General features: G+C 38.4%; 5 protein-coding genes and 1 pseudogene across 16 annotated transcripts; 5 read left to right on the forward strand and 1 right to left on the reverse strand.

Moving 5' to 3' along the window:
• Positions 1-58,095: 58,095 nt before the first annotated feature.
• Positions 58,096-150,535, forward strand: LOC309978843 (U2 small nuclear ribonucleoprotein auxiliary factor 35 kDa subunit-related protein 2-like; annotated as a pseudogene). Its single transcript has 11 exons — positions 58,096-58,212; positions 58,369-58,440; positions 59,249-59,363; positions 62,005-62,113; positions 62,569-62,655; positions 66,259-66,297; positions 67,226-67,344; positions 72,116-72,327; positions 80,089-80,144; positions 80,852-80,961; positions 150,387-150,535. The product of its transcript is annotated as a U2 small nuclear ribonucleoprotein auxiliary factor 35 kDa subunit-related protein 2-like (transcript).
• Positions 149,745-295,569, forward strand: LOC309978900 (ubiquitin carboxyl-terminal hydrolase 9X-like). 4 transcript variants are annotated; one of them, XM_082865562.1, is made up of 46 exons: positions 149,745-149,812; positions 150,568-150,704; positions 170,286-170,536; positions 178,563-178,708; positions 181,367-181,446; positions 184,338-184,450; positions 185,877-186,095; positions 187,422-187,537; positions 187,719-187,970; positions 188,046-188,184; positions 189,830-189,982; positions 191,275-191,379; positions 203,840-204,046; positions 206,834-206,970; positions 208,635-208,783; positions 214,435-214,522; positions 217,090-217,432; positions 218,573-218,668; positions 219,080-219,291; positions 220,614-220,854; positions 221,162-221,311; positions 222,121-222,241; positions 233,277-233,407; positions 233,580-233,858; positions 237,288-237,413; positions 239,063-239,188; positions 240,222-240,391; positions 263,023-263,131; positions 263,853-263,999; positions 265,245-265,391; positions 266,139-266,361; positions 269,065-269,285; positions 271,584-271,774; positions 276,852-277,025; positions 279,872-280,013; positions 281,378-282,122; positions 282,509-282,632; positions 283,405-283,630; positions 284,167-284,296; positions 287,416-287,601; positions 288,013-288,233; positions 288,318-288,406; positions 292,076-292,232; positions 292,385-292,597; positions 292,986-293,081; positions 293,774-295,569. In XM_082865562.1, the coding sequence occupies exons 3-46, from the start codon at positions 170,444-170,446 to the stop codon at positions 293,909-293,911; spliced, it is 7,671 nt and encodes a 2,556-aa protein (XP_082721688.1). In that variant the 5' UTR covers positions 149,745-149,812; positions 150,568-150,704; positions 170,286-170,443; the 3' UTR covers positions 293,912-295,569. The 4 variants fall into 4 exon arrangements, with proteins under 4 accessions (XP_082721688.1, XP_082721687.1, XP_082721690.1 ...); XM_082865561.1 differs by lacking the exon at positions 149,745-149,812 and having other exon boundaries at positions 150,388-150,704; XM_082865564.1 differs by lacking the exon at positions 149,745-149,812 and having other exon boundaries at positions 150,388-150,704; positions 283,405-283,444.
• Positions 295,570-309,729: 14,160 nt separating this feature from the next.
• Positions 309,730-324,270, forward strand: LOC309978911 (ATP-dependent RNA helicase DDX3X-like). Of its 2 annotated transcripts, none has more exons than XM_082865583.1 (18): positions 309,730-309,986; positions 310,465-310,557; positions 313,373-313,433; positions 314,835-314,882; positions 316,921-317,050; positions 318,228-318,380; positions 318,796-318,895; positions 319,264-319,399; positions 320,397-320,482; positions 320,735-320,833; positions 320,915-321,075; positions 321,347-321,491; positions 321,588-321,732; positions 321,963-322,144; positions 322,221-322,338; positions 322,555-322,708; positions 322,983-323,113; positions 323,342-324,270. In XM_082865583.1, the coding sequence occupies exons 1-18, from the start codon at positions 309,981-309,983 to the stop codon at positions 323,419-323,421; spliced, it is 2,028 nt and encodes a 675-aa protein (XP_082721709.1). In that variant the 5' UTR covers positions 309,730-309,980; the 3' UTR covers positions 323,422-324,270. The 2 variants fall into 2 exon arrangements, with proteins under 2 accessions (XP_082721709.1, XP_082721710.1); XM_082865584.1 differs by lacking the exon at positions 309,730-309,986 and adding an exon at positions 310,353-310,366.
• A 12,747-nt stretch (positions 324,271-337,017) lies between these two features.
• LOC309978899 (lysine-specific demethylase 6A-like) lies at positions 337,018-523,462 on the forward strand. Of its 7 annotated transcripts, XM_082865555.1 has the most exons (30): positions 337,018-337,501; positions 337,694-337,757; positions 362,420-362,528; positions 381,442-381,491; positions 401,356-401,414; positions 403,826-403,946; positions 413,086-413,140; positions 415,640-415,674; positions 432,545-432,638; positions 434,201-434,327; positions 437,959-438,057; positions 438,185-438,404; positions 438,921-439,055; positions 439,730-439,885; positions 440,453-440,548; positions 441,863-441,958; positions 442,570-442,860; positions 459,150-459,922; positions 465,074-465,203; positions 466,654-466,759; positions 467,184-467,389; positions 474,364-474,428; positions 474,505-474,579; positions 475,448-475,596; positions 479,776-479,890; positions 483,292-483,479; positions 486,529-486,670; positions 496,891-497,017; positions 500,402-500,572; positions 501,689-503,358. In XM_082865555.1, the coding sequence occupies exons 1-30, from the start codon at positions 337,350-337,352 to the stop codon at positions 501,716-501,718; spliced, it is 4,236 nt and encodes a 1,411-aa protein (XP_082721681.1). In that variant the 5' UTR covers positions 337,018-337,349; the 3' UTR covers positions 501,719-503,358. The 7 variants fall into 7 exon arrangements, 6 of the variants coding, with proteins under 6 accessions (XP_082721681.1, XP_082721682.1, XP_082721683.1 ...); XR_014327152.1 differs by lacking the exons at positions 500,402-500,572; positions 501,689-503,358 and adding an exon at positions 488,527-488,764 and having other exon boundaries at positions 496,891-496,934; XM_082865556.1 differs by lacking the exon at positions 440,453-440,548.
• A 5,800-nt stretch (positions 523,463-529,262) lies between these two features.
• On the reverse strand, positions 529,263-530,246 carry LOC309978875 (histone H3.3A-like). The gene has a single exon (XM_082865526.1). It carries the CDS (start codon positions 530,200-530,202, stop codon positions 529,792-529,794), a length of 411 nt encoding a protein of 136 aa, XP_082721652.1. The 5' UTR covers positions 530,203-530,246; the 3' UTR covers positions 529,263-529,791.
• A 7,930-nt stretch (positions 530,247-538,176) lies between these two features.
• Positions 538,177-539,007, forward strand: CLDN34 (claudin 34; the record flags this gene model as incomplete). The annotated part of the gene is made up of 1 exon (XM_082865489.1): positions 538,177-539,007. The coding sequence occupies one exon, from the start codon at positions 538,177-538,179 to the stop codon at positions 539,005-539,007; it is 831 nt and encodes a 276-aa protein (XP_082721615.1).
• Positions 539,008-576,716: the final 37,709 nt, after the last annotated feature.

Below are 576,716 nucleotides of genomic sequence, written 5' to 3' on the forward strand. Positions count from 1 at the left end.
TGCACTGTGCATTGAGTCACTGTGTGTTGTGTGCATCTGTGTGTGTGTGTCAAAGTGTGCTTGTTTAGGCTGTGTGTTGTGTCACAGTGAGCCATGTGTGTGTTGTGTTGGTATAGACTGTGAACTGAGTCTCGGCCATGTGTGTATGTTTGTGCATGAAGGTACAGGCTGTGCATCCATTCACCGTGAAGTGTGTGTGTGTGTCTGTGCAGGTGTATTCTGGTTATTAAGTCACAGTGAGCCGTGTGTGTGTGTGTGTGCTTGAATACACTGTGAATTGAGTCATAGCTGTTTGTGCATGTGGACGGGGGCATGCTGGTATAGGTTTTGCATTGACACATAGTGAGCTGTGTGTGTGTGTTGTGCTGGTATAGGCCAAGCATTGAGTCAGAGTGAGCTGTTTTCATGTGTGCGTTCTGGTATATTCTGACCATTGAGTCACAGTGTGGTGTGTGTGTGTGTGTTCTGGAATAATATGAACATTGAGATACAGTGAGCTGTGTTTATGTGTTGCTGTGTGTGTGTGTGTCTGCTGGAAGAGATTGTGCATTTTGTAACAGTGAGCCATGGGTTTCTGCGTGTCACTCTATAGTTTGCACATAGTGTCTGTGTGTGTGTGTGCATGTGTGATTGTATAGGCTATGCATAGATTCACATTGAGCTTTGTGTGTGGTTGTACCTGTTGTGCTGCTATATGTTTTGCATTGTTTCACAATGAGCTGTTTGTGTGTGAGCGTGCATATGTGTGAACATATAGGCTGGGTATTGAGTCACAATGAAGTGTGTGTGTGAGTGTCTTTGTGCACTGGCATAGGCCATGCAGTGAGACACAGTGAGGTTTGTGTATGAGTGTGTGTGTCTTTTCAGGTGTATGCTGGGCATTGAATCACAGTGAGCCGTGAGTGTGTGTGCATGTGTGTGTGTGTGTAGTGGTATAGGCTGTGCATTAAGTCACAGTGAGGTGTGTGTCTATGTGTCTGTGCTGTTGTAGTTGTGCATTGAGTCACAGTGAGTTGTGTGTTGTTAGAGACTGTGAATTGAGTCACACTGAGCCTTGTGTGTGTGTGTTTGTGTGTGTGTGCTTGCATAGGCTGTGCATTGAGTCACTGTGTGTTGTGTGCATCTGTGTGTGTGTGTCAAAGTGTGCTTGTTTAGGCTGTGTGTTGTGTCACAGTGAGCCATGTGTGTGTTGTGCTGGTATAGACTGTGAACTGAGTCTCGGTCATTTGTGTGTGTTTGTGCATGAAGGTACAGGCTGTGAACCCATACACAGTGAAATGTGTGTGTGTGTCTGTGCAGGTGTATGCTGGTTATTGTGTCACAGTGAGCCGTGTGTGTGTGTGTGCTTGTACACACTGTGAACTGAGTCATGGCCGTTTGTGTGTTTGTGTGTGTGTGTGTGAGGGCATGGTGGTATAGGTTTTGCATTGACACATAGTAAGCTGTGTGTGTGTGTTGTTCTTGTATAGGCCATGCATTGAGTCAGAGTGAGGTGTGTTCATGTGTGTGTTCTGGTATATTCTGACCATTGAGTCACAGTGTGGTGTGTGTGTGTTTGTTCTGGTATAAGATGAACATTGAGCTATAGTGAACCATGTTTATGTGTGGCTGTGTGTGTGTGTGTCTGCTGTTAGAGGCTGCGCATTTTGTAACAGTGAGCCATGGGTTTCTGTGTGTCACTCTCTAGACTGCACATAGTGTCTGTGTGTGTGCATGCATGTGTGCTTGTATAGGCTATGCATTGATTCACATTGAGGTTTGTGTGTGGTTGTGCGTGTTGTGCTGCTCTATGTTTTGCATTGATTCACACTGAGCTGTGTGTGTGTGAGTGTGCATATGTGTGAATATATAGGCTTGGGATGGAGTTACAATGAGGTGTGTGTGTGAATGTCTGTGTTTGTGCACTGGCATAGGCCATGCACTGAGACACAGTGAGGTTTGTGTGTGAGTGTGTTTGTCTTTTCAGGTGTATGCTGGGCATTGAGTCACAGTGAGGTGTGTAGGTCTGTTCAGGTGTAGGCTGGGCATTGAGTCTCAGTTAGCTTCGTGTGTGTGTGTGCTGAGATACGCTATGCATTGCGTCACAGTGATATGTGTGACAGTTTCTCTGTGTGTGCTAGTATAACTTGTGTATTCAGACACAGAGAGGTTTGAGTGTGTGTGCTGTTAGAGACGTGGATTGAGTGTCAGTGAGCTGCGTGTGTGTGTGTCTGCCTGCATGTGTTCTGTTCTAAGCTGTGCACTGAGTCACATGGCCGTGTTTGGGTGTGTGTGTGTATGCTTGTTGATATAGGCTATGCATTGAGTCACAGTGATCCATTAGTGTCTGTGAGGGTTTATTGTTATAGGCTGGGCACAGTGTCCCAGTGAGTCTATTGTGTGTGTGTGACTGTGCAAATATGGACTGTGCATTGAATCACAGTGAGTCGTGTGTGTCTCTGGTTGTGTGTCTGTCCACATGTGCTGGTTTTGGTTGCATGTTATGTCACAGTAAGCCTTGTGTGAGTGTGTGCTGTTATAGACAGTGAACTGAGTCACGGCCATGTGTGTGTGTGCATGCATGCATATATAGGCTATGCATTGACTCACAGTGAGCTGTGTGTGTGTGTGTGCTGGTATAGGCTGTGAATTCAGTCACACTGATCTGTGTGCATGTGAGTGTGCCGGTATAGTCTGAGCATTGAGTCACAGTGAGGTGTGTGTGTGTGTGTGTGTGTGTGTTCAGTTGTAGGTTTAGCATTGAGCGTTGTGTGTGTGTGTGCTGAAAGAGTTTGTGTACTGAGTCACGGTGCGGTTTTTGTCTGTTTGTGTGTGTGTGTGCTGTCAGAGACTGTCGATTGATTCACAGTGAGCCATGTGTGTCTGTGGGCATGCACGTATGCTGTAATAAGCTGTGCACTTAGTCAAAATGAACAGTGTGTTTGTGTCTTTATGCATGTTGATAGAGGCTATGCATTGAGTCACAGTGATCCGTTAGTGCCTGTGAGGGTTAGTTGGAATAGTCTGTGCAAAGAGTCCCAGTGAGCCATCACTGTGTGTGTGTGTCTGTGCAAATATGGACAGTGCATTGAGTCACAGTGAGTTGTATGTGTGTGTGTGTATACATGTGCTGTTTTAGGCTGCTTGTTGTGTCACAGTAAGCCGTGTGTGTGTGTGCTGGTATAGACTGTGAACTGAGATATCCCATGTATGTATAGGCAGTGAATTCAGTCACACTGATCTGTGTGCATATGAGTGTGCTGGTATAGTCTGAGGGTTGAATCAGTGAGGTGTGTGTGTTTGTGTCTGTTCAGTTGCTGGCTTGGCATTGAGTCACAGTGAGCCTTGTGTGTGTGTGTGTGTGCTGGTATGGTGGTGTATTGAGTCACAGTGAGTTTTGTGTGTGTCTGTGTGTGCTGTTAGAGACTGTGGATTGATTCACAGTGAGTCATATGTGTCTGTGTGCATGTATGCGTGCTGTTATAAACTGTGCATTGAGTCACAATGACCAGTGTTTTTATGCATGCAGATACAGGCTGTGCATTGAGTCACAGAGATCCGTTAGTGTCTGTGAGGGTTTGTTGGTATAGGCTGTGCACATTCCCAGTGAGCCGTCTCTGTGTATGTGTTTCTGTGCAGGTATGCACTGTGCATTGAGTCACTGTGTGTTGTGTGCATCTGTGTGTGTGTGTCAAAGTGTGCTTGTTTAGGGTGTGTGTTGTGTCACAGTGAGCCATGTGTGTGTTGTGTTGGTATAGACTGTGAACTGAGTCTCGGCCATGTGTGTATGTCTGTGCATGAAGGTACAGGCTGTGCATCCATTCACAGTGAAGTGTGTGTGTGTGTCTGTGCAGGTGTATTCTGGTTATTAAGTCACAGTGAGCCGTGTGTGTGTGTGTGTGCTTGAATACACTGTGAACGGAGTCATAGCCGTTTGTGCATGTGGACGGGGGCATGCTGGTATAGGTTTTGCATTGACACATAGTGAGCTGTGTGTGTGTGTTGTGCTGGTATAGGCCAAGCATTGAGTCAGAGTGAGCTGTTTTCATGTGTGCGTTCTGGTATATTCTGACCATTGAGTCACAGTGTGGTGTGTGTGTGTGTGTTCTGGTATAATATGAACATTGAGATACAGTGAGCTGTGTTTATGTGTTGCTGTGTGTGTGTGTGTCTGCTGGAAGAGACTGTGCATTTTGTAACAGTGAGACATGGGTTTCTGCGTGTCACTCTATAGTTTGCACATAGTGTCTGTGTGTGTGTGCATGTGTGATTGTATAGGCTATGCATAGATTCACATTGAGCTTTGTGTGTGGTTGTACCTGTTGTGCTGCTATATGTTTTGCATTGCTTCACAATGAGCTGTTTGTGTGTGAGTGTGCATATGTGTGAACATATAGGCTGGGTATTGAGTCACAATGAAGTGTGTGTGTGAGTGTCTTTGTGCACTGGCATAGGCCATGCAGTGAGACACAGTGAGGTTTGTGTATGAGTGTGTGTGTCTTTTCAGGTGTATGCTGGGCATTGAATCACAGTGAGCCGTGAGTGTGTGTGCATGTGTGTGTGTGTGTAGTGGTATAGGCTGTGCATTAAGTCACAGTGAGGTGTGTGTCTATGTGTCTGTGCTGTTGTAGTTGTGCATTGAGTCACAGTGAGTTGTGTGTTGTTAGAGACTGTGAATTGAGTCACACTGAGCCTTGTGTGTGTGTGTTTGTGTGTGTGTGCTTGCATAGGCTGTGCATTGAGTCACTGTGTGTTGTGTGCATCTGTGTGTGTGTGTCAAAGTGTGCTTGTTTAGGCTGTGTGTTGTGTCACAGTGAGCCATGTGTGTGTTGTGCTGGTATAGACTGTGAACTGAGTCTCGGCCATGTGTGTGTGTTTGTGCATGAATGTACAGGCTGTGAACACATTCACAGTGAAATGTGTGTGTGTGTCTGTGCAGGTGTACGCTGGTTATTGTGTCACAGTGAGCCGTGTGTGTGTGTGTGCTTGTACACACTGTGAACTGAGTCATGGCCGTTTGTGTGTTTTTGTGTGTGGGGGGGGGCATGGTGGTGTAGGTTTTGCATTTACACATAATAAGCTGTGTGTGTGTGTTGTTCTTGTATAGGCCATGCATTGAGTCAGAGTGAGGTGTGTTCATGTGTGTGTTCTGGTATATTCTGACCATTGAGTCACAGTGTGGTGTGTGTGTGTTTGTTCTGGTATAAGATGAACATTGAGCTATAGTGAACCATGTTTATGTGTGGCTGTGTGTGTGTGTGTCTGCTGTTAAAGGCTGCGCATTTTGTAACAGTGAGCCATGGGTTTCTGTGTGTCACTCTCTAGACTGCACATAGTGTCTGTGTGTGTGCATGCATGTGTGCTTGTATAGGCTATGCATTGATTCACATTGAGGTTTGTGTGTGGTTGTGCGTGTTTTGCTGCTCTATGTTTTGCATTGATTCACACTGAGCTGTGTGTGTGTGAGTGTGCATATGTGTGAATATATACGCTTGGGATGGAGTTACAATGAGGTGTGTGTGTGAATGTCTGTGTTTGTGCACTGGCATAGGCCATGCACTGAGACACAGTGAGGTTTGTGTGTGAGTGTGTTTGTCTTTTCAGGTGTATGCTGGGCATTGAGTCACAGTGAGGTGTGTAGGTCTGTTCAGGTGTAGGCTGGGCATTGAGTCTCAGTTAGCTTCGTGTGTGTGTGTGCTGAGATATGCTATGCATTGCGTCACAGTGATATGTGTGTCAGTTTCTCTGTGTGTGCTAGTATAACTTGTGTATTCAGACACAGAGAGGTTTGAGTGTGTGTGCTGTTAGAGACGTGGATTGAGTCTCAGTGAGCTGCGTGTGTGTGTGTCTGCCTGCATGTGTTCTGTAAGCTGTGCACTGAGTCACATGGCCGTGTTTGGGTGTGTGTGTGTATGCTTGTTGATATAGGCTATGCATTGAGTCACAGTGATCCATTAGTGTCTGTGAGGTTTTATTGTTATAGGCTGGGCACAGTGTCCCAGTGAGTCACTTGTGTGTGTTGTCTGTGCAAATATGGACTGTGTATTGAATCACAGTGAGTCGTGTGTGTCTCTGGGTGTGTGTCTGTCCACATGTGCTGGTTTTGGTTGCATGTTGTGTCACAGTAAGCCCTGTGTGAGTGTGTGCTGTTATATACAGTGAACTGAGTCACGGCCATGTGTGTGTGTGTGTGCATGCATATATAGGCTATGCATTGACTCACAGTGAGCTGTGTGTGTGTGTGCTGTTAGAGAGTGTGGATTGATTCACAGTGAGCCATATGTGTCTGTGTACATGTATGTGTGCTGTAATAAACTGTGCATTGAGTCACAATGAGCAGTGTGTTTGTGTGTTTATGCATGCAGATATAGGCTGTGCATTGAGTCACAGAGATCCGTTAGTGTCTGTGAGGGTTTGTTGGTATAGGCTGTGCACATTCCCAGTGAGCCGTCTCTGTGTATGTGTTTCTGTGCAGGTATGCACTGTGCATTGAGTCATTGTGTGTTCTGTGCATCTGTGTGTGTGTGTCAAAGTGTGCTTGTTTAGGGTGTGTGTTGTGTCACAGTGAGCCATGTGTGTGTTGTGTTGGTATAGACTGTGAACTGAGTCTCGGCCATGTGTGTATGTTTGTGCATGAAGGTACAGGCTGTGCATCCATTCACAGTGAAGTGTTTGTGTGTGTCTGTGCAGGTGTACGCTGGTTATTAAGTCACAGTGAGCCCTGTGTGTTTGTGTGCTTGAATACACTGTGAAAGGAGTCATGGCCGTTTGTGCATGTGTGGGGTGGCCATGCTGGTATAGGTTTTGCATTGACACATAGTGAGCTGTGTGTGTGTGTTGTGCTGGTATAGGCCAAGCATTGAGTATGAGTGAGCTGTTTTCATGTGTGCGTTCTGGTATATTCTGACCAATGCGTCACAGTGTGGTGTGTGTGTGTGTGTTCTGGAATAATATGAACATTGAGATATAGTGAGCTGTGTTTATGTGTGGCTGTGTGTGTGTGTGTGTGTCTGCTGGTAGAGGCTGCTCATTTTGTAACAGTGAGCCATGGGTTTCTGCGTGACACTCTATAGACTGCACATAGTGTCTGTGTGTGTGTGTGCATGTGTGATTGTATAGGCTAGCATAGATTCACATTGAGCTTTGTGTGTGGTTGTCCCTGTTGTGCTGCTATATGTTTTGCATTGATTCACAATGATCTGTGTGTGTGTGAGCGTGCATATGTGTGAACATATAGGCTGGGTATTGAGTCACAATGAGGTGTGTGTGTGAGTGTGTGTCTTTGTGCACTGGCATAGGCCATGCAGTGAGACACAGTGAGGTTTGTGTATGAGTGTTTGTGTCTTTTCAGGTGTATGCTGGGCATTGAATCACAGTGAGCCGTGAGTGTGTGTGCATGTGTGTGTGTGTGTAGTGGTATAGGCTGTGCATTAAGTCACAGTGAGGTGTGTGTCTCTGTGTCTGTGCTGTTGTAGTTGTGCATTGAGTCACAGTGAGTTGTGTGTTGTTAGAGACTGTGAATTGAGTCACACTGAGCCGTGTGTGTGTGTGTGTGTGCTTGCATAGGCTGTGCATTGAGTCACTGTGTGTTGTGTGCATCTGTGTGTGTGTGTCAAAGTGTGCTTGTTTAGGCTGTGTGTTGTGTCACAGTGAGCCATGTGTGTGTTGTGCTGGTATAGACTGTGAACTGAGTCTCGGCCATGTGTGTGTGTTTGTGCATGAATGTACAGGCTGTGAACACATTCACAGTGAAATGTGTGTGTGTGTCTGTGCAGGTGTACGCTGGTTATTGTGTCACAGTGAGCCGTGTGTGTGTGTGTGCTTGTACACACTGTGAACTGAGTCATGGCCGTTTGTGTGTTTTTGTGTGTGGGGGGGGGGCATGGTGGTATAGGTTTTGCATTTACACATAATAAGCTGTGTGTGTGTGTTGTTCTTGTATAGGCCATGCATTGAGTCAGAGTGAGGTGTGTTCATGTGTGTGTTCTGGTATATTCTGACCTTTGAGTCACACTGTGGTGTGTGTGTGTGTGTTCTGGTATAAGATGAACATTGAGCTATAGTGAGCCATGTTTATGTGTGGCTGTGTGTGTGTGTGTCTGCTGTTAGAGGCTGCGCATTTTGTAACAGTGAGCCATGGGTTTCTGTGTGTCACTCTATAGACTGCACATAGTGTCTGTGTGTGTGCATGCATGTGTGCTTGTATAGGCTATGCATTGATTCACATTGAGGTTTGTGTGTGGTTGTGCGTGTTGTGCTGCTCTATGTTTTGCATTGATTCACACTGAGCTGTGTGTGTGTGAGTGTGCATATGTGTGAATATATAGGCTGGGGATGGAGTTACAATGAGGTGTGTGTGTGAAAGTCTGTGTTTGTGCACTAGCATAGGCCATGCACTGAGACACAGTGAGGTTTGTGTATGAGTGTGTGTGTCTTTTCAGGTGTATGCTGGGCATTGAGTCACAGTGAGGTGTGTAGGTCTGTTCAGGTGTAGGCTGGGCATTGAGTCTCAGTTAGCTTCGTGTGTGTGTGTGCTGAGATATGCTATGCATTGCATCACAGTGATATGTGTGTCAGTTTCTCTGTGTGTGCTAGTATACCTTGTGTATTCAGACACAGTGAGGTTTGAGTGTGTGTGCTGTTAGAGACGTGGATTGAGTCTCAGTGAGCTGCGTGTGTGTGTGTCTGCCTGCATTTGTTCTGTTCTAAGCTGTGCACTGAGTCACATGGCCGTGTTTGGGTGTGTGTGTGTATGCTTGTTGATATAGGCTATGCATTGAGTCACAGTGATCCATTAGTGTCTGTGAGGTTTTATTGTTATAGGCTGGGCACAGTGTCCCAGTGAGTCACTTGTGTGTGTTGTCTGTACAAATATGGACTGTGCATTGAATCACAGTGAGTCGTGTGTGTCTCTGGGTGTGTGTCTGTCCACATGTGCTGGTTTTGGTTGCATGTTGTGTCACAGTAAGCCCTGTGTGAGTGTGTGCTGTTATAGACAGTGAACTGAGTCACGGCCATGTGTGTGTGTGCGTGCATGCATATATAGGCTATGCATTGAATCACAGTGAGCTGTGTGTGTGTGTGTGCTGGTATAGGCTGTGAATTCAGTCACACTGATCTGTGTGCATGTGAGTGTGCCGGTATAATCTGAGCATTGAGTCACAGTGAGGTGTGTGTGTGAGTGTGTGTGTCTGTTCAGTTGTAGGTTTAGCATTGAGCATTATGTATGTGTGTGCTGAAAGAGTTTGTGTACTAAGTCACGGTGCGGTTTTTGTCTGTTTGTGTGTGTGTGTGCTGTCAGAGACTGTCGATTGATTCACAGTGAGCCATGTGTGTCTGTGGGCATGCATGTATGCTGTAATAAGCTGTGCACTTAGTCAAAATGAACAGTGTGTTTGTGTCTTTATGCATGTTGATAGAGGCTATGCATTGAGTCACAGTGATCCGTTAGTGCCTGTGAGGGTTAGTTGGAATAGTCTGTGCAAAGAGTCCCAGTGAGCCATCACTGTGTGTGTGTGTCTGTGCAAATATGGACAGTGCATTGAGTCACAGTGAGTTGTATGTGTGCGTGTGTATACATGTGCTGTTTTAGGCTGCTTGTTGTGTCACAGTAAGCCGTGTGTGTGTGTGCTGGTATAGACTGTGAACTGAGATATCCCATGTATGTATAGGCAGTGAATTCAGTCACACTGATCTGTGTGCATATGAGTGTGCTGGTATAGTCTGAGGGTTGAATCAGTGAGGTGTGTGTGTTTGTGTCTGTTCAGTTGCTGGCTTGGCATTGAGTCACAGTGAGCCTTGTGTGTGTGTGTGTGTGTGCTGGTATGGTGGTGTATTGAGTCACAGTGAGTTTTGTGTGTGTCTGTGTGTGCTGTTAGAGACTGTGGATTGATTCACAGTGAGCCATATGTGTCTGTGTGCATGTATGCGTGCTGTTATAAACTGTGCATTGAGTCACAATGACCAGTGTTTTTATGCATGCAGATACAGGCTGTGCATTGAGTCACAGAGATCCGTTAGTGTCTGTGAGGGTTTGTTGGTATAGGCTGTGCACATTCCCAGTGAGCCGTCTCTGTGTATGTGTTTCTGTGCAGGTATGCACTGTGCATTGAGTCACTGTGTGTTGTGTGCATCTGTGTGTGTGTGTCAAAGTGTGCTTGTTTAGGCTGTGTGTTGTGTCACAGTGAGCCATGTGTGTGTTGTGTTGGTATAGACTGTGAACTGAGTCTCGGCCATGTGTGTATGTTTGTGCATGAAGGTACAGGCTGTACATCCATTCACAGTGAAGTGTGTGTGTGTGTCTGTGCAGGTGTATTCTGGTTATTAAGTCACAGTGAGCCGTGTGTGTGTGTGTGTGCTTGAATACACTGTGAACTGAGTCATAGCCGTTTGTGCATGTGGGGGGGGCATGCTGGTATAGGTTTTGCATTGACACATAGTGAGCTGTGTGTGTGAGTTGTGCTGGTATAGGCCAAGCATTGAGTATGAGTGAGCTGTTTTCATGTGTGCGTTCTGGTATATTCTGACCAATGCGTCACAGTGTGGTGTGTGTGTGTGTGTTCTGGAATAATATGAACATTGAGATACAGTGAGCCGTGTTTATGTGTGGCTGTGTGTGTGTGTGTGTGTGTCTGCTGGTAGAGGCTGCGCATTTTGTAACAGTGAGCCATGGGTTTCTGCGTGACACTCTATAGACTGCACATAGTGTCTGTGTGTGTGTGTGCATGTGTGATTGTATAGGCTAGCATGGATTCACATTGAGCTTTGTGTGTGGTTGTCCCTGTTGTGCTGCTATATGTTTTGCATTGATTCACAATGAGCTGTGTGTGTGTGAGTGTGCATATGTGGGAACATATAGGCTGGGTATTGAGTCACAAAGAGATGTGTGTGTGAGTGTCTGTCTTTGTGCACTGGCATAGGCCATGCAGTGAGACACAGTGAGGTTTGTGTATGAGTGTGTGTGTGTTTTCAGGTGTATGCTGGGCATTGAATCACAGTGAGCCGTGAGTGTGTGTGCATGTGTGTGTGTGTGTAGTGGTATAGGCTGTGCATTAAGTCACAGTGAGGTGTGTGTCTATGTGTCTGTGCTGTTGTAGTTGTGCATTGAGTCACAGTGAGTTGTGTGTTGTTAGAGACTGTGAATTGAGTCACACTGAGCCTTGTGTGTGTGTGTGTGTGCTTGCATAGGCTGTGCATTGAGTCACTGTGTGTTGTGTGCATATGTGTGTGTGTGTCAAAGTGTGTTTGTTTAGGCTGTGTGTTGTGTCACAGTGAGCCATGTGTGTGTTGTGCTGGTATAGACTGTGAACTGAGTCTCGGCCATGTGTGTGTGTTTGTGCATGAATGTACAGGCTGTGAACACATTCACAGTGAAATGTGTGTGTGTGTCTGTGCAGGTGTACGCTGGTTATTGTGTCACAGTGAGCCGTGTGTGTGTGTGTGCTTGTACACACTGTGAACTGAGTCATGGCCGTTTGTGTGTTTGTTGTGTCTGGGGGGGGCATGGTGGTATAGGTTTTGCATTTACACATAATAAGCTGTGTTTGTGTGTTGTTCTTGTATAGGCCATGTATTGAGTCAGAGTGAGGTGTGTTCATGTGTGTGTTCTGGTATATTCTGACCATTGAGTCACAGTGTGATGTGTGTGTGTGTGTTCTGGTATAAGATGAACATTGAGCTATAGTGAGCCATGTTTATGTGTGGCTGTGTGTGTGTGTGTCTGCTGTTAGAGGCTGCGCATTTTGTAACAGTGAGCCATGGGTTTCTGTGTGTCACTCTCTAGACTGCACATAATGTCTGTGTGTGTGCATGCATGTGTGCTTGTATAGGCTATGCATTGATTCACATTGAGGTTTGTGTGTGGTTGTGCGTGATGTGCTGCTCTATGTTTTGCATTGATTCACACTGAGCTGTGTGTGTGTGAGTGTGCATATGTGTGAATATATAGGCTGGGGATGGAGTTACAATGAGGTGTGTGTGTGAATGTCTGTGTTTGTGCACTGGCATAGGCCATGCACTGAGACACAGTGAGGTTTGTGTGTGAGTGTGTTTGTCTTTTCAGGTGTATGCTGGGCATTGAGTCACAGTGAGGTGTGTAGGTCTGTTCAGGTGTAGGCTGGGCATTGAGTCTCAGTTAGCTTCGTGTGTGTGTGTGCTGAGATACGCTATGCATTGCGTCACAGTGATATGTGTGTCAGTTTCTCTGTGTGTGCTAGTATAACTTGTGTATTCAGACACAGAGAGGTTTGAGTGTGTGTGCTGTTAGAGACGTGGATTGAGTCTCAGTGAGCTGCGTGTGTGTGTGTCTGCCTGCATTTGTTCTGTTCTAAGCTGTGCACTGAGTCACATGGCCGTGTTTGGGTGTGTGTGTGTATGCTTGTTGATATAGGCTATGCATTGAGTCACAGTGATCCATTAGTGTCTGTGAGGGTTTATTGTTATAGGCTGGGCACAGTGTCCCAGTGAGTCACTTGTGTGTGTTGTCTGTGCAAATATGGACTGTGCATTGAATCACAGTGAGTTGTGTGTGTCTCTGGGTGTGTGTTTGTCCACATGTGTTGGTTTGGTTGCATGTTGTGTCACAGTAAGCCCTGTGTGAGTGTGTGCTGTTATAGACAGTGAACTGAGTCACGGCCATGTGTGTGTGTGTGTGCATGCATATATAGGCTATGCATTGACTCACAGTGAGCTGTGTGTGTGTGTGCTGTTAGAGAGTGTGGATTGATTCACAGTGAGCCATATGTGTCTGTGTGCATGTATTGTGCTGTAATAAACTGTGCATTGAGTCACAATGAGCAGTGTGTTTGTGTGTTTATGCATGCAGATATAGGCTGTGCATTGAGTCACAGAGATCCGTTAGTGTCTGTGAGGGTTTGTTGGTATAGGCTGTGCACATTCCCAGTGAGCCGTCTCTGTGTATGTGTTTCTGTGCAGGTATGCACTGTGCATTGAGTCATTGTGTGTTCTGTGCATCTGTGTGTGTGTGTCAAAGTGTGCTTGTTTAGGGTGTGTGTTGTGTCACAGTGAGCCATGTGTGTGTTGTGTTGGTATAGACTGTGAACTGAGTCTCGGCCATGTGTGTATGTTTGTGCATGAAGGTACAGGCTGTGCATCCATTCACAGTGAAGTGTTTGTGTGTGTCTGTGCAGGTGTACGCTGGTTATTAAGTCACAGTGAGCCCTGTGTGTTTGTGTGCTTGAATACACTGTGAAAGGAGTCATGGCCGTTTGTGCATGTGTGGGGTGGCCATGCTGGTATAGGTTTTGCATTGACACATAGTGAGCTGTGTGTGTGTGTTGTGCTGGTATAGGCCAAGCATTGAGTATGAGTGAGCTGTTTTCATGTGTGCGTTCTGGTATATTCTGACCAATGAGTCACAGTGTGGTGTGTGTGTGTGTGTTCTGGAATAATATGTACATTGAGATACAGTGAGCCGTGTTTATGTGTGGTTGTGTGTGTGTGTGTGTGTGTGTCTGCTGGTAGAGGCTGCGCATTTTGTAACAGTGAGCCATGGGTTTCTGCGTGACACTCTATAGACTGCACATAGTGTCTGTGTGTGTGTGTGCATGTGTGATTGTATAGGCTAGCATGGATTCACATTGAGCTTTGTGTGTGGTTGTCCCTGTTGTGCTGCTATATGTTTTGCATTGATTCACAATGAGCTGTGTGTGTGTGAGTGTGCATAAGTGTGAATATATAGGCTTGGGATGGAGTTACAATGAGGTGTGTGTGTGAAAGTCTGTGTTTGTACACTGGCATAGGCCATGCACTGAGACACAGTGAGGTTTGTGTATGAGTGTGTGTGTCTTTTCAGGTGTATGCTGGGCATTGAGTCACAGTGTGCCGTGAGTGTGTGTGCATGTGTGTTGGTGTGTACTGGTATAGGCTGTGCATTAAGTTACAGTGAGGTGTGTGTCTGAGCATGTGCTGGTACAGTTTGAGCATTGAGTCACAGTGTGGTTGTGAATTTCTTGTGCCGGTGTAAGATATACACTGAGTTACAGTGAGTCGTGTGTGTCTGTGGCAGTTTGGGTATGTGTGTGCTTATATAGGTGGCACATTGAGTCACAGTGAGCCTTGTTTTTGTGTGTGCATGCATGTGTTCTCTTATTCGCTGAGCACTGAGTCACATGGCCGTGTTTTTGGGTGTGTATGCTTGGTGGCATAGGCTGTGCGTTGTGTCAGAGTTATCCATTAATGTCTGTGAGGGTTTGTTGGTATAGGCTGTGCACAGAGTCCCAGAGAGCCATCTCTGTGTGTGTGTGTCTGTGCAAATATGCACAGTGCATTGAGTCACAGTGAATTGTGTGTCTGTGTGTGTCCACATGTGCTGTTTTAAGCTGCTTTTGTGTCACAGTAAGCCGTGTGTGTGTGTGCTGGTATAGCCTGTGAAATGAGTCATCCCGTGTGTGTATTTGTGTGTGTGCATGCAGATATAGGCTATGCTTTGACTAATACTGAGCTGTGTGTGTGTGTGTGCTGGTATAGACAGTGAATTCAGTCACACTGATCTGTGTGCATGTGAGTGTGCTTGTATAATCTGAGGATTGAATCACAGTTATATATTTGTGTGTGTTTTTGTCTGTTCAGTTGTCGTCTTGGCATTGAGTCACTGTGAGCCTTGTGTGTGTGTGTTTGTGCTGGTATAGGTGGAGTATTGCGTCACAGTGAGTTTTGTGTGTGTCTGTGTGTGCTGTTAGAGACTGTGGATTGATTCACAGTGAGCCATGTGTGTCTGTGTGCTTGCATGTGTGCTGTTATAAGCTGTACATTGAGTCACAATGAGCAGTGTGTTTGTGTCTTTATGCATGCAGATATAGGCTGTTCATTTGAGTCACAGTGATCCGTTAGAGTCTGGGAGGGTTTGTTGGTATAGGCTATGCACAGTCCCAGTGAGCCGTCTCTGTGTATGTGTTTCTCTGCAGGTATGGACTGTGCATTGTGTCACTGTGAATCATGTGCGTCTGCGTGTGTGTGTGTGTCAAAGTGTGCTGGTTTAGGCTGCGTGTTGTGTCACAGGGAGCCATGTGTTTGTTGTGTTTGTATAGACAGTGAACTGAGTCACGGCCATGTGTGTGTACTTGTGCACGAAGCTACCGGCTGTGCATTGATTCATAGTGAGCTGTGTATTTGTGTGTGCTGGTATAGGCCGTCAATTCAGTCACAGTGAGCTGTGTGTGTGAGCATGTGCTGGTATAGTTTAAGCATTGAGTCACAGTGTGGTTGTGTTTCTTATGGTAGTACAAGATGTATATGATTTACAGTGGGCCGTGTGTGTCTGTGGCTGTGTGTGTATGTGTGTGCTTATATACGCATTGCAGTGAGTCACAGTGAGCTGTGAGTGTGGGTGTGATGATGGTATAGACTATGAGCTGAGTCACAGTGAGCCATGTGTGTCTGTGTGTGTGTGTGTGTGTGTGCGTGTGTGTGCTGTTTGGTAAAGTGCATTGTGTCACAGTTAGCTCTGTGTGTGTTTTTGAATACCACTGGGTTGGCATAGGCTGAGCATTGAGTCACAGTGTGGTGTGTGTGTGAGTGTGCATGTGTGTGCAAGTATAGGCTGGGCATTGAATCATAGTGAGCTGTGTGTGTTCGTGTGTGTGCAGATCAAGGCTGCACATTCAGTCACAGTGAGCCGTGTGTGTATGTGAGTGTGCTTGTAGAGGCTGCACACTGAATAACAGTGAGGTGTGTATGAGTGTGTGTGTGTGTTGTTCCATACTGTGCATTCAGTCACAGTTTGCTGTGTGTGTGTGTGCATGCGTGTGTGCTTTTACAGGCTGTGCCTTGATTCACGTTGAACTGTGTGTGTGTGTGTGTGTGTGCTGGTACAGGCTGAGCATTGTGTCACAGTGAGGTGTGTGTGTGTGAGTGTGCGTGCGTCTGCATCTGGAGGCGGAAAATTGGTCACAGTGTGCCATGTGTGTTTTTGTATGTTTCTGCACTGGTACAGGCTGTGCATTCATTCTCAGTGAGGTGTGTGTGATTGTCTGTCCAGGTGTAGGCTGGTTATTGAGACACAGTGAGCCATGCATGTGTGTGGCTGTGTGTGTGTGTGTGTGTGTGTGTGCTGCTATTGGCTGCTCATTGTGTAACACTGAGCCATGTGTTTCTGTGTGTCACTCTATAGACTTGGCATTGTGTCTGTGTGTGTGCATACATGTGTGCTTGTATAGGCTATGCATTGATTCACATTGAGTTTGTGTGTGGTTGTGCGTGTTGTGCAGCTATATGTTTTGCCTTGATTCACTGTGAGCTGTGTGTGTGTGAGTATGCATGTCTGTGAGAATATAGGCTGGACATTGAGTCACAGTGACGTGTGTGTTTGAGTTTGTGTTTGTGTGCATGGGAATAGGCCATGCACTCAGACAACGTGATGTTTGTGTGTGCTTGTGTGTGTCTTTTCAGGTGTTTGATGGCATTGAGTCACAGTGAGCCGTGTGTGTGTGTGTGAGTTGTGTCAGTGTGCTGGTATAGGCTGTGCATTGAGTCAGTGAGGTGTGTGTCTGTGTGTCTGTTTTAGTGTAAGTGTGCATTGAATCACTGAGGGGTGTGTGTGTGTGTGATGTTAGAGACTGTGAGTTGAGTCACAGTGAGCCTTGTTTGTGTGTGTGCATGCATGTGTTCTATTATTAGCTGTGCACTGAGTCACATGCCCATATTTTTCTGTGTGTATGCAGGCTGATATAGGCTATGCATTGAGTCAAAGTCATCCGTTAGTGTCTGTGAGGGTTTGTTGGTATAGCCTGTGCACAGAGTCCCATGAGCCGTCTGTGTGTGTGTGTCTGTGCAAATATGGACAGTGCATTGAGTCACAGTGAGATGTGTGTGTCTGTGTGTTTGTCCGTCCACATGTGCTATTTTAGGCTACTGGTTGTGTCCCAGTAAGCCATCTGTGTGTGTGCTGGTATAGACTGTGAACTGAGTCACTGTATGTGTGTGTGTGTGTGTCCATGCAGATATAGGCTATGCATTGACCAATAAGGAGCTGGGTGAGTCTGTGTGTGCTGGTATAGGCAGTGAATTCAGTCACACTGATCTGTGTGCATGTGAGTGTGCTGGTATAGTCTGAGGATTGAATCACAGTGAGGTGTGTCTGTGTGTGTGTCTGTTCATTGGTCGGCTTGGCACTGAGTCACAGTGAGCCTTGTGTGTGTGTGTGTGTGCTGGTATAAGTGGTGTATTTAGTCACAGTGTGTTTTGTGTGTGTCTGTGTGTGCTGTTAGAGACTGTGGATTGATCCACAGTGAGCCATATGTGTCTTGCATGCATGTGTGCTGTTATAAGCTGTGCATTGAGTTACAATGAGCAGTGTGTTTGTGTGTTTATGCATGCAGATATAGGCTGTGCATTGAGTCACAGTGATCCGTTAGTGTCTGTGAGGGTTTGTTGGTATAGACTGTGCACATTCCCAGTGAGCCTTCTCTGTGTATGTGTTTCTGTGCAGGTATGGACGGTGCATTGAGTCACTGTGTGTTGTGTGCATCTGTGTGTGTGTGTCAAAGTGTGCTTGTTTAGGGTGTGTGTTGTGTCACAGTGAGCCATGTGTGTGTTGTGTTGGTATAGACTGTGAACTGAGTCACAGCCATGTGTGTCTGTTTGTGCATGAAGGTACAGGCTGTGCATTGATTCATACTGAGCTGTTTATGTGTGTGTGATGGTATAGGCCGTCAATTCTGTCACAGTGAGCTGTGTGTGTGAGCATGTGCTGGTATAGTTTGAGCACTGAGTCACAGTGTGGTTGTGAGTTTCTTATGGCGGTACAAGATGTACACTGTATTACAGTGAGCCGTGAGACTCTGTGGTTGTGTGTGTATGGGTTGCTTATATAGGCTGCACATTGAGTCACAGTGAGCTGTGAGTGTGGGTGTGATGCTTGTATAGACTGTGAACTGAGTCACAGTGAATTACGTGTGTGTGTGTGTGTGTGTGTGTGTGTGTGTATGTGCTGCTCGGTAATGTGCCTTGAGTCACAGTGAGCTCTGTGTGTGTTTTTGAATACCTCTGCTCTGGCATAGGCTGAGCATTGTGTCACAGTGCGGTGTGTGTGTGAGTGTGCTTGTGTGTGCAAGTATAGGCTGGGCATTGAATCATAGTGACCTGTGTGTGTTCGTGTGTGTGCTGATCAAGGCTGCACATTCAGTTACAGTGAGCTGTGTGTGTATGTGAGTGTGCTAGTAGAAGCTGCACACTGAATAACAGTGAGGTGTGTATGAGTGTGTGTGTGTGCTGTTACATACTGGGCATTCAGTCACAGTTTGCTGTGTGTGTGTGGTGCATGCATGTGTGCTTTTATAGGCTGTGCCTTGATTCACATTGAACTGTGAGTGTGGGTGTCTGCTGGTATACGTTTTGCATTGTTTCACAATGAGCTGTGTGTGTGTGTGTGTGTGTTCTGGTATAAGATGTACATTGAGATACAGTGAACTGTGTGCATGTGTGTGGCTGTGTACGTGTGTGTGCTGCTAGAGGCAGCACATTGTGTAACACTGAGCCATGTGTTTCTGTGTGTCACTCTATAGACTGTGCATTGAGTCTGTGTGTGTGCATGCATGTGTGCTGGTATAGGCTATGCATTGATTCACATTGAGTTAGTGTGTAGTTGTGCATGTTGTGTGGCTATATGTTTTGCATTGATTCACTGTGAGCTGTGTGTGTGTGAGTGTGCATGTGTGTGAACATATAGTCTGGACATTGAGTCACAGTGAGGTGTGTGTGTTAGTTTGTGTTTGTGTGAAGTGGTAAAAGCCACGTACTGAGAAACAGTGATGTTTGTGAGTGATTGTGTGTGTCTTTTCAGGTTTATGCTGGGCATTGAGTCACAGTGAGCCATGTGTGTGTGTGCATGTGTGTGTTTTTGTGCTGGTATAGGCTGCGCATTGAGTCACAGTGAGGTGTGTGTGTCTGTTCAGGTGTAGACTGGGCATTGAGTCTCAGCTTTGTATGTCTGTGTGTGTGTGCTGAGATAGGCTGTGCATTGAGTCACAGTGACATGTGTGTCAGTGTCTGTGTGAGTGTGTAAGAGTATAGCTTGTGTATTCAGACACAGTGAGGTTTGAGTGTGAGTGTGTGTGTGCTGTTAGAGACTGTGGATTGAGTATCAGTGAGCCATGTTTGTTTTTGTGTGTGTGCATGCATGTGTTCTGTTATAAGCTGTGCACTGAGTCACATGGCCGTATTTGTGTGTGTGTGTGTATGCTTGTTGATATAGGCTATGCATTGAGTCACAGTGATCCATTAGTGTCTGTGAGGGTTTGTTGGTATAGGCTGTGCACAGGGTCCCAGTGAGTCATCTGTGTGTGTGTGTCTGTGCAAATATGGACAGTGCATTGAGTCACAGTGAGTCATGTGTGTCTCTGGGTGTGTGTGTGTCCACATGTGCTGTTTTCAGTTGCGTGTTGTGTCACAGTAAGCCATGTGTGAGTGTGTGCTGGTATAGACTGTGAACTGAGTCACGGCCATGTGTGTGTGTGTGTGTGTGTGTGTGTGTGTGTATTCATGCAGACATAGGCTATGCATTGACTCATAGTGAGCTGTTTATGTGTGTGTGATGGTATAGGTTGTCAATTGAGTCACAGTGAGCTGTTTGCGTGTGCATGTGCTGATATAGTTTGAGCATTGAGTCACAGTTTGGTTGTGAGTTTGTTTTGCCGGTCAAGATGTACACCGAGTTACAGTGAGCCGTGGGTGTCTGTGGCTGTGTGTGTATGTGTGTGCCTATATAGGTGGTGCAGTGAGTTACAGTGAGCTGTGAGTGTGGGTGTGATGCTAGTATAGACTTGAACTGAGTCACAGTGAGCCATGTGTGTGTGTGTGTGTGTGTGTTTGCTTCAAGTTAATGTGCATTGAGTCTCAGTGAGCTCTGTTTGTGTTTGTGAATACCTCTGGGCTGGTATATGCTGAGCATTGAGTCACAGTGAGGTGTGTGTGTGAGTGTGCATGTGTGTGCAAGTAGAGGCTGGGCATTGAATCACAGTGAGCTGTGTGTTTTTGTGTGTGTGCTGGTATAGGCTGCGCATTCAGTCACAGTGAGCCGTGTGTGTGTGTGAGTGTTCTTGTAAAAGCTGCACATTGAATCACTTGAGGTGTGTGTGTGATTGTGTGTGTGTGCTGTTCCATTCTGTGCATTCTTCACCGTTAGCCGTGTGTGTGTGTGTGCATTTGTGTGTGATTTTATAAGCTGTGCATTGATTCACATTGAACTGTGTGTGGGGGTGTGTGCTGGTGTATGCTTTGCATTGTTTCACAGTCAGCTGGGTGTGTGTGTGTGTGTGTCTGTGTGTTGTGGTACAGGCTGAGCATTGTGTCACAGTGAAGTGTGTTTGTGTGAGTGTGCAAGTGTCTGCATCTAAAGGCTGGCTATTAGGCACAGTGTTCCTTGTGTGTTTGTGTATGTTTCTGTACGGTATAGGCTGTGCATTCATTCACAGTGAGGTGTGTTTGAGTCTCTGTCCTGGCGTAGGCTGGTTTCTGGGTGACAGTGAGCCATGTTTGTGTGTGTGTGCTTGTAAAGTCTGTGAACTGAGTCATGGCCGTGTGTGTGTGTGTGAATGCTGGTATAGTTTTTGCATTGACACATAGTGAGCTACGTGTGCGTTTTGTGCTGGTATAGGCCATGCATTGAGTGTGAGTGAGTTGTTTTCATGTGTGCATGCTGGTATATTCTGAACATTGAGTCACAGTGTGGTGTGTGGCTGTGTATGTGTGTGTGTGTGTGTGTTCTGGTATAAGATGTACATTGAGATACAGTGAGCCGTGCATATGTGTGGCTGTGTGTGTGGGGGTGTGTGTGTGCTGCTAGAGGCTGCGCATTGTGTAACACTGAGCCATGGGTTTCTGTGTGTCACTCTATAGACTGTGCATTGTGTTTGTGTGTGTGTATGCATGTGTGCTTGTATAGGCTATGCATTGATTCACATTGAGTTAGGGTGTGGTTGTGCATGTTGTGCGGCTATACGTTTTGCATTGATTCACTGTGAGCTGTGTGTGTGTGAGTGTGCATGTGTGTGAATATATAGGCTGGACATTTTCTCACAGTGAGGTGTGTGTGTGAGTTTGTGTTTGTGTGCACTGGTATAGGCCATGCACTGAGACACAGTGATATTTGTGTGTGTCTTTTCAGGTTTATGCTGGGCATTGAGTCACAGTGAGCTGTGTGTGTGTGTGAGTGTGTGTGAGTGTTCTGGTATAGGCTGTGCATTGAGTCAGTGAGGTGTGTGTCTGTGTGTCTGTTTTGGGGTCAGTGTGCATTGAATCACTGTGGGGTGTGTCTATGTGTGATGTTAGAGACTGTGAAATGAGTCACAGCAGCCTTGTTTGTGTGTGTGCATGCATGTGTTCTATTATTAGCTGTGCACTGAGTCACATGACCGTATTTTTGTGTGTGTATGCTTGCTGATATAAGCTATGCATTGAGTCAAAGTCATCCGTTAGTTTCTGTGAGGGTTTGTTGGCATAAGCTGTGCACAGAGTCCCAGTGAGCTGTCTGTGTGTGTGTGTGTCTGTGCAAATATGGACACTGCATTGAGTCACAGTGAGATGTGTGTTTCTGTGTGTTTGTCCGTCTGCATGTGCTATTTTAGGCTACTTGTTGTGTCCCAGTAAGCCGTGTGTGTGTGTGCTGGTATAGACTATGAATTGAGTCACGGCATGTGTGTGTGTGTCTGTGCATGCAGATATAGGCTATGCATTGACCAATAAGGAGCTGGGTGTGTGTGTGTGTGCTGGTATAAGCAGTGAATTCTGTCACACTGATCTGTGTGCATGTGAGTGTGCTGGTATAGTCCGAGGATTGAATCACAGTGAGGTGTGTGTGTGTGTGTCTCTTCAGTTGTCAGCTTGACGTTGAGTCACAGTGAGCCTTGTGTGTGTCTGTGTGTGCTGGTATAGTTGGTGTATTGAGTCACAGTGAGTTTTGTGTGTGTCTGTGTGTGCTGTTAGAGAGTGTGGATTGATTCACAGTGAGCCATATGTGTCTGTGTGCATGTATGTGTGCTGTTATAAACTGTGCATTGAGTCACAATGAACAGTGTGTTTCTGGGTTTATGCATGCAGATATAGGCTGTGCATTGAGTCACAGTGATCCGTTAGTGTCTGTGAGGGTTTGTTGGTATAGGCTGTGCACATTCCCAGTGAGCCGTCTCAGTGTATGTGTTTCTGTGCAGGTATGCACTGTGCATTGAGTCACTGTGTGTTGTGTGCATCTGTGTGTGTGTGTCAAAGTGTGCTTGTTTAGGCTGTGTGTTGTGTCACATTGAGCCATGTGTGTGTTGTGTTGGTATAGACTGTGAACTGAGTCTCAGCCATGTGTGTATTTTTGTGCGTGAAGGTACAGGCTGTGCATCCATTCACAGTGAAGTGTGTGTGTGTGTCTGTGCAGGTGTACGCTGGTTATTAAGTCACTGTGAGCCGTGTGTGTGTGTATGCTTGAATACACTGTGAACTGAGTCATGATCGTTTGTGCACTTGTGTGGGTGGGGCAGGCTGGTATAGGTTTTGCATTGACACATAGTTAGCTGTGTTTGTGTGTTGTGCTGGTATAGACCAAGCATTGAGTCAGAGTGAGCTGTTTTCATGTGTGCGTTCTGGTATATCCTGACCATTGAGTCACAGTGTGGTGTGTGTGTGTGTGTGTGTGTGTGTGTGTGTTCTGGAATAATATGAACATTGAGATACAGTGAGCCGTGTTTATGTGTGTGTGTGTGTGTGTGTGTGTGTGTGCTGGTAGAGGCTGCGCATTTTGTAACAGTGAGCCATGGGTTTCTGCGTGTCACTCTATAGCCTGCACATAGTGTCTGTGTGTGTGCGTATATGTGTGATTTTATAGGCTATGCATTGATTCACATTGAGCTTTGTGTGTGGTTGTACCTGTAGTGCTACTAATGTTTTGCATTGATTCACAATGAGCTGTGTGTGTGTGAGCGTGCATATGTGTGAACATACAGGCTGGGTACTGAGTCACAATGGGGTGTGTGTGTGAGTGTCTGTCTTTGTGCACTGGCATAGGCCACACAGTGAGACACAGTGAGGTTTGTGTATGAGTGTGTGTGTCTTTTCAGGTGTATGCTGGGCATTGAGTCACAGTGTGCCGTGAGTGTGTGTGCATGTGTGTTGGTGTGTACTGGTATATGCTATGCATTTAGTCACAGTGAGGTTTGTGTCTATGTGTCTATGCTGTTGTAGGTGTGCCTTGAGTCACAGTGAGGTGTATGTTGTTAGAGACTGTGAATTGACTCACATTGAGCCTTGTGTGTGTGTGTGTGTGTGTGTGCTTGCATAGGCTGTGCATTGAGTCACAGTGAGGTGTGTGTGTCTGTTCAGGTGTAGGCTGGGCATTGAGTCTCAGTTAGCTTTGTGTGTGTGTGTGCTGAGATACGCTATGCATTGCTTCACAGTGACATGTGTGTCAGTGTCTGTGTGTGTGCTAGTATAGCTTGTGTATTCAGACACAGTGAGGTTTGAGTGTGTGTACTTTTAGAGACATGGGTTGAGTCTCAGTGAGCCACATGTGTGTGTGTCTGCCTGCATGTGTTCTGTTATAAGCTGTGCACTGAGTCACATGGCCGTGTTTGGGTGTGTGTGTGTATGCTTGTTGATATAGGCTATGCATTGAGTCACAGTGATCCGTTAGTGTCTGTGAGGGTTTGTTGTTATAGGCTGTGCACAGGGTCCCAGTGAGCCGTGTGTGTGTGTGTGTCTGTGCAAATATGGACAGTGCATTGAGTCACAGTGAGTCATGTGTGTCTCTGGGTGTGTGTGTATCCACATGTGCTCTTTTGGTTGCGGTTGCATCACACTAAGTCCTGTATGAGTGTGTGCTGGTATAGGCAGTGAACTGAGTCACGGCCATGTGTGTGTGTGTGTGCATGCAGATATAGGCTATGCATTGACTCATAGTGAGCTGTGTGTGTGTGTGTGTGCTGGTATAGGCTGTGAATTTGGTCAAACTGATCTGTGTGCCTGTCAGTGTGCTGGTATAGTCTGAGCATTGACTCACAGTGAGGTGTGTGTGTGAGTGCGTGTGTCTGTTCAGTTGCAGGTTTAGCATTGAGTCACAGTGAGCCTTGTGTGTGTGTGTGCTGATAGAGATTGTGTATTGAGTCACGGTGCGGTTTGAGTGTGTTTGTGTGTGTGTGTGCAGTCAGAGACTGTTGATTGATTCACAGTGTGCCATGTGTGTCTGTGGGCATGCATGTATGCTGTAATAAGCTGTGCACTTAGTCACAATGAACAGTGTGTTTGTGTGTTTGTGCGTGCTGATAGAGGCTATGCATTGAGTCACAGTGATCCTTTAGGTCTGTGAGGGTTTGTTGGTATAGGCTGTGCACAGAGTCCCAGTGAGCCAACTCTGTGTGTGTGTGTCTGTGCAAATATGGACAGTGCATTGAGTCACAGTGAGTTGTGTGTGTGTGTGTGTGTCCACATGTGCTGTTTTAGGCTGCTTGTTGTTTCACAGTAAGCCGTGTGTGTGTGTGCATGTATAGACTGTGAAATGAGTCACGGCCATGTGTGTTTGTTTGTGCATGAAGCTACGGGCTGTGCATTGATTCATAGTGAGCTGTGTATATGTCTGTGCCAGTACAGGCCGTGAATTCAGTCACAGTGAGCTGTGCGTGTGAGCATGTGCTGGTATAGTTTGAGCATTGAGTCACAGTGTGGTTGTGAATTTCTTGTGCTGGTGTAAGATGTACACTGAGTTAAAGTGAGCCGTGTGTGTCTGTGGCAGTGTGGGTATGTGTGTGCTTATATAGGTGGCACATTGAGTCACAGTGAACCTTGTTTGTGTGTGTGCATGCATGTGTTCTGTTATTCTCTGTGCACTGAGTCACATGGCCGTGTTTTTGGGTGTGTATGCTTGGTGGCATAGGCTGTGCATTGTGTCACAGTGATCCATTAGTGTCTGTGAGGGTTTGTTGGTATGGGCTGTGCACAGAGTCCCAGAGAACCATCTCTGTGTTTGTGTGTCTGTGCAAATATGCATAGTGCATTGAGTCACAGTGAGTTGTGTGTGTGTGTGTGTGTTCACATGTGCTGTTTTAGGCTGCTTGTTGTGTCACAGTAAGCCGTGTGTGTGTGTGCTGGTATAGACTGTGAACTGAGACATCCCGTGTGTGTGTGTGTGTGTGCATGCAGATATAGGTTATGCTTTGACTAATAATGAGCTGTGCGTGTGTGTGTGCTGGTATAAGCAGTGAATTCATTCACACTGATCTGTGTGCATATGAGTGTGCTTGTATAGTCTGAGAATTGGATCACAGTGAGGTGTGTGTGTGTGTGTGTGTGTGTCTGTTCACTTGCTGGCTTGGCATTGAGTCACAGTGAGCCTTGTATGTGTGTGTGTGTGCTGGTATAGGTGGTGTATTGAGTCAGAGTGAGTTTTGTGTGTGTCTGTGTGTGCTGTTAGAGACTGTGGATTGATTCACAGTGAGCCATGTGTGTCTGTGTGCATGCATGTGTGCTGTTATAAGCTGTGCATTGAGTCACAATGAGCAGTGTGTTTGTGTGTTTATGCATGCAGATATAGGCTGTGCATTGAGTCACAGTGATCCGTTAGTGTCTGTGACGGTTTGTTGGTATAGGCTGTACACATTCTCAGTGAGCCATCTCTGTGTATTTGTTTCTGTGCAGGTATGGACAGTGTATTGAGTCACAGTGAGGCATGTGCATCTGTGTGTGTGTGTCAACGTGTGCTGGTTTAGGCTGTGTGTTGTGTCACAGTGAGCCATGTGTGTGTTGTGTTGGTATAGACTGTGAACTGAGTCACGGCCATGTGTGTGTGTTTGTGCATGAAGGTACAGGCTGTGCATTGATTCATAGTGAGCTGTTTATGTGTGTGTGATGGTATAGGCCGTCAATTCAGTCACAGTGAGCTGTGTGTGTGAGCATGTGCTGGTATAGTTTGAGCATTCAGTCACAGTGTGGTTGTGAGTTTCTTATGGTGGTACAAGATGTACACTGTATTACAGTGATATGTGATAGTCTGTGGCTGTGTGTGTATGTGTGTGCTTATATAGGCTGCACATTGTATCACAGTGAGCTCTGAGTGTGGGTGTGATGCTTGTTTAGACTGTGAACTGAGTCACAGTGAATTATGTGTGTGTGTTTGTGTGTGCTGCTAGGTAATGTGCCTTGAGTCACAGTGAGCTCTGTGTGTGTTTTTGAATACCTCTGGGCTGACATAGGCTGAGCATTGAGTCACAGTGAGGTGTGTGTGTGAATGTGCATGTGTGTGCAAGTATAGGCTGGGCATTGAATTATAGTGAGCTGTGTGTGTTTGTGTGTGTGCTGGTATAGGCTGCGCATTCAGTCACAGTGAGTCGTGTGTGTGTGTGAGTGTTCTTGTAGAGGCTGCACATTGAATCACAGTGAGGTCTGTGTGTGATTGTGTGTTTGTGTGCTTTTCCATACTTTGCATTCAGTCACAGTTATCCATGTGTGTGTGTGTTTTGGTGTGTGTGCTTTTATAAGCTGTGCCTTCATTCACATTGAACTGTGTGTGTGGGTGTGTGCTGGTATACACTTTGCATTGCTTCACAGTGAACTGTGTGTGTTTGTGTTTGTGTGTGTCAGTACAGGCGGAGCATTCTTTCACAGTGAGGTGTGTGTGTGTGAGTGTTCATGTGTCTGCATCTAAAGGCTGGCAGTTAGTCACCATGTGTGGTGTGTGTTTGTGTATGTTTCTGTACTGGTATAGGCTGTGCATTCATTCACAGTGAGGTGTGTGTGTGTGTCTGTCCAGGTGTAGGTTGGTTATTGAGTCACAGTGAACCATGTGTGTGAGTGTGCTTAAATACACTGTGAACTGAGTCATGGCCTTTTCTCTGTGTGTGTGTATGTGTGTGTGGGGGGGCATGCTGGTATATGTTTTGCATTGACACATAGTGAGTTGTGTTTGTGTTTTGTGCTGGTATAGGCCATGCATTGATTCAGAGTGAGCTGTTTTCATGTGTGCGTTCTGGTATATTCTGACCATTGAGTCACAGTGTTGTGTGTGTGTGTGTTGTGGTATAAGATGAACATTGAGATACAGTGAGCCGTTTTTATGTTGGCTGTGTGTGTGTGTGTGTGTGTCTGCTGGTAGAGGCTGCGCATTTTGTAACAGTGAGTCATGGGTTTCTGTGTGTCACTCTATAGACTGCACATAGTGTCTGTGTGTGTGCATGCATGTGTGCTTGTATAGTTTGATTGATTCACATTTAGCTTTGTGTGTGGTTGTGTGTGTTGTGCTGCTCTATGTTTTGCATTGATTCACACTGAGCTGTGTGTGTGTGAGTGTGCATATGTATGAACATATAAGCTGGGTATTGACTCACAATGAAGTGTCTGTGTGAGTGTCTGTGTTTGTGCACTGGCATAGGCCATGCAGTGAGACACAGTGAGGTTTGTGTGTGAGTGTGTGTGTCTTTTCAGGTGTATGTTGGGCATTGAGTCACAGTGAGCCATGTGTGTGTGTGTGCTTGTATACACTGTGAACTGAGTCATGGTGGTGTGTGTGTGTTAATGCTTGTATAGGCTTTTCATTGACACATAATGAGCTGTGTGTGTATGTTGTGCTGGTATAGGCCATGCATTGAGTCTGAGTGAGCTCTTTTCATGTGTGCATGCTGGTATATTCTGAACATTGAGTCACAGTGTGGTGTGTGGCTGTGTATGTGTGTGTGTGTGTGTTCTAGTATAAGATGTACATTGAGATACAGTGAGCCGTGCATGTGTGTGGCTCTGTGTGTGTGTCTGTGTGCGTGTGTATGCTGCTAGAGGCTGCTCATTGTGTAACACTGAGCCATGTGTTTCTGTGTTTCACTCTATAGACTGGGCATTGTGTCTGTGTGTGTACATGCATGTGTGCTTGAATAGGCTATGCATTGATTCACATTGAGTTTGTGTGTGGTTGTGCGTGTTGTGCGGCTATATATTTTTCATTGGTTCACTGTGAGCTGTGTGTGTGTGAGTATGCATGTCTGTGAACATATAGGCTGGACATTGAGTCACAGTGACGTGTGTGTGTGAGTTTGTTTTTGTGTGCACTTGTATAGGCCATGCACTGAGACACAGTGATGTTTGTGTGTGATTGTGTGTGTCTTTTCAGGTGTATGCTGGCATTGAGTCACAGTGAGCCGTGTGTGTGTGTGAGTTTGTGTGTGTGTGCTGGTATAGGCTGTGTATTTAGTCAGTGAGGTGTGTGTCTGTGTGTCTGTTTTGGTGTCAGTGTGCATTGAATCACTGAGGGGTGTGTGTGTGTGTGATGTTAGAGACTGTGAATTGAGTCACAGTGAGCCTTGTTTATGTGTGTGCATGCATGTGTTCTATTATTAGCTGTGCACCGAGTCACATGACCGTATTTTTGTGTGTGTATGCTTGCTGATATAGGCTATGCATTGAGTAAAAGTCATCCATTACTGTCTGTGAGGGTTTCTTGGTATAGGCTGTGAACAGAGTCCTAGTGAGCCGTCTGTGTGTGTGTGTGTCTGTGCAAATATGGACAGTGCATTGAGTCACAGTGAGATATGTGTTTCTATGTGTGTGTCCGTCAACATGTGCTATTTTAGGCTACTGGTTGTGTCCCAGTAAGCCATCTGTGTGTGTGCTGGTATAGACTGAAACTGAGACACGGCATGTGTGTGTGTGTGTGTGTGTGTGCATGGATATATAGGCTATGCATTGACCAATAAGGAGCTGGGTGTGTGTGTGTGTGCTGGTATAAGCAGTGAATTCAGTCACACTGATCTGTGTGCATGTGAGTGTGCTGGTATAGTCTGAGGATTGAATCACAGTGAGGGGTGTGTGTGTGTCTGTTCAGTTGTCGGCTTGGCATTGAGTCACAATGAGCCTGGGGTGTGTGGGTGTGTGCTGATATAGGTGGTGTATTGAGTCACAGTGAGTTTTGTGTGTGTCTGTGTGTGCTATTAGAGACTGTGGATTGATTCACAGTGAGCCATATGTGTCTGTGTGCATGCATGTGTGCTGTTATAAGCTGTGCATTGAGTCACAATGAGCAGTGTGTTTGTGTGTTTATGCATGCAGATATAGGCTGTGCATTGAGTCACAGTGATCCGTCAGTGTCTGTGAGGGTTTGTTGGTATAGGCTGTGCACATTCCCAGTGAGCCGTCTCTGTGTATGTGTTTCTGTGCAGGTATGGACGGTGCATTGAGTCACAGTGAGTCGTGTGCGTCTGTGTGTGTCAAAGTGTGCTGGTTTAGGCTGTGTGTTGTGTCACAGTGAGCCATGTGTGTGTTTTGTTGGTATAGACTGTGAACTGAGTCATGGCTATGTGTGTGTGTTTGTGCATAATGGTACAGGCTGTGCATTGATTCCTAGTTAGCTGTTTATGTGTGTGTGATGGTATAGGCCATCAAATCAGTCACAGTGAGCTGTGTGTGTGAGCATGTGCTGGTATAGTTTGAGCATTGAGTCACAGTGTGGTTGTGAGTTTCTTATGGTGGTACAAGATGTACACTCTATTACAGTGAGCTGTGAGAGTCCGTGGCTGTGTGTGTATGTGTGTGCTTGTATAGGCTGCACATTGAGTCACAGTGAGCTGTGAGTGTGGGTGTGATCCTTGTTTAGACTGTGAACTGAGTCACAGTGAATTATGTGCATGTGTGTGTGCTGCTAGGTAATGTGCCTTGAGTCACAGTGAGCTCTGTGTGTGTTTTTGAATACCTCTGGGCTGGCATAGGCTTAGCATTGAGTCACAGTGAGGTGTGTGTGTGAATGTGCATGTGTGTGCAAGTATAGGCTGGGCATTGAATCACAGTGAGCTGTGTGTGTTTGTGTGTGTGCTGGTATAGGCTGCGCATTCAGTCACAGTGGGTCATGTGTGTGTGTGAGTGTTCTTGTAGAGGCTGCACATTGAATCACAGTGAGGTGTGTGTGATTGTGTGTGTGTGTGCTGTTCCATACTGTGCATTCAGTCACAGTTATCCATGTGTGTGTGTTCTTGCGTGTGTGCTTTTATAGGCTGTGCCTTCATTCACATTGAACTGTGTGTGGGTGTGTGTGTGCTGGTATACGTTTTGCATTGCTTCACAGTGAACTGTGTGTGTGTGTGTTTATGTGTGCCAGTACAGGCAGAACATTCTTTCACAGTGAGGTGTGTGTGTGTGAGTGTGCATGTGTCTGCATGTAAAGGCTGGCAGTTAGTGATAATGTGTGGTGTGTGTTTGTGTATGTTTCTTTACTGGTATGGGCTGTACATTCATTCACAGTGAGGTGTGTGTGTGTGTCTGTCCAGGTGTAGGCTGGTTATTGAGTCACAGTGAGCCGTGTGTGTGTGTGCTTGTATACACTGTGAACTGAGTCGTGGCCTTTTGTGTGTGTGTGTGTGTGTGTGTGTGTGTGGGCATGCTGGTGTAGGTTTTGCATTGACACATATTGAGCTGTGTGTGTGTATTGTTCTGGTATAGGCCATGCATTGAGTCAGGGTGAGCTGTTTTCATGTGTGTGTTCTGGTATATTCTGACCATTGAGTCACAGTGTGGTGTGTGTGTGTGTGTTCTGGTATAAGATGAATATTCAGATACAGTGAGCCACATTTATATGTGGCTGTGTGTGTGTGTGTGTGTCTGCTGCTGGAGGCTGTGCATTTTGTAACATGAGCCATGGGTTTCTGTGTGTCACTCTATAGTTTGCACATAGTGTCTGTGTGTGTGTATGCATGTGTGCTTGTATAGGCTATGCATTGATTCACATTGAGCTTTGTGTGTGGTTGTGCGTGTTGTGCTGCTCTATGTTTTGCATTGATTCACACTGAGCTGTGTGTGTGTGAGTGTGCATATGTGTGAACATATAGGCTGGGTATTGAGTCACAATGAGGTGTGTGTGTGAGTGTCTGTGTTTGTGCACTGGCATAGGCCATGCACTGAGACACAGTGAGGTTTGTGTGTGAGTGTGTGTGTCTTTTCAGGTGTATTCTGGGGATTGAATCACAGTGAGCCATGAGTGTGTGTGCATGTGTGTGTGTGTGTACTGGTATAGGCTGTGCATTGAGTCACAGTGAAGTGTGTGTCTATGTGTCTGTGCTGTTGTAGGTGTGCATTGAGTCACAGTGAGGTGTGTGTTGTTAGAGACTGTGAATTGACTCACACTGAGCCTTGTGTGTATGTGTGTGTGCTTGCATAGGCTGTGCATTGAGTCACAGTGAGGTGTGTGTGTCTGTTCAGGTGTAGGCTGGGCATTGAGTCTCAGTTAGCTTTGTGTGTGTGTGTGCTGAGATACGCTATGCATTGCTTCACAGTGACATGTGTGTCAGTGTCTGTGTGTGTGCTAGTATAGCTTGTGTATTCAGACACAGTGAGGTTTGAGTGTGTGTACTTTTAGAGACGTGGGTTGAGTCTCAGTGAGCCGCATGTGTGTGTGTCTGCCTGCATGTGTTCTGTTATAAGCTGTGCACTGAGTCACATGGCCGTGTTTGGGTGTGTGTGTGTGTATGCTTGTTGAAATAGGCTATGCATTGAGTCACAGTGATCAGGTAGTGTCTGTGAGGGTTTGTTGTTATAGGCTGTGCACAGGGTCCCAGTGAGCCGTGTGTTTGTGTGTGTCTGTGCAAATATGGACAGTGCATTGAGTCACAGTGAGTCATGTGTGTCTCTGGGTGTGTGTGTGTCCACATGTGCTGTTTTTGGTTGCGTGTTTTGTCACAATAAGTCGTGTGTGAGTGTGTGCTGGTATAGTGAACTGAGTCACGGCCGTGTGTGTGTGTGTGTGAGTGTGTGCATGCAGACATACGCTATGCATTGACTCATAGTGAGCTGTGTGTGTGTGTGTGCTGGTATAGGCTGTCAATTGAGTCACAGTGAGCAGTTTGCGTGTGCATATGCTGATATAGTTTGAGCATTGAGTCACAGTGTGGTTCTGAGTTTGTTTTGCCAGTACAAGATATACACCGAGTTACAGTGAGCCGTGGGTGTCTGTTGCTGTGTGTGTATGTGTGTGCTTATATAGGCAGTGCAGTGAGTCACAGTGAGCTGTCAGTGTGAGTGTGATGCTAGTACAGATTGTGAACTGAGTCACAGTGAACCATGTGTGTGTGTGTGTGTGTGTGTGTGTGCTTCAAGTTAATGTGCATTGAATCACAGTGAGCTCGGTTTGTGTTTGTGAATATCTCTGGGCTGGTATATGCTGAACATTGAGTCACAGTGGGGTGTGTGTGAGAGTGTACGTGTGTGTGCAAGTATAGGTTGGGCATTGAATCACAGTGAGCTGTGTGTTTTTTTGTGTGTGCTGGTATAGGCTGCGCATTCAGTCACAGTGAGTCGTGTGTGTGTGTGAGTGTTCTTGTAGAGGCTGCACATTGAATCACAGTTAGGTGTGTGTGTGATTGTGTGTGTGTGTGCTGTTCCATACTTTGCATTCTGTCACAGTTACCCGTGTGTGTGTGCATTTGTGTGTGATTTTATAAGCTGTGCATTGATTCACATTGAACTGTGTGTGTGGGTGTGTGCTGGTGTACGCTTTGCATTGTTTCACAGTGAGCTGAGTTGTGTGTGTGTCTGTGTGTTGTGGTACAGGCTGAGCATTGTGTCATAGTGAGGTGTGTTTGTGTGAGTGTACATGTGTCTGCATCTAAAGGCTGGCTATTAGTCACAGTGTGCCTTGTGTGTTTGTGTATGTTTCTGTACTGGTATAGGCTGTGCATTCATTCACAGTGAGGTGTGTGTGTGTGTCTGTCCTGGTATAGACTGGTTATTGGGTGACAGTGAGCCGTGTGTGTGTGTGCTTGTAAATTCTGTGAACTGATGAATGGCCGTGTGTGTGTGTGAATGCTGGTATAGTTTTTGCATTGACACATAGTGAGCTATGTGTGTGTTTTGTGCTGGTATACGCCATGCATTGAGTGTGAGTGAGATGTTTTCATGTGTGCATGCTGGTATATTCTGAACATTGAGTCACAGTGTGGTGTGTGGCTGTGTATGTGCGTGTGTGTTTGTGTTCTGGTATAAGATGTACATTGAGATACAGTGAGCCGTGCATATGTGTGGCTGTGTGTGTGGGTGTGTGTGTGTGCTGCTAGAGGCTGCGCATTTTGTAACACTGAGCCATGTGTTTCAGTGTGTCACTCTATAGACTGTGCATTGTGTGTGTCTGTGTGTATACATGTGTGCTTGTATAGGCTATGCATTGATTCACATTGAGTTAGTGTGTGGTTGTGCGTGTTGTGCAGCTATATGTTTTGCTTTGATTCACTGTGAGCTGTGTGTGTGTGAGTGTGCATGTGTGTGAACATATAGGCTGGACATTGAGTCACAGTGAGGTGTGTGTGTGAGTTTGTGTTTGTGTGCAGTGGTAAAAGCCACGCACTGAGACACAGTGATGTTTGTGTGTAATTGTGTGTGTCTTTTCAGGTTTATGCTGAGCATTGAGTCACATTGAGCCATGTGTGTGTGTGTGAGTGTGTGTGAGTGTGCTCGTATAGGCTGTGCATTGAGTCACTGAGGTGTGTGTCTGTTTTGGTGTAAGTGTGCATTGAATCACTGAGGGGTGTTTGTGTGTGTGATGTTACAAGCTGTGAATTGAGTCACAGTGAGCCTTGTTTGTGTGTGTGCATGCATGTGTTCTATTATTAGCTGTGCACTGAGGCACATGACCATATTTTTGTGTGTGTATGCTTGCTGATATAGGCTATGCATTGAGTCAAAGTAATCCGTTACTGTCTGAGAGGGTTTGTTGGTATAGGCTGTGCACAGAGTCCCAGTGAGCCATCTGTGTGTGTGTGTGTCTGTGCAAATATGGACAGTATATTGAGTCACAGTGAGATGTGTGTGTCTCTGTGTGTGTTTGTCCACATGTGCTATTTTAGGCTACTTGTTGTGTCCCAGTAAGCCATGTGTGTGTGTGCTGGTATAGACTGTGAACTGAGTGACAGCATGTGTGTGTGTGTGTGTGTGCATGGATATATAGGCTATGCATTGACCAATAAGGAGCTGGGTGTGTATGTGTGCTGGTATAGGCAGTGAGTTCAGTCAAACTGATCTGTGTGCATGTGAGTGTGCTGGTATAGTCTGAGCATTGAATCACAGTGAGGTGTGTGTGTGTGTGTGTCTGTTCAGTTGTCAGCTTGACATTGAGTCACAGTGAGCCTTTTGTGTGTCTGTGTGTGCTGGTATAGGTAGTGTATTGAGTCACAGTGATTTTGTGTTTGTCTGTGTGTGCTTTAGAGACTGTGGATTGATTCACAGTGAGTCATATGGGTCTGTGTGCATGCATGTGTGCTGTTATAAGCTGTGCATTGAGTCACAATGAGCAGCGTGTTTGTGTGTTTATGCATGCAGATATAGGCTGTGCATTGAGTCACAGTGATCCGTTAGTGTCTGTGAGGGTTTGTTGGTATAGGCTGTGCACATTCCCAGTGAGTTGTCTCTGTGTATGTGTTTCTGTGCAGGTATGGACTGTGCATTGTGTCACTGTGTGTAGTGTGCATCTGTGTGTGTGTGTCAAATTGTGCTTGTTTAAGCTGTGTGTTGTGTCACAGTGAGCCATGTGTGTGTTGTGTTGGTATAGACTGTGAACTGAGTCTCGGCCATGTGTGTGTGTTTGTGCATGAAGGTACAGGCTGTGCATCCATTCACAGTGAAGTGTGTGTGTGTGTCTGTGCAGGTGTACGCTGGTTATTAAGTCACAGTGAGCCGTGTGTGTGTGTGTGCTTGAATACACTGTGAACTGAGTCATGGCCGTTTGTGCATGTGGGTGTGGGGGGGGCATGCTGGTATAGGTTTTGCATTGACACATAGTTAGCTGTGTATGTGTTTTGTGCTGGTATAGGCCAAGCATTGAGTCAGAGTGAGCTGTTTTCATGTGTGCGTTCTGGTATATTCTGACCATTGAGTCACAGTGTGGTGTGTGTGTGTGTGTTCTGTAATAAGATGAACATTGAGATACAGTGAGCCGTGTTTGTGTGTGGCTGTGTGTGTGTGTGTGTGTCTGCTGGTAGAGGCTGCGCATTTTGTAACAGTGAGCCATGGGTTTCTGTGTGTCACTCTATAGACTGCACATAGTGTCTGTGTGTGTGCATGCATGTGTGCTTGTATAGGCTATGCATTGATTCACATTGAGCTTTGTGTGTGGTTGTGCGTGTTGTGCTGCTATATGTTTTGCATTGATTTACAATGAGCTGTGTGTGTCTCTGGGTGTGTGTGTGTCCACATGTGCTGTTTTTGGTTGTGTGTTGTGTCACAGTAAGCCCTGTGTGTGTGCTGGTATAGACAGTGAACTGAGTCACAGCCATATGTGTGTGTGTGTGTGCATGCAGATATAGGCTATGCATTCACTCATAATGAGCTGTGTGTGTGTGTGTGCTGGTATAGGCTGTGAATTCGGTCACACTGATCTGTGTGCATGTGAGTGTGCTGGTATAGTCTGTGCATTGTTTCACAGTGAGCTGTGTGTGTGAGTGTGTGTGTCTCTTCAGTTGTAGGTTTAACATTGTGTCACAGTGAGTCGTGTGTGTGTGTGTGCTGATAGAGTTTTTTACTGAGTCTCGGTGCAGTTTGTGTGTATTTGTGTGTGGGGGGGCTGTCAGAGACTATCGATTGATTCATAGTGAGCCATGTGTGTCTGTGGGCATGCATGTATGCTATAATAAGCTGTGCACTTAGTCACAATGAACAGTGTGTTTGTGTGTTTATGCATGCTGATAGAGGCTATGCATTGAGTCACAGTGATCCGTTAGTGTCTGTGAGGGTGGTTGGAATAGTCGGTGCGATGTTTCCGAGTGAGCCATCTCTGTGTATGTGTTTCTCTGCAGGTACGAACAGAGCATTGAATCACAGTGAGTTGTGTGCATCTGTGTGTGTGTGTGTGTGTCAAAGTGTGCTGCTTTAGGCTGTGTGTTGTGTCACAGGAAGCCTTGTGTGTGTTTTGTTGGTATAGACTGTGAAATGAGTCACGGCCATGTGTGTTTGTTTGTGCATGAAGCTACGGGCTGTGCATTGATTCATAGTGAGCTGTGTGTGTGTGTGTGATGGTATAGGCCGTGAATTCAGTCACAGTGAGCTGTGTGTGTGAGCATGTGCTGGTATAGTTTGAGCATTGAGTCACAGTGTGGTTGTGAATTTCTTGTGCCGGTGTAAGATGTACACTGAGTTACCGTGCGCCGTGTGTGTCTGTGGCAGTGTGTGTATGTTTGTGCTTATATAGGTGGCACATTGAGTCACAGTGAGCCTTGTTTGTGTGTGTGCATGCATGTGTTCTGTTATTCGCTGTGCACTAAGTCACATGGCCGTGTTTCTGAGTGTGTATGCTTGGTGGTATAGGCTGTGCATTGCGTCACAGTGATCCATTAGTGTCTGTGAGGGTTTGTTGGTATAGGATGTGCACAGAGTCCCAGTGAGCCATCTCTCTGTGTGTGTCTCTGCAAATATGGACAGTGCATTGAGTCACAGTGAGTTGTGTGTGTGTGTGTGTGTTCACATGTGCTGTTTTAGGCTGCTTGTTGTGTCCCAGTAAGCTGTGTGTGTGTGTGCTGGTATAGACAGTGAACTGAGTCACGGCCATGTGTATGTGTGTGTGCGTGCAGATATAGGCTATGCCTTGACTAATACTGAGCTGTGGTGTGTGTGTGTGCCGGTATAGGCAGTGAGTTCAGTCACACTGATCTGTGTGCATGTGAGTGTGCTGGTATAATCTGAGCATTGAGTCACAGTGAGGTGTGTGTGTGAGTGTGTGTGTCTGTTCAGTTGTAGGTTTAGCATTGAGTCACAGTGAGCCTTGTGTGTGTGTGTGTTGATAGAGTTTGTGTACTGTGTCACGGTGCGGTTTGTGTCTGTTTGTGTGTGTGTGTGCTGTCAGAGACTGTCGATTGAATCACAGTGAGCCATGTGTGTCTGTGGGCATGCATGGGTGCTGTAATAAGCTGTGCACTTAGTCACAATGAACACTGTGTTTGTGTGTTTATGCATGCTGATAGAGGCTATGCATTGAGTCACTTTGATCCGTTAGCGTCTGTTAGGGTTTGTTGGAATAGTCTGTGCAAAGAGTCCCAGTGAGCCATCTCTGTGTATGTGTTTCTCTGCAAGTATGGATGGTGCGTTGAGTCACAGTGAGTCGTGTGCGTCTGTGTGTGTGTCTGTGTGTGTGTGTGTGTGTGTGTGTCAAAGTGTGCTGGTTTAGGCTGCGTGTTGTGTCACAGGGAGCCATGTGTTTGTTGTGTTGGTATATACTGTGACCTGAGTCACGGCCATGTGTGTGTACTTGTGCATGAAGGTACCGGCTGTGCATTGATTCATAGTGAGCTGTGTATGTGTGTGTGCTGGTATAGGCCATCAATTCAGTCACAGTGAGCTGTTTACATGTGCATGTGCTGGTATAGTTTGAGCATTGAATCACAGTGTGGTTGTGAGTTTGTTTTGCCAGTACAAGATTTACACTGAGTTACAGTGAGCCGTGCGTGTCTGTGGCTGTGTGTGTATGTGTGCGCTTATATAGGCGGTGCAGAGTCACGGTGAGCTGTGAGTGTGGGTGTGATGCTGGTATAGACTATGAACTGTGTCACAGTGATCCATGTGTGTCTGTGTGTGTGTGTGTGTGTATTGTTTGGTAATGTGCATTGAGTCACAGTGAGCTCTGTGTGTGTTTTTGAATACATCTGGGCTGGCATAGGCTGAGCATTGAGTCACAGTGAGGTGTGTGTGTGAGTGTGCATGTGTGTGCAAGTATAGGCTGGGCATTGAATCATTGAGCTGTGTGTGTTCATGTGTGTGCTGATATAGGCTGCGCATTCAATCACAGTGAGCCCTGTGTGTATGTGACTGTGCTTGTAGAGGCTGCACACTGAATAACAGTGACGTGTGTATGAGTGTGTTTGTGTGCTGTTCCATACTGTGCATTCAGTCACAGTTTGCTGTGTGTGTGTGTGCGTGCATGTGTGCTTTTATAGGCTGTGCCTTGATTCACATTGAACTGTGTGTGTGTGTGTGTGTGTGTGTGTGCTGGTACAGGCTGAGCATTGTGTCACAGTGAGGTGTGTGTGTGTGAGTGTGCATGTGTCTGCACCTGGAGACTGGCAATTGGTCACAGGGTGCCATGTGTGTTTGTGTAAGTTTCTTTACTGGTATAAGCTGTGCATTCATTCTCAGTGAGGTGTGTGTGATATCTTTCCAGGTGTAGGCTGGTTATTGAGTCACAGTGAGCCGTGTGTGTGTTTGTGCTTGTATACACTGTGAACAGAGTCATGGTGGTGTGTGTGTGTGTGTGTGTGTGTGAATGCTTGTATAGGTTTTGCATTGATACATAGTGAGCTGTGTGTGTATGTTGTGCTGGTATAGGCCATGCATTGAGTCTGAGTGAGCTGTTTTCATATGTGTATGCTGGTATATTCTGAACAATGTGTCACAGTGTGGTGTGTGGCTGTGTATGTGTGTGTGTGTGTGTGTGTTCTGGTATAAAATGTACATTGAGATACAGTGAGCCGTGCTTGTGTGTGGCTGTGTGTGTGTGTGTGTGTGCTGCTAGAGGCTGCGCTTTGTGTATCATTGAGCCCTGTGTCTCTGTGTCACTCTATAGACTGTGCATTGTGTCTGTGTGTGTGCATGCATGTGTGCTTGTATAGGCTATGCATTGATTCACATTGAGTTTGTGTGTGGTTGTGTGTGTTGTGTGGCCATATGTTTTGCATTGATTCACTGTGAGCTGTGTGTGTGTGAGTATGCATATCTGTGAACATATAGGCTGGACATAGAGTCACAGTGAGATGTGTGTGTTAGTTTGTGTTTGTGTGCACTGGTATAGGCCATGCACTGAGACACAGTGAGGTTTGTGTGTGATTGTGTGTGTCTTTTCAGGTGTATGCTGGGCATTGAGTCAAGATGAGCCATGTGTGTGTGTGTGAGTGTGTGTGTGTGTGCTCGTATAGGCTGTGCATTGAGTCAGTGAGGTGTGAGTCTGTGTATCTGTTTTGGTGTAAGTGTGCATTGAATCAATGAGGGGTGTGTGTGTGTGTGATGTTAGAGACTGTGAATTGAGTCACAGGGAGCCTTGTTTGTGTGTGTGCATGCATGTGTTCTATTATTAGCTGTGCACTGAGTCACATGACCGTATTTTTGTGTGTGTATGCTTGCTGATATAGGCTATGCATTGAGTCAAAGTCATCCGTTAGTGTCTGTGAGGGTTTATTGGTATAGGCTTTGCACAGCGTCCCAGTGAGCCGTCTGTGTGTGTGTGTGAGTCTGTGCAAATATGGACAGTGCATTGAGTCACAGTGAGATGTGTGTGTGTGTGTGTGTGTCCGTCCACATGTGCTATTTTAGGCTACTGGTTGTGTCCCAGTAAGCCATCTGTGTGTGTGCTGGTATAGACTGTGAACTGAGTGACAGCATGTGTGTGTGTGTGTGTGCATGGATATATAGGCTATGCATTGACCAATAAGGAGCTGGGTGTGTGTGTGTGTGCTTGTATAGGCAGTGAATTCAGACACACTGATCTGTGTGCATGTGAGTGTGCTGGTATAGTCCGAGGATTGAATCACAGTGAGGTTGTGTGTGTGTGTGTGTGTCTGTTCAGTTGTTGGCTTGGCATTGAGTCACAGTGAACCTTGTGTGTGTGTGTGTGCTGGTATAGGTGGTGTATTGAGTCACAGTGAGTTTTGTGTGTTTCTGTGTGTGCTGTTAGAGACTGTGGATTGATTCACAGTGAGCCATATGTGTCTTGCATGCATGTGTGCTGTTATAAGCTGTGTATTGAGTCACAATGAGCAGTGTGTTTGTGTGTTTATGCATGCAGATACAGGCTGTGCATTGAGTCACAGTGATCCGTTAGTGTCTGTGAGGGTTTGTTGGTATAGGCTGTGCACATTCCCAGTGAGCCGTCTCTGTGTATGTGTTTCTGTGCAGGTATGGACGGTGCATTGAGTCACAGTGAGTCGTGTGTGTCTGTGTGTGTGTGTGTCAAAGTGTGCTGGTTTGGGCTGCGTGTTGTGTCTCAGTGAGCCATGTGTGTGTTGTGTTGGTATAGACTGTGAACTGAGTCACAGCCATGTGTGTGTGTTTGTGCATGAAGGTACAGGCTGTGCATTGATTCATAGTGAGCTGTTTATGTGTGTGTGATGGTATAGGCCGTCAATTCAGTCACAGTGAGCTGTGTGTGTGAGCATGTTCTGGTATAGTTTGATCATTGAGTCACCGTGTGGTTGTGAGTTTCTTATAGCGGTACAAGACGTACACTGTATTACAGTGAGCCGTGAGAGTCTGTGGCTGTGTGTGTATGTGTGTGCTTATATAGGTTGCACATTGAGTCACAGTGAGCTGTGAGTGTGGGTGTGATGCTTGTTTAGACTGTGAACTGAGTCACAGTGAATTATGTGTGTGTGTGTGTGTGTGTGTGTGTGTGCTCCTAGGTAATGTGCCTTAAGTCACAGTGAGCTCTGTGTGTGTTTTTGAATACCTCTGGGCTGGCATAGGCTTAGCATTGAGTCACAGTGAGGTGTGTGTGTGAATGTGCATGTGTGTGCAAGTATAGGCTGGGCATTGAATCACAGTGAGCTGTGTGTGTTTGTGTGTGTGCTGGTATAGGCTGCGCATTCAGTCACAGTGAGTCATGTGTGTGTGTGAGTGTTCTTGTAGAGGCTGCACATTGAATCACAGTGAGGTGTGTGTGTGATTGTGTGTGTGTGTGCTGTTCCATACTGTGCATTCAGTCACAGTTACCCATGTGTGTGTGTGTTCTTGAGTGTGTGCTTTTATAGGCTATGCCTTGATTCACATTGAACTGTTTGTGTGGGTGTGTGCTGGTATATGGTATATGCTTTGCATTGCTTCACAGTGAACTGGGTGTGTGTGTGTGTTTGTGTATGCCAGTACAGGCAGAGCATTCTTTCACAGTGAGGTGTGTGTGTGTGAGTGTGCATGTGTCTGCATCTAAAGGCTGGCAGTCACCATGTGTGGTGTGTGTGTGTGTATGTTTCTGTACTATTATAGCCTGTCCATGCATTCACAGTGAGGTGTGTGTGTGTGTCTGTCCAGGTGTAGGCTGATTATTGAGTGACAGTGAGCAGTGTGTGTGGGTATGCTTGTATAGTCTGTGAACTGTGTCATGGCCATGTGTGTGTGTGCGTGTGTGTCTGTCTGTCTGTGTGTCTGTGTGCAGGTATAGGTTTTTCATTGACACGTAGTGAGATGTGTGTGTGTGTTGTGCTGGTATAGGCCGTGTATTGAGTCAGAGTGAGCTCTTTTCATGTGTGCATGCTGGTATATTCTGAGCATTGAGTCACAGTGTGGTGTGTAGCTTGTATGTGTGTGTGTGTGTTCTGGTATAAGATGTACATTGAGATACAGTGAGCTGTGCGTATGTGTGGCTGTGTGTTTCTGTGTGTGCTGGTAGAACCTATGTATTGTGTATCAGTGAGCCATGTGTTTCTGTGTGCCACTCTATAGACTGCACATTGTGTCTGTGTGTGTGCATGCATGTGTGCTTGTATAGGCTATGCATTGATTCACAGTGAGCTCTGTGTGTGCGTGTTGTGCTTTTATACATTTTGCATTGATTCACAGTGAGCTGTGTGTGTGTGACTGTGCATGTGTGTGAACATATGGGCTGGGCATTGAGTCACAAGTAGGTGTGTGTGTGTGTGTGTGTGTGCACTGGTATATGCCATGCATATAGACACAGTGAGGTTTGTGTGTGAGTGTGTGTGTCTTTTCTGGTGTATGCTGGGCATTGAGTCACAGTGAGCTATGTGTGTTGTGCATGTGTGTGTGTGTGTGCTGGTGTAGGCTGTGCATTGAGTCACAGTGAGGTGTGTGTCTACGTGTCTGTGCTGGTGTAGGTTTGTTTGAGTTACAGTGAGGTGTGTGTGTGTGTGTGTGATGTTAGAGTCTGTGAATTGAGTCACAGTGAACCTTGTGTGTGTGTGTGTGTGCATGTATAGGCTGTGCATTGAGTCACAGTGAGGTGTGTGTGTCTGTTCAGGTGTAGGCTGGGCATTAAGTCTCCGTTAGTTTTGTGTGTGTGTGTGTGTGTGTGTTTGTGTGTGTGTGCTGGTATAGGCTGTGCATTGAGTCACAGTGACATGCATGTCAGTGTGTGTGTGTGTGTGTGTGCTGGTAGAGGTTGTGTATTGAGACACAGTGAGGTTTGAGTGTGAATGCTGTTAGAGAATGTGGATTGAGTCTCAGTGAGCCGTGTGTTTGTGTGCATGCATGTGTTCTGTTATTAGCTGAGCACTGAGTCACATGGCTTTGTCTGTGTCTGTGTATGCTTGCTGATGTAAGCTGTGCATTGAGTCACAGTGATCCATTAGTGTCTGTGAGCGTTTGTTGGTATAGGCTGTGCACAGATTCCCAGTGAGCCGTCTGTTTGTATGTGTGTCTGTGCCAATATGGACAGTGCATTGAGTCACAGTGAGTCTTGTGTGTGTGTGTGTGTCCACGTGTGCTGTTTTAGGCTGCATGTTGTGTCACAGGAAGCCGTGTGTGTGTGTGCTGGTTAGACGGTGAACTGAGTCACGGCCGTGTGTGTATTTGTGTGCATGCAGATATAGGCTAGGTATTGACTCATAGTGAGCTGTGTGTGTGTCTGTGTGCTGGTATAGTCCGTGAATTCACTCACACAGATCTGTGTGCATTTGAGTGTGCTGGCATACTCTAAGCATTGAGTCACAGTGAGGTTTGTGTGTCTGTTCAGGTGTAGGCTGGGCACTGAGTCTCAGTCAGCTTTGTATGTGTGTGTGTGTGTGTGTGCTTAGATAGGCTGTGCATTGAGTCAGTGACATGTGAGTCAGTGTCTGTGTGTGTGTAATAGTATAGCTTGTGTATTCAGACACAGTGAGGTTTGAGTGTGAGTGTCTGTGTGCTGTTAGAGACTGGATTGAGTCTCAGTGAGCCATGTTTGTTTTTGTGTGTGTGCATGCATGTGTTCTTTTATAAGCTGTGCACTGAGTCACATGACCGTGTTTTTGTGTGTGTATGCTTGCTGATATAGGCTATGCATTGAGTCACAGTGATCCGTTAGTGTCTGTGAGGGTTTGTTGATATAGGTTGTGCACAGAGTCCCAGTGAGCCATCTGTGTGTGTGTGTGTGTCTGTGCGATTATGGACAGTGCATTGAGTCACAGTGAGATGTGTGTGTCTCTGTGTGTTTCCACATGTGCTATAGGCTACTTGTTGTGTCACAGTAAGATATGTGTGTGTGTGTTGGTATAGACTGTGAACTGAGTCACAGCATGTGTGTTTTTGTGTGTATGCCTGCAGATATAGGGTATGCATTGACCAATAAGGAGCTGGGTGTGTGTGTGTGCTGGTATAGGCAGTGAATTCAGTCACACTGATCTGTGTGCATGTGAGTGTGCTGGTATAGTCTGAGGATTGAATCACAGTGAGGTGTGTGTGTGAGTGTGTGTCTCTGTTCAGTTGTAGGCTTGGCATTGAGTCACAGTGAGCCTTGTGTGTGTCTGTGTGTGCTGGTATAGGTTGTGTATTGAGTCACAGTGAGTTTTGTGTGTGTCTGTGTGTGCTGTTAGAGACTGTGGATTGATTCACAGTGAGTCATATGGGTCTGTGTGCATGCATGTGTGCTGTTATAAGCTGTGCATTGAGTCACAACGAGCAGCGTGTTTGTGTGTTTATGCATGCAGATATAGGCTGTGCATTGAGTCACAGTGATCCGTTAGTGTCTGTGAGGGTTTGTTGGTATAGGCTGTGCACATTCCCAGTGAGCCGTCTCTGTGTATGTGTTTCTGTGCAGGTATGGACGGTGCATTGAGTCACAGTGAGTCGTGTGCATCTGTGTGTGTGTGTCAAATTGTGCTTGTTTAAGCTGTGTGTTGTGTCACAGTGAGCCATGTGTGTGTTGTGTTGGTATAGACTGTGAACTGAGTCTCAGCCATGTGTGTGTGTTTGTGCATGAGGTACAGGCTTTGCCTTGATTCATAGTGAGCTGTGTAGTTGTGTGTGCTGGTATACGCTGTCTATTCAGTCACAGTGAGCTGTGTGTGTGAGCATGTGCTGGTATAGTTTGAGAATTGAGTCACAGTGTGGTTGTGAGTTTCTTATTGCAGTACAAGATGTTCACTGTATTACAGAGAGCAGTGGGTGTCTGTGGCTGTGTGTGTATGTGTGTGCTTATATAGGCGGTGCAGTGAGTCACAGTGAACTCTGAGTGTGGGTGTAATGCTTGTTTAGACTGTGAATTGAGTCAAAGTGAACTCTGTGTGTGTGTGTATGTGTGCTGCGAGGTAATGTGCATTGAGTCACAGTGAGTTCTGTGTGTGTTTTTGAATACCTCTGGGCTGGCATAGGCTGAGCATTGAGTCACAGTGAGGTGTGTGTGTGAGTGTGCATGTGTGTGCAAGTATAGGATGGGCATTGAATCAGAGTGAGCTGTGTGTGTTCTTGTGTGTGCTGGTATAGGCTGCCAATTCAGTCACAGTGAGTCGTGTGTGTGTGTGAGTGTTCTCGTAGAGGCTGCACGTTGAATCACAGTGAGGTGTGTGTGTGATTGTGTGTTTGTGTGCTGTTCCATACTGTGCATTCAGTCACAGTTAGCCATGTGTGTGTGTGTTCATGCGTGTGTGTTTTTATAGGCTGTGCCTTGATTCACATTGAACTGTGTGTGTGGGTGTGTACTGGTATATGCTTTGCATTGTTTCACAATGAGCTGGGTGTGTGTGTGTGTGTGTGTGTCCCGGAAGAGGCGGAACATTCTGTCACAGTGAGGTGTGTGTGTGTGAGTGTGCATGTATCTGCATCTAAAGGCTGGCTATTAGTCACAGTGTGCCGTGTTTGTTTGTGTATGTTTCTGTACCGGTATAGGCTGTACATTCATTCACAGTGCGGTGTGTGTGTGTGTCTGTCCAGGTGTAGGCTGGTTATTGAGTCACAGTGAGCTGTGTGTGTGTGTGTGCTTGTACAGACTGTGAACTGAGTCATGGCCATGTGTGTGTGTGTGTGTGTGTGTTCCTGTGTGTCTGTGTGCTGGTATAGGTTTTGCATTGACACATAGTGAGCTGTGTGTGTGTGTCCTGCTGTTATAGGCCGTGCATTGAATCAAAGTGAGCTGTTTTCATGTGTTTGTGCTGGTATATTCTGACCATTGAGTCACAGTGTGGTGTGTGGCTTTGTATGTGTGTGTGTGTGTTCTGGTATAAGATGTACATTGAGATAGAGTGAGCTGTGCGTATGTGTGGCTGTGTGTTTCTGTGTGTGCTGGTAGAACCTGCGTATTGTGTAACAGTGAGCCATGTGTTTCTGTGTGTCACTCTATAGACTGCACATTGTTTCTGTGTGTGTGCTTGCATGTGTGCTTGTATAGGCTATGCACTGATTCACATTCATCTTTGTGGGGGGGTGTGCGTGTTGTGCTGCTATACATTTTGCATTGATTCACAGTGAGCTGTGTGTGTGTGAGTGTGTATGTGTGTGAACATATATGCTGGGCATTGAGTCACTGTGAGGTTTGTGTGTGATTGTGCACTGGTATAGGTCATGCATTGAGACACAGTGAGGTTTGTGTGTGAGTGTGTGTGTCTTTTCAGGTGTATGCTGGGCATTGAGTCACAGTGAGCTGTGTGTGTGTATGTGTGTACTGGTATAGGCTGTGCATTGAGTCACAGTGAGGTGTGTTTCTGTGTGTCTATGTGTCTGTGCTGGTGTAGGTGTGCATTGAGTCACAGTGAGGTGTGTGTCTGTGTGTGATGTTAGAGACTGTGAATTTAGTCACAGTGAGCCTTGTGTGTGTGTGTGTGTGTGCGCTTGTATAGGCTGCACATTGAATGACAGTGAGATGTGTGTGTGTGCTGTTAGATACTGTGCATTGAGTCACAGTAAGCCATTGTGTGTGTTTGCGCGCGTGTGTGCTGGTATATACTTTCCATTGTGTAACAATGGATCTGTGTGTTCAGGTATGGTGCTGTTATAGACTGTGCACTGAGTAACATTGAGCCGTGTGTGTGTGTGTGCTGCTATACACTGAGCATTGAGTCACAGTGAGGTGTGTGTGTGTGTCATATTATAGACTGTGGATTGAATCACAGTGAGCCATGTGTGTTTCTGCATGCATGTGTGCTGTCATAAGCTGTGAATTATGACACAGTGAACCTTGTGTGTGTGTGTGTGTGTGTGTGCTGGTATATGCTTTGCATTTAGTCACAATGAGCTGTGTGTTTGGGTGTGGCACTGGTATAGACTGTGCAGTGAGTCACAGTGAGCCGTGTGTGTGTATGTACTGGTATATTCTGTGCATTGAGTCACAGTGAGGTGTGTGTTTGTGTGTGTTTGTGTTTGCATGTTGGTACAGGCTGCACATTGGGTCACAGTTAGCCCTGTGTGTTTCTGTGTGTCTGTGCTGGAATAGGCTATGCACTGTGTCACATTGAGGTGTGTGTGTATCCGTTGCTTGTGTTTGTGTGTTGGTATAGTCTGCACACTGAGTCACAGTGAGCTATGTTTGTGTTTGTGTGTGTGCAGTTAGATACTGTGCATTGAGTCACAGTGAGCCATGTGTGTGTATGTGTTCATAACTGTGTGCTGGTATAGGCTTAGCATTGAGTCACAGTGAGGTGTATGTGTGAGTGTTCAAGTGTGTGCATGTATAGGCTGGGCAGTCACAATGAGCCATGTGTGTTTCTGTGTGTGTAGCTCTCTGCTCGTATAGGCTATGCATTGATTTACAGTGAGGTGTGTGTGAGTGTGTGTGTGTGTGTCTCTTCAGGTGTAGGCTGGGCATTGAGTCACAGAGAGCCGTGTGTGTGTGTGAGTATGCGTGATGATATAGGCTGTGCATTGCATCACAATGATCTGTGAGTGTGTGTGAGTGTGTGTTTGTATAGTCTGGGCACTGAGTCCCAGTGAGGCATCTGTGTGTGTGTGTGTTTGTGCAGGTATGGACAGTGCATTGAGACACAGTGAGTCATGTGTGTGTGTGTGTGTTTGTGTGTGTCCACGTGTGCTGGTTTAGGCTGTGTGTTGTGTCACAGTAAGCCATGTGTGTGTTTTTGCTGGTATAGACTATGAACTGAGTCATGGCCATGTGTGTGTGTTTGTGCTGTTAGATACTGTGCATTGAGTCCCAGTGAGCCATGTGTGTTTGTGTTCATACCTGTGTGCTGGTATAGGCTGAGCATTGAGTCACAGTGTGGTGTGTGTGTGAGTGTGCGTGTGTGTGCAGGTATAGGCTAAGTGTGTGTGTGTTTTTGTGTGTGTGTGTGCTGTTACATACTCTGAATTCAGTCACAGTTAGCCATGTGTGTGTGAGTGCATGTGTGTGTACTTGTATAGACTGTGCCTTGATTCACAGTGAGCTGTGTGTGTGTTCGTTTGTCTGTGTATGTTGTCATCTAGGTTGTATTGTTCCATTTATAGAAAAAAGGCAGAGTAGATACGAATAATTCTAGGATTTTAAGAATACTAAGTGAGCACTTGCTGCAACTTAAAGTCACCAGCAGCATTAACCCCTAACAAGAGAGTCAGCCTGTCCTTTGAGGTTTTGAAGGCAGGTATTGACTTCCCTCTAGCTTTGAAATTCTAGATGGCATCTTCCTCCAATAGAAGGCTGTTTCATGTTCATTGAAAATCTGCTGTGCAGCATAGCCACCTTCATTAAATATCTTAGCTAGACCTCTGGATTACTTGCTGCAGGTTTTACATTAGACTCGCTGCCTCATCTTGCACTTTTATGTTATGGAGAGAGCTTCTTTTCTTAAACCTCATGAACCAGTTTAAATGTTTTCTCCTGCAGCTTTCCCACCTCTCACAGTCTTCACAGAATTGAAAACATTTAGGGCCTTCCTCTGGATTAGACTTTAGCTTAAGGGAATTTTGTGAATGGTTTGATCTTGTATCCAAACCACTAAAACTTTCTTCATATCAGCAATAAGTCTGTCACTTTTTAAAAAATTATTTGTGTGTTCATCAGAGCAGCACTTTTAATTTTCTTCAGGAACTTTCTTTGCATTCACAACTTGGCTAACTGACACAAAAGGCATAGCTTTCATGCCTTCCTCACTAGGCTTAATCATTTCTAGACTTTGATTTAAATTGAGAGACATGGTAATTTCTTCTGTCACTTCAACAATTATCAAACCATTGTAGGATTATTAATTGGCCTAATGTCAATATTCTTCTGTCTCAGGGAATAAGGAGGCCTGAGTAAAGGGAGAGAGATTGGGGAAGAGCTGGCCAGTGAAGCAGTCAAAACACACTCAGTGTTCATCAATTAACAGAGTGCAGTCCATGACACCACAAAACAATTACAATAGTAACATTAAAGCTCTCTGAGGAATTCCCTGGTGGCCCCGTGGTTAGGACTTGGTGTTCTCAGTGCCAAGGGCCCAGGTTCAACCCCTGGTCAGGGGACTTTTGGTGCAGCACAGCCAAAAAAGAAAAAAAATCTCTGATCACCAATCAGCATAATGAAAAAGTCTGAAATATTGCAAGGCTTACCAAAATGTGATACAGAGACATGAAGTAAGGAAACGCTGTTGGGAAAATGGTAGCAATATATTGCTCTATGCAAGATTGCCACAAACTTTCAATTTGTAAAAATCTCAATGTCTATGAAGAGAAATAAAGAAAAATTCAATAAAACGAGGTATGCCTGTACTGGAAAACTCTTACAACAAACAAAAGTCCAACAGCAGATGGCCCTACTGGAAAATTTTACAAAGTATTCAGAGATTTGAAAATTTGGAAAATCTTCCAAATCCACTCTATGAGGTCAGCATTAGCCTGATACCAAAACCAGACATGTATATCACAAAAAAAGAAAATTATAGAACTATATCCTTGATAAATTTTGATGTAAAAATCCTCAATAAAACATTAGCAGCATTCAGCAATATATCAGCAAATGGAATCCATCAATATATTGAAAGGATCATATACCATAATCAAGGAGAACCCATGCAGGAATGTAAAGATGTTTCAACATCCACAAATAAATCAATATGAAATATCACATTAGCAAAATGAAGGATAAAAATCATATGATTATCTCAATAGATGAAGGAAAAGTATTTGACAAAATTCAACATTCATTCATGATAAAAAATAACTGTCAACAAAGCATGTGGAAAGGGAATGTAACTCAACATAATAAAGGTCATATATAACAAACCCACAGATAACAGCATACTTAATGATGAAAAGCTGAAAGCTTTTCTACTAAGATCAAGAACAGGGCAGGAATGCCCACTATAACCACTTTTATTCAACATAGTACCAGAAGTTCTAGCTATAACAGTTAGGCAAGAAAAAGAAATTAAAGGCATACAAATAGGAATGGAAGAAGCAAAACTCTCCCTATTTGCAGATGACATGATTATATATAGAAAATCCTAAAGACTCCACCAAGAAACTGTCAGAACTAATATATTAATTCAATAAAGTTGGAGGATAGAAAAATCCCAGAAATCTGTGGCATCTATACTCCAATAGTGAATAACATGAAAGAGAAATTAACAAAACAATTCCATTTATAATTGAACCAAAAAGAATAAAATACATAGGAATGAATTTAACAAAAAAAGTGAAAGACCAGAACTCTTCAGACTGTAAGACTGACGAAAGGCATTGAAGAAGGCACAAATAAATGGAAAGACATTCCATGTTTGTAGATTCAAAGAATTAATATTGTTAAAATATCCAAAGCAATCCACAGATTCAGTGCACTCCCTATCAAAATCCCAGTGACAGAATTGGAACAAATAATTCTAAAATTTGTATAAAAACACAAAAAATTCTGACTTTCCAAAAACAACCTTGAGGAAGAAAAATAAGTGCATAGTAATCAAAACACTATGGTACTGGTAAAAAAAAAAGAAGAAAGCCACAGACACATAGATCAATGGAGAAGATTTGAGAGCCCAGAAATAAACTGAAACATATATGGACAATTAATTTACAACATAAGAGCAAGGAATATATAATGGAGAAACTATAGTCTCTTCATTAAACAATGTTGGCCACAGTCAATGAATGAAATGAAATGAATGAAAAAAGTAGTAGTCTATGCCACAGTCAATGAATGAAAAAAAGTAGTCTAGAATGGAACTAGACCACTGTTTTATGCCACAAAAAAATTAACTCAAAACGCATTAAAGAGTTGATTTTAAGACCTAAACCATAAAATTTCGTTTTGGTTTTAGAAGAAAACATAGGCGGTAATTTTATCAACATTGGATTCAGTGATGTTTTTGTGTATCTGACTCCAAAGGCAAGGAAAACAAAAGAAAAAATTTAAAAAATTGGACTATATCAGCACAGTGAAGGAAAACAATATCAAAATGAAAAGACAGGGCTTCCCTGGTGGCGCAGTGGTTGGGAGTCCGCCTGCCAATGCAGGGGGCACGGGCTCGTGCCCCGGTCCGGGAAGATCCTAGATGCTGTGGAGTGGCTGGGCCCGTGAGCCATGGCTGCTGGGCCTGCATGTCCAGAGCCTGTGCTCCGCAACGGGAGAGGCCGCAACAGTGTGAGGCATGCGCATCGCAAAAAATAAAAAAAAAAACAAGGACAGAGGATCTGAATATACATTTTTTCAAAGAATATGGCCAACAGGCACATGAAAAAAATGTTCAACATCACTAATTTTTAGGGAAATAATGAAAACCACAATGAGATACCATCTAACATGTTTTATAATAGCTCTTATCAAAAAGACAGGAAATAAGAAATGTTGGAGGGAATGTGGGACAAAGGAAATCTTTGCACACTGTTAGTGGATCTGTAAATTGTTGTGGTCTCTATGATAAATGATATAGAGGTGCCTCAAAAAATTAAAAATAGAACTACTCTATGACTCAGAAGCTATTCCACTTCTGAATATTTACTTGAAAAACATGAAAACACTGGTTCACAAAATATATGCATTGTTATGTTCATTGCAGTATATGGCCAACATATTGGAACAATTTAAGTGTGCACGGTTGGATGAACAGATAAAAAAATTGTATATATATATATATATATATATATTCGCTTTCTACTCAGTCATAAAAAAGAATAAAATTCTGCCATTTTCTACTACATGGATGGACTTTGAAGGTCCTATGCTAAGTGCAATAAGTGAGAGGAGAAAGACAAATACCATAATTTCACTCATAGGTGGAATTGAAGAAAACAAAACAAACAAAATAAGGAAAATGAGATTACAGTACTTCTAAAATGTTTATGTTATTTGTCCAGAGAGTATTCAGCGGAAAATTCATATAGTTTCATATTAACAGAGAAAGACTAAAAATATGTAAATAAGTGTACTTCCCAAATCAAAATAATTACAAAATAATTATAATGAAACAATAGAAAAGATTAAATGTAAAAAAGATTGATCAATCAATAGATAATAAAATTGAAAATTAAATCTAAGAGCTTGTTTTCACAGACAACAATAAACAAAAATAGATAAAACTTTGGCAAGTCTGATGAAAATAGAGAAAAAATTAATGTATAAACTTGAAGATATATTAGGACCAGAGTAAAAAATGAAGATATTTTATGGGAAAGCCTATGAGAGTACTGGAAATTTTGAATAATATGAATGATTTTCTTGGGAGTTATAAATAGCCAAAGTTAACTCAGAAAGAAGTATGAATGAAGAGATAGATGGCAGTGTAAACAATGAAAAGTTTGAAACATCTTCTCACAAATTATGTATGGCCCAGAATTTTCATCTGTAAGTTATGTTTTGTTGTTATTGTTTTGCAGTATACAGACCTCTCACTGTTGTGGCCTCTCCCATTGCAGAGCACAGGATCTGGACATGCAGGCTCAGTGGCCATGGCTCACAGGCCTAGCCACTCTGCGACATGGGGGATCTTCCCGGACCGGGGCACGAACCCGTGTCCTCTGCATCGGCAGGCGGACTCTCAACCACTGCGCCACCAGGGAAGCCTCTCAGTTCTGCCTTTTATGAGTTTATAGATTTCAGTCATATCCCCTGGCAGCTCTGGTCTTTGCAGATGGAATCCCACTAATCCTTAAAGGTTCTCTGAATGGAGCAGCAGCTCTGGACCTTTAATAATTCTGTCTTCACTCTTCTCTGGACTTTTTCCTGCTCTGTTATGACTTTATTGAAAAGCTGAGATCTAAGCAGGTACAATCTTCTTACTACAGTCTGGTAGATGCGCGGGCTTCAGTAGTTGTGGCACGCGGGCTCAGTAGTGGCGGCTTGGGGCTCTAGAGCACAGGCTCAGTAGTTGCGGTGCACGGGCTTAGTTGCTCTGAGACACGTGGGATTTTCCCGGTCCAGGGCATGAACCTGTGTCCCCTGCATCGGCAGGCGGACTCTCAACCACTGTGCCACAAGGGAAGCCCAAGTTATGTATTTTTCAATGCTAGTAAGTGTTTCAAAACGCAGTAAATGTTAGAAAACTATTTCATTTCAGGATGGTTATTTAATGGTCAAAAAGATAACATCTCCAATAATTAGACAAATATATTTATGAGTCATTCCCTCCCCCAGGGAAGGTATATCTAAACCTATGCATCTGTTTATATTCCTATAGAAAGAGAGAGATTTAGTTTTTAAAACTGTTAATATTTCATCATGTATTTGTGCAATTAATGTCAACCTTCCTAGATTAAAATGTGTCTGAAAACTAAAATGTTCTTTTAATCAGAATTTTCTCATTTTATAATGTCATATTAGTGATAGCATTCTGTACTAAATCTTTTAAAGAATTCAAGTATTTTTTAGTCTCTTTTGAGATAATTAGCAATTTTCTACTGACAAAGTTTTGCATAGCAAATGGCTAACTTGAAATACACATATCTGAGAATAAATAGATGTTGTATTTCAGGGCAAATATACATATGTAATGTTGTTGGATAAAGATAACTTTCTTTCATTAATCAGAATATCCTAGCAGGAAACTTCTTTGCATTAAAATTTTGTAAACTTTATTTTTCTCTTGATTTTTTAATTCAAATGATATTAGTTATACTTTGGAAATAGAATTAGCTTTTAGAGTTATTTCGGTAATGAAACTGACTTGAATAATTCTTTTTTGTTTTGTTTTGTGGTACGTGGGCCTCTCACCGTTGTGACCTCTCCCGTTGCAGAGCACAGCCTCCGGACACGCAGGCTCAGCGGCCATGGCTCACAGGACCAGCCGCCCCACGGCATGTGGGATCTTCCCGGATCGGGGAACGAACCCACGTCCCCTGCATCGGCAGGTGGACTCTCAACCACTGCACCACCAGGGAAGCCCCTGACTTGAACAATTCTTGAACAAAGCTTGTTCTGAAAATTAATGCAGTGATTTTTTTCTAACTTTTTAATATATTCTACCTCTTTTTCGAAATTCTCACTTTGTTCGTTGTTCTCATTGTGCTCCTGAGTTTAGTCAGCATCTTTATGACCATTTGAGGGAACACTTTTTCAGGTAAGTAACTTAAACTGAGATTTAAGGTTTTTATTTGAGGGGTTTTTTTTCCTTAGAACTGATTTGTCTGTTCTTTTCTTTTTCTTGATTCTCTGTGACTATCTATGCATTAGATAAAATATCCAATTCTCCCAGTCTTGAAGGAGTGGCCTCATGTAGGAGATAAAACTTATTGTTCAATCCTGCCCCAGCTCTTAGTTGTCTCTCAAACCCTATTTGTTTTTAGTGGTTCCCAGTAGTTGAAGTGTGCCAAGACCTGTCACTATCTGAAAGGGGAGAATTTTAGTCATCACCTATATTCAGGCTGATTGAAAGCCTGACCCTCAGGCAGCAGCTTTCAAAGTATATGAATATACCTGTTTCAGAGGAAGACTAGGAGATGAGTGTTCCTGTGTGATGAGTCCTGGGTAATAGCCAGCTAAGAACTGTTTCTTTGTTTGCTACAATCCCACTGAACCTATGAACACAAGCCCTGCCAGCCAATAGAGTCACCAGGGCATGATCTCCTGGGTGACAGCCACAAAAGCCAAGGTGCCAGATGTGTACAAAGCTCCTTTCTCAGAGATTCCAGAGACCTGGAGTGCGGTAGAGGAAGAGCATGAAGATGGTACCCACCAACCTCTTTATTTGGAGAGTATTTCAGTATGCCCCTCAGTGTGTATTAAATTAGAAACCTGCATCTAAGGCCAAAGCTTTAAGGTAAGCAGATAGGCTTCTTTCACAGAAAAACTGGACATTTCTCAGTGGGCTGCCTCTGTGCTGGCATTGGTGTGGGTGAGTCTATATATGAAGCTGTATTTCAGTGAGCAATAGCCTGTGAGTCTCATTGACACAAGCCCTGTTGGCTTTCAAAGCTTTGGAGGCTTGTCTCTTAGGTGCTTATCTTAACAGTTGGAATGCCCAATGTGGGGCTCAAATCCGACCCTTTTCAGGCGGAGGCTGAGATTGTGAATTTCAGCCTGATTGTGGGTAATAGCACCAGGCATGGGGTTTATGGTAAGACTGTATCTCAGGCTCTTTTAACTGCTTTTATGTCCATTTTTTCTGTTTGCCTGACGTGTAGGAGTTACTCATCTACTACTCATCTACTTTGGGGGGTTTTATCAGATAAGATTGTTCCATATGCAACTGTACATTCAGTGTGTTCACATCAGGAAATCTTCAGTAGTTTATTATTGAAAATAAATATTTCACTCCTATAAAAGGAGATTTCCATTCAGTTATACATCATAATGAAATAAAAATCTACATTTGTATTTTTAAATTAGGAATACATTTAGAAGATATTCTTCTTATTATTCTGAAATAAAAGTGGTCTAATTTATAAAGAATGTTACAGTGACCCAACACTTATGCTTTCTGAATATCAGCAATCTCAGCCTAAGTCACAGGGACCAGAAAATTGATGACTTGAACAATTAGAACATTTTATACTCTGGGGGGATTCTCCAATTTGTTGGAGGAAGCCATCAACAGATATGACCACCAGTTGACCCTGAGCTGGACCCGGGCATTTGGTCCTCTTCTCTGTCCTTGGAATGTGCATTCCATTTGCCTTCCCTGCTCCCAGAAGCTGCTCTAAGTATACAGCCTTGAAATAAAATGTTGCGCTGAGCCTATCTGGTCTGAGTACATTACTGAACCCAATTATGGCCTCTATATTAACTTTTAAGATTCTGGTGGGCAGATCCAGAAATCTACTTGTCTTGGAGCTACAAAAGATAAGATTTGTAATTAAGTTTCCTTGCTTATTAAAACAGCCACCTAGGCCTCTTTCCTTCCAAGATGGCCCACACTCTGCCAATGGAGTGTGTATCTCCCTGAATAAACCTTCTTTCACTTTACTGTGTCTTGCTCTTGAATTCTTGCCTGCACAAAGCCAAGAACCCACACTGGGCGGCCATCCCAGGGACGTAGACATGACTTGGGATGTGACCATCCTCTCACACCCCACTCTCTTTCCTGCAACATCTTTTCTGGCACCCAATGCGGGGCCTCAAAGACCATAATCTCGATCCGCCTATTGGGCTATGGCTCCCCTCTGAAGGGCGGCTGGGACTTATCCTGAGCCATGTAGATTCAAGTAGCCCGTTAAGTGGCAGCTGACGTCGCCTGCAGGGTCTGCCAGAGACCAGCTCTCTGGTAGTGAAGAAGCGCACTGAGGCCAAGGCATTTTCCCCTCCATCTTTCTCATTCTCCTATTGCTCTGTCTCTTTGGGCTTGAAAAGATCCATGCAGACGACCACCAAACATCCAAATTAAGACTGCGCGGCAAATAATTGACAACTTGGTTGGGTCTAAAGAACTCCTGCCAGGGGGCTTACCTGGTGGTGCAATGGTTGAGAATCTGCCTGCCAATGCAGGGGACACAGGTTTGAGCCCTGGTCTGGGAGGATCCCACATGCCGCGGAGCAACTAGGCCTGTGAGCCACAACTACTGAGCCTGCGCATCTGGAACCTGTGCTCTGCAACAGGAGAGGCTGCGATAGTGAGAGGCCCGCGCACCACGATGAAGAGTGGCCCCTGCTTGCCGCAAACAGAGAAAGCCCTCGCAGAGAAACGAAGACCCAGCACAGCCAAAAATAAAAATAAATAAATAAATTTTTTTAAAAACTGCCACCTAGCAATCTGGAGTGATCTGTCTCTTTCTCTGGTTTCTTTCTGCCCTGTGAGTATGGGGATCAGGTTCAGATTGCACCCTGGAAACTCTCAAGAAACAACTCAGTTACGGATACAGTTGCCAAGTCTCTACCTTCAAGGAGTTTATGGTTTATTGGTAGAAGCAGACAGGTAATGTCAACAAAGTGCAAAATAATATGAGAGCTGTTTTCTACTACAGTTGAAATACTTGTGCTCAGAATGTATGTATAACAAGTACCTAAGCCACTCTTGAAAGGGCATCAAGAAATTTTCATAATGATAATCCAACAGCTAATGCTTTGGAGACTCTATTCCCAGGCACTGTGTCAACACATAGTATGCATAACTTTAGTCAACCTTCACAAGAAAACCCTTACAAGATGGGAGATATTATTACTATCTTGATTTTTACAAATTAGGGAACTGAAGACTGACTCAAGATCTCATATAGCCAAAACTTGTAGCTCCTCTTCCCTCTAATTTGAAAGTCTGTGTCTCCAAATACTGGTGCACTGAGGTAGACAAGGTCAACTTGGAGGTGAAGGAATAAGTATGTTGTTTCAAGCCTCAGTGAAACAAGATTTCATGTAGGATTGGGAATTCTGTTAAATGATTCCTCAAGGAGCTAGGAGAAGCAAGGGCAGTTTAGTAATTGGCTATCTCACCAATTTTTGTTGTAGAGTAGATTAGAACAAAGGTCACCCAAAATATGATGGTTATTAATCATTCTGAAGCTGCAATGTAAATTTTAGAGAAACATTTTCCCTTGGCTTTGTCTATGGTCTTGTGTATGTACATCAAGATCTGGTTATTAGCCAGACTAATTTTTACTTTCACAGCCCCAATCTAATTTCTCATCATCTCTCACCTAGTGATTGTAATATTCCAGGTTTATCCTCTATATTATGAACCAGAGTAATCTACCTAAAAATATATATAACACCAAGCTTCTGTTTAAAATCGTCCAACTATTCTCCTTGCCTAGGAAACGTAATCAATTGTCTCACTATGACTTACGAGTTCCTCCTCCAAAACCTGGCTGCGGCCTACCTCTATCATTATGTTACTTTATAATATAGAATAGCACTTTAAATTTGATGGTCAAAATTTGTGTGGTTCCAAGTACATTCTACATGTTTCAGCACGCAGTGCCTTTGCTTATGCTGATCCGCAACACACTGTCACTCTTCTCTACTTAGGTAACCGTCCTCTTCTTTCCAAACCCAGCTAAGATGTTGTTTAAGGGTACTAACTTGGCAACAAGTAGTAAATAAGTCCTAGGGATCTAATTCATGGTAATGAATATAGACAATTTTGTATTTATCATCATCAAAGTTGCTAAGAGACTACAAGTTAATCAGAAATAAATAATTAGAAAAGTGAAGAGGTGCTAATTATTGCTACAATGGCAATCGTACTACAATACGTGAATTAGCAAAATAACATGTTGCACAGCTTAATTTTACGCGTTATACGTCAAAGGTATTTTAAATTTTTTAATGTTCATTTCTCTGAGGCCAAAAAAAAAAAAAATTCAACTCAGGCTGAGACGATTATACTACCTAAATATCTTTGCAGGTAGCTTATAATATTATCTATGCATTGTTCCTTGTCTGGCCCTAAATACACTGGAGGCTGAGTTTGCATTCCTGACCTAACAGTAAGGTTCTCTCTTTAAGCCGTTGAAAGGAAAGGGGCGGAATCTGGAGCTTTATACGAGGCGCTGATAGGTGGAGCTGCGTAAGGAGTAGAGGTTGGAGAAGTCGGCTTCGGAGGTAAGAGTGAACAGGGACGAGAGATGATTTTCGCCTCTTGGCCACAAGACTCACACTATAGCATAGGAACAAATCACCAGTAAAGTGCGAAGTAGAAAAGAATTAATTCCAGGGTGCCGAAAGAACCGCAGAAGTAAATTTCGGGAAGGAGACATTTATTTTAATAGTTCTCTATAAGTTGAGCTGTGGCCAGACGCCTCTCGATTTCCGGTTTTGCTTCCTCACAGTAGAGGAAGTGATGCCTGCGCTTGCGCATGACCGTTTCCGCGTTAGGCCCGCCTCTAGGGCAGAGAGTTATAACTAAGGTGGCATCACTGCAGATGTTTCCCAACAAACTGAGGTAAGCTGGCTGGGAGAAGTGACTGACAAGAAGAGCCAGGGTGGGCCTGGGCTGGGCGTAGGTGATGTGCAGGCTAAGCCAAGCAAGCCAGAGCGCTCCCGGTACTGTCGCTGGCGTCGGTGGGTTCCGAAAGGCGAGGAGGAAGCTGCCGGAATCGAAGAGACTGGCTGAGCGTAGAAAGGCAAGACAGTTTTGTAATCAAAATATGAAAAGCAAGATTTCATTCCCGAGTACCAGAGCGACTTTCTTGCTCTGAACGCAGAGGAGAGGGAAGCTAAGGCAGCGCTGCGCGAGGGACCGCTAATGTTGCTGTATATTTTGATATTCCAGCCGCAAGAAATACAGAGCCGCCCTAAAGAAGAAAAAACGAAACAAACGTCACCGTAACTCGCTCGACTGAGAGACTCAGGTAACGGACTCCTCATCTTGTTTTTGTGTAAGAAGTTGTTCCCCCCAGCTGCCGCCCTAACTTGAGACCCCAGTGTCAGAAGGGAGGTGTGTACCTGATGAAGTGTTGTGTCTGCTTCTTTGCAAATAAACTTACGTTAGACACATGTAAGAGAAAATGTTAACATTCTGAAGAAAAAGGGGAAAGGTATGGTGAATTACTACTGTTGATATGTATATATTAAAGAACTTGATGTAACAGATGCAACAATTGTGAATTTTCAGCAGTTAGCACAGCTCTAGGACACGTTAAGTACGCAGTGAATGTTTTCCTTTGTACTGGTCAAGGGTTTTAATTACATATTGTTCAAGTTTTTCTCAGACTGCAGTAGTGTAAGACACTTTATATTGACTCAACTAATAAATCAAACTATTGTTATTTAAATATTTACAAGTGTAAAACTAGTCGTGAAGCTCTTATTTGACTATAACGTTGTATATTTACAGAAAAGAAAACCAAATAAAATCACACAGCCTTTTCAAATCTATATTAGTGTAATGTTAGGGATTATGTGGAACAAATTCCTAAAAAATAATTATCGTTCTCATGGCTATAACTGCATTACGTGGCATTTGCAGTGCCTCTATTATTGTTGCCTAAAGTTATTTACCAGTGTTTTTCTGTAGGAAAAAAGTGGGGAACCTTAATTTGTACACTGATCATAACGTTATTTGGCCTTAAAATATCAGACCTTAACATTTTTGTATAAACCTGTCTGTTTAATGCAGTAAACTTAGTACTACTTGAGCCAACATGGTTATAAATGCAGATGGATGCACTGAAATCACACAATACTGGCTTATAATGGTTGTCATACATGTTTTCCAGAACTTACTTATTAAATTGTCCAAGACAGTTCTTGAACTACGGGACTATGGCCTCAAGTAACCAGGATTCTTGGACTTGGAAAAACAACCATAGAGATTTCATTTACCATTGGTGTTCCCAGGTAATGATTTTAGTACCACCACATGGAATTTTTGGAATGGAAAGATTAGTGTGTTCACATGCAATGTGTAATGACATGTCTCTATTATTAGGTGGAAACTAGTCCACTATAGGTAGGACAAAACATCAGGAGAAAAGGATAAACAGGATAGGTTGGAGTTACTTACACTTTTTATTTTTTTTTAATTCCTAAAATTCTCAGCTATCTCCCATTGTGTATTTAATCTGTTTTCTTCTAGCATACAGTTTTCTAAAGCCTCTTTCTCTCTTTCTTTCCCTGTTTTAAATTCAGTAATAGCTTGCGTTTTCTTGCATCATTTTTTTCCTTTTGACTTTGTAAGGTACACTCACAGCAAGCCTTAGTAGTCAAGTCGATAATCTCTCTTGGTAGATTTAGTATGTTGAAGGATAGGTCGCTGCTTTGCTCTTGATTTTATAGATAATGCCATATCCAAAACTAAGCAGTTGTCTCTCGATTATGAGCTTTGCTCCTGGTTTTGCACATTGACTCACATTTCTTTATCTAGTAATACTTAGTGAATGTATAGAATAAAAAACATTTCTGTTCATTCATCATAGTACAGATTGGATGGGCAAACATTACACACATATATTCTCTAAAATACAGACAATATTACTATAAGAATGAGTTAGCTAATGATTGTTAGAAATTTGTGGAATACTGAGCTTGCAGTTACTGGTAGCCTTTTTGGCATCTAGTTTAACCTTGGATAACCTGAAATAAACTGTCTTGTCACAAATTAAGATAAAGTGTAAAAAAGCAAGTTACAAAACTGTAGCACGATTCTATTTTTGTTTTAAAGAGTTACATGCATAATACATTTATATATTTTGTACTTAAATATATGCTGTATATATTTGATTATATCTGTAGAGAAAATGCTACACCTCAGATTGTTTATAATCACTTCTTTGGAGTGTGTGAACGTGATTTTGGAGGTTTAGGGGATTAAGTGAATGAGGAGATATTTTTGAGTATCAGCAGATATTTTTGAGTATCCAGGCAGTGTCCAATCAGTGGAAATAATCTCTGTAAGTAATTCAGAGTCATATCCTCTGTACCAGATTAGGTCACTTATTTATCTGAATAATTGTATCAGTTAGAAGTTACCGTTCTTTGGTGTATATGTGTGACCCTATTTTCTTTCAATTTAAAATGCTGAAATAATAAAATTTACTTGCTTAGAAAAGCAGTTTAATCTAGGAATGGGTAAGCATTTGGTTAGACCTATAATACATATGTGACAGATATAAAATATTTTTCTTTTAATCTTGAATCATGGAAAGCTTATGCTGCATTTCCTTAAGTTGCTTCAGTTTTCCCTGTGTGCTCTCCATGTCTTCATGTTTTTCTCTCAAATTTAAATTTTAAATGGAACAGCATATAATTTTTTATTATGGGAAAAATAATGTATTTATTTTGAAAATGTTTCAATATACAGAAAGTTTCAATACAGAAAATGTTTCAATATACAGAAAAAATAGTACAGTAAACATCTATGAACTCTTTATCTAGATATGCTAATGAACATGTTTTCTCTGTCCTCTCTCTTTTTCTTTATGTATGTACATACATATATTTCTATGTATATCCATATATGAATAAATACATACAGATAGATACACATCCATGTACACCTAAATTTTTTTTCCCAAATAATTTACACATCAGTTGCAGATATATGATGCTTCATTCCTAAATATTTCAGCTTGCATCTCTAAAGTATGACATTTTTCTACAGAACATACCAACTTTGCATCTATATAAATGAAAGGAATTCAGTAGTATGATATACGAACGGCTGTATATGTTATCCAGGATTGATATATGTATATAACCAGGTATATATCTGTTACATATACATCTTATATATATTATCATTATATATCTATAGCCAGTATTGATTATTTTAAAAAGCTGAAGTCATGGGCTTCCCTGGTGGCGCAGTGGTTGAGAGTCCGTCTGCCGATGCAGAGGACACGGGTTTGTGCCCCGGTCCAGGAAGATCCCACATGCTATGGAGTGGCTAGGCCTGTGAGCCATGGCTGCTGAGCCTGCGCGTACGGAGCCTGTGCTCCACAATGGGAGAGGCCACAACAGTGAGAGGTCCACGTACCGCAAAAAAAAAAAAAAATTAAAATGCATAGAATGGAAGGATTATACTTTCTAAATGTAGAAACCTGGATGTTGCTTTGAAACTTGTTATTTGCTTTATTGGCACCTGCGCATCTCTGTGATCAGACTAGGACAAACTTCAATGTTACTGCTGGTTTTTTTAATATGAGAAAGGTGACAGAACAAATGTCATGCAAGAATGTAAAAGTAGTGACTTTAAGCTGTTACCTTCTAGGAAGATGCTGATTGTAGTGCTCTTCCAGGTGCTCTATTATGTCCTCTAATTCTCTTGCACCTCTTAAAGGCTTTATGTAAGATAACTTTCATGACATTTTAACCATCCCGAAAATGTGTTATTTGCTATTATATATAGCGTATATGTGTGTGTGTGTGTAGAATGATGCCAATTCTTTTATTTGATTACATAATTATATCAATAGGCAAAACTTACATGAGGAGTGGTTGTTGAGGGAGCAGAAAGCACAAGAGGATTTAAGAATAAAGAAGCAAAAGGAAGAGGCAGCTAGTAAACAGCAGGAAGAACAAGAGGTATGCTTTTAGTCAAATTAATCAACTACCTAACTAGTTAACTAAAATAACTTCTAATTAAAATAGAGAATGACTTTTTCACGTTAACAATTACATGCCTTGAACAACAGCAACAAAAATACTTTGAGGACTTCCCTGGTGGCTCAGTGCTTGAGAGTCCGCCTGCCGATGCAGGGAACACGGGTTCATGTCCTGGTCCAGGAAGATCCCACATGCCGCGGAGAAGCTGGGCCCATGAGCCATGGCTGCTGAGCCTGCACGTCTGGAGCCTGTGCTCCGCAGCGGGAGGGGCCACACCAGTGAGAGGCCCACGTACCGCAAAAAAAAAAAAAAAATCTTTGAAAGTGATGGTCTGTGTAACCAATATATTTAATTTTTTTAATTTATTTATCCCATATGTTGAATGTTTTAAAAATTAAGTATGGGGGAAAAATACGTTTCTTTTCTCTTTGAAGAGAAAGTTGAGGGAAGAATGGGAAGAATATCAGAGAAGAGAGAGAGAAGAGGAGGAACAGAAACTACAGGAGAAAAGAGAAAAAGAGGTGGTTCTTATCATAGGAGGATAAATACACTGTGTATAGTGTGCAGATAGGCTATATGATGGATTTGAAGCTATGGGCATGTGAGGGCTTGTAGTTCTTTGGTTTGTTTTTAAAAAGCCGTATTTTTTAGTGGAGACATACATATTCTTTGTGTCCATGCAATAGCAGTTAAGACTATCTTAATTTAATGGTTTCTTCAGCTTTACCCAGTGTAGTGCAAAAGCAGCTATGGCAGTATGGAAACAAATAGGTGTAGCTATGTTCTAATAAAGCTTTATATAGAAGCAGACAGCTGGCCCCTGCTTTACACTTTGTACCACTCTAGCAAATGATGTGACTCTCAGGTTCAACTGTGTGAGTTGACTTGTTTAGGAAAAAACATTTTGTATACTTGACATGTTTATTTCATTCTTTAAAGGCTTAACAGCTTGTGTCCTGCCACCAAAACTATTTGATTTTGAGAAAGCAGGGATCGAATATTTAAGATTTAGATTTTTGCTATCGTTGTTCTCATTAAATCTTGACTTGCTTTCAAACCTGTAGCTAACAGACAGTTTGCTAATTTAAAAAGGTAATCTGTAAGGTGTATGTACATATCTTTCATGTCTTTCAGGATTCTTTCTAAACATTGATTTGATGTATTTTGCTGCTTTCCTTAATAGGGTGATTATTTCAAAAATTCACAACCCATCTTTACTTGAAATGATTCATCAGCATTTTTCTTTTTGTATTCTAAGTTTGAATAACATAAAATTGAGTAGTTAACCATCTCATAATGGAGAAAAATGGATTTGGTTGTGTCTTGGTCATAATGGAGTAGAAGTAGTCACAACTTTGTTTTTTGTATTTCAGCCATTAGTTAATTCCAGTGCAAATTTTAGGCACCTTAATTTGAGCACTACTTTCTAGATGAGGTGAGATGTATCAGGGGACAAGAAATTTGGAACTTTTAAATTTTTTTATAGAGAGGACTCAATTGCCATTTTAACTATGGAATTTTTTTCATTTGAGGTTTCCAGGGTTCAGATAGAAGCTCTGGCTTCTTTTAAATGCTCTGATTTTTTTAAGGAAGTCTAGAAGGCATTAAAGAGAAACATAAAGTACAGTCATCCCTGGGTATCTCTGGTGATTGATTGGTTCTAGGGACCCTGATGGCAGCAGTCCCCAACATTTTTGGAACCAGGGACCAGTTCTATAGAAGACAGTTTTCCGTGGACAGGGTGGGAATGGTTCAGGTGGTAATGCGAGCCATGGGGAGCGGTAGATGAAGCTTCACTCACTTGCCTGCTGCTCACCTGCTGTGCAGCCCAGGGATTGGAGACCCCTGCCTGAGGGTACTGAAATCTGTGGGTGCGCAAGTGAAATGGCGTAGGATTTGCATATAACCTAGGCACATCATTCTATATACTTTAAATCATTTTTAGGTTTTTATAAGGCCCAATACACTTTAAAAGGTACAAAAATAGTTGCTAGCGCATTGCAAATTAAGACTTTGCTTTTTGGAACTTTGTGGGGTGTTTTCCCAAATACTTTTTTTTGTTTTTGTTTTTTGTTTATTTGTTTGTTTGTTTTTTTGCGGTACGCGGGGCCCCTCACTGCTGTGGCCTCTCCCGTTGCGGAGCACAGGCTCCAGACGCGCAGGCTCAGCGGCCATGGCTCACGGGCCCAGCCGCTCCGCGGCACGTGGGATCCTCCCAGACCGGGGCATGAACCCATGTCCCCTGTATCGGCAGGCTGACTCTCAACCACTGCGCCACCAGGGGAGCCCCCCAAATACTTTTGTACTATCGTTGGTTGATGGCTGTGGAACCCACACATACAGAGGAATGACTGTAGATTCTAAGTGGATTTAAGAAATATATGTGATTCTGCTATGTGCTAGACAGTTGTCTAGTTAATGGGATAAGACAGTGGAAAAGATACAGTCCCTGCTCTTAGTGTTACTTTGCAAGATGGGGGAGCCATATGATAAGTTGCCCAAAAAGATAATTTCCAGTGGTGTTAAGTGCTACAAAGACATAAAACAAGGTGATCTGATAGAGTGATGGGCATAGTTGAGTACTTCCTTAGATAAATGATCATGGAATATTTCTCTGAGAAGCCAATGTTTTATGCTGTTACCTAAGTACAAAAATCTCAGGGGCTCTACGCAGAGGGAAGGGCCCAGAACGTAGAACTGAAAGGAGGTGAGGATGTTTGAATCCCAGAGACCAAAGGAGAGAGTGGCAGGGGCAGGGAGGAGATCAGAAGGGTAGACAGGGTCAGATCATTTAAGGCCTCCTGGATTTGAAGGAGGAGTTTGGACTTCATGTTAAGTGTAATGGAAAGCCATTGTCTTTACCTTTAACAAATCATTTATCACTTTTGTATAAAGAATAGGGAAACTGGAGGGGTGGGACAGGAAGGGTGGGAGGGAGGGAGACACAAGAGGGAAGGGATATGGGAACATATGTATATGTATAACTGATTCACTTTGTTATAAAGCAAAAAGAAAAGAATAGGGAGTAGGGAACAGTGACCAAAGAGGCAAGAGTCAAGATACGCTGCTGTTTCAAATAGGATATTATATGTTGGTAATTTGTATGATGATAGTGCTTTACAAAGATAAGTACACAGATCTGGGGTACATTAATACAGAGTCAACAAGATTGCTCATGGTAAATTGAGGGTAGAGGTGTGAAAGGGAATGGAAGAATCCAAGTCATACTCTCAGGTGTTTAGTTTGAATAAGAGGGGAAGTAAAAGGAAGCACCATTTACTGAGATGTGACACTTAGAGGGTCGACAAGGAGGAAACAAAAGTTCTGTTTTGAGCTTGGAGGACTCTTACATGCAACTAGATTTATCAAGTCTTTTATGTAATTCTTTAAGGAGCTAGAGAAGAGAAGTCTAACATGATTAAAATTTGTTTAAATGTCAGTTAAATAGAAATTTACTGAAATTTTGGAGAACTTACTTTGCCTTATCAAAAAGTTTGAAATAGCTCATAAATCCTAAATACTACTGTTCATGTCATATTTTTGACTTTTTTTAAATGTTAATGATGTTGTGGCTAGCATTGTGTTTTATAATACTGATACCTCATCTTAAAAACTTGTATGTGGTATATATGCTTAAACATAGTAACTGTTGTTCCTGAAACTTACAGGAATATTCTTAAATATTTTATAATGTGTTTTATTACATTTTCTATTTCAATAAAAATTCTCACCTATATCCTTTTGAAAGCTTTTCAGAAGATCTGTGCTGTAGAAAGCAAATAAGAACATGAAACCTTGCATGTATAAGCTTTTTAAAATTTTAAGTTGAGATTCTTAACCACAAAAACTAGCTATGGGGCTTCCCTGGTGGCGCAGTAGTTGAGAGTCCGCCTGCCAATGCAGGGGACGTGGGTTCGTGCCCCGGTCCAGGAAGATCCCACATGATGCGGAGCGGCTGGGCCTGTGAGCCGTGGCCGCTGAGCCTGCACGTCTGGAGCCTGTGCTCCACAATGGGAGAGGCCACAACAGCGAGACGCCCGAGTACCGCAAAAAAAAAAAAAAAAAAACTAGCTATGAGTTACCTGACTTTCAGATTTTTATTAATCCCATGTTTGCATTTGTAGGAATCTGTGCAGAAGATGCTGGAACCGGCTGAAAATGAGGTATTTTTCAAAACTTTCATTAAAATTTTGATACCAGTGAACATTTCTTTAAAAAGAATACTTCTGAGGCTTCCCGGGTGGCGCAGTGGTTGAGAATCTGCCTGCCAATGCAGGGGACACGGGTTTGAGCCCTGGTCTGGGAAGATCCCACATGCCACGGAGCAACTAAGCCCGTGTGCCACAGCTACTGAGCCTGCGTGACTGGAGCCTGTGCTCTGCAACAAGAGAAGCCCTCGACAGTGAGAGGCCTGTGCACCGCGATGAAGAGTGGACCCCGCTCGCCGCAACTAGAGAAAGCCCTCGCACAGAAACGAAGACCCAACACAGCCAAAAATAAATAAATAAATAAATAAATAAATAAATAAATAAATAAAAAGAATACTTCTGGTAATGTTAATTTTGTGGTAAACTACTTAGATCCTGTCTGAATGTGGGAATCACTCTGTAGGTGTGTGATTTGTACAGCAGCAACAACAGAAGTGAACTGCTAAACAAAAACAAAAATCACCCTGGTGGACTGGAATTGTTTATAGTCCTTAAAGTGTATGTAAACAACATCACACACTCTTATGCCCATAGGGATGATTTAACTTGATTCAGAGTAACTTAGGTTGTTCTCAGGGGATGGTTCCCTAACAAGTCCTTCAACACTTTTCAGAATGGGTGGACAGAAGGGAAACCTTGATGACTGCTCCTCGTAGCCATAGTGATGCCTGATGATGGGCAGTGACTGGGAGCCAGGAGAGACATATAGCCCCTGTCTCATGACAATTGTTTGTAGAGTCTAGATTGTGTGATACAACTTAAATGTGTATATTCTTACATGAATCTGTTTTTATTTTTGACCACAATATTTCGAATATACTTTAAATCTTTAATTCTGATGGATTTTTAAAACTACCAGTAAAATTATGGTTATTTTCAACAGTTGGAAAGTGGTGCCACATGGTAAAATCCAGAACCACCCACGGACTTAAGAATAATGGAGAAAGATCGAGCTAATTGTCCATTCTACAGTAAAACGGGAGCCTGCAGATTTGGAGATAGGTAACCAGTTTTGTTTTATCACATCAGAATTAAGAGAGTTGAACCATTGAGGTTCTTGAGTTCTTTTTTTTGGGAGAGACACAGTCTTCAGTTTAAATTATTGATCATGTATCTGCTGCCTTTTTGCCACTTTTCCAGTCCTCCAGCTGACTGTACTCTGCTTCCCCCATACCTATTTCTTGGGTAGACTTAACCTAGTTCTCTGGTGGTGCTTCCTTTACTTTGCTCCCACACTTTATAAAGATCTTTTGCTTCTTGTTTTTTACCCTGTGCTTGCATTGGTCCATGTGGACAACATGATTGGGGAAATAATACATTTGTGCTGTTTCCAGGAACCTTAGAACCCTGGCTTTGTTTTTCCAGTGGAAAACACTTGCACAAAATGAGCTTTTTAAAATTGCTTTGTTTAAATGGATATCTGCACAGGATAGGATCAGAGTGAAGAGAGGGAGTATTCACATTAACCATTCTCAGTATACTCAGGCTCAGGAACAGCCCTCTTGGTTCAAAACCTAGGTTTAGTAGCTGTCATTTTGGGAAAATAAATTAAGATCTCTGTGCCGTATTTTCCTTATCTATAAAACAGGGATTAAAAATAGTATCACCCTTATAAGGTGACTGTGAGCCTGAAATGAGTGAATACATGGGAAGCACACAGAACAGTGCCAGGCATGTGGCAAGCCCTAAGTGTTTGCTTGTGTTTTCATTATGATCATTCTTTCTGTAGTTCTCTGAACCATTCTTGTTCTGTATCTCTTTGGGATCAGTGTTTCTGAAACAGGACATTCATGTGGAAAACTAAGTGTTGATCTCTTCATTCATTTAACAAATATCTGTATTCCAGGCACTTGTCATTTTTATAATTTGGTTCATTTATCAATAAACTATTTGGGGGCTTCCCTGGTGGTGCAGTGGTTGAGAGTCCGCCTGCCGATGCAGGGGACATGGGTTCGTGCCCCGGTCCGGGAAGATCCCACATGCCGCAGAGCGGCTGGACCCGTGAGCCATGGCCGCTGAGCCTGTGCATCCGGAGCCTGTGCTCCGCAATGGGAGGGGCCACAACAGTGAAAGGCCTGCATTTGGGAAATAAATAAATAAACAATTCAAAGTAGACACAATAATCTGCCCCTATCCACAGGGCATATGTTCCAAGCACCCCAGTGGATGGCTGAGCCACAGTAAGTACCAAACTCACAGTATGCTATGTTTTTTCCTATAACAATAACCAATAACCAAAACCAATAACAAAGATTAATTATTAAAATAGACACAGTAAGAGATTAATAATAATAAAATGAAACAATTATAGCAGTATGTTGTAATAAAAGTTATAGGAATGTGCTGTCTTTCTCAAAATATCTTGTACTACATTCACCCTTATGATGATGTGAGATCCTGAAATGCCCACATGATGAGATGACATGAGATAAATGACTTAGGCTTCTGTTGATGATGACAGAAGGAAGGAAGATCATCTGTTTTGGTGATACTGTATCATTAAACCATGATGATATTGATGGTTGGATGCCAGGAGCAGGTGGTGCCATTGGATGGAGATCCTTGGCAGGATATAGAGTAGGACAGCACAATATTTCATCACGCTGCTTAGAACAGTGCACAATTTAAAACTTACAAGTTGTTTATTTCCAGAATTTTCCATTTAATGTTTTTTGTTTGTTTTTTGTTTGTTTGTTTGTTTGTTTTTTGCTGCATGCGGGTCTTTCACTGTTGTGGCCTCTCCCGTTACGGAGCACAGGCTCCGGACGCGCAGGCTCAGCGGCCATGGCTCACGGGCCCAGCCGCTCCGCGGCATGTGGGATCTTCCCAGACCAGGGCACGAACCCATGTCCCCTGCATCAGCAGGTGGACTCTCAACCACTGCGCCACCAGGGAAGCCCCCATTTAATGTTTTAAGACGCTGGTTGACCAAGGATAAACGAAAAGATGGGTAACAGGAGACAAACTGAGTAGTTAGAGTAATCTCTGTCAGTAGTAAGTAATTCAGTAAATTTATTATGTATTCTACAGAGGAGAAGATCTAATCATAATTTTTATGTCCTATTAATGCCAAATCCATGAAACTATGTGGTTCTTTTATATTTTACTCATAAAATTATCCTTGCTGTGAGTTTTTCCTTCTTCAAAATACTGACCTTTGCTATCTTTCTTTTTTTTCCACCCTAAACTTGTCTTCACCTTTTTACATGTCTAAAAACAGTAATTCTGAACCTTGAATCACATTAGGATCATATTAAAAACTTTAAAGAAAAATATTCTTTAGCCTCACTTCAAATTATGTTAATCAAAATCTCAGACATTTTGAAATGTCTCCAGAAGTTTTCAGTGTGCCCCAGGATTGAGAGCCATTATCGTAGAATATTTAACTCCCTTTTTGTTTTATAGCTGGGATTATACTTGCCCAGGTTATCTGTGAAGGGATTCATAAAATGTGGTGAACAGTGAAAGCTTCCTCTTGAGGAACCAGGAGCTAACCAAGAAAAGGGATTTTATTCTGTTTAGTAACCTTTAGAACCCAAATGTAGGTTTAATTTCATCAAAAATAGTAATAATTCATTGATTTAATATACTCCTCCTCATAAATATTTGGTGGATTATGTTTGAAAGACAGCTGAGACTCAAAATGTATTCACATTTGTGTGCATAGTTGAACTAAAGTCCAAGTTTCAAGATTTTAGCTGCCTGATCCCTTGTTTATGTTGTACTCCCAATATTCCCGTGAATTTTAAGACTTTAAGGTTATACTTGGGAGTCCCCTGGTGATCCAGTGATTAGGACTTCACACTTTCACTCTGGAGGGCCCAGGTTCAATTCCTGGTTGGGAAACTAAGATCCCACAAGCCACACAGCAAGGCAAAAAAAAGACTGTCCTTTTATTGGGTTTATGTGAGAAGAAGGGAGATATCCTAAACAGTTTTAGGAAATCAGTTGACTGTACTTAATTTGCGGAAAGGGGAAAGGAACCTCACACTCTGAAAACCCACTCCTGAGAGCTGTTTCAAGGAAATATCCACAGTGGTCAGATTAGTTTGTGACAGTTCTTAATACTTTCACAGGCATATGAAATTAGCATTAAAACTGTCCAAAAAAAGATAGATATATACATATATATATATATGTACGTATGTATATGAGTTACTCAGGCATTTTCATCATTCAGGTGACGAATTGTGAGATAGAAGTCTGTGGAATTAGCAGTTAAATCTAAGGCCATCTTCTCAGACAAATTTACTGTTCCACTTTTACAGAGAACTGTAGTGACTTGACCCAGATCATTTCAAGCATTCTTTTCTGTTAAGGTTTGCGAGATCATTGGAAAAATACATTCATAACCTAAGCATTTCTTTGGTTGCATGTTTTTATAAGTAGAACTAAGTTCATCTGGAATCTTTCTAGAACTGGCATTTTTTGGAGTCACGGCTTTGAGAGTTCTTTCCTCCCCCTGCCCCCCAAAAGAACATAACTACTAATGATACTGAAGATATTCATATCTGTCTTGAGTATTTATTCATATCTTACCTTCTTCCAGAAGTGACTGTAAAAGGCTACATACTAAGTTAAATAAAATAGAGGAAATGGGAAGCAAGGCAGAGAGAAGGAAACAAGTTATTTTGAATATGCAGTACTTTTGACTCTGCATTTTAATGCGTTCCAGTTCTTTTCAGGTGACTCTTGGAATCACAGAGGATCAGTACCATGCCTTCAAAAATACCACTTAGCTAACTTTTCAATAGGAGCTGTCAGGCCATCATTTTTTAACATACTCAAGCTTGTGTGGGTATTTCCAGGTACAGTGGGGATTTTCCCTAAACAGTGACTCGGCTGTGTCCCAAAATTCCCAGATGCTCATTTGACACCCTAGAAACTAGATCTGGGTTATAATCCTGTGAACAGAATTTTAAATTCATTAATTAAGGTGCTTGTTTGCTACTATATTTATTTACAGCTATAAAATTTCATTTTACAGTTAACAGTGCCAACCAAGGTAAGTCCTCCCAATTCTGTAGGTAGCTACTTGGGAATATGGATCACATTACAGATTGAATAATCTAGAAGGTCATTTGGAGAGTAGAAAATTTCACATTAGTTAGCGCTGAACATTTCAGACCTATGCATGATTTGTATTGGGCATTCTGTATGCATTATCTCAGTAGGTACATAGATGTATAATCTCTATATACTTTTTTGTCTTACAAAACTGAACCTCTATACCCATAAAACAACTCTGCATTTCTCTCTTCCCCCAGGTCGCTGGCATCCACGACTGACCAGTTTTTAACTACAAAATATTAACCATGAACTGTTAATTACTTGGAACCTTGAAATAAAAATTTTTTTCTCATGTTATCTTAGGACAAGAAAGTAAAAATAATAAAGGTCATATGAAGCATTTTTAAATTATTCAAGTACCAGTGAGTTAAGTCAGCACAGCCCTGACCCAGTTGAAACTGCAAAAGAGAATTCCATTTTTCGTAAACATTAACATTGTTTCTTAAATAAAAATTAAATTATATATATATAATGCCATATAACAAACAGGCCCTAGACTGTAAGGTGGTCAGATCTGGATCATTTCTCACAAGCCGTGTGACTTGGACAAGTGAGCTTTTTTAGGCCTCAGCTTGCTTCTTTTCAAAGTGGGGGAAATACTACCCATGATTGTCTTAGTGGGTTGCAAGGATCAGGGAAAAACATAAAATGCCGTGAAAACTGTAAAATATTATATATAGAATAAGATTAACTGTTGTTACAGTGTTCATGTAAACACAATTTCCCGTCATCAAGTCCCCCCTTCTTACTAAAAGCATGTTTACGACGTTTGGGATGGAGCAGTGCAGAAGGGACGACTATGACCCTGACGCAAGCCTGGAGTACAGCGAAGAGGAGACCTACCAGCAGTTCGTGGACTTCTATGATGACGTGCTCCCCAAGTTCAAGAACGTGGGGAAAGTGGTCCAGTTCAAGGTGGGCACATGCAGTGCGCATGGAGGACGGGACAAGTTCACCTCCCTCTGAAGTACTGGATGGGATGGGAAAGCAAGGGTACAGGCTCTCCGCCTGGGTGGGACGTGCACTGTGGTGTAGGGTCTGGTGCCATGTTGGAAGGAAATGTTAATTCCTTTTGTCTCCCTCTCCATCCACCTCAGTGCAATACAGTAGAGATACTACTTGAAATTGTAAAGAGGTACTAGCATGACATTTCCTGGGTTCTGAGGTTTTGATGAGAAAAGATCTTTCATCCACTCAGTACCTTTATGGTCCCTCTCTTTTCCAGCCTGTGAATTCTCTGCATAAGGTCCTCTGCAGATAGCTGTCCAAGCATTTATTAAGGGGCTGCATATGATGGGGAATGGACCATCTTACTTGTAGTTGGTCTCAGCTACAACTGCATTATAACACAGCTTGCTGATTGATGTATTATGTTGATAGTGCCAGCTTGCAACTTCTGCCCAAAGAATGCATTATTTCTTCTGGAACTACCAAAGAACATAAACCTTGACCTTTTTTTAGATCATGTTTATAGATTGGATATTTTCGAACAAAACATAATGTTCCAAAAATCATGATTTGTGTTACTGAGTAAAGGAATGCAAATTACACATAACTTTTAAAAAATATTTTTAGGGCTTCCCTTGTGGCGCAGTGATTGAGAGCCCACCTGCCGATGCAGGGGACACGGGTTCGTTCCCCAGTCCGGGAGGATCCTGCGTGCCATGGAGCAGCTAGGCCCGTGAGCCATAGCCACTGGGCCTGCGCGTCCAGAGCCTATGCCCCGCAATGGGAGAGGCCATAACAGTGAGAGGCCCGCGTACCACAAAAAATATATATTTATATATTTTTTTAAAGGTCAGGTCTTAAAGTCAGGTCTTTTGCTCTCAAGAACCAATAGTGGAATCCTGATAGAGAAGCCTCCTACCTTGTTTATGCTTTGATCAGATTCTGACCTTAATGATTTTGTTATGTTAAAGCAGAGGCTGTCATGTAATTTGAAAAAAGATGGAATTAAAGCTATGGATTTTTTTTTTCTGATAGTTGGAAATAACAGGTAAGTTGAAAGTAAAAAACACAGCAACTTCTAGTAAAGGACACTCTTGCCACAGTTCAAGACTAAATTTAATTTCTAAATTCAGAGCTATACTTTTGTTTACTGACTCTGAGTTTGCTTTTAATTTCTTTTAAAATTTTCTTTCCTCTTATCTTTTGCTACTGTTGTATATATCGTCCTGACTTCTCACTAATTCTCAGTACAGTTTGCCCTCTATATCTGTACGTTCCACATTTGCAGATTCTGCAACTGCAGATACAACCAGTGGTGGATTGAAGGTATTCCCCAGCCCCCACCCCCAAATCCAAAAAGTTCCAAAAAAGCAGAACTTGAATTTGCCACACACTGACAGCTACTTATATAGCATTTACATTGTATTAGGTATTACAAGTAATCCAGAGATGATTTAAAGTTTATGGGAGAATGTGCATAGGTTATGTGCAAATATTGTACCCTTTTATATAAGGGACTTGAGCATCCATGGATTTTGGTATCCAAGGAGTCCTGGAACCAATCCCCTAAGGAAACCAAGGAATGACTGTACAACTGATAAAAAGTGAAGTGGAAGTGCCTGTCAGACACAGCACAATATCGTTAGAAGCACAGGCCATGGAGTCAGTGTGGTTTGACTAACCCTGTGCTCCAGAACATGTCACTTTACCTTTTTATGAATTTTCCTCATATCAAAAGTGAATTATCACTGTATTCCTTCTTGAGATCTCTAAATCATACTGCTTCTAAACCTTACGGCTCCTTAATGGAAATCTTGCTGTTCATGCATAACCACTATCTAAAATTTTCTTTTGCTTAAAATTCTGAGCTCTATGGTATATTTTTTCTTTCAGATGTATTAAAATATAATTGACATACAGCACTTTATAACTTTACGGTGTCCCACATAATGACTTGACCTATACATACTGCAAAATTATTATCACAGCAAGTTTAGTTACATTCATCACCTCATATAATTAATAAAAAAGTTTTTTCCCTTGTGATGAGGACTCTGAGGATTTACTCTCTTAACTTTCAGATATATTACACAATGGTGTTAACTATGATCAGTGTACCTCCCAGTACTTATTTATCTTACAACTGGAAGTTTGTACCTTTTGACCACCTTCATCCAGTTTTCCCAACTCTGTTAACTATAAATCTGATCTCTTTTTCAATAAGTTCATTTTTGTTTTTGTATTTGTTTTTTTTTTTTTTTTTTTTGCGGTACGCGGGCCTCTCACTGTCGTGGCCTCTCCCGTTGTGGAGCACAGACTCCGGACGCGCAGGCTCAGCAGCCATCATGGCTCACGGGCCCAGCCGCTCCGCGGCATGTGGGATCTTCCCGGACCGGGGCACGAACCCGTGTCCCCTGCATCGGCAGGCGGACTCTCAACCACTGCGCCACCAGGGAAGCCCTTGTATTTGTTTTTAAGATTCCACATGTAAGTGAGGTCACACTGTATATGTCTTTCTCTGACTTATTTCACTTAGCATAATGCCCTCAGCGTCTACCCATGTTGTCACAAATAGCAGGCTTTCTTCCTTTTTATGGCTGAATACTATTCCACTGTGTGTATATGTGTGTGTGTGTGTGTGTGTGTGTGTATATATATGTGTATATATATATATCACTTTTTTTTAACCCACTCATCCATCAGTAGACATTTAGTTTGTTACCATGTCTTTGCTATTGTAAATACTGCTGTAGTGAACATCAGGATGCCTATATTTTTTTGAATAAATGTTCCAATATCTTCAGATAAATACCCAGAAGTGGGTTTCCTACATCATATGGTAGATTTATTTTTTTTTTAATTTTTTGCGATACGCGGGCCTCTCACTGCTCTGGCCTCTCCCGCTGCAGAGCACAGCCTCCAGACGTGCAGGCTCAGTGGCCATGGCTCACGGGCCCAGCCACTCCACGGCATGTGGGATCTTCCCGGACCGGGGCACGAACCCGTGTCCCCTGCATCGACAGGCGGACTCTCAACCACTGCACCACCAGGGAACCCCGGTAGATGTATTTTTAATTTTTTGAAGAACCGCCATACTGTTCTCCATAGTGGCTGTACCAACTTACATTCCCACCAGCAGTGTAGGAGGGTTCCCTTTTCTCCACACCCTCTCCAGCATTTATTTTTTGTAGATTTTTTGAAAATAATAGTTGCCATTTTTTTCATTGTTTTCTAACTATTTTGTAGACTCATTGTTGCTTGTTTCTTATCCTGCTCTCTTTTTTTACCTCCTTTTGCAATTTGACGTTGGGACTTCCCTGGCAGTCTGGCGGTAAAGAATCCACCTTCCAATGCAGAGGATGTGGGTTCAATCCCTGGTTGGTGAAGTAAGATCCCACATGGTTCAGGGCAACTAAGCCAATGTGCCTCAACTAGAGAGCCCAGGTGCCACAAACTACAGAGCCCAGGCGCTCTGGAGCCCACACACTGCACCTAGAGAGAAGCCCACGTGCCTCAAAAAAGATCCTGCATGCCACAACAAAGACCTGACACAGCCAAAAATAAAAATAAATAAATAAAATATTTTTAATGTATTTAAAATAAAAAGATGGCACATCCCCACATTGGGCTCATGTTCCTGACCCATCAAATGCAAAAATGCCTAGGACTTGAGTCTGAGGGAGGGAAGAAGACAAATAAAATATTTTTAAAAAAATGATTTGATGTCATCTGTATCAGTGTACTTTGACTTATTTATCATGTTCCTTTGTGTAACTACTACAGGTTTTTTACTTGTTACCTTGAGTCTTACATTCCTAAATTTTACACTTTTACATTTCCTCCCCTCACACTTTAGGTTATAATGCAGTTTACATGTTTTTTATATAGTGTATCCAGTGGCAAATTATTATAATTATGGTTATCTTTAATTTTTTTATGTAGTCAAATGTATCAATGTTTTATTGATTTTGGCTATTAGACTCTTCCTATTACAGGAGGAGTGTATATCAATATATGTTTTCCTTAGTCTTTATCCTTGTGTGATTTCCTTTCTCTCTCTCTCTTTTTTTTTTTTTTCTGGCGGTACCATGGATCTTAGTTCCCTGACCAGGAATCGAACCTGTGCCCTCTGCAGTGGAAGCACATAGTCCTAACCACTGGACCATCAGGGAATTCCCCTGGTTATCTTTAATATGATTAAACTTTTAAACTAGAGTTGTAAGTGAATTATACAGCACCAGTTGTGTATTAGAGATGGTAATGACTTTGAAAATTTAGCATTGCCAGTGAAACATATTTTTATGATGTAATTCTTATCCTTTTACTTCCATTTGAAGAACTTTCTTTAGCGTTTCTTGTAAGGCAGGTCTAGTGGTGATGAAATCCCTTAGATTTTCTTTGTTCAGGGAAGTGTTTATATTTGCTTCGTTTTTGAAGGACAGCTTTGCTAGGTATGGTATTCTTGGTTGACTTTTTTTCTTTTCAGTATTATGAATCTATCATTCCATTCTTTCCTGGCCTGAAAGGTTTCTGTTGAGAAATCCACCTATATTCTTATGCAGGGGGGTAAGGAGAATTTCTTCCCCTTGTATGTGACTTGTCACTTTACTCTTGCTTTCAATTTTTTTTTTTTTTTGTCTTTTACTTTAGACAGGGTAATTTACAATGTCTTGGTTTAGCCATTTTGGGCCTTTCATGCCTCATGGATCTGTCATTTCTCTTTCCAGCTTTGAGAAGTTTCCAGTCATTATTGCTTTAAATGTACTTTTTGTTCCTTTCTCTTTCTCCTTCCTTCTGGGATTCTCATAATGCAAATATTGTTTCTGTTGGTGGTATCCCATAAGTCCTGTAGGCTTTCTTCACTCTATTTTATTTTTTCTTTTTGCTCCTCTGATTGTATAATTTCAAATGTCCTGTCTTCTTAATTGATTCTTAGGTCAAGTCTGCTATTGAGGTTCTCTTCAGTTTAGTCACTGTATCCTTTACCTCTAGGATTTTTATTTTTCCTGCTTTTATTTTTGTTTATCTTTTCTTACTTGAACTTTTTGTTTTCTTTACACATTGTTTTCCTAATTTCCTTTAAGTTGTTTGCCTGTGTGTTCTTGTAACTTACTAAACTTCTTTAAGAGGATTGTTTTGAATTTGTTTACCAGTTTATAATTCTCCATTTCTTTCTTTTCACTTATTAGAGCTTTATTAGTTTCCACTGATGGTGCCATGTTACCCTGATTTTTCATGGTCCTTGATTTCTTAACATTGATACATTTGAGGAAGCAGTCTTTTCGCCAGAAGTCTCTTTTCCAAGCCTAACTTAGAGTCCTGGAAGTGTGAGTTGATAGAGTCCTTTGGCAGGTGGGGCTTCTTGTCAGGGTCTATTTTTGCACTGGGCCATTGCCTAAGCTCTGAGATGGTGGGGGAAGAGGCAGAGCTGGCTGATAACAGTTGGAGAGGATTGCTGGCTTGGTTTCCTGTACAAGGAAGACTATGGTTGCCTGGGTTCTCTGGTTCAGTTTCCTAGATCAGGCACCCCCAACCTCCAGGCTGTGGGCCGGTACCCATCTGTGGCCTGTTAGGAACCAGGCCACACAGCAGGAGGTGAGTGGCGGGCGAGCAAGTGAAACTTCATCTGCCGCTCCCCATCACTTGCATTTCCGCTTGAACCATTCCCCTCTGCCCCCTCCCGCCCCACCCCCAGTCCATGGAAAATTTATCTTCCATGAAACAGGCCCCTGGTGCCAAAAAGGTTGGGGACTGCTGTGCTAGATGGTTAGTTCTGGGTACTATAGTCAGCAGTAGGTAGGGATATAAATTTTCTTTGCCCTCACAGGGCAGGAAAATAAGTCCCAGGGTCAGTTAAGCATGTTTGGGGACTCAAATCAATCAGGCAAGACTATGCACTGAATTCTTGGCCAGATAGGATCATTGGCTTTACTCTGCAGACAGGAAAAGCTATGGGCTATGCTCTTCTCAAGTGTTACTGTAACATTGGCTGTACTGTGGGCTATACAGCTTCCCATGTGCTCCAGTTATGTTTCTTGATAGGTGGACTGAAAGCTGTACTCATCAGTTGGTGGAGCTATGAGTTAGTTTTCTTCCCCACACTGGATCAAAGGCCAGCAAGGTTTCTGTCTGGGGATCAAATTTAGCAGAACTATGCACCAAGTTCCCTGGGCTCTCTGTATGAGCTCTTTACAGGCATACGTTTTACTTCAGTTCACAGATATCTGAGGTTTTTGTACAAATTGAAGGTGTATAGCAACTCATGTTGAGCAAATCTATTGACACCATTTTTTTTCAACTGCATTTGCTTATGTCTCTGTCACATTTTTGTAATTGCAATATTTCAAACTTTTTCACTTTATTATATTTGTTATGGTATCTCTGATTAGTGATCTTTGATGTTACTATTGCAAAAAGATTATGACTCGCTGAAGGCTCAGATGATGGTTAGCATTTTTTAGCAATAAAGCATTTTAATGTATGTACATTTTTTTAGACATAATGCTTTTGCACTCTTTTTTTTTTTTTTTTTTTTTTTTTGTGGTACGCGGGCCTCTCACTGTTGTGGCCTCTCCCATTGCGGAGCACAGGCTCCAGACGCGCAGGCTCAACGGCCATGGCTCACAGGCCTAGCTGCTGCACGGCATGTGGGATCTTCCCGGACCGGGGCACGAACCCGTGTCCCCTGCATTGGCAGGCAGACTCTCAACCAGTGCACCACAAGGGAAGCCTGCTTTTGCACTCTTGATAAACTTCATTATTATATGCTCTGAGAAACCAAAAAATTTGTGTAACTCATTTTATTGCAGTGTTCAATTTACTGCAGTGGTCTGGAATCAAACCCAAAATATCTCTGAGATATGTCCATAATGTTAATTGCAAAGCTTGTGCTAATCAGACTGGCAATTATAAATGGAAAGCAGTTAGTAAATTTTTAGTATGAAAGCTTTTTAAACATTTATTATGGAAATTTTTAAAAGGTCCTTGGTGTAACTGGGCTAAATCATCTCTAAGTTCCCTTGTACTGTCTTCTGAGACCTTTTACTCTTCCTGTAAGGGTAGTAGTATAAATCATATATAGTGTAATTCAATACTGATACTGTCCCCCTCCCTTTTGGGGAGTGGGGTGCTCTAATAAACATATTCTAATAAATTGGTAAACTTAAAAAATTATTTTGGGAAAAAAAATCTAAACTTTACTATGAATGTTTGCAGGTTTTTCTACCATTATATAAATATATATGTATATGCATTTGTGTCTGTATATATTCATATGTATGTATTTGTGTATATATGTTTGTGTCTGGAATTCAAAGATATACCCATTCTCAAGATGGGAGCAAGATGGGAGAATAGAGTGAAATGGCTTCAGCATTTCAAGAAAGTACAACTTTAACATTCTACTTATTTTTTTACAATCTTAGTCAAAAATGGAAATTAAAGTGGCCTGTATATGACTGATTTATATTTATTGTGGTTTTATGCATATGGAAACATTTTATATTTATTGAAGAATGAATCTGATCAACAGAGATAACATAATTGGGGCCTGCAGTCCTGCTGCATGATGAAGTATGCCTTTAATAAAAGTGAGAGTAAGGTATCTCACTTTTGAAATCTTTTTTTGGTAACTACATGGGGTAATACTAGTCTAGACAAAGTGTATTCGATAAGTGAATTTTTTTTTCCTTACGTTTTTTTATGATAGAATACTTCATTGTTCTTTAGATCAGCTGCAACTTGGAACCTCATCTGAGGGGCAATGTGTATGTTCAATATCAATCATAAGTATTCTGAACATAAATATGTCCATGTTTTGTAGCACATCTGTTTTGTTTATGTTGACTTCTGGGATTATTCCACTGATATATATCTTTTATATGCATGATATTTTTAACAATGTAAACATCAAGAGCTGATACAGAAAATGTATTCTTTGTGTAGTTATATGGTTTTGAACAAGTTTCAATAGTTATATTATTATGTATATAATTTAGTAATTAAGATACAAAACTTGAAAGCAAGGAAAACCAGAATAGAAAATTTAGAAGTATAAATTGAAAGTGTCAGAAATTGAAGCCAATATAAATCATATGTATTTTTTACCAGCTAAGAAAACAGTTAATGTATCATTATTTTGTCTTGATATTTGCCTCATTACATAGCTGATTGGTTAAATTAACCATTGTAGAGCAACAACAATCCTAGCTGAAAAAGAACAAGCTCTAACAGTGGAAATACTTTGCATTTTTAATAGTCAACTCTTTTAAATTGAGAAACCGGTTTGCATCCATCAAAACCTTTTGGAGGGTTAGTAAAAAGATTCCTAGTGTATGTTGAGTTTTAGGAGCTTGAATAATCTCACAAGGGCTCCCTCAGTAGTGACTTTGCAGTCCTATAGTAAATTTAAAAAAGGGTTGATAAATAATAGGGTTATATCTATATATTAGAACATTACTGTAAAATGCATCTGTTAATTTGTGGTATAAAGGGAAGAAGAATGTCAAGCAGCCCTTTCTCTGTTTAATGGACAATGGTATGCTGGACGACAGCTTCAGTGTGAATTCTGCCCAGTGACCCGATGGAAAATGGCAACTTGTGGTAGGTAAAATACCATGATGATTTTTTTCCCTTGATTGTTCCACTGCTATATAAAAGGACATTCTTAGTAGGAAAAAAACCTGTTAAAGGGTTTTTTAAAAAAACTGAATCACAAGGAATAGCTCTTATCTTCCCACACATGAGCATTATATAAAGGACATCACATTTTAGATCTGTAATAGACCATGTGGGTCATGTTATGCCATGAGTAACTGAGTTCACAGTGTATTGGTAGCACCCAGGTTATCTAATCTTTGATTCTGAGTTCTGCGTACTACTTTAATAGGCCACATTTTACTTAGCACATTTCTAGAGGTGTTTTCTATTCTTTGACTCCCCTCACTTGAGTGGTTTGTTTCTGTCCATCTTTTATCCTTAATGAATATTCTATCATCTTGTTATGTCATCATGTAATATTTTCTGCCTTACATGAAATACTTGCTTTTGTAAGTTAGAGGTTGATTATAGCTGTTTAGAATCTGTTAAGGGTGTTGTCAGACTAATTCATGAATACAGATCACCAAATCAGAAAATGGGTGAATCCTTTGCTGAGACTATCTAGCAGTTCTGTTGGCCTTGTTATTTTCAAATTTCTTTCTATCAGATGGGCTTAGCCAAATTGTCAAGTGCCTCAGATGAAAAAGGATGAAGCTATAAATGCGTTTGGGGAACACTTTTCTTCCCTGTTACTTTTGTTTGTTTGCTTTGTACTCACTTGCTTAAAATCTCTTATTTAAAAAAAAATGTAACATAAATTCTGAATCACAATAGTGGTTTGGCATTCGGCTTGTAGCAGATGCTGCCATTTTAAAAGCATGTTAAAGTGGCATGGGGGTAGCTTTTAGAAGTAAAACTAAAAGAACAATTTCAACATAAGCTTTAAGACTTGTAAGATGAAAGGGAGAAAATTGTTTTCTCTGTAAAGGTAGGTCGTTTTTGTCAGTTCCTGGGAATCCCATTTGATTTCAGTGACGTGCATCTGTTCATGACTTAGACTTCTCCAAAAGAAGAGGCTATTCTACTTTTTCTTTTTTTTTTTGTAGTAACAGTAGTTTTGATATACAATTCACTTAACAAAATTTATCCTTTTAAAGTACAGAATTCAGTGTTTTTTATTACAGTCAGAACTGTGTGACCATCATCTCTAATTTTAGAACATTTTCTTCACCCTCCAAGAATCTGACACCCATAAGCAGCCACTCTGCATTCTCTACTCCCCCATCTCCTGATAATCAGTAATCTACTCTCCCTCTCCATAGATTTGCCTATTCTGGACATTTCATATACATGGAATCATAGAATATTAACCTTTTGTGTCTGGCTTCTTAGCATGTTTGCAAGACACATACATATTATAGCATGTATCAGAACTTCACTCTTTTTATAATCTAAATTATATTGCTTTCTATGGTATACTACATTTTATTAATTTATTCATTAGTTGATGGACTCCTAGGTTGTTTCCACCTTTTGGATATTACATATAATGCAACTAAGATGTACAGATTCCTATGTGAGTATGTTTCATTTCTTTTGGGTACATGCCCTAGTAGCATAGTTGCAAGATCATATGGTAATTCTGTTTAATGTTTTGAAAAACTGCCAAACCATTTTCTAAAGCAGCTGAATTATTTTATAACTCCACCAGCAATGTATGAGTACCAGCTTCTCTATATGCCTGCAATACAGTTAATTTTCTTTTAATTTTACCTATCCTACCAGCTATGACATGGTTATCTCACTGTGGTTTTGATTTGCATTTTCCTAATGGCCAGTTATGTTGAACATCTTTTTATGAAGTTGCTGGTCATTTTTATAATCTTCTGGAGAAATCTCAAATGAACTCCTTCGCCTGTTTCTTAATTGGGTTCTTTTCTTTTTACTATTGAGTTGTAAGTGTTCTTTAGATAATGTAAATAGCAGTCCCTTATCACAGATGCTTTGCAAATTATCTTATAGTGTATGTTTTTTCACTTTTTTGATGGTGTACTTTGAAGCAGTTTTTAATTTTGATGAAGTTGAATACACTTATTTTTTTTAACATCTTTATTGGGGTATAATTGCTTTACAATGGTGTGTTAGTTTCTGCCCCATAACAAATTGAATCAGTTATACATATACATATGTTCCCGTATCTCTTCCCTCTTGAGTCTCCCTCCCTCCCACCCTCCCTATCCCACCCCTCCAGGAGGTCACAGAGCACCAAGCCAATATCCCTGTGCCATGAGGCTGCTTCTCACTAGCTATCTACCTTAAGTTTGGTAGTGTGTATATGTCCATGCCTCTCTCTTGCCCTGTCACGGCTCACCCTTCCCCCTCCCCATATCCTCAAGTCCGTTCTCCAGTAGGTCTGTGTCTTTATTCCTGTCTTACCCCTAGGTTCTTCATGACATTTTTTTTCTTCTTAAATTCCATATATATGTGTTAGCATATGGTATTTGTCTTTTTCTTTCTGACTTACTTCACCCTGTATGACAGACTCTAGGTCTATCCACCTCATTACAAATAGCTCAATTTCGTTTCTTTTTATGGCTAAGTAATATTCCATTGTATATATGTGCCACATCTTCTTTATCCATTCATGATGATGGGCACTTAGGTTGTTTCCATCTCCAGGCTATTGTAAATAGAGCTGCAATGAACATTTTGGTACATGACTCTTTTTGAATTTTGGTTTTCTCAGGGTATATGCCCAGTAGTGGGATTGCTGGGTCATATGGTAGTTCTATTTGTAGTTTGTTAAGGAACCTCCATACTGTTCTCCATAGTGGCTGAACCAATTCACATTCCCACCAGCAGTGCAAGAGTGTTCCCTTTTCTCCACACCCTCTCCAGCATTTATTGTTTCTAGATTTTTTGATGATGGCCATTCTGACTGGTGTGAGATGATATCTCATTGTAGTTTTGATTTGCATTTTTCTAATGATTAATGATGTTGAGCATTCTTTCATGTGTTTGTTGGCAGTTTGTATATCTTCTTTGGAGAAATGTCTATTTAGGTCTTCTGCCCATTTTTGGATTGGGTTGTTTGTTTTTTTGTTATTGAGCTGCATGAGCTGCTTGTAAATTTTGGAGATGAATCCTTTGTCAGTTGCTTCATTTGCAAATATTTTCTCCCATTCTGAGGGTTGTCTTTTGGTCTTGTTTATGGTTTCCTTTGCTGTGCAAAAGCTTTGAAGTTTCATTAGGTCCCATTTGTGTACTTTTGTTTTTATTTCCATTTCTCTAGAAGGTGGGTCAAAAAGGATCTTGCTGTGATTTATGTCATAGAGTGTTCTGCCTATGTTTTCCTCTAAGAGTTTGATAGTTTCTGGCCTTACATTTAGGTCTTTAATACATTTTGATTAATAATCCATTTTGATTAATAATCCATTTTCTGTATGGTGTTAGGGAGTGATCTAATCTCATACTTTTACATGTACCTGTCCAGTTTTCCCAGCACCACTTATTGAAGAGGCTGTCCTTTCTCCACTGTACATTCCTGCCACCTTTATCAAAGATAAGGTGTCCATATGTTCATGGGTTTATCTCTGGGCTTTCTATCCTCTTCCATTGATCTTTCTGTTTTTGTACCAGTACCATACTGTCTTGATTACTGTACCTTTGTAGTATAGTCTGAAGTCAGGGAGCCTGACTCCTCCAGCTCCTTTTTTCGTTCTCAAGATTGCTTTGGCTATTCGGGGTCTGTGTTTCCATACAAATTGTGAAATTTTTTGTTCTAGTTCTGTGGTAATTCAGTGGTAGTTTGATAGGGATTGCATTGAATCTGTAGATTGCTTTCGGTGGTAGAGTCATTTTCACAATGTTGATTCTTCCAATCCAAGAACATGGTATATCTCTCCATCTATTTGTATCATCTTTAATTTCTTTCATCAGTGTCTTATAATTTTCTGCATACAGGTCTTTTGTCTCCTTAGGTAGGTTTATTCCTAGATATTTTATTCTTTTTGTTGCAATGGTAAATGGGAGTGTTTTCTTGATTTCACTTTCAGATTTTTCATCATTAGTGTATAGGAATGCCAGAGATTTCTGTGCATTAATTTTGTATCCTGCTACTTTACCAGATTCATTGATTAGCTCTAGTAGTTTTCTGGTAGCATCTTTAGGATTCTCTATGTATAGTATCATGTCATCTGCAAACAGTGACAGCTTTACTTCTTCTTTTCTGATATGGATTCCTTTTATTTCCTTTTCTTCTCTGATTGCTGTGGCTAAAACTTCCAAAACTATGTTGAATAACAGTGGTGAGAGTGGGCAACCTTGTCTTGTTTCTGATCGTAGTGGAAATGCTTTCAGTTTTTCACCATTGAGGACAATGTTGGCTGTGGGTTTGTCCACGTACCGCAAAATCAAAACAAAACAAAAAAAAAACCACTACTAGCAACCATGGTATAATATTTATGAATATTAGTGTGTGAAATGCCCCAAAAAGTCATCAACAGGGGAGGAGAGTTATGTCAGCCCGATTTCTTCAAGAACGCTAGGTGGGGTTTCAGCTTCCTGTTGAGGGAAAATGTGAGGTTTTGGTAAGCAGATCCCAGGAGGCTTCAGAATGTGAAATTGACAATGAAAGTTGTGAATGTTTTAGAGAATAAAGCAAAAAAGAAAAAAAACCCTTCTTTTAAAAAAATCAATATTATAGGAGCATTCTGCATCTGAAATCAGACAACTATTATTTTCAGCATTCAGTACTATGGTTGCTATAACACAAAAATCAGATCCACTGACAACCTACTGGCAATTTTTTAAGTCACTGTTACTGACTTATATGTAGAAAAGATACATTGTTAAAATTCAATTCCTCTCTCACAAATACAAAGCAGAACATTTAAAGCTCCTGTGTTCCCAAAATTCTTCAAATGCTGTTTCTCATGCTCTTTTCTTGGTGTACCTTTATAGTTAAGTATTCTTGTTTGGTTTTTTACTCTTAAATTAACTATCCAGAGAAGCAAGCCTTCAGAAACAGTCACCAAACCTCCAAAGGCAACCAGTGGCATTTACATGCAACATACAGAAACAATGCTCTAAGACAAAAAGTCCTATGTAACAACTGACAGTCATTTTTAAAATTCAAGGAAGACAAAACAGAGCAGGACTATCTAGAAAAAGATTTTAATTTTCCAAAGTAATATACTATATTTTAATGGAAGAAAATAGTATAATTATATTATATCCATCTAGTAAATAAACTTACTTTTGCATCCTAATCATGATATAGCACAAAAAAATTGAAATAAAAATTACAGTAAACCATACATTTTTAGAACATCAGGTTTAACTCTGTATGAAAACGACAATGTTTAACTCAACATTGTAATCTTAAGTAAAATGCTTAACTCGATAGACTGTTTCCTTCTTTGAAAAATAAAAATATGACAGTTCTTACCTCATGTGTTGAGATAATCAAATAAGATAATTCTCAATTTCTCATCAGATAGCCCCATCCAAGTGCTTCATTAAAATGAGAATACTAAGAATGGAATAACTATGTACCTCCCTAACACTACAGTTTGGGCATTGGCCTTCTTTGGGCAGTAAAGTAGTTTGAGTGTATATACAATTTTTGGACTTCCCTGGTGGCACAGTGGTTAAGAATCCACCTGCCAATGCAGGGGACATGGGTTCAAGCCCTGGTCCAGGAACATCCCACATGCCGTGGAACATCTAAGCCCATGCTCCACAACTACTGAGCCTGTGCTCTAGGACCTGCGAGCCACAGCTACTGAGCCCATGTGTCACAACTGTTGAAGCCCATGTGCCTAGAGCCCATGCTCCATCCTCAACAAGAGAAGCCACCACAATGAGAAGCCTGTGCACTGCAACAAAGAGTAGCCCCCACTTGCCACAACTAGAGAAAGCCCACGTACAGCAACGAAGGCCCAACACAGCCAATAAATAAATAAAAATTTTTAAAGTATATACAATTTTATAAAACCAAAATTAGCAAAGCATAAAGTAGAATAAACTGAAATACAATTAAAACATTTTACCAAACTATAACTAAGTGAAAGTACTTAGGTTTAAACAAATTAAGATTTTTACTTTTTTTTTTTTTTTTTTTTTTTTGCCGTACGCGGGCCTCTCACTGTTGTGGCCTCTCCCGTTGTGGAGCACAGGCTCCAGACATGCAGGCTTAGCGGCCATGGCTCACGGGCCCAGCCGCTCCATGGCATGTGGGATCTTCCCGGACTGGGGCACGAACCTGTGTCCCCTGCATCGGCAGGCGGACTCTCAACCACTGCGCCACCAGGGAAGCCCAAGATTTTAACTATTTAAATAAAATTAGCACTAATACCTTTAAGGGTTACTTACTAGTTAACAATAAAAAGTGTACAACGTATTTTTCTGACATAGTTTTCAGATCTTAAAGAGACATTGATACTGTCATGTGGCACAAACATGACTCAGTACATAAGGCGGGGACTTCCCTGGTGGCACAGTCGTTAAGAATCCGGAAATTATGTACTGTTAAACACAAACAAGTACAGATTATTTTAAATGACTTTGTTGGAACAATGATATTTTACACTAAATATTATTCCTAAGGCAGTCTGAACCTGGGAAGAGTTACATACATTGTTTCATCATAGCATTTTTTTTTAAAGGGAAAGGCATATTTGACTGCTGAGGATTCATTGTGATTATGATCGTTTGGTCGCTTGATTTTTTTTTTTTAAACATCTTTATTGGAGTATAATTGCTTTACAGTGGTGTGTTAGTTTCTGCAGGGGACACAGGTTTGAGCCCTGGTCCGGGAAGATCCCACCTGCTGCAGAGCCACTAAGCCCGTGCACCACAACTACTGAGCCTGTGCTCTAGAGCCTGTGAGTCACAACTACGGAAGCCTGCGTGCCACAACTACTGAAGCCCATGCTCCTAGAGCCCGTGCTCCGCAACAAGGGAAGCCACCGCAATGAGAAGTCCATGCACCGCAAGGAAGAATCACCCCTGGGGCTTCCCTGGTGGCTCTGTGGTTGAGAATCTGCCTGCTAATGCAGGGCACACGGGTTCGAGACCTGGTCTGGGAGGATCCCACAGGAAGCGGAGCAACTAGGCCCATAAGCCACAACTACTGAGCCTGCGCATCTGGAGCCTGTGTTCCACAACAAGAGAGGCCGCAATAGTGAGAGACCCGTGCACCGCGATGAAGAGTGGCCCCCACTTGCCACAACTAGAGAAAGCCCTCGCACAGAAACAAAGACCCAACACAGCAAAAATAAATTAATAAACTCCTACCCCCAACATCTTCTTTAAAAAATAATAATAACCCCTGGTCACCGCAACTGCAGAAAGCAGCCAAAAATAAATAATTTGATGAAGTCCAATTTATGGATTTTAAAATAAATAATAAGGCATTCAAAATTCTTTAGTTCCCTGTTTTACCTTAATTATTATATAATGGCACAAATTAATTTTACTTGCATATTATTTCCACATACACTTTTATGTGACAGAAATAGGTGACTCATTACAAGACATAAATTCATACAGAATATAATCATACTATGTTTTAGTTTTCTTGAATCTGTCAACATTTGTAGACCAAACCACCCTGCTAATTATGGCACTGTTTATACTAACCCAGTATTCCAGCTCTACTTTCTTTAGTAAACATTTTAACAACTGCAGATTTTAAGCTTAATAAGATTAATCAGTTCATTACTGTTAAAATTAATGCTGTTTCTTCTTAAAAGATATATGTATTTAAGATGAAATATTATTCAGTGTTCATAGGTCCAAATTTTTTAAGAAGTTGTGGGCAGGAATAAGCTATATCAAGTTATCATATAGAATAAAAATTTTAAAATGGGGTTAAAGCTGCAGACAGGAAAATACAGTAAGTCCCCTACATACAAACAAGTTCCGTTCCAAGAGCATGTCCATAAGACCAGTTTGTTCATAAGTCCAACAAAATGAGCCTAGGTACCCAACTAACACAATGAGCTATATACCATTGCTTTTACCCTTGCTTCTCGATATCCTGGGCTTGAAATAAAGATACTGTACTACTGTACTCTATACAGTACTGTACAATAAAGTACACAAAAGCACAACCACTTGTAGAGAATGTACACATGTTAAAATGTACGCCAGACACATGAGCTAACTTACATGAATGGACATGCGAATGCATGTTCACATCTTTGAAAGTTCACAACTTAAAGGTTCATATGTAGGGGACTTACTGTACCACAATTGTAAAGATATTGGTTCTTCACTGAACTGAAGGTATCTTTTCTTCATAAATATATCAGCTCTTTAGTTTTTCTGTTAAATAAGATGAGTTTTGTAGTACACAGGGATATTAAAGTATTCATTACATGGCAACAACAAAAACTGACACAGACAGAATATCTACAACATTTTGTGCACAGTGAAACAAAACTTTAATTTCTTTCTTTTTAAGATTGAATTTTTTTACCTTTAAAAGAATGCCCAGGAGATCAAATTCATCTTTTATAACCTCTACCTTACTGTATACAATGGTAATAATCATTATTCAAAATGACAACCCTACAGCTTACAAAATCCTAAAGCACTGTATTTATTAATACTTTGAAAAGATTTTCAGTGTAAGTCATCTGGTGAATACTGAGTTAAATGGAAATTCAAATAGAGTAGTCCATCCTGCCCACTCTTCAGGATTAAACTTACAAAAATCTTATTACATGAAGTAAAGGAATTTACTCCCTTTCAATTCAATCTCTTCATGAAAATTATTATAGCCTAAGGTAAAATTTCATCTTCACCTTACAAATCATAGAGAAAAATTTTTCCCAAGAAAAAGTGGAAAAATAGTCTCTCATTTGGCACTTTACATAGTACAAGAGATTTAGAACTATTAACTCTGCTTAAAAAAAATTCCAAAGACTATGACATTGAGGCTAAAGATATTATGTACAAAATGTCACTCCTCATATAGATTTTAAAGACTTCCTCAAACAGATTTGTTAATTCCCCTGCTTACAAATTTATGTAAAAAGATGGTTTCTCATAGCCACAAGGAAAAAAGAATAACATAAGTTTTTAACTAACCCCTACAGAGACCATAGGTGGATTTCTAGAGAATCCAAGAAACTCCTGATAGTAGAGACAAAATTATGTATTTTCCCCCTAGGGATAGGGCATTTGTCCTTCAGAACCTCAGAGGGATTATACCTCTCTCACAAAACATCTATAACCCACAAAAGCTAAAAATTGCTAATTTAAGAAATCTACCATATTAAGTATTTTAAAATGATCCCATGTTAATATTTATTTAACCAGGAGCCTTGAAAATTTAAGGTACAAAGTCATGTAAATTATTCTAAAAATATGTATCACAGAACCCTACACTTATAAAACCATTCATTTTATGTGTGCAATATAGTGCTGTTGACTACAGATACAAGTTGAACAAAAGATCTTTACAACTTGCCTAAATAAAACTTTATCTCGTTGATTATAAATTTCCCATTCCCTGAGACCCACGTAAACACCATTCCACTCTTTGAGTCTATGAATGTGACTTTTTAAGATTTTATATAAAAGTGATCATACAGTATTTGTCCTTCTTTGACTTGCTTATTTCACTCAGTATAATGTTCTTAATGTTCAGTCATGTTGCTGCATACTGAGAATTTCCTTCTTTTTTAAGGCTGAATAATCTTCCATTGTATATATGTACCACATTTTCTTTATCCATTCCTCTGTTGATGGACCTGTAGGTTGTTTCCAATTCTTGGCTAATGTAAATAGTGCTTCAGTGAACATGGGAATGCTAATACCTCTTCAAGATTCTGGTTTCAATTCCTTCAGATAAACGCACAGACATGAGATTGCTGGAAACATGACAGTTCTAGTTTAATTTTTTTTTGTCCTACAGAATCTCTCTCACAAAACATCTATGTTTTGTATGGATTAACCTAACAGTATTAACAGTATGGATTAACCTCCATACTGTTTTCCATAGCAGACACACTATTTTGCATTCCCACTGAGTAACGGTTCCAATTTTTCCATATCCTCATCCAAAGTAGTTATTTTCTGATTTTTGATAGTAGCCATCCTAATGAGTGTTCACTGATATCTCACTGCGGTTTTGATTTGCCTTTTCCTGATAATTAGTGATGCTGAGCATCTTTTCATGTGCTTGCTGGCCATTTATATCTTCCTTGGAGAAATGTTTATTCAAGTCCTTTGCCCATTTTTTAAATCAGTTATTTTTTTAATTGAGTTGTTCTTAGTTCTTTCTATATTCTGGATATTAACTTGTTATTCGAAGCCTCAAAATTCCAAACAAGACTTATTATTAAAGAGAATATAATGTGACAGCTCCAGGCATCTTGTAACTTTAATTAGTTGACAGAACTTTTTTTTGTTGTCTTTTTTTTTGCCATACGCGGGCCTCTCACTGTTGTGGCCTCTCCCGCTGTGGAGCACAGGCTCTGGACGTGCAGGCTCAGCAGCCATGGCTCACGGGCCTACCTGCTCCGCGGCATGTGGGATCTTCCCAGACCGGGACACAAACCCATGTCCCCTGCATCGGCAGGCAGACTCCCAACCACTGCGCCACCAGGGAAGCCCAGAACTTTTTAACTTTAGGCAAGGATTGCTGATAATCCAAACCCTCTTTATAGCCAATAATCTATTCTGCTATATTTAAAGAAAAAATTGACATTAATCAATTTTTAAGATTATCCTTAGTGGACAGAAAATCCTCTTCACTGGAAAACAACAATAAAAAAAGATCTGAAAATGCACCAAAATAAATGTATTCTTTCACCAATTTTAAGCTATTTTACATGTTTTAAATAATTAACCACTTTAGACTGCTTGAGTCTGAAAGAGTTGGCCTATAAATTAATAACTTAATGACATTTTTATTTTAGGCTGATGTTTAGCTAAATGATATAGAGGTCCATAATTAACCATCTTACTTAGTTCTCTCACAAATAACAACAGATTAAATATAAATTCAGTATTCAGTCCTCACAAAATCAGTACGTCTTGTGAGTCACAAAGAATTATGCAGTGATGTAAGCAAATGGCAGAGGAGGCATCATCAAGGTCTCATTAACCCCCCAAAAAATCAAGAAACATGCAGAACTGTCAGAAATCAATTTTGTCATGACTCTAGAAACCAGTTAGTTTCAGGAATTAAGTAAAATGATGAATGAAGAAAAAGGCCACTTGAAAATAGTACGAGGGACTTCCCTGGTGACTCAGTGGTTAAGAATCTGCCTGCTGGGCTTCCCTGGTGGTGCAGTGGTTGAGAGTCCGCCTGCCAATGCAGGGGACCCGGGTTTGTGCCCCGGTCCGCAAGGATCCCACATGCCATGGACTGGCTGGGCCCGTGTGCCGTGGCTGCTGGGCCTGCACGTCTGGAGCCTGTGCTCCACAGCGGGAGAGGCCACAACAGTGAGAGGCCCGTGTACCACAAAAAAAAAAAAAAAGAATCTGCCTGCCAATGCAGGGGACACAGGTTTGAGCCCTGTTTCGGGAAGATCCCACATGCCGCAGAGCAGCTAAGCTCATGCACCACAACTACTGAGCCTGCGCTCTAGAACCCGCAAGTCACAACTACTGAGCCCATGTGCCACAACTACTGAAGCCCGTGTGCCTACAGCCCACGCTCTGCAATGAGAGAAGCTACCGCAATGAGAAGCCTGTGCACCGCAGTGAAGAGTAACCCCCACTTACGGCAACGAGAGAAAGACCACAGGCAGCAAAGAAGATCCAATGCAGCCAAAACTAAAAGTAAAATAAATTTAAAAAAAAACAGAGAGGATTGTCTCTGGAAGCCTGAAACAAGATGCCAGAGTAGAAGGACATACTCTCACTCCCTCTTATGAGAACACCAGAATCACAACTAGCTGCTGGACAGTCATCAAAAGGAAGACACTGGAACTCATCAAAAAATATACCCCACATCCAAAGACAAAGGAGAAGCCACATGAGATGGTAGGAGGGACGCAATCACAGCAAAATCAAATCCCATAACTGCTGTGTGGGTGACTCACAGACTGGAGAACACTTATACCACAGAAGTCCACCAACTGGCCTGAAGGTTCTGAGCCCCATGTCAGGCTTCCCAACCTGGGGGTCCAGCAACGGGAGGAGGAATTCCTAGAGAATCAGACTTTGAAGCCTAGTGAGATTTGATTGCAGGACTTCGACAGAACTGGGGAAAACAGAGACTCCACTCTTGAAGGGCAAACACAAAGTAGTGTGTACATCGGGACCCAGGGGAGGAGCACTGAACCCATAGGAGACTGAACCAAACCTGCCTGCTAGTTGGTTGGAGCTAGTTGGTTGGAGGGTCTCCTGCAGAGGGTCTCCTGCTTGTTGGTTGGAGGGTCTCCTGCAGAGGTGGGGGGTGGCTGTGGCTCACCGTGGGGACAAGAACACTGGCAGCAGAAGTTCTGGGAAGTACTCCTTGGTGTGAGCCCTCCCAGAGCCTGCCATTAGCCCCACCAAAGACCCCAGGTAGGTTCCAGTGTTGGGTTGCCTCAGGACAAACAACCAACAGGGAGGGAACCCAGAGTCACCCATCATCAATCAAGCAGATTTAAGTTTTACTGAGCTCTGCCCACCACCAGTCCCTCCCATCAGGAAACCTGCCCAAGCCTCTTAGATAGCCTTATCCACCAGAGGGCAGACAGCAGAAGCAAGAAGAACTACAATCTTGCAGCCTGTGGAATGAAAACCACAATCAAAGAAATTTAGACAAAATGAAAAGGCAGAAGATTACATCCCAGATGAAGGAACAAGATAAAACCCCAGAAAAACAACTAACTGAAGTGGAGATAAGCAACCTTTCTGAAAAAGAATTCAAAATAATGATAGTGAAGATGATCTAAGATCTCAGAAAAAGAATGGAAGCACAGATGAAGAAGATGCAAGAAATGTTTAACAAAGACCTAGAAGAACTAAAGAACAAATGACCTGGAAGACAGAATGGTGGAAATCACTGTCATGGAAAGAATAAAGAAAAAAGAATGAAAAGAAATGAAGACAGTCTAAGAGACCTCTGGGACAACATTAAATGCACCAACATTTGCATTATAGGGATCCCAGAAGAAGAAGAAGAGAGAGATAAGAACTGAGAAAATATTTGAAGAGATAATAGCTGAAAATTTTCCTAACATGGGAAAGGAAAGAGTCACCCAAGTCCAGGAAGTGCAGAGAGTCCCAGGCAGGGTAAACTCAGGGAGGAACAGGCTGAGACACATAATAATCAAACTGACAAAAATTAAAGACAAAGAAAAAATATTAAAGGCAATGAGGGAAAAATGACAAATAACATACAGGGAACTCCCATAAGGATATCAGCTGATTTCTTAGCAAAAACTCTGCAGGCCAGAAGGAAGTGGCACAATATATTTAAAGTGATGAAAGAGAAAAACATACAACCAACATTACTCTACCCAGGAAGCATATCATTCAGATTTGACAGAGAAATCAAAAGCTTTACAGACAAGCAAAATTGAAGAGAATTCACTGACACAAGACCAGCTTTGCAGTTCTCTTTGCTAAAAGAATTCTTCTAGGTCAGAAAGAGACCAGCAACTTAAAACAACCTTGTACATATATAGACTGCTATATCAAAACCTCATGGGAACAGCAAACCCAGAACTGCAGTAGATACACACACACACAAGCAACTTGTTTGTGTTGCTTTTGTGTGTGTAACACACACACACACAAAAGCAACACAAACACAACACTAAAGATGGTCATCAAACCACAAAATTAGAAAACAAAAGAGGAAGGGAAGAAAACAGTAAATGGACTCAATGCTCCAACCAAAAGACACAGACCGACTGAATGGAGACACAAATAGGACCCATATATATGTTATCTACAAGGGACCCACTTCAGACCTAAGGACACATACAGAATGAAAATGAGGAGATGGAAGAAAATTTTCAATGCAAATAGAAATCAAATGAAAGCTGGAGTAGCAATACTCATATCAGACAAAACAGACTTTAAAATAAAGACTGTTGTAAGAGGCAAAGAAGGACACTACATAATGATCAAGGAATCAATCCAAGAAGACATAACAATTGTAAATACATATGCACCCAACATAGGAGCACTTCCATATTTTAAGCAAATACTAACAGCCATAAAGGGAGAAATTGACAGTAACACAATAATAGTGGGGGACTTTAACACCCCACTTTCATCAATGGACAGATCATCCAGACAGAAAATCAATAAGGAAACACAGGGTTTCCATGACACATTAGATCAGAAGGACTTAACTGATATTTACAGAGCATTCCATCCCAAAGCAGCAGAATACACATTCTTCTCAAGTGCACAAGGAAGGTCATCCAGGATTGATCACATGCTGGGCCAAGAAGCGAGCCTCAGTAAATTTAGAAAAAAAAAAGAAAAAGAAAAGAAATCATATAAAACATCTTCTCCAACCACAGCTCTATGAGATTAGAAATAAACTGTAAGAAAACAAACTGTAAAAAACACAGACACTTGGAGGCTAAACAATATGCTACTAAACAACCAATGGATCATTGAAGAAATTACAGAGGAAATTAAAAAATACCTACAGACAAATGAAAATGAAAGCACAATGATCCAAAACCTATGGGATACAGCAAAACTTTCTAAGACGAATTTTATAGGAACATAATCTTACCTCAGGAAACAAGAAAAAATTAAAATAAACAACTTAACCTTACACCTACAGCAACTAGAAAAAGAAGAATAAACAAAATTTTAAGTTAGTAGAAGGAAAGAAATCATAAAGATCAGAACAGAAATAAATGAAATAGACCAAAAATATGATAGTAAAGATCAATGAAACTAAAGGCTGGTTGTTTGAAAAGATAAACAAAACTGATAAACCTTTACCCAGACTCATCAAGAAAAAAAGGGAGAGGACTCAAATCAATTAAATTAGAAATGAAAAAGGAGAAGTTACAACTGGTACCACAGAAATACAAAGGATCATAAGAGCAACAAGCAACTGTATGCCAATAAAATGGACAACCTGGAAAAAAGACAAATGCTTAGAAAGGCACAATCTCCCAAGACTGAACCAGGAAGAAATAGAAAATATGAACAGACCAATCACAAGCACTGAAATTGAACCTGTGATTCAAAAACCCCCAACAAACAGAAGTCCAGGACCTGATGTCTTCACAGGCTAATTTTATCAATTATTTAGAGAAGAATTAACACCTCTCCTTCTGAAACTGTTCCAAAAAATTACAGAGGAAGGAAAACTCCCAAACTCATTCTATAAAACCACCATCACCCTGATGCCCAATCCAGATAAAGATACCACAAAAAAAAAGAAAGAAAATTACAGGCCAATATCACTGATGAACATAGACACAAAAATCCTCAACAAAATACTAGGTGTCTGAATCCAATAATACATTAAAATGATTATACACCATGATCAAGTGAGACTTATCCCAGGGATGCAATGATTTTTCAATATCTGCAAGTCAATCAGTTTGATACACCACATCAACAAATTGAAGAAAAGAAATTGTATGATCATCTCAATAGATGCAGGAAAAGTTTTTGACAAAATTCAATACCAATTTATGATAAAAAAAAAAAGAACCTCTCCAGAAAGTGGGCATAGAAGGAACATACCTCAACACAATAAAGCTCATATACAACAAATCTACAGCTAAAATCATACTCAACAGTGAAAAACTAAAAGCATTTCCTCTAAGATCAGGAAAAGACAATGATATCCACTCTCACCACTATCATTCAAAATAGTTTTGGAAGTCCTAGGTATGGCAATCAGAGGAGAAAGAGAAATAAAAGGAATACAAATTGGAAAAGAAGTAAAACTGTCATGGTACTGTACATAGAGAATCCTAAAGAGGCCACCTATCCTAAAGAAAACCACTAGAGCTCATCAATGAATTTGGTAAAGTGGCAGGATACAAAATCAATACACAAAAATTTCTTGCATTCCTATGTACAAACAATGAAAGATCAGAAAGAGAAATTAAGGAAACAATCCCATTTACCATTGCAACAAAAGGAATAAGTACCAAGGAATAAACCTGCCTAAGGAGGCAAAAGACCTGTACTCAGAAAACTATAAGATACATGTGATGAAAGAGATAAAAGGTGACACAAACAGGTGGAGAGATATACCATGTTCTTGAATTGGAAGAATCAATATTGTGAAAATGACTATATTACCCAAAGCAATCTGCAGATTAAGTGCAATCCCTATCAAATTACCAATGGCATTTTTCACAGAAATAGAATAAAAAATTCCATACAATTTGTATGGAAATACAAAAGACTCCAAACAGCCAAAGCAATATTGAGAAAGAAAAATGAACCTGGAGGAATCAGGCTCCCTAACTTCAGACTATACTACAGAGCTACAGTCTTCAAAACGGTATGGTACTGGAACAAAAACAGAAATACAAATCAATGGAACAGGATAGAAAGCCCAGCGATTAACCCATGCACCTATGGTCACCCACTCTATGACAAAGGAGGCCAGAATATACAATGGAGAAAACACAGTCTCTTCAATAAGTTGTGCTGGGAAAACTGGACAGCTACATGTAAAAGAATAAAATTAGAACACTTCATAATACCATACACAAAAATAAACTTAAAATGTATTAAAGACCTAAATGTAAATCTGGACACTATAAAACTCTTAGAGGAAAACATAGGCAGGACACTCTTTGACATGAATCACAGCAAGATCCTTCTTGACCCACCTCCTAGAGTAAAGAAAATAAGAACAAAACTAAAGAAATGGGACCTAATTAAACTTAAAAGCTTTTACACAGCAAAGGACACCATATGCAAGATGAAAAGACAACCCTCAGAATGGGAGAAAATATTTGCAAATTATGTGACTGGCAAGGGATTAGTCTCCAAAATTTACAAAGAGCTCATGCAGCTTAATATCATCAAAACAGATGATAATACATTCAAAAAAAAATGGCCGAAGACCTAAATGGACATTTCTCCAAAGAAGACATACAGATGGCCAGGAAGCTGATGAAAACTTTTTCAACATTGCCAATTTTTAGAGAAATGCAAATCAAAACTACAATGAGGTATCACCTTACACCAGTGAAAATGGCTGTCATCAAAAAATCCACAAACAATAAATGCTGGAGAGGGTATGGAGAGAAGGGAACCCTCCTACACTGTTGGTAGCAATGTAAATTGGTGCAGCCACTATGGAGAACAGTATGGAGGTTCCTTAAAAATCTAAAAATAATGCTACCATATGATCCTGCAATCCCACTCCTGGGCATATAGCCAGAGAAAAACATGGTCCAAAATGATATATGCACCCCAGTGTTCATTGCAGCACTGTTTATGATAGCCAAGACACAGAAGCAACCTAAATGTCCATCAGCAAAAAAATGGATAAAGAAGATGTGGTACATATATATAATTGAATATTACTCAGCCATTAAAAAGAATGAAAATAATGCCATTGGCAGCAACAAGGATGGACCTAGAGACTATCATACTGAGTGAAGTAAGTCAGACGAGAAAGAGAAATATTATATGATACTGCTTATATGTGGAATCTAAAAAGAAATGATAAAAATGAATTTATTTACATAACAGAAACAGACTCACAGACTTAGAGAAAGAACTTATGGTTATGGGAGCAGGGGCAGGGATAGTTAGGGAGTTTGGAATTCACAGGTACACGCTGCTATATTTAAAATGGATAACTAGGGACTTCCCTGGTGGTCCAGTGGTTAAGAATCCACCTTCCAAGGTTTCCCTGGTGGCGCAGTGGTTGAGAGTCCGCCTGCAGACGAAGGGAACGCGGGTTCATGCCCCGGTCTGGGAAGATCCCACATGCCGTGGAGCGGCTGGGCCCGTGAGCCATGGCTGCTGGGCCTGCGCGTCCAGAGCCTGTGCTCCTCAACGAGAGAGGCCAGAACAGTGAGAGGCCCGCGTACCGCAAAAAAAAAAAAAAAAAAAAGAATCCACCTTCCAAACCAGGGGACACGGGTTCGATACCTGCTCAGGGAACTAAGATCCCACGTGCCGTGGGGGAAAGCTAAGCCCACGTGCCACAACTACTGAGCCCGGGAGCTCTGGAGCCCGCATACCGAAACTAGAGAGAAGCCCACTCCCGCAACAAAAGATCCCGCGTGCCGCAGCTAAGACCCAATGCAGCCAAATAAATAAATATTTTAAATAAAATAAAATGGATAACTAACAAACACCTAATGTATAGTGCAGGGAACTCTGCTTAATATTATGTAACAAGCTAAATGGAAAAAGAATTTGAAAAAGAATAGATACATGTATATGCATAACTGAATCACTTTGCCATACACCTGAAACTATCACAACATTGTTAATCAACTATACTCCAATATAAAATAAAGTTAAGAAAACAACAACAACAAAAGAATGTGCAACAAAGACAAATATGTTAAGCACATAATCCAACATTTCTTAAAACCAATCAAATAGAAGATACATGCTCATTAGATTTTAGTAAAGGAAAATCACTTCTACTACTGCAAAAGTGTTTCCAATAAAGTAAACAGAAATAACTGAAGAAAGTTTAAAAAAAAGAAAAAGAAAACCTGCACCCAAAGTTGAGTCCTTCCCAGTTCTATGAAACACAGGGGGATTTGGAATGTGCGCTTGATGCCCTATTTGAAAAGTGAAAGTCAATCATGTTCAAGTGCTTCACTCAGCACACAGCTCATTTGAGGTGCCAGAATCCCCTTCATAACCCAAGCCACAAATTCAAGTCTAAACTGTGCTGCAGTGGGCTCACAGGATATGTCCCTGACACCTCACTCTCCTTATTGTACTATTTATTAGCCACTACCTATAGACTTGTCATTTTGAAACTGCAGAATGCATCTCAGGGCTCAGTGGAGCTCAGCTTCCTATGTCTCAGAGTGGAAAGAATTCAGAGAAGGGCAAAATGACAGGTAAGAAGTGATTTATTAGTATAGGATGCTTGTGAGAGGTACAGGCAGGCAGGCAAGAGGGGTCTCTCCCAAGAACTTAGAGAGCTACATTTTTATAATGAAAGGAAAAGTGAGGTGGGGGAAAGACCATGTTCTTCCTCACTCTTTGAATCATCCATTATTAACTCCTCCCACATGTTGCGCATGGAGTTACTGACACTCTATGTCCCAAATGGACTGTCATGGCACTATTGAAATCAGCAGAAGCATGGTAATATGTTAAAATATGGCAAATCATCTCAGCTTTCAGTATAATGTCACCTTTCCCCTGTATTTCTGCTCTTAGTATGTATAGAAAAAGCCCCTTCCCAAAGATAATTAACTTGCTGACCTCAATGGGCAGGATTGAGGCCATTCCACCATTGTTTTATTGTTTGGGGGCATGTCTTGTACTTCTATTGCATGATTTTCTTGCTAAGCCAGCCTGCTTTCTTGAGTGATCCTTAACTTACAGGGGTCTCCCAAATTTCCGTCTCTATCTATGATCTCCCAGGGGGATATTTAAACTAGCTCTTTGATTATCTCACTTTCTCTCTCTCAAATTGATTCCTAAGATTCTCGAAGAAACAGAATTAATACCTACAACTGCACCAAAATGTCATGAAAGCCAAAAGAGAATGTACAAACATTCTCTGAAACCTATTTGAGTTGGCCAAAAAGTTTGTTCAGTTTTTTTCCATAAGATGGCTCTAGTAGCACTTAGTTGTCCTTAACTTCATTTAAAACAATTTTTTTAGATTGTATTGTGATAGCTGTCATGTCAGGGTGCATTTTTTAAAAAACTTATCAAAATTGGTGAATTTTTATGTAGCCATTTTAATATTGGAGATGAAAAAAAGCAACATTTTCAGCACATTATGCTTTATTATTTCAAGAAAGGTAAAAATGCAACTGAAACACAAAAAAGAAGATTTGTGCAATGTATGGAGAAGGTGCTGTGACTGATTGAACATGTCAAAAATGGAAAATGGTTTGCGAAGTTTCATGCTGAAGATTTCTTGGTGGATTATGCTTCACAGTCAGGTAGACCAGTTGAAGTTAATAGCGATCAAATAGAGACATTAATTGAGAACAATCAATGTTATACCATGCTGGAGATAGCTGGCATACTGAAAATATCCAAATCAAGCACTGAAAATCATTTGCACCAGCTTGATTATGTGAACTGCTTTCATATTTGGATTCCGTATAAATTAAGCAAAAAAAAGCTTTTTGACCGTATTTCCACATGCACTTCTCTAGTGAAAAATAATGAAAACATTCTGCTTTTAAAACAAATTGTGACTGGCAATGAAAAGTAGATACTACAACAATGTGGAATGGAAGAGATTGTGGAGCAAGTGAAATGAACCACCACCAACCACACCAAAGGCCAGTCTTCATCCAAAGAAGGCGATGCTGTGTATATGGTGGGATTGGAAGGGAGTCTTCTATTATGAGCTCCTTCCAGAAAACCAAACAGTTAATTCCAAGAAGTACTGCTCCCAATTAGGCCAACTGAAAGCAGCACTCAATGAAAAGTGTCCGGAATCAGTCAACAGAAAATGCATAATCTTCCATCAGGATATAACGCAGGACCGCATGTTTCTTCGATGACCAGGCAAAAACTGTTACAGCTTGGCTGGGCAGTTCTGATTAATCTCCCATGTTCCCCAGATCTTTGGATTTCCATTTATTTAGGTCTTTACAAAATTCTCTTAGTGGAAAAAATTTCAATTTCCTGGAAGACTATAAAAGGCACCTGGAAGAGTTCTTTTTTCAAAATGATAAAAAAGTTTTGGGAAGGTGGAATTACGAAGTTGCCTGAAAAATGGCAGAAGGTAGTGCAACAAACGGGTGAATACATTGTTCAATAAAGTTCTTGGTGAAAATGAAAAATGTGTCCTTTATTTTTACTTAAAAAGCAAAGGAACTTTTTGGCCAAGCCAAATATGCACAAATACAAGCTGTTGCTCTTAATAGAGGTTACATATTCATAATACATTACCTCCCCCAAAAGAATGTATAATAAAAACAAGCAATGGGAACTGCCAAGTGCATTTTCAGAACTGTCTCCTGTAGAGGGAGTAATTCCCTATCCACCTAGCAAATGGACTTGGCTGGCTCTGTTTCTAATTTAATGGCTCTCATTTCCTGTCTGATGGCTGGCTGCATTAGACTCCAACAACACAACCAAATGGTGCAGGACAAGTCTAACAAAGGGAGGCCTGGTTTAAGTTTATTCCTCTCCACTGTTAATGACTAGGTTTGAGAATTTCTTTTCAATATCTTCAAACACCTAAGGCAAAACAACAAATTTAGCCACAATATTCAAGAGTAGAATTGTCAAACCAGGAATTGTAGCTAAATTTGCTAATTTTAGGGCATTCATCTACTATCCAAAAATAACTGCTAGAAATATAATGTGTCTCCTGTACATTCAATAAAATGTAAGTGCTACTCTGTGCAACATATGACATAGGGGTTCATTTTCATTTCAGATAGAATAGGCTTGAAGAAGTCATAAGCTAGACTTACATGAAAATATTTTCACTTAATTCAAGACACCATGGGCTTCCCTGGTGGCGCAGTGGTTGAGAATCTGCCTGCCAATGCAGGGGACACCGGTTTCGAGCCCTGGTCTGGGAAGATCCCACGTGCCGCGGAGCAACTGGGCCCATGGGCCACAACTACTGAGCCTGCGCATCTGGAACCTGTGCTCTGCAACAAGGGAGGCGACGACAGTGAGAGGTCCGCGCACCGCGATGAAGAGTGGCCCCCGCTTGCCACAACTAGGGAGGGCCCTCGCACAGAAACAAAGACCCAACACAGCTGTAAATAAATAAATAAAAATAAAGTGACTGACTACTTAACTTAATTGCTATCCTACTTAAGTGAAACAACCAGTCATTTAAAAAAAAAAAAAAAAGACACCATGATTTCCATACACCCATCAATTTTTTCAGTCAAGAGAGTTATATATAATTAGGGTTTTCCACTAAATTTTTTGAAATACCATTTAAGTGGCAAAATACCCATTCATTCATGTGTATCTTATTATATACGGGGAGAGAAAAGAGTTAAAACTGTTTAATATTTTAACCAGGAACCGCAGTACGTATCTCAATAAGTTAACTAAAATTCAACCAAATTTAAAATTCCATTCATCTCTTACATGCCATTCATCTAGTCACATTTCAAGTGCTCAGTTGTCATTTGTACCTAAGGACTCCCATATTGGAAAGTGCAGACACTTCCATTATTGCAAAAAGTTATATTGGATACTACAGATTGAAAAACAAACAAATGATAATTTGAAAAAATACAATCACAACATACGGTCCTCCTTGCCAATTACTTTAAAAGTTTTTTTAAAGATTCCCTGGTGGCGCAGTGGTTGAGAGTTCGCCTGCCGATGCAGGGGACAGGGGTTCGTGCCCCGGTCCGGGAAGATCCCACGTGTCGCGGAGCGGCTGGGCCCGTGAGCCACGGCCACTGAGCCTGTGCGTCCGGAGCCTGTGCTCCGCAACGGGAGAGGCCACAGCAGTGAGAGGACCACGTACCGCAAAAAAAAAAAAAAAAGAAGAGTATAGTTGTCTATAGTTCATTAAAATCATGGCCAACATCTCTCATGCATCCATGTGTCCCTCAAATAATGGAAACTCTCTTTTAAAAAGTATTTTACTGTACTATTTCTTGTAAGACAAAAAAAATTGTGCAGCAATATTTGGGGATTTCTATTTTTACGACACTTGCTCTACTGAAAAGATTTGAGTTCAGCTTGTATTAGTCAAGTCTGTCGAAGCATTCATGGTTTCTAATAAATTTCCAGTATAAAAAAATATTCTAAGGTGCTGGGAAAGAATACAGTAATATCTCATATGTCTCATCTGCTATGTTACCCCAAGGCAGTCATTGAGCCATTTCTTTTCTATTAACAGAAAGAGGTGTTTAGAATTTAAAATATTGTAATTTTACACATTTATACAGGATTTTCTATTTTTTCCCCAGTTCCTTGTTACTGCTACTATACTTACTTCCTTTCAAGTACCCCCTAGAAGCCATAAAATATAAGAGCAATGAGATTAAAATTTAATATTCTTTGAATGAATTTTGCACTAAGTAGTAAACAACAGAATATACCCAGGCATTAAAAGTACAGTAGTCTATATCACTATTAACTCCATTTCCATCTAGCATCACAGCAGAACTACACTGAAGACTGTTCAATAAAAAGGACATTTAACCAACATTTAATCCCCAAGGGAAAGTACTCAAATATGGTTGACCCACTTAAGTGTCAAGGTATAGAGTTGAAGACAATCAATCACTGGGGGAACTGTTTCTTGTTTATTTTTGTTAGAAAAATAACAAAGAGTTGTAAATGTAGTATTTTAATTTCTATATTGGTGCAAAGTTTACAAGGCAACATCTCAATTTTCCTTATAGTCATCCTAAGGATGACGTTTAGGAGTGAGGACTTGGAAAAAATTACCCAGGAAGGGGCAGACTTAGAAGTTAAATCCATAGCCCCTACTTTACTTGTCTAAACTGTGCCCAAAGAAACAAAATATTTACATCATATATTGCATGAATGGTCCCTGACAACATCAATCATGCAGCCCCTTTGGGTTAAAAAAAATAAAAGCGAGATGATTCCAATTTTGAAACAGTGTTAGAAACTGCATGACAGATTTGTGAAGGTAAAGTCTAGTCCCCCTTAAATCAAGTTCCCTTACCAAGTTCATAATTAATCTCTCAATCCAAAACTTTATTTCCATTTTTGTCTCCCTGACCTCAATCTTTTGCTAAATGAACACTGATCAACCACATTCAGCTGACTAAATTTCCTGTTTTCCATAACATATTTTATTTTATTTTTTTTTGCGGTACGCGGGGCTCTCACTGTTGTGGCCTCTCCCGTTGCAGAGCACAGGCTCCGGACGCGCAGGCTCAGCGGCCAGGGCTCACGGGCCCAGCCACTCCGCAGTATGTGGGATCTTCCCAGACTGGGGCATGAACCCCGCGTCCCCTGTATCGGCAGGCGGACTGTCAACCACTGCGCCACCAGGGAAGCCCTCCATAACATATTAATATACTCAAATTGCTATTATAGATATCATTTTTAATATGCAAACTCAGGTTGTTTCTCCAAGGCAAGATGAGTAGACAGACCCCCAGGCCATGGACCACCTGGCCAGGCTGTCATAAATCAGAGACAACCTGACTTCCAAAACTATGATTAAGAAATGTCACAAGACAATGGTTAACCCCAGCTTCTTTGTTCTTCCCCTTTGAAAACCCTTAACTCAAAGACCAAGTTTCAGTGGATGGAGGCTTGTCTCCCACTCCCTTCCTTGGTGCCCTGCAATAGATGCTTATTTTGCTGCAAACTCCCACTTTCACAGTTTGGCTTTCTTCAGCTGGGTACCTGACCCCTTTGCTCAGTTATACAGGGGAAGTAAGTATCTTACCTTTCAAGTCAAAGAGAAAACAAACATTGGATAAATATGACTTTGAGGGAGAAGTTCACACTCTATAAGCAATGGAGGTTGACTTCCCTGGTGGCGCAGTGGTTTAGAATCTGCCTGCCAATTCAGGGGACATGGGTTTGATCCCTGGTCTGGGAAGATGACACGTGCCGCAGAGCAACTAAGCCCGTGTGCCTCAACTACTGAGCCTGTGCTCTAGAGCCCACGAGCCAAAACTACTGAGCCCATGTTCCACAACTACTGAGCTTGCGCACCTAGAGCCCGTGCTCCGCAACGACGAGCCACGACAATTAGAAGCCCATGCACTGCATGCAACAAAGAGTAGCCCCCGCTCACCGCAACTAGAGAAAGCCCGCATGCAGCCAAATAAATAAATAAATAAAATAAACAATGGAGGGGCTATTTCCACCTACAGTGAACACCATCAGTAAAAATTCGATGAACTAGCATCCTAATAGGATACAGATTGGTACTCTTTTCTCATTAAGCAATTCAGGAATGTATATCAAAAGCAAAGACAGCAGTAGCAGTGGGAGCCGAAGCAAAGACATTAAACCGTCTGGGGAGATCAGGCAAGCTTATCTATATGGATTTGCATACATTTTCTCCTGTAGTCAAAGGAAAGCATGGAGAGTTTTACACTCCAAAATAATTTGGGAAGATCATTCTGACAACAGAAGATAACTTGGGAGGAGAAAGACTGGAGGTCAAGAGACCAGGTAGGAGGCTTTTTAAGCAAAGAAGAGAAGAAGGAGACTGGAATAAAGGTAAAATTACTAATAACAGCACAATTAGTCACAACCAGCCAATCCCATTATACTCACTAGTTGACAGAATGTTCTCAGGTACCAAATACATGGTAACCCAGAACCTTGATTCCTAAAAGTAATTGGCTATGACTATCCAATAGTGATATTTAATTATCACTATTGCTATATCACAACATGAAGTATCTTTATTACTGGAAATAATTAGTAGTGTCTTTTTTAAATATTTATTTATTTGGCTGCACTACGTCTTAGTTGCAGCACGTGGGATCTTTGTTGCTGCGTGTAAGATCATTGTTGCACCACACGGGATCTTTTAGCTGCAGCATGCAGACTTCTTACTTGCGACATGCTGACTTTTAGTTGCAGCATACGGACTTCTTAGTTACGACATGCAGGCTCTTAGTTGCCCCGTGGCATGTGGGATCTAGTTCCTTGACCGTGTATCAAACCTGGGCCCTTGCATTGAGAATGTGGAGTCTTAACCACTGGACCACCTGGGAAGTCCCAATTAGTGGTGTCTTTAAATCTAATCAGATTATAGGAAAATTCCAAATTACCCAGAACCAACTTGGAAAACTCATCCATAAGATTCTCCAGAGAGAGATCAATTGCTTCTATTCATTCCTTTTCTCTAAACAATTCTAATATAGATTTTGGCACCAAGAGAGGTTTAGAGGAACAGAGTCTTCTGAATGAGTTTTCTAAATTGTTTCTACAGCATTCAGAATATATATCTTAAACTATATATATATATATATATATATATATATATATATATACACATAATAAGAATACATTTGTGTGTATACCTATATGTGTTACATTTCCAAACCACTTATAAGTAGTTCACAGACATCATAGAACTTTAGCCCTAAATTCTTTATTCACATTTACTAAAATTAAAGACATGTTTTATATAACTGCAGTAGCATCACATCTATGAAAATTAACATTTATTCAATGACATCATTTCCACCAAGAGTTTTTTTTTTTTTTTCAGTATTTTCAGCCATTCTCTAATGTGGTTTTATTTATTTATTTATTTTTGCTGTGTTGGGTCTTTATTTCTGCGCTAGGGCTTTCTCCAGCTGTGGCAAGCGGGGGCCACTCTTCATCACGGTGCGCAGGCCTCTCACTATCGCGGCCTCTCTTGTTGCGGAGCACAGGCTCCAGAGGCGCAGGCTCAGTAGTTGTGGCTCACGGGCCCAGCTGCTCCGCTGCATGTGGAATCCTCCCAGGCCAGGGCTCGAACCCGAGTCCCCTGCATTAGCAGGCAGACTCTCAACCACTGAGCCACCAGGGAAGCCCCCCAGCAAGAGTGTTTGATGGTTCCCTTTTTCTATACATTTTCACCAACATTTATTTGTGTTATTTTTGATGACAGCCACTCTAACAGTTGTGAGGTGATATCTCCTTGTGGCTTTGATTGGCAGTTCCCTGATAATTAGCAATATTGAACATCTTTTCATTTGCCTTTTGGCCACCTACATTTCCTCTTTGGAAAAATAGTCATAGTTCTTCTGCCCATTTTTTAATCAGGTTATTTGGTTTTTTGATGTTGAGTTGTATGAGCTCTTTATTTATTTTTGTAATTGAAGTAGTGATGATTTACAATGTTGTGTTAGTTTCTGGTGCACAGCAAAGTGATTCAGTTATATATATCTGAATATATATAGTCTTTTTCTGATTATTTTCCATTAGATTTTATTACAAGACATTGAATATGGTTCCATGTTCTATACAACAGGAGCTTGTGTTTATCTATTTTATATACAGTAGTGTGTGTCTGCTAATTTTAAACTCCTAATTTGTCCCTCCCCTGCCTTTCCCTTTGGTAACCATAAGTTTGTTTTCTACGTCTGTGGGTCTGTTTCTGTTTTGTAAGTAAGTTTATTTCTATCATTTTTTTAGATGCATGCATAATGATATCATAATATTTGTCTTTCTCTGTCCAACTTACTTCAGATAGTATCATAATCTCTAGGTCCACCCATGTTGTTGCAAATGGCATTATTTTATTTTTTTATGACTGAGTAATATTTCATTGTGTGTATATACCACATCTTCTTTATCCACTCATTTGTCAATGGACATTAAGTTGCTTCCATGTTTTGGCTATTGTAAATACTGCTGCTATGAACATTGAGCTTGTCTCTTTTCAAATTAGAGTTTTATCTGGATATATTCCCAGGAGTGGGACTGTTGGATCATATGATATCTCTGTCTTTAGTTTTTTAAGGAACCTCCATACTGTTCTACATAATGTTTGTACCAATTTGCATTCCCACCAACAGTACAGGAGGGTTCCCTTTTCTCCATACCCTCTCCAGCATTTATTATTTGTAGACTTTTTGATGAGGACCATTCTGACTAGTATGAGGTGGTACCTCATTGCAGTTTGGATTTGTATTTCTCTAATAATTAACAATGTTGAGCATCTTTTCATGTGCCTGTTGGCCATCTCTATGTCTTCCTTGGATAAACATATGAGCTGTTTATATATGTCAGCTATTAACCCCTTATCAGTCATATCATTTGCAAATATTTTCTCCCATTCAGTAAGTTGTCTTTTATTCTGTTGATAGTTTGCTTTGCTTAAGTTTAGCCAGGTCCCATTTGTTTGCTTTTATTTCCTTTATTCTAGGAAACAGATCCAAAAAATATTGCCACAATTTCTTTCAAAGAGTGTTCTGCAATAGTTTCCTCTAGGAGTTTTAGGATTTTGTGTCTTACATCTGGGCCCTTCATCCATTTTGAGTTTATTTTGTATATGTTAGAGAATGTTCCAATCTTATTGTTTTATATGTAGCTGTCCAGTTTTCCAAATGCCTCTTGCTGAAGAGACTATCTTTTCTCAATTGTATATTCTTGCCTCCTTTGTCATAAAATAATTGGCCATAAGCATGTGGATTATTTCTAGACTCTCTATTCTATTGCATTGATTGTGTGTTTGTTTTTGTGCCAGGAACATAGTGTTTTGATTACTATCGCTTTGTAGTATTGTCGGAGGTCAAGGAGCAGCTTGGTGGGAATGTAAATTTGTGAAGCCACTGTGGAAAACTGTATGGAGCTTTCTCAAAAAACTAAAAATAGAACTACTATATGACACAGCAATACCACTCCTGGGTTATATTTGGAGAAAACTCTAATTCAAATGCACCCCAGTTTTCATAGAAGCACTATTTAAAATAGCCAAGGTATCAAAGTAATCCACTGTCCATCAACAGATGAATGGATAAAGAAGGTGTAATAGACACACACACACACACACACAATGTAATACTACTCAGTCATTTTAAAAAACTGAAATTTTGCCATTTGCAACAACATTGATCAAGTTGATGGGTATTATGCTAAGTGACATGTCAGACAAAGAAAGAAAAATACTGTATATTATCACTTATGTGTGTAATCTAGAAAGTACAACAAACTAGTGAATATAATAAAAAAGAAGCAGACTCACAGATATAGAGAACAAATTAGTGGTTACCAGTAGGGAGAGGGAAGAGAGAAGGGAAAGAACACGGGTAAGGGATTAAAGTGCACAAACTCTTCTGTATAAAATAAACTACAAGGATATATTGTACAATACAGGGAATGTAGCCATTACTTTATAATAACTATAAATGGAGCATAACCTTTAAAAATTTTGAATCACTCTATTGCACACCTGTAATGTATATAATATTGTTCAACAAATATATTTAAATTAAAAAAATAAAAGGAAATTACTTGCTACAGCAACAGTCTTCACCAATCCAAAAAAGATAACTGTAAGCTATATGGTTATATAATGAGCTATAGAAAATTCTAGAAGTTATAAAATAATAATATAAAACCAAACTCTTACTATAAAATGTAATTAATCTCTGCAAAATATACACTTCCACATTCCATGTGATTTATTTTATATCCACTCTTAAGACTGTAAGCACAATCTCAGATAAAAATTAGGGACACAAGCTTAAGATATGGGGCTTTTAAAAATACACATAATGTGAGTGGAAGAAGCTGTTACTTCACAGGATACATAGTCTTGTAAATGGAAGGTTAAAATATCCCTGCCTCTACCTACCCTTGTGCCTTGTGAGTGGTATGGAGTAAAGAGTAATAACCAAAAAGAAAAGAGAAAAAAATGAAAAAATTCAATGTAATATTCAAGCCATATTAAATTTTCTCATTTATCATCAAATGTTTTTAAAGATTACTCAATTTTAAAAATCCATCAAAGGTCATTTGCTAATTTTTTCTTAAATTTAATTTGTATAAGTCAGCCTGTCTTTAAAAATTTTTTATAACATTAAGATTTATGTAGAGTTCAGATCAGTTGTCTTGTAGAAATGATCAGAATCTGGATTTATTTGAATGTGTTCTCATGATTAGAATCATGTTAAGAATTTTTTGAAATTTAATTCATTGGGTCTGTGTGTACTTTATAAGTACACGTGAAGAGATCCATGATACTAGGTTGTCCAGTGTGGGTAGTGCTTAGTTTATTACTTGGCTTTGTTGGTGACTGCTTGGATATCTGGAAACACCCTATGATGTGTCAGTATTAGACTAGACTATATCCATACTCCCCTACTACATAAATTTGTTGCTTTAATGGGTAGTAAACAATGGTTGAACACTAGGAAGCTAAGGATATGAAGATAAAGGTATATGGCTTCTTTTACAAAACACACCAGGACTTCCCTGGTGGCACAGTGATTAAGCATCTGCCTGCCAGTGCAGGGGACATGGGTTCAAGGCTTGGGAAGATCCCACATGCAAGGAGCAACTCAGCTCTTGCATCACAACTACTGAGCCTGCCCCCTAGAGCCTGTGAGACACAACTACTGAGCCCATATGCCAGAACTACTGAAGCCCATGCACCTAAAACCCCTGCTCTGCAACAAGAGAAGCCACCACAATGAGAAGCCCACACACCACAATGAAGAGTAGCTCCCGCTCTCCTCAACTAGGGAAAGCCTGCGCTCAGCAATGAAGACCCAACACCGCCAAAAATAAATTATTTTTAAAAGTTCACTGTGATTTTAAAAAAAACAGGTATATATATATATATATATAAATAAATAAATAAATAGAAACACACCAGTTAGTGGCTGATACATAGGGATTCTTTGACTACCATGGAAGCCTGCCACTCAGCTGTAATTCCAATACCAGCATCGGAATTAAGCTTTCATTCTCTGCAAGCATACTGTCTTGCTAAGGAGTCACTACTAAGCATTTTACTAAAAAACTGCCAGTAAATTTTATCTAGAGACCAGCAGCCCCCAGGTAGGAATCAACAGGTCACCCAGCGCAAGTAGGAAGCACATCCGAATTAGATAATATTCATTAATCATTGCTTACAAACAATTCTGCGTGAACAATTATGCATGAGTTATTTCTCCCAGCCATCTAACTTGTTCCACTGTCATCCTCCTTTCACATGTGAGCTCCTGAAATAATGGAGAAAATAAAGTGGCTGGGAAGGGTCAGAGCATACATCCAACACGGACGACACTGGAATGTCCAATCTGCTGTGTAAGCCATGTAGCCTCACAGAACAGGAAGCTCATCTTCATATGCAGTCTCATGAAGAAACAGGCCACTAGAGCCAGGAAAAGTGGAGCTGCTCAGCTGAAGCAAGGTAGAACCTGGAATCCCCACCCACCCACCCTACTCCTCACCACAGCTTGGATTCCAGCTCCACGGGACATGGTGTGAAAACCACTGCACTGCTTCAAGACTGCAGGGAGTGATTATTAATTCGGAAAGAGGCCCAACAGAATATGAAAAGCTGTTCCCATCTGAACACATGGTTAAAGGAAATGCTAGAGAGCTATGAGCCTCTTCTAGCAGGTAATGTCACAAACAAACAGGCTTGTGTAACAAAGCACATACAGACACACCATACAGCAATCCTGCAGTCCTAAATTGCAATATCACAACCGAGTCCACAGCAGTGAGAGTCCAGAGTCCCAACCACTAGACCACCAGGGAATTCCCAATCTTGTACTTTTAAAGTTATTACAGTATTCTTGGATGAGAAGAAGATATAAATTATATATGAAATTAGTATTCAAATGTAATGAAATTCCAATAAAAATATTCAAATCTTATTTTTAAAATCACCATCCTTAGTTTATCTGCCATATAAGTTTTCTAATTCAGTGTATAAGGAGGTTGGAAGTCATTACTCCATCCTAATAACAAACTGAAAAATTTACAACTCTTCTTACATTCATCCAGAAGTGAGATTACAGGCAAAACACACCCCCAAAATTGGAGGGACAAACAAAGATACACAGATTCACACCTTAATAGAGTAGAAAACTCCGAAGGAACAAGTGATGAGGCAAGAGAGTTTGAACTGTAATTGACAAATTGCTAAAGTCTCAAAGTGAACAACTCTGTGTTAAAAATGCTAAAAGGAGAAGTCATCTGGGGCAGGAGGCACCACTTTTGTGAGTTTTACCTCCTGGATCTCTACTAGGTTTTCCCAGTGAATATCAGAGAAAAATCCCTTCATGTTTCCGCTAAGGAGAAGAGAAAAGGAACAACTTGAAATACACCTGAGCATTGTTCTTCTTATCAGGGCCTTCCCTAAAAAGAAACTTGTTAACCAGAGCCTGCTGAAGTTTTTTCAGAGCATAACTGGCCTGGGAGAAGGGAAATACAAAACACCAGCCCATGGTAGCCATTCTGTCCCATCAAGGGAGTGGGGGAAACAAGAAGCACTAATAAAGTCATAACCTAGAGACACGCATTCCCTGAAATTCGAATACCTAATTATGGTATTACAGAATTCTTCCTCTCCCCCTACACCATAGCCGTTCCTTTTACCTGATACATCATATCCAGATAGTAAGAAAAATTCTAAGACATAGTATAAAGCAAAAAACACAATTTAAAGACACAGAGCAAAGATCAGAACCAGTTATGGTAGGGATGCTGGAATTATCAGACTGAGAATTTTAAACAATTATGATTAATATACTGAGACTGTGTCCCATAGGGTTAAGAGGAAGCATGCCCTATAGGGTTGAAAGAAACTGACGACTAATAGAAATTCTTTAGCTAGTCTTACAGGATGGCAAATAAGAAAGCAGCTTGCTGAAATCCCCTTCACTTATAAGAAAACAAAACTGGATGCAAGCAATAAGACTGATCAGAGTTTGTGCATAATAAACTTGTTTGTCCAGTGGGTGACGTTTTGATGTCAACAGCCAGAAATTTCCCCACATTTCATACCAACTCCCCCTGGAATTTGCCTATGCGACACATGAAGAGGCACAAAGCCTGCTCGCATATGCATATGGGAACCTAGCACTTCCTTAAACTTTGCAACTCACCACTCTCTTCCTTCTTTAAAATGCCCCAAAGCCCTAACCTTTAAATGTCCACCTCACCTTGCCACTAGGGAGACATATTTGAGAGCTCTACCTTCTGTCTCCTTGCTTGGCCATCCTGCAATAAACCCCTTTTCTTTCTGCAAAAGACCATGGTGTATGATGTAAGATAGTGATCTGGTGTTATTTTTATTCATGGGGCTACCCAGTTTTACCAACACCACTTATTGAAGAAATTATCTCTTTATGTAATTTGCTCCTTTATCATAAACAAATTGTCCATATATATTTGGGCTTAATTCTGGACTTTCACTTTTGTACCATTGAACTATGTATCTGTTTTTATGCCAGTACCATACTGTTTTGATTACTGTAGCTTTGTAGTATAGTTTAAAACCAGGAAGTGTGACACCTCTGTCTTTGTTCTTCTTTGTCAGGACAGCTTTGGATATTTAATGTCTTTTGTGATTCCATATGAGTTTGTTTGGTTTTTTTTCTTTATTAGGGTATAGTTGCTTTACAATGTTGTGTTAGTATCTGCTGTACAACAAAGTGACATGTGACTTTTCAAATTTTTCTTTTTTATTTTGTGAAAAATATCATTGGGATTTTGATAGGATTTACACTAAATCTATATGTGGCTTTGGGTGCTATGACCATTATAACAAAATTAAGTCTTCTAATCCATGAACATGGTATGTTTCCATTTGTCTGTGTCTTCTTCAGTTTCTTTCATCAGGATCTTGTAGTTTTCTATTTCATCTCCTTGATTAAATTTTTTCCTAGTTATTTTTATTTTGGTGTGAATGGAATTTTTTTTTACTTCATTTTCAGAAGTATTGAAATGCAACTGATTCTGTATGCTGATTTTCTATTCTGCAGCTTTACTGAGTCCATCCATTCTAATTTTTTCTGTGGAGTATTTAGGGTTTTCTATATATAAGACCATATTTAATACATAGACAATTTCACTACTTTCTTTTCAACTTTGGGTGCCTTTTATTTCTGTAAATTGCCTTATTGCTCTGGCTTGGATTTCCAGTTCTATGTTGAATAAGAGTGATGAGAGTGGGCACCCTTGTCTTATTTCTGATCTTAGAGAAAAAGATTCAACCCTTCACCAGTTAACATGAAGCTAGAGCTTCTTATATATGTCCTCTATTTTGTCAAGCTATTTTCTTCTGTACTCAATGTGTAGAGATTGTGGGATGTTTTACTTTGTCACATAGTTTTATGAAATGATCATATCCATTTTTATCTTTTATTCTATTAATGTATATATTATATTTATTGATTTGCCTTTGTTGAACCATTCTTGTGTTCCAGGGATACATTCCTGCTGATGAAAATTCCATTATCAAGTTAAGATAAAACAAAAAGAATTTTATACAAGCCAAACTGAGGATTATAACCTAGAAGAAAGACTCTCAGAGAGCTCTGAAAATTCTTCCACCTGTTAGAAATTGAAAGCATAGTCATGAACATTTTCAAGACAAAGAATCATACATCAAAATGACATACAGACACTTTACATAAAGTTCACCAAATGTACATAGTCCAGTTAAGCACATACAAGAGGAGGAGCAAGTCACAACGTCCTCTACAGGGCTGGGAGAGAACATTAATCTTTGAAGAAGTTACACTGCTGGTATCAGAAGAAAGGGGGGAAAATAATCTTTGTGGTTGAGCAGGCATTCCCACATTTGAGAAGATACAGTCGATGTGTAATACAGATGCACACTGCACACAGGAAGTAGGGGAGTAGGTCCAAATGGCCAAAGAGAGAGAATTTTATGTTTAAATTTTCTTGACCTGCCTTAAAATATAAATTTTATTTTATTATCGCTTTTGATCATGGTGTATGATTCATTTAATATGCAGTTAAATCTGATTTACTAGTATCTTGTTGAGATTTTTAAAATCTGTATTCATCAGTGATACTGCTCTGTAGTTTTCTTTTCTTGTAGTGTCTTTCACTTTATTATCAGAGTAACGCTGTCCTATTAAAATAAGATTGAGAATGTCCCCACCTCTTCAGTATTTTGTAAGAATTTTAAAAGGGTATATGTTAATTATCTCTTTAAACATTTGGTAGAAATCACCAGTGATACTATTGGTTCCTGGACTTTCATTTTTAGGAGGTGTTTTATTGCTGACTCAGTCTCCTTACATATTACTGGTCTGATTTCTATCATCATGCCTCAGCTTTGATAAGTTGTATATTTCTAGGAATTTATCCATTTCTTCTAAGTTATCAAATTTGTTGTCATTTGACTGCTCATAGTAGTTTCTTCTGATACTATTCCTATGTATTTCAGTTGTGTTAGCTGTAATATCTCCTCTTTAATTATTGATTTTATTTGAGTCTTTCTTTTTCTTAATTGGTCTGGCAAAAGGTTTGTCGATCTGTTTATCCTTTTTAAAAAACAGCTCTTGTTCATCATTTTTATTGCTTCACTGGTCTCTGTGCTATTTATTCCTTTTGTGATCTTTGTTATGTCCAGCCTTCTGCTAACTTTGTCTTTAGTCTGTTTTTCTTTTTCCATTTCCTCGATATGTAAATTTATTTGAGATCTTATTTTTTTCTTAATATAGGCTTTTGTCTCTACAAATGTCTGTCTTAGAACTGCTACAGATGCATCCCATAGGTTTTTTTTTTTTTTTTTTTTTGCGGTATGCGGGCCTCTCACTGCTGTGGCCTCTCCCGTTGCGGAGCACAGTCTCCGGACGCGCAGGCTCAGCGGCCATGGCTCACGGGCCCAACCACTCCGCGGCATGTGGGATCCTCCCAGACCGGGGCACGAACCCGTGTCCCCTGCATCAGCAGGCGGACTCTCAACCACTGCGCCACCAGGGAAGCCCATCCCATAGGTTTTGATATGCTGTCTTTCCACTTTCCTTTGTTTTAAGATTTTTTTTTAATTTCTCTTTTATATATTTTGACCCAATTATTATTCAGGAGTGTGTTGTTTAATTTCCGCATAGCTGTAAGTTTTCCAGCTTTTCTCCTGTTGTTGATTTGTAGTTTCATACCATTTCTCAGAAAAGATATTTGGCATCATGTCAATCATCTTAAATTTGCTTTTATCATAAGATCTGTCTTTTGTGTCCTATCATAAGATCTATCTTGGAGCTATCCTAGAGACATTTGCATGCATGCCTAGGAAGAACATATATTCTGCTACTGTTGGAATGTTCTATATATGTCTGTTTAGATATTTAGTCTCAAGTATGGCTCAAGTCCACATTTCCTTGTGATGTTTTGTCTGCATGATTTCCTCTTTACAGAATCTGTTCACTGTGATCTTGGGTGTATTTTATTTATTTATTTGGCTGCCTTGGGTCTTATTTGAGGCACACAGGATCTTTCATTGGGGTGAGTGGGCTCTTTGTTGTGGCGTGCAGGCTCCAGACTTTGTGGGCTCAGTAGGTGCAAAGTGAGGGCTTAGTTGCCCTGTGGCATGTGGGATCGTAGCTCCCTTACCAGGGATCGAACCTGCATCCCTTGCATTGGAAGGCAGATTCTTAACCACTGGAAGTCCCTGTCTGGATGATTTATCAATTACTGAAAGTGGTGTATTGATGTCCCCTACTGTTATTTTATACTTATCTATGTCTCCCTTCAGATGTCTTAATATTTGCTTCATATGTTTAGGTGCTTCATTGTTGTAAGCATATATATTTATGATTGTTACATTTTCTTGATGAATTGACCTCCTTGTCTTTCTATAATGAACATCTGTTTTTTTTTTCATTACTGGTTTTTACATAAAGTTTGTTTTGTTGGATATAAAGGTTGTGTTGTTAGCCACCTCTGCTCTCTCTTGGCTTCCTCCAGAGACAGGGAGGAAAGGACAGAAGGAGGAAAGAAAGAAAGAAAAACAGAAAGAAGGAAAGAAAGAAAGAAAGAAAGAAAGAAAGAATGAAAAGAGAGGGAGGGAGGGAGGAAGGGAGGGAGGGAGGGAGGAAGGAAGGAAGGAAGGAAGGAAGGAAGGAAGGAAGGAAGGAAGGAAAGAAGGAAAGAAAGGAATAAGTTGGCAAGTATGTGGGCAAATTGAAACCTTGTGCACTGCTGGTGGAAAGGCAAAATGGCGCATCACTATGAAAAATAGTATGAAAGATCCTACAAGAGGTAAACATGTAGGGCTCCCCTGGTGGCACAGTGGTTGAGAGTCTGCCTGCCAATGCAGGGGACACGGGTTCGTGCCCCAGTCCGGAAAGATCCCACATGCCGCGGAGTGGCTTGGCCCGTGAGCCATGGCCGCTGAGCCTGCGTGTCCGGAGCCTGTGCTCCGCAACGGGAGAGGCCACAACAGTGAGAGGCCTGTGTACCACACACAAAAAAAGAGGTAAACATGTAGAATTACATATTATCCATTAATTTCATTTCTGAGTATATACCCCAAAGTATTGAAAGCAAGGAGGCAAGGACCCAAAGAGATATTTGTACACCCTTGTTCATAGACAATTACTGAAAGACAGAAGCAACCCAAATGTCCACTGATGAACGAATGTGTAAATAAATGTGGTATATACATGCAATGTAATAATACTATCCAGTCTTAAAAAGGAAGGAAATTCTAACATAGGCTACAATATAAATGAACCTTGAAGACGTTATGCTAAATAAAAGAAGCCAGTCACAAAAGATCACATATTAATGATTCCATTTATAGAAAATGTTCAGAATGGGCAAAATCAGAGACAGAAAATAATTTATGCTATCTTAGAGTTCGGGAAGGAGGAATGTGGAGTGACTGCTAATGAGTACTGGGTAAGAAAACGTTCTAAAACTAGATTATGGTGATGGTTGCATAACCTGCAAATAACCTAAAAGGCATTGAGCAGTACATTTTAAATGAGTGATTTATAAAAGATGTGAATTATGGAAGACAGATTTTTCTGGCCTTAAGGTAAGAATGTTTCAAAGAATTGTCCACTGATACTAAAATTCATTATCTTTTCAATAAATATGTGTTTCAATGGGACCTTAGTCCTCTGTGCTCAGTGGCGGCAACCTAAAGCAATCATGTGAGTCTGTTGGATATAGTCTGGATTTGTATCCACTCAGTTGGAAACCAACCCTAAAGAAACAGAAAAATATGATTACCAAACAAAGCATTCAAATGCCCAGTGAATTAAAAGACAGTATAGGTAGACAAATGAAATCAGGAAAATGCATGAATAAAATGAGATAATTAGCAAAGAAACAGAAACTATAAATAAAAACCAAGCAGAAATTTTAGTGCTACAAATTACAATAAGTGAACTGAAATATTCAGCAGAGGGGTTCAACCGGTGACTTTACCAGACAGAAGAATCAGTCTACTCAAAGAAAGTATATTTAAATGTTAGGAGGTAGAGGGTGAAAGAAAGAAAGATGGGGGGTAGGGGGAAAGAAAAGAAAGGAAGAAGGAAGGGAGGAAGGAAAGAAGGAAGGGAGGGAGGGAGGAAGGTGGGGGAGGGTGAAGGGAAAGGAAAGGAAATGAAAAGGAAAGAAGGAAAAAGAAAAAAACAGAGTTTGAAGGACTTTTGGAGTACTATCAACCAACATATGCAACATGAGAATCCCACAAGGAGAAGAAAGTGAGAAAGTGTCAGGAGTGTGTTTCAAAAAATAATGGCCAAAATTTTTCCAAATCTGTAGAAAGAAATGAAAACACAAATTCAAAAAGCTCACAATAGGGACTTTCCTGGTGGTCCAGTGGTTAGGATTCCACACTTTCATTGCTGAGGGCCTGGGTTCAACCCCTCGTTGGGGAACTAAGATCCCATAAGCTGTGCAGTACAGCCAAAACAAACAAACAAAAAAAGAAACTCACAATATCCTACTGTGATGAATTCAAGGAAACCTAGACTGAGACAGCTATAATCAAACTATCAAAAGTCACACACAAAGAGAAAATCCTGAAAGCAGCAGGAGAAAATTTACTTATATACAGCAGGGCTCCTAGAAAATTATTAGGGGATTTCTCAGCAAAAACTTTATAGGCTAGAAGTGAATGGAAAAGTACAAAGAAACTGCCCACTTCAAGAATATTATATCCATCAAAATTGTCCTTTACAAATCAGGGGGAAATTAAGACTGTTCCAATAAACAAAAGTTCATCACTAGACCTTCCCTACAACAAATACTGAAGGGAGTTCTTCAAGTTGATGTGAAAGTGTTGTACAGGTGCTGTGAAAGTGCTATAAAGAGAAACTATACAAAAGTATAAACCTCTCTGGTAAGGGTAAATATATAGTCAAATATAGAATTCTATAGTGGTGTTATATAGGTGCATAAACCACTTTTAAACTTGGCATAGAATTTAAAAAACAGAAGCATAGAAAGTATAAAACAATATCGATGGATATTCAATAGTAAAAGAGGTAATTTGTGTAATCAATAATGGAAAGTGGAGGGACAGACATGTAAAAGAGTGTTAAAGTTGTTATCAGCTTAAAAGAGTTTGTTATGGGCAGTCTGGTGGTTAGGGCTTGACACTTCCACTGCCATGGCACAGGGTTCAATCCCTGGTTGGGGAATCAAGATCCTGCAAGCCGTGAGGCATGGCCAAAAAATAAAATAAATAAAATAAAAGAGTTTGTTATAACGTTCAGATGTTTTACTTTTTTGAGAAGTTACCCAAAAGATAATATTTATAGAAAATACAGAAAAAAAAGAGAAGGTAAACAAAACATGTTAAGTACAAATAATCAATGAAGTACAAAAGAAGGTTGCAAAAGAGAAGCAGAAGGCCAAAAAAAGCCACAAGACAGACAGAAAATAATGAACAAAATGGCAATAGTAACTCCTTTCCTATCAATAATTACCTTTTTTTATTAAAACAGCATTTTTTTTGCTGTGTCGGGTCTTAGTTGCAGCATGTGGGATCTTTTCCTTGCAGCACACAGGTTCTTCATTGCGGTATGCAGGCTCTTCATTGCGGCATGCCGGCTTCTCTCTAACTGAGGTATATGGGTTTTCTTTCTCTAGTTGTGGTGTGTGGCATGCAGGCTCCAGGGCACATAGGCTCTGTAGTTTGCAGCATAGGGGCTCTCTCACTGAGGCCTGCAAGCTCAGTAAGTGTGGCACCTGGACTTGGTTGCCCCATGGCATGTAGGATCTTAGTTCCCCAGAGATCGAACATACATCCCCTGCACTGGAAGATTTATTACCACAGGACCACCAGGGAAGTCCCCCAATCAGCAATTACTTAATTTTATTTATTTATTTATTTACTTATTTATTTATGGCTCCATTGGGTCTTCGATGCTGCATGCAGGCTTTCTCTATTTGTGGCTAGCAGTGGCTACTCTTCATTGTAGTGAGTGGGCTTCTCATTGCAGTGGCTTCTCTTGTGGCAGAGCATGGGCTCTAGGCACGCGGTCTTCAGTAATTGTGGCACTTGGGCTCAGTAGTTGTGGTGCACAGGCTTAATTGCTCCACGGCATGTGGGATCTTCCCAGACCAGGGCTTGAACCCATGTCCCCTGCACTGGCAGGCAGATTCTTAACCACTGCGCCACCAGGGAAGTCCCAGTAATTACTTTTTTGTTTTGTTTTGTTTTGTTTGTTACTTTTGGCTGTGTTGGGTCTTTGCTGCTGTGCGCAGGCTTTCTCTAGTTGCGGCGAGTGGGGGCTACTCTTCGTTGCAGTGCACAGGCTTCTCATTGCAGTGGCTTCTCTTGTTGCGGACCATGGGTTCTAGGCACACGAGCTTCAGTAGTTGTGGCTCATGGGCTCTAGAGCACAGGCTCAGTAGTTGTGGCACACTGGCTTAGTTGCTCTGCGACATGTGGGATCTTCCCAGGCCAGGGCTCGAACCCATGTCCCCTGCATTGGCAAGAGGATTCTTAACCACTACACCACCAGGGAAGCCCCCAGTAATTACTTCAAATGTAATAAACTGCTCAATTAAAAGTCATAGATTGGGACTTCCCTGGCAGTCCAGTGGTTAAGAATCACTGCTTACACCACAGGGGACAGAGGTTCGAACCCTGGTCAGGGAACTAAGATCCCACATGCCACATATGGCCAAAAAAATTTTTTTTAATTTTAAAAACCATAGATTGACAGAATAAGTTTTAACAAAATATGATTCAACTATATGCTGTTGACAAATAAAGGCTAACAGTGGAGGGAAAATAAAAGATACTGCATGCAAACAAGAACCTAAATTGAGTATGAGCAGCCATACTTATCAGACATAAGAGATGACCTCCAGAGATGATCACTTACTAGGCATGTTATTCACCAACACCTATTTTTTCTGTTTCAACATTAGGTAGGCCTCCAAAAGGCCTAATCTTCAAAATACTGAGGAGGAAATATGTTTGTAAAAGATAATAAGAATCTAAAAGAGCGTGGATATATGTATATGTACAACTGATACACTGTGCTGTACAGCAGAAAATAACACAACATAGTAAATCAACTCTACTCCAATTTAAAAAAAACAAACTGCATTCAGCCGTTGGAGGTCTATAAGATAACAGACCCTGAAAATTAGTGCATTCCTGCATGTAGCCAAGACAGGAATATAGGTGAAAGGGAAAAGAAACTAGGTGAAAAGGGACATTATACCAAAACCTGAGATGAATTATCATATTTTTAGTATATGTCACCACCCATTTGCTAATACATGTATGATTTAAACAGCGTCATGACAGTCCCAGTTAAACCATATAGGTCAAAGGAGCACTAATCATGTAAGCCTTGATGTCTACCCAAGAATGAGGAAGAAGGTGGTCTCCTCCCTTCTCCACTTTTTCTTTGATTATAAAAATGTAGTCCTCTTTGTTCTGGGGCTGCACTTCCCTTTGTTCTTGGGGCTGCTCTCTCACAGCAACCTATGCTAATAAACTCAGTCACAGTCTAGTGCAGTGACTCTCAATGGAAGGAAGAAGTTTTCCTACCTGCCAAGGGAACATTTGACAATGTCTGGAGACATTACGGCTGCCACAATTTGCGGTGTGCTATTGGCATCTAGTGGATAGAGATTGGGGATGCTGCAAACATCCTACAATGCACAGACCACTCTCCACACACATGTATACACACATAAGAATTATTCTGGCAAAATGTTAATAATGCTGATGTTGAGAAAGTATAGTGGGAGAGAAACACAGTCTAATAGGAGAGGCGTATTAATTTAATAATCACACAAGCAAGTGCAAAATGGTAACTTTCGCAAACACAATGAAGGAGGAGAATTAACCTACTCAGAGAGGTCAGAAAGGGGATCCTGTGCTTTCCTGGTGGCGCAGTGGTTGAGAGTCCGCCTGCCAATGCAGGGGACATGGGTTCGTGCCCCGGTCCGGGAAGATCCCACATGCCTCGGAGCGGCTGGGCCCGTCAGCCATGGCCGCTGAGCCTACGCGTCCGGAGCCTCCGCTCTGCAACGGGACAGGCCACAACATGGAGAGGTCTGCGTACCGCAAAACAAAAACAAAACAAAAAAACAGATGTTCTCAAAGCCTGGGACTAATATCAAAGATTACTATTTAATTTCGGAGACTTTTTTTTTTTAATTCTGCAATTCATTGTCTCACAGAATGCCAATAAATTACTCTGGTTTGGATATATACTTTAGCTGCTGTTATTAATCAACATATGTAAAACATCTGCTTGATTATTACCAGAATATATCCAACACGTTTTCTTATGTATTTACTTATATATTTGGCTGCATCAGGTCTCAGCTGTGGCATGCAGGATCTCCGCTGCAGCATGTGGGATCTTTCGTTGCGGTGCGCAGGCTCTTCATTGCGGTGTGCTGGCTTCTCATTAATTGTGGCACACAGGCTCAGTAGTTGAGGCACTCAGGCTTAGTTGCCTTCGGCATGTGGGATCCTAGTTCCCTGACCAGGGATTGAATCCATGTCCCCTGCATTGGAAGACGGATTCTTAACCACCGGACCACCAGGGAAGTCCCTAACCAACATGTTTTCTTAACTGTACATTCAGCTAAAGCAAGATGAGTCAGTAGTTCTGTTATTTCATAATCATTATGAAAAAATTATTTTTTAGAATTTTCTCTTTTTAGTGTGTTTGTTCCTTTAGTGGCTGTGTCTCCAAGTGGGCAAGGAAGCCTGGAACTGGGCTCAGATATAACTTCCTCCAGAGACCAAGCATACAAAAGGGGACAGGAGGACAAGTACAGGGGAAGGTACTCCTCGACAGAAAGAATAACATGGGCTATTTAATAGTTTTTAATCACTATGTAACAAATTGGCATAAATTTAGTGGCTTAAAACAATATTATTAGTTCATAGTTGTGTAAGTCACAAGAAGAGGTACAGGTTGGCATGGTTCTCTTCTTGAGATTGTACATACTCAAATCATGGTGTTGGCTACACTGACTTCCTTTCTGGAGGTCTGGGAAAGAATCTAAAGCTCATTGAAATTGTTGGTCAATTTCTTTCCTTGCAGTTTTAGGACTGACGTTGTCATTTCCTTGTTAGCTGGCAGGGTCTACTTTCAGTTCTGAGAGACCACTAACATTCCCAACCTCCTACATTACCAAAGCTAGAAATGGAGACTGTCTTTTGTGTTAAATCCTCTCATTCTTCAAGTCTCTTTCACCAAGAAGGGAAGGTTCTTTTTCAGAGTTACTTGTTTGATAAACACTACAAAGAATAATTTCCTTTTTTAAAAAATTTGGGACCTTAATTATATTTGCAAAGTACTTCACAGAAGCATCTAAAATACTATTTGATTGAATAACTGAATGAAGGTGTAATGATTAATTCTATGTGTCAGATTAGCTGGGCGTTGGAGTTCAAATATGTGGTCAAGCATTATAGATGGTCCTGTGAGAGTGTTTTGGGATATGATTTACACTTGTGTCAGTGGACTTTGAGTAAAGTGGATTGCCCTCCATAATGTAGGTGGACCGCATCCAATCAGCTGAAGGCTTAAATGGAACAAAAAAACTGACCTCTCCTGAGCAAAAGTGAATTCTGCAGCCAATAGCCTTGGACTTGAGCTGCAAGTCATCAGCTCTTCTCTGTGTCTCCAGACTGTCAGCTCACAGTGCAGATTTTGGACTTGTCAGCCTCCATATTTCTGCGAACCAATTTCTTAAAATATATGTCTTTATAACACACACATACACACACACACACACACACACACACACACACACACTTATTCTATAAGCTCCATTTCTCTGTAGAACCCTAAGACAGTAGAAATATGTATACCACAGACCAAGAATTTTGTGTTCCATCTCAGACTTCTATCTACTGTGTGCTACTTCCAGAGGTTCTGAAATAGCCTAGTATACCAGAGGGAATGACAGGCATTTTAGTTGGCTGAAAAGATGCCATTAGAAACATTTTATTCTATTCATAGCAGTAGTTCTCAAAGTATGGCCTGAGAATACAAGACCTCTAATAGAGTTTGTAGGTCAATATTATTTTTTTTGATAGTCCTTAAGTCATTCATTAATTTTATTCTCATTCTCTATGTGTACATGGTAGAGTTTTCCAGAAGCTACATGATATATATGATGTCATTGCTCTGAGAGGTAATGAAAGTGATAAAATAAAATTATTTTTAAGGCAAGATAAAAATTTAAACATGAAATTTTCTCTTGTACCTCCTCTCTCCCCTTTGTACGCATTGTGCACCTGCATTATACATTAACTAGACCTCCTTAGAAAACATAGGAATGCCCACTCAACCAAAAAGAGCAATTCCCTCCTGGCACTAGCAAGGTAACTCCGTAGGAGATAACATTCCTTTCTTAATCCTTTAAGTGGTCACATTAACCAACTACTTGCTTTATATGGATAGATCTGGACTATGTAAACTGTCAGTGTGTCACTTTGATATATTACCCTGTGCCTCAAAAACTTTATGTGTGACGTCTGATGGGTAGAATAGTCTCAGCTTTCCAAAGGACTGTCTCCAAAGTTATGCTCCTCAGATTGGCTCAAATAAAATTCTCTATTTCTCTCTTAGATTGACAAATTTTCATTGATATTTGCACAGCATAGCCAGCAGGTTATCATAGAGATCCACCAGAGGACATCTGGAGTCTATCCCAAACTGACACTCCATACCAGCATAGGCCCTTCATGCACCATCAGCTTCTCAGTACTCCTCAGGTGTTCCAATGAGTTCTGATATTTGGATCCATTGTTTTATTTATTTATGTTTTAAATTTATTTTCAGCTGCACTGGCTCTTCCTTGCTGTGTGTGGGCTTTCTCTAGTTGCAGCAAGCGGGGGCTACTGATCGTTGCGGTGTGCGGGCTTCTCTTTGTTGCAGAGCACAGCCTCTAGGAGCATGGGCTTCAGTAGCTGAGGCATGTGAGCTCAGTAGTTGTGGCACATGGGCTCAGTAGTTGAGGCTCACAGGCTTAGTTGCTCCACGGCATGTGAGATCTCCCCGGACCAGGGCTCAAACCTATGTCTCTTGCGTTGGCAGGCAGATTCTTAACCACTGCGCACCAGGGAAGCCCGGCAGGCGGATTCTTTACCAATATGCCACCAGGGAAGTCCAGATCTCATTGTTTTAAATGACAATTTCAAATTTTTTATTTGAACTGTTTCTACTTAAGAGTTGGGGTCTTAGGTGCACTGGTGCATTTTCCCAGGTGGGGACCTACAGGGATTTGGGCAGGGAAACAGGTGGCTGGGTTTTTGTTAAATTTGGCTTACTTGAAAATAAGTTGCTGCATAATCCGAACAAACTATTTGCTAGTGAAATGAGAGACTGAAGTATTCGGCTCTGAAGAAAAGGGACACTTGCTCCTTCCAACCACAAGTTGTCCTCAGGTGACTAAGAACCTAGTGGAGGTATCAGGATTGATCCTCCTAATGTACAGCAAGCCTGTAGGGAATCCCACTAGAACCATTAAGTAAATTCTGCTCTTTTAGGGAAGCACAATATAAAGTGCTCTGAGCACTCATGGCAATTTTAGACTGTAAGAAGGAGACATGTAAGAGTCAAACCAACCAAGAGTAACTCCCTAGGGAGCTAGACTCAGAAGCAGCACACATTCGATCTATCACACTGTCCTCAGAAAATTGTTCAGATAATATCTCATATTTGAATTAGACTGCCAAATTAACAATTGGAAATTGTGCCTCAAAGGTCAGACAGCTCCCTAATAGGCAGTCACCAATGCTAATGCCATCTGGGCTTATGGAACTGACACTTGCAAATATTTAAATGGGAAGGTCTGATGCACAAGCTGTCCCTGAAAATGGTCAAGATAAGACTCCTGACATTTCAAAACTGATTTGAGAGAAACTGTTTGACAAACATCTTATCAAAATTCTGACCCTAAAGGAACAAATCCTACTAGGAGAAGTTTGCATTTCTCTCCCTGTGCCTTTGAGCTTTAAATACTCTATCAGAGCTCTCAGGAATTCTTGTCTTACTCTTTTTTTTTTTTTTTTTTTTTTTGCTGTACGTGGGCCTCTCACTGTTGTGGCCTCTCCCGTTGCAGAGCACAGGCTCCGGACGCGCAGGCTCAGTGGCCTTGGCTCACGGGCCCAGCCGCTCCGGGGCATGTGGGATCTTCCCGGACCGGAGCACGAACCCATGTCCCCTGCATCGGCAGGCGGACTCTCAACTGCGCCACCAGGGAAGCCCTTGTCTTACTCTTATCTATGTCACCACCAGTTCCTGACACTGAGAGGGGAAGAAAGGAAAAGAGTCTTTTTTAAACTCAGGCAAGTGGGGAGTTCCCTGGTGGTCTAGTGCTTAGGACTCAGTACTCTCACTGCTGTGGCCTGGGTTCAATCCCTGGTAGGGGAACTAGATCCCACAAGCCATTTATCATGGCCAAAATAAAACAAAACAAACAAAATACCCATATTTAGAAAAGTAAAAATATGGGGACTTCCCTGGTGGCACAATGGTTAAGAGTCTGCCGGCCAATGCAGGGGACACAGGTTCAAGCCCTGGTCCATAAAGATCCCACATGCCACAGAGCAATGAAGCCCGTGCACCACAACTATGGAGCCTGCTTGTCTAGGGCCCGTGCTGCGCAACAAAAGAAGCTGCCACAATGAGAAGCCCGCACACTGCAACAAAGAGTAGCCCCCAGTCACCACAACTAGAGAAAGCCCATGTACAGCAGCAAAGACTCAATGCAGTGAAAAATAAATATAAATAAATAAATCTTTAAAAACTAAATTAATTTTTAAAATAAATATAAAAATAAACTCAAGCAAGTAAACTTGTCTTATTCCAACTGTTATTTATAAGATTAAATTTTTAAATGAAGTTATGACATCTCTATGCATGTGTGTGTACATTATACTATGTGTCATCCTCCATATGGTATTACCAAAATTAATTTGTAAATGCGCTCTATATAATTGACTTAAAGGAAATTAAGCTCTTACATAAATTCTTAAAAATGTAAAAGAGGGATTTCCCTGGTGGTCCAGTGGTTAAGACTCCGTGCTTCCACTGTAGGGGGTATGAGTTCAATCCCTGATCAGGGAACTAAGATGCCACATGCTGTGTGGTGTGGCTAAAAATAAAATAAAATAAAATAAAATAACCCAAGTGAATTCCAGGTTCACATCATCTGGAAAATATTGTTTTAAATTAATATTTTATATTAAGGCTAGTTTAAGCTTGTTGGTTTAATTAATGCAAACATGTCTTTAGAGTCATCAACATTAAATATAATGGTTTTTTTGTACCAAGTTTACTAGAAGTCAAATAAGATCTTATAAATTTGTCAACAAGAAAAATTATATGATAAAATTTGATTTTATCAAAAAATGATATGATAAAAAATTTATAAGTAAATTAAATACAAATGAGATAAGAATTTTTAGGTGAACTCCCTGGGAAAATATATGTTTTTAGTGATATACTTTTGTGGATATTAAATTCTAGTGTTGATTAATTTTTTTGACATGTTATATTTAATGCCTAAGACTCACTTCCTGTATGGCTCCTCATTACTAAGTTACATTATTGTAAAATTTACTGAATTATTAAAACGACATTCTAAGTTTGATTCTCAGAGCTTATAGATTATCACAGTAATATATGCATACTATGAAAGACATCATTTAAAAAACTATCTTCAACCTGGATGGAAGGACCCTTACCAGGTACTCTTAACTAACCCATGCGCAGTGAAACTAAAAGGAATTGACTCTTGGATTTATATTTCCCACTTAAAATGGGCCCCTGCACTAAACTGGTCTATAGAAAGGACTGTTGACCTCAACTCACCTTAGAACAATGCTCAACAGAGTAGAAAATATAGCCACAACAGGACATGAAGAAAATGACATGAGAAGTTGACTGTTATCCCAAGATGCTGGACCTGACTCATGCAATCATTTATAGTATTTTCTTGATTTGGGGGGACTTTTGCCTACATCAGTGATTTTCTGTCATGAGCACAAATCATATGCAAGTTTCAAAAACCAGTACAATTGTTGGGTTTGTAATATATTATCTATGTCCAGCAATTCTGGGTTACCCTGATGAAGTTCACATCTCCAGGGTTTAGACTGGCTAGCCCTTAGGGATTTTATTTTAGAAGAAAGAAATTCTAGTGCAATGAAAGCCACTGTTTACATCACTAAGTAGGACCTTCCTACCTGGCCAATTAATGACACCTGTTCTGAACCTGGCCATAAATACTCCTTTTTACTAGATATGAATTATATTGGGTAGCTCCTAATAGGACCCAATGGATTTGTGGAACAAATGTATGACCTTGGCTCTCCCCACAGTGGCTAGGAAGATGCACAATTGGTTTTCCCTGGGCTCAAGGTCACCTATAGTTAGACTTGGAATCCATCACTGCCAATTTGCCTTTAATGTGAGCACACTGGGATTGATCAGTCTTTCACTGGTATTATCATTTGGCCATGATATTTATTTCTTCACTTAGAATAGGAGATGTTAGTACTGGCATAGAAGCTTCAACAAACTTCACTCAGCAAGCAGTAAATGATAATATCAAGTCATTAGCTTGCTCAATTCAGAAGTTCCATGATGACAATAGTGGTCCTACAGAATAGCATAGCCCTTCATATATAACTGATTCCCAAACTTATGCTATAATATACACTGAATTTTGTGTTTCTATACCTGATGAGTCTTCTAATGTAAGCCATCTAATGACACATATGAAGAGTCAAATTATGGGACTTCCTTTGTGGCGCAGTGGTTAAGACTCTGCTCTCCCAATGCAGGGGCCCAGGTTCAATCTCTGGTCAGGGAACTAGATCCCACATGCATGCCACAATTAAGAGTTCACAAGTCACAACTAAGGAGCCCACCTGCTGCAATTAAGACTCAGTGCAACCAAATAAATAAATAAATTTTTTTCTTTAAAAAAAGTCAAGGAATTTCCCTGGTGGCACAGTGATTAAGAATCCACCTGCAAATGCAGGGGACGTGGGTTCGAGCCCTGGCCGGGGAAGATCCCACATGCCACGGAGCAACTAAGCCCGTGCACCACAACTACTGAGCCTCCGTGCTGCAACTACTGAAGCCTGTGAGCCTATAGCCTGTGCTCCGCAATATGAGAAGCCACTGCAGTGAGCAGCCCACGCACCACAATGAAGATTAGCCACCACTCACAACCAGAGAAAGCTCATGCGCAGCAACGAAGACCCAACGCAGCCAAAAATAAAATAAATAAATAAATTTATATGAAAAAAAGAGTCACATTTCCACTCTGAATGATCCTCTTCCCAGGTTAGGAGAAATTCTAAGAAAATGGTTTGGATCCTGGTTTAAATATTTACTAAAGACCATTCTTACTCCTATTTGCAATTTTGATTACAGTTTGTATAACTTATAAAGTGTTAGTTTCTTGCCTTTCATACTGTGTATCACCTACTCCTGTTACCAAGTCCAAGCTTGCTCTGCTAGCCCCAGGACAGCCCAATAAATTGGGCGACAAGGTGTTGAGGCAGGGAAGATGGCTTTATTCAGAAAGTCAGCAGACTGAGAAGGTGAAGAACTAGTGTCTCAAAATAACCATCTTATTGGGGTCTGGATGCCAGTTTCTTTTATAGAATCAGAGAGAGAAGTAAAGTAAAAAGGCAGGATACAGAGGGATAGTCAATGAGGAAGTAATTAAAAAGGGCCATCAGTCTTGTAAAACATCTCCTGGAATGACCAGCCTTGGTGAAGGGATGTGTTAATTTCAGCCATTTACAGGTAGACAGGGTTCCCTGATACAGGCCATTATGTATGATTATAATAACAAAAGCAATGAAAAGCAAAGGCTAAAGTCAAAGAAACAGGTCCAACATGGAGTAAAAATTGGCTCTTCTCTTTTAAGATTCCCCCTGTCGATGTCCATTCCAAAATCTGTGGAAAAAGTTGTGACAACCATTCTAACTGTTCCATCAGATGGACCTTTCTGGAAGTGTCCGCCATCAGTGCCAGTGTTCCAAATGTTGAGATTTGTCTTCCTTTGTTCCTCTTTGGAAAGTGTCAACTTTACACTGGTAGACTTAAAAATATTCACAATCTATAAGTTGAGAGTTATTAAGAATTTTGAGGGCTTCAAGCCCAGGAGGCTGCATCTCAAGTTAAGGAATTTAATATTTTTCTATGCATGGGAAGATGCAAGAGTCTGAGCTCACTGAAGTCATTCCTTTGATAACCACCACAGCTATCTTGGGGCTTGTATCCTGTATTTTCACATCCTGAGTTTCCTCAGGCCTCACCATAGGAAGTGGCTGCAGTCTGATGGCTGCTAGATGGCAGGTATTGTTCTTCTTCCTGAGTTTCCTCAGGGTTCACCCTCTCACGTTGGAGGGCTGCAATTGCTGGTGACTGGTCCTCTCCTTTTGGTCAGGGATCTGACCAATATTTGGGAGACATTTCATGATCAAATATTGTCCCATGGAGCTGGGATGCTCATCCCAGCTCAGGTGAAAATTCTTGATATGCCACCTCAAGGTGCTAATTTTCAGATTAGGCCCTATTGATAACGAAAGATTCTCTGGATCCTCTGTCTAATTATGATCCAGGAGACATTTTCCCTGGTTGTTTCTTCCCATACCTAGAATCACACTATTACAATTATTTTATGTTATAAATGTGAGAAGTTTTGCTGAAGGTCTGGTTACACACTGGGTACTGTAAGAGACAGCAATCTTATAAAACATACAGGATATAAGTAATGCAGCTAGTAACATTGACAAAGACATAGTGCAGCAGAAAAACACAAAGCACAAACAATTTGGAAACAAAGAACAAATTAAAACAATGATTGGTATAACTAGTTGTAATTCCAGTTGCAATAACTAGTGACCAAAGGAAACATAACTGCTTTAGTGAGCCATCCCCAGCTTTGAAACAGGAGAGAAGGAGGCGGGGCACAACCTTTGAAAGAATGACAGAGCCCGAAGACATGACATAAACTGATTAGAACCAAATGGGTCCAAGATGGCAGACAAGACAACTTCCACTAGACCTTGATCCTCAGTATATGCACACTGTAACACATCAGCAAGCTAACTGACACACACACAGGTGCCAAGACAGTTCCAAGGCTGAACATAAGGATCAAAAAGTGAGCAATGGGGCTTCCCTGGTGGCGCAGTGGTTGAGAGTCCGCCTGCCGATGCAGGGGACGGGGGTTCGTGCCCCGGTCCGGGAAGATCCCACATGCCATGGAGCAGCTGGGCCCGTGAGCCATGGCCGCTGAGCCTGGGCGTCCGGAGCCTGTGCTCTGCAACAGGTGAGGCCACACACACACACACACACACACACACACACACACACAAAGTGAGCGGTGGCCCAATTCCTGGAAATCTCTACCCCTTCCCAAAATAGTTGGAATATTCCTCTACTCATTAGCCTATGAAATTACCCACCCCTATAAAAATTGACAACCCATACCCTGGTGCCTTTCTTACCTTCTGAGATGGCCCACACTCTGTGGAGTGTTTCTCCCAAGGCCGCTCTCATCTTCTTTGTTTATTTAATAAATTTATTTATTTATTTTTGGCTGTGTTGGGTCTTCGTTGCTGCACGCAGGCTTTCTCTAGTTGTGGCAAGCGGGGGCTACTCTTTGTTGCGGTGTGCTTGCAATTGCTTCTCTTGTTGCAGAGCACAGTCTCTAGGTGTGCGGGCTTCAGTAGTTGTGGCACATGGGCTCAGTAGTTGTGGTGCACGGGCTTAGTTACTCCATGGCATGTGGGATCTTCCCGGACCAGGGCTCAAACTCGTGTCTCCTGCATTGGCAGGTGGATTCTTAACCACTGTGCCACCAGGGTAGCCCCGCTCTCATCTTCTGAGATGGCCCACACTCTGTCTGTAGAGTGTGTTTCTCTCTAAATAAATCCACTTCTTACCTATTACTTTGTCTCTCACTGAATTCATTCTGCAATGAGAAATCAAGAACCTGAACTTCAGTAAGTCCTGAAAGAAGGCGTATGATCTCAGTTGGAAGACTGTGGGTTTTGGCCAGGTTCGAGACCAAACCGCGTGCGTTCAAGCCCCAATCAGGGTTTTGGCTGGGTTCGATTCTCGTCATGTGAGTTCAAGTCCCAATCTGAGGGGCATGGTTTCAGAAGTGCTTCCCGGCCTTCCCTGGTGGCAGAGTGGTTGAGGGTCCACCTGCCGATGCAGGGGACATGGGTTCGTGCCCCGGTCCGGGAAGATCCCACATGCCGTGGAGCGGCTGGGCCTGTGAGCCATGGCCACTGAGCCTGTGCTCCGCAACGGGAGGGGCCCCAGCAGTGAGAGGCCCGTGTATGGCAAAAAAAAAAAAAAAAGAAGTGCTTCCCGTTTTAGCTCAAGCAGTTAGTACCAGATATCTGTGCGCGCAAACCAAAGTAAACAAACCAAACTAAACTGCACCAGCCAGAAGTCACACTCAAAGTAAAACAGATGGCAAAGAGATATGCCCAGAAATCAAAAGTCAAAGGGCAAAAAATGCCCCAAACATGACATCCCAGTCCCACTAGACCTATGACCTTTGTCCAAAGAGATGTCTCACAAATTTAATTTCCGTTCACAGGGACAACTCCCCAAATTGGAAGCAAAATTCCCCATATTGGAACTAAAGTTCCCCAAATGGACAAGGTCCAAAAGTCCACAGTGGGACCCTGATGTCAAGCTGTCCTGGTGAAAAAGTGACTTGAGCATTTAATTTACATGGGAAATCCCATCTCAAAAAGGGGGATTGGACACTGGCATATACAAGAAGCTGTATTTCAGGGTGAGGTCTCCTAGTTGGCATTCTAGAGGTTGTAAGAATGAATGGTTTTGTACGTCTCCAGAAACTCCTATGACTGGGATAGACTGAGATGTTTTCTGTGCCACCTTGGTGTTTATCACAGATCATGTGGCACCTTTATCTGTTAGAAAGTCAATCAAATTGTTCCCCACTGTCAAAGTTACCCAGAGCTCCTGTGGGGAAATTAGAATTGGACACCCCAAGTCTAAGGGAGTCCCCTGGCCTCCTAACAGGATATCAGTGCAAGGGAGATTGTCCTGCTACAGAAGTAGATCCTGGTCCAAACTGGGTGCCCTGTCCGGTCTTTGATGGTGATACTAAACGATGTCCCTGTGCCTTGGGGGTTATCACAGAAACTTCTATTTGATCCCCATGGGTAGGGGAAACAGGAGGCGGTGAAAGGAGTGAATATGTTGGCAGCATGGGGGAGCAGCTGGAAGAACTGCCAGTGCAGGCTTCTTGGCCAGTGGAGGAGCTGGATAGGCCAGAGGGGGGCTTAGGTTTTGGAGTAACATGTTCCCACTCTCATTTCCTCCCTCTTTGCCCTGTAGAACAGGTTCCCCCTTGGATTTCCTTTCAGATTACTACACCATAAGGTGGCAGCCCTCTGAGTCCTTTTCTTCCTGATGCAATAGCTTCTACAACATATGGAATCTCATCCTTTCCCTGCTCTTTTGCAAAATACTTTTAACTGTGAGATCAGATAATAATTGAGTAAGTCACTCAGGGGCCATCGCCCTTCTGATCCTAACATATATTGGGTCCACACCCTATTATGATAGTATATCAGGTCTTTCTTAGTCATAGGCTCATGGCTATGTTTTGCCCATTTATCTACTATACACCCCAAAGGGCTTCCCTTCAGGATAGATGGAGTATTTGCCATTTTTATAAGTTTGATAACACCAAAACACAAAAGACGCAGACAAATTCCAACACAAAAAGCACAAATTCCAATAGCGATGCACACAAAACCAAAACAAACACACCAGTTCCGAGTCAGGTAGAGTCCAAGAGCAACTCCCCTCTCCAACAGGATACCCCAACCAAATTGGCTTGTCCCATAAAAGAAATGCCCAAATTGAGGGGGAAACATGTTCCCTGTATGCACACCGGAGCGACTTACCCTCCAAATGCGAGTCCATCGACTCGCAGAAGTTTGACGATTCCTTGCTCCAACTGCCAAGGGCTGGGGTAGCCAGTGCTGCTTCAGGGAATTTTGAAGGGAAGATCCTCAGGACACATGGTCCCGGCAGCTGCTAGGGACTTGCCCCAATATCTCCTGACCAGGACCAGCTAGCCACGGGCAGCGAGGCTCCTGGCTGGCTAAGCCAAATTTGTTACAGGCCAATAAATCAGGAGACAAGGTGTTGAGCCAAAGAATGCGACTTTATTTGGAAAGCCGGCAGACCAAGAACATGGAGAACTAGGGTCCCTGAAACACCATCTTACTGGACTCTGTTTGCCAGTTTCTTTTATTGAACAGAGATGGGGAGGAGGTAAAAAGTAAAGTAGGGCTTCCCTGGTGGCGCAGTAGTTGAGAGTCCGCCTGCCAATGCAGGGAACACGGGTTCGTGCCCCAGTCCGGGAAGATCCCACATGCCGCGGAGCGGCTGTGCCCCTGAGCCATGGCCGCTGAGCCTTTGCGTCCGGAGCCTGTGCTCCGCAACGGGAGAAGCCACAACGGTGAGAGCCCTGCGTACCGCAAAAAAAACAAATAAAATAAAAAGAGTAAGGTAAAAAGGCCATTAGTTTTGCAAACTATCTCATGGCTTGGCAGGCATTCGGGAGGGGATGTGTTAATTTCTCCTTTCTGGAGCCATTCACAAGTGGGCAGGATCAGATTGTCTCCCTGTGAGCTGAACAAAGGCACTTTAGTTTAACATTCAGGCAGGGGGGCAGGGTTCTGTGAGGCAGGCCATTATGTATGATTATAATAACAAAATCAACAAAAAAGCAAAAGTTAAAGTCAAAGAAACAGATCCAACGTGGAGTCTGATTTAGCTCTTCCCTGTTACACTCCTACTAACATGATGGGATACAAACAGCTTGATACAATTGACCACATCTATACATCTCTATTAAGTATGGACAGGTACAATGCACATGAGAGGTAAAATTGGCAGAAGTCCTACTGGACAATTTGTAATTGATTATCAGTCTTTGCCAGATATCCTACCAGTACAACCCCATAAGAAAAAATTAAAAATGGGTTATTGAGACCCTGCATCAAGGGCGGTGATGGACCCAAGGCAAGTAAGCAACCACCCTGGAATCAAATATTTGAATGCCTAATACTTTGTATCAAAAGATTAATAATCAAAAGGGGACGTTGATAAAATAAAATTATTTTTAAGACAGGAAAAGAATTTAAACATGAAATTTTCTCTGCCCCCTTGTACATCCTCTCTCCCCTTTAGTGTGCATTGTGTATCTGCATTATACATTAACTAGACCTTCTTAGAAAACACAGGAATGCCTACTCAACAAAAAAGAGCAATTTCCTCCTGGAACCAGCAAGGTAACTTGTTAGGAGATAATTTAACCAAGCAGGACCCTGTGGGGCCTTCCCAGGACAGATCTTCCCCCACATCCTCTGCTTTAGCTCGTCTCTGAAGTACCTAGATAACAGTATTTGATGCACATTCCTGAGTTGTTTTGCAGATATGAAAACCCTACCAAAAGGAAGAACTTACTTGATGACCAAGAGCACATAGCCCCAGGCATGCTGGAGTCTAAGGACTGATAATGTTAACATCTGTGATACCACTGCCTCACCATCAGCCAATCAGAGAATTGTGCACAAGCTGATCACAAACCCTGTGACCCCTCCTTCCCCCAACCTGACCTTTAAAAATGCTTTGCGGAAACACTTTGTGGAGGTCTAGACTTTTCAGGGCATGAGCCACTTCATCTCCTTGCATGGCCTTGCAATAAACCTTTCTCTGCTCCAAACTCTGATGTTTCAGTCTGTTTGGCCTCACTGTGCATTGGGCACATGAACTTGTGTTAACAATAACATTCCTTTCTTAATCCTGTAAGTGGTCACTATGACCCACTACTTACCTTATACGGGCAGATCTGGACTATGTAAACTGTCAATATGTTACTTTGATGTATAACCCCTTGACTCAAAAACTTTATGTAATAGTATGTTTGAAACAGAGCAGGACTCTGTGGGACTCCCCGGTACAAATCCTTTCTGTGTCCACCATTTCTTGTTTGTAAGAAATAGGTTTCAGCCTCCTAGAGCTTCCCTGAGTTCTAAAGGGCAGAGTCAAACAGTTGCTAACCAGGGAAAGGAGGGAATGCAGAAACAAATGAGTACAGTGAAGAAAGAATAATGCAGGATGCGGCAAAGCCCTGGTTTCTCAGGAAGGAATATACAGAACTGTATCTTTGAGTATTTCTACAGGAGCTAAGTCCCCACCCAGGTGGAGGATGGCAACTTCAGGCTGAGCCCAAGATTCCTGGAACACTGCCCTGTTACCTCACCAACGAATCAGCAGAAAGTCACACACCCTGCAGCCCACACCCTAAATTTTGCCTGTAAAAACTTCTGCCAGAAAAGTATTGGGGAGTTCAGGGGTTTTGAACAGAAACTACCCCTTTTTTGGCCTTGCAATAACTTTTTCCACTCCAAACTCCAATGTTTTGATTTATTTGCCCTCATTGTGCATGGGGCACATGAACTTGCGTTTAGTAACAATTTTTGAGGGCTAGCCAAGGAGACACCAGGCCCATGGAAGGTCAACCACAGCCAGGGGCAGCCACTTCCTTGAGTCCCTAGCAGCTGACAGAGCTCATTTTGCTCCAGGGTAGTTGGAGGGACTCTCCCTGACAGGCACCAGCCACCCTGGTCCAAGGTTATTTGGAGCCTAGAAATGTCCTGAGACATGGTCCACACTTGGAGTTGTTTGTGGGTGAGTCATTCCAGCTTGCACAGGCTGGGAAATTCTACCTTCTCCCCTGGAAGGAGACTGAGCCACTCTGGGCTCATTGCAAGCCAGTCTGGGTCTATTCTTTTTCAGAAGCCAGGCCACTCTGGAGACCTCCAGCTGCAAGTGGGAGTGGAATTTTTGGACTAAACCCCCTCTGATTTTCTGTCTTTGCAACCATACCACATTTTGTGTGCATCAATTTGGGGTGAGCCACTCTAGGCTGTGAAGCCTAGAAATTCAACCCACTTCATCTGGGCCCACTTCCCTTTTAGGGAGTGAGCCACTCTGGGCTTATTGCGAGCCAATCTGGGCTTGTTCTCTTTAGAGAAGTAGGCCATATTTTGGAGGCCTCCATTTGGGAATGGAAGTGGAATTTTGGGGCTACACCTCATCTGATCTTTTGTTTGTGGGACGTTGTTTGCTGTTTGTATGTGTTTCAGTACTGGCATTGGCTAGTGGAGATGTCTCTGAGCTCTGAACACTGATGACATGAGGGTATTCTTCCCTATTGCATTGGCTTTGCCTATGGCAGAACACTTGTTGGCATTTTTTCCCTTTTGGACTAAGGCTTAGCCATCTGGCCCCATCTCTGATTAAGCATTGATTGGGAATTTCCCTTTCTGGGGCCAGGGAACTGTGACCCTCAGAGACAGTTCTGCATTGCATTGGTTTGCTGTTTGGCCATAAATTGTTACATATGGATTCCCAGAACTCTTTTCCAACTTAGAGTCTCCTAAGGTGTATTTTTGCAAAACTGGAAGACCTTCAGCTATGTTCCCATGAATGAAAGAAAATGGTATTTTATTGTAACCCTGCTTGGTGTCAGTATTCCTTGAGATCCCAAGAAAAATGGTCCCTAATGTACTCTAAATTCTTTTATGCTGTTGTATCAAAGTCGGCCTTATAAAATTTGTTTGCCTTTTATCTTGGGTGTGTGCATGAGCACTTTGGTACAGGTATCCAAATTCTATTCTCTCTTCCTGGTTTGACCCTTGTTAGGGGGTCCTGGTAACTTGAATGCTGATTTATGCTCATCTAGAAGTGAGGCATATGAGTTATATTTATTATTGTCTATTATTGTTATTGATTTCCACTATTTAGAGACTGAAAAAAAAAATCCCAGTAAATGGTCAAGATGGAGCTCCTTTGACATTCTAAAACTAACTTTTGCATATGCAATTAGAGGAAGCTAGCTTTCTAGAAGGAATTGGTGTTTCCCTTTTTGTGCCTTTAGGATGTAAATAATCTTCCTGAGCTCTCAGGAGCTTTAATCATCTGTGATCCCAGAGAGTGAAGAAAACAAGTGGCCTTTTTATAGTCAAGCAGGAAGCAACTCATGCAGCTCAATATAAAAAAAATAAACAACCCAATCCAAAAATGGGCAGAAGACCTAAATAGACATTTCTCCAAAGAAGATATACAGATTGCCAACAAACACATGAAACGATGCTCAACATCACTAATCATTAGAGAAATGCAAATCAAAACTACAATGAAGTATCACCTCACACTAGTCAGAATGGCCATCATCAAAAAATCTACAAACAATCAATGCTGGAGAGAGTGTGGAGAAATGGGAACCCATTGCACTGTTGCTGCAGTGTTGGTGGGAATGTAAATTGATACAGCCACTATAGAGAAAGTATGGAAGTTCCTTAAAAAACTAAAAATAGAATTACCATATAAGCCAACAATCCCACTACTGGGCATATACCCTGAGAAAATCATAATTCAAAACGAGTCATATACCACAATGTTCATTGCAGCTTTATTTACAATAGCCAGGATGTGGAAGCAACCTAAGTTTCCATCAACAGATGAATAGATAAAGAAGATGTGGCACATATATACAATGGAATATAACTCAGCCCTAAAAAGAAACGAAATTGAGTTATTTGTAGTGAGGTGGATGGACCTAGAGACTGTCATACAGAGTGAAGTAAGTCAGAAAGAGGAAAACAAATACTGTATGCTAACACATATATATGGAATCTAAAAAAGATAAAAATTGCTCTGAAGAACCTAGGGACAGGACAGGAATAAAGACGCAGTCGCAGAGAATGGACTTGAGGACACGGGAAGGAGGAAGGGTAAGCTGGGACGAAGTGAGAGAGTGGCATGGACATATATACACTACCAAACGTAAAATAGGTAGCTAGTGGGAAGCAGCCGCATAGCACAGGAAGATCAGCTCAGTGCTTTGTGACCACCTAGAGGGGTGGGATAGAAAGGGTGGGAGGGAGACACAAGAGGGCGGTGACATGGAGATAGATGTATATGTATAGCTGATTCACTTTGTTATAAAGCAGAAACTAACACACCTTTATAAAGCAATTATACTCCAATAAAGATGTTAAAAATATATACATACAGTCAAGCAGGGAAACTGATATCTCTGTATCTTAGAGATGCAAGTGTGTCTATGTGTACCTTATAAATATGATGCATTTCTGCCCTCAAAACCAAAATTGGTTTGTCTGTTTAATTAGCTTAAAAGAAATTAAGCACTCATATAAATTCTCAAAAATATAGAAGAAACTCGCCGGAATGAATTTCAGGTTCTTGTGATCTGGGAAATATTCAGTACTGAATCAATACCTGGTATTGAAGCTAGCTTATGCTAGTTGGTTTGACTAATAAAGATATGTCTTTAGGCTCATCAGTGTTAAGTATGACACTTTTGCTGTACCTAGATTTACTAGAGGTCAAATAAGACTTTATTATATCTGTTGCAAACTTGTCAGCAAGGAAAGTAACTCAATATGATAAAACTTTTTTTTTGATAAAACTTTTGAGCAAATTAAATGTAAATGAGATAAGATTTAAAAAAATTTTTGTTATTTATTTATTTGGTTGCCCCGGGTCTTAGTTGCAGCAGGCGGGCTCCTTAGCTGCGACTCGCCTGCTCTTTAGTTGCAGCTTGCTGGCTCCTTAGATGCGGCACCTGGGCTCCTTAGTTGTGGGATGTGAACTCTTAGTTGCAGCATGTGGGATCTAGTTCCCTGGTCTCCTGCATTGGGAGCTCAGGGTCTTAGCCACTAGACCACCATGGAAGTCCCTCTTCCTTTGTTTCTGCATTCACTCCTTTCCCTGATGAGCTACTCTTTGAATCTGCCCCCTGGAACTCAGGATAGTCCAGAAGGCTGAATTAGGCCTATTTCCTACAAACAAGAAATGGGGGACAAGGAAAGGATTTGTTCCTGGGAGAACCCCACAGTGTCCTTCTCAGTTTCACCTCCCTCCATAAAACCTCCTTTGTTTTAGAGATCTTGGTTGGTTTTAGTAACTAGTCATTTGGTCTGCTTGTGTTTTCTCTTTTTGGGTTTTAAATTCCCCCTAACATATTTTAAATTAATTAAAAAGAGTGAGCCTGTGGGGACTTCCCTGGTGGTCCAGTGGTAAAGAATCCGCCTTCCAATGCAGGGGACGTGGGTTCAATCCCTGGTCAGGGAACAAAGATCCCACACGCCTTGGGGCAACTAACCCCTAGTGCCACAACTAGAGAGAGAAAACCTGCACCCTGTAACCAGAGAGAAGCCCGCGTGCCGCAACGAAAGATCCTGCATGCCTCAATGAAGGTTCCATGTGCCGGAACTAAGACCCAACATAGCCAAAAAAAAAAGTGAGACTGTGAAACCCTAGGCTTCTACCTTTGACCCAAGTAAAAGCAGAATCCTAGGCCTGCACTCTCCCTACCTGCAAACTTGCTGTGTAACCTGTTGTCAATATGAGTTCATGTGCCCTATTTGATTTGTATCTTGTTTTTCAGGCTCTTAATGGTGTCTTTTCCAGGGTAAAGAATAATTATGGTAAAATTTAATTAATTTTAAAAAACAGATTATGCTTTTGGAGTGGTATCTGAGAACTCTATGGCTAGCCAAAGGTCTTAAGGATTTTTCTCTTATTTTCCTAAAAATTTTACTGTCTTAAAATCTTTTACATTTAGTTCCCTTCACCATTTCAAGTTAATTTTTGTAAAAGGATCAAAGTACTGGGTTTTTTTGTTTGTTTGTTTTGTTAAAAAATATAATTTTAATTTATGTTACTCTGCTGTAACATAGGGCATAACATTTTCACGGGCTTTTTTGGGACTACAATCAATGATGAGCAACATACAATAGTGGTCCAACTTTCTAAATAACAATCACTAGACAAACTGGACACCCCCTTACATGTGCACAAATCTGCATGGGAAAATACTAAAGTGTTAGACTTGGACTTGTGTACTTTCTAGTGTATTAAGAAATGACATACACTTTAATTTGCCAAAATCAATGCTTGTATTCTGGCAGCAACATGCTACTTCCATTATACGGTAAAGTGAATACCAGAACTTAAAAAGGCAGAAGGTGTAAGTAAATTTTTATCGGGAAGGGAAGTTGTCAACTTAAACAGCAGCAAATGAAGAGTGAATAAGGAAACCCCCTGTTGTCACAGATACACAGGACCTCCTCAAAGTACTATTTTTATTTGTTGGTTTTTGCACATGGATGTCAGTTCTAAGAGCACTGAGGCAGGAGATAGATGGCTAGACATATACAGCCAGCCTCTGTTTACACTTCCAGATAAAAATAACAACAGGAGTAGGGTAAATAGCTGGACTTTACCTCCTCTGGACACTTTCAGATAACAGTAATGGCAGGAGCAGGGAGGAGGAGAGCCCTGTCCAGATAAAAGATAAAGAGACTACATATATCTCATTCTTAAGGTCAGGAGACCTTCCTGACTACACATGCACAGAAAGACTCCTCTGAGGTCAAAAAGGAGGGGACGCCACCCTGTACAGGTGATGTTGACCTACCGACAGCCCTCTTCAGTGGAATCCGTCTTGGCTAAGAGATGCACACGCACACAAGGGAGGACCCTGCAATGAACCAAATATGGACTCAGAGCCCAGCAAAGCAAGATGACTCTCCAGAGGAAACCTGGTAGAAATGCCCCATAAAATGATTCAAACAACAACGAGGGTGCAACTCTCTCTCTCGGTCTGCCCGTGTATCTATCTATACATACACTTTTGCCTCCTAATAAACACTTCACTTGCTTCACTACCTTCTATATCTTTTTTTTTTTTTTTTTTTTGGTTGCACCGGGTCTTAGTTGCGGCACGCATGTGGGATCTAGTTCCCCGGCTAGGGATCGAACCCAGGCCCCCTGCATTGGGAGCATGGAGTCCCAACCACTGTGCCACCAGGGAAGTCCCCCTTCTATATCTTTGTGGGAATTCATTTACACAAAGCCAATGGGCCACGGTCTTGTCACTGACCACTGTCCCTCATGGTCTAGTGGCTAGGATTCAGCACTCTCACTGTCACAGCCTGACTTCAATCTCTGGCCAGGGAACTGAATGGAATTCTGCTTCAAGCTGCTGCAGACTGAGGCCACCCAAGATCACATTTGGTTCTGAAACCTGGAATTCAAGGTAAATCATGGGCTTCACTCAGCTGCGGCTTGAGGCCCCTGACTTTTGCTCTTGCCCTCTTTGTCTTGCTCACTGCTTTGTCCTCTTTTCAAGACCTGCAGGGCACGATCTCAGTCTGCTCAGTGAAGAAGCCCAAGGGGTCTCTCTTTCTCTCTATCTCTCTCTGTCCATATGGAACCCTCTACTACGCTCTTCTTTTCCACTTTACTCACAAAACAAGGTCTCTTTCTCACTTCACATCTCCACACCCTTTCAGGGAAGGATTTTCTGGACCTCATTCCTAAACTGTGTTCCCACCACTGCCAAACTTGCTGTTGCCTGTGTCAGATAAAATTGTCAGAAGATTCCCAATTTTACCTTAGCCACCAAACAAACAGGGCAATAGATTTGGGGTTCTTCTGTTTAATCTCCCCGCTGCAACATGTATATGGAAACACAAAAGACTGTGAATAGCCAAAGCAATCTTGAGAAAGAAAAGCAGAGCTGAAGGAATCAGGCTCCCTGACTTCAGACTATAGTACAAAGCTACAGTAATCAAGACAGTATGGTACTGGCACAAAAGCAGAAATATAGATCAATGGAACAGGATAGAAAACCCAGAGATAAATCCACACACATATGGTCACCTTATCTTTGATAAACGAGGCAAGAATATACAATGTAGAAAAGACAGTTTCTTCAATAAGTGGTGCTGGGAAAATTGGACAGCTATGTGTAAAATAATGAAATTGGAACAGTCCCTAACACCATACACAAAAATAAACTCAAAATGGATTAAAGACCTAAATATAATGTCAGACACTATAAAATTCTTAGAGGAAAACATAGGCAGAACACTCTATGACATAAATCACAGCAAGTTCTTTTTTGATCCAACTTCTAGAATAATGGAAATAAAATAAAAAGTAATCTCCCCCTGCATTGGGAGTGCAGGGTATTAAATACTGGACCACCAGGTAAGTCCCTGGGCTGGGCACTTTCAAGCTGATTCCAATTCTTACCTTAAGCAGAGCCCTGGGAATGCAAACATTCCCTATCAGGACACCTCACACAAGGGACTGGGTAAACCCAGCACATCTGGTCAGGGAACAATGAGGGAATAGAGAATGCTCAAAATCCCATCAAGCACAGGATTAGAAGAAAATTCAGAGGGCACTCTGAAACTCCTTCAGGTGTCTCCTGGTAATGTTTCTGGGACTCTAGACTTCATTTCTAGGAGTGCTGTTCTGGGTTACAGGTTGCTCAACATGGGAGGATCCCCTTTCTAAGCCAGATGGGCTGAGAAAGGAAAAACTTAGGTTTTACTGTAACATTGCCTGGACTTTATTTAAATTAGGGGATTGAAAAATGGCCTGCAAATGGGTTTCTAGATTATAATACAATTAGATTTTTATTGCCACAGGATGGGAAAATGGACAGAGGCTAACTCTCCTGACATTCTAAACTATCCTCTTCTAACTTCTTTGAACTCTGGTTGGGAGGGGGCAGTGGTGAACAAAGCTTCCCCCACTCCTGCAAGTTCCTTTACTCCTTCAGATTCTTCTGATCAAACTAAGACCCCACCTCATCAGAGGGACAGTCCCTGCTGCAACAATATTTTATCATTTTATCAGCCTGTTTGCCCCTGTTGTGAGGGCCAATTTGAGCACTATCTGGTCTAAATTTTAGCTATGAAACTATGACTACAGAAAAGAAAGATAGTTTATTATCACATTGTGTGGCCACAATATATTCTTTGGACTCCAGAGAAAATTGGTTAAGATAAAACTTTTTTTGAAATTGCAAAAAACTGGTTCTTTTGTCCATGTGCAATTAGAGGAAGCTAGCTTGTTAAAATAATTTTTCCTCTTTTTTTTTTTTTTTCCAGAATTCTGACCCAGAGGGAACAAGTCCTACTAGTAGAACTTGACTTTCTCTCCCTGTGCCTGGAGACCAGAGCTCTCAGGAACACTTATCTAGACCATCTCTAATTCCTGAGACTGAGGGAAAAAAACAGGGAAGAAGCCTTTTAAATTTTTACTTATTCCAACTGTTATTTACAACTAGTGAATTTTATATTGTGATATCTGATTGATGACTAAGTTTAGAAAATGAAGCTATGAGATCTCTTGCTGTGTCTGTCTATATGTTTATGTGTGCATTATCTTTGTCTTTACATTTGGGTGGTATTATAAAAATTAATTTGTCAATGAGGTCTACTTAATTGGCTTAAAGGAAATTAAGCGCTTATATAAATTCTGAAAATGATAGAAGGTAACAGGCCAGCATTAATTTCAGGTTCACATGAACTGGGAAATATTCAATATTAAATTTATAGCAGATATTAATGTTTAAGTTTGTCAATCTAATATAGATATGTCTTTGAAACTGTGTAATTCAGATTGGGACTGGAACCCACATGCCAGGCCAGAACCCGGCCAAACCCATTATGAACCCATGGTCTTTTAATTTAGATCACACACCTGGTCTCAGGACTTAGTGAAGCTCAGGTTCTTGATGTCTCATTGCAGAAAGAATTCAGTGAGAGACAAAGTGGTAGGTAAGAAGTGGATTTATTTAGAGACCAACATACTCCACAGACAGAGTGTGGGCCATCTCAGAAGACGAGAGCGGCACCAGGGTATGGGGTGGTTAGTTTTTATAGGGGTGCGTAATTTCCTAGGCTAATGAGTGGGAGGAGTATTCCAGCTCTTTTGGGGAAGCGGTGGGAATTTCCAGAAATTGGGCTACTGCCCACTTGTTGACCTTTTATTGATGGCCTTAGAACTGTCCTGGCACCTATAGGTGTGTCATTTAGATGCTAATGTATTCCAGTGGGCATATAATGAGGCTCAAAGTCCACTGGTATTCAAATCTTCCACCATCTTGGCCCCAGTTGTTTCTAACCATTTATGTCATGTCCTATGGCTATGCCATTCTTTTAAAGGTTGTGCACTGCCCCCTTCCCTCCTATTTCATCTTCAGATTCATCAACATTAAGTGTAATACCTTTATTGTATGTAGGTTTAATAGAAGTTAAATTAGATCTTATTATATCTGTTGCAAACTTGTCAGCAAGAAAAATAACTTGGTATGATGAAATATAAGTGAATTAAATTCAAATGAGATAAGAGCTTTGGGTGAACTTTTTAGGAATAATTATATTTTAGGAATGTCTACTTAAGAATAGTCTCTCCAGATATTCACAACTTGAAGGTTAGAGTTGTGATAAAATAAGTTAAGTGATGGAAGATTTGTAGAAAGAGGACCCCGAGAAAAGAATTTTGTGCATGGTCAGGATTGATTAAGTTTAAAATAAATGTAATTGAGTAAATGAATTTTAAAAGTAAGCTGGTGCAAAACGTGAATTTGGCTTGTATCTCTGTTAAGAGGACAAGTTTTCTGAAAATGTTGAACTGCCTTTGATAACAGATTTTGTTTACTTACCCTTTTTAAGAGATCTATTCTGTATTTGTCTTTGAAATCTTTTATTGTTACTTTGGCTAAGTGAATATTGTTTCACAGTGACCTATGATCCTATCTGAGGCCTCTAAACCCTTTTTATTTTTTGAGTTTTATTTATTTTTCTATACAGCGGTTCTTATTAGTTATCTATTTTATACATATTAGTGTATATAGGTCAATAAACCCTTTTTGATCTTTTTTGGACAAAACTTTCTAAATCCAATTATTTCATTTGGCTGTCTCTGGTCTTTAGTCGTGGCATGTGGGATCTTCATTGTGGCAAGTGGCTTTCTTTCTAGTTGTGGCGTTCAGGCCCCACAGTGTGCAGGCTCAGTAGTTGAGCATGTGGGCTTAGTTGCCCTGTGGCATGTGGCATCTTAGTTCTCCAACCAGGGATCGAACCCTCATACCCTGCATTGGAAGGTGGATTCTTAACCACTGGACCACCAGGGAAGTCCCTCCTAAATCCAATTCTAATGAAGTCCTTTTGAGCCCTAGCTAAATTTAGGGTGCTTCAAAGGGCTCCTGAAACATCCCAGAGATATTAAACAAATTAAGTTCATTTGGTATGTTAAATTATATGGGAAGTATTGTCAAATGAGTAACAAATCTTAAGTTATATTGTATAGTAAATGTTATTAACATAGATATTCTAAAAATTATATGGAGTTCCTAAAATTCTGATATGTTCTGGTAAAATGTTATCAGTCATAATTCTACTTATCTTAAAGTGTTGTATGTCACAGCAGTAACCAAGTTACTTTGTCAATTGCATTGCAATCAGATTTTTTTTAAGATTATTATTTATTTTATTTATTTATTTTTGGCTGCATCGGGTCTTAGTTGCGGCACACGGGACCTTCGTTGAGGCATGCAGGATCTTTCATTGTGGCTTACAGTTTTCTCTCTAGTTGTAGTGTGAGGGTTTTCTCTCTCCAGTTGTGGCGAGCAGGGGCTACTCTTCATTGAGATGCGCAGGCTTCTCATTGCAGTGGTTTCTCTTGTTGTGGAGCATGGGCTCTAGGTGTGTGGGCTTCAGTAGTTGCAGCACACAGGCTCAGTAGCTGTGGCATGTGGGCCCTAGAGCACGTGGGCTTCAGTAGTTGTGGCACTCAGGCTCAGTAGTTGTGGTTCACGGGCTCTAGAGCACAGGCTCAGTAGTTGTGGTTTATGGGCTTAGTTGCTCCGCGGCATGTGGGATCTTCCCAGACCAGGGATTGAGCCCATGTCCGCTGCATTTGCAGGTGATTCTTAACCACTGTGCTACCAGGGAAGTCCCTAAGTTTATAATTTGAATAAACAAAACCACTTTGGAGAAATACTTGGCATTATTTATTAAAGATAAACATATACTCAAAAAAGCCAGAAATCCAACTCACAGGCTTGTGCCTACTAAAAACAATGACATATGTCCCCCAAATAACATGGTGTAAAACTTGCTCATTCATAAAAGTTCCAATATGGAAATGACTCAAATGTGTTGTCAGTACTAATTAGGTACATATTTATATAATGCAACACAAATAAAGCTCTTAGACACAATGTTGAGCAAAAAAGTCAAAAATAAAAGTTTACATGCTGTATGATTCTGTTTATATAAATTTCTAAATCAGGTAAAATTAGTTTAGGCCAATAGAAGTCAGAATAGCTGTTACTTCAGAAGGTTGAGGGTGGACAATGACTGGAAAGGTATGTTTTTGAAGTACTGGTAGTGCTTGTTGGGAAAGATGATCTGCCACGGGTCTTTCACTCTTTCTCTGGGTATGCTAACAATGAGTCTATGTCATTTACCTATGCCCATTACCTAAGTCATTTCTCAGTTAGGAATCTTGAGCGATAAGGTAGCATCCCTCCACCTCCCAACACACAAATAGCAAGCTTCCTTATTAGTTAGTATAAAACTATTGGAATCCCCAAGCTCACTGTTTCTCAGCTGTGACGGAAATAGTGAAATGTGTGGCAAGAATATGTACTTCTTCACATCACTTGCGTGGGATTTAGGAAATAAGGGAAACCTGCAAACATGATAGTCATGCTGCTTGTTCTGCTGTAAGTAATAAAGTCATTGATCTTGTCCCTAGCTCCTATCTCTTACCAGGATCCACTAAATACTGCATTCTATACGAAACTTGTCCAGGTTACAGAAATGTATTTACTTAGTAAAAATTGAGCTGCGAATTTTACAGGATGCATGTACCCTTAAGTAAAAACATTTACCCGCCCCCCCCCCCAAAAGGCTCATGTCTAAGTATCAGCTATCAAAATCGTTCACAGGAGAAGGGAAGGCACGATGTAGGAGGCAAAAATAAGACCCAAAGGATTTTTATATGTAGGGTGCACTCTGATAGGGATTAGAACTTCCATTTCCCACTTACCATACCTATCTGTTGATCTTGATCAATTTACACTTTGTACATATTTTCTTTACAGAGAATCAAGGATGGTAATCTATGTCTTGAAAACTTCATAGAATAATAAGTATTAACAACATCCCCATCATTAGCACACCTGCAATTGTATAATACTTGGATGGATGCTTGCAGGTGGACCCAGAAGATGAACAAATAGTACTAATTGAATCCATCAATATATTAAAAAATATTCTACACCAAGGCTAAGTGGCAGTTATCCCAAGAAAACAATATTGTTTTAACATATAAAAATAAATTAACAAAAGATTCCACATTAATAAAGAACAAAATCTACATGGTGGGCTTCCCCGGTGGCGCAGTGGTTGAGAGTCCGCCTGCCGATGCAGGGAACACGGGTTCGTGCCCCGGTCCGGGAAGATCCCACATGCCACGGAGCGGCTGGGCCTGTGAGCCATGGCCACTGAGCCTGCGCGTCCGGAGCCCGTGCTCCGCAACGGGAGAGGCCACAACAGTAAGAGGCCCGCGTACCACAAAAAAAAAAAAAAAAAAAAAAAAAAATCTACATGGTCACGTTAACATATCTCACACGGATAACCAACAAGCGTTCATCTTACTGTCTCAAAGAGGTGGCTGGCCCCCTGGATTCTACCAAATCGACAATTTTTCCCTCCTCAGCGCCCAAGGCCCTAGGAGAAGACTGAAGGGCTCGCAAAGCTAGGAGGTAGTAAGAGGTGGTGCCCAAAACTGAGTGTCGGAGATTGCCCAAGCACGGAACAAAAGTCAGTCACAGCATTTTTTCCATTCAGGTCCATATTCTCCCTGGCATTCCGAATCTGCAAAAAAAGTGACATCGGATGTAGCATTCATACGGGTTTTTCGGCGGGGAAGAAATTCACATTGCAACAAAACCCAGCGATACAAGTGAACATGTCAGTGTGACGGCGATGGGTCACCACACGCGATTAATCTGTGTTTAATACCTTCTTCGAATTAGTTACTCCTCGGGAGTCCCAGTCTCAATACCGTACTTTTTTATTCTGGCCCGTTCTCAGTCCAGCTGTTCCCCTAAGGAGCTCCAGAACCGAAACGGGTTAGAGGAATGAGACCCATTACAGTCTGTGGAAGGGCATGCGCAACAGTTACTTCTCCGACGTGGTGTGTTTACCGTGTGGTCCCCAACCCTTCCCCAGCAGTGCAAGATCAAGGTGTCTCAGTCAGACTGATTTGCTTCCGGCTTTGGGTTGGAACTTCTTTCCAGTTCCGGCTGAGTGAGGCCATGGGGGAGGGGAAAGAGAAAAAAAGGGAGGAACAGCTGACCGGCAAGGGACTGCGCAGGAGTAGGGGGAGAGGCCGAGAGGCGGGACTTGGCGGCAGAGCGTTGCGTGGATTGGTCCTCCAGGCTCCGGGTGGCGCTGAGGCTGGTGGGAATCTGCGCCGCTGTGGTTGCCACTGGCCCGGCGGTTTTGTTTTTTTTTTTTGTTTGCCGGATCCGCCATATTGAAGACGACGAGGCCAGGCGACTGCCTGAGCTCCAACGTCGCCGTACCTCGCCCTTTAGGGGGTCTCTTGAACTCAGCTACTTCCAGCCTCACCAGGCCTTACAGGAGCTTGACCCCGTGCCGCCTCTCCCTTACGGGAGACGGCCGCCTTAGCCCCTCATTTTGGTGTTGGTGTCGGCACCTAGGACTCCGTCGCTGCTTAGAGACTAGGCCCAAGAAGGTGAAGACCCCGCTGCCGGAGGACTAAGGACGTGAAACAGGAGAATCTCACCACTTGGAGCGCCTCTAAGCTCAGAGACACGCCGGCGCGAGAAAAAAAGAGGTAAGAGGGCCACAGAATGTGGAGGAGGATGAGTGGGAATAGTGCCTTTTTCCTCACGCTGCGGTCCGGAGCCCGGCATCTGCAGTTTTTTTCCTATTTGGGATGAGCTTTGCGTCTCCGTCAGCTATTACGTTGTCTGGTTTTGGGGTAAAAGCATCTGCATTATGCAGTGAGTGGCCACGCCACCCGCACTTCCCCGGGGTCAACATAATGGATCTGTTCAGTATTTCTTCCCTTCTCCTTGCCGAGCCTGGAGGTTTTTAGGCCCCCTGTTGTCCGCCCTAACTGGGCTGGAGTGTCTCTCACGGCTGTAAAGGGTGCGGATCCTCAGCTCTAGGAACATATCCGTGTTTTGAAGTGTAAGGGAAAATGGCTGACGTCTCTGTCCCTCCGTCTCTTTTCCGACACGCTTTTATCTATGGCTGGAGGCTAACCGCTCCACTAAAGGCCCTTGCGATATAATCCTCAGAGGACCCTTGATGTATCCTCTCTCGCGCTTGCCACCAAACGCCATCACTGAGACTGAGTGATTCGGGGTAGAGCTAGGTTCCAGCTACGCCTGGCTATTAGATCTTGACGTTTGTCCATATTCCGAGATAGCCTCGGATAGCACACCAAAGTGGTGAGGGCCGAGGGTGAAAGATGTTTCAGTGAAGAACTGTTCCAAACTATGTTTTACTTTTTTGTTTTTGTCTGTTGCTATAAAAATACTAGCTTCATTCAGTTTCTTACTATTAAAACTTCATTTTTGTTAATGTCAGCTATTATGTTTCAGATATATAGTATACTTTTCGTTTTTATGAAATATTAATGTACAGTTGCAGAGCAGATAATTTCAGTTATTTTATGGAATTCTGTTAAAATGTTACTGAATATGCCACTGTGCAGTTTCTGCTACAGGTGTTTAAATATGAGGTTTTTTTAACTTAATTCAGCGAGTTTTAAATGTGGTTTAAATAGTCATGCTGTATTTTGAAAATGATATACTTTGTAACTTTTACTTAACCAGTAAACACGTTCATTCTGAGAAGCTGTATAACACTTTATACGTACTCTCGGTCTTAGAAAATAATTTGGTATGCTCTGCTTAGGAAAGATCTTTTATTGGGTCTTATCATTAGAGATTATGTCCTGAGTAAGCAGTAGTTGACAAGAAGCCTTGGTGCTTATCTTAAATTTAAAGACAAATTTTCCTTGCTCTACTAATTCGATAATTAAAGCATGTAGTTTTAGTTTAAATGTTTTAAACTTCATTGTCCCAGTATTTGGGAACTATTTGCAATTATTGATTCAGAGGGCACCTGAGAATGTGTTGTATTTCATAAATTTCAAGATAAGATTTTTAAATTATAACTTTTTCTTTCTTACCCTTTTCCCTTACAATTTTAACACAAAAGTTTAACCTATCATCTTGACATTTTAATTATTGTTACTACTTCTTGCTTGGCCCTAATAATATCTAATGTTTCTTCTGAAGTTGGAGAAAATTTCTGTAGTGACAGCCTAACAGCAAAACATTACATTTGACAATTTAAGTTCTCAAGTAATTTTTAAGACAAGGTTTTACTTTAAACCATATTAGTGGGTAGAGATGGGTTTTTTTCTTCTATGATTTTGAAATGTATTTTCAGATTTCAGTAAGATAAAGTACTTTTCATGGATAATTTTTGTTTGATGAAGTATTTCTAATGCAGCTTACTCTGTTTGAAATTGGATATTTGTAATGAAATTTCAACATTCAATTATTGTCTAGCTGGACAAATGCACACTTTCAGCTTTTTAATATTTTCACATTTGTTTCAGCATTTTAATGTGGACACCACATTTCTTTTTTTGTGTGTGTGTTAAAGGATTTGTCCTTACAAATTGGAATGACAATTGTGTCTTTTGGCCATCATGTAAGTTAATTTTTTTTTTTTAAGTTAATTTTTTAACAACTTTAGTGAGGTATATTTTTTACATACCATAAAATTTACTTCTTTAACATATACAATTAGGCATAAATTTACAGTACTGTAAAAACAACAAACCAATCCAATTTTTGAGTATTTCCATCACTCTGGTTACTACCGTTTACCTGCAGACATCCAGATCCTCAGATCCCACTCCCCGCCCCCCCCCCACCTTTAGTTTCTAGTCCCAGGCAATTTCTACTCTACTTCTTATCTCTAGAATTGCCTGTCATGGATGTTTCAGATAAATGGAATCATAAAATATGTAGTCTTTGTATCTGACTTCTTTCACTTAGATAATGTTTTTGAGGTTTATTCATATTGTAATATGCATCTATATGCTCTCGACTTAAAGTAAAGCTCTTACAAACACTAATTTTCAAGTCTTGGTATGTGAACAATACATTTTTGTGTTGGGTAGATACCTGGGAGCAAAGTTATTGTATTGTAAATTTATGTTTAACTTAAACTGAGCAATTGTTTCCAAAGAGATTGCCTCCGTTTTACTTCCTACCAGGAGTTTATGAGGTTTCCAGTTCATTTTGAGTACATTTTGACTTTCTGGATATATCCATTCTAGTGGGTATGTAGTGGTATCTTATTGTGGTTAATTTGAACTTCCCTAGTAACTAATTATATTGGACATATTCTCATGTACTTATCAGCTGTTAGCAAATCTTTGGAGAAATGTCTGTCTAGACTCTGCTCATATTTTAAATTAGTTTTTTAAAATTGTTATTTGTTTAGGTTTTATCTTTTCTGTGATACATGACTTGCAGTATTTCTCCTCATCTGTGTTTTCTCTTTTCACTTTCTGTATGGCATGTTTTGAAGTGAGTAGTTTCAAATTTTGATGAAGTTCAGTTTATTGTTTTTCTTTATTTTAAAATTAATTGCTGTGTTGGGTCTTCGTTGCTGCGTGCAGGCTTTCTCTAGTAAGAGAAAGTGAGCGGGGTGAGTGGGGGCTACTCTTCATGGCGCCACATGGGCTTCTCATTGCGGTGGCTTCTCTTGTTGTGGAGCACAGGCTCTAGGCACACAGTCTTTAGTAGTTGCAGCACGTGGGCTCTGTAGTTGTGGCTTGCGGGCTTAGTTGCTCCGGGATCTTCCAGGAGCAGGGATTGAACCCGTGTCCCCTGCATTGGCAGGAGAATTCTTAACCACTGCGCCACCAGGGAGGTCCCTTAACGTTTTTCTTTTTATCACTTTTCAGTCTAGCCAAGAAATGCTTGCTTAACTGAAGGTCATAAAGATTCAGTCAAATTTCTTTCCTTAAGGATTTTATATTTAAAGTACTTAGTCTGTAATCCGTTTTGGGTTAACTTTTGTGGACTGTGTAAGTTAGGAATCCAAATTCATCTTTTATGTGGATATCCAGTTGTTTCAGTACAGGTTGTTCAAAAGACTTTTTTTCGCCCTTGAATAGTCTTGGCACCCTTGTTGACAATTATTTGACATTCAAAGGTCTTATAAGTAAGGGCTTATTTCTGGACTGTCAGTTCTGTGCTGTTGATCTGTCTGGTGTGTATCCTCACACTAGCAATGGGTAAATTAATTTATATTCTAAATGACAGCGACAATTAAATTTTGTTTTAAATTGTGGTAAAATACACATAAAATTTGCTACCTTAACTGATTTTAACTGTGTAGTTCAGTGGTGTTAAGTACATTTACATTGTTGGGCAAGCATCGTGAGAATACCACTTTTATGTTAAATGTCATTGCATTTTTACTTTGACCTTACATTTCCCGAATCTTGATGTATTTTTCCTTATCTCAGCACTCAAGCAATAAATTTTTAGGGCTTCCCTGGTGGCGCAGTGGTTGAGAGTCCTCCTGCGGATGCAGGGGAGGTGGGTTTGTGCCCCGGTCCAGAAGATCCCACGTGCAGCGGAGCGGCTGGGCCTGTGAGCCATGGCTGCTGGGCCTGTGCACCGCAAGGGGAGAGACCACAATGATGAGAGGCCCGCGTACTGCAATCAGTCAATCAATCAATCAATCAATCAATCAATTTTTAACTTCCATGTAGTTCTTTTAGGAGCGTATTCATTACTTATGTAATGAACACATAAATATTCATTATTATTAGTCTTAACTTGAACAGAAAGTCTGATATTAGTATTTGGGAACGAGTTAATGCAGAGTTTTTTGCTCAACCCTGATAGTGCATTAAAATCACTTGTGCAGCTTTTAAAATAATGCTGATAATTATTTGTTATACTCCCCCAACCCCCTACCCCGCCCCAACTCTACCCACTTATCTAATTTGTCTAACATAAAGTCCTTAGAGTGATCTTTTAAGAGTGGGCAGTAATCACTTGTCAGTTGTTTATAAGCATGCAGCTGTAATCTTTTAGATGAATAAATAAAACCATGACTTTTTTGATAGTTTTTTAATTAATAGCGAATTTGTCTTTTGAGTTTTAGGCTCAGCTATGGTGATTCCAACCATAGTACCAATTATTGTCATAATATTCTATAATAAATCACTGGTTTATATTCTTTTTCATTTTTAAACATTGAAACTTAAGGTATCAGAGTAGACTTAGGTTTGATTAAAATTTTTTGTTTGTAATATTGTTTTAAAGATTATTAAAATATTTTGTGACTGAGGAGTAGCCACAGAGATGTGTATTGAATAAAGTTCTCCCAGCATATTACTTTTACTTTTCATTCCCAGCATATTTAGAATATTTAAATTGTGTTTATTTCTTTTTTTTTTATAAATTTCTTTCTTTATTTATTTTTGGCTGTGTTGGGTCTTCGTTTCTGTGCGAGGGCTTTCTCTAGTTGTGGCAAGCGGGGGCCAGTCTTCATCGCAGTGCGCGGGCCTCTCACTGTTGCGGCCTCTCTTGTTGAGGAGCACAGGCTTCAGATGCGCAGGTTCAGTAGTTGTGGCTCACGGGCCTATTTGCTCCGTGGCATGTGGGATCTTCCCAGACCAGGGCTCGAACCTATGTCCCCAGCATTAGCAGGCAGATTCTCAACCACTGCGCCACCAGGGAAGGCCCTGGTGTGTTTATTTCTAAAAATGTTTGAATAACATACTATTTGTAAGAGAGAAAAAATTGAGGCATTTGTCTTCCTGTCATTCACTTAAGCCATCTATAAAAGACAGGTTTGTCGTGCAATTCTGTTCCCTCAATTTAAGTGTTATATCTTACTGTTATAAAAGAAGAAAAAGAGACTGTATGAAACTTACAGCATTTTCTGTCTATTGGGGTTTGAATTTACCTATTTTTATTTTACTTTATTTTTATAAAGTGATCATTATTATATACATTTAAGGAAGATGTGAAAAATATTGTAGTTTGATGCAAAATCATATCTAAGTTTATTCTTTAAATACATGTGTGCTAGTCCTATGTTTTATCAAACGTACACATGCATTATGCACGTATTTGACAGTAAATCCTTTTTCTTACTCTGTTTTCATAGTCATTGTATAGTTATGATTTTCTACCTCAGCTCAGAATTACCTGTGGAGCTTATTGAAAATTTTAATTAGCTCCTAGGATAGATTCTAGGGGCTTCTAACTGAATAGTTCCAGGGTGGAACCTAGATATTAAGGGGGAAAAAAGAGAAACTTAATGGGTGATCATGATGTGCAGTTCCTTTTAGGGAAAGGGGAGACCTGAAGTGCTTTGAAAATTGTTATTCTGCCAGTAAGCAGCTGTATCCTCTTTTGAGTGTTTAATGTCATTAGTGGTGCTATCAAAAATCTCATCCAAACTCATAGACACATAGTGAAAAGGATAACAGTAAAGAATGTGAGGAACTGGGTTCCACTTAGAATCATGATTCAATTATGTGTTTCTTACCACTTACAGTTTCAGCTCTACTACTCTTTTTGTTTCTTAAGACTTGTTTGCTTTTACCTTCAACAAATATTTGTTGGGCATCTGCTATGTACCTGGTCCTATCCTAAAGGCTTATCGCATACTGGTGTACAAAATACAGAAAAGATTGTTTTTTTCCTCAGACATTATGTTATATGCAGTGAATGGAGGTGGGTAGGACCAGATAATTTTGCTAGCTCTGATATTCCCTCATTCTTTTATTCTGCCTCAGTAACAGTAGGGTATAAGTTGTGTTATTAAGCCAGTGGAATTTCCCTGATACTTTTCAGCTTATGTCAGTTTAAAAAAGAAGAAAAAAGAACTTAAGTCTTCTCTCATGCAGTATAAGTATCAAGTATAGTAGAGCAGGAGTCTTTTTTTATGTATTGGCTTTAGGAATACTTGATCTTGGTAAAGCTTTCAAGTTCCATTCCTCTTTTCTGTTTCTGTGCTCTATCTTGTGTCTTCATGTTATATGTGTGTTTTTCTGACCTTGTTTTAATTTTTTGTTCAGTTTTTTTTTTAAACATCTTTATTGGGGTATAATTGCTTTACAATGGTGTGTTAGTTTCTGCTTTATAACAAAGTGATGTTCAGGTTTGATTAACATCTTCCTTCAGATTCTTTCAGATTCAGATCTTAACCTGAGGTCAGGTTAAGATCCTGAGCCACTATTCCTAGCACTGGAAAGTGTCTGACATGTAGGGAGTAACTAACCATTGTTGAATAATCAGATCAGTTCACCATTGTCTACATGATTTCTCCTTTCTATTTTTGTGATTTCATTAATAGTTTTCATTACTTAGTTTAGTTTGACTTTACCTGTTAATCATTTTAAGTTGAGTAGTACAGGAAGGGAATTTTAGATTTAATAAAGCTCATTTTACAGATGGACAGAACTGTCTCAGAGAGGGGAAAGAGCTTGACAAACATAGTACGGAGTCATCCATTACCTTTTCTCTGAAGTTGCTGTCATAAACTGTCTTATCTAACAAGTTGTTGATAATTAACCTTTCTGGATCCTGATGCCTTTTTATTTGTCTTCTCACCTAATACTGAGTTATTTCATATTTGTTAATTCTCCCCCTCGTACTGGATAATGAACTTGGCAAGGTCAGGAATACTTTCCTGTATATTTTCTGCGTTTTACAGAAAACCTAGAATAATATTGTGCCTGGTAACGGACAACATTTTTACTTTATTTCCAAAACCCAGAAATACTGTGCATATTGATGCATTACTTGATGGTACCTCACAGTTTATTGTTTTTTGTAATTGATGAATCCCATGATCATTAAACATATTGGAAAACCAAATTAAAAGAAATTGCTTTACTTTGGATAATATTTGAGCTGGTAACTTGAAGATTAGATTTCATTTTCTATCACAGCAGGTGAAGTGGAATGAGACATTTTAAGAAAAGAGAATAAGGGAAGTCTCGCTTTTCTGTTTTGTATGCCAATTTCATTTCTGTTAATTGGCTACTGAACGTTGTAAGGTTTTTTTTTTTTTTTGGTAAGGTTATTGATGACCTTTTTCTTGTTTTTTTTTTTTTTTCCCTTAAGTAGCTATTATTGGGAACTTCTAATGAGTCTGGTTAGTTTTGACCATCAGAAGTTATATGGCATTAGTCCCATGTTCTGTGTAAACAGAATATGTATTTATCTCTGAGAAATTTGGTTGTTCTTTTAGTAATGCTTCAAGAACTTAGAATAGTGCTGTACGAATAACAAGTATATCATTTTTTCTATAAACATACAGAAAAATTTACCTGGAGGACTAATTAAAAATAGACAGTTGGACTCCATCCTCAGATTTCTAGATTATCTAAGTCTGGAGTGAGACCCTTGAGATTTTGCATTTCTAGTAAGTTCTCAGGTGATACTGAAGCTGCTGGTCTTAAAAGAGACCTTGAGAGCTGTTGACTTAGAGTTTATTTCCAGTGTAGCCTACCTTTTTTTTTTTAAGGGAACTTTATTTTTTATTTATTGAATTTTATTTGTTTATTTTGGTTGCGTTGGGTCTTTGTTGCTGCGTGCGGGCTTTCTCTAGTTGCAGCACGCAGGGGCTACTCTTCATTGCAGTGCATGGGCTTCTCATTGCGGTGGATTCTCTTGCTGCAGAGCACGGGCTTTAGGCATGCAGGCTTCAGTAGTTGTGGCGCACAGGCTCTAGAGCTCAGGCTCAGTCGTTGTGGTGCACAGGCTTAGTTGGTTCTCAGCATGTGAGATCTTCCTGGACCAGGGCTCGAACCCGTGTTCCCTGCACTGGCAGGTGGATTCTTTTTTTTTTGTGGTATGCGGACCTCTCACTGCTGTGCCCTCTCCTGCTGCGGAGCACGGTCTCCGGGCGTGCAGGCCCAGCGGCCATGGCTCACGGGCCCAGCCGCTCCGCGGCATGTGGGATCTTCCCGGACCGGGGCACGAACCCATGTCCCCTGCATCTGCAGGCGGACCCTCAACCACTGCGCCACCAGGGAAGTCCAGGCAGGCGGATTCTTAAGCACTGTGCCACCAGGGAAGCCCTAGCCTACCTTTCTTTCTAAGCACTTGTACACACGTGTATGTTTGTGTGCGTGTGCTTTTGTGTGTATGAAAGTTAATGTATACTGTTGACGGTGAAAAGGTTTGGAGCCCATAAAAGAGAAATAGAAGGCAAAACACCACGTACAGATATTTTATTTCCGTGATACCACCATGTAGAAGCAATCATGTTATTAGGTATTTTTTAACTTTTTTGTGTTCATTTTTTAAAAATAAATGAAAACACTGAAAAGTACAAGTTAGTACTTTGTCATTTAAAAAGTTATACATAGGATTTTTCAGGTCTTTTAATACTCCATTTTATAAGTGTATTGTGATTTATTTACTGTTTCCCTTGGTGCCCTCTTTAGACTGTCAGCGGTTTTTGTTAGGTGTATGCTGTGATGAACATTTTCATTTTGGTGAATATTTGAATATTATGTTGAATCAAAGCTTTCATTAGTTGCAGTATATTTCAGTTTAGTAAAGTTTTTTCATGTTCTTTGTCTCTACTTCCTTAAGGCTTTAGCATTTAGATATGTGCTATCTGTTCATTCTGCCTGGGAGACGTCTTCATAATCCTTGTTTCTGTGTCAGATACTGCTGCTCCTCCTCTCCTCTTCCCCCACCCCCACCCCAGCTCCCTACCATATTGCTCAGAACTCTCATCATGAATTTAATTAACATTTCCAGCGTTAAAAGCCACACACACACAACTGAAAAGTTCTCTTAATTTTTTTTTTTTTTTTGTGGTATGCGGGCCTCTCACTGTTGTGGCCTCTCCCGTTGCGGTGTGCTCCGGACGCGCAGGCTCAGCGGCCATGGCTCACGGGCACAGCCTCTCCGCGGCATGTGGGATCCCCCCGGACCGGGGCACGAACCCGTGTCCCCTGCATCGGCAGGCGAATTCTCAACCACTGCGCCACCAGGGAAGCCCTCTCCTGTCTTTACTTATTTTGACTCAGGATTTTCCATGCACACCCTAGGCTTACAGCTTTGCAACTTTGTTCAGTTCCTTTTGGGAGGATTTTCCTTTTCTTTGTTAGTGCCAGTTATTTTTCATTTTCAGTGGCTGAGGTTTATATGTAGGATGGTTCACGTAAGTAAAATCGTCTTAGGCTCTTTTAAATGAGGTTTTAAAAAACTTTCTCCTTAGTATTTTTCTGTCAGATAGTTGTTCCCAATGCAAGTTTAGTCTCTGTTTTATTTTTAATCTGTGTGCTGGGACATGAGATTCATTCATTGTGTTTGAATGTAGCACACTGTTTGTACTTGAAGTGGTTGCCCAGACCTTTATGTAAATAATTACAGATAATCGCATGTAATCCTATTCAATTGATATACTTGTTATTCATAGTATTTGTATGAATCTATTAAGCAGGATAAAAAACAGTAGATATGTTATCTGTTTTATGTAATTCAGTATCAGGGTTTACAGCAATAGATTTCAACTTTGGCTGATTTTGCCTTCTTATTAGAGAATCAGCAGTGTCGAAAAATACTTTTGGTTTTCATGATTTGGGTGGCTTCAACCAACTTGTGAGTTATTTAACCTTAAAATGAGAGACTTGGGGACTTCCCTGCTGGTCCAGTGGTTAAGACTCCACGATTCCATTGCTGGGGTCACGGGTTCCATCCTTGGTCAGGGAACTAAGATCCCACATGCTGTTAGGTGTGGTCAAAAAAGAAAAAAAGACAGAGAGAAACTTAGACTCAGTATTTGCTATTTTATCTTACTATAATTCTTTAGTTGTAGTTATTCATTTAATGCCATTGATGGTTCTGGGTCAGGGTCTCTCTAGAGATTTTACTCAGGGTGCCAGCTGTGAGTAGCAGTCTTCTATCTGAAGGCTTGACTGAGACTGGAGTATTCACATCTGTGATGACTTATTCAAAAGACTGTTGGCAGGAGGCATCAGTTCCTTGGATCGCTCTATAGTGCTGCTTCAGTGTTTTGGGGCAAGTGTTAGCTGCCTTGTTAAGAATACCTTTGTTAAGCTTTAAGAATACTAATACTGCTAAAAAATTTTTGTACCTTGCTAGGGAAAATAATATTGAGGAATTTCAGTTTTTTCTCACATGAAGAGTAGAAATATGCAGTGATTAAAGTTGGTGTAGACAATTGCAGGTAAAATTGCATGTTCTTTGTTTTTTATCACAGTAAGATAATTAGCAAAAGGAGCTTATTTTGTATGTTGGACTTAACAGGCTAGCAGTTCTCAATTTTTTTGGTTTCAAGGCTCCTTAACAGTAAAAAGTTTTGAGAATCTCATGAAGCATTAGTTTCTGTGTGTTATCTCTTGATATTTACCATGTAAATTTAAATTACAGATGAAAAATTGTTCAGTATTTCATTTGAAAACCAATTACATGGTAACAAATATAACAAAGCTATTTTCCAAGTGGAAAAATTTTTAATAAACTATTTTTTAGAGGAGTTTTAGGTTTGCAGGAAGACTACACAGAAAATAGAGTTCCTATCCATCCCCTTTTCTCTGTTGTTCACTTCTTGCTTCAGTATGATGTATTCGTTATGACTGATAAATTTGTATTGATACGTTAGTCTTAACTAAAGGCCATAGTTTTATGTTAGGGTTCATTCTTTATATTGTGCAATTCTGTTGGTTAGGACAAATGTATAATGTCATGCATTCATCATTATAGGGAAAAGTTGCAGGTCCCTAAAATGCCCTGTGCTCTACTCGTTCATCTCTTCTTCCCACTCCCTGAATACTTGGTAGCCACTCAAGTTTCTGCTGTCTCCATAGTATTACCTTTTCCAGAATGTTAAGTACTTGGAATCATACAGTATGTAGGCTTTTCAGACTGGTTATAAAGAAAACACTTTGCAACAGTATGAATCTGAGACTTCTCCATGTCTTTTTGTTGCATGATGTCATTTATTTCATCTATGAATAATACTGTATTATTTGAGTGTATTTTTGTTGTTGTTTTTGTTTACCTATCTTGGTTGCTTCCAACTTGTGGCAAATGTGAATAGAGCTGCTAGAAACTTTTGTGCGCAGGTTTTGCCCAGGTTTGGACATAAGTTTCTTGCTTTTTTTAAAAAATAAATTTATTTACATTTGGCTGCATTGGGTCTTCATTGTTACGCATGGGCTTTCTCTGTTTGCAGCGAGCAGAGGGCTACTCTTTGTTGTGATGCAGAGGCTTCTCATTGCGGTGGCTTCTCTTGTTGCGGAGCACAGGCTCTAGGTGTGTGGGCTTCAGTAGTTGTGGCACACGGTCTCAGTAGTTGTGGTATATGGGCTTAAGTTGCTCTGCAGCATGTGGGATCTTCCTGGACCAGGGCTTGAACCTGTGTCCCCTGCATTGGCAGGTGGATTCTTAACCACTGTGTCACCAGGGAAGTCCCTGGTGTTTTTTAAAAATAAATTTATTTATTTATGGCTGTGTTGGGTCTTCGTTGCTGCACGTGGGCTTTCTCTACTAGCAGAGAGCCGGGGCTACTCTCCATTGCATTGCATGGGCTTCTCATTGTGGTGGTTTCTCTTGTTGCAGAGCACAGGCTCTAGGTGCGCAGGCTTCAGCAGTTGTGGCGCACGGGCTTAGTTGCTCCACGGCATGTGGGATCTTCCAGCACCAGGGCTTGAACCTGTGTCCCCTGCATTGGCAGGTGGATTCCTAACCACTGCACCACCATGGAAGCCCTGGACATATGTTTTCGTTTGGGTAAATATCTAGGTGTATGATTGCTGGTTTGTATGGTAAACCTATTTTTAGTTTGTAAGAAACTGCTAAATTTTCTTTCAAAGTGATGGACTACCATTTTGTATTCTCACTAGCAGTGTGTGAAAGTTTTTCAATAAGGGGAATAAGGCTATCATTTTTATATTCTGGGTATGAGGACTAAAAGATTTGGTTTTTTCTGTAAATAGACTAAATAAGGGTAACAATGATTTAATATTCTATTTTGGTAGCCATTATAGATCACCATGCTTCTAGATCCTCAGGGAAGAAATTAGTGAGAGTGATTCAGAGATAGTTTTTGATCAATATATGAGAATAAGATTCTGGATTTGGGGTGAGGAATTTCTTAACATCAGTTTGTGGAAACAGTTACAAAGGACATATGATAATTGGGAGTCCTTGGTATTTGTTTATGCAAATTCTGCCAGTGGTTGCTAGATTGGTGGAACACTTGACATATCTTACAGGCTTTTTGGGATTCATCATGAGCAAAACTCTAAGGCTGTTGTCATTATGGAGTTTATGTTTTACTGTCTTACAGAGAGATATTCACATAGATTCCAAAAAAAGGAAAGTGCAGGAGGCTGTGAGAGCCAAATGCAGGGGGATTGATGAGACTTGTCAGGGATACTTCAGAAAGGCCACATTTGAGTTGAAAGTTGCAGAATGAGTACAGAATTAACCAGACAAATTGCTGGTGCAAAGGTCCCAGAAATAACATGTGGAACAAAATTTAAAGGAACATGAAGAAGGAAAAAAAATTACTTTTAAATTAATATTTAGGTTTATTCTCCTGAAAATAGGATTCTCACTCAAATTTTGTTTTCTTATGAGAGAGGGAAAACTCTTGTAAGATCACTTATTAGGTAGTTGATTGTCTATTAGCAGCTAGTTTTATAAACATTTTGAGAAACTGTTGTTTGTATGCATTGTTCTATATAAACTACACTTTGTAAAGGCTTGCATTTTAGCATTGCATGTATATGATCGTAGACATATGTTAATAAGCCCATAGATAGCATATGAGGCTCATCATGCATGACAGGGAAGTAATAATTAGGAATTGCTGTTTTGCTTAAGATACTCGTCCAGACTACCAGTACATTAAAGATACGCCTTCAGCCTTAACCGAATGCACTGTAGCAATTCAAGTTTTAATTTTAAATATTTGTATTAAAATGTGTTAATTTAGAAATAGGTACTTTTATACTTTACCTTATTCTTTTACATAGGACTTAAAAATGCTTACTGAATCATAGTACAGAATAAACTATTATATGCATTTAACTCAGTGTTTCATGTATATTTTTATAATACTAATTGCAAAATAGTTTGTAAGTAGTTTAAGATAGTTATTGTTTACTGTCTTAGAATGGTTTGCAAGAGCAGTGAGGTTTAGTTAGCTTCATGAAGGCTAAGTATAGGTTGAGCTTTTCTGTTATACTGCTTGAATCTACTGAGTCCAGATTATATGTATGTTATCTAAATTGTATTAAAACATACATAAGAAAATTTAGCACTTTCCTCTTTTCAGCTATACCGTTTAGTGACATTAAGTACATTCATTCACATTGTTATGCAGCCACCACCATTCATTTCCAGAACTTTATTCATCTTGTAAAAGTGAAACGATACCATTAAACAATAACCATTTCCCCTTTCTCCTAGCTCCTGGCAATTACCGTTCTACTTTTTGTCTCTCTGAATTTGATTACATACCTTATTTGAGTGGAATCATAAGTTATTTGTCCTTTTGTGACTGGCTTACTTCATTAACATAATGTCCTCAAGGTTTATCCATGTTGTCATGTGGGTCAGAATTTACTTTTTCTAAGGCTGACTAGTATTCCACTGTGTGTGAATACCATATTGTATTAATCCATTCATTTGTCAGTGGGTAATTTGGTAATTGGTTACACCTCTTGGTGATCAGGAGTAATGATGCAGTGAACACATTTTTGCAAATATCTGTCTGAGACTCTGCCTTCAGTTCTTCTGCATATATACGCAAAAGTGGGATTGCTGGGTCATATGGTAATTCTATTTTTTTATTTTTTGAGATACTGCCATGTTTATTTCCCATGATGGTTGCACCATTTTACATTCCCAGCAGTAGTGTACAAGAGTTCCAGTTAGTCCACAGCCTCATTAACCCTTATTCCTTTTTGTTTGTTTTCTGATTTTTTGATGGTAGCCATTCTAATGGGTGTGGGCCAATATCTCATCGAGGTTTGATTTACATTTCTTTAATGATTAGTGATGCTGAGTATCTTTTCATATGCTCACTATTCATTTGTACATCATCTTTGGAGAATGTTTGAGTCCTCTGCCCATTTTTCAATCAGGTTATTTGATTTTGTTATTGTTGAGTTATAAGAATTCTTGAATATTCTGGGTATTGCTCCCACATCACATATGATTTTTACATTTTTTGTTCAGTTCTACAGGTTGATTTGTTCAATTCTGCTTTTCACATTGTTGATTGTGTCCATTGATGTACAGAATTTTTTGAGTTTGAGATCAGTTTATCTATTGTTGCTTTGTTGCCTGTGCTTTTGGTGTTTTTGTCAAGAAAATTTTGCCACATTTAATGTCATGAATATTTTCTCCTGTGTTTTGTTCTAGGAGTTTTATAGTTTGGGGTTTTAGATATTTAATACTTTTTGAGTTAATTTTTGTGTGTGGTATTTTACGTCAATATATTACATTCTTTTTTACATGTAAATATTCAGTGGATATTCAGTTTTCCCAGCAACATCTGTTTAAAAGATTATTCTTTTCACATTGAATGTTCTTAGTACTCTTGTTGAAGATCATTTGACCATATGATTGAGGATTATTTCTGACCTTTCTATTCCTTAGTCTACATGTGTGTCTTTATGTCAGAACTATACTGCTTTGATTACTGTAGGTTTGTAGTTTGTCTTGAATCGGGGGTTTGACACCTTCAACTTCGTTCTTTTTCAAGACTGTTTTAACTATTTAGGAGTTGGCTTGACATTACGTATAAATACTAGGATGGAGTTTCTTTATCTTCAAACACTCTGTTTGAAGATATTGGTATTGATAGGGGTTGCATTGCTTCTGTAGACTGACATCTTAATAAGTCTTCCAGTCTGCGATATGAGATACCTTTACATTTATTCATGTCTTCAATTTCTTTCAGAAATGTAGTTTTTCAGGGTACGTGAAATCTTTCCTTCTTGGTTAATTTTATTCTTAAGTTTTCTTAATTTCCTTTTTGGATTGTTCATTGTTAGTGAACTGATTTTTAAGAATCAAAATCATTTGTATCTTGCAAGTTCAGTGAAATTGTTAATTAGTTCTAACACTTTTTAATTTATATTGTGGAAGCTTTAGTATTTTCTACATACAAGATTATATCATCTCCAACAGACATAATTTATCTTCATTTTTTGATTGGGATGCCTTTTTAAACTAATTAATTAATTTTCTTACCTAAATTCTCTGACTCAGAGTTACAGTTCTGTATTAAATAGAAGTGGTGGAAGTGATCAGCCTTATTTTATTCCAGATCTTAAAGGAAAAGCTTTCAGTATTGAGTATGATGTTTGTTGTGAGTTTTTCATATATGGCTTTTTATGTTGAGTTTCCTTCTCTTGCTTTTTTATTTCTTATCATAGCAGGGTGTTCAGTGTTGTCTAACCCTTTTTCTCAATCAGTTGAGTTGATCATTGGTATTTTTCCCTTTATTCTGTTAATGTGGTATATTACATTGATTGGTTTGAAAATCCTACTTGGTCGTGGTGTATAATCCATAATGTGCTGTTGAATTCAGTTTGCTAGTACAGTATTTTGGTGAGGATTTTTGCATCAGTATTCATCAGGGATATTGATCTCTAATTCCCTTGTTTGTAAAACATATTAAAAAAGAAAAGGATCTTAAATCAACAACCTAACTTGACAAGTTAAGGTACTAGAAGAAGAAGATACTCATCCCACAATTAGCAAAAGGAAGTAAATAATAAAGATTAGCACTGAATTAAAAGACAAGAGAGAAGAAATAGAGAAATAACTGAAACCAAACTGCTCTTTGAAAAGATCAATAAAATTGACAAATGGAATAATAATGAAGAGAAGACTCAAATTGCTGAAATCAAATGAAACTGGAGATATGACACCTGGTCGCAAAATATGTCAGATTCTAAGAAAACGGTATGAAGTATTATACATCACCAAGTTAAGTAAAGTAGAAGTAGATAAATACCTAGAAACATTAACCCTACCAGAACTAACTCATGAATAGACATAAAACTAGTAAGGAGAATGCATCAGTAATCAAAAATCTTACAACAAAGAAAAGCACTGGACCTGATGATGTCACTTGTGAATTCTGTCAAACATTCAAATAACATCATAGCAATCATTCTAAAATTTTTTTAAAAGTTGAGGAGGGAATGCTCCTCATTTGAGTCCAGCATTACCCTGGTACTTCAGCCAGAGAAAGACACTATAAGAAACCTACAGACAGGTATCCCTTGTAAACCATGATATACAATAATCAACAATATACTAACAAATTGAATTCAGCAGCATATTAAAATGATAATACACAGTGAATAAGTGGGAGTTATTCCTGGAGTGTAGAGTGTAGGTTCAGTATATGAAAATAAATATAATCAAATTAACAATAAGGGAAAAGAATACATAATAGTCTCAATTGCTGCAGAAAAACATTTGGCAAAATTCTTTCAGCATTTTGAATATATCATCACTCTCCTAGCCTGCAGGTTTCTGCTAGAGAAATTTCTGATAATCATATATAGGTTCTGATAATCATATATAAGTTCTCTTGTATGTGACAAGTTATTTTTCTCTTGCTCTTTTTGAGATTCTCTTTTAGTCTGACTTCTAACAGTTTGATTATTAGGTGTCTTGGCATGGCTGTCTAGTTGTGTACTTCTTGGAGTTCTTTGTTGAAATTCTCATTTTGTTTCTGTATAATTTTCTGGTTTTGTTTAGTTATCTATCCGTGTTCTTTTTCATGTCATTCTGCATTTTTAAGATGGTTTAAAGAAATTCTTCTACGGGGTTGGTTTTTTGGACTTCTTTTGATTAGGTCAGATTTCCCTAATCCCTAATGTTTTCATGTGTTCTATAATTTTGTTGTTGAGATTTTGGGCATTGGAGAAAATAGCTGCTGGTTCCAGTCTTTACTGACTGGCTTCGTGTAGGGGAAACCTTCACCAGTCAGTCCAGATAGATCTTTCAGACCTTCCTGGGCCTTCATGTCTTTGGCTTTGTGTGCTTTTCTCCAACTATATGTGGGTACTTTTGGCCATGTTCATTTCCTGTGTTTCTCATTAAGAGTTCTTGGTTTCAGTTTAACTAATCTCTTGCTCCTCCTGTCTTCCCTGTTGAACTGCAGAGTTCTGGTATAACATGCTGTGGCACTCATCTGTTTTCAGTGGCCTCGAACACTATGCCACTGTCAGGCCATTTGGAAATCCCTAGGAAAGCCAGAAATCTAGACCTAAGTTCCACTTTATTCCTTCTGTCCTGAGAAAGGAGTCAGTTGGAGCAAGGAATTGGGTATTATTTTTTCTCTTTTGCTTTGAGCTACATTGGGTTGGGGAATGACCCAGTGTGAGTCAAACTTCATGAACTCTTATCCTCCTCACAGTTGTCGTTTCTGTTGTTCATGCAGTCTTCTGGGTCCAGAAGCCCCATATTAACCAGTTTCTGGCTGTCTTACAATTATATTTTGATCCACATATTGCTGTTAACTTGTCTTTGAGGGAGATCTAGGGCCTGGAGCTTCATATTCTGCCATCTTGGTGACATCAGTCTCCTAGTACTAACTTTTATCTAGAGAAAGATGATACTTTCCTACTCCTAGAATATGTTGAACTACTAGAGTTTGAATATGACAGAAATGCTGTTGTGATCTAAAGGAAGTATCTAACATTGCGGTTTTGAATTACATTTCAAATGATTTGACTAATTACTCAGTTGCTCAGTTGTGTCTCAGGGTATTGTATCTTTGTAGTGCAGAGTTTCTCCCTAGACAAAACACAGAGGCTTTGTGAGAAGTAATGGGTCTGTGATGTTGGAGAAAGGTGTTTTATTTGAGGGAAGGGAGATTGCGTGGTCACTTTGTTTCCATTTACCCTAATAATATCCTGTTTTTTGAGAATGATGTATTCCCCTTGCTAAATTACTTAACATGTACCTCTGGATAGAGAGATAAGGGCAGACATAAAATGACAGATGAATACAATTTTAAGATATTTTAGTTCGAATAACGTCAAATGCCAAAGAGAATACTATGCAAGGGAAAAGTGTGTGAAGAAAAATTTAAGTAGGACCCCCTCACCTCCCACCCCAGGAAGTAGTGTTTTAGAGAGAGATGGGATTAATTCTAGGCTTCTGTACTTTCTTACCTGTGCTTTGTTAAATCACTCAATTTCTTAGAGCCTCAGGTTCCTAATTCATAGAACAAATTTCACAAAATCTGTGTAACTTCAGTTATGAAAGTCTTAGTTAAGTCTTGCTCTTGGACCAAGTGTCATCTCTCTTGTCCTCCACAAAACACCCATACACATAAAGCTTTCATTGTAGGTTTAGAAATGCCTTATTTTCAGTCAGCCATGGAACTCCCTTAAGACGATTTCCTTAAAAGCAATTTTGAACACAAACCAGATGATGAGAAAGAGGAATGACAGACATTTTTTCAAGAAATTCCTGAAGGACAGGTATCAGTGACTTTCGCTAGAGGGGTTTTAAGCATATTTTTGACCAAGAAAAATGGATCCAGAAAGAAATGGAGAAGCCAAAGTTTAAGACCAAGGCCTTTTTACACACGGAACATACACAGTGGGATCAGTAGCCCAGGTTAAAGGGCAAAAAGAACATTAGAATTGAATGGGTGGCTGATTTTTTTGAGTTGTAAGAAAAAATTAAATAGCTTTTGTTAGCAACAGAAGAACTCAACGAAAGATGATAGCGAATTTCTTTTGTTTTAATAATTGTCTACTTCATATAAAGTTTTTGAATGAGAATGTTTAAATATGGCAAAACAAAAGTGAAAGACTGTGATCTTCAAGTGACCATGTGGAGATATGTGTGTGTATATGTATTTATGTAATCTGTATGGATACTTCAGATGTTTTCTTGATCTACTTTCCCCCTCTAATCCTACCTTTATGAAATCATGTTTTATCTTAATTGGCTTTTCATTTTATTTATTTAAGAGCAGTCTACACCTTTAAGTATCTATATTTTCTCAGTATTTGATGGGCATTTTATAGATTCTTTTGTTAAGTAAAAGATAACTAAGAACTTTGTATTTTTTCTGGAATATTGTATCTAATATTAAGACTTTTATGTTTTCTTGTTATAACTACTGGTACAACAATGTAAATTTATTGAGTAACAATATTTATAAAAATTTTACTTTTTCACTTCTATTTCATTTTTATAGCCATCTCTTACTGATTGTGAAGACGTGATTACCATACACATTAAAATTGGAATGATTCATTATTTTTTTAATACTTAATACAAGTATACCTTTTGTTCCCTTCTACTTTTAGGTAATGAAATGGTCTCTGCAAGATGGTCTATCTTTGAATTGGAGATATTTAAGGCTGACATATGCTGGTACTTCAACTCTTATAAGTGGACTATAATTTCTTCTCTTACGACGACTAAATAAACAGACAAAATAGCAAAAATCTGTTCTGTGTCGAGTATGACTGCCACCACTCGTGGCTCTCCAGTAGGAGGGAATGACAGCCAGGGCCAGGCTCCTGATGGACAGTCTCAGCCCCCCTTCCAGAATCAGGTAGGTAATGAAGGCTGTGTTTTCTTGGGTGCTATGGATTAATAAACGATGGCCAGATGTCCTGAATAATTTGTAAAGTAATCATAAAAGCTATTGTCATTTTAAGTTACACTTTAAAAAAGTCACTGAGGTTCTTAGTAAAAGGAACCGTACTGTACGTATGCTTGAGAATGTACCTCTACTTTATTTTATATGTAAGGCCCTCTGAGCATGAGGGCAAAAGAGTTAAATCAGTCATTGTATCCTTTAGTTATCAGCATAGATTCAAGTCAGCTGTTTTTGTTGACATCCCATCTTTGTACCCACATGTACCTTATGCATCTGGTTAAGTAATATAATATCTAATCTTCAGATGTTCCATATCTTTAGATTAAAAATTCCACGTCTTTAAAATGAAGATAAATGAAATAATGTAAGTAAAGAGTTTGACAGATTTTAGTGCCAAAGTTTTGTGCTGGCCTACACGGAAATAGTTTTTTTCCTTTTCTCTGGAAGAATTTGTATAAAATAAATTTATTCAAAGTTTAATTAACATTAATTCTTTGATTCTAATATCAGATATTGGTCATTTGTATTTATTATGTCTTAGGGGATTAATCAGTTTCATTAAACTTTGCAAAATAGAGTTCTGGAAAGGTATTGCCTTTTATTTTTTTCCTCCCATTTGTAATTTTTTTTCATGTTCATTAGATCATTCCTTTTGTTTTCCTGGGGTTTAATTTGTTGTTCATTTTCTAGTTTCCTGATAATGAACTTTAAATAATTGTTCAGCTTTTCTTTCACTTTTTCCATTTTCTAAAACACGCAATTTATACTATAAATTTTTGCTAAACCATATCCTGTAACTTTTTTTTTTTTTTTTGCGGTAAGGGGGCCTCTCACAGTTGTGGCCTCTCCCGTTGCGGAGCACAGGCTCCGGACGCGCAGGCTCAGCAGCCATGGCTCATGGGCCCAGCCGCTCCGCGGCATGTGGGATCTTCCCAGACTGGGGCACGAACCCGTGTCCCCTGCATCGGCAGGCGGACTCTCCTCAACTACTGCGCCACCAGGGAAACTCTGTATCCCGTAACTTTTGATATGTTTATGGTTAGTGTTACTCAGTTAACATTTTAAAATTTGCATGGTAATCTTTCTTTGTAAGGATTCTTTATAAACACCATGCTTCGTTTTCAAGCAGTTAGAGATTTTCTGTTTAACTTTCTGTCATTGGTTTGTAGCTTAATTCCTCTGTTATTAGAGAATCTATTCTCAGTGATGCCACACTTAGGAACTTATTGAGGGTTGGTATGTTACTCAACATAGGGTTAATTTCACTTCTGCTTGGCAAAAATACTATATATTATGTATGCTGTAGCATTCATTATGCATGTCAGTTGTTTCCAGTTTTCTCAGTATTCATTGCATATGTTTTATATAACCTTGTTTTATTTTGTTTTAAATCTGCTGGTTTTATTACTCGTTGAGAATTCTGTTGATCTCCACCTGGGATTGTGGGCTTGCCCATTCCACTTTTATATGCTATATTAATTTTAGCTAGACATATTTTGAACCAGTAAGATGCATTCACATTGAAAATAGTGATTTTTGCGGGGAGGGGGTGTTTGACTCATTAATCTTTACGTGCACACCTCTTATGTGTGTAGAGATCTCTTTAATTAATTTTATAAATTTATTTATATATTTTATATTTGGCTGCATAGGGTCTTTGTTGTGGTTCTTGGACTTCTCATTGTGGTGGCTTCTCCTGTTGAGGAGCATGGGCTCTAGGTGTGCAGGCTTCAGTAGCTGTGGCTTGTGAGCTCTAGAGCGCAGACTCAATAGTTGTGGCACATGGGCTCAGTAGTTGTGGCTCGTGGGCTCTAGAGCTCAGGCTCAGTAGTTGTGGCGCATGGGCTTAGTTGCTCTGCAGCATGTGGGATCTTCCCAGGCCAAGGCTCGAACCCGTGTCCCTTGCATTGGCAGACGAATTCTTAACCACTACGCCACCAGGGAAGTCCTAGAGATCTCTTTAATCTCTAGTAACTCTTCCTACCTCAAAGCCTAACTCTCACATATTAGTATAGGTGCACCACTTTGCAGGGAGGGTGGAAAGTTACTGTTATGAAGGATATCTCATCCTTTTCTCTTTTAAACACCATTTGTTATTTTTACTGTCGTCTTTCATTAATTCCCCTGGGTACTACTGTTTTAAGTTATTCTCTTTTGTACTTTTTACTTGTGTTTAATGGGATTTTAGGTTTAGAGCAGACTTGAGCAGAAAATATAGAGTACTTGCCTATACTACCCTCACACCCTGCACCACAACCATCCTTGTTAAAATCAATGAATCTATATTGACAGATCATTATCACTCAAACTCTATAGTTTACATTATGGTTCACTTGCATGTTATCTTCTGGGAGGATTACAGTATTGTGTTTTACATTTAGGTTTCTGATCCACTTTGAGTTTTCATCGTGAAGGGTGTATCGTCTTGTTTCTGAATGAATTCATTACTTTGCTTGTGGATATCCAGTTGTTACAACATTATTTATTGTAAGGATGTCTTTTCACCATTGTTATTGTCTTTGTTCCTTTGTCAAAGATCAGTTGACTGTTGGTATGGGTCTATTTCTATATGTTTCTTCATTCCTTGAACTTTATATTTGTTTTTAGTATGTAAACTTTTAGACAGTTTTCAGCAAATGCAACATCAAGTTGAATTTCCTTTTTTTTTCCAGTATGCGGGCCTCTCACTGTTGGTGAAGAAGGAAAAAGAAATTCGTGCTAGGTTTGCAGTTCCACCTCTAACTGCAAAAGTTATAGCCACAGTGCATGATAAATGCTTAGTTTAGATGGAAAAGGCATTACATTTGTACAAGGTCTTTTTTTGTTTGTTTGTTTGTTTGTTTTGAGGTACTCGGGGCCTCTCACTGTTGTGGCCTCTCCCGTTGCGGAGTACAGGCTCCAGACACTCAGGCTCAGCAGCCATGGCTCACGGACCTAATCGCTCCGCGGCATGTGGGATCTTCCCGGATTGGGGCACAAACCCACGTCCCCTGCATCGGCAGGCGGACTCTCAACCACTGCGCCACCACGGAAGGCCAAATTTTGCTTTTGATCCACTCAATCTTTGTCTTTTAATTAGTGTATTTAGACTACTGATGCTTAAAGTGATTATTGAAATAATTGGATTAATACCTTCTGTATTTGTTAACTGTTTTCTGTTCATTGCTCTTGTCCTTTGTTCCTGGTTTTGTGTGCCACTTTCCTTCCACCTTTTGTGGTTTTAATTGAGCATTTTATGATTCTCATTTCTCTCCTTTTTTTAGCATATCAGTCATAATTTTTTTTCCTTTATAATGGTTACCTTAGTGTTTGCAGTATACGTTTCTAACTAATCTGCACATTCACTTTCAAATAACACGATAACAGTTATATGGGTAGTTTAAGTTCCTTATAATAAATTATTCATAACTCCTCCCTCTGGTTCTTTATATCACTGCCATTATTTATTTCATTCACCCCAAATCTATTATCCTTAAATATATTGTTGCTTACATTATTTTGGACACATTATGAGTTCACAAAAGAACTAAGATAACGAAAGTATTTATTTTGTCTTCACTTACTCCTTTTCTAATGCTTTTCCTTTCTTTATGTTGAACTGAGTTTCTGACCCATATCACTTTTTTTCTCTTTGAAAAACCTAAAATTTCGTGCAAGGCAGAACTACTGACTATAAATCCCCTTAAATTTTGTCTTAAAGATTCCTCCTTCACTTTGAAGTGTGTTAGTTTCCAGGACAGAGATTTCTAGATGGGTGGTTGTTTTCTCTTAACTCTTTGTTTTTTAATTTTTATTGGAGTATAGTTGATTTACAATGTTGTGTTAGCTTCTGCTGTACAGCAAAGTGAATCAGTTATAAATATCCATGTATCCATTCTTTTATAGATTCCTTTCTTTATAGGTCATTACAGAGTATTAAGTAGAATTCCCAGTAGTTCCTTATTAGTCACCTATTTTATATAGTGCTGTGTATATGTCAATTCCAATCTCCCAATTAATCCCTCCCCCTCTTACCCCCTTAACTCTTGAAATATTGTGGGGTTATTTTTCCTTCATGGCTTCTGAGGAAAAGTCTGCTGTAACTTTTTTTAAATAATTTTTTTGATATGGACCATTTTTAAAGTCTTTATTGAATTTGATACAGTATTGGTTCTGTTTTATGGTTTGTTTTTTTAGAGGCATGTGGGAGCTTATTTAGCTCCCTGACTAGGGATTGAACCTATGCCCCTTGCATAGAAAGGTGAAGTCTTTTTTTTTTTTTCTCTTTTTTCAGTACGCAGGCCACTCACTGTTGTGGCCTCTTCCATTGCGGAGCACAGGCTCCGGATGCACAGGCTCAACGGCCATGGCTCATGGGCCCAGCCGCTCCACGGCATGTGGGATCCTCCTGGACCAGGGCACGAACCCGTGTCCCCTGCATTGGCAGGCGGACTGTCAACCACTGTGCTACCAGGGAAGCCCGGAAGGTGAAGTCTTAACTACTGGACCACCAGGGAAGTCCCAGCCTGCTGTAACTTTTATCCTTGCTCATTTATAGGAAAGATTCCCCAGCCCCCCAACTAATGACTTCTTTCAAGATTTTTCTTTACCATTTACTTTTTGCGGTTTGAATATGATATGCCTAGGTGCTTTTCTTTCTTTCTTTTTCAAACATTTATCCTGCTTGTTTTTCTCTGAGGTTTTTGGATCTGTACTTTGGTGTAAGACATTAATTTGGGGAAAATTCTCAGTCATTGTTTCAAATTTTTTTTTTTTTTTCTCTCTTTCTGCATTCTGGAATTCCAAGTATGCACATGTTACACCTTTTGTAGTAGTCCTTCAGTTTGTTCCTCTTTTTTCTCTTTGCTTTCCAGTGTTGGAAGTTTCTCTGGACATATGTTTAACCTTAGAGATTCTTTCCTCAGCTGTGTCTAGTCTACTAAGGAACCCATCACAGGCATTCTAAATTATTGTTACACCATTTTTGATCGCTTGCATTTCCTTCTGGTTCTTTATTAGAATGTCATCTCTCTGCTTACATTACCCATATCTTCTTTAATGTTTACATTTTCCATTAGTGTCCTTGGCACATTAGCTGTAGTTAAAGTTTTGATCTGATAATTCCATTATCCCTCCCGTATTTGATTCTGATGCCTGCTTTGTCTCTTCAAGCTATGTTGATTATCTTTTAGTATGCCTTGTAATTTTTTGTTGAAATCTGTACATACTATATTGGATGGTAGTAAGGAGGGACAGGATTACTGGAGAGGGCTAGTATTGGGTATTTCTCTTTTCCCCTCGTGGAAGGCTATATAGCAGGCTAGAATTTGCTGTTTTCCTTATTTCGGGTTGGTTAGGTTCTGATAAAAACCTAGGCGATTAGGCTCTGGAAAAGTTTTTCCTGAGGATAGGCGCTATTAAGAACAGAATGCTTGGGGACATATTTCAGAATGGCTACTTTGTACCACCTCCTCCTCCTTCAAACACAAGGGAATTTTTCTCTGATCTTCACTGTGATAACTTGATAGGACTTCTGGAAGTAAAACTCAGAAAAGTGTGGGGGTTTCCTTAAGTTTAGACCCCCCTGGAGTTTTTAAACTCTCAGACTTTCCATACTCCGCTTCCAGCAGTTAATGAATTAACGGTTTAGGTTTTCTTATCCCAGTACAGTAGTATCCCTCCCCTGCACCTTATCCCCAAGGAATACATTCCGAGACCCACAGTGGATGCTTGAAATTTCAGGTGGCACCGAACCCTGTATATATAGTATGCTTTTTCCTAACCATTGATACCTATGATAAAGTTTAATTTGTAAATTATGCACAGTAAGAGGTGTACAATTTTATTAATAATAAGATAGACAATTGTTGGGGACTTCCCTGGCTGTCCAGTGGTTAAGACTCTGACCTCCCTGTACAGGGGGCACAAGTTTGATCCCTGGTTGGAGAACTAATATCCCTCATGCCACACGGCAGCCTAAAATAAATAATTAAATAAAATAGAAAAATTGCAGTAATAACATACTATAATAAAAATCATGTGAATGTGGTCTCTCAAAACACCTTGTACAGGCTTCCCTGGTGGTGCAGTGGTTGAGAGTCCGCCTGCCGATGCAGGGGACACGGATTCGTGCCCCGATCTGGGAAGATCCCATATGCTGTGGAGCGGCTAGGCCCGTGAGCCATGGCTGCTGAGCCTGCGCGTGTGGAGCCTGTACTCCGCAACGGGAGAGGCCACAACAGTGAGAGGCCCAAGTACCGCAAAAAAAAAAAAACCAAAAAACAAACAAAAAAACACCTTGTACAAATGTAATGCCTTTTCCATCTAAACTAAGCATTTATCAGGCACTGTGTCTATACCTTTTGCAGTTAGAGGTGGAACTGCAAACCTAGCATGAATTTCTCTTTCCTTCTTCACAGTTTCACAGGTAGAAAATTCATTCTTACCATAGGTGTTAGTAGCCTTATATGATTTTTTTTCTTCCCTTGTTAATTCAAGAACTTTCAGCTTTTCACCTTAAGAACTTTACAGCTTTTCTTTGGCATTTCTGAATTGCCAGAATCACTATGCTTGTGCTTGGTGGTGATAATTAAGTAAAATAAGGGTTTCTTCTAAGAACACAAGCACTGCATTAGAGGACAATCTGATAGCCAGGTGATAACCAAAGTGATAATATTCTTATCCAGTGCAGGACCGGTTGGGCAGGAGCAGGATGCCTTGAGATTTCATCAAGTTACTCAGGGCCCACAATTTGAAAACTTGTGAAGTGTTTATTTCTTGAATTTTCCATTCCATAGATTTAAACCACAGTTGACTGTGGGTAACTGAAACTGCAGAAAGCAAAACTGCAGCTAAGAGAGGGATTACTGGTCTGGTTTCCATGGAGGTTTCTGCTTGTGGTTTTCTGCTCTGGTAATTTTTGATTCTTTGTGTCCCCCCCAACTCTATTTTGATTTTGTGTGCAGCAGTTTTCCCCTTTGACCTTAATTATCTGCTCAATGTGAGAAGAGTTGTTGATTTTCATTTTATTCATCTCTTTTATTTTTTAAATATTCCCTTACTGGTTCTTTTTGAAGTATAGTTAATTTACAGTGTTGTGTTAGTTTCAAGTGTACTGCAATATTATTTAGCTCTTTTAATTGTTAGTAAGGAGTGACAACTTACAGGCTCCTTACATATTGGACTGGAAACCAGCAGTCTCTTCCTATACTTTTACTTTCTTCTTTTTTGTGTACTTGTATTTAAGTATCTATATTTTATGTAGCCTATGGCTAAGTTGTTTTTTTTTTTTTTGTAACTTAAAACAACACCCCTTTTCTCACAGTTTTGGTGAGTGAAGAATTTGAGAGTGGATTAGCTGACTGGCTCTGCCTCAGTATCTTTTTTTATGGTTGTGGTCAGCATGTCACCTTGGATTATAGTTTTCTGGAGATTTGACTGGGTTTGGGGACTTCATTTCCACAGTGGCTCACTCAGATGACTTTTGGCTGGGGATCTCAGTTCCTTACCACATGGGCCTCTGTACCTGTGCACATTGCCTTCAAGACACTGTTACAAGTGTCTTCAGGACATGGTACTTAACTTTTTCCGGAAAGATAGCTCTAAGAGAGTCACCAGAAGTTATGGTGACTTCTGTAATGTAGCCTCAAAAGTTACTCTTTTCCACACTTTGCATAAAGATTTGTAATTACGGAGGTTCAGTACAACTATATTGTATTATCAGTAAACATTACAGAAACTGATGTTCTCTAATTTTAATCTGGTTAATTCATGTAGTACAGTGTAGCTATGAATTAACTTTTGTAAGGTTCTTAATTATGTGGAAGAATACTCATAGGTTGACAGGAAAAGATATCAGTGTGATTTCCATTTTGTCAAATATTTACAGATATATATTGACAATAAAAAATTTATATTTTCACATAACCTGTGTTGGCATCTGAATTGCTAAATATTGTACATGTTATAAAAATTTAAATCTATAATATTTAATTTTAAGGCCTCATCACCTGATTCCTTCAATGAGAATTCCCCACCAGCTCGTCCAGATGAACAAGGTCAAGGTGATGCTCCACCACAGCATGAAGGTGAGGAACCTGCATTTCCACATACTGACCTGGCAAAGCTGGATGACATGATCAACCGGTAAGTTCGTTGTTTTGGGCGGGGTTTGTTGGTTGGTTGTGTTTTTTTGTTTTGTTTCATTTTGGGTTTGCTGTTTTTGTTTTATTTTATTGTAGTATGATTGATTTACAATGTTGTGTTAATTTCTTCTGTACATCAGAGTGGCTCAGTTATACACATATATATTCTTTGTCATCTTTTCCATTGTGGTTTGTCACAGGATTTTTTTAAAAATTAATTATTTGGTTGTGTTGGGTCTTCACTGCTGCACACGGTCTTTCTCTAGTTGCGTTGTGTGGGGGCTACTCTTCATTGCGCTGCACAGGCTTCTCATTGCAGTGGCTTCTCTTGTTGCGGAGCTCAGGCTTTAGGCACGCAGGCTTCAGTACTTGTGGCACATGGGCTCAGTAAGTTGTGGCTTGTGGGCTCTAGAGCACAGGCTCAGTAGTTGTGGCGCACGGGCTTAGTTGCTCTGCAGCATGTAGGATCTTCCTGGACCAGGGATCAAACCCGTGTCCCGTGCATTGGCAGGCGGATTCCTAACCACTGAGCCACCAGGGAATTCCCTGTCACTGGATATTGAATATAAGTCCCTGTGCTATACAGTAGGACCTTGTTGTTTAGCCATCCTAGGTATTACGGTTTGCATCTGCTAATCCCAAACTCCCAGTCCTTCCCTCTTCTAACCTTAGGGTTAGTTTTAATTTTTTTTTTTTTAATGGAGGCAATAAACTAAAAAAACCTATCAGCATTGCAGCTGGTAGTAAATGAGAAAAAGTGGACTTCAATGTCACAGTCATCTTACTGTCCTTTTTTAAAAATATATATTTAAATTTATTTATTTATGGGTGCATTGGGTCTTCGTTGCTGCATGTGAGCTCTCTCTAGTTGCAGTGAGCGGGGGCTACTCTTTGTTGTGTGCAGTGTGAGGGCTTCTCATTGTGGTGGCTTTTCTTGTTGTGGAGCACGGGCTCTAGGTGTGTGGGCTTCAGTAGTTGTGGCTCGCGGGCTCTAGAGTGCAGGCTCAGTAGTTGTGGCTCACGGGCTTAGTTGCTCCGCGCTATGTGGGATCTTCCCAGAACAGGGATTGAACCCATGTCCACCATGCATTGGCAGGTGGATTCTTAACCATTGCATGACCAGGGAAGTCCCTTACTGTCTTCTTAATAGCCTTCACATTTTAGTCATTACCAAATACTTTATAACTCATTGTTCCTAATGCAGGCATTTGTATGGAGTTTTTTGGTTTTCGTTTTTTTCTGGTACACGGGCCTCTGTTGTGGTCTCTCCCATTGTGGAGCACAGACTCCGGATGTGCAGGCTCAGTGGCCATGGCTCATGGGCCCAGCTGCTCTGCGGCATGTGGGATCTTCCCGGACCAGGGCACAGGCCGTGTCCCCTGTATCAGCAGGCAGACTCTCAATCACTGCACCACCTGGGAAGCCCTGTGTATGGAGTTTTTAAAATTGAAAGACAATGATGATAAGGATAAAGCTGTTAAAATATGATGATATGTGATGTTACTTGGTATGTTTCTTACCTAGAACTATATGTGGATATTTCCTTTTGAGTGTTTATGCAGTTCGTTTCTCCATGGTATACTGACTACTAGAGTTGCCAAGTGACTTTTGTTATTTCTACGATGTCCATTTTCTATAGGAGTCCACTTTTTCTCATTATTACCAGTTGCCATGCTGATAAAGTAGTGCTTTTCTAGTTTATTACTTACAGTTTTTTACGGATCAACGACAGGGTCCTACTGTATAGCACATTACTGTAAGAGATTGTATTATTGTTTACTTTGTCTGATGCTTGTTATTATTACTAGAGTGTACTTCTAATTAGAACCAGAGGACTGAGTTATAGTAAATCCTTAGTGGCAGGGAACTAAAAAAGATGCTTTTCTGTAACTAAAAGTAATCCAAAAAGGTAGTATCAATTTATGTCTAACAGATGATTTGTAATAAGAAATCTTTATCAAAATAAGAATATTTGGGAATTTGCTATAATTCAGGAAAGGGTTTAAGGGATAGATAGAAGTAGGTTCTTTAGGGGAAGTAGTGGGTTGGTAGTGGATATATTCCTAAATGACTGAGCTTTTTTGATATTGGGGAAAATACTAATTGGATATGGTGGTATCTGTATCATTGCTTTGATGTTGAAGTATACTTATTGTATAAAAGCTTGGAGACCATATGAGTCCCATAATCTTCAGGAGAAGTTGATAGATCGTCCTGTGAAGGTGAATTGAGAAACCAGCCATTTGTCTTCTCATTTCTTTTGTCTGTTGTGAAGAAGACAAAAGAAAAGGGTTGTCATACTTGTTTTTTTCTCACTAATAAACCTGAACCTCAAAAGAACACTTTTCCTACTAACCCTAACAACAGGTATACACTTAATAATTATTTTTAGTTTTAGTGGTCTGTGAAAGTTATTAAAGGAATTCTCCCTTAATGCTATGTCTGTAATTTTAGTACTTTAAAAAATTGTGTGTGTAAATACAGTAGCACTAAGCAAGTAATTTGCCAATCTCTTTTTTAAATTTTATGATGAATACATAATATAGTCAGGGTTTCTTCACTTTTTCATAGTAAAAGCAATTACAGTAGGTAAGTTATTTATGGTATTTCATTTGTGCTCAAACAATGCAGCATTTTAAAACTCTATGATAATTTTTAGGCCTCGATGGGTGGTTCCAGTTTTGCCGAAAGGGGAGTTAGAAGTGCTTTTAGAAGCTGCTATTGATCTTAGTAAAAAAGGTGAGTTTATATTTTACTGTACTTCTTATTATGTATGCTATTATATATTTTTTCACATTAAAAAAATTAATTTATTTATTTTTTGCTGCGTTGGGTCTTTGTTGCTGTGCGTAGGCTTTTCTCTAGTTGTGGCAAGAGGGGGCGCATGGGCTTCAGTAGTTGGTGGCTCACGGGCTCTAGAGCGCAGGCTCAGTATTTGTGGCACATGGGCTTAGTTGCTCCGCAGCATGTGGGATCTTCCCGGACCAGGCTCGAACCCATGTCCCATGCATTGGAAGGCGGATTCTCAACCACCGTGCCACCAGCGAAGGCCCCACATTGTTTTTGAAGGCTTTGTTTTTTTCAATTATAAAATCCTAGACTACACTATATCGCTAAACTTTCTAGTAGGGCTTATGTATATTAAACTTAGAGCAGAATGTTCATAGAAACCTTAAGACAGCCTTTAAGGACCTCTGAGTCCTTTAAAATGTAATGCAGAATTTTATATGACTATTCATGTTTCTTAGAACAGGATCTGTTGTTTTATGTTTTGAAAGAAGTTGTTACTCAAAAGTCAAAAACATTTTTTAGAATGTAATAGATTTAAAAAATCTGTTATGTGAAAGAGTACACATTATAGCATATTTTACAGTTTATAAACTGTAAAACATTATAGAATATTTTACAGTTTAAAAACACTGTGTGGCCATATGACTTCAGATATTTTTGTAGTTTTTTTTTGGTACCTAAACCATTTATATTTGAGAAATATGTTAATTTGCAAAATAATTCAGTAAAAAATATTTTAACTCAGCCATTTGAATCACTTACTAAAAAGCCAGTGAATCAAATGACATGCTAATGGAAGCCCCATCTGTTATTGTCTTTGTAATAAGCTGTCAAGATTGTATGTTTGACATTTTTTTAAACACAAAGGTTTTTTTCTGAGAAGGATAAAAAGTCTTGGGAAATAAGGGTGTTTTGTGTGTGTGTGTGTGTGTGTGTGTGTGTGTGTGTGTGTGTTTTAAAGCAATTAACAAAATCTGTTACCAGATGTAAAAGTTTTGTGTTGCAACACATCATTTTTCTATGACTTTCTTCTACTAATAGGTGCACCTGAATTCTTGTAGCAAATGACTAATTTTTGTTGTATATTGTACTTGATTAAGGCCTTAAAGGCCAAAACAAAGGGCAGTAGCATTATATTTTCTGGTTCATCCAATGAGGAGTTGAAATGGGCTAGCCACAGATGTATTTACTGAGTGTAATGTCATTAGGCAAATTTTTAACATCTGTGATGCCTTGGGAAATCTGTCTGACTCCATGGCAAGGGTAATAATTTTATTTAACTTATAGAGACCTAACATTTAAAGAATGTTTCATGATTTTTTTTTTTTTTTTTGCGGTACGCGGTCCTCTCACTGTTGTGGCCTCTCCTGTTGTGGAGCACAGGCTCCGGATGCACAGGCTCAGCGGCCATTGCTCACGGGCCCAGCCGCTCTGTGGCATGTGGGATCTTCCCGGACTGGGGCACGAACCCGTGTCCCCTGCATCGGCAGGTGGACTCTCAACCACTGCGCCACCAGGGAAGCCCTCATGATTTTTAAAAAAAAATCTTACAGACATAATCTAGTGTCCTATGAAAATATCTTACCAGATAAAAAATATTTCTCAACACTCAAAAAAATTTTATTGTGGTTAGTTTGGGTTGTATTTATTTATTTATTGAAGGGTTCATGTACTAGACATGTTTTAGGTCCTGACAATATGTGATGAACAAAAACTGAAAATGCTACTTAGTTTAATAGCATTGCCATTCAGTGGATGTATATCATTTTCAGGGGCTTTTCTCCACTTTTTTCTGGGGTCATGGTTACTGTATGAAGCAAAGTTTACATTTTTATGGAAGATCCTGGGTTTAACTGACATACCAATAAGTATATAATTGAAAGCACAGTATACTTTATTGTACTAATTTAGTTTCTGAGTTAAGACGAGTTACAAGTTGTCTTTTTGGATGAAGGCACATGAGTCTGTTCTATTAAATCACACAAAAGTAAAAAGAAAATTCTTAGATGCCAAGAAGTGAGAGAACTAATTAGAAAGACAGGATTCATCTTTTAAATTTTTTTTCAAGTAAATTTATTTGTTTACATATTTTATTGTTTTTTGGCTTCGTTGGGTCTTTGTTGTTTCACATGGGCCCTCTCTAGTTGCAGCGAGCGGGGGCTCCTTTCTTTGTGGTGCACGGGCTTCTCATTGTGGCAGCTTCTTTTGTTGCGGAGCACAGGCTGTAGGTGAATGAGCTTCAGTAGTGGTGGCTCGGGGCTCTAGAACGCAGGCTCAGTAGGTGCGGTGCACGGGCTTAGTTGCTTCGTGGCATGCGGGATCTTCCCGGGCCGTGGCTCGAACCCGTGTTCCCTGCATTGACAGGTGGATTCTTAACCACTGCGCCACCAGGGAAACCCCTCATCTTTTAAATTTGATGATAAATAACTTACAGGCAAATGAAGTTTTTAAGTCACTGTTTAAAAGTTTGAACTGTTACTTTCAGTGAGTAAAAAGAAATGGTTTGTATTCCCTGTCTACCCAGTAATTGTCTTTGTTTTAAAGTCTAGTTTAAAAGTCTAATTTCAGAGCATTTTCATCGCATTCATTAATTTGATGTAGTTTTATACAACTCAGTGTTACTGAAGTTTATTGAGTATAGTATTTCATTTTTCTGAGTTACATGTTTTTAGTGTAAATAAGTTACCATTTAACCTCTCTTGGTAATGCCCTGCCTTGTTTCAAAAGCTACAGTACTATTTTTTAGTTGGAAACCATAATAGTTCAAAACAGTTTAATGATATAACTGGCCAGAGAACTTTTTACTTTGTGTCAGGTTTAATTTTTTCACCTTTTCTTAGGTCTCGATGTTAAAAGTGAAGCATGCCAACGTTTTTTCAGAGATGGGCTAACAATATCTTTCACTAAAATCCTTATGGATGAGGCAGTGAGTGGCTGGAAGTTTGAAATTCATGTGAGTCTTATAATTTATTTTGGAGACTCAGGTTTACATGGTGATCCCTGTGGGTTTGTCTGGAAAACATTACTGTGAATAATGTATCAACTCTGCTGATGTATTTGATTCAGTTAAAGGTCTTTTAGAATGAGCTTGACATTTTGAGTTATGAAACCTTTGCTTCATCTCTCACCTGGAACCCCAGGTCCCTGTGACCTTATGTAAGATACCATATTTCATCAAATGTATTGGGTTGGCCAAATAGTTTGTTCAGGTTTTTCTATAAGATGTGATGGAAAAACCCAAACAAACCTTTTGGCGAATCCAATATGTGTTGTTGATTGGTAGAGTCCCCCTGATTTATTTACCAGTAAGAAAGATAAATACCCCAAATGGGGAATATAATAGGAGACTCCCAGTATAGATGGCTACCAAAGGGTGTGTACAATTTCATTGAAAATGTAGCTGGTAATTAAACTCATCATGTAGAAATGATATCTTGCAAGATATCTTGCACAGTTTAACCTTGGCAGTGAGTAGAGAGAAAGAAAATCATCCCTGGGAATTTAAAAAACTAGTATGCCCACAAGTTTGTGGTATGAATTCGAACTCAGTTTTAATAGCAGAAGTCAAACAGAATTTAAAGTAGTCTAAGATTGGTTGTATCTTCAAGTGACTGCATCAGGAAACACAAGAACTCTAAGGTAACACCTTCAGTCTAGGACAAAATTAATTCAAGCTACCATTAATTCTAAGATACCCTCATATTCCAGAGATTTTGAAAATGAAAAAGTATGCATCTTAATAGAAGCATTGAAGCACTATAATTATTCCAAACCTCTGGTTATTTATAAAATGGAATTACTCAAAAGTTATGAAGTAAACATATACTTTTTTTGTGAATTTCAACCTAGAAAGTATAACTTAGACATTTCCCACAAATACTTGTGGCTTATTATATAAATCCTTACATTTTCTGATTTGATGTGAATTTTTAGCTGTAGAAATAGACATTTTGGGAAGGATCTGTGAGTTTTGAATTGAGGCTTAGATTACACATCTTTGGGTCTTTGTTAATTTACATGACTTAAAATGTTTAAGTCGTGGATTTTGGAATTACTGCCTCTAGAGTAGAAACTCCAAAAAAAGAAAATGGTAATTTGCATGTTCCTGTGCACATAGAGTAGAAATAGACAACCTCTGGTGCCTACTTCATTTGTAACCCTTCTCAAATATCTTTTGAAATTGGGTGCAATACTATTATGAAGTGAGTAAGTATAAATTTATTTTACTGATATATCAGTTTGATCTCAGTATTTGTTAAATGATCATATGTATAGAAAAATGTTGTGAGATCATTATTAACAAGATTTTAATGTTTCATTGTTTGAAATTGCAATGTTTTCTCTTACTGAATCAACTTCTCCACCCCCAATATAAACAGAGGTGCATTATTAACAATACCCATCGCCTCGTGGAACTTTGTGTGGCCAAGTTGTCCCAAGACTGGTTTCCACTTCTAGAACTTCTCGCCATGGCCTTAAATCCTCATTGCAAATTCCATATCTACAACGGTACACGTCCATGTGAATCAGTTTCCACAAGTGCTCAGTTGCCTGAAGATGAGTTATTTGCTCGTTCCTCAGATCCTCGATCACCAAAAGTGTGTTGGTTTGTTATTTTCAAAATTAAATATTAAAATTGTTTTATCATAAAACAGTAGAGTCATTAACCTCCTTTTAACTTAATGATCAGCACATAACCTTGTTACATGCTGCTTCTTGGGGCCTTCACAGTTGTCTTATATTCCTCAGTCAGTAGTTTGCCGCAAAGTCTTGTGTATCTGTAGTTCTTTCTGTGGTTTTCTTGAACTGTCCCTGCTCCTTTCTGTCGCTTTCCCTATCCTGAGTTCCAAGCTCCTTTTGTTTGTCTGATCTGCAAGGTAGGCAATAGAAACAAATTTCTCAGGCAGCCCACAGTTTATTAATGTTGCAAATTCAGTCCTCTCTGCCCTTTCCAGTTTATGTAAAAGGATTAAAGATTAGACCATTGCTTCCCTTAAACTATGTTGCTTTGGGGAAGGAGTGGGCATTTGTCAGTAAAAACACAATGAAATTGCCTAACTTTTGAATGTGACTTCTTCTTGATTGAGCATTTGCTTGGTTGCTCTAAAATGTGGACTGATTTTCAGAGCTCCTATAAAGTTATTTAACAAGACCAATGCTTTCAAGCTTCCTATTCGGAAGTCTTCCTACTGTCAGTCTCTATATTAACCCTTTAAAAAAGGGTTATGGTAGGAAATAAAATGGGAGGAAAATGCTATAGTGCATTTATTCAGGAAAAAAACTTGATTTACAGGAGGCTCGTAATAGGTTACTATCAAAGCTAGAATTGAGATATACCAATGTAGTCCTCAGTTAGCATTTTACATGTGCTTTGAATACTTTTTTTCTCTTTGTAATTATTTTCTGTTTGTAGAAATTATTTCTGCCTCAGATTGTTAGTTAAAAGGCCTCTGTTCCTAATTTTTGTTTCTGTTAATATTTTTTCCCGTAAAATTTGGCTTTTTAAAAGATAAGATTTAAAGGTCTTTCTTGTGCACTTATGCTTACAATATGATTTTTATATTTACATAATGTTTAAACTCATTTATATCTTTCTATAGCTGTGTTTTTAGCTACGAAAACTTAATTTCTGTTCACCAAACATATGGGATGTGAACAAATACCAGCCATGCCACTAGGAACTACTTCGTAAATTAAACCTGTGCTGCCTCTGGCTCAAGCAATACAGAGAACAGAATACAATAGGAAAAGTTCTAAGTCTCCATAAATATTTCTGTGACCATTTAATACAAATATTTTGTATTCTTTTAAAACACAGCTTTACATAATTATTTTATTGAATTTCTGATTTCAAACAAAGGTATTTCAAATAGTAGCTTTTTCCATTCTTAAAGGAAAAAATTAACTCATAGACTCTATTGCAGGGTTGGCTCGTGGATCTCATCAATAAATTTGGCACATTAAATGGGTTCCAGATTTTGCATGATCGTTTTACTAATGGATCAGCATTAAACGTTCAAATAATTGCAGCCCTTATTAAGTAAGTTAATTTTTAAAATTAATATTCATTGTACTGTAGAGATTTATTTTATGGCCTTGAAAATAATTGAATTTCAGTTTTCTATTCTGTTAATTTTTTTTAAGTGTTGAAATTAGTTTGGGAGTTAAGTCTTGGTAAAAATACTGGATATCACAAAAATATTGCTTTTTCCTTATTTCAGACCATTTGGACAATGCTATGAGTTTCTCAGTCAAAATACAGTGAAAAAGTACTTTATTCCAATTATAGAAATAGTTCCACAATTTTTAGAAAACTTAACTGATGAAGAACTGAAAAAAGAAGCAAAGAATGAAACCAAAAATGATGCCCTTTCAATGATTATTAAATCTCTGAAGAATTTAGCTTCAAGGATTCCAGGACAAGAAGAAACTGTAAAAAATTTAGAAATTTTTAGACTGAAAATGATACTCAGGTAAGAGATTTCCTTCTGTAAATAATTACTTGCTTGGTTTCTTGTAGTGATACTCAATCCAAATTTTTCTTACAGATTATTGCAGATTTCTTCTTTTAATGGAAAGATGAATGCACTGAATGAAATTAATAAGGTGATATCTAGTGTATCATACTATACTCATCGACGTGGTCATCCTGAGGAGGAAGAGTGGCTGACAGCTGAGCGAATGGCAGTAAGCCTCTTTGCTTCTTTTAGGAATAAGAATCTGCTTAACGAAAACTAGTACCGGTTAATGTTAGAACAAAATCTAACTCTGATATTAGGAGATTGACTTAATTGTGAGCTATTAAATACTAAAACTTTCTTTATAACAGTAATTACAAATGATTGGTTATTTGGAAGTGATAGGCTAACGTATTGTGTCTCTGGTAAATTTATCATTATTAAATGTGGGTAGGTGTTCATGATGTAGTTAGTTTGGTGGTTTGGATAAATGAAGTGGATAGAGGTGATCTTTAGAGGGGGTCCGTGCTGGAATCTAGTGAATGAATTGGTGTGGTGATAAATTTGCAAATTCAGTTTAGAAGTTTTAAAATGGAGATTATACTTAAAGGAATAAAATCTTTACAGGTAATGTCATGAGTTTAATAACTTCATTTTTAGAACACCTGTATCTATATCATTTTGACATTGATGTATGATAGATATTTTTGTATATTTTAGTATTGGAATGAATAGCATACAGTAAGTTATAGTAATAAGTTATTCAGTAATAATTTTTGAATGTATATTCTGTGCCAGCACTGGGGTTTATCTGTGAAGAATAATCTCTACCTTAAAGGAGTCTTCAGTTTAGTAGTATAAATGATCAAACTGTGATAAAAGGTTCTTTGAGGACATATGGTTGATACTGAGAAGTATTACAACCTAGAGCCAGGTTCAGATTCAGTGTTGGGGGTCAGCTCTCCTGTCTCCCATTTGCCTGCTTTGTGGAATGTTGAGGAGTGATTGCTCAAAATATTGTCCACTAGTCTTAAATTGTTCTCAGTCTTTTGACAGATGAAGAAAATGTAAATTTGTAAATTTAAATTTACATTGTAAATGTAGATTTACAATCTAAAGCTGATTGTAAATATAACATTGATTGCTCTCCACAGATAGTTTGAGAAGTGTTTTCTGTAGCATATTTAAGGGAACATTTCTGTATATGAAAAAGTAGATTCCATGCATTTATTTATTGTACTATATAATGATTTTACATTAAAACAACAATAAGCACATTACATTAGTGGGTTATACTTTGTAAATTTATCACATCTGTGGGAGCATTTGTGTTTAAAACTGGATCCTATATAATTATTGTAATGTTATACATTAAAACAACATGTAAACACATTATGTTAGTATGTTATAATTTGTGAACATAAATGTGATTTGGGTTTTTCAATTCCTATTAATGTTATTTAGAAGTCTGAACGATGTTTTTAATTCTATGATTTTTGCAGTTTTGCTGAGATACATGCTGACACAATAGCACTGTATAAGTTTAATGTGTACAGCATAATGACTTGTCTTACATGTGTTGTCAAATGATTATCAGAAGTTTAGTTGACATCCGTTATCTAATAGATTTAAGAAAGAGTTTTTTTCCTTGTGATGAGATGGAAATCTAATGTCTTAGCTTTCAAATAAACTTTACAGTAGTGCTAACTCTAGTCATCATCATTGTTGTCCTTCCCATCCCTAGTAGTTACTTATCTAATGACTGGAAGTTCGTATATTTTGATCACTTTCATCCAATTCGCCCTCCCTGTTTTGCTTTTTAAAAAACTTTTCTAACTTACTGCTTTGAAACAAAATTTTCGTATTATATTTAGGAATGGATACAGCAGAACAATATATTATCCATAGTCTTGCGAGATAGTCTTCATCAACCTCAGTATGTAGAGAAGCTAGAGAAAATTCTTCGTTTTGTGATTAAAGAAAAAGCTCTTACATTACAAGATCTTGATAATATCTGGGCAGCACAGGTAAGGAATTTAAAATGCCATTTTAATTTTATAAGCAAGATACTAAAAATTAAGTATCTTGTGGTAGTCATTGTGTAACGGTATGTGAGTTTCTTGATCTAAACAGAAATCCTGCCAAGAATACTTTTAAAATAAACAAGTTTCCTCCATCATGACACCCTTTGCTGAAGGGTGTAAATTATAAGTTTTATATATATATATATATATATATATATATATATATATATATATATATATATGGATTTATAACAATTATATCTTTTTTCTCTGAGATTTGTAACAATTATAAATTGCATTTTTTTTCTATGAAATATGTAAAGAAACACATGTTACAAAAGTGGTATTACTATATTACAAAAACTTATGATTAAGGCCTTCCCTGGTGGTTCAGTGGTAAAGAATCTACCTTACAATGCAGGGGATGCAGGTATGATCCCTGGTTAGGGAACAAAGATCCCACATGCTGCGGGGCAGCTAAGCCTGCATGCTCAACTACTGAGCTCCCACACCTCAACTGGAGAGCCCGCGTGCTGCAAACTACAGAGCCCACGTGCTTGAGAACCCACATGCCACGACTACAGAGCCCACATGCCCTGGAGCCTGCATGCCACAACTAGACAAGATAAAACCTTCATGCCACAACTAGAGAGAAGCCCGCGCACTGCAACGAAAGATCCTGCATGTCTCAAGGAAGATCCTGTGTGCCTCAACTAAGACCCGACACAGCCAAAAATAAAATAATTTTTTTTTTTAAAAACCTTACAATTATTACAGAACATTTAAACTTTTCATGAGGATAAGTAACATTTTGGTTTCAGAACTATTAATGTATAATTTAATTACCTTAAATGGCAGATGTTCTTCATGGGTCAGTTGGGAAGTAACGTAAGTTCTGACTTACAAAGCTTTTTTTTTTTAAAGAGAAACCAACAAAATGCTCATTTGCTGTCATTGAGCACTTAAGCTTTCAGTGTGGAAACAATCCACCATTTTGCCTTATTTTCTCTAAATTTTATTTTTAAAATTCTGTAATAAACTTTCATATGAATTTCTGAAGTGCATTACCACTTATATTGAGAATTAAATATCAAATGAGTACAAACAGCAGCTCTAAACCATTTAAAGTATTAGGAATTTTGTTTATAACCACATTAAGCAGGTAGGAATATTGTACTAATTAATAGAGGTTGATACAGTACAGCTTATTTCCTGTTTTTATTCAAATTTAAGTATAATATGACTTTTTATTTTTGTCCTAAATAAATATTATTTATTATTATTTTTTTCAACAGGCAGGGAAACATGAAGCCATTGTGAAGAATGTACATGACCTTCTGGCAAAGTTGGCCTGGGATTTTTCTCCTGAACAGCTTGATCATCTTTTCGATTGCTTTAAGGTAGTAGCTCAAATAGTAAAGCAGTACCATTTCACTTTCAGTAGATTCAGTTAATTAGATATCTTTTGTGTTGGCCAAAATACTTACTAACACATTTCATTAAAGAATCTCTTAGAAATAAGAATTGGTTGTTATATATTCCAGTCAGAATGTAACAGTTTTTATTATATTAATAATTTTCTTCACAAATACAGAATCAACTATTTTTCTTTCAGTTAGTTTCCTCTGCCAATTTTTGATTTTGCTGTAGGTTAAGATAAATTGTAGACATGCGGGGAAATGTTATCTGTTATAGTGGAAAGTGAGACATGATAACAGATGTGGAGACAAGACACTAAAACACAGTGGTTCCTTGGGCTAATGCACACAGGCAAATAGAAATGAGATTTAGGAGGAAGTTTAGGAAGTTTTAGATTTAAGAAGTTCAAGATTTAGGAAGTTCAAGATTTAGGAAGTTCAAGACTCTAATGTCATATCTGCCTTGGTATATTTGGGCACTTGAAAAGTTTCTCTGTAGTTGTTAAGGTTGATTGGAGAATTTGTGAATCAAGAGCTTAAAATCATATGTCATTGTTCATGAGTGATTATTCCAGTAACCACAGGGCTTAGAATCACAAGATTTCTTATTTATAATAACTATTGTATTGCTGATAGCAAGTTAAGTTGGTACAGCCACTTGAGAAAACAGTTTGGCATTATCTCTTAAAATGAAGGTTTTTCATAAACAAGACCAAAAGGCAACCCTTAGAATGGGAGAAAATATTTGCAAATGAAGCAACTGACAAAGGATTCATCTCCAAAATTTACAAGCAGCTCATGCAGCTCAATAACAAAAAAACAACCCAATCCAAAAATGGGCAGAAGACCTAAACAGACATTTCTCCAAAGAAGATATACAGATTGCCAACAAACACATGAAAGAATGCTCAGCATCTAATTAATCATTAGAGAAATGCAGATCAAAACTACAATGAGATATCATCTCACACCAGTCAGAATGGCCATCAAAAAAATCTAGAAACAATGGCCATCAAAAAAATCTAGAATCTTGAGAGTCCGCCTGCCGATGCAGGGGACACAGGTTTGTGCCCTGTTCTGGGAAGATCCCACATGCCGCGGAGCGGCTTGGCCCGTGAGCCATGGCCGCTGAGCCTGCGCGTCCAGAGCCTGTGCTCCGCAACAGGAGAGGCCACAACAGTGAGAGGCCCGCGTACCACAAAAAAAAAAAAAATCTAGAAACAATAAATGCTGGAGAGGGTGTGGAGAAAAGGGAACACTCTTGCACTGTTGGTGGCAATGTAAATTGATACAGCCACTATGGAGAACAGTATGGAGGTTCCTTAAAAAACTACACATAGAGCTACCATACAACCCAGCAGTCCCACTACTGGGCATGGACCCTGAGAAAACCATAATTTGAAAAGAGTCATGTACCAAAATGTTCATTGCAGCTCTGTTTACAATAGCCAGGACATGGAAGCAGCCTAAGTATCCATCAACAGATGAATGGATAAAGAAGATGTGGCACATATATACAATGGAATATTACTCAGCCATAAAAAGAAATGAAATTGAGTTATTTGTAGTGAGGTGGCTGGACGTAAAGTCTGTCATACAGAGTGAAGTAAGTTCAGAAAGAGGAAAAACGGATACTGTATGCTAACACATATATATATGGAATCTAAGGGAAAAAAAAATCATGAAGAACCTAGGGGTGAGACGGGAATAAAGACACAGACCTATAGAGAATGGACTTGAGGATGGGGAGGGGGAAGGGTAAGCTGTGACAAAGTGAGGGAGTGGCACGGACATATATACACTATCAAACGTAAAATAGACAGCTAGTGGGAAGCAGCTGCATAGCACAGGGAGATCAGCTCGGTGCTTTGTGACCACCTAGAGGGGTGGGAGGGAGGGAGACGCAAGAGGGAAGAGATATGGGAAAATATGTATATGTATAACTGATTCACTTTGTTATAAAGCATAAACTAACACACCATTGTAAAGCAATCATAGTCCAGTAAAGATGTTAAAAAAAAGTGAAGGTTTTTGTGTCCTATGACACAACTATTGTATTTCTGAATGAATACTTCGAGAAACTCATCATGTGTGTGACAGGATACATGTTCAGCAGTGTCTTTAGCAGAATTATTTGTATTAGCCCCAACTGGAAGAACTCAAATGTCTATGAATAGTAAAAGGATAAGTAAAGTGTGATCTAATCCAGCAGTCTCCATTTTGGCACCAGGGACTGGTTTTGTGGAAGACAGTTTTTCCACAGGGGAGGGGGAATGGTTCAGTTGGTAATGTGAGCTATGGGGAGCGGTAGATGAAGCTTCAATCACTTGCCTGTCGCTCACCTCCTGTTGTGCAGCCTGGCTTGGGACCCCTGGTCTAATCTAATAGTGGAATGCTACATGACAGTGAAATTAATGCATTAGAACAACTGATCAAATGGGTGAATCTGCTAATATGGTGAATTTTTAAAATTTACTTAAACTTTCTTAAAAATTTTAATTAATTTATGGCTGTGTTGGGTCTTTGTTGCTGCAGTGTGGGCTTTCTCTAGTTGCGGTGAGCAAGGGCTACTCTTTGTTGTGATACACAGGCTTCTCATTGCAGTGGCTTCTCTTGTTGCGGAGCACGGGCTTTAGGCGCCTGGGCTTCAGTAGTTGTGGCACACGAGCTCTAGAGTGCAGGCTCAGTAGTTGTGGTGCACGGGCTAGTTCCTCTGCGGCATTTGAGATCTTCCTGGACCAGGGCTCAAACCCATGTCCCATGCGTTGGCAGGCGGATTCTTAACCACTGCGCCAACAGGGAAGTCCATGATGAATTCTTTTGTACATACTATTTTAAATCCATTAAAGTATATCACAATTGGACAAGAAAATCAATATTGAGAAGTTGTGGATGCTCTAAAACTTAATTTAACAGAAAACTTCTGAAATGGTGATATATCAACAATACTAGCCATAATGGCAGAAGAATGGAATGGTGTCAGTTTCTCTTTTTAATTCAAAGATTCTCAAATGGTCTAACTATAATTGTAATAAAAATTCCATTATCTGTGCATTGTCCCTTTGGCTCATCAGATGTCTGTTATTCAATAAGAAGCACTATTTTGTGAGGGGCTGGTAAAGTGATGTTTTGTATAGTGTATTTCGTTGTGTCTTGAAAGATCTTACTAAAGGTGCCTTAAAGGAAGAATGGAGTATAGGTCGGCTAACGGTTCTTTATAGTTTGTAACTAAATGATCCTGACTTATCCTCAATTACCTTTGGTTATGTTATTGCTCAAACACTAGTCTCTACTTATTTGAGTTCTTAGTAGTCTTTGTCTTCCAGTGTTTGTACTAATTTAGTCCTTTGACAGTGGAGTTGTCACTTTTTTCACAGTCTCATGAGTTTGAAATTCTTTCTCATTGTGGTGGTCTTCATGTTCTTAGTCATTAATGAGATTGAAAATGTTTTTACATTTTTTTTAACTGATTTTATCTCCTTTTTGGTGAATTGTATACTCATATTTCTCCTGTTTACTTTTCCTGTTTGTTTCTTTATTTCATTGATTCCTAAGGTTTTTTTGTATCTCTGTTGCTCACTCCTTGTCCATGTTTTTAAAGTATTTCTCATAGTTTTATTAGCATTTTTCTGAATCAGTATCCAAACATATTATGAACTGTACGATTGGCTCGTATGTCTGTTTTTCTTATTTTAGCCATCCTAGTGGAGTTGAAGTAGTATCTCATTGTGGTTTTGATTTTGCATTTGCTTAATGGCTAATGATGTTAAGTATCTTCTTACATGTTTATTGGCCATTTGTGTTTTGTGTATCATCTTTGAAGAAATTCCCACTGATACGTACTCATTTGCCTCTTTTTTTTTTTTTTGCCGTACGCGGGCCTCTCACCGCTGTGGCCTCTCCTGTTGCGGAGCACAGGCTCCGGACGCGCAGGCTCAGCGGCCATGGCCCACGGGCCCAGCCGCTCCGCGGCATGTGGGATCCTCCCGGAGCGGGAAACGAACCCGCGTACCCTGCATCGGCAGGCGGACTCCCAACCACTGCGCCACCAGGGGAGCCCTGCCTCTATTTTTGATTTATAAGAATTCCCTATACAATGTGTACACAAGTCTCTTAGTATTATTTGCAAATATTTTCTCCCCTCTGATGGTTTGTCACTCTCTTGGTGTCCTTTTTGTAACACAAAAGTTAATTTTTTAAAAAAATTCAGGTGAATTTCATATTACATAGAATTAAATGTTTTAAGTAACTATTTAAAAGTGTATGATTCAGTGAAATCATAGTACATTCATAGGGTTGTGCAACCACTGCCTTTGCAAGAATCCAAAACATTTTCCCCACTCCCCTTATTTCTCTTTCCACCCTTCCTCCCTGACCCTGAAAACCAGCAATCTGCTTTCCTTCTCTACAGATTTACCTATTCTGGATAAAAGTTTTAAATTTTGATGAAGTCCAGTTTATCTCCTTTTGGGACGGGAGGGGGACAAAATTTGGGGGATTCTTGTACTTTTGGTTTCATATTTAAGAAATTATTTCCTAATCTGTGGTCTCAAGGATTTTTTAAAAAATATTTTTAGCTTTTATATTTAGGCCTATAATCAGTTTTGAATAATTTTTTTGTATATGGTGTGAGGTAGAGTTCCTAGTTCATTTTTTTGCATGTGAATATTCAGTTGTTACATCAGTGTTTGTTTAAAAAAATTTTTTTAATGGAAATGTCCTGGCGTTTTTGTTTAAAATCAGTTGATCATAGGTGAAAGGGTTTATTTCTTGGCTTTGTGTTCTCTTCCTTTAATGTATGTTGTATTTTATTCCCGTACTGCATTGCTTTGATTGCTGTAGCTTTGTAGAAAAAATTTTAAGGTTGTTTTGGCTATTCTAGGTGTTTTGAAATGCTGAATGAATTTAGAATTAGCTTGTCAATGTCCGCAAAGAAGGAGGTTGTTGGGTAGCTGTAGCTTAGTTTGTATTATATTGCCATCGTAACAATATTAGCCTTCCAGTGCATGAATATGAAATATGTTTCCATTTATTTAAAGGTGGTTTTTCAGTATTTAAGTCTTCTTTAGTTTCTTTCAGCAGTTTATTAAAAGTGTCTATTGAAATTTTTAACCAGAATGTGATTTATTTTTTGATGTTACTGTAAATGAGAGTTTTTCTTTATTTTGGGATTGTTCCTACCTAAAAACATACCTACTGTATAGAAAAATAATTGATATTTGGGGTTTTTTGGTTTTGTTTTTATAAATTTATTTATTTATTTATTTATGGCTGCGTTGGGTCTTTGTTGCTGAGCATTGGTTTTCTCTAGTTACAGCGAACCGGGGCTGCTCTTCGTTGCGGTACATGGACTTCTCATTGTGGTGGCTTCTCGTTGCGGAGCGTGGGCTCTAGGTGCACGGGCTTCAGTAGTTGTGACATGCGGGCTTCAGTAGTTGTGGCACACGGACTTAATTGCTCCCCGCATGTGGATCTTCCCGGACCAGGGTTCGAACCCGTGTCCCTGCATTGTCAGGCAGATTCTTAACCACTGCACCACCAGCGAAGCCCCAACAATTGATATTTAAAATTTTTACTTTGCATGCTGTGACCCTGTTAAATTTATTACTTGAATGTTTTTAATGAATTCCATATCATTTCCCAAAAATGATAGTTTTACTTCTTCCTTTCCAATCTGAATACCTTTTCCCTCCCCTCTTCCATAATTGTCCTACTCAAGGTAAAGCAGGGTGTTTAAATAGTTGGTGAAAGTAGGCGTTTAGGTAGAAAACTTTTAGTCTTTCACCATTAAAGATGTTGTTAGCTATGGGGTTTTTGTAGATGCAATTTGTCAGAATGAGAAATTTCTGTCCTATTTCTAGTTTATTGAGTATTTTAATCATGAAAGGGTTTTGGATTTTGTCAGTTGCCTTTTCTGTGTAAAGTGAGTTGTTGACTTTTTGTCATTTTTTTGTCCTGTATTAACACTGATTGGTATTTTGTATGTTCAAATAATCTTGCACTTCTGGAATAAATTCCACTTGCCATGATGTGTAATGCTTACCTATGTTGCTAGATTTAATTTGTGAGTATTCTATTGAGGATATTTTTACACTTCTTACTGCTGAACTTTTTTTAAGTTAGCTGTAATTTACATTGTCACCCACAATTAGGAGTAATCCATTTTCTCTATCTCATTGCCAGATTTGGATATATTCACTATTTTTTTTTTTTCTGATAGGTGTGCAGCAAAATCTTATGGTTTTAATTTATATTTCCTTAATGGCGAATACGTTGCATCTTTGATAGACTGACATATGTATCTTTGTTGAAGTATTTGTTCATACCTTCTGCCTATTTTATATTTGGGTTGTTTGTTTTCTTTAGTTTACAGAGTTCTTTACGTATTCAGCATTCTAGTTAATTTTTAGATATGTGCAAGTATTTTCTCCCAGTCTTAAGTTGTGTTTTCATCCTCTTAGTAGGCTATTTTGCTAGCAAAGTTATTTGTTTTGACGAGGTCCTATCTTAATGGGTCATGCTTATGGTGTCGAGACCAAGGACTTGTTGCCTTGGTCCCAAGAATTTTTTGGGAAAAAAATCCCAGAGAATTTTTACTGTATTGTGTTTTCTGAAATTTTTATAATTTTACAGTAAAATCTGATTCATTTTAATCTAAGTTTCATTTAGATATGAGACAGATTGTGGGGATTTTGGTGGTTGTGTTTTTGTGTGTGTGTGTGTGTTTTGGTTTTGGTCTCTTGTGTGTTTTCAATTGTTCAAGTACCATTTGGTGAAAAGCCATCTTCTTGCCTACATTAGGTTAAACCTACATAAGGTTTTGCACCTTTGTCAAGTATCAGTCAGGTATATTTGTATCGATCTATTTCTAGGTTCTCTGTTCTGTTGCATTTGTCTATCCCTTTTCAGTACTATGGTTTTGATTACTGTTTGCATATAAGTTTTGAGGTCAGGCACATAGATTCCTCTCACTGTATTTGTCTTTTTTTCAAAATTGTTTATTCTAATTCCTTTGCATGTAATTTTTAGCATAATCTGGTCTAATACAGTGAAAAAATCTTGCTGGGATTTTGACAGAAATGCATTAAACCTTTCCATCAATTTGGGGATAATTGACATTTTTGCTATCTTGAATATCCCATTCCATGAACATCATATACCTCTTTGTTGATTTAGATCTTTGAGTTCTTATGCGTTGTGTAGTTTTTAGCTTATAAACCCTATAACAGTTTATTTTACACTTAGGTATTTAAATATATTTTCTGAAGTGACTGTAAACGTTACTGTATTTTCAGGGCTGATATCTGTAAGTTTATCACTACTGTGTAGAAACTATTGAATTTTGTTATGTGTATTGATACCCTGTGATCTTAAATATAGGCATCTTTAAATTCCCCCCCCCCCCCCCGAGTTCCTTGAGATTTTTTTACATACAAAATCATACCATTTTCAAATAGGAAGAGTTTTTCTTCTTTCTTCCCAATCTTCCCATCCAGATCCAATCTGGATGTCTTTTCTTTTTCTTCCCCTACATTAGCTAGAATTTCTTATACAATGTTGTTTTATTAAGATATTAGGGAGACAAAAACATTCATGTTTCACTATTAAGAGTAATGTTAAGTATGTTATTCACAGATGACCTTCCTCAGAGTTGAGAATTGTCTACTCCATTTCTATTTTCTGAGAATTTTTGTCATAAATAGATGTTGAGTTTTGTCAGATTTTTTCCTACATTGATTGATGTGATTGTATCATTTTTCTTCTTTACTGTTAATGTAGTAGTACAATAATTGTTTTTCACTTATTGAATCAGCCATCCATCCCTGCAGTAAACCACAGATGGTCATGTCCTATTCCTCTTTGTATCTTGCTGAATTTCAGTTTCTAATATTTGTTGAGGAATTTAAAATCTATGTTCATGAGGGATTGTTTGTGTCTGTGTATATCAAGGTATTAATTCTTTCATAGTGTAAATTGGAAAGTGTTTTCTCCTATTTTCTGGAAGAAATTATGAACAGTTGGTGGTACCTTAAGTGTTAGGTAGAATTTTTCAATAAAACCATCTTGGTTTGGTGATTTTGTTTCTGGAAGTTTGTAAATTATGAATTTAATTTTCTTAATAGCTCTATTCAAATTATCTATTTTATGTTTTATGAGTTGTAGTAATGTGTTTTTTCAGTGGTGTAGTTCATTTCATATAAATTGTCAGATTTATTTGTTGAATTGTTTCTGTTATTCCCTACTATCCTTTGATGTCTGCAATGTCTGTAGTGATATCTTTGTTTATTCTTGATGTTGGTAATTTGTGTATGCTCAACTTCTTCCCTTTTTCACAATACTAGAAGTTTGTTAGATTATTGATTCTTTCAAACATCCAATATTGCCTTTCTCTGTTGTTTTTCTGTTTGCTCTTTGTTGGTGTTTGTTCTGTTCTTTGGTATTTCATTCCTACTGCTTTTGCTTCAGGCTTTCTCTTGCTTTTTCCAGCTTTTTAAGATAGTTTAGATTATTTATTTAAGCATTTTCTCCTTTCTAATCTATGCTTTAGTGCTACTTATTTTCCTCCTCCTATTGCTTTCATAACTGCATATATTAGGTAAATTTTGTGTATTGGATTTTCATTTACATTCAGTTGATTATGTTTTTTATCTCTATTAAGGTGTCTCTTCAACAACATAGAAACATGTTTTGTTTCCAAGAATTAGGAGATTTTTCTGTCTTCTTGCTGTTACTGACTTATGGTTTTATTCCACTGTGATAGGAAACAGTCTGATTTACATTCTATTAAATTTGTTGATTTTTTTTTTCATATATGGGAAATGGTTTGTCTTGGTATATTTTCTGTGGGTACTTTGAAAAGAAGGCCTGTTCTGCTGCATATGGGGGAAGTGTTATCTGTAAATGTCAGTTAAGTCCTGGTGGTTGACGTTCCTGTTGAGTTCTGTATTTTGCTGATATTCTGTTTAGTACTGTCAGTTGCTTAGAGAGGGTTGTTGATGTCTCTATTATGGACTTGCCTATTTCTTTGTGGAGTTCTCCTTTGTAATATATGTATTTTTGATGCATGCAAGTTTAGTATTGCTATGTCTTGATGGGCTTACTCTTTTTCAATATATAATGTCCCATTTTCTCTCTGATAATGTATTGTACTTTGAAATCTATTTTATTTAATTCGGCCACTCCTGCCTTCCTTAAATGCTTGTGTATTTCTACATCCGTTTACTTTCAACCTGCTTTCATCTTTATACTTACAGTATAAAGAATCTCTGTTAATCTTTGCTTTGTATCTGGTATATTTAGACCTTTTATATTTAATGTGATTATTGATATATTAGAGTATAAGCTTGCTATTTTATTTTTGGGTTCTGTTTGTTCTCTCCTGTTTTTCTTTCTCTTTTTCTCTTTATTTTCCAGCTGTCCTGGGAGTTATTTGTACACTTCTTAGGTTTCTTTTTTTTTTTTTCTTTTTCTTTTCTCTTGCGTATTACAGTGTCTCTGTATGGCTGCTTTAACATCTGTTCTAAGATTTGTCATCTCAGTGTTGATGTCTTATTTTTTTTTCTTCCAATTTAATAGCTTCCTGATTCTTGCTATGTTTGAGTAACTTTCAGCTGAAACCTAGGAGTTTTTATATTATAAGACCATGCGACTAACCTGTTTTTTAATCAAGATCTTTATTATTTATTATTATTTTTGGCTGCATTGAGTCTTCATAGCTACACACAGGATTTCTCTAGTTGAGGCGGGTGGGGGCTACTCTTTGTTGTGGTGCATGGGCTTCTCATTGTGGTGGCTTCTCTTGTTGAGCACAGGCTGTAGGTGCGCAGGCTGCAGTTGTGGCCTGCGGGCTCAGTAGTTGCAGCATGTGGGCTTAGCTACTCCTTGGCATGTGGGATTTTCCCAGACCAGGGCTCAAACCCATGCCCCTTGCACTGGCAGGCAGATTCTTAACCACTGTGCCAACAGGGAAGTCCTATTTAACCCTTTTTTTTTTTTTTTTTTACGGTACGTGGGCCTCTCACTGTTGTGGCCTCTCCCGTTGCGGAGCATAGGCACCAGACGCACAGGCTCAGCGGCCGTGGCTCACGGGCCTAGCTGCTCTGCGGCATGTGGGATCTTCCTGGACCACGGCACAAACCCGTGTCCCCTGCATCGGCAGGTGGACTCTCAACCACTGCACCACCAGGGAAGCCCTATTTAACCCTTTTTTAAAGCTGGTATTGTCTGGTGCCCGTCAGGCAAGGGAGGGGAGGAATGCCCCTTTTTTTTAAAGTTTTTTTATTTTTTTGTGGTACGCGGGCCTCTCACTGTTGCGGCCTCTCCCGTTGCGGAGCACAGGCTCCGGACACTCAGGCTCAGCGGCCATGGCTCACGGGCCCAGCCGCTCCGGGGCACGTGGGATCTTCCCGGACCGGGGCACGAATCCGCGTCCCCTGCATCGGCAGGCGGACTCTCAACCACTGCGCCACCAGGGAAGCCCGCCCCTTTATTTTTATAACCAGACAGAGATTTAACTCTAGGTTCCCCTCTTGGTGTTCCTTATCTCCCAGGGTGGGACATTCCTTTCCACTGGTAGGTGTAAAGGAAATTCTGACACACTGTGTGATCCATTCTGACACCATGGTTGGGGGTGACCTTATTAACTGCTGGGCAGTAGTAAAAGTCCTGACTCTACTAGGCCTTCTCTGGCACCATACAAGCAGGCACTCTTTGCTACTGTTGGACAGTAGAAATCCTAGCTCCCTACTTGGTCTTCTATTATTTCACCCAACCAGGTGTTGAGATGCTTTGCTAAACAGCCTTATGTGATATGTATGTGCATTGGCCATAATTTTTTCTGTGTTGTTTATTTAGAATAAGGCAGTTATTTTCTGAATGTTTTCTGTCATGCTATGTTGCCCCTTTTTTGACCCTTTGACTGTAGAGGTGGCTTCGGGGAATGACTTCCTTGTCTGCACTGATTTCCAAATTGCTGGCTTCTTAGCTTCTAGTCTGGGATATATGAAGAAAAATCTGGGGAAGTCAGCTGCCTTGTTGTTCCTCAGATTTTGACATTCTTAGCAGTTCTGCTTTCTTCTCTTCAATTTTCAGAGTTTGTTTCATGTATAATGTTTTTAGTTGTACTTAGTGGAAGAAATAGTAGTAGTAAATCTATTTTATCTTCTATCTTCTCAAATGCAGGAACTATTTCTGTTTATTTTATTTTATTTATTTTTGGCTGCATTGGGTCTTCGTCACTGTATGCAGTCTGTCTCTAGTTGTGGTGAGCTGGGACTACTCTTCATTGCGGTGTGCAGGCTTCTCATTGCTATGGCTTCTCTTGTTGCGGAGCACGGGCTCTAGGCGCGCGGGCTTCAGTAGTTGTGGCTCACGGGCTCTAGAGCACAGGCTCAGTAGTTGTAGCACACGGGCTTAGTTACTCTGTGGCATGTGGGATCTTCCTGGACCAGGGCTCAAACCCATGTCTCCTGCATTGGCAGGTGGATTCTTAACCACTGTACCACCAGGGAAGTCCAGAAGACATGTTTTGTCAGAAGTGGGATTCGAACCCATGCTTCCAGGGGAGACTGCAACTTGAACGTAGTGCCTTAACACTGCTTGGCCATCCTGACCTGTGTTCTCTGCATTCTTTTTTTTTTTTTTAAAATAAATATAGTTTATTTTGTTTTTGGCTGCATTGGGTCTTCATTGCTGCTCGCACGCTTTCTCTAGTTGCGATGAGTGGGGGCTACTCTTCATTGCGGTGCGCTGGCTTCTCATTACAGTGGCTTCTCTTGTTGTGGAGCACAGACCCTAGGCCGTGGGCTTCGTTAGTTGTGGTGTGCAGGCTTATTTGCTCTGCAGCATGTGGGATCTTCCCAGGCCAGGGCTTGAACCTGTGTCCCCTGCACTGACAGGCGGATTCTTAACCACTGCGCCACTGTGGAAGCCCTGTTCTCTGCATTCTTATGGATACTTGCTGTTTTCGTAGTAACCAGGCTGATGGGTGTGAGGTGTTTTCTCATTGTAATTTTGATATGCATTTCCCTAATCAGTGATGTTGAGCATCTTTTCATATGCTTATGGGCCATTTGAGTCTTCTTTGGAGAAATATCTGTTCAAGTCCTTTGCCCATTTTTGAATCAAGGTGTTTGTTGTTGAGTTTTAGAACTTCTTAATATATTTTTTATTGGGTATTTTCTCCATCTTTTTATTATGTAATATTAAAGTCAGCAGTGATGGAGTTAAAGTTGTAGATAGAGGTTTTTTTCTCCTGGTATTTAGATTAATCTTCCTTTTGAATACTATTAGTTTCCTCAAATGAGAAATGAATTATGCTGTTGGTATGCATGTGTGGGTGTGATGAATAGAGTTAGTTTATCCAAAGCCCTGTAATTAAAGTAGTGATGACCTAATACATGTATAAATTGTGATATTTACGTAATTTAAAATTTTTTCCTAGGCAAATTGGACAAATGCAAGTAAAAAGCAACGTGAAAAGCTACTTGAGCTGATACGACGTCTTGCAGAAGATGATAAAGACGGTGTTATGGCACACAAAGTATTGAACCTTCTTTGGAATCTGGCTCATAGTGATGATGTGCCTGTAGACATCATGGACCTAGCTCTCAGTGCCCACATAAAAATACTAGATTATAGTTGTTCCCAGGTATGGGAGTGCTGCTTTGCTCATTTTCTCTTTTTTCCCCACTATTAGGATGACTTTGTTAGAGGATAATCCCATTATTTAATCATTCCAGGTAATTTCTGAGGGATCGTCTTACTTTTGTCATATAAGCCTGGCTTCCTCCTCTTACATGTTTTTCAACAAGTTTTTGTGTCATACACTAAGCATCTTTACCACCCTGTGAGAGGGTTTGTACAGATAAAACAACTCATAATAATAATACTGTAGTTAAATATATGATGGTAAAATGGAATCGTCATTCATTAAAACCAATTATTACTTTGGAGGTAAGGGTAATTAAGTATTTTTGCTCAAAACATAATTAACAGAATTTTCTAAATAGAGGTTTAGCAATTCACAACATCTTCTCTGTGTTTAACTTGTGTCATTTATGTTTACTGATTTTAAGTATGCATTTTTATACTAATTTTACTTAGGTTTTTGGACCTGTTTCTGGATTTTTATCAGCAGTGATTTGCTATCCGTTTGATAGGTTGGCTATATAAAGGTGTTATATTCCCTTAAAAAAAAAAATGAGCAGGGTATTTTTAGCTACCTCAGGGCAGGTGTTCTGCTTTCAGCTGGATTTGAATTTAATCAAGTTGAGCAAAGGTGATGCTGCCAGGTTGTGAAAATTATATAATTGTGAAGGTTTAGAAATATTTTCTGACCTCATAGATTTTAAAAGTGTTGTCTTTTTTTTTTTTAAAGTGCTTTCTTTTGTATAGCTAAGTGAATATATTGAGAGAACATTCTTTACCTGGGTTACTTTCTTTTTCTTTCTTTTTTTTTTTTTTTTTTTTTGGCTGCATTGGGTCTTCATTGCTATGCTCAGACTTTCTCTAGTTGTAGCGAGCAAGAAATACTCTTTGTTGTGGTGTGCAGGCTTTTCATTGCAGTGGCCTCTCGTTGCTGACCACGGGCTCTAGGCATGCAGGCTTCAGTAGTTGCAGCCTGCAGGCTCTAGGGTACAAAGGCTTCAGTATTTGTGGCACTCGAGCTCAGTAGTTGTGGCTCACGGGCTATAGAGTGCAGGCTCAGTAGTTGTGGAACACAGGCTTAGTTGCTCCATGGCATGTGGGATCTTCCCAGACCAGGGGTCGAACCCTTGTCCCTACATGGGCAGACGGATTCTTAACCACTGCGCCACCAGGGAAGTCCCAAGTGCATCTTGTTTTGATGAAATATTTCCTTAGCACTAAAGTATTGCATCTTCCTTTAATGTGTTATTTAGAAATTGCCTGCCATAGGGTCTTAAATATTGCTATGTTAATAGGTATTGGATTTCATGGAATTCTGTAAAACTGTTTTGCCTTTTTCAACTTCAGCCTTCATTTATTGTATTAAGGAAAACTATAATAAATTTTGCACTTTTTGCCCTCCAACCTAAAGTGCTTTTGGAGTCATGACATAATTAGTATTCACATGTAAAAAATTTTAAATCCTTAAATATGCACACAGAATTCAGTTCAGTAATTTCACTAGAAATTTTTTCCTAGGAAATACATGAAAACTGTGATATTTAGAGTTAAGACTTTTTAAAAATTTTTATTTATTTATTTATTTATTTTTGGCTATGTTGGGTCTTCGTTTCTGCGCGTGGGTTTTCTCTAGTTGTGGTGAGCGGGGGTCATTCTTCATTGCGGTGTGCGGGCCTCTCACTGTCGCGGCCTCTCTTGTTGTGGAGCACAGGCTCAGTAGTTGTGGCTCACAGGCCCAGTTGCTCCGCGGCACGTGGGATCCTCCCAGGCCAGGGCTCGAACCCGTGTCCCCTGCATGGGCAGGCAGATTCTCAACCACTGTGCCACCAGGGAAGCCCAAGACATTCATTATTTATACAGTAAACAACAGAAACCATTTAAACTGAGAATACAATCCATAGCATATTGTACAGCTAATTAAAATGGCTATTGGTGTATATAGTTCATAGTATTCAATAAAAACACTTGAAGTATAGAGCCTCTTTCATTTCTAAAAAGAGATACGCATGTGCTTGCAAAAAGTATCTCCATGTGAGCTGTTAAACAACATTCCTTTTCTTCCCTAAATATGCCTATAGATAGAATCATTTCAATTAAAAATTAGTTAGGTATTCAAACTTACGATTATTAGTGATCTTAGATAAAAAAGACTAAATCAAGTAAATTATGGTAGATTTTTAGAAATAAACTTATTCTTACAACATTTTTAAACATTTTAAATTTTCCTTTAGGTGAAAACGTGCCTGTTTTCTCTAACATTCTGTTTGTGTGTTGATTTGTTTTTATTCTTATTTTAATTTTTTAAAATTAAAAATAATTAATTATACTGTTATTTTTTGATGAAGTGATGTTCCTTGATCTTTTAATAAAAATATGCTAATATCGCACCCACATATAGTAATACTTGGGATTGTACATTTTTCCTAACTTTTATAATATCAAGAACGTTATAAAATAGTTAAAAGCAATACCCACATTTAAGTGTGTTTTTTAAAACACACCTGTGAATGTTCCTGAACATGGAATTTATACCATGTTGCAGATATATCTGAATCCATGGAACACTGACTTCGTAGTAGTACTTTACATTTTGGAATTTAGGTGATAACATCAAGTGAAGAACATACTTAAAGCATTTTATTTCATTAAACTATTATAACTACATCGTAATGTTTATGAGGCTTAGCTTAAAAGCTTTTCTACTTTGTATTCTCAAAGTAATTTGAAGGTAGAATGATACTGAACACCTGTCCTTATAACCATAATTTTGTGTGTGTGTATGTGTAAGGATCGAGACACACAAAAGATCCAGTGGATAGATCGCTTTATTGAAGAACTTCGCACAAATGACAAGTGGGTAATTCCTGCACTGAAACAAATAAGAGAAATTTGTAGTTTGTTTGGTGAAGCACCTCAAAATTTGAGGTAAGGCTCTTAATTCAGAAAATTTTCTGATTTTTATTTATATTATGTTGAAAACAGAATATCAGTAACAGCAAATTTTAAAGAGAGAAAGTAGAGGGGGAAAACAGGAAGCTTAATGAAATAAGAACTCTTTATTCTTCTTTATATTTAATGACACAGTTTAACATACCCAGTTTTATATAGCAGATAAGTATGAGTCAAGTTACTGCCTTCCACACTTAGTTCAGAATTGTCTCAATTCCAGCAGATCTGCCAGACAGTATCGTGTGGGTTGTGTTTATTTCGCTCCTTATTTCATCTTTCCTTTTCTACCAGTTCCCTCTGTGTTGGCTTGATATTCATTCTAAGTTCCACATGATAGTATTTCTTACAGTCCTTAAATATATTCTTAACTGGTCTACTCTGACACATTTCTCAACAATTTTTTTTTAATTTTAAATTTCATACTAGGGAATAGGAATTTTCAAAGGGTGTTTTTTACCTTTTCTTGAATTTAAAAGTTAATTTTCAAAGGTAAGACTAAATGTGATTTAAATTATGGAAGATGACAAGTCTTTGTTTAAAGATACTTTTTTACTCTTTATTTTAGCTATATTTTTCTTAAATAGTTAATTTCATGTTTGTACTTGATGCTAAACTATTAGTGGTTATTAGAATAATTTATCCCTTTATATTCTTGCAGTATATTTTGAATTAATGACAGAAGAGAAGTAATAACATGTAGAAAGCTAAATGTAGTGCAAGAATATTCACAATGCAATTAGGATTCCTGGTAGTGAACCCCAGTTTTGTCTGACTAGCTGTCATCTTAAAATGCTTCTCTAACCTTTAAGAAATATTTTTCTTGTATGTAAGACAATTATGATTGCCAAAATCCTTTATAGCACTAAACTGATAAGATTATGCATGTAAATAGAATTACTGTTTTAAAAGAATTATATAATGCTACTTTTAATGTTTTACTCAAGTTGGATTTTTATTTTTTCCCCCTAGTGCTAGAAAAATTATATGAAATTAGGAAATTCTATGGCGATAAATACTGCAGGAAATGTTGAAATAGTCTAATAATAATATTTGTTTGTGAAGGACATATTTTTATTGTCTGATCTATGATACATGCCTTTTGCCTTTTATCAAACATACCCTTTTTCTGGTTGCTTATACATGAAATACTATATATACTCTGTTGGCTGGTGATTTGATCACCAGTAGATTAATAATGATGTGACTATGATTGATTTCACTGAAAATGACAAAACAGTATGGGAACTAGGTGTCTTTCTGGTGGTATCCATGGGCAAAACTGGCTACAGATTCAGTGTTCTAGAATGAACCTTTAATGGCTAATATCCTTGATAATGTAGATTAGCATATAACTGCACAACAGCTGTGCTTTGATATTAGTATCATGTAAGATTAGTATCATGGGTGAAATTGGAGAGTACTGATAGACAGTTTTCAAGTAAAGTAAGAGTACTGGAATAAATATGTTGTGAGGCATCAGTTAATCTCAGATTTCTTGATATTTTATTACTAAAAAAGGAGAATATTGACCAATTTCATTACAGATGTCAAGTATTTTAACCTTTTAAAAGTAGTAGCTAGAATTTAGTCTCTGTAAACTTAGTTACAGCAGTGTTCATTTGCCTAATTATACTGTTAAGTTCTTCTCGTTTTAGTCAAACTCAGCGAAGTCCCCATGTATTTTATCGTCATGATTTAATCAATCAACTTCAGCACAGTCATGCCTTAGTTACTTTGGTAGCAGAAAACCTTGCAACTTATATGAATAGCATGCGACTTTATACTAGAGGTATGTATTAAAAGCTAAAGTTAACTATTGGGAATCAACCTGGCCTTGTCTTCCCTGTATTTTGTTTTGTCCTCATGTTAATTACTGTAGAAATGAAAATATATTTATTTTTTAAAGGACCAAAAAATGGCAGTGAATTGGTTTTTATAAGGTATATTCAGTTATGGGTCCACTTGACTTCTCAAATCTTAAATGACCAAAACTCTAGGCCAACTTTTCAAGACTGTTTACTAAGTGCTTGTTTCTCTCCGTGCTCATCTTTGTTAAACTGATTTCTTTCTTTCTGTATTTGGGAACTTTATCTTGTACTTACAGTTGGTTGTTACCCTCTTGGGTATGTACTCCTTTTAAACCTTTCCTTTCTTACTGACAGTACTTTTAACTGCTTTTCAAGAAAACTTAATTAATAATTCTCTTGTCAGTTTTCTCCACGTCTGTTGTTTGTATATATTACAGTTGTTTTTAATAACCTTACATTGATGTTTTCAGTTCTTCAGAGAACTTGGTTAAAATGTTACTAGATCACCATATGTACCATTGGTTCTCAGTGTATGAAACTTTAAACTTATTGGGATGAAGTTTCCTGTGGTTCAACAGAAAACTTTTTTTAGTAATTGCTATATGTGAGGCAGCCTTCTTGGTGCTTTAAAGACCAATTCCAGTATTAATTGTTCTTTAACAGTTTAATCTGAATGTCTGTGCTGGAGCACAAAATATTCTTTGTACATCTGTACCTCTATATTATACCAAATTCATAGGACAGACAAAACACCAGCTACCTTGTAGGCCCAATTTTTTATATTTGAGTATGAAAAAGAAAAGTTTCTGTTGTCCATTATTGAAGATATGATTAAGCTTAGTGATGAACTGAAAGTATTGCCCAGTTGACGTGATATATGAGGATGTGTAGAATTCAATCATATACATACATTTATAATGTGGGTGTTTGTAATAACTCATTATTTGACCAGAACAGTAGACTCTGTTCATGTCATTTTACCTTTAATGGCTATGTTGTAGTTTGGTTGAGTAATATGGTGTTTGTAGAGGTAGCTTAGTTTTTGCTGATACATACCCATATAAGTTACATAAATGTGTTGCAAGAATTAATCAACTCTTCAGATAACCCAAATGATTGTACTGACCTCCTGTTCCTCTCATATTTTACCCATTCTGTCCATTCTAGTCGTAGTACTAGAAAAGCAGTCAAAGAACCAGGTGCTTAAATTGGTCCCACTCAGTCCTGCTTACTAGGTATACCAAGGTTTATTCTTAGCAGAATGGTAGGACAGGGAAGTCACTATAGGAATGAAACTGTAGTTTATTTTCTCTTGCAAGAGCAGCCCAAATCAGCAACATAAGTGAGAGATTTGTGTATAGTTCTCTTGAGGTTTTATGACCTCAGGCTTTCTTGGAGGTAGAGTCCTCCTACATGCCAATTAAGACCTTTTCCCAAAGTACAGTCAGCTACATATTTAATTTCAATAATTTTTATTCACTTTTGTGTGAATTCCTCTATTAACTTAATGTCATTGCCATAAATTGAGTCCGAATGGGCCAGTGCAGTCAGGTGGAGCACATGTGCACTTCAGCATCACTAGGATCCTCTGTTTCATTTAGTCAGATTATACTTGTGCTCTTGGTTTATCTCACTTTCATGATCTCAAGAACGGCAGCATTCTTCCGTATCATATTTATATTGCTTCTTTGCAAAGTTAGAGATAACAAATGCAAGCTCTATCAACTGCCTAGATTTAAAACCTGGCCTCATTCATAGCTATATAACTTGCAGGTTACTTAAGCCTTCAAAGAAGAGTTACCAAATCTGTAAAATGAGGATAATAATAGTTATAACTTCATAAGTTAATACTTGCTAGAATGGAGTTAATGCTTGTTAGAATGTTGCCTGACACATAGCAAGTACTTGAAATTTTGTTGTATTAATGAGTTCCTCTGAATTAATTGATTTCATATCATCTGCTTCTAACCTTTTCCTCCTTAATGTATTATTTTACGTTTCTGACCAGTGCTTTTTAGCAGTTGACCTTTAAATATAGGGACAAACTTAATTTTTCTAGTGAAACTTACATTGAATTCTATGATGTAGAACTAATAACACAAACTATGGTGATTGCTTATGTCTAAGAAGCATATTGCATGCTGTTCTGCATGTGCTGTTCATTGTGCTGTTCAACAGCACATTGATCTGTTCAAGCATGTGACAAGATATATATTGTGACGTTCTTGGAGTTCACTGATATTCCTTAGTTTCTTTTCTTCCATGTTATGCATTTGCCATAACTATGTTGCATTTCTACTAGGCATCTTTGGTTTTGGAAAAATTATTTCTGTAGTGTCATGAGCAGCTGATTTCACCTCTGCTTTCATGTTATCTTAGACAAGAAAGTAACATAAAATTCTTCATAACTTTTACATGTGAAAGGTAAAAATGAGCTACTTTTTATTGAAGTTATGCACCAGTACTTCCTGAATCACAGTTAAAGATTTTTTTTTAATGTTTCTCAACAAAATACATAATACACTTCAGCTTAGTTCATTAGAGGATACCCTTTGTGTTGATTTGAAATTAATGAGTTTTATGTATCATTTTCTCCTATTTCTGAGCAAAGTTTTTAGGACTTACACAGTGCAATTCATTTAAATCTGTTTTTTTTAGGGACTGCCAGTTTGCATTACCTCTTCCCATTCTCTTTGCTTTCATTATGATGCTTGGTTATTATCAGGACCACTTGGCAGCAAAAAAAGATGTATTTACAAGAGTCATTTAACAACCGTGGTGTGTTAAAATGCACATACTGTGTTTTGTTCACGTAGTAATTCTTACTCATTTATACCTGTTAGCCGTGAAGTACTGTTAAATATATTTGTGGAATCTTGCAATTTAAAGAATATCTTTAATATTACTCATTTTACTAAGCTTATAGTTCTTTGGAGAAATGACTTTTTAAGGCTACCACAGGAACGTACAGGATAAGACTTGAACATCATTATGCTAGAAAGTGTTTTTAGAGAATCATGTCTCAATGTCAAAAAGAAGTAAGCTCTGACTTGCCATTAAAATAATGATACCATTAATGATAACCTTTTCAGTGTATGAGTCCTTGAGTTCACAGTGTTAAAAATATATAAATGGAGGCAGATGTCAACTATAGATGTAGGAAAAAATAATGGATGATAAAACTAGTAAGTGAAAGTTTGATGAGGACCAGAACAGTGACATAGTATCAAAGTAGTCTCCCACAAATATTTAATTACAAAGAGAAAAGTAGTAACTGTTGGAGAAATTTGGTAGAAGCACCTTAAGTAAGCTATTTAAGTTAAATTAACATTATTAATATTGGGATAAACTGATGTCTTTGCTTCTGATAATGATATATGGGAAAAGATATAGCGTTACTTTTGTGGTATTTCTTGCCAAATATGCATAACCTGAATCTAACTAGAGGAAACATGAAGCAAATGCAAATTGAATGGCATTACACAAATAGCTTTAAAATAGTCAAGGTAAAAATACACAAAGAAGAACTAAGGAGACTCTAAGAAAACAACTGCATGCAATATGTGAGCCTAGAGTTGATTCTGGATTGGGAAAAAGGGAAGCAAAAAAGAATGTTACTGAGACAGTTAATGAAATTTGAGTATATGCTCAAATTTGAGTATATGCTCAATTAGTCTTGGATTAATCTTAAAATCATGTAAGTACTATGGCTGTTTCCTTGTCAGTAGGGCTAGTTTTAGGGAGTAAAAATGACCAGCTTTACCTTCAGATGGTTCACAAAATGATACAAATGTGTATAAATAGAGATACTGATAAAACAAATGGACAGATTATAAACAGTAGGTACATGTGGGTAAAGACTAGTCTTGTATCATTTTTGCACTTGAAATTATATGAAAAAGTAAAGTTGTACCATGCTTTTACCTCTGTGTGTGCATATGTGTGTGTCTCCACCCCCAAATCCTGCCAAGTAAGCACACACACAGACGTTTTCAGACAGAGGTCTTTAAGGGATAAAAAGCAGCCAAAGTGGTGGCATAAAGTTTAGTCAGGTACTTCAAGATCAGCACTCTTGAAATACCAGAAAATGTGTATGTAGTAGAACATAAATTTCCACACTTTTGGAGGCCTGAGGCTTGGGCAGTTGATGACTTACAAGGACGTAATAAGATTATAGAACTGGTAGTAGATGCTCATGCATCTGGAAATGTAAAGCAGTGATAATATGTGCCTTTCTTTCCCAAGTCCAATTCCAGATACATCTCTAACATCCTTTATGTTCCATCTTTTATAGCAAGTCAACATTTTACTTCTAATTCAGGTTTTTCTGAAATGTAAAATCTTGCCATTTTGATGACTTGGGTTGCGTTTACCAATTCTGAAAGGAGCTCATACAGTTAGAATTATTTGGCATCAGTACTGACAATAATACAAGTTCCAAAAGATGCATAATTGAGAAATACCAGTACTTCAGATTTTTGAAATAAATATCTTTGATTCCTGAGTGGTTGGCAGCTCTTTCTGAAGCATTTATTTCCACTGTCTTCTGTTCCACCCAAACAGATTTGGTTATTTTCAGGCAGAGGTCTTTATCCTGTCCTCCTGCTTCTTTTGTGATTTTTATTTTGCTTGATACTGAGATAAACAACCTTATGAGAATTTTTTAAGACAGGCTTTTTTTTCTTTTTTTTAAGATTTTCGATGTGGACCATTTAAAAAGTCTTTATTGAATTTGTTACAATATTGCTTCTGTTTTATGTTTTGGTTTTTTGGCTGTGAGGTATGTGGGATCTTACCTCCCCTACCAGGGATCAAACCCTCATTCCCTGCATTGGAAGGTGAATTCTTAACCATTTGACCACTGGGGAAGTCCCCTAAGACAGACTTCTAAAACTCATGTTTTAGTTGAGTTATACCTTTTTTTTTTGTTATACCTTATTTAAGGAAGCATCTCAGACACAAAAAGTATTAATGGTATTTTTAGGAAAATACGTGTTTTCAGATTTTCTCCTTCACTTTTTCATTGACAAACACTGAGAGAATTTTTCACCCAGTATATGAAGTTGATAACAGAAGTCCAGAGTACTTACTAGTTTTATATTTAAAAAAGAATTTTCAACCTCAGTATAGGCCAACTTACCAACATATGTATTCATGGTCATATGGGAGGCTAGATTTGTTTTGTTTTATATATTTTTTAAAAATACCCCAGACATTCATAGTCTGATGATTAAGGAAATTGTATGATAACGTTATCAAATGCAATAACATATGTAACTTTGTCTTAATGATGTTGTGTGTGCAGAAATACTACAGTAACTGGTGTTAATATAACAGAAGGAAAAGTCAAGGGGATAAAGTCATTTTTTTTCTCACAGAATTGTTTCATTGTATATGAAAAATGGAAGGGCTCTGCTGAAAAATTATTTTTTATAGCACATATCACATTTTCCTTTTGACTGTGTAAAAAGCAAGTGTTCATTTTTGTGGGGAAAATTAGATTATTTAAATATATCTATTACATGTTGCCTATTAATAATAAATGATTACTGGATTCTTAACTTCTTTTGGTTAAAGTCAACAGTGATGTGGATATACATGTGTATAATGCAATATTTTTGTTAATTTGCAGACCATGAAGACTATGACCCACAAACTGTGAGGCTTGGGAGTAGATATAGTCATGTTCAAGAAGTTCAAGAACGGCTTAATTTCCTTAGGTTAGTTTTAAACAATTAGTGCTGTTCTCTTTAAGGCATACATAAGGAATGCAATGTTAACATTCTTCATAGCTGAGTCCTTTTTAGGTAGCCATTTCACCTGTAACTGAGTATTTCCCCACATAAGAACCATTGCCAAAAGTTAATGTAACATTTCCTATGTGTTCATTATTAAATGCCTTTTAATTATTGGCTAATCTTTAACTTTATTCTTTTATTGGATTTTGAAGAAAATACATTTTAAATTTCAGAGTGGAGCTTATGTTTATTTCTGTTAGAAATTAAAGTTTATTCTTCATACATTTTCATACTTTGAACTATAGGACAGAAAAACCGTGATCCAGGGAACATTTTCATTAATGCTATATATCATGGCAGTAAGGAACATTAATGCTATCATGGCAGTAAAGGGTGGTTGGTATGCTTAGGTGCTTTATTTATTCTAACAATGGCTGATAAAGGCAAACTAAACCTATATATAATAACATTACTTAAGATGGAGATAAGGAAAAATAGCCTATCTTTTAAGCCAAAACTAAATAATACTGAATTTGCTCAGTAATGTTTAACTTTTTTTAATATAAATTTATTTATTTTTGGCTGAGTTGGGTCTTCGTTGCTGTGCACGGACTTTCTCCAGTTGGCAAGTGGGGGCTAGTCTTCGTTGCGGTGCGCGGGCTTCTCATTGTGGTGGCTTCTCTTGTTGCGGAGCACAGGCTCTAGGCATGCAGACTTCAGTAGTTGTGGCACGCAGGCTCAGTAGTTATTGCTCATGGGCTCTAGAGCTCAGGATCAGTAGTTGTGGTGCACGTGCTTAGTTGCTCCGTGGTATGTGGGCTCCTCCTGGACCAGGGCCCGGACCCGTGTCCCCTTCATTGGCAGGTGGATTTTTAACTACTGCGCCACCAGAGAAGCCCTGTAATGTTTAGCTTTTAATGACGTGTCTATTTATGTGTATGGATATGGCTATGTAGCTTAAATAACGAGGTTGCTTAGAATTTCAGTTAGCATATCATAGCAGAAAAGTATATTTAAATCATAAGTATGTTAGGAAAGAATGCCCAGGCTATCAGTTTTTCATAAAATCTTGTATTTATTATTTTTCATACATATTTACTCTTGGGAATTTTCTCTTTAGAGTATGTTGTATACTATATTTCTGTTGCTGAACCATGTAATTTATGGGGAATATTTAGATTGACATACAACCTATTTTCTAAGTCAATCCATAGCTACCTTTAAGAATTTTATAATCTGTCAGATAGATCTGATCTCTCTGATGCAAGTGTTTACACATTCCAACTTAGGAAAAATTCTAGTCATCAAATTTTATGACATTAAAATCTAGTCATCAGATTTTATGACATTTTTTTAAAGTGCTCTTCCCCCCGCCACCCCCCAAACATCCAAGGAAAAAAAAGTTGCCACCTCATATCTAGATTCTCTCCCACAGTGGGCCACTATTATTGACATTTGTGTACTGTATCCCTTGGGTTTACTGACACAGAAAAATGGTTTAGAATTTACTTATTCTGTTAAAGTTTAGAATTAGACCTATTGTAGTTCCTGCTCTATACATACGTAGTAGTGTAGTTCACTAAAGGAAAAGGTGTTTTATTATTCTGGCCCTCATGTTGCTCATTTGTAAATTGGAGAGATTAGATAGAATTAAAAAGTTCTAAAAAGGCACCTTCATACTCAGACCTAGATTTATTGAGATATTAAAGACCTACAGTTAAGACCCAAAAGAAGAAACCCACTGACATTAAATGAATACACCATACTGTATTAGAAATGAAGCCACCATTTGTTAACTAAGAATTAAATGTAAAATTATTCAGATTAAAATTAACTTACGTTTTCTTTCATTATCATTCATAGAAATAACACACAGAGAAAGTAGAAGAGTGCTAAGAGAAACTAGAGTCTAACTGAAGGAAGACACTGATTGAAGGAAAATTATCAGCTTCATTGTAGTCTTATTTTAATGGACACCTAATAGTCACACAGCTAAAAAGCACCAGAGGACATCTTGAATATTGATAAACATATTATAGTGATCACTGACCTAGAAATAAGCTTAAATTACATAGACTGTTTTGTTTACTGTGTGCAGGTATTGAGTATAATATTTTTAGAAATTAAAAAATTTTGAGAAGCTTTATTTTATAAAAACATTCTGTTATGTCAGAGTCATCTAACATAATAACCCTATTTTGCAATGAAACCATATATGCAGGGAGCTAAGTCAGGATCTGGTTTCAAAGCCTAAACTTCTTGAGAGTCAGAAAGAAGCTTCTGTATTTAGCTCACATCATCTAGCATAATTCTTCGAGTATAATAGTTGCCCCATGAATATATGCTTGTAAAATAAATGAATTTAATAGCTGATATTTTTTTCCTGCCAGATACATGGTTAAGAAATAAGCTTTTTTGAAAGAACACATTTTTAAGCTGTAATTAAAATGTGATTGTGCTAAATGAATTATTTTAGACACATTGAAATAAATTGTGTTTGAGGGTAAAATTGTATAGACCTAATTACAGATTTCTTAAATTTTTCCAAGATTTTTACTGAAGGATGGCCAACTGTGGCTCTGTGCTCCTCAGGCAAAACAAATATGGAAATGCCTAGCAGAAAATGCAGTTTACCTTTGTGATCGTGAAGCCTGTTTTAAGTGGTATTCCAAGTTAATGGGGGATGAACCAGACTTAGATCCTGATATTAATAAGGACTTCTTTGAAAGTAATGTGCTTCAGCTTGATCCTTTCCTGTTAACTGAAAATGGAATGAAATGTTTTGAACGATTCTTCAAAGCTGTTAACTGTCGAGAAGGGAAACTAGTAGCAAAAAGAAGAGCCTATATGATGGATGATTTGGAGCTAATAGGATTAGACTACCTTTGGAGGGTAAGTGAGAAGTTGGAACTCCTGTTTGCAAACACTGTACCTGAGGTGGTTTCTAAAAAATGGTTAAGGAGTCATAATTTTGCTTGTAAGTTACATGCATTTATCCTTGTTGATGCTTTTCCTAGTAATTGGGGGATAGGAGACAGTGCATGGGTGGGAACTGTTCATCTTCAGCTTCTTGTTATATCAGTTTTATTTGCCACTAACTTTGGGTTCATTCTCTCTCTCTCTCTCCCCTCTCTTTAACTATCTGCCACTGATACATATATTGTACTTAGAATTTTTTCAGGTATATGCAAGTACAGTAACCCTTTTCTGCCTGCAGATCTTTCACATTCCTTTCATGAAGGTCATTAGCTACCTTACATAACTTATATCTTGGGGTTTATTGTACATTTAATGCCACAATGAATGATGGACAGAACAGAGGACTATTAGTTGAATGGAGTTTTCAATTAATACCTTTATGATATTCCTTAATTTGTGATATATTAAAGTACCTGAGGGTAAAATGCTTAAGCCTTTTTCCATCTTTATAAATAAATCTTGTTTCCATCTTCAAAAATCTAACCTATTACATTTCAGCTTATATTGTGTTATGGATGTGGGGTTTTTTGGTTTTATTTCTAAACCACAGGTAAGCTAAGGTGTTTGCTTGGTCTTTCATTAAAATCAAGGCTTTTTCTCAGCTCAGTCTCCCTCTATTCCTCTCCTTTTCCCTCCTCAAACCTCTCAAAGGGTCAGCCCTGAAACACCCTCATAGCATAGGATTCTAAACATGTTGTAAAAACCTCTGATGTAATTAGATAAGTGACAAAGATGTGCAGAAGTTGTTGGAGTTGACAGGATTGCTTTTTGTGATGAATGATTTTTCATGGAAAATTTTTTAACTTATTTGAATTATTCCTTGAAAATTTCACAATTTTTATTGTTTTCATTTTAAAGCAAATTGCTCTATTGAGAAAACTTGTATGTATCAATTCTTAATATTCCATTTACTTAATTTTACATGATTTGCATATCAAAATCAATTTAGTCTTAAATTATTGAATTTTTTTTAAATTGAGGATATAATTTGAATTTAAGTGCCAAATGAAAATACATCTTGAATGTTACTAATACTTTAATTTTTGGATCTAGGTTGTAATTCAGAGTAATGATGATATTGCAAGCAGAGCTATAGATCTCCTTAAAGAGATATACACAAACCTTGGCCCCAGGTTACAGGTCAATCAGGTGAGGATTGAAGTACATAAAAACTTCCACTCCAGGTAGATTGAAAAGTAATCTTGTGTTTAGTAGAATCTTTTTAAACTTAGAATTAATTAGAAAACTAGAAACGTAACTTTTTAACTCTTGTCAAAAGTATTTAAGTATTTAATGCACATTTGTCCCTTACCAAATGCCAACTCAGTGAATGTTTCCGTGATAATTACTTTTACGTGGTTACGATCATTTCGAATGTAATTATTTATTATTGTGTTTCTTATTATTGTGTTTTATTATTGATTACACATAATGTGAGTTATGTAATTTTAGGAGTTACCTAGAAGTTGAAATTTTACTGTCTTTAATTGGATTAATGTCATATTTAGTTTTAAATTTTGAAGCAGTTTGAACTGGTTTTATTTGGCCCAATATTTATAGGTGGTTATCCATGAAGACTTCATTCAGTCTTGCTTTGATCGCTTGAAAGCTTCATATGATACATTGTGTGTTTTGGATGGTGACAAAGACAGTATTAATTGTGCAAGACAGGAAGCCATTCGAATGGTTCGAGTATTAACTGTTTTAAGGGAATACATAAATGAATGTGATAGTGATTATCATGAGGAAAGAACAATTCTACCTATGTCAAGGTTTGTAAGAAACTGATCTTTTGGTGTTAATTTGCAATTATTTATTTTTCTTAACCAGTTAATTGGGAAAGTTATGATGTATAGATTAAAAGGACCATAAAGAAATTTTTCATTTCTGGATGTCAATATCCTGCCTTTTAAAAACATTATTTGCACCTTACAGATATTTTTTTTTAAAAATAGAAAGTTTTGAGTTACATTATGGAGAGGCATTGTGCTCTGAGCTATTACCATCCACTGAGTGTTGCTCTGGTATTTTGCAGTTTGATGTGTTTCTATTTTGATATTATTTGTTTACACTGTTAAAAATAAAATTCTTTAAAGCTCCTTATTTAGTAAATGTCACAAAGAATATTTTTAAATGTCTTTAATAAAATTTCTTTAAATATAGGAACTATAATATAAATCACTAAATCATTTCATTGTATATATTATGTGATATAAATGATATATTATAAATTAAATAAGCAATATATTAAATTATTTAATAATAGTGTAAATGGCATTTCTAGTTTGGGGGAAAGTTTTGTAGGATTAAGTACCATCAGATGTTTAAAAATTGTGATCATTTTTTAAATGGAAAATGTAAAATTGCTTACTTTAATGTGATTTTTATTTTGTATCTTACCTGTGGGAAGAGAATATATATCAAGAGAAATATTTTAGGGTGAATTTTGTTTTTAAGAATTCAAAGAATTTTTTAGTGGAAACATGCATTTTGACATTTTTGTTGACACTCTCAAGGTGAAGTTCATTTCTTCCACATTTAAAAATACTCTTGGGCTTCCCTGGTGGCGCAGTGGTTGAGAGTCCGCCTGCCGATGCAGGGGACACGGGTTCGTGCCCTGGTCTGGGAGGATCCCACATGCCGCGGAGCGGCTGGGCCCATGAGCCATGGCCTCTGAGCCTGCGCGTCCGGAGCCTGTGCTCCACAATGGGAGAGGCCACAACAGTGAGAGGCCCGCGTACCGCAAAACAAACAAAGAAACAAACAAAACTCTCGGTGAATTGACCTTTTATGGCTTAAAATTAATTGATATTTTATTCATGTCTCTGTTATTAATTTATCATAAGTAGAAATCTTCTGTTCTGCATTCATAGAGGCAAAGATTAACAACAAAGGCTTACAGTTATGTTGTGTTTTCAAAATTAATTATAGTGTTTACAGTTAAAGAAATAAAAATTTTTTATTTTGTGTATCCTAAAAACAAAATTAGTCTAACCGTCTTCCTTTTACTTAGTTAGGAAATGTTAAATTCCCAGCTTTTTGTCTTGGCCATCTACTGAATATTACTGTGTTTCCCCCCTTCCCCTCCCTGCAGAGCATTCCGTGGTAAACATCTCTCTCTTATAGTTCGATTTCCAAACCATGGCAGACAGGTTGATGACTTGGACATATGGTCTCATACAAATGATACAGTTGGTTCAGTAAGACGATGTATTCTCAATCGTATTAAAGCAAATGTAGCCCATACAAAAATTGAACTCTTTGTGGGTGGTGAATTGATAGATTCTGAAGATGACAGAAAGCTAATTGGACAATTAAACTTAAAAGATAAATCAGTAAGTACATATAATTTTCAAATATTCTCCCAAAATTAAACATTGAGGCTGTTTTCTAATTGTTTATTAATGTTTGAGCATCTAACTATTGTGTACAGTCTTCTATGTTAGGTGTTTGGGTTATAACCCTAAGTAAGATGGGTTGTGTTGTGGAGGAGATAAGCTACTAAGGGGTTATTTTGGATAGAACTTTTAAATTGTACCTCTAAAATTAAAGCATGAAATCTTTTTTTAGCCTTATGATATATCTAGTTTCTGCATTTTGTGGAAGCATTTTCCATTGTGTTTGCTGTTCTATCATTTTCAGGTAATTACAGCCAAACTTACACAAGTAAGTTCCAATATGCCTTCCAGCCCTGATAGTTCTTCTGATTCTTCAACTGGATCTCCTGGAAACCATTGTAATCATTACAGTGATGGTCCTAATCCAGAAGTGGAAAGTTGTTTGCCTGGAGTGGTGAGTAGATAGTGTGTGTAAGGCATTACACTCTTCTTTGATAATACAGAGAAATGTGTAAAATGGTTCTTTTTGTAAGAAGTTTACATGTTCTAAAGATTGGGAATGTCAAATAAATATACAGTTAACTGTTAACTTCTTGTTGGATTTCTTAGTTGTTGGATTTTAAAATAAAATTTCCCCATGATATAGAATTATATTTGCATAGAATTAATCTATCACTATTGAGCTACAATACTACTAAATATATACCTCTAGAAAATATTAGTCTTTCATTTGGAACCATTTTTACAGAAACGTACAATCTCCTGTTTTTCTCAGATTCTTAGTAATACTTCTCACATCTAAAGAAACAGCAACTCTTCCCTTTCTTACTCTTTCTCTACCCATCCTTCTTAAGAATCATAGCTGGAATAACACCAGCCACTTCATCGTGAGAGGAATTTGAGTCCCTGTGACAATTGGATTAGGAATTTAATCAACACTAGTTACCCCTGAAGGGGGAAGTGTCTTTTGTATAAACAGCATCTGAGAGCTGTGTGTAATTCTTGGTTTACAAAACAGAAAATGTGTCACAAAGAAATTAGAGTATCTTAGGCTTATTTAACAAAATGATTGAGTTTGCATTGTGAAGAATCAGTTGGTTTGTAAAAAGTCAAAAGATAGGGAAGGCAGATAATTTCAGGTAGTAAACGTGGCATAAGCAAAAGATGGGATTGATAAGTAGAAAACTTAGTATAGGTTATTTTGAATAACAAAATTTTTTGACATAATTTATAGGTATGTACTTTCTGTGTTTTATATTCCAGATAATGTCACAGCATCCCAGATATATCTCTTTCCTTTGGCAAGTTGCTGATTTAGGAAGCAATCTGAACATGCCACCTCTTAGAGATGGAGCAAGAATACTTATGAAACTTATGCCACCAGGTAAGAAAAATACCTCCCCACTCCCTTCTCTACCCTGCTCCAAATGCTGACAAGTACCTAATAGACAAATACTGTTTCTTTTGAGATACACTTTGTGGTGTAGTATATGATATTGATCATCTGTCATCCATACCATTGCCGATGAGAAATTTTCTATGGGTGATTAAAGAATATTTAGGAACATATAATGTAAAAAATATTTTTAGTGAACTAATGCACACAAGTGAGAAACTCAGGATTCTTCAAATCCTATATGAAAAACAGTAATCTACCTCACCCATCCTCATCCTGCCTTTCTGTTTCAAAAAAAATACTTTTTATCTTTTAGGTTTCATTATTGCGTATAACAGTTTATCCCTAAACAGTATGTTTGCATTATTAATTTTTTATGTCAAGTTTAGATATTATATACTGACTTTCTTACTTTCACATCCTTTTTTGGTCATCTCACAATTTTGCTGAAATAAATTATTCATATTTTCAAGACTGTAAATATTACAGAACTATTTGGCTTAATAAAAATGCTAAAAATAAAAATGCTACTAACGTTACAAACAGACTATATATCAAAATATTGTAATCTCCTAGGTTACCCACCTATTTATACTAGCTTTTAAAATCTCCCCCCTTTTATCTGCTAGATTTTCTGTGGTATTCATTACTAAGTCTCCCTCATTCCCTTCAGTAATTTTTAAAACAGTTTTCAACATGGTCAGATGTGTTATGTCCTGTTTTTGTTTATTTTCTTCTTTTGCTCCAGTCTGTTTCTTGGACTTCTTTATACAACTTTTGTATTGTGGATGCTCTAGTACACCTTTGTCTTGGGACTTTTTCAGTCAGTCCTTATTTTGCTGAAACATAGCCCCCTAAAAAAGGGGGGGAGTACATGGGAAGCAGATTTTTTTTTAAATAAAAAAACGACTTTTCTCAATTCAGCTGAACTCTTAACTATAGGAGTATTTTTTGCTTTGTTTTGTTTTGCTTATAGTAGTTTGAGTATAGCATTAAAGGTTGAAAGTTTGTTCCTTTATAATAAAGTTTCATAGCAGTTTTGACCATTTTGAAGACTAAAGCCGTTTGTATGTCAATTTTCTTTCTGTGGAGAAGCCTTTTAAGTTTATTTTTAAAGCCCTTGAGTTGAGCTCTTCTGATGAACTCATCAGAAGAGGTTTAGGTGAATTGTTTTTTGTTGTTGTTGTTTTGTTTTTTGGGTGCTGGGTACTCAGTGGATTTCGTCAGTCAAAAGATTAGTTGCTTCAGATGTGAGTGATTTGAAAATTTTTTGCTCATATTTTTCTCATTCTTTTATTTGTGCTTTTGAAAATTTTTTATGCATCAGAATGTGCTATTGGATTTACAAAATCCATTTTAGTTATTGTTTTGCCTCTCTTAAGCTATTACAGGTTTTTTGAAGATTATGTTGATACAGCTCTCAGTTGACTTTTTTAGCTTATTGTAACATTTTCACTTTTTTTTCTGTTACGTATAGTTCTGTTTTATTTTATGAACGTTTTGCAGTATTTGTACTTAAAGGATATTTGTGTTTCCCTAAACCCCATGTTTTGCAAAACCATATATTGTTACAGAGAAAATCACAAAATTACAGAAAAGTAAGAAGTACAAAACAAAGAACTTTTTTCTTTTTTAAACCATAAGAGAGCAATTGCTCTTGATGCTCTGTCATCCTTCAAAATAGTATTGTGATATTCTTCAAACCAAGGACATTCTATTATTAATAGCAAATTAAATATGTAAACCAGAAAATAAGCACTGAAATGTTTTCATCACCTAATTGTCCCCATTCAAGATTCACCAGTTACTCCAGTAACATTCGTTAGCAGAGAAATTGGAAAACTTTTCCTATTAAAGACTAGATAGCAAATGTATTAGGCTTTGTGGGATAAGGGGCAAAATCAAGGACGCTGTGTAGGTACTTACATGAAAAGGGAAGCAAATTTCCACAGAAATGTTTATTAACAAAATTCAAACTATAAGAATGATAAATATAGTGCAGTTTTTATGATATGGGTCTACTAATGAGAATCACAGGATTTTTTTAGGGCATTATACTATTTTGTTCTGTTGGGGTTCAAAGTTGGTGTTCCATATCATCAAATCAGTTGCAGATACTCATTTGTTATTGCTTATCTCTAAAATATAAATTTTATATTTTAATCTTTGACATGGTTTTTCCACAAACAGGTACTCCTGGTCATTGTTCCTTGAGAATTTGTAAAAGGCATTCATAGAATTTCCTTTATTCTTCTCTTAATGTTTGATTTTTATCATGTCATTACATTGAAGTTTAATCACTTTGAAATTTAGGCTAGGTAGGAAGCTCTTCAATTTCGCAGTTAACTGCATTTTGAAATACGGAGATTTCCTTTGCACTTACATCACAATTTGGAAAGTGCTATGGGAACTGTAGTTTGAGTTTGGAAAATATATCTGCTGTAAATTTAAGTCATCTCTACCTTACTTATAGTACCTGATACAGTGTAAATGCTATATGAACAGTTGTTGTACTGTTTTGTTTAGTGACTAATGTCAAGAAAGGTCTGTGCTTGTTCAGTACAGATTGTAGGCCTAACCACATAGTACGTACAATAGCATAACGTTTCTTTAAACACAGATTGCTTTCTTTCAGTGACCTGAAAGAAAAATAATTGAATAACGTAGAATATTTAAAACACAAGTACGTACAGAAAATTTAATTATCAATGAGAGAAAATATAAACTCACCCCCCCACCCCCACACACACACTGTGTTGACATTCACCAAAATAGTGGGTTTTTTCTCTTTTAACCCTTATGTGATGATCACAGTGTTGACGACAATTACTGTTCAGTTGCCTACAGTGCTGATGTTGTGTTCCACACAACATCACTGAGATGTGTGGCACTATTGCTAAGCTGTGAAACACCAGGGTAACTCAAACCTCTGATAGTATGTTAAAAAGATCATCTACGTTGGGAGAACTGGGTTCAGATTGTAGACTCTGACACTTGGGAGGAGATCAGTAATACTAATGTCAGAGACTTCCCTGGTGGCACAGTGGTTAAGAATCCACCTGCCAGTGCAGGGGACACAGGTTCGAGCCCTGGTCCAGGAAGGTCCCACATGCCACAGAAGCAGCTAAGCCCATGCACCACAACTACTGAAGCCCATGCACCTGGAGCCTGTGCTCTGCAACAGGAGAAGCCACCGTAATGAGAAGCTTGCGCACTGCAACCAAGAGTAGCCCCCACTCGCTGTAGCTGGAGAAAGCCCATGCGCTCAGCAACGAAGACCCAACACAGCCATAAATAAATAAGTAATTTAAAAAAAATTACCAGTGTCAGGATCAGTGGAGGTTCAGTCAGGAACATCATTTCCACATGAAGCGGAGAGATTAGATTAGGGTTGACTGGGAGCATTGCCAGTTAGGAGGACCTTGAATGGCACATTCTTCTCATCGACATATTTCTTCACTTCAAGAATGAAACACTCGTGGAGCCATCCCAAGGATGAGATAGCTTGGCATTCTTATGGATGTGGGTACTATTGGACACATTTTTCCGGAGCAAGCTTTTTTCATCACAATGGAAGACTTACTCTGATGTAGCCGTTTGCTTCCATGAATTTCTTGAGCCCCTTTGGAAATGTTGATGCTGCCTCAGCATCAGCCAGTGCCGGTTATCCCATGATCTCTAAGTTCTTGAGGCTGTAGTGCTTTATATATAGCTATCCTGCTGTCCCTTACTAGCCTTAAAGTCTTTCCTCTTGTTCTCCTGAAACCCCTCACAGCACTGCTCATGGAGACTAAACGCTTTTTCGGTCATAATTTCACCATGAATAGGATATGTTCTCTAACATGTCCTTTAGCCACACGCTTAATGTTTTCCCAGTCATTGCAAACAGATAATCATGAAACAAGACTATTTTAGCCATTGTAGGGGCAGCACAAACACACAAGTTTCAGCTTTTTGTTTTATTGTGTGAATGCTCAACTTTTAACTTTACAGCCTTTAAGTCAAAGGAACAAAGATTTTGATTTTCTTGTTTACAGATGGCACTTTATATTCCTTAGCCTCTGACAGATTGCTTTGACCAGTTAATTACATTTAGAGCCATTTTTTCAGAGAAACAGTACACACACGAGCAAACAAAGAAGATGTGAGCAGTGCCCAGTGAGTGCAGGAGATAGATTCAGGGTCTGTGAAGTGCTGGGAGGCTATAGCAGAGTATACTTAAACATCGCTTAATTCGATTGGTTTCAGTGTAGTATATGGTGCATGGTCAATTCAGGGTTTGCTTTTTGGAACCTTCTAGGTTGTGTTTTGTTTTGATTTTTCAGTATTTTTGATTCACATTGGTGGAACGCTTGGATGCTAGATCTGCAGATGTCGAGGGCTGGCCACTTGTGAATCAAACAGTGTTAGTTGGCATCTTAATAACTTTACTGCAGTATTTTCAGCACTTTTCCCTTGTGATTGTATGTTGAATTCATTAAGAAGCATCAAGTCTGCAGCAAAATCTAAACTCCTAAACCATTCCAGTGTTTGAGAATATTTCTACTTGTATAAAAAAATTTTTATTCTTAAACCTGAGCTTTTAAAAATCACAACAAAACATTACCATTTTGCTAAAACATTGAACTGCTATGTGGTAGGGCAAGTCAGAATACCCTGATTCTGTTTCCAACAAAACTTTATAAACTAAATATTAAGTCCATGAAAGTAAATGAAGTTGCCTATTGACACTGCTGGTTAATAACATATTGATAGATTTGAATGTTTTCCACACACTACTTGCTGATGAATAATCCAGTGAACGAATGACCATAGGTTTTAAATATCTTACATTTTCACAAGCTTTGTGAGTCTTTCTTCCTAAGACTTTTTCTCTTCCACATACACAATTACCATGATAATTTTATCAGATTTTACTGTTTGTATTTAATTAGTGTTTTCTCAGCTTATTTGAGAATATTTTCATACGTAATTGTTTAATGCAGACTATCTAATTAGAGGCCAGTTCTTTAATCACTGCAAACTTGACATTGCCTTATTCTGAACAGATACTGAGCAGCATCATTAATATCTGTCACCTCCCCCAAAAAAATCACTCAAAGTCATTTGCCTTGTTTTTCTTTTTCTTTTCTTTTCTTTTATTTATTTATTTTTTTGCGGGACGCAGGCCTCTCACTGTTGTGGCCTCTCCCGTTGCGGAGCACAGGCTCCGGACAAGCAGGCTCAGCAACCAGGGCTCACGGGCCCAGCCGCTCTGCGGCATGTGGGTTCTTCCTGGACCGGGGCACGAACCCGTGTCCCCTGCATCGGCAGGCAGACTCTCAACCACTGCACCACCAGGGAAGCCCTCTTTTTTTTAAATTTAATTTTATTTTTTTATGAAGCAGGTTCTTATTAGTCATCCATTTTATACACATCAGTGTATCCAGTCAATCCCAGTCTCCCAATTCATCACACCACCACCACCACCACCCCCCCCGCCGCTTTTCCCCCTTGGTGTCCATACGTTACTTCTCTACATCTGTGTCTCTGTTTCTGCCCTGCAAACCAGTTCATCTGTACCATTTTTCTAGGTTCCACATATATGTGTTAATATATGATATTTGTTTTTCTCTTTCTGACTTACTTCACTCTGTATGACAGTCTCTGTATCCATCCACATCTTTACAAATGACCCAGTCTCGTTCCTTTTTATGGCTGAGTAATATTCTATTGTATATATGTACCTCATTTTCTTTATCCATTCGTCTGTCGATGGGCATATAGGTTGCTTCCATGTCCTGGCTATTGTAAATAGTGCTACAATGAACATTGGGGTGCATGTGTCTTTTTGAATTATGGTTTTCTCTGGGTATATGCCCAGTAGTGAGATTGCTGGATCATATGGTAGCTCTATTTTTAGTTTTTTAAGGAACCTCCATACTGTTTTCTATAGTGGCTGTACCAATTTACATTCCCACCGACAGTGCAAGAGGGTTCCCTTTTCTCCATGCCCTTTCGAGGATTTGTTTGTAGATTTTCTGATGATGCCCATTCTAACTGGTGTGAAGTGATACTTCACTATAGTTTTGATTTGCATTTCTCTAATAATTAGTAATGTTGAGCAGCTTTTCATGTGCTTCTTGGCCATCTTTGGAAAAATGTCTATTTAGGTCTTCTGCCCATTTTTTCATCGGGTTGTTTGTTTTTTTAATATTGAGCTGTTATATATATTTTGGAGATTAATCCTTTGTCCATTGATTCATTTGCAAATATTTTCTCCCATTCTGAGGGTTGTCTTTTGGTCTTGTTTATGGTTTTCTTTGCTGTGCAAAAGTTTTTAAATTTCATTAAGTTCCATTTGTTTATTTTTGGTTTTATTTCTATTACTCCAGGAGGTGAATCAAAAAAATTTTGCTGTGATTTATGTCGCTGTGATTTATGTCGAAGAGTGTTCTTCCTATATTTTCCTCTAAGAGTTTTATAGTGTCCGGTCTTACATTTAGGTCTTGAATCCATTTTGAGTTTATTATTGTGTATGGTGTTAGGGAGTGTTGTAATTTCATTCTTTTACATGTAGCTGTCCAGTTTTCCCAGCACCACTTATTGAAGAGGCTGTCTTTTCTGCTTGTATATCCTTGCCTCCTTTGTCATAGATTAGTTGACCAGAGGTGTGTGGGTTTATCTCTGGGCTTTCTATCTTGTTCCATTGATCTATGTTTCTGTTTTTGTGCCAGTACCATATTGTCTTGATGACTGTAGCTTTGTAGTATAGTCTGAAGTCAGGGAGCCTGACTCCTCCAGCTCCGTTTATTTTCCCTCAAGATTGCTTTGGCTATTCGGAGTCTTTTATGTCTCCATACAAATTTTAAGATTTTTTTTGTTTTAGTTCTGTAAAAAATGCCATTGGTAATTTGATACGGATTGCACTGAATCTATAGATTGCTTTGGGTAGTATAGTCATTTTCACAATATTGATTCTGCCAATCCAAGAACATGGTATATCTCTCCATCTGTTTGTGTTATCTTTGATTTCTTTCATCAGTGACTTTTAGTTTTCTGCATACAGGTCTTTTACCTCCTTAGGTAGGTTTATTCCTAGGTATTTTATTCTTTTTGTTGCAGTGCTGAATAGGATTGTTTCCTTAATTTCTCTTTCAGATTTTTCATCATTAGTGTATAGGAATGCAAGAGATTCCTGTACATTAATTCTGTATCGTGCTACTTTACCAAATTCATTGATTATCTCTAGTAGTTTTCTGGTAGCATCTTTAGGATTCTCTATGTATAGTATTATGTCATCTGCAAACAGTGACAGTTTTACTACTTCTTTTCCAATTTGTATTCTTTTTATTTCTTTATCTTCTCTGACTGCTGTGGCTAGGACTTCCAAAACTATGTTGAATAATAGTGGTGAGAGTGGTGGACATCCTTGTCTTGTTCCTGATCATTGAGGAAAAGCTTTCAGTTTTTCACCATTGAGAATGATATTTGCTGTGGGTTTGTCGTATATGGCCTTTATTATGTTGAGATAGGTTCCCTCTGTGCCCACTTTCTGGAGAGTTTTTATCATAAGTGGGTGTTCAATTTTGTCAAAAGCCTTTTCTGCATCTGTTGAGATGATCATATGGTTTTAATTCTTCAGTTTGTGAATATGGTGTATCACATTGATTTGTGTAAATTGAAGAATCCTTGCATCCCTGGGCTAAACCCCTCTTGATCATGGTATATGATCCTTTTAATGTGTTGGTGGATTCTGTTTGCTGGTATTTTGTTGAGGGTTTTTGCATCTGTATTCATCAGTGATATTGGTCTGTAATTTTCTTTTTTTGTAGTATCTTTGTCTGGTTTTGGTATAAGGGTGATAGTGGCCTCATAGAATGAGTTTGGGAGTGTTGCTTCCTCTGCAGTTTTTTGGAAGAGTTTGAGAAGAATGGGTGTTAGCTGTTCTCTAAATATTTGATAGAATTCACCGGTGAAACCATCTGGTCCTGGACTTTTGTTTGTTGTGAGATTTTTAATCAGAGTTTCAATTTCATTACTTGTGATTGGTGTGTTCATATTTTCTGTGTCTTCCTGGTTCAGTCTTGGAAGGTTATACCTTTCTAAGAATTTTTCCATTTCCTCCAGGTTGTCCATTTTATTGGCATAGAGTTGCTTGTAGTGGTTTCTTAGGATGCTTTGTATTTCCGTGGCATCTGTTGTAACTTCTCCTTTTTCATTTCTAATTTTATGGATTTGAGTCTTCTCTTTTTCTTGATGAATCTGGTTAATCATTTATCAATTTTGTTTATCTTCTCAAGCAGCTTTTAGTTTTATTGATCCTTGCTATTCTTTTCTTTGTTTCTATTTCATTTATTTCTGCTCTGATCTTTATGTTTCTTTCCTTCTGCTAACTTTGGACTTCGTTTGTTCTTCTTTCTCTGGTTCCTTTAGGTGTAAGGTTAGATTGTTTATTGGAGATTTTTCTTGCTTCTTGAGGTAGGCTTGTATAGCTATAAATTTGCCTCTTAGAACTGCTTTTGCTGCATCCCATAGGTTTTGTATCGTCGTGTTTTCATTGTCTGTGGGTATTTTTTAATTTCCTCTTTGATTTCTTCAGTGATCCCTTGGTTTTTTAGTAACATATTGTTTAGCCTCCATGTGTTTGTGTTTTTTACATTTTTATCCTTGTAATTGATTTCTAATCTCATAGCTTTGTGATCAGAAAAGATGCTTGATATGATTTCTTAAATTTAAGTCCATTGGTGTAAGTGAGGTGTTAAAGTCCCCCACTATTATTGTGTTAGTGTCAATTTCCTCTTTTATAGCTGTTAGCAGTTGCCTTATGTATTGAGGGGCTCCTGTTGGGTGCATATATATTTATAATTGTTATATCTTCTTCTTGTATTGATCCCTTGATCATTATGTAGTGTCCTTCCTTGTCTCTTGTAACATTCTTTATTTTATAGTCTAGTTTATCTGATAGGAGTATTGCTACTCCAGCTTTCTGTTGTTTTCCATTTGCATGGAATAGCTTTTTCCATCCCCTCACTTTCAGTCTGTATGTGTCCCCAGGTCTGAAGCAGGTCTTTTGTAGACAGCATATGTATGGGTCTTGTTTTTTATCCATTCAGCAAGCCTGTGTATTTTGGTTGGAGTATTTAATCCATTCACGTTTAAGGTAATTATCTATATGTATGTTCCTATTACCATTTTCTTAATTGTTTTGGGTTTGTTTTTGTAGGTCCTTTTCTTCTCTTGTGTTTACCACTTAGAGAAGTTCCTTTAGCATTTGTTGTAGAGCCGGTGGTGCTGAATTCTCTTAGCTTTTGCTTGTCTGTAAAGCTTTTGATTTCTCCATCAAATCTGAATGAGATCCTTGCTGGGGTAGAGTCATCTTAGTTGTAGGTTCTTCCCTTTCATCACTTTAAGTATATGATGGCACTCCCTTCTGGCTTGTAGAGTTTCTGCTGAGAAATCAGCTGTTAACCTTATGGGAGTTCCCTTGTATATTATTTGTCATTTTTCCCTTGCTGCTTTCAGCAATTTTTCTTTGTCTTTAATTTTTGCCAGTTTGATTACTGTGTGTCTTGGCATGTTTCTCCTTGGGTTTATCCTGTGTGGGACTCTCTGCGCTTCCTGGGCTTGGGTTGCTCTTTCCTTTCCCGTGTTAGGGAAGTTTTCAACTATAATCTCTTCACCTATTTTCTCTGGTCCTTTCTCTCTCTTCTCCTTCTGGGATCCTATGATGTGAGTGTTGTTGCGTTTAATGTTGTCCCAGAGGTCTTTTAGGCTGTGTTCATTTCTTTTCATTCTTTTTTCTTTATTCTGTTCTGCAGCAGTGAATTCCACCATTCTGTCTTCAAGCTCACTTATCCGTTCTTCTGCCTCAGTTATTCTGCTATTGATTTGTTCAGTTCTTTAATCACTGAAAACTTGACATTGCCTTATCCTGAACAAATACTGAGCAGCATCATTAATATCTGTCAGTTCACCATGGGTGCCTCCAAAAAATCACTGAGTCATTTGCCTTGCTTTTATTTTTGTTTTCTTATCATGGTAAAATATATGGTACATTTTCTATTCCCACAGTAAGGTATAAGGGTTCCATTTTCTCCACGTTTTCACCAACATGTGAAGTCGTATCTTATCATGATTTTGAGTTGCATTTCCTTGATGACTGATGATGTGCTTACTACCAATTTGCATATCTTTGGAGAAATGTCTGTTCAAGGCCTTTGCTTATTTTTCATTTGGGTTATTTGTATTATTGTTTTGTAAATGTTCTGGTATATTCAGATACAAGTCCTTTATCAAATCACATAACTTAAACTATTCTTCTGTGTGTTCTCTTTTCACTCTGTAAATAATGTCCTTTGTTACAGTCAAGTTTATCTCTTTTTCTTAACACTTGTTCTTTTGGCATCATATATAAGAGATCATTACCTTATCTAAGGTCATGCAGATTTGCTGCTAAGTTTTCTTCTAAGAAGGAACTATCTTTTTAGTGTAATCTTTCACTGTGTGGGGTTTTTTTCTCTAAGCTTCACATCTTTATATGACAAAACAAAATAAATAGCTTTTCTTATTTTAAGTATACATTAAGAATAATTGTTACTTTTGTCATTTTCTTTTTAAAGTGTACCTTCTTTTGAAACTCAAAATTTTCAGTAAAGCTCAAATAGTTTATGTGTAATGTCATATGAGACAGATAATTGAGAACTTGGTGGGAGGAGCTTGTGTTTGTGTTTCAAGAACTAATTCCTTTTCAGTGTTGTGGTTTGTGTTTTTTTTTTCTGTCTCCAGTGGATGAAGGAGAACCTGTTGATTTTAGGACTCTGGATAGGAAACTGTTCCCTTCATATATTGGGTTGACGATTAAAGAGCCCTGGTTGATCATTAACCAGTCCAGATCTGGTTATGTCTTGTAACATGTGAACTTATAGCTCAGCTTAATTGAATTTATAGATGATGTTTCATGTTTAATACTCTTCAGTATATATGTGAAATATTAACAACGTATTGAATATTTTACTTTAGTCTTTGTCTATTTTCTTTGCAGATAGCACAACAATAGAAAAATTAAGAGCTGTTTGTTTGGACCAGGCAAAACTTGGAGAAAATAACCTTGGACCATCTCTTGATTCACTTTTCTTTGGTCCTTCTGCCTCCCGAGTGCTGTACCTAACAGAGGTTGGTATTTTCCTTTTCAAAAGTAGAATTTTTCATGATGTGGTGATATGATTGTGTATAATCTTTTGAAATAGTTAAGAATTTCTTAGCAATGATAAGGGAAATAGAAGTTATAAATTTATTTTTAACATCTTTAATACAGTTTCTGTCCCCCCACCCTTCTCTTTTCCAGGTAGTTTATGCCTTGTTAATGCCTGCTGGTGCACTTTTGGCAGATGATTCCTCTGACTTTCAACTTCACTTCTTGAAAAGTGGTGGCTTACCCCTTGTGCTGAGTATGCTAACAAGAAATAACTTCCTGCCTAATACAGATATGGAGACACGAAGGGGTGCTTACTTCAGTGGTCTTAAAATAGCCAAACTCTTGTTAACTGCTATAGGCTATGGCCATGTTCGAGCTGTAGCAGAGGCTTGTCAACCAGTTGTAGGTGGTGCAGATCCCATAACACCGGTAATACATTTTTAAAAATGTTTTGTGGTTAATATTTAATTTTTAAAGTTAGAGCCTTCAGTGAGAGCATGCAAGTTCAATTCACTCTATTAAGTTATATTTGTGTTGAAATATTAAAAAAAAAATTTTTTTTTTTTTGGCTGCGCTGTGCTGCATGTGGGATCTTAGTTCCTTGACCAGGGTTTGAACCTGGGAGCCCTGCAGTGCAAGCACAGAGTCTTAACCACTGGACTGCCAGGGAAGTCCCCAAATGTAAATGTGATATACTGATTACAGTAACCTCAGAGGATACTTCATTCCCCTTAAGTATCCCCCCCCCCTTTTTTTTTTTTACTTTTCAGTTGTTTTAAGTCTCATAAAAACTTCACATGAATCTTTTGTTGGCTCATACCTGAAAGTTATATAAAGACAGTTGGTTATAGAAGAAAAGATGTATTTGGCATGTCACCCACGTCTCATCCCGCTGAGCAATGTAACTACTGCGACTGACAAAGACTCTCTGTTTATGCTGGTAGCATCCTTAAAGCACAGATGCTCACCAGATGCTCTCAAGATATGCTGAGATTTGATGCAAATGTTGAATGTGGCTTCCAATTGTCACTGAAATTGAGTTTATTTACATTACAAGTGATGGTTTTATTAAATTGCTGAAGATAAACTAGCTTAGGCATACAGATTATTTTTCATCAGAAATGGGTTAGTTCTTAAGGCAATTTAAATAATTACTAGATATTTGATGTTAGAGTTAATTAATTATCTTAGGTGGGAGAGTAGTATTGTGGATATTGTTTTAAAGAAGAGTCATTAGGAATTCCCTGCTGGTCCAGTGGTCAGGACTCAGCACTTTCACTGCCAGGATGCAGGTTCAGTCCCTGGTCAGGGAACTAAGATTCTTCAAGCCACTGGGGCTGCCAAAAAGAATAATAATAAATAATAAATAAAAAAATAAAAATTAGCATAAATTAAAAAAAATAAGAGTTACGCTAAGTCATTTCTAATAAAATAGAATGTCTGGGATTTTCTCCAGAATAATTCTGGGTGATGTGGGCAGAGTTAGTGAGTTGGGGATTCAGTGAAACAAGTTTAGCCTTCTGTTTACAATTATTGAAGCTAGATAATGGGTACTTAAAGGTTATTTATAGTCTCTATGTTTTTATATAATTTTGAAAATTTGATTTGAAAAGTTAAAATTTATGCAAGCACTTTTAGAGAAGAAATTTATAGTGCTCTGTCCTCACTGTAAGTTTGATTGCTTTGTATTGTGGTTTCTGTGCATATTTACGTAAAAACAGATAGGTTCTGATCATGATCGTTTCCATAGTGGCTTAATGAAGTAACAAAGCAATTTTATGTATCTTCTTGTTCTTTTCCCTAAGACTTACTATTTAGAAAATGCCATAAGGATACAAAGATACATAATAGGGTCTAATTGCAAGCTGCCCACATTCTAGTAAGGAGTTAAGTGAAAAATTAGCATTTAAAATACGTTTATTATAGAACCACATATAATATTTAGAAGAGGGTTACAAGTTGATAAATACAGTAACTAGTGAAGAAAATTAATTCTGGGTGTTTTTCCTCATGGATTTAAGAATTTATTTATACTCTTAAGTAAAACTTTATCATTTCCACATTTATACTTTTATTATTACTTCTTTAACTTAATTCCTTTTCCATGAAGTTTTAGACCTTTTTTTTTTTTTGCGGTACACGGGCTTCTCACTGTTGTGGCCTCTCCCGTTGCGGAGCACAGGCTCCGGATGCACAGGCTCAGCAGCCATGGCTCACGGGCCCAGCCACTCCGCGGCATGTGGGATCGTCCCGGACCAGGGCACGAACCCATGTCCCCTGCATCAACAGGCGGACTCTCAACCACTGCACCACCAGGGAAGCCCAGACCTTGTTTTTTTTTAATAGAAAATGTTTAGTTCTGCCAATACAGTAAGTGAAAGGAAAGTTATTTTTACCTTGTATACCATACTTAATCCTCATCCCAGTTTACTGAGTTGAATTGGAAATTAACATATCAGTGGTGTTCTTAACAAGAAGAATTTCAGTGTAAAAGTGCCCTAAGCTTTTGATTTAAAAAATAAACCCTAAATAATTAGTAAAAGTGAATTAACTGTTTGAAAACATGTTTTTAGTCTTTGCACAGATAATCTATCATGCATCTATTATATACCATATATTGCTTAAGGTGAAAATGTTAACAAAAGCACACATGATTCCTATGTGTTCAGGCTAGTTCATTGGAAATTAGTAATCATGTAAATATATTGAATTCCTTTATGTTAATTATTATACTTTATCTTATTTAATCATTAATATAAATATATTTGGTCAGTCACTTTTATTTCTTCCTATTTTTTAAGTGAAAATTTAAGATCTAAAGAGGTGAAATAACTTGACCCAAATAGTAAAAAGGACCTGAGAGTTTTAACTCTTTGAAGATGCTACTGTACTTATTCTGAAACTGTACTTATACCACCTGTGCTACATTCACTTTTTATTTGAAATCTCATGTAGTAGCACCTGGCAAGTAGACCTTCAAATACTTATGGAAGGATTTAAATAATTAATATGTACATAATAATAAATAACAAAAGATTAAACAAAAAGTTAAACTTGTCCCATTTGAAGTTAAGAGAGAAGAGCTGGAAGCCTTGTACCTAGTCAGTCTTCGTTGTCCACCTAGAGACTGTAGGAACACCTCTGCAAACTCTTAGAATTTTTTAAAACATCTATTTTTGAAAAGATTTTCTTACCAAAACTTGACTGTAAAAGAAAGGTATATACAGAGGATGGGGGAGACTTCAGCACATTTTTGGTGATGTGTGTTTAGAGCACAGTTAACAAAGTACTTATGAACAAAATATAAAAACCATTTTAAAGACTGAAAGGGAAGGAAGTGAGAGAAATAATTTTAGAGATTAGATGATAAGAAGTTGAAAGTCTGTTTATTTGGTACCCTCAGTTTTCTTAGTCATATCACAGCAAGCATGGTCATTTGCTGAGTAGGAGACCTGGGAAAAGGATTTTTGCCAGAGACCTATAAAGTCTATAGACCTATAAAGGATTTTGCTAGAGACCTATAAAGACCTATAAAGTTCAGAGCTGTGTCATTATGTCATGCAAGTGAAAGTGAACATAGTTGTAGAAACAGTTGAATTCATGTGAAATTGGAGTTTGCAGAGGAGTATTGTCACTTTTTAAAAGGCAACTAACAGAGGCAGTCTACAGGTTGGCAATCTGAAATGCTTTTTTATGCTGAGCACCATATATTCTACAGTAGATAAGTAGAAGGATGACATCCTCAGAGAGTGATGGTGGATGAGGAGCAAATGGTTGGGTTTTTGCTATGTACAAATTTTTGAAATTTAATCATGTACAAGTTTTTTACTCCCAAGTAAAAAGGTTAACTTTTTTCAGATTAACCACATGAGTCATGATCAAGCAGTGGTGCTACAAAATGCCCTTCAGAGCATTCCTAACCCATCATCTGAGTGCATGCTTAGAAATGTATCCATACGTCTTGCTCAACAAATATCTGATGAGGTTAGTATCATACTTTGAAAGTTCTGGGACCTTGGTTGGCTTATTTTTTATTACTCTTGACACAGTCTCTACTTACTCATGAATATCACAACCTGAGGTTGAATATTCTGAGAGTATCACTTTAGATTCTCTTATTTTAACTAAAATTTGCTAAAATTGTATTTACTATTACATATTAACATCAGTACTTCAGAAAGTACTTTTTAAAAACTTTTAAACTGGCCTTTTGAGCTATAATATATATTGCATAAACTAGATCAAAATAAAACATATACTGCGTTTTGACATAATGTTTAAATTAATGATACAGTCAAGAAACAGAGTATTTCTGTCAGCCCCAAAAGTTTTCTCTTCCTTACTGCAGGCATTTACTGCTGCTTTTGTCACTGTAGAGTAGTAATCGTTTTCTTAAATTTTACATAAATAAAATCATATTATAAACGAAATTAAAGACAAATACATGGAGTCTTCTGTAACGTAGAAGACAATATGGTAAAAGTGTAAGTTACCAAATTGATCTATAGAATCAAGGCAATGCCAGTAAAAATTCTATCCAGTTAAAAAAAAAATTGTATACTCCTTTGTGTCTGGATTATTTCAGTCTGCATGATTTTGAAATTTATCGGTGCTGTATTATATGTCAATACTTTATCCATTTTGAGCAATATTACACTTTATGGTCATCCTACATGTTCTGTTAATGAACACTTGTGTTATTCCTAGTTTTTTTACTATTTGGAATAGAGCCATTTTGAAAATCACCAGTAAGTCACAAGTGCCTCTTTGGCACATGTTTTCTTATTTCTGGGTAAACACATAGGAGTGGAATGGCTGGGTAATTTCGTTTCTGTGTTTGTAAAATTCTTATGAAATATGTTCAAGCCAGATTAGATCTTAACCTGAAGCCTACATTGTGGCTATAGCTGATAAGCATGATTTTGCTTCATCTGTGTGTGTGTGTGTATGTGTGTGTGTGTGTGTGTGTATGTATATATATATATATATTTTAGTTTATTTTAATTAATTTCTTTTTGGCTGCATTGGGTCTTTGTTACTGCACGCGGGCTTTCTCTAGCTGCGGTGAGTGAGGGTTACTCTTCATTACGGTGCCTGGGCTTCTCATTGTGGTGGCTTCTCTTGTTGTAGAGCACGGGCTCTAGGCACGCAGACTTCAGTAGTTGTGGCATGTGGGCTCAATAGGTGTAGCGCACAGGCTCTGGAGCACTCTGTGGCATGTGGGATCTTCCTGGACCAGGGCTCAAACCCGTGTCCCCTGCATTAGCAGGCAGATTCTTAACCACTGTGCCACCAGGGAAGCCCTGTCTGTATATGTTGTATGACTTGACGTTAAGATCCAAAAAAACATGGGACCAAGGCTACTTTGTTTTTCTTTTATTAATTTATTTTTTAATTTTATTGAGGTATAGTTGGTTTACAATGTGTTAATTTCTGCTGTACATTCTTTGTCATTCTTTTCCATTATGGTTTATCACAGAATATTGAATATAGTTCCCTGTGATTGGTGTTTATCCATCCTATATATAATAGTTTGCATCTGCAGGACCAAGGCTTCTTCGCATCTTAAAGATAGCATAGACTGTCATAGTTATTTTATTCTGTCAGCACTTTAATTACTCATTTTCTTTCAGGCTTCAAGATATATGCCTGATATTTGTGAAATTAGAGCTATACAAAAAATCATCTGGGCATCAGGATGTGGGACATTAGAGCTAGTATTTAGCCCAAATGAAGAAATCACTAAAATTTATGAGATGGTAAGAGTTATTACAGAAGTGCATTCCTTTTGTGTACACGTTAATTATGTATATGACTAAATTTTTCATCTTGTCTGCCATCTTTAAAGACCAATCACTGTGTATCTAATGGTTTAAGATAAACTTCTGTAGTTAGGATGAGAATGTATAAAATTTTATTTTGAAAATAAACTACTTCAAGATCTCACTGTAAGGCAGTTTTTTTCTAAAACTTTTTTAATCTCTTATTGAGTTGAATATAGTTACGCCATAAAGAATTTGCTTTTCCCAGTTTTCTTTAATTATTATTCTTTCTTCAAGTTTGTGGAATTATGACGTCCAAGTACTTTACTTGCTTCTTTTATAGCACACAAAAGCAGCAACGGTTTCTACCATTTAGGTGTTATCCCTGTTTCTCATTTGATTAAGCAAATTATTTGCAGAAATGAGACTTTGTTTAGCTCTTTGATTTTCTATTCTGTTTACTTGTCTTTGATAGTCATTTCTGTATATTTAAGAGAGGAAAGTGGTTAATGGAATTGTAGAGCTTCCTTTTCGGAATATTTGAATGACTATTCTGTTCTAGACGTATATTATACTGATTTTATTTTTTTGATAAGTAGTGGCAGATTATAAATTATTAGCTACCAACTTGAATATATTTTAGGTTGGAAAAGTCTTCTATAACCTTCCTCAACATTTGTGTAAGCTAGTTGCTTTTTTAATAAAATGGCATTTTAGATACGCTGTACAAGAAAACTAATCAAAGAACCAAGTACAGTGCCAGAGTTATTCTTTAGAAAGGAATCATGATTAATGCAGAAGTACACCACTTACACCCAGAAGAACAAGGAAGTAATTCTTAGCTTTTACTGAGCATACTTCTTTAATCCTCTTTGGGATATATTCCAAAGGGTCTCAAAAGCTACAGGTGAAGAGACTGAAGACAAATGGTCTTTAGTGAGTATACATAAGTTTTAAATACTAACTTGAAGGTTTGTGACTTTGTCCTAACTGTATCACTGGTAATTTACTCCTCATCATAATTTTACAGACCACCAATACAAGCAATGGGCCAGACATGGAAGATGAACAGGTTTGCTGTGAAGCATTGGAAGTGATGACATTATGTTTTGCTCTAATTCCAACAGCCCTGGATGCACTTAGTAAAGAAAAGGACTGGCAGACATTTATCATTGACTTACTGTTGCACTGTCCCAGCAAGTAAGTGATTTTTTTTTTATTGTTGTTTTGTGAGAAGTCTGACCTTATTCTTTTAGGCAGACATGAATTAATTTTGATCAAAATTTATCTCAGAAGTCAAATAAGGAAACCTTTTTCTTGTCTACATTAGCACTTTGATATTTAGGAAACATGTATTTAATATTTTTCACTTAACCTAAATATGTTTTCATCTCTGGAAATTGCCCCTGTTGATTTTTAAATTTCTTTTACAGTTTTTTAATTGTGGTAAAGTGTATAGTTATTTGTAACAAAAAATTAGACATTTTAATGACTTTTAAGTGAACAGTTAAGGGACATTGAAAACATTTACACTGTTGGGCAGTCATCACCACTATTTCCTAAATTTTTCATCATACCAAACACATTAAGTAGTAACTTACTCCCATTTCCAAACCTCTGTGCCACTGTTTACCTCTAATATATATCCTGTCTCTGTGAATTTGCCTATTGTCAGTACCTCATATAAGTGGAATTACACAATACTAGTCTTCTTGTGTTTCATTTAGCAAAATCTCAAGGTTCATACATGTAGCTTGTTGAAGGATTTCCTTCATTTTTAATGCTCTATAATATTTCGCTTTATGTATTATATTTTTGCTTATGCATTCATCTGTTGGTGGACACTTTGATTGTTTCTACTTCGGGCTATTGTGAGTAGTACTGCTATGACCATTGTTGTAAACACAGATACGTGTTTGAGTTCCCATTCTCAGTCTTTTTAGCATGTAATTTGGAGTGGATCTGTTAAGTCATGTAGAAATCCTGTGTTTAACTTCCTCAGGGTCCACCAAACTGAATTACACAGTGGCTTCACCATTTTATACACCCACAAGCAGTGTACAAAGATTTCAGTTTCTCCACATCCTCTTTCATACCTGCTATTTTCTGACATTTTAATAATAGCCACCCTAATGGGTGTGTGGTGGATCTCACAGTAGTTTTGATTTTCATTTTTCTTTATGGTTAGTGATGTTAAGCATCTCTTCATGTGCTTATGGTATATCCTCTGTGGAGAAATCTCTAGTTAGACATTTAAGTAAGTCCATTTTTCTTTGAATTTTAGAATAGGTTTCTGCATTTCTGTGATAAAAAGAATTTTGAAAGAAATTACATTAAATCTATAGATTGCTCTGAGTGGTATTAACATGTTAACAATGTTAAGTTTCAGTATGTGATACAGGTTATCTTTCTATATTTAGGTCTTCTTTCATTTCTTTTGACACTATTGCACCTTCTTGGTTTTATTTAAAAGTATTCTTTCTGCTGCTATTCTAGGTGGAATTGTTTTCTTAATTTTCTATTTGGGTTGTTCGTTGCTAGTACCTAGAAATACACATGATTTTTGTGTTTGATTTTGTGTTTTACAGTTTTGCTGGATTAAGCTTCTGAATGGATTTGTTAGGGTGTTCTCAATATCAGAGCCTGTCATTTGTAAAAAGAGGTAGTTTTACTTCTACCTTTGCAATTTGGATGTGTGTCATTTGCCTTTGCTTACTTACTCTGTTATGTTGAATAGAGATAGTGACAGCAAGCATCCTTTTCTCGTTCGTGGTACGGAGAGAAAACTTTCACTCTTTCATCTAATGTGATGTTAGCTGTCAAGTTTTTCATTGATGTCTTTACTCTCCTAAGAAAGTTCCTTTTTATTCTTAGCTTATTAAGTATTTTTATCATGAAAAAGTTGAAATTTGGGTGTTTTTTCTGAATCATTTGAGATGGTCATGTGGTTTTCCCCTTTTTTATATGTATGTGTTGTATTAACATAACTGATTTATATAATGAACCACTCTTCCATTCTTGGAATAAATCTCACTTGGTCATGTTGTATATATTTCTGTATTTAGTTGTCAATATTTTACTGAGAATTTTTAATTTATTTTATTGTGGTAAAAATATGTGACATCATACTGTTTGAAAGTTTACAGTTAATGTTAAAGTTATTTACATGGTTCTGCAATACAGCTCTAACTTTTTCATCTTTCAGAACTGAAACTCTGTTCCCACTACACACTAATTCTCCAACCTATCTTGCCACCACTACTCCCCCCTACACCCTCCCTCTTGGGAAATGCCTTTCTACTTTATGTTTCTGTGATTTTGACTACTTTATTTATTTATTTTTTAACATCTTTATTGGAATATAACTGCTTTACAATGGTGTGTTAGTTTCTGCTTTATAACAAAGTGAATCAGTTATACATATGTTCCCATATCTCTTACCTCTTGTGTCTCCCTCCCTCTCACCCTCCCTATCCCACCCCTCTAGGTGGTCACAAACCACGTAGCTGATCTCCCTGTGCTATGTGGCTGCTTCCCACTAGCTATCTATTTTACGTTTGGTAGTATATATATGTCCATGCCACTGTCTCACTTTGTCACAGCTTATCCTTCCCCCTCCCCATATTCTCAAGTCCATGCTCTAGTAGTTCAGTGTCTATTCCCATCTTGCCCCTAGATTCTTCCTGACCTTTTTTTTCCCCCCTTAGATTCCATATATATGTGTTAGCATACGGTATTTGTTTTCCTCTTTCTGACTTACTTCACTCTGTATGACAGACTCTATGTCCATCCACCTCATTACAAATAGCTCAATTTTGTTTCTTTTTATGGCTGAGTAATATTCCATTGTATATATGTACCACATCTTCTTTATCCATTTACCTGTTGATGGACACTTAGGTTGCTTCCATGTCCTGGCTGTTGTAAATAGAGCTGCAATGAACATTGTGGTACATGACTCTTTTTGAATTATGGTTTTCTCAGGGTATATGCCCAGTAGTGGGATAGCTGGGTCATAGTTCTATTTGTAGTTCTATTTATGGTTTTCTAAGGAACCTCCATACTGTTCTCCATAGTGGCTGTATCAATTTACATTCCCGCCAGCAGTGCAAGAGTGTTCCCTTTCTCCATACACTCTCCAGCATTTATTGTTTTTTGATTTCTTGGTGATGGCCATTCTGACTGGTGTGAGATGATATCTCATTGTAGTTTTGATCTGCATTTCTCTAATGATTAATGATGCTGAGCATTCTTTCATGTGTTTATTGGCAATCTGTATATCTTCTTTAGAGAAATGTCTATTTAGGTCTTCTGCCCATTTTTGGATTGGTTTTTTTTTTGTTATTGAGCTGCATGAGCTGCTTGTAAATTTTGGAGATGAATCCTTTGTTGGTTGCTTCATTTGCAAATATTTTCTCCCATTCTGAGGGTTGTCCTTTGGTTTTGTTTATGGTTTCCTTTACTGTGCAAAAGTTTTAAGTTTAATTAACTCCCATTTGTTTTGTTTTTATTTCCATTACTCTAGGAGGTGGGTCACAAAGGATCTTGCTGTGATTTATGTCATAGTGTTCTGCTTATGTTTTCCTCTAAGAGTTTGATAGTGTCTGGCCTTACATTTAGGTCTTTAATCCATTTTGAGCTTATTTTTGTGTATGGTGTTAGGGAGTGTTCTAATTTCATACTTTTACATGCACCTGTCCAGTTTTCCCAGCACCACTTATTGAAGAGGCTGTCTTTTCTCCACTGTATATTTTTGCCTCCTTTATCAAAGAGAAGGTGACCATATATGTGTGGGTTTATCTCTGGAATTTCTATCGTGTTCCATTGATCTATATTTCTGTTTTGTGCCAGTACCATACTGTCTTGATTACTGTAGCTTTGTAGTATAGTCTGAAGTCAGGGAGCCTGATTCCTCCAGCTCCTTTTTTCGTTCTCAAGATTGCTTTGGCTATTCGGGGTCTTTTGTGTTTCCATACAAATTGCGAAATTTTTTGTTCTAGTTGTGTGAAAAATGCCAGTGGTAGTTTGATAGGGATTGCATTGAATCTGTAGATTGCTTTCGGTGGTAGAGTCATTTTCACAATGTTGATTCTTCCAATCCAAGAACATGGTATATCTCTCCATCTATTTGTATCATCTTTAATTTCTTTCATCAGTGTCTTACAATTTTCTGCATACAGGTCTTTTGTCTCCTTAGGTAGGTTTATTCCTAGATATTTTATTCTTTTTGTTGCAATGGTAAATGGGAGTGTTTTCTTGATTTCACTTTCAGATTTTTCATCATTAGTGTATAGGAATGCCAGAGATTTCTGTGCATTAATTTTGTATCCTGCTACTTTACCAAATTCATTGATTAGCTCTAGTAGTTTTCTGATAGCATCTTTAGGATTCTCTATGTATAGTATCATGTCATCTGCAAACAGTGACAGCTTTACTTCTTCTTTTCTGTTTTGGATTTCTTTTATTTCTTGACTACTTTAGATAGTCAAATCTACTTTATTTTTTTAATAGATTTTTATTGGAGTATAATTACTTCACAATACTGTGTTAGTTTCTGCTGCACAACAAAGTGAATCAGCTATATGCATACATACGTCCCCATATCCCCTCCCACTTGAGCCTCCCTCCCATCCTTCCTATCGCACCCCTCTTGGTCATCGCAGAGCACCAATCCGATCTCCGTGTGCTACGCTGCTGCTTCCCACCAGCCAACTGTTTTAGATTCAGTAGTGTATATATGACAATGCTACTCTCACTTCGTCCCAGCTTCCCTGTCCCACCCTGTGTCCTCAAGTCCACTCTCTATGTCTACCTCTTTATTCCTGCCCTGCAGCTAGGTTCATCAGTACCTTTTTTTTTTTTCTTCTAACATTCCATATATATGCATTAGCATACAGTATTTGTTTTTTTCTTTCTGACTTCATTCTGTGTGACAGATTCTAGGTCCATCCACCTCACTACAAATAACTCAATTTCATTTCTTTTTATGGCCGAGTAATATTCCATTGTATATATGTGCCACATCTTCTTTATCCATTCATCTGTCAATGGGTATTTAGGTTGCTACCATGTCCTGGCTATTGTAAATAGTGCTGCAGTGAACATTGTGGTACATGTCTCTTTTTTTTTTTTTAACATCTTTATTGGCATATAATTGCTTTACAATGGTGTGTTAGTTTCTGCTTTATAACAAAGTGAATCAGTTATACAAATGTTCCCATATCTCTTCCCTCTTCCGTCTCCCTCCCACCCACCCTCCCTATCCTACCCCTCCAGGCGGTCACAGAGCACCGAGCCGATATCCATGTGCCATGCGGCTGCTTCCCACTAGCTATCTACCTTACGTTTGTTAGTGTGTATATGTCCATGACTCTCTCTCGCCCTGTCATAGCTCACCCTTCCCCCTCCCCATATCCTCAAGTTCGTTCTCCAGTAGGTCTGTGTCTTTATTCCTGTATTACCCCTAGGTTCTTCATGACATTTTTTTTCTTCTTAAATTTCATATATATGTGTTAGCATACGGTATTTGTGTTTTTCTTTCTGACTTACTTCACTCTGTATGACAGACTCTAGGTCTATCCACCTCATTACAAATAGCTCAATTTCGTCTTTTTATGGCTGAGTAATATTCCATTGTATATATGTGCCACATCTTCTTTATCCATTCATCCGATGATGGGCACTTAGGTTGTTTCCATCTCCAGGCTATTGTAAATAGAGCTGCAATGAACATTTTGGTACATGACTCTTTTTGAATTTTGGTTTTCTCAGGGTATATGCCCAGTAGTGGGATTGCTGCGTCATATGGTAGTTCTATTTGTAGTTTTTTTAGGAACCTCCATACTGTTCTCCATAGTGGCTGAACCAATTCACATTCCCACCAGCAGTGCAAGAGTGTTCCCTTTACTCCACACCCTCTCCAGCATTTATTGTTTCTAGATTTTTTGATGATGGCCATTCTGACTGGTGTGAGATGATATCTCATTGTAATTTTGATTTGCATTTCTCTAATGATTAATGATGTTGAGCATTCTTTCATGTGTTTGTTGGCAGTCTGTATATCTTCTTTGGAGAAATGTCTATTTAGGTCTTCTGCCCATTTTTGGATTGGGTTGTTTGGTTTTTTGTTATTGAGCTGCATGAGCTGCTTGTAAATTTTGGAGATGAATCCTTTGTCAGTTGCTTCATTTGCAAATATTTTCTCCCATTCTGAGGGTTGTCTTTTGGTCTTGTTTATGGTTTCCTTTACTGTGCAAAAGCTTTGAAGTTTCATTAGGTCCCATTTTTTAATTTTTATTTCCATTGCTCTAGGAGGTGGGTCGAAAAAGATCTTGCTGTGGTTTATGGCAAAGAGTGTTTTTCCTATGTTTTCCACTAAGAATTTTATGGTCTCTGGTTTTAAATTTAAGTCTTTAATCCATTTGGAGTTTATTTTTGTGTATGGTGTTTGTTAGTGTTCTGATTTCATTCTTTTACACGTAGCTGTCAAGTTTTCCCAGCACCACTTCTTTTTTTTTTTAAATAGCATTATAGAAGCCCTGTGATTGTTTTTTTTAATTATTATTATTATTTAGTTTTGGCTTCATTGGGTCTCCGATGGGTCTTCATTGCTGCGCACAGGTTTTTCTCTGGTTGCGGCGAGTGGGGGCTACTCTTCGTTGCAGCGCACGGACTTCTCATTGTGGTGGCTTCTCTTACTGCAGAGCATGGGCTCTAGGTGCACTGACTTTAGTAGTTGTGGCTCACGGGCTCTAGAGCACAGGCTCAGTAATGTGGCACAGAGACTTAGTTGCTCCAAGGCATGTGGGATCTTCCTGGACCAGGGCTCGAACCCGTGTCCCCTGCATTGGCAGGCAGATTCTTAAGCACTCCGCCACCAGGGAAGCCCCCCAAGCACCACTTACTGAAGAGGTTGTCTTTTCTCCATTGTATGTTCTTGCCTCCTTTGTCGTAAATTTGGTGCTCATATGTGTGTGGGTTTACCTCTGGGCTTTCTATCCTGCACCATTGATCTATATTTCTTTTTTTCTGCCAGTACCGTACTGTCTTGATTACTGTAGTTTTGTGGTATAGTTTGAAGTCAGGGAGCCTGATTCCTCCAACTCTTTTTCTCTTAAGATTGCTTTTGCTGTTCAGGGCCTTTAGTGTTTACATACAAATGGTAAAATTTTTTGGTCTAATTCTGCGAAGAATGCCGTTGGTAGTTTGATAGGGATTGCATTGAATCTGTAGATAGCTTTTGATAGTATAGTCATTTTCACAATATTGATTGTTCCAATCCAAGAACATGGTATATTTCTGCATCTGTTTATGTCATCTTTGATTTCTTTCATCAGTGTTTTATAGTTTTCTGAGTAGACGCCTTTCACCTCCTTAGGCAGGTTTATTTCTAGGTGTTTTATTCTTTTTGTTGCAATGGTGAATGGGAGTGTTTCCTTAATTTCTCTTTCTGATTTTTTTGTTACTGGTGTACAGGAATGCCAGCGATTTCTGTGCATTAATTTTGTATCCTGCAACCTTACCAAATTCATTGATTAGTTGTAGTTTTCTGGTGGCATCTTTAGGATTTTCTATGTATAGTATCATGTCATCGACAAACAGTGGCAGTTCTGCTTCTTCTTTTCCAAGTTGTATTCCTTTTATTTCTTTTTCTTCTCTGATGGCTGTGTCTAGGACTTCCAAAAGTATGTTGAATAAGAGGGATGAGAGTGAACATCGTTGTCTTATTCCAGATCTTAGTGGAAATACTTTCAGTTTTTCATCATTGAGTATGATGCTTGTTGTGGGTTTATCATATATGGCCTTTATTTTGTTGAGGTAGGTTCCTTCTGTACCCATTTTCTGGAGAGTTTTTATCATAAATGGGTGTTGAATTTTGTCAAAAGCTTTTTCTGCATCTATTAAGAGGATCATATGGTTTTTATTTCATAATTTGTTAATGTTTGTTAATTTGTTAATGTTTCACATTGATTGCTTTGTGTATATTGAAGAATCCTTGCATCCCTGGGATAAATCCCATTTGATCATGGCGTATGATCCTTTTTTCTGCTGTTGGATTCTGTTTGCTAGTATTTTGTTGAGGATTTTTGCATCTATGTTCATCAGTGATATTGGTCTATAATTTTCTTTTTTTGTGTGATATCTTTTTCTGGTTTTGGTGTCGGTGGGTGGTGGCTTCATAAAATGAATTGGGGAGTGTTTCTCCCTCTTCGATTTTTTGGAGGAGTTTGAGAAGGATTGGTTTTAACTCTTCTCTAAATGTTTGATAGAATTCACCTGTGAAGCCGTCTGGTCCTCTACTTTTGTTTGTTGGAAGGCTTTTTTATTTCAGTTTCAATTTCATTACTTGTGATAGGTCTGTTTATATTTTCTAATTATTCCTGGTTCAGTCTTAGAAAATTGTACCTTTCCAAGAATTTGTCCATTTCTTCTTGGCTGTCTGTTTCATTGTTATATAGTTTTTTGTAGTAGTCTCTTATAATCCTTTGTACTTCTGCAGGGTCAGTTTTGATTTCTCCTTTTTCATTTCTAATTTTATTGATTTGCATCCTCTGCCTTTTTTTCTTCATGAGTCTGGCTAAGGGTTTATCAAGTTTGTTTATGTTCTGGTACTAAAAGATCCAGCTTATAGTTTTACTGATCTTTGCTATTGTTTTCTTCATTTCTATTTTATTTATTTCTGCTCTGATCTTTATAATTTCTTTCCTTCTACTGACATTGGGTTTTCTTTGTTCTTCTTTCTCTAGTTCTTTTTTTTTTTTTTTTTTTTTTTTTTTTTTTTCCGGTACGCGGGCTTCTCACTGTTGTAGCCTCTCCTGTTGTGGAGCACAGGCTCCAGACGTGCAGGCTCAGCAGCCATGGCGCACAGGCCCAGCCACTCCACAGTACGTGGGATCTTCCCGGACCGGGGCACGAACCCATGTCCCCTGTATCGGCAGGCGGACTCTCAACCACTGCGCCACCAGGGAAACCCCTTTCTCTAGTTCTTTTAAGTGTAGGGCTAGATGTTTATTTGAGATTTTTCTTGTTTCTTGTGGTGAGATAGAATTGCTATAAACTTCCCTTTTAGAACTGCTTTTGCTGTGTCCCATAGGTTTTGGGTCATTGTGTTTTCATTGTCATTTGTTTCTAAGTATTCTTTAATTTCTTTTTTGATTTCTTCAGTGATCTCTTGGTTATTTAGTAGTGCACTGTTTAGCCTTCATGTATTTGTATTTTTACAGTTTTTTCCCTGTAATTAATTTCCAGTCTCATAGCGTTGTGGTCAGAAAAGATGCTTGATACGATTTCAGTTTTCTTCTATTTTCTGAGGCTTGATTCGTGACCCAAGAGGTGATCTATCCTGTAGAATGTTCCATGTGCAATTGAGAAGAAAGTGTATTCTGCCACTTTTGGGTGGAATGTTCTTTAAATATCAGTTAAATCTGTCTGGTGTACTGTGTCAATTAAAGCTGGTGTTTCCCTATTTATTTTCTATTTGGACAATCTGTCCATTGGTGAAAGTGGGGTGTTAAAGTCCCCTATTATTATTTTGTTACTGTTGATTTCTCCTTTAATGGTTGTTAGCAGTTGCCTTATGTATTGAGGTGCTCCTGTACTGGATGCATAAACATTTATAATTGTTAATACCTTCTTCTTGGATTGATTCTTTGATCATTACGTAGTGTTCCTCCTTATCTCTTGTAACAGTCTCTATGTTAAAGTCTGTTTTATCTGACAGTAGTATTGCTATTCCAGCTTTCTTTTTATTTCCATTTGCATCAAATATCTTTTTCCGTCACTTCACTTTCAGTCTGCATGTGTCCCTAGGTCTGAAGTGAGTCTTTTTTAGACAGCATATATATGGGTCTTGTTTTTGTATCCATTCATCCAGTGTCCGTCTTTTGGTTGGGGCATTTAATCCATTTACATTCAAGGTCATTATCGATATGTATGTTCCTATTACCTTTTTCTTATTTGTTTTGGGTTTGTTTTTGTGGGTCTTTTTCTTGTGTTTCCCATCTAGGGAAGTTTCTTTAGCATTTGTTGTAAAGTTGGTTTGGTGGTGCTGAATTCTCTTAGCTTTTGATTGTCTGAAAAGCTTTTGACTTCGCCATTGAACCTGAATGAGATCCTTGCAGGGTAGAGTAATCTTGGTTGTAGGTTCTTCTCTTTAATCACTTTAAGTATATATCATGCCACTCCCTTCTGGCTTGTAGAGTTTCTGCTGAGAAATCAGCTGTTAACCTTATGGGAGTTCCCTTGTATGTTATTTGTCATTTTTCCCTTGCTGCTTTCAGTAATTTTTCTTTGTCTTTAATTTTTGCCAGTTTGATTACTGTGTGTCTCGGCATGTTTCTCCTTGGGTTTATCCTGTATGGGACTCTGCGCTTCCTGGACTTGGGTGACTATTTCCTTTCCCATGTTAGGAAGTTTTCAACTATAATCTCTTCACATATTTTCTCAGACCCTTTCTTTTTCTCTTCTTCTTTTGGGACCCCTGTAATTCGAATGTTGGTGTGTCTAGTGTTGACCCAGAGGTCTCTGAGATGGTCTTCAGTTCTTTTCATTCTTTCTTTTTTATTCTGCTCCTTAGCAGTTATTTCCACCATTTTGTCTTCCAGCTCACTTATTCATTCTTCTGCCTCATTTATTCTGTTATTGATTCATTCTAGTGTATTTTTCATTTCAGTTACTGTGTTGTTCATCTCTGTGTCTTTGTTCTTTAGTTCTAGATCTTTGTTAAACATTTCTTGTATTTTCTCAATCCATGCCTCCATTCTATTTCCAAGATTCTGGATCATCTTTACTGTCATTACTCTGAATTCTTTTTCAGGTAGAGTGTCTGTTTCCTCTTCATTTATATGGTCTTGTAGGTTTTTACCTTCTTCATCTGCGACAAATTTTTTTGCCATCTCTCTTTTTTTTTCCTTGAGTGGGATTGTGTTCCTGTCTTTCTGGTTGTTTGGCCTGAGGCTTTTCCACACGGGAGTTTGTAGGCTTTTCGGTAGAATTGGGTCTTGGTGCTGAGACGAGGAACTCCATGAGACCTCACTCTGGTGAATATTCCCTGGGGTCTGAGGTTCTCTGTTAGTCCAGTCGTTCAGACTCGGAGCTCACACCACAGGAGCTTTGCCCTGACACCTGGCTCATGAACCAAAATCCCTCAAGCTGAGTACGGTGGGCCAAAAGAAGAACAATAACAAAGTAAAAAATAAAATTAGACTAGGACACTAACAGATATGTTAGAAAGAATATAAAAGTAAAAATACAGACGAATCAACAACCAGAACATACATCATTACAACAATAGTAAAAAAAAAAGAGGAGGAGGGAAAAGAAAAAGGGTAAGGAGGCCTTGGCTCTGGAGGTCGGGGCCTAAGCAAGGGTGAGGTTTGGGCAGTGGGTGGGACCAATGCTTAGGATCCACAAGGCTGGAAAAGGCCCTGCAGGGTATGGCTTAAGCTCAAGGGACAGAATGGGCCCAGGCGTGCTCCCCACCCCTGGTCTCAGAGGGCAGGGGACTTCACCTGCAAGCCTAGTAGGCTTCCTGGGCTTCAGTGGGTGGGGCAGTCACCCTCCTCTCCTGCTCCTCCCAGAGGGCCTCTCCAGACTGCCTCTCTTGTTCTCCCCTCAGCCTCCTTCCTATGCCCCCAAGGACCCACATGACCTGGAGGGGACCTCAGAGGGCAGGGAATTGTCCTGGGAGCTCAGCAGGCTCCCCTGGCCCCAGTGGGCAGGGCAGTCGCTCCCCCCCCCCCCCCCCCCACTCCAGAATGGCTCGTCCCACCTGCCTCTCCTCTTCCCAGCCTCCCTCCTGTGCCCCCAGGACCCACAGTGCCTGGATGGGGCTTTGGAGGGGGGGATACTCCCTGATCTCCTGATCTCCCCAGCCTCAGGGGTACTGTCTGGCCTCCACTTCTCCTCCCCCCTCAGTCCCCTTAACGTCCTACCGGTTCACTTTCAGGTTCCTCCCATTTCCTTGGGTGTTAGGTTCCCCAACCAGTGGCTGGCAGGCACCCTAGTTTTGGGGAGATGCCAGCTCTGCATCTTCCCACACCGCCATCTTGACTCTGCCTCCAAATCTACTTTAGATTCATATGATTGGAATCATACAGTATTAGTCCTTATATGACTGGACTGTTTTCCTTAGCATAATGTCCTCCAGGTTCTTCCATGTTATAGCATGTGACAGGATTTCCCTCTTTTGTAAGTTTGCATCACATTATATAACATGTATATCACATGTTCTTTGTCCACTCATCTGTTAATAGACATTTGGGTTACTTTTATAGTGAATAACTCTCTAATGAATTTGGATATGCAGATATCTCTTTGAGAGCCTGCCTTGAATTCTTGGATATATACCTAGAAGTGGGGTTGGTGGATTGTAGGATAATTCTAGTTTTAAGTTTTTGGGAACCCTCTATACTGTTTTCCATGGTAACTGCACCATTTAACATTCCCAGTAATGCACATAGGTCCAAATTTCTCTACATCCCTGATGATACCTGTTATTTTGATACTGGTCATCCTGTTGTGTGTAAAATGATACCTTATGGTTTTGGTTTGAATTTCTCTTACGATGAGTGATGTTAAGATCATTTTCATGTGCTTGTTGGTCTTTTTGAGTATATTTGCATCTGTACTTTTAAGATTATCAGTCTTGCAGTAGATTTGTCTGGCTTTGCTAACAGGATAATTTTGGCCTTATGGAATAAATTAGGAAGTAGTCTCTCCCATAAAATTTTTACAAAAAATGAAGTTTGTTTCAGTTCTTCATTTTTTTTGCGGTATGTGCGCCTCTCACTGTTGTGGCCTCTCCTGTTGCGGAGCACAGGCTCGGCGGCCGTGGCTCACGGGCCCAGCCGCTCTGCGGCATGTGGGATCTTCCTGGACCAGGGGACGAACCCATGTTCCCTGCATCGGCAGGCGGACTTTCAACCACTGCACCACCAAGGAAGCCCTCATTTCTTCGTTGTTTGCTAAAATTCACCAGTGAATCCTTTCTGCTCCTAGGCTTTTCTTTGTTGCGGGCTGTTTTGTTTTTTGTTTTTGTGGTACGCGGGCCTCTCACTGTTGTGACCTGTCCCACTGCAGAGCGCAGGCTCCAGATGCGCAGGCTCAGCGGCCATGGCTCACGGGCCCAGCTGCTCTGCGGCATGTGGGACCCTCCCAGACCGGGGCACAAACCCATGTCCCCTGCATCGGCAGGCAGAGTCCCAACCACTACGCCACCATGGAATCCCTGTTCGGGAATGTTTTTGATGATTGATTCAATTTCCTTATTACAGATCTATTGGTTGATTTCTTTTTAAATTAAATTTTAAAAGATTTTTCTGCTTACCCTGAATTTAATTTGCTATATTTTTCTATTTTAAAGTGTATGCCTACATTTGTCATTCTAGATCTTCTTTTCCTATATGTGCATCAGGTGCTACTAATTGTTCAGCATTGCTTTTACTGTACCCTATAAATTTGATATGGTATATTTTCAGTTTCATTTTGTTTGAAGTAATTTTTTGAGACTTCTTCTTTGATCCATGTATTATTTAGAATTATGTGGTTTAATCTCTAATCTGTTTTGGGTTTTCCAGCCATCACTTTCTTTTTCAGTTTTAGTTTAAATCTGTTGTGATCTGAGGGCATACTTTGTATGTTTTCTATTCTTTCAAATTTGTTAAAGTATGTTTTTTGTCCCAGAAATTAGTTTATCTTATTGAGTGTTAGTGTCAGCCTGAGAAAAATATACATTACTGGCAGAAGAGTTTCATTTATTTCTCCTTGAATTATTATCAGTTTTATTTCTCCTTGAATTATCAGTTTTCACCTCTGTAGTTTGAACCTGTTGTTAGGTGCATAAATATTAAAGATTGTTATATATCATTATTTAATGCTCCTTTTTCATTCCTGATAACTTTCCTTGCTCTGTAGTCTACTCTGTGAAATTATAATTCTCTCTTTATTACAGCTACTCCAGCTTTCTTTTTATTGGTGTTAGCATAGAATATATTCTCCAGCATCCGACTGTGTCTTTGAAATGGGTTTTTTTAATAGCAATATATAGTTGGGTATTATTTCTTTTACACTCTCTTACAATCTGTATCCTTTATTTAGTGTATTTAGACCTTGACTTTTAATATTATTATGTCTTTGGATTAATATGTACCATATTTGTTGCTGTTTTCTGTGCTTTCTCCATATTTTTGATTCTTTCTCCTTAACTTTTTCTTTCTGTCTTTTGTTTTTTTTAAGTATGTATAATCATGTAATTAGTTATTAGCTTTCTTATTTAGAGCTTAGCTATACTAGTGAATTTTTTTTCCCCAAATTTACAAATGGCTTGCAAGTGTAAAAATTATCACTGTGGAAAATGTCTAATACTAAGCTTCTTGAGAAAGTAGATACAGAATTGTAAATATTGCATATTGACCTATTTTTATTTTTCCCCAGCTTTATTTAGGTATACTTGACAAACAAAAGGTATATATATTTAAGATGTGAAATGTGATTTCTTTTTTGGGTATATTTCTATATTGTGAAATGATTATCACAGTCAAGCTAAATAATATATTGCTCACCTCACATAGGTATGATTTGTTGTTTGGCATGGTGAGAAAATTTAAGTTCAACTCTCTTAATTTCAGATATTGTGATACATTATTATTAAGGATAATTACCAAACTGTGCATTAATTTCTTTAAAACTTATTCACCCTTCATAATTGAAACTTTCTGCAGTTTGACCAACTTATTTGCATTTCCCCCTTCCCGGTCACTGGTCAGTCTTAAACATCTATGCTTATAAGAATGGGACTTTTTAAGATTTCAGATGTGGGTGAGATTATACAGTATTTGTCTGTCTAGTTCTGGCTTATTTCACTTAGCACGGTGACCTCCATTCATGGTGTCACAAATGGCAGGATTTCCTTTTTATATGGCTCAGTAATACTCTGCTGTAGACATTTATCATATTTTCTTTATCCTGCCATCCGTCAACAGACAGATTGCTTTCATGTCTTGAAATAATACTGTAATAATCATGGGAATGTTAAGATCTTTTCAAGACACTGATTTCATTCCACTGGATATATATTCAGAAGTGGGATTTCAGGATCATATGGTAGTTCTATTTTTAGTTTTTTGAGGAACCTTCATAATGTTTTCGATAATAGATGCACAAATTTAATTTACAACCAACAGTGTTCAAGGGCTCTTTTATCCACATCCTTGGCAAAACTTGTTATCTATTGACTTTTTGAAAATAGCCATCCTGACATTTGTGAGGTGTTTTTTGATTTCTATTTCCGTGATTATTATTCATAATGTTTATTTTTTCAAATACCTATTAGCCTTTGTGTGTCTTTGGAAAAATGTCTGTTCAGGTCCTGTGCCCGTTTATTTCGGGTTGTTTGGTTTTTTGGTATTAAATTGTATGAGTTCCTTATATTTCAGGTCTAAATCTCTTAATCAGATATGTGGTTTCCAAATATATTCTTTTTTCTTGGCCTCACTGTGCATCATGTGGTATCTCAGTTACTCCGACCAGGGATTGAACTGAAGCCCCCTTCAGTGGAAGCGTGGAGACGTAACCACAGAACTACCAGGGCAGTCCCTATTCTCTTTTTCATAGGTTGCCTTTTCACTGTTGTTTCCTTTGCCATGAAACTTTTTTGTTTGCTGCAGTCCCATTTATCTGTTTTTGCTTTTGTTGCCTCTCATTTTGGTGTCAAATCCAAAAAAATCAGTTGCCCAAAACAATGTCAAAAACCTTTTTTTCTGTTTTCTTCTAGTAATTTTATGATTTCAAGTTCTAGGTTTAAGACTAATTCATTTTGAATTACTCTTTTAGATGGTGTAAGATATTCTTTTCATTCTTATACATGTGGATTTATAGTTCCCTCTATACTGCTTATGGAAATACTGTTCTTTCCCCATTGTGTATTCATGGCACTCTTACCAAGGATCACCTGACCATAAGTGTATGATTTTATTTCTGGGCTGTGTAGTCTGTTCTGTTGATCTGTATGTCTGTCTTTATGTAAATACTCTACTCTTTTAATTACTACAGTTTTATAATATAATTTGAAACCAAGAAGTATGACGCTTTCACCTTCTTCGTCTTACTCAGGATTGCTTTGGCTATTTCGGGTCTTCTGTGGCTCCATATGAATTTAGGATTGTTTTTATATTTTTGTTAGAATGCCATTGTTATTTTGATAGGGATTGCATTGAAGTAGGTTACTTAGGATGGTGTGGACATTTTAATTATAATATTAATTCTCCTAATCCATGAACACAGAATGTCCTTCTTTAATTTCCTTCATCACTGTTTTATAATTTTCAGTGTGCAAGGCTTTTCACCTCTTTGGATAAGTTTATTCTAAGTACTTTATTCTTTATGTTCCTAAAGTTAATGGGATTGTTCTCTTAATATCTTTTTCCTGAGAAATGCAGCTGTTTTTTGTATATTGATTTGGGGTGTGGGGGTGCATGCCGTGCAGCTTGAGAGATCTTAGATCCCAGACCAAGGTCAAACCCATGCCCCCTGCAGTGGGAGTCCTTGTTTATTGATTTTTGTATCCTGCATCTTTATATGTTTTTTCATGGAGTCTTTGGAGTTTTTTTACATTTATGATTATGCCATCTGAAAACAGCCAGTAGTACTTCTTCCTTTCAGTTTGGATGCATTTTGTTTCTTGTGTAATTGCTCTGGAGAGAATTTATATTGCTGTGTTTGGTAGAAGCAGTGAGAGTGGGTTAGAGGGAAAGCTTTCAGGTTTTCACCATTAGTTATGATGTTAACTGAGGGCTTGTCATATGGCTTTAATTGTGTTGAGGTGAATTTCTTCCCTTTTTTTTTTCTCACAGTTTTAATCATGAATAGTTGTTGAACTTTGTGAAATGCTTTTTCTGTATCCACTGTGTTGATCGTTGTCATTTTCTTTTATTTCATTAGTGTGATGTAGCACATTGACTGATTTGCCTGTGTTGAATCATGCTTGCATCCCAGGGATAACTCCAACATGGTCATGGTGTATAATCCTTTTAATGTGCTGTTTGTTTTGTTTTGTTTTTTGTTTGTTTTTATTGTTTGTTTAAATTGTATTTATTTATTTTGGTTGCGCCAGTTCTTAGTTGCAGCAGGCGGGCTTCTTAGTTGTGGCATCCATGTGGGATCTAGTTTCCTGACCAGGGATCAAACCCATTTCCCCTAAATTGGGAGACAAATTCATAATCACTGCACCACCAGAAGTCCCTGTGTGCTGTTAAATTCAGTTTGATAGTGTATTATTGAGGATTTTTCACCTTTGTTCATCAGGGATATTGACCTGTGCTTTTTCTTGTATTTTTATCTGGCTTTGGTATCAGGGTGGTGCTACTCTCATAAAATGAGTTTAGAAGTGTTCCCACTTACTCTGTTTTTTGTAAAAGTTTTAAAAAGATAGCTATTAACCTATTTGGTAGAAATAACTAATAAAGTCATCTGTTTTGGCTGTGTATTTGCTTTTCTATTCCTGACTCATTCTCCTTAATTCTTATTGGTTCCTTTCTATTTCTTAAATTTGAACAATACCAATTTAGTTTCAGTAACATACAAATACTGTTCTGTGCTTTTCAGTCCTTCCCCTTTATATTTTTATTGTTACAGGTTATATCTCTAAACACTAAATTAAAATTAAATCATTAAAATAGGTTTAAGATTGTTGCCTTTTAAATCATAAGGGAGCTGCATACCAAAAGTACCGTGAGTCTAGCTTTCACATTTTCCCGTAGAGAGCTTTACCAGTGCTTTCTACTTCTTCATGTTGGGTTTTTTTGTTTTTGTTTTTGTACTTGAGCCTCTTACTGTTTTGGCCTCTCCCGTTGTGGAGTGCAGGCTCAGCAGCCATGGCTCACGGGCCCAGCCACTCCGCGGCATGTGGGATCTTCCTGGATCGGGGCACGAACCTGTGTCCCCTGCATCGGCAGGCGGACTCTCAACCACTGCGCCATCAGGGAAGCCCTCATGGGTTTTTTTTGTATTTTTGTATATATTTTTTTAAAGTGACAGGTATACTTTATTAGAAGGTATTAGGTATTACTTTATAAAAATGATACAGCTTGATATCCCCAGTTTGTATCTTTTATTTTTCATTTTTTGGGGGGACGCGGGCCTCTCACTTCTGTGGCCTCTCCCGTTGCGGAGTACAGGCTCTGGATGCACAGGCTCAGCAGCCATGGCTCACGGGCCTAGCCGCTCCACGGCATGTGGGATCCTCCCTGACCGGGGCATGAACCCGTGTCCCCTGCGTGGGCAGGTGGACTCTCAACCACTGCGCCACCAGGGAAGCCCCCTCATGTTGTTTTAAATTACTAGCTAATGTCCTTTTTATTTCAGCTTGTAGGCTGCCCCTTTAGCAGTACTTGTAGGGCAAGTCTAATAACAAATTCCCTTAACTTTTTCTTATCTGGAAATTTCTTCATTCTTGAAGTATTATTTGCCCTACATAGAACTTCTTTGTTGATGGTTTTTTCCTTTGGCACTTTATATCTGTCATTCTCCTGCTTTCCTGATTGATTATAAATCTTATTGAAGTGCACTTCTCTGTGACAAATTGCTTCATCCTTTACGCTTTCACAGTTTTGTTTTTGGCTTTTAACAGTTTGACTGTAATATGTCTGCATGGCTCTCTTGAAGGTTTTCCAGTTTAGAGTTTATTGCCCATGTCCTCCTATCAGATTTGGGACATGTTCGGCCATATTTCTTCAAATATTTTTTCTGTCTCTGTTTCCTTCTGGAACTTTTCATGTTACTATATTGGTTCACTTAATGGTGTATCACACATCCCGTAGTTTTTTCACTTTTCTTTGTTTTGTTTCTGCTCCTCATACTAGATTATTTCATTTGTTCAGTACTGTATTGTTTGCCTGCTCAAATCTGCTGTTGAACACCTCTGTAGAGTTTTTTATTTCAGTTAGTTATTTTTTATACTCAGAATTTTCACTTGTCTTGCTATAATTTCTTTTTTAAAAATATTTTCAGTGTATTCATACATGATTTTTCTGTTGTGCTTTAGTTCTTGCATTGTATTTTAAGAGTGTTTTAAAATATTCATCTACAATTCTGGCTTCCTAAGGGACAGTGTCTGTCAATTAATTTTTTGTTTTTAATTGGCCATACTTTCCTGTTTCTTTATATGCTTTGTGATTTTTGTTATTGTTGTTGGAAACTATATATTTGAATATTATAATGTGGTAGCACTGGAAATCAGATTCATTCCCTCCTTGATTATTGGAGGATTAGATTGGGTTCTGCCAGTGTTTTGACTGAATACAGAACAAATCTGTTTTGCAGATTGGATCTGTGTTAGCACAATTCTGTAACATTTTGCTCAAATCTTTATAATTCTGCTTTAGCATTCACTTCTGATTGTACTGAGACTATATATTAGCCTCAAGGTGAAAGCTTAGTGTGAAATTATGTAACTTTTAGTATGTATTCTATCCTGTATGTGATTTTTTTTGTATTCTTCAGTGTTTTTTACTGGTTTTCAGTATCCTAATTTCCTCCTCCTAAAAATCTCTGTCTAGTTTTTGCTCCTTTGCCTTATTTTTATTTTATGTTTCAATTATAATCTTTGCTCCTAATGGCTCTTTGGGTTTTTCTTTCATGTTAGGACGTTTTTGACTAGCACCTGCCATTTTCTGACATGAGTGAGTTCTGAGGAAACAGAAATAAATGTTGTTCTTTTAGGACCCTTGGATAGAGTAGAACACAGTAGTGTGCAAATAAGTTTTGTTTTGCTCCATCTGGAAAAGGGGATCAGGGTCTTATATTGGGAACATGGCTGCCATCTTTAAGATCTCCGGCATGCAGGGTAGGTGGTGGGGCAACACCAGAAACTTTCTTATCACTTTCAAGTTGTTATTTTCTTGATTGAGTGCTTATTTGAAGTAAACCTTTGTTTTCCAGAATTCTGTCAGCTTTTGCTTGTTTTTTGATGTTTCCGTGGAGATAGGTACTTGGAGTTGGCTATGTTGCAGTTTTGTGTCTATTATTTTTTTCTTTCTTTTTTTAAATACCTTTAATTTTATTGGAGTATAGTTGATTTACAGTGTTGTCTTAGTGTACGTCAAAGTGATTCAGTTATACATACACATACTAATTCTTTTTAAAATTCTTTTCTCATATTGGTCATTCTAGCATAATTTCTTGAGTACTGTTTTCTAATTTCAGAATTCATTTTCATTTAAGAAGTTTGTTTTAGCCTATTTTGTAAAATCTGATTAAAGTATTTAAGTAGCCCTAACTTGGCTTCCCAGTTCTTAGATTTTTGTTTTGTTAGTGGTGGTGGTGATGTGGAGGTTTTTTGTTTGTTTTGTTTTGTTTTTAAGCAACTCAGTCAATTCCAAGTAAAATTTGGTATGATTTGATTTTGTGTAGGACAATCAGGAAATATTTCACTGACTAGGCTACCTTTAATTAAATGCTGAAAGTCTAAATGAATCATTGTGTAGGTATATAGAAGGGTCAGTATATGTAAAAGTTCTGTGCACAAGTCTTCTTAACCTCTTAGACAATATGAAGAAGGTCATTGTTACTGGAGCTGAGTAAAGGGAATTTCTAGAGATGACGTAAGAGAGATAACAAATAGTATGTCTAGTTATGTAGGATTTTATAAGTCCTTGTAAGGCTTCTGATTTTATTCTTTAAGTCAGTGATTCATAACTGGAGGTGAGATTGGGAAAGTTGTTACTGGCCTCTAGTAGTTGAGGTGAATGCCACTAAATATCTACAGTTCACAGAGCTGCTTCCTTATACCCTGACTTAAGTGAAATAGGAAGTCATTGTAGGGTTTAGAATACGGGTGTTATATGTTTGACTTAACCTTTCAGGAGGGTGCTTTTATCATTAAATAAGTATCAGGAATTTGGGCAGTAACTCATTTTTAAAGTGAGGTTGAGCAATGCACTCTCAAACACCTTTGAAAATTTGTTGTAAGTATTCAGTCATCCTTGCAGAAAATTGTGAAGAAAGCCACCATATGTGTGGAACTTTTTAGATAATATTTTGGAGGTTTTTAATGCCCATCTTTGTTTTTTATAAGTCAGAAGGACTCTTAAAGCCTCAGAAATACTGTGGGCTTATTATGTTTAGGCAAATCTAAGTGAACTGAGGTCAAACCAGTAATATGTGATATACTTTAATAGAGCCATTTATTATTTCTTCTTCTCTTTTTCCTCCTTCATCACTTATTAATACTTATGTGAAACAGTGTTGGTGAATAAAACCTCATACAATTTTCTAAGGTAATGAAGGGAGAGGAACAGGAGAACTGGATTTTTGACATCTGGGTAACTAATTTGGACTATAAATGCAAAGCATACAAGTACATTTACATACCACAGTATTTATGCTCTTTAATTTTGTTTTTCCTAATATGAAATTGTTGACACAAAAGTTACTAATGACTTTCCAAAAAAACAATCCAAAGGAAAGTGGTTTCTTAAGGATTATGGTTGGTGTTGGCAGAATTTTTGAATTTTTGCTCTTAAATTTTTAAGTAGAATTAGTAGGCAAGTAACATTGTTTGGAAAAATATTTGAAAGTGAGTTATAAATTGATCATCTTGGGTTTGTTTTAGTTATGCTTTGTCTTGTTCCACAAGGTTAAAAAAAAAAACATGCACAGGAAAAAATGTGGACGGTAAGATAATGAAAGTAAAAGAATGAGAATTTGAAAAATTAAAGGTAGAAAAGTTAAAAGTGAGGCCAAGAGGGAGCTTAATACATAGAACTTAAAATCCTTCAGATTTGCACCACAAATTTATTTCAGAGCTTTATCCCCTAGCAAGAAGACAGAAATACGGTATTTATCCATCAAAATGCTCACTCAGTCACCGTTTAACATCAGACATGTCTTGGGCTCTGTTCCGGTGTCAGTGACTCTCATTAACAAAGACTGAAAGAATTCACTTAGGTCAAAAATTAATGATATCACTATTCAGTGAAATGGAAAAAATAAAGATTAGTTTATTACTTGTAATAGTAAGGGAAAGCTATAACAGTAGAGCACATTCTCTGAGCAAAGCAGTGTGGTTTTAAGCACAAGCAGTTTTGCATAGGTGTCAGTGGGTTGACATTATTTGTAGATCCAGGTTATTCAGGTGAGACTGGGTTATTACTACTTCTCAAATAGATGATATTATACAATATAATGTTCTGGTTGTGCTCAAACTTCTATCATAGTCATTGGGATTGCTTATTAAAATGCAGGTTGCTGGGCCTCTCTCCCCGAGTTTCTGAATTAGTAAGCATAGAGTGGGCCCAAGAATTTATATTTCTAAGAAGTTCCCAAGTTCTTAGGTAATGCTGCTAGTCTGACAGCTGTCGGGTTTAGCTTCACCTATATTGAATTTCCACAAGTTCTTTGCCACAAAGCACTGTTCATTGGAAACAATTCTGTGGAAAACCACGAAAGATGTATACAGCTTACTGCATGGCATCTTGTATCATATCTGTTGGGGTATTTCTATATTATTCCAAGAGAGGTTTGAAAGGTGTCCTGCAAATATAGACATATTTTATTCATCTATGTTTGCTCTTTGCAAAGACCCTGAGAAATCGGTTATTAAGAAATTTTAACTCGGTAATTTCCAGCTTATTTAGGTATAATGTGAGGTTTTACTCTAAGAAAAGTAACTTACATATGTATCTGTTGTGTTGCTAACTAACTGCTAATGGTGGATTACCTTGTAGTTTTACCATTAATTTATCTCCTCTGTTAAAGGTAAAACCAGTGTTGGAATAATTTATTGTTGTTTTTATTCATGAGAACAACTCATTAAATAGAAAATGTTTTTATTTCAGAACTGTTCGTCAGTTGGCACAGGAGCAGTTTTTTTTAATGTGCACCAGATGTTGCATGGGACACAGGCCTCTGCTTTTCTTCATTACTCTGCTCTTTACCATTTTGGGGGTGAGACATTTTTTAATGAACTTATCAGTATGATTCATTCTTAAATGAGGAAAATTCAGGAAACTGGTTTTAGATTTTATTTAAAAATTAGGTTATGTTTAATAAAATAATGAATCTTTCCCATTATTTTCTTTACTGTTTATAGATTGGTTTCTATTTGTTTTTCTATAAATCCTGAAGGGAAAAATACACCACCTTCTTTGAAAAATAGAAATCAAAGGTCTTATTCTTTTTAATATCATTGTATAAGGTATTGCCACATTGTATAAGGTAATTTACCAGTTCTCTGAGATTTTTAAAAAATTTATATGGGGATTCCCTGGTGGCATAGTGGTTAAGAATCCGCCTGCCAATGCAGGGGACATGGGTTCAAGCCCTGGTCCGGGAAGATCCTACATGCCAGGGAGCAACTAAGCCCATGTGCCACAACTACTGAGCCTGCGCTCTAGAGCCCGTGAACCACAACTGCTGAGCCCGTGTGCCACAACTACTGAAGCTCGTGCACCCAGAGCCCATGCTCCGCAACAAGAGAAGCCATTGCAGTGAGAAGTCTGCACCCCGCAACAAAGAGTAGACCCTGCTCACTGCAACTAGAGAAAGCCTATGCAGAGCAATGAAGAGCCAACGCAGCCAAAAATAAATAAATAAATAAATTTTAAAAATTAATATGAATTTGAGCATGGACTTGTGGATTCATATTGTTTCAATTATTCTTTTTCAGAGCACAGCACGACAGAGAGGTAAACATTCAGGCGACTATTTCACTCTTTTACAGCACCTTCTTAATTATGCTTTCAACAGTAATATTAATGTACCCAATGCTGAAGTTCTTCTCAACAATGAAATTGATTGGCTCAAAAGAATTAGGGTAAGTTTTATAATATTCCATTTATTACACTATTAAATTATTTTTCTTATTAAAAGCGGGTTTATTGTTTTGAGTATTTATGTTAAGCTGGAAAAAAAAAACTTGGGAGGTAATAGAACAAACAAAATATATACTTTTCATCAGTGAACTAATAACTCATGATTCATAGAAAGAAGGTACAACTAGATTTGTATAAATGCCTTACTTTATAGTTGGGACTTAGAATGCTGATGTTCACTTTCCTCTAAATCGGTATTTTTTAAATTTTTTGCAAATTATAATCATATTTAATAAGGATTCTATAAAACTTTTTTTTTTTTTTTTTTTTTTTTTTTTTGCGGTACGCGGGCCTCTCACTGCTGTGGCCTCTCCCGTTGCGGAGCGCAGGCTCAGCGGCCATGGCTCACGGGACCAGCTGCTCCGCGGCATGTGGGATCTTCCCAGACCGGGGCACGAACCCGTGTCCCCTGCATCGGCAGGCAGACTCTCAACAACTGCGCCACCAGGGAAGCCCTATAAAACTTTTTAAATAAGTATCCGATAGGTTAGTATTTACATTTCATGATTTGCTTTTTATATATACAGAGTTCTATGAGAATACATTTCTGAAATATGTAGTTTTGGGCCTTCAGATGAGCATTCTCCTAAAACCTACTTCTAGAATTTCTCAACCTTGGCACCATTAATATTTTGGACCAGGTATTCTTTTTTTTTTTTTTTCGGTACGCGGGCCTCCCACTGTTACGGCCTCTCCCGCTGCGGAGCACAGGCTCCGGACGCGCAGGCTCAGTGGCCACGGCTCACGGGCCCAGCTGCTCTGCGGCACGTGGGATCTTCCCAGACCGGGGCACGAACCCGCGTACCCTGTATCAGCAGGAAGACTGTCAACCACTGTGCTACCAGGGAAGCCCTGGACCAGGTATTCTTGTTTTGAGGAACTGTGCTATGTCTTACAGGATGTTGAGCAGTACTCCCAGCTTCTGATCAGTAGACTGTGTTTTAATAATTCCACTTTCTTCTAAGTTGTGAAAACCAGAAATATCTCAAGAGACAATGCATGTACTCTAGGGCAAAATTGCTCTCATTTAATGAGATAGAGTTCTATAGAAGAAATAAGAAACTACCTGAATGAAAAGGTTTGGCAACATTGTATCTGAGTCATCACTGTTCTCCAGCTCTGTTTTGTTCTGATCTTTTTTGTCCTCTTTTCTGTAAGTTAGGCCTATAATATTTTTCCTTTGACAGGATAATGTTAAAAACACAGGTGAAACAGGTGTTGAAGAGCCGATCTTGGAAGGCCACCTTGGGGTAACAAAAGAGTTGCTGGCCTTTCTAACACCTGAGAAAAAGTATCATGTTGGTTGTGAGAAAGGAGGTGCTAATCTCATTAAAGTAAGTCCTATTTAGTACTAACTAGTTATCATGAACTTTTGAATGTCTCTTAGCAGATCTGTCTGATTAAGTTCTATACTATTTCATCTTTAAGATATCTTGGCCTTTTTTCTTAATTGTTTGTCTCATAAAAACCTTTATATCTGTGAAAGTTACGGTAATTTTTAAGTAAATGTGTACCTCCCTTTATTCAAGAGTTTGTTTAATTAATTTAATCAAAGTTCAGGGAAGAAAGTTCAGATGAAATGTTTCAGAAAGTTAACAAGCAGCGTTAATTGACTTTGCTGTTTAGTAAATCTGAATTTTTATTTGATCAAACTTTAAAGTGAAAACTATCTTACAAGACTTTATTTTTTACATATATTTGTTAAGTGAATTTCTTTAAGTGTGTCTTATAATTCAAGGAAAAGAGTGTCATTTGATGTTTTTTATTTTTATTTAAAATGCATTAATTTCAGTTCATATTTGATTAGAGGAGTAGATTTATTTGGAATATATTTTTTCTTAAATAATAGCTTTTTAAAATATTTTAATATTCAGAAAATTGAGTATGTTTATTAATTATGGTCAGTAGTTTTTTGAAATATAATTTTATTTTATTTGAAAATCCAAAATTGTATTTGAGATAATAAGATATTTAATTGTATCAAAGAAATAAGTAGAAGACTATTTCCTTCCAAGGGACATTTTTTCCTAAAGTAAATATTATTGCTAACAATATGTGATCTGTTTTTTTCAACTCTTTAGGAATTAATTGATGATTTCATCTTTCCTGCCTCCAAAGTTTACCTGCATTGTATTAGAAGTGGAGAACTACCAGCTGAGCAGGCTATCCCAGTCTGTAGTTCTCCAGCTACCATCAGTGCTGGGTTTGAACTACTTGTAGCATTAGCTGTTGGCTGTGTAAGGAATCTCAAACAGATAGTAGACTGTTTGACTGAAATGTATTACATAGGCACAGCAATAACTAGTAAGTATTTTAACTTGGAAAGCTGTTTCTGTTGGTTAATAATATTTCTGTGTTTAAAATTTTGGGTTTTTTCTTTAGGAAAACATTTAACCTGTGTTTGTTTTTAGCAACTAGTATAATGATTTTTATAATCATATATAATTGAGACCATTATGACCACAGAAACTCTATACAGAAAAATTTCCAAATGTACATTTAAATGTCTTCCTGTAGATGATTCAGGTAACTTGACAAAATGCTTTATTTCATCATATATGAAATAAGATCCAAATTCCAGGATAATAAGCCAGATTTGATGCTACAGGCTTTTATACTTAAAACTTAAAATGCGTGACATGCATTGGAAAGATTTTCAGCGTCTCACTTAGAGGTTCCTTAATGATACTTTGATCTGACTTTTAAGAAAGTTGTAGTTTTGAAGATCAGAATGTGAGAAGATAACATTTTTGTGCATTTTATTTTTTTCTTAATTAATGCCAACATCAGTCCCATGAAGTAGGAAGCTGTCTTTAGATCTTGTAAGAACTGAAACTCAAAAGGGAGGAGTGTAAGTAAAAATAACAGAAAATAAGATCATAAAATCTAATTAATTTGAAGAGAAAACCAAGGCATGGCAATGTAATGTACAGTATCCAATACTAATCCTTTAAGAACATCTGAAATTATCTTTCTTACGCCATCTTTTAGAGTGTAAATAAGTTTTCAGTCACATTTTAGGAGTTTCTAACTGAACTTATTTATTTGTAGTGTGGAATCTACATAAAGAGAGGAGATTCTTGAAAACTTTTTTTTAATAACTTATTTAGATTAAGAATTTCATGGTTATATTATTCACATATAAAAGAAGGTGTATAACTAAACATATTAACTCCCTACCCAATCCTGGTTCAGTGATTGTCTGCACATGCAAGTTGTACCTATGGATAGCTCTTTGCTTAGTTTTTTTCCTTTTAACGTAAAAAGGAATATGCTGAACACAGGGTTCTTCATTTTGTTTTATTTGTTTTACATTTAGTAATATATCTATCACCATAATAAAGATCTATGTAATTCAGTTATTGGCTGTATAATTTGCAGTTCAGTATACTTTATGTAATCCATCTCCAAGTTAGTGATTAATGTTTAGGTTATTTTTGGTTACATGGTAGGTGGCAAGGCTTATAAAGTGATTTACAGTTCTCACAGACCTTTCAAATATACTGTCTCATTGGCTCCTGAAAATATTATAAAACTGGGTATAGGCAAAGTAGTTTTTACTGTTACCGTGTTATAAGGAAGGAAACATATTCATGCAAAAGTTAAAGTTTTTGTGATGTGGAACTATGGCTTGAACCTTAAGTGATCTTAAATCACTTTAATATATCATTAATTATTTTATAATTTAATATATAAAATAGGTAATTAAAACTAAAAATTTCTAATTATATGTATAAAATCACATGGCTTTTTGTTGTTGTTTTGAATGACTTTATTGAGATATAATTTACTACAATAAAGGTCACTTTTTTGTATGTAAGCATACAACTTCAGTGGTTTTTAATCTACTTCTGGAGTTTTGCAACCATCACTTAATCTAATTTCGGAACATTTTCATTATCCCCAAAAGAATTTTTGTGCCCTTTACCAATCACTCTAATCTTCCGCTACCTGTTCCTTCCACCTCAGCCTTATGCAGTACTAGTTTTCTTCCCCTATAAATTAGCTTATTCTGGATATTCCGTATAAGCAGAGTCATAAAATATGTAGTCGTTCATGACTCCCTTCTTTCACTTAGCATAATGTTTTCAGTGTTCATCCATGTCGTAGTATATGTCAGAATTGTATTCTTGTTCCTTTTTGTTGCTGAGTAATAGTACATTGTGTAGATATATACTAAGTTTAATTTATCAGCTGATGAACATGTGGGTTTTTTTTTAAATCCACCTTTTTTACTATTGTGAAGAACGCTGCTATGAACATCCATGTGCATGTTTCATGTAGATATATTTTTTCATTTCTTTCGAATAGATATATTGGAGTAAAATTGCTGAATCATATGGTAACTGCATGGAGAGCTGCCAAACTTTTTTGCATGTTGCATGTCTCATCTTCATTTTACATACCCCACCAACATGTTGGAGAATCCCAATGCTTTTTATTGTCTGTTTTTATTATTTTATTATTATTTTTTTTTGCGGTACACGGGCCTCTCACTGTTGTGGCCCTTCCTGTTGTGGAGCACAGGCTCCGGACACGCAGGCCCAGCGACCATGGCTCACGGGCCCAGCCGCTTCGCGGCATGTGGGATCTTCCTGGACCGGGACACAAACCCGTGTCCCCTGCATCAGCAGGCGGACTCTCAACCACTGTGCCACCAGGGAAGCCCTATTTTTTTAACTTTTAAAATTATTCTAGTGGGTGTGAAATTGTAATGTTTTTATTTAAAGTTTTGATCACAGTGTATTGAAATTACTTAAAGCAAAGACAATGGTTATCCCAAGAAATTCATAATACCATCTTATATGTCTCTCTAAGAAGACTATCATAAAAACAACTCAGTACTTCTATATTAAAGATCTGTATAGTGGCATATATTATTAAAATAATGTACTGTCTTGGTGTACTCTCTTTCAATGTGCTGATTTTAGTTTGTCAGTAGAACAGAGCTGCCAGTGGACAGAATCATTATTTTCATGTTATGAGGATCTTTTTTTCTTCTCTTAGCTTGTGAAGCACTTACTGAGTGGGAATATCTACCACCTGTTGGGCCCCGCCCACCAAAAGGATTTGTGGGACTTAAAAATGCTGGTGCTACTTGTTACATGAATTCTGTGATCCAGCAGCTATACATGATTCCTTCCATCAGGAACAGTATTCTTGCAATCGAAGGACCAGGTAGTGATACAGATGATGATATGTTCAGTGATGAGAAGCAGGACAGTGAGGTAAGTTTTAAGTATAAATTCTTTTTGTGTGTGTTGCAAGATATTCATAACAGATACTGTTTTTCTGTCTTAGAATACTGTACTTATCATAGGATTTTTTTGAAGTACATTTGATGATAGAACAAAAATCTCTGAGCTACTGTCCCTGGCACGTTATAGTACTCATTATATAATGGACTTTAAACTGCAAGTTGATAATCTTTGTCACACGTTTTCTGTTTGTTTTTTAAAAGCAGCAGTTAATGTAGTCATGTCTTGTGGGACATGGTAAGTATAATTTGGTGTTTATAAAGTGATAAATATCTTCATTTAAAATAATGAAATTATGTTTTCTTCCTTTAACTTTTCAAAGTAATGATTCCATTTAATTGATTCCACATCTTGTATCATTTACCATTTTTATAATCTGTGCTTATTCTTGGGATACTTTAAATATTTTTCTCAGATAATGTTTTCTTCTGGTAAGGAAACAAAATTTGTCTGCTAGTTTAATGCTACATAGTGTTATTAATAGTATTAGGTAACAAGAGTAGATAATCAGGCTCCCTATCAAGAGTAACCAGTACAGGGCTTCCCTGGTGGCGCAGTGGTTGAGAGTCCACCTGCCGATGCAGGGGACACAGGTTCGTGCCCCGGTCCGGGAAGATCCCACATGCCGCAGAGCGGCTAAGCCCATGAGCCATGGCTGCTGAGCCTGCGCGTCTGGAGCCTGTGCTCCGCAACAGGAGAGGCCACAACAGTGAGAGGCCCATGTGCAGCAAAAAAAAAAAAAAAGTATCCAGTGCAGAACAAAGTAACAGAAAAGCTGGGTTTCAGTGGCAGGTCAGAGTACATGTAATTAAAATGTAACTTTTACGTACATAAATACAGAGGACTTTTGGTTATGTTTATACAGAAACTTTTTTTTTTTAAATCTTTCACTTTTTCATTCACATAAGTTTCTAGGAATTAATTGAAAAGACAGAATATTACAAATGTGAATGCTTTTCCTCTCATTCCTATGTTTCTTTCCTTCTCTCTCCAAGACTAGATTGGCTCTAGAGTAGTGATCCATCACTTAGAGATATTCTGAAACATAAACCTAACTTTACTCTTCTCAGATCTGATTAATCACACCACCCAGGGTCTGGGTAGGTTTACTTTTCTTAGAATCACCATATGGGGTACATACACCAATACTTGATTAACAACCACTGTTTGAAAGAAAATTGGAATTTTAAATACCTAGTTCTGTAGCCCATGTTACTACTAGGATGCCAAGTTAAACATGAACGTGAGGGACTTCCCAGGTGGTCCAGTGGTAAAAGAATCTGCCTTGCAATGCACGGGACGCAGGTTTGATCCCTGGTCAGGGAACTAAGATCCCACATGCCGCAGGGCACCTAAGCCCACGTGCCCTGGAGGCTGCGCACCACAACTAGAGAAGAGAAAACACATATGTCACAACTAGAGAGAAGCCCAAGCACCACAACAAAGAGCCCGCGTGCCACAACAAAAGATCTGACACGGGCATAAATAAATAATCAGTCTTTAAAAAAATATACATAACTAGTCATACCCTAAGAAAGAAAGTAAGGCAGAAAAAAAGACTAGAATTTCAAATTATGCATCTGCCTTTACTGCTTGATCCATGTGCTTTATGTTGTCTCACCACGATAGTGTGGTTATCTGCCTGTTTACTAGTTTCTTTTCCTGCACTGTGAGTTTTTCAAGGGCAGGAACTGGGTATTTACTTTCCTACCATAAGCCTCAGATGCAGAGCAAAGGATATAAAAAGATACTCAGTTTTCTGTAAAACAACTAAATTCTTCTTTGTAGAGTGATTAAGGCTTTTAGAGCTCTCTCTATGGTTCTGTTTCTACCAAAGGTACTCTCAATTTCTGTACTTACTGAGTATTAATAATTCACATCATGTCACATAATTTACCTCATATAATCTGTGAAGAATGCGTTATCTCACAAGAAAATACTGAATCCTAGAAAGGCTAAGTAGCTTATTTCCCCAGAGTTTTTTGTATAAAGCACTCACTTGTCTCCAGTCTAGTCTACTCAACTAAACCTTTGTCTCTTACACTGTCTCCAAAAAATATTATGGTTTTTAATGCTTTTTTCAATTGTAACCCTCCTGAGAATTTGTGAGGGTAAGCACTAATATTACAAAATGGATGTTAAGTGCTTTAGATACTTGGAGTATAAAATAATACAAACCATTTTTCATTTATTTGCATTTGTCTCAACTTATTTCACTATACCTTTAAAGTTAAATTAGATCATTGATGATATTTTTTTCACCTTCAGAGTAATGTTGATCCCCGAGATGATGTATTTGGATACCCTCATCAGTTTGAAGACAAAACAGCATTAAGTAAAACAGAAGATAGGAAAGAGTACAATATTGGTGTTTTGAGACACCTTCAGGTCATCTTTGGTCATTTAGCTGCTTCCCGGCTGCAATACTATGTGCCCAGAGGATTTTGGAAACAGTTCAGGTAAATTATGGGTGAATGATGATTTCAGTTTTATAAAAATCTCAGTATACTGAGTCAGGGTGGGGGTTATTTTGTTTGCATTTTTGTTTGCTTGTCTGCAGTTGCCAATAAAGAAGCTAGGTACTTTGCCCTGGAAAATGTCCCACAGTCTGGATTTTCCTAATTGCGTTCTGGTGTTGTGTTTCAGTATTTTCTTTGTCTCCATCCCTGTATTTTCTAGGTTTGCAGGTCATATGGTCTGTCACACCTACTCAACTCTACTGTTAAAACAAGAAAGCAACCATAAACAAATACATAAATGGATAAGGTGTGGCTCTGTTACAATAAAGCTCTGTTTATGGACACTGCAATTTGAAATTCATATTGTTTTCACTTGTCATGAAATACTATTTTGACTTTTTTTTTCAGTTATTTAGTATATATAAAACCGTTCTTAGCTCTGGGATGCGATGTAGGCAATGGACTAGACTCAACTCATGGGCTATATACTTAACCATGATTAAGAGGCTTGAGCAGATTCAAGTATGTTATTCCCCATTTGCAGTGGGTAATACTGTTTAATAGATGGTGATTTAATTTCCTCCGGGAAGATATAAAATGTATATATTTCTGTTTGTGATATGAAAGAGCCACTTAGTCATCATAAATAGAAGTGTCCCTCATGAGTTAGATAACTAACCTTAACATACATATCTACATGAAAACTAGGATAGATACTATTTTGTTTTTCCTTTTATGTTTATAAAGTAATCATGCAGCTTCTTAGCATCCTACTCAAGTGACCAATAAAGTTTGTTCTATTTTTATATTTTAAAAGTTCAATTACATTTTGATGTTATTTCTTTTTTTCTCACAAATTGTATCGAGACCTATTTTTTGTCATGCCCACTACAGCTGTAACTACACAGCTCTATTGTCTAGAACAAGGCTCCAGTCTTTTATAGGAGTTTAGAATTACATCAGCAGAGTAACTCCTAAGTAAACTTGAGGTGGGTAAGCAAAGGGATCATCTGACTTCTGGGTCACCTCTGTTTCAGTCAGGGTAGTACCCTTTTAATATATATTAGGATATCACTTAGATTTCTTTTGAAACTCACAAATTTATAGTATGGTAACCCCCATTATCTTTCATTATAACTTTATGTATTCTACAAATTAAACTCTCAACCTCGGTCATAAGAGTGATTTGCGTTTATAACATTTCCTACCAGATATGTACCTTTCTTCTTTCAGTTCTGTCACCTAGCAAATACCTCTCTCTTTTCTCTACCTGTTACTGTACCAATTTTTTTTCATACCTTTATCCTGACTCAAGATTTTCTTTTGTATTCTAGTCAGCATTTGTGTTCTTCCAGATTACTATACTATGAGCTTTTATCTTAACATCTTTCACTCAATTATTTGTATGTGTGCATGTATATATAATTATAATTAGATAGCAAAACTGTATAACATACATGTATGTATCTGTATCTACATATTTCTACCTATAGATATAGCTAGATATATAGGTGTGTATAGTTTTCCTCATAATACAAAATTACAATGTTTGTATTTAAATGTTCTAAATCATAATGTCTACTTAAATATGATATGTTTATGATTTTTGTCTTCACACTCACTCCCTCCATACGATGGTGGAAAGCTCACAGCACTTTTGTACTACCTATAATCATTAAGAGACACAAAGTGTGCTCTTAATGTGTTTTTTCTTTTTGGCAAAGTTTATATAATATAAAATTCACCATTGTAACCATTTAAAAGTATACAGTTCAGTGACACATATTACATTCAGAATGTTTGTATGATCACTAGTACCATCATCCCACTATCTTCTTCCAGAATATTCTCATCATCCAGAAAGAAACTCCCATGCCTATTAAAGAGTCATTCCCTGTCTCCCCTTCTTGCAGCCAAAAAAAAAAATAGCATTCTGTGTACTAATTTGCCTGTTTTTAGTATTTTAAATAAATTCAATCACACAGTATGGTATATGGGGTATAGTTTCTTTAAGCATATATTTAAGGTGCATCCATATTCTAGTATGTATCAGAACTTCGTTTCATGGCTGATTGATAATCCATTGTTTATGAATACTCCATATTTTTGGTGATGCACTCATCAATTGATGGATCTTTGGATGGTCTCCATCTTTTAGCTATTGTGAATAGTACAGAACTTCCATGAGCAGTCATACTGTATAAGTTTTTGTGTGGACTTCATTTTTTAAATTTCTTTTAATATATATCTAGCAGTGCAGTTGTTGGATCATATGGCAATTATGTGTTTAACCTTTTGAGGAATCACTGAACTCTTCTACATCCCTTATACCATTTTACTTTCCCACCAGCAGAGTATGAGGGTTACAGGTTTTCAACATGCATGCTAATATATGTGGGGGTTTTGTGTTGTTTAGGTTTTGGTTTTTTGGTGTATGTTGTTTTTTTGTTTTTGTTTTGTTATTTTTAATTATAGCCTTTCAAGTGGGTATGAAGTGGTTTATCATTGTGGTTTTAATTTGTATTTCCCTAATGACTAGTAATGTTGAGCATCTTGTCATATGTCTATTGGACTTTGACAATTTGTGTATTTTGTTGAGGAACATGTGTATTCAAGTACACATTGTCTTTTTGTTGTTTTATAACAGTTCTTTCTATACATACTAGGTTTTTATTATAAATGATTTACAAATATTTTTTTCCCATCTTGTCTTTTCACTTTAAATTTTGATGAAATTGTTTTTACCTATTTTTTCTTTTTACTCCAGTTTACTAATTGTTTTTCTTTTTACTCCAGTTTACTAATTGTTTTACATTACAATGTCATACATTGTGGTAAAATGTATGAAACAAAAATGTACCATTTTAAATGTTTTCAGGTTTATAGTTCAGTGGCACTAGGTATGTACATTCATACTGTGTGTACCGCCATCCATCTTAAGAACTTTTTTCATCTTCCTAAGTTGAAATTCTGTATGCATTAATAATAACCCTCCATACTGATTTTTAGGTGTTGATTTTTAAATCTCTCAACTTCACTGAATTTGCCAAATTCTAGCAGATTTTGGTTGACTCTTGAGGATTTCCCATTTGGATGCCTTTATTTCTTACTCTTGCCTAGTTTGGTCTGACTAGAATTTGTAGTGCTGTATTGATAAAAGTGAAGAAAACAGGCATCCTTACCCTTATTCCTGATCTTGGAGGGTAGGTTTGAGTCTTTCATCATTACACCTTTACTAAATGGACCAAATACCTAAACATAAGAGATAAGCTGTAAGACTTTTAAAAGAAAAAGTGGGGGAAAAAGCTTCATGACACTGGATTTGGCAGTGGTTTCTTGGGCTAACACTAAAGTCATAGTGGTACGACCAAAAAACAAAAAGGTTGGACTTCCCTGGTGGTGCAGTGGTTAAGAATCTGCCTGCCCATGCAGGGGACATGGGTTCGAGCCCTGGTCCGGGAAGATCCCACGTGCCACGGAGCCCACAAGCCTAAACTACTGAGTCCACGTGCCACAAACTGAAGCCTATGCACCTAGAGCCCGTGCTCCTCAACAAGAGAGGCCACTGCACTGGGAGGCCCACACACTGCAATGAAGAGTGGCCCCTGCTCGCCACAACTAGAGAAAGCCCACAAGCAACAACAAAGACCCAACACAGCTATAAATAAATAAATAAATTTATTTTTAAAAAAAAAAAGGTTAAAGGATGAGATCATTCAGTGCTGACCAGGATGCAAAGAATATGGGTCACCTATTGCTGATGTGAGTGTAAAGCAATAAAATAGGTGATTTCTCCAATTATCTCAAAATTAATTTTTAAAAAATATAAAATGGTAGGAAAAAGTAAACTATAATCACTAATACAAAGAAAGTTAAAAGAGGGGCTTCCCTGGTGGCGCAGTGGTTGAGAGTCCGCCTGCCGATGCAGGGGACACGGGTTCGTGCCCCGGTCCGGGAAGTTCCCACATGCCGCAGAGCGGCTGGGCCCGTGAGCCATGGTCGCTGAGCCTGCATGTCCGGAGCCTGTGCTCCGCAACGGGAGAGGCCACAACAGTGAGAGGCCCGAGTACGGCAAAAAAAACCCAAAAAAATGTTAAGAGAACAAATTCATGTAACTTCAAAAAAGAGTACTTTGATTGGGTTACTGTGAAGCTTTAAAAAGTTGGTTTCAAGGAAATAGGGGTCCAGAAGGGTTTGACTACTGACGTAGTAGCATTGCAAAATTTGGTGGGGGAATTGAGGTACGGTTTATTATCTTGATAGTGGTGGTGGTTACACAACTGCCTGTGATTTGTAAAGATCACATAGTGTACTCCAAAAAGATTGAATGTTACTCTATGTAAATTTAAAATTAATTTTTTTAAATCAGTAGCCAATTTTTTAAATTGTAAAAGCACACACAAAAGAAAATAAACCTCCTTAGCAGGTTTAAAATTTTGACTTGTCTTTTGCTAAAAATGAATGTATTTCTATGTTCTTAGGTATATTATTCTGTAAATATTAGATTAGATGTTGTTTTAGATCTCCTAGCATGACTTGGCTTTTACAGCAGTGGTTCTCATCTTGTGTACACAATTGAAAGGCTTGGTTGGCTTAAGTTTTAAGTCCATTCAGATTACAGAAAATACATTCACTCTAGAACAGAGCAAATGTTTCTATTTTCATTTGGAAAAATCACTTTAGTTAGGAAAAAATGGTTGTGAACTTTGCAATATAGCCCCCCAAATTTAAGCAGAATTAAATAACAAAGTAGTCGTTACAACATCTATATAAGACTGTTTTCCTTCTCATGTTAATGCTCTCTTTACTTGAATTCAAAATACATGACTATACTGCTTCATAAAGGAAGCACCATTCTGAGTGCCTGGCACTGTAGTACCAATTTTACTATGAGCTTCACTTCCATTACTATAGCCACCCAATACATAACATGCATTGGTTTACCTCTGCTTCCTGTGTAAATGGATAAAGCCTCAACTTACATTTCTAATGTCATTGTCATTTTTGTTGTTTAGAAAAATAAAATACAGATATTCTGGGGATGGAGACTACAATTTGTTCTGTTTTTTCCTCTTAGGCTTTGGGGTGAACCTGTTAATCTTCGTGAACAACACGATGCCTTAGAGTTTTTTAATTCTTTGGTGGATAGTTTAGATGAAGCTTTAAAAGCTTTAGGACATCCAGCTGTGCTAAGTCAAGTTCTGGGAGGTTCCTTTGCTGATCAGAAGATTTGCCAAGGCTGCCCACATAGGTAAATGCTAATTGACATTTTTAATATGTAATTTATATGGGTCTTTCTTTTTTTAATAGTATAAATAAAATTTTTACCAATACATATGTATGAAAGCAGAGAGTACCAGATATTACATTCTTATGCTATACCCCACTGTTCTGTGGGTTGTTTTTTTTTTCAGTAGCATTTAGTTCTTGTTACTCTCAGTATCTCATTATTTTTCTCTTACATTCTTATATTTTTTTCATATCCGAGGAAATAAAATGGAATTTTTTTCATAAATCTACAGTTATTATAAAGATATTTACTTGGCTGTTATAGTGAAAGTAATCATTGAAATGTCTACAATACAGTAACTTTAGGGAATTCTCCGGTAGTTCAGTGGTTAAGACTCGGCACTTCCAATGCAGAGGGCACAGGTTTGATCCCTGGTTGGAGAGCTAAGATGCTGCAAGCTGGGCAGAGCGGCAAAGAAAAAAAAAATCCTCGTGAATGAAACCTGGCATATAGTAAGCACTAATTAAATGTTAGTTATCTATAGCACACTTCCCTGGGTGTTTGGAGTTCAGTTAGTTACCCAACACCTTTTTAAAATATATATAAATAAACAAGCAAACAAACAGTAACTTTAGAAGCTAACCGGTAGGTCTGGAATTTTCTGTAGAAATTTAAAATTACCATCGATTACCATTCATGAGATATGTTAGGTATGTTTGCACATCACATCATTTCCAAGAGTTGACAAGACATTTTTCTGTGTTTTGGAGCAAATTAGAAGAGACTGATTTATTATGGGTTCCTAATGAAAATAATTAAAGAGTTCTTGGTTATTAGTATTAATAGTTCAGAAGGTTTAACGATGGACACTCATATCATGCCTATTGTGTGGAACTTCTTGTTACACATTCACATAACACAGAAAGGAAATTCTTTCTCACCCAAATAATCAAAATAAGATAGTATTTTCTAAAAGCTACTCTAGGGACTTCCCTGGTAGCACAGTGGTTAAGAATCCAACAGCCATTGCAGGGGACACAGGTTCGATTCCTGGTCTGGGAAGATCCCACATGCCATGGAGAAACTAAACCCATGTGCCACAACCGCTGAGCCTGCTCTAGAGCCTGCGTGCCACAGCTATTGAAGCCCAAGCGCCTAGAGCCCATGCTCCACAACAAAAGAAGCTACCTCAATGAGGTGCCCACGCACCACAATGAAGAGTAGCCTCCACTCGCTGCAACTAGAGAGAGCCCATGTGCAGCAACAAAGACCCAGTGCAGCCAAAAGTTAATTAATTTAATTAAATTAAAATAAAAGCCACTGTGTTATCCTGTAAACATTAGTTTGGTGTAGTGGATAAAGCACATTTTTTTGAAATTAGGGAAATGAGTTGGGGAAAGGTAATCTCACATAAATGAGAAACTTACCATGTTATAGCACCATTAATTTGGAAGATGGGGGAGTCATTTATTCACCTAGGTTGGCCAACTTTGTATTCTTATGAAAGATATTTTACATAGGTGAACAATAAAAATCCAACTCTTCGTCATGTGTTCTTATCAGTCCTCAGTTTTTTTAGTCAGAGTTACTTGTGAATTCTTTTGCTCTGCCAAATGGAAGTGTCCTGTGCAAATGAAGTACACATTCCAACAAAATTAGTCTTACTAGACATTTTAGGAGTATGTAAGAGTCTCAAGTCTTTCTAGTATTATAGAACATTGTTTTTTTAGGGTGTCCCAAATTGCAAAAGAAACTGTTAATCTCAGTTTATCTCCTAAGACCTTTTTCTCCTCTTTGGACAGGTTTTTATCACAGTAGAAACGTGTAATAAGCCATTCATAAATACTTTTGTGTTTTGTCTTTCTGACTTACAAGTTTCTAAATATGAAGGACTGTCTAAAACATAATATCCCCTATGCTCTACACATGGCGGGCACTCTTTTTTTTGACCATGCCATGGGGCTTGTGGGATCTTAATTCCCTGACCAGGATTGAACCCGGGTCTGCGGCAGCGAAAACATGGATTCCTAACCACTGGACTGCCAGGGGATTCCCAGGTATTCTTGATATATTGGTTGGATCAGTAGATTTAATGGTTGAAATGTTTTTGAGTTTATTAGTGTGTCATCAGAAATTCCTGAAAGCCCCTTTTGTAGAAAATCATCACAATGTGGGTTGCTCACTCCATCCCACATCACTTAACTCTTTTTACAAATTTTTTTATGACTCTGTAGAACCGAATACTAGAGACACACAAGTATGTTGGATAGTTGAACTTGTACATTAGGCTAGAACTTGTCATCTAAGTGCCAAAATATTAGTTGCTATTCTGTATTACACAAGTGGAGGAACATTTAAAAATTCAGTTCATAAATAGCCTTTTTTCTAAACTTGATGAATGTTTACCTTTACCTTGCCATGAATTACTACTACTTAAATAACAAAGGTAGCTGTGTGAAAGAATGTAAAGAACTTAAGCAGTGAGGCCAGACAAGCTTGGCTTCAGATCACACTCTGTGTAGTAAACTGGCCCATATTAATCTGTTTGTCACCTCTTTCACAATCACCCCCACCCCCACTCCAGTTTCTGTATCTGTAAAAGAGGAACAGATAACATATCTCTAGCAGGTTTTTTTTCTGAAGGTGAAGGTAAGCAATACTGTGTTTAAAGACTCTGATACATTGCCCAGTACAAAGTAAATGACCAGGGAAAGACAACTGTTACTTACAAATAACACTGTGACTAATGCATTTGACATGGTACAGTAAATACTGCAAATGTGTTTTTTGTCAAGTTCACAACTTATGACAGTGTTTAGAAACCTGAGGAATAAATCCTTTTAATGTTTCTTAAATAATGTCTTTAGATACGAGTGTGAAGAATCGTTTACAACTCTGAATGTAGATATTAGAAATCACCAAAACCTTCTTGATTCTTTGGAACAGTATATCAAAGGAGATTTATTGGAAGGTGCAAATGCGTATCGTTGTGAAAAATGTGATAAAAAGGTATGTATTGTTTGTTTTTTAGTAAATATGATTGCATTTAACATAGCTGGAAGACATCAAAATTGTTTTCAATCTCAAATTTTACCTCTGCTTTGCTACAGTGGCAGTCAAGATGATAACTGATTAAAAGATTTGTCAAGGAAACAATATTGAAAGAAACTAATAATAATAATAATAAATTAGGAAAAGTCCTTTTAATTGGGTGGTTAATTTTAGAAGTCACAATAACTTAACATCACTTTTTCTTGTAGTTTAAAAGTTGCACAGTTACTTTCCATTTTTGCCCTGAAACACATTGCCATTGAATTCTTCAAACCTGAAGAGTTGCTAACAGAAAATATTTTTCCCTTTCATACTCTAGCTTATTCTTAAACTTTAGAACAACTGTGTGCCTATTTTATTTGGTTACAGCAGATTTTCAGAACTACTTGCAGTTTTAAAGATCAGATCTAATTTTTAGATCCCCCCAACTAATTTATCTGTGGCCACTTAAGCAGTTTTGTGAGATGGAACTATAACATGTCTTTGAAAATACATGATATATGATAAGTAGTAAATATTTTTTGGGCCCACCATACCCTCTCATCTCCAAGTTATTACCTGAACTGCTTTGATTTTAAACACCATTTAGATTGTGTCATCTAAAGCCATACCTACAGCTCTGACACAGTTTCTGCTAGGGCAGTTTCTTCTTATACAACTTGCCACTCTTAATCCATGCATTTTAAAGAAGAAACCTTGGTAGCACTTTTTCAGAAGGTAGTATGGATTAAATGTAGCATTTAGCATGTTATCTGTCACTAAGTGCTATATATATTAGCATATTATTGCTTACAGTATTTCTTCAGCTTGCTTACAGCAGATTTTATTCATTAACATAAAACTAAAGGTCAGAAAAGTAACATCAGTTAGCAGTGGGAGTGTGGAGCCTGGTAGTTATTAGGTTTTTTTGTTTGTTTGTTTGTTTTGCGGTATGTGGGCCTCTTACCTCTGTGGCCTCTCATCGGCCACGGCTCACGGGCCCAGCCGCTCTGCGGCATGTGGGATCCCCCTGGACTGGGGCACGAACCCACGTCCCCTGCATCGGCAGGTGGACTCCCAACCACTGCACCACCAGGGAAGCCCAGTTATTTGTTTTTATATCACTGATTTTTATAGTTTGCAACAGATGAGTGATTACATATTTTTAGGCTTGGTTATAAGTATTTTGAAAAAGTAGTGATGAATGATCTTGATTATGTTATCATTTATCTGTTTGTAAATACATTTAGATGATCATAAAGTTTTAAATTGTATTATTAAAATTCTTCTGTTTTATTTGGGTTATAGAAGAACATTCACTAAATATTTACCATTTATTGTAGGTTGATACAGTAAAGCGGTTGCTAATTAAAAAATTGCCTCCTGTTCTTGCTATTCAATTGAAACGATTTGACTATGACTGGGAAAGAGAATGTGCAATTAAATTCAATGATTATTTTGAATTTCCACGAGAGCTGGACATGGAACCTTACACAGTATCAGGTGTTGAAAAGCTGGAGGGAGATGATGTAAACCCAGAGATGCAGTTGTTACAACAGAATGAGCAATCTGAATGTGAGACAGCAGGTAGCACAAAATACAGACTTGTGGGGGTGCTTGTACACAGTGGTCAAGCAAGTGGTGGACATTATTATTCCTACATCATTCAGAGGAATGGTAAAGATGGTGAGAGAAATCGCTGGTATAAATTTGATGATGGAGATGTAACAGAGTGTAAAATGGATGATGATGAAGAAATGAAAAATCAGTGTTTTGGTGGAGAGTACATGGGAGAAGTATTTGATCATATGATGAAGCGCATGTCATACAGGAGGCAGAAAAGGTGGTGGAATGCTTATATACTCCTTTATGAACGAATGGACACAATAGACCAAGATGATGAAATGATAAGATATATATCAGAACTAACTATCACAAAACCCTATCAGATGTCACCAGCCATTGAGAGAAGTGTGTGGAAACAAAATGTGCAGTTCATGCACAACCGAATGCAGTACAGTTTAGAATATTTTCAATTTGTGAAAAAACTGCTTACGTGTAATGGAGTTTACTTAAGCCCTGCTCCAGGTAAGATTCTGGAATTTAACTTAGAAGTTTATCAAGTATCAATATGTATTTAGTACTTTACTTCAGCATTCTTTTACCTTCTTTTTTTTCATAAAATTATTTAGACTCATTTTGTTTTAAATGTGTCAGCATATTCATTGCCAGTTATTTTAAAGTCATGTATTTAATATACCCATACCTTTGAATAGTCAGTATCTAGAAACATAGAAGAGCTGTTAACTTATGGGAGTTTTCACTAAGCATTAGTTTGAAACATGGATTGGTTAAGTGCTAAGGTAAGTGCTGAAGTTTACTTTTTGACTAAAAGTTTTTTTTAAACATGGAGCATTTATTTACACACATTTAAACAAAAGTGTGTTTGACTGTTCATGTGCTTTTTATTTAAGGACAAGATCACTTGTTGCCTGAAGCAGAAGAAATCACTATGATTAGTATTCAGCTTGCAGCTAGATTCCTCTTTACCACTGGATTTCACACCAAGAAAATAGTTCGTGGCCCTGCCAGTGATTGGTATATGGCTTTGAATTTTATTTACTTTGTACTTAGAGTCGGTATGGTTCGTTATTATGTTGCTTTATTTACCCCTAACTGTGGGAATCTTACTTCAAATTTTAAATATAGGATAAAAATCTTGGTAGTAATGTTGAGAGAAATGGTATTTAAAATGCTTAATTTTAATGTGCCTTTTATTATTCAATGTTTGGCTCCTGTTTCTGTTATTTATATTCTATATCTTTACTACATGGAATCTGCTTACATTTAAAAAGGTAGAGGATTTTTAAATGATTATAGTCTTAAGTTTATAATTGTAAAAGTATGGAAGACATTTTAATACCTTAACCTAACAACTGTTCTTAGCATCTCTCAGATTAGAAGATGTTAAGGAGTTATCACTGGATCAGAAAGAGTTTATTAATAGATTTGTATCCACCTAAATATACAGGTCTCATTTAATTCATTTTGTGACTATGGGACTAGATCAGGTCACAGGGCTGAAGTTTGTATTGAAACCAACTATAATCGGGAATTCCCCCTTGGCCCAGTGGTTAGGACTCCCGCTTTTATTGCCAAGGGCCCGGATTCAAGCCCTGGTCAGCGAACTAAGACCCCACAAGCCATGCGGCTCAGCCAAAAAAAAAACAACAGCAACAACTAAGAACATTAATTGTAGAGCTCTTTCCTCTTTATTTGGTTCACAGAAACCTGTTGGTTCACTGTAATAGTTAAAATGGAAGCACCTAAAATGAAAATATATGAAAAATCATATATTTTTCTGTTTTAGGTATGATGTATTGTGCATTCTACTCCGTCACAGCAAGAACGTACGTTTTTGGTTTGCTCATAATGTCCTTTTCAATGTTTCAAATCGTTTCTCTGAATACCTTCTTGAGTGCCCTAGTGCAGAAGTGAGGGGTGCATTTGCAAAACTTATAGTATTTATTGCACATTTTTCTTTGCAAGATGGGCCTTGTCCTTCATCTTTCACATCTCCGGGACCTTCTAGTCAGGTAATCAAAAGCTTTTCTTTAATTATGAAATACTTAAATGTAAATTCTATTTTCTACCAGGTGAAATCAGTAAACATATGCATTTGTTTGACATATATGAAATGGTTGCACACATCTAGTTAAAATTGCTTCACAGTAATGTTTGATTATTGGGCACTTTAAAATATAAGGAAAATTATTTCTATTTATTCAGTTACTTGCAGCTGTGTACTGAGTCTTCAGATTCTGTATGTTCAGTTAAGGTTTAATTTTATAATGGCTAAATGTAAATCTTTTGTTGAGTAGCATTTTTAGCATAAAACTCCAAGTGGTTTTTATTTTATTATTATTATCTGACACTCAAAAACAGTATAAAACATCTGCAATGAAATCTACCCAAGCTGTATATTTCATTTCCCAAAAAGCAAATGTATTTAATAATTTCCTACCTGATACTTCTGCCTAATAACCTCTGTGTAAACATACCCTTTTAATGCAAATAGAAGTATACTTTTCTATATCTTGTTGCTGATAAAATAATAAATTATGGTTCACAGGCATGTGATAACTTAAGCTTGAGCGATCACTTACTAAGAGCAGTATTAAATCTCCTGAGAAGGGAAGTTTCGGAACATGGCCGTCATTTACAGCAGTATTTCAATCTGTTTGTAATGTATGCCAATTTAGGTAAGACTTTTCATATTCTTTTTAATGTGTTGCTTTGTATTTACATAATAAATGATGAAAGCATTTATTGCAGCGTTGAGAACTAACCTCTTCTAAAGTAGAAGCAGTTATTCCATACTTACCTTTGAAATCCATTGCAGATTATCTGTATAAATTTTTTTTTCTTTTTTTTTTTTTTTCTTTTATCTTTGGCTGCATTGGGTCTTCGTTGCTGCACGCAGGCTTTCTCTAGTTGCGGTGAGCAGGGGCTACTCTTCGTTGTGGTGCACGGGATTTTCATTGTGGTGGATTCTCTTGTTGTGGAGCATGCGCTCTGGGTGCACGAGCTTCAGTAGTTGTGGCACGTGGGCTCAGTAGTTGTGGCACGTGGGCCCAGTAGTTGTGGCTTGCAGTATTTTTCTTTCTCTGTCTGACTTCACTTAGTATGATAATCTCTGGGTCCATCCATGTTGCTGCAAATGGCATTATTTCATTCTTTTTATGGCTGAGTATTATTCCATTGTATACACATAGCATATCTTCTTTATCCATTCCTCTGCTGATGGACATCTATGTTGTTTCCGTACCTTGGCTGTTGTAAATAGAGCTGTTATGAACACTGGGCTGCATGTATCTTTTTGCATTATGGTTTTCTCCAGATACATGCCCAAGGGTGGGATTGCTGGATCATATGGTATTTCTGTTTTTAGTTTTCTAAGGAACCTCCAAACTTTTCCATAGTGGTTGCAGCAATCTACATTCCCAACAGTGTAGGAGGGTTCCCTTTTCTCCACATTCTTGCAAACATTTGTTATTTGCTATCTTTCTGTCAATAGCCATACTGACAGGTGTGAGGTGGTATCTCATTGTGGTTTTAATTTGCATTTCCCTGATGATTAGCGATGTTGAGCATCTTTTCCTGTGGCCTTTTGGCATCCTGAATGTCCCCTTTGGAAAAATGTCTATTCAATTCTGTCCATTTTTGAATCGACTTGTTTTTTAGATGTTGAGTTGTGTTAATTATTTGTATATGTTGGATATTAACCCCTTGTTGGTCACATTATTTGGAAATTTTTTCTACCATTCAGGAGGTTGTCTTCGTTTTGTGGATGATTTCCTTTGCTATGCAAAAGCTTTTGAATTTAATTAGGTCCCGTTAGTTTATTTTTGTTTTTATTGCCTTTGTTTTAGGAGACTGATCCAAAAGAATACTGGTATGATTTATGTCAGAATGTTCTGCCTTCGTTTCCTCTAGCAGTTTTTTAATATCCTGTCTTACATTTATTTCTTTAATCTATTTTCAGTTTATTTTTGTATAATGGTTTTAAAGAATGTCCTAATTTCGTTCTTCTCTATGTAGCTGTTCAGTTTTCCCAGCACCACCTTTTGAAGAGACTGTTAAAAACAGAGTAAATTTGTTGGAGAACGTGTTGCAGGGAATTTGTAAACAGAGTGAACGGTAGATGCAAAGACTTGGCATTACATGACTTGGCTCACTGGACAATATGAACGTTTTTCTGTGTGACATGATCTGGTGCAAGATTTGAGATAGGTGATGGACCTGCTCTTTTTGCAGGTCTTGTGCGGGCACTGAGAGCCATTATAACATTTTTAGCAAGGTTTACCTTAGAAAGATTACACTTGCCAAAAAAAAAAAAAGATTACAATTGCTATAGTGTAGAATGGATTACAGTTGTACAAGACTAGAGATTGTAGTATTATCTATAGACAGATATAATTATTGCCTTATGTTATGGAGTGGGCAATAAGGAGGATAACACTTGAAAGATTTAGGAGTTTTTATGAGAAAATCAGCAGACCTTGGTGATTGGATATTTGAATGAATGGAGCAGGGAAAAGACGTATGTCCAAGGTGTGACTTGAGGAACTAAGAGAACTGTGTTGCCATTTACTGAGAGGAAACCTAGGAATAGGAACCTATCTAGGTAGATTAAATTTTAAAAGTATGTTGTAAACCTTAGAAAAGAACTCCAATAAACAGTGAGATACATACATCCAAAATTTGGAGTCATCTATATGAATGATTATAAATTCTATAATGACTATATATTTAGTCACAGGAAAGTAAGCAGTATTAAGAGATAGTGTAGAATGAGAACTTCGGGGGCAAACATCTTCTAAAAGCTAGAAAAAAAGAATCCACAGTTAAGAGTAAGAAATAGAAAAGGGAGGAAATAAGAAGGGACGGACAGAAGGAGAGAGGAAATAGAAAATGGAAGAGACAGAATCCCAAGTAAAAGATTCAAGAACAAGGAAATAGCTAAATTTGAGAACTGTTTTTTAGCTTCAAACCAAGTTTGGGAGAGAAACTAAAATGAGAATGAGGAATGGAAAAATTAGAAAACAAAGCAACAGGAAATTTAGGCTTTTTTTCCCCAAAAATTTTTCTCTAGAGAGGGGAAAAAGAGAAGATGGTAGATTACAGAAAAAAAGATGGTAGATTATCTTGTTTCTCGTTTAGCATAGTTTCTGTCTTTGTCATCTTCCCTTATTTTGTTGAGAGACAATATCTAGGCTCCACTGGTCTCTCTAGGCCCTACGAAGTGTGCTTTTCTCTAGGGCTTAGTATAATTGGAAAGCCAGAGTCATGATCACTACTTCACAGTTAGAATAATTAAATTTACTTTAACTAGGAACTTCCCTGGTTGTGCAGTGGTTAAGAATCCACCTGCCAATGCAGGGTTTGAGCCCTGGTCTAGGAAGATCCCACATGCTGCAGAGCAGCTAAGCCTGTGAGCCACAACTACTGAGCCCACATGCCACGACTACTGAAGCCCGCACGCCTAGAGCCTGCGCTCCACAACAAGAGAAGCCACCTCAGTGAGAAGCCTGCGCACCACAACCAAGAGTAGCCGCCACTCTCCACAACTAGAGAAAGCCCGCGTGCAGTAACAAAGACCCAATGCAGCTAAAAATAAATACAATTGTTTTTAATTTACTTTAAATCAATGTATTTTTTGTTTTATCTGTATTTGTGCAGTCTAATCAAAGGAGATGAGCTTTAATCATAAAAATTGTAAGCAGCTATACATAGTTACTTTTTTTATTAAAGCAGAACCTTCCATTCTTACTATTTTTGCTTGTTTTTCCTAAACATTATTATTGTCCCTTTTTTACAGGTGTGGCAGAAAAGACACAGCTTCTGAAATTGAGTGTACCTGCTACCTTTATGCTTGTGTCTTTAGATGAAGGTCCAGGTCCTCCAATCAAATATCAGTATGCTGAATTAGGCAAGTTATACTCAGTAGTGTCTCAGCTGATCCGCTGTTGCAATGTCTCATCAAGAATGCAGTCTTCAATCAGTGGTAAAGTAGAATGTTCCATTATTTATAGTACTTTAAAAGGAATGCTAGGCTTTTGTACTAAATTAAAATCCTGACATTTATAAAAATGAAGTAAAAGACTATATGCTTTATTATGTTTTTAAACCGTTAGCTTTTTTACATGTTTACAAGAGACCTTTTTCAAAATTTACCACTTACTATGATAAATCCCTTATTTATGAAATGGTGTAAGAATTTTAACTTTATTTTTTTTTTGTCTTCAATGTCAGCATTTATATTTTTACATCTTATCTTAGTATATCTGATCATTTTAATGAATGTTTTATTGTGCTTAGGACATTTAATTTATAATTTTGTTTTTAATAAAAAATTTAGTATTGCAGTTTTGCAAAGAAGTGTATTGTCTTTTCATTGATGACAAATCTATTCTAGGTAATCCCCCTCTTCCCAGTCCTTTTGGTGACCCTAATTTATCACAGCCTATAATGCCAATTCAGCAAAATGTGGCAGACATTTTATTTGTGAGAACAAGTTATGTGAAGAAAATTATTGAAGACTGCAGTAACTCAGAGGAAACCATCAAATTGCTTCGGTTTTGCTGCTGGGAGAATCCTCAGTTCTCGTCTACTGTCCTCAGTGAACTTCTCTGGCAGGTTAAAGGAAAATAAACATTCATGTGCCTGTAATTTAACTATTCCTTTAAATAAGAAATTCAGTTATGTTTTACCTGTCTTTAGGTTGCGTATTCATACACCTATGAACTACGGCCATATTTGGATCTACTTCTGCAGATTTTACTAATAGAGGATTCTTGGCAGACTCACAGGTGGATACACTTTTTGCTACCACAATAATTACATTTTTCTAGGTTCTAGAAATAACTGACATTTCTAGTAGCCGAATATATTTTTACTTCTTGAATTTCTATTAAATGCTTAATCTTAAAAATATAACATAAAAAAATGAATGTTTTCCCTATCAGTTTTATTTTTTCTTAAAACTGCAGTTTCATGCTTATTACTATTCTTTTTCCTTGTACTTAACGTTTTTCACTTTTTTTAACTTAAGACTAATGTAGGCTTTTGATAAGTTTTTAAGTTCCATTAATAGTAATTTAGGACTACATATGCTTGTTTTTTAATTCATTATACTAAGTAACATTTAGATATTTAACAATAATCCTTAGCCTGTTAGAAGTTTTATTAGTATATGAGGAGTCAACAGTAACTTTTTTGACCTAAGGTTATCCTACCTACCAGCAGACCTTCAGAGTTCTTCCCAAAATTCTGCTGTGTTCTTTGCAGTAAAACTCAGCCTAAGAATACTGATATAGAATTAGTGGCTCAAATTTACCACTTGACCCTCACTTTTCTCCCCACAGGGACTTATATGTATACATATTGCTACCTATTAGTCATTCTAATAAGCAAAAGAAAAATGTGAAAATGACCGTCAGAATTTTGGGCACTCTGTAACATCTTTGGTCATGGTAGTCCAGTTTTCCTAGTAACTTTGTTAATGTGCTGTAAACGATTGACAATTTGAGTATGTAGTGTGTATGATATTAAATTGTGAATTAGTGGGACTTAATGATATAACAACATGTCAGTATTTCAAGATATTGGGGACTTCCTGGTGGCGCAGTCATTAAGAATCCACCTGCCAGTGCAGGGGACACAAGTTCCATCCCTGGTGTGGGGAGATCCCACATGCTGCAAAGGAACTAAGCCCGTGCACCACAACTACTGAGCCTGTGCTCTAGAGCCCGCGTGCCACAACTACTAAAGCCCACTCACCTAGATCCATTCTCCACAACAAAAGAAGCCACTGTAGTGAGAAGCCCATGCACCGCAATAAAGAGAAGCCCCCGCTCACTGCAACTAGAAAAGCCTGCACGCAGCAATGAAGACCCACAACACACACAAAAATAAATAAATAAATAAATAAATAAATAATTATAATATGAAGCTATTGGTATTTGATATTCTATTAAGGAAAATTTGCCTCCAAATTTTAAGCTGGAAGGTCACTGGAATAACTGTTAAAAGAATCACAACTACATGATATTTTAGATTTTTGGTACATAATGTTAAGAATTGTGTACAAATTGAAATGTCTGTGTATTGATCCTCAAAACAACCAGTAAAATCTTAATTTTTAAATAAATAATAGAAATGAAAAAATTTAAATGACTTTAAGTTTTTAATAAATTTGTAGAACACAGTGTTTAATGATAAATCACTTTAATCAGGTATTTAAGGGGGACTGGAAATACATTAGACTTCTTAAATTAATATTTTCAAATTCTCAACTAATTTAGCATCTTAAATTTCCAGAAAATCAAAATCAATGTTTTCAAAATAGTGTTAACCAGAAACAAATTACCATGAAACAAAAATGTTACAACCTATATTCATTTATTATTTAGTACCTATTTCAGTATCTTGACAGAATTAGATACTTTTAGAGTCTGTTTTAATAGGATCTAATTTTTACTCATTAATTATTTTTCTAAAGAACTTAAGCATATGTTATTTACTGTGTGACTTTTTTTTTAATTCATTAATTTATTTTTGGCTGTGTTGGGTCTTTGTTGCTGTGTGTGGGCTTTCTGTATTTGCAGAGAGCAGGGGCTACTCTTTGTTGTGGTGCGCAGGCTTCTCATTGCGGTGGCTTCTCTCATTGCGGAGCACAGGCTCTAGGGCACGCGGGCTTCAGTAGTTTGGGCATGCAGGCTCAGTAGTTGTGGTGCACAGGCTTAGTTGCTCTGCAGCATGTGGGATCTTCCTGGACCAGGGCTCAAACCCATGTCCCCTGTATTGGTAGGCAGATTCTTAACCACTGTGCCACCAGGGAAGTCCCCGTGTGACTTCTTACAGATGCTTTAAACTCATCAGTCTTATCCTAGCCTTCTAGTTTCACTCAAGGAAGTGATAATAGTAAAGGTATAAATATTGCGTTAATGTGCACAATAGTGAGCTTTTGTGAACAAATTAGTATGGGATTGTTATTAGCTTAAATGTGAAGTGTTTTGTAAAATGACCATTTGGTTTATTTAATAAACAGTACTTAAGAGATATTTACAAAGTGTGTACTTTGTGCCAAGCACTGTCATTAGCAACAGAACAAAGTGGGCAAAAACAATATCGATTATAATGGCTTAAAAAAGTAGTTGATATTAATGGTGATGTGGCAGAAATACTGAGTATCACTTTGTTATCAATTAAAACTAAAGAATAAAAATAGAATATATACTACAAGTGTTTCCAGCTAAACAGTGCCTATGCATGTTATTTTTTTGTCTGGAATAATGAGACTTCGAAAAATTACTCAGATGTCTGTGAAGGTCCAGTGGTTAAGACTCCATGCTTCCAATGCTAGGGGGTGTGGATTCAATCCCTGGTCAGGGAACTATGATCCCACATGCCAAGTGTGACAGCCAAAAAAAAGAAAAATTACTGAAATATTTTCCGAACAAGATTTATATGAATGTATGTACTGCAAAAGAAACACGTAAACAAAAGAAAAAGCCGTGCTTTTGGTTTGGAATATAATGATATTCTGTTAAGTAAAACAAATGGTATGCAAGAGAATTTTTTCTAGATACTTCATGTTCAGTTACTGATACTACAGAAGGCACATTTTTTACCCATAAATTTAATTGGCTACTAAGGAGAACAGGACTCCATTGGCTATATAAAATGTTATGTTGAGGTTTGGCTAGAGGTGAAATGAAATCATTGATCATTACCAATTCAGCCAGTTCTTGGCAGTGAAAATGGCTTTACCCACCATGTTGATTAGAATTCAAGTTAATTTTGTACTGCCAGATTATATCACTTTCATAGAAACTAGACTTTATACTCTGAAGTGCAGCCTTGAAGTAATGCTCTAACTACAAGTAAATGTGTTCTCAGCCGAGGCATTCATGAAGACATAGTTTATAGTTAATTTTAATGAGAACAATTTAGTATTAGTATCCTTAATTGTTCATTTAAATTACAGTATAGGGAAATCATTTCAAATTGATAATAATTTCATAGGACTTCAGACTCTTGAGTCATACTTAGCTCCCCAGCTTGCTAGCTATGTGACATTAGTTGTTTGAATTCTGTACTCATTTTCTCATCCATGAAGTGGGTTTACTAATGGTACCTTCTTAGTAATTTAACTATAGAGTTAAATAGATCAGATAATTACATCAAAAATGTGTATTGAGGGCTTCCTTGGTGGTGCAGTGGTTGGTGGTCCACCTGCCGATGCAAGGGACACGGGTTTGTGCCCCAGTCCAGGGGATCCCGCGTGCCGCAGAGCGGCTGGGCCCGTGAGCCATGGCTGCTGAGCCTGCGCGTCTGGAGCCTGTGCTCCGCAACGGGAGAGGCCCATGTACCTCATAAAAATAAATAAATAAAAATTGTGTATTGAATGGCAGTCAGTAGGCTCCAGAATGTTAGCTAAGAGATACCGCAAATTTATGTATCTGGTTCTTTTCTAGAATTCATAATGCACTTAAAGGAATCCCAGATGATCGAGATGGATTGTTCGATACTATCCAGCGCTCTAAGAATCACTATCAAAAAAGAGCATACCAGTGTATAAAATGTATGGTAGCTCTCTTTAGCAGTTGTCCAGTTGCTTACCAAATATTACAGGTGAGAATTTTTTCTTATAATTTTGAAACAATCTGAATCATAATAAGGGGTGCTTTGTAAGAAAAGAATCATGAAAGTTTGGCGTCAGCATTTTAAGCTAACATAAAAATTATTCCAAACTCTTTCATAAACAATTTTATTTTCTTTTCAAGGGTAATGGAGATCTTAAAAGAAAGTGGACCTGGGCAGTGGAATGGCTTGGAGATGAACTTGAAAGAAGACCATACACTGGCAATCCTCAATACACTTACAATAATTGGTCTCCTCCAGTGCAAAGCAATGAAACATCAAATGGTTATTTCTTAGAGAGATCACATAGTGCTAGGATGACACTGGCAAAAGCTTGTGAACTCTGTCCAGAAGAGGTAAAAAAAAAACCACTAATGGGCAGCAGATAAAAATGGAAGAAAGAGAAGTAATTTTTTATAGGCCAGTGTTTATTATGTAAAAAAATTTTGTCATGCAGTTTTATTGGCTTTAACGTTTAGTGTTGGTTGTTCTCAAGTAATCAAAGAAGCATGCTGACTCCTTTGTTAGAGTTAATTTGGAGAAATTTCTGTGAAATTGTCTGAAACTCATATATCTAGGTAAATCAAACTTTTTCTCTAATTGTGAATTATCTGCAGTAAATGAAAACATGTTAAACAGGTCAGCTTTACGGATTTGAAAAAAATTTATTCCTAAAGAATAAAAATAAATTTAAAGTTGCTTTATAATCACATTCTTAATCTCTTTTAAATATTTTACTATTAGGAGCCCGATGACCAAGATGCCCCAGATGAGCATGAATCATCTCCACCAGAAGATGCGCCATTATATCCTCATTCATCTGGATCTCACTATCAACAGGTAAACAGGAGTTTGCTTCTTTTCATTATCCCCCAAATTTTTGTGCTTTACTTAAAAATTATTTACTTATTTTTCTTACATATTCTGTAACTTACTACCTGTGACTGTAAAGTAGTAAAGGGACTATCTAGAATAACTTTGACAAGAAGAAGAGTGGTTGGAGTGGGGTCATGTAATAGCATGTTTTGACTAACCTGGTAGTATTTTCTTTCTCTACGAGGCAGCCCTCTTGAACTAAACGCTGTAGTATTTAATAAAAATGTGTGATTTATTAACATAAAATTAATAACTATTGAAATAATATTAAGAATAGAAGTGTCTTGGTTACTTCTATGCAATGTTAAGTTGCAAGAAGAATGTCTTTTAAAATTAACAGTTTGATTGACTTCAGTAGATGGAAAGAAAGAATGATAACTGATGAAAAATTTTATCTGAAGAAACTTTCATTCAAAAACAAGTTTCTGGAAAGATTGTCCTCAATTAAACCATAAACGAGACTAATTCACATCTTAAGGCAGTGGTTCCAAAATTTAATGTCCCTCAGATCACCTGAAGGCACTTGTTAAAATCAGAGATTGCTGAGTCCCACCCCAAGGAAAAAGGACTCATGTCTACTTTTACACAGACTTTACACCATGATTTTTTATTTTAATTTGAAAAGTCTGACATGCTGATCTGTTTCACCTTCTCAGAATAATCATGTGCATGGACAGCCGTATACAGGGCCAGCAGCACATCACTTGAACAACCATCAGAAAACTAGCCAACGACCACAAGAAAATTATGAAGGCAATGAAGAAGTATCCTCATCTCAAATGAAGGATCAGTGAAGTTCCCATAATTAACTGGTTCCTTTAAGACCAGGCACTTAGGCCTTACAGTCCAAACTTCTATATTTGGCTAGTATTTACAACTAGAGAAATTGTTCAGCATGGAGTGGAGAGTTGATTCATTGTCTCATCTGCAGAAATTTGCTGTCAGTATGTGAGCCACCTGCAGGAGAAAGTGTATAATGTTTTGTAATAAATGGCTGATAGCAATATGTAAATGGCAGAGGTGTATATAATATATTAATGTTTGACTGTTAATTCTTAGGCAAGAAAATTTTTTTGATGAATGTCAGAGTTCTACAAAAATATAATTTTTTCTGTTTGCTGCATTTGGCAACCAGTATGTTCAGCTTTGTGGCAATTGGATCAAATCCTTTACCAGAATAAAGAAGAAAAAAGGTAACATTGAAAGAGGCCATTCATGTCAATCACACCAGTAGCTTTTTGTTAACTCTTGTTACTGGAGCCATGTAAGGCTTTGAATTACATGGAAGATATCTGAAAATTGATGATGTAATAACACTGTTTCTGCATATTTTTCATTACCTTTTTATTCTGGTAATACATTAATCACTTTAGAGCTGTAGTAATGCTATAACATTTAGCTTGGCTTCACACTAAGTTTGTGTAGCCAGTGAGGACACATTTACCTCAATGACAGCAGTTTCCTCAAAGTGACAGCTGTATTGCCCAGAGCTTTTATTTCTTATACCAAGAATAAATAAAACAAGGGGAGATGTAACAAACAAGCAGTTTTTGGTTACATATATTTTCTTCATATTTAATGTTTGACAGTTCAGTCTCTTTGGTGGTATACAGAATGTGAAAATATTGATAATAAGAATTTTAAGATTTTAAAACAAATATGTAAAATTTTGCCATACCAGAATGTGGGGAGCGTAAGAGAAGACTGTATTTGGCGCATTTGTTTTGTTTTTTGGTATAGTTTATTAGGTGAACCTTCTAAAATTTTGCTTCAACTGCAGCCTGATGAAGTGGACATCATCAGGGTTCCACAGTAGTTTGAAATACCATTGTACCAAGATGTCTGGATGATTTTCTTGTCAATCACTATTTTACTTGAGAGCAAGATTATCCCAGTTTCTTTTCCATTCCAAAATTCTTATTGTTGTGAGTTTAATTAAATAATAAATTTCAAGTTAATATAATTCTGAAGTACTATTTTAGAATAAAAATTTGTTTCAGCATTCCAGGAAACTTGTGAGTAAATACTATATTTAAAAAAGAATTGGTGGGCTTCCCTGGTGGCACAGTGGTTGAGAGACCGCCTGCCGATGCAGGGGACTCGGGTTCGTGCCTCCGGTCCAGGAGGATCCCACATGCCGCGGAGCGGCTGGGCCCGTGAGCCATGGCCGCTGAGCCTGTGCATGCCGAGCCTGTGCTCCACAGCGGGACAGGCCACAATGGTGAGAGGCCCGCATACCGCAAAAAGAAAAGAATTGGTAACTTTTGAATGTGCATAATATTTTGGAACCTATCTAAAAACCAAATATCCCTGCAAGCAAATACAGCCCATCCGATACTACTTAAATATTTTGCTGTTTTATTTTATAGAAATTATTTTGCTGAATTCACACAAATAGAATTTGATTTAAGAAGACTTTTGTCCTGTGTTGTGTTTTTGTTTGTTGTTCCTCTTTTGTTTTCTTTTTACAGACTACAATAAAATTAATTTTTTGTATAGCATGCCTTGACATGCACTGAATTTAGCATTTCAGACACGTTGAGTTTTTATTTTTAAAATGGTTTGCTTTTTGCCCTTTACCATACAGGAATTACAGAAAAGAAAATCAAGTATTGTTAATTTTTAAATTTCCTAAAGTAAGTAGTCTTGTGCTTTGGGCATATTTCTATGGTCAGTCTTTGTTATTTACAGTAGTTATGTTAGAAGGAGTTGCCATGAGCACTGAGTTAACAAATACTGATGTATGGGAAGTACTGGGTTAGGACCCTGCAAGCCTCTGGTTGTACTTTTGAACCCATCAATACATAATCTTCTTTTATGTGTGTTTCTGTTCAAAGATACTTTATTTAATATATATTTTTGATATTGAACTCAAGGGCAGCAGAACTATAAGATTCACATCTGAATGATGCTTATTGAAAACGTAAGTTCTCAAAGTGACACGGACCTCTTGTGTTTAAGAACACTACACAGCACTTAAAACACTTGGGGTCTATTTTAAATAGCAAAATCATAACCAAAAATCAGAAAAAAAGAATAGAATGTGCCACTCAATACCCCGAAAATGACGCCTTTTTTATAGTATGGCAGGGGAAATATAAAGGCAAATCGTGACCCGCCTTTATCTGGGAACATTAATATCAGATGCATAAACATTTTTGCTGCTCTGTGATGACTGAATAGCCACAGGACTATTGATTTTTTTAAAAATTTATTTTATTTATTTATTTATTTTTGGCTGCTATGGGTCTTCGCTGTAGCAGAAAGCCTACGCACAGATGTGCGTAGGCTTTCTCTAGTTGTGGCGAGCGGGGGCTACTCTTCGTTGAGGTGCATGGGCTTCTCATTGCTGTGGCTTCTCTTGTTTTGGAGCATGGGCTCTAGGCGCGCAGGCTTCAGTAGTTGTCGTTGTCAGGCTCTAGAGTGCAGGCTCAGTAGTTGTGGTGCATGGACTTAGCTGCTCTGCAGCATGTGGGATCTTCCGGACCAGGGCTCAAACCCGTGTCCCCTGCAGTGGCAGGTGGATTCCCAACCACTGTGCTACCAGGGAAGCCCAGGAGTATTGATTTTGAGGTTATAAATAAATTTTATTGAGTAGGCAAATTATAAATTTGGAATATAGAATCTACAAATAAGGAAAGTTGAGTGTATTTGTAAGAATTAACAAAACAAGTTTGATGGTACTTTAATTGAATTGATAGGAATTTTTTTTTACAAGAGGCCTCTAGCTGGAATTGTACAAAGAAGAAATAATGTGATTAAAAGAGAAGGTACTTATTTCCACTACTCCATATAGGTACTATTATATATATATAAACAATGTATTCTAGGTTTTCTGTAACCTTAGGAAATTTGAGATAGCCAGAGAGATCCTACTTTTAACTTTTTAATTATAATACATCTGCCTTTTATTAGGTAAGTTTGTCGGTTACTTGCTCCAACTGCCAAGGGCTGGGGTAGCCAGTGCTGCTTCAGGGAATTTTGAAGGGAAGATCCTCAGGACACATGGTCCTGGCAGCTGCTAGGGACTTGCCCCAGTATCGCCTGACCAGGACCAGCTAGCCACAGGCAGCGAGGCTCCTGGCTGGCTAAGCCAAATTTGTTACAGGCCAATAAATCAGGAGACAAGGTGTTGAGCTAAAGAATGCGACTTTATTTGGAAAGCCGGCAGACCAAGAACATGGAGAACTAGGGTCCCTGAAACACCATATTGGGATCTGGATGCCAGTTTCTTCTATAGCACAGAGAGGGAGAGGAGGTGAGGAAGTAAAGTAAAAAAGCCATTTGTTGGGCTTCCCTGGTGGCGCAGTGGTTGAGAGTCTGCCTGCCGATGCAGGGGACGTGGGTTCGTGCCCCAGTCCGGGAAGATCCCACATGCTGCGGAGCGGCTGGGCCCGTGAGCTATGGCCGCTGGGCCTGCCTGTCGGAGCCTGTGTGGAGCCTGTGCTCCGCAACAGGAGAGGCCCCAATAGTGAGACGCCCGCAAAATAAGAGGGGATGTGTTAATTTCTTCTTTTCTGCAGCCATTCACAGGTGAGCAGGGTCAGAGTGTCTCTCTGTGAGCTGAACAAAGGCACTTTAATATTCAGGCAGAGGGATAGAGATCCCTAAGGCAGGATGCTTACAGCTATAGACAATGATTATAACAAAAGCAAACGAAAAGTAAAAGAAACAGATCCAACATGGAGTCAGAATTGACTCTTCCCTGTTACAGTAGCTGCTGTGTTTTTGTACATGAGGACATCAGTAATGAATTAAATACATATGGAACATTACAGTTAGGATCACCGTGAGAGTTTCTCAAAAGACAGTCCTAGGGAAATCAAAATTAGGATTGGAATTACACATAACTTCTGGAATTCCTAACATGTTCATGATATAGAATAAAACATGCCTCCATGTGGAAGTTTATTATAAACAAATTCTTTCAGACTTGCTCATTTGATGCTTAAAATTGGGGCATGATCTCTAATCATCCTCAAATTAACCTGTTCATTATGAGACCATTTTAGTCATTGACAATGTAGAAGCATATTTTTTATATAAATTTATTTTTATTTATTTATTTTTACTGTGTTGGATCTTCGTTGCTGCGCACAGGCTTTCTCTAGTTATGGCAAACGGGCTACTCTTCGTTGTGGTGCGCGGGCTTCTCATTGCGGTGGCTTCTCTTGTTGCAGAGCACGGGCTCTAGGCACACAGGCTTCAGTTGTTGCAGTACGCAGGCTCAGTAGTTGTGGCTTGTGGGCTCTGGTGCAGCCTCAGTAGTTGTGGCGCACGAGATTAATTGCTCCGCGGTATGTGGGATCTTCCCAGACCAGGGCTCGAACCCATGTCCTCGGCGTCGGCAGGTGGATTCTTAACCACTGTGCCAATAGGGAAGTCCTAGAATGGTATTTAAGAGACAAGAGGAAAATTCAATCCATTACTAGTTACTATGGGTAACTAGTGTTTGGTGTCCCTGTGATCTTCTTTCTGAGAAGCTTGTAGAATGGGCCTCATGATTGTCAGCGTACAAGGAAGAGAAAAGTATTTGTCCACTGGATTCCATTGTGAATTGGGCAAGTATCAGCCCTGGGTTATTAACTCCCTGGCATTTTCTTTTCGCATCAAACTGTGTCAGAATGCCAGAGAGGATTCTTCTAGCCCCCATTTAAAAGACCCATAGCCAGATTTAAAGATGTATAGTGCTCCCCTAATGATATGGTATTATCAGGTAGTATCTTTGGGAGGTGATTAGGTGATGAGAGTAGAGCCCTCTTGAATGGGAGAAGAAATGTAAGAAGAAATGTGAAAGAATCAGGTCCCTCTCCACTATGTGGGCACAGGATGGCAAGAAGGCATCCATCTGTAAATCAAGAATATGGCCTTCACCAATGCAGACCATGCTGGCACTGTGATCTCAGACTTCCAGCCTCAAAAACTGTGAGAAATAAATGTCTATAGTTAAGTAATGCATTCTGTGTCATAGTAGGTTGAACTAAGACAGCTGTTATCTGGCAGAGGGATCACCAGAATATATATTCTGCTAGTTTAGCTTCAGTGTGATGATCCATAGACAGTGTGCTATTTTAAAACATTTTTCCTGCTATGCAAGTTAGTGTAAGGTCCCAAAAGCCTTTCTCTGTAGCCCTTTAGCTATAGCACATGTGACTCCTTTCCACTGGAACTTCAAGATAAAGTGTGCTTGGTCTCAGTCATTTTATGTTGAGTGAAGAAAACATTCATTAGGTTGCTCTCAGGGAGAAGTAAACCTGTAATCACTGCACTGTTTTCTGAGAGTGAAAATTGAGAGCTAAACAAATTATGTATTTTGTGTGTATATGTACATGCAGGACTCAAGTGCTTAGGTTGCAGAGGTGGGGAAGACCCCTGCCACAGACAGCATTATCTAAACGCAGAGGTCAACATGCAATTCTTAAGCAAATAACTCTCAAGAGGAACCTGAAAGAGAATGAAAGAAGCAGAAAGGGGAAATTAGAAAAAGCCAGCTGGGACATGGGTTCAGAGGCTAGCCTCAGCTTGATCCAGGAGGAGCTTTGAAGTGTAAATTATACCTCACAAACTGTCTTGCCTTGCTTCAAGGGATAAGAACTTGAATACTCCTACATACTTAATCATTGCTTAGAGGATATAGGGGATCAGGGTTATATAGTTCCCAGAAACTTTCAGCTTAGTGAGTGTAATCACCAAGTGCAATCCTCTGTAGAAATTTACAGATGTGACTGATTAGCAGAGCCTTCAGCTTCTGTGTACAAGCACTGCAAACCAGTAAAAGCTATCCCAGGAGATCTAAGGGAGGCTTCACAAAGTATCCTTTCAGTTTCCCACCAGAGGTAAAGTATGAGTTAAATTTTCAATATACCACATAGAATTTGGGGGGTAAAATTAGGGACAGAATATCCAGGTCTCTGCAGAGTGTTTGTTTTGGCTGCGCTGGGTCTCAGTTGTGCCATGTGGGCTCTTCATTGAGGCATGCATGCAGGATCTAGTTCCCTGACCAGGGATCGAACCCTGGCCCCCTGCATTGGGAGCACGGAGTCCTAACCACAGGACCACCAGGAAATTTCCTGCAGAGTTCTTTAATGCCACGCTGAGAAATGCACATTTCACTGTTAGAGAAAGGGGTAAGTTGAGATGGATTCAGAGGAAGGTGCAAGAAAATAGTGAGAGGCTAGAAACATGTCATCAGATAAGGATCTTCTGGACTCAACTGCCAAGGATTGGGCTGTGTGTTAGGAATATCTTAGGCGTGGGGATAAAAGTAAGTTTCTCATGGAATTGAGGCCCTCCCACAGGAGGCCCTCTTCTCAGCTCGCTCTTCATCTCCCAGCTTTCTGGTCTTCCCTCTCCCATGCCCTTCTTTTTACTCTCTTCCTCATATTCCAGTGTCACATTTTCTTTCCTCAATTTATCAGTAATCCAGTGTTTAAATTCTATCTATTGTGGACATGCAGTTCGGGGTACATCATTGATCCATCTCTTTTTCTCCAAAATAACCAACTCTCCTTTACCCCACAAGCGATACCCTGGAAACTTTTTTCTACTTTCTGTCTATGAATTTGACTACTCTACTCACCTCATATAAGTGGAATCCTACATTATTTGTCTTTTTGTGAAGGCCTTATTTCACTTACATAATGTCTTCAAGGTTCATCCATGCTGTAGCAAATTATAGGATTTCCTTTTCAGAGATGAAAAATATTCCATTGTATGAATATATCCCATTATGTGAACATATTACCCATTTATTTGTTGATGAATGGTTGAGTTGCCTTCCACCTTTTGGCTACTGTGAATAGTGCTGCTATGAACATGGGTGTGTAAATTACCTGAATTTCTGTTCAAGTCTCTGAAAAATCTCTTGAATATATACCCAGAACTGAAATTGCTAGATGGTATGGTAGTTGTAGTTTAAATTTTTTGCAGGACTCTATTCTCTTTTCTTTCTTTCTATTTTTAAATTTATTTCTTTATTTTTGGCTGCGTTGGGTCTTCGTTGCTGTGTGTGGGCTTTTTGCAGTTGTGGCAACCGGGCTCTACTCTTTGTTGTGGTGCGCGGGCTTCTCATTGCTGTGGCTTATCTTGTTGCGGAGCACGGGCACTAGGTACGTGGGCTTCTGTACTTGTGGCACGCAGACTTCTGTACTCGTGGCACGTAGAATCTGTGAGCCACAACTACTGAGCCCATGAGCCACAACTACTGAGCCCGTGCACCTAGAGCCCATGCTCCACAGCAAGAGAAGCCACTGCAATTAGAAGCCCGCGCACCACAACCAAGAGCAGCCCCTGCTTGCCGCAACTAGAGAAAGCCCGCACGCAGCAACAAAGACCCAACACAGCCATAAATAAATAAATAAATTTATTTTTTAAAAAAAACAAAAATACAGAAGGGCTGTGGGAGCACAGGGAAGGGAAAGTGTGTGTGAATGTTGAAGACTTTGTAGGAATTTGAGGGGCAAGAACATAGCATCTTTTGTGGAGGGGAACAAAGTATACAGGTAGGAAAATGCTGAGTGTTCCAAGAAAAACTGAACAGTCCAGAACAGGTGATGTGAAACAGCAACGATGGTAGTAGATGTACCAGTTGGCAACAAGGTGGACAAGAGGGATGGCAAATGATCAGAGTATAGAAAAAAATTTAATCAGAGAGCTCCTTTGGAGCCAGATCTTGAATTATCTTGAATGTTGTGGGAGATATCAAAGGTTTTCTAGTAGTAATGTGGTACAAATGAGACAGAAGGGAAGGGGGCAGGGCACAATGCTTAAAGACTGATACAGCCTTTGAGGATACTACATAACTGGTTAGAACAGATTAGGCCCAAGATGGTGGAGGATTCGACTTCCAGGGGACCTTGAGCCTCATCATACACTCATTGTAATATATCAACATTTAAATGACACACCCACAGGCATCAGGATAGTTCTGAGGCCAACCATAAAAGGCCAAAAAGTAGGAGGTGGCCCAATTCCTGGAAATCCCTACCCCTTCCCCAAAATAGTTGGGATAATCCTCCCACTCCTTAGGCTATGAAATTACCCAGCCCATAAAAACTAACCATTGCATAATTTGGGGCCTCTCTCACCTTTTGAGATATTTTGCATTCTGCTTATGAAATGTGTTATCTCCCAGGATTTCTCACCTTCTCAGATGCTATAGACTCTGCGTACAGAGTGTGTATCTCCCTAAATAAAGCTGCTTTTCCACATAGTTCTCAGGGCAGAGCCCCCTTGCCTGCCCGCTCCGTATGTCTCACAATCGTCCTATGCTAACAAATCTGCTTCTTGCTTATCACTTTGCTTCTCTGAATTCCTTCTGTGATGAGACATAAAGGACCTAAGCTTCAGTAAATATTGACACCAGGTGAATGATTCTAATTAAAAGACCTTGGTTTCAAGTCCCAATCTGACTTTTGGCTGGATTTGAGTCCCATCTGAGCTGTGTGGTTTCACAATGAGCTTTGTGTTAAGAAAAAACTCTGCCAGAAATGTAAAGAGTGAGATAAAGGAGGTAGATATGAGTCAGAAAGAGCAATAAGGAGGTTCTCAGGAAATCAAGAACACTGTTGAGTAATGATGGAACTATTTTAAGAATATACACAAAAGGAACTCATAAACATTTATACTGTTTTAAAACAGTATATGGGGGTGGGAGGGAAGCTGCTCATTATAAATGTCGAGTTTAAATAAAGGCCTGAGCTAAACAATGAGACAAGGAGACTAACTTGATATTCATATGATGATAAAGGAGGAAATTATTTGTGGCTAGTGGATATGAAATAAGCATAGTTTAAAAAAGTACAAGGTTCTGAGGCTGGGTATTGGTGAAGATGAAGCTATCATCTGAGATAAGGACTAAAAGAGGAAGTAGCTTTGGAGAAAATGATAAATTTTGCTGGCACTGTTGAACTGAAAGTGTTTGAGCAACACTGGGCACAAGGCTAAATGATAAACTGTAAAAGTCCTGAAATTATTCTGCCTGTGCTTGAATTCCTCTGCTCAGCTGAAATCAAGCAGGACTGTATGTAACTCCTGGATACAAATCCTTTCCATGTCTGTTTCTTGTTTGTAGAAAATAGGCCTCAATCAGCCTCCTAGACCTTCCCTGAGCTCCAGGGCATAGATTCAAACACTTGCTAATCAGGGAAAGGAGTAAATGCAAAAACAAAGGTACAGGATAGGGCAGTGCCCTGGCTTCTCCTCAAGGGACATATGTAACAATATCTCTGAGTTCTTCTTCACCCAGATGGTGGATGGTAACTTCACACTGAGCACAATATTCCTGGAACATCACCCTGTTAACTTATACCACCAATCAGAAGAAAGTCACACACCCTGCAGCCCTCACCTCAAATTTTGCCTAAAACCATCAGGGAGTTTGGCATTTTTGAGCGCAAGCTGCCTGTTCTCCTTTCTTGGTCCTGCAGGAAGACTTTCTCTGCTCCAAACTGCAGTGTTTCGGTTTATTTGGTCTCACTGTGCGCTGGGCACAGGAACTTTCTTCAGTAACAAAACCACCAATTTGCTCTGTGATGTAGAAAATGTTTTGGTAACTTTTCTGTCCATTTGTTTCCTTACCTGCAAAATGGGGAATCTTCTTTATAGTATCTTCTTTACAGATATATTATGAGAATGTGATGAGTGTATACATGTGAAACATTTAGAACAGTGCCTGGCAACACTTAATGCTGCTGCTATTTTTATATAAAGTTAACCACATTCAGCAAGCAGTTGAAAATTTACCTTCCCAGAAAAAATAAATATGACTTCCAAACACCTTCCCTTCTGGCTTTCCTTCTGGCTTCTGGAGGTGTCATCTGTTCTGTGAGTTGTGCTATTCATGGACAGTCCATAATTGTATTTCCCTAATATATATTTCCTGGTTGTTTGTTCAGAACATTAGTATTGTCAGCATACGGGAAGAATTCACAGAAGATTCAGTCCTGCCTACGTATACACTTCTGTATTTCTTAATAGAAAATGCTGTGCTGGATAATCTTAAGATGTCTAGAGACATTTTCAAAAACTTGAAAAAAATTTTAAAACCCTATAAATTCCTAATAACGAAGTAAAAAGTGTAAAGGAGTGAATTGTTTTTATAAAGTATAGAGCATCTGATTCTAAAATACAAGTGGGGACTTCCCTGGTGGTCCAGTGTTTAAGAATCTGCCTTCCAGTGCAGTGGATGCGGGTTCAATCCCTGGTCAGGGAACTAAGATCACAAATGCCACAGGGCAACTAAGCCCTTGCACCACAGCTGCTGAGCCTACAGGCCACAACTAGAGAGGCCAAGCACCACAACGAAAGATCCCGCTTGCTGCAACTAAGATCTGACACAACCAAATGAATAAATAAATATAAAGTAAGATAGGAGTGATACTCAGCCCTCATTTGTGAGGTTATAGCCTGTCTTCAAGTTCTACATCAGATGTCCCTGTTACCTATGATATAGCCTGGAATCCTGGAGGCTAGATGTGTAACCTCCCTTCACAGCACTCTGAAGATTTCCCATCTTCTTTATCAAGCCAAAACAGTTTCCTTGCCCCTTTCTCTCCAGTTTAGAGTGTTTCCGTTATTCATTTCTCTTAATAACAATTACTTATTTGCATAAACAAAGTCAAGAATTCACTGGGTCTCATGTTTTAAAATATTTTCAACAATACTAACAGTGGAGAAATTGCCCTGTGATATAATTTCAGTTTTGATTTTTCCATCTTTATGAAAAGTTAAGTGAATTCCATGCCAGGTCCTACTATTTGAGAATATAATTAGGTATAATTGCTTAAAATACTTCTAGTGTTATCGGTTTCAGATTTCACTCTCTGAGAATAAGGGTTTATAGCAATATTGCAGGTCAAATATCTATAATCACTGCCCATTCTTATATTCTTCTAATTGTCTTATCAGGCATTTGTATGTAATTTGCTTTAATCGGAAGTCACTACACCTTCCCACAAAATACAAGAAGACAGCACCCAAAGGTCAGTTACACTTTAAAATGTAAAGTGAGTCTCAACAGGAATCTGTTTTTTGTTTGCATACCTATTACTATGCTTCTGTTTACCGCGGAGTTCCTTCCTTTTTTGATTGTAATTAACATACTTAAAAGAAGTATCAATCTGTAGGGCAACAGTGAATTTCATTAAAGACAGATTTCTTCTTGGGATACCTTTTACTATGCCTTTTCTTATAGCTAATATTCTGCATGGTTTTTGGTTGCTGGAGTCATTTGTGTACATTATTTGCATCATTATCAATCCTTATAATCTTTATAATAATTATTTGTTATCCCTATCTCTTTCATGTCCCAATATCACGTCTATCTTAAGAGACTGGAATCACAGCGTAGTAAAAAAAAAAAAAAAAATTGCAGAATTTTGAGTATAGACAGATGTTTTATCAGACTCCTTATTGTGACTGCATAAGACATGGTATACTCTTGTAATCAAAACTTCATTGGCTGCCACATCTGGGGAGTGCTAGGATTGTGATATGAAAAAAAAAAAAGAGTAAATGTGAGAGTTGTGAATTAAGATTTTTCGGGGGCAAAATGACGACTATAGCCCAGGAGACAGCATCTCAGATAGCTCTGAGAAACTGCTCCAAGGAGGTAGGGGGGATGCTCAGTATATATGTGATTTTGGTGAAGGGGGAGTATATGCAATCAAGCACATATTTTTGCAGAAGTTTGCTGCTAGTCTCATGAGGGTTACTGCTAGTCACGAGGAGCAGAGGTCACCATGAAGGATTTTAGTGATTTTCTAGATATGAGGAGATACAAGAATTGGGCTCATAAAATCGTCTTCTGAAAATATCTAACTATCTGAAGGTCTGCTATCCTAGTTATTTTCTAGAGCACAGAGTGCCTCATTCCTGATGTCCACCCTGAACTCCTTTCAGGGGGTGTTGAAGGTCAGCAGCTACAATAGATTGTGATTTAATCCTTATATAGGCAGATGGCAAGTGCCAATTTTTATTTGACAGTGACAGGTTTCTTCCTTTGGTAGACTCTTCCAGGGGAAGAGGCAGTTACAGTAGAACATGGTAAAATGTTAGAGTGGAAAATATTGCTTAATGGTAAAGTCACTTGAGAGGCTATGAAAAGGTGGTTCATTTAGCTGTCTCAGGTGTATTCTCTTTTGCAAAGTGAATATATTTTAACACAAAGATTTCTCTTTTGCTTCTCATTTTGATACTACTAATACATTGATTAGCAAATCATCCTAATTGTTTGGAACTGAGTATGTCTATGAGTTATAATTAATTGAAAATGGAAAACTACTATTTTTCTTTTCGTTTTTTTGGCCGCGTTGGGTCTTAGTTGCGGTACTCGGGATCTTCATTGAGGCATGCAGGATCTTTCATTGTGGGCGTGGGCTCTTCGCGGCGGCGCGGGCTTTTCTCTAGTTCTGGAGTGCGTGTTTTCTCTCTGTAGTTTGCGGCATTCAGGCTCTCTACTTCAGGCACGTTGGCTTAGTTGCCCTGCGGCATATGGGATCTTTGTTCCTTGGCCAAGGATTGAACCCGCATCCCCTGCATTGGAAGGTAGATTCTTTACCCTGGACCACCAGGGAAGTCCTGAAAACCGCTATTTTTCAAATCACTTTTAGGTGCATCTGTGACAGTACCTGCACTCCAGGACTACTCAAAAGTAAATCAGTCCCAGACCCAGTAGTCACTAAATTCTGTTATCGCTAATTTGAACATACAGATAGAAGAGCTGCCAGAACTCATGGTTTCTGACTCTCAGCTTCATACTTGCCCTGGTCTACATGAAACAAAAAACTAAAAGGATACAACTCATAAAGTGCTCCATAATATGAATTCATAAATCTCAGAGTTGGACAAGACCCTAAAGATCATCAAACCTAATGTTTCTGAAGAGAGGATTGTGCAAATTTGTGTGAGCAGTGACTGGCAAAGGGTACTGGTATTTTAGTAGGCATGGGGGCCAGGCATGTTAGCTGTCCTGCAATGCAATGAACAGTTCTTTTCACATGGTGAAAATCCTGTTGTCAGAACACCTCCTTACATATACAGTCACACCTTCATATCCTTGGGTTCTGCATCCTCTGATTCAATCACAGATCAAAAATATTTGGATAAAAAATTTTTTTCCAGAAAGTTCCAAAAAGCAAAAGTTGAATCTGTTGCACACTAGCAACTATTTACATAGTATTTACATTGTATTAGGCATTATAAGTAACCTTTAAATAATTTAAAATGAGTATGTGGGTAGGTTATAGGATTGTAAACACAAAGTATTTTTGACTAGTCTCAACATATTGGGATTTGTTTTCAGGAATGCTACTATTATAATTAAAGGGTAAATTTCTATTGTTTTCACCATTTTGGAAAATAATATCACCAGTGGCAACACTGTTTATGTACCTGAGTTCTGAACACATTTTATTTGTTTTCATGGCAGAATTGGAGAAGTGCTTGACTATCCTTATTGTGGTAGTGAAACTGCACAACTCAGATGGGACTTGAACCCACGTACCAGGACTCAAACCCAACCTAAACCCAGATTGGGACTTGAACCCACAGCTGACTCAAAACCAGCCAGAACCTATTGTCTTTTATTTATTTATTAAATATTTATTTGGTTGCACTGGCCCTTAGTTGCAGCAGGAGGGCTCCTTAGTTGTGGCTGCAAACTCTTAGTTGTGGCATAACTGTGGGATCTAGTTCCCTGACCAGGGATAGAACCCAGGCCCCCTGCACTGGGAGCTTGGAATCCTATCCACTGTGCCATCAGGGAAGTCCCTACTGTCTTTTTTTTTTTTTGGCTGCATTGGGTGTTAGTTGCTGCGCGCAGGCTTTCTCTAATTGTGGCAAGCGGGGGCTACTCTTTGTTGCGGTGCGGGGGCTTCTCATTGTGGTGGCTTCTCGTTGCAAAGCATGGGCTGTAGGCCTGCGGGCTTCTGTAGTTGTGGCACGCAGGCTCAGTAGTTGTGGTGCATGGGCTTAGTTGCTCTGCAGCATGTGGGATCTTCCTGGAAGAGGGCTTAAACTCATGTCCCCTGCATTGGCAGGCGGATTCTTAACTACTGTGCCACCAGGGAAGTCCCCTACTGTCTTTTAATTGAGATCACACACCTGGTCTCAGGACTTAATGAAGCTTGGGTTTTTTTGTTTGTTTGTTTTGACCGTGCCTCAAGGCACACAGGATCTTAGTTCCCCAACCAGGGACTGAACCTTCACCCCTTGCAGTGGAAGCATGGAGTCATAACCCCTGGACCACCAGGGAAGTCCCCCTGAAGCTCAGGTTCTTGATATCTCATCACAGAAAGAATTCAGTGAGAGACAGAGTGATAGGTAAGAAGTGGATTTATTTAGAGAGAAACACACTCCACAGATAGAGTGTGGGCTGTCTCAGAATGCGAGAGGCACCAAAATACAGGGTGGTTAGTTTTCACAGGCTGGGTAATTTCATAGGTTAATTAGTGGGAGGAGTATTCCAGCTATTTGGGGGGAAGGGGTGGGGATTTCCAAGAATTGGGCCAGTGCCCACTTTTTGGCCTTTTATGGTTAGCCTCTGAACTGTCAAGGTGCCAGTAGGTATATCATTTAGATGCTAAGGTATTACAATGAGCCTATAATTAGGCTCTAGGTCCACTGGAAGTCGAATCTTCTACCATCTTGGGCCTAATTAGTTTGTGTCATATCCACAATGGCTATGTCATTTTTTTTAGAAGTTGTGCCCTGCCCCCTTACCTCCTGTTTCAGTAGTGCAGGATATTTACATACTAAATATTTTATTATAATTTTCCTTACATTTCTCTGTAGTACAGTTAGGTCATTTTGCAGAGAAACTTCATTTGTGGGTTTAATTTATATTATCTATGAATTTAATTTTATAATGGTCGAAGTGTTGTCACAAAATGTTTGCTATAAAAAGGGCTAACTTAGCTTACACCTACAAGTTTACAAAGCATTAAAGCAACTTGTTCCAACCACCTTTGAATATTTACATTTTCTAATTGAAAAAGTAAAAAGCGTTTCTGTGGCAGTGTTTTTTGACAATACAACTTTTTGAACCCTAGAAGGAGACCCTACCATGCAGTTATTCTTTTTTCAGTAATAAGAATGGAATAGCGTTTTTTTTAAGGAACTAAGTATAAGCTAGCCTGCTCTTCAAACCAGGGACCCAGTAGTCAACGTTTTCTTCCATTTAAGGGGACTATGGCGCTGAATCTTCCAACAGGAAGCGATTCCTGCTGTGAAAGTAGCCCATTTCCTTCTAAATCACAACCAATGCAGCGGCCTGAGGGTCATAACGAGCCTACGTCCAATCACTTAAAAACTTGTTCAGAAGGCTGATAGCAACCCTATCCACAAATAGCCCTGGGCCTGTTGGGTTTCAACAGTGTATGTAACTCTGAACCCCCCAGGGCCCTGTGGTTTTGGAGAGGTGCACTACTAGCGGCCACCGTACCTAAACCAGTGGGTAAAACCAAATACTTGCTGCAAAGTGAGTACCTGTGCGGTGGGGGAGGGGTGAAGAGAGGCCTTCCGGGAAAGTCTGTCATCACCGACGTCATTCACCGTACAATTGTTTCATTGTTCCGTCACCCGGAGGACCTACGAGCTTGGAGGGCACAGTCGCTGCCTGCAAAGTGGAGGTGCCTTGGGTTCCTGGCCAAGCCACGGTGGCCGAGTAGCGTCCGCCCGCCCGCGCTACGAATTCCCCCTCCGCTTACCTCCCCCTCCCGGCTCTCCTACTCCTATCTACCCTCCCCTAGCTCGTCTGCCAGTCTCTGTTTTCGCCCACCCAGCCAGACGATTCTACTCAAGCCATCGTTGACTGCTCTACAACTCGCTCGACACCTGGGATCAAGTGACCCTCAACCTTCTTAGATGCAGGTATATCTGACTAGTTTCGACTTTGGGGAAGCTTCCCAAAGGCGGGAGAGGGTCAGGTGGAACGGAGACATTTTACACAAGTTCAGATTCCTCAAACTGTAAGAGAAGGGAAAGGCAGAGCGCTAGAGAAAGGAGCAGGGAAAAGAGCTAGGAGGAGGGTGAGAAAGATTGCGGTGTACTGGCGTCATATTTAACCCCCCCACACACAGTGATTGAAAGAGGTACTCCGCGAGTTTTCGCTAGTTCCCAGAGATTCCAAGACTTTGGGCGAGGGCGGGGGAAATAAAGCTCTCGCGAATTTTGAGAGCGGTGCGGGAACGGGACTGATTAGAAGATCTCGCGAAGTTACGAGTAAAGGAGCACAGGGTTTCCGGAGAGAAGTGAGTGTAGCGTTGAAGCGGTTGGTGGCGGGCGTGGGGAACGGAGGAGGAAGACGCACCGCTTAAGTACTGACGTGGGGTCTCTTTCGGCCTGGCAGGGTACGCTAGACCTGCAGCAGGAGACCGGGAGTTCTCGCTTCTCTTCAGGCATGAGTCACGTGCCGGGAAATGAGCGAGGGCTGGACCAGCAGGTGAGCCAAAATGTTTCTATCTAGGCCTTCATATTTGGAGCTCTTCCTTGGCTTAACGTGGCCTATGGTGCAGTGCTAACTAGCCACCTTCATCTTACTCGTGCTGGGTTCCTTTGGCCGTGGTTGGACTGTGGGCAAACGGGGGAGAAGACTGAATTAAAGCATGTAGAGGCGGCGTGGAGAAAAAAACGGATTGGTAGCACTCTGGTCTAGCTGTTAAACCAGGGCCGCGCGTAATGGCGGCTTTTGTATGTGCTTGCGATTGTAGCAGAGGCGCGCATGTGCTAGAACCGACGGGTTAGTGATGGAGGGAGGTGAGCGAAGTTGGACCATTGTTTTTGTGTCAAGGGCGTTCGGCTCTCGATGGACGGCACTGATTTCAGGCCCAAAGGTGTCGTTGACGTATAGGTGAAGGGTGGATTGAGGACACTGAGTGGGGGCGGGGGGGAACGTGGCCTGCTCTAGGGGTTATGGCGGCGGCCTCCTTTGTTTGGTTCCCACGACCATGCGGCGCTGGGGTCTCCGCTCACAGAAGGCCCAAGCTCCGTAATTTGTGCCTGCGGGACCCTGGCGGACGTTTTCACTAGAGAAAAAAAAAAAACAGCTGTTTTGTTGCTGTTTCCGCCGCGGTCCTTCTGCCTCTGTACTGCGGATGTGAGTGCTCTGTACGACGAGGCCGTGTTCCCTGAATGGGAAGTTTTGTGACACAGAGGAGCTGGCAAGGGTAGTGGGAAGGGGGTGAAGAATGGCCGCCGCTTTTTCCGTTGACTGCTGTCTGGATGTAATAGAAACTGGACGCCGGCGGGGAGGCTTCTGGGAGGTTAGGGATCAGGATTTGCTGTATTACATTTACTTAATTAAAAAAGAGTCACAGAATGGCCGTTAACCCGAGGGTGGTATGCTCTTCCGTCGTGAGGCGTACTGTGTTGTACGTCTTCTCAGGTTATGCGTTTGACTTTGAAAAAAGGGAGGGGGAAAACTAGCAAAGGGGATTCGCAGCGAAGATTAACTTTCTGTTACTGCTTTCTTCTTTCTGACTTTACAAACATTCAAATATGGCAGGGCCATGGACCTGTTCTTTTTAAATACAGTGCTTTCCTTTGAGGTGCTGGGAATTCGGAAGAGAATACGGGATCTAAGAAGAGTGAGGCTCTTCTTAGAGGCTTGTTTTCCATTTCCGGGAAATCTCCATTTTTTTTTTTTTTGCGGTACGCGGGCCTCTCACTGTTGGGGCCTCTCCTGTTGCGGAGCACAGGCTCCGGACGCGCAGGCTCAGCGGCCGTGCCTCACGAGCCTAGCTGCTCCGCGGCATGTGGGATCTTCTCGGACCGGGGCACGAACCCGTGTCTCCTGCATCGTCAGGCGGACTCTAAACCACTGCGCCAGCAGGAGAGCCCCATTTCATTTTTGCGGTGTTAGGTCCTGGGAAACTCTGCATCAGTCGCTTCGACTCTTAAGTGAATACCTTATCTCAGCTTCTGTTTTCCACGTTTAATAGTGAGAATTGATTTAGGGCAAAAACCTTTAATATTCTATGAACTCGTAAATTGTCGTTAAAGCCTAATGGCAGTACTTTATCCCAAATTTTATTTTTGTTATAAGTAGTACAATTTGAGGGATTTCACAGCATTCTTCTTTGAGGGTATTTTTCCCCTAAAGATACGGTTATCAACGCCTGCAGTATTCTGAGCTGAAACTTGATAGGTTAAAGAGAGCGTGAAAGTTGAAAATCTGATACCAAGAGTACAGGCAATCACATTTGTAGTATTTTCTGTGTAGATGGGATCCATTTAATTTTTCATAAACTATACCCTTTGGACCGTTAGAATTTAGTAATAACCAAATTCGAGATGGAAAAGTAGTATCTTGATTGAAGACGCATGTAAATTTGGTAATATTAATTTTGAACTTTTAACGTAGTATTTATAAACATTATTGTATAGCAGATTTCCTTTGCAAACAGGTGTCAGTATTGCTCCTTGATCTTTTGTACTTTTTAAGATTTATTTTGGCATATATAATTTTTCACTACTTCTGGTTATTTCTTGGTTAGTTCTTATGAAATGCAGTTAAGTGAAATAACCTTTTTTCTATAGTATTGAAACGCATCAGTGTAAAGGGACAGGTAGGAATTGAGATTAAAGATACTTATCTTGTAAAAACATTGTCATTTGGGCCAACTGACCATCAGTCTCTTTGAACTTATCTCTAAAATGGGAGATACAAATATTGTCTTCATGATGTGGCAAGCATTAAATGATTCAGTGATAAGTGACACAGTGCTCACTAAATGATGAGTGGTGCTGTTGCTGCTTAGGAATTTGTTGGAGTTAAAAACAGTTACTATACTTCAATATAAATAAATTTTTTTTTTAATTTACAGTCTTTAGGGAATAAAGAAATCAAAGAATCTTAAGGTTGCTGTAACATTTTTCAGGTATACTATTCAGGCTTAAAATAATGCCACTGAGGAAACCAGTGGCTCTGAGAAAATGGTAACAAAATTTGTTTTGGTAACTGATGAGATTTTACTATGGAAGACTGTTAGAGGGACAGCTTGTTTTGAGTGAATGCATTTGAATTATCTATACTGGTGTACTACTTGGCACCCAAGTCCTACCTTTTGCATTTGCCATAATTTATAGACTTGTGTTCTTAAAAACAAAGCAGATGGAGCAGCTGGCTAGTAAATATTAGAGGGTGGGACTAGAATTTAGGACTTCTGATTTGTCTTTTGTAATGCTGTCTGTGCTTGATTTTTCCCTTAGTGTAGTGTGTCAGCATGTAAGAGCTATTAATATCTCTGTTCTCCTAGTTTTCTGGTCTAGACCTGAACTCCCCTGATAATCGGAGTGGAGGAGGAAGTACAGCAAGCAGTAAGTAAAATTTTTGTTTATTTAGAATCTTTATTAGAGCTTAATGTTAATATTTCATTGAACTTATTTACTAAGTCTAAATTTAAAGAATGTTCCGGGGGCTTCCCTGGTGGCACAGTGGTTGAGAGTCCGCCTGCTGATGCAGGGGACGTGGGATCGTGCCCCAGTCCGGGATGATCCCACATGCCGCGGAGCAGCTGGGCCCGTGAGCCATGGCCTTTGAGCCGGCGCATCCGGAGCCTGTGCTTCCCAACGGGAGAGGCCACAACAGTGAGAGGCCCGCGTACCGCTAAATAAATAAATAGATAGATAAATAAATAAATGTTCTGTTGCCCTATGAATTTATAAAGTATTTTGGCATGTTCGGATAAGATGACACTGGTTGTTTTCCAGTGGAAACATAATCATTCAGAAGAAAGTTAATGTAATAGTCACACTTTTAGGAAACCAATTATGCCCAGTATGAATCCTGGCCCAATACGGAGGTGGGGATATGTCAGTCCCTCTTGTGAATTGGCCTGAAATGTGTTAAACCTGATAAAGGGAACCTGTAGACCTGTGTGCTATAGGTATTGTTCATTCCCCCTGGAGAACCTGAGCCTGGTTTTGGAGAACAGATGGAACCTGGCTCTACTGATTCTTGGGTGGTAATTAGAATTTAAAATGTTAAATTCTACGTTAGCCATGTTATTAATTTTTTTTGAAAAGAAGTTAAATCTTTGGAGGAGAGTGGGGTTTCTGGATTGTTTTTATTTACTTGCTACTTGTTAGACATTAGTGTCACAGTTAGGTGGATAGGGACAGGAAGTTGGTGTTCTGTTATGTGGCAGCAGATTTCACCTTGGACCCAGATTTCCAAGAGAGTAGTTGGTGCACCCTGAAAAGCCTGTTCAAGACTGGTTAATTTATATCAAATCTTATTTGCCGTTGTATGAATATCAAAAGGATTTAATTCCACCAGTAGACAGTTTCGAATACTTAATTAAGTTAGCAATTTGGATTTTCTATCAGTTTCTTTTCAGAATGTTTTCCCTTTACAGCTGTCAAGTGTTTATTGTTTAGTATTCATATTATTGAAATGGAAACAAAGCCTCTTGTTGGTTAGTTAAAATTGGTCAGTTGGTTTAGTACATATCCTTTTTCTCTTAGTATCCAGTTTTATTGTATATATTAATGGTTATATTTGTTAGTTAAAGGTTATAATTCATGTAATAATTTACTGAAAGAGCAGAGCTTTTTAAAAATTTTGAGTAACCACTAGTAGCTACTGAAATGTATTTGGTTTTAGGATTAGGTCTGCGCCACCAGGGAAGCCCTAGGACTAGTTTTTTAATAGATGTTTTTGCAAAAAGCTGTGTCTTAAAGGATATGATAAACTTTTAACTTTATATTTTCTTACAGAAGGGCGCTATATACCTCCTCACTTAAGGAACAGGGAAGCATCTAAAGGTAAGTGGTTATGGCAACTTAGTATTCAACTTTTTCTGTGTTTTGAAAGTTAGTCAAAGAAGGAGAAATGAGATAACTTTGGGAAGTGTATACACATGCCTCCCCCTGCCCACCCAGTGCTGCTTTCTGTTTTTAAGAACTAGCACTTCCTAACTTTGAAAGAGTTCATCTAATATTGCATAATGTGTAATTCTTATTTCTTTTAACTAGTTTTGAGCCCAAACTGTTAGTTTTACTAGTGCTTTTCATCTCTTTGTAAACGTTGATAGCCTGATTTCAGTCTGAAAGAGGTGTGTTTGTATATCTGGGGATGCCTTATTATGTAAAACAGACCACAAAACAAGTCCTACTTTTTGCTCTTAAAATGTTGCCTCAGTGAAAATGGGGTTATTGCGGAGTAGTTGGGAATTGCAGGATTGCATCTTTGTGCACACTCAGTAGGTTAGAGAAGTCTGGTCTCACCTTTTTGCTGAACTCCTTCATTTGAAAGATTTTGTTTGAAATGTTATTAAAACACCTGGTGTCTTTCAGTATTAAGTTTTTAATGTAGAGTGATTAAGTTATTAGGAACATACTGTTGTGATGATGATTTGAGTGCTGTATATTAACCAACACGGGTGTCCTGAAATTTTCAAGAGAAGGAAAAGTCAGGAAAACTATTTGAAGCCAAAAGGTGGTGGATAAAGAAGGAGTGGGGTGCAGGGATGGGAAGGGTGGAAATAAACTAGCTTGTGGTTGGGCATGGTGCCTCCATATTTAGTCTGTTGTTGCCAGCTGCAGACTTTTAAGTCTGTATATGTCTACTGGAACATCGGTTGGGTAATAAGAGTATTCTTTTTTCAGTGTAACTGCAGTTTCTTTCATCATGGGTATTCCTCAGACTATTTGGCTGGAATTGCATCTAAGGTGTAATTGCTTCAAAGGGGGAGTACTACCAGCATCTTAGGAAGTTAAATGGAAGAGACCTTAAAAATCTAACAGTCTTTTTTTCCACTTAGCAAAGACCATTCGTCACTTGGCTGGCTCATGATGGAGCTATAAAGCAGAGAGAAAGTAACTTCATTAACTTGTAAACTTGAGAATATTTAAAGAAACGTATGAATCTAGTTAAATTCTCAACTTAATCATTTGTTGAGTGAGTTAACTTTTTGTCACCTTCCTTTTATTTATCTGTGATGTGCCTGGAGACATGTGCAGAGGGAAAACAGGCAAGGACGGGAGTTTTCTTTTTTCCTTGGTGTACTTGGTTCTCACTAAACTTACAGTTGGGAAAATGTTGTTGGACTCTTAGGATTTGATAATAGTATACATAAATGCAGAGCACGGTAACAGTTATACGAACTGTTATTTTGGTGGTTAACCTGAAACAGATTAACGTTTTATTTAGTTGGGAATTCTGAAATTTATATATGCCATATAGCGTATATTTTAAATTGACCTACTTTTGTATTCAGCATTTGTGAGATTAATATTTAGGGATGGGACATAACTGGAAAACTAACTTAGAGCTGATCTAACTACTGCCATTGAGGTTAAAAATTGGGGGAGGGGGTGGATTTGGCATTCCTTTGAGAGCAGTCATATCTTTAAAAGGGGGGCTTGTCACACAGTCTTGTTAAAATAATCACTTTAGAGTAAGCTATTTTATTGGTTTTGGTAGATAGCAAACATTGACATTTAAAAAGAATGAATCTTAAATTATTAGTATGATAATGGTATGTAACGTATCAGTAGTATACTTGTGTTTCATGTAAACTATTACCCTCTTAGGGGTGGTATTCATTCAGTACATTGCTCTTATTCCATGAGGTTACTTTGCTTAATATAATTTCTTAATGGAAAAGAGAATTAAAGGTAGGAAAACTCTGCTTGTTAAATCAAAATAATTATCTCAATCTTGGTTCTCTTTTCCAGTGTTTTGATAATAATTCCAATGACCCTTGGTCCCACAAGGATAAGATAAAGGAAGGGTATGTCTTTGAAAAGACTGGAATCTTGTAAAAGTATTGTCACCTTCTCTAATTTTTACTTTTGGAAGGATTTTATGATAAGGACAGTTCAGAGTGGAGTTGTAGTAAAGACAAGGATGCCTACAGCAGTTTCGGGTCTCGAGATTCAAGAGGAAAGTCTAGTTACTTCAGTGATCGAGGAAGTGGATCAAGGGGAAGGTAAGTTATTCTCAGCTTGTGAGTGTGTATATAGTAGCAATTGAGGAATTAGTTCTTAGTTTGATGTGTTCTCATTCTTTTCATTAACAGACCATCCTATTATAGATAAGATTTTCTTAGTTCCCTGACCAGGGATCAAACCCACGTCCCCTGCAGTGGAAGTGCAGTCTTAACCACTGCTGGACTGCAAGGGAAGTCCCGCTATAGATGAGATTTTAAACAAAAGTTTACTAAGTTTAATATGTTAAACAGGAATTACAGGCAGTAAGAGTATGGTTACTTGATGTAATGAATGTTAATTTTATTTTTTTAATGGTTTCTCTATAGTAGTTTACCCAGTTTTAGTTTATTGTAGTTTAATCATAATCATTGCACAAGTGTGATATATTGATCTTAAGAACTTAATATCCCGTTAGTCCTATACTGTTTTATGCAAATAGGACTAAAACTCTTAAAAACCTTAGTCTTGGGCTTCCCTGGTGGCACACTGGTTGAGAGTCTGCCTGCCGACACAGGGGACACGGGTTCGTGCCCCAGTCCGGGAAGATCCCACATGCCGCGGAGCGGCTGGGCCCGTGAGCCATGGCCGCTGAGCCTGCGCGTCCGGAGCCTGTGCTCCGCAGCGGGAGAGGCCACAACAGTGAGAGGCCCTCATACCACCAGAAAAAAAAAAAAAAACCTTAGTCTGGTCACTTGTATATAGCCAGATACAACTTAGTTGACATTAATATGTTATTTCGCCGCTTTTTTTTTTTGTTTTTTTGCTGTACACGGGCCTCTCACTGTTGTGGCCTCTCCCGTTGTGGAGCACAGGCTCCGGACCCGCAGGCTCAGTGGCCATGGCTCACGGGCCCAGCTGCTCCGCGGCATGTGGGATCTTCCCAGACCGGGGCACGAACCTGTGTCGCCTGCGTCGGCAGGCGGACTCTCAACCACTGCACCACCAGGGAAGCCCTATTTCTCTGCTTTTTAATTAAAGATGTATAAATTATACATAACCACAGGTTAATTAGAGAGTCTTATTTCACAAATAAGTTACCCAGTATTGAATTGTTGACATCTTTGAAAGTTACTTGTGAACAACAATTCAATTACTAATGTGCAAGTATGTTTCTGGAGAGATGATAATATGATATTGGCCAAATGACTATTCTGATCAGTTGCTTGTGCTGTTTAGGTTTGATGATCGTGAACGGAATGATGGTATTGGCAGTCGTGGTGACAGAACTGGCTTTGGCAAATTTGAACGTAGTGGACGCAGTCGTTGGTGTCACAAGTCAGATGAAGACGATTGGTCAAAACCACTTCCACCAAGTGAACGCCTGGAGCAGTAAGATTTTTGTTTTGTTTTGGTTTTTTATTTTATTTTATTTATTTCTGGCTGCATTGGGTCTGCGTTGCTGTGCGCGGGCTTTCTCTAGTTGCAGCAAGCGGGGGCTGCTCTTTGTTGCAGTGCACGGGCTTCTCACTGCAGTGGCTTCTCTTGTTGCGGAGCACGGGCTCTAGGTGTGCAGGCTGTAGTAGTTGCGTCTCGTGGGCCCTAGAGCGCAGGCTCAGTAGTTGTGCGTGGGCTTAGTTGCTCTGCGGCACGTGGCATTGTCCCGGACCAGGGCTTGAACCCGTATCCTCTGCATTGTCAGGCGGATTCTTAACCACTGCACCACCAGGGAAGTCCCTGGAGCAGTAAGTTGTTGATATGAAACTTACCACATAGTATGATATATGTAGTAATGATTTGGTTTCAGGGAACTCTTTTCTGGAGGAAACACTGGGATTAACTTTGAGAAATACGATGACATACCAGTAGAGGCAACCGGCAATAACTGTCCTCCACATATTGAAAGTGTAAGTTGTTTTGTTTCACTTTTTAACTGTTCTTTAAAATTATTGCTAAAAATTTCATTGGGTTATGAAAAAGGAGAGACTGAGATTAATGTCACCATTTTGAGTAATCCTAAAACAGAAAATGCGTCAAATATAAAAAAAAATCAAAACTGCTTTGTTGTAGATTAGATCCCTCAGGAGTCCACTTTCTTAAAAATACCTTGATACTTTAACATAAAATCCAAAGCAACTATACATTTAACCACAAATAGACATTTGGCTGGTTACTTACGTTCTAATGTTAACATAAAACACATAAACTGCAGCAGAACATAAGGCATTTCTAGTTTTATATGTATTTGATTAACCTGGTTAAATTTCATTGACAGTTCAGTGATGTTGAGATGGGAGAAATTATCATGGGTAACATTGAGCTTACTCATTACACTCGTCCTACTCCAGTGCAAAAACATGCCATTCCTATTATTAAAGGAAAAAGAGACTTGATGGCTTGTGCCCAAACAGGTAAGCTCATTAATGAAGAATAACTTGACTAGCTTTAAAAACAGTACATTATGTAGGGAGGGCTGAGTCCCGTATTTAGTCTGATTTAGAGTCAGGTAAAGATTAGCTGGGGATGTCTCTTATGTCTTTGGATCCTTTGGGTGAAACTTGTATTTTCATCGGGGCATCTTGGGAATTCTATAGCACATTATCAGCCAATTAATATTGCTAGCATTCTCTCCACTGAGTTCATAATTTTCCCCTCCTGTGAATTCACTGCAGGGAAAGTTAACAATCATTGGAATAGGAAATCCAAAATCAGGGAAGAGCCAAGAGTCTATGATTCATAAAAATGTGGACAGGGAAAGGAGGAGGTGCCTCCCATCCCCTAGTACTTCATGAATTAGGAAATAAGAGGGCTGAGGTAGTGTTTACTCCTCTATCAGAATTTGGCGTAATTAAAAGATGGCAAATCTTAAACTTATGTATTGAGTTTCTTTTTATATAGTGGTATGTATATATAAATATATAAATTTCAGTCATTTGTTATTTTTAATATTTTTTAAAGAAATAAATTATGTCATTTATATCTGTGACTTTTGGGCCAACACTATTACCTGTTTTTTAAAACAAAGTTCTAGTACAGTAATTAGTACCCATGGTTTTTATTTTGCAAAGTAACAGAATGGCCTGCAAAGTCCTCTGTTATTAGACTCTTCAGAAAGTTTGCTGACATTCTGACAGTTACCGAATAACACAAGGAAGTATTGAAATAGAAGTTGATGCCATTTTAGAAGAAAAATTCTTGTGTTGTACAGATTAAATTGCAGAGAAGTGTACGTTGATTGCATTGTTATAAATGGAGAACAGAAATCATTTGGCATTCTTTGCTTAGCTGTATAAATATGCTATATATTTCAGAAAATTAGGCAGAAAATAATTCTTTTTTTTCCACTAAAAGAGCATTTAGAATACTTTAATTACTATTCAAATGTAATAAGGCAGTATTTTCTAACAGGGTCTGGAAAAACTGCAGCATTCCTTTTGCCCATCTTGAGTCAAATTTATACAGATGGTCCAGGCGAGGCTTTGAAGGCTGTGAAGGTAAAGATTCCGTTCCTTTATAAAATAAATAGTTTTTGCTTAGAAAAATTTTTGTAGATATCTGTTGGCACCGTTCTTTCTAAATGAAGCCAAACATACTTTATTTCCTTTTCAATCTATTTACTCAAGGAAAACACCTGTTTGGGTGTAATCCTTAAATTACAGAGGGGATTTTGCTGTCATGAACTTCAGAAATGAATAAAAAAGTTTTGAGTCTTTGAGCTTAATGTATAAATTGTCCTTACTTCTTAGGAAAATGGAAGGTATGGACGCCGTAAACAATATCCAATCTCCTTGGTTTTAGCCCCAACTAGAGAATTGGCTGTACAGATCTATGAGGAAGCCAGAAAAGTAAATATGCATTTTTACTGATTATTGCCTTTTTCATTGATTCTAGTGATGTTTTTATAAACAATAAATTATTGCTTGTAGTTTTCATACCGGTCTCGAGTTCGTCCTTGTGTGGTATATGGTGGTGCTGATATTGGTCAGCAGATTCGAGACTTAGAACGTGGATGTCACTTGTTAGTCGCCACTCCAGGTCGCCTGGTGGATATGATGGAAAGAGGAAAGATTGGGTTAGATTTCTGCAAGTAAGTGAATTTTTATATATGGTTTGTAACTAATGTTTACGTTAGTGAGTGTCAGTTTCGTAGTATTTTATTAGTATTAGAGTTAACCTGTGTGATTCATTGGAATAGAATCAAATAACAGCTAATTTGGTTATGTGTTCTATCTGTGTTTCACATGTATTAAATTATGAAGCTAGAATGTTAAAATGACTATATTAGCGTAATTAATTACATACACAACTATAGTCAACAGTTTCTCATCAAATTCTTAACTGAGTCTTTTTCATAACAGATACTTAGTGTTGGATGAAGCTGATAGGATGCTGGATATGGGGTTCGAACCTCAAATACGTCGTATAGTTGAAGAAGATACTATGCCACCCAAGGGTGTCCGCCACACCATGATGTTTAGTGCTACTTTTCCTAAGGAAATTCAGGTAGTTCTTTTTTTTTAGAATATTTGTGTTTGTAAGTGATAAATTAACAGACAGTTTTCAACAAAGTAGTAAATGACGCCTTCTTCCCTCTTCCAGATGCTTGCTCGTGATTTCTTGGATGAATATATATTTCTGGCCGTAGGTAGAGTTGGCTCTACCTCTGAGAACATCACACAGAAAGTAGTTTGGGTAGAAGAGTCAGATAAACGGTCATTTCTGCTTGACCTCTTAAATGCAACAGGTAAAATTATGAATAATAATATTGTTAGGTATAAAGAAGAGACTCTGTTTGGATTTCTTGAGCCTGTACCCTACCCTTCCTTTGCCCACTTTTCAAATCATTAAAACCAAGCTTATTTTTAATTATCTCCATGTGCATCCTTACTGAGTGCAAAGAGAACTAACAAACCAGTTAATACTTGTGATGCAAAGTTGCTATTAATAAAGAAAACATTTTATATAATTTTTCAGGGAAGAATTCACTGACTTTAGTTTTTGTGGAGACCAAAAAGGGTGCTGATTCTCTGGAGGATTTCTTATACCATGAAGGATATGCTTGTACCAGTATCCATGGGGACCGATCACAGAGAGATAGAGAGGAAGCCCTTCACCAGTTCCGCTCAGGAAAAAGCCCGATTCTAGTGGCTACCGCTGTGTGTATATTTTAATTTTATTTTCAGTTAAACATGTTTGAGTATTGCTGTACTTTAACAAAAATTATTTTTTTAGGTGGCAGCAAGAGGACTAGACATTTCAAATGTGAAACATGTTATCAATTTTAATTTGCCAAGTGATATTGAGGAGTATGTACATCGGATTGGCCGTACAGGACGTGTAGGAAACCTTGGTAAAGTGTTCAGTTGCTTGATGGTTTAACACAGAGATTTAAACATTAGAACATTACTTTAAAGGGAAAGCTGACATCAGATGTTAGACATCTAGAAGTTTTTGTTTTAGTTTGTAATTTGATTATATTGCAAATTATAATATTTTTGTGTTGTAATTAATGTTCTATATGATTATGGAAGCCTAGACTTATTGTACTTTTTTTGGACTCTTGTAGGTCTTGCCACGTCATTTTTCAATGAAAGAAATATAAATATCACAAAGGATTTGTTGGATCTTCTTGTTGAAGCTAAACAAGAAGTGCCATCTTGGTTAGAAAATATGGCTTATGAACACCAGTATAAGGGTAGCAATCGTGGGCGTTCTAAGAGGTACAGATTGTTTTGAACCTTCATTATTAATATTACTTGTTTGGGGCAAGAAGTTATGTCCAAGGTTTAATAACTAAAACACTACCACTACTTACATACTTTGGGCATGGGATATTTTTAGAAAGGTTGACATGGAGTAGTTAGATGTCAGAACCACTATCAGAGGAAGTTGAGTTGAAACTGAGAATTGGGAAGTTTAGGCGTGGGAATTGTCATTTTAATTCAATTTTGTATTTGTAAAACCACCACATAATCTTTTTCCTTGTAATAACAGATTCAGTGGAGGATTTGGTGCCCGAGACTATCGACAAAGTAGCGGTTCTGGCAGTTCTAGCTTTAGTAGTAATGCAAGCAGCAGCCGCAGTGGTGGAGGTGGTCATGGCAGCAGCAGAGGATTTGGTGGAGGTAATGTTAATTTTTTTCCCCTTTTATTTTTTGGCAAGGGCTTTCTCCCCGCCCTCTCCTTGTTTTTCAAAGTGTAATTTATTGGAGAAATTTTATTTCAAAGAACACAAAAACCAACACTAAGAGTTCATCCTTTTTTATTAGGCTTATATTAAAGTAGTTGAGAAGCAAGAGAAAAGATACTTAAAATGGCTGACCTAATTTGTCTGTTTTAACATTTCTTGATAGGTGGCTATGGAGGCTTCTACAGTAGTGATGGATACGGAGGAAATTGCAGTTCTCAGGGGGTTGACTGGTGGGGCAACTGAATCCGCTTCACAGCAAAGTCATCCTTTTGAAAAAGCTATTATGGAAACCACATGTAACTTAGCCAGACTATACTGTGTAGCTTCAAGAACTAGCAGTACATTACCAACTGTGATTCTCCTGAAAATTCAAGGGAGCTCAAAGCCAAGGGAAGAAAAGAAAGTAACAGTCAACAACCGTATTAAAAGTTGGTGTGAAAACTTAATTGCTGTAGTTTGGATTAACTCCCCTCCTGCTTATTTCCATCCCAAACTGCATTTATAATTTTGTGACTGAGGATCATTTGTTTGTTAATATACTGTGACTTAACCTTTAGGCAACTTATTATTTTGATGTCCTGTTGTCTCAGTAATGCTTGAGTTTTCAATTGTTTTGACAAAGTAAATCCACTCAACTTGGTCTAAAATCAAACCTTGGCGTACAGGTGTGATACAACTTAACAGGGATCATCAGTTTATCCGTAGATATTAAAAAGAAAAAATCTTGGATGGTATCCTGCATTAGGACTTTTTGATAACTTACAGAGTGGGGAGGGAAACATCTTACAGCAGAATTAGTTTCTAATATGGCAGCCTGTACTAAGTTGAAGTTCTGACTTGCTCACTCTATCCTGGATGGGCACTTGCAGGCTTTAAATAAGCCGTTCCAGTCATGATGAGGTGGCATGTATGAATACATCCATATGTTTTTCAAAGCACTCTTCGAAGTTAATGCAAGTAAATACAGCAGTTCCTCTATTAATGTTTAGGTTATTCTAAGCTAGGCAAATGTGGGCACATTATAGGAAAAGTTTAAAAGTTTGGATAACAAAAGTGTTTAGCAGAAATTTTTATCTAATTAGATGTTTTTAATGCCTGCCATAAATAAAATTGAGATGGTAAAATGGCTGACCATGCCAGTGACCAGTCCTTTTAAGGGCCTGCTTGGATTTTGGTCTTTAATGCATGCTAGTGTTGATGTTTTTTGGTAAACAGGATATGAGCAGGAGGGATTGTGCAGCAGGCTTTTATTTTAATGCAGGTTTTCTTTATTCTGTTTAGGCTGCATTGAAATGTTAAAATGACTTACATTTGTAGAGTTTGTAAATCAGAGTAACAACAAACACTGAAATCCTTGAGATCACACAGGTTGGAAATATGTACTAAACTGTGCAAGGTGTTATTTCTATATAGTGCAGTTTTAATGTATTTTAGTTGCATAGGTTTCCATTGTATTTATAGTCACTTTCTGCTAAATTTGGCCAAAGATGATTGTTCACCAACTAAAAATGCCTCTGCCACTTGGAATTCTGTGCTGATTTTGTGGTTGGAATGTAGTGATCTTTATAGGCAAATCTTTACAATGGCTTCAGAAGGCAAAAATTTCTTAAAGTGCAATAGATTTTCAAGTGTATTGTGCCTTGTTCTAAAACTTTATTGTAGGTGCACTTGACAGTATTGAGGTCGTTACGGTGCTATTTCAACTAGTATAGATTTAGACTCTTGTACATTTTGCCCATACATTTTTACAGAATACTTATTTTATTGCACGTTCAGAGAATTTTATATATATGTCTGTGTGCGTGTCCTTAAATTTCCAGTCTTATTTTTGTCTCTTGGAAATTGTTGAACGCAGCTTGGTAAGAACTAGATTCTAAAATTTTATTTGGGACCATGGAATGATAGTTGAGAAGAAAACTATTTGCGCACGACAGATTTTAGATACTTTTTGCTGCTAGTTTGTGTAATATTTATTGAACATTTTGACAAATGTTTATTTTTGTAAGCCTAAAAGTGATTCTTTGGAAGTTTAAAGAAACTTGACCAAAAGTACAAAAACACTGGCACTTGAATGTTGAATGTCACCGTATGTGAAATAAAATATTTCAGGGTAGTGTGAGCTTTTAATGTTAAGTCCTATTGAACTTGAGTCAAATTAAGCAGACCCAGCATTGGCAATGTAGGTAGCTGTAACTTTCTGACAAAATTTAAGGCAAAATTGGCAACTTGAAATTACAACATGCCAAGGTTTTGATACCTTTGTCTTAAAATATTAACGAAACACTTCTAAACACTGATATGAAGTGTCCACCTTTTCAAAGGTTCTCAGAGTTTTATTTAGTACATACTTTGTTTGCTTTGGTTTTCAGTGTCTGGCAAATTGTAGTTCTCAGATGTGTGGTTATCTTTGTGTATTGCCATAATCAGTGACTTTTACATTGTTTTGTCAGCCAGCAATATTTTCAGTAAATAGAAATAAATTTGCTGAATGAATGTAAATATCAAAGCGCTCAAGTCACTGTAAGTTTATTAACTGCTTAAAGTATTAGTTTTAGATGCTAGCACTGCATGTGCTGTGTTTTTTCTGATTTTACTAAAATAAAGAGTTGAATACAATCTTTGTTGTCAGTTGTGACTTAATGAGAGGTAGAAATGAATCTGTGCTCTCAACCTGAAGAGTTTGAAAGTGATATTTTTTGGTTATCTGCCAAACCCATTTGTGAAATACTTCTTCATGAAACAAGTAGTATTCCTGTGTTTTAAGTATTTGAATAAATGAAGGTGGTGTAAGGTAGGGATATAGAGAAACAGGATTTTTATTATAAATCCCACTGATCTATTTAAGGATCAACAATTAATTGGAACATATAACAGAGATGGCAGAGGTTCCCAATGTCCAACTTTGGTTCCTTCTGTTGGCTGATAAATCGTTATTACCACACACTGATGCTTGCAGCCACTACCAAGTAAGAGATACTGTTAAAGAACCAAACCAGTTTAATATAACATTGCAATAGCTCTATGAAATTTTTTTTTTTTTAAGCTTTAAATCTAACCTCACATGTATCCTTAATTCTAACGCTGTAGACTGGCTTTTGACTGTTACTAAACATCCTGTAAATGAGATCAGTTTAAATTCTTACACAGTTTTTTACACTCAGCATTACATGTTTGAGATAAAATATTGTCTGAGCTGTCTTGGTCTAACTGCTATATTGAATTCTGTTGTGTGCTGAACACACCTGGGTTTTTTCCAGGTTGTGGTTATGTTAAATTATTCATGACATTTGTTAAAGAGAGTAAAGAAGACTATTTAAGAGGGCCTATGTGGGGTCTTGCAGTGTGGAAGAGAGACTGAATTCAGTTACTTTGAATGCATGTGCAAATGGGAATGTAATATACCCAAGGAGCAAGGCTGGCGGGGTGGGGGGGAATAGAGGAAAGAAACAAAGGGAGGGGGGTGTATTTTTCTTAACTGACCAAACAGGACTTGCTGAAGGTGGATTTAGGGTAATAATTAGATAACACCGGGGGGTGGGGGGGGTGTTGGGGAAATAACCCTGTTGATCGAGAGTGACCAGATACTGAGGATTGGATTCGGCTAAACTGACTTAGGATTCTTGTTAAAATTGGACAATACAGAGACAAACAATGGATGTCCAAAAGTTGAGGCCTAGTTGTAAAATGCTCAGAGGAGCACAAGTAGAGTTTGGTCCAGGATAGAATGTGTCAGCTTTTATGAAAGACATGTTCATATCTCCTGGATACATTCTAAACTAGAATTGGATTGCATGACTTCCATCTTTCACAGTTTACTAAAGCATTTATTCTTGTTTTACAGTTCTTCCACAGTTGTATTAGGGATCTGGTTGCTCCATGCCCTCACCATATTTTGGCTTAATGTTTAAATTTTAGATACTCAGGTGGGTGTGTATTGATAATTATTTTAATTGATATTTTCCTGATGACTAGTGCTTCACATTTGAGCCATTTTCTTGAGGTTAATGTAAGCAAATAATTTGACCTTATCAGTTTAGGAACATGCTGACATACAAAAAGCTAAAAGAAATCTGGGATTTCTTTTTACAGAAAAATGTAGGTGAAGTTGGATTAGCAAGATACTGATAATTGTTGAAGTTCAGTGATGGGAACATAGAGGTTCAGTTATACAAGTCTATTTGTTTTTAATTGGGGTATAATTGCTTTACCATGTTGTTACTTTCTGCTGTACAACAAAGCGAATCAGCTATACATATACAGATATCCCCTCCCTCTTGGACCTCCCTCCCACTCCCTGCCATCCCATCCATCTGGGTCACCACAGAGCACCCGAGTTGAGCTGATGTAAGGTTGTTTTTCATATTAAAAATTAGTAAATAATAAATTACAGATGAATAATAATGTGGGGATTCAGTGAAGCTGATAATAATTAAAGGTAACTTTTCCTTCTAGTGAAAAAACTTTCCCGATGCCCTTCCTCTCGCCTAGGCCAGTCTTGCTTGTGGTCTGCCCAATGTGGAGTGTATTTGTCTCCTTCAGGTCTCAGATGATTTTTTTTTTGCCGGTACACGGGCCTCTCACTGTTGTGGCCTCTCCCGTTGCGGAGCACAGGTTCCGGACGCGCAGGCTCAGCGGCCGTGGTTTACGGGCCCAGCCGCTCCGCGGCATGTGGGATCCTCCCGGACCGGGAAACGAACCCGTGCCTCTCACTGTTGTGGCTTCTCCCGTTGCGGAGCCGGACGCGCAGGCTCAGCGGCCATGGCTCACGGGCCCAGCCGTTCCGCGGCATGTGGGATCTTCGCGGACCGGGGCACGAACTCGCATCCCCTGCATCGGCAGGCGGACTCTCAACCACTGCGCCACCAGAGAAGTCCTCAAACTGCTATAATTTTGAACTGTGCTGTGAGCGTCTATGCTTTGTCTGCATTTATACTGTGTCTCCTTTAAAAACATATGTCCTAATGTAATTGTTTCTTTTCTTTCCAGTTTTCAGCCTAGTAAACGTTTCATAGGAACACTCCACATTCAGATAGATTGAAGGTAGATTGAAGGTAGAGACAGCAGTATCTCCTGACTGAATATGAAGTGTGATAGACTGTTGAGGATATCTCCAAGCGTATTTCCTTAAGCAATTAAGGTTGTATTTGTCATTGATAGAGATGAGGAATTCTCCACATGATGCACATTTGCTGGTAAATACTCTTATTAAATTTGAGATACTTTTCAGATAAGCTGGAGATCTGCACATTCCTGCTACTATCAGAGCAGCACAAAAATATGTTTTAAGAGGATTTTAAAAATACTTTCTTCAGTGTTTTATGTTTTTCAATTGGCATATTCAGTCAGGGCTTCTAATATGTCATACTACCAGAAATGTGCTGTTTGCATTCTATAATCTGGTTCCACCCCCACCCCCCACCAAGGAAAAAAATCTCTACTGTATATTCTATTGAACACTGTTGCTATTCTCTAAATCTTTCCTAGTCTTTGACATACTTTTCTAGAATAAATAAAACGAAACTGCATTAACTCTGCCGTCTTTAACAAAGACAGTAAGAGGATTCCACATAGTATTTGTTTTTAGAATATTGACACTAAATGTGTGAATATTGACACACTTAGGGTTTAATAAACCCTAAGTGTGATAATAACAATTGTGAGGTAGAGTATATGAAAGGTTTATAAAGGGAAAGGAGGTGGCTTTCTCTTTATAATGGGGTGTTCCCTGTAATACCCCATTCTGTAGTGGTATACCTGAATCTTTTGGATCTCACTGCTTAGCCTTGTAGGAGGTAACAAACATTGACCCATATTTGGGATAAATACATTTGTTAATATGATTCTTTAGAGTTATGGAGAAATCACATCAGGAAAAATTGGGAGTTACGAACTAATCGAAGACCTATTTGAGTACCTATCAACTGACAGTACCATATTTGACATTTCTAGTACTAAAACATAGAACAACTTTGTGGTACCTCCTCCCAAAATTATACTACTGTAAACATAGCAAGAATGTTCAATTCAGGTTTTAATACAATTTGTACTGGCCTTTTGTTTCATTTCTAAAACTGTTTATTTTGAAATAATTATAAATGTACAGGAAGTTATAAAAATGATATAGATGTACCCTTTATTCTTTTTTCCAGTGAATACATTTTACATACATTATAGAACAATATCAAAACTGGGAAACTGATGTGCACAGAGCCCTATGCCATTTTATCACACATGTAGATTTGTGTAACCAGGACAGCAATCAAGATACAGAAGTATAAAAAAAGTATATATATATATATTTTTTAAATGTATTCTATCACCACAAAGATCTTCATCTCACAACTCCCAAACAGGAACACCCACCATACTTCTCATCCCAGTATCTACTAATCCGTTCTCATTTATAAAATTTGTCATTGCAAGAAGTTATATACACCAATTTATACAGTATGTGATTTGAACTTCGCTTAGACTTGTATTTTGGTTTATTTATAAATAAGTTTGTAGATTTATGTAGTGTTTTTTGTTTTTTTTTGGTGTTGCTGTAGGTACTACATTTGACATGCATAACCTGTCACAGTCTACTTGTGTTGACATGTTACCAGTTCAAGTAAAGAGTAGAATATGGAGTTAATATTCCAGGTTCCTGAAGTCAGAGTATTTCCAATACATTATTTAAAATTCATCTGCACAGATTTGTCTATTTTTCCACATTTATTTATTTAATCTTTTATTTATATTAATATGGATTCATATTTACTTAATATTTTGAGTTTTAATCCATACTACTATATTTACTTCATTGCTTAAATTGTTCATGCTTAGAGTATTGGCAACTTTTTATGCTGGCTCCTGTGTCTCTTTGACATATTTTCATCTTTGATTTTAGCACTTCTTTACTTTTTGCTACTGCTAGATATTCAAGACTCATCTCATTGTCTCATATATTTCCTGCCCCAGTCTTTAGTCACCCAATTTTCCAAGGAGTCAAATATCCTTTTACTAGAGAATAATATTAGAAACCAAGATCCAGGTACTGGGGGTGCTATAGCTACTAGTCATGGTTTGTAGTCGCCCTATCCTTATACAGCAAGAAAATATATATGTGAAAATTATGTTGTGCATATACCTGTATCTACAATTACTTTATATCCCTATTAAGATACCTTGAATTAAGTTAAAAGTTCATAATTATGTGTCCAGCTCTAATCAATTATCATAGAGATCACTCAAGCCTCGTTTTGCTTATCTGTAACCTCTCACTCCAGTAGTGACCCTGGTGCCTACTATTTCACCATCTATTTGCTTAATTGTTTATTTCCAGTATACCCATATAGTGGTTTCAAAATTGTTAACCCGTATCCCCATGGGCAGCAACTTTATCAACTACAGTACATTGTTTCTGTACAGTTCCTTTTGCCTTTACTTTTACAGACCCCACCTCATTTCCAAAGTTACTTAGGAAGCAATTCCGTCTTCTCTCTTCAGTGTGGTTGTTTCACACTTTTGCAATACAGTTAAGAGTCTTTCCTGGCACTTTGCATTCCACACAAGCCTCTTCTGACACCTAAATATTTGTGTGTGTGTATATACTAACATAAAGATTCTCCTTTTGTGCTGCAAAATTCTGCAAATTTTGACAAATGTATAGTGTCATTATCTACCATTTACAGAATTATACAAAATAGTTTCATCTCCAAAAATAACCCCACTGTTTTCTCTGTTCAACCTTCTCCCTATTCCAAACCCCTGGGGAATAGTTTTGTCTTTTCCAGAATGTCATATAAGTGCAGTCATATAGTAAGTTGCCCTTCCATACTGAATTCTTTTACCATAGAAATTTAAGACTCATCTATGCATTGCTTGATAGCTTATTCCTTTTTAAAAAAATTTTAATAATTAGTTAATTAACCTTTGGCTGCGTTGGGTCTTGGTTGCTGGGCAGGCTTTCTCTAGTTGCGGGGAGTAGGGTCTATCCTTCGTTGCTGTGCGCGGGCTTCTAATTGCAGTGGCTTCTCTTGTTGCGGCGCACAGGCTCTAGGCGTGCAGGCCTCAGTAGTTGTGGCATGTGGGCTCAGTAGTTGTGGCTCGTGGGCTCTAGAGCGCAGGCTCAGTAGTTGTGGTGCATGGGCTTAGTTGCTCCACAGCATGTGGGATCTTCCCAGACCAGGGCTCGAACCCGTGTCCCATGCATTGGCAGGTGGATTCTTAACCATTGTGCCACCAGGGAAGGCTACTCATTCCTTTTTAAGTGCTGAATAATATTCCATTTTATATATGTCCTATAGCTTTCTGGTTCATTCATTCACTTATTAAAGTGCATCTTAGTTGATTCCAGTTTTCAGTGCTTATGAATAAGGCTATTATAAACATTCACTTGGAGGTTTTTTGTGTGGACTTTTATCAATTTATCAGTTTTTTAATTTCATGCATTATACTTTTTGGTGTTGTATCTAAAAATTCATCATGAAACCAAGGATCACATAGAATTTCATCTATGATTCCTTCTAGAATTTTTATACTTTTGCATTTTTAACTTTAGATCAATGATCCATTCAGGTTCATTTCTGTGTCTAGGTTATTCTGCCTTTGGAATCCCTAAATTTACTTTTTAGTTAACTAAAATTAGTTAACTAAATTTACTTTTTACTAAATTTACTTTTAATCCCTAAATTTACTTTTTAGTTAACTAAAATTATTTAGTTAACTAAAAATCTTTAGTTAACTAAGATTATTAACCAGAATCTTGTTTATAACTTGTACATTTCTTAAATTTTGTGACTATAATTTCCTTTGGGTGAAATTCTCATTCTAAAAATATCTTACTCTCTTTTAAAAAAGTAATCGTGGGCTTCCCTGGTGAGAGCACACACATTTTCTCCATGTGCATCTGACAGTTAAAACCCTTTTTGAGTTGCATTTGATTCACACGACTGGAAAACGGTATTCAAAAAATGAGGACTTTCGGGCTTCCCTGGTGGCGCAGTGGTTGAGAGTCCGCCTGCCGATGCAGGGGAAATGGGTTCGGGAGGTCCGGGAGGATCCCACATGCCGTGGAGCGGCTGGGCCCGTGAGCCTCGGCTGCTGAGCCTGTGCTCCACAACGGGAGAGGCCACAACAGTGAGAGGCCCGCGTACCGCAAAAAAAAAAAAAAGAAATCGTATCCAATCTAAAGTCTTTTTGATGTTTAAAATTTCTTTATTTTAAATATTTCTTTATTTTAAACATACTTGTTTTAGAATCTGGTTAGCACTTTGGAAATGTTAAACCAATAACTGAGAAAATTTCACTGAGAAAACTTGAAGATCCTAGTGGATTTACTCAAGGATTCATTAACTGAGCAGCATCCCACCTAGCAAATACAAAGGAAAGCTATTTAAGACAGAAGGGGGCAGGAAAGTCACAAACAAAAGACAAGAAAGTCACAAACAAAAGAATTATTTCAGGCAAGGTTGTCTTCCTGTGGGTGAAGGTGGGAGTCTAACAGTTTGATTATCTTACTAGTGCTGGCCAGGCAATTCCAGACTGAATGATGAAAGGTCACATTCCTGAGAGAGTCTGAAGCTCAATTAAGTCTTGGTTTAAGACTGGGTTTTAGCACAAGGGATTCCATTTTGGGGCGTCATTTCTTTTTTAGCAGAAAGTTCTATCTCTTTGCTGACTGAAAAAAAATGCACAACCTAAGAGTTGAAAATTATGTTTTATTGGGCAGACTTCCTGAGGACTCAAGCCCAGGAGGCAGCCTCTGAAGACTGCTCTGAAGAGGTAAGGGAAGAGCCAGGATACCAAGTAGTGAGAACATCAAAAGATTGGTGTTAATTAAAGAAAAGCAATATCTCAAGTTAACAGAGTTAGCACTTTTTTATGTACGAGAAGATGCGAGGGTCTAGGCTCACTGAAATCATTCCTTTGATACGCAGCTTAACTATATAGAGCCAGCATCCTGTTCTTTCCCATCATGATTCCCATCGCAGTAAACTGCTGGGGGCAGCTGCAGTGGCTAAATGGCAGCAACATCCTTTGCTTACTAATATGGCAAGCAACATTTTTTCATTTACAACTTTAAATTCTAGGATATTGGATTTAATTTTACTGTTTGCTTACTGTAATGGGATTGTTTCCTTGTGTTTTATATACTTTTGCATAATCTCATTTTCTGTATGTATCAGAGCAATTTACCTTTGATTTTTGAAGTCATTCCAGTAAGAAGGCCAGGACTAATTTTTATTGACTTTGTAAGGACAAACATAGGTTACAAATCTTCTCATGCAACACTTATTTTCCCACCCCAAAGAAATGCTATAATAAGTTTCCTCATCACCAGCCTGGTCTCTTATCTTTCCTTCTTCCAGTCACTTTTTTCTACTAAATATACATATAACTAACTAACTAACTGAATTTTAAAGGCTTTTTTTTTTTTTTTTAAGGATCTTTGTTTCTTCTCGTCTTGTTATTAAAATAACACTCCTTAGATTTTGGGACAGCTGCCCCTACTTTCCCTTGCTCTTTGTTGCAGACTCTGCAAGGCAGGAACAAAGATGATGTCAGTATGTTTTTTTCTGGTTCACTGAGAATTGCCCTTACATTATTTTGGGACAAACCTAATATTTAAAGAACTGAGTATCTATTTTTTTGAGGCAAAAAAAAAAAAGTGTTTTGGTATCTAGCAATATCTGTCAGCCAACTTGCCAATACTTACTGAGCATGGTACCAGCTCTGAGACAGCTCTGAGCTCATTGAAAAGAAACCTCTGTTTAAAAAAGAAACAATAACCACATCATTATATTTTTCCAGTGCAAGTTGCCTTTTAGTACTAAAAGAATGGTTGAGAGCCATTAGTAGCTCACTATAAACTCTGGTATAATTCTTTAGTGTTCCATTCTAGACTCTTCGTGGTCTCGCCTAATTTACAGAATCAAGATTCTTCATTCTCTTGGTTACAGCGATACTCAAGTTCTTGAGTAAATTCTTTTTTTTTTTTGCGGTATGCGGGCCTCTCACTGTTGCGGCCTCTCCCATTGCGGAGCACTAGCTCCGGACACGCAGGCTCAGCCGCCATGGCTCGCGGGCCCAGCCGCTCCGCGGCATGTGGGATCTTCCCGGACCGGGGCACAAACCCGCGTCCCCTGCATCGGCAGGCGGACTCTCAACCACTGCGCCACCAGGGAAGCCTTTGAGTAAATTCTTGAATTTACCAGAACCCTGACATTCTCTGGCTTATCTGTTTTTACAGGTATGTTTTTGCCTCTGCCTGCAACACATACGCCCACCCACAGCTCCTGCCTATCCACCTCCTCTTTTGCAAGAGCCTTCCTGGGTTCCTTTAGACTGCCTCAAATGCCTCTTGGTAAGCTCTGCAAAAATTTGGGTAAATTTCATAGCAATCATCCTCTCTATTGCAGACTTTACCTATACAGCTTCCCAAGAAAGGGTGACATGGGAGCAGCGTGGCCTATAGGAGATTTATTTTCGGTAAATGTTCAGTAAATCATGGAATTAAACAGTAAAAATTTGGAAAGCATTTTAAAAATTATTACCTATTTATTTTGAACATTTCCTGTTTTATTGCTGGCAGCTAACAAAATTCCGTGAGTACTTCTTCCATCTCCAATGAAATGATGGCTACAATCCCCAAATTTGTAGATGGTTTTCTACTTGCTCATTTTCTATGCTTGCTTTTATGGTTTTGAAAGGCCTATCAGTGTCTCACTCTCGCAGCATGATTTATTTAGAGATGATACCATACACACTTTGCTCCTGAAGAGGTGAAGAGATTCAGGTCTGTTAGGGAGCAGTTAGTGATGCCTAAGCATGTCAGCTGGCTGTCAACTGTAAAGCTTGGTACCTTAACGCTGAGCATAGGAAGTCACTGTCTGCTGCTCAAAAGCATTTTTGGAGATTACGCTGCCATCTCCTGGAACTTTGTCAATGAGTTCATGTATGAACCTTTGCAGGGGCTAGGGTTACTAGCAGTCTCCATTCCATAAACAAAAGCAGGTAGACAAAGGTTAACAATAATGAAAAGAAGGCAGAGAAGGTTAGAAAACATGTAATTAGAGAAAAGTGTGCTTGTTGGACAGAGAAGAAAAAGGAAAACCAAAAGCTGAGAAAAGCAGTAATCATCTATTTGGTATTACTTACTGGAATACCGTTTATATTAAAGGTTACCCTTCCTTTCTTTCCTCTTCCCTCCCCCACCCCCTTTTTTAAAATAGAAGTATAATAGGATACTTGACCAATCCTTCAAGGAATTGCAGTAAAAATGGAAAGGAACCATAAAAAATGGGACCAACCTATAACCCCAGTAACACAGGGCAACCCATAATTGACTATCTTTCTAGCTACTAGAAATAAAGTGATCACACCATTTATTATTGTCCATAAACCTGCACCTCAAAAGATTCTAGCTTAGAACAAAAAGCAAATTGTTTTTACAGCAAAAATGTCAAACTGAAAGTCTGCTCACTCTTCGCTCTTTATCACTTAAAAAAATAAATTTATTTACTTTATTTATTTTTGGCTGCTTTGGGTCTTCGTTGCTGTGCGTGGGCTTTCTCTAGTTGCAGTGAGCGGGGATCAACTCTTCGTTGCGGTGCATGGGCTTCTCATTGTGGTGCCTTCTGTTGTTGCAGAGCATGGGCTCTAGGTGCATGGGTTTCAGTAGTTGTGGCTCACAGGCTCTAGACCTCAGGCTCAGTAGTTGTGGCACACAGGCGGAGTTGTTCCATGGCACGTGGGATCTTTGCTGACCAGGGCTTGAACCAGTGTCCCCTGCTTAGCAGGTAGATTCTTAACCACTGTGCTACCAGGGAAGCCCCCTACCACTTTTCAATTACAAATCAGTATTTAGTTCTCTTATTGATGCTTATTTATGTCAATGACACAAGCTTCAGCAATACCCTGGTGGCGCAGCCTATTTTAGATTTAGGGAAATTTATTTACACAGACAAATAAAATCAGGTATTTCTTAAGATACCTATTAAAAAATAGCATTTTTCTACCCTTAACGAGTGGAGGTACAGCTGTAAAAGATCTGTTACATGAAATATTATTATGCAACTTTCCTTTGGAAAAGAGTAATTTTTACAGAGGCCTAGTTTTTCCTCACAACTATAGTATTTATTTACAGCAGCTCGGATTAACGCCCCACTTTGGGATAAGTGCAGTAAACAGCAATAGTGTGTGGAGTGCCATTGGGTGGCCCAGGAGACCGCAGGGAAGACTATTCATTCCGTCCCGACTGGCACGTGGGCTGAAATCTTAAGGTCCTTAACCTCTTCTGTTACCACAAGGTTGAAAGGAAACGGGGCAGGGAGAGTCCGGGCCGCGGGGTCGTTATTTCCCAGAGATGACAAAAGTCTCCGGTTCTGGGAGCGGAGATCAGTGACATACACTAGTTGCAAATAATGTGAACCAGCCCCTGAGGAGTCCCACCGCCATGTAATACCTCGTGCTAAGGGACAGGTAAAGGAGATCTATCCGTACTCGAGGCGCACTTAAGTCCGCCTCGAGGACGCACTCTCTGATCTCATCATTCGCCACCACTGCCTTCCTCGGTCATCTGGGCTACAGAGTAGCGAGGCCTGGAGCCTCCCTTTTCAACAAGAGCGTAATTTAATCACCCGAACGTTTTGCTAAATCTGGTGACTACTCTTTTCGCAACTGACGCGTCAGCTAACCAATTACCAGCGGGAATTTCCTCCCCTTCCGGTCCTTGGTTGGGGCGGCCTCTGGTATCTAGCAAGTTTTGTGGAGCCACAACTGACGTAAGTCAACAAAGGTCATGTGAAAAGAACCGTTCGCGTCAATTGGCGGCGCCCGGCTTTGGGGGTGCTGACGTGCCGGCGACTTGGCTTTAGCCCTGTGATACGGTTAAAACAACTTTGTGCTGGTGCTGGCGAAGTTTATGATTCTAAGAAATTCTTCCATTACAGCGAGGTTCCGCTTTTTCTGCTGTCACCGCGAACCCCGCGATGTGACTCCCGGAGCCTAGCTCCGCATTCCCTGCTTTTGCTGTCACCTTGGGATTTTTCGTCGCCGCCACCTGTATTGGAGAAGGTGGTTGTGGTAAAGTTAGTTTGCCAGTCTCTCGAGGTTAGGGCGTCTTTTCGAGCTCTGGACTGGGGGTTGGTAGGTTTCAGCGTTGGGAGTTTTACATTTATTGCGTTTATATGAAATCTTGCGGAGTGTCGGTAGCTACTGCCGCCGCTGCTTTTGGTGATGAGGGAAAGAAAATGGCGGCGGTAAAACCGAGCAGCGAGACCAAGGAGGGGTCCCTCAGCTTGACAGCAGAAGAGCGCGAGACACTCAGTGGACTGGACAGGTACGGACCGCAGTCATTCACCCAGGTGCCTCCGCACGGGCTGGAGCCGCTGTTCTGGGAGACCTGAGCTCGGGTTGCCTCCGGTGGCGGCCCCCAGGCAGCGGTCGCTGCTGTCGGAGCCTTGGGGTCAGGAAGGGACGGGTTAGTGGCTTTACCCGAGCGTTAACAAGTCGCGTGTATTTCTTCCCATAGTCGACTATTTGGGTTCGTGAGCCTTCACGAAGATGGCGCCAGGACTAAGACCCTATTGGTCAAGGTAAGGCATCCTCGGACCTACAGTGTTCTTCGTTCACTCTCTGTGGGCTTTGGCTCCCGCGGCTCCTCTGAGGCGGGTCAGAGCTCGCTGTGGTCGCAAGTGAAAAATTATTTTTGCAAAAAAGACTTCACTTACTGCCTTGCGAAATTCTGAGTCGTAACCTGAGAAGCACAGAGGGCCGCGCTTTGTGACCAGGCGTAGCAGTTGTTTGGGGGCATTTTCGTTAGAAAATTCAAATTATGTCTGAATTTTAGCATCACAAGATCCTGAATGTGTGCAGTTTAAAAATTTTAAGAGTGTTATATCATTTGCGGTGTGTTTTTGTTTTGCAGTTTTTTCTTTGACGTCTAATTTTAGCTTAGCGTTTTAAGCTTTCTTATATCCTTGTTCTCAGAACAAGGTACTTTAGAGCGGTCAAGAGTTTAAATTGGGTATTTGAACAATATACTGATTGATACGTGTTTGATCTGAAGTTAAGTGATTTGTTTACTTGTTTGGGTCTAGCTGCAGAGAATATTGCTGTGAATGCCATTTTATGATCGTGTTGTTTCTGGAACCAGGGAGCTTTCCCTGTTTGTGTGAAAAGTTGTTGAGATTGTCATTTAGTTAATGGCTGCTCCTGTCGGCCAAGATGGCGGGAAATAGTGGGTGGAGAAATGACGAGGCGAGCTTTGAGGGAGGGAGGAGGTAAAAACAGGGAAAGAGTAGAAATGAGTAGGCTTTCGCGTCGGCTTGTGTAGCTCGATGGTGCTTAATAAAAACTAAGCACTATTGTTTAAAAGTAGAGTTCTTGTATCGTTACCAAGCTTTACAGCAGCATTCATAAACATTGACTGTGCTGTAGCCCATTTAGTTAATCTTATGTAAATGATTGCACAAAAGGCCCTCTAGTTTTCAGTCTCTGGCATTTTCTGTCTCCTGAGCAAAATTTGGTTAAAATATTTTCTGTTGTCAGTTGGTTCATAAAAGTTGGTAATTGTGCAACAAATATTGCTTCCATTAGATATTTTTTTCTAGCTGAAATCGATAGCTGTGGATTTCTCATAGTTTGTAATGCAATTGAAAAGGAAATATTAAGTAATTTTCATTTTAAGATGTTTTTCCTGCCATGATTCTTATCTTTAGTTTGAATTTGTGTAATCAACTTTCTTTTACCTGTAATCTCGCTTTTGTATTTGTTTTGAAGGCAAATAATGATCACAAACAACTGTAATATTTTTTTCACTAAATCTAGTCCATTTGATAAAACTTGAATTAAACTTCCATCATGTAGGTAATAGTTGCTCCATTAAAATGATCACTGGCAAAATAAATATTGATTAGCTCTGATATGATTTAAGCAGCAGTGATTGTTGTTTTTTAAAAAAATTGAGTATGTATTTTATTTTCAAAGTTATGACTGAAAAAATTCTGACCTTAGGGGGATGTTATTTTTTTTTTTTTCAGGCATTTTATTTAACTCATTCTAGTGAGAGTGCTGTGGTATTCATTGTGGTTTAATTTAAATTTCTTTTTTTTAAAAAAAACATCTTTATTGGATTATAATTGCTTTACAATGGTGTGTTAGTTTCTGCTTTATAACAAAGTGAATCAGTTATACATATACGTATATCTCCATATCTCTTCCCTCTTGAGTCTCGCTCCCTCCCACGCTCCCAGAATGTTATTTTATAGCAGTGTGACTTGATAGTTTAACTTAAGGTTGGTCAAGTTGAGTATACTGACGGTAATTTGGAAAAGAATGGGCAAATCTATTACTTTGGTTATGAGAATGAAGAAAAAAAGTATTGTGATGTTTTATGTGTTCAGAACTTTAAATATCCATATGCATGAGTTCAGATAAATTCTCAATTAGTGGTGCTAAATGTTGGATAGGAATTTGGTATGAACTGTTAAGATACTGTGCAGTATTGGGTTTAAATTTTAAGGAACTGTCTTCAATTATTAATTGTGAAGGTGAGCATGTCTTTCTCAAATTACAGTAACATTTTAATAGTGAGAAGGCTTGAACTTTCATTGTGTCTGGAATATTTGTAGCTTCATAAAATGCTTGAGTAATGTTTCGTTTTGTTAAACTACTGTAAATGTTTTGAGTGAAATGGAAATAAAAAATTAACTTGATTAACATTTAATTTTATGACTTGTGAATTCCTACCTCTTCCTAATGAATACTCATTAACCTTAATATTAAAGTAACTTAAGTGCAGGGGCTTCCCTAGTGGCACAGTGGTTGAGAGTCCGCCTGCCGATGCGGGGGACGCGGGTTCGTGTCCCGGTCCGGGAAGATCCCACATGCCGCCGAGTGGCTGGGCCCGTGAGCCGTGGCCGCTGAGCCTGCGCGTCCGGAGCCTGTGCTCCGCGAGGGGAGAGGCCACAACAGTGAGAGGCCCACGTACCGAAAAAAAAAAAAAGTAACTTAAGTGCAGCGAAATATTCTGGGCTATGTGAGCAAACTCATGGATCCATCTCTCCCTCCCTTTCTAGCTTTGTTGAGTTATAATTGGCATAAACTAAAACTGCTGGGATTGAATGTGCACAGCTTGACAAGTTGGACATATTTCCTCAAAGCCTGTGTTTAAATTAGGCTCTTTTCTCTCAACTTCCCTAGTCTTCAAGGGTGCTTTCTCCCAATGGTTAGCTTCTCTGTCTTTGAAAAAAAATTTTTAAGTGTAAATGTTGTTACGTACCATTAGAATTGTTTAATAATAGACGCTTAAAACTGTGAAATATAAGAATTTTTAAAGGATTGCCATAATATACAGTGTTCAGGATTTTAGATTGAAAAATAAATTAGTAATGTATTGCTTTTAGTAATACTTTAAAAATAAGCTGTAAACAGCTAGTCATTACTTAATCAAAATTTTTGAACTGTCACATGACCTTAACTAGGTTGCAGTTTAACCGGTGCTAACATTTAATCTTATGGTAATGTATATTTCAACATTTTTTTTTTTTTTTGGCTGCAACATGTGGCATGCAGGATCTTAGTAAACCCGGGCTCCCTGCAGTCAAAGCATGAAGTTCTAACCACTGGACTGTCAGGGAATACCCATATTTCAACTTATTTTTAAATGGGTGTATTTTAATTAACCAGGCCTTTTAACAGAAATTAACAGTGACTTTCCTTGCAGTTTAGAAAATGTTTTAGATTGATTTTATGTTGGATAGAGTTGAAATAGAATTGTCCACTGAAATAAAAAATGCACAGCCTGAGAGCTGTGAGTTTCAGTTTTATTTGGGGCCTTACTGAGGACTCTAGCCGGGGATACAGCCTCTCAGTCCTGAGGAACTGCTTTGTATAGGTAAGAGGGGAGGTCAGTATGTATCTTGGTAGAAGGTTTTACGGCTACTCATGAGGCACAAATATCTTGATGATTTAAGTGCTTTTCTAAGTATGGGAAGATTCAAGAAATTGGGTTTGTAAAATTTTCTCCTGAAAATATCTGAACTTTCTGAAGCCCTGCTTTGCCAGCTTTTTCTAGAGCACAGAGTGCCTCATGCCTCTTCTCCACCCTTAGCTCTTTTCCGTGATGTTGAAGGTCAGCAGCTGCCATGGCTAGTGGCTCAGTCTTTGTACAGGCAGATGACAAATGACATTCTTTAGTTGACAGAATATTACTAATACAGTGTTGCTTTAAAAGAATGCTGGGGGAATGTAGTCTGATTATTGCTGAGTTACCCATTGCTACTGTTGTTTGTTTAGAAGTATCTTTCTCAGTTTTTAGTCTTATCTCCAGCAGCAGTCCCCAACCTTTTTGGCATGAAGCACTGGTTTTGTGGAAGACAGTTTTTCCACGGGGTTGGGGTGGGAGGATGGTTCAGACTTGCCCGCAGCTCACCTCCTGCTCTGTGGCCTGGTTCCTAACAGGCCCAGGACTAGTACTGGTCTGCGGCCTGGGTGTTGGGGACCCCTGATCTACATAGTGTTATTGAAATTTAGCTTTTTTGGAGTAATTATGTTAACCAGTAAAAGAATTAGTAGGGAAGTTGTAGTTTGTTTAGTATTCAACAATGTGTGGGACTTCCCTGGTAGTCCAGTAGAATTAAGACTCCATGCTCCCAATGCAGAGGGCCCGGGTTCCATCCCTGGTCAGGGAACTAGATCCCGCATCCCACATGCTACAACTAAGAGCCCTCACGCCACCACAAGATCCTGCATGCCACCACAAAGATCCTGCATGCCGCAACTAAGACCTGGTGCAGCCAAATAAATAAATCATACATACATACATATTTAAACACCACCACCAAAAACAATGTGTGCTTTTTGCCCTGAAGGATAGTTTTAGAAGAGTTGGCATTTAAAAGTTTTTGCATAATGGAAGTGGTTTAAAATTGATTGAAGGGCTTCCCTGGTGGTGCAGTGGTTAAGAATACGCCTGCCAGTGCAGGGGACATGGGTTTGAGCCCTGGTCCGGGAAGATCCCACGTGCTGCGGAGCAGCTAAGCCCGTGTGCAACAACTACTGAGCCTGCTCTCTAGATCCTGGGAGCCACAATTAGTGAGCCTGTGAGCCACAACTACTGAGCCTGCACGCCACAACTAATGAAGCCCGTGGGCCTGGAGCCCGTGCTCTGCAACAAGAGAAGCCACCACAATGAGAAACCCATGCACCACAAAGAAGACCCAATGCACCCAAAAATAAATAAGTAAAATAAATAAATTTATAAAAAAAAATTGAAGCATTCATTTTTCTAGATTTGATCTTAATGCATGGAGAAAAATTTATTAAAATGGTTTCAGAAGTAGCTTTTTATACAGTAATATTTCAGTGGTGATATATAAGGTACCCTTACATTATATGTATTTTCTGTTTGTTGACATTTAAGCATATATTAATTTCCTTTTTTTTTTTTTTTTTTTGGCCAAGTCTTGTGTCTTTTGGAATCTTAGTTCCCTGACTAGGGATTGAACTCAGCAAGTGAGGGACGGAAGTGGGGCGGCCCACAGCAGTGAAAGTGCCAAATCCTAACCACTGGACCACCAGGGAATTCCCTATATTCATTTCCATTTTAAGAAAGTTGTTTGGGTTAAAAAAAGTGACAATAGAAACGTCATGTTTTGCTATTTAGAAATTGTCTTTAATTTGAGGCATTAAAAATTATTTTCTTGTTAGGAAAGTTGTATTCTAAACCATTATAGTTTCAGTGCACGTTACTAGACAAAGTTTTGCCTAGGCATTATGTAGGAATGTTAGTATAAAATTTTGGTATAACACTAGTCATAAAGACCAGAAGAAATTATAGGAAGTGTTTTCATATTTGGGCACAATTCAGAACTGGCAGGTTATAAATGGAAACTTTCTTTTTTTAAAAAAAATTAATTAATGAATTTATTTTTGGCTGCGTTGGGTTTTCATCACTGTGCATGGGCTTTCTGTAATTGCGGTGAGCAGGGGCTACTCTTTGTTGCAGTGCACAGACTTTTTATAGCGGTGGCTTCCCTTGTTGCGGAGCACAGGCTCTAGGCACACAGGCTTCGATAGTTGTGGCGCTCGGGGTCAGTAGTTGTGGCTTGCCGGCTCTAGAGAGCAGGCTCAGTAGTTGTGGTGCATGGGCTTAGTTGCTCCATGACATGTGGGATCTTCCTGGAGTGGGGCTCGAACCCGTGTCCCCTGCTTTGGCAGGTGGATTCTTAACCACTGTGCCACCAGGGAGGTCCCAGTGGAAGCTTCCTTAGTTTCAGCTTTTCTTTTTAAAAATGAAATTGCTCTATTTATTTTATTTATTTCGGCTGCTTTTGGGTTTTTGTTGTTGTGTGTGGGCTTTCTCTAGTTGCAGCGAGTAGGGGCTACTCTTCGCTGAGGTGCAAGGGCTTCTCATTGTGGTGGCTTCTCTTGTGGCAGAGTGTGGGCTCTGGGCACTAGGGCTTCAGTAGTTGCAGCACACGGTCTCAGTAGGTGTGGCTCACGGGTTCTAGAGTACAGGCTCAGTAGTTTTGGTGCAGAGGTTTAGTTGCTGCAAGCCATGTGAGATCTTCCTGGAGCAGGGATGGAACCCTTACCCCTGCACTGGCAGGCTAATTTTTAACCACTGCGGCATCAGGGAATTCCCGAAGTAGATCCTTTTAGAATTGAATAAAGTGGGGAATATTTGACACTCTTGTTAAGGTATGAATAAAACTGTTTTGTCTGATAGGAATTGTTGTGACTTGGGTCATAAAATTTGTAAGGCTTCACTCATTAAACAAAAATGAAGTTTTAGTGCTTGGCCAATTATGGAATCAGTGCAGACTTTTTTTTTACATTGGTTACATGATTTTTTATTTTAAAGTTTGTTTTTGCATCGCATCTTGTGATGCTTTGAGATATTTGCAACTCATGCTAAATAAACGATACTAATATTTTTGCAGTGAGGTGTCCAGAGGGCTAATTTACATTAAGAAAACTTATAACATTGAGTCGACAAATTAAGGCCTACCTGCACATGTTTACAGGCTGTGGGGTTTGTTTGTTTTGGCAATGCCACATGGCTTGCAGTATCTTAGTTCCCTGACCGATTTCAATCGGGCCAAGGCAGTCCTAACTACTGCCGAGTCGTACCACTGGACCACAAGGGATTTCCCTACAGAATGTTGTTAATGTAGGTTATTTAATGATTGCCATCTGTGAACTTACATTGAATCTTCAAATGATTCGCTTATAAATTGAGATAATAAGTCAGAGCAATAAAAACTAAAGTGTGATAAGTGCAAGATTTTTTTAATCTATAGAGATAATAGATATTTCTGCCTACTGTAGGAGAGGAAAAATCCTTTTCTCTCTACTCTTCTAGGTTGTTGGCTGAAATTCCTTTGTAATAAAAGGTAAATTAACAGGAGAAAAAAGGAGTTTGATAACATGTGTACCTCCTGTATACATGACAGATACCCAGGAAAATTGAATAACTCCAAAATGGCCCAAGCCACCATCTTAAATACCATTTACAGATTAAGGCAAAAAAGATGTTGGGGGTGGGAGGCAAGTTAAGAGGGAAAAGCATGGAAACTGAGGTTAAGGTTGTCACGTAGATTTAAATCTGGGTTCTGTCTGTTGATGATAGTTTCTTGTGATTTAGAGTCTTCTGTCTCTTCCTGGTACCAAAAGGGAGACATCCTTAGAGTGTTGTTTTCCCTTATAAATGTAAATGTTCCTTATGTTTACAACTGGAACTCTACTCCATTTTTAGAGATACTTTTGGGTCTGTGGCTTCTCAAGAGTAAACACTTCAGAATAATCCTATCTATGCCAAAGAGGCTTTTTTGGGGTGGTGTATTCTGCTACCTTTCATTATGTTGAGCTTGTTACCCCTTAAGTGTTGTAAGACAAAGACCCCAGAATGTCAGTGAAGAAGGAAAGTATAAAGTGCTTTAAAAGTTCACAGTAAAGATCAGTTTAACAAATTAAAGTTTGAATAGCTCTTTCTCAGTAGGAGTTTCTTGGTAATTGTTTTCTTGATTTAGAGCATATTGAAGCATTTTCTAATATTATTTTAAAAAGCGTAGTTTAAAATTAAGATTTTAGCGCTTAGAAACTTAAAGGATAATCTATTCTAGGCTCTGTTCCTCTCTGGGGTCATTTTGTAGTAATATTTACTTATGCTATAGTTTTTTATCTTGAGACTTTTTAATGAGTATTCATTGATCAGTTTAAGAAGTTCTCTGACAGATTTTTGGAAGGATACTTGGGAGTATTTAATAATGGTCATCTTGGACCCATATTCCAGGGCTGATTTACATTATGTTCCCATCCCATCTCCCCTTTTTTAACATGGCCGTATATAACTTAAAATACACCTTAAAGACTGTGTTAGTCAATACCCAGGAGTACAGATTTTATATATACCTAGAAGTGGATTTGCTGAGTCATACGGTAATTCTGAGTTAAATCTTGAGGAACCAGTTGTTTTCCACATTTTTTTTTTCCTTTTTTTGGCTGCACTGCATGGCATGTGGAACTTCCTGGACCAGGGATCAAACCTGCGCCCCCTGCAGTGGAAGCGCATAGTCTTAAGCGTTTTTGTTTTCATAGTTTACCATTTCCCTACTTTTTGCTTAGATTCAGAGTTATCTTTTACAGACATGCTGTAGTTGGCTCTTTCCCAGGTCCAGTCTGGCATCTCTGACATTTGTTTGGAATGTGTATACTGTTCACATTTAGTCTCAACTTAAGGATACCTACTCCTTTATTTGCTTCCTGTCTCTCTCATTTTTTATTCCTGTAATTAATTAATTAATTAATTAATTATTTGGTTGCACTTGGTCTTAGTTGCTGAAGGTGAACTCCTTAGTTGTGGCTCACTGGCTCCTTAGCTGTAGCACGTGGGCTCCTTAATTGTGGCATGTGAACCCTTAGTTGCGGCATGCATGTGGGATCTAGTTCCCTGGCCAGGGATCATACCCGGGCCCCCCTGCATTGGGAATGCCGTGTCTTACCCACGGTGCCGCCAGGGAAGTCCCTCCTTGTTGTTGTTGTTGTTGTTGTTGTTGTTTGGTGGTACGTGGGCCTCTCACCACTGTCGCCTGTTCCATTGCGGAGCACAGGCTCCGGACGTGCAGGCTCAGCGGCCATGGCTCACAGGCCCGGCTGCTCCGCGGCATGTGGGATCTTCCAGACCGGGGCACGAACCCGCGTCCCCTGCATCGGCAGGCGGACTCTCAACCACTGCGCCACCAGGGAAGCCCCCCTCCTTGTTTGTTGTTTTTTTAGTTGTATCTTTTAAAATTTATTGACGTTAAATTCACATAGTATAAAATTCACCACTTTAATACTTTAAATCTGTACAGTTTAATGCTTAATATTAGTACATTCAAAATGTGTGGTTGTACTGTTACCTGATTTTGGACATTTTCATCATCACCCACCAAACAATCCCAGCAATTGCTACCCATGGCCCTTCTCTGCTCACCCCTTAAGAAACAAACAATATGTGGCCTTTTGTGTCTGGTTTTTTTCAGTTAGCATAAGATTTGCAAGGTTCATCTATGTTGTATATCATGTATCAGTACTTCATTCTTGTTTGTGGCTAATATTCCATTATGTGGATATGCCACATTCTGGTTATTTATTTATCCTTCGATGAACATTGGGTTATTTTCAGTTTTACCTGTTATGAATACAGCAACCCCTTGCTTATTCTTGGTTTTGCTTCTCTGGTCTCAAGTTACCCCCAGTCAGCTGCAATCCAAAAGTAAATGAGAAATTCCAGAAATAATTCATCAGTGTTAAATTGTGTGCTGTTTTGAGTACCACGATGAAATCTCTCCCTGTCTTGCTACCTCCTGTCCAGGATGTGAATCATCCCTTGTCCAATGTATCCATGCTGTAAATGCCACCCACCCCATAGTTCACTTAGTAGCCCTCTCAGTTATCAGATTGACTGCCCTAGTAATTATATTCAAGTAACCCTTATTTTACTTATTAATGGCCCCAAAGTAGAAAAGTAGTGACTCCAGCAGTTTATAAATTAGGCACAGTAAGAAAATATCCAAATTGCAATGTTTGTTATGTATGGTATTGGGAAAAAACCATAGTACAGTAAACCTTTGAAAAACATAGGTTTGAACTACAGAGTCCACTTAATTCTTTTTTACACAGTTAATATGTATAATACTATAGTGGTACATGAATGGAAGTTGGTTGAATCCTTGAGTACAGAACTGAGGATGCAGAACTTGTGTTAGGAAGGGCCAACTGATGGTGAACTCATACTTGGATTTTTGACTACTTGGGTATTGGTGCCCCTAACCCCTACATTGTTCAAGGGTCAGTTGTGTATATAGGCTTCAGACATCCCCTGGGGTCTTGGAACATATCCCCCAACTGTAAGGGTGGACTACTGTAGTACATTTTGTTGATGTTCCTCCTGCCTTTATGACACATTACTTGTGTGGTAGGTATCAGTTCTAAACATGGAATATGTCATTGCACTGCCTTCTGATCTCCGGTTTTAATGATGAAAAGCCAACCAGTAATGAGATCATTTTCTGCCTCTCAACACAGTAAGTCATTTTTCTGTTGTTGGTTTAAAGATGTTTGATTTGTTTTTGGCTGTTAACAGTTTGCCTGTGGATATACCTACGTCTAGTTCTGTTTAGTTTTAGTCTCTGGACTTTCTTTAGCTTCTTGGATCTGTACTTAATTTTTCAAAAATCAAAGTTGCGGGGTTCCTTGGTGGTCCAGTGGTAAAGAATCCACCTTCCAATGCAGGGGATGAGGGTTTGGTCCCTGGCCAGGGGGTAAGATCCCACACCTGAGTGCCACAACTACTGAGCTTGTGCGCCTCAACTAGAGCCCCCATGCTGCAAACTGCAGAGCCGACGTTCTTTGGAACCCGCATGCCACAGTTACAGAGCACACAACCTGGAGCCTGTGCGCCGTAACTAGGGAAGAGAAAACCCACATGCTACAACTAGAGAGAAGCCCGTGGGCCACAGCGAAGAGCCTGTGTGCCACACGAAAGATCCTGTGTGCTGCAACTAAGACCTGACACAGCCAAAATAAAAAATAATAATAAACAATAAATAAATCTTTAAAAAAAGAAATAAAAGTTGGGAAGTTTCTGTGGTAATTACTTGAAATATTTTTCTATACCCTTTTCCTCTCCACTGGGGTTCTCATTACAGCTAGGGTGTAATGCTCGACATTATCTCCACAGGGGTCAGAAGCTCTTTTTTTAAAGTTAAGTATTGTAATTGTTTTGGATTGGACAGTTATATTGATGTATGAAATGTATTTTAATGGCTCTTTTGCTTATTTCATACTTTCTGTTGAGCGTATCAACTTTAGCTTTTCATGAAAGTAATATTTTTAGCTCTAATTTCTGTCTGCTTTCTTATGACTTTTGTGTTTAGATTATGCATGTGTTTATTAATTTGAGCACGTTTTCTTTTATTTTTTTGAACACAATTTTCTTTAATTTATGAATATGTTTGTAATAGCTCTTTTGAAGTTTTTGTGAATACAATATATAGATTCATTTGGGGTCAGTTTCTGTTGACCTTTTTTTTTTTCTTTTGATTAATACAGGTAATACTTTCCTCTCTTTTTATGTGTTTAGTAATTTTTGAGTAAAAATAGGACATTTTAGATAAGTATTATAGCAACTTTCTTTGGGGGGGGCTGGATTTACAATGTGGAACTGTCTTCTCTGTGAATGTCTGCACGATATTAAAAAAATTTGTTTTTCTGTTTTAGCTCTGTAGAAGTTGTCTTACTGTCTTCATAGTCCATAGTTGGTGCAGAAATTTTAAGACACCTCAAACACATGAACCTTCTGTTCTGTGCAGGATAATTATGTATGACTTGCAGAACACATTAGAAGTTGGAGTTTTTAAAATTTATTTTAATTTTGGTTGCGTTGGGTCTTTGTTGCTGCAAGCGGGTTTTTTCTCGTGGTGAGTGGGGGCTACTCTTGGTTGCGGTGTGAGTGCTTCTCATTACGGTGGCTTCTTATTGCAGAGCATGGGCTGTAGGTGCGCAGGCTTCAGTAGTTGGGGCACACGGGCTCAGTAGTTGTGGCTTGTGGCCTCTAGAGTGCAGGCTCAGTAATTGTGTTGCACGTGCTTAGTTGCTCCATGGCATGTGGGATATTCCCAGATCAGGGATCGAACCCATGACCCCTGCACTGGGAGGCAGATTTTTAACCACTGAGCCACCAGGGAAGTCCCCAAAAGTTGCAGTTTTTAAATCTCCCTTGACTTTCACTTGAGGCTGTCTTGGATCTTTCCCTTACATGTGTACTTTCTTACCAGCCATGATGTGCTTATGTGCTGCTCAACTCACACTGAGGCTGCAAACTAAAGCTAGAAAAGCCATTAGTTTTTGTCACCCACTGTCATATTTGTTACTTTTACTTTGTATGACTATGGGTTTTCACTAACTTCCCATTCACATTTGACATTTTATGTAGCAAAGCTGCTGACTTCATATCTGGTAAGTATATATTCTATAGTTGAAGCTTTAGCAGCTTCTCCAGAATAAAAGGTTCTTAGTTGTTTTTCTTTAATCTCTTTCCAGTGTCCTGAAATTAATGTTTTTGTAACTTTCAAGATTGTATTTAAAATTTTTTCCTTTTCTTCCTTTTTTTTTTTTTTTTAAGAGGGTATTAATTATCCTGTTAAATGGTGCCCTTACTGGAGTACTTTTTTAGGATACTGCATTTTGTGATAGGGAAGAAAATTTATATGTAGTTCTTGGCATTGGGCCTGACACAGTGGCAGTTTATTACAAGTTAAATGTTATATTGGGAGCTTCCTGGTGGCACAGTGCTTGAGAATCTGCCTCCCAGTTTGGGGGACACAGGTTTGAACCCGGTCTGGGAAGATCCCACGTGCTATGGAGCAACTAAGCCCATGCACCACAACTATTGAGCCTGCGCTCTAGAGCCCGCAAGCCACAACTACTGAGCATGTGTGCCACAACTACTGAAGCCTGTGTGCCTAGAGCCTGTGCTCCAGAACAAGAGAAACCACCTCAATGAGAAGCCCATGCAACGCAACGAAGAGTAGCCCCTGCTTGACGCAACTAGAGAAAAACCGCACACAGCAACAAAGACCCAATGCAGCCAAAATAAATAAAATACATAAATTTTTAAAAATATATTATTTTGGAAAAGACATTTTAATTTGAACTCAGGCAGTGCTTTAGAAACGAAGGAGACAATTTTAAGAGATTTCTTGAAACACACTTTCTTTTGGTTTTTTAAATATACTACTTGCATTGACTTCATTTCTGATTACACTTGAGTGTCCTTTGCAGATTTACTCCTTTCCTTCCTCATTAGATTATGTTTGATATTATAAACCAAATGATATATATTTAAAATGTGCAATTTGTTGCAATTTGTTAATGTGCAATTTGGTATGTATATAAATATGAAGCCACCACTGAAAGCAACATAGTGAATATAGCCATCAGCCTCTCAATTTTCCTGTGCCCTTTTGTAATCATTCTCTTTTTACCACTGCTGCCCCATTTGTCATTATATAGTCACTGATCTGTTTTTTGTCACTAAAGATTAGTTTTGCAGTTTATAGAACTTTCTATAAATGGAATTATACAAAGTAAACCGTTTCAGTATTTCTTCTCTCCCTCAGCTTCTTTTCAGGTTTTTTGATTTTGTTCTGTCAGTAGTTTATTCTTTGGAAAACTTGAGCATCTTATTGCTTGCTTCTCTGTATATGTTCTTTGAAGTGCTTGTTCAAGTCTTTCCATTTTTGAAAGTTACTTTTTTTTTTTACTCAGATTTAGGAGTTAAAAAAAATACATATATTTTGGTTTGGATTCTTTATCTGATAAGTAATCTGTAAAACATCTCTCCCATTTTGTGTATTCGTTCTCCTAATATTAGTGTGTTTTGAAGAGCAGAAGTTTGCAGTTTTCATAAAGTTCACTTTGTCTTTTTTATTCTGTGGATTGTGTTTTTCTTGCTTTATTAAGGTTATCTTTACCTAAGTTAAGGTAAAAGAGGTTGTCTTCTTTGTTTTCTCATGAATGTCTTATTATTTTATATTTTACCTAGATGTGTGATCTGTTAGTAATTTTATGCATGTAATATGTCAAAATTCTCATTTTTAATAAATGGATTTTCTTTTTTAAATTTTTTTTATTTTGATTATGTGGACCATTTTTAAAGTCTTTATTGAATTTGTTGCAGCGTTGTTCCTGTTTTATGTTTTAGTTTTTTGCACTGCGCTGGGGCTTCATTGCCACGTGTGGCCTTTCTCTGGTTGTAGTGTGGGTGGAAGACATTGTGTGAGGGCTTCTCATTGCAGTGGCTTCTCTTGTTGCAGAGCACGGGCTCTAGAGCTCCCGGGCTTCAGTAGTTGTGGTGCATGGGCTCAGTAGTTGTGGCTCGCAGGCTCTAGAGTGCAGGCTCAGTAGTTGCGGTGCACGGGCTTAGTTGCTCCTTGGCATGTGGGATCTTCCCGGACCAGTACTCGAACCCGTGTCCCCTGCATTGGTAGACGGATTCTTAACCACTACACCACCAGGGAAATCCCAATACTTTGTTTTTTTTGGCCCTGAGGCATGTGGGATCTTAGCTCCCCGACAGGGATCAAACCTGCACCCCCTGCATTGGCAGGCAGAGTCTTGATACCGAAATCTCAGCCTCTTGTTCACTGGTGCGGAATCAAATCTCAGAGACAGAGTTTTGGATGAAGTAGAAAAGGATAGTTTTATTACTTTGCCAGGCAAAGGGGGACACAGCAGGCTCTTGCCTCAAAAAACTATGTGTCTCAAACCCAGGAGAATTTGTTGAGGCGTTTTATGATAATGCTTCCCAAGGGTGGAGTTGCTGAGAAGTTTAGGGTGTGTGCAGGGTCTCAGGTGATACAATTTTGATGAGCTTTTTTGGTCCCTTTAATCTTGCCTCAGGTGGTTTCTTGGCTGCTCCTCCCTTGATTAGCAACTGTTTGAATCTGCCTTTTGGGACTCATGGGAGGTCTCGAGGCTGGAGTCTTGCCTACAAGAAATGGGGGACAAAAAGGCCTCCTTGTTGCCCGTACCCAGAAACCCCACAGGGCCCTGCTCAGTTTCATTCTTAACCATTGGACCCCCAGGGAAGTCCCTAATAAATGGATTTTCAATTGTCCCAGCACCAGTTGTTGAAAGGATTACCCCTTTTCCAATGGATTGGTTAAACTTATTCCTAAATATGCCCTGTTTTCATTTTCATGCAATTAAAAATACTGTCTAATTTTCCTTTTGATTTCTTTTTTGACCCAGGTTTATTTATAAATTTGCCATTCAGTCTCCAAATATTGTGGTGTTTCCAGAAACCTTTATGTAATGTCAACAAAAAAATTAGTAGTCTAAGAAAGAAAAGGAAAATCTTCAAGGCAACCTGAGGATTATAACTTGGGAGACAGTCTTTCAGAAAGCTCTTAGGATCATTTCACCTGATAGAAGTCAAGACACAGTTATCTAAGTTTTCATGACAAAAGTTATACATCAGAGTAATATTTTGACAGTTTACATAGTCCAACAATGCAAGTAGTGGGTTATTGTAACCCTTTACAGGATTGAGGAAAGTGTATTACCCAAGAAATTACTTGCCTAGTGCCAGGAGAAAATTCCTTTTTTTTTGGTGAGCAGGTATCCCTGTGCCTCTAAGGGGATCTAGTTAACATATAGTATAGATGCACAAGCACATTAAAGGGGAAGGGGTATTGGCTCTAGTGGCAGAGAAGATTTTATGTTAAATTTTTCTTATCTTTAAAGTAATTTTGTTTCATCATTACTGGTTTTTAATTTAATTCCTTTGTTGTTAGAGAATATTCTTTGTATGAATTGAATTCTTTTACATGTATTGAAATTTATTTTATGATCTTTTTTGGTCCATGTTTTACCTGCACTGGAGAGGAATGTGTATTACTGTTGCCGGGTGGAGTGGTCAATGGATATGAATTAGGTCAAGTTGGTTGATGGTATTTTCAAGTCTTAACAATTCCTTTTTTTGGAGGGGGGTCTTTTTCAGTCCATCATTTAGACAGAAAGATGTTATATTGTCTGGCTATAATTGTTGGCTTTTCTGATTCACCTCATATTTCTTTTACTTTTGCTCCATGTATTTTGGGCACCATTTTTAGTTGCATGGAAGTTCAGGACTGTTATGTCCTCCTGGTATCAGATCTTTTCATCGTTATTAAATTACTCTCTTTTTCTTGGTTATAGTCTTTATTTTGAAATGAAAGTGTTACCTGAAAACTGGGTTTGCCTCTTGGTGGATATCAAGCCAAAAGGCACAACAAAGCCAAAGACTGATGGAAGGGTTTATTACTTGCAGCAAGTAAGGAGAATACCTGGGATCTTTCCCAAAGCAGTGACTGCAGAATTGGGGAAATTTTAAGTTAAAGGTACATGCATATTCTTGAAGGGGCTTGACAAAAGAGTCGGGCAAATGTTGATAGAAGTTAAGCTTTAGTTTTGTTGGTTTAAAAAATATTCACAACCTAAAAGTTGAGAGTTATGTTTTATTTAGTGGGAATTTTTAGGACTTCAGGCCTGGGAAGCAGCATCTCAAGTAGCCCTGAGAGAACTGCTTGAGGAGGTGAATGGGGAGCCAGATGTTTTGCAACAAAGAGCAGGTGTAACAGGGAAGAGCAAAATCAGACTCCACTTTGCATCTGTTTCATTGTCTTTAACCTTTGCTTTTCATTGCTTTTGTTAATATAATCATACTAATGGCCTGCCTAAGGGAACCTTGCCCCTCTGCCTGAATGTTGAAGTGCCTTTGTTCAGTTCACAGGGAGACACTTTGACCCTGCCCACCTGTGAATGGCTGCAGAAAAGAAGAAATTAACACATTCCTTCCCGATGCTGGCCAAGCCAGGCAAAACCAATGAGCTTTTACTTTACTTTCTCACTTCCTCCCCATCTCTGTTCTGTAAAAGAAACTGGCAAACAGAGTCCAGTAAGATGGTGTTTCAGGGACCCTAGTTCTCCATGTTCTTGGTCTGCCGGCTTTCCAAATAAAGTCGCATTCTTTGGCTCAACACCTTGTCTCCTGATTTATTGGCCTGTAACAAATTTGGCTTAGCCAGCCAGGAGCCTCGCTGCCCGTGGCTAGCTGGTCCTGGTCAGGAGATATTGGGGCAAGTCCCTAGCAGCTGCCGGGACCATGTGTCCTGAGGATCTTCCCTTCAAAATTCCCTGAAGCAGCACTGGCTACCCCAGCCCTTGGCAGTTGGAGCAAGGAATCGTCAAACTTCTGCGAGTCGATGGACTCGCATTTGGAGGGTAAGTCGCTCCGGTGTGCATACAGGGAACATGTTCCCCCCTCAATTTGGGCATTTCTTTTATGGGACAAGCCAATTTGGTTGGGGTATCCTGTTGGAGAGGGGAGTTGCTCTTGGACTCTACCTGACTCGGAACTGGTGTGTTTGTTTTGGTTTTGTGTGCATCGCTATTGGAATTTGTGCTTTTTGTGTTGGAATTTGTCTGCGTCTTTTGTGTTTTGGTGTTATCAAACTTATAAAAATGGCAAATACTCCATCTATCCTGAAGGGAAGCCCTTTGGGGTGTATAGTAGATAAATGGGCAAAACATAGCCATGAGCCTATGACTAAGAAAGACCTGATATACTATCATAATAGGGTGTGGACCCAATATATGTTAGGATCAGAAGGGCGATGGCCCCTGAGTGACTTACTCAATTATTATCTGATCTCACAGTTAAAAGTATTTTGCAAAAGAGCAGGGAAAGGATGAGATTCCATATGTTGCAGAAGCTATTGCATCAGGAGGAAAAGGACTCAGAGGGCTGCCACCTTATGGTGTAGTAATCTGAAAGGAAATCCAAGGGGGAACCTGTTCTACAGGGCAAAGAGGGAGGAAATGAGAGTGGGAACATGTTACTCCAAAACCTAAACCCCCCTCTGGCCTATCCAGCTCCTCCACTGGCCAAGAAGCCTGCACTGGCAGTTCTTCCAGCTGCTCCCCCATGCTGCCAACATATTCACTCCTTTCACCGCCTCCTGTTTCCCCTACCCATGGGGATCAAATAGAAGTTTCTGTGATAACCCCCAATGCACAGGGACATCGTTTAGTATCACCGTCAAAGACCGGACAGGGCACCCAGTTTGGACCAGGATCTACTTCTGTAGCAGGACAATCTCCCTTGCACTGATATCCTGTTAGGAGGCCAGGGGACTCCCTTAGACTTGGGGTGTCCAATTCTAATTTCCCCACAGGAGCTCTGGGTAACTTTGACAGTGGGGAACAATTTGATTGACTTTCTAACAGATAAGGGTGCCACATGATCTGTGATAAACACCAAGGTGGCACAGAAAACATCTCAGTCTATCCCAGTCATAGGAGTTTCTGGAGACGTACAAAACCGTTCATTCTTACAACCTCTAGAATGCCAACTAGGAGACCTCATCCTGAAATACAGCTTCTTATATATGCCAGAGTGTCCAATCCCCCTTTTTGAGAAGAGATTTCCTTTGTAAATTAAATGATTAAGTCACTTTTTCACCAGGACAGCTTGACATCAGGGTCCCACCGGAGCATGCTTTAAGCGTATACATGCTACTCATGGAAACCCCAGAGAAGGAAACAAAATCTTCCTAGAAGAAACTTGTCTGTGTCTTTGAGATGGAAATGTCCTATCTGGTCTTCTCAGGAACCCTCATCTCTGCCATCTTTTTAAAATGCAAATTTTGAAAAGAAGGTAAAGTAATTTAGAAATTGACTTGTGAAGGGTAAATAGAAATCCTAAGTGTCTTTTCTGTAAATAAAAAGATTTAACAAGTAAGCTTGATTTGTTCCATCTACCAGAAACCCAACTTTAATGCAACGTCTTTTGTAAATTGATGGGTTTTACATTGCATTACCTGACTCAGGGATGAAATTCTGAAATGAGAACTATGAGGTCTGTCTGTTTGTATGTTTGAATGTGTCTTTGTCTTTGGATTACATTGTTGATGTTGATTTGTGGATGAGCTCTGTTAAACTGGCTTAAAGGAAAGGAAGCGCTTACAAACCAAACAATTCTAAATACAAGAGACATTAAGCTAAATGAGTTTCAGGTTCATGTGAACTAGGAAAAATTTAGTATTAAATTAATACCTGGTATTGATGTTTACGTTTGTTGATGCAATTAATATAGACATGTCTTTAGAGGCATCAAGTATAATACTTTCAGTGCACCTAGGTTTAATAGAACTTAAATGAAATCTTGTTATATCTGTTGCAGATTTGTCAGCAAGAAAAATCGCTTGATGTGATTTAACGAAAGTAAATGTAAACGAGATAAGAGCCTCTAGGTAAACTCTATAGGAATAATTATGTTCTGAAAATGATCTAAAAGTCTCTCCAGATTTCGGTAACTATTACTTGCCTCTTGGTCTTCACTGGAAAGTAAGATTTTTAAGAGTTGGGGATTCTAATTTAAATATATATTTAAAGCTACTGAAAATAATAAAACATTTCAGTGTAGAGTATGTAAGCGAGGTATATGTTTTGAGTAAAAGGAGTTTTATGCATGGTCAGGCTGAGATTAACGTAATTGAGTAAATGAATTTTTAAAAGTAAGCTGATGCAAAACTTGAATTTGGCTTTCTCTCTGTTAAGAGGACAAGTTTTCTTAAAATGTTGAACTGCCTTTGATGACAGGTTTTAAGTTTCTTTACCTTTGAAGTGATCAGTTCTGTATTTGCCTTTGAAATGTTTTACTGTTGCTTTGGTTAAGTAACTTGTTTCTCAGTGACCTATGATCCTATTTGACTGAGTGTTCTAGACCCTTTGAGATATATATATAAAATTTCTTTGTTTTTGTTTTTTGACAAAACTTCCTAAATCAGATTCTAATGAAGTTCTTTCGGCCTCTGGCTAACTTTAGTATGCTTCAAAGGGCTCCTGTAACATCCCAAAGAAAGATAGGTTTGTTCAGTATGTTAAATTACATGGGAAGAATTGTCAAATGAGTAATAAATCTTCATAGGTTATACTGTATGGTAAATGTCACTAATATAGACCTTCTAGAAATTATGTAAAGTTCCTGAAATTAATATATGTCCTGGTATAATGTTATAATTTTAATCTTTATCTTAAAATGTTGTAAGTTACAGCAATTTGGATAAACTTCTTTGCCAAGAAAAATTGTAATCATTTTTAACCTTGCCTCTTTAAGACCTTCATCATTCATAGGCATCTAAGGTAATACTTTGCAAAAAACTGCCACATGTTCAAGAAGACTTGTAAAAAGGAAACTTTAACATATAAAAGTGTCTTATAGCCTTTAGATAATACCACTGGACTGGGTAACAAATGACAAAACTAATAGGAAACCTGATAATTTTATCCACATTAATGGGAAATAATTACATGGGAATAAATGAACTGATGAATATGATGTATAACTTTATGACTTTGAGAAATATACTAGCTTTAATCTTTATTTTCCAGAAAACATTTCCTCTTATAAAGTATTTCTTTGTGAACAAAGATTAAACATTTATCTTTTTCTCTCTACCTGATTCTGCCAGAATTTGGCCTCTCCAGCTGGCTCTCCTGACTTGATATTTTATTGGAACTGGATTACAACTAGTTATGCTAATCATTGCTTTAATTTGTTCTTTGTTTCCAAATTGTTTGTGGTTTGTGTCTCCCTGATGCACTATGACTTTATTAATGTTACTAGCTGCTTTATTTATTTTTTTTTGTGCAGACTTTCTCTAGTTGCAGCGAGGAGGGGGGCTCTACTCTTCGTTGTGGTGTGCGGGCTTCTCATTGTGGTGGCTTCTCGTGGAGCACATGGGCTGTAGGCACGCGGGCTTCAGTAATTGTGGCTCATGGGCTCAGTAGTTGTGGTGCACAGTCTTAATTGCTCTGCGGCATGTGGGATCTTCCTGGACCAGAGCTCAAACCTGTGTCCCCTGCATTGGCAGGTGGATTCTTATCCACTGCACCTTAAGGGAAAGTCCCTAGCTGCATTACTTTTATCTTGTTTATTTTATAAGATTGTTGTCTCTTACAGTATGTAGTGTGTAACCAGGCCTCCATACAAAATAGATGATGGCTAACATCTTGAGGAAATAGCTTAAATAGATTACATTTACAATGTAAAATAATTGTAATAGTGTGATTTCTAGGTATGGGAAGAAGCAACAAGGGAAAATATCTCCTGGATCATTTTAGACTATTTAGAGGATCCAGAGAATCTTTAAATATTGATAGGGCTTAATCCGAAAATTAGCACCTGGAGTGGCATATCAACAATTTTTGCCTGACCTTGGATGAGCCTGCCAGTTGTGGGACAGAATTTCATCATGAAATGTCTTCCAAATATTGGTCAAATTCCTAACCAAGCGGGGAAGATCTGAGGAATGGAATTCTCCCTGCCGTATCAGTCATCAGCGATTGCAGCCCTCCATCGTGAGCCCATGGACCCTGAGGAAACTCAGGAAGAATACCTGCCATCTAGCAGCCATCAAACTGAAGCCATTCCCTCAGTTGAGCTGTGAGGAAACTCAGGATGTGAAAATATAGGATACAAGCCCCAGATAGCTGAGGTGTATATCAAAGGAATGATTTCAGTGAGCCCAGACTCTTGCATATTCCCATACGTAGAAAAGTGCTAAATTTCTTAACTTGAGATGCTGCCTCCTGGGTTTGAAGTCCTAAAAATATTCCTGCTGAATAAAACATAAATCTCAACTTTCAGGTTGTGAATATTGATTAAGTAGACATTTTCCAAAGAGGAACAAAAGAAGACAAATCCCACCATTTGGAACAAACTGGCACCAATGGTGGGCACTTTCAGAAAGATCCATCTGACGAAGCAGTTAAAACGGTTGTCACCCCTTTTTCCACAATATTGTGGAATGGACATTGACATTGGGGAATTGTAACAGGGAAGAGCAAAATCAGACTCCACTTCGGATATTTCTTTGACATTAACCTTTGCTTTTTGTTGCTTTTTTAACATAATCATACATAATGGCCTGCCTCAGGGAACCCTGCCTCTGCCTGAATGTTAAACTAAAGTGCCTTTGTTCAGTTTATAGGGAGACAGTCTGACCCTGTGCACCTGTGAATGGCTACAGAAAAGAAGAAATTAATAATACATTCCCTCCCCATGCTGGCCAAGCCAGGCAATACTAATGGCCTTTTTACTTTACTTCTTCATGTCCTTCCCTTCTCTGTTCTATAAAAGAAGCTGGCAAACAGACCCTGACAAGATGGTTTTTTGGGGACTCTAGTCCGCCATCTTCTTGGTCTGCTGGCTTTCCGAATAAAGTTGTATTCCTTGCCTCAACACCTGGTCTCCCGTTTTATTGGCCTGTCATCTGGCCAGCAGAGCGAGCTTCAACTTGGTAACACAGGTAGCTGGAACATCAAAAGGTTACTGTTAATTAAAGAAAACCAGATATCCCAAGTTAAGGAATTCAGCGCATTCAGAAAATACATACACTGTGCTCACTGGACTCATTCTTTTCATGTGCACCTCAGCTCTCTGGGGCCAGTATCCTGTATTTTCTTTCTTTCTTTTTTTAATGTTTATTTATTCATTTTGCATACTTTGGGTCTTAGTTGTGGCATGCCTACTTCTTAGTTGCAGCAGATGAACTCTTAGTTGCGGCATTCATGCAGGATCTAGTTACCTGACCAGGAATCGAACCCACCCCCCGCCGCCACATTGGGAGCACGGAGTCATACCCGCTGAATTACCAGGGAATGTTTCAGAGTCCAAGCTCACTCTGCTCTCTGTTCACCATCACTGGTGACATTTTTGATTGGATTGTGGGAAGCTGACCTGTCTGTGCATTGTAGGAGGTTAATCAGAATATCTCCACACTTTGCCACATGCCCCTTGGAAAGAAGCAAGTCCCTACCCCCAACTCCATTCTTCTTGTAAAACCACTGCTGTCACCTTGTTCACCTTCATCTGCTTTGATATTTTATTCTGTCAGTATCATTTTTTACCACCAACAAACCATGTACATGTTTAAGGTCAGACAGACAAAAAGGATGGAAATTTGCTTGAGTTTTGTTTTAAATAGCTAATTATGTAGAGTATACTTTTTTTTTTTTTTTTTTTTTTTTGCGGTACGCGGGCCTCTCCCGTTGTGGAGCACAGGCTCCGGACGCGCAGGCTCAGCGGCCATGGCTCACGGGCCCAGCCGCTTTGCGGCATGTGGGATCTTCCCGGACCGGGGCACGAACCCTTGTCCCCCGCATCGGCAGGCGGACTCTCAACCACTGCGCCACCAGGGAAGCCCTAGTCTACATTTTTAATTAGTCTTTTGACTTCAAATAGTATTATTACAAAATCAAGTATCTCTTGTAGCTTACTATACTAGCATCAATGGGATATATCTCTATTTACTTATATTCCTTTAAACAGAGTTCAAGTGTCTAGTATCAGAAATTATAACACATTAAAAAATGTAGGAGTTTTAGTGTTACTGAACTAGACTTGGGTCTGACACCAGTTTGTGGAGAAGGAAAGTTCAGCCTTTATTTATTTATTTATTTTGCGGTACGCAGGCCTCTCTCTCACTGTTGCGGCCTCTCCCGTTGTGGAGCACAGACTCCGGACGCGCAGGCTCAGCAGCCATCATGGCTCACGGGCCCAGCCGCTCCGCGCCATGTGGGATCTTCCCGGTACGGGGCACGAACCCGTGTCCCCCGCATCGGCAGGCGGACTCTCAACCACTGCATCACCTGGGAAGCCCTAGAAAAGAGTTTTATTCAAGCCAAACTGAGAACTCTAGCACAGGTGCCAGGGTAGCCTCTCAGTAGCTCTGAGGAACTGTTCCTTGAAGCATGGTTTTCAGCACAGTCTTACACCTTATCAGAACACGGAACATATATCAAACATTACAGGGTTACATTCCTTCCAGATTTCAAAAGAGATGGATACAGCTGGACAGCATGACCTTGGGAAGCGAACCTTGTCTTCCAAGGAGCGTTAACATGGACAGTATAAAAAGGGAGTTTTTTATCCTTATCTTTGAACATAAAGTTCTTTATGTTAATGGTTAAACTAGATGTACTATGTGTGTTTGATAGGTAGTAGGTCAGGCTGTTTTAGTTCACACAAAGTTTAGGCTGAACCATCTAAAAGCCAGAATGACTTCCCCATATCTTTTTTTTTTTTTTGGTCTGTGCCATTCAACTTTGCAGGATCTCAGTTCCCCGACAAGGGATTGAACCCGGGACATGGCAGTGAAAGTGTGGAAACCTAACCACTAGACCACCAGGGAACTCCCCTCCATATCTTAATACATGAAAAAGTTTCCTATCATTAGTGACAACTCCGCAGAACACTGTTCTTTATGATGTTTTTAATAAATCATTTCTTATTTTGCAGACTTCTGAAGTTAAAAAAAAAGGGGGATTCTTTAAGTGTTACTTTTTTCTCTAATAAAAGTGTGAGAGGTGTCTGTAGGTATTGGGGTGGGATAATATTCAAGTTAGTATGTTTGAAATATATGAGGAGCATTAGTAAGAAAACAATTAACATATATTCCAGAAAGAATACACTAAATTGTGTATGGTGGTCTAAAAGCTAGTGTTTCTTTGCAAAGATAGCTGATTAGTACTGACGGTAGCTACTGTTGAGCAACTTGGTTCAATAGACATGTTGTGAAGCATAAAATTTTAATGTCTTTTGTGATTTTTAAATTTTATAACAACTGTATTAGAAATAGTAAAAAGAAACATGAAATTAAATAATATATTTTATTTAATGGTTAACATAAAATTGTTAGTGAATATTTTACTCTTTTGTATGCAGTCTTTGTAATCTGTTGTATAGTTTACAATTACAGCACATCTCAATTTGGATTGGCTACATTTCAAATGTTCAAAAATCACATGTAGTTATTAGCTCCCTTAATTCAAGAAAGTTCTTTGTGCTTGTGTTTGTTTGAGAGTAGTTTTGTTATGTGAACAAAAATCAAAGGGAGCTCCTAAGTTATCTTATTTGGCAGGTTTGAGTCCCCCTTTTTTCATATGGGAGAGCACTTTGATCATCAGCAGGGCTCCTTTAATACGTAATTAGAAAGCTGTTTCTTCTAATTTATGAGAAAAATTGAGTCCTGTGTCTGTGGTAGAGCTGACACTGATTGTTTTGATTTCTCAGGTAATCTCATGGGGTGTATATGCATTCTCAGAAAGGATACAGTTAGGATTTTACCTTTCTCTTAATATTTATATTTTTCATTTCTAGGCTGTTCGCTGCTACGAATCTTTAATCTTAAAAGCTGAAGGAAAAATGGAGTCTGAATTCTTTTGTCAGTTAGGTCACTTCAACCTCTTATTGGAAGATTATCCAAAAGGTAATCTTTTTCTATTTTAAAATTTCTGCTTAATTTATGTTTGTATCATATAAAAATGTAATTGCTTTTACTATTTTTCTTTTACTTTTTATCAAGGCACTTAGAACTGTTGTTTAGTTTCTTCTAAGCTCAAACAAAACAAGCAATGAGAAACAAAATAGAGTAGATGGAAATGTGAAAATTTTATGTAATTCCATGTAAATATTCAATAAATTTGATCATTCTGTAAAATTCATAACAACATACACGTGCGTTGCTGCTGTGCTTGCCTTTCTGCAAACCTGTGTTTAAAACCTTATCACAGAAAGAGATGTCGTTTGATATTTTCATCTATAAATACAAATGTGGAACTTTTCGGAAGAGTAACCCTGGCGTGTTTTCCAGCACCATCAAGCAATTTTCCAGTTGTCACTGTTCTCCTATAAATTTTACTCAATTTTGACACTATTTATCTGGAGATAAAACAGATCCCACAGGTAAAGGACTCAGTCCCATGTGACTGCCCCTCTTTAGAAGTCAGTTGTGTCAGGGTTGTCACGTGTCCTGCTGATGATCCAGCTGTAAATCAGAGTTTCCCAAACCCCGTCCTTGAATTTGAATTATTTGTTAAAGTGACTCACAGAGCTCAGGGAAACATTTACCAATTTACTATAAGGGATATTGTAAAGGATACAAATGAACAGCTAAATGAAGAGGTACATAGATAAGGTCTGGAAGTTTCCTGAGCTCAGGAACTTATTTCCCTGAGGAATTGGATGCATCAAATCTCAGTTTCCAGGAATTTATTATAGAGCTTAATCTGTAGGCTTTCTCCTACCTACCTGCCTCATCCTGAGGATACCTAAGGGCTCGCTGTTAAGTCATCTCATTAGCATTAAGTGAATCAAAAGTGGCCCTTAAGAGCCACTCTTCACTCAGGACATTCCAAGTATTTTAGGAGCTCTCTATCACGAGACCTTAGGCCAAATATACTTTTTATTGTTCTAAAACACAAACAGCATTTCTCATTTCTGTTCTTGAGTTTTAAAAAATTTTCCATTTAAGTTAGGAAATATTTGAAAATCTGACATTTATTCATGGCATTGGATGGTAATACTGATAATCTTCTCTATGTTTGAGCTGTTGACTGAAAAAATGTACAACCAAAACGTTGAAAGTTATGTTTTATTTGGTTGAAGAAACTGAGGACTTAAGCCTGGGACACAGCATCTCAGATAACTCTGAGAGATTGCTCCACAGAGAAAAGGTGGGGAGCCCAGGTGTATAGGAGTTTCTGCAGCAAAGAATAGGTAGTTGGAACATCAAAAGATTACTGATTTTTTTTTGTTTTTTTTAAATATGGGTAACATATATTTTCTTTCTTTATTTTTTGTGTTTTTTTGGCTGTGCACGGGCTTTCTCTAGTTGTGGATAGAGGGGGGGCTACTCTTCCTTGCAGTGCATGGGCTTCTCATTGTGGTGGCTTCTGTCATTGTGGAGCACATGCTGTAGGTGTGCAGTGAACATTGTGGTACATGACCCTTTTTGAATTATGGTGTTCTCAGGGTATATGCCCTATAGTGTGATTGCTGGTCGTATGGTAGTTCTATTTTTAGTTTTTTAAGGAACCTCCATACTGTTCTTCATAGTGGCTATATCAATTTACATTCCCACCCACAGTGCAAGAGTGTTCCCTTTTCTCCACACCCTCTCCTGCATTTACTGTTTGTAGATTTTTTTTTTTTTTTTTTTGCGGTACGGAGGCCTCTCACTGTTGTGGCCTCTCCCATTGCAGAGCACAGGCTCCAGACTCGCAGACTCCGCGGCCATGGCTCATGGGCCCAGCCGCTCCGCGGCATGTGGGATCTTCACGGACCGGGGCACGAACCCATGTCCCCTGCATCGGCAGGCAGACTCTCAACCACAGCACCACCAGGGAAGCCCCTGTTCGTAGATTTTTTGATGATGACCATTATAACCAGTGTGAGGTGATACTTCATTGTAGGGTTGATTTGCATTCTCTAATAATTACTGATGTTGAACATCTTTTCATGTGTTTGTTGGCAATCTGTATATGGAGAAACGTCTGTTTAGGTCTTCCACCCATTTATGAATTGGGTTTTTTGGTTTTTTGTTATTGAGCTGCATGAGCTGCTTCTATATTTTGGAGATTAGTTCTTTGTCAGTTGCTTCGTTTGCAAATATTTTCTCCCATTCTGAGGATTCTTTTCATTTTGTTGGCAATGGAGTGGTTTCCGTTGCTGTGCACAACTTTAAGTTTCATTAGGTCCCACTTGTTTATTTTTGTTTTAATGTCCATTTCTCTAGGAGGTGGGTCAAAAAGGACCTTGCTGTGATTTACGTCATAGTGTTCTGTCTGTGTTTTCCTCTTAAGAGTTTTACAGTGTTTGGCCTTACATTTAGGTCTTTAATCCATTTTGAGTTTACTTTTTTGAATGGTGTTAGGAAGTGTTCTAATTTAATTATTTTACATGTAGTAGTCCAGTTTTCCCAGCACCACTTATCGAAGAGACTGTCTTTTCTCCATTGTATACTCTTGCCTCCTTTTGCAAAGGTAAGGAGAACATAATTGCGTGGTTTTATCTCTGGGCTTTCAACACTGTTCTATTGATCTGTATTTCTCTTTTTGTGCCAGTACCATAATGTCTTCATTACTGTATCTTTGTAGTATAATCTGAAGTCAGGGAACCTGATTCCTCCAGCACCGTTTGTCTTTCTCAAGATTTTTTTGGCTATTTGGGGTCTTTTGTGTTTCCATACAAATTGTGAGATTTTTTGTTCTAGTTCTGTGAAAAATGCCACTGGTAGTTTGATAGGGATTGCATTGAATCTGTAGGTTGCTTTGGGTAGTATAGTCATTTTCACAATGTTGATTCTTCCTATCCAGGAACATGGTATATCGCTTCATTTGTTTGTATGATCCTTAATTTCTTTCATCAGAGTCTTATAGTTTTATGCATACAGAAAACTGTATGCAGTTTGTTTCTTTTTTTTTTTTTTTGCGATACGCAGGCCTCTCACTGTTGTGGCCTCTCCCGTTGTGGAGCACAGGCTCTGAACGCGCAGGCCCAGCGGCCATGGCTCACGGACCCAGCCGCTCCACGGCATGTGGGATCTTCCTGGAGCGGGCACAAACTCGTGTCCCCTACAGCGGCAGGCGAACTCTCAACCACTGCACCACCAGGGAAGCCCTGCAGTTTGTTTCTTTAGGTAGGTTTATTCCTAGGTATTTTATTCTTTTTGTTGCAGTGGTAAATGGGAGTGTTTCCTTAATTCTCTTTCAGATTTTTCATCGTTAGTGTATAAGAATGCAAGAGAATTCTCTGCATCAATTTTGTATCCTGCTAGTTTACCAAATTCATGGATTAGCTCTAGTAGTTTTCTGGTAGCATCTTTAGGATCATCTTTGTATATAGTATTATGTCATCTGTGAACAGTGACAATTTTACCTCTACTTTTCCGATTTGGATTCCTTTTTGTACTTTTTCTTCTCTGATTGCTGTGGCTAAAACTTCCAAAAGTTTGTTGAATAATAATGGTGAGAGTGGCCAACCTTTTCTTGTTCCTGATCTTAGAGGAAATGGTTTCAGTTTTTCACTACTGAGAACTATGTTGCCTGTGGGTTTGTCACATATGGCCTTTATTATGTTGAGGTAGGTTCTCTATGGCTACTTTCTGGTGAACTTTTATCATAAATGGGTTTTGAATTTTGTCAAAAGCTTTTTCTGCATCTATTGAGATGATCATATGATTTTCATCTTTCAGTTTGTTAATATGGTGTATCACATTGATTTATTTGCATATATTGAAGAATCCTTGCATTCCTGGGATAAACCTCACACTTGATCATGGTGTATGATCCTTTTAATGTGTTTTTGGATTCTGTTTGCTCGTATTTTATTGAGGATTTTTGCATTTATGTTCGTCAGTGATATTGGCCTATATTTTCTGTTTTTGTGACATCTTTGTCGGGTTTTGGTATCAGGGTGTTGGTGGCTTTGTACAATGAGTTTTCGAGTGTTCCTGCCTCTGCTATATTTTGGAAGAGTTTGAGGAGGAAACTTGTTAGCTGTTTTGCAAATGTTTGATAGAATTCGTCTGTTAAGCCATCTGGTCCTGGGCTTTTGTTTGTTGGAAGACTTTTAATCACAGTTTCAATTTCAGTGCTTGTGATTGGTGTGTTTACATTTTCTATTTCTTTTGGTTCAGTTTTGGAAGGTTGTGGTTTTCTAAGAATTTTTCCATTTCTTCCATGTTGTCCATTTTATTGGCATATGGTTGCTTATATTAATCTCTCACGATCATCTGTAATTCTGCTGTGTCAAATTTTACTTCTCCCTTTCCATTTCTAATTATGTTGATCTGAGTAGTCTTCTTTTTTTTCTTTTTTAAAAATATGAATTAAATTTCAGCTGCGTTGGGTTTTTGTTGCTGTCCCCGGACTTTCTCTAGGTGCGGCAAGCGGGAGCTACTCTTCTTTGCCATGCTCGGGCTTCACATTGCGGTGGCTTCTCTGGTTGCGGATCATGGGCTCTAGGTGCATGGGCTTCAGTAGTTGTGGCACGTGGGCTCAGTAGTTGTGGTGCACGTGCTTAGTTGCTCCTTGACATGTGGGATCTTCTTGGACCATGGCTCGAACCAATGTCTCCTGCATTGGCAGGCACATTCTTAACCACTGTGCCATCTGGGAAGTCCCTCCTTTTTTTAGTGATGAGTCTGGCTAATCGTTTTTCAATTTTGTTTATCTTCTCAAAGAACCAGATTATAGTTTTATTGATCTTTGCTACTGATCCTTTCATTTCTTTTTCATTTTTTTTGATGTTATCTTTATGATTTCTTTCCTTCTGCTAACTTGGTTTTTTTTGTTCTTCTTTCTGTAATTGCTTTAGGTGTAAGTTTAGGTTGTTTATTTGAGATGTTTCTTGTTTCTTCAGGTATGATTGTATTGCTGTAAACTTCCTGCTTAGAACTGCTTTTGTTGCATCCCATAAGTTTTGGGTTGTCGTGTTTTCATTGTCATTTGTTTCTAGGTATTTTTTGACTTCCTCTTTGATTTCTTCAGTGATCTGTTGCTTATTTAGTAGCATATTGTTTGGCCTGCATGTGTGTGTATTTTTTACAGTTTTTTTCCTGTAATTGAAATGTAGTTTCACAGCATTGTTTTTGGAAAAGATATTTGTTACAATTTGAGTTTTCTTAAATTTACCAAGGCTTGATTTGTGACCCAAGATGTGATCTATCCTGGAGAATGTTCCATGAGTGCTTGAGAAGAAAGTATATTCTGTTGGTTTTGGATGGAATGTCCCATAAATATCAGTTAAGTCCTTCTGGTGTAATGAGTCATTTAAAGCTTGTGGTTCCTTATTTATTTTCATCTTGGATGTTCTGTGAAAGTGGGGTGTTAAAGTTCTCTAACATTATTATGTTACTGTCAGTTTTCCCTTTTATGGCTCTTAGTTAGCATTTGCCTTATGTATTGAGGTGTGCCTATCTTGTGTGCCTAAGTATTTACAATTGTTATATCTTCTTGGATTGATTCTTTGATCATTATGTAGTGTCCTTCTTTGTTGTAATAGTCTTGATTTTAAAGTCTATTTTGTGTGATGTGAGAATTGGTACTCCAGCTTTCTTTTGATTTCCACTTGCATGGTATACCTTTTTCCATCCCCTCACTTTCAGTCTGTATGTGTCCCTAGGTCTGAAGTGGGTCTCTTGTAGACAGCATATATACAGGTCTTGTTCTTGTATCCATTTAGCCAGTCTTTTAGTTTTGGTTGGAGAATTTAATCCATTTACACTGAAGGTAATTATCGATATGTGTGTTCCTATTCCATTTTCTTAATTGTTTTGGGTTTGGTTTATGTAGGTCTTTGTGTGTTTCTTGCCTTGAGAAGTTCCTTTAGCATTTGGTTTAAAGCTGGTTTGGTGGTGCTGAATTCTCTTAACTTTTGCTTGTCTGTACAGGTTTTAATTTCTCCGTGAAGTCTGAATGAGATCCTTGCTGCGTATAGTAATATCCTGTATGGGACTCTGTGCGCTTCCTGGACTTGATTGACTATTTCCTTTCCCATGTTTGGGAAGTTTTCAACTATAATCCTTCAGATATTTTCTCAGACCCTTTTGTTTTCTCTTCTTTTTCTGGGACTCCTGTAATTTGAATGTTGGTGTGTTTAATGTTGTTCCAGAGGTCTCTTAGGCTGTCCCCCGTTCTTTTTATTCTTTTTTCTGCTCTGCAGTAGTTATTTCCACTGTTTTATCTTCCAGGTCACTTACTCCTTCTGCCTCAGTTATTCTATTGACTCCTTCTAGCGAATTTTTAATCTCATTTACTGTGTTTTTTATCATTGTTCGTTTGCTCTTTAGTTCTTCTAGGTTCTTGTTAAACATTTCTTGTATTTTCTCCATTTTATTTACAAGATTTTAGATCATCTTTACTATCATTACTCTGAATTCTCTTTGAGATAGGCTGTGTATTTCGTCTTCATTTGTTAGGTCTGGTGAGTTTTTACCTGCTCCTTCATCTGCCGCATATTTCTCTTCTCATTTTGTTTAACTTACTGTGTTTGGGGTCTCCTTTTCACAGGCTGCAGGTTCGTAGTTCCCGTTGTTTTTGGTGTCTGCCCCCAGTGGGTGAGGTTGTTTTCAGTGGCTTGTGTAGGCTTCCTGATGAAGGGGACTGGTGCCTGTGTTCTGGTCAGTGGGGCTGAATCTTGTCTTTCTGGGGTACAGGGCCACGTCCAGTGATGTGTTTTGGGGTGTCTGTGAACTTCGTATCATTTTAGGCAGCTTCTCTGCTAGTGGGTGGGGTTGTGTTTTTGTATTGCTAGTTGTTTGGCATGGGGCATCCAACACTAGGAGTTTGCTGGCTGTTGGGTGGAGCTGGGTCTTAGCATTGAGACAGAGATCTTTGGGACAGCTCTTGCCGATTGACATTATGTGGGGCCAGGAGGTCTCTTGTGGTCCACTGTCCTGAATGTCCAGGACAAAAGCCTGACACCATGCTGGAGCACCAAGACCCTGTCAGTCACAGGGCTGGATCCACATCAAAGGGGAAAGGAATAGAAAATGCTTTCTCAGAAGTAAAAGCCTCAGTGTTGGCCTTCTGGCTGGGTCTCTGTTACAACATAATCTGATGGCATGTCCAGAGCATTCATCTCCTCTGACGGGCTTCCTGGAGTGGCTTCCTGAGTTGCCATAGTCTGCCCTGCAACAGCAGCCACCTCCTCATTCTATTTTTTTGTTCTGTTCCATGGCAGTGAATTCCACCATTCTGTCTTCCAGTTCACTTGTCCCTTCTTCTGCCGCAGTTATTCTGCTATTGATTGTTTCTAGTGTATTTTTCATTTCGGTAATTGTATTGTTCATCTCTGTTTGTTTGTTCTTTAATTGTTCTAGGTGTTTGTTCTTTAATCCTTCTAGGTCTTTGCTAACATTTCTTGCATCTTCTCGATCTTTTCCTCCATTCTTTTTCTGATGTCTTGGATTGTCCTTTCTATTATTATTCTGAATTCTTTTTCTGGAAGGTTGCCTGTGTCCACTTCATTTAGTTGTTTTTCTGGGGTTTTATCTTGTTTCTTCACCTGGTACATAGTTCTCTGCCCTTTCATTTTGTCTGTCTTCCTGTGAATGTAGTTTTTGTTCCACAGGCTACAGGATTGTAGTTCTTCGAGCTTCTGCTCTCTGCCCTCTGGTGGATGAGGCTAAGAGGCTTGTGTAAGTTTCCTGATGGGGGGGACTGGTGGTGGGTAGAGCTGACTGTTGCTCTGGTGGGCAAAGCTCAGTAAACCTTAATCTGCTTGTCTGCTGATGGGTGGGGCTGGGTTCCCTCCCTGTTGGTTGTTTGGCCTGAGGCAACCCAACACTGGAGCCTACCTGGGCTCTTTGGTGGGGCTAATGACAGACTCTGGGAGGGCTCACGCCAAGGAGTACTTTCCAGAACTTCTGCTGCCAGTGTCCTTGTCCCCATGGTGAGCCACAGCTTCCCCCCCGCCCCCCGCCTCTGCAGGAGACCCTCCAACACTAGCAGGTAGGTCTGGTTCAGTCTCCTATGGGGTCACTGCTCCTTCCCCTGGGTCCCGATGCACACTTTACTTTGTGTGTGCCCTCCAGGAGTGGAGTCTCTGTTTCCCCCAGTCCTGTGGAAGTCCTGCAGTCAGATCCTGCTACCTTCAAAGTCTGATTGTCTGGGAATTCCTCCTCCCGTTGCTGGACCCCCAGGTTTGGAAGCCTGACGTGGGGATCAGAGCCTTCACTCCAGTGGGTGGACTTCTGTGGTATAAGTGTTCTCCAGTCTGTGAGTCACCCACACAGCGGTTATGGGATTTGATTTTATTGTGATTGTGCCCCTCCCAGCATCTCATTGTGACTTCTTTGTCTTTGGATGCGGTTGATCTTTTTTGGTGAGTTCCAATGTCTTCCTGTTGATGATTGTTCAGCAGTTAGTTGTGATTCCGGTGCTCTTGCAAGAGGGCGTGAGTGCGTGTCCTTCTCCTCCACCATCTGGCCCAAGGACTTAATGAAGCTCAGCTTCTTTATGTTTCATCATAGAAAGAATTCAGTGAGAGACGAAGTGATAGGAAGCAATGGTTTTATTTAGAGAGGTACACATTCCATAGACAGAATGCAGTCCTTCTCAAAAGGTAAGAGTGGCCTTGGGAGAAACACACTCCGCAGACAGTGTGGGCCATCTCAGATGGCGAGAGGCCCTGAAATATCAGTTTTAGGTTTTAATAATTGAGCCAAGACTGTAGTGTCAGGTGATGTTTGCTGTGTTTACTTAAGAGCTTTCTTCTAGGAATATTTTTTTTCTCTCAAGGTCACAAGTTTGAAAATATGTTTTATCAATTTGGTTTTTTCTATAATTTTGGTATGTCAAAAGTGCTTGATCCTGGCCATTTAATAGCTCAGACAAGTGCTTGCAAGCACTGGCTCCATCTCCATTGTACATGAAGAGAGCTGGAGTTCCAGTGAGCAGCTGTCCTTCAGTGAGCTGGTTGTCCTTTGTGGCACCGTTTCTGTTTGGGAGCCCAAGTCAGATGTGATGTGAACAACTTTCTGAGGACAGTGTGATGGATCAGCTCCTTCTGAGTCTAGCTCCCCAAGGAGTACCCTTGGCTGTCGTTCAAGTGTTCTATATGTGTTGGTTTCTCTCTCCAACAGTCTAAAACTGCTGTGGGTGCTCAGAGCACTAGGTGATCAGCCTTATTGTACATGTGCCCTTGTGTCTGTGTCTCCCCCCACCCCCTTCCCGAATTTACTTAGTAGTTGTAGTTGGATCTCCTGTAGGTCCAGTACATGGCAGAGGATTGATCCTCAGACACTTCTGCTAGATTCTCAGTTAGCTGAGAACTCCTTGTGGTCAGAAGGAGCAAAAGTCTCTTATTTTGAGCAGAGCAGGGTCAGTCTGTCATTTCACCAGCAAACAGTTAGTTCAGACCACATATGTATAATCTTTACAATTTAAGACAGATTTAAAAAAAGAGGCTGGCCAACGCAGCTCACTTTACAGTTTCCCCTGTGTCCCTGCCCAGGAAATGTACTGGTATCCCCTTAGGACTCCAAGTCCCAGGAAAACCAATTCGAATAAAATTCAGGACATCATTTAAAGCAATGATGTTTGGATATCAGGAGAACTCACTAAAGCACCTAAGGAATACTGAGAATGGGGGTGGGGCATAGGGCCTGTGCTGGTAGCAAGCGCTGGTTCAGGGTAGACTCCAGGTGTCCCATCTCTGTTATTTTGCCAGCTACACCAAGGAAATATTGATGAAACTTGAATTAATAACCAAATAAAGAAAAGAAACAAATAATTTTATTTGAGGCAAATCGAGGATTATAACCCAGGAGACAGACACTCTGAGAAGTGTTCTATTAGAAGTCGAAGGCAGAGTCATAATACATTTTCAAGACAAAGGAGACAAAGGATCATATATCACATGACATACTGACATTTTACATAAAATTCACCAAGGATGTGTAGTCTAGGTAAGCACATATAAAGGTAGCAGCAAGTTACCATGGACCCCTACAGAGTTGGAAAGAGCACTATTATTTAAGTTACATTTGCTAGCATTAGAAGACTGGAAAAAAATTAACCTTGTGGTTCAGCAGGCACTCCAGTCTTTAAGAAGGTCTGGTTAATGTGTAATGCAGGTTGCACCCTGCACATTAGGGATAGAGGGAGGAGGTTCAGATGGACACAGAGAGAATTTTATGTTTAAATTCTCTTGTCCTGCCTTAAAATATAAATTTTATTTGATCAGTGACATACCTTTGTCTGATTTTTTTTGTTATTTTTCTTTTTCTCTTTTTTTTGTGGTATGCGGGCCTCTCACTGTTGTGGCCTCTCTCATTGCGGAGCACAGGCTCCGGACGCACAGGCTCAGCGGCCATGGCTCACGGGCCCAGCTGCTCCAAACTCCCTTTGTAGAAGTTTCACTTCTGAGCCCCTAAAACAATGCTTATCAAATTTCAGAGTGTATCAGAAACCTACAGTGTGTTAAACACCAATTGATGGGATCCAGTCCCAGATTTTCTCACTCACTGATATCTGAGATAGGGCCTGAGGATGTGGATTTCCTAGTGGAATTGGTAACTGAGTCATCTGGGATTAAACTTGGAGAACCCTTGTCCTAGAAGTTAAATTTTTAGCTTAGCATTTTTTTTCTTTTATAAATTTATTTATTTTTGGCTGCACTGGGTCTCCGTTCTGCATGTGGGCTTTCTCTAGTTGTGGCGAGCGGGGGCTACTCTTTGTTGCGGTGCGTGGGCTTCTCATTGCGGTGGCTTCTCTTGTTGCAGAGCACGGGCTCTACGCACACGGGCTTCAGTAGTTGGGGCACGCAGGCTCAGCAGTTGTGGCACACGGACTTAGTTGCTCCGCGGCATGTGGGATCTTCCTGGACCAGGGCTTGAACCCGTGTCCCCTGCATTGGCAGGCAGATTCTTAACCACTGTGCCACCTGGGAATCTCTTTAGCTTAGCATTTAAAGTGTATCTTTAACTCTTAATTTCTCAGCTTGATACTTTCTTTCCTTTAGGCCCTTAAAAATTCTCTAAATTTTAAACTTTTTCAAAATCAGAAAATTATGTTACTTCAGCTTAGGTTATTTTTAGTAATGAATACTTATTGTCCATGCTTTGCTTTAATAATACTGTACTAGTTTTGTTACGGAGTGCAAACTTGTTCTACTTGCCACACAACAGGCCATTAAATTGGGAGATGAGCTGGTAGGGCAAGGGGTAATGACTTTATTTGGAAAGCCAGCAGACCGAGAAGATGGTAGACTAATATCCTAGAGCAGGGGTCCCCAATCCCCAATCACTAGAGGGAGTGATGCTTCATCTGCCGCTCGCCATCCCTCACATTACTGCCTGACCACCCCCACCCACCCCCGCCCTGTCCATGAAAAAATTGTCTTCCACGAAACTGGTCCCTGGTGCCAAAAAAGTTAGGCACCACTGTCCTAGAGAACCATCTTACCCCAGTCAGAATTCAGGCTTCTTTTATACTAAAAGAGGAAGGGAGTGGCTGTTTGTTGCATACTTTTCGGTATCGGAATCCTTTGTTCTTATAGTTGTCCACTCAGGTCAAGTCATGATGTTCCTGTAAACCTCCAGCAAAAAATATGTTATTCTCTGTTCTGCAACTTTTTATTTCTATGTGAATGGAAAAGTGGTATACTCTTAAAGGTCAGAGCCTTGAGAATAGGCTATCCTCTATATTTCAGGCTATGGGCCTGAATTTAACTCAAAGCAAAAGCAATAGAATACAGATTAAAATAAAAAACATCTAATATGGAGTCAGAATTGTTCTTTCCTATTACAGTTTTATGCACTAGTATAGTATATACCTTTCTTTGTCATTTAAGTCTGTACTTAGTATGTTTCATGGTTCTCTGCTATTGATAATTGTACTAAAAACAAAAAAATTTTAAGTTTAGCTAAGCAATATATTAGGGAAATTCAGTACTGACATTAATATGTTGTCATAAAAAGGTATAAAATATGCTGGTGATGTTACTGACCATAGTTCTTGGACTTTATCTGTAGAAATTGATAAGAGGCTAGAAGAGAAAGGCAAAGTTTTATTGGGACTCAGTACTGCAGCGGCGGGGGGGAGCAGAAACAAGTTAACAGGTTCCGTGGCTTACTCCCTAAGGGGGATAAGCTGGTCCCTTAAATGGGGTGAGGGGAGGGGCGGATCTAGGGGTCAGGCCAGAGAGGTGGCTTGGGTGGTCTGCTCACTCCCTTTATTGGTGCTGTGTGCAGGAAATTGTGCACAGTACCGTTTTTTCTCCTGGCACCTTGTGGTAGGTGGTTTTTGGTCTTTTTGTAACTTGTTCATAATTTGCCCCAACTGTACATGTGCACAGTTATTTTTAGTCCCTTATTGTTGCACAGGTAGAGGAGCAAGCACTGCAGTAAAGGGTCCCAGTTCCCAACCTGTCTCAGTGATATATACTTTGTTTATAATTTGTTTTGGTGCCTGCAGTGGTTTTAAGTTCATACTCAGCTTTATATGCTTCACTGACTAGAACTGTTGAACACTGATTGATTATGTATGCCCACGGGCACAGAGAGATGTTCTTTCAGAAGGATAATTTTTAATAATTGTTTTGAATCATGTGTCAACTTACTCATTAAATATTAGATACAAAAATTTGGTCTGTATTTGATACTTTGGCTTGATTTGATTTTTATTTGCATTTTTCATTTATAGTTTTATAAAAAAGTTAGTTGTGTCTTTTAGAATTACTTTTTTTTTTTTTTTTTTGGTACGCAGGCCTCTCACTGTTGTGGCCTCTCCCATTGCGGAGCACAGGCTCCGGACGCGCAGGCTCAGCAGCCATGGCTCACGGGCCCAGACACTCTGCGGCATATGGGATCTTCCCGGACCGGGGCATGAACCCGTGTCCCCTGCATCAGCAGGCAGACTCTCAACCACTGCGCCGCCAGGGAAGCTCTAAAATTACTTCTTTTTAAACCATCCTTTAGGGACTTACCTGGCAGTCGGGTGGTTGAGACTTTACCTTTCAATGCAGCGGGGTGTGGGTTTAATTCCTGGTCTGGGAGCTAAGCTCCCATATGTCTTGGGGCCAAAAAAGCGAAAGCCTGAAACAGAAGCAATATTGTAACCAATTCAATAAAGACTTAAAATAATTAATGAACTATCCTTTATTAAAAGTACCATGAGTGATCTGTGTATTTAGCATTTTTCTCTTTCACCTAAGAAGTTTGGAGGCAAGTAGTAAAGTTCTGATACGTTGACGCCACAGAATTATCAGAGACCTGGGCTTTGTTTTCTGTTAGGATGATTTTAGACAATGTTTTGAGTTTGAACTTTGTTAATTTAGCATGACACACTTGAGATTTCTTCATGTTATTGGGTGTATTGATATTTACTTGGTATTGCTGAACAATAGTCTGTAGTCTGGATGTTCGACAGTTTGTGTACCCCAACACCGATTGAAGGAAGTTTGGCAGTTGTGGAAAAAGTGCCTAAAATTTTTACATACCGGTTTTTGTATGAATTTAAGTTTTAATTTCACTTAGGAGTGAATTTCTGGGTCAGTGCATTGCTGGTAAGTTTATTATAACTTTACAACAAATTGCTTGTGATTTCCCAAAGTAGCTGTTCCAAGTTTGCATTTACAATAGCAGTTTATGAGAATCATGGTTGCTCTTTATCTTTGTCAGAACTTGTTATTGTTAGTATGATTCATTTCCATAATGATGGTGAACATCTTTTCCTGTGCTTATTTGCTGTCTTAGTCTGTGATGTTTTTCTTTTATTATTACACTTTTTGTTTTATATGTTTTATTATTGAGTTTTGAGAGTTATTTATATAGTATTGTGGGTACAACTCGTTTGTCAGGTACTTGATTTTTGCTTTCTTAGAGCTAACAACCTCCTCTTAATTACTTAATATGAAAAAGTTTACATTGGTTTCAACAATAGTGTTAGTTTTTAACTTTTCTAACCTCTTTTCCTTGTAAATTCAGTCATTTAGGGACAGCCACTGAGTTCTGTGTTCTATAACATAGAACCTCTGCCTCAGTTTTCCAGGACTGGAGTGTGGGATAAATGGCCTTGTTCTTTTGGAATGATCCTCTGATATAGTAGCAGGTGTTAGACAGGTACCTTGCCTCTCCTGACATGGAGTCTCCCTCCATGTATGATATAGGTAAGGGCAATTAGAGAACATAGTTTTCTCTGCTGTTTGTGCATTAGAGCTTCCATCCCATGAATGTGAGCTTGTAGAGCAAAGTAGCCCTAGCTGTCATTTGCACTTGCTTGGAATATAGCTTCTGCAGCATGTTGATGAGCTGGAGAAAGAGATTGACAGCCTGTTTACTTAAAGGGAGATATCTAAACTTTAAAATGGGAACTTGGGCAAGAGGCAACTCCATGTGCAGATTTTCATAGTGATATAAAGTTTTCATCTCCTTTGGGTAAAAAGTATGATTGCTGGATCATATGATAGCAGTATGTGTAAGCTTTGTAAGAAACTGCCAAACTGTTTTCCATTGGCTGTACCATTTTTGCTTTCCCTAGGAATGAATGAGAGTTTCTGTTCCACAGCCTCGCCATTATTTGGTATGGTCAGTGTTTTTGATTTTGGCCTTTCTAAATAAGTATATAGCTTTAATTTGCATTTCCCTGATGACATGATGGAAAGCATCTTATGATTTTTTACCCTCTGTATCTCTTCTTTGGTGAGGTGTTTGTTAAGTTCTCTGGTGCATTTTTTATCAGGCTGTTTTCCCATGGTTGAGTTTCAAGAGTTCTTTGTGTGTTTTTTAAATACGATAAATGTGTTGTTTTTCTGACCAAAGTGCATTGATTTTTAAATCTTCTTAAAGTACTATGAAAAAAATATTCAAGAAAATAAAATACATATGGGAAATGTAACCATTAGATTTGGTCTCCTTTGTACTAACCCTATGCTTAGTCTGGAAAACAAAGAAAATAACTTTGAAGTAAAACTAAAATGCTAACTAAAAAATTTGACCATAAATCTAAGTACATGCATTTCAAGGTTCCACTGCTAGGAATTTTGTTAAGATCAGTTTAATCATTAATAACATTATATAATAGAGCATAAGGAATACATGTCCAGGGTGTGATGCTTGCCCCTTACCCTCAGATTTATGTCAGAATAAAGGTGATAATTCTGCCAGGTCCCCGCAGTGCCCCCATCCCAATCCCTGGAAGCAAAGACTGTGCCCTGTCACACAACTTTGTACAAGTTGCAGTAAAACGAAGCCTAAGTTTTCTTACTTTTCTATCGGAAATGGTCAGTTATTTGATAAATACTCAAACACTTATGGGAATTCATTTCATGAGTTAGTTTACCAAACACATTGTGCTGGAACTGACCCCATGAAAAGTTCTTTTGGAATTTGGCCTACAATTTAATATGCTGGGAATTTAAAACCTTCAAGAGAAAAAGACGCGGGGAATCTCTAATCCAAGCATGTTGTAATTACTAAGGGATAGACATACTAAAAGTTTTGGTCACAGAAGGCATAAACTATAAACTAATAAAAGGGATATTCTTTTTGAGTAAAAACAAAAACTAACTAATGCCCTTTTTTGTTTTGTGAGCACCGTAACTAAGATGAAGTTAGACTCAAATTTACTGTCTACTCCTGTGACCCTCCCCCTCCAAAAAAAATATTAAAAATTTAATTTGTCTTATTACGTACTTTCTGGCCATTAATTGAGATGTAATTATACATCTCGATTACATTAATAGAGATGTAAAAAACGGGTTGTGATAGCAGCCATCAAAGCAGTATTTTCAAGCATTATTTAAAGGATGCTTTCAGGTTTAGAGTTAGCCTTCTTTGTCAAAAATCTTCACAGCTTCATCAAAAACTTCATCAACAGATTTAGAAGCATCTATTTTCTTGACTTTCCCCATTTCTTTATATGTCAATAATTGGCTTTGTTAACTGAAGATAGGTTTGAATTATCTTTTCCGAGCTGCTTCTGTTGTCATCATTCCTATCCACTACTTTTCCCCTCTCAAGACATCATTCAATACAGTTCTTATTATTACAGTCAAAAAAACAAAACAAAAGATACATTAGCCTTACTATCCATGTATCCATGGTCTTTTTTTTTTTTTTTTAAATAAACATTTTCTGCAGTTTGAAAATATGCCTCAGTGTAATTTTTTGCTTTGGTCATTTTCCCTGCTTGGTGTTCTCTGAGCTTCCTGAATCTATAGTCTATTGTCTCACATTAATTTGGGGGAAATTCTCATTCATTATTGTTCCATATAATTCCTGTGCTCTCTTCCTTTATTTATCTTTTGATAGTATAGTATTTCTTTATCTTTTGTTAGGATAGTAACACATTTGTTAAACCTTTGCTAGTTGTCCCACAGCCTTGGATATTATGTTCTTTTTTCCCCCAATCGTCCCTTTTTAGGGGTTTTTGAGGATTTTTTTGATAAATCCTCTATCTCAGATACCGTTTCCTTAGCAGTATCTATCTAATCTACTGCGACTCTCATAATTTTTGTTATAGTGTTTTTGATCTTTAGCATTTCTGCTTGAAATTGTTGGCCTTCTATATCTCTGCTTACATTGTTTTTCCATTCTTGTATGCTCTCTACTTTATATATTACATATCCTTAGCATATTAGTTGTACTTGTTTTAAATTTCCTGATGTGATAATTCCAACATCAGTGCCACATCTGTTTCTGATGCTTGCTGTGCCCCTTGCTTCTTTCTATCTCTCTCTTTTTTTTTTTTATTTTGGTGTGCCTTGTAATTTTTTCTTGGTATCTCGACATGATGTACCATGTCGAGTTAAAAAGAACTGCTGTAAATAGGCCTTTAGTAATGGGGTAGCAAGGTGTTAGGGGAGGGAAAAGTGTTCTGTAGTCTTATGATTAGGTCTCAGTCTTTTTAGTTAGCCTATGCCTTTGCAAAGTGAATTGCATCAGAATTTCTCAGTTTTCTTCCTTCTAGGTTGGATAGGATGACTGGAGTGGGCTGGAATTATTTTTCTTACTTTCCGGATTGTTACGACCAGAATGCCCTGGGGTATTTAAAAATCGTTCTTTTTCCCATTCTTTGGCCAGAAGCTTGTGGAACTTTTTCTCAGGTTAACATGTGGCAATATTACTGGGCCCCTAGAAGAAAGTCTTGGAGTATTGTGGGGCTCCTCGTTTGCCTGGGAGCCCTGGATGTTTAAATCTCAGGCATGTCTGCCGTGAACTTTTGTACCCTGACACTTGTTTCTAGGGTTGATTCTCTCCGTGAGTGTCTGCTTTGGTAATCTGTGACTTCTTGTGTTAGCCTTGCTCCTTCAAATTTTTTTGTAAAAACAAATATTTTAGTCAGTCCGTTCTCAGATGTGTTGTACGCAGTGATTAGCATATATAGTAGTGTCTTCTAACCACACATTTGGTTATCTTGAAATTATTATTATTATAATTTTATGATAATACTTGAAAAAGCAAGTTTTTCTCATTAAGTCTTGTTTTCTCTTAACTCTAGTTATTTTCATGAAAGGATATTAGATGTTTTTGGCTTTATTGAGAAAATGTCTGAAATTCATAAAAATGTTGAAGATATGAAAATCCTCGGTGTTACAATACTTGTGTACAATCTGCTCTTCCTTTCGTGTAGTGTAATATTCTTATTTTACTTTGACTTTAAGGCAGTGTTCATTCCTAAGTGTATTTCATTCTAAACGTTGTCCCTTGGGAACTTTAACAAATAGTTCAAAGACATTCTTATTCCTTTGGAATCAGGATGGAGTTTCCTGTTGTTCTTAGTTTTAAAGAATGTCCCCACTAATTCTGATGTGCTTATCTTAGCGGTTTCCAACCTTTTTGACACCAGGGACCGGTTTCGTGGATTTTTCCACGGATGGGGGGTGGGATGGTGGGGTAGCAGTGGTCGCAGATGGTTCATGTGGTAATGTGAGCAATGGGGAGTGGCACGTGAAGCTTTGCTTGCTTTTCTGCTGCTCACCTCCTGCTGTATGGCCCTGTTCCTAACACGCCAAGGACTGTACTAGTTCACAGCCCGGCGGCTGGGGAGCCCTGGCTTATGTGACTTCCTATTTACCTTTTTGCCTTATGTGCCTTTTCTTATGTGCCTTTTTTTTAGGCTGACAGGAACTTCTTTATGTGATTCCAGACTTTTTTGCCTTTAGATGGTTAGGGAGTGTGGGAATAACCATCTTGGAATTATATTGAAGCTAGTAGCCCAAGATGATATTGATTATGTGAAAGAAAGCACCAGAAACAAGGGTTTATTACAGCTCAGGTTTTATCTTTCTGGAAAGTGTTGGATTTTGAGAAAATTCATTATAGTGTGTAAAAACAGACTTAGAAAATTTTCATGACATTTGGTTGATGAGGGAGATCAAGTGAATTAAAGTAAGTGCCAAGGTTTTACATTTTTCTAAGTGCAAGGATGAGATTTGATGATGGTTTATATACCTGGTCTCCTGTAGGTTATTTATTTTTCCATTATAATTATTATTTCCATAGGTGATTAACTTGGTAGGGCATAAACTTTAAATTGTTTGCTGTGTATATAACTGTTTGTGGAAAGGCAGGTATGATGGGCAGCTTGTATTAAAATATTTAAATATTTTATATTTAAATATTTATATATTTATATTTATATATTTATATATTTATATATAATATATATATTATATATATATAATATAAATATATATATTATATAATATAAAATATATATATATAAAAATATATAATATATATATATTTATATATTTATATATATTTATTATATTTATATATTTATATTTAAATATTTAAATATTTAAATATTTAAATATTTAAATATTTAAATATGTGTTGTGGCTTTTTAAATAGGACATAATTGGACTAATAACTATTTTCCCTTTTTCAGCATTATCTGCTTATCAGAGATACTACAGTTTACAGTCTGACTACTGGAAGGTTAGTGCACCTTTGAATACCAATTTTGTTATTTTGGGGCAAATTATATGAAATACTAATTCTAAGTAAGGAACATGGAAAGGGGGAGAAAGGTATTTTGTGCCAGCTGTTTTGTGTGAAGTATATTGTTCATAATTAGTATTTTTCTGACTAATTAAAAAGACATTCTAAGTGTGATACTTTAATAACAAAATCAAGTAAAAAAAAATCTGTTCCTTTTTTAAAAGTGTGTAGCTGGGAATAGATGAAGGATGCATAATGGTGATTTTAAAGATGGGTGAATCAGGCTAAAAGGCTATGGTTGTATCTCTGAGGAGAATTAAAGTCATCCATGTTAGAAAATCTATCTAAGTAAGAATGGAGTGTAAGGATAAATTATCCACTGTTTTATCTTAATTTAAGCAGTAAAGTTTAACTAGCTAGCAGATTAATCTTTCAATGCATATGTGCTTTCAAATATGATACAGATAGCTAAATAATAGATTGCTTTTCAAAACAAATTTATCTTATAATAGGATATAACCTATAATATCCATTCTATATATCACTTCTATGAGAATTAGTTATAGGTAGTGTTATGTTACCTGCAAAGAAATTTTAGGTTACCCAAGGAGTTTGAAAACCCATGTGTTGACCCCTAATGTAACTGAAATTGTTGCTGGCTTTTGTGAAGTACTTGGAGTGGAAAGAAACAGTTAAGTATGAAGGTTTATTTAATCCAGAAACATTCACATAAGTTTATTTAGATTTACTACTATTCTTTTTTTATAACAGTATTATAGAAGTATGGTTCATCTACCATAGAATACACCCACTTGAAGGGTACAATTTAATTATTTTTAATATATTCACAAAGTTTGTGTATCCTTTACCACCTTTGATTTTAGACTATATAAAATATTTTTATCATACAATAATGAGAACAAGTATTCTCTCTCAGTCCCCATGATCCCTTTCTTAAGAAAGTGTTCATTTACTTTGTGTTTCTGTATGTTTGTCTAGTCTGGACTCCTTTTTTCACTTAGTGTTTTCAAGGTTTGTGTCTGCTGTAGCATGTATCAGCAGTAGTACTTCATTCCTTTTTAGAACTATAAATTACAATTTATGGATATTAATTTTATTTATTCCGTCGGTTGATGGACATTTGCTGTCTCTCCTCCTTGGCTATGAATCATGCTGATCTGAGCATTTGTGTCCCTGTTTTTGTTTGAAGACATATTTTCATTCCTTTTGGAAGTATACCTCAGAGTTGAATTTTGCTGTGCTGTTAACTTTTTGATGGAAGTATACCTCAGAGTTGAATTTTGCTGTGCTGTTAACTTTTTGATGATCTGTTAAACTAATTTCTAGAGTGATTCCACCATGTTACATTCTGACTCATTGTAGGAAGACCTAATTTTCTCCGTATTCTTGCCAACATTTGTTCTGTCTTTTCTAAATTCCACCATCCTAATGAGTGTAACATGTTTTCTCACTTTAGTTTTCATTTTCATTGCCCTTATGACTAACAGTGTTAAAACATCTTCTTGTTTGTTTGTTGGACATCGGTGTTTGTTTGTTTTGAGAAATGTCTATTCAGATTCTTTGCCCCTTTTAAATTGAGTTGCAATATTATTTATATATCTAGTTGACTTGCTGATGTTTTCTTATTCTCTAGGTTGTCTTTTTTTCATGTTTAATAGAGTTCTTTGAGGCACAAAAGTTTTGTTATGAATTCCCATATAGCTTTTTTTTTCTTTTGTTGCTTGTACCATATATCCAGTACCAATCCAAGTCATAAAGTTTTATCCACATTCTTCTTTTAAAGGTTTTGTAGTTTTAGCTCTAACTCTTATGTTCTTGATCATTTTAAGTTAATTTTTTTGTGTGTGGTGTAAGGTAAGGTTTCAACTTTATTGTTTTGCAGGTGGATATGTAGTTGTCCTAGCAGTGTTTGTTGAAAAGAAAATTCTTTCCCCAACTGGATGATCTTGACACTGTTGTCACCAGTCTTGGCCACAAATCTGTTGGTTTATTTCTAGACTTTCTGTTCAAAGAAACGGAAAACAGTTTATTTCTAAACTTTCGGTTCTGTTGATCTTTTATGCCTGTTTTTATATTGGTACCACACATGAAAAACTATTTCTTTTAAACTACTTGTATCTTTGAATGTAAATTTTGTCTTGTGGATAACATATAGTTGAACCATATTTTATTATAAATAGAATTATTTTCATAAATTCACTTTAAATTTTTAAAAAATATTTATTTATTTTTTGGCTGTGTCGGGTCTTAGTTGTGGCATGCGGGATCTTTCATTGTGGTGTGTGGGCTTCTCTTTGGTTGTGGAACGTAGGCTCCAGAGCGTGTGGGCTCTGTAGTCGCAGCACGTGGGCTCCCTAGTTGCATCATGTGGGCTCCACAGTGTGTGGGCTCAGTAGTTCCAGGACGCAGGCTTAGTTGCCCTGCAGAATGTGGGATCTTAGTTCCCTGACTAGGGATTGAACCTGTGTCCCCTGCATTGGGAAGCAGACTCCCAACCACTGGATCACCAGGGAAGTTCATCACTTGACACTTATTTCTATCTTTTTAAACATTTATTTATTTAACTTATTTATTTTATTTTATTTATCTTCGTTGCTGCGCACGGGCTTTCTCTAGTTATGGCGAGCAGGGGCTACTCTCTCGTTGCAGTGCGTGGGGCTTCTCATTGCGGTGGCTTCTCTTGTTATGGAGCAGGGACTTTAGGCTTGCAGGCCTCAGTAGTTGAGGCTTACGGGCTCTAGAGCGCAGGCTCAGTAGTTGTGGCGCATGGGGTTAGTTGTTCCACTGCATGTGGAATCTTCCCGGACAAGGGCTCGAACCCATGTCCCCTGGCATTGGCAGGTGGATTCTTTTTTTTTTTTTTTAACATCTTTATTGGGGTATAATTGCTTTACAATGCTGTGTTAGTTTCTGCTTTATAACAAAGTGAATCAGTTATACATATACATATGTTCCCATATCTCTTCCCTCTTGCATCTCCCTCCCTCCCACCCTCCCTATCCCACCCCTCTAGGCGGTCACAAAGCACCAAACTGATCTCCCTGTGCTATGCGGCTGCTTCCCACTAGCTATCTTCCTTACGTTTGGTAGTGTATATATGTCCATGCCTCTCTCTCGCTTTGTCACAGCTCACCCTTCCCCCTCCCCATATCCTCAAGTCCGTTCTCTAGTAGGTCTGTGTCTTTATTCCTGTCTTACCCCTAGGTTCTTCATGACATTTTTTTTTCTTACTTTCCATATACATGTGTTAGCATACGGTATTTGTCTTTCTCTTTCTGACTTCACTCTGTATGGCAGACTCTAGGTCTATCCACCTCATTACAAATAGCTCAATTTCATTTCTTTTTATGGCTGAGTAATATTCCATTGTATATATGTGCCACATCTTCTTTATCCATTCATCCGATGATGGGCACTTAGGTTGTTTCCATCTCCGGGCTATTGTAAATAGAGCAGCAGGTGGATTCTTAACTGCTGCGCTACCAGGGAAGCCCTCTTAGCTATCTTTTATCAAGTTGAAGTTTCTTTCTAATTTTATTCAGTTATGTTTTTTTAATCATGAAAAGGTGATGTGTTTGGTCAAATTTCTTTTTTTTTCTTGCGGTACACGGGCCTCTCACTGTTGTGGCCTCTCCCTTTGCCGAGCACAGGCTCTGGACGCGCAGGCTCAGTGGCTATGGCTCACGGGCCCAGCTGCTCCGCGGCATGTGGGATCTTCCCAGACAGGGGCACGAACCCGTGTCCCCTGCCATCAGCAGGCGGACTCTCAACCAGTGCGCCACGAGGGAAGCCCCTGGTCAGATTTCTTTTCTGTGTCTATTGAGAATTTGATTCTTAGTTTGACTTACTGGTTATTCAGGAGTGTATTCTTTTTTTTTTTAAGATGTTGTTGGTAGGTGTTTATTTTATTTTGTTTTATTTTATTTTATTTTATTATTTTTTTTTTTTTTGCGGTATGCTGGCCTCTCACTGTTGTGGCCTCTCCTGTTGCGGAGCACAGGCTCCGGGCGTGCAGGCTCAGCGGCCATGGCTCACGGGCCCAGCTGCTCCGCAGCATGTGGGAATCCTCCTGGACCAGGGCACGAACCTGTGTCCCCTGCATCGGCAGACGGACTCTCAACCACTGCGCCACCAGGGAAACCCTGGTAGGTGTTTATTAATTAATTTATTTATTTTTGCTGGGTTGGGTCTTCGTTGCTGTGCGAGGGCTTTCTCTAGTTGTGGCAAGTGGGGGCCACTCTTCATCATGGTGCGCGGGCCTCTCACTATCGCAGCCTCACTTGTTGCAGAGCACAGGCTCCAGGCGCGCAGGCCAGTAGTTGTGGCTCACAGGCCTACTTGCTTCGCGGCACATGGGATCCTCCCAGACCAGGGCTCGAACCCGTGTCCCCTGCATTAGCAGGCAGATTGTCAACCACTGCGCGCCAGCAGGGAAGCCCAGGAATATATTCTTTAATTTCCACATTTTTTTTCTGATATTATTTTTAAAAATTTCATTTTGTTTTGTCCAAAGAACATACTTCATATTATTTCAATTCATCTTTTACTCAGATTTATTTTGCAGCATAATATTTGTTCTATCTTGGAGAATGTTTAATGTGTATGAGAGGAATATGTATATTCTGTTTTTATTTGAAGTATTCTCTAAATATTGGTTAAGTTTGGTGGGTTAAAGTTTTGTTTAAGCTATCTATTCCCTGTTTGTGTTCTTTCTCTCTGGTGATTCCATCTATATTGAATATGAGATGGAGCCTCCAGTTACTGATGAATTGCTTATTTTGGGGGTCATTTTTATAGGTTTTGTGTCATATGTTTTGTTGGATGCATGTATAAGAGTTGCTATGTAATTTTGGTGGATAAATTATTTTATTTAAATTTTTCTTCCAACTTTATGGAGACATAATTGACCTGTGCATGTATCACTATGTCTTTAAGGTGTATATAGCGTGTTGATGTGAAACATTTATACACAAAGCATTTGAAACTGTAGCGTTAGCCAACATTTCCATGTCACATAATTATTTTTATTGTCCTGCTTTATTTCTACTAACGTTCTTTTGGTTTTGAAGAATTTTGTTTGGTAGTAGTATAGCCATTCCAGAATTTTTATTTATTTGTTTAATTTTATTTTTGGCTGTGAGTCTTAATTGCGGCACGTGGGATTTTTGTTGAGGCACACATGATCGTTCGTTGAGGCGCTCAGGTTCTTTGTTGCAGTGGGGGGCTTCTCTCTAGTTGTGCTGTGTGGATTTTCTCTTTTCTAGTTGTGGTGTGCAAGCTTCAGGGCGCCTGGGCTTTGTAGTTGTGGTGTGTGGGTTCCAAAGCGCATGGGCTCTGTAGTTTGCGGCACTCAGGCTCCCTAGGTGAGGTGCAGGAGCTCAGTAGTTATGGTGCGAGGGCTTACTTGCCCCGTGGCATGTGGGATCTTCATTCCCTGACCAGGGATTGAATCTGTGTCCCCTGCGTTGGAAGGTGGATTCTTTACCACTGGATCACCAGTGAAGTCCCCAGAAGTTTTGGGGTTTTTTTTGTGGTACGCGGGCCTCTCACCACTGTGGCCCCTCCCGTTGCGGAGCACAGGCTCCGGCCACGCAGGCCCAGCGGCCATGGCCCACAGGCCCAACCGCTCTGCGGCATGTGGGATCCTCCCGGACCGGGGCACAAACCCACGGACCCCCAACCACTGTGCCAGCAGGGAAGCCCCCCAGAATTTTTATAATCAGTGTTTTCATGATTCATTGCTTTTCATCTTTTTATTTACAGTCTGTGTTTTTCAATCTAAAGTATGTCTCCTGAAGACAGCATACAGTTGGATCTTTTAATTTTATCCAGTCTGATAATTTGTGCATTGATTATTTAATCCAATTTTGTCTAATGTTATTATTAAAATATTGCATATATATCTGCCAATGTACTTCTTTTGTATGTCTCTTTTTCTTCTATTTTTGCTTTACTGCATGAAACAGATTTTTAAAATTAATTTCTTCAAGTATTTTCATTATATGTTTTTGAGTTATTTTCTTAATGGTTGCCCTAGTGCTTACCATGTATATATCAAGTTATATGACTTTACCTTGATTTATACTAAACTAGTTCCTATGAGATATAGAAATGATACTCTTAATATGACATTATGTACTTGCCTTCTTTTATTTGTTGGACCTTCAGCAGTTAACATTGTTATGTATGTGTGTATGAACTATGTAGTAGTATGTTGTTATAGTATTAATTTATGTAATTTGTTGAGGTTTAAGAAAAAAAGATTGTATGTTTGGCTTTTGTATTTTAGCCTCTTAAATTCCCATATCTGTTTGTCTTCATTTGTTCTTGACCATCTTGAGTCTTTTCTGTAGTCCAGTATAGCTTTGTTCCCAGCTTAACTCATTGTTCTATCATTAAGTTATATTACTATATATTAATTGGCATAATAATAGTTATATGGAGAGCTGGTTTTTAAATCAGTTAGAAGGAAGGAAAGAAAAGAAATATGTACGTGGTCTGCTGTGTCCCATACCTGTATAATTAGATGTTAAACCACCCTCCCCGTACCCCCGTTTTTTGGCTTTGAAAACCTGACATGGACACTTGTTCTAAGCCTAAAGAACTTCACTAGAATTTGTTGTAATATTTATTGTAAGGTGGGTGTGTTTGAAGTGGATTCTTTCTCTCTTATAATCTACAAATATTTAGCTTTCATAGTTGAAAACTCTGCTAGGATAGAAGGTTCTTGGTTGGCAGTTTGTTTTCTTTGAGCACTTTGATTATGCTAGCCCACTGTCTTTCACCATCACAGTATCTGAGGAGAAATCAGCTTAATCTGATTTGGTTTTCTGTTTTGTTTTGTAAGAGAGTTTTTTTCTCTTGCTGCTTTCAGAATTTTCTCCTTGTGTTTGATCTTCAACATTTTCTACAGTGATCTGTCTCTGAATGTCTTTTCATTTATTCTTCTTGAGTTTTAGTTGTGCTTACTGACATACAGATAAAGTTTTTCCTGAAATTCGGGAAGTTTTTAGCTGTTTACTATTGAAATATTTTTTTCCTGTCTTTTCTCTTTTCTGGCATTCCTACATACGTTGGTACACTTAATGGAAAGCGCATAGCACAGGCTCTTTCCCCAGCCACATCTGTCATTGTCCAACAGGCACATGACAGAATTTTAATGGAGGCAGAGACAAAGTGTTGCATGTGTTCAGCACCATGGGCTTTCACTCACCAATGCCAGTGCCCAGTCTGTCAGCAACAGACGGTAACATTCAATTCCTGATATGGCATCATTCCCTAAGGTGTTCATGTAGCTTCTCAGTGCCAGGTTGATTACAGTGGACTGCTTACATCATGAAAGAGTCAGGAATTTATCGACACTGGAATAGAAATTTGCTGGCATACCAATTTGCCTTTCCTGCAGACAGTGTTTCAAAACTGACATCCGTGGATTTACAGAATGCCTTATCTAATATTGTGGTAATCTACACAGAATTGCTTCAGAGTAAGGAACTAACTTCACAGGAAAAGAAATACAGCAGTGGACTCCCATGTTATGAAATTCAGTGACGTTAACCGTGTCCCCCATTATCCTGAAACAGCAGCTGGCTTGATAGAGAAGTGAAAGGGCCTTTTGAAGACTCAGTTACAGTGCCAGTTATGTGGCAGTGTGTTGCAAAGCTGGGGCAGGGTTCACCAAGAGATTTATAATGCTCTGAATTGGTGGTGTTTTTCTAATAGCTAGCATTCATGGGTCCAGCAATCAAGACAGTGGAATTGGGAGTGGCACCCACTATTACCCTGGTTATCCAATAGCAGCATTTTTGCTTTTTGTACCTACAACTTCATGCTAGAATGACTGAGAGGTGTTAGTTCCAGAGGAAGGAATTCTTCCACAAGGAGACAAAAATAATGATTCCCTTGAAGGGGGCATTAAGATTATTAAATAGCCTTTTTTCATTTCATTTTCATGCCTGTGACTCATCAGGCAAGCAAGGGAGTTATCTTGCTTGTGTTTTTATAGTTGTTGTTTGTTAGTTTTTCAAAGGAGGATAAGAATTAAAGTGGAAAAACATTGTTTTTCAGTACTGTTGCAGTTGAGGAAATGATATTCAATGTAGAACTGGGGTCAGTTCTGAATATAGCCTGAGAAAGTAGGAATTTATTGCCAAGGAGCCCTGTAAGGGTCAGCCTTTGGAAAATTACTAAAAGAAATAACAAGGCAGTTTGTGCTAAGCCATCCTCATCAAGGTGAGTAGTGGAGTATGAGTAACCCCAATTAGATACTGCGTGTTTCACATACAGAGGATGAGGCACTTTTGCTAAACCCACTTAATGTGGTTCTTGCAATTTTAGAAGGAAATGTGCAGATGTGCTTAGGCACAGGTTCCGGAATCTGACCTATAGTTTGTTAGTTCCCACTATTGTTTAAAGGAGTGAAGAGACATTCTTCTTTCTTAGAACAATGTTAGTTCATTTCTTGTTCTATAGCCTTTTGTACATTTAGGACCAACTGAACAGTCTGTTGAGTAACGGTAATAGAAGTTCAGGGCTAGGCAGCAAGCATTTAAGGAAGGGCGAATTTATGTGAAAATAACAGAAAAACAAAGAATAAATGTTAAAAACCCCATTTCTGATTCCAGAGGACAGTCAAGATCTGTAGATGATGGGCTCAAAGCATCAGTAGATGGTAGAGTGTGGACAACAGGGGCAATACATAGAATTACTGGTTTGAATTGTGATGACAGACTTTATGAGAGGACCAGTCAGTTTGTTCATTAATGATCTGTTATGGTAATGTTCTTGAAATTTATATGATGTCGTGTCACATCAGCTTTCAGGGCTCTGGGTAAAAGGCTTTTCAGTTCGTAATTATTCCAATTATTAAAAGGGTTTTCAGTTCGTAAACAGGGAGTATTTCTTTAACAGCTAATTGTTAAGGATGGAATGGAATTTCTCCATTTCTCTCAGAATGGAGAAAATTTGGAAGCACCAATTTAGAGAGGTGTAAATTGGAGGTATTTGTCAAGGACTGGTAAATATGCAAGACTGAATCCAAAGGTCACATTATAGTTTTCCATTGTAAACATATTTTTCTCACCACCTATTTTATCAGAGAATCAAGGTCAGAATAATTTGTTTACAAAATTAGTAGTTTCATTAAATTTTGCCTGATTATTTTTTTATAAACAACAGACTTTTTTTTTTTTTTTTTTGCGGTATGTGGACCTCTCACTGTTGTGGCCTCTCCTGTTGCGGGCTCCGAACGCGCAGGCTCAGCAGCCATGGCTCACAGGCCTAGCTGCTCCGCGGCACGTGGGATCTTCCCGAACCGGGGCACAAACCCGTGTACCCTGCATTGGCAGGCGAACTCTCAACCACTGCACCACCAGGGAAGCCCGGATATTAGCCTCTTATCACGTGTGGTTTGCAAAAATTTTCTTCCACTCCATAGGTTGCCTTTTCATTTTGTTGATCATTTCTGTTGTTATGGAGAGGCTTTTTGTTTGTCTGTTTGATGTAGTCTCATTTCTTTATTTTTTGTTGCTTGTGCTTTAGGTATCATACCCAAAAAAAGCATTGCCAAGACAGCTGTCTGGGAGCTTTTCCCCTGTGTTTTAATCTAGGAGTCTTATGGTTTCAGGTCTTTGTTTTAATCTTTAATCTGTTCCTTTGTTTTTGTGAATGGTGTAAGATAGCGTTCTAGTGTTCATTGTTTTGTGTGTGAATTCTAATTTACTTAGGACCACTTATTAAAAAGTTATGTCTTTTCTCCATTGAGGATTCATGGCTCCCTTGTCAAAGCATATTACCTGACCATATATGCATGGGTTTATTTCTGGACTCTTAATTCTGTTTCATGAGTCTGTGTATCTGTTTTATGCCAGTATCATGTTTATTGATTACTGTAGTTTTGTAATATAGATTGAAATCAGGAGAGTTGGTATCTCCAGCTTTGTTCTTCTATTTTTGGATTGTGTTGGTGATTCAGGGTCTTTTTTTGTTTCATATGAATTTTATTGATACTATTAATGCAAAAAATGCCACTAGAATCTTGATAAGGATTGAAAGGAATCTGTAGAAGGTTTGGGTAGTGTGGACATTTTAACATGTTCTTTGTATGAAAATGGGTATCTTTCCTTTAATTTGTGTCTTTTCAGTTTCTTCCATGAGATTTGTATGTTTTCAGAATATAGATTTTTCAGCTTGTTCGTTAAATTTATTCTTAAGTTTTTAAATTGTCTTTGATACTATTATGAATGTAGTTGTTTTCTTTAACAGCTAATTGTTAAGGTATAAAACAACTGAAATTTGCAGTTGATCTTGTATGCTGCATCTTTACTGAATTCATTGAATTTTCTTTCTTTTGGTGGTGTTTTTATGACTCCCTATGTATAAGATCAAGTCATTTGCAAACAGGGAGTATTTTATATTTTCCTTTCTGATTTGCATGCCCTTTTTTTTTTCTTACTTGAATATTCTGGGTAGGATTTTCAGTACTTATGTTGAATAGATGCTTTTCCTGATCTTAGAGGAGAAGCTTTCAAATTTCACAGTTGAGTATGATGTTAGGTCTTGTTATGCCATATATGGCCTTTATTACGTTGACATATGTTCCCACTGTATCCAGTTTTTGAGTTTTCATCATGAGTGGATGTTGAATTTTGTCAAATTATATTTCTGCATCAGCTTAGTTGATCATATCATTTTATTCTTTGCTTCTGTGAATGTGGTATGTCACGTTTATTGATTTGCATATGTTGAATCAGCATTGCATCCCACGGTCAAATCCCACTTGGGCATGGTGTATAATTCTTTTAATGTGTTGTTGAAATCAGTTTGCTGATACCTGGTTCCGAATTTTGTTATTTATATTCAACCATGGATTTTAGTCTATAGTTTCCTTTTATTGGTAGTATCCTCTGGCTTTGGTATCAGAGTTATTCATAAAATAAGATTGGAAGTATTTTTTCATCTTCAGTTTTTTGGAAGAGTTTGAGAAGAGTTGGTATTAATTCTTTAAATCTTTGGTTGACTTCACTAATGGAGGAGTCTGTTTCTGGGTTTTCTGTCTTGGCATATTTTTTTTTTTTTTGGCATATTTTTTTATTACCAATTAAATTTCCGTACTTATTATTGGTCTATGCAGATTTTTTATTTGTTCCTTGTTCAGTCTTGGAAGATTGTATTTATCTGTTCTCTAATCTTCATTATTCTCATTCTTCTCCTAACTTTGGACTGAGGTTGTTGATCTTTTTCTGTTTCCTTAAGGGGTGAAGTAGGTCGTTTGAGATTCTTCTTTCATCTCGATGTGAGACTTTATTAACTATAAATTTATGTCTTAGAACTACTTTTCCAGTGTCAGGTTTTTTATATGTTGTGTGTGCTTTTGTTGTCTCAAGATACTTTTAAGTTTCTCTTTTTAAAAAATGTTTATTTTATAATTTAGTTTTATAGTTTTTTGGTTGCAGCAGGTCTTCGTTGAGGCATGCAGGATCTTTTGTTGCGGGGCGTGGGTTTCTCTCTAGTTGTGGCGCCCGGGGCTCCAGGGCATGTGGGTTCTGTAGTTTGCAGCACACAGGCTCTCTGGTGGAGGTGTGCGAGCTCAATAGTTGTGGTGCATGGGCTTAGTTGACCTGTGGCTTGTGGGATCTTAGTTACCCCAGCAGGGATCAAACATGCGTCCCCTCCATTGTAAGGCAGATTCTTTACCACTGGACCACCAGGGAAGTCCCTAAATTTCTCTTTTAATTTCTTCTTTGATTCATTGGTTGTTTTGGAGTGTGGTGTTTAATTTCCGTGCACTTGTGAATTTTTGTTTTCTTCCTGTTACTTCATACCATTGTGTTCTGAAAAGATACTTGGTATGACTTTAGTGTTCTTAAATTTATTAAAGAATTGTTTGTTCCCTAGTATGTGATTTATCCTAGAAAATGTTCCATAGGTGCTTTAGAAAAAAAAATATATTATGCCTTTGTTGGATGGGACTTTTTTCATTTGGCTTATACAGTTATTCACATTCACTGTTTCTCTTTGGAGTCTCTGGATGATCTAAATGCTGTTGAGAGTAGGGCACTAAAGTTTCTAACTTGTGTTGATGTTTATTTTTACTATTAAGTCTTTTGGGATTTGCTTAATATATTACTTGCTCCAATTTTAGTGTAAAATCTGTTTTGTCTATTGTAAAAATAGCTACTGCTGCTTTCTTCTGGTTGCCATAGTAATATTTCTTTTTATCCCTTGAGATTCTTCTAGGCAGTATGTCGTTGGATCTTGGTTTGTTTGCTTGTTTTTTTAATATTTATTGTCTTTTGAGTCGAGAATTTAATCATAAGTATTTATTGATAGGTGAGATTTACTAATTCCATTTTAATGTTTTCTGATGTTTTGTAGTTCTTTATTCCTTTTTTTCTATGTTGGTGTTGGCCTTTGCAATTTGATAAATTTTTCTTCAGGTATGCTTGGATTCCTTTATGACAGTCTTTTAGATAACTGCTACAAATTTTTCCTTTGTGTTAACCATGAGTCTTAAAGTATTTTTTATTTGTAACATTCTATTTTAACTGATAATAACTTTAATAGTAATATAAACTTTTCACTTTTACTTATTCCATTAAAGTTTTAAGTTGATGATGTTACTTTACATATTTTTAGGTTGTATATCCAATAATAAATTATTATAGTCATTGTGTTTTGTTTTGGTCGTACCACACGGCTTGCAGGATCTTAGTTCCCCAAGTAGGGATTGGACCCAGGCCCCAGCAGTGTAAGTGCCAAGTCCTAACCACTGGACTGCCAGGAATTCCCTAGTCATTGTTTTTTAACTTAAAATTAGACTTATAAATTAGTTACACACCACCATTACAATGTTAGATACATGGATTTTTGACTTACATATTTACCTTTACCAGTGAGTTTTAAAATATACCCATATGTTTTTACAGTGTTAAATACCATCCTTTTATTTCCTCTTAAAAATTCCCTTTAGGATTTCTGGTAAGGCAGTGTTGATGAGCTTTATTAGTTTTTGTTTGATTGGGGAAATTATCTCATTATTTGAGTATTATTTTGTTTCTAAAGGACAGTTTCCCCCTCTCCCCCCAGGTAGAGTATTTTTGCATATAGTTATCTTGGTTGACAGTTTTTCTTTAAGTATTTTGAATATATTATCCCATTCTCTTCTGGCCTGCCAAGATTTTGATAATACATCCGCTTATAGTCTTGCTTATGATGTGTCACTTTTCTCATGCTGCTTTCAGAATTCGTTTTTGTCTTTGACTTTAACAGTTGTAATGTGTGTTGGTGTGATTCTTTTGAGTTCACCCTACGAGTCTTTTGGACCTAAGCAATTAGGATATCCATTTCTCCCCCAAGATATGGGAGGTTTTGGGCCATTTTTCTTTTACATGTACTTTTCTTGCCTTTTCTTTTTGTTTTATGTTTCTGGCATTCACAAAATGTGAATATTGTTTCCTTTAGATGATGTCTCGTAAGTCCTCTTGGCTTTTTTAACTTTTTTTCCAATTACTTTTCTTTTTTACTCCTCCAGCTGGATAATTTCAAAATGACAGTCATCTGGTTAACAAATTCTGTTTTCTGCTTGGTTGAGTGTGATGGTGAAATTCTCTATTTAGTTCTTTAGTTCAACTAGTGTATTTTTCATTAGAAGACCCTTAAAAAAAATTTCTTTCTTGAATTTTTTGTTTTCTTCATTATTGCTTTCCTAGTTTCATTTAGTTGTCTTTCTGTGTGTTCTTTTAGTTTAATAAACTTCTGTAAGAGGATTATTCTGAATTATTTTGTCAAACAGCTCACAGTCTCTGGTTCTTTTGGCTCAGTTATTGAAATTTTAATGGTTTCCTTTGGTGGTGTCAGTTTCACCTGATTCTTCATAATCTTTATACTTTGCACATTTGAGTGATGGTCTCCTTTTCCAGATTTATCTGGTTTTCTTTGTCAGAGGCAGTTCACCAGTTAGCTCAACTTGGGATTATAGACAGGTCAGTTTACAGCCTCCTTGGGCAGGTGAGGCTTGCTATATGAGGTTTTTGTGTGTGTGTTGAGACATTGCCTAAGCTCTGAGGTCAAGAGGTCACTCTGTCTGTGAACCATTGGATAGGAGTGTTTGCTTGATTTTCTGCACATGTGTAGCTGTAGAATGGGCTCCTTGGTTGCCTGGATTCTCTGGTCAGGTTTATCGATAGTGTGGGACATGGTCCTGTACTCAGTTTTTGGTTAGGTCTGCGAATTTGCTTCCCTGCATGGTTTCCTTGGCCGTTAGGGCTTGATGGTTGGACATCCTAATCTGACAGAGCTGCCTACCAGCTTCCTTGGCCAGACAGGACTGCTGCATTGGTTATCCAGATGTGCAGTGCTTTTGGGTGAGTTCTGTGCTCAGGCGCCATCCTAAGTGGCTTGTAAGATGGGTGACACATCTTCCTAAATGTTGTGGTTAGAATTCCTGATTAGATGAGACTAGGGCTGTACTGAGCAGTAAGTGGAACTATGAATCTGCCTTTCTGCTCAGACAGGGCTGGTATGGCTTGCTGGCTAGGGACTTTAATCAGAACTGTGCACCAAGTGCCTTGGCCAGTTGGAGCCACCAGCTTTTTCTAGTAGTGCACAGTTACTTGCTGGCCTCTTTGCTCAAGTGCTGTTGTAAGTACTGTTGTAGGATGGGCTGTGCAGTTTCCCAGATTATGTGGTTGGGTTTGCTGATGGTTGGGGCTTGGGGACAGAGCAGGGCATACTGTGAATTAGCCATGCCTCAGCTAGGTGGTAAAAAAAAAGTCTTCAAAGCTGGCAATGTAATTGTTTGGGGTCCTGAATCAGGCATAACTGTGAGCTGAGTTCACTCTTCAAGTGTGGCCATTGGAGTGGCTCTGCAAAATAAGAGTCATTTTCTGGGCTCTCTACTTAGCACCCCTACAAGGGAAACTTGTTCTATCACGATTTGAGTGCTATTAAGCCGTATCCCTCAGTCATATTCTGATCCCTGCTGGTTAAGCAGTGCATAGTCTTCTTGCCATCCCCATGAGGCAAGACTTCAGTGCATGCTGTGGATGTCACTCATAATGCTGGGGGAGCTGGATATCCACCTTGGACTCTCCTTTGCCCACTGGAGGGACCATAGGCCTGATAGATCCCTCTTGGTATGTTGCTGTGCTAGCTTGGGAGAGGGGCAGTGTAGTCAGAGTATAGCTGGTCCTCTTACCCTTCTAAGACATCCTCTTGGTGTTTGAGGTCCAGGGATGTGTGTCAGTCTTAGCCCCATGTTCTGGGATTTTCATAGTGTTGTCCAGAGTATTTGTTAGTTGGTCTTCTAGTGAGGGGGACTGAAGTTGGGAACAACCTGTGTTGCCATCTTGGTGATGTCACCTCAGCACCACTTACTGTTACCCTTAGTGACCTGCTAGCAAATTTAGCTTCCTTTCCCCATGACCTTATGCTTTCCTGGGAAAGAGATGAGGTGTTAGTTTCAAAGGGAGGAATGCTTTCACCAGTAGACACACCAATGATTCCATTAAACTGAAAGCTGAAAGTTAAGAGTGCTTCCTGGTAATTTGGACTCCTTATGCCTCAATTGGAATCAACAGGCAAAGAAAAGAGTTTCTTTTCTGGCTGTGGTGATTCATTCTGACAAGTAGAAAGGGGAAATTGGACTACTGTTGCATAATGGCCATAAGGTAGAGGGACTGCACAATGGCCATACAGGAAATTCCTCAGGGCATCTCTTAGTACTACTGCTCCTTGTAATTAAGGTCACTGGGAAACTGAAAAACAATCCAGACAGAAGTAGTAAATACACCCTTCAGGAATGAAGGTTTGTATCACCAGGTAAACAATTATGACCAATTAAAGAACTTGCTCATCAATTCCTTTACAAGTCACCCCACCTCCCCTCCTGCCCTGATCTTTCTCTCATATCATGAAGTTCTGTTTTTCTGGAGATCCCTTAAGTATGACAGTATTTTACCCTTTCAAGTGTAATGTACAAATCTTATTCCAATATAACTTAATTTTACTCTTTTTAAAAATGTCTTTGTTTTCATTGTATCTACATATTAGCAGACAATTTCATAGGTTTTCCTTGCCACCATCATACATATTGTATGAAGAACTGAAGTTCAATGGTTGTAATTATGGAGTTTGGCAAAGTTTTTTTAATGGACTTGACTAAATTGGCCACATTTCATTTCTGTCAGGTACTCTTCTTTTTCAAAAATTAACTTTTGGCTGCGTTGGGTCTTCATTGCTGTGCGTGGACTTTAGTTGCAGCGAGTGAGGGCTACTCTTCGTTGCGGTGCGCAGGCTTCTCATTGCAGTGGCTTCTTTTCTTGTGGAGCATGGACTCCAGGCACGCAGTCTTCACTAGTTGTCTCACGTGGGATCAGTAGTTGTGGCTCATGAGGGCTAGAGCACAGGCTCGGTAGTTGTGGCGCATGGGCTTAGTTGCTCCATGGCATGTGGGATCCTCCCGGACCAGGGCTCGAACCCGTGCCTCCTGCATTGGCAGGTGGATTCTTAACCACTGTGCCACCAGGGAAGTCCCCTCTTCATCTTCCTCTTCTTCTTCTTCTTTTTCTTTTCTCCTTCTCCTTCTCCTTCTCCTTTCTTCTTCTTCTTCTTTTTTTGCGGTATATGGGCCTCTCACTGTTGTGGCCTCTCCCGTGGCGGAGCACAGGCTCCAGACGCGCAGGCTCAGCGACCATGGCTCATGGGCCCAGCCACTCCACAGCACGTGGGATCCTCCCAGACCGGGACACGAACCCATGTCCCCTGCATCAGCAGGCAGACTCTCAACCACTGCCCCACCAGGGAAGACCTTCTTTTTTTTTTAATAAACTTGTAAAAATATAAAAACTGTTGTTAGCCCTGCAGCTATGCATTAAAAAGACCGTGAGTTCGGTTTGGATGCTGTACCATTGTTTCCTGATCTTTGCTACAGTATATATACTTACAAATACATCATTGATTTCCCTTTTCTTTGAAAAGTTAGCAAATTTCCTTGGTGTCTCTCTCTTTTTCCTTAAGAAATTTGTTATTTTATCTTGAGAGTAGGTGTGCCACAGGTAGTACTTGTGTGCTTGTGTAATAGACACTTCCTTGTTCACAGAGATCCCAAGGGATACATAATTGTAAAACTCCATTGATTCTCAGAGCTAGGTGGTCCTTGGAGTGGCAGCCTTAAAAACTGGGGCACTAGATGTGTGGTCCAGACGCTTTGTTTTCACTTCCCAGGTAGAAGCTTGGAGTTGGAGGTTATCTCAGGATTTTAAGAGGGGGTATGGTGGGAGTGGGGCTTATTGCGGGAGTGGGGCTTAGCCTTTCCCACCCATTTCAGTATTTTCCATTGCCCAGTGTGTAGGAGATGCTCAGTTTGTGGATTTCGCTCATGGAGTTAATCCATGTGGTTTTATATGTGCTCTGATGCTAACAGTAGGATAAGCCAGCAGCCCTCCTATCCCTTCATCTTGGTGACATTCAGCCACTTTTTTTTTTCTCTTCTAGCTGAGCCGTGTATCTTGCAGGTTCTTAGCTCCCCGATCAGGGATTGAATCTGGGCCTTTGGCAGTGAAAGCACAGAGTCCCAGCCATGTTCCCCGCCCCTTGCCCCGTTAATACACATTGTATATAGGTTGATGGTAAACCACATGAAACCATAATTTCTTTTTTTTTTTAAGGCATTTAAAAAAACATTTTTTTATTTAATTTTGGTTGTGTTGGATCTTTGTTGCTGAGCACGGGCTTTCTCTAGTTGCGGTGAGCGAGGGCTACTCTTCATTGTGATGTGTGGGCTTCTCATTGAGGCGGCTTCTCTTGTTGCGGAGCACGAGCTCTAGGCGCGATCGCGCTCAGAGGTTGTGGCGTATGGGCTCTAGATTACAGGCTCAGTGGTTGTGGCACACAGGCTTAGTAGCTCCGCGGCATGTGGGATCTTCCTGGAACAGGGCTTGAACCCGTGTCCCCTGCATTGGCAGGTGGTCTTAACCACGTGCCACCAGGGAAGTCCTATAATTTATTAATTAGGGTTTGTGATAGACACTGACACAGACTAGGCATATTTCAGAGGTATTAGGGGTTCACCCAGACCACTGCAAGCAAGCAAATACTGCAGTAAATTGAGTCACACTAATTTTTTTGTTTCCTAATGCTTAAAAAAAGTTGAATTTACACTGTACTGTAGTCTTATTGAGTATGCAGTAACATTATGTCTAAAAAGACAATGTACATACCTTTATTTAAAAACACTTACACTGTAAATCAACTGTACTTCAATAAAAATAAAATAAATCAATTCAGTGTAGCAAAAAATAAAATCAAATAAAGGTAAATAGTTTAACAGTAAAATAAAAAAAAAATAAAATACTTAGTTGCTGAAAATGATCTGAGCTTTCAGTGAGTCATAATCCTCTTGTTGGTGGAGGGTCTTACCTTGATGTTGATGGCTGCTAACCAATCAGGGTGACGGTTGCTAAAGTTAGGATGGGTGTGGCAGTTTTTTAAAGTAACTCCACAATGAAGTTTGCCACATTGATTGACTCTTTCCTTTCACAAGGAGTTTCTCAGTAATATGTAATGCTGTTTGATAGCATGATGTTTTACCTACAGTAGAACTTTCAAAATTGCAGTCAGTTTTCTCAGACTCTGCCAGTGCTTTATCAACTAAGTTTATGTAATATTCTAAATTCTTTTTTGTTATTTCAGCAGTCTTCACAGCATTTTCACCAGAGTAGTTTCCATCTCAAGAAACAGCATTTTTTGTTCAGGCATAAGGATCAACTTCTCATCTGTTCAAGTTTTATCATGAATGACAACAATTCAGTCACATCTTTAGGCTCTTCTAAATTCTGGTTCTCTTGCTATTTCCAACTCATCTGCAGGTATTTCCTGAACTGAAGCCTTGAACTTCTCAAAGTCATCCATGTGGGTTGGAATCTGTTTCTTCCAAACTCCTGTTAATGTTTTGAGCTCTTTCCATGAACGTTCAATGTTCTTTATGACATCTGGAAAGTTTCTCCTTTTCTGTAGGCTGTCTTTTCATGTTTTTAATTGTTTCCTTTGCTTTGTAGAAGTTTTCAAGTTTGACATAGTCCTATTTGTTAACTTCTGATTTTGCTATTTGTGTCTTTTGTGTCATATCCAAAAAACATGGCCAAGACCAAGGTCAGGGAGCTTCTTTTCTGTATTTTCTTCCAGGAAATTTTATGGTATCAGACCTTATGTTTAAATATTTGATCCATTTTGAGTTAACATTTACGAGTAAGATAGGACTACAATTTTAGTATTTTGCATGGGCTTATCCATTTTCCCCAGCATCATTTTTAAAGAGGTGAAGAGTCTGTCCTCTTACAGTTGGGCATTCTTGGCTCCCTATGAAACATTAGTTGACCATAAATGTGGGGGTTTAATTCTGATCTCTTTATTCTGTTCCATTGGTCTATGTGCTAATATTTTTATACCAGTTACCATACTGTTTTTCTTAGTGTAGCTTTGTAGTATATTTTGATGTCAGGAAATGTGATACCTTCACCTTTGTTCTTCATTCTCTGGATTGCTTTGGCTATTTGGGAACTTTGTGGTTTCACAGAAATTGTAGGAGTTAAAAGTTATTTTCATTGTGGGCTTGATTAAAATGAACTGATAATATTTCTCCAAGTTGTTTGGCCTCTGCATTTCGTGTTGGCTCATGACTTCATTGTTTCTTTTAATCATATTGTAAGATAGGATAGAATTTTTAGAACTAAAGAACATTTTATGTATTATGTTTCTACTTAATAACATAAAGTAGACATAAAAGCTTTTAAATGGCGCTTTTTTTTTTTTTTTTTTTTTTTTTTTTTTTTTTTTTAAACAGAATGCTGCCTTTTTATATGGCCTTGGTTTGGTTTACTTCTATTTCAATGCATTTCACTGGTAAGTTGACTTACATCAGATGTTTTCCCACTTTGTGTGTGTGTGTGTGTGTGTGTGTGTGTATGTGTATGTAGGAGAAACACATAAAATATTTAAATGTCAGTAAACACTCATTTCATTAGTTGTGTATTACCTTTGTAGGTTCAAATCAAGTTCAGCCCTCATTCCCTCCACTCAGCACATTTGCAAACACCTCTCAGTAACTAGTAACTTGATTATAAACTCTCAATTTCCCACAATAGGAATAATGATACCTCCTTCAGTGTTGAGGATTAACAATGATAGTAATGTGTAAGATTTTGTATAAACAGTAAAGTAGAGGAAACTTTTTTGGTCTTGTCCTTTTTTTTTCCATTTGAGTGCTATGAGAATTCAAAGGAAAGCGAGTGAGTACACCACCAGTGTTTGCAGCCATGTCCTGTAGGTCATTCTGAATGTTAATAGAGTCCTTAAGTATCCACTGACCAGTATTTGATATGGTTTCCCAAATGTGAATGAATATTCAGCTTTTAGTTGTATGACTTTTCGTGTATATTATTTTTCTTACTCCTTGGCTTTTTGGGAAGTTGTTTATGCCATGTTCAGAAGTACTGCATTGTTTGTTACATGAACTTGTAGGTTATAGATGTTACAGCTTCATTTTATGAACTGTGTATTTCTTTGAGAGATTTTAAACTTAAGTCAACTTACCTTTTGTCTTGAATGAGGACAATTTTAAGGTCCCTGTGAATTTCCTAAAAATCCTATTCACAGAACTCACTATTCTGAACTTTTAGAACTAGAAAAGGTCTTAGATATCCTTTTGTTTTACTTTTAAAATTTAGTTGATGGGGGAAATAAGATGTGTTCATTTTTATTTAGTGTTATGTGAACTATTTAGTAGTGGAAGCAGGCCTCATGTTCAGGACTGCAGTCTAATAATTTAAATCACATTCCATACTTAGAGAAAAGAAAGATTTTCTTTCTTCTTTTTTTTTTTTGAATGAAACTATCACTGGCATTGGGTCATGGACTTGTGATCACTTACAAATGGGAAGAGGACAGATGGTTACCGAAACCAGTAATAGGAGTTATAAAGTTTGTAGGGAGATGTATTTAGAAATAAGGTTATAAGTTTTTCTAAATGGAATAATTTATTGTACTTTGCCTTATGTCAAGATGGAAAAGTGGATATTTAAAAATCATTATTTGCAGTTGTTGTGCAAATAGATACAGTCATTTCAGCTAGCCAGAACAAATTTAGGTGAAATCCAATATAAGGCTGGGAACAAAGAACTATACATTTTAGATACAGAGAAGTGTGACTAATATTGAACAGTTTTCATGTAGTTATAACTTTTGAGCCCCCTTAGATTGAAGGTAGGAATGTGAAATCAGGAAGGAGATAAGTCTATAGATTGAAAATATTAATTGCTTGATATGTGTGTGACAGTGTTGAGTTAGTTGTGTGAAAGATGATTTTAAATTTTAATAACTCATCTGTAAATGATATGTCTATATATCCCAGAGAAAATCTTCCTTTCAGAATAGTTGTTTTGCAGTAAATGTGTGTATAACCACAGCATTTGACAAGTAGGATCTTAACTGAAGTAACTTACTAAAGACATGTGGTGTGTTGCTTGGTACTAAATTGTGATATGACTGTTATCTGCATCTTTCTATAATAAAAAGAGAATTGACTTTGGAAACATTTACAGTCCTAAATAATGACCTGAGGTTTTTACAGTATAGAATAATTGAAATTCAAAATAGACTTTTTTTCTTTTTTTTCTGTCTCTTCCAAGCACTTAAATATATTCAGAGTATATCCAGCGTATCTGGATTTTCTCCACTGATAATAAGGACCTGTTAAAAAGACAATAATCAAGACAGAATAGAATTAGGACAAAAGTAGGCAAATGAAGGCAGAAGTAGATTAGAGAAGTCAGAAGCAGTCCTGTAAACACGGGTCCTTGATTTATGATAGAGGTGGCACTGCTTTCTGTACAGTAGGAATCCCATATGGAAAAGATAAATATTAACCCCTATCTGAATCACGTCATACTTAAAATAGGTTCCAAGCTGAATGTAAACCAAAATGTGGTAGGTAAGAGTAAGGCTTCTAACAGTGGATTTATATGGAGCAGTAGAGAACCAAGGTTAACACTCTTACCTTTTTGCCATTTTTAAAAGCTTTCTTACTGTCTTCTCTAAGTTGATTCAGAGAATTTTATATTGTTTATTTACATTGAAAATACTACTAAATATTTAAATATTGCCAAATAATTTGAGGAAGTTAAAGTTACCTTTTTACATTCATAGTGTTTTTATAAAGTTATAATTTGTTTTAAAGTCGTATACCCATTGTATTTTTTATACTTCCAAAGCACATACAGTTAATCTTACCGTTTCTTATGTCTGTATTCTTCAAGGGCAATTAAAGCATTTCAAGAGGTGCTTTATGTTGATCCCAGCTTTTGTCGAGCCAAGGAAATTCATTTACGACTTGGGCTTATGTTCAAAGTGAACACAGACTATGAATCTAGTTTAAAGGTAGGTGGTTGGGGCTTTTCCTTGGTATACACTATTTCGTGTGTGTGTGTGTGTGTGTGTGTGTGTGTAGAGTGTGGGGTTAAATGTTAAGAGTATAGAGAAATACTGGAAGTTATATTACTGCTATTGAATGAATTTAGGGTATGAACTTAAAAAGGAAAAAAGGATTGGATTTCGGGGTACAAGGCAGACATGGTGCTAAGATACACAGAAGAACTTTTAAGTGCTTTAGATTTTTGTTTTTGGTTTGTCTTTTAACAAAATATAAATATTGATGTTTGTGATAAGGAGACACTGGAGGTTTTTATTTCATTTTTGAGTATGTAAAACACTCTCCAATATGTGACTGGCACTGTAGAGATGAAGAGGTGGTTAGTGATGCTATATCTGTGATCTGATTATTGACTGTTCTTTCCTGTGGGTCTGATTAGAAATCTGCCAGTTTTTAATAGCATGGTATGTGTCATGGCAAAATTATTTAATAGATTTGTTATCTTTTAAGGTTTGTGGTCTGCTAGTTGGTGAACATAAACATCATTGGAAAAGAATGGTACATTATTGTTAAATACTTTGCTTCTAAAGGAAATTTGATTTGTCGGTACTTAACATTTTTTCGAGTTTCTGGGTTTGTGCTATCATTTTATGTTTTCCAAGGGTTTTTAATGAGAATGGGACTTCCCTATATATCAGAAGCATTGTTCTTTGAAAGAATTCAAGTTTCTGGAGAAAAAAGGTTTTGAGAATTTATGACTGTTTAGAATGTTTGCTCTTTTCCTTATAGATGTGAATTGTAGAGTATATTGATTACAGAGGTGGTGTACATATGTGTGTGTCACATACTCTGAAATCTTTAACAAGGAAAATGCTAAATAAAGTCTACTTAAAAACTGATGTGATTGCAGGTCCCCCAAACTGCCAACCTCAAGGTTAGTGATTTGGCAGAGGTCATTGAACTCAGAAAACAGTTTTATTTATGGTTATGTTTTATTTACAGTTAAAGAATATAGATAAAATTTTTCAAAGGAGAAAAACACCAAAAACAGAGTCAAAAGTGCAAAAGTTCACTTGTCCTGTCTCATTGCAGTCATATTGATAGCACTTAATTCTCCCTGAAATGATGTTTAGTTACATGCAGGGAGTGTTCCCAAGCCTTTCCAGGGTTTTGTTCTCTTCCATGAAATATATATATATGTATAATATTGACGTTTGGTAATATAGAAAGGGAGAGAGCCACCTGACTGACCTTAGTTTTAGTTGCTTAATCACCAGCCACTTTAGACATCAAACTGTAATGTTGTTAGAATGAATTATCTTGATGACCCAAGGTCCTAGGTATACAGAGGTACACTTGCAAGGCAGGATATTCTAAAGGTTTAGAGATTCTCTCTCAGGAGTTGGTCAAGGCTAGAGCTGTTTTCTTTTGAATAGGCAGGGTTTCAACAACCCAGACCAGCTGAGTTAATTCCTTGCTGCACTCTGTATTCATTCACTTCCTTAATTCTCTTGGGTTTTAAAATATTAAGTGCCTTGGGTTTCCCTGGTGGCGCAGTGGTTGGGGGTCCGCTTGCTGATGCAGGGGACGCGGGTTCGTGCCCTGGTCTGGGAGGATCCCACGTGCCGCTGAGCGGCTGGGCCTGCCAGAGCTGCTGGGCCCGTGAGCCATGGCCGCTGGGCCTGCGTGTCCGGGGCCTGTGCTCCACGGCGGTGGGAGGCCCGCGTACCGCAAAAAAAAAGAAAAATATTAAGTGCCTCAAACTATCTCTGCATTTTATGGGTTTATATAGGAGTGATACTGAGGGCACATAGAAACTCAACCAAGAACATTAAAAACCATTGCAAGTAGACTGTAAAGAATTTAGATCACACGCTGGTCAGAGATCAGTTGTAGCTGAGGAATAAGTCCAGAGTTAAATGAACTTGGTGCAGAGAATGGGATTAGGTTTATCAGTTATTTGTTAAGATTAGAACAAAGTTTATCAAACTGTATACTGTGAGGTGTCAGTGGATTTAAAATGTAAAGAAAGTACAGTTTTGACACCTTGTAGATATATTTTTTTTTTTTGCGGTACACGGGCCTCTCACTGTTGTGGCCTCTCCCATTGTGGAGCACAGGCTCCGACGCGCAGGCTCAGCGGCCATGGCTCACAGGCCCAGTCGCTCCGCGGCATGTGGGATCTTCCCAGACCAGGGTACGAACCCGTGTCCCCTGCATCGGCAGGCGGACTCTCAACCACTGCGCCACCAGGGAAGCCCCTGACACTTTGTAGATTTTAACCTCTTTCATTTATACATTCACAGGGTATAAATTAGCCTATCAAAAATGTTAACATGTCATATGGCAGAAAATAAGTTAAATATGGTATAATTTTTTTGTAATGTATTTGTTATCATATACCAACATTTTAGATGTTTTCTGAAAATATGTTGGAGGGCAAAAGAAAATTGTCAATATGTAATAAAATATCCTTTAATTAGGCAGAGCAGAGTTAGATAACATTCAGTGGTTTGTTGAAAGTGTTTTGGCTTACTCACGCATAATGGAAACAGTGTTGTATCCACGTTTATTTGTTTAGGCTTAGTTAAAGTGTAACAGACCTTCAAATGATGTTGATTTTAGCAAAAAATTTGGGGGCGTGCAATTTTCTTTTTCTTTCTTTGTGCCATTTTCCCCCTTATTTTAAACTCTGATAACTCTCTGATTTTGTTGTATGAAAACATAAAGAATGTTAGGATGTTTTTGACATTAATATTTCTTTTTTAATGAAGTATAGTTAATATACAATATTTTATTAGTTTCAGGTGTACACCATAGTGATACAGTATTTTTACAGATTATACTCCATTAAAAATCATTAAAAGATAATGGCTATAATTCCCTGTGCTGTGCAATATATCCTTGTTGCTTATCTCTTAATCCCACACCCCTAATACGCCGATGCCCCCAGTCTCTCTTCCCAATGGTAACCACTAGTTTGTTTCCTATATCTGTGAGTCTCTTTCTGTTTTGATATATACATTTGTTTATATAATTTTTTAGATTCTATATGAAGTGATATCATATGGAATTTGTCTTTCTGACTTAACTTCCTTTAGTATGATATAATCCCCAGGTCCATCCATGTTGCTGCAATTGGCATTATTTCATTCTTTTTATGGCTGAGTAATATTCCATTGTATATATATACCACATCTTTTTTATCCATTCATCTGTCGATGGACATTTAGGTTGCTTCCATGTCCTGGCTATTGTAAATAGAGCTGCTCTGAATATTGGTGTGCATATATCTTTTTGAATTAGAGTATTCTCAGGATATATGTCCATGAGTAAGATTGACTGCCTGGGTCATATGGTAGCTCTGTTTTTAGTTTTTTGAAGGAACCTCCGTACAGTGGTTTCACCAGTTTACATTCCCACCAACAGTGTAGGAGAGTTCCCTTTTCTCACATCCTCACCAACACTTGTTATTTGTAGTTTTTTTGTTGTTTTTTTTTTGTGGTACGCGGACCTCTCACTGCTGTGGCCTCTCCCGCTGGAGAGCGCAGGCTCAGCGGCCATGGCTCACAGGCCCAGTCGCTCCGCGGCATGTGGGATATTCCCGGACCGGGGCACGAACCCGTGTCCTCTGCATCGGCAGGTGGACTCTCAACCACTGCGCCACCAGGGAAGCCCTATTTGTAGTTTTTTGATGATAATCATTTTGACAGATGTGAGGTGATACCTTGTTGTTTCAGTTTGCATTTCTCTAATAATTAATGATGATGAGCATATTTTCATGTGCCTGGTAGCCATCTTTATGTCCTCTTTGGGAAAATGTCTGTTCAGGTCTTCTGCCCATTTTTAAATTTTTTTTTTTTTTTTTTAGGGGGATGTTCAGTTATATGAGCTGTTTATATAGTCTGGATATTAACCCCTTGTTGGTCATATTGTTTGCAGATTCCATCCATAGGTTGTCTTCCACCCTATAACCCCTATCTCTGGCACTTAGTAATCTGCTTTTTGTATCTATTAGCTTGATTTTTTTAAAATTATTTTTTAATTGTTTCTTTTTAAAATTCCACATAAAAGTGAGATCCTTTGGTATTTGGCTTTCTGTGTCTGATGTATTTCATTTGGCCTAATACCTTCTAAGTGTATGCATGTTGCTGCAAATGGCAAAGTTTCATTCTTTTTTTATGGCTGAGTAATTACACTTATATACATACACTCATATACACACACACATACACTCACATACACACATGCATGCACACCACATCTTCTTTACCCATTCATTTGTTGATGGATACTAGGTCACTTCCATATTTTGGTTATTGTAAATAATGCTGCTGTGAACATTGGGGTACATGTATCTTTTTGAATTAATGACTTTGGTTTTTTTTGGATATATATCTAGGAGTGGAAATACTGGGTCATATGGTATTTCTGTTTTCAATTCTTTGACGAAACTCCATACTGTTTTTCATAGTGGCTACGCCAGTTTACATTCCCACCAACAGTGCCCAAGCGTTCCCTTTTGTACACATCCTCACTAACATTTGGTATTTGTTGCCTTTTTCATAGAACACATTCTGACAGGTGATACATAATTGTGATTTGGATTTGCATCTCCCTAATGATTCATGATGTACAGTGTCTTTTCATGTGCCTGTTGGCCATGTATGTTTTTAGAAAAGTGTCTGTGCACGTCTTCCATCCAGTTTTTAATCAAACTGAATAGGAGTTTTTTTGCTGTTGAGTTGTATAAGTTCTTTATATATTTTGGATATTAACTGTGTATCGGATACATGATTTGCAACTGTATCCCATTCAGTACACTGCCTTTTAATTTTGTTGATGGTTTTCTTTGCTGTGGAGAGGCTTTTTAGTTGGATGTAGTCCCACTTGCTTCTTTTTCACTTTTGTTACCTTTGCTTTTGCTGTCAGGATTTGGTGTCAAGATTTGCAGGATTATTGCTGTTTGAAAATACTTAACATTTTGTGTCGTGTGGGGTTTGAAACAGTAAAAGCGTTAATTTTCCTGCTGCTTTCAAAAGTTTGTGGACTTTTTTTTGTTTTAGGATCTTGAATACTGAGATAATGTAGGCTGGGCAATTCGAATTATACAAATCTCTCTGCTTTTTGAGAGTTTTAGTATAATAGTAATACTGAAATACTGTCATCTTGGAAATGTATTTCTTTTAAGGTCAGTTTATTTCCTTTGATGACTCATTTAGGAAAGGTCTGTTTTCTCACATAACATTTTAATGTGTTTTCAAGGTCAGTTAGACTTAAAATGTACTACAATACAAAGTGGGACTGTTATGCTGCTCTTTCTGTTAGCGGAAAGCTGTTATTAAATATATATTTTTTAAAATAATATACATATACATATATTTTTTTTCGGTACGCGGGCCTCTCACTGCTGTGGCCTCTCCCATTGTGGAGCACACGCTCCAGACACGCAGGCTCAGCGGCCATGGCTCACGGGCCCAGCCGCTCCACGGCATGTGGGATCTTCCCGGACTGGGGCATGAACCCATGTCCCCTGCATCAGCAGGCGGACTCTCAACCACTGCGCCACCAGGGAAGCCCTAAATAATATACATATTTTAAAATAGTTTTGTCTTGGCTTTCATAGCACAATAAGGATATGTATTTGGCTTTGCAGAATAGATAAAAATTAAAGCAGTTTTCAGTGTTCAAATGTTAGATATTCCTGAGTAAAAAAGGTTTTTTCCCCCAGTTTTGGTTGTATTATTAACTTAAAATTTTCAGATCATAGTAAATTTTCATGCAATTAAAAAAAAAAAACTATAGAGTCACAGATCTAGAAAACAAACCTATGGTTACCAAGGGGGAAGGGAGAAAGGGATGGATTGGGAGATTGGGATTGACATATACATAGTACTATGAATAAAATAGGTAACTAATAAGGACCAACTGTATAGCACAGGGAACTCTACGCAGTACTTTGTAATGGCGTATATGGGAAAATAATTTAAAACAGAATGGATATACGTATATGTATAACTGATTAATTTTGCTGTATACCTGAAACTAACACAGCATTGTAAATCAGCTATACTCCAATAAAACAAACAAACAAAAAAAGTACAAGGAATTCACATATACCCATCAATTTCATTCAGTGGTAATATTTTTCATAACTATATCTTATTACAACCAGGATTGGACATTGATAAAGTCGAAAACTGTTGTTTTTTGTAGCATTGTATCCTCTGTATCATTGTGTTTATTTTTGACTCTATGTTTATAGAAAGAATAATGCATTTGCTATTTAAGGGTCCTATGCATTTAATAAGTTAATCCATTTCAGAATACGTTTTAAATAAGTTTTTAAAATGTACTTCATATAAACTAGCATAAATTTTTTCTAGTGTTGTTTTTTAATTATTTTATTGTGCAGAAATACACACTACATGATACTGTTTTCAACATTCAACTGTATCAGTTAAAATATACAATTTAGTGGCATTGATAATATTCACAGTGTTGTATAACCATCATCACTATCCATTCCCCAGAATTTTCAGTAACTCATGTAAATACTTCTGTTCACATTAAACAATAATTTCCATTCCTTTTTCCCCTCTAGCTTCTGATACCCTTCTGTTCTAATTTCTGTTTCTATGAACTTGACAGTTTTAGGTACCTGATACAAATGGAATCATATGTTATTGTGTCTGGCTTACTGCACTTAGCTTAATGTTTCCAGGATTCATCCATGTTCTAGCATATATAGGGCTTCCTTTTTATGGCAAATAATATTCAATTGTATGTATATAACAAAATTTTTTCATTTATTCATCTGTTGATGGACTTTCAGATTTTTCTATATTTTGGCAGTTGTGAAGAATACTGCTATGAACGCTCACGTATGAGTGTTTTTTGAACTCTTTTTTTGACTCTGTTTTTTCAGTTCTTTTGGAAATATACCTAGAAATCTAATTGCTGAATTGTATCATGTATTTAACTTTGTGAGGATTGCTATACTTTTCACACTGCCTGCACATTTTACATTCTTATCAGCAATGCACTAGGATTCCAGAATATCTGCCTCCTTGCCAAAACCTCTTTTCCATTTCTTAAAAAAGTAATGACCATCCTAATGGAAGTGAATTGATATTACCTTTGTTTTTCTCACTTGCATCTTTTCCTGTGCATTTGTCTTCTTTGGAGAAATGTACACCAAAGTCCTTTGCCCACATTTGAATTCCATTCTTTGATTTCTTCTTGTTGAGTTATAGGTGTCTTTATATACTCTGGATATTAATTCCTTATGAGAGCCATAATTTCAAATATTTTCTCCCAGTAAGTGTCTTTTGATGCATAAAAGTTTTTAATTTTTAAGAATCCTAGTCTTTTTTCTTTTGTTGCCTGTGCCTTTGGTGTCCAAGAAATCATTGCCAAAACCTTTGTCATGAAAATCTTTTCCTGTATTTTCTTCTAAGAGTTTTATAGTTTAATTCTTCATGTTTATATGGAAGATAACAGTCTACCTTCATTATTTTCCACGTGGCTATTTCACAGCTACCATTTGTTGAAAAGGTTGTCCTGTGTATGGTGTGTGAGCATAATAGGCTGTGTGTACCACCTACAGTGTTCTTTCCAGTTATTCTTTTTATAGCCATTCTTTTGTTACAGTGATAGCAAGGATTAATTTTGTTGTTAGTTACAGCTAGTTGAGGAAGCATAGTTATGTACTCAATCATTCCACATTGTTTAGACTACATGTCCAACTTGGCATTTTAAGTGTCAGTATGTCTGTCACAAGTTTAGATGTATGAATTGTAGATAGGAATGACATTTATGTAGTTGATTGTTTAATGACTTGTCCTTTGGTTACTTAATGCTATTATAGTTGATTATTTTAATTTTTGAATAATTAATGGAGACTGAAAATTGAATGTACATTTGTGGGAATAGTTTGTAGAATAGTTGATGGGGACTTGCTTATTCCTCTTTCATTTAAGTTAAAAAAATTTATTATCTTTTCTCTGCTTAAGTAGTTTATAACTCTGACATTTATATTGATAATTAATAGAGGTCATTTGTTATTCAGTGTTTTTCAGTGACAGCTAGTGTTTTCATGTTTTAATGTTATCTGTGTTTTTAGTAATAAGTCTCTGTAGACAGACACATGAGTTATTAAATATAATATCTAATATATATATTAATTATACATTATGTTTTCTATTTACTGTCATATTAGCTAATACTGGTTAGTAACTAATTTCCTAGTAATGATCTATTAGTTTTTATATATAAATATATAACATCTATGTATAGACAGTTATATATATTTACATTCTGCATACACTTATTTGATATACGTAGGATGTTTTAATATTTCATGAATGATTCTACATGCTTCACACACAATTTACATACCTTTTAAAAGAACCAACTATATTTCAGAGATGAATTTCAACATGGGTTATGGTTTTTAAATATCTTGAAATATAGTGCTAGAAAGGGCACTATAGAAGAAGGAATATAAGCCTATATGACTTACTCTTGAGGAGATATATAATAGTATTGTTTCATTTCTAAAGTCCAGATCTCATTTTAAGATAATCACTGATGTTGTAAAAGATACCATTGGGTTTTACAGATTTTTTTGTTAACATCTTTATTGGAGTATAATTGCTTTACAATGGTGTGTTTCTGCTTTATAACAAAGTGAATCAGTTATACATATACGTATGTTCCCATATATCTTCCCTCTTGCATCTCCCTCCCTCCCCTTTATAGATTTTTGTATGGTGAATTGAAACGCGTCTAGTTTAAACATTTCTATAACTTAATCTTTTTCTTTACTTTAATACTGAAATATTCTTCTTTTTTTAACCTAATAAAAATAGACACAGGGTAAGTAGGTAAAGTACTAAGTTTTAGTAATAGTAGTAGCTTTCCCCCCACATCCTCCCTTCTTAACTATCCTATGGAAATACTTTGATAACACTTTGTTTCCACAATAGATTTTGAATTATAGTAATTTTGTTTGGTTGGCTATTATGTTTTAGTTATATAACATGGTTTCATTATACATGTTAGACTGATAAAGACTAAAATATAAAAGTTGACTTTATGCATCTCTAAATTTAGCACAGTAATGTCTTCACTTTTTTCTTGCAGCATTTTCAGTTAGCTTTGATTGACTCTAATCCCTGTACTTTGTCCAGTGTTGAAAGTAAGTATTTCCACATACAATAGTTTTTTGTCTTTTTGAGGAACAGAATATCCATGAAACGTTTCAAATTACAACCATGAATACCTTTTCAGATACTCTATATCTTTGTTTATGTTGGTTTTTGAGAAAAAGAATGGGAGAGCACAAGCCTGATTCAGAGGCTTTAAGATAGTTGATCAGCATAATCACTTGATAACTGTAGAAATCCCTGGTTTCTCACAGAGCACTAACATATAGTGATTGCTTACCTTTTGCTAGGTATTATTGGTGGCAGGCATTACTATCTTGTAGTGTCTGTTTTTAACCCATAACTTATTTCTCTTGTTTCTTTTAATGTCTTTGAGACTTTACATATTCCACAGGCCATGACTGGTCTTTGAACCTCTTAACCTGTGCTTATGAAATTGGGAAGATCAGAGTATTCAAAGTAAAGTTAAAAAAAAGAATGGAAAATGTATTTTTGTTTATGAGTAACTTACACATGTACAGTCTTCATTGTTTATACATATTGTTTTTCAAGCTAGAAAGAGATATGTATCCAATTAATATTTTTGAAAACAATTAGATGATATAAAACTTTCATTATATGATTGTCCTTCATGATAGCATGTATTCTTAATATTCTGAAAATAACATTTCTAATAAAGTTTAAATTTCAAGACCTTTTTGGCAATGTTGCTAGTATTTTAGTACATATGTTTGAAAATCTCCAGGTTGAGTATTTTCCTAGTTGTATATTTATGGCCCTCTTTCAAATTATATTTAAGAATGGAATAGGAGATTTTCACTTTTTGAAAGATGACACTGTCACCTTATGGGATTGTGAGGCCAGAGACATGGGACCCGAGACTGAATTGGTAGGAAGTTCACATGGTGTTAGGGTGCCAGTTAGATAGTCTTTTCTTTCTTGTTACTTATTAGATGGATATGTAGATGAGAAAAATAGGATTTAGGTTCCCTAACTTTCTCCTTATTTCTGTCAAATAATGGAGATGAAATTTCTATTAACTGGATTTGAGGTTATGTTGGGAAAGGGCAGTGAAGAGGAAGAAAATCACTTAACCTATTAAATAAAGAGGTTGTTTTTATATATGAGACTAGAAAAAATGTGTGAATTGTATTTTGTTTAGTTATTATCTTGTGATAGAATTTTCCTTTTCTCTGAAGATGATGTTTTTAATCATAGGAGGTTTGTTAACTTGTAATGTGTAAATACTTTGGGAGAGCAGTGCCTTTGTACCCAAAATTTATTTGATTTTAGAGTTAATTACAAAATATTAGGATAATTTTTCTCTGTTATGTGCAGGAAATTATGGATATCTAGTGCAGTGTTTGCTAATCTGGATGTGGAGAAGTTATTAGAAAGCTAGGGAGTTTATTAAAGGAGACAGCTTTTCAGGCCTTTATACCACAGGATCACTAAATCACAGTTTTTAAGAGCTGAGCTTAAGAATTGGTAGTTTTTTAATGCTTCCTAAAGAGAATATAATCTTCAGGGCCATTTGCTGAAAGAGAATGAAAGATAAGGATGGGGTGGGAGGACGAGGAAAGGACATGAAAATAAACATCTTGTTACTTATGAGAATTTCATGATTCCTTTAAGACATTTCTGGAAAGTATTCCACATTTTATGTTCTCTGTAAAATTTTGAAAGCTTCTTCTAGTTACAGCCTAAAACAAAACATGAAAAGAGATTTGTTATTGACACATAAACCCCATAGAATTTAAATAGCTAGAATTTAGTTGTAATTATTGTAATTTTGTTTTATTGATCCTTACAGTTTTCATTGAATCTTTCATGTTCTGGTAATTGCAAACTGAGTAACAGGAAGAGCTTGGGGGGGAAAAAAGAAGGAGCAAATGTGTTATATACCTTTATCTGATTTATCATATATACTTAGTTTATAATTTTGCTTTTTAGGTGGTACGACTTTTTTCTTCTTTAAGTAAAAGTCACTAAATTCTGAATATCCAGAACAAAGTCATTTCTTGTGTGTGCTTTTACTAATACTGTTTCGATCTATGACTTTAAAAAAAATGCTTAAATAGATTTATTCTGAAGAAAAACGCATATGTTTAAAAACATGTCTTTATTTAATAGCTTTACTATATTTTTAAGGTGAACATTTTGAGTATCGTGTTTTAGGATATATACATTTGAAAGGCTATGTTTATTTAATATTGCTGATTTAAATTTAGTATACTTATTTACTGTTGATGTTTAATGTTTTTAATGTATTTTAATGTGTTTTCTTAGAATTAAAAATAAGTGGATTAAATTTTTATTTAATAATGGCTTTTAATTATGTTTCCTTAGCATGCCCATGATCTTTATTTGTACATTGTTCTATTAAAAACAAAAGTTGAACTTCTAAATCAAATTTGTGATCCATTGCTTTAGCATTTCTTTATGTTTTAAATGTTGTATAATCTCTGTTTTCATTCATTACTTTAAACTCAGCTGTATTGTAATTAATTCTTTTCCATGATCCTTTGTAGTTCAGTTTCATATTGCCCACTTGTATGAAACCCAGGTAAGTGTTTTAATTTACTATACTGAAAACAAGAACAAAATCCTTATCCATACTTTAAGTGAAATAAAAATTATATAAGACAGTTTCATACTTTACACTTTCATACTTTAAATGAAATAATTATCGATAAATTTTAGTTCAGTTTTGAGTATAAACTCCTGCATATATTTAATATTTTAAACTCATTAAATGTGTTTGAAATTTTGGTTAGTGATAAAACCAAACAAGAGACATGAAGGAATTTGAGTTTTGTATTGAGAATGAGTATAGTTTTGGTAACCATTTTCAACTCACTGTGATTTAATAAATTTCCAAAACACTCTCTGGCTGTACACTAGGAATTGTCAGTTAATGCAGTTTGCCTCTAAATTGAGTCATCTGTGTGGTTTGAAATGACTTTACTTAGGAAGTGTTCTACCATTCTGATGTTAGTATGTGTATTTTTCCAAAATATTTTTGCCTGTTTGAAATAAGATATTGTCTTAGAATAATTGCTTCTGTTTTTCTGTAATACTGAAGCGTCTTTAAAACATCTTATTTGTAACATAAAGGATAGTCACCCTTTAATGGTACTGTCATAACTTCAATATTGGCTTTAAAAACTGTTTCAGTTTAACTTTGTAATATTTTGTGCATAGCATATTTTGTTTGGCTGTTAGATTAAAAACTGTAGTATCATATAAATTTATAATCTGTGATCAGAAATCAGGAAGTTGCTAGGAGGCTGAAAAAAGTACATAGAGTTTATCAATAGTATGAGTAGTTGAACATTTAAGATTGTATTTCAGTTGAGTTATAACATGCATTTAATAGCAGCTTTTCAAGGGTGAAAAAGCACTTGTTATGTAGTAAACATTTGTGAGGTCTATTCTTTTGTTTTTAGTCCAAGTATAAATTAATGGGTTGAGGGTAGATACTATGCAAATTTATACCAAACAAGGAAAGATGCTGGCATCTTCTTTTATTCATATTATAAATAGATGTAGTAAGATAGTTTGAGATCATTTAAGTGTCAAGTTCCCAAACCCTGCTTATGGGTTAGACATTTTGGGGAGCTTTAAAAAAATTGACGTCAGGTTTCTATACCCTGTCCATCTTCCCTTACTCCCCAGAAAACACCCGTGAAATTTCCATGTTTTCTGAATCAGAGTTGGTATCAAGGTAGGATATTCTGGTAACCTGCTAATTTCTATTTTATAACATGGAATGGCAGACTTCTTATATCTATTGTTATAGATAAAAATTCTTACCTCCGTCTGAGTCTTTGTTAAGTATAGAGTTTTTATTCATTAAGTGTTTTCTTTTTCCCCCTTAATCTTTTGATGTAGGGAAAGTTATTTTAGGTACATTCAATCTTTTTTTTTTTAATAAATTTATTTATTTTATTTTTGGCTGTGTTGTGTCTTCGTTGCTGCATGCGGGCTTTCTCTAGTTGCGGTGCATGGGCTTCCCATTGCAGTGGCTTCTCTTGCTGTGGAGCACGGGCTCTAGGTGTACGGGCTTCAGTAGTTGCGGCTCACAGGCTCTAGAGCACAGGCTCAGTAGTTGTGGTGCATGGGCTTAGTTGCTCCGCGGCATGTGGGATCTTCCCGGGCCAGGGCTCAAACCCGTGTCCCCTGCATTGGTAGGCAGATTCTTAACCACTGCGCCACCAGGGAAGCCTGGTATATTCAATCTTTAGCTGGCCCAACAAATCTGCAGGTTCCTTACTGCAGGTAAGATAAGAATCTGCAATACAGAACCTGGGAATTCACAAAGCTGAGGCTACTAAACTGTTATGTAAGGTATCTTGAGCGGATTTTGGTATCCTCGGGTGTCATGGAACCAATCTCCCACAAATACGGAGGGATTACTACGGTATGACCATTTGGTATTTTCGGATGTTAAACTATCTTAATTTCATTGCAGTTTTCAAAGAAGGAAAAGAATAAATATTAAACCCAAGTAATCAATTAAGTTATAGAACTTTCCCATTTGAATTAAAAAAAATTAGATTGTGGTGTTATTAAATTTTATAGTTGATGGCACTTTAATAGAATGAGGGCATGAAATATAAACTGAGATATTCTCAGAAAGGAAAATATGAGTAGTATACTTTCATTTGGTATCTGCAAGAATTCTTCATTTCAGTGAATATCATCTTCTTGTTAATCCAAGATAGTTCTCCCATTATAAAAAAAATTCTACTTATAGTTGATTATAGTTTCATAAAATAATTTGAGTAAAATATAATTTTCTATGTAGGTCTTTTTGATTTTTCTAATTTTAACCTATACATAGAAGTTCTTATTTATAAATACTCTGTCATATTCTTACAGTTTCACCTTCCTGAAAGATGATAATTTTGTTTTCTGAAATTTGATAGGGTTATTATTTACTGTTTTAAAATCATTAATTTATTGAGATGGTTTCTGAGGGTTTTTAAATGAAAACAGAAGTTTACCCTTATTCTGGTATTCTCATGAGTTCTACTGACTTTTTTCAAACTCCTTGTTTTGAAATAATTGCAAATTCACAGGAAGTAGCAAATATGCACAGGAGATACAGTGTACCTTTCACCTCATCTTCTCTTCTTCAAGTGTTTACATCTTCTGTAATTGTAATACAATATTGAGATGGGAAATTGACATTGGCACACTATGTATATATAATTGTATGCTGTTTCATTGTATATGTAGACCGCTGATGAGGGTGAGAGTAGACTACCTGGTATTTGCTGGAGTAGAGAACTTACTGTCTTAAAGTTTTCTGACTTCTTTGGCTGCCACTTTTACTGATCTTTTTTACCTGTATAGATGAGTCTTTTCTTGAAGATTTTGTTCTTTATAGTTGTTGGTATTTCCAAGGATGGCTTCTCCAGAACTTAGTAAGGAATTTAGGAGGCAAAAGAAAACAACAAACCAACGAACAAAAAACAAAATCAAAAAAACCCAAAACCCCAACTAAACAAATTAAAAATATATATATTTACTGCTGTATTTTTCCTTGAGTCCAAAGATCAGTGAATGGTTTACTTTTTTCCATATTTTTCTGATATTACATATAAAACAAGCAAGCAGAGTTTGGAGTGCTTTTAACTGGATTTAGCGAGAGAAATAAAGAAAAGTCTGTTTTCTATACCTAGTGTGGAATTGGAAACTAATGTCAATCTTTCAAATTATAATGCAGCCTTGTAGTCCTGAAGTAAATATACTAGATTGAGATGTATTATTGTTGTTAAATATTATTATAGTTCTAGTTTGTTAATGTTACATACAAGTTTTCTGTGTCTTTGTTCATGAGATTGGTTTTCACCTTTTTGTACTGCCCTTTGGAGACTTTAGAATGATGATTATACTGTTTTACAAAAGTGCTTTGGAAATGCTACCTTATTTTTGTATTCTCTGGAAGAGTTTGTGTTACAGATTGTTACTATATTTCTTCTCATAATGTTTTGAAAAATTTAGTGTCTAAGCCATTTAGGACTGGATTTTTCATAATTGAAAGAGTTTTGATTATGGTTACATTTGAAACGCAGTATTTGTCACTACTTTTGGAGAGTTGTAGATCTTTATTTTGATTCAGTTCTGTTATAGGGAAGATAATTTTTTTTTGATTTCATCTTAATTATTGGCATGAATTGGTTCATAATATTTTCTTATAAAGTGTGTACAGATCTGTGGTGAGCACCTTTTTTTAATTGATTGGTCTTGCCAGGGTTGTCAAATGTAATAACCTTTCATATGCTTCTATTATGTGATTGCTTTCTATTTTATTAATTGCTGCTCTCTTACTACTTTCTTTGGGTTTAATTTAGTCAGCGTTATTTTTTATTAATTTTTGACATACATAGGTGATTGATTTCTAGTTTTAAAAACAATGTGAATTAAAGTATTTTTTTCTCCAAACATGATTTGATGCATTCTAAAAACTTGCTATGTTGTGTACTTCTTATTTCAAAATATTTTCTAATTTCACCTGTGATTTGTTGTTTTGTTTGACCTGTGGTTATGTAATATGTTGAATAACATATACAACGATGAAAGAATTTTATGATTATGTCTTTGGTATTGATCTCCATCTTAAATTTGTTGTTTACCCTTTTATTATTTAAATCAGTTGTAATTTTTTATATTGCTTTTGGGCCATGGTATCATCGGTGTTGGTTAATGATTCATGTTTTTATTAGAAAGAAACGTGTGTTTTGTTGTTCTTGGGTATACTGTGGTATAGCTGTGTAGACTTGGTTGTGTTCAGGTTTTTCTATATCGTTTTCAGCTTTTTAATTTAAAAATTCTTGCTTATCCATTAAATCAGTTCTTGAAGAAGTATTATGGTAATAGTATTAAACATAATTATGTGTGTTAGTGTGCCCTGATTTTTGACTACAACTCTTCCTCCTCTTTTTTTTTTTTTGTTACGAATGTTTTCAATGGGCATGGAATTCTGTTTTTATTTCCACAGTTTGAAATTTATGTTCCACTGTTGTTAAGCTGTATTGTTTCTTGAAGTCTCATGATTCCCTTGTTGATTCTTAGAAGGTGAAGCTTATCTTCACGCTGGTTTTTTATTTTCTGATTACTTAAAATTTTTTATTTGTATTTAGTTTCCTGCCGTTTTGCTACCATGATCCTAATTCTTTATGGTTTTCTGTTTGTGGTTTCTTGTATCTCTTGAATCTGTACCGTGTTCTCCTTTTATGTTTTGCAGGGAGGTTATTTCTTCAAAAACTACTTTTGCCCAATTATCTTTTTTCCTTTAAGGGTCCAAGTACATGTACATTACAGATTTCCACTGTCTTTTCTATTTTTACCTGTATTTTCTACTTCTTTTTCTCTCTCTTTATCTGTATTTTCTTCTGGTTTATTTTTCAGGTCACTTATCTTCTCATTTTCTATATCAAATCTGCAGTTAAGCCACCACTGAGTTCTTAATTATTCCCTTTTTTCCCTAAAATTTCTGATGGAATTTTACATAGTTCTTGATTCTGAGCTGAAATTCTTCATCATTTATTTTCTCGAACATACTAATCCTAGTTATTTGAAAGTCATTGATAATTCTGGTATCTGAATCTCCTGTTGCCTTTGTTTTTACTTAATTTTTCTTTCCTTTATTTTTACTTCTTTACAATTTGCTTTTAATTATTTACTGAATGCCAGACTACATGTATGAAAACATACAGAGATCATTTTAACTTCTGGGCTTGTTTCAATTTTCCTTTTTTTCCCCTGGCCAATTCTTAGATTGGGGAAAGATCACCATAATCCAGTGAGGCAATAATGTGATCTAAAAATGGGCTTCTTGGGCTTCCCTGGTGGCGCAGTGGTTGAGAGTCCGCCTGTCAATGCAGGGGACACGGGTTCATGCCCCGGTCTGGGAGGATCCCACGTGCCGCGGAGCGACTGGGCCCGTGAGCCATAGCCGCTGAGCCTGCGCGTTCGGAGACTGTGCCCCGCGGCGGGAGAGGTCACAGCGGTGAGAGGCCCGCGTACCGCAAAAAAAAAAAAAAATAAAAATGGTTTTCATTTTTTTTTTAATGGTCTTATTGTATTACAAGGCCTTGTATGATTTTAGATTTTAATTCACCTTTTATCAAGGTTATAGTAATTTTGAGACTTACCTACATACTTGAGATGTATTTGACAGGACCTGTTGCCATGCTCAACTAGAAATGTTATGGTTCCCCAGTGCCGTAAAGGGAAAGGTGGGTGCTTTGTCATACTCTTCTTTGTTCAGTTTGTTTCTATCCTTGTGTAAGTAGCCCTCCATGAGGAAGACAGAGGACATTTCCTTAAATTTATGGTTAGATTTTTTGGTATCCCATTTTAAGTGGGATAAATTTCTGTAAAAATAGAAAGTTGTTTTCTTTTGGGAAAAGAGACAATAATCATTCAGTGTGTTGAGTATTATGCAGAAAATAAAATAGGTCAGTGAGATCAAGTGCTTTACAGGGAGATATCAAGGATAACTCAGGTATCTGTCACTTGGGAAGAAGTTGAATAAAATACAGTATATTTTGTAGTATCTAGTGTAACCATTCATATGTTAATGGAATGAGGAATATTCATTTTTGTGTATCCTTTGGGAGGATATCATATATTTTTAAGTGAATAGAGGAAAATCAAGCAATGTGTTGGGTAAACTATAACTTATTTGGACATATGTGTGTTATTATATGAAAAAGCCAAAGGATAAATCATTAGAAGTTTTAATAACTGCTTATCTACAAGAAGATGACAGAAACAGTATGATTAAATAGAAGTTAATATAGTGTACCTCTCTCAACTTATACTTTGTTGTTGCGTGCTGGTCTAAGTCAGTAAAAACTCTTGTGGCTGGACCTGCCCTTCCAGTTCTTACTGTGATTGCATGTTGCCCTTGGGAAGGAAGAGCATGTAGAGTCCTGCTTTTATTGGAATCAAAGGAGGGTTTCAAGATTTCACTTTTTATTGGTGAATTTAAAACATATGAGCAGGAATTTAAAGCTCAGGAAGAGAAAAACGTGCAGCCTAAAGGATAAGTTACCTAAGTCAGCTATGATTTCTAATACAAAGTTGGGGGTGGTGGTGCATGTGTGGCCGGCAGCCTGGTTCTTTATCTAGTCACATAGCTGGCAATGTATTTATTCAGATTAGCCAGCTTTCTAGTGGATATTTCAGAGCAAAGCTTACATCAGGCACTTGTGTTATAAAAAAGAAAAACCATCTGTAAGGGCTTAAATTTGTGTGGGTTTTAGAGTGTGTGGATTTTTTAATATCGTTATCAGAGGGAAATTTTTAAAAGGCCAAAAAGTCAATAGTAGAATTTAAAAAATACCACCATTTGTGGTTATTTCTTGCAAAAAAGGGAAACTGAAATCAACGTTAACATTTTCTTCTATGTACTGGTTTAAGAAGAGGGGAGAAAGGAGAAAACTTGGAATGGGTAGGGTACAGGATAAACAACATAGATTGTTCAGTAAAATTTTAAGTCTTTAGAGTGGGTGGGAGGTTAAGGGAAGGCAAAGGAAATCCTATAAATTAAAAGATTTTTAAGAAACCTATCCAGATTCAATGGTTTGACCTTGTTTGGGTCCTGAGTTAAGCCAGCCATAAAAAGGCAGCTAGGAGAAAGTTGTGTGAGAAGTTTTGATATACAGTGGAAATTTAATATTAAGTAATTATTGTCATTTTTTAAGGGCAATGTACTTAGGTTATAGAAAAAATAGTTATGTATATTATAGGATATATACTAATGTATTTGTGGATATAACAATGATAATGTCTAGGATTTGCTTCAAAATTATCAAATATGGGTAATTGAAATGATTTAATAGATTTTTTTTTTGTTGATATTGTTGTTTTGTTTTTTTCTTGCGGTACGCGGGCCTCTCACCGTTGTGGCCTCTCCTGCTGCGGAGCACAGGCTCCGGACGCGCAGGCTCAGAGGCCATGGCTCACGGGCCAAGCCGCTCCGCGGCATGTCGGATCTTCCTGGACCGTGGCTTGAACCCGTGTCCCCTGCATCGGCAGGCGGACTCTCAACCGCTGCGCCACCAGGGAAGACCCAGAATTCATTTTTATAAACGGATTGAAAATTGTACATAAAGATAAATGTAATTCAGGTTTTGTTTAGAAGTAATCATACCATGAATGATTAGGTAGACCTTATGCAATCAATTCAGTGACAATTGAACATAAGTAATTGTAAGGAGAAAAAAGGGCTTAAAAATGAAAGGACAGGGCTTCCCTGGTGGTGCAGTGGTTGAGAGTCCGCCTGCTGGGTTCGTGCCCCGGTCTGGGAAGATCCCGCATGCCGCGGAGCGGCTGGGCCCGTGAGCCATGGCCGCTGAGCCTGCGCGTCTGGAGCCTGTGCTCCGCAACGGGAGAGGGCACAACAGTGAGAGGTCCGCGTACCGCAAAAAACAAAAAAGGACAAAGGATGAAACTTTTGATTATCATTATTCTAACAATAAAAAGAAATGATGAGAAAATCCATCTTACTTATAGATGAATCAGGGTAAAAATCATTGTAAGACTTCTTATCAGAACCATGCAGGCGCAAAGAGTATGGGAGTAAAATATCCCCTCCAGGTGTTGAAAGAATAGAATCTACTTACATAGAATTCTATGACCGGTGCCATTATCTTTTCAGAGAAGAATTACAAATTACTTATAGACTACCCCATCAAAGAGGTGCCTCTCTTAAGTGTGAACTGAGAATAATTACTTCTGTTCAGAGAGTACATTTGTGGAAAGAGTTAGTGGTGGGGAACTTTTCAGTGGAGCTAACTGACAAACACTGTGTTAGCCTGGTGAACATAGTTAACAGCATCAGTAGTAGGTCATGTTTGATATGATGTATCCTTGATAGGAGGCGATGGGAAGAGTACTTTACCTCTATAGTCTTCATTCTGAAAATACATTTCCCCATTCTAACCAGGAGGAAAATATCACACAAACTCCAAATACACAGAACTCTTAAAAAGTACTTGCCAGTGCTACTAAAAACTTCTATTAAACTAATCAAAACCTGAGACTCTATAATAGTCAAAAGGAACTGAAGGAGACATGGCAACTAAATAAAATGTGGTATCCTGAAAGAGCAAAATGATATTAGGTAAAAGGGACATTGGATAGAGTATGAGTTTCAATAATAACTGTATATCCACTTTGGTTCATTCATTGTGATGTATGCCATGCTAATATCAATAATACAGAAAATTTAGTATAACTCTATTAGAACTCTGTAGTATGTTTACATTTTTTCTATAAATTAGACAAAATTTAAATCGAAATTTATTTTGTAATGTGTAGGAGAAATACTCTTTTAAAAAATAAATTTATTTATTTATTTTTGGCTGCATTGGGTCTTCGTTGCTGTGCACGGGCTTTCTCTGGTTGTGGCAAGTGGGGGCTATTCTTCGTTGTGGTGCATGGGCTTCTCATTGCGGTGGCTTCTCTTGATGCAGAGCATGGGCTCTAGGCGCGCAGGTTTCAGTAGTTGTGTCATGCAGCCTCATCAGTTGTGGCACGTGGGCTCAGTTGTTGTGGCTCACGGGCTCTAGAGCTCAGTAGTCATGGTGCACGGGCTTAGTTGCTCCGCGGCATGTGGGATCTTCCTGAACCAGGGCTCGAACCCCTGTCCCCTGTATTGGCAGGCAGATTCTTAACCACTGCACCACCAGGGACGTCCCTCAATATCTTCTTCTTTAAGACATTAATAGTGACAGTATACAGTATATTGGGTGTTTATAGCATATGGATGTATAAAATGAAATAATATTAATAGGGACAGGAAGGAGAAATTGGGAATATTCTGAGAAAGGATAGCTACACTCACTATACTTGGAAATGGTATAGTATTCTTTGTGATGGGGTTAGATTTGTTATGGGTATATTTTATAAACTCAGTTAAATCTAATGACAAAGATACCTTTTAAGCAAAAGAATATAGAAATATATTCTCCAAAAGGACATAAGGATCCTAACATGGGTACAGCTGGCAACAGAGCATCAAAATACAGCAGGTTATGAGAGGTGGATGAATCAGCTATTCTCCCTGGAATCTTAATAAGCCTTATTCAATAAATGAATAATCAGCTACAGAAAAAAATATATTCAGGATAACTTGAACAGTGTATGATCAAATTGTCAGTCTAAATAACAGTATTATCAATCATGTTATGAACTGATTGACTTATATAGAACACACAGTTAATAGTAGAGTCTTAACAGCTTTCATGGTATATGGAGCATTCGTTAACATAGGTAACCTTCTGGCCCATGGACTATACCTTGAAAGTTTAAAAGAGTTTATATACAAACTTTAAAAGAGTTTATAACAAATTATACTAAGTATGTTCTTAAAACACAGTGTAATTATAAGCTCGTGACAGTATGGTAGCAAAAAAATTCTCATAGTTGAACATTTAACAGTATAGTTCTAAACTATAGGTCTAAAAGAAGTCACAAGAAAAACTAAAAAAAATTTTAATTATAAAAGTGAAAATACAGCCTCAGAATTTGTGGCTTGTGGTTAGAGAGTTAGCTTAGAATGAAATGTATAGCTTAAATGCTTGTACGGAAAATGAGAAAGATCTAACGTCAGTAACCTCAGCTTTTACCTTGAAAGAAATTAGAGCAAATTAAGCTGAAGGCAAGCAGAAGGAAGAAACTAAGAAAGATAAGATCAGACATCAATGAAATTGAAAAGAAAAAACAGTATGAACAAAATTGGAAACTTGTTCTTTGTTAACAGATTTGATAGACCTCAGTTTCAGCTATCGGAGGAAAAAAAGACACAACTACCATTATGAAGAATGAAAGAAGATAAATCCTCTTTCATTTCATTCATGTGATGAGGGGTAATCATCACAATGAAAAACATTTTAAAATTTTCAACAGATAAGTAAGAAGGAAAGAAATAAAAGAAAAAGAAGAAAGAGGGGTTGTCACTTGTATTAGCCAGGATTTTCCAGAGAAACACCAAATAGGAGCCTATGGGTGTGTATATGTTTGCATGTATAAATATATATAGTATGTGTGTATGTGTATATTGTGTGTGTGTGTACATTTATTATAGGAACTTGCTGATGGAATTGTGTCTGCAAGCCAAAGAAACTTTAGTCCAAATCTGTCTAATTCTTTAGTTCAAGAACCGCGAGTTCGAGTATCTGAAAGCAGAAGATGACGTCCCGTTCTCAAGCAGGCAGTGAGCAAAGTTACACTTCCACTGCCTTTTTTTTTGTTTGTATTGGCTGATGCCTACCCACATTGAGGAGGGTGGGCAATCTTCTTTACTCAGTCTATCCATCCAGATGGAATCTTTTCCAGAAGTACTTACACAGATAACACCCAGCAATAATGTTTCATTAGCAGTCTGGGCATTCCTTAGCCCAGTCAGCTGACATATAAAACCAAGCATCATATCACAGCTCAGTCCACATACATTACCAGTACGGTAAGGGAATGCCTGAACAGCTCTATGCCAAGAAATTTTATAACTTAGATAAAATGGATAAATTTCTTAAAAGACACAAAGTAGCAAAATTCACTGAAGGAGAATTTGATAGCCTGAAGAGCCCTCTTTCAAAGTAATTGAATTAGTCATTAAAATGGTCATGTCATCTGCAGATACAATAATTTAACTTCTTCATTTCCAAGTCAGATATCTTTTATTTTTCTTGCCTAAGTCCTCTGGATAAAATTTTGAATGCTGTAGTGAAAATAGATATCCTTGTCTCTTTATTGGTTTTAGTGAGTAGTCTTTCACTTTTTCAGCATTGTGTATTATGTTCACCATTTTTTTTAAGACTTTTTTTCCCATGCATTTTTAGGATCACTGCAAAATTGCAGAGATTTTGTATATACTTATTGCCCCATAGCCTTCCGTGTTATTAACATTCCCCACCAGAGTGGTACATTTATTGCAGTTAATAACCTATGTTGACAATCCATCATCACCTAGAGTTCAGAGTTTACATTACAGTTCATTCTTAGTGTTGTACATTCTGTGGATTTGGACAAATTTATAATTACATTTATCTATCATTATGGTATCATAGTGTTTTCACAGCTCTGAAAATCCTCTGTTCTCGTCCAGTTAACCCTTCTGCCTCCCCTAATCCCCGGCAATCACACATCTTTTATTGCCTTCATAGTTTTGCCTTTTCCAGAATATCAGAGAGTTGGAATCATAGAGACTGTAGTCTCTTCAGGTTGGGTTCTTTGACCTAGTAATATGCATTTAAGTTTCCTTCATATCCCTTTATGGCTTGATACCTCATTTCTGTTTAGCTCTGAATAATATTCCATTGTCTGGATGAACCAAATTTATTTATCCATTCATCTACTGAAGGATATAATGGTTTCTTCCAAATTGTGGCAGTTATGAATAAAGCTGCTATGTAATCACTTTGGTTTTTCATAAGTGCCCTTCATCAGATTGAAGTAGTTCCCCTATATTCCTAATTTGGTGAGTATTTTTTTAAATTAATTAATTTATTTTTGGCTGCATTGGGTCTTCATTGCTGTGCATGGGCTTTCTCTAGTGGTGAGCAGGGGCTACTCTTCGTTGCAGTGCACAGCGTTCTCAGTTCTCATTGTGGTGGCTTCTTTTGTTGCAGAGCACGGGCTCTAGGCACACAGGCTTCAGTACTTGTGGCACACAGGCACAATAGTTGTGGCTCATGGGTGCTGGAGCACAGGCTCAGTAGTTGTGCACAGGCTTAGTTGCTCCATGGCATGTGGGATCTTCCCAGACCAGGGCTGAAACCAGTGTCCCATGCATTGGTAGGTGGATTTTTAACCACACACCACCAGGGAAGTCCCGGTGAATATTTTTTATCATGAAAAGATGCTGAATTTTGTCACATTTTGCGAAATTCTTTTTCTGCATCAGTGGAGCTGATCATATGTTCTTTTGACTTCTTTCTTTTAATGTGCAATATTACATTGAGTGAACCATCCTTTCATTGTGGGAATAAGTTCTACCTCATTTTTTATTAATATGATGCTGAATTCAGTAAGTTAGTATTCTTTTGAGAATTTTTGCAGAAATATGCATAAAGGATATTGGTTTGTAGTTCTCTATTTTTAAATAAAAAATTAATTAATTTTATTTATTTATTTTTTTGGCTGTGTTGGTTCTTTGTTTCCACGTGTTGGCTTTTTCTAGTTGAGGTGAGCGGGGCCTACTCTTCGTTGCAGTACTTGGGCTTCTCATTGCAGTGGCTTCTCTTGTTGCAGAGCACGGGCCCTAGGTGCACGGGCTTCAGTAGTTGTGGCTCGCAGGCTCTAGAGTGCAGGCTCAGTAGTTGTGGTGCATGGGCTTAGTTGCTCCGCGGCATTTCCTGGACCAGGGGTCAAACCCATGTCCCCTGCACTGGCAGGCGGATTTATATAAATAGGCTCCTACAGTATTTGTCATTTGTGTATTACTTATTTCAGTTAGCATAATACCATCGAGGTTTTTCCATGTTGTAGCATGTATCAGAATTTTATTTTTAAGGCTGAATAACATTCCATTATATGTGCAGTCAGCCCTCACTGTCCGTGGGTTCTGCATATTCATATTAAGCCAACCTCAGATAAAAAATATTTGGGAAAAAAATTCCAGAAAGTCCCAAAAAGCAAAACTTGAACTTACTATGTTCCAGCTACTATTTACATAGCATTTACATTGAACTGAGTATTATAAGGAATTTAGAGATGAAGACGACAAATGTAAGGATGTGCATAGGTTATACGCATCTACTACTGCATTTTGCATATATAAGTGACTTGAGCATCCACTAAGGTCCTGGAACTAATCCCCTGAAGATATCAGGGATGACTCCATATATGTATATCAAATTCAGTTTCTGTTCATCTGTGAGTAAACACTTGGATTATTTCTCCATTCAGCAGTTTTGTATTAATGATGAATGAAAAAGATAAAGGTGTAGTATATGATGAAAAAATGAGTTTTTAACCCAGGATGTGTAAATAATTGAATTTTTGTTCTTTTTTACCCCCCAAGATGTTTGACTTTGAGGGCCTTTGAAATTCCATATGAACTTTAGGATGATGTTTAAAATTTCTGGCAAATACAGTGGTATTTTGACAGAGATTACATTGAATCCTTAAATCGCTTCAGGAAGTGTTCTTATCTTAATGCAGGAATACTTCACAGATATTGCAGGTTCAGTTCCAGACCACTGCAATCAAGTAAATATTGCAATAAAGCAAGTCACATGAATTTTTTGGTTTCCCAATGCATTTAAAAGTCATGTTTACCCTGTACTACAGTTTATTAAGTGCGCAAAAACATGTCTAAAAAATATGTATATATACATTAGTTAAAATCTGTCTAAATGATATTATCAAAAAACAAAAGAAAGCAAGTGTTGGTGAGGATGTGGAGAAATTGGGACCCTCATACATTGTTGGTGGGAATGCAGAATGGTGCAGCTAGAGTATGAAGATTCCTCAAAAATTAAAATTGAAGTATCGTAGGATACAATCAGTTTTCCAACCTTTGAGTGTTTATTCAAAAAAATTGATTGGGCTTCCCTGGTGGTGCAGTGGTTACGAATCCGCCTGCCAATGCAGGCGACATGGGTTTGAGCTCTAGTCTGGGGAGATCCCACATGCCACGGAGCAACTAGGCCCATGCGCCACAACTACCGAGCCTGTGCTCTAGAGCCGTGAGCCACAACTACTGAAGCTTGCGCGCCTAGAGTCCGTGCTCTGCAACAACAGAAGCCACCGCGATGAGAAGCCCGCACACCACAACCAAGAGTAGCTCCTGCTCGCTGCAACTAGAGGAAGCCCGCGTGCAGCAACAAAGACCCAATGCAGCCAGAAATAAAAAATAAAAACATTAAAAAAATAAGAATTGTCCTGTGTTTGTTGAACCACTAACAATAGACAAGAAGTGGAAACAATCAATAACAGATGAGTAGATAAAGAAAGTGTGGTGTTTTATACACAAGTCACATATTTGGTAAATTCATTTTATTGTAATTTTTAAAATTTTAAATAAATTTATTTTTGGCTGCATTGGGTCTTTGTTGCTGCACGCAGGCTTTCTCTAGTTGTTGCGAGTGAGGGCTACTCTTTGTTGTGGTGCGCAGACTTCTCGTTGCGGTGGCTTCTCTTGTTGTGGAGCACAGGCTTCAGTAGTTGAGGTTCTAGAGCGCAGGCTCAGTAGTTGTGGCATACGGGCTTAGTTGCTCCGCGGCATGTGGGATCTTCGGAGACCAGGACTTGAACCCGTGTCCCCTGCATTGGCAGGCAGATTGTTAACCACTGAGCCATGAGGGAATCCCGGTAAATTTATTTTAAATTAATTTTGTTTTTAGTGTTGCGATAAGTTGACTTGTTTTCGTAATTTCCTTTTTTAATTATTCTCTGCTAGTATATAGAAATGCAGCTGATTTTTGATTGTTAATTTTGTATCCTGCTGAATTTATTAACTGTGCAAGTTCATGCTTGGGGAAGTGTTTATCCTTGTAAGTGTTGGCTTTTTTGTGGATGTTGGTTTTCTGTCTGCGTTAAAGCCGTGGCTTTCCTATATATACATATGTGTATATGTACATATGTATGTGGGTATATGATAGAGATAAAAAAAGAGATGGGTTTTTTTTTCCTCCTTCTTTCCTTGTCTCATTTGGTTAAAGTAAAAACTCAATATTTTAAATACCAATTTATACATTTATTTTAATGAATCATATTGCTCTGCTCATTTAATAAAAATGTCCTGGAAATGACTTTATCATCCCTTCTATAAACACTTTTTAAATGTCCAAAACAGTTTTTCCAAGTTTTTTTTTAAACACCTTTATTGCAGTATAATTGCTTTACAGTGGTGTGTTAGTTTCTGCTTTATAACAAAGTGAATCAGTTATACATATACATATGTCCCCATATCTCTCCCCTCTTGCGTCTCCGTCCCTTCCACCCTCCCCATCCCACCCCTCTAGGTGGTCACAAAGCACTGAGCTGATCTCCCTGTGCTATGTGGCTGCTTCCCACTCAGTGTTTTACATTTGGTAGTGTATGTATGTCCATGCCACTCCCAAGTATGTTTTAAAGAAACCATACTTTGGATTTTCTCTTTTTAATTTTTTCTGTTGTTTTGGAAGAGTTGTGTTTAATATCACAGTAACAATAATAGGTTTTAGTCTTACTAATAATTTTTAAAGGAGAACTGTAGGCAATGGTCTCATTTGTAAATTTGCCTGTACTTTTTTTTTATGCGGTACGTGGGCCTCTGACTGTTGTGGCCTCTCCCGTTGCGGAGCATAGGCTGCAGAGGCCCAGGCTCAGCAGCCATGGCTCACGGGCCCAGCCACTCAGCGGCATGTGGGATATTCCCGGACTGGGACTTGAACCCGTGTCCCCTGCATCGGCAGGCGGTCTCTTCAACCACTGCGCCACCAGGGAAGCCCTGCCTGTACTTTTAATATGAGTGTTTTATCGTATCTATGGGAAATGTTATGTCTTTAAAAAACACTTTTATTTATGAACACTTTACAAAAGTATTTTGTATAAAAAAGCAAAAATTTTCAAAATGCAAATTAAGACAATAACTACTTTTCCTCAGTCTTAGACTTTGTAAAGGATAGTAGTAGCACTTATATTTGCTTTATAAGATGTCCGTCTCTTCAAAAGTCGTTCTAGGTTAATTATACATTTGCTGGTAGAATATTTCTCCAGCCTTGTGAATGTTATTAAATAATGTCTAAGGTTGGAGTTATTTTATTTGTAACTTTTGGGTTACAGCAAATGTTATAAATGCCATATTTTACTAATACCTTGTTATATTGAAGGGTAGTTTTATTGGTTGTTAGTTCTTTTGAAACATGGTGGTCCACAGTAAAATAATCAGTTAATAAATTAGAACTTTTACATTCATTCTTTTTAATAATTGAAACTTATAAAATATTATTGTATAAATCTTCATATACTAGTAAGTTTTTATGATATATATACACATATACGTCAGTGTTTATTCCACTTTATTACTGGAAAAGTTAATTCTTTTTAACATCTACAGTGATGTTGAAAACCTTCTGTTTGAAGGTTTTTTTTTTTTTTTAGTTGAGGTATAATTGATGTACAATATTATGTAAGTTTCAGTTGTGCAGCATAGAGAGTCACAGGTTTTAAAGATCATGTTGCCTTTGTAGTTACTATAAAATATTGGCTATATTCCTTGTGTTCTGCAATATATTCTTTTAGGTTATTTATTTGATACATAGTAGTTTGTGCCTCTTAATCCAGTGCCCCTATCTTGCCTCTTCCTCCTTCCTTTTCCCCACTGGTAACCACTAGTCTGTTCTCCGTAATTATGAGTCTGTTTTATTTTGTTGTATTAATGATTTATCTTTTTTTTTTTTTTTGTCTGAATATCTTCTACTCTCTAGAGAAAATATCACTCTGCAAAAGAAGCTTATGAACAGCTTTTAGGGACAGAAAACCTACCTGCACAAGTAAAAGCAACTGTTTTACAACAGTTAGGTACATAAAAATTTACTTTTTATTATATATTGTAGTATTTTAAACATTTTGGCACTGGTGGGTGGGAGCAGTTGTAACTCATCTGCTTAAAAATAAGTTTTCATTAAACTTCTGTGTTTTAGGATTAATTTTGACATAAATTATTTTGAGATGATATTTAAAATGAGTATTTTATGTTGTAAATGTTCCCAATGTAAATGTATTCTTTCTCTTTTGTCAAGAGTTGATAATATATTTATTCCTACTATCTAGCACAGTTCATCTCAAAATTTATCTAAATACAGTGGTCCAGTGCAACTAGTCCTTTTAAATTCTCAAAATTACCCCTTAGTAACTGACCTCTGGAGGAGGTTTGAATATTTCCATGTGCTTAGCACTCTGAAGTCAATTGAATTGAAATAATTCAAACGGCCAGGTTAGTGCTATTGAGCTTGAAATACAATATATTTCATTGTATGACTTAATGGAACTATCTCACCTAAAAATCATAGAAGAGTTCGTTATTTTCTCCAGCTACTTGTTATATTCTTATGTTTTAAAAGCAAAGGTTTGGTGTTCAAAAATAAGTACTGCATCAGTACTACTCAGATGATAGTAAGAATATTCAGTAATTCATTTTGTTGGTTATTTATCACGTATAATTTAATATATGGGTTGGGTTTTTTAAATTTGTTTTTCCTTTCGCTGTTTTTGGTTTTGAGTAAATAATTCTAAATTTTAATCAAGTTTGTGATAATGTGAATATTTTTATAATGGCTGTATTTTACCTATAATGTCAAAAGCAATTAGTAATACTTCTGCCTAAGTGATAGTTTTGCAAAGGTAATCTTATACACGTAAATTGACTAACAACTGAAGCATTAATTTCTATTTGTTTTAAATGTTTAACATTTTTTCATGATCCAGTCTTAACATTGTCTCTGTAACTGTAACTCTAAACCTCTTCATTAAGCACTGTACTGCTTTTATAACTTTTGGAACCAGTTTTTCATTTAGATATCCATATATCCCTGGAAGTGTTTTGTTGTTGTTTTTGATCTAATGTTGTTATATTTAGGATTATATGAGAACAATTAGTGTAATTAAAGTGTAGGATCTTTGGGAAGGTGTTTTTGTTTTTAATTATTTATCTTTGAGTATTTTTACTTTTATTGATTCCTGTGAGATAAGTATGGACTTTCTAGATTATTTTCAGAATAAACCTTTAAAGCACAAGTAAATTAATCATCTTTGTATTTTTTGGTTTATAAATTGGAAAACTTTTTTCCAAATTAAATTTAGAAAAGGAGTATCTATCTATGGCTTCTATGCAGTACTCCTGATGTTTCAAATTTCATTCTATTCTTTAAGAGTCCTCATAGCTTTGAGTATATCTTTTTAGTAAAATGGATTTTTCTGTAGTAGTTACTTTTGGTAGGTTGATATTTAGGGAAATTTTGATTCAAGATAAACAAATAAATGTACTAAAAGGGTATTTTAATTTATTTGTGTGCTTCATGGTATTCTTGAAGCTAGAAGAATAGTTTAATTATGGATAAATGCTTGCAATTGTTTAATTATAGGATGGATGCATCATAACATGGATCTACAAGGAGACAAAGCCACCAAGGAAAGCTATGCTATTCAGTATCTCCAAAAGTCATTGGAGGCAGATCCTAATTCTGGCCGGTCTTGGTATTTCCTTGGCAGGTGAGACCAGACACTTGGGTTGTGCTGCCTAGAGTTGATTTATAATCTAAAATGTTAATAACATAATGTGCTTAGTGACATTTTATTTTAAATACATTATAATAGTGATTCTTGAGAGGTAAAATTGGATCACTCTGAGTTAGGTGCTTTTACTGAGGAATTCTTATTTTGCTTATTAGATTTTATTTTCACATTGTCTTCACGTGACTTGAATTATCACTAGTTTTCGGAGAGTTTTGAAGCGTTTTAAAGAATTTTCAGAAAATTCATTTTTATTTTACCTGAGGACCACCAGTAGCCTATGGAAAAAGTTATTGAAATTGTTTGAGGTCTGAATTCTCATTCCACCTATTAATGAATGGATTGGATTAGATACGTCAGGTACCTTTTCTCAAGGTTATAAATTTAGTTGTCCTTCTTGGTTTGACTGTGAATTTTGCCCCATACTTTTTCACATTGAATTTTTTGTTTTCTAGGACATTTGACATAAAGTCTAAATCAAACTTACGTTTTGTGTTAATTTTAATTTTTTTTAGTTTTTGCGGTACACGGGCCTCTCACTGTTGTGGCCTCTCCCGCTGCGGAGCACAGGCTCCGGACGCTCAGGCTCAGCGGCCATGGCCCACGGGCCCAGCCGCTCCGCAGCATGTGGGATCTTCCCGGATCGGGGCACGAACCCATGTTTCCTGCATCGGCAGGCGGACTCTCAACCACTGCGCCACCAGGGAAGCGCCTAATTTTTAGTTTTTAATATCTTTCTGTTTTAAAAAGTAAAGTACATTTATATTTGTGTCAGATTAGTATTAGGATAGTTCCTTTTTAAAATATTTGATTTTCTATTATGTTTAATAAGAATTAAAGTTAGCTACTTTCAGTGGAGTTTTTCGTAGTCTCCCCCAGGCTTATAAAAGAGTGTACTTTGAGTTGCTTGTCAACTTAGTTTTTTCTCCTCTACTAAAGGTCCTCCAGGAGAAAATGAATCTTTCCTATCTTCCATTGCCTTGCAATGTGCCTAGATCGATCCAATATTTAATAAATTGAATAAGTGAACTAAATAAGTGGCATTTGGAGCTAATATTATTACCTCCTTTGCACAATATTTGTCTTCATACAGTGATTGTAAAAGAAGCTTATCTTTAGAAAGAGGGAGAGGTGTGACGTATACTACTAAGTTTTTATTAGCACTTCGCTAGTATAGATTAAAAGAATATGACCCAGGATATTGTTTTCCTTTTTATCCAAGATAAAAATTTGTAGCATGATGTAGTTTACATTGTGTGTGACTTCTTAGTATAAGGGATCCTTATTGTTGTTTCTGTTTAATTGCAGCCATGTACAATGAAGGTGCAATGAAATATGTTTAAAATCAGCATTTTAGTAGGGTGCACTTTCCCATCTGTTTAAGAACAGCAGTATTCCACAGAGGGCTTTATTAGAGGTTATCTGAATTTAAAACATTGACATATGCTTTGTTTTTAACTTTTTTGGATAAAAGTTTCTACAAGTACAGAACAGTCTCTTCATTTCTCAACTAGAAGATACTTAACCTTTTTGGGCTAAGGATTGTCATTTTAGACAGTTTATTTTTAGTATTTTTTTCTATAACTTTGTTTATCTTCTGCCTTTTGATGTATTGCTTCTACTTGGCTTTATTGATAGAAAAATCAAATTTGTGAAAAATATTTTAAAACTTATTGACACTCTGAATGGGCATCTCACTGCTGGTAAAATTTACAGAGATTTGATGATCCTAGTATTTCAGAGACTGTATGTTACCTCTGTGTTCAGGGCTGTGTTGCATATTATTGCTGCTGCTTGTTTGGAATGTGTATGTTAAAGGAATGGGGTAATACAGTAATAACACTAGTAATGACAATGTTAAATAGTCTCACACAGTCAGAAAACTGTTAAGAGTTGGGAATGATCAGACAGCAACTTAGTTCACCCTCTTTTTTTTTTTTTTGGTGTTGCCGTACGTGGGCCTCTCACTGCTGTGGCCTCTCCCGTTGTGGAGCACAGGCTCCGGATGCGCAGGCTCAGCGGCCATGGCTCACAGGCCCAGCTACTCCGCAGCATGTAGGATCTTCCCGGACCGTGGCTCGAACCCGTGTCTCCTGCATCGGCAGGCGGACTGTCAACCACTGCGCCGCCAGGGAAGCCCTAGTTCACCCTCTTATAATACAGATGGGGGACATGAGTTCAAAGAAGTAAAGTGGTTTTTTTGAAGTAACATAGCTAATTAATGTCACAAAAAGAACTAGAACCCAGCTTTACTCAGTGCTGCTTCTGTTATACCAGCCTACCTCAGAGGAACCTAGACAACTTGTGTTGGAGAGAAAAGCCCTGGTCAGTGGACTAGACAAACTTGGACACACTGAATTTTTGTTTTGATTTTAAAAAACGGAATGTGAGGGCTCCCCTGGTGGCACAGTGGTTGAGAGTTCGCCTGCCGATGCGGGGGACACGGGTTCCTGCCCCGGTCCGGGAAGATCCCACATTCCGCTGAGCGGCTGGGCCTGTGAGCCATGGCCACTGAGCCTGCGCGTCCGGAGCCTGTGCTCCACAACAGGGGAGGCCACAACAGTGAGAGGCCCGCGTACCACAAAAAAAACCCAAACAAAAACGGAATGTGAAAATGCTGGTTTCAGGAAATATTTCCAGTTCTCCTAATATTTAGGAAGGAGATATATATATATATATATATATATATATATACACACACACACACATGTGTATATATATATATACACACATATATATATACACATATATATGTGTATATATGTGTATATATATATGTATATATATACACACACACACATATATATATACACACATACACACACACACATATATAAATATATATAAATATACGTGTATATATATACATATATATACACACACACGGCATTTGTCTGATAACATGAAATTTGGTTTTGTTAAAAAATATTTTTGTCTGTTACTATTCATATAGTCTCTAATATCTGTGCATGTTTGCATTACTGTTTCCTTTTTAATTCTGCCTCAGATTCTTACGTTGTATGCACTCTTTGAAACTGCATCTCTTTCTCTTTTACTGGCATTTCTGATGTCTCTTAACCCACAAATAGCCATTTTCTAAACTTACTTTTATCGCTTTTTTATGTGGAATTTGATATTAACTGTATCTCAGTTTTGTATGTTTCATGAGTTAAGGAATATTTGATATGAGTATTGTAAGTTCAGAAAGGAAAATTCCGATGTGCTAGTGAAATTAAAATCATTATCAACATTTAATTTCTCTTTGTGTTTTAGCTCTATATTCTTGTAGCATAAGAAGCTTGAGTATAAAGTACATATAAAAAGAGCTCTGTGTATTTAAACCTGAATGTTCTAGCAGTGAACAAATCTGGGCTATAGTGGTTTGAAAAGAGTTCATTATATAACGTGTTTGCAGTCATAAGAGAGAAAGTTCATTTAACAGCAAATTATAATGTAGATTAAAATCAGTGTTGAAATCTATATGTAAACATGTTGCTAATCAGTATTTTTCCTTTCCATAGATATAATTTTGGTAAACTAATATAGTTAATTTAAGCATTTATGAATACTTCATATAAATATATATATATGTATTTCTCCCCTCTTTCAGGTGCTACTCAAGTATTGGGAAAGTTCAGGATGCCTTTATATCTTACAGGCAGTCTATTGATAAATCAGAAGCAAGTGCAGATACCTGGTGTTCAATAGGGTAAGGCTTGTGTGTGTAAAATTTGTAATATTTTTAACTGATACACAAGTTTATTGAACTACATCTAATATATTATGTAATAGTCTTACACCCAGTCAGTTTCAGAAAACTTCATTTCTCTTTCCAGTGTGCTCTATCAGCAGCAAAATCAGCCTATGGATGCATTACAGGCCTATATTTGTGCTGTACAGTTGGACCATGGGCATGCAGCAGCCTGGATGGACCTAGGCACTCTCTATGAATCCTGCAACCAACCTCAGGATGCCATTAAATGCTACTTAAATGCAACTAGAAGCAAAAGTTGTAGTAATAGCTCTATGCTCACAGGAAGAATTAAGTTTTTACAGGTAAATTTTTAAAATAGCATATTTTAAAAGACATTTCCATATGATAACTGGCACAGTAGGGTGGCTGGAAAGTTTGTTTTTATTTTGATGTGAATAACTTGTTTCTCTACTTTTTAATATTTTGTGATATTATTTTTCACTTTAAGATATACTGCATTGAAAATGTTCTTTTGCATCTTTATTTTGTTAATGCATGTTAATTTGCATGATTTTGTGTGCTATCTATGTTTTTAAGTTACAGCATTTTAGAGAAAAAAACACATTGTTTTTCACTCTTGCTTGAAGTTTCATGGAAGGTATCCATGGTAATTCTGAAAAACAGAATTTAGCTTTGTTCTGATTCTCGCTAGTGTATTCTAGTTGCCCTCTTTATACTTAGCGTATATCTGAAACCCCAAATTTATAATCTGCTTTCTTTAAAAAAAAAAAACCTGTAACATTGAGGAAGTTTTGGTGGACTTGCTAATTACTCAAGTAGTCCTGTGTTAAATTTGCTTTTTACATAATTTTTCCTAGGCTCAGTTGTGTAACCTTCCACAAGGTAGTCTACAGAATAAAACTAAATTACTTCCTAGTATTGAGGAGGCATGGAGCCTACCAATACCCGCAGAGCTTACCTCCAGGCAGGGTGCCATGAACACAGCACAGCAGGTGAGAAGTTGGGTTATCTTCTGTAGGTGCCCAGCTTTAAGGGTTCTTTCCAGTTGGTAGTGATCAGACTTAAATTACAGTAGAATTGGCTTTTTTAAAAAATTTAAATCCTTCATATCTAATTGTAAAGGGATTTTAGATCAAAATAGAACTTCCTCTGATATGGGAAGAAACTTTGGGTACCAATTTAAAACTTTTGTATAGTTTAATGATTTTAAAAGGGATTTCTTCTTTTTTTACTTTTTGCGGTACGCGGGCCTCCCACTGCTGTGGCCTCTCCCGTTGTGGAGCACAGGCTCTGGATATGCAGGCTCAGCGGCCATGACTCATGGGCCTAGTTGCTCCGCGGCATGTGGGATCCTCCCAAACCGGGGCACGAGCCCGTGTCCCCTGCATCAGCAGGCAGACTCTCAACCACTGCGCCACCAGGGAAGCCGCAAAAGGGATTTCTTAAGGGACTGTTACACAGTGGTTTATTTAATGTTTTAAAAACTAAGTTTTTCAAAAGAAGATACACATTCCTCCATTGATGAATCATTTGATTTTGATTTTCAGTTGCAATTCATGATGTCCACATAGTTTTGAAAGTATGCAGCTTATAAAGTTTTGTAATTTGAATGCATGAATTAAGAATATGTAGAACCATGTTTTTGTTTTACTTCTGTGATCCTTAGGCTTACAAAGTTCATCATCCAAATACTGAACCTGTATTAAGCCTCAGTCAAACGCCAGTTTCACAACAGCCCTTGCCAGTACGCATGATTACTTCTAACGAAGTAGATGGCCTGTCCAGTCCTGCGAAGAGGAAAAGAACATCTAGTCCAACAAAGGTATATATACATTTTAGAGAAATGGAAAATCCCAATCAGAAGTGAAGCTAAAAGTCTGTAATTGTGCCTGTCTTAAATTTTAAACTATGTACATCAGAGATTGAAAAGGTTTTGTTATTTTGCTATTATAAGCAGTATTTCCTACCCTGAAATTGTAGCATCATTTATAGAAAGTAGTGATAGAAATATAGAAAGTAGTGATAACTTTATGTTCATCAAGTCATTTTATTCATTTCCCTGCTTTTATGAATTTAATGTACTTTATATCACCACTTCAGACGTTAAAATAAATTAAGTGTTGGATATAATGGATAACCTGTTAGAGTTTTGAGTCATTTTTAGATATGAGCCTTTTAAGGTGAAGTTAAAGAATGAATGACAATTCAAATTCATAATTTTCCAAATTAATTAGGCATTAAAAATTTTTTTTTAACGATTTTAAAAGATAAGCTTTATTTATGTGTAAATACTCCAATTCCTAGTCATTTGGTATCTCACTAGTCATAATTATTGGTGTATGAGTTTTAACCAAGTATATTTTAATTTTTACAAATAAATTTTCCTCAGAATAGTTCTGAGAACTGGAATAGTGACCATACTGTTTCACATACTTCAGTACAGCAACAAGTTCATTCATGGTGTCTGACACCACAGAAATTACAGGTATGAAATATTCTTTTGACGGTTTTAACACCATGTTTTAATGCAGTCGAGGTAGTAAACTTTAAGCTTTTCTGGGTATTCTTAAAATTGAATGGCAGTAAGCCATTCAAACATGACGTAAATTAAAACGAACGTAAGTATAATGAACCTACATTTTCCAGAGGAATAGAGATCATAATTCATTTTTGTTTTTTACCTTTTTAAAACAAGCAATATATTCATATGTTTGAAATTTAAGAATTATTAGACGGCTTCCCTGGTAGCACAGTGGTTAAGAATCTGCCTGCCAGTGCAGCAGACACGGGTTTGAGCCCTGGTCCGGGAGGATCCCACATGACACAGGGTAACTAAGCCCATGCCCCACAACTACTGAGCCCTAGAGCCCACGAGCCACAACTACTGAACCCGCATGCTACAACTGCTGAAGCCTGCGTGCCTAGAGCCCATGCTCCCCAACAAGAAAAGCCACTGCAATGAGCAGCCTGCGCACCACAGCGAAGAGTGGCCCCCGCTCGCCGCAACTGGAGAAAGCCCACGCATGGCAACAAAGACCCAACTCGGCCAAAAATAAATAAATAAATAAATAAATAAATTTATTTTAAAAACCCCGAATTATTAGAATATAGGGTGCACAGGTATAAAGAGTCCTTCCAGTTCCTGCCTCCATCCACTTAATTTCCCTTTCCTACAAATAATCAAAAGTTTGTTTTGTTTTTTTGTTTTGTTACTAGAGATACATTGTACATGTACAAGAAAATATGCTGGTCTCATAGATTGCCTTTTGTCTTTTATTCAGATGTAGGTAGAATGCTATGTGTAAGTATCAGGACCTTGTCTTCCCTCCTGGCTCACTTTCTCCAAAGATGTATCTTTGAGACCTTTTCATGTCTTTGTATCACTTCCTTGTTCTTTTATGGCTACATAATACTACATTTTAAAATTCCTCGGAAGCCACATTTTATTCAACTTGTTTTCTATTGTTGGACTTTTATATCATTTCCAGTATTTTATAAACGATGTTGCTCTTAATTAGCATTGCTGTTATAACACATCTTACAGTTAAACAGCTTTCTCTTTGAAGATTGTGATTTCCTGTCCATGTATTTAACTCAAAACATAAAAATTACCTTCTTTGGATGAATTATTGTGTTTTTACTTTTTCTTAGCTTTTTGTAAGGACTTCATTTTGGGACTGATTACTTTTGGTTAGAAATCACTGTTTCACTTCAAAAGTTCTGTGTTTGTAATCTTTTCAGTGACACTTTGCCTGATAGTGACTTATTTATTTTTTTGAATACTTTTTCATTTTTCCAGCACTTGGAACAGCTGCGCATAAATAGAGACAGTTTAAATCCGGCACAGAAACTGATTCTGGGACAGTTGGAAACTCAACTTGTCTTAATGCAACAAGTATGTATACCATTTTCATTCCGATATTTATCATTATGTTAAGTATTTTTCTTGAATACAGTATATTTTTAGAGTTTAATACATATTTCTACTTCCTATGTGTAGTCAATAGAATTTATATATCTGAGCTTTAAATATCACTAATGGACAGTTCACTTTCTTTAAATAGCCACAAATTAGTTTAGAAAATAACAGCTAGTATTTTACCTTTTTTTGCATATTTCCAGTGTGTTCCGTAGGCTTACTTTTATTTTTTTATAATGAACAAAATATTCATACTGAGGTGGAGATGTTTTAAGGATTGTTATCAGGGATTTGGTATAAATGTAATGGAATGGCTGTTTGAAATCCCCTAGTTTATGATGGGAAATAAGGCCTATAAATTACTAAGTTATAATTTTCAGTGCTTTTCTTTTGCCCTTATACCACTAATGAGAGCTTTCTTTAGCATATAGTGAAAAAGGTTGTGCTTTACCCATATGAACATAGCATTTTATTTCTAAAATGTATGTTTTTTAATCTAGTGAGATTAATTTTTTTGATAAAGTTAGGAATGTATTGATTATACATTTCAAAGTCATACAAACAGGTTTTCGTTTTTGTTTTTGAAGATGAGACAAACAGGACAAACTGCTGTTCTACCCAGAGTACCTAGTGTCTCTCAGCTTGAAGTACCTTTGTCCAGTGGACCTTTTTCTGCAGGCGATACTCCTTGCGGCACATCAAAAACGCTAGGGAGTACGGACACGATTTTGGTAGGCGATAATTATATAACAGGAAGTGGAAGTAATGGAAATGTGCCTTATCTGCAGCAAAACACACTCACTCTACCTCATAACTGCACAAACCTGACCAGCAGCACAGAAGAGCCATGGAGAAAACAGCTATCTAACTCCACTCAGGTAAAAGAAAGATTAGCTGCTTTGTTTGTGCTTATATAGTAGGTTTTTCTTTAACTTGTATACATTTTGAAGAGAAGAAATTAAAATATAAGAAATATTATCTTTAAAAACTAATTTTAAATAATTCACAATTATCTGAGAATTTTGTTAACAGTATTAATACTACATTGTCAGCTCATCTGTGCACGTGAGTTACTTCCTTATCCAGTATAAATTAATATACGTAAATTAGGTTATTAGAGATAAAGGCAAAGAAGGAAGAAAGCACAGCCTTATAATTCTTTTAAATCCTGTTGCTTAATGAATTAAGGCATCATGACCATGTTTTTTAATTGCAGTTATTTAATAACTGGAAGTATTTTCTGCATATAATCAGTGCTCTGCCAGTTGTGAAGTATTTATTTTAATGTGGTAAAAAGACTAATAAGGTTTCACCAACCATAAATTACAATAAAATGTGACTTGCATTATGCAGAGAAAGTAGCTTAGGTGAGAACCAAGATGTTACAGTCACAGAAAACAGAATTTAAAAGCGGAAAGGTAGTACAGATGTGGCTACAGTGTAGTTTATGAAGAGGGAACACAAGGGATGCAGCTTAATTTGTGAAGGGCAAATGGGAGTTATTAAAAGTTTTGATGTAGAGATAGGAATTTCTTAAACACCCTCTTCTTTAAATTTATTAATTGACTACATTTTAGAACACTTCTTAAGTGGTTTATAGGAAATTGAGCCAAAAATACAAAAAGTCCCCCAAAGTTCCCAATCCATGGTTTCCGCTATCCTGAACATCTCGTAGTAATGTGGTACATTAATTACAAGTGCTAAGACAATATTAATACTTCATTGTTAATTAACCCCCATAATTTACATTCTGATGCACTCTGTTGCACATTGTGTAGGTTTTCACCGGTGTGTATGACTTGCAACCCCTTCACAGAAGAACAAAATAGAGTCACTGTCCTAAATGTATCCTGTGCTCCATCTCTTTATTTCTCCTGCCTCCCTTAAATGTGGAGAAACCACAGATACTCTTATTGTCTATATAGTTGCCTTCTCCAGAATGTTATAGTGTAAAGCTATTATAAAAATTCACATGCAGATTTGTGTGGACCTAACTTCTCAGCTTATTTAGGCAAAAACTGAGGAGCATGATTATTGGATCATATTGTTAGACTACTATCAATACTTCTGTAAGAAACTGATAACTGTCTTCTAAAACAGGGTCCCCAGGCCCCGGGCCAAGGACTGGTACTGGTCCTTGGCATGTTAGGAACCAGGCTGCGTAGCAGGAGGTGAGCAGTGGGCAAGTGAGTGAAGCTCCATCTGTATTTACAGCTGCTCCACATCACTTACATTACCACCTGAGCTCTGCCTCCTGTCAGATCAGTGGCAGCATTAGATTCTCATAGGAGCGCGAACCCTACTGTGAACTGCACATGTGAAGGATCTAGATTTCACGTTCTTTATGAGAATTAATGCCTGATAATCTGAGGTAAAGCTGAGGCGGTGATGTTAGTGCTGGGGAGCACCTGCAAATACAGATTATCATTAGCAGAGAGGTTTGACTGCACAGAGACCATAATAAATCGTTTGCAGACATATCAAACCCCTATCAGTGAGTGGCAAGTGAAAACAAGCTCAGGGCTCCCACTGATTCTGCATTGTAGTGAGTTGTATAATTATTTTATTATATATTATAATGTAATAATACAAAGAAAGTGCACAGTACATGTGATGCGTAGGAATCATCCTTCTCTCCTCCCCTGTGGAAAAAGTGTCAAAAGGTTTGGGGACTGCTGTTCTAAAGGGACTTTGATGGTCATTTGCCTCTCACAGTGACTGAGGCTTCTTTTTGCTCTAGCTTCTCCCACCAATTGAGAGTTGCTTATTTAATTCAGGCAGATACAAAGTACCATAGGTTGGGTGGTTTATAAACAACAGACATGTATTTGTTATACTTCTGGAGTCTGAAAAGTCCAAGATCAAGCCATCAGCAAATTATGATGTCTTTTGAGGGCCCTCAACCTTTTTCATAGTCAGATTTCTCATAGATAGCAAAGGATCAGCCTCAGTGGTTTGTTTTATAAGGCACACAGATTCCTTTCGTAAAGCCTCTGCACTTTTAAGCTCATCACCCGTAAAGGCCTGCCTCCAGATACCGTCAAGACAGAATTTCAACATAACATTTCTGGTGACACGTTCAGTTGATGGCCTTAGTGTTTTGGATTTTAGTAACACTAAAAGAGAGGTAGGGGTATCTCATTTTTAAAATTTACTATTGCTAATGATTTTTTTTTTTTTTTTTTTTTTTGCGGTACAGGGGCCTCTCACTGTTGTGGCCTCTCCCGTTGCGGAGCACAGGCTCCAGACGCGCAGGCTCAGCAGCCGTGGCTCACGGGCCCAGCCGCTTCGCGGCATGTGGGGTCTCCCTGGACCGGGGCACGAACCTGTGTCCTCTGCATCGGCAGGCGGACTCTCAACCACTGCACCACCAGGGAAGCCCCGCTAATAATTTTTGAAGCATCTTTACATATGCTTATTTGCCATCTGTATATGTGCCTTGGGGAGCTGTTTGTTTACCTCTTTCGCCCATTTTATTATTGGGTGGTTCATTTAACTATTAGGTATTAATAGCTTTCCCCCCTGTATTTTGGGTAACAGTTTTTAATAAGATATGTCTTTTTAAATATAGTTTCCCTATCTCCATTTGTCTTCTCACTCTATGATAGTGTCTTTCATAGAGTAGAAGTTTTAAATTTTAATAATGTCCAGCTTATCAATTCTTTTTCATGACCATATGTTAGAAGTATATCTAAAAAGTTATCGCCATGCCCAAGGTATCTAGACTTTTCCCTTATGTTACCTTATGTTACCTATGTAGTTTCATACTTTTGCATTTTACATTTAAGTCTGTGACCCACTTTGAGTTAATTTTTGTGAATAGTGTAAGATGTGTGCAAAGGTTCATTTTTTCAAATGTGGATTCTCATTTGTTCCAGCACCACTTGTTCAAAAGACAATCTCTAATTCATTGTGTTACCTCTGCTCCGTTGTCAAAGATCAGTTGACTGTATTTCTGTGGGTTTATTTATCTGGTGTATGTTTTTTTCCATTGATCATTTGTCCTTTTTTTTTTTTTTTTTGCCAATACCATTCTCCCATGATTAGTTTAGCTTTATACTAAATCATGAAATAAAGTTGTGTCAGTCCTCCAAATTTGTTCTTCTTCAATAATGTGTTGGATATTTTGGTCTTTTGTGTCTTCATATAAACTCGAGAATCACTTTGTTAACATTTATAAAAATAATGGTGGAATTTTAATTTGCGTGCATTGAATCCATAAACTGAGATTGTAAGAACTGATATCTTAATATTGAGTTTCCTATTGATGAACATGGAAACTCTCCAATTATTTAGTTCTTTTATTTATTTATTTATTTTTTTCATCAAAGCTTTGTATGTTTTTCACATAGGTCTTACATGTATTTCATTTAATTTTTCCTTAAGTATTTCATTTTGGGGCAATTGCTAATATAGATTGGTACTATGATTTTAATTCGAAATTCCACTTGTTAATTACTGGTATTGGAAAGTGATTAACTTTTGTGTATTAACCATGTGTCTTACAACCTTGGTATATTTCTCAACCTTTCTTATTATTTTTCTTCATTCTTCTAATTACTGCATGGGCAATTATGTCACCTTTCAACAAAGAGAGTTTCTTTTCTTCCTTTTTAATCTGTATGCATTTTACATCATTTTCTTGTTTTGTCATGTCATTTGACTTTGAGTGTGCTGCTGAAGGACTGGTGAGAGGGAACATCTTTTCTTGCCTTTGTGATCCTATTGGGGAATGCTTTGAGTTTCTCACCTCTACATATGGTGTTAGCTATAGGTTTCTTGTAAATATTCTTATCAAGTGGAGGAAGTTCCTCTCTATTCCTAGCTCCGTGACAGTAATTTATTTTTTTTTGCGGTACACGAGCCTCTCACTGTTGTGGCCTCTCCCATTGCGGAGCACAGGCTCCGGACGTGCAGGCTCAGCGGCCATGGCTCACAGGCCTAGCCGCTCCGTGGCATGTGGGATCTTCCCGGTCCGGGGCACGAACCTGTGTCCCCTGCATCGGCAGGTGGACTCTCAACCACTGCGCCACCAGGGAAGCCCTGTGACAGTAATTTTATCATGCACAAGTGTTCAATTTTTGTCGCTTCTTTTGCTGCATCTGTTATCATGATTATGTGATTTTTCTTTTTTAGTTTGTGGATGTGTGATGTACTGTAACAATTGATTTTCTAATGTTGAATTAACCTTGCATACAGTGGATAAATCCCAGTTTGACATCGTATATAAATCTTTTTCTACATAGTTGGGTATGATTTCTTGATACTTGCTGGGGATTTTTGTTGAGGTTATATTGGTCTGTAGTTTTCTTGTAATGTTTTTGGTATAAAGTCTTATAATGTTTTGCTATTAGGGTAATCGTTTTCCTGGCCTCATAGTATAGTTGAAATACTGCCTCTGCTTCTATTTTCTGGAATAGATTGTAGAACACTGGCATAATTTCTTCCTAAAGTTTCGGTGGAGCTCATCAGTGAACTCATCTGGGCAGGGTTGTGCTTTTTCTGGAAAGATATTAATTGTTATTCAGGTTAAATAGTTACAGGTTTACTCAGATTCTCTCTTTCTCCCAGTGCTATTTGTGGTAGAATGTGTCTTTTAAGGAATTGGTCCATTTCATCTAGGTTATCAAATCTGTATGTATAGAGTTATTCATAGTATTCCTTTATTTTCCTTTAGCGACCATTGGATTTGTAATGATGTTGTGCCTTTTATTTCTCTTATTAGTAATTTTTGTCCTGAGGGGCTTGGTTTTCTTCCCGCCCCTCCCCCCCCTTTATCAATTTGTTGATCTTTTCAAAGGGCCAACATTTGGTTTTATTGATTTTTCTGTTTTGAGTTTCTGTTTTCAATTTTTTTTGAATTTCATTTTTTTATACAGGCTCTTATTAGTTACCTACTATATATATATTAGTGTGTATATGTCAATCCCAATCTCCCAATTTATCACACCACCAACCCCCAGCCCCCTGCCACTTTCCCCACTTGGTGTCCATATGTTTGTTCTCTACATGTGTATCTCTATTTCTGCCCTGCAAACCAGTTCATCTGTATACCATTTTTCTAGGTTCCACATATATGCGTCAATATACTATATTTATTTTTCTCGTTCTGATATGTTTCACTCTGTATGACAGACTCAAGGTCTATCCACCTCACTACAAATAACTCAATTTCATTTCTTTTTATGGCTGAGTAATATTCCATTGGGTATATGTGCCACATCTGTTTTTTAAATTTAATTTAATTTTTTATGCAGCAGGTTCTTATTAGTCATCCACTTTATACACATCAGTGTATACGTGTCAATCCCAATCTCCCAGTTCATCCCACCACCACCACCCCCTGCTGCTTTCCCCCCTTGGTGTCCATACGTTTTTTTCCTACATCTATGTCTCAACTTCTGCCCTGCAAACCGGTTCACCTGTACCATTTTTCAAGGTTCCACATGTATGCGTTAATATACGATATTTGTTTTTCTCTTTCTGACTTACTTCACTTTGTATGACAGTCTCTAGATGCATCCACATCTCTACAAATGACCCAATTTCATTCCTTTTTATGGCTAATATTCCATTGTATATATACGTACCACAGCTTCTTTATCCATTTGTCTGTGGATGCATATTTAGGTTGCTACCATGACCTGGCTATTGTAAACAATGCTTCAGTGAACATTGGGGTGCCTGTGTCTTTTTGAATTATGTGGATTCTCATTTGTTCCAGCACCACTTGTTCAAAAGACAATCTCTCTCTCGCTTTGTCACAGCTTACCCTTCCCAATCTCCATATCCTCAAGTCCATTCTCTAGTAGGTCTGTGTCTTTATTCCTTTCTTACCCCTAGGCTTTTCATGACATTTTTTTTCTTAAATTCCATACATATGTGTTAGCATACGGTATTTGTCTTTTTCTTTCTGACTTACTTCACTCTGTATGACAGACTCTAGGTCTATCCGCCTCATTACACATAGCTCAATTTCATTTCTTTTTATGGCTGAGTAATATTCTATTGTATATATGTGCCACATCTTCTTTATCCATTCATCTGATGATGGGCACTTAGGTTGTTTCCATCTCCGCGCTATTGTAAATAGAGCTGCAATGAACATTTTGGTACATGACTCTTTTTGAATTTTGGTTTTCTCAGGGTATATGCGCAGTAGTGGGATTGCTGGGTCATATGGTAGTTCTATTTGTAGTTTTTTAAGGAACCTCCATACTGTTCTCCATAGTGGCTGAACCAATTCACATTCCCACCAGCAGTGCAAGAGTGTTCCCTTTTCTCCACACCGTCTCCAGCATTTATTGTTTCTAGATTTTTTGATGATGGCCATTCTGACTGGTGTGAGATGATATCTCATTGTAGTTTTGGTTTGCATTTCTCTAATGATTAATGATGTTGAGCATTCTTTCATGTGTTTGTTGGCAGTCTGTATATCTTCTTTGGAGAAATGTCTATTTAGGTCTTCTGCCCATTTTTGGATTGGGTTGTTTGTTTTTTTGTTATTGAGCTGCATGAGCTGCTTATAAATTTTGGAGATGAATCCTTTGTCAGTTGCTTCATTTGCAAATATTTTCTCCCATTCTGAGGGTTGTCTTTTGGTCTTGTTTATGGTTTCCTTTGCTGTGCAAAAGCTTTGAAGTTTCATTAGGTCCCATTTCTGTACTTTTGTTTTTATTTCCGTTTCTCTAGGAGGTGGGTCAAAAAGGATCTTGCTGTGATTTATGTCATAGAGTGTTCTGCCTATGTTTTCCTCTAAGAGTTTGATAGTGTCTGGCCTTACATTTAGGTCTTTAATCCATTTTGAGCTTATTTTTGTGTATGGTGTTAGGGAGTGATCTAATCTCATACTTTTACATGTACCTGTCCAGTTTTCCCAGCACCACTTATTGAAGAGGCTGTCCTTTCTCCACTGTACATTCCTGCCACCTTTATCAAAGATAAGGTGTCCATATGTTCGTGGGTTTATCTCTGGGCTTTCTAGCCTCTTCCATTGATCTTTCTGTTTTTGTGCCAGTACCATACTGTCTTGATTACTGTAGCTTTGTAGTATAGTCTGAAGTCAGGGAGCCTGATTCCTCCAGCTCCTTTTTTCGTTCTCAAGATTGCTTTGGCTATTCGGGGTCTTTTGTGTTTCCATACAAATAGCGAAATTTTTTGTTCTAGTTGTGTGAAAAATGCCAGTGGTAGTTTGATAGGGATTGCATTGAATCTGTAGATTGCTTTCGGTGGTAGAGTCATTTTCACAATGTTGATTCTTCCAATCCAAGAACATGGTATATCTCTCCATCTATTTGTATCATCTTTAATTTCTTTCATCAGTGTCTTACAATTTTCTGCATACAGGTCTTTTGTCTCCTTAGGTAGGTTTATTCCTAGATATTTTATTCTTTTTGTTGCAATGGTAAATGGGAGTGTTTTCTTGATTTCACTTTCAGATTTTTCATCATTAGTGTATAGGAATGCCAGAGATTTCTGTGCATTAATTTTGTATCCTGCTACTTTACCAAATTCATTGATTAGCTCTAGTAGTTTTCTGGTAGCATCTTTAGGATTCTCTATGTATAGTATCATGTCATCTGCAAACAGTGACAGCTTTACTTCTTTTCTGATATGGATTCCTTTTATTTCCTTTTCTTCTCTGATTGCTGTGGCTAAAACTTCCAAAACTATGTTGAATAAGAGTGGTGAGAGTCGGCAACCTTGTCTTGTTCCTGATCTTAGTGGAAATGCTTTCAGTTTTTCACCATTGAGGACGATGTTGGCTGTGGGCTTGTCATATATGGCTTTTATTATGTTGAGGAAAGTTCCCTCTATGCCTACTTTCTGCAGGGTTTTTTTATCATAAATGGGTGTTGAATTTTGTCAAAAGCTTTCTCTGCATCTATTGAGATGATCATATGGTTTTTCTCCTTCAGTTTGTTAATATGGTTTATCACATTGATAGATTTGTGTATATTGAAGAATCCTTGCATTCCTGGAATAAACCCCACTTGATCCTTTTAATGTGCTGTTGCATTCTGTTTGCTAGTATTTTGTTGAGGATTTTTGCAATGTGTTCATCAGTGATATTGGCCTGTAGTTTTCTTTCTTTGTGACATCCTTGTCTGGTTTTGGTATCAAGGTGATGGTGGCCTCGTAGAAGGAATTTGGGAGTGTTCCTCCCTTAGTAGTCTCTTTTGATGCTTTGTATTTCTGTGGTGTCCATTGTAACTTCTATTTTTCACTTCTAATTATATTGATTTGAGTCCTCTCCCTCTTTTTCTTGATGAGTCTGGCTAAAGGTTTATTATCAATTTTGTTTATCTTCTCAAGGAACCAGCTTTTAGTTTTACTTTTCTCTGCTGTTGTTTTGTTTCTATTTCATTTATTTCTGCTGTGATCTTTAGGATTTCTTTCCTTCTACAAACTTTGGGTTTTGTTCCTTCTTCGTTCTCTAGTTCCTTTAGCTTTAAGGTTGATTGTTTATTTGAGATTCTTTTAGTTTCTTGAGGTAGTATTATATTGCTATAAAACTGCCTCTTATACCTGCATTTGTTGCATCCCATACATTTTGGATGGTCATGTCTTTGTTGTCATTTGTCTCTAGGTTTTTTTTTTTAATTTATTTACTTTATTTATTTTTGGCTGTGTTTTGTCTTCATTCCTGTGTGTGGCCATTCTCTGTTGTGGAGAGCGGGGGCTACTGTTTTTGGCAGTGTGTGGGCTTCTCATTGTGGTGGCTTCTGTTGCTGCATAGCACGGGCTCTAGGCACACGGGCTTCAGTAGTTGCAGCATGTGGGCTCAGTAGTTGTGGCTCACAGGCTCTAGAGCACAGGCTCAATAGTTGTGGGGCACAGACTTAGGTGCTCCGCGGCATGTGGAATCTTCCTGGACCAGGGCTTGAACCTGTGTCCCCTGCATTGTCAGGTGTATTCTCAACTACTGCACCACCAGGGAAGCCCTGTAGGTAATTTTTGATTTCCTCTTTGTTTTCTTTAGCGATATCTTGGTTATTTAGTAATATATTGTTTAGCCTCCATGTGTTTGTGTTTTTTACGTTTTTTCCCTGTAATTTATTTCTAATCTCATAGCGTTTTGGTCAGAAAAGATGCCTGATGTGATTTCAGTTTTTTAAAATTTACCAAGGCTTGATTTGTGACCCAAGATGTGATCTATCCTGGAGAATGTTCCACATGCACTTTAGAAGAAAGTGTAATCTGCTGTTTTTGGATGGAATGTCCTATAAATATCAATTAAATCTGTCTGACCTATTGTGTCATTTAAAGCTTCTGTTTCCTTATTTATTTTCATTTTGGATGTTCTGTCCATTGGTGAAAGTGAGGTGTTAAAGTCCCCCACTATTATTGTGTTACTGTCAATTTCCTCTTTTAAAGCTGTTAGCATTTGCCTTATGTATTGAGGTGCTCCTATGTTGGTTGCATGTATATCTATAATTGTTATATCTTCTTCTTGGACTGTTTCCTTGATCATTATGTAGTGTCCTTATTTGTCTCCTGTAACATTCTTTATTTGAAAGTCTATTTCGTCTGATACAAGTATTGCTTCTCCAGGTTTCTTTTGATTTCCATTTGCATGGAATAGCTTTTTTTCCATCCCCTTACTTTCAGTCTGTATGTGTACCTAGGACTGAAGTGGATCTCTTGAAGACAGCATATATTTGTGTCTTGTTTTTGTATCCATTCAGCGAGCCTGTTGTCTTTTCGTTAGGAGATTTAATCCACTCACATATAAGGTAACTATCAATATGTATTTTTCTGTTATCATTTTCTTAATTGTTTTCGGTTTGTTTTTGTAGGTCCTTTTCTTCTCTTGTGTTTCCCACTTAGAGAAGTTTCTTTAGCATTTGTGGTAGCGCTCTTTGGGGGTGCTGAATTCTCTTAGCTTTCGCTTGTCTGTAAAGCATGTGATTTCTCCGTCAAATCTGAAAGAGATCCTTGCTGGGTAGAGTGATCTTTGTTGTAGGTCCTTTCCTTTCATCACTTTAAATATATTGTGCCACTCTCTTCCAGCTTGTAGAGTTTTTGCTGAGAAATAGCTGTTAACCTATGAGAGTTCCCTTGTATGTTTTTTGTTAGTTTTGTCTTGTTGCTTTTAATAATTTTGTCTTTAATTTCTGTCAGTTTGATTACTGTCCGTCTTGGTGTGTTTCTTCTTGGGTTTATCCTGCCTCTGACTCTGTGCACTTCCTGGTCTTGGGTGGGCATTTCCTTTCCCATGTTAGGGAAGTTTTCGTCTATAATCTCTTCAAATATTTTCTCAGGCCCTTTCTGTGTCTCTTCTGCCTTGGGACCCCTATAATGCGAATGTTGGTGCATTTATTGTTGTCCCAGAGGTCTCTTAGGCTGTCTTCATTTCTTTTCTTTTTTTTTCTTTATTCTGTTTGGTGGCAGTGAGTTTTCCACCATTCTGGCTTCTAGGTCACTTATCCGTTCTTATGCCTCAGTTAATCTGCTGTTGATTCCTTCTAGTGTATTTTTCATTGCAGTTACTCTATTGTTCATCTCTGTTTGTTAGTTCTTTAATTCTTTTAGGTCTTTGTTAAACATTTCTTGTATGTTCGTAATCTTTGCCTCCATTCTTTTCCCGAGGTCCTGGATCGTCTTCACTATCATTATTCTGAATTGTTTTTCTGTAAGGTTGCCTATCTCCACTTCATGTAGTTGTTTTTTCGGGGTTTTATCTCGTTCCTTCATATGGTGCATAGTTTTCTGCCTTTTCATTTTGTCTGCCTTTCTGTGAATGTGGTTTTTGTTGCACAAGCTCCAGGATTGTAGTTATTCTTGCTTTTGCCATTTGCCCTCTTCTATTTTCAATTTTATTGACTTTATTTTTAATTCTTAACACTTCTTATGCTCTTACAATGGATTTAATTTGCTGCTATTTTGGATTTAATTTTGTTTTATAGTGGAAACTTAAATGATTCTTTTCTTTTTCTGTCATATGTATTGATTTCTGTAAATTTCCCGCCAGCAACTAGTTTGAGTGCATCTCACAAATTTTATGAGATTGTGTTTTCATATTCAAGATGGCCAGTATGGTTGAGTATTGTGACCTAGGGATGGATAAATAGCTTTATTAGTTTTGAGTAAGAACGGTTAGGTAGACCTTTTTGTACTTATATCCATGTTTATAAAGATACTGAGTTTCAGTTTTTGTGAGGGGGAAAATGTATGAGAGCTTTGAATGGATGAATGATATGTGTTTATTTTTCTCTAATAGTCTGTTGAGGTACAGTTTATGTACACTTTAATAAACCTATTCAAATAATAGACACACAACAAAATATATTTGGTAAATGTTATTGTTGTATGTCTGTTGCTGTAATGCTGTTTAAAGAAGTTTCTTCATAAGTTGCAATCCATTCCTTCTTCAGTCCCTGTCCTTGGGAACCAAAAATTTGCTTTATGTCTTTAACATTTACTTTTATGGGGATCAAAATGAACAGAATCCTACCTTTTCGTGTATGTGGTACTTTATTATTGCATTGCATGAATATATTTTATTTTTTAATCTATTTATTAACTTAGAATTTGTCTTTTCTGCTTTCAGTCATAAAAATTATCAGCAGTGCTGATATGAACATTTGTATAAAAATCTTTGTGTGAATATGTTTTCATTTCTATATCTTGGAGTCTGTATGAGTGGAGTCCCTGAGTTAGATGATAAAATGTTTAAACTGTTTAAGGATTTTCTGAACTCATATCCAAGTGACTGAACCATTTTCATTCCAAATAGCAATGTATGAGGCCACACTTATTCCATATACTTGTCAACACCTGATATTGATAGTTTTTTATTCTAGCTGTATAATGGTTCTTGATAAGGTTTAATTTATATATTTCTAGTAACTAATATTTCCATGTGCTTATTTGCAGTTTTTGTATTTAGGCCTTTTTTAAAAATGATGATGATGTAAATTTCATTATGTTTTGAGTGCAAGTTTTGTTTGAGACATAGGTTTTGCAAGAGACATAGGTTTTACAAATATATCTTTCTGTTGTTTAAGTTGTATTTTCACTTTGTTAGTAATGTCTTTTAAAATGGAAAAATTTAATTTTGCTGAAGATCTTTTTTCAAAGGTTTTAAAGTTTAATGTTTTTATTATTACATATAAGAAATCCTTGCCAAAACCAAGGTTTGAAAATTTTTCTGCTGTATCCTGTTATAGAATATTTACAGTTCTATTTCACACTTCTGGTTTTTTTTTTGAGTTAGTATTTGTATATTTTGTCTGTGAATATCCAGTTATTTCAGCATAATTTATGAAAAACTTTTATTCTTTCCACCTTGCCAACTTAGAAACTAACTTACCACGTTTTTAAATTTTTTTTAACTGTTTTGTTCTGCTAATCAATATTATTTTTCTTAATAATCCTATATTGTCTTTATCACTGTAACTTTATGTTTTGGAATTTAGATGATATAGCTCTAACATGTTAGTTATTTTAAAAGTTGATTTGATTTTGCTATCTTTTTTGTACCTTCATATAATTTTTTGGCTCAGCATGTTGGTTTGTACCAAAAGTGCCTACTGGCATTTAGTAGGGATTGTGTTGTATATATAAGTCAAATTATTAATTTTTCTGAGCCATGAACATAGTAGCTTTCCATTTACTTAGTTCTCTTTTGTCAGCCATGTTTTTATGTGATTATGAATACAGTTATATTCTTGATTTATGTTCAAATCATTTCCTTAAGGTATTTTGTAATTACTGTTGTAATTTCCTGATTTGGGGTATTTAGAATTCTGTTTATTAATCAGAATTTCATTATTTCTGAGATTTTATTATTTTTGATCCATTTCATTCAGGGAATGTATTTTGTATGATTTTAATTCTTATAATTTTAGTAAGAGTTGTTTTTTCTCCTAGACAGTCATGTGAACTTGAAAAGTAATGTGTTCTTTGGTATTATTAACACCAACTTGCATTGGTTACTGTTTGCACTAAATATCATTTGTCATTACTTTACTTTCAGCATTTTTATATCTTTGAAGTTAAATGTCTCTTGCATACTGCATATAGTGGGATATTAATGTTTTTAACCAGTCTGACAGTCTTTGCTCATTGGCGGGGAGAATGTTCAGTCTATTTGTGTTTAATGTTGTTGTTAACGTTGTCTTAATTTCCACTGCCTCCTTTGTTCTTTGTTTTCTAGCTATGTCCCATCTGTTTTCTGATCTTCTCTTCCATACTTACTGCCTTTTTTGTGTTTGGCAAATATTTGTTGGTATATCTTTGAATTATTTAAATATAGAATAGCAGCTTTCATTTTGTCTGCCTTCTTTATAATTTTATTGCCATGTGTATTAATAAATGTGTATAAAGCTAATAATGCAGTGTTTTGATTGCTTTAACATTTGTATGTTTAAAAGAAAAGTAATTTAAAATAATATACACACACACAGTCTTTTACATCTATCAACATTTTAAAATTTCTTCTGCTGTTCCTTTTTTGTGTTCCTGAGGTATTATGTAATGTCATTTGCTTTCAGCTGAATTATTTGTTAGTTTTTGTTTGTTTGTTTGGTTGGTTTTTTTTTGCTGTACTCGGGCCACTCACTGTTGTGGCCTTTCGCATTGCGGAACACAGGCTCCGGACGCGCAGGCTCAGTGGCCATGGCTCACGGGCCCAGCCCCTCCACGGCATGTGGGATCTTCCCGGACCGGGGCTTGAACCCATGTCCCCTGCATCGGCAGGCGGACTCTCAACCACTGCGCCACCAGGGAAGCCCTCTGTTCATATTTTTTTAATGTTCCTTTAACTCTGTGCTTGCTGGTGCCTTTTTTTTAGAAGTGTCTTTCTTTCACCATTATCTTTGAAGTACACTTTCACTTTACATAGAGTTCTCACTTAGCGTTCATTTTCTTACGAGTATTTTGAACATGTTATTCCACTGATTACTAGATTTCATGTTTTATGAGAGTCTTGTTTATGAGATCATTTTACCTTTTAATATGTCATTTTCTTTGCTGCCTCTTTGTAGCATTTTAGCAGTTTTATTATGATGTTTTAGGTGCAGTTGTGTTTATGGTACTTAGCATTTTTCTGAACTTTTTGTAACAATGTTTTTCATCAATATGAGAAGTGTTCTGCTTTGGGTTCTTCATATATTGTGTTTGGAAGTCTGTTCTTTTATACTTAGCCATTTTTTATTTGATAACTGGTCACTTTTAATCAATAGCCTTTCTGCTTTCTCTTTCTAACCTTTTAAAAACTCCATCTTAGTTACTTGTTTGTTGAGGGCTGTCCCCTGAAATTTGTAGCCATTATCTTTTGTTTTTATTTTTAAATTTTAATGATTTTCCCCTTTGTACATAATAGATTAGTGGTCTGCTAATTATTAGGTTCTGTGTTGTGTTTACAGTCCTTCATTTGAATATTGACTGTCAGTTCAGGAATACATTGAAAGTTGCAGTTAGTTCTCAGGTTTTCCCTTTGCTTTACTGTACCGTGGATTCTCTGTAAAAGAATTTATCAGCTTAAAATACTTTGATTTATAGGTTGAGGAGTAATAAAATTGTTACTTTTTAACCTGGCTGCTTATTTTCTAATTATTTCATTTGTCAGTCGGTTTTGATGATCATGAATGAACTTTGGATTTCCCTACCGACATCCATTTTTAATGTGTCCAATGTGAAAGTGGTTAGTGTATAGATAATATTTCTGATTAAAAATTAGTTCAAGGTGTTTTAAATGGTAGAGCTTGATACTGGATTTTCAAACTCGGCCTGATGTCAAATTTTAAGTAGATGATTGACAGTGACGTTTGTATATTTATAACTTGTGAGTTCATTTTTTATTAATTTGTACGTTATTACTGACACATTTCACAATGAAGAAAAAGGCTTTTAGCCTTGTTATGGAACTAATTACTATCTCAGGAAGTAGCAATTCTAAAATTTTCTCTAGGGCTCTGAGGTGCCACTTAATATGGATTTTTCAGTAAGAAATATATGTGTATTTAATATTTCTAACTTTAGAGAAGTTACTAGTTTTCATGTCTGGAAACTATTAAATTATTCTTTTACTGTTCCCATGACTTTAATTAGTGTTGCTGGTAATTATTTTTTTAGTTACTTTGTCAATAAAATATAATGAGAATCTTCTTAGGGCAGTTTATGCCATCAAGGACAAATTTCAGGTAAAAATAGCATGAGTTTTGTTCTGTGAAATATCTTTTCTCTGGTTTCAAACTTCTAATTTTGAAAAACTGCCTCACCAGAATGTTTTAATAGGATCAATATATTCTCCTAATTATGTGAATTTCAGGAAAAGTACTATCCTCCAGTCAAGTGCGGTGGGGACACTGCACTTAGAATGTCTTTTAGGATTGTGGGGTGTCAGAGAATGAGGATGGAAATCTGTATAAGTTATTCCTTGGAATAAATTCATAAATTTTATAGTTTTGCTTCTTTGAGGATAGCTCCTAGATCTACATTATAGGTTCAGTGGTAATTTTAAAGGATTAATAAATATACTTTCTGTGATTTTTTTTTTTTTTTTTTTTTTTTTGCGGTATGTGGGCCTCTCACTGCTGTGGCCTCTCCCGTTGTGGAGCACAGGCTCCGGACACGCAGGCTCAGCAGCCATGGCTCATGGGCCCAGCCGCTCCGCGGCATATGGGATCCTCCCAGACCGGGGCATGAACCCGCGTCCCCTGCATCGGCAGGCAGACTCTCAACCACTGCACCACCAGGGAAGCCCCTGTACTTTCTGTGTTTAACATAATGCATTGTAGATTGGTTTATTTAGTGTTCATGGATTTAATTGGTAATGACCATATGCATGGTTTTCCATATCTAAATTTACTGATACATTTCTTTTAAGATGAAAATGTAAGTATCTGAATTGAATAATAAAAATTCTCAAAGCCTTATGTGAAGAAACATATTGCCACACTAATAAATGAAATCAGTTAAGCAGCCCAGTTACATAATTTTACCTAAAGATTACTAAGCACTTCGGTCAGCAGATTATGGAGACTTTTAAAAATAATTGTTAGGATTTTGGTTATATTATGTTTCACAATTTTGTTTGCTTTCCTTTTATTTAAAATTTTTAACCCTCAGTATTGTTTTTGTATGCATTGGGAGTTTGCATAATATTCAGTTGAAACCCACAGCATTGGGTTTTTAAAGTCTTATTTCCTTTTTTTTTTAGGGGCTTCACAAAGGTCAGAGTTCACATTTAGCAGGATCTAATGATGAACAACCTTCACTTTCCACTGGTCCTGCCCAGTATCTCCAGGCGGCTAGCACTGGTATTCAGAAGCAGACTGGACATAGAACGCTGCCTAGCAGTTCAACACAGGGAACTGCTTTCAATCACCTCTACTCTCATATTGCTACCTCAGGTGGACAACGAGGCATTACCTTTACCAAAGAGAGCACATCTTCAGGAAGTAGATCTTCAGTGCCTGAAATAAGCAGGCACACTGGAGACACACTTAATGGCTGTGCTAGTGTCAAGGGACTTTCTAATCATGTTCAGCAGCTGATGGCAGAACCTGTTTGCAGTCCAAACCATGGAGATTCTACATCACCAAATTTAATTTCGTACAATCCTCAGATCTCTACCTTGTTGGTTGGAAAAGGCAGTGACAGTATGGTGACTGGAGCTTGTGACAAAGTCAATAATATTCACCCTGAAAGTCATGCAAAGACTAATACTTCTGTTGCCTCTTCACCCTCTTCAGTCATTCCCACCACAACACCCTCTCCAAAATCCACTGAGCAGACAACCACACATGGTATTACAAGCCTTAACACTGCTCACATTAGGTTACAAACAATTAATGGAGAGGGGCTAGAGAACTCACAGAGCTCTAGTAAAACAGACCTGCCTACAGTTAGCCCCAAAACTGATCATCAGATCATACCATCAATGTCTGTGTCCATATACTCAAATTCCACAGAAGTTCTGAAGGCATGCAGGTTAGTATGAAAAAGTGTATCACAAAGTGAAAATAGTTGACTCCTGACTTGATCAGAAAACTGAAATAATATTTGATTTTATAAGAAATAAAAATTATGTAAAAGGTGATAATATAGTCACTTGTGTAAAATAACTTTCATATCTAACTCTGTTGTACATCAGTATTATGGTTATATCATATCAGTGTGTTACATGTGAAAAACATTTTTCTACAACCTGCTTTCTCTGAGAGGCATGTCTGTAGCCTTACTGATCTGTTATTGGAGTTGTTATTGGCTTCTCTGTGATTGACCTTACTCTGGGGATTGAAACCAGAGAATGGATTAAATGATACTTGGTAGAAAACAGCAAAGCCTGGGAAACCTTACTATTTGTTTTCTTTCTGGTAACATTTTGTGTGACTCTAGAAGAGGTTATAAACTAATAAGTAGGAGGGACAAGAGAAAGGAAGAAAGGATTGAGAAATGTTAATAGACTACCTGGGAAGAGAAGCCATATTCTGCTACTCTTAGAAGAATGGGCCTCAAAAATTTATTTTTTAATTGGTTTTATTGCCTTCACACAAAAAAGAAGACTAAGAATGAGGAACACTTTCTTGGATATTGTGAAACTGTAGATTTCCACATTCTGCAGATTCAAATCCACCTTTTCTGAAAACAGATTTATTGAGAGATAATTCATATACCTCATAATTTGTCTTTGAAATGTACAATGCTGTGGTTTTTAGTGTATTTTCAGATGTGTGCCAACAATCACCACAGTGAATTTTTCAGCACCTGTTATACAATTTTTAAAGTAGTGTTTTTATTCTGTTCATATTAAACACAATAAAATCTAATCTAAAATTAAACAATAAATTATTTCTCACAGTTACTCATAAATGTTCTGTATAGGAGAATAAAACCTGTATGAAGATTTGTTAGAATGCCACAGGTAATGCTTCTGTACAATGTTTTAGAACATAACATTTGAAATTTGAATAATAATATACTAAGTTTTAAAAAGGTCTTTCTAATTAAGGTTGAAATGAAATAAAATAGAAAATATATACTATTAACTATGTGACCTAAAGATTATTTTTTAATCTACCTTGACTGTTTTATTTAATGCAGGTTTTGAATGTCAAATGTAAAAAATATTCTTTTTTTTTTTTTTTTTTGGCGGTACACGGGCCTGTCACTGTTGTGGCCTCTCCCATTGCAGAGCACAGGCTCCATACGCAGAGGCCCAGCGGCCATGGCTCATGGGCCCAGCCGCTCTGCAGCATGTGGGATCTTCCTGGACCGGGACATGAACCTGTATCCCTTGCATCGGCAGGCGGACTCTAAACCACTGCGCCACCAGGGAAGCCCCTAAAAAATATTCTTGATTAATGACTATCTCTTCCTGAAACTAGGAGGTTTTATGTGTCTTCTGTATTGCTGAAACTAAAACATGTTGAGATTTTTGAGGAACTTAAATGATTTTATTAGAAGGCATCACCAGTCAACCATTGAGTATGTGTTACTGACAAAATTCTAAACTGAAAGACTTTTAAATATTTATATAGTTGGTACTTGCAGTGACCTAGGGTAGAGTAATAGAGAAATGGAAATAATTATTATTTTGTGAAAATCAAATTAAGAAGTTTTTGTCTTTCATTGTGGATTAAATTTGAATCTTCTCACCTTATATATGAAACGTATGTAAACATTTAATTCAGGGTAACATTCTTAATTTTTGGCTCAGAAAGTAGTAAAAGGACTTTTGCCTTATTACTGCAGATGTGTAAATTTGTTTTTATAAGTTGCAAATAACTTGAAAATGCCATAAATTCCTGTGGATGCCTGGTTTTTCCAGTAGATATGCCTACCAATTTACTAGTGAAGGTATATATAACCTTTCACCATCTCCAACAATTGTAAAGCTAAGAGCAAGGAAAAGAAAAGAAAAGAAAGGATGGAGGAAAGAGAATAAAAGGACAGGTTCTGAAAATTGAGGATAAAATTATTATCCAGCTTAGAGAAAGAGCCAAGACAGCAAATGATAACTGTCCTATGGGGACCAGTTGTGTTATCTGATAGTGGTGTGTTCTTTTCAGGACTCAGCATTCAGATTAGTTCAAAGAATCATAAGTGTGAGAGTGTAATCTGACTGATTAAGAAACTTATTGAGGAGAAAATCTAAATTGTATATGAGTTATCTGTAGAGCACCTTCCATTTTTTGTATTTAAATGTTATATTTAAAAGTAAATTTAGGGCTTCCCTGGTGGCGCAGTTGTTGGGATTCCGCCTGCCAGAGCAGGGGACGCAGGTTCGTGCCCCGGTCCGGGAAGATCCCACGTGACGCGGAGCCTGTGCGTCCGGAGCCGCACTGGGAGAGGCCACAACAGTGAGGGGCCTGCGTACCGCCAAAAAAAAAAAAAAGAATAGTAAAAGTAAATTTAAAATAAGATATTTTAAAGTAAGATATTTTAAAAATAATTTTTATGTAGTAATACATTTCTGCAATAATGAGGTACCCTTAGTCTTTCCCACTTCCATTTTTTTCCCAACTTCATTTCTTTCCTTGTTGGATTTTTATGGTAAAAAGTTTCTCATGAAGAGCAGTGGAGTCAGGGACTTCTCTGATGGTCCAGGGGTTAAGACCTCCCCTTCCAATGCAGCGGGTGCAGATTTAAGCCCTGGTCGGGGAGCTAAGATCCCACATCCCTCTTGGCCAAATAAAACCAAAACATAAAACAGAATCAATATTGTAACAAATTCAATAAAGACTTCAAAAAATAATCCACATTAAAAAAAAAAGCAGTCATACCTATTTAAAAGTTAATCTGTTTTCTGTTATTCACAGCCCTATCCTTATGCATTAGTGTTGATAGGTATTTTAACAGAGAAAAAAACTTATGGTTCCTTTATTTTCAAAAACATTTATCAGTTCTTTTTGGTAAATATCTGTGTAGTCTGATTTGACCCCCATTGATAGGGTCATACTAAGGAATCATTAGATTTTATTTCATTGAACTATTTGAACAATTTTCTCTGTCTACATTTCTCACCAGTTTTTTAAGTATTGTTAAAATTTTAAATTGCTGTTGTTTCATTCCTTTTGGTTGCATTTATAGCATCTTTGCTTCTGTTAAGATTTTAGATTTTAAAATGTAAGTTCAGCATTTCAAGTGATTGGTTAGTTTTGGATCCCTTGATCATGCTTCATCTCCCCCCCCACACACCAATTTTCAAATCTATTTTTACTTTTCCATTACTTGACTTTTCTATATATTCATACTTTATTCTGTTACAGGACCATAAAATCCATACAGGCAGAATTATACAAGCTGTCACTTCCTGTCACTGTGTCTCATTTTTCATATAGAGGATGTTAAATAAGCTTATAAAATTTTTTTCAAGCACAAACACTTGATCCATATATTAGGGTATTATAAGATATTTATATTATATTGTATCATATCTCTGTCTCTGGAAAACAAGTTTTTGTAACCAAACTGAATCATTTCATGGAAAATACACAGAGTGACAGATAAGTAATTCAGCATTGAAACTGATTCCTTTTATTATACAGAGATAATTGAGTCTTACTGCATTGGCCTAACGAGGGTACTTGAATTTTTTTCTCTGTTAGATTCAGATATGTATTTTTGTTGTAAGCAACAGTTCTGTGGATTTTATAAGTTAGGATCAATTCTCTTTTTAAATTTAAAAATGTTAAACACATGGGTCATTATGCCTTGTGGACAGATAATGAAACCTAGATGCTGATTTAGCATTTAAACTTAATTGGTGGTTAAGTATAAAATTTTAATGTAATTCATATTTGTAAATTCTTTTCTTTAAAAATAGAGAAATCTGCATTTTCAGTCTAATTCATAACTGTAAACCCCATCCAAGGGAAATCCCTGGCTGTCCAATGGTTAGGATACCGCACTTTCACTGCCAAGGTCCTGGGTTTGACCCCTGGTCAGGGAAGCAACCCAGGACGCAGGCACACAGGGCTCAGCCAGGGGGAAGAAAAATCACAACTCTTTGTTGCTAAAAAATAGGTTATACACATGGGAAGCTGTTTATTACGGCATCTCAAAGTTGATAACTAATCCATTTGAAACTTTAATTTTCATTAGTCCTATCAAAATATCCTGATTTTCAGGCTTTTCTTCCCTTTAGCTAAAGTAAAGCTAAACAAGGAATGGTTATTTTGCTTCAGCTTGTGTAATGGTATAATTTGAAAATTTAAAATATAATTTGTTTTTCAGAAATACAGTTATTTGTTCTGAAGAAATATAGTGTATAGTTATTTCAGTTTCCAAAGTAGAGCTTTTGGATTCTTATCTGAAATTTAATTTTTAAGTACTGTTTTCCTTATGTATTTTAATTCATTGATTAGTTTTTACTTTAAATGTTTGAATATGACAACTTGAATGATTTCAAAAGCTTAACAGGTTTCTGTATTTGTTTTCTGAGTTTAAAATTTTAAGAATTTAAAAATATCCCCATAATGGGTTTATATTAAAAAGAGAGAGTTTGGAAGCAATATTCTTACATTTTAAGAATTTATAACTTACCAAATATGATACCTTTCAATGAATGAAAAATATAATCCAAATACCATCACGTAATAATTATATACAATGTGAGAATGTTTAGCAACTATACAAATCACTTTAAAAATTATAGTCTGTAACTATAGTAGACTGGATTCTTGCTTAACCTTAGGGAGCTGCACAGAAAGTCAGTTTTGATAATAAAAAACAAATGGTCTTCCTAGATTTGAAAGTAGTCACAAAGGTAATCTGGAAATATGATGAAGGAAAAGAGATAAATATTACTGTGAAATTATTGGTAGTTAAAATATTTTGGTTCAAGTTATTTTTTTAACATTAAATGAAACAAATCTAAAGGTGAAATATGAAAGAAATGGAGTTCATATTCTTTAGGTGAGGAAATAAATTAGAAAACTATTAGGAAAAATATTTTGTGAATGATTGATGTTATGTGGATATAGTATATTTAGTTATTCTTTGAAATTAACTTTTTTTTTGCATGGATATGAATATACTAAAATGCCCTATACACAGAACTTAAGATTTTCTCTTGTTTTAATCTTGTGTTTTTAAAATTACAATAAAACTGGTATTTTTCTTCTAATTGTTTTCTAGGAATCTAGATAAAAATGGCCTATCTAATAGTCACATTTTGTTGGATAAATGTCCACCTCCAAGACCACCGTCTTCACCGTACCCACCCTTGCCAAAGGACAAGTTGAATCCACCCACACCTAGTATTTATGTGAGTCTGATCAACTAACTAGAAATGTCAAGTGTCTGAACTTGTCTGTCTTTATAGAAATATTTTTAAACCAGTATAGATCCTTTTAGGGAAAATTTAATTTTTTCCCAAAAGTTACAAACTTTGGAAAACCATGTTTGTATCCCAGAGGATCACAAATGATATCTTTCAATCTAAATACAGTCCACTGCCTGGTTTTGTGAATAGAAATCTTGTTACATAGTCATGTTCACTTATTTACATGTTGTCTGACTGCTTTGTACTAGGCTGACAGAGTTAACTAGTAGCAAAAGAGCATAGGTAGTTCATAGAACAAAAGATATTTACCATCTGTCCTTTTGTAGAAAAAGTTACTGACCACAGGTGTATTCAAGAAAGATTTTTTGAAGAGAATATTTAAATTTAAAATGTCTTCTCACTTATGAACTGGATTATATAGCAATAGGTAATTGAATAGCAATAGGTAATTGGTCTTATGTGTTTTTTGTTAACATGCTTCTAAATCTCTGCCGACTGCTGATCATATGGACCTTGATGTTATGGTTCAATTTAAAAAAGAATTTTTTGTAACTAAAAAAGTGGTTGAGTATATAAAAATGATGATTAGTGCATGTTAGTGAAAAGGTTAAATATAAGTAGTTAATTATAAATTTTCAATTTGAAGCTAAGTGTTTTTACTTTTCGGAAAATTAGGCATTTGGTAAAGAAATGTGGTTGGTATTAGTTAAATCAAAGGTTTCTATGTTTTTTTTTAGAGTTTCTGAAAAAAAGTCCTTCCAATCACCTTCTAAGACAGAAGTAAAAAATTGAAGTATTTAGAATGATGTTATAGATAATAGAGCATTTTGGAAATCTGGCCCTTTTTTTTTTAACCAGACGTTGTGTCAATCAATCCTTTACCAAATGAAACTTTACTGATAGCTTGCTGTGAAGGAAGGTCCAGATATAAAGATGAAACTAAGCCTCTGAAACTGAACTTTGTGGGAAGAAATGCAAAATGGCAATTTATCTTTTGTGGGTCTTATCAAATCATTTTTTTATTTTGATAATAGTTTTTAAAATACTTATGATGTTGAATTTAAAATTTTACTTCTTTACCTCTTCTATACAGGAATTAAGGAAGTACACTTGATAAGTAAACTTGTGAAATACCTTTGAACTATTAATCTATTTAAATCATTTTGTGAATGTTAGCGCGATATCAGAAGTTGATAACATCATTTCAGAATTTATTAAATGCATTTAAAAAAAAATAAACTTATATAGTGATTTTCTCCTAATAGGATTTTCCTGAAAGGACTAATGATAAAATACTGTAATATGTAGCATTCAATGTTAATGGCTAAGGTACATTGTTAATGTAAAAATGCCTGACAAAAAAATGAAAACATATTCTCAGGATTATATTCAGTTATTTTCTGAAATCTAACACAATATTTGAATTTTACAGTTGGAAAATAAGCGTGATGCTTTCTTTCCTCCATTACATCAATTTTGTATAAATCCCAAAAACCCTGTTACAGTAATACGTGGCCTTGCTGGAGTTCTTAAATTGGGTAAGGTTTAAAAAAAACTTGGAACATTTCTTTTCCTGTCTTGCATTTGTTAAAACACTGGCAGAAATGCGTTTTTTCCCAGTTTTTTCAGTTTTTATTTTAATGTTCTCCCCTCCTTTATGTCTCCTTAGCACATTTTTAACATGATGCCTCTATTGGCTATTGGCAAATTTTGGGTGGGTTTTTAAGTTGGTATTATTAGGCATCATGAGTGATTTAGGTTAGATGATAGAAGACCTTTTGCATGTAACATGTAGGTAAAATTAGATCCTGCTATTTCCTTCAGTCCCTTGTTAATACCCTGTCATGATGGTTAGATGTAATGCTTCATGGGACTGCTGTGCAGGTTTGTTCAAGTACTTTTGAAACATTCATTTTACCAAATACAGTTTTATTTATTAACAAAATTTATTTATTCATGAAGATCTTGGACTTTTCTCTACCAAAACTTTGGTAGAAGCTAACAATGAACACAAAGTAGAGGTGAGGACACAGTTGTTGCAACCAGCAGATGAAAACTGGGATCCCACTGGAACAAAGAAAATCTGGCACTGTGAAAGTAATAGATCTCATACTACAATTGCTAAGTATGCACAGTACCAGGCCTCCTCCTTCCAGGAATCATTGAGAGTAAGTGTTTATTTCATGGAGATTATTTTGCTAAATTAAATGCACATTACTTTTCTAACAGTGTATTCAGTTAATATAATTAGGTTTTATAACTGTACAAATTATTAAACTTTTAAATGTTTAAACAAAGTTACAATTAGCAAAAATACATACTGTTAATAGAGAAAGTACTGTTTTACAAGATTTCCCTGTTTTTGAAATGTTTTTATTTAAAATTTTAAAGTATGTAGGTCTACATAATAGTTCCATAGTGATTTTAATATGAAGAATATTACCTGAGTAGTGCTCTTGTGTTTATTTGGTCTATGAAAAGGTGTTTTCATTTTGTTTTATTTGAAAGATCCATAGGGAATCATTAGTACTCTTTCTGTGTCATTCATAGTCTCTAAAGAAGATTACAAAAGAAGCAGAAATTTACAAAAACATCTCAAAATATATGTCTTGCCTTGTTTGTGATCCTATTGGGGAATGCTTTGAATTTCTCCCCTCTACATATGGTTTTTACAGGTTTTTTGTAAATATTCTTATCAAATGAAGGGAGTTCCTCTCTATTCTTAGTTCAGTGACAGTAATTTTATCATGCACCAAGTGTTCAGTTTTTGTCACTTCTTTTGCTGCATCTGTTATCATGATCATGTGATTTGTCTTTTTAGGTCTGTGGGTGTGTGATGTATTGTAACAATTGATTTTCTACTGTTGAGTTAATCTTGCATACAGTAGATAAATCCCAGTTTGACATCGTGTACAAATCTTTTTCTACGTAGTTGGATATGATTTGCTGATAACTGTTGAGGATTTTTGTTGAGGTAATATTAGTCTGTAGTTCTCTTGTAATGTTTTTGGTAATGTCTTATAATGTTTTGCTATTAGGGTAATCGTTTTCCTGGCCTCATAGTATAGTTGAAATACTGCCTCTGTTTCTATTTTCTGGAATAGATTGTAGAGCACTGGCATAATTTCTTCCTAAATTTTTGGTGGAACTCATCAGTGAATTTATCTGGGCATGGTGGTGCTTCCTGTTCTGGAAAGTTATTGTTTTTCAGCTTAAATAGTTACAGGTTTACTCAGATGATCTCTTTCTCCCAGTGTTATTTGTGGTAGATTGTGTCTTTCAGGGAGTTGGTCCATTTCATCTAGGTTATCAAATTTGTGGGTGTACAGTTGTTCATAGTATTCCTTTATTATCCTTTAATGACCATGGGGTTTGTAATGATGTTCTGCCTTTTATTTATGTTATTGGTAATTTTTGTCCTGTGGTTTGTTGTTGTTTTTTGGGTTTTTTTCATTTTTTCCCTCATCCTAGCCTTATCAATTTTGTTGATCTTTTCAAAGGGCCAACTTTCGGTTTCATTGATATTTCTCTTTTGAGTTTTATTTTCAGTTTTATTGCCTTCATTTTTAATTCTTAATACTTCTTCTTTTATGCTTTTACATTGGTTTTAATATGCTCTTCTTTTGGATTTAATTTTGTTGTATAGTGGAAAGTTAGATGATTGATTTCAGATTCTTTTCAGAAGGATGTGTACTGATTGCTCAAAATTTCTTGCCAACGACTGGGTTGGGTGCATCTCACAAATTTTATGACTTTTGTGTTTTCATTTTAATTTGGTTCAAAATAATTTTTGATTTCTTTTGAGATTTTTCTTTTTGACCGTGTGTTGTTTAGTATCCATGTGTTTTGGGATTTTCTGTCTACCTTTGTTTTACTGATTTCTAGTTTAGTTCCACTATTATCTGACAGAAGGTATTGTGTCTTTTGAATTTGCAGTGGTGCGTTTAGTGATCTGGAATGTGGTCTTAGAGAACGTTCCATGTGAACTTGAGAAGAATGTGTAGTTTTTGATGTAGTAGTCTATAATTGTCCATTTCATTCAGTTGATTGATAGAGCTGTTGAGTTCCATTGTGTCCTTACTGGTTGTGTGCCTGCTGAAGATATTCCTCATTGAAAGGTATTAAAATCTCCAGCTCTAGTAGTGGATTCATCTGTTTCTCCTTGCAAGTCCATCAGTTTTCGCCACATGAAAAAGAAAATTTGCCACATGTATTTTGATGCTGTTGTTAGGCTTATACACATTAAGCATTAGTTTTGTCTTATTGAAGACTTCACCCATTTATCATTGTGTATTGCTGTGCTTTGTCTCTGTTCCAAAGTATAACCTGTCTGAAATTAATCTTAGCTACTCCCACATTCTTTTGATTAGTGTTAGCATGGTATATATTTTGCCATCTACTTCTTTTTTAATGTGTATGTGTCTTTATATGTAACATGGTGGGTTCCTCATACACCACTTGTATTTGGGTCTTAATTTTTTATCCACTCTGACAACGTGTGTCTTTTAATTGGTGTGTTTAGACCATTGACATTCAAAGTGCTTACTGGTATAGATTGATTAATACCTACAATTTTGTTACTTTTTTGTGCTAATATTTTGGGGTGTTTTGGTTTTTGGGTTTTTTTAAACTGGCTGCAGCTGTGGGTTGGCTGCTGCTTTTTTTTTTTTTTTAATTTTTGGCTGCGTTGGGTCTTCGTTGCTGCGCGCAGGCTTTCTTTAGTTGCGGCAAGCGGGGGCTACTCTTCGTTGCGGTGTGCGTGCTTCTCATTGTGGTGGCTTCTCTTGTTGCAGAGCTCGGGCTCTAGGCACGCAGGCTTCAGTAGTTGCAGCACGCGGGCTCAGTAGGTGTGGCTCATGGGCTCTAGAGTGCAGGCTCAACTGTTGTGGCCCATGGGCTTAGTTGCTCCGTGGCGTGTGGGATCTTCTCGGACCAGGGCTCGAACCTGTGTCCCCTGCACTGGCAGGCGGATTCTTAACCACTACTCCACCAGGGAAGCCATGTACTAATATTTTGCTTTATTTTTTTCTTTCACTGTTTCTGCCTTTTAAAAACTTTAATTGAGCATAGTATATGATACTTTTTCTCTGCTTTCTTAGCACATCAGTTATACTTAAAATTTTTTTTTTAGTGGTTGCCATAGAGATTGCAATATACCTTTACAACTAATCCAATTCTACTTTCAAGTAACACTGTACAGCTGAAGGGGCTGCATGAGTATCTTATTACACAGTATGCCAATGTTTTCACTCCTGCTCCTTGAACCATTGGTATCATTCATTTCATATATGTGTGTGTGTGTGTGTGTGTGTGTGTGTGTGTGTATATGTATATGTATCTGCATACATAATCAAAATACCTGTTTCTATTATTATTTTGAGCAAAGTGTAATCTGTTAGATTAGTTAAGAATAAGAAGAATATTAGACAATCAAAATGGATTAAAGACTTGAATGTAAGACCTGAAATCATAAACCTCCTAGTAGGCAGTAAGCTCCTTGACATTGGTCTCAGCAGTGACTTTTTAGATTTGACACTAAAAGCAAAGGCAACACTAAAAAACTTCTGCATAGCAAAGGAAACGATCAACAAAACAAGAAGGTAACCTACAGAATGGGAGAAAATATTTGCAAATCTTATATCTGATAAGGTGTTAATATCTAAAGTATATACGGAACTCATATAACTCAACAGAAAACAAAGAAACTATCCACTTAAAAATGAGGAGCGGATTGCAATAGATATTTTTCCAAAGAAGTTAGACTAATGGCCAGCCGGTTCATGTTAAAAATTCTCAACATTACTAATCGTCAGGGAAATGCAAATAAAAACCACAGTGCAATACTACCTTCATACCTGTTTGAATGGCTGTCATCAAAAAATCTAGAGATATGTGAGGATGTAGAGAATAAGGAACGCTTGTGTACTGTTGGTGGGTAGGTAAACTGGCACAGTCACTATGGAGAAAAATATGGAAGTTCCTCAAATAAACTAAAAATAGGCCTGCCATGGATGCAGTAGTTGGACTGCTGGCCTAATACCTGACGAGTATATCATGACTATCTCAAAAAGGTATCTGCAGCCCCTTGTTCATTGTAGCATTAGTTACAAGACCAAAAAATGGCAGAAACTTAAGTGTCCATCACAGATGAAGAGATAAAGAAAATTGTGTGTGTGTGTGTGTGTGTGTGTGTGTAGACAATAAAAGCTAAACTTATTTTAATCATTTTAAAATACATACATATATCAAATCATTTATTGTATACCTAAACATGATACAGTGTACATGTTATTTATATCAATTATAAAAACAAAAATAAGAAATATTTTTATTTTCTTTCACTTACTCCTTTTTTGGTTGCTTTTATTTTTGTATATCAGAAACTCTGACCTGTATCATTTTTCTTCTCTAAAGAACTAAATATTCTTAAAAGGCAGTTTTTCTGGCAGCAGTGTTTGTAAATTTTTATTCACCCAAAAAGCCTTTACATCTCTTTTACTCTTAAAGGGTCATTTCTGAGGGTACAGAATTCTAGTGTGATTTTCTTTTTATTTTTCAGCTTCACTGTATTCTTGCATGCATGGTTTTTAAAGAAGAGTTGGATGTTAATCCCTGCGTTTCATCCAGTATAAATGAGATGTTTTCATTTTCTCAGGCTCCAGTTCTCAGCTCTTCCCATATCTTTGATTTTCTGTAGTTTGAGTATTGTACACCTAGCTTTAGGGTTTGGACATTTATGCTTCTTCATTTTACTCAGAACTTCTGTGTTCTGTGGTTTAATATCTCTTCATTTGGGGAGGCGGAGCAGGAGATTATTTATTTACTTATTTTTTATTTTTATTTATTTATTTTTGCTGCACTGCACAGGATGCAAGAGCTTAGTTCCTAGGCTAGGGATTGAACGCAGCCCCAGCAGTGAAAGTTCTGAGTTCTAAATACTGTACCACTGGGAATTCCTGCTTGTTCATATATTTCTTCTATTTCTACATTGCCAGTTTGTATATGTTACATCTTCATAACTTTCCTACAGTCCTTGCATCTTCGGGGTGGGGGGGGGGTGTGAATTTTTTTTTTCTTTTTCAGATTTGGAAATTTCAGATATCCTCAAACTCAAATTTCTTCCTTACCTGTATCCATTTTTAATACTCCCATGAAAAGCATTCTTCAGTTCTGTTCATGTTTTTGACTTCTAGCGTTTCTTTCTGGTTCTTTTAAAAAATTTCCATTTCCCTGCTTACATTGCCCATGTGTTTAGTATGATTTCTACTTTATCATTTAGAATTCTTTGCATAATAAACTACAATTTAAAATTATTAGTCTTAGAATTCCAGCATTTGCGCCATGTCAGAGACTGTTCCCAGTGCTTGCTGTGTGTTTTCATGCTATTTTTCTGACTTCCGTTATACCTTGTAATTTTTTGTTGAAAGACAGACATGATGTGCTGTGTAAACGGAACTGCTGTAAATAAGCTTTAGTAACCTATTCGTAAAACATATTGGGGTAGGGGAAATATTCTATTATCCTGTGATTTGGTCTCCGTCTTTGTGAGCCTGTGCCTCTATACTGTGAACTTCAGTAGTGCTTCATCTTTGGGTTTTTGTTTTCCCCATTCATTGAGTAAGACTGGATGGCTAGAGTGAGCTGGAGATGGGTATTTCCCTCCTCTCTGGAGATGCAGGTCTGATAAAATTCCAGAAAGTAGGCTCTGGTTAAGTAGTTTCTCCAGAGGGCAGGTGTTGCTAAGAAGAAAATAATGCCCTGGTATGTTTCAGAAGGGGATTTTTTCTGATATTTTCAACATAGGTATCCATGGAGGTTTCTGCTCCCATTAGTTTTGATTTCCATTATTTTATCCCTCTCTCCAGTTTTGTGGGCAACAGTTTGCCATGTGTTCTCACTTCTCTTAAGTAATCTGAGAATTACTGATTGCACGGTTTGTACTTGTGGTTAGGATGCGGTGGCTACTTCCAAACTTCTTACGTGTTCGACAAAGTCATTTTCTAAAGTATTTAATTTGCGATTCGTTTCCCTATTCTATGAGTTGTCGTTTCACTTTTTCTTGATGGTGTCCTTGAAGCACAACAGAATTTTAAAGTTTAGGTGAATACTTTTTTTTTTTCAGTTGCTTTACTTTTGGTGTCAGAGCTAAGGAATCTTTGCCTAATTACATGGTCATTCAGATTTACTCTTATGTTTTATTGTAGGAGTTTTATAGTTGTAGCTCTTACATTTGGGTCATTGATCCATTAATTTTTCTGTTTGGTAAAAGGTAGGGGCCTAACATCATCCTTTTAAATGTGGATTTCCAGTTGTTATAGTACCATTTCCTCATAGAATTATATTAACATCTTTGTCAAGAGAATAACACGTTTTTATTCAGCATTTAATTTCCTTACTAGTGCTATGTGTTTTATTATTTATATAGAATTTGTTGTGTCAGTAATTTAGTCTGTGAAGAACTTCTTTATATTCCCTTAGTTTTCTTTGTGTACTCCCCACAGGCAAAGTCAGAATAACAAAAGAAATCTATAGTTAATAATAGACAGTCTTGAATTTCTTACCCTATACATCTCATAACTGTTGTTTTTATAGGCACACACACTTCTGCCAGTTTAGAATATGTGCTTCAGCATTCATTCTTGGCATTCATAAGTAATTTTTTTTTTTTGCGGTACACGGGTCTCTCACTGTTGTGGCCTCTCCCTTTACGGAGCACAGGCTCCAGACGCGCAGGCTTAGCGGCCATGGCTCATGGGCCCAGCCGCTCCGTGGCATGTGGGATCTTCCTGGACCGAGGCACGAACCCGCGTCCCCTGCATTGGCAGGCGTACTCTCAACCACTGCGCCACCAGGGAAGCCCCATAAGTAATTTTGATACTTAGCAAGGTTACAGAATCTTGCTTTAATTTTTTTTATCATTTTGAATTTGTGGCAAGTACAAGAACCTGCAGATTTCATTGTTATTGGAGAGTATATATAGGGAAAAACAAACTTTGCTTTTTGGTGAAATGTGCCTGTAGCAAATTAGTTTTCAGATTGTAACCAGTAGCACTCATGTAGATATGACTTTTATTCAGTTGTGTAACGGGAACTATAATCTGTAGCACAATACTAAGTGTGAATGTATTTGCTTAATCTATAGGAAGAAAATGAGAAAAGAATGCAACATAAAGAATGTTCAGATAATGAATCCACATCTTCAGATAAGTAAGTAAATTTTAGTGTGCACTCTATTTCTGTCCAAAAGGCATGAATTTAATTTAATTTTTTTTTTTTTTTAAAGTTCTGGAAAGAGAAGGAAAGGACCTTTTAAAACTATAAAATTTGGGACTAACATTGACCTCTCTGATGGCAAAAAGTAAGGCCTCCTGTTCTATTTCCATGAAGTACAAATAGGATTGCAGGATTGGAAACTGCCTACTTTCATATTTTCTTTAATCCAGTAGTTATACTGTGTGTGTGTGTGTGTGTGTGTGTGTGTGTGTGTGTGTGTTCATAAAGAAGTTCTAGCTAAAAATGCTAGTGTTACAGAATCATTTTTTTTTTTTTTTTTTTTTTTGCGGTACGCGGGCCTCTCACTGTCGTGGCCTCTCCCGTTGCGGAGCACAGGCTCCGGACGCGCAGGCTCAGCGGCCATGGCTCACGGGCCCAGCCGCTCCGCGGCATGTGGGATCTTCCCGGACTGGGGCACGAACCCGCGTCCCCTGCATCGGCAGGCGGACTCTCAACCACTGCGCCACCAGGGAAGCCCCAGAATCATTTTTGTTACATTATTTATTTATTTTGGCTTCACCGGGTCTTCGTTGTGGCATGTGGACTTTTAGTTGCGGCATGCATGTGGGATCTAGTTCCCCGACCAGGGATTGAACCCAGGTCCCCTGCTTTAGGAGCACAGAGTTACCCACTGGACCACCAGGGAAGTCCCTAGATAATGAATTCAGATTTTTGTTACCAAAGAGTGCCAAAACAGTTTTACAGATTTACAAATAAAAATTATTTCTTTCATTTATAAAGATTATCATAAATTTTTATGATTTTTTTTTAAAGTAAACCTGCTTTAGGACTTTTTTTTTGGAAAAAGTTAAATACTAGTTCTTTTGATCTTAAAAGTATTATTTTAGAGATTTAAATGGTTTCTAATTGGATCACAAGATTTTTGAGGACATGGTTAATTCTCATAAATATTTGCTGCAGGATTACACTTCTAATCTGTTACTGTATTTCAGGTGGAAGTTGCAGCTACATGAACTGACTAAACTTCCAGCTTTTGTACGTGTTGTATCAGCAGGAAATCTTCTAAGCCACCTCGGTCATACCGTACTGGGCATGAATACAGTTCAGCTGTACATGAAAGTTCCAGGGAGTCGGACACCAGGTTATTTTTATGAAATAACTTCCCTTGCAGAGTTGAAAAAAAAGAGTTATTTAGTTAAATGTGATAGATGCACCTGCAATCAGTTTCCTGTTTATAACTAATAAAGACAAAAGGATTTTAAAATTCTTTCTAATAGGCAAAAATAATTTGTAATTAAAGCTGAGAATATTAATTTGTTCTGTCAGTGTGACTTTTATCCTTTTTATATGTAAACATCAATACGATCAGAAAAATTTAACCTAGCAAGGGGACATTAAGTTGCTCATTGAGTAAAGGCACTTAAAGCACTTGAGAGGCTTTGTCTTGATTCCATTTACTGCAGATTGTCAGTTTTCCACGTCTTGTTCATCACAGTTACAGTTCTTACTAGTAATGAACTAGTATGTATACTACATGTAATAAAAGCTTCACTGAAAATACTTAAAATTTGTGATGCACTAGTATTTGCTAAACTGTCCCATTATATTTCTTAAAATGTAATTCAGAAACTAATGTGGAAGTCAGGTAACTTAAAAAGTTAAATAGTAAGTATTTTATGCTTTATAAGCCAAGAGGTAAAATTGAGAATATTATGAAGATACATATGTAAAAATAGAAAAAACTTACTTCCATGTCTGTTCATTGATGATAGTCAAAATACCTAATAGTTGAGACAAAATTGAGACAAATAATTGACAAAATACAAATAACCCTAAAGGGGGAATAACATTTTACCTTACTGGGGCTCAAAGTCAGTATTCCCTGTCATCAGAATCAGCTACAAATATACATCTGTTAAAGCTTTATGTAGTGAGAATTTTTACGTTTCATCTTTAAAAATGTTTTTCATGTAAATAGATGCTGCCAGATATTCTTATTAATCTATGAGCATATTTTATTGACTGCATTCAACTAGTTGGCAGTCATTTACAGAATTCTGTTAGGGTTTTTTGTTGTTTTTGTTTTTGTCTTACTTTACATTTTCCTTTTTTATTTAATTGCATTTCAGATGCAGTTTTTTCAGTTGAAGGTCAGGTAGAAGGCTTTTGCAATATGGAAATGTTCTCTTCACTTGCTTTAGGGTTTGCAACAAATGTTTAAGGGAAAGAATATGTAGCATTTTATTTAATTTTAAATCCCACAGTAGAGATAATGTACCTTTATCAGTGGCTGACAGTTGGCTTCATTCAAAAAATTTCCAGTCTCTAAAAATTAGAGCCCAGTGTCACCACTGCAAACCCATGGGGAATATCAGGACAGTTGGCTTCTGTTTCTGTCACAAATTCATAGATTTGGTATTAAGTCTTTGAGAGTGGTGCGCACGCGCGCGCACACACACACACACACACAGACACACACAATTTTCGTAAAGTATCTGTCAGTGAATAGTACAGTGAAAAACCACAGGCATCTAGTACCCGAACATTTTCACAGACTTTGTTAATTTTCCAAGTACACTTTTTTCTCCTAGACATATTTTCCCTACCATTAGTTGTAATTTTTCTTAGCAGATTCCAATTCAGAAGTACTTGATTGAATATTTTTGCAACTTTGAAAATATTCTCACTTAACAGTTGGTCCTGTGAAGATCACTTTTAGAGACAAAATCTTCAGTGACTTCACATTTGGCTTTGACTCCACAAGTAAACAATACCAATTGAGTAGTAGTAGTAGTACTTACTGACTTATGAAGGGCCTGCTTGAAATTATTTCAAGAAAAACTGCTTGAAATTATTTTCTTTGTTTTTAATTAATCATTGATGTTCCCTCAAAAGTTATTTACTACATTTTTTAGTTGATTATATATGTGACTTCCATCATCTTCATTGAGTAGCCGTTCTCAACAAAAGGCTAATCATGTGGAAACATTTTATTTTCTCTAGAAATGTTTTTTTACCACTACAACCAAACATGATTTAATTAACATGCTATCTGTAAACAGCTTTGCTTGCCTGCCCAGAGACAAACTTTGGTTCAGCCTCGGTTTTGGTTTTTTTTGGGTTTTTTTGTTGTTTGTTTGGTGAAAATTTCTGCCATGATCATATAATGCATTTTAAGCTTTCTAATTTTTCTTTCACTGTTTCCATATGAGACATAATGTAATGATCATTTGGTTTGGTAGTTTCAAGGAACATAGTAATATTTTAGCACAGAAAGAACATCATTAGATGGTAAATACAGTGCTTTCCTGTTAAATGGAGTAAATCATTCACATTCCTAGATACCTTAAAAGTGTTACATTTGACATTTGTTTTTCTTCTCTTCACATTATGGTTATGCACTTGTAATTAAAAGAAATAAAATGTTGAAGTATGATGATATGCTTTCCAGTTAAGATGCTATATTGAGTTATAACTGTGTTAAGGCAATTTGTATATAGTTTGCCAACCAGCAGTGTGAAGTTATGAGAGTGCACAAGGTCTCTGTTATAACTGCTTAATTCTGATGTTGTAGTATGAATACACCTGTAGACAGAGCATAAACCAATAAACTTATCTGCAGTTTTATTTATAAGAACAGGTATTTGGCCAAGAGGCTGTAGTTTGTCATCTCCTGATTTAAAATCATAAAGTTTCATTCAACTCAAATATAAAATCATCTTTGTTCCCTTTGTGTTGACATTGCTTATGTCATAGGTGACAGTCTAGATACTTAGTAATTTTGTAAGTTCCAGTCTCTGGAAGTTAGCTCAGACTTTAGCAGGAAACAACCAGTTCAGCTATATGCTGATATATACAGGATACATTTCATTTTCTTGTTTTTCTGTTTTCTTCTTGCAGCAGCTATAGTTCTTTCTTCTTCACCACATTCTCACTGTAAAGTGGCCAACTAATTTTTTAAAATGGGTTGTTGCTTTTATGTAAATGAGTTAGGGTGCCCCGCTTTGTGTGCTCATTGGAATCTGCTGGAAAGCTTTTAGAAGAAATACTGAATCATTTTGAGGATGATATGTCAGTACTTTTTAAAAGCTCCTCAGGGATTCTGATATACAGCCAGGCATAGAACCCACTGGTTGGAATGTTTATTCCTAGGCTATTATTGGAAATTCACTTTACATGATACTGTTTCGTCAGTATTTGGGTCAGGTGAAAAGAAATATGCAAAATACTAATAATTGAAAAAAGAGTTAATATCTTGGCCTTCTTTGTCACTAATAACTTCATAATACCAGGCAAAAATTTCACCTTTCAAGATTTTTAAATGTATGTATAGTATTGGACTAGATCTTTTTTTTTTTTTGACTGTGTCGGGTATTAGCTGCAACATGCAGGATCTTTTGTCGTGGCTCGTGGGCTTTTCTCTAGTTGTGGTGGTACACAGGCTTAGTTGCTCTGCAGCATGTGGTATCTTAGTTCCCCAACCAGGGATTGAACCAAATCCCCTGCATTGGAAGGTGGATTCTTAACCACTGGACCACCAGGGAAGTCACTGGACTAGATCTATTAAGATTCATTTGTATTTGAAAATTATTTCATCCTATTTGGAATATTTTGTAAAAGTAAATATGTGAAAATGAAATGAATCAAAGGAAATAGAAAATGTCTTCTTTCACTTAAAATCTAGGGGCAGAAGCCAAATTTAGTATATTACCTCTGTGCCTAAAAGTTCTTGGGGTGTTTCATTTGTTCATGTGTCATTAGTTCCGCAGTATTATCCTATGGATCTCTAAGGAGTTCCTTAGAAGAAATTTGTGATATGTTTTAGTCTGCTCTGTATAATTCAAACAAACATTGTGTTAAGTTCCTGTTTGGTAAAGTTACTGTTCTTATTGATACATAAAAGAAATGGTATGCGCTATAACAGTTTACATTCTGACATGGCCTTTACATGTGTTCTGAAAAATTTAGTTTGTTCTCAGCCCACATTCTAAGAGATTACCATCTCTATCTCTGGTGGGAGGGTTATAAGCATCAAATTGGGATGTTTATTGTAGTTCCAAGTTGCTAAGGGGCCAGTTAACATTTTGAAAACCATACCTCATTCATTAATTTTCTGTACTCTTTGTGAGTTGGGATGGTTTAGAGGTGGATGTAGTAATAGTGATAATAGCTAATATTTATTGCTTATTCATAGGCTCTTCATTGATTTATAAGCATTTATTTTTCACCTAATCCTCAAAACAACTCAGTGATTTAAAGGCACATTTCTCTCATTGAATTTACAGTGTAATAATGATTTTTTTTTCCTTTTACATTTCAGGTCACCAAGAAAATAACAACTTTTGTTCTGTTAATATAAATATTGGTCCAGGTGATTGTGAATGGTTTGTTGTTCCTGAGGATTATTGGGGTGTTCTGAATGACTTCTGTGAAAAGTAGGTTTCTGAACTAAATTTTCTTTTAAAGTAGTTATGAGAAAACAGTTATTGTAAAGAACAAAGTCTGATCTTGAATTTTTTTTCTTAAATAAATTTATTTATCTTATTTATTTTTGGCTGCTTTGGGTCTTCGTTGTTGCGCACAGGCTGTCTCTAGTGGTGGTGAGCGGGGTCTTCTCATTATGGTGGCTTCTCCTACTGTGGAGGGTGGGCTCTAGGCCTGCGGGCTTCAGTAATTGTGGCTCATGGGCTTAGTTGCTCTGCGGCATGTGGGATCTTCTGGGACCAGGGATTGAACCCGTGTTCCCTGCATTGGCAGGCAGATTCTTAACTACTGGGCCACCAGGGAAGCCCTGATCCTGAAGTTTTAATTTTCATTCAGCAATTTTTTATAAATGATTTTATTTCAAATCTTTTCTCTTTTTTTCTTTTTTTTTTTTTTTGTTTTGTGGTACGCGGGCCTCTCACTGTTGTGGCATCTCCCGTTGCGGAGCACAGGCTCAGCGGCCATGGCTCACGGGCCCAGCTGCTCCACGGCGTGTGGGATCTTTCCGGACCAGGGCACGAACCCGTGTCCCCTGCATTGGCAGGCGGACTCCCAACCACTGCGCCACCAGGGAAGCCCTCTTTTATTTTCTTATATCAAATGAAAGATGCCACGAATTCAGAGACTACGGAGTGAATTGTTTTTTATGTTAATTTTTAAAACTGATACATTCATTTGAAAATTGTGCTTTAAAGAAAAATTAAGCTCATTATAATTGAATTTAGAAGTGGCAGGAATTCCAAAATTAATCACCTTACTTATAACTCAAGATTGTGTATCTTTGTAAATTCAGCCTAAAATTATCAGTGTCCAGTAGCAAGCAAATTACCTGTTTTCAGAGTTGGTAATGATACTGCTATAGTGTATATTATACATCATATACTTAAACAATTAAAAATTGGATATAATTCGCAAAATTTTCATGTGTGATTGTTTTAAAATCAATACACGTATTTCATATACTAAAATCTTTAACATTATAGAGGGTCTTTATTCATAGTTTATTTAGTAAAAAGTATGTCATAGTGGTTAACAAGAACAATACTCCAAACTTCTCCTAATTACTGTCAAGATATAGTCAGTTTTTAATGTCTTATGTATGTTTTCCTTATGATAAGGAAGGTGAAATTTCTTAAATTTTAAAATTGATCAGGAAAACAGTATAATCTTTCTTGTTTCTTTTTGTTTTGTTTGTTTATCTCCCCCACCCCACACCCCACCCCAGGAAAATAGTATAATCATCTATCTGAACTTTTGTCCACCAGGAAACTAGTGACTTAATAAGCAGGGGGGAAGAATTGTCATATGGGAAATCTCCATTGTGCTGCAGAAAGCATTTATTTCTTATATTGTATGGTAGTTATTACACATACAATATAGTGATTCGTATTATTTTGAGTAGAAACTGACTATTTTCAGGGTTTAACTTTCTTTTCTTTCAAATATCTTAGGTCAAGTATAGTTGGAAAAGATAGGTGATATCCCCAAAGTTTAAACTCCAGAGTAATAAAAATAATCAGGTTATCTTAAGTTGCAGAATGCCACTTGTCCTCTTAGCTTTTTACTCTAATATTGTTTTGCAGAAGGATATTGCTTCTAATGTCTGTAAGTTCTGTAGTTTATTTTATGATTCCAGATAACATGTTATGTTAAAATCAATCCCTGTTTTGACCTTTTGGAAAAAATGCTTGATCTATATGCCATGGTTGGTTTTCCTTTCTTTTTTTTTCTTCTGTTATTTTTTCTTTTTTCTTTTCTTTTATTATTTTTTTATTTTTTATTTTTATGGAGAGTTTTTAAAATTTTTATGGAGAAATTTTTATGGAGAGTTTCATGTTGGCAGTGTTGGGTGAATTAGGGCTAGGGTTTGTACTGTGCTTATACTTTTTTCTTTTCTTCTTTCATCATTTTTCCCTTCCTCCTCTCCCCTCCCCTCTTCCCTCCCCTTCCTCGCAGTATTTGAAACCTTATACCAAAAAAGAACCAGTGTTTAGCCCTTAAATGTCAATGTCAGTCAGACTTGTCTCAAGAAAATCCTTCCATTTTAGGAGGAATAAAGAGGAATAATAGAAGGTGGATTCTTAGAGACAGCTCAAAGGCACCCTCTGTCATATTTTTTCAGAGAAAACATAGAAATAGAGCAAAAGCTTTTTTTGGATATTCAGAAAGGAACAGTCCTACCATGTGAATTTTTTCTTTTGAAAAAAATTAATTTGAAATTGTTAATCTTAGTATTCCTAGTAGAAAAATTGGTAACATAGTTTCATTAAAATACCTAATAGTGGGCTTCCCTGGTGGCGCAGTGGTTGAGTCCGCCTGCTGATGCAGGGGACACGGGTTCGTGCCCTGGTTTGGGAAGATCCCACATGCCGCAGAGCGGCAGGGCCCGTGAGCCATGGCTGCTGAGCCTGCGCATCCGGAGCCTGTGCTCCACAACGGGAGAGGCCACAACAGTGAGAGGCCCATGTACCGCAAAAAAAAAAAACAAAACCTAATACTGTAATGAGGAGAATAATAAAAAACCAGAATTTAAATAAAAGCTTAATAATTTGGTTGCTGGTAGTGTTGATTCATGTAAGAACAAGGACCTTCTCTCAAATTCCTGGGAGAAAACAAGAGGCAGGAGTCTTCTTCCACTGTTGAACTGAGGCAAGATCTTTGCTCTTACATCTGCCATAGGATTCTAAGTAAGAAGTAGTCTCTAAATTTCCTGTTTAACAGATTCCTAGATATTAAAGAAGTTCTTTAAGAAGAAGGAGTAAATCAAAATCCTTATTGAAAGAAAATTTAAAAATTAGTTTGTTCCGGCCTGCCAACTCTTTTGTAAAGTTTTACTAGTACATAGCCACACCTGTTTGTTTATGTATTGTATACATGACTGCTTTCTTACTGACATAGTTGAACAATTGCTACTGAAATCATAGTGCCCCAAATCTTAAAGAAAATATTCTGTCTTGTGTTGGTACTTACCCACTTGTCAACACTCATAAATGGGTGAATTTTATTGTATGTGAATTATACCTAATTCAAATTGACATTAAACCAAAAAATCAGTTTATTTAATATTTAAGTATAACTTGAAAATTTAACATTTATACTTTTGAAAAGTAAGTTTAGGCATATGGTACAGATCTTTGAATAAGTATACCTATTTTCATCTCCTATTAATTTTTTTCAGGACTGCTTCTTATATTCTAGAGCTCTCAGTTTTGAAATACATAGTTCTTGTTACAGTAAAGTTTTAATGAAGTATACAGTAAGAGCATCTTTTAGTCTTTTGAAATTATCTCTCCATTTTTGATGAGACATTAAAAAAACTTTATCCATTAACATTATTCATTATTTTTTTCAGAAATAATTTGAATTTTTTAATGAGTTCTTGGTGGCCCAATCTTGAAGATCTTTATGAAGCTAATGTTCCTGTATATAGGTTTATTCAAAGACCTGGAGATTTGGTCTGGATAAATGCAGGCACTGTGCACTGGGTTCAGGCTGTTGGCTGGTGCAACAATATTGCTTGGAATGTTGGTCCACTTACAGGTATTATAAATAATAATGACAGGTTTTACATTTTAAAGAATTCTAATATATATTATTTTTCTATTAGAAAGTAACTCACAAAAATTGAAAAATTGTGTCCAAGGAAAAATCTCAATGGTTAGTACAGAGAGTAAATTCAACTTAAGAAATGGATGTAGCAAGTAACAAATGTATGCTTTTGTAATCATAGAGGATATACTTTTGATATTTTAGACTGTTGTGTGTCTTTTTTATAAAGGAAATCTTTTATAGGGAAAAGCAAAGCAGAATAGTTATTTTTTAGACTTGTATTTCTTCTGATATATCACATCAACAGTCTTATGTCAAACTCTGTCTAATATATGTAAGATGAAAAATCTGGTCTTTGTTAGTTTTGTGACTTTGGATAAGTGTTTTGAAATCTCAGTGCCTCATTCTTTTAATCTGAAAAATGAGAAATTATTTTAGTCTGAAAAAATGAGGGTTTCAAAGAATTTAATGAGATGTGAAAAGAGCCACGCACAATGCTTAGCACATAGTAAGTGCTCTTTAATGATAATTTTTAACTGTAATTCTTAATAAAAGTTTTTTTAAAAATTTTTATTCAAAAAGTAAGCACAAAAATTATAATCATCCTTATTAGTTCACTCAGTCCCTTTTTATTTCATCTTGATCTTTTGTTAGCACTTTCATGAAGTCATCAGTTTTCCATTAGAATTCTGAAAATGCTTATTCATTCAGTTCAGCAGTATAGTCAGTTACCACAAACCTGTACTTGTCAGAGTCTTTTCCATGAATTCCTTGAAGATGAAAATAGGAACATTTTTGCGAAAGCAACAGAATACACCCAGAACTGTCTGTAAATGACAAAAGACTTAAAAATGACCACGGTTAAAGATTTGATGAAAGTTCATAGTAATGCAATTGACAAGGAAATTTAGTTATTTCTGATATATACATTTTAAAGTAATAACTAGAATTATGACTTATTATACCAGAACATACAAGATTTTAAGAAATTTCATGTAATGTCTGAAACATTTATATTAATATATTTCCATACAAATAAGCCAAAGAAAGTTTAGTATTATTTCTTTTTTTTGTTTCTTTTTTTATACTGCAGGTTCTTTAGTCATCAGTTTTATACACATCACTGTATACATGTCAATCCCAGTCTCTCAATTCAGCACACCATCGTCGCTACCCCACGTTTTCCCCCCTTGGTGTCCATACATTTGTTCTCTACATCTCTTTCTCAACTTCTGCCCTGCATATTGGTTCATCTGTACCATTTCTCTAGGTTCCACATACATGTGTTAATATACGATATATTTGTTTTTCTCTTTCTGACTTATTTCACTCTGTATGACAGTCTCTAGATCCATCCATGTCTCAACAGATTACTCAGTTTCGTTCCTTTTTATGGCTGAGTAACATTCCATTGTATATATGGACCACATCTTCTTTATCTATTCCCCTCCTGACAGGCATTTAGGTTGCTTCCATGACCTGGCTATTGTAAATAGTGCTGCAATGAACATTGGGGGCACATGTCTTTTTGAATTACTGTTTTCTCTGGGTATATGCCCAGTAGTGGGATTGCTGGATCATATGGTAATTCTATTTTTAGTTTTTTAAGGAACCTCCATACTGTTCTCCATAGTGGCTGTATCAATTTACATTCCCACCAGCGGTGCAAGAGGGTTCCCTTTTCTCCACACCGTCTCCAGCATTTGTTGTTTGTAGATTTTCTGATGATGCCCATTCTAACTGATGTGAGGTGATACCTCATTGTAGTTTTGATTTGCATTTCTCTAATAATTAGTGATGCTGAGCAGCTTTTCATGTGCTTCTTGGCCATCCGTATGTCTTCTTTGGAGAAATGTCTATTTAGGTCTTCTGCCCATTTTTGGATTGGGTTGTTCGTTTCTTTAATATCGAGCTGCATGAGCTGTTTATATATTTTGGAGATTAATCCTTTGTCGGTTGATTTGTTTGCGAATATTTTATCCCGTTCTGAGGTTTGTCTTTCGTCTTGTTTATGGTTTCCTTTGCTGTGCAAAAGCCTTTAAGTTTGTTTAGGTCCCATTTGTTTATTTTTGTTTTTATTTCCATGATTCTAGGAGGTCCATCAAAAAAGATCTTGATGTGATTTATGTCAAAGAGTGTTCTTCCTATGTTTTCCTCTAAGAGTTTTATAGTGTCCAGTCTTAGATTTAGGTCTCGAATCCATTTTGAGTTTATTTTTGTGTATGGTGTTAGGGAGTGTTCTAATTTCATCCTTTAACATGTAGCTATCCAGTTTTCCCAGCACCACTTATTGAAGAGACTGTCTTTTCTCCATTGTATATCTTTTTCTCCTTTGTCATAGATTAGGTGACCATAGGTGCTTGGGTTTATCTCTGGGCTTTCTATCTTGTTCCATTAACCTGTGTTTCTGTTTTTGTGCCAATACAGTATTGTCGTGATTACTGTGGCTTTGTAGTACAGTTTGAAGTCAGGGAGTCTGATTCCTTCAGCTCTTTTTTTTTTCCCTCAAGACTGCTTTAGCTATTTGGGGTCTTTTGTGTCTCCATACAAATTTTGAGATGATTTGTTCTTTTTCCATAAAAAATGCTATTGGTAATTTGATAGGGATTGCATTGATTCTGTAGATTGCTTTGGGTAGTATAGTCATTTTCACAATATTGATTCTTCCAATCCAAGAACATGTTATATCTCTCCGCCTGGTGGTATCATCTTTAATTTCTTTCATCAGTGTCTTATAGTTTTCTTCATACAGGTCTTTTGTTTCCCTAGGTAGGTTTATTCCTAGGTATTTTATTCTTTTTGTTGCAATAATAAATGGGAGTGTTTCCATAATTTCTCTTTCAGATTTTTCATCATTAGTGTATAAGAATGCAAGAGATTTCTGTGCATTAATTGTATCCTGCAACTTATAAAACAGTTTTTTAGTGCTTTTAGTTTTTCAGAATTGCTGTTAAAATGGTCACCTGAGAGGTTATAATGATTATGTTCATATATTTTGTTAGTTTGCTTTATAACTTAAAAAAATTTTTTTTCCTCCTAGCCTGCCAGTATAAACTGGCAGTAGAACGGTATGAGTGGAACAAATTGCAAAGTGTGAAGTCAGTGGTACCCATGGTTCATCTCTCCTGGAATATGGCACGAAATATCAAAGTCTCAGATCCCAAACTTTTTGAAATGATTAAGTAAGTATTTTCCAAAATTGCTATAGTTCCTCTTGTGGGGTTGGTGATAGGGATAGGGAATATGGTGAAGAATGTTTCCTAATGATTATTTTTACCCCAAAGAATTACGTCAGTTGACATCAGATGATAAAGTGGTTCAGATATCTTGACAAAATAAGAGCATTCACATGTAAAAAAATATTTTTTCTTTCCAAATAGATTGTTGTGGTACAAAGAGGAGTGAAGGCATACATGATTCTTTACCAGTAAATTCACACATCTGTGCTTTCCCTTACCCTCTGACCAAAGCGACATCCTGGGATATCTTTAGTTTTAGTATTTGATGTCTGCCTGCAGCACAGGGAGTGAGAATGATACTAAAATAAAAATATCTCGTAAAGAAATTAGCATTTAAAATAGTGTTTTAACTATTTAAATTTTCTGCCATAATTAAATCATTCCCTTATCTTCTTGAACCACTCATTACAAATTTAGTAGATAAACAACTTGAATATATATATTCTAGTAATTTCTGATTTATTAGCCTAGTTTCTGTTCCATTTCTTTTGTAGGTATATTTAGAATGCAGGCATAACTCATTTTATTGCTCTTTGCCTTATTGCTCTTTGCAGATATTGTTTTCTACAGATTGAGGGTTTGTGAACAAGTCTGTCAGCACCATCTTTTCAGGAGCACTTGCCCACTTTCTTTCTTTGTGTCTCATGTTGGTAATTCCCGCAATACTTCAGATTTTTTCTTTATTACTATATTTCCTGCAGTGATCTATGATTAGTGCTCTTTGATGTTACTATTGTGAAAAGATTATGACTTGCTGAAGGTTCACATGCTGATTAGCAATTTTTCTTGAAATGAAGTATTTTTGATTAAGGTGTATGCATTGTTATTTTTGATATAATGCTACTGCAGACTTAATAGACTACCACACATAGTAAACCTAACTTCTGCGAAACCAGAAAATTGTGACTTGCCTTATTGCAATATTTGCTTTATTGCAGTGGTATGGAATGGAACCATGATGTTTCTTCTTGTACATTTTTTCCGGCAGTGCCACTTAGTGCTTCTCCAGATTTCAGTTTACATGCTTTTCTTGCCCTTCTCCCCCAACTCCATCACTAATGAAAAATAACTCTGCTGAAATGAATTTGGGAAATTACAGGCTAAATAGTTAAACCAGTAATTTTTTTAGTTGTTCTTAAGTCCCTTCAGGGCCTGTATATTATGTTCATGAACTTTGTGAATGGGAGAGGAAGATATACAGTGTCTCCCAGTATCTTTAAAAATAGTGCTGGCTAATTTTAAACAATTTCAAATTTATTTTCAAAATTTTGTTCTAACCAATATATCCAGACAGAAATTGCAGGGTCAGGGTAATGTGCCTATGCACTGTTTTACTTATTGACACATTCTGTTTTTGTTAAATGTTTGAGAAGTAAAGTTAGAAAAGTTTGAAAGAATGTTATTCAAATTCTTAACTAACAGAGTAAGTCCTATTAAAAATCCACAATTTATGGGTGGTCATTTGGTAACTTCTTCAGTATGGTCATTACCTCAGCTCTAATTCATGAATATATTCAAAGGCTGATCCAAAATGTACTTTTTGTCTCAATGCCCCAGATTATTTTAGGATTTTTGCAAAACGATTAACATTCAACTAGTATTTCAGAACCACATACTCTATGCTTGATGCTGTTCTTGGCAATAAAATAGATACTGCAGAGTATAAAACTAAATCTCTTCCTTTGTGAGATTTAATCTGTAGTGAAGCCAGACAGACAAATTCCCAAACAGATAAATAAGTTACTGTTAAGTAATATGAGTAAAATTTATTTTTGCAAATTTGTTTGTTTTTTGGTTAGGGGGTGAAGAATGCTGCACTTTTGTTCAAGTGGCTTCTGAGAGCATGGTTTCCATACTTGGATCGGAATCATAAAAAGGAGACAACTAAAAAGAAGAGCTAGGATAAAGCATTTCAGTCCCCCAAAACAAGTGAAAGTCTTAAATGAGAACAACTTTGGTGTATTTATGGGACAGAAATGGCTGTAACGGAATAAAGGAGGGGAATAGCTGTGGTAATGAGCTCATGAAAATGGTGAGGTACACTGTTAAATAGTTTAGGTACTAATTCTACGTGTGTAGAAGAAGGAGAGGGATAGATTTTGATTTACATTTTTAAAATGTGAATCTATTTGTGGAAAAAGGATTGGAGAATGGAACTAGTTCTCTTTAGAACTAAAGAGAACAGTTATAAGTCAATTGGCAGAAATCCAGACTAACCTGGATTGTGATTGTAGCAGTGGAACTGGAAAGAAGTATCACACTGCAGTCTATTTTCGGATGTTTACACATAGATTGGATAGTGAGATAAGGAAAAAGGAAGCAAGAAAAGATGATTATCATCTTGTGTTTTTGTTATCTCTGGTTCATAAACTTAAAACTTCTCTCACTTCGGTCATTTTCATTCCCTACCCTCATTGTTCTCAACATCTTCTAGACCCCTTCCAGTGTGTCAGTGTTTCTATCAGTATTTAAAATGCAGGACACCAAGACTTGCCTTCCATGAATGGAAATGTTCCCATTTCTCTATGGTGGCATTTTAAATTACATTGTCTTTGTCCTAGCAGTTGTCTTAATATTGGACTTGAATATACAAATTCAGGTTTCCTTCTATTTAAATTACTGGAAATAGTTTTCATCCATATTTTCCTTACACATTTAAAAAAATATATTTAATACCCTAAGTGAATGTATTTACTTATTGGTGCTGTGTTTCTTGTAGAGGTTTTTAATACTTCCTTATAGAATATGAAATCATTTTGAATATTGACTGCATTTATTATAATTTCAGAATTCTACTTCCAACTTTAGTTGTCTCATGTTGAATTAGCTCCTCTTTTTGTTATCACTCTGATTAAAAATGTTAACCAGGGAGATTCTCTTGTGGCACAGTGGTTGAGACTGCCTGCCGATGCAGGGGACACGGGTTCATGCCCTGTTCTGGGAAGGTCCCACATGCCGCGGAGCGGCTTGGCCCGTGAGCCATGGCCGCTGAGCCTGCGCGTCCGGAGCCTGTGCTCCACAACGGGAGAAGCCACAGCAGGGAGAGGCCCGCGTACCGGAAAAAAAAAAATGTTGACCAGGGTCATTCAGCCACCTCTCAAAATGTACTTTCATTCACCACCAATGCTTATTTGCAGTGTCTTTCCTTTAATAGATAAATATTTGAGTACTAGCTGAATAGATGGAACTGGGCTGAGCCCTGAAGATTTATAAATATTCTGTGCAAATTCCTGTCTTCATTTAGGGAAGATGGGGAGAGACAGTGGAGGTAGGAGTGCAAAAGTTGTAGAGCATGTAAATACATGGATTAAAAGTTGTAGATTTTAAAATGTATCAATGACATCAATTACAACTAATTAAAAATAATAGTATCCTAATTTTTTAAAATGTTAATGTTATATATCTTGGATCTTACAGAATCAGGGATGTTTGGGGGGAGCTGTTCTTTGGAAAAGCAAGGTAATTTATGTGAAGCACAAAGGTATAGGAGAAGGAATGAGTAGAGAACTTGATGTGGGAAAAGAATGAATGAAATATCCCTTTGGGTTTCCATATTAAGTAGGTTTTAGATGTCCAGTAGTACTTTGTAATCTTACTAAGTTTTATTCTAAGTGCTGAACAAAAATTATTTCAGTTACACCAGGCTTAGGTCACCTATCTAGTTAGGTGCAGAATCAGCATTTTAAAACACCTATATAGGTTCGGTAGGAAGGTCTTTGTTTGTAATTGTGACACATCACTTCATGTGGGGCAGTAGCAAAACTGAGAAAATGGAAACAGATTTTAGAAAAAGCTATTGGAAATAACTTTAGAGAGCAAAGCAGGAGCCAACTAACTGGAGTGTTTTACCTACTATTTTGTGATTATTACCTTTACAGGAAGAGAACTAACAATGAGGAATAGAGCTTCAAAGAGTAGTTGTATTTACGAACAGGAAGAATGAGGAACTAAATAAGAGAATGAACAGAGAGAAGCAGGAGAGCAGTTAGAATATGTTGTTAAAGAAATAACAAAGATTTATTGTTTTTGTTGTCTTCCCAGAAGTTTTTTTGCTGTTTAATTATTGTATCCTTATCATTGCTTTTGTCCTTAAATCCTGTCAGAAGGAGGTGGTATTAATTTAACCTGTTTTATGTGCTGTGGTGATTCCTAAATAATTTCTTTCTTGTAATTCTTCTCTCTGAGTCATTTCATGTGTTAGCTTTGAGCTTGTCTTTTTCATTCCTCCATTCATAGCAGTATGGCTTTTGACTCTGATGTATCCCTGAAACTACTTGGTTGAGGTAACCAGTGACCAGCCATTTTAAATATAAGACATCACAATTGTAGAATTCTTGAGAATCTACATTTTTAAGCCTAGCACATGAATTTCTGAAAGAATTTGACACTCCCCCACATCCACCTCTCTTGATAGTCATTTCTCACACTACTACTTTTAGATGTATGCTTAAATATTCTATTTTTACCACTATGTTTACTATTTTAAACCTCTTTATAGTTGGTTCATAGCTAAATACAGTATGCTTAAGTATAACAAATCAACCAAAAAGAAAATAAGGAATACTTACCAGTATCATCTACTGAGGTATAAATAGGTCTTTCTATTCTTTAATTCAGTCAGTGTTTATTGTGAACCAACTGGGTGCCTAGGTACTTTGCAGGATGCTTTGAAAGGTGTGATACATTTTTAGGGTGCTAACTATTAGAAACAATGTACTCTTTGCACAGCTATTGAAAAATGTGCTCTTTGCTTTAATGGAACTGTTGCTAAGGTATAATGGGGGAGCATAGAGGATGGCTCTTTCAAGAGAGAATTCAGGAAAGACTTTACAGAGGAAATACTCTAGGTTATAGTCCTTATCCTGAATTCTTTGGGCCAGATGTCTTTTAGATTTCAGATTTTCTTTGGTTTTAAAAAGATACATATTTTGAGGCTTTCCTTGTGGTGCAGTGGTTGAGAATCCGCCTGCCAGTGCAGGGGATGTGGGTTCAAGCCCTGGTCCGGGAAGATCCCACATGCCGCAGAGCAGCTGGGCCCGTGCACCACAGCTACTGAGCCTGCGCTCTAGAGCCTGCAAGCCACAACTACTGAGCCTGCGCTCTGGAGCCTGTGTGCCACAACTACTGAAGCCCACGCACGTGAAGCCTGTGCTCCACGGCAGAAGAGGCCACCACAATGAGAAGCCCGAGAAGCCGGCGAAGCCCGAGCATTGCAGTGGGGAGTGGCCCCTGCTCACCGCAACTAGAGGGAGTATGGGTGCAGAAGCAAAGACCCAATGCAGCCAAAAAATTTTTTAAAAAGATACATATTTTTCCCTACCACCCATACTAGCAGGGTATAGGACAGCATTCTTAAGGATATTAATAATTCTGTAGTGAAATGTGAATGGGCACTGTAAATGAGCTACGTAATAACTATAGTAGCCTGATTTAAACACCAAATGAGTTTTACAAACCTTAGGAATACTTGGTGTAACTAAACTATAAGTGCTTTGCCACTTAGCTTGTATTTGCACTATGTGATTTTAAAATGGCAAGGGTTATTTCCACTTTCCAACTACTGATTTTTTTGTTGGTTTAAGACTGAATTATCTTTCTTTTCTTAAACTACTCTATAAGATGCTTAATTTTTTTTCCTTTGTAGTTAGTTCAAGTTTGGTATCAGTGCATTCTAAAGCCAGAAAGCCTGTGGTGTGACTTAGTGATTTAGTACATGTTTTCAGATTTCTACAACTTAGCCATTTTACTATATTGGACTAATCTTCATTCGTACTTTACTTCATATTCTTCCAGATACCACCTAGAAATGGCAGCAAGGAGAATCATGAGTGAAAAGCATATTCATTATGTTGATTATCATTGTCTGTCAGTTTAGAATGCAATGGACTTGACTTCAAAGATTTTAATCCTAAACCCTGAGGAATCACTGTAATAACTGATCTCAGTGTATAAATTTCTCTTTTGACTTAAATTACTGTCAAAACTTTTTCACAAATCCTCTGTGTTACAACTGAACTGAATTTCTCCTGATGTGGATCAGAATTAAAACTGTGTCTTTGCAGTTAAGCTCAACTTGTTCATTCATAATAGTTATGGAACATATATAAACTGTTTGGCTAAAAATTTCAGGTATGTTTCACATCAGCAACAGTTGCTAATGAGAAAAGTTTTTAATTTTGGAAGTAAAAATAATCAAATTTGCAAGTTAGATCAGTTGGCCACAGTATGATGAAGATAGGAAGAATATAGGCATGAATTGAAAGGTAATTACTGCTGTTTAGACAAGAGGCAGCCAGAATTTAGAGAATAAAATAAGATATATTTCATGGTTGAATGGTTGAGATAAGGGAGGAATCTGTTTTGCTTGATTCGGGATTGTAACACAGCATTTGCTCTTGTCACTGAGATTGTGACTAAAGAATAAGGAGAGGAATGAGTTAGATATTGATAATGATGTTACAGCCTGGCTTTTTCAACATGAAGAATTTAAAGTCTTCATAGAATGTTTAAAGAAAAATTTCTATAAACACTCAGAGGGGTAGATAGCTCTGTTACCTAGTATAGAGGACTGATAGCTGGAGCTAGCTTATATATAATCCCTGCTAAGATTTGAGATGCTGAGGTTTCTGAACTATTAGCTATTTTTAAAACATCACAGAAAGACTGCATTAATAGTACTTAAAGTTTAAGTCCACTGATATTTTAATTTACTCAACTCCTGTATCTTTCCATATTAAGAGATATATTTTTTAATGTAAATTTTACCACAAAACATAGCTGCACTACAAAAATTGAATTACACAAGTTGAATTATATTATTGTATAAACTTTTTCAGCCCTGCAGAAAAGTTAGAGAATAGTACACTGAATACTGATAGATTTTTCATCTTAGTTTACTTTAAGTTTTTGCCACATTTACTTACTATCTATGGAACCCTGCCTAATTTATTCTACATCTTTTAAAAATAAGGGCCTTACCCTTCATAGCCATAGTAGCTTTGTCACACCTAAGATAACTAAAATCAGAATATCATATTATCTATAGTTAAAATTTATCACCTGTCCAAAAAGTTCTTTAAAAGCTATTGCTTCTTTTTAGTCCACTCTTATTCCCAATTTAGAGTCATTCAGAGTTCACATTGAATATAGTATTTGGCTGTTCTTTTTGGAGTCATTCAATCATGTCATGTCTTTTTGGTCTCTTAAGAATCGTTCTTAATGACATTGTCTTTTTACTTGAAGAAACCAGGCCAGGTGCGTTTTAGAATGTTTCACATTTTGGGTTTGTCTGGTTGTTTCCTTATATTAGATTCAGGTTAAACATTTTTGAAAAGAGATAATGTGTTTTCTATTTGTATCGTATCAGGAGATATACAATACTGTTTCTTTGGTCACTATTTGAGATTGGGGTTAAGTTGAGTGTATATATTTTTACTTGGATAGCTGAAAAATAATTTCCTTCCCTATTTCTAAGTATTATTTTTGTATCATGAGGGGACACTAAATATGTACTTTAAAGCTTAAAATACAGTTAATGGAGGTGTTGTTTATTCTTGATTTTTATCTGTATTCTCCAAAATAAATATTTCTCCTTTCTTGGTTTTAATTAAAAAATGAGTTGATTGAAAGTTTAAGGGAATCCTCACTCTTCAATTTATAATTAATGTTTGAAGATATTTGAAATTTATTACATTTATTACAGTGCTTTGATTTTCTTCATTTTCATGAAACTCATATGGTCATTAATATTAGAGCATTCCTTTTGATAAAATCCTTGAAAGGAATTAAATGATAATGTAGTAGATGAGATCTTTTGGTACTGATTCAACTTTGTACTATAAATATCATGTTCTTTATGTAGTTGAATGGTAAATGAAGCCAGTTACAATGATTCGTAGTATGCCCACAATTATCACCGTATATTAGGCTCACTTGTTGTACATGCCTCTATCAGTAAGGTAGGCTGGAAAAGGCAAGGCATCTCTTGGTTTTTAATTTCCGTAGCATCTACTAAAATTGTGGTGACAGTCTGAGATTGTTGTCAGAGAGACTTTAATATTGAGTCAGCCTAACTTTTATTTACTCCAGTATTTGCATCATTTGGGATCTTATTTTGGGAAATTTCACCCTTCTGTTGTCCATTTTCCTTGTTTGTAAAATAGGATCGACAATAATGCCTCTGATGGTGCGCTTAGGTAGCATAAAACTTAGGTGGCCTAATGTATGTAACCCTTCATGAATGCTATCTTCATGAATAAAATATTAACATTTTATTTTCCCACATGATAGCATTGTCAAGTTTATGAGCATTGCTGTCTGTGCAAATAAAAATTTTCAGAGTTTTAGTCATTATTTTCCTGTGAAATAAATAATTTGAAGCAGTACTTATGTGAAAAGGTGTCTGGTCCCAGAGGTGAAACCATAGTGAAGAAGGGTAGTAGGAGGACATCAAGAAATGCTATGTCTAGTGTGATATATATTTTCTTTCCAGAACTGAATTTTTACTTCTTGCTTGTCCTAGCACTTCTTTCAAACACACACGCAAAAACACACCACACCACACTACAAAGCTTTTCTTATTTCGATATCCAAATACAGGTAAGGCATGGCTTTGTTTCTTAAAAACTGAAAAGAATTTGTCTAGGCAAATTGAAAGTGGTATGATTTTATATGATACTTAAGAAAATTTTCATGCAAGTTTGGATTTAATATTATTATACTTTTTATGTTTTTAAATAAATGAACAAGATTTTACTTAAAGTAAATTTATTCCAGACTTACTCTTTGATTTTAAAAAATGGATAATAATAGTTTAACCTGGCAAATAACAAATAGCATAGAAATATAAATAAAGGGAATCTAAATCTGCTATTTCTTATCATATTGTAGAATTTACTTTCTTGCTTAGTAATCAAATATTTGTTATATACCTACTCTATGCCAGGCTTAGTCCTACTGCAGGTAACAAAATAGACAAAGCCTTTGCTCTCATTAATCCTACATTCTAATGGGAAAAAAAGACTAAAAGCCTATAAAGATAAGGAAGATAGTTTCAGATACTGTTAATGTAATATCATTTCTTTCAAATAATAGTTTATGTAATAATAATACATTCCAAATTCTAAGTTAGTAGCAATTCAGTATATCAAAGAGGTCCAAGTTAATCTGATCATGATTCCAGGCAGTTATACTATTCACAGACATTGTTGTGACATCATTTTTGCTAAACCAATTTTGTGCTTTTTAGGATAATTTTAGAGTTGAAATGTACCTCATAAATCAACTAGTCCAGCTCTGCATTCAAAGGAGAACTTTGAGACACGTTTGTGGCAACTGTAATAGACAATTCTACGTGGTGACAGCAAATTATAGAAAAATTAACACTTTTTGTGAGAATTCAATATATTGTTAGCATCAGAAGTATGCACGTAAGGAAAGTGTAAATTACAAAAAAGTTTGTGTTAATATAAAGATTCCATTATACTACCTTCAAATTAAAATTGAAACAATAATACCCTTTTTTCCTTTAGTACTATAGTTAAACTAATTTTATATCATAATTCATAGATAATTGTTTACATAATTCAGAATTTTAAAATCAATTATATAAAAATAATTCTGTTGTATCTAGATGTAAATATGTACCTTCTTACCTTGCTATAACCAAAGAGTCAGCCTGGGCTTCCCTGGTGGTGCAGTGGTTGAGGGTCTGCCTGCCGATGCAGGGGACACAGGTTTGTGACCCGGTCCGGGAGGATCCCACATGCCATGGCCACTGAGCCTGTGCGTCCGGAGCCCCCCCCCCAAAAAAAAAAGAGTCAGCCTGCAGTTCAGACTGTTCATTTCAAAGATGAAGAAATTGACTCTTAGGGAAACTCTCTCAGTTGTCTAAATCGAAGTAAAAAGTAAGAATATATCTTCAAATAAGATGTGAGGGTTTTTTTGGTAGACAGCATTGTATTTTTATATTCAAATATTAGTTCTCAACTTCCAGTGCTTTAGTATTATCATTGTTAGGCCTACTAGATATGAAAAATTGAAAAAAGGAAAATTATGTGAATAGATCTTAGAACCAAGAATGTCAAAGTTATTTCTATTTGGTGTTTCTTTTGTGCTAAGAATACTCAGTATTCAGTTGTCACAATAATTTTTCTCCATAATAGGTATTGTCTTATGAAAATTCTAAAGCAATGTCAGACACTGAGGGAAGCTCTTATTACAGCAGGAAAAGAGGTTATATGGCATGGGCGGACAAATCATGAACCAGCGCATTACTGTAGCATTTGCGAGGTAACTTCTTATTGACAGTTTTGTTGTGGTTTCTCTAGGGTTTGGTTTCTTTTGTTTTTTAATTATAAATTTACCTATACTTTAATGTATTTTATTGAAATTGACTATCATAGCAATTGTATTAAATTTTCATTTGATGGTATAATATTTCATCAAATATTAACTCAGAAGTATCTCCTAACAGTGGTATTTGTGTTGCACCTTCTTACCAGATGATTATCATCTCAGATTTTAAATCAGGAACAATTCGTAGTAAGTACACAGTTGCCAGCAAACTGGATCTATTTCAGTATAGGTCTAGGCTGATAAGTGTTAAGTCCTTTGTAGTTAATTTCATAAATTTTTAATTTTTTTCTCTTGTGACCAAGACTTTTAAAAAGTACAAAGATAAAGATGTGGTAGCTGTTCTGGAGGAGCTTATATTCTACTTGGATAATACAATTTGTTAACAACTAAATGTGATATATATGAAACCGTAATGACTGTGGTCATATATACAGACTATTATACAAATATTTACGAAAAATGACTTTCTAACATTACCATCGGAACCCCTTGAAGGATGAATTTGATTTCAGCAGGCGCAAAATGGCTTGAATTGGAGAATAAAGCATCATTAGGTGTTACAGATGGGGAAACAAGTAGTGTACATAATAAAGAGGTTAAGTAGTTCAGTGTGGCTAGAAAATGTAGCACATATTTTCAGAATGTGTAAGAGATGGTGTGTAGCTGCGAGCATCTTGAATTTAAGGAATCTGATGTTTATTCTAAGGTCGTTAAAAGTTTTAGAGCAAGCGACTCAAGTCATGATACGTGTTTCAGAGAGTGGTAGTTGATCATTGAAGAGGATGGAGATAGAAAGTGAAGAGCCTAGTTGGGAGACTACAGAATGGGTAGTGTGTTTGGTTTATTTGTTTTTTTGTTTGTTTGTTTGGCTGCATCACAAGGCATGTGGGATCTTGTTCCCAGATCATACCCATGCCTCCTGCAGTAAAAGCACAGTCTTAACCTGGACTGCCAGGGAGATCCCTAGAATGGTGTTAAGAGAAGTTAACTGAGGGCTGAGACTCATAGGTAGTGTTAGGGATATAAAATAAAGGGAGAAGGAAGGGAGAAGTGTTTAGAAAATAAAATCAACAGGATAGTTGATCAAATGGCAAATGATGACAAGTTGAAGAAACACAACCTTTTTACTGGGCTCCCTAAAGTATGTTACTGCCTGTTCATAGTAATAGAAAACCTTATGAACTCTGCATTTTTTTTGTAATTGCTTTACAGTGTTGTGTTAGTTTCTGCTGTACAATGAAGTAAATCAGCTATATGTATACATATATCCCCTCCCTCTTGGACCCCCCCTTCTACCCCGCCATCCCACCCAGCTAGGAGGTCACCACAGAGCACTGAGCTGAGCTCCCTGTGCTATACAGCAGGTTTCCACTAGCTATTTGTTTTACACATTGTAGTGTATTTATGTCAATCCTAATCTCCCAATTCGTCATACCCTCCGCTTTCCCCTGTGTCCACACGCCCATTCTCTATGTGGCATCTCTGTTCCTGTTCTGTGTATAAATTCTTCTGTACCAGTTTTCTAGATTCCAAGTATATGTGTTAGTATACTATATTTGTTTTTCTCTTTCTGACTTCATTCTGTGTCACAGACTCTAGGTCCATACACATCTCTACAAATGACCCAGTTTCATTCCTTTTTATGGCTCAATAATATTCCACTGTATTTACCACATCTTCTTTATCCATTCATCTGTCATTGGACACTTAGTTTGCTTCTGTGTCCTATTGTAAATAGTGCTGCAGTGAACATTGGGGTGCATGTGTCTTTTTGAATTATGGTTTTCTCAGGGTATATGCCCAGTACTGTGATTGCTGGGTCATATGGTAGTTCTATTTTTAGTTTTTTAAGGAACCTCCATACTGTTCTCCATAGTGGCTGTATCCATTTACATTCCCACCAACAGTGCAAGAGGGTTCCTTTTTCTCCACACCCTTGCTAGCATTTATTGTTTGTAGATTTTTTAATGATGGTCATTGTACCTGGTGTGAGGTGATGCCTCACTGTACTTTTGATTTGCATTTCCTAACAATTAGTGATGTTGAGCATATTTTCATGTACCTCTTAGCCATCTGTATGGTCATTTCTTTGGAGAAATGTCTGTTTAGGTCTTCTGCCTATTTTTTGTTTGGGTTGTTTGTTTTTTTGATACTGAGCTGCATGAGCTATTTGTGTATTTTGGAGATTAATCCCTTGTCAGTTGCTTCATTTGCAAATATTTTCTTCTGAATGCTGTCTTTTCGTATCGTTTATGGGGTTCTTTTTTGCTGTGCAAAAGCTTTTAAGTTTAATTAGGTTGTTCCAAGACAATTTGAGGTGATGAGTTTCTAATCACTGAACAAGTCAAGCAGAAGTCAGATCACTTGCCTAGAACTTGGAAAGGTCTGAACTAGATCTTGAAACTGTGTTATACTTATGAGATATACTGATTAAATCTGTTGGCTGTTTTACTATTGTATAGCCTCATTGAAGTATATTATTATAAGGCCAAACAGATTCTGGTTAGGTATTATACCTCAGATATATAAGAATCTATTCTGTATATGAAAACAAGTATTCTGTCTATTATCCACTTTCCTGGCAGTCATTGTAACTCAACATTCTTTCTAAGATGCACTTATTGTCTCTCCGTATGGTAAAGTTCATGAATACACCCTGTACTTATCTTCCTTAATATAGTAGGCTTAGAAGTGAACACCCTTTATTAGTCATCTATGAGTTTTGGGCTCTTGAAAATAATCTCATCATGTTTATTCAAGTGTTTGTTTCCTATTTTTCCTTCACTTTTCCATTTTTCTTTTTTTCCTTTACTTTTATTGTTATTATTATTTTGGTTTGGTTTGCTTCCAAACTAAGCACTATGATATCTAAGAGTCCAAAAATGAATAAAATAGTTTAGTCACAACCTTTGTGGAGCTCAGTGTGAGGAGAGAGAGACAAACAAAACCAGAACACTATGAATACTATCATGAAGAAGTAGAAAAATTATCACTTTTTTCTATTTTTGTTCTGATATTCTGGGGAAAATAAAAATAGGCTGATCCTTATAAATGTTTGATTAAACTTTAATTAGTGATTATAACGAGGATTTCATTCCATTAGTTTAATCTCTAAGTATATAACATTACCCTTGTCTTTGGGTGTCCTACAAAATAAACCTGGTATCTCAGACATACAACTCTGTGGCTTTTTTAAGTCCCAGCATTTAGACAAAAATAACTGTCCACATTTTCATGTAAAGTAGAATTCCATAGTTTTATAAGTTGTGCAAATAAATTCAACTGTCTCTGTTCAGTGCTTTTTCTCTTACAAAATAGGTGGAGGTTTTTGATCTTCTTTTTGTCACTAATGAAAGCAATTCTCAAAAGACATACATAGTACATTGCCATGACTGTGCACGAAAAACAAGTGGAAATCTGAACAATTTTGTGGTGCTAGAAGAATACAAAATGGAGGACCTCATGCAAGTATATGACCAGTTTACATTAGTAAGTGAATTCATCATGTGAGAGTACATAGTTAGCTGGGTTGTGAAGCAGCAGTGTTTGTTTTTGCTAACTAGTTAATAAGGATTAATAAGATATATATTGGTTAATAAGATGTATATTTGTTAATAAGATGTATATTGGTTCCATTGGTTCAATAGATGATGTGTAAGAAAATATTCCTCTTTTTCATACTTGGAAGCCTTTTATCAAATTAATATATATTACTGTTTGTCCTTTTCAGTGGGAATGGCCTAAATAATAACAGTAATTACATTTAAAAATCTTTGTGTACTTTTAGAATATTATCATAGTCTTTATGCTACTTGGTTGGCTTAATTGATAAAACCAAATGTTGGTTACTTAATTCTGTAGGTATGATCTAAAGAAAAATCATTATGTTTTTAATATTCTTCTATTTTCAGAGCTTAATTGTATTTATTTAAGACCTAGTTCTTGTTATCTTTTAAACTCACGGAAATATTTGATGGATTTTGACTAATGGTATGGTTTATAAGATGCATGAAACTAAATTCAGAAGTATGTGTATTCTGCATGTTTTAATTTCAAAGACAGGTTGCCAACCTTTACTTTTGACTTTGAATGGCTTTATGAAGGGAATTACAGTTATTCATGAGTTGTTAATACTGGTCAAGTGCCTTTTGTTCTAAATATTGAAATTTAGTTTGTAGTATTTTTAATTGAATGGTGCTTAGGATTGCTTAAAAAAGAGAAAAATTATGAGAAATATGTGCAATATATACTCTAGCTGAGAAATGTTCATGAACCAATAACTAGTGAAATTTTAATTAAAATTTTTAAAGTTTTTCACAAATTCTATGTTTTAGCAGTCAGTTTGGTATGTCCTGTAAGTTTTTGTGACTAAATGATGTACAGAAAAATGAGGGTAATAATTTAGAACTCTTAGAAATATGGTCCTAAAGGACACAATAAAAGCACATCAATTAGCAGGCTATTGAACTTTTTTATAAGACTTGGTGTTTCTTTCTAACTCACTTCATAAGTAGGCTGTATATTGTTTATAGCCATGAACTAGAGAACACTTTTAAGGATTAATGATATACTAAAATAATTAATACACCTCACTTTTAATTTTAGGCTCCTTCAGTATCATCCTTCTCTTCTTGATATTGTTCCATGAGTATTAAATGACACCTTTTCTGATCTTCAGGAAAGTTCTGCACCACTGGGTTTGTAGCTGCTTCTTAAGAGTGCTGACCAAAAGCTAATGTCTATGCAACCTTCCAAGAATATTGTCAAACAACTGGATGTAGGAGAGCACTTTTCTGCTCCAAGATGATCCAGCTTTACTTAGTAATAATTATCACATGTTTTATGGTATCTGACAAAACTGGCATTGTCCAACAGACTACTGACTCGATGATACCTTTTTTGTTGTTTGTTTCTCTGTTTCTGGACTGATAAATTAGTTTTCATCTATATTTTATCCTTTCAGAAGTTTCCTGGGGAAGATACACTGTCCTCGCTGGCCATTTGTTTGCGAAGATAGTTAATAAATTTAAATCTTTGGTTAACTTTTTTAATGTGAAAAATTAAAGGAGAAAAATATTTTTTAACTGCATTAAGTTTTTCTGTATTGTTTTGAGGCCATAATGGTTCCAAATTAAGACTTTTTTAAAAATTTCGTAGCCTAATAACAGAAGATACAAAGATAATCGATTGCACATAGACTAAGGAATAAACTTTAAATTTGTGATTTTGTTTCTAATCTTAATACAGATTTACACTATTTATGAATACATATTTATTGCTTGAAAATATTTGTGAATGGAATGTTATTATTTTTTTTTGAGATTGCCTGCTGTTAAATATTAAGGAGTTCTGTAATTTTAAACACTACTCCTTTTACATTTTGTATGTGTAAATAAAACTTTAGCATTGTACAGAATCTTTTGTTAAAGTTGTTCAATGTTCAAAGGGTTTTCCACTGTTTGAGTTGTAGAAAGACTTTCTGTAAAGACCCAGATTTTATTCATTTTCAAATCTGATTATATATATTTTATATGTACATATATATTCACACACATGTATAACATATATAATACAATACATAGTTGTAAAAATATAAAGAAAACTTTTGAATTTTCACATATATGATAGTTTCTGAGGTGCCTACTGTAAAGTATTACTTGCAAAAGTATGTTTATTTTGAAAGTAAATGTCTTTCATCTGATTTGTTAGGTTTCGGTTATTGCAGTGATCACCAATAAAAAAGTACCAGAAAAGTGTAGAGTAGAAAATGAATAGTGAAGTTAAAATTTTAAAGAGAACATGATGTAGGTTTGATAAATCTTGTTTATTATGAAGAGGAGAGTCAGAATGATGGTCTCCACTCTAAGAACAAATATATTAAGTGACTTATTTTCTGGATTACATGACTTAAAATTTCATGATTTTCTGCCTGTACAACATGGTTCAGCAAGGGGAGGGGGGAATATATTCAAATTCTGTATCACTAGTAAATTTTAACAAGGTGAAGGTTTTTTACTTCATATGAACAAATTACTCTTAATTAACCATTAACCATTTTGTAAGAATTCCTTGTTTTCTACCTGTACTTGCTGAAGCTTTTGGCCTGTATTCTCATTTTATCACATTTTTCTTTATAACAGTGTTCCAGGGAGTTTTGGTAAGGTTCTACAAATGAAGTTATGCAAATGTCTAGAGAATTTATAATCCTATCTGGTGAAATGCCTTTATGATTGTATTAATGAAGTACTTTTTTCAAATAACTTTCTAGAAATAATTTAAAGACAAAAAGTTGTGCATATTTTATTAAATTTAGGTAACAGTTTTTCAATAATTGAAATCTGAACAGTAATCATATATATATATACATACATATAGATACACATATGTATACACATGTATATATAATTTCAAAAGGAAGTAATTATAATTCCATTTCAGTTAAGAAAACTAGCAAATGCCACTCATATTATTTTAACAGCTATATTTTCTGATTTTCATGTAAATGGTTTTTGTCCAAAAGTCAAAATATGATAGAACTCAAGACAGACTCTTTTGAAACGAAAGTTAAAATTTAACGATCAGGAGACTTATAAAGTATTACGTTTATATTATAATTTATTAGTGCTACATCTGAATTTTTTAACTAGCTCTATTTTGTATTTCTTACATAGCATCTTACTGTTTCATCTCTTTTTGAGATGATTTATTGCCAAGGTTCGTATAAATTGAACTACTGTATTTACCTGCACATAAAAAAGCCTTAGTTCTATTTGGATTGCCTGTCAAGAATTTTACTTCACAGAATTTTACAGTCTTTAAAGCAGTAGAGAACAGGACAGGAAATCAAATATACGACCATCACTTAGAAGTATATCTACATGAACGAAGTCTTCTGTTTCCTATTTTCTTTCATCAGTTTAATATCCTTTATAAATTGGATTTTGGAGGTGGTTGTTATTTTACTGCAGGAAGTGTAAGACTTGTTAACATAGACTCCACCCAAGCCTTTTTTTTTCCGGTGTGCCTTTTTTTGAAAAGTTGAGGTACAATATTATGTAAGTTTTAGATGCACAGCATAATGATTCACAGTTTTTTAAGGTTATATTCCATTTATAGTTATTACAAAATATTGGCTATGCCCTGTGTATTCATCCTTGTACCTTATTTATTCTGTACATAGTAAGTTGTACCTGTTAGTTCCCTACCTCTATCTTGCCCTCCCCCCACCTCTTCCACTGGTAACCACTCGTTTATTCTCTGTATCTGTGAGTCTTTCTGTTTTGTTACTTTTACTAGTTTTATTTTTTAGATTCTACATATAAATGTTATACAGTGTTTGTCTCTGTCTGCCTTACTTCACTTAGTATAAAACCCTCCAAGCCCATCCATGTTGTTGCAACATTTTTTTTTATAGCTGAGTAGTATTCCATTGTTTTTGTATACCACATATTCTTTATAAACACATATCTCTTAAAGGATACCTAGGTCGCTTTCTTATCTTGGCTATTGTAAATAATGCTATGAACATTGGGGTGCATGTATCTTTTTGAATTAGTGTTTTGGGGTTTGTTGCATATATATACCCAGGAATGGAATTACTGGATCATATGGTAGTTCTCTTTTTAGTTTTTTGAAAAACCTCCAAACCATTTTCCATAGTGGCTGCACCAATTTACATTCCGGCCAACAGTGTAGGAAGGTCCCCTTTTCTCTACATCCTCACAAACATTGGTGACTTATGGTCTCTTTGATGACTGCCATTCTGACAGGCAAGAGGTGATACCTCATTGTGGTTTTAATTTACATTTCTGTGATGGTTAACAATCTTTCCCTGTGTTCGTTGTTCATCTGGGAAAATGTGTCTTCTGCCTTTTTTTTTTTTTTTTTCCCCCAGTACACGGGCCTCTCACTGTTGTGGCCTCTCCTGTTGCGAAGCACAGGCTCTGGATGCGCAGGCTCAGCAGCCATGGCTCACGGGCCCAGCCGCTCCGCGGCATGTGGGATCTTCCCGGACCGGGGCATGAACCCATGTCCCCTGCATCGGCAGGCAGACTCTCAACCACTGCGCCACCAGGGAAGCCCCGTTTGTGGGGTTTTTTTGTAGGTCTTTTTTGTTCTCATCTCTTGTAATTTAATGACTTTTTTTTCTTTTTTGCCTGCATGGCGTGGCCCATGTGATATTAATTCCTCAACCAGGGATCAAACTCACACCCCCTGCAGTGGAAGCATGGAGTATTAACCACAGAACTGCCAGGGAAGCCCCTTAATTACTTATGTTTGGATTTCTTTTCATTTGTGTGTGTGTATCTGTTACAGATTGTTGACTTCTGGTTACCCTGAGGTTTACATATAAGTACGCACAGATGCATACATATGCATATGATTGTTTGAAGTTTCTGATCTTTTAATTTAAAATGCATTTTTACAGTCCTTCATTTTCATCTCCCTCTCAGGATTACTGTTTTTTTATTTAATAAAATTTTATTTATTTTGCTGCGTTGGGTCTTCGTTGCTGCGTGTGGATTTTCTCTAGTTGCGGTGGCGGAGGGGGGCTAATCTTCGTTGCAGTGTGCAGGCTTCTCATTGTCGTGACTTCTCTTGTTGGGAAGCACAGGCTCTACATGCACAGTCTTCAGTTGTTGTGGCACGTGGGCTCAGTAGTTGTGGCCTTCAGGCTCTAGAGCGCAGGCTTAGTAGTTGTGGTCTGCAGTATGTGGGATCTTCCCAGACCAGGGATCGAACCTGTGTCCCCTGCATTGGCAGGCAGATTCTTAACCACTGTGCCACCAGGGAAGCCTGGATTACTGTTTTTGATATCATATTTTACATCTATTTGTTTTGTGTATCCTTAACTGCTTATTGTGGATATAGATGATTTTACTAGTTTATACTCTTTTAATTTTAACATTGGTTTTGTGCATTAATGATTTCCTATCTTTATGTTTGTCTTTGCTGATGGGTTTTTTCCTTTCGTGATTTTCACGTATGTCCTTTTATTTTTGACCTAGAAGAGTGCCTTTAACATTTGTTGTAAAGCTGGCTTTGTGGTGCCAAACTATTTTAGCCTTTGCTTGTCTGTAAAGCTTTTGATTTCTCCAACAAATCTGAACAAGAGCCTTTTTGGGTAGAGTTTTCTTGGTCAGCTGATAGCCCTATGGGAGTTCCCTTGTATGTCATTTGTTACGTTACCCTCACTTTTATTTTTTTACCCTTACCTTTAAATGTTCTCTTTTTAGCTTTAGTTTTTGTCATTTTTATTACAGTTTTCCTCTTTGAGTTAATCCAGTTTGGGCTGTGTTTCTTGGCTGACAGGTTCCCCTCACAGGTTAGAGAAATTTTCAGTTGTTATTTGTTCAGTTATGTTCTCAGCCCCTGTCTCTCTTCTCCTTTTGGGACTCGTATAATGTGGGTATTAGTGAGCTTGATGTTGTCCCAGAGGTCTCTTAAAGTGTCCTCATTTCTTTTCATTGTGTCTGTTCAGCATCAGTGATTTCTGCTACTCTGTCTTCCTGCTCTTTCATCTGTTCCTCTGTATCAGTCTACTGTTGATTGTCTTAAGTGTATTTTTTGTTTGACTTACTGATTTCTTAATCTCTGTTTGGTTCTTTATATTTTCTAAAACTTGTTTAAATCTTGTGTCTTCTTGCTCTGTACCTGTATTCTTTTCCTGAGTTCTTTGGTCATTTCTATGATCACTTGCCTGATCTCATTCTCAGGTAGATTGCCTATCTCCACTTCACTAACTTTTTCTGAAGTTTTATCTTCTCCTTTAATTTGGAGCATGTTCCTCTGTTGCCTCATGTTGCCTAACTTGCTGTTCATATTTGTATGTATCTGGCAGGTTGGTTGCATTTACCATCATTGGAGACGTGGCCTTTTCTAGATGTCCTTTGTGTCCCAGCAGCACACTTGCCTTTCGTTACCAGAACTGTATGCTGTAGTGATGCCCCCTAAGAGGGCTGCATTCATTGTGGCACACTGTGTGGGTGTTCTGGTAGGTTTGATTGGCTCTGGGTCCAATTGGTTGTCAGGCACTGCCTCTTGCAGAAGGTGCCAGCCACTGTTTGACCGGACCGGGTCATGGGGGTGGCTAACTGCAGAACCATAGGGAGCCTTTGGGCTAGTACTGGCTTACTGGTATGCAGAGTTGTGTTCTGGTGTTTGATTGCAGGACCCAGGGGTCCCCAGAGCAGCTGGTGTGAAATAGTTGGTAGGTGGGGCTGGTTACTTATATAACGATGCCTGGCTCGGGGCGTCTTGAAGCTTGTGTTGGCCTGCTAGTGGGTGGGGTCCGGATACAGCTGGTCCCAGGCAATGTCTGGCCAACTGATGTGCAAACCATGTTCACAGACTGCAGGGCTGTGGTTTACTTGAAGCTGGTGTCTGCCCTCTGATGGGTAGAGCTGGTTCCCAGGGTCTCTGGCTGGAGGGTCATGGAGGTCTTGAGCCTGGTGCCTTCCCACTGTTGCATAGGTTCATGGTCCATGGTATGGCTCTGTCCAAAGGTGGCTTATGGGCTCAGGGGGTCTTAAGGCAGCCTGAATGTTGATGGGTCAACTGTGGCTATGCCCACTTAGTTGCTTGGCCTGAGACACCTCTGTAACTGGTGCCAGTGGCTGCTGGACTTGGGCAGGGCTGGGTCCTGGGGCTGATAAACTAGGGGGTTGACTCCAAAGGATTCCCAACACCGGTGTCCACATAGTAGAATGGGCTGCCAAAATTGGCTGCCACCAGTGTCTGTTTTTTTCACATCTTTATTGGAGTATAATCGCTTTACAATGGTGTGTTAGTTTCTGCTTTATAACCACCAGTGTCATTGTCCCCAGGGTGAGTTCCATTTGCTTCCTGCCTCTCTGGGAGACTCCCAGGTGACTAGGTAGTTCTGGCCCAGGCTCTTATTAAATTACTGCTTCTACCCTGAATCACAGAGTGTGTGAGATTTTCTATGCACACTTTAAGAGTGGAGTCTTTCCCACAGCCCTGTGGATCTCTTGGAAGTAACTCCTACTGGCCAGATGCTCTGGGGTCTTGTCTTCCTGGTGCATGGTCCTTACACTGGGTAGTCCAACATGTGGTTTGGACCTCTCATTCATTTGGAAGAACCTGTGCATTTGTAAATTATTCTCCCATTTGTGGGTAGACCACCCAGGGGTATGGGGTTTGACTGTATCACAATTCTGCCCCTCCTACCCTTCTCCCTGTTGTTCCTTTGTATGTTTAGTTGAAGAAGATGATGCAAAAAGTTGTGATTTGGGTGTGATTTGGGTGTGATTTAGTAGGGTGTGATTTGGGTGTGATTTAGTAGGAGGTGAGCTCAGGGTCTTTATGCTTAACCAAATTGTACAGTTCTCCCTAGTACCTTTTAATTAAACAGATTTGTATAATAGCACATTATTTAGAAAAAGAACCTAATCCATAAGTTGCATAAAACAGGGTACTAATTCAGAAAGCAGTAACTAAGTCATTCTTTTCTCTATGTTGCCAATTTAATAAGAACTTTTCTTGGTGTTGTGAAAATTAGTTTACATTTCCAACATGAATGTGCAATTCAACTTGCTTAAATTATCATTTACAAAATATCCTGGCTTTTGCATTTTGGAATAAAACCTAAGTCACTTTTCCAAAGGTGTAAACTGAAAATTAGGATTTTTATGTATGTGAATCATACCTTAATAAAGTAGTTTTTTTAAAATAAAATGAAATATTAAAATAGTTGTATTTGATCAGCTGAAGTTTAAGCTCATAATGTGAATTTAGATAAATGTAGGATCTGTGCTGTAAGGTTTTTTCTTTTTCCTTTTTTATGTTTCTGTGATACGTATTTCTATTAATGACTGCCTCTTTACCATTTCCTGAAAGACAGTATGGAAAAGATGTGGACTTTTCCTGCTGTCCTTACACACAAGAGTTTTATCACTAATTTGGGAGATTCATGTAAATATATCAAATAATAAGTATTTTTAGGATTTGCATTTCAGGACAGATTTAAGTCATCTACTTTTTTCATACCTCACAAAACATGAATGTTTGGGAACTTCAAGTATTTTGGCATGACTTAAGGCACTGAGGGAGTTAACAGACTACTGGAAAAAAGAGAAGTATAATACTTTTATTTTTTTAATTTTTTCTATTTTTTATTATTATTTTTTGCGGTACATGGGCCTCTCACTGTTGTGGCCTCCCCCGTTGCGGAGCACAGGCTCCAGACGCACAGGCTCAGAGGCCATGGCCCACGGGCCCAGCCGCTCCGCGGCACGCGGGATCCTCCCGGACCGGGGCACGAACCCGCGTCCCCTGCATCGGCAGGCGGACCCTCAACCACTGCGCCACCAGGGAAGCCCTGCAGGTTCTTGTTAGTCATCAATTTTATACACATCAGTGTATACATGTCAATCCCAATCGCCCAATTCAGCACACCACCATCCCCAACCCATGTGGTTTTCCCCCCTTGGTGTCCATATGTTTGTTCTTTACATCTGTGTCTCACCTTCTGCCCTGCAAACTGGTTCATCTGTACCATTTTTTTAGGTTCCACATACATGCGTTAATATACGATCTTTGTTTTCCTGACTTACTTCACTGTATGACAGTCTCTAGATCCATCCACGTCTCAACAAATGACTCAATTTCGTTCTTTTTTATGGCTGAGTAATCTTCCATTGTATATATGTACCACAACTTCATCCATTCGTCAGTCGTTGGGCATTTAGGTTGCTTCCATGACCTGGCTGTTGTAAATAGTGCTGCAATGAATATTGGGGTGCATGTGTCTTTTTGAATTACGTTTTTTTCGGGGTATATGCCCAGTAGTGGGATTGCTGGATCATATGGTAATTCTATTTTTAGTTTTTTAAGGAACCTCCATACTGTTCTCCATAGTGGCTGTATCAATTTACATTCCCACCAACGGTGCAAGAGAGTTCCCTTTTCTCCACGCCCTCTCCAGCATTTGTTATTTGTAGATTTTCTGATGATGCCCATTCTAACTGATGTGAGGTGATACCTCATTGTAGTTTTGATTTGCATTTCTCTAATAATTAGCGATGTTGAGAGGTTTTTTATGTGCTTATTGGCCACCTGTATGTCTTCTTTGGAGAAATGTCTATTTAGGTCTTTTGTCCATTTTTGGATTGGGTTGTTTGTTGCTTCAATATTGAGCTGCATGAGCTGTTTATATATTTTGGAGATTAATCCTTTGTCCGTTGATTCGTTTGCGAATATATTATCCCATTCTGAGGATTGTCTTTTCGTCTTGTTTATACTTTCCTTTGCTGTGCAAAAGCTTTTAAGTTTGCTTAGGTCCCAATTGTTTATTTTTGTTTTTATTTCCATTACTCTAGGAGGTCCATCGAAAAAGATCTTGCTGTGATTCATGTCAAAGAATGTTCTTCCTGTGTTTTCCTCAAAGAGTTTTATAGTGTCTGGTCTTACATTTAGGTCTCGAATCGATTGCTTTTGATAGTATACTCATTTTCACAATACTGATTCTTCCAGTCCAAGAACATGGTATATCTCTCCATCTGTTGGTATCATCTTTAATTTCTTTCATCAGTGTCTTAACAGTTTTCTGAATACAGGTCTTTTGTCTCCCTAGGTAGGCTTATTCCTAGGTATTATTTTATTCTTTTTGTTGCAATGGTAAATGGGAATGTTTCCATAATTTCTCTTTCAGATTTTTCATCATCAATATGTAGGAATGCAAGAGATTTCTGTGCATTAATTTTGTATCCTGCAACTTTACCAAATTCATTGATTAGCTCTAGTAGTTTTCTGTTGGCATTTTTAGGATTCTCTATGTATATAGTATCATGTCATCTGCAAACAGTGACAGTTTTACTTCTTCTTTTCCAATTTGTATTCCTTTTATTTTTTTCTTCTGTGATTTGCCATGGCTCGGACTTCCAAAACTATGTTGAATATTAGTGGTGAGAGTGGACATCCTTGTCTTGTTCCTGTTCTTAGAAGAAATGCTTTCAGTTTTTCACCATTGAGAATGATGTTTGCTCTGGGTTTGTCGTATATGGCCTTTAGTATGTTGAGGTAGGTTCCCTCTATGACCACTTTTTGGAGAGTTTTTATCATAAAACGGTGTTGAATTTTGTCAAAAGTTTTTTCTGCATCTATTGAGATGATCATATGGTTTTTATTCTTCAATTTGTTAATATGGTGTATCACATTGATTGATTTGTGTATATCGAAGAGTCCTTGCATCGCTGGGATAAATCCCACTTGATCATGGTGTGTGATCCTTTTAATGTGTTGTTGGATTCTGTTTGCTAGTATTTTGTTGAGGATTTTTGCATCTATATTCATCAGTGATATTGGTCTGTAGTCTTCTGTTTTTGTAGTATCTTTGTCTGGTTTTGGTATCGGGGTGATGGTGGCCTCATAGAATGAGTTTGGGAGTGTTCCTCCCTCTGCAATTTTTTGGAAGAGTTTGAGAAGGATGGGTGTTAGCTCTTCTCTAAATGTTTGCTAGAATTCACCTGTGAAGCCATCTGGTCCTGGACTTTGGTTTGTTGGAAGATTTTTAATCACAGTTTCAATTTCATTATTTGTGATTGGTCTGTTCCTATTTTCTGTTTTTTCCTGGTTCAATCTTGGAAGGTTATACCTTTCTAGGAATTTGTCCATTTCTTCCAGGTTGTCCATTTTATTGGCATAGAGTTACTTGTAGTAGTCTCTTAGGATGCTTTGTATTTCTGCCATGTCTGTTGTAACTTCTCCTTTTTCACTTACAATTTTATTGATTTGAGTCCTCTCCCTCTTCTTCTTGATGAGTCTGGCTAATGGTTTATCAATTTTGTTTCTCTTCTCAAAGAACCAGCTTTTAGTTTTTTTGATCTTTGCTATTGTTTTCTTTGTTTCTATTTCATTTATTTCTGCCCTGATCTTTATGATTTCTTTCCTTCTGCCAAGTTTGGGTTTTGTTTGTTGTTCTTTCCCTGGTTCCTTTGGGTGTAAGTTTAGATTGTTTATTTGAGATTTTTCTTTTTTCTTGAGGTAGGCTTGTATAGCTATAAACTTCCCTCTTAGAACTGCTTTTGCTGCATCCCATAGGTTTTGGATGATTGTGTTTTCATCGTCATTTGTCTCTAGGTATTTTTTGATTTCCTCTTTGATTTCTTTAGTGATCTCTTGGTAATTTAGTAACGTATTGTTTAGCCTCCATGTGTTTGTGTTTTTTACATTTTTTCCCCTGTAGTTCTTTTCTAATCTCATAGCATTGTGGTCAGAAAAGATGCTTGATATGATTTCAGTTTTCTTAAGTTTACTGAGGCTTGATTTGTGACCCAAGATATGATCTGTCCTGGAGAATGTTCCGTGTGCATTTGAGAAGAAAGTGTAATCTGTTTTTGGATGGGATTTCCTATAAATATCAATTAAATCTATCTGGTGTATTGTGTCATTTAAAGCTTCTGTTTCCTTATTTATTTTCATTTTGGATGATCTGTCAGTGTAAATGAGGTGTTAAAAGTCCCCCACTATTATTGTGTTACTGTTAATTTCCTCTTTTATAGCTGTTAGCAGTTGCCTTATGTTTTGAGATGCTCCTGTGTTTGGTGTATATATATTTATAATTGTTATATCTTCTTCTTGGATTGATCCCTTTATCATTATGTAGTGTCCTTCCTTGTCTCTTGTAACATTCTTTAAAGTCTGTTTTATCTGATATGAGTATAGCTACTCCAGCTTTCTTTTGATATCCATTTGGATGGAATATCATTTTCCATCCCCTCACTTTCAGTCTGTATGTGCCCCTAGGTCTGAAGTGGGTGTCTTGTAGACAGCATATATATGGGTCTTGTTTTTGTATCCATTCAGCAAACCTGTGTCTTTTGGTTGGAGCATTTAATCCATTCACGTTTAAGGTAATTATTGATATGTATGTTCCTGTGACCATTTTCTTAATTTTTTTTTTGTAGGTTCTTTTCTTCTCTTGTGTTTCCCACTTACAGTATTTCCTGTAGCATTTGTTGTAGAGCTGGTTTGGTGGTGCTGAATTCTCTTAGCTTTTGCTTGTATGTAAAGCTTTCTATTTCTCCATCAAATCTTAAAGAGATCCTTGCCGGGTACAGTAATCTTGGTTGTAAGTTCTTCCCTTTCATCACTTATGTATATCATGCCAGTCCCTTCTGGCTTGTAGAGTTTCTGCTGAGAAATCAGCTGTTAACCTTATGGGAGTTCTGTTGTATGTTATTTGTCATTTGCTCCTTGCTGCTTTCAATAATTTCCCTTTGTCTTTAATTTTTGCCAATTTGATTACTATATGTCTCGGCATGTTTCTCCTTGGGTTTATCCTGTATGGTACTCTCTGCACTTCCTGGACTTGGGTGGTTATTTCCTTTCCCATGTTAGTGAAGTTTTCAACTATAATCTCCTCAAATATTTTCTCTTGTCCTTTCTCTCTTTCTTCTCCTTCTGGGACCTCTATAATGCGAATGTTGTTGTGTATAATGTTGTCCCGGAGGTCTCTTAGGCTGTCTTCATTTCTTTTCATTCTTTTTTCTTTAGTCTGTTCCACAGCAGTGAATTCCACCATTCTGTCTTCCAGGTCACTTATCCGTTCTTCTGCCTCAGTTATTCTGCTATTGATTCCTTCTAGTGTAGTTTTCCTTTCAGTTATTGTATTGTTCATCTCCGTTTGTTCTTTAATTCTTCTAGGTGTTTGTGAAATATTTCTTGCATCTTCTCGATCTTTGCCTCCATTTTTTTCCCAAGGTCCTGGATCATTTTCACTATCATTCTTCTGAATTCTTTTTCTGTAAGGTTGCCTATAGCCACTTCATTTAGTTGTTTTTCTGGGGTTTTATCTTGTTCCTTCATCTAGTATATAGCCCTCTGCCTTTTCATGTTGTCTGTCTTTCTGTGAATGTGGTTTTTGTCCACAGTCTGCAGGATTGTAGTTCCAATAGGTTGTATTTTAATTCTCATTTAGTTCTATGTATTTTTATAAATGTCCTGTGAGATTTTGCTTTTTGACTTACATATTACTTATAGGTGTGTTTACTTGCAAAGTGTTTGTTGATTTTTTTGATTATTGTTTCCTTTGCTAATGATTTCTACTTTGGTTCCATTTTGCTCAGAGAATGTGCTGTGTATCATTTAACTTCTTTTTAATTTGACATTTATGTTATGTCCCAGGAAAGTCTGTTTAATGGGTACTTGAAAAAATCATGTATTCTGCTGCTGATTGGAGTGTTCTGTATGTTTCAATTTGTTCATTTGGTGTGCTGGTTTAATTTGTTTTGTTTTATTTGGGGGGATATTGTGTTTAGTTTTCTGTATACTTGCTGTGTCATGAGTTTTGAAGTACTCAACAACAAATTTGGGTTTTGTATATTTTTTCTTTTAGTTCTATCCGATTTGTCTCATGTATTTTCAAACTCTTATTTACTCCCTAAACACTTCTGATCATAAGTTTTCTTGGTGAGTTGATCTTTATCATTATATAACATCTCCTTTTGCCTTTATTAATTTTCTTGGCTCTGAAGTCTAGTTTATCACATGTTAACAGAGCCACTCTTGAAAACTTTTTTTTTTTTTTGGCATAGTGTATATTCCCCTCCACACACACTGTTTTCTTGTTTTGCTTTAAACTGAATCTAAGTCTGTGAATTTTATGGAAATTTATTTAAGCATCAGAGATTTGGGTTGTGTTTTTTAATCCACCCTGCCAAACTTTTGGTCTTGAATATGTAATGTATATTATGTAATGTCTACATTTCAGTTAGTATTGATATTTTACACTTTGAGATTGCCATTTTATAACGTTTTTAGCTTTTCTTGTTTCTCATACTGTAAATCTTTTCCTACCTCCTGTACATTATTTGAAAGTATTTTACCATTCCATAGTGACCTAGTTAAGAGAATTTTGTATAGTCTTCTTAGGTGTTGCTTCAACTTTTACAACATGTATTTGAAACTTAACTCTGATCTTACTTGTGTCCACCTGGATTGAAGTGTGGAAACTTGTTTCCTTTTTCTTTTACACTTTTTAAATGGAAATTATTATTAATTTTTATATACTGAGCATTACATGAGGTAGTAGTATGGTTATATTCCAACTATAAAAATGCTTTAAGAAACTCAGAAGTTAGAATAATCTATTTTAGTCACCTGATTGTTACCCATATTTGGTGAACTACTTTCTCTGAAATTTCAATCCTTCTATTATAATTTCCTTTCTGTTTTGAGAACTTGATTTTGAAATTCTTTAAATATGTGTTTGTAGCAAATAATATTCTGAGTTACTTTGTTCCAAAATGTTTTGTTCTTCCTTAATCTCTTCTTCTTCTTCTTCTTTTTAATTTATTTTGTCTGCACTGGGTGTTCATTGCCATATGCAGACTTCTCTAGTTGCGACATGTGGGCTCCTCTCTAGTTGTGGCACATGGGCTCTTCAGTGTGTGGGCTTAGTTGCCCCACAGCATGTGGGATCTTAGTTCCCTAACCAGGGTTTAAACCTGTATCCCCTGCTTTGGAAGGCATATTCTTAACCATTGGACCACCAGGGATGTCCCCCTCCTTAATTTCTGAGGGATAATTTCACTAGCTCTGCAATTCTGGATTGACATTGTTTTCTTTCAGTACATGAAAAATCCTGTGCCATTTCCTTCCAAACTCTTTTGTTTCAAAATAGAAATCCATTGTCATTCAGATTACTTGTTCCATAAATAATCCTTTCTGTGCCTCTGCTTTCAGTATTTTTTCATTGTCAGTTTTTAGAAGCTATTAATTATTATGTTTGGTGTGGATTACATTTTACCTATTTGAATTTCACTTAGCTTCTTCATTTGGTAGATACATGTCTTGGCTAAATTTGTGAAGTTTTGACCCTTATTTCTTTTTTAATCGTTTTTCAGTCCCACTCCCATTTTCTGGTAGTTTGATGGATATTAGCACTGTGATATAATCCCACTGGTCCCTTCTACTCTCTTCTACTTGGCCTTGTTCAGCTTGGATATCCTGAAAATCTGCCTTTGTTCGTTGCATTTTTCTTGTCTCTTGCATTCTGTTACTGGGCCAAATCTTTTTTTTTTTATTTTGATTCATCTGTTTTTCAGTTCTATAATTTACATTTAGACTTTTTTGTTACCTTTTTTTGTTGAGATTTTCTATTCTTTGAAGAGATTTGTAATTGCTTTTTGAAGATTTATATGATAGCTTTTTTTAATGTTTATTGGAGATGTAATCAGTGAATCAGCTATATGCACACTTATATCCCTATATCTCCTCCCTATTGTGTCTTCCTCCCACCCTCCTTATCACACCCCTCACAGGTGGTCACAAAGCACTGAACTGATCTCCCTGTGCTATGCAGCTGCTTCCCACTAGCTATTTGTTTTACATTTGGTAGTGTGTATGTCCATGCCACTCTCTCACTTTGTCCCAGCTTACCCTTCCCCCACCCCATGTCCTCATGTCCATTCTCTATGTCAGTGTCTTTATTCCTTTCCTACCCACAGGTTCATCAGAACCTTTTCTTTTCTTTTTTTTTTTTTTAGATTCCATATATATGTGTTAGCATACGGTATTTGTTTTTCTCTTTCTGACTTCACTCTGTATGACACTCTCTAGTTCCATCCATCTTGCTACAAATAACTCAATTTCGTTTCTTTTTATGGCTGAGTGATATTCCATTGTATTTATGTACCACATCATCTTTATCCATTCATCTGTCGATGGACCCTTAGGTTTCTTCCATGTCCTGGCTATTATAAATAGTGCTGCAGTGAACACTGTGGCACATGACTCTCTGAATTATGGTTTTCTCAGGGTATATGGCCAATAGTGGGATTGCTGGGTCATATGGTAGTTCTATGTTTAGTTTTTTAAGGAACCTCCATACTGTTCTCCATAGTGGCTGTATCAATTCACATTCCCACCAACAGTGCAGGAGAGTTCCCTTTTCTCCACACCCTCTCCAGCATTTATTGTTCCTAGATTTTTTGATTTTGGCCATTCTGACTGGTGTGAGGTGATACCTTATTGTAGTGTTGATTTGCATTTCTCTAATGATTAGTGATGTTGAGCATCCTTTCATGTGTTTGTTGGCAATCTGTATATCTTCTTTGGAGAAATGTCTGTTTATTTCTTCCACCCATATATGGATTGGGTTGTTTGCTTTTTAGATACTGAGCTGCCTGAGCTGCTTTTATTTTTTGGAGATTAATCCTTTGTCAGTTGCTTCATTTGCAAATATTTTTCCCGTTTTGAGGATTGTCTTTTTGTATTGTTTATTTTTCCTTTGCTGTGCAAAAGCTTTTAGATATCATTAGGTCCCATTTGTTTTTGTTTTTATTTTCACTTCTCTAGGATGTGGGTCAAAAAGGATCTTGCTGTGATTTATGTCAAAGAGTGTTTGGCCTGTGTTTTCCTCTAAGTTTTCTAGTGTCTGGCCTTACATTTAAGTCTTTAATCCATTTTGAATTTATTCTTGTGTATGGTGTTAGGAAGTGTTCTAATTTCATTCTTTTATATTTAGCTATCCAGTTTTCCCAGCACCACTTATTGAAGAGGATTTCTTTTCTCCATTGTATACTCTTGCCTCCTTCATCAAAGATAAGGTGACCATATGTGTGTGGGTTTATCTCTGGGTTTTCCTGTTCCATTGATCTATATTTCTGTTTTTGCACAAGTATCATACTGTCTTGATTACTGTAGCTTTGTAGTATAGTCTGAAGTCAGGGAGCCTGATTCCTCCCACTCCATTTGTCTTTCTCAAGATTTTTTTGGCTATTCGGGATCTTTTATGTTTCCATACAAGTTGTGAAAATTTTTGTTCTAGTTCTGTGAAAAATGCCATTGGTGGTTTGATAGGGATTGCATTGAATCTGTAGATTGCTTTGGGTACTATAGTCATTTTGCAGTGTTGATTCTTCCAATGCAAGAACATGGTATATCTCTCCATCTGTTTGTATCGTCTTTAATTTCTTTCATCAGCGTCTTTTCTGCATACAGGTCTTTTGTCTCCTTAGGTAGGTTTATTCCTAGGTATTTTATTCTTTTTGTTGCAGTGGTAAATGGGAGTGTTTCCTTAATTTCTCTTTCAGATTTTTCATCATTAGTATATAGGAATACAAGAGGATTCTGTGCATTAAATTTGTATCCTGCTACTTTACCAAATTCATTGATTAGCGCTAACAGTTTTCTGGTTGATTTTTATTATGGGTTTTAGGCATTCCTTTATAATTCTTTTCATCATCTCTCTGCTGAGACTCAAAGTCATATATATTTTCTGGATTTCCCTGAGGTAAAAATGTTTGATTTCATAACCTTCACGTCTTCCCAGCATCGCTCTTTGGAATACTTCTCGTGTATCACTGTTCGTTTTCATTATAACTGCTTGATCACACTTACAGGAAAGAGATCCACAAAGAGCAGGTTCCTTTAGGTTTCCAACATCACCTCATTGTACAAGGCCCTCTGAGCATGGTCCAGGCATTCCCACCCCTCCTGAGAGAATTTGATGGCCCTGTCTTTGAAAGTCAACTGTTCCCTCTGTCTTATGACCCTGACTCTGTGGTCTCCGCTTTCAGGTCCTCTGGAAATTCCCATGATAGCTTATTCAGTTGCTTCCAGTATCTAATTCGTCTTGGTGTTGATACCTATTGACTAAAATTTCATTCATTTTCTGATATTCTATGATATTTCTAAGACATTATTTTATATTGTATAGTAGAATTTGGGTATTGTACTGTGAGACTCTGGGTCTGTTTAATCATTTGAATGTATATGGTTATCTTCCTCCTAGGTCCCTCTGACATCTAGGTACTAAGCCACCCCAAATTTAGAACCAGAGTTTTCTCACGGTGTTTAAACTCAATCTACCATGGTCTTTAAACTCTACCTATCTGTACCTCTATCATTTTTCTCTTTTTGCCATACAGTATGGCTTTTCTTCCTTTCTTTCCTTCCTTCTTTAAACATTTCCTTATTTTTGGCATCACAAGATGTTCCAGTTTCATGTTATATTTTCCTCGCAAATATCACCCCACTCCTGAGTCAGCCATTTCCCCAGTGAATCCTGGAAACGTTATTACAGAATGACATTTAGAAACGAAGATTTCGGCTTGGATGTGTTCATTTCTCCTAGAGTGTCATTTCTTTTAGACCCTCTTTAATAAATAGGGCCAAAGCAACAACAAGAATAACGAAAACCTGGTGTAAATTATCTATAACTTATTTTTTCAAGTCTGGAACACATACAAAGTAGTTTAAAACTGTATTTTATACCCACAGTAAAAGCAGAATACAGTAGTTTTTTTAAAGGTTTTTTTTAAGCTTTAGCTTTACAGTATTCAAACTATTTACCAAAGTTAATAAGGATAGTTCCTTTTTTCCGTATTCATTCAATGGGCTTGTTATTCATTTATAGTACATCTAGGCTCTTGTCTTAATTGTTTATATTCTGTTTTGGGTTCCTCTAAAGTCATAGTGTATTTTAACTTTATATTGGGGAAATAGGATATATGGGAAACATTCTTATGCTTCCAACAGTCATTGCAAGATAAGTGTCAGAGACGTGTCACTCTCTATTCAGCCCTACTACCTTATTATTCTTTCCATCTTTCTTTTCCCTACCACTCCCTGAAATCAGCTGATTCCTTTAGACTCTCATTTACTTTTTCCTATATTTCTTTTGCACAAATGATCAGACACATGTATTTTCTTTCATCCCCTTCCTTACATGTAAGCATACTATGTGTCTTGTTCATTTAACACTATATACACTGGAAATCACTCCAAGTGAGCTATTTGAGACTTCTATGATTTTTTTTAACTGCACAGTACTCCATTGTGTGGAAGTGCAATTTTTCAAGCACTGTTCTGTTTAATCAAATTTAAGGGTTTTTTTATATTTTGCATTTATACAAATATTGCTCTTCTGTATATTCTGGCCATAATGTATTTTCTTAGTATTTCAGGTTTATGTTCAACATAAAATTTTAGTAGTGCAATTGCTGGGTCAGAAGACAAGTTCATAGGTAGTATTATTGCCAGCTTGCCCTCTAGAACTCTTTTACCAATTTGAATTCCCACCATCAATTTAAGAGAGTTCCTGTTTGCCCATAGCCTCAGAGAATGTGCTGCCATACTCTTTAATTGTGTAAATTTAAGATGAGTAATATTCTTCTGGTGATGTTTCAATTTGAATTTCATAAATTTTATTTTGAATATTCTATATGTTTGACCGCCAATTTTGTTTAACCTCATTTTATGAATTTTTTGTTCACACAGTTTTTCCTTCAGCCACGTTTTGCCCTTTGCCTTTCTAAATATTTTTCACAAATCAGAGATATTAAATCTTCCTCTGTGTATATGTTTTGAATATTAACCCCAATTTGTTAATAGTGTTTTGACCTTGTTGAAAGTGTTGTTTTGCTTTGCAAACGTCTTTTCTTAATGTAGTCAAATTTATAAATCTTTTATTTCTTCTGAGTTTTGAGATGTGTGTCTTCTACAACTTAAGAGATACTGTCTTGTTTTTTTTTAGATACTGTCTTTTTAAGTAGTATGAACTTATCCGAGACAGGGTGTCTTTATATTTGGTTTTCACAAATATGTGTTCTATATTTATTCTTCAGGCTTTGTAGTTTTCTTAAGTTTATACTCAATTCTTTCTCCCTTTTTTTTTTTTTTGGTGGGCATTTAAATGTATTATTTTCCATCATGTTCTCCATTTCTCTGTTTACATCATGGAGATTGCTTTTAATATGTTGATTTTGTATTCTATTTTATCTAATTATTTTATATCTCTCAGATAATCCAGATAAATGATCGTGTCATCTGCAAATAGATTGTATTTACCCCCATTCTTACGTTTTAAATTGATTTTTTTTTATCTCATTGCATTGTATGATACCACTAGTACAGTGTTTGGTAGATATGGCTAGCATCACTCCTTATTACACTAGAAATATGCCTGATATTCTCTAAAAACATGAGTCTAGCTTTTAGACTGTCATATATTTATTATTGTGAAAAGTAACCCTAGAAACTTCCAGTTTGGTGAACACATAAAGTTTCAGGTAGGGTTTCATCCCCAGACAACATGGTATCTCTGGGCTCTTCCCGTATAACTTGCCTTATGCATCTCCTCCTTCCAACTGTTCCTGTGTTATAGTCTATATAATAAATTGCAAACACTCTTGGCATGCAAAGCCCAATGTTATCTTCTGGTGCAAGATAAGTTAAGGCCAAACCATCTGATAGTCACAATTTAATCCTGAAATAGGAAATTGCACTAGAAAAACCTGTATCATTGAAAATAATACTGCCAAGTTGAATATCAGCTTAGTGAGTAAAAGATAAAGTAGCATTAGAGAGCAGCAGCCTTCCAATGAAAATGTAGAAAACATGCATTCTCAGCACAATAAGGAATTTGAGATGCTGTGTGAGGAGTTGCAGGCCACTTTAAATGGTTTGTCCAAAATACAGGTGAAGGTGAACCAGTGGTTAAGATTCCATGCTCCCAATGCAGAGGACCCAGGTTTGACCCCTGGTCAGGGAACTAGATTCTGCATGCGGCAACTAAGAGTCTGCATGCCACAGCTAAAAGATCCCGCATGCTGCAACTAAAAATCCCATGTGCTGCAACTAAAACCCAGTGCAACCAAAAAAAAAAAAAGAAAAGAAAAGAAAATAGAAAAACTATCTCCCACTACAAAGAAAAGGTGAATTAGAAAATTACCATTAGGGGCAGGAGAAAAAATTCCCCCCGCCCTCAATTTCACATATGACCCATATTCCAATTTTATTAGGTTTTCTAAAAGCTGTCTGATATGTACCTGACAGAGCTTGTCCTAAAGTGCACCATCATTGCAGAACTTGCACACACTGTGGACCACAATCTCACACCTGTCAATGTAGTTGTACCAGCCCTCTCCATGGAGAGTGACAAAATGCTGCATCTGGATAGCATGTGGCCCAAAACAGCACCAAGCACTGTGACCTCCCAACATGATCTTGAGTGTAGCAGAAGTAAATGTAATTGAGATTAGACAATAGAAAAGATGAATAAAACTAAAAAAGGGTTGGGACTTCCCTGGTGGTGCAGTGGTCAAGAATCCGACTGCCAATGTGGAGGACACGGGTTCGAGCCCTGGTCCAGTAACATCCCACATGCTGTAGAGCAACTAAGCCCATTCACCACACATACTGAGCCTGCGCTCTAGAGCCTGCAAGCCACAACTACTGAGCCCGTGTGCCACAACTACTGAACCCACGTGCCTACAGCCCACGGTCCGAAACAAGAGGAGCCACTGCAATGAGAAAGCCCATGCTCTGCAATGAAGAATAGCCCCCACTAGCCACAACTAGAGAAAGCCCCACGCGCAGCAACAAAGACCCAATGCAGCCAAAAATAAATTTATTTAAAAAAAAAAACTAATGAGTTGGTTTTCTGGAAAAAAAAAATGAAAGTTTTTCTAACCTTAGCTACACTAACCAAGAAAGACAGGACCCAGAGTTGTGGAGAATATTACATAAACAAATAACAAAGGGTTGTAAGAGACTACTATGAACAATTATACCCCAGCAAATTAACAAACTAGCAGAAATTGATAAATTCCTAGAAGCATACCATTTAGTAAGACTGAATCATGAAAAAGATCTTAACAGACCTATAACAAGTAAGGAGGTTGAATCAGTCTTCAAAAACCCAAGGAATTTTTGACAAAGATGCAAAGAATTTGCTAATATGTTGAAAAGACCATCTTCAGACCAAGCAATATTTGCAAACCACACATCCAACAAAGAAATAGCATACAGAATATATAAAGAACTCTCAAAACTCAACAGTAATTAAGGAATAATTCAACTAAAATATAGGAGGGAAATGGAAGTTAATTTCCCTTCACTTGTGCAGGATTGGACTTTGTAACATAACGAAGAACAGAATATGGAAAGCCAATACATTACAGAAATTTGGCAGACTGTAAATCAAGTGGTGAGGGTTAACCACACTAGTGATAAATTGGGCATATCAGGTACCCATGATTTAATTCAGTCAGATAGACATCACCACTCTGTTTTTCTTCCCCCAAATCCACAGCCTCAATTTAATTATGAGAATGATATAGGGCGTTGGCAAAGCTGTTGGTGCATAGTACCTAAAAAAAGCTTAATAAATATTTGCTGTTATTATTTAAATGTATTTTAGGGGACTTCCCTGGTTGCACAGTGGTTAAGAATCCACCTGCCAGTGCAGGAGACACAGGTTCAAGCCCTGGTCCAGGAAGATCCCACATGCTGCAGAACAACTAAGCCCGTGTGCCACAACTACTGAGCCTGCGCTCTAGAGCCCAAGAGCCACAACTACTGACGCCTGCATGCCTAGAGCCCGTACTCTGCAACAAGATAAGCTACCACCATGAGAAGGCCGCGCACCCCAACGAAGAGTAGCCCCCGCTCGCTGCCACTAGAGAAAGCCCATGCACAGCAACAAAGACCCAACACAGACAAAAATAAATAAATGTGTTCTAGCCTACACCTTAGTTTAAGTGAATTTTAATGTTTGGAGAATCAATCTAATTAGGTATCTAGATCTCAAATCTAGATACAGTCTTCAGATATGGAAGAAAACATATTCAATCTTTTTTCTTGGAAATTGAGAAATCAGAACTTCTGCCTCCATACCTCTTTACTACTTCAAGTTTCAGAGGTGATGCGTGTCTCAAGGATGACCATCACCTTCAGAGGCTCCATGCTAACATGGAGATCTTGTTCTCAGAGACATGCTTCAAATTTTGCCACCTGCGAAAATGGAAATGATAATTTTAGATTTTTAAATCTCTTAAATGTGACTAGAAATTTAGACCTTTATATGCAGTTTTCCAAAAACTTTTTTTTTTGGCCCCACTGCAGCAGCATGTGGGATCTTCCCTGACCAGGTATCGAACCCATGCCCCCTACGGTGGGAGTATGGAGTCTTAACAACTGGACCACTAGAGAAGTCCTCCTGATTATAAAAGGTTGGCAATTATTCAACTTTTTTAAATGTAGAGGGAGGGGTGACTTAAGCAAGATGGCAGAATAGCAAGGCTTAGGACCTCTTTCACCAATGTGAACACTGACCTAACAGTATATGGACCTTCCTGAAAACTCCAGAAAACAGTTGTTAAAGTTTGCTGCACATTATGTCTTCTCGCAAAGGCACAAACTCCATCAAAGTAGATAGCAAAGTTTATTTTTTCCTTCCATAATTCCTTCCCCTTCATGGTATTGCCTGGCAACATAAGAGAAAACTCCCAACCCTAGCTTCATACTTAGCAGGGAAAGAAGAGTACAATGTGTGTCCATCATTTTGGCTTCCGGAGGAATGCCCAAGGGATTGGTTTCTAACTTGCTTTAATAACGGACTACAATGATAGTATACTTTGAACACAAGCATAGGGGAAATTGTGAACTAAGGCAAATGCTGGGACTATTATAGAATCAGAGAGACTGCAGTACAACAGAGGGACACCAGGGGGAACAAGATAATTGGGATCCTGAGAAACCAGGGACAAACGTTTTTAATGAGGAAATAACATGTTCTAGCCCAAATAAAATCCCCAGAAAAGGTTTCAAAGCTCGTAAGGATGCCTAGGCAGGCTGAATAATGAAAGCCTTCCTCTGTTCAAAGCCAACCCATATAGAATGGGAGGGGTGGTGGTTTCTTCAAATGCACAAATATCAATCCACAAAGTCCTAAGATCATAGGACTTAGAAAGAAACAGGGAGAGATGAATCAATCATAGAAACAATAAATCTTCAGAAACCAACACCAAAAAACAAAGATCTATGAGTTACCTGACAATTCAAAATAACCTCCTTAAAAATGCTCAGTGACAAAGCACAACCACTGAACAAAATCTGAATATCAACAAAACGATAGAAATAATATTCAAACAAATTATAGAACTCAAAACTACAATAACTGAATTGAAGTTTTTATTGAGTTTCAACAACAAAAATGTATTGGCCAATCAGAAAGAAAATCAGCAAACTTGAAGACAGGTCATTTTAAATTATTGAGACAGAGGAACAAAAAGAAATGTATGAAGAAAAGTGAAGAAAGTGTAAGGTACTTGTGGGATACCGCCAATTGGACCAATATCACATTTTGAGAGTCCAAGAAGAAAAGAAAAAGGATCCTATTTGAGAAAATAATGTCCAGAAATCCTCAAAATTGAGGAAACAAATGAGCATACAAGCATAAGTTCAACAAACTCTAATTACAATAAACCCAGTACACCTCAAAACATTATCAAACTGTCAAAAGGAACAGACAAAGAGGATGTTGTAAGTAACAATAGAAAATTCACTTGTTATATGTATGATGCCCTCTATAAGATTATCACGATTTCTCAGCAGAAATCTTGCAAGCTATATGATATGTTGATAAACTACCAATAGAAAATATGTTGTCAACCAAAAACTCTATAGTTGGCACATCTGTCAAATATGAAGAAAAAATTATGTCTTTCACAGAGAAAGAAAAGCTGAGGGAGTTTATCACCACTAGAGCTGCCCTACAAAAAAATGCTAAAGGGAGTCCTTCAAGGTGAAACAAATGACAGCAAAATTAACCTATATGAAAATATAAAACTTTCTAGTAAGGGTAAATATACAAACACATAAGCCCATAGTATTGTGATGTTGGTGTGTTAGTTATTTTGAATTATGGCATAGAGTTTAAAGGACAAACACATAAAAATAACTATATATCTGCTAATGGATATACAGTATTAAAAAGCTAACTGTGATGTCAGTAACATAAACAGAAGTGCAGATGTAAAGGAGTAGACTTTTTGTATGTGAATGAAGTTAGTGTTATCAGTTTAAATTGTTACATGTTCATTATGTTTTATGTAATCTTCCTGGTAACTGCAAAGAAAATACTTATAGAACATACCTAAAACAATGATATTAAGTTGAAGCATGAAATTACAAAAACAAAGCACAAAGTAAGGCAGAACGAGAAGAAAAGAGAGACGAAATACCTATATAACTGACAGAAAAAAAATTTAAATGGCAATACTAAGTTCTTTCCTATCAGTAATTAAGTGCAAATGTTTTAAACTCCTCAATCAAAAAACTGTTGCTGAGTAAATAAAACAGGATCTAACTATCTATAGTCTACAACGGGCCTCACCATCCCCTATTTGTCTTGTCACCACTTCTGTAATCAATCATATGTTAATTGCTCTCATAATTAAAAGAACTAGTTGGTTTTAGAAGCAACTCAATTATTTTCTTCTCATTGATTTACCACCAAGTCCTAAGGAAGTAATATAAAATAAGCAAAACTATACATACACAGAAGTGTCCACTTCAACATTCTATATAATACAAAAGGAATAAATGCAGCTATTAAAAATAATTATTGTAACGAACAGATTTTACTAGGTTATTCTACATTAACAGATTACTCAATCAGTGAATTATCACGTTATTTCACATTATCATTACCTATTATTTATATGTCAATGCAGCTCTGCTCAATATCTTCTTTATTTCAAGACTTCAATTGCATTCAGTCTATATGTTGGTCTCATTGTAGCAAGAAAAAAAGTCTAGGACAGAACAATGGGATAGCTCTTAGAGTTGCTTTTCAGGTGTGCAATATATCACTTCTGCTCACATTTCATTGGTCAATGGAAATCATTTGATCAAATTTGACAATAATGGGGCAGATCTGTATTACTCCTGCAGGGTGGCCCACCAGGAAAAGAGGAGGCAATTATTTCGAACTATAATAAAATCTATAACAATTATTAAAATTATGAAAAAAGGGTAAATATTTGATATAATGATAAGCGTTATAATCTACAAAGAAATTTTACGTACTATTGCAGTGAAAATTGCTGTCTGCCAGTCAAAATCCAATCTCGCCTTCCTGAACATATAAATTTAGGTATAGTCATATGACTGACTTTTAGACAATGAGATGTAAGTAGAGGGAGATGCTTTTTCCTAAACATAAAAAAACCCACTTCTGTGTTAAGGAATAAGTAATAGCCAAAGACATTTTGCGACTTTCATTTTTTAAATTATCATACAGTAAAATAGTCTTTTTTTCAGGTGTACAGTACTATGACTTTAACATATAAATATGTACCCATGACCACAATCAGAATACAGACAACTTCATCACTCCAAAATTCCCTCATACTATTCTCCCCAATCCTTAGCAACCAGTAGGTTTATCCTTCATTGCTATGGCTTTGTCTTTTTGAGAATGTTATGTGAATGTAATGTATATATTTTATGTAACCATTTGAGATTGGCTTCTTTCAATTAACCTTAATTAGGGTTTGAAATCCATCCAAGGTGTTGTATGCCTCAGTAGCTTGTTCCTCTTTAATGCTGAATTGTAGTTCATTGTATAATTTACTACAGATTATTTATCTATTCACTGATGAAGAGCATTTGTCTTGATTCTAGTGATTAGGACTAGAGCTGCTGTAAACAGTCTTTTTTTGTGTATGAACATAATAAAATTTTACTTCATTAAGCTAACTATCCAGGAGTGGGATTTTTGACTCTTAGGGTGTATGTATATATATGAATCAAAACATTTAAGGAAAAAAAAACATTTAAGGAAGTACTCACTGTTAGGCATGAGCTAAGAGTAAGTTCCTTCTAAAAAATTATACTGTAATTGCCTCCCTTGCCTCTCCCAGCCTTGCTTTATTCTCTGCCTTGTTAATGGTGTCTTATCAGAGTATGAATATTTTCCTAATCGGTGTTGCAAATATTTTCATGTGCTTAGTTGCCATCTTAATATAATGTTCAGTTGAACAGTTGTTTTGACAGGTTGTGTTTTGAGAATCCTTTTATATTCTGGATACAACTCCTTTATCAGACATGGGGATTTTAAGTATTTTCTCTCAGTCTATAGCCTTGTCTTTTTACTCTGTTAAGAGGGTCTTACAGAACAATGATTTTTTGATGATGTTCAATTTATCAAAATTTTTCTTTCATGTGTCACATCTAAGAATATTAGTCTGATTCTGGGTCACGAAAATTTTATGATATGTATTCTTGTAAAAGTTGTATGGAGTTTTGATCCGTTTTGAGATTTATTGTACAAGGTGGAAAGATAATATTAAGACTAATTTTTCTGTCTACAGAAGTTCAGTTGTGCCAAACCATCTGTTGAAAAGATTATCCTTTCCCAGTGAATTGCTTTGAATCTGTTAAAAATCAATTGGCTGTGTTTAATAAGTTAAACCTAGAATTATATGACTCGGCAATTCCATTCTTGGATATATACACTAAAGAATTTTAACAGGTATTCAAAAGTGGTATATTTTGTTTAAAAATTTTGTCAAAATATTTAATTTTTGAAGCCATTATAATTGGTAATTTTTTAAGGTTTGAGGCCTCTCATTGTACATTTTTATTATATAGAAATATGATTTATTTTTTATTTTTATGGTTGAACCTGTAGCCTGAGATTGCTAAATTCACCTATAGTTCTTGAAGTTTTCTGGTGGATTCCTTGGGATATTCTGGTAGAAAATTATGTCACCTACAAATAGGAATGGTTTTATTTCTATCTTACAGGTATATCTTTTCTATTCTTGGCTTATTGCACTGGCTAAGACTTCTATTACTATGTTGAATGGGAGTAGAGTGTGGGGCTTCCTTGACATTCAGAATCTTAAGGAAAAAATATTTAAATATGGTATTATTTGTAGATCTTTTGTATCTTTAACAAGCTGAGGAATATACTTTCTTTTGATTTATTTTGTTAAAATAATGATGACAGTAAAGAATGTTTCTTTTTAACCTGTGACCCCTACCCATTTCTCCCACTCCACACCCCTCACCTCTGGCAACCACTAATCTGGTCTCTGTATCCATGAGCTTGTTTTTTTTTTTGTTTGTTTGTTTTGTTTTGGGGGTTCTTTTAGATTCCATATATAAGAGAGATCATATTTATAGTATTTATCTTTCTCTATCTAGTTTCTCTTTCTTTCTGACTTATTTCACTTAGCTTGATGCCTGCAAAGTCCATTCCTGTTATCACAAATGACAAGATTTCACCTTTTTTATGGCTGCCTAATATTTCATAATATACCACAATTTCCTTATCCATTCATCCATCTATGGACACTTAAGTTGTTTACATATCTCGACTACTGTAAATAGTGCTGCAATGATGAGGGCAGATGCAGATACATTTTTTTTTATAGTTTAATGTATTTTAATAACAAACTTACAGGAACAGCACAGAAGACAGACAACATTAAAAACATGTACTTGCATATAGGACAACTCAGTTAGAAAAGTATAGTGAATGGATGGAATCTACTGTATGATAAAAATGCTACAAACACCATTTAGTTGCAGTCAATAAGAAATTTACTTGTTTTAAAAAAATCCAAATGCTGGCATTGTCCAGAAAAATTTAACAGGTTTATTTATAATTGTTATAAAGTTGAACTGCTGAAACTTGTTCACTGAAATATTTTGACTTGCATTAATGCTTTATGTCCCCGCATTTATATTAAAAATTCATACACAAATGAAAATGGAAAAACTGCCAATACCTGATTTCTGTCCCCCATTTTTCCACCTGCAATCATATACTTAGGTACCTTTTGACCCCACGGGGGGAAAAAAAAAATCTAACGTTCAGAACTACCAATAACAGGAAGAGATTTTTTTTTTTTTTTAAAGAATGAAATGTTTCCCATCATAGTGGATTCTTAAGCACGTTCTCCACGTATGCGGCGTGCTAGCTGGATGTCTTTTGGCATAATCGTTACACGTTTGGCATGGATAGCACACAGGTTGGTGTCTTCAAAAAGGCCAACCAGATAGGCCTCACTTGCCTCCTGCAAAGCACCAATAGCTGCACTCTGGAAGCGCAGATCTGTTTTGAAGTCCTGAGCAATTTCCCGCACCAGACGCTGGAAGGGAAGTTTGCGAATCAGAAGTTCAGTGGACTTCTGATAACGTCTAATTTCACGGAGTGCCACGGTACCAGGCCTGTAACGATGAGGTTTCTTCACCCCTCCAGTAGAGGGCGCACTCTTGTGAGCGGCTTTCGTAGCCAGTTGCTTCCTCGGTGCTTTACCACCGGTCGATTTGCGGGCAGTCTGCTTTGTACGAGCCATGGTATAAAGACCTCCTTACTTACCCCCCTTCTCCTTCGGCTGGAGCTCAGCGCAGATACATTTTTGAGTTTAGTGTTTTTGTTTTCTTCAGATAAAAATACCAGAACTGCAATTGCTGGATCATATGGTGGTTCTATTTTTTTTTTTTTTTTTTTGAAGAAAGTCCTATTTTCCATGACGGCTGTACAAATTTACAATCCCACTAGCTTTGTACAAATGTTCCCTTTCTTCACATTCTGTCAACACTTGTTACCTCCTTGTTTTTTGATAATATCCATCCCAACAGGTGTGAGGTGAATTCTCATTGTGGTGGTTTTTTTTGTTTGTTTGTTTGTTTTCCATATGCGGGCCTCTCACTGTTGTGGCCTCCTCTGTTGCGGAGCCCAGGCTCCGGACGCGCAGGCTCAGCGGCCATGGCTCACAGGCCCAGCCGCTCCGCGGCATGTGGGATCCTCTCTGACCGGGGCACAAACCCGTGTCCCGTGCATCGGCAGGCGGACTCTCAACCACTGTGCCACCAGGGAAGCCCTCATTGTGGTTTTGATTCGCATTCCCCTAATTATTCATGATGTTCATAACCTTTCTCATGTCCTGTGCTTTTGTTGCAGTGAGACACTTGTTTTCTTATAGTAGTTTTACAATTTCAGGTCTCATAAACGTCTTTTTAAAAAATATTTATTTACTATTTTATTTATTTGGCTGAATCAGGTCTTGGTTGTGGCATGCAGGATCTTAGCTGCAGCATGTGCAATATTTCGTTGTGGTGCGTGAGCTCTTCCTTGCGGTGCATAGGCTTCTCTCTCTAGTTGTGCTGTACAGGCTCAGTGCTTGCAGCGTGCAGGTGCTCTAGTTGTGGTGTGCGGGCTCTAGAGCGTGTGGGCTTAGTTGCCCCACAGCACGTGGGATCTTAGCTCCCCAACCAGCGATCAAACCCTAGTTCCCTGCATTCGAAGGCAGATTCTTAACCACTGGACCACTAGGGAAGTCCCTCATAAAAGTCTTTAATCCATTTTTAGTCAACTTTTGGAGACTGGTATAAGATAGCAATACAAATTCATTTTTCTACGTATGATTATCTGGTTCTCCCAACACCACTTATTAAAGACACTAATCTTTCTGCATTGTGTGTTCTTGATACCCTTGTTAAAGATATGTTAACTATGTATGGGTGGTTTGTTCTTTTCTTTCTTTTTTCTTTTTATTTACTTTTGATTGCACCAGGTCTTAATTGCAGCAGGCGGGCTTCTTAGTTGTGGCTCACAGTCTCCGTAGTTGTGGCATGCAAACTCTTAGTTGCAGCATGCATGTGGGATCTCGTTACCGGACCAGGCATCAAACCCGTGTCCCCTACCTTGGAAGGTGGACTCTTAACCACTGTGCCATCAAGGAAGCCCCTGTTCTTTTTTGTTTTTTTTTTTCTTAAATAGTAAACATTATGATCAGGTTGTTTACGAAGGAGGCAACCAAGCATACAAGTTCAACTATAAAAATATTTGCAAATCAAACTTCATGTGTTCTAAAAGGACCAAAGTTGACTCTTCAGTTTGTTACATTTTTTTATGTCTCTGTTTTTATTCCAGTACCGTACATTTTGTGCTACCACTAATTTTGAAATATCAAAATTGTTATTTCTCAAAATTGCTTTAGGTATTTGGAGTCTTGTGTGGTTCCAAACAGATAATATAATTTCTCCTATTTCATTTCATTTCTTTTTTTTTCAATTGGCTGTGCCACAGCTTGCAGGGTCTTAGTTCCACGACCAGGGATCAAACCCATGCTCCCTACAGTGGAAGCACGGAGTTCTAACCACTGGAACACCAGGGAATTCCCAGTTTCTCCTATTTCTGGTAAAAAAAAATGCCTTTGGAATTGTTATAAGGATTGCATTGATCTGTAGACCACTTTTGTAGGATAGAAAAGAAAGATGGAGTAGCAATACTCATATCACAGCAAAAAGACTTTAAAATAAAGACTATTACAAGAGACACAGAAGGACGCTACATAACGATCAAGGGATCAATCCAAGAAGAAGATATAACAATTGTAAATATTTATGCACCCAACATAGGAGCAGCTCAATACATAAGGCAAATACTAACAGCCATAAAAGGGGAAATCAACAGTAAAACAATCATAGTAGGGGACTTTAACACCCCACTTTCACCAATGGACAGATCATCCAAAATGAAAACAAATAAGGAAACACAAGCTTTAAATGATACATTAAACAAGATGGACTTAATTGATATTTATAGGACATTCCATCCAAAAACAACAAATTACACTTTCTTCTCAAGTGCTCATGAAACATTCTCCAGGAAAGATCATATATTGGGTCACAAATCAAGCCTTAGTAAATTTAAGAAAATTGAATAATATCAAATATCTTTTCTGACCACAATGCAATAGACAAGATATCAATTACAGGAAAAATCTGTAAAAAATACAAACAAATGGAAGCTAAACAATACACTACTAAATAAACAAGAGAGCACTGAAGAAATCAAAGAGGAAATCAAAAAATACCTACAAACAAATGACAATGAAAACACGACAACCCAACCATTCCTGGTGGTTTTCTAGTAATTTTTCTCACAACACAACAATTCCAAAGACAAGGATTTGGGAAAAAAAGCAATAAAATAATGGTACCTTGAATATCTCTTAAGAAGCTAGAGTCGTATATTTTTTACATCTTTATTGGAATATAATTGCTTTACAATGGTGTGTTAGTTTCTGCTTTATAACAAAGTGAATCAGCTATACATATACGTATGTCCCGATATCTCCTCCCTCTTGCATCTCCCTCCCACCCTCCCTATCCCACCCCTCTAGGTGGTCACAAAGCACCGAGTTGATCTCCCTGTGCTATGAGGCTGCCTCCCACTAGCTATCTATTCTAAGTTTGGTAGTGTATATATGTCCATGCCACTGTCTCACTTTGTAACAGCCTACACTTCCCCCTCCCCTGCTCACGGTGTCATCTTTCAGTATTGTTGACTACAGTTAGTTAGCTGTTCTCTTGTGGATATGATGGGGGCTTGGAGCTGAATCTGCAATCTGAGGCGAAAGCTTTCATTTCTGTATCTTTGCCACTTCACATTATATGGAAATCACTTGGGGGAATTGGCTTTGCTATTCTGTTTCCTAATCTGAAAGGAGATGCCCAAGGCCTTTCCTGTGGGCAGACACATCCTAAAGAGAGTGGCACAGCAGGGCTGACATAAGCCACTGTCAGTTTGGCTGACACCACCATGGATGGGGGCACGCTGGTTTTTATTTTCAAAGTTCTCTGTCTCCCCATTGCATCCATTGCAGATTCTCTGACAGCATCCCTCACTCCAGCGACAGCCACCTGAGATCACATTCTTCCATCCTCCATCTCCTCCACGGAATGTCTTTGCTTTGCCTTATTCAGTAGTTCTCACACCCTAGTTGCACACTGGAGCCACCCTGGAGCTTTTAAAATGTCTGTTCCCTTGTCAACTTACCCCAAGCAACTGATGCAGTCCATAGTCTTGGAAAGGTACTTGCTGTGGCCAGAGTTGAGAAGTGCTTCCCCAATTTCTTCGTCTTCTTGGTTGCCCTTCCTTTTCTAGGTGACTGTGCTTTCTCCCACGTTACCCCTAAGTGGAGTTAAGACAATGGAATCTGAGGCTAGATGCCTTTCTGCACCACCTACTTCCTGTGTGACTTCAGGCCAGTTACACAACCTCTGTCCTGAGTGCTGCCACCTATAAAATGAGGATAAGAATACTGACTTGGTAAGGTTGTTTAGGGACTTAGATGAAGTAGATAAATAAAAATCCCATAAAAAAGTGGTTCTCAAAGTGAAACTTTTCCAGAGTGCCTACTGTTGGGGTTGGAGTCCACAAGGGCAAAACAATTTTGATGGTAAATACTAAAACGCTATGTGCCACCTTCACTCTTACTCTCTCACAAGTGTACTATGGACTCTTCTAGAGGTTCCATGACATATGATGTCAAACAGCTGAATGCAGACGTGACTCCAGCTGCACTTTATTTTCAGCCTGACACTAAAGAAATTCACAGAACACTATAAATAATGACCTCTAAATTTTGTTCTGGAAAATAATTACTTTTCATATAAATCCTTATGTTAATATATACTACTTTATTATATGAATTAATAATTTAAAATTTCTCACTTTTAATCTCTAATATGGTAAATATTGAAAGATGCAAACTGTATAAACAAAAACTCTTTGAGGTTCTCAATAATTTAATCTTTATTTTTCTTATTGTGGTAAATATATATAACATAAAATTGACCGTGTAACCATTTTTAACTGTATGACTCAGTGACATTAACTATCTTTTTATTATTGTGCAACTATTGCCACAATCCAAAATCCCCTCCCCTTCCTGCTTCTCATTTAATGACTTCCTTACGCTCTTCCAGGAATTACCAGTTGACTGCTCACCTTCTCCCTCAGAGGCATTGTGACTTTCTTCTGTTCTGTTTGTCTCCCTGTTTTCAATTAACTGATTGCTTAACTTTTAAGAGTAATAGTTGTTTCAGGCAAAAGATTATAACTGTGGGAAAGGGGATGTTGTATGTGATGGGAATGCTGTCCCTCCAGCCTGTACTTCCCAGAGGCAGGAAATTTTAATCATGCTGTGCTCCCAGAAATTATCTTCGTTATGCAAATATTTTTGAGTATTGATATATATTCTATTTATACATATATAAACATGAATATATACTTTTCTTAATTTTCACAGAAATAGGAACATATCTATACAAACTTTTCTGCAACTTAAATTTCTACTTTGCAAGGTATTTTGAATAGCTTTCCTTATAAGTACACAGTTCTCTCTCTCCCTTTCTCTCTCATGGAAACCACATGTGAATATTGAATAAATAGTGATGAAGGACCTACTGTGAAAAGGGCACTGCCCTTCTATTCCATACCCGGATTCCACTCAGAGACTGTCTTCAACGGTTTTAGGTGCTGTACTTATAGAATTTTCCATGCATGTTCACACAGATATGGAAAAAGATAGGAGCATCTTTTCATATTTACACAAAGAAGACTTTGAAATACACTTTGTTACCACCAGTGATGGATTTTTCTAACTAAGTGTATGTACTCTGTGTGTACCTCCTCATCTCTAACCTGGATCATGAAGCTGCCTCACGGCTCTGGTCCCACTGTTGCCACTACAGGTGATTCTCGGCCATACTGCCTGCAACCCTGGAAAGCAGAAGTACTCCATCTCTTCTGTGCATGGGTCTCTTTAACTTCTAGTGAAGCCTATGGATCCCTTTCCAGAAAAGATAGTTTAAAATGCATTTTTTAAATGCCCAGGATTTAAATATTTGGAAATAGTTATCAAAACTGCTTTTAACATGTGCAGGTGTCATAATTAATATCACCACTTTCAATGCGTGTCTTCAGTCTTCCCTTCCTTCCAGCCCAGCTTGCATTCTGAGGTGCATTCCCACAACCACTCCCTTGCAAACTTCCCTCACCCTTCCCCTACTCTCCCTCCCTCTGAGAAGACCACCAAACCTGGCTACACATGTCATGTAAGTTCTTATCCCCCTGGGTTTTTCATCAAGAGGACTAGGGCTGGAATGCAAAGCTGTTCTGAATAATCTGCTGATTTGAATTGAGGACAAGGTGACTTCTCTGCTGGCACCAAAGGACTGCTTCAGGGGGAGCCTATGACTTTAACTTATTCATTAACTTTCATGTCATTCAAAGCATTAGTCTCATGAATGTACCATGCATGGTGTGTGGACTTGAATTGTCCTGGTGCAGTTAAGTGAGCCAACGTCTAAGTCTAAAAGCTGAGGCAGCATGCTCTCTCCTTAACATACTTGAATATCCCTGTTTAACATGTTCAATTACCTTGAACATTTAAATTCTTATCTCAGCCAACATGCTGCAGCAACTAGTAGTCAGTTAAACTCATTCAACCCAACTGTTTGATTACTTCTGATGTGCCATTTAAATTATATCTTCAAAATAATATGTTGAGGATTACTGGCCAAAAAGAACAATCTTTATAAATACAGCATTTGCCAGGAGTGCTCTGGCCATGAGAGGGGATCACTTACATCACTCTGGCAAAATCCCTCACCCTGTTCCTCTCTCCCACCTGGGATCTTCACCACAATAAAGTCGGGGCCCCTCAATATCCTCCATGAACTGGCTTCACTCTCTGCTCCTGCCTCACCCCTTATTCACTTCTATGCTGATATGGCTGTATGTGCCCCACACATTTTTTTCTCCAATTAAAGGAATATAGTTTTACCTTAAAATATAACAAAAATCACTAGTAATTCCAATAGTCAGATGCATCTCATTTTGTAACTTTCCAGCACGTTTTATCATGGGCAAAAAATAAGATCATACCCACATACTTAGTTTTGTTATCTGCATTTTAAATTCGACCCTCCATGGACATTTGCCTTCTACTTTTATATGTGCTAAATATTGTGGTGAATGCATAACTTTAATACCCATTAGTTATTATAGTGTGTTTATGTACCAGAATTATGTACCAGAATTCTCCATTGCTACACAACTCCAATGAGGTCATTTTTATTCTTATTTTTAAAAATCCTGCTCATGACAGAAATATCTGAAAATATTGAATAACTAGACTCCATTAAAAGAAATTACAATGTGAGGTCACAAACACAGTGAGTGAAAGAAGCCAGTCACAAAGAACACCTACTGCATAATTCCAATTTTGAAAAACAGGCAGATTCGAACAAATGTTTGTGTGTGGGGGTGCATTCTGACGTGAAAAACTATAAGGACAGATAAGGAAGTGGTGATAATGTATATCTTCAACTGAGCAGTGGCTGTGTGGGTATGTGCTCCTGGATAATTAATTGAGTGCTACAGTTAGATTATGCACACTTTCCTATATGAATCTGATTGTTCACAATACAAACAGCTTTCAAAGCTCATAACCCCTCTAACTCAGTTAAAAATATCTCTTAGTAACTCATCATATAGACTTCCAGTTTTATTCATATCCCTGATTATATTATACATACTAATTTGTAACATGCTCTTAGTACTTGATATATTGTGACCATCTTCCGCCTCTGGTCACATTTTGATTGAATGGCAACTAGAACGGCCATAATCAAAAAGACTAAACACACCAAAATGTTGGAGAAGATAGAAACTGTAACCTTCACACATTGCGGGTGGGGATGTAAAATGGTGCAGCCACATGGGGAAACAGTTTAGAACTTTCTAAAAAGGTAAACATACATTTGCAGTATGACCCACTAATCCCAGTCCTGGGTATCTACATGAGAGAAATGAGAACATATACCCATACCGAGTCTTCTATAGAAATGTTTATAGCAGCATTATTCATAAGAGCCAAAACTTGGAACCAATTAATATGTCCAAATACAGATGAATGAATAAACGAACTGTGGTACATCAACACACGTGAATAAATGCTACTGTGCAATCAAAGCTGCCTGGTACTCATACATGCTGCAATATGGAGGTAACTTAAAAAGAATCATACACAAAGTATTACACCTCATATGAGTCCAGTTATACTTTGAGTGTTGGCACATATCTCCCTTGTATAGAACTGGCATTCATTATTTAACCAAGCCCTCTTTTTGGACTTGAAGTTGTTTCCCTTTTTTCAATTTTACAAACATGGCTGTGCTGACCATCTTTGTGACTGAATGTTTATGGCCAAGCTTATCTACAATTTTGGACAAAAACCCAGCAGTGGAACTGCCTGTTTGAAGGTTTGTGTATTTTGAACCTTTCAATAAATATTGCCAAACGCCCTTCACAAATTTGGCCGGGTCTCCGCTCCCACCAGCATAGCCTGAGGGTTAAATGTTTCTGGTCTGATATAATAGGACTTGCCTTTCAAATACAGCACTGCTCATCAACATGGTGCAAATGTTGGGGAGTAGGGTGGTCCGGGAGTGGGATGGAAATGGACAGGTGAATGTGTTGTTCCAGCCCTAAATTTCCACTTTCATGGTGCCCTGTATTTGTTTGCAGTTCCCTTGGGTACACGGTCACCATACCGTTATTCATCAATAGTGCCAATCGCCAAGTAGTAGGTTTTGTAGTTGCAACTATCAGATGGATCCTTGGCACCACTGCCATGAGCCTGGTGATGTGGCTAGTATGGTATATTTACAAAACCTCGCTCTTCCCCTCTGATCTAGCCTGCGTGGGAATGTGGAGAGTCTGCGTTTTCCTTCACACCAACAAAATCAGCAGAGTCACCACATGTCACCATTACAGCTACCATGATAATTACCTACCTCTGGGTATGTGTGTTGTGCAAAACCTCCTGCTGGTCGCCAGCATTCTAGGGCTCTGGGAGAAAGCCTCCATTATCTTTCCACTTAGGAATGTGTACATGGGAATTCTTCAGACGAATGCCTCCTGCAACCCATTTGTCACTTCAGGAATTCTCAACATAGCTGCTGGTCTCTGTATCTCGATTGGCGTCATCTGGAATTACCACTCTGTGATGAATGAAGAGCATATTGCCTTCCCACCATCTTTCAATATGTCCTTCAAGCCAGATACTCAGCGAATTGGCAGTGCTTCTCTAGAGGTATGTTTGGCCGGCTTCATGATGTTGTTAAGTGGGTTGTTTTTCCTCTCTTACAAACTCCCCCTGGATAGCCAAGTGCGTCCTGAAGTTTCAGAAATGAAAAATTCCTGGTTCATTGACTTTGCAAATCCAAGATTACCAAGAGTTTGTAGGAAGTATTACCAGGATGCTCTATTAAATATTTCCAAGGACTCAAGATCATGGTAAATGAGTTTTGGGCAGAAAGTGGCAAACTGTTTGCTTTGGTTATATTATGAGTCTGAATTTGGTTCATTGATTCAATTAAGGAAATTTCATTTTAAAATATCTTGCCTACATGCCAGTTTTTAATTATTTTAATTATTGCCTAGTTAATAATACTATAAACCTAGTGTATGGAAATAAGAGTTTCTTAGATTCTCACATCTCTCTCTTAAACTTCTGCTAAAAACAACAGACTTATTTCCTATGGCACAGTCATTACATCTATTTATCATATAAAAATTTCCAAAATGTGCAAAAGTAGAGAAAATACTATAAGGAATTCTTCCATATCCATTACCAGATTCAAATATCAAAATTCTTCCATATTAGCCTTCTTGCCTTCTTTTAATCTTTTTCTTTTTCCAAAATATTAAGTGACATTATGTCCCCTCATCTTAACAAAAAAGACGTTTCCTTGCCTAACCATTAACCATTACCTTGCCTAACCATTAACCATTTCCTTGCCTAAAGAACGTTAACAGTTATTCCTTGCTATCATTTAATACTTAGAATTTTTAAATGCCTCAAAATAAATTCTTTGGATTTGTTTTTTCTACACAGGGTGCTCACAATGACTCTTAAGGCTAAAACTAAAGCATCTTCTCTACCACCATACCTCGTCTGCCCTTTAAAGAAAATTTAATTTTGCTAAATAAACTGAGTCAATTGGCTTGTCATGAAATGTGTTACTACTTGAGGCTTAATTAGATTCTAGATCAGGTCTTTGTGGGAGAGTATTTCAGAAGTGGTGCCCTGTGTTTCATACAGAGTGCATTATACCAGATGGCATACAGTACTTTTCCTTTTTAATGATGCAAAGTTGATGGGTGGATCATGAGGGGAAAGCTCATACCCTCTTGTAAAGTTTACCAAACTTCCACCAAAATCTCATCATTGATGGTCCTTATTTAAATCAACTATTGCACTAAGAATTACAAGAGGTGACTTTAATATGAACAGTCTTGCCAGATTTATTAGCTGGGATGATTTTGTAAGGAACTTTCTTTCATCAAGTATGCCTACTGGGTTACTCTAAAATTCAGCTCATACAAAAAAGTTAAGGTAATGCCTCTTTTTTCCCCCATATAATTGTTAAAGTTCTAGAGTAAGGAGGGTGAGTGCTGTAAATGTTGTATCTTTAATGTTGACCAATGTATTTTTTAAAAATTGTTTTTTGCTACTCTGTTTTTCCTTTTGTTTTTGAATATCAACTCAACTTTTCAGTATAAACTCATAAGATTGCCCATGTTTTTACTATGGAAATTTTCAGTGCATTCAAAAGTTGATAGTGGAGAGGACATGTCAAGAATACATTTAACAACTACACATAGCAAATGTTAGACAAATATTGAAATTTAAACGTTTGTTTACCCTATATCTACATACTGCCCCCCTGCCACCCAATCACAGTTTTGCCCAGGTTCACAACTCTCTTGAAATCTATTCATGGATCTCATTTTCAAAATAAGTGACAGCTTCCAAAATTGATTTCTTTGTTGTTTCATGGACATGATGGAATGTTCCCTTTCTCATAATTTTCAGCTTATTTTTAAAACAAATTAACTTCACTATTTAAAAACCTACCTAGAATATTAATAAGTACAGATGATAGGGACAGAGTAAAGGGACAAGGTGATTAAACAGTTAATCCCACTAGGGGATTATAAGTAAAGAAAAAGGTATGGGAGACCCTCTAAGTTAATGATCACTCAAGAAAGCAGGTTTCCTTAACCACAAAGCCAAGCAAGCTTATTATTAGCAAAAAACTCGTGCAATGGAAACATGAGACATGCCCCAAAACAATAAAATAATGATGGCTTGAGACCCACATCCTGCCCAGTGGCCTCAATTAATAACCCCTATGACATGCTCTCTGCACACTTAAAAAATGATAATTTATGGACAGGTGACATTTCAAAGTGAAAGACCCTCATTGTATGGAGACCTGAAATAATTTTTCCACTGCACCATGACAGCCCCAATTTGACCATGTAGGGACAAGAAAACTCCCCTGCACAACCTGCAGGAGTAGCTGATGATGGAAGTGTGACATCTACCCAAGAATGAGGAGGAAGGTGGTCTTCTCTCCTTCCCTGCATTCCTTTGATTATAAAACTGCAGGCCTCTAAGTTCTCGGTGAGCAGCACCGTTTCATCCACCTGCTTGTGAACCTCACTAGTGTCCTATTCCGATAAATCACTTGTTATCTATCACTTTGCCTCTCATTGAATTCTTTCTTCTCTGAGACTCTTCTTTCTACTCTTTCCTCAGAGTCACCTGAAATGCGACCTAGCAGTTCCACTGATATATCCTGCTTAAAATTATTTTACTAAACAGTTATGACTGATGGTTTCTACATTTAAAATTTAAGAAAGAGGGACTTCCCTGTTGATGCAGTGGTTAAGAATCTGCCTGCCAATGCAGGGGACATGGGTACAAGCCCTGGTCCCAGAAGATCCCATGAGCCATGGAGCAAAAAAGCCTGTACACCACAACTACTGAGCCTGCGCTCTAGAGCCCACAAACCACAACTACTGAGCCTGTGCACCAGAATTACTGAAGCCCACACACCTAGAGCCCGTGCTCTGCAACAAGAGAAGCCACCACAATGAGACGTCCGTGCACTGCAATGAAGAGCAGCCCCCACTCGCCACAACTAGAGAAAGCCCGCACACAGCAACGAAGACCCAATGCAACCAAAAATTAATTAATTAAAAAATTTAAAAAATAGGTGACTCTATGAAATTAATAATACTGTAAATGTGTCAAGGATTATCCATTAAAGCATGTTTCTACTTCATGTGTCTAGTGTATGACTTTCATCATTATGAGCATTCTTTTTGTTATATTACTATAGTTATTTCATTGGTTAATTCATTTATCATCAGATTAGTGGTTTATATTATAAGGTAAATTATACTTTGCCTCTACTAACTAGTCTCCAAAGGAATGAGTGTCTGGGGAGGAGAGTGGCTAGTTCAGCAGGCAACCCCTGCTGATATCTTCTGCTCTCTACGGCTGATCCTTACTATGAGCAGGCGTAAACTCTCAGCCACACTGTGTGAGTCTGGTCTGCGAGTCCAATGTCCTCTCCTCAGCCTTCCACTAACACCGTGTTCCACCACCCACTGTCCGTATGCCCAGCATTCTCTGTTGCTAGGTCATGGATGCTATGACAGTGTCTCTCCTGCTGATTGTGGCACACATTTTCTTCATCTTGTCTCCTCTATCACATTTTTTTGTCCCCCCACCCGGAGGAAAGTATGTTTACTAATGGACCCTAAGAGTCCAATTTTAAGATCTATATGACTGTAGAACATGTACAGTAAACCATTTTATATTCTTATAATGGGACATTACACAGCAATTCCACATTATGAAGAATAATTAAGGAAAAAATTCCTAGTATTGATAAATAAAAAGCTGATTTCAAAAATATGTCGTTAAAAATGTTGGAGAGGGTGTGGAGAAAAGGGAACCCTCTTGCACTGTTGGTGGGAATGTAAATTGGTGCAGCTGCTATGGAGAACAGTATGGAGGTTCCTCAGAAAACTAAAAATAGAGTTAACATATGATCCTGCAATCCTACTTCTCAGCATATATCCAAAGAAAACTCTAATTCAAAAAGATACATGCATCCTGATGTTCATAGCAGCACTATTCACAATAGCCAAGATGTGGAAACTACCTAAATGTCCACTGACAGATGAATGGATAAAGAAGACATGGTACATATATACAAGGGAATACTAGAAAAGAATGAAAAATTTTTAAATGAAATAAAGAAGGAAATAATGCCATTTGCAGCAACACGGATGGACCTAGAGATGATCATAGTAAGTGAAGTAATTCAGAAAGAGAAAGACAAACACTGTATGATATCACTTAAATGTGGAACGTAAAATATGGCACAAATGAACCTATGTACAAAACAGAAACAGACTCATAGACATAGAAAACAGACTTGTGATTGCCAAGGGGGAGGAGAAGAGGGAGAGAGGTAGATTGGGATTTGGGGGTAGATGCAAACTATTATATATAGGATGCACAAACAACAAAGTCCTACTGTATAACACAGGGAACTATATCTTGTCTCCTGTGATAAACCATAATGGAAAAGAATATAAAAAAAGAATGTCTCTATGTGTATAACTGAGTCACTTTGCTATACAGCAGAGACCGGCACAGCATTGTAAATCAACTCTACTTCAATAAAAACAAGAGAGACGATGATATACAGTTAGGAGTCTTGTTTCTTAAAAAAAGGGGAAAAGGAGAGATGGAGGGGAGGGATGACATATGTGAACACGTTACCCAGCATGGCAATATATCTCTCAAGAGCCTTGGCATCCTGACTTGTACAGGAAGGAAAAGAATCTCCTAGGGATGAAATGGGAGAGTAAGTATACGTTAAGGGCCTAACAGAACCTCAGTTCACTTGAGGAATCCTGGTGATGCTGCTGGGGCAGCTGGCATGCCAAAGGGAGAGCTGTCAGGAGGGGATAAAGGATGTGGGGAGAGTGGGGCAGTCTCCAGAGAACTGTGGTCTGAAGCTGGCCAGGTCAGCATGGGTAGATGGGTCTTCATCAATATTAGAGGGTGGCAAACATGCATCTGGAGGGACTTTCCGGGAGGTCCAGTGGTTAAAACTCTGCACTTCCACCGCAGGGTTCACAGGTTCAATCCCTGGTCAGGGAACTAATATCCCCGCATTGATGTAACCAAAAAAAGAAAAAGTACCTGGAACACAAGTATTGATTTAATATAAATTGTTAGCTATGTTTACACACACATGTGTATTGTATACGTGTGTGTTTGCCTATTTTCTCTTATGCCGAAAGCTTATCTGGGTAAAAGTGTATACGAAAATCACATTTATAGACCAAGGTATCATATGGAGATGACTTAGGATCCTCCACTCCACCTCAAGGGACTGCAGACCCTTAATATCCAACACCCAGAGTCCTGCATTGCTGCCCGGATTTGCCATCCTTGGAACTGTGCCTCTCAAGACGTGCTGGTATTTTGAATGGCATTAAATGTTTAAACATGGGATAGAGGCAAACCAAGCACAAATATATTTGGGAAACCCAGAGCGGAAAGATAAATAGGGTTCTTTGGTGAAGGCTTTCTGGGAGTCATCCTACGCTCTGAGGGGCCCTAAAAGAGGAACGCACGACAAGGCAGCCTGTGCACCGGTTCTCGCGGAACCTTGAAAACCCGGCATCCCTCCCGGGCTGCTGCCCTCATGTCTCTGAGGTCTACTTCCTCGCTCGCCTCAAGGTCGAGGGTAGTGACACTAGGCTTGCAGGTGCCCTCTCGCGGTGACCCCCACCCCACCCCTTCATCTCCAGGCCCTGGTGCATGAGAGGCTAAAGGGAGGAACCCAAAGCGTGAAGGTAGTGAAGTGAAGCTGGCGAGGTGCAAGCAATCCTCTGTTCCTTTTCCCCAGCAGGGAATTCTGGCTTCTGAGAACTGAGTGCTCAACATTGGTGGCCTGTCCTGCAGGGCCCCGTGTGGCACCAGGGAGGGGAGGCCAAGCTGCCAACATGCAGCTTGTGCTCTCCCACCCCATCACCTGGCTGCCTGCACTCACTCATCATGTCCACATCAACCACACACATGGACCAATACCAAGGGGACCATTACAGATAAGCACCCTCCTCCATACCAAGGGCTTAAATCAAGAATCTTCTGGAAATCCAGGAACTCCAGGCACTGCAGAGCAGGGCACAAAATGCCAGTGTACCCCACATTACACCAGGCAAGCCAGCACAGGGCAGCCTTCTGTTGTGAAAAACTATCAGAACTCCACTTTAAAGCTACCCTCCAGACACCACAGGTAAGCGCTAGAGGGTGAGGAGACACGGAAGGAAATCCTGCTTTAAAATTGTGGGGAAAAAACTGACCAGCTTTTTGTTCTGAAAAATTTCTGACTTCCAAAAAAAAACCCATTGCAAATAGCACCTCTCCACATATTCTTCACCCAAGACTTCCCAAGTGGAAACAACACCTCTCACCACAGCATGATGCTTGGAATCAAGAAATTCACATTGACCATTACTAATTATTAGAGCAATGCAAATCAAAACTAGGATGAGGTACCACCTCACACAGGTCAGAATGGCCATCATTAAAATGTATACAAATAACAAATCCTGGAGAGGATGTGGAGAAAAGGGAGTCCTCCTACACTGCTGGTGGGAATATAAGTTAGTGTAGCCACTATGGAGAAGAGCATGGAGTTTCTTCAAAAAAACAGAGTTACCATATGATCCAGCAATCTCACTCCTGGACATATATCCAGATAAAACTAAAATTTGAAAAAAATACACACACCCTAATGTTCATAGCAGCACTATTTACAGTAGCCAACACATGGAAACAACCTAAATGTCCATCAACAGAGGAGTGGATAAAGAGGATGTGGTCCATATATACAATGGAATGTTACTCAGACATGAAAAAGAATGAAATAATGTCACTTGCAGCAACATGAACAGATTTAGAGATTATCACACTAAGTGAAGTAAGTCAGAGAAAGACAAATACCATATGATATCACTGATAAGTGGAATGTAAAATACAGCACAGATCAACATATCAATGAAAGAAAAACAGATTCACAGACATAGAGATCAGACTTGTTGCCAAGTGTGTGGGGAGGGAAAGATAGGGAGGTTGTGATTAGCAGATGCAAATTATTATATATAGGATAGATAAATAATAAGGTCCTACTGTAGAGCACAGGGAACTTTATTCAATATCCTCTGACAAACCATAATGGAAAAGACTATGAAACTATATACATATATATATATATATACACACACACATATATATATGTATGTATAACTGAGTCACTTTGCCATACAGAAAAAATTAACACAACATTGTAAATCAAGTATACTTCAATAAAATTAAAAACAAATTCAGGTAAACAACATGGTGACCTACGGACCTTATTTAAACCTCACCCTTCGCTGGGGTGCCATCCTATTCGTGCTGCAGAATCAGCCTAGGAACACGGGGCATCCCTGTGGTCAGGTGCCTTCATTCCCTCCAGTTTTGAGCTGCCCCTATGGTGGTCTTTCATCACCTTGGCGGCTTTTAAGAGGACTAGTGAGTTTTATTTTTTTAAAAGCACTTCCCACACCTTAGGTTTGTCTGATGTATTTTCAGCGAGGTCACCTCAGAAGGGTGGAGGTGCCCTCCTCAGATTGCTTGATGTACAGCGTCCACGTGCCTCAGTCCCCGCGCCATCAACCATGTGGAGAACCGCTCTCCCCAGGGGTTTGGCCTGGTTGGATGTTACTGTCTGGTATGCTTCATACTTGAATTTCATAAGCGAGTGTAAACTGGAAACAGGCTTATCTGGAGCTCCTAGAGCTGAAGCTGAAGGGTCTCATGCCAGTGTGGCCCTTCCAAGGTCAAGGATGTGGTGTGTGTGTTGCAGGGTAGGGGAGAGCCTCCAGCCACATGCTCACCAGGACTTAGGCTTTGCTGAAATAAGAAAGAAGTGTTCATGGAGGCCGGTTAAGTCTCTTTCCTCTCTGTCTTCCCCTCCAGCTGACTTCCTGGGCCACAGGTGGTACTGGGTCTCAGAAGAGGCATTTTGGGGATCTAGTGGAGAGGTGGTGGAGGGTGGTAACACAGGTAGGGTTTCGTGGAAAGCTTACCTGGCTCACTATGCCTAAATGAGCACCCTATATCAGGAAACACACACACATGGTTCACTGTGACAAAATGCAGAACGAATACAAGCACAAACACACACACACAGCTCACTGTGACTCAATGTACAGCCTATACCAGCATACAGACAACCCCCCCACACACACAGGGCTCACTGAGATTGAATGCACAGTGTATACCAGCACACACACACACACACACACACACAAACACAATAGGGCTCACTGTGACTCAATGCACTGCCTATACCAAAACACACACACACATGCATGGCTCACTGTGACTCGATGCATAGCCTACATCAACACACACACAAAACACACACACACACCTCATTGTAATTCAATACACAGTCTACACAAGCACACAGACACACATACAAGCTCACTGTGACTCAATGCAGAGCCTATACCAACACACACACACACAAACCCCTCAGTGTAACTTAGCACACAGTGTGTACCAGCACACACACACACACACGTGGATAAGTGTGATGCAATGCACAGTTTATACCAGCACAGAAACAGACACACACACACAGCTCACAGTTATTCAACGAACAGCCTATACCAGCACACACACACACACACGGCTCACTGTGACACAATGCATAGCCTATAACAGCACACACACAGACACACATGTCTCAATGTGAATCAATGCACAGCCCATACGATGACACACAAAAACACAGACGCACACTTACAGACGGCACCCTGGGATGCAATGTACAACATATACCAGCAGACACACACACATACATGGCTCACTGTGACTCAATGCACAGCTATATCAGCACACAAACACACACAGATACAAATGGCTCAGTGAAAATCAATGCACAACCTATACTAGTACACACACACACATACATGGCATATTGTGACTGAATGCACACTTGTAGCAGCACACAGACACACACACATGGCTCACTGTGAGTCAATGCACAGCCTATAAGAGTACATACACACACACACACGGCTTAATGTGGCTCAATGTACAGCCCATTCTAGCACATACACAAAGAGACACACAGGGCTTCCATGGTGGCCAGAATTTGAGAGTCTGCGTGCCAATGCAGGGGACATGGGTTTATGCCCCAGTGTGGGAAGATCACACATGCCGCGGAGCAGCTGGGCCCATAAGCCATGACCACTGGGCCTGTGCGTCCAGAGCCTGTGCTCCACAATGGGAGAAGCCACATGGTGAGAGGCCTGCACCACATAAAAAAAAAAAAGAGACCCACAAACTTTCACACAGCTAACAGTTACTCAATGCACGGCCTGTACCAGCACACACACACACAAACACGGCTCACTGTGCCTCAATGCACATCCTATACCAGCACACAAACACACACGAGCCACTGTGATTCAATGCACTGCCTATACAAGAACACACAACACACACATACACACAAGCATGGCTCACAGTGACTCAAGGCACAGCCTATACCAGCACACACACAAACAAACACACACGAATGGCTCACTGTGACTCCATGCACACCCTATGCCAACACACAGACACATACCCACACTCACAAAAACACACAAGATACACAAGGACTCAATGCACACACAAACACGGCTCACTGTGACTCAAGGTACAGCCTATAGCAGCACACAGACATACAAACATGGCTCACTATGACTGAATGCACAACATATAAAAGCACACACACAGATGAATCAATGTGACTCAATGCTCAACATATAACTGCACACAGACAAAGACACATACACACAGGGCTCACAGTGAGTGAATGCATAGCATATACCAGCACACACACACACACAACACACTGCTTACTGTGACTGAATGCGCAGCCAATACCAGCACACACACACACACACATACACACAGTTAACTGTAACTAAATGCAGAACTATAACAGCATACAGACACACATACAAATCTCACTGTGTTGCACAGCCTGAAGCAGTACACATACACACATACACATGGCAAACTGTGACTCAATGCACAACCTATAGATGCTTGCACACACATACACAAACATGGATCAATTTGACTCAATGCACAGCCTACATCATCACACGGACACACAGAGACACACACACACACGGCTCACTGTGACTCAATGCCCAGGTTATACAAGAACACATGACCACACACACATAGAAAAACACATGGCTCCCTATGACTTATTGCACAGCCTATAGCAGCACAAACATCCACACACACAGCTGTCACTGTGACTCAATGTACATCCTGTACCAGCAAACACAATCACACACCCCAACAAATAAATGGCTCACTGTGATTTAATACAGCGCCTAAAGCCACACACATATATAGACTACTCACTGTGACTGAATGCACAGCCTATAGTAGCACACACACACACACACACACACACACACGCATCAATGTGACTCAATACATAGCCTATACCAGAACAGAGACACACAAAGACACACACACATGGCTCACAGTGTGTTAAATCACAGCGTATGCCAGCACACACACACAAGCACAAGCCTCTCTGTGACTCAATGCACAGCCAATATCCGCAAACACACACACACACACACACGGCTCAATATGACTAAATGCACAGCATACAACAGCACACATACAGACACACGGCTCACTATGACTCAATGGACAGAGTGTAACAGTGCTCACATACACAAACACAGCTCAATGTGACTCAATGCACAGCCTATAGCAGCACACACACACACACATACACACACACACATGGCTAACTGTAACTCAATGCAGAACTTATAACAACACACAGAGACACATACACTGCTCACTGTGAATGCATAACCTGTACCAGAACCACACACACACACACACACATACACACACACACACACACGGCTCACTGTGACTTTATGTGCAGCATACACCAGCACACAGACAAAAAGGCAACACACAGACTCACGGATCAATTTGTCTCAATGCACAGCCTATATCAGCACCCAGAGACACACACAAACACAGCTCACGGTGAGTCAATGCAAAAACCATACCAGGACAGAGACACACACAAAGAGACTCACGGCTCATTGTAACTCAAATTACAGCCTATACCAGCACAAACAAACACACACATGGCTCACTGTGAGTCAATGCACATCCTATAACAGTACACATACACAGAAACATGACTTAATGTGACTCAATGCACAGCCCATTGCAGCACACACACAAAGAGACACACAGGGCTTCCGTGGTGGCACAGTGGTTGTGAGTCCACTGCTGGTGCATGGGACATGGGTTTGTGCCCCAGTCCAGGAGTATCCCACATGCTGTGGAGCAGCTAGGCCTGTGAGCCATGAACAGTGGGCCTGCGCATCCGGAGCCTCTGCTCTGCAACGGAAGAGGCCACAACAGTGAGAGGCACGAGTACCGCCAAACCCCCCCCACACACACACACAAAAAAAACAGAAAGAGACACAAAAACTTTCATATGTCTAACAGTTACACAATGCACAGCCTATACCAGCACACAAACACACACACACACATACATATGGCTCACTGAGATTCAATGCATAGCCTGTACCAACACTCAAATACACACACACATATGGCTCACTGTGCCTCAATGCACACCCAATACCAGCACACAAACACACAGGGGCCACTGTGATTCAATGCACAGCCTATACCAGAACACACACACACACACACACACATATACACAAACATGTCTCACTATGACTCAAGGCACAGCCTATACCAGCACACACACACACACACACACACACACACACACACAAATGTCTAACTGTGATAGAATGCACAGCCTATAGCAGCACACACACAGACACACATGGCTCACTATGACTGAATGCACAGCCTATAAAAGCACACACACACAGATGAATCAATATGACTCAATGAACAGCCTATAACCACACACAGACAAAGACACATACACACAGGGCTCATAGTGAGTGAATGCACAGCTTATACAAACACACACACAACACACAGTTCACTGTGACACAATGAGCAACCTATACCAGAACACACACATACACTCACAAGCATGGCTCAGTGTGACTCAATGCACATCCTGTTCCAGCATACAAACACACAACAACACACACACACACACGGCTCACTGTAAGTGAGTGACCAGCGAATATCAGCACATGCACAGACACACATATACACACGGTTCACTGTAACTCAAAGCACAACTTATACCAACGCACATACACGGCTCCTTGTGACTCAATGCACAGCCAATACCAGCACACACACACACACACACACACACACACGTACACATGGCTAACTGTAACTAAATGCAGAAGTATAACAGCACACAGACACACATACAACTCTCACTGTGAATGCACAGCCTGAACGAGTACACACACACACACACACACACACACGGAAAACTGTGACTCAATGCACAGATTATAGCCACACACACAAATACACACACAAAAACGGATCAATTTGACTCAATGCACAGCCTATATCAGCACACAGACACACAGAGACACACACACAAATGGCTCACAGTGAGTGAATGCACAAACAATACTAGCACACAAACACACACAAGCAGATGGCCTCCTCATTGTGATTCAAGGCATAGTTATATCCGCACACACACACACATGGCTCACTGTGAGTCAATGCACAGGCAACAACAGCACACACAAACACACACACATGACTTAATGTGACTAAATGCACAGCCCATACCAGCACACACACAGACACACAACCTTTCACATGGGTCACTGTTACTCAATGCAAAGCTTATATGAGCATACAGACACATACCCACACACACAAAATCACACAAGGCTCACAAAGACTCAATGCACAGCGTATACCAGCACACACAAAAACACAGCTCATTGTGATTCAATGGAAAGCCTATACCGGCACACTCACAAACACACAAATAAAAGGCTCACTGTGACTGAATGCACAGACTATACCAGTACACACACACACACACACACACACACACACACACACAATGTGACTCAATGAAGAGCGTATAGCAGCACAGGGACACACACAGACCCACAGACACATGGGATACAGGGTGTTAAAGTGAGCCTATAGCAGCACACAAACACAGACACAAGAACGAATCAATGTGACACAATGCATAACCCATAGCAGCACACAGATAGACACTGACATGCACACATTGGTCAATATGACTGAATGCACAGCCTATACTAGAACACACACACAGAGCTGACTCTGACTCAATACACAACTTATACAAGACCACACACAAGTCTCACTGTAACTCAATGCACTGTCTATACCATCACACACACACACAGACACACACAAAAAGAGACCGTTAATGGTGACTCAATGCACAACATCTACCAGCACACAAAAACATATACACAAGGCTCACTGTGATTCAATGCGCAGCCTCTACCTCTACACACAAACACACACACGCACACATAAGGATCATTGTGACTCAAGGCACAGCCTATACCAGTGCAAACACACACCACAGTGTGACATAATGCTCAGCCTGTACAGCACACACACACCTCAACGTGACTCAGTGCACAGCCTATTCCAGCACAAACACACACACACACACGACTCATTGTGACTCAATTCACAGATTAGAGCAGTACACACGACCACACACTCAACAGAGACACATGGTCCCTGTGATTCAATCCACAGCCTGTACTAACACACACACACACACACAAAATGGGATTCAGTGCACAACCCATGCCAGCACAGAAAAACAAACACACACATGGCACACTGTGACACAATGCACAACCTATACCAGAACACACAAATGGCTCACTGACACTCACTGCACAGTGTATACCAGCACACACACACACAGAGAGACACTGCTCACTGTTACTCTTTTAGCACAGCCTATACAAGCACACACACACAAACACATATACATGCTCATGATGTCAAAATACACAGCCTATACCAGCACACACACACAAACACACACACACACAAACACACACACGGCTCAGTGTGCCTCAAGGCACAGCCCATACCAACACATACACAAACACACACACATGGATCACTTTGAATCAATGCCCAGGCAATTACAGCACACACACACAGACACACACACACGTACACACACACAAGCACACACGGCTCAATATTACTCAATGCACAGCACATACCAGCACACACACAAGCACACACACACGGCTCACTGTGACTCAATTCACAGCCTATTACAGCACACAAACACACACACACACACACACACGACTCTCTGTGACCCAATGCATAGCCTATACAAGCACACACACATAAATGGCTCAATGTGATTTAATGCATAGACTATAGCTGCACACACACACATAGATCACTGTGACTGATTGCACAGCCTATAGTAGCACACATACACACACACACACAGATCAATGTGACTCAATGCACTGCATATAACAGCATGCAGACACACACACATGGCTCACAGTGAATCAAAGGACAGCCATACCAGCACACACATGCAAGTGAACGGATCTCTGTGACTCAATGCACAGCCTATACCAGCAAACACACACACACACACACACACACACACACAGATGGCTCACTGTGATTAATGGACAGCCTATAACGGCACACACACAACAGCTAACTGGGACTCAATGTACAGCCAATACCAGCACACACACACACACACACATAACACACATCTCAAAGTGACTGAGTGCATAGCCTATATCAACAGACACACACACACGGTTCACTGTGACTCAATGCCCAGTCTAAACAAGCATACACGACCACACACACACTGAAAAACACACTTCTCCCTGTGACTCAATGCACAACCTATAGCAGCACAAACACACACACACAAGCACACACACACAGACACCTGTCACTGTGACTCAATGCACAGCCCACACCAGGAAACACAATCACACACACCAACAAATAAATGGCTCACTGTGATTTAATGCAAGCCCTACAGCCACACACACATGTACACGGCTCACTGTGACTCAGTGCATAGCCTACAGCAACACACACGCCCCCACACACACAGAGACACATGGGTCCCTGGGTCTCAATCCACAGCCTGTACCAGCACACACACACAGACACATACACACACAAACATCTCACTGTGACTCAATGCACAGCCCATAGCAGCACACACATACACACACATGCACCTCACTGTGACTCAGTGCACAGCCCATACCAGCATAGACACACACAAACACTCACACAGCTCACTGTGACTCAAAGTACAGCCTATACTGGAACACACACATGACTCACCGTGTCTCATTTCACAGTGTATACAAGCACACACACATAGAAAGACAAGGATCACTGTCACTAAGTGCACAGCCCATACAAGCACACACACAAAAACACATACACATGGCTTACTGTGTCACAATGCACAGCCTATAACACCACACACACACACACAGCTCACTGTGACTCAATGCACAGCCTATTCCAGTGCAAATGCACACCTCACTGTGACTCAATGCTCAGTCAATACAGCGAACAGTCCCACACAGACACCTCATTGTGACTCAGTGCACAGCATATACCATCATACACACACACACACACACACACACACTGTTCCCTGTGAATCAATGCACAGCATATACAAGCACACAGAGGCAAACACACACAGACACATCTCTCACTGTTACTCAATCTGCAGACCATTCCAGCACACACACACACATCGACCTCACTGTGACTCAAATCACAACCTTATGAACACACACACACACACACGTGTACCCACAGCTCAGTGAAAATCAATGCCAACCTATACAAATACACACATATAGACATGGCTTACTGGGACTGAATGCACAGCTTGTAGAAGGACACACAAAGAAACACACACAGCTCACTGTGATTCAATGCACAGACTTTACCACCACAGCAACACAAACACACACAAACTCACAAGCACAGCTCACTGTGACTCAATGTACAGATTAGAGCAGCACACACGACCACACACACAACAGAGACACACTACTATAGTAACATACCACACAGACATACACATGGTACAACGTGACTAAATGCACAGTTTATACAAGCATACAGACACAAACCCACACTCATAAAAACACACACGGTGCACTGGGACTCAATGCACAGCATATAGCAGCACACACACACATACCTGGCTCACTGTGACTCATTTCACAGCTGATCCACCACACACACAAATACACACACACGGCTCACTATGACTCAATGCACATCTTATAACATCACACACACACACACGGCTCAATGTGACTTAATGCACAGCCCACATCAGCACACGCAGAGACAAACACATATACATACGGTTCACAGTAACTCAATGCACAGCCTATACCATTACACACACACAATCACACACACACACAGATCAATTTAACTCAGTGCACAGGCTATTAAGCACACAGACACACAGAGAAACACACTCACACCTCTCACAGTGAGTCAATGCACACACTATACCAGCACACATACACACACACAAGCAGAAGCATGGCCCATTGAGACTCAAGGAACAGTCTATAGAGCACACACACACACGTGTGGCTTAATGTGAATCAGTGAATAGCCCATACAACCACACAAACAAACAGACACACAAACTTTCACATGGCTCACTGTTAATTCACTGCCTATACCAGCAGGCAATCACACAGACACGCCTACACACAGCTCACTGTGACTCAATGACTAGCCTAAAGCAGCACATACACACACACGGGAGACTCAATGCGCAGCCTATACCAACACTCACATACACAGACACACGGCTTACTGTGCCTCAATTCGCAACTTATACCAACACACACACAAACACAGGTCACTGTGATTAAATGCACTGCCTATACCAGAACACACATATACACATACACAAATAGATATGCATAGTTCACTGTGACTTAATGCACAGCCTATATGAGCATACACACATACACTCACACACACAAAAGCACACAAGGCTCACAAGGACTCAATGCACAGAATATACAAACATGCACACACACAAAAACATGCCTCACTGTGGTTCAATGGACAGCCTATACCAGCACACTCACAAAGGCACACATAAATGGCTTACTGTGATTGAGTGCAGAGCCTATACAAGCACACAAACACACACACATGGCTCAATGTGACTGAATGCACAGCCTATGCCAGAACACTCACACAAAAAGACACCCACATGAATCAATGTGATTCCACACACAGTGAAAACAGCACACAGACACGGACACACACACACACACGGCTCATTATGACAGAATGCACAGCCTATACCAGAACACACACACACACACACACACACACATGGCTGACTGTAACTCAATACACAGCCTATACCATCCCACACACAAGTTTCACTGTAACTCAATGCATAGTCTATACCAACACACACACACACACACACACAAAGACACAGCTCATGATGAATCAATGCACTGCCTCTACCAGCACACATAGTCATACACACATGGCCCACTGTGACTCAATGCACAGCCTATACCAGCACACACACACACTCACAAACACATGACTCAATGTAAGTGAAAGCGCAGTCCATATACACACATGCACTGATACACACATAAACCAAGGGTACACTGTAACACAAAGCACAACTGATATCAGTACACACACACATGCATGGCTCACTGTGAATGAATGCACAACCTATAGCAGCACACAAACACACACAGATGGCTCACTGTGGTTGAATACACAGCCTATACCAGAACACACACACACACACACACACACACAAGAATCAATGTGACTCATTGTACAGCCTATAGCAGCACAGAGAAATACGGAGACACACAGACACATGGCTTACAGTGACTCAAAGCAGAGTCTATAGGAGCACACACACACACACAGGTTCACTGTGAGTGAATGCACAGCCTATACAATCACACACACACATGAATCAATGTGACTCAAAAAGCCTATAACAGCACACAGCCAGACACGGACACACACAGACAAGGCTCAGTATGACTGAATGAGCAGCCTGTACTAGAACACACACACACACAGCTCACTGTGACTCTACACATAGCCTTTACTGGCCCACCAAGAAGTCTCACTGAAACTCAATGCACAATCTATACCAGCACACACACACACACACACACACAAACACACACACATGTAGATGGCTAATGGTGATCAATGCACAGCATCTACCAGCACACACAAAGAGACACATACACAAGGCTCACAGTGACTCAATGCGCAGCTTCCAGCAGCACTCACAAACACACACATGCACACACAAGGCTCACTGTGACTCAAAGCACAGCCTATACCTGTGCAAACAGACAACACAGTATGACATAATGCTCAGCTTATACAGCACACAAACACATACTGTGTCACTGTGTCTATGTGATACAGTGCACAGCCTATTCCAGAAAACACACACACACACACGGCTTATTTTGACTCAATGCCAGCCTACAGCAGCACACACGTTCCCGCCCAACACACACAGACACACGGGTCCTTGTGACTCAATCAACAGCCTGTACCAGCACACACACACACACACACACACACACACACATACACACACATAAAAGAGCCAGTTAACAGTGACTCAATGCACAACCTCTACCAGCACACACAAACAGACACATACACAAGACTCACTGTGATTCAATGTGTAGCCTATACCAGCACATCCATACACACACACACTCACACAATGCTCAATGTGAATAAAGGGACGGCCTATACCAGTGGAAACACACACCACATTGTGACATAATTCTCAGCCTATACAGCACACACACACATACACACACATCTCTATGTGACTTAGTGCATAGCCTATTCCAGCACCCACCCACACACAAGGCTCCTTGTGACTCAATGCACAGCCTAGAGAAGCACACATGACCATACACACACAGTCACACGGCCCCTGGGATTCAATCCATAGCCTATACAAGCACACACACACACCCCACAATGGGACTCATTGCACAGCCCATACCAGCACAGACAAACACAAACACACACATTGCACATTGTGACACAATGCACAGCCTATAACAGAACACACAGACGGCTCACTGTGACTCACTGCACAATGTATACAAGCACACACACACACACACACACAGAGACACGGCTCACTGTTATCCAATGCACAGCCTATACAAGCACACAAACAAAAACACATACACAAGGCTCAATTTGATTCAATGCATAGCCCATACCAGCACAAATACAAAGAGACACACATGGCTCACTGTGACTCAATGCACAGCATATTACAGCATGCACACATAAATCACTCAATGGGATTTAATGCATAGTCTATAGATGCACACACACACACACACACAGCTAAATGTGACTGATTGCACAGCCTACAGCAGCACACACACATACACATGGCTTACGGTGAATCAAAGCAGAGCCTTACCAGCACACAGACAAAAGTGAACGAATCTCTGTGACTCAATGCACAGCCTATACAAGCAAACACACACACACACAAACACAAAAATTGCTGAAAGTGATTAATGGACACTCTATAGCCACACACACACACAAACAGCTAACAGGGACTCAATGAACAGACCTTACCAGCACACACACACACACACAAACCTCAATGTGACTGAGTGTACAGCCTAATCAGCACACACACACACACGGCTCACTGTGACTCAATGAACAGCTAAAACAAGCACACATGACCACACACACTCAGAAAAACACACGGCTCCCTGTGAATCAATGCACAGCCTATAGCAGCAAAAACACAAACACACAGCTGTCACTGTGACTCAATGCACAGCCCATAGTAGCAAACACAATTGCACACACCAACAAATAAATGGCTCAGTGTGATTTAATATAGAACCTATGACAGCACTCACATATACACAGCTTATTGTGACTGAATGCACAGCCTATAGTCCACCCCCCCCACAAACACACAGATCAATGTGACTCAATGCACAGCCTATACCAGCATACAGACACACAAAGACACACACACACATGGCTCACAGTGTGTTAAAGCACAGCCTATGCCTTTTCACAAACACAGACACAAGGCTCTTTGTGACTCAATGTGCAGCGTATACCAGCAAACACACACGCACGGCTCAATGTGACTAAATGCACAACCCATAGCAGAAAACACACAAAACCACACACCTCTCACTGTGATTTAATGCACAGCCCATAGCAGCACACATGGACACACACACAACACACACACCCGGAAACATGTCAAACAATTTACAGCCTATTGCAGCAGACACACACACCTCTCTGTGACTCAATACACAGCCTATACCAGCACACACACACACAGACACATGGCTCACTGTGACTGAATGCACAGCCCATTCCAGCTCACACAAACACACACACATAACTGGCTCCCTGCAATTGAATGCAGAGCCTATAGCAGAACACAGACACAGACGCAAAGCTCACTGTGAGTGAATGCATAGCCTATACCAGCACTCATACACACAGACAAATACAGCACACTGTGAATCAATGCACAGCCTATAAATGGACACAAACACATACACGGCTCAATGTGATAAAATGCACAGCCCATATCAGCACATGCACAGACACAAACATACACACGGTTCACTGTAACTCAAAGCACAACTTATACCAGCATACACACACATACACAGCTGACTGTGACTCAATGCACAGCCTAAACCAGCACACACACAGCTAACTGTAACTCAATGCAGAATTTATAACAACACACAGATATGCATATACCACTCACTGTGAATGCAGAAACTGTATGAGGACCACATACACACACAAACGGCTCACTGTGACTCTATGAACAGTGTATACCAGCCCACAGACAGAAACACAATGCCCAAACACACGGATCAATTTGACTCAATGAGCAGCCTATATCATCACACAGGTAAACAGTGACACACACACACACGGCTCACAGTGTGTCAATGCAAAAACCATACCAGGACACAGACATATACAAAGAGATGCACAGCTCATTGTGACACAAGGCACAACCTATACAAATCGAAACAAACACACACATGGCTCACTGTGAGTCATTATACAGCCTATAACAGAACACACACACAGACACATGTCTTAATGTGATTCAATGCAGAGCCCATTCCAGCACACACACAAAGAGACACACAGGGATTCCCTGGTGATGCAGTGGTTGAGAGTCTGCTTGCCAATGAAGGGGACATGGGTTCATGCTCTGGTCCAGGAGTATACCACATGCCGTGGAGCAGCTAGGGCCGTGAGCCATGAACACTGGGCCTGCGCGTCTGGAGGCTGTGCTCTGCAATGGGAGAGGCCACAACAGTGAGAGGCTTGTGTACCACAAAAAAAACCCAAAAAGAGACCCAATATCTTTCACACGGATAACAGTTACTCAATGCACAGCCTATAGCAGCACACACACACACACACACATACACACGGCTCACTGAGATTCAATGCACAGCCTATACCAACACTCAAATACACACACACATGTCTCACTGTGTCTCAATGCACAGCCTATACCAGCACACAAACACACATGGGCCACTGTGATTCAATGCACTGCCTATACCAAAACACACACTCACACACATACACACAGCATGGCTCACTGTGAGTCAAGGCACAACCTATATCAGCACACACACATGCATGGCTCACTGTGACTCAATGCACAGCCTATATCAGCACACAGACACACACCCACACTCACAACAACACACAAGGATCACAAGGACTCAATGCACACACAAACAAGCAAACATTGGTCACTGTTTCAACACACAGTCTATACCAGCACACACACACACACACACATAAAAATTGCTAATTGTGATTGAATGCATAGCCTATAACAGCACACACACACACACAGAGCTCACTATGACTGAATGCACAGCCTATAAAAGCACACATACACACACGAATCAATTTGACTCAATGCACAGCCTATAACAGCACACAGACAGACCCAGGAACATAAAAACTGGGCTCAGAGTGAGTGAATGCACATCTTATACAAGCACACACACACAGGAAGCACACAGCTCACTGTGACTCAATGAGCATTCTATACACTAACACACAAACACACTCACATGCACGGCTCAGTGTGACTCAATGCACAGCCTGTTCCCACATACAAACACAGAGCCAAACACATGCACACTAGCAGGGATCACTATGACTGAATGCCCAGCCCATATTAGCACACGCAGAAACAGAAACACAAATATACACATGGTTCACTGTAACCCAAAGCACAACTTATAGCAGCAAACACACATATACACGGCTCACTCTGAATCAATGCACAGCCTAAGCCAGGACACACACACACACACACACACACACTGAAAAACACACACACGTACTCTCGGCTAACTGTAACTCAATTCAGAACTATAACAGAACACGGACAGACATACAACTCTTACTGTGAATGAACAGCCTGAAACAGCACACACACACACACACGGCAAACTTTGACTTAATGCACAGGATATAGCTGCACACACACACATAAACACACACACAAACATGGATCAATTTGACTCAATGCACAGCAAATATCAGCACACAGACAGGCAGACGCACACACTCGGCTCACAGTGAGTCAATGGTGAAACAATACTTGCACATACACACACACAAACAGATAGCCTGCACATTGTGATGCAAAGCAGAGTCTATATCAGCACACGCACACAGACGGCTCAGTGTGGGTCAATGCACAGCCAATAACAGCAAACAGACACACACACACACGACTTAATGTGACTAAATGCACTGCCCATACTGGCACACACACAGAAACACAACTTTTACATGGCTCACTGTTTCTCAATGCACAGCCTATACCATCACAAATACACACACACACATATACACGAATAAATAGGACAAAATGCACCGTGAATACCAGCACACACACACACGGCTCAATTTGACTCTGCACAACACATATCAACACAAGCAGATACACACACATATACACATGGTTCACTGTAACCCAAACATAACCTATACCAGCACACACACACATAGAAGGTACTGTGATTTAATGCAGAGCCTATACCAGCACACACACACACAATCACACACACACAGATCAATTTGACTCAGTGCACAGCCTATATGGGCACACAGACTCAAGGAGACACACACTCACATGACTCACAGTGAGTCAATGCACAAACCATACCAGCACACGTACACACAAAAGCAGACGCACAGTTCAATGTGACTAAAGGCACAGTCAGTATCAGCACACATACAAACACACACAGTTGCTTTAATGTGACTCAATGCACAGCCCATACAACCACAGAAACAAACAGAGACACACACTTTCACATGGATCTCTGTTACTCATTTCACATCTCTACCAGCCAACAATCACACACACACGCATACACACGGCTCACTGTGACTCAATGACTAGCCTAAAATAACACACATACACACACAGCTCACTGAGATTCAATGTGCAGCCTATACCAGCACACATATACACACACACGGCTCACTGTGCCTCAATGCACACCCTATACCAGCACACACACACACGGGTCACTGTGATAGAATGCACTGCCTATATCAGAAAACATACACACACACATATGCATAGCTCACTGTGCCTCAATGCACAGCCTATACGAGTATACAGACACACACCCACACACAAAAAAACACACAAGGCTCACAAGAACTCAATGCACAGCACATACCAGCATGCACACACACACAAACATGGCTCACTGTGATTCAATGAAAAGCCTATACCATCACACTCACAAACACACACATAAAAGGCTCACTGTGAATGAATGCACAGCCTATAGCAGCACACACACACACGGCTCACTGTGATTCAATGCCCAGCTTATATCAGAACACACACACACACACACACACACACACGAATCAATGTGACTCAATTTACAGCCTATACCAGTACAGAGACACAAACAGACACACAGACACATGGTTCACAGTGACTCAAAGCAGAGCCTATAGCAGCACACACACACAGACTTGGTTCACTATCAGTGAATTCACAGCCTATACAAGCACACACACACACAGAGACGAATCAGTGTGACTCAATGCACAGCCTATAACAGCACACAGACACAGACACACTCTGACATGGCTCAGTATGGCTGAATGCACAGCCTATACTAGAACATACATGCACACACACACACACACACACACACACACGTTCACTGTGTCAATACTTAGCCTTTACTGGGCCACGAAGAAATCTCACTGAAACTCAATGCACAATCTATACCAGCACACACACACACAGACACACACACACACACACAGACATGGAGACTGCTAGCATTGACTCAATGCAAAGCCTCTGCCAGCACACACAAAGAGACACCTACAATAGGTTCACGGTGATTCAATACGCAGCCTCCAGCAGCACTCACAAGGCTCACTGTGACTCAAAGCACAGCCTATACCTGGGCAAACACACACCACAGTATGACATAATGCTCAGCTTATACAGCACACAAACACATACACACACACATCAATGTGAGTCTATTCCAGAACACACACATACACACACGCGTGCACCTCATTGTGACTCAATGCCAGCCCTCAGGAGCATACACGCCCCCCTCCCACACACAAACACAGACTCATGTGTCCTTGTGACTCAATCAACAGCCTGTACCAGCACACACACACACACACATATACACACACACAAAATAGACAGTTAACTGACTCAATGCACAACCTCTACCAGCACACACAAACAGACACATACACAAGATTCACTGTGATTCAATGCGCAGCCTCTACTAGCACACACAAACACACACACACTCACAATGCTCACTGTGACTCAAGGCACAGCCTATACCAGTGCAAACACACACCACATTGTGACATAATGCTCAGCCTATACAGCACACACACACATAAACACACACCTTTATGTGACTTACTGCATAGCCAATTCCAGCACCCACCCACACACACGGCTCATTGTGACTCAAAGCACAGCCTAGAGCAGCACACAAGACACCACACACACACACACACACACACACACACACACACACAGACACAAGGCCTCTGTGATTCAATCTACAGCCTATACCAGCACACATGCACACACACACACACCACAATGGAACTCAGTGCACAGCCCATAACAGCACAGAAAAACAAACACACATAACTACTTCACTGAGATTGAGCGCAGAGCCTATAGCAGTACACAGACACAGACACAAGGCTCATTGTGTGTGAATGCATAGCATATACCAACACTGAACTCACACACACATGGCACAGTGTGACTCAATGCACAGCCTATAACTGGACACACACAGACACAAACATACTCACGGTTCACTGTAACTCAAAGCACAATTTATACCAGCACACAAACACATACATGGCTAACTGTGACTCAACGCACAGCCTAAACAAGCACACACATGGCTAAGTGTAACTCAATGCAGAAATTATAACAACACACAGAGACACATATACCACTCACTGTGAATGCACAACCTGTATCAGGACCACACACACACACACACACTGCTCACTGTGACTCTACGCACAGTGATTACCAGCACACAGACACAAACACTATGCTCAAAGACACAGATCAATTTGACTCAATGCACAGCCTATATCAGCACACAGATAAACAGTGACACACACACACACAGCTCACAGTGAGTCAATGCATAAACCATACCAGTACACAGACACACACAAAGAGATGGAAAGCTCATGGTGACTGAAGACACAGCATATATTAACCGAAACAAACACACACATAACTCATTATGAGTCAATGCACAGCCTATAAGAGCAAACACACAGACACACGTCTTAATGTGACTCAATGCAGAGCCCATTCCAGCACACACACAAAGAGACTCACAGGGCTTCCCTGGTGGTGCAGTGGTTGAGAGTCTGCTTTCCGATGCAGGGGACATGGGTTCGTGCCCCAGTCCAGGAGTATCCCACATGCTGCGGAGCGGCTAGGCCCATGAGCCATGGCCACTAGACCTGTGTGTATGGAAACTGTGCTCCGCAAAGAGAGAGGCCACAACAGTGAGAGGCCCACGTACAACAGAAAAAAACAAAAACCAAAAAGAGACCCACAAACTTTCACTTGGCTAACAGTTACTCAATATACAGCCTATACCAGCACACAAACACACACACACACATACACATGGCTCACTGAGATTCAATGCACAGCCTATACCAACACCGAAATACACACACACATGACTCACTGAGTCTCAGTGCACACTCTATACCAGCACACAAACACACGGGCCACTGTGATTCAATGCACAGCCTATACCAGAACACACACTCAGACAATACACACAAGAACGGCTCACTGTGAGTCAAGGCACAAACTATACCAGCACATACACATGCATGGCTCACTGTGACTCAATGCACAGCCTATACCAGCACACAGATACACACACAAAAACACACAAGGATCACAAGGACTCAATGCACATGCAAACAAGCAAATATTGGTCACTGTGATTCAACGCACAGCCCATACAAGCACACACACACACACACATATAAATGGATAATTGTGGTTGAATGCATAGCCTAAAGTAGCATACACACACACACACACACACGTCTCACTATGACTGAATGCACAGCCTATAAAAGCACACACACGAATCAATGTGACTCAATGCACAGCCTATAAGAGCACACAGACACAGAAACATACACACAGGGCTCACAGTGAATGAATGCACAGCTTATACCAGCACACACACACAGGAAACACATGGCTCACTGTGACTCAATGCGCAGCCTATACCAGAACACACACACACACTCACATGCACAGCTCAGTGGGATTCAATGCACAGCCTGTTCCCGCATACAAACACAGAACAAAACACACACACACACACACACACAAGGCTCACTGTGACTGAATTCCCAACCCATATCAGCACATGCACAAACAGAAACACACATATACACATGGTTCACTGTAACTCAAAGCAGAAGTTATAGCAGCAAACACACACATACACACCTCACTGGGTCTCAATGCACAGCCTAAACCAGGACACACACACACTCAAAAACACACAAACATGCTCTCGGCTAACTGTATCTCAATGCAGAACTATAACAGAACACAGACAAACATCCAACTCTCACTGTGGTTGCACAACTTGGAACAGCACACACACACAAACAGCAAACTGTGACTAATACACAGGCTGCAGCTGCACACACACACACGGATCAATTTGGCTCAACGCACAGCCAATATCAGCACACAGACAGACAGACACACACTCACACGCAGCTCACAGTGAGTAAATGCTCAAGCAATACTCGCACACACACACACACACACAAAGAGATGGCCTGCTCATTGCGATACAAAGCAGAGCTGATATCAGCACACACACACACACACACACATGGCTCAATGTGGGTCAATGCACAGCCAATAACAGCAAACAGAAACACACACACACACGACTTAATATGAATAAATGCACAGCCCATACCGGCACACACACAGAAACACAACCTTTCACATGACTCTCTGTTTCTCAATGCACAACCTATACCATCACAAACACACACACACATACACATGATCAGTGTGACTCAATGCACAGCAAATACCAGCACACACACACACATGGTTCAATGTGACTCAATGCACAGACCATATCAGCACAAGCAGACACACACATATACACAAGGTTCACTGTAACTCAAAGCACAAACTGTACCAGAACACACACATAGATGGTACTGTGATTCAATCCACAGCCTATACTAGCACACACACACAATCACACACACACCCACACACACACATACAGAGATCAATTTGACTCAGTGCACAGCCTATATGTGCACACAGACCCAAGGAGACACACTCACACGGTTCACAGTGAATCAATGTATAAACAATACCAGCACACACACACACACACAAAAGCAGACACATGTCTCATTGTGATTCAAGGCACAGTCAATATCAGCACATATACACACACACACAGTTGGTTTAATGTGACCCAATGCACAGCCCATACAACCACAGAAACAAACAGAGAAACAAACTTTCACATGGCTCTCTCACTCAAATCACAGCCTCTACTAGCCCTCAATCACACATACACATGGCTCACTGTTACTCAATAACTAGCGTAAAGCAGTAAATACAGACACACATATGGCTCACTGAGACTCAATGTGCAGCCTATACCAGCACACACACACAGTCACACACACACAAGTACACAGATCAATTTGACTCAGTGCACAGCCTATATGGGCACACAGACCCAAGGAGACAAACACTCACACGGCTCACAGTGAGTCAATGCACAAACCATACCAGCACACACACACACAAAACTCATTGCAACTCAAGGCACAGTCAATATCATCACACACAAACACACAGTCAGTTTAATGTGACTCAGTGCACAGTCCATACAACCAGAGAAACAGAGACACAGACTTTCACATGGCTGTCTGTTACTCAAATCACAGCCTCTATCAGCTGACAATCACACAGATATGCATACACATGGCCCACTGTGATTCAATGAATAGCCTAAAGCAACAGCACACACACATAGCACACACTTAGACTCAATATGCAGCCTATACCAGCACACACACACACACAGTTCACTGTGCCTCAATGCACACCTGATACCAGCACACACACACACACAGGGGTGACTGTGATAGAATGCACTGCCTATACCAGAACACAAACACACAAACACACACACACATATGTGTAGCTCACTGTGACTCAATTCACAGCCTATATGAGTATAGAGACATGCACCCACACAAACAAAAACACACAAGGCTCACAAGACCTCAATGCACAGCATATACTAGTACACAGACACTCACGCACATGGCTCACCATGATTCAATGAAAAGCCAAAACCAGCACAATCACAAACACACACATAAAAGGCTCACTGTGAATGAATGCACAGCCTATAGCAGCACACAAATGCACACACACGGCTCACAGAGACTAAATGCACAGCCTATATCAGAAAACACACACAAACACACACACACACATGAATCAATGTGACTCAATGTACAACCTCTACCAGTATATAGACACACACAAAAACAGACACACATGGTTCACAGTGACTGAAAGCAGAGTGTATAGCAGCACACAGTCACACACATATGGTTCACTACTAGTGAATGCACAGCCTATACAGGCACACATAGACACATACACAGACGAATCAATGTGACTCAATGCAAACCTATAACAGCACACATACAGACACGGACACACACTAAATGGCTCAGTTTGACTTATTTCACAGTCTATGCACGAACACACACACACTCAAAAACACACACACATGTACTCTCAGCTAAGTGTAACTCAATGCATCACTAAAGCAGAACACAGGCACACATTCAACTCTCACTCTGAATGCACAGCCTGAAACGGAACACACACACACACACACACACACACACACATGGCAAGCTGTGATTTAATGCACAGGCTATACCTGCACAAACACACAAAATCACACACACACATGGATCAATTTGACTCAATGCACAGCCAATATCAGCGCACAGACAGACAGAGAGGCACACACACATGGCTCACAGTGAGTCAATGCTTAAACAATACTCACACACACACACACACACGCTCAGCTCAGTGTGGTTCAGTGCACAGCCAATAACATCAAACAGAAACACACACACACATGACCTAATGTGAATAAATGCACAGCCCATACAGGAGCACACACAGAAACACAACCTTTCACATGGCTCACTGTTACTCAATGCACAGCCTTTACCATCACAAAAACACAACCACACACATACACACGAATCAATGTGACTCAATGCACAGCAAATACCAGCACACACAGATGGCTTAATGTGACTCAATGCACAGCCCATATCAGCACAAGCAGAGACACACAATTATATACATGATTCACTGTAACTCAACGCACAACCTATACCAGCACAAACACACATAAACGGTACTTTGATTCAATGCACAGCTTATACCAGCACACACACACAGTCACACACACACAATCACACAGATCAATTTGACTTAGTGCACAGCCTATATGGGCACAGAGACCCAAGGAGACACACACTCACACGGCTCACAGTGAGTCAATGCACAAACCATACCAGCACACACACACACAAAAGCTCATTGCAACTCAAGGCACAGTCAATATCAGCACACACACACACACAGTCCATTTAATGTGACTCAGTGCACAGTCCATACAACCAGAGAAACAAACAGAGACACAAACTTTCACATGGCTCTCTGTTACTCAAATCACAGCCTCTATCAGCCAACAATCACACACATACACATACACCCGGCCCACTGTGATTCAATGAATAGCCTAAAGCAGCAGCACAGACACATCCCACACACTTAGACTCAATATGCAGCCTATACCAGCACACACACACACACACACACACACACACACGGTTCACTGTGCCTCAATGCACACCCTATACCAGCGCACACACACTCACACGGGTCACTGTGATAGAACACACTGCCTATACCGGAACACACTCAATGCACAGCCTACAAGTGTATACAGACACACATCCATACAACAAAAACACACAAGGCTCACAAGAACTCAATGCACATTGTATACCAGCACGCACACACACACAAACATGGCTCACTGTGATTCAATTAAAAGCCTATACGAGCACACTCACAAACACACATATAAAAGGCTCACTGTGAATGAATGCACAGCCTATAGCAGCACACGAACACACACACATGGCTCACTGTGACTAAATGTACAGCCTATATCAGTACACACACACACACACACGAATCAATGTGACTCAGTGTACAGCCTATACAAGTACAGAGACACACACAGACACATGGCTCACAGTGACTCAAAGCACAGCCTATAGCAGCACACACACACACACACACACATGGTTCAGTATGAGTGAAAGCACTGCCTATACAAGCACACACACACATACACCCAGACAAATCAATGTGACTCAGTGCACAGCATATAACAGCACACAGACCGACACAGACAAACACAGACACGGTTCAGGATGACTGAATGCACAGCCTATACTAGAACACACAGACACACACACAGCTCACTCTGACTCAATACATAGCTTTTACTGGCCCACAAAGAAGTCTCACTGAAACTCAATGCACAATCTATATCAGCACACACACACACAAAAGAGACAGTTAAGAGTGACTCAATGCACAGCCTCTGCCAGCACACACAAACACACACACGCTCACACAATTCTCACTGTGACTCAAGGTATGGCCTATACCAGTGCAAACACACACCACATTGTGACATAATGCATAGTCTATACAGCACACACACATATACACACACACCTCTATGTGACTCAGTGCATAGCCTATTCCAGCACCCCTACACACACATGGCTCATTGTGACTCAGTGCACATCCTAGAGTAGCACTCACGACCACACAGACACACGGCCCCTATGATTTAATCCACAGCCTATACCAGCACACATGCACACACACACACACACACACACACACCACAATGGGACTCAGTTCACAGCTCATACCAGCACAAACACAAACACACACATTATGCACTGTGAAACAATGCACAGCCTATACCAGAACACACAGACGGCTCACTATGACTCACTGCACAGTGTATACAAGCACACACACACACACAGACATGGCTCACTGTGACTCAATGCACAGCCTATTAGGACATGCACACATAAATCGCTCAAGGTGATTTAATGCATAGCCTATAGCTGCACACACACACACACACCACTCACTGTGACTGAATGCAAATTCTATAGTAGCACACATACACACATGGATCAATGTGATTCAATGCACAGCCCATACCAGCACACACACACACACACACAAACCTCTATGTGACTGAGGGCAAAGGCTAATTAGTACACACACAAACACACATGGCTCACTGTGACTCAATGCCCAGCTTAAACAAGCACACACCACCACACACACACAGAAAAACACATGGTTCCCTGTGACTCAATGCAGAGATTATAGCAGCAAAAACACACAGACACCAACACACAGCTGTCACTGTGACTCAATTCAGAGCCCATAACAGCAAACACGATCATACACAGCAACAAATAAATGGGTCACTGTGATTTAATGCAGAGCCTATGGCCCCACTCATATACACGGCACACTGTGACTGAATACACAGCCTATAGTAGCACACACACACAGACACACACACAGATCAATGTGACTCAATGCACAGCCTATACCAGCATGCAGATGCACAAACACACACACACCCATGGCTCACAGTGTGTTAAAGCACAGCCTATGTCATTACACACACACAAGCACAAGGCTCTCTGTGACTCAATACCTAGCCTATACCAGCAAGCACACATAGACAAACACACACACACACGGCTCAATGTGACTAAATGCACAGCACACATACACGCACAGACACACTGCTCACTGTGTCTCAATGGACAGCCTGTAACTGTGCTCACATACACAAACACAGCTCAGTGTGACTGAATGCACAGCCCATAGCAGAACACACACAAAACCACACACCACTCACTGTGACTTAATGTACAGCCTATAGCAACACACATGCACACACACACAAAACACATACACCCAGAAACCTGTCAATTAATGCACAGCCTATACCAGCATACACACAGACACACACACCTCTCTGTGACTCAATACACAGCTTATAACAGCCCACACACACACGGACACATGGCACACTGTGACTTAATGCACAGGCTATAGCTGCACACACACAAACATGGATTAATTTATCTCAATGCACAACCAATATCAGCACAGAAACAGAAAAACACACGTGGCTCACACTGAGTCAATGCTCAAACAATACTCACACACACATACACACAAACAGATGACCTGCTCACTGTGATGCAAGGCAGAGCCTACATGAGCATACACACACAGACACACACACACACGGCTCAATGTGGGTCAATGTACAGCCAATAACAACAAACAGAAGCACACACACACACGACTTTATGTAACTCTATGCACAGCCCATATCAAAACAAGAAGAGACACACACATATACACATTGTTCTCTGTAACTCAAAGCTCAACCTATACCTGCACATACACACACAGATGGTGCTGTGATTCAATGCACAACCTATACCAGCACACACACACAATCACACACAGATCAATTTGACTCAGTGCACAGTCTATATGGGCACACAGACCCAAGGAGACACACACTCACAAGACTCAGTGAGTCAATGCACAAACCATACCAGCACACACACATACAAAAGCAGACACATGGCTCATTGTGACTCAAGGCACAGTCAATATCAGCACACATACACACACACACAGTTGGTTTAATGTGACCCAATGCACAGCCCATACAACCACAGAAACAGAGACACAAACTTTCACATGGCTCTCTGTTACTCAAATCTCAGTCTCTAGCAGCTGACAATCACACAAACATGCATACACAAGGTTCGCTGTGTCTCAGTGGCTAGCCTAAAGCAGCAGCACACACACACATGGCACACTGTGCCACAATGCACACCCTATACCAGCACACACACATGGGTCACTGTGATAGAATGCAGTGCCTGTACCAGAACACACACACACACACACATATGCATAGCTCACTGTGACTCAATGCACAGCCTATACGAGTATACAGATACACATCCAAACACAAAAAACACACAAAGCTCACAAGAATTCAATGCACAGCATATAACAGCATGCACACACACAGCAACATAGCTCACTGTGATTCAATGAAAAGCCTATAGCAGCACAAACACACACATAAAAGACTCACTGTAGATGAATACAAGCCTATTGCAGCACACAAACACACACACATGGCTCACTGTGACTAAATGCACAGCCTATATGAGAACATACACACATACACACACACACGAATCAATGTGACTCAATGTACAGCCTATACCAGTACAGAGACACACAGAGACACACAGACACATGGCACACAGTGACTCAAAGCAGAGCATATAGCAGCATACACACACATACACGGTTCACTATGAGTGAATGCACAGCCTATACAAGCACACACACACACACCCAGATGAATCAATGTGACTCAATGCACAGCCTATAACAGCACACACACACACACAGACCCAGCTCAGTATGACAGAATGTACAGCCTATACTAGAACACACACACACACACAGAGCTCACTGTGACTCAATACATAGCCTTATCAGCCCATATATATGTCTCACTGAAACTCAATGCACAATCTATACCAGCACACACACACACACACACACACACACGGAGATGGCTAATGGTGAGTCAATGCACAGCCTCTACCAGCACACACAAACAGGCACATACACAAGGCTCTCAGTGATTCAATGCGCAGCCTCCAGCAGCACTCACAAACACACACATGAACACACAAGGCTCACTGTGACACAAAGCATAGCCTATACCTGCACAAACAGAAACCACAGTATGACATACTGCTCAGCCTATACAGCTTACATGCACATACACACACACCTCTATGTGATTCAGTGCATAGCCTATTCCAGCACCCTCCCACACACAGAACTCACTGTGACTCAATGTACAGCCTACAGCAGCACACACGACCACACACACACACAGACACATGGTCCCTGTGATTCAATCCACAACCTATACCAGCACACACGGATACACACACACACACATACACAACAATGTGACTCAGTGCACAGCCCATACCAGCACAGACAAACCCAAACACATACATTGCGCACTGTGAAACAATGCACAGCCTATACCAGAACACACAGATGGCTCACTGTGACTCACTGCACAGTGTATATAAGCACACACACACACACAGAGAAACACGGCTCCCCATGACCAAATGCACAGTCTATACAAGCACACACACAGAAACACATACACATGGCTCAGTGTGAGTCAATGCAGAAACCATACCAGCACACAGACAAACAGACACACACAACTCACTGTGACTCATTGCACAGTGTATTACAGAATGCACACATAAAACCCTCAATGTGATTTTAAGCATAACCTATAGCTGCACACCCACACACACAAAGGTCACTGTGACTGATTGCACAGCCTATAGTAGCACACACACACAAACATCAATGTGACTGAGTGCACAGGTTAATCAGCACACACACTCACACACGGCTCACTGTGACTCAATGTCCAGCTTAAACAAGCACACACGACCACACACACACAGAAAAAGACACGGCTCCCTGCGACTCAATGCACAGCCTATAGCAACACAAACACACACACACACACAAAGCTATCATGGTGACTCAATGTACAGCCCATACCAGCAAACGCAATCACACACACCAAAAAATAAATGGCTCACTGTGATTTAATGCAGAGCCTGTGGCCCCACTCACATATACACATCTCACTGTGAATGAATGCACAGCCTATACCAGCATATGGACACACTAAGACACACACAAACACATGGCTTACACTGCATTAAAACTCAGCCTATGCCATTAGACACACAGAAGCACAAGGCTCTGTGAATCAATGTCCAGCCTATACCAGCAAACACACATACAGCTCAATGTGACTAAATGCAGAGCATACAACAGCACACATACACACACAGACACACGGCTCACTGTTTCTCAATGGACAGCCTGTAACTGTGCTCACATACACAAACACAGCTCAGTGTGACTCCATGCACAGGTCATAGCAGAACACACACAAAACAACACACCTCTCACTGTGACTTAATGCACAGCCCATAGCAGCACACATGCACACACAAACAACACACACCCCAGGAAACCTGTCAATCAATGCACAGCCTATACCAGCATACACACAGACACACACACCTCTCTGTGACTCAATACACAGCCTATACCAGCACACACACACACAGACTCATGGATCACTGTGACTCAATGCCCAGGCCATTACAGAAAACACAAACACACACACACACACAACTGACTCACTGTGAGTGAATGCAGAACATATAGAAGCACACAGACACAGACCCAAGGCTCACTGTGAGTGAATGCATAGTCAATACCAGCACTCACACACACACACAGATATGGCACACTGTGGCTCAATGCACAGCCTATAACTGGACACATACACACACACGGCTCAATGTGACTCAATGCACAGCCCATACTAGCACACAGAGAGACACACACATACAAACCTCAATGTGACTGAGTGCACAGGCTAATCAGCACACACCACACATGGTTCACTGTGACTCAATGCCCAGCTTAAGAAAGCACACATGACCACACACACACAGAAAAAAAACACACTCCCTGTGATTCAATTCACAGCCTATAGCAGCACAAAACACACACATAAACACACACACACACACACAGTTTTCACAGTGACTCAATGCCCAGTCCATACCAGCAAACACAATCACACACACCAACAAATAAATGGCTCACTGTGATTTATTGCAGAGCCTATGACTGCTCTCACATATACATGACTCACTGTGACTGAATGCACAACCTATAGTAGCACACACACACAGACACACACATGGCTCAATGTGACTGAATGCACAGCCCATATCAGCACATGCACAGACACAAACATACTTAGGGTTCAGTGTAAATCAAACCACAACTTATAGCAGCACACACAAACATATACTGCTGACTGTGACTCAATGCAAAGCCTAAACCAGCACACACAAGGCTAAGTGTAACTCAATGCAGAACTTATAACAACACACAGAGACACATATACCACTCACTGTGAATGCACTGACTGTACCAGGACCACACACACACACACACACACACACGGCTCACTGTGACTCTATGAACAGCATATACCAGCACAGAAACACAAACACAATGCCCACACACAAGGATCAATTTGACTCAATGCACAGCCTATATCAGCACACAGATAAACAGTGACACACACACACACACACGGCTCAGAGTGAGGCAATGCAAAAACCATACCAGGACACAGGCACACACAAAGAGATGCACAGCTCATTGTGACTCAAGACACAGCCTATACCAGCCAAAAGAAAGAGACACAAGGCTCACTATGAGTCAATGCACAGCCTATAACAACACACACACACAGACACACGTCTTAATGTGGCTCAATGCAGAGCCCATTCCAGCACACACACAAAGTGACACACAGGTCTTCCCTGGTGGCACAGTGGTTGAGAGTCCACTTGCCGATGCAGGGGACATGGGTTTTTGCCCCTTTCTGGGAGTATCCCACATGCCCTGGAATGGCTAGGCCCGTTAGCCATGGCCGCTGGGCCTGCGTGTCTGGAGACTGTGCTCTGCAATGGGAGAGGCCACAATGGTGAGAGGCCTGCGTTTTGCAAAAGAAACAAAAAAGAGACCCGTAAACTTTCACATGGCTAACTGTTACTCAATGCACAGCATACACCAGCACACAAGCACACACACACACACCTCACTGAGATTCAATGCACAGTCTATACCAACATTCAAATAAACAAACACGTGGCTCACTGTGTCACAATGCACACCCTATACCAGCACACAAACACATATGGGCCACTGTGATTCAATGCACTGCCTATACCAGAACACACACTCACACACATACACACAAGCATGGTTCACTGTGACTCAAGGCACAACCTATACCAGCACACACACATGCATGTCTCACTGTGACAGAATGCACAGCCTATACAAGCACACAGACACACATGGCCACTGTGATTCAATG

Source organism: Leucopleurus acutus (assembly GCF_964270905.1).
Source record: "Leucopleurus acutus genome assembly, chromosome: Y".
In the NCBI taxonomy this organism is placed as follows: domain Eukaryota; kingdom Metazoa; phylum Chordata; class Mammalia; order Artiodactyla; family Delphinidae; genus Leucopleurus; species Leucopleurus acutus.

What these genes read in the sequence shown, in the direction of transcription:
- LOC309978899 (XM_082865555.1), top strand. Translation starts at nt 337,350, where the DNA reads ATGAAATCTTGCGGAGTGTCGGTAGCTACTGCCGCCGCTGCTTTTGGT. An exon ending in ACACTCAGTGGACTGGACAG is followed by an intron (nt 337,502 to 337,693) that starts GTACGGACCGCA and finishes TTCTTCCCATAG; the next exon opens with TCGACTATTTGGGTTCGTGA. An exon ending in GAAGTTCTGAAGGCATGCAG is followed by an intron (nt 459,923 to 465,073) that starts GTTAGTATGAAA and finishes ATTGTTTTCTAG; the next exon opens with GAATCTAGATAAAAATGGCC.
- LOC309978875 (XM_082865526.1), bottom strand. Translation starts at nt 530,202, where the DNA reads ATGGCTCGTACAAAGCAGACTGCCCGCAAATCGACCGGTGGTAAAGCA.
- LOC309978911 (XM_082865583.1), top strand. An exon ending in GATGGCTTGTGCCCAAACAG is followed by an intron (nt 319,400 to 320,396) that starts GTAAGCTCATTA and finishes ATTTTCTAACAG; the next exon opens with GGTCTGGAAAAACTGCAGCA. An exon ending in AATCGTGGGCGTTCTAAGAG is followed by an intron (nt 322,709 to 322,982) that starts GTACAGATTGTT and finishes TTGTAATAACAG; the next exon opens with ATTCAGTGGAGGATTTGGTG.
- LOC309978900 (XM_082865562.1), top strand. Translation starts at nt 170,444, where the DNA reads ATGACTGCCACCACTCGTGGCTCTCCAGTAGGAGGGAATGACAGCCAG. An exon ending in GTGAAAAATGTGATAAAAAG is followed by an intron (nt 280,014 to 281,377) that starts GTATGTATTGTT and finishes CATTTATTGTAG; the next exon opens with GTTGATACAGTAAAGCGGTT. An exon ending in CTGGATCTCACTATCAACAG is followed by an intron (nt 293,082 to 293,773) that starts GTAAACAGGAGT and finishes TCACCTTCTCAG; the next exon opens with AATAATCATGTGCATGGACA.